General features: G+C 42.9%; 1 protein-coding gene and 2 pseudogenes across 1 annotated transcript; 2 read left to right on the top strand and 1 right to left on the bottom strand.

Annotated features, from left to right (window-relative positions):
* Positions 1 to 36,821: 36,821 nt before the first annotated feature.
* On the top strand, positions 36,822 to 380,435 carry LOC126475279 (LIM domain only protein 3-like). Its single transcript, XM_050103035.1, has 6 exons — positions 36,822 to 36,995; positions 278,460 to 278,553; positions 289,215 to 289,352; positions 298,398 to 298,523; positions 366,992 to 367,133; positions 376,417 to 380,435. The coding sequence occupies exons 2-6, from the start codon at positions 278,465 to 278,467 to the stop codon at positions 376,534 to 376,536; spliced, it is 615 nt and encodes a 204-aa protein (XP_049958992.1). The 5' UTR covers positions 36,822 to 36,995; positions 278,460 to 278,464; the 3' UTR covers positions 376,537 to 380,435.
* Positions 160,837 to 160,954, bottom strand: LOC126476248 (5S ribosomal RNA; annotated as a pseudogene).
* On the top strand, positions 295,399 to 295,516 carry LOC126475706 (5S ribosomal RNA; annotated as a pseudogene).
* Positions 380,436 to 576,716: the final 196,281 nt, after the last annotated feature.

A 576,716-nucleotide genomic window follows, 5' to 3' on the forward strand; every position in this document is an offset into this window, starting at 1 on the left:
CTACATGTGAAAAATCATCGAGGTGTAGTACCCAGGGGTTCCTACATTTGATATTAATTCGATTACAACATGGCACAAGTACCTCCTTCGATTTCATCATAGACAACTCAATCCTCCTACCTTTATTAACTATGCTTAGTTTCCCCAAGGAGAGGTCGATCACTGCGTCCCTCTCACGGAGAAAATCTACTCCCATAATGCAGGCCACCTTTAGTCCTTTAACAATGAGGAACGAGCTCACTATGGCTTCGCCCTCCTTACAAATCTCTACCTGCACCTGGTATTTAACTAATTGGCTCTGTGCACTTATGGCTCCAGACACCTTACAATTATTAACCGGGAAAGTCGGTATGCTACGTCCTTTTCCCAGTGCTTTAAATAACTCTATACTCATTACACTTACTGAGGCACCTGTGTCGATGATTATATTCACTGCAACATCATTGATTTTCGCTTCTATTATGGCTTGCACATTTTCGTTATTATCTTTCTTACATTCGTGAGGCTCGTTCAGTAGATCTTTATCCATACTGATACCGTCGTTGTATTGCAGCATACATATTCCAGGTATATTATTATCATTCGTGTTGCTCTCACTCCACCCCTCGGCCAGCGATGGAGAGCATATCGAGGCCGATCCTAGTTTGCTGGGTTGCTTACTTGTGAGGTACTTGGACGGCTATTGTCCGTGACCTCCACTATGTGTACATTCTGATTTGTCGGCCGCCACGGCTGCGCAATAGGCGCGTTTTGCGGTGGTGGTCTATTGTTGTCATACCGGTCATTACCCTGTCGCTCTGGGCTTGTTCTCTGATTCTGATGCCAATTTCGATTACTATCACTATAATTGCTATGCCACTGACCTCGCGCATTTTTCCAGCGGTTGGTCCCTGACATTCCGGATTCGTACCGGTCGTCAAATCGACGCTTTTTATTATAAGTTGGTTGCCCATACCCGTTCTGGCTTCTACCATTACTACCATTTTGCGAATGCTCTTGCCGCTTGTTACCACCCCCACCATTTCCATGGTTGTGGTTTTGTGCACTATTTATTATTTCTGTCATGGTTACACCCTGATCCATTATTCCGCGAGTGATCGCACGCTGATTTTGCGTCTTCCTGGATCAAGTCTATTGAATCTAGAACAGACAGGAAATGTTCCATGTCGCTTTCTGGTACGTGTATTAATTTCTCTTTGATATGAATGGGTAAATGTGATTTTAGTAGTCTTATTATGTCTCTTGGTGTATAGGCTCGTCCCAGTATCGCGTTTTGTTTATATACTTTTCAAAATACCGTCTCAAATTCCCAAGACGGGGTGAGTACGGTTCGGGATTATATACTTCTTTTCTTAGACGCTCTTGTATACAAGGCGACCAATATTTCGACAGAAACGCCCTTTCGAACTGTTCATATGTCATCCAGCTGTCTGCTACTTCCGTAGCCCACAACGCTGCATCACCCTGAATGTATGACATTACGTATTGAATTTTCTGTGCTTCATTCCACACTCTAGGCAAGATATTTTTAAAGCTTTTTATGAATACTACTGGGTGTACTGACTTCCGTTCAGTAGTAAACGTTTGAAACTGCCTATTTTTGATTAAACTTTCTTCAACTAATATTTTTGAACTATATGGATTTGCTCCTGGGACATATGCTGTCTGCTCCGAACCGAAGCTACAGCTCTTCGCATTATCGACTACAGATTCACCATTGCTGCGTCGCGTATAAGTTTGTGCGTTGCCAAAAACATTGGCTGTTGGCGACACAGTTTCATGTTCCAGATGTTTTCTGCTTTGTGTTAAACCCTTTTCCAAGTCGGATATCCGTTTGTTAATATTCACTTGCCACTGCGGAATATCCTCACTGAGTATTTGTTTGATGATTTGCACGTCGTTCTGTACCTGACTATTTACTGCGGTACTGAACGATTCGGAATTTCTATCTGCTATGGCTGCTTGTACTTTAGAATTAATATTTTTGTCAATCTCACTCTCCTTCACTTCTAGCCATGAGTTGAATTCGGTTTCAATTTTAGTCGCTTGTTCGTTCCACTTCTGCTCTACAAGCTGTGTGGAATCTACCTCTAGCTTTTCTAACCGGTTGGCTAAGACACCTATCTCATCTACCATGTTAGTGTTTGCTACTTGCAGGTTGTTGACCTGTACAGTCAACTCCTGCACGGCCTTAGGTATCGACTCATAATTCTGTTTCATACAGGCAATCTCCTTTTTCATATGTTCTAACGCTTGCACAAGTTGCTGGTCCCGCTCAGCTTGCTGGCGATCTCGCTCGGCTTGCTGTTGCGCAAATTTTGCCTGGTAATCCAGCACGCGCTCTAATATCGCCTGAAGTGAATATCCACCAGGCAGATTACCACTCTCTGGTTCCTGCTTTTCTGGAGGTGGTGTAATTTCTTTATCTACCTCTCCTTGAGCACTGGTGGGCGGTGGCATCACTTCCTGTGCCCCTGCCCCCACATTTTCGCATGGTATATCCTCAAAAAGAGTACTTGTACTGCTTAAGGTACCCGGTTCTACATTTCCTGCACTAACTAATTGCTGTTCCTCAGTATCCATATTGCTCGGACGTTGACTACGCAACTTAACCATATTCCTAAATTGCTTACTCAAACACAAAATCTGACAGTTTTGCCACTTGCACACAAAATACGTTAATTTATCTACACTACACTGCCCACTAAAAATTACTATCTACCATCATCTTTGTCCTGTCATAACACTAACATCAAACTACACACAATATGCACACCACTAGCGATATGAGATCACTTCACTGGAGCTCAGCTTCTACAAACAGGACAACTACACTGTAGTCTTACCTTTAGTTTATCTGATCTCGGGGTTCGGCTGCCCCCGGATTACGTAGTCGTTACAGTTTCTCAGTACTATCAGGATCGTCTTCTCTGACTCGCTTGCAGTAGTACGTTTTTTCATGAAAGAGTGGTTGCACATTCATTAATACATTGCATTAATCATGATACACATACATACATTTATCACTAAATACATATATATATATATACATATATAACAATAGACACTGAAAGGAAAATACATAAAAATTTTGTGGCCACTGTAAATTCGGGCCCCGCGTTTTTGGGCGACAGTTTCGCGTTTTTGATATCGCATATACGAAAAGAGGCGCGAAATATCTGTTAATAATGCCGTGCTTTGAATTTCTTTATCATCATTACCTTTTAACAAAGCAAAATATATATATTGAGATCTTATTGTTCTGTATCTGGCCTACAATTAAAGGAACGTTTTTTCATGACTGTAACTCATTCTAAAAATCAACATATCTTCCCTACTTTATAGTTATTGAAAATTGAAATTACTTGGTTATGAACACTGATGTTACAGTTCGTATGATCGTTCAACAACAAAATTTTGCAGTGGATTTTGTTTCTCGGTAAAACACTATTCAATACCACGACTAGCACAAGAACATGAGACTCTTATTAAAAAAAATACGTTTTCACTATAAAGTTTGCCAGACCAGAACGGAGCACAGCAAGATTCCTATTAGATTTTGACGGTACATTAACTTATTTGTACTGTGAGTTATATACTATCAGCAGCCCGCGTCAACCTGCAACACATAAAATCTGTTGATCTGCACTGCAAGTCTGGAAGCTAAAAGAAATATTATTTTACTGTTACTTTACCGCTTCCTTGCGGTATGATAGACTATATTGGAAGTCGTTTGAATACGCCGCGGCAGCGGCTCTTTCGTTCGCCACGCAGCTCAGCACCACAGATAATATTTATATAACTGAAAAATGTCTCAACAGGATGGGATAATAGGCAAGCAAGCTTTAACAATTAATAATGCAAGTTTTCATTTACATAACTCTATTAAAACATTTAAATATTTCAATTTTTACACACCTTTATGAATTCACACGTAATGGCGTACATCTCTTAATCTCGATAAAAGAATGCTACACTAGCGTTCGCTACTACGACACAGGATATCTTACTCGTTCGACTCCCAGATGAAGAAGACAAAGAAATTGCTATTCGTCACGTATTATATACTAGTTACTTATTTTAATCTTTGTTCGACATTTATCGTCTGTGGCGGTTTCATTACTCGCCGACGCAGATATAATCAAAAATAAATAATAAAAAAAAAAATACATAATTTTATACAATAACACAATATGATACATATAATTTTCTCGTTACTACATAATATGTTGTTTTTGTTTCTTTCTAGACGTTACACACTCCAAATCACTCGTTTAAAACTATCCACTGTCCGGTAGAATCACTCTTTACATTATCTCAAGCGTCACTACCGTAATGTATGGCCTATGAAGAGCTGCTCGACAATTGTACCCCGTTCTTTTAAGTAGCTGTGAGCAGTCATTGACCTAACTGGACTTCTGGCAGCACTTCGAAACTCGCGAGTGATTCCTTCCGCTGATTTCATGCGGTTTGTGGAAGCCAGCCCCCCCCTCACCTCCACAATGCTCCTCGACGGTCACTGTCCGTCAGAACACGAGGTTTGCCTGGTTTCGATTTAGCTGTAGTCTATTGACACACAGTCTACATGGATTTAGAAAACATCGTTCTTATGAAACACAGCTAGCTCTTTACTCGCATGAAGTGTTGAGTGTTATTAACAGGGGATTTCAGATTGATTCCGTATGTCTGGATTTCCGGACACACAAGCGGCTTATAGTGAAGTAGCGTGCTTGTGAAATATCGTCCCAGTTATGTAACTGGATTCGTGACTTCCTGTCAGAGAGGTAACAGTTCGTAGTAATTGACGGAAAGTCATCGAGTACAGCAGGAGTGATTTCTGGCGTTCCCCAAGGTAGTGTTGTAGTCCCTTTTGCTGTTCCTTATCTGTATAAACGATTTGGGAGACATTCTGAGCAGCCATCTTACGCTGTTTGCAGATGACGCCGTCGTTTATCGAATAAAGTCATCAGTAGATTAAAGCAAATTGCAAAACAATTTAGAAAAGATATCTGTATGGTGCGAAAATTGGCAATTGACCCTAAATAATGAAAATTATGATGTCATCCACATGAGTGCTAAAAGCAATCCGTTAAGTTTCGGCTACACAATAAATCAGTTAAATCTAAAGGCCATAAATTCAACTAAGTACCTAGCAATTACAATTACGAACAACTTAAACTGGAAGGAACACGTAGAAAATGTTGTGGGGAAGGTTAACCAAAGACTGCGTTTTACTGCCAGGACAATTAGACAATTAGAAAATGTAACAGATCTACTGCCTACACTACGCTTGTCCATCCCTTTTTACAATTCTGCTGCGCGGTATGGGATCCTTACCAGATAGTATTGACGGAGTTCAACGAAAAAGGTTCAAGGAAGGGCAGCACATTTTGTATTATCGCGAAGTAGGGGGGAGAGTGCATCATTAAAGCAAAGACTCTTCTCACGAAATTCCAATCACCAACTTTCTCCTCCAAATGCGAAAATATTTTGTTGACACTGACGTATATAGGGAAAAACGATCACCATGATAAAATAAGGGTAATCAGAAGTCGTACGAAATATATTGGTGTACGTTCTTTCCGCCTGCTTCACGAGATTGGAATAATAGAGAATTGTGAAGGTGGTTCGATGAGACCTATGCCAGGCACTTCAATGTGATTTGCAGAGTACCCATGTAGGTGTAAATGTAGATGTAGATATCGTCGTTACCTCCAGTTTCAATTTTACAGTCACTTAACCAGCAGTCGACTTGGGCAGCTTCACAAGGGCTGGAATACCCCTGCAGGTGACATCCAAAGAGCAGCCAACGTTCATAGTCACTGAGAACCCCTAACCAAGCCATTCAGCACAACACAATATTCCTCGTGTGCTTTTGTATGGTAGGTCCACTCCTCGTGACATCTAGTAGTCAATTCTGCATTACATAGTGGTGTTTGGATACTTTCGGTCCGATAGCGTGTTGGCAGGTGGATTTAGTAGGTGACTTAAGTGTTCAGCCTTATCAGATCAAACAAATGCACAAATAAATAAATATTTTTTTAAATGGAACCCTCTCACTGTTGCAGATTAACGATATGAGAATATGCTTAGCGATGACGATGCACAGCAAAATTATGGGCTCAATGGGCACCTTACACTAGTTGCAACAATGATTTGTGGACAGGTTGTTGCTAAACTTGTTATCTAAACCGTAAATGTACAACTAGTGCTTGATGAAGAGGCATATTTCGTGACGAACAAGAATTCACCATGGATTTACATACAACAAAATGTGATCTTCTCGTAGTATAGACTACCCTTAAGATAACTAGGTGACAGATTCACAATAAAAGGTAGGTAAGGTACGCTTAATGTAATAGTCACTGATGCCAAAGAGAATCACGTTGTATGATACAGCTGTATGACGGTTGAACATATCTTTAGGTAAAATAGGTTGTAGAGGAACTAAATTCGATTATTTTGTGTACGGAATATCAAACTGGTTCACAAGCGAACAAAGATATTTGGATTGCAGAAGTTGGTCAGAGCGCGATTACAGACAGGCAGTCTTAAATGAAATCTTAACTATGGTGACACTTATTTCTAATATTTTTCAGAAAAGTAGATTTCATATGTTCCATTTGAAAATTAGGGGGCTGAAAGATGTGGTTAAAAAATGTAGAATGTTCACTGAATTCTGAAAGGTGTTCTGTGCCTCTCTGAACGCCATGTATCTACAGGGATAGAAAACTCAATAGTAGTAGTATACATATTAGTATCATATTCACACGTAGTCAGCCTGTGAAGTAAGAACTGAAAGTTGAACGCAAAGCGAAAACATTGAAAGAAACAGTTCTATCGTTGTTCGGAACTTAGGTACATGTGCACGTTAGATCTTACTGCAGAATATTTCTCTTATAATTTTAACAGTCTACAAATATTTTTCTAATCCATACAACGTAACCTTCAGCGGACGGTACTTACATTCTTGGTGATTTTAGTTTAATGGGCGTGGGCCGTAACGTAAGGCGTGTATCTGAACGTCTCGTCTCCCAATGCCTGAGTTATTCTCTGATGTTATCAAGACTTCGTTAATTGCTTTTCGAAATCAAAAGGCTCAGCGAGCCGAACTGTTTACACGAGTACGTTACCAGAGAATGGATGGGTAGTGACGTCATCCAACTGCTGTCACAGAGCGCTCTCTCGCCGGCGTCTGCTACGGAGCTAGAGGCTGTTTGCTTTGTTTAGCACCAAGTCCCACAAACTGTCAAAATTCAAGGCTTCTTCTTTTTTAAAATCTGTATGGCCTCTCTGTACATCCCAGCATAGTAGGTAGGGTGGGGTGGGGCTTTCTGAATCGTCGGGCTGTGTGGATAGAAATAAGAAAATTTTTTACTGCTCGGCCCGCATGTAACGTTCGGACGCCATTATGTTACAGGATCGTTGTTAGAGAAGTCCTGCATAAGCGGTAAGAAGCTTTTTCCAGATATGTTTAATCCAGATGGTAGTCTTCCAGAAGGAAGGAGAAGAAATAAGACAGTAATGCACTATTAAGTCGGTTTAAAATGTGGTCTGTTGTTGAGACACATAAAGGCCAGTTATAAATCTTCCCGCTACCAATGATATGGCATCCATCAGGTGATCAACAGAACAGCTAGCGTCATCTGTTACAAATTTGAGAAAATTCTTACACTTGAATCATAATTAGGGAATGGGACTATGTGAATCAGACTTCGCGGGGCCTTCTGAATCGGAATATAATATGCGTAATTTCTTCTTTATTAAAATCTTCATGCAGCCTAATAAGACGTGGAGCTAATGTCACAAATGCTGTGAAGGAATTTGAACGAACGGGAATTTTCGCCTTCAGTCCCAACAAAATATCATCACTCAAATTCCTTTCTTCGTCCACACTGCTGATTGTGAGTCCCGCACTGTTACCACAGAATCAGAAGTAAACTCAGGCCCTGCAACTCCTGACCCTCCAAAAAATTCGGAAAGTCAGAGCTAAGGGCCAACATCACCATTTTCTTCCGTTTCGCCAATCCCAACGAAAACAACCGATACCGCAAACGCGAGGAGAGGCATAAATTCAGCTTGCCATCTGACTTCATCAATTCATATCAATCTTAAAAGAGGAAAGAGAAAATTGCTTCCACAACTTCCAAAGAAAGAAGGTCATGGGCTGCATAAACGGGCTGGATGTTGAAGAGAAACCTTCAAATATAGAGGAGGATTCATCTTCATCACCTGAAGTTGAATAGGAGGGATAAAACATACATAGTCGTTTCTACAACGTCAAATATTACGACACTACATCTGTGAAGAAAGGTGAATGGAACAGGTGTGCTAAGTGCGAGGTATCGTTTCGCGATATTTGGGTTGGGGCTGCTGGTTGTAGCCACTTCCACTGAGGAAAATGCATGTGACAATTACTGGAAGTTTGAGAATGTATTTTTCCATATTGTGTGTAACTGTTTAACAGTTTGCAGAGATTCGCATGGCCCCATCTATGATTCAAACAGTCCCGCAAATTTTTAATTTTTCTGTTGTTTCAACATTTCAAATTTTGTTATTTACAATGAAGAGGAACAGACCTTGAAGCAATGTACCTTCATTTTACAAAACTTATAACTTTGATCGAGTCTATAATTTACTGGCTCTCAGCGTGTGCCCATTTAGTCAACTAAATATTGGAAAGATGATAAGACATCGTAGAAGCAGAGGAAATAACCTCCGATCCCGTCGGGTGTCGAACCCATGACTCTTCGGTTAATCGTCTATTGCGCTGACCCCTCAGCTTCCGAGCCCAATGATAGAACTACTGTGATCGTTGTATCAGAGAATCGAATTTGAAGGTTCCCTGGTCTCAGTGCATGATCTGCTATTAAGATTTATCTACGTTGCCCAGACTAAAATTGCCTTTGTGTTTTTAAGCTGTGTGTTAATGCGTCTTTTAGTATTTCCTACGTACACTTGAAAGCATATGCATGGAATTTTGTATACTCGTTCTGTGGCACGCGACGAGCGTATTTAATTTTGTATCATTCAAACGTTCACGCACTGTGTCAATACCGAGTCTTCTTAGTACTCTACTAGTGTCAAATGCGGAGGTCTTTAGCGAATGGCAGGTTCTCTTTCGCCAAAGCTCCAGATCTTTTAGGATGAACGTTTTATTTATCTCTTTGCTGCAGTAACCACTTCTTTGGCAAGTAATTCTTAAATGGTTGAGCTCTTCCTCTAAGTGGCTCACAGATAATTTTAAGCTGTCCCATCAACTTCTTAACTACTCCTGTTTCCTGCTTTTCTGTTTTCTATATTTATACACTTGTCAAAACTCGAAGGAAAAGTAGTTTAGAGTTGAAAATATAGGTTTCTTAAAAGATTCTGGCAGCAAAAAAATGAACAGGAAATGTTATTTGCCTATTGCAGTCAGATTTCCGTAACGAATTTCCCATGTAGTGCATCGATTTTCCTCCTTGTTAGAACACTATCTCACCACCCTGTACAATACCCATTGTTGTTGCGAAGGTATATAAAATTAAACCCTGTACGCGTGCAGATATGATTTGAAGCATGTAGTTAGGTGGGAATAAGTGGCACACCAGATGTGTAAATACTATGTGTAAGGTAACCCAAAAGTCCTTTAACTTTTGAAAATGCACTAATTCACAGAATAATATAGGTAGAAAGATAAAATCTGACATTCATGCCCAGAATGATATAGCATTTTATTGAAACATAAAATGAGTGCAAAAAGCGGCCAACAGATGGATCTTGACAGCAACACGTCGGTGACGCCGCATGAGAATCATGTTTGAAATGAGCTGTAGTGAGTGAGGAAGCGAAATGTGCCAGCAACTGCGGCATGTTTACTTTACCAGAAAAGGTACTGTTAGAATGGGGAATGCGCTACTGGAGCTTTACTATCTATCGCTATACGAAGGGTATTCGAATGGGTAGAGGTCCTGTGACAAGATTCGCTGTGAAGAAAATGATCATGGAATTCGAAGCCACGGACTGTTCAGACTATCGATCCCGTAGTGGGCTAACAGACGCAGGTTCTACTGCTGCTCCGAAAGTACAGCAATAAATGGTTATTTTAACAGGTGACGTACCGCTCGTGTCATCGCACGTCGAACTGAGCTTCCAGGCACTACAGTTTGGATATCTGGAGAGCACTAAAGCGTTCCCTCCAATGCTATTCTTGTCAATACAGCATCCTTTTGAACTGTTATCCACCGAATTTGTGATGCGGAGATATTGACGGAGTGAACACTTCAGAAAGTGGGGAAAGATGACGATCGGTTATCTAACGTGTTGTGGACCATCCGAGCACATTTAAGTCTCCGAGGGTCTGTCAACCCCTGCAACTGCAAAATTTTGGCTACCGACAATCCTAGAACTGTCGCGGGAAACCATTTGCATGTCGAGGAAGTCGCGATGTGATACGGATGTATCACATTAATTGTGATCGGGCACTTTTTCTTCGAGAAAATGTGTGCTGCTGGTTTATAGACTGTCAGCGTGACGGATGCGAGGTACGCTGATATGTCACAGAACAGCATTATCCCTAGCTTGGGTGATACACACCTACTGGAATGTACGACTATTATATGGAACAGCGCTCCATCCCGATGTTGCTACACTTGTGAAAATTCTCTTGCACACATCGGTTGGTGGAGGTTGCGTACTGAGCAGTCACTTCATGCTTTGCCTCCCAGGCACCCAGACAGTAATCCGTCTCCTTATTGGTTGTGGGGTTACCTGAAATTGTCCGACCTCATTAGGGACTCTAAAACACAACATCCGTAACGTACCGTCTTAATTATATAGTTTGTTCGGCTGACGAAAAAATTATAACGTTACATAGCCTGCCACATTATTACACACATCCAAAAAAGTTTTGCATCACCCTAGTTCCCAGAACTCCTGAAGATAGACGTCCACTGTTGATATTGTATCACAGACACACTCCCTTTGATTGTTCAGAGATGTCAGTAAGCCCGTCTGAATATGTAAACACCCATGAAAGAGCAGCGCCTATTAGACGGAGGGGGTCCGACAGCCGATCAGTTCCAGTCATTCCACCAGGAAGAAAGTACACGGGTCGTGTTGTTAGTAGTTCAACCACGCCTAGACGGTCAATATCGCGGTTCGATCGTGTCCGCATTGTTACTTTGTGCCAGGAAGGGCCCTCAACAAGGGAAGTGTCCAGGCGTCTCAGAGTGAACCAAACCGATGTTGTTCGGACATGGAGGAGATACAGAGAGACAGAAACTGTCGATGACATGCCTCCCTCAGGCCGCCTAAGGGCTACTACTGCAGTGGATGACCACTACCTACGGATTATGGCTCAGAGGAACCCTGGCAGCAACGCCACCATGTTGAATAATGTTTTTTGTGCAGCCACAGAACATCGTGTTACGACTCAAACTGTACACGATAGGCTGCATGATGCACATCTTCATTCCCGACGTCCACGGCGAGTTCCGTCTTTGCAACCGCGACACCATACAGCACGGTACAGACGGGACCAACAACGTGCCGAATGGACCCCTTAGGTTTGGCATCACGTTCTCTTCACAGATGAGTGTCGCAGATGCCTTCAACCAGACAATCGTCGGAGACGTGTTTGGAGTCAACCCGGTCAGGCTGAACGCGTAAGACACACTGTCCAGCGAGTGAAGCAAGGTGGGAGGTTCACTGCTGTTATGGGGTGGCATTACGTGGGACTGACGTACGCCGCTGGTGGTCATGGAAGGCACCGTAACGGCTGTACGATACGTGAATATCATCCTCCGACCTATAGTGCAACCGTAGTGGCAGCAAATTGCCGAGGCATACATCTTCATGGATGACAATTCGCGCCTCCATCGTGCACCTCTCGTGAATGACTTTCTTCAGGATAACGACATCGCTCGACTAGAGAGGCCAGTCTGTTTTCCAGACACGAACACCATCGAACATGCCTGGGATAAATTGAAAAGGGCTGTTTACGGACGACGTGACCCACCAACCACTCTGAGGAATCTACGCCGAATCGCCGTTGAGGAGTGGGACAATCTGGAGCAACAGTGCCTTGATGAACTTGTGGATAGTATGCCACGACGAATACAGGCATGCATCAGTGCAAGAGGACGTACCACTGGGTATTAGAGGTACCTGTGTGTACAGCAATCTGGACCACCACCTCTGAAGGTCTCGCTGTATGGTGGTAACACACGCAATGTGTGGATTTCATGAGCAATAAAGAGGGCGGAAATATATGTTGATCTCTATTCCAATTTTCTGTACAGGTTCCGGAACTCTCGGAATTGAGGTGATACAATACATTTTTTGATGTGTGTAAATGAATTTAAATTGAGTATTTGTTACAGAAGATACCTCGGATCGCCACCTAAATTGACCTTCCACTTAATTACTCTGATCATCTGCTTTAAAAAATTAGTGACTAGGCCTCAATTTTAGAAGAATTAATGTAATATCGATATACTTTGATCAATTATGTGGGAGGATTAGCTTGGGACATGCTCTTTATTCTAATCACACACGTGTGAGCTACCTGGAACAGCTTGGATAGGAAATGAATTAGAAAACGGTTGAGTTATTAAAGGTCAGGAACGCCTTCTATCATACATTTATTTTAGTATTAATTCTTTAAAACAGATGGATATGAACAAACGCATATTTAACACAAAACTTTAACCTACAATGGAGTGTTAGTATTGAATATTACTGGTAAAACGAACTGTAATGCTTACGTGAATAACACGATCAACTGTAATCACAGTGCTGTGGGAAAGTTGGATTGCACACGCCCCCATTCAGACTAGCCATTTATCTACATCTACATCTACATTTATACTCCGCAAGCCACCCAACGGTGTGTGGCGGAGGGCACTTTACGTGCCACCTCCCTTTCCTGTTCCAGTCGCGTATGGTTCGCGGGAAGAACGACTGTCTGAAAGCCTCCGTGCGCGCTCTAATCTCTCTAATTTTACATTCGTGATCTCCTCGGGAGGTATAAGTAGGGGGAAGCAATATATTCGATACCTCATCCAGAAACGCACCCTCTCGAAACCTGGCGAGCAAGCTACACCGCGATGCAGAGCGACTCTCTTGTAGAGTCTGCCACTTGAGTTTGTTAAACATCTCCGTAACTCTATCACGGTTACCAAATAACCCTGTGACGAAACGCGCCGCTCTTCTTTGCATCTTCTCTATCTCCTCCGTCAACCCGATCTGGTACGGATCCCACACTGATGAGCAATACTCAAGTATAGGTTGAACGAGTGTTTTGTAAGCCACCTCCTTTGTTGATGGACTACATTTTCTAAGGACTCTCCCAATGAATCTCAACCCGGTACCCGCCTTACCAACAATTAATTTTATATGATCATTCCACTTCAAATCTTTCCGCACGCATACTCCCGGATATTTTACAGAAGTAACTGCTACCAGTGTTTGTTCCGCTGTCATATAATCATACAATAAAGGATCCTTCTTTCTATGTATTCGCAATACATCACAGTTGTCTATGTCAAGGGTCAGTTGCCACTCCCTGCACCAAGTGCCTATCCGCTGCAGATCTTCTTGCATTTCGCTACAATTTTCTAATGCTGCAACTTCTCTGTATACTACAGCATCATCCGCGAAAAGCCGCATGGGACTTCCGACACTATCTACTAGGTCATTTATATATATTGTGAAAAGCAATGGTCCCATAACACTCCCCTGTGGCACGCCAGAGGTTACTTTAACGTCTGTAGACGTCTCTCCATTGATAACAACATGCTGTGTTCTGTTTGCTAAAAACTCTTCAATCCAGCCACACAGCTGGTCTGATATTCCGTAGGCTCTTACTTTGTTTATCAGGCGACAAAGAAAGAAGTTGTCCAATAATTTAATGAAGGAAACAAGATCTAAATTGGGTTACAGAGAAACTGGCCTCGATTGTCGATTCCTGTAACAGAAAATTATTCCCAAATTTATAAAAAAAATACGCGAGACTGCAGTTAAGAATAATGAATAGTAACTATGTCCGGTGAACAATTCTTTCGAATTGTAGGAGTCACCAAAAATCACAAAAAACCAAGTAGCTACCCATAAAATGGAAAGATATAAGATATTGTTAACAATTCACGACAAGACAATGAATTGCGAGAATTTATTTAAGAAAGGAAACTGGTTCATTTGCAAGCATAACATACTACAGCACAATCTCACGAACAAAGTACGTGTTAACGGCTACCAGCCATGCACGAGGAAACTCACTAAAATCCGCACAAAACATAGTAGCCTTTTATTAAAGCGATTACTGAATATTAAAACCAAACGCACTGCTCATAAACAGTTACGAGATTCATTCACGGATCTAGTCACACCTACAGACATAGGCGGTCTCATGCCCCACAATCCCAGAGTTATAGAGCACGAAGGATACGCTGCAACAAATTCTAAACATCACGAAGTTATACTCGACTCCTGCCTGCTCAAGGTATCCCGAGTTATTCTATAATAGCTGAAACCTACTAATAAATAAGAACTAAACTTAAATGTTGCCTCTTCAACGAGTCCCAGAGCAGTGAGGCTGCTAGCTAATCATCCACAGTTCCAACCGCGGACTGCAAGCCGACAAACAGATAATGCGCATATTCTACCTGTGTCATCTTAACAAAACGGACGGCTCATCGCCAGCTATTGTCTCTCTGATACAAAAGAGTTCTTCTTTGCTAAACACAAAAGCTGGCTAAGCTGCCCCTACATTCAGAGAAACTTAACCTAAGCCCAAAGACATAGAGGCACTACAGCAGCCGGCACTCCCGCTTCCAGGCAGATAACCAGAAGGATGGAGCAAGAGAAACATAGGGTGTCAACGCAAATATATTATGATTGATTTTCTAGCCGAGCGGTCTAAGGCGCTGCAGTCATGGCCTGTGCGGCTGGTCCCGGTGGAGGCTCGAGTCCTCCCTCGGGTATGGGTGTGTGTGTTTGTACTTAGGATAATTTAGGTTAAGCAATGTGTAAGCTTGGGGACTGATGACCTTGGCAGTTAAGTCCCATAAGATTTCACACACACTTGAACATTTGATTGATTTTCTGTATCAAATTAAACTTTAGTACATATCTAGCTAAAGTGGAATATGATTTAAGTATGAAATACACTCCTGGAAATTGAAATAAGAACACCTTGAATTCATTGTCCCAGGAAGGGGAAACTTTATTGACACATTCCTGGGGTCAGATACATCACATGATCACACTGACAGAACCACAGGCACATAGACACAGGCAACAGAGCATGCACAATGTCGGCACTAGTACAGTGTATATCCACCTTTCGCAGCAATGCAGGCTGCTATTCTCCCATGGAGACGATCGTAGAGATGCTGGATGTAGTCCTGTGGAACGGCTTGCCATGCCATTTCCACCTGGCGCCTCAGTTGGACCAGCGTTCGTGCTGGACGTGCAGACCGCGTGAGACGACGCTTCGTCCAGTCCCAAACATGCTCAATGGAGGACAGATCCGGAGATCTTGCTGGCCAGGGTAGTTGACTTACACCTTCTAGAGCACGTTGGGTGGCACGGGATACATGCGGACGTGCATTGTCCTGTTGGAACAGCAAGTTCCCTTGCCGGTCTAGGAATGGTAGAACGATGGGTTCGATGACGGTTTGAATGTACCGTGCACTATTCAGTGTCCCCTCGACGATCACCAGTGGTGTACGGCCAGTGTAGGAGATCGCTCCCCACACCATGATGCCGGGTGTTGGCCCTGTGTGCCTCGGTCGTATGCAGTCCTGATTGTGGCGCTCACCTGCACGGCGCCAAACACGCATACGACCATCATTGGCACCAAGGCAGAAGCGACTCTCATCGCTGAAGACGACACGTCTCCATTCGTCCCTCCATTCACGCCTGTCGCGACACCACTGGAGGCGGGCTGCACGATGTTGGGGCGTGAGCGGAAGACGGCCTAACGGTGTGCGGGACCGTAGCCCAGCTTCATGGAGACGGTTGCGAATTGTCCTCGCCGATACCCCAGGAGCAACAGTGTCCCTAATTTGCTGGGAAGTGGCGGTGCGGTCCCCTACGGCACTGCGTAGGATCCTACGGTCTTGGCGTGCATCCGTGCGTCGCTGCGGTCCGGTCCCAGGTCGACGGGCACGTGCACCTTCCGCCGACCACTGGCGACAACATCGATGTACTGTGGAGACCTCACGCCCCACGTGTTGAGCAATTCGGCGGTACATCCACCCGGCCTCCTGCATGCCCACTACACGCCCTCGCTCAAAGTCCGTCAACTGCACATACAGTTCACGTCCACGCTGTCGCGGCATGCTACCAGTGTTAAAGACTGCGATGGAGCTCCGTATGCCACGGCAAACTGGCTGACACTGACGGCGGCGGTGCACAAATGCTGCGCAGCTGGCGCCATTCGACGGCCAACACCGCGGTTCCTGGTGTGTCCGCTGTGCCGTGCGTGTGATCATTGCTTGTACACCCCTCTCGCAGTGTCCGGAGCAAGTATGGTGGGTCTGACACACCGGTGTCAATGTGTTCTTTTTTCCATTTCCAGGAGTGTACAATTCAGATATAATAATATAGTATTTAAATATCACTATGGCTGGCAGATATATCACCAAGCTGATCACCTTCCTCTCAGTTTGAATTCGTAGGAGCACCGACACGTAAGCGATGCTGTTCTGAAACGTAAAAGTGGATATCGAACCTGAAAGTCAATGAAGCGACTGATGTAGAGACGCATGAAATGTATTCTCATTTGCGAATATGGACTGCCATCTGCTGTATAATGGAACGACGACAGTGAGAATTTGCGTGAGACAGGAACTGGAGCTCCGGCCGGTGTGGCCGAGCGGTTCTAGGCGCTTCAGTCAGGAACCGCGCGACCGCTACGGTCGCAGGTTCGAATCCTGCCTCGGGCATGGATGTGTGTGATGTCCTTAGGTTAGTTAGGTTTAAGTAGTTCCAAGTTCTAGGGGACTGATGACCTCAGATGTTGAGTCGCATAGTGCTCAGAACCATTTGAACCAGGAACTGGAAACTGGTTTAAGTAGTTCCAAGTTCTAGGGGACTGATGACCTCAGATGTTGAGTCGCATAGTGCTCAGAACCATTTGAACCAGGAACTGGAAACTGGATATCCCGCTTATAGCGAGCCGTCCCCTTATCACTTTGCCCCATCCTTGTTTGAGCTCTCAGACCAGCTGCAAGCATCCACAGCCCAACAGACCTCTGAACCAACGATGGAAAAGCTGATGGGTGAGAACATGTATCTTTTACACAAACTATTGTTGCCTGAACCACCACAGCAGCAGCAAACATCTGCAGCCTGAGCGTCGGAATGAGGTGCTGCTTACTCATCTTTGCATAGGCCGCAGCCCTAGGATGCATGGCTTTTTGCTCCAGCGTAAGGACCCTCCTGTGTGTGGTCCTTATTGTGTACAGGTTTCTCTATGCCGCATTTTACTATTTTGTTTTCAAACCAGAGGGAAAAGATAGGCATTCAAAAACATATGCCCTTTAATTTAATGATGCATGACTTCTTGTTCCAGCATTAGGACCCTCTGATGTGTGGTGCTTATTATGTGTAGGTCGCTGTATGCCGCATTCGACTATTTCATTTTCAGACCAGGGGGAGAGGCAGACATTCCGACAGATATGCCCTCTAAATTAAGTGACATTCAAACGAATGCACTTAGAGATTTAAGGTGGAGTAATAAAAGAAGATGATTGTAAATGTATACTCACAGCAGTATTTGACTCAGCACCTCAGACATATACTACATTACACATTCATTAAACTGGTTACATGTTGCTCTATCCCCCGTATATGGCAGGAAAATGGGCTTGACATTGATGGTTTACCAGTATGCTAGATGAGACTGTAAAATGAAGGTGTACATTCACCGTAGACAATTTCATTGTTCATCATACCAGACCTTATTGCTGCATTATGTTATTCGTTAGATCATATGCCTACCTATGCTGCGGAATTAGCAGGAGCACTGTCACCTATGGACACTCCATTTCTAATTCAAACGCTTAAGCAGATTATTATTAGATCACTATTTTGGACAGATCAGACAGTTGCTTGTACATCAAAATGCATGTTCAAAATAGAAACTGTGTCATTGTACCACATCTACATGTTGTTGTTGTTGTTGTTGTTGTTGTGGTCTTCAGTCCTGAGACTGGTTTGATGCAGCTCTCCATGCTACTCTATCCTGTGCAAGCTTCTTCATCTCCCAGTACGTACTGCAGCCTACATCCTTCTGAATCTGCTTAGTGTATTCATCTCTTGGTCTCCCTCTACGATTTTTACCCTCCACGCTTCCCTCCAGTACTAAATTGGTGATCCCTTGATTCCTCAGAACATGTCCTACCAACCGATCCCTTCTTCTGGTCAAGTTGTGCCACAAACTCCTCTTCTCCCCAATTCTATTCAATACCTCCTCATTAGTTATGTGATCTACCCACCTTATCTTCAGCATTCTTCTGTAGCACCACATTTCGAAAGCTTCTATTCTCTTCTTGTCCATACTAGTTATCGTCCATGTTTCACTTCCATACATGGCTACACTCCATACAAATACTTTCAGAAACGACTTCCTGACACTTAAATCTATATTTGATGCCAACTAATTTCTCTTCTTCAGAAACGCTTTCCTTGCCATTGCCAGTCTACATTTTATATCCTCTCTACTTCGACTATCATCAGTTATTTTGCTCCTCAAATAGCAAAACTCCTTTACTACTTTAAGTGTCTCATTTCCTAATCTAATTCCCTCAGCATCACCCGACTTAATTCGACTACATTCCATTATCCTTGTTTTGCTTTTGTTGATGTTCATCTCATACCCTCTTTTCAAGACGCTGTCCATTCCGTTCAACTGCTCTTCCAAGTCCTTTGCTGTCTCTGACAGAATTACAAAGTCGTCGGCGAACCTCAAAGTTTTTATTTCTTTTCCATGGATTTTAATACCTACTCCGAATTTTTCTTTTGTTTGCTTTACTGCTTGCTCAATATACAGATTGAATAACATCGGGAAGAGGCTACAACCCTGTCTCACTCCCTTCCTATCCACTGCTTCCCTTTCATGTCCCTCGACTCTTATAACTGCCATCTGGTTTCTGTACAAATTGTAAATAGCCTTTCGCTCCCTGTATTTTACCCCTGCCACCTTCAGAATTTGAAAGAGAGTGTTCCAGTGAACATTGTCAAAAGCTTTCTCTAAGTCTACAAATGCTAGAAACGTAGGTTTGCCTTTCCTTAATCTTTCTTCTAAGATAAGTCGTAGGGTCATTATTGCCTCACGTGTTCCAACATTTCTACGGAATCCAAACTGATCCTCCTCGAGGTCCGCTTCTATCAGTTTTTCCATTCGTCTGTAAAGAATTCGCGTTAGTATTTTGCAGCTGTGACTTATTAAACTGATTGTTCGGTAATTTTCACATCTGTCAACACCTGCTTTCTTTGGGATTGGAATTATTATATTCTTCTTGAAGTCTGAGGGAATTTCGCCTGTCCCATACATCTTGCTCACCAGATCGTAGAGTTTTGTCAGGACTGGCTCACCCGAGGCTCTCAGTTGTTCTAATGGAACGTTGTCTACTCCAGGAGCCTTGTTTCGACTCAGGTCTTTCAATGCTCTGTCAAACTCTTCACGTAGTATCATATCTCCCGTTTCATCTTCATATACATCCTCTTCCATTTCCATAATATTGTCCTCAAGTACATCGCCCTTGCATAGACCCTCTATATACTCCTTCCACCTTTCTGCTTTCCCTTCTTTGCTTAGAACTGGGTTTCCATCTGAGCTCTTGATATTCATGCAAGTGGTTCTCTTTTCTCCAAAGGTCTCTTTAATTTTCTTGTAGGCAGTATCTATCTTACCCCTCGTCAGATATGCCTCTACATCCTTACATTTGTCCTCTAGCCATGCCTGCTTAGCCATTTTGCACTTCCTGTCGATCTCATTTTTGAGACGTTTGTATTCCTTTTTGCCTGCTTCATTTACTGTATTTTTGTATTTTCTCCTTTCAGCAATTAAATTCAGTATCTTCTGTTACCCAAGGATTTCTATTAGCCCTCGTCTTTTTAACTACTTGATCCTCTGCTGCCTTCACTATTTCATCCCTCAAAGCTACCCTTCTTCTTCTACTGTATTTCTTTCCGCCATTCCTGTCAATTGTTCCCTTATGCTCTTCCTGAAACTCTGTACAACCTCTGGTTCTTTCACTTTATACAGGTTCCATCTCCTTAAATTCCCACCTTTTTGCAGTTTCTTCAGTTTTAATCAACAGTTCATAACCAACAGATTGTGGTCAGAGTCCAAATTTGCCCCTGTAAATGTCTTACAATTTAAAACCTGGTTCCTAAATCTCTGTCTTACCATTATATAATCTATCTGAAACCTTCTAGTATCCCCAGGATTCTTCCATGTATACAACCTTCTTTCATCTATATATTTCAGTTAAATTTGAGATATATTAAGGCTTGATTCTGCATGTGTCAGCCATTGATGGTGTTACCAGAAGGTGTACACATTCTTTGAGTAATAAAAGACTGGTCTAGAAGATACATTATAAGTGTATACACACAGCAGTATTTCACTCATATACTATGTTACCCATTCAGTAGACTGGTCATGTGGTGAGAAATAAAGACAAAAGTTTAAAAACAATAAATATATCTTTTTTTTAGGAATACAAAATCTTTATTACTGCTCTGCAATGAAGCCAACTGTATCCATACTGCACACTCTACCACAAAAAGCAGTCTCACTTGACCACTAGCCGGCCGTTGTGGCCGAGCGGTTCTAGGCGATTCATCTGGAACCGCGCGACCGCTATGGTCGCAGGTTCGAATCCTGCCTCTGGCATGGATGTGTGTGATGTCCTTAGGTTAGTTAGGTGTAAGTAGTTCTAAATTCTAGGGGACTGATAACTTCAGATCATAAGTCCCATAGTGCTCAGAGCCATTTCAACCATTTTTGATCACTGTTCAAGAAGTGCAGTTAGTCTTCACCAAAGTATGGAAATTATGGTGGTAGAAAGAGCAGCTCCAGCTCTACCATAAGTTGTTGCTACTTTTTTAGCTTATACTATAAGTAACTCGTCATTTATAGGTAGAGATAAAGCCTTGTGAAAGGCTTTATGTAGACATCTCGATTACCAATGCCTTTCAACTTTTGCAAAGAAGGATTCTTGTCTTCAAATATAAATTACATTCTATTCTGTCACTGTAATTTCAGTATAAATGTCCTTAAAAACCAATTGTGCAAACTCTCATTTTGTCTTCTTCTTCTTCATCTTCTTGTTTTTCTTCTTCTTAATAGTAGCCGGTGTGTATAGCAAAGACCTCCATGTTGTTAGTGGATGATGAATAGATGTGACTAATGGCTACACTGCCCAGTCATCATCCAGCATATATACCAAGAAAGAAAGAAATGGTGAAATGCAGCCACTGCAGGCATTCAACATTTTTCATTATGCTACTCTGTTCAAAGACCTATTACCGGATGTCATATGATGGTGCAGACACATTCAGAGTTCTTACACATAATTTTTGGAATCAGTGTTCTTCTTCTGTCAGCTGGCGAATACCATACATTCCATCATCTCAGTACATCCTGAAAGGAAAAAGTACGACTCTGCAGTGGTATAAATGCACTCAGTGCGCATATACATAATTTTGGAAACACAAATTGCAGCTAAGCATTTCTTTTTCAGACTATTGAGAATGTAGTGTATTCAGTATTGGTAGTTGCACAGAGTATGGAGAAAAAGTTCACTTCCAATATGAGGTGTGTACATTGATTCAGGTGTTGGACGACTGGTATTTTACCATACAGAGAGAGGCCTGAATTGGAATTTGGCAGCTGGCTGATATGGAGTGTCTCTGATGCCAATGTCAAATAGATGAAGTCTCTAAACTTCATGAGCAGCATAGGAGGCATATGTTAAATATTTACCTAACACCTGGAAATGAAGTGCTGGAAAAAGTATGAAGTGAATAAACAAATGCAAAGCCTTTTTTACAAAAAGTTATTGATAATACAGCTTGAATATATTTGTACATTTTCTGAAGCATATATATAACTGCTGCTGCTGTTGTTTTCACCGTACATTTGCTTCTGTCTTCGAACTGATGGGCAGTTTTGAACTCATTGAGATTGTGTATTGATGCATTCTTGAAGATACCATGCATCCACAATACTTTTTCATAAACTTTGATGTAATCTATGCAACAATTGTGGAATACGTCGTTAATACTTGTCCAGTGTTGGAGAATGTTGCAGATATAACATCTCTAAACACAAATTGTCCACACTCATCCTAAATCCCTTGGATACCGACAATGATACATAAATGTTAAATAATTAAAGGTATATTTAGATAATAATAGTATGTGTTTGATAGACTGATTCTTTTTCCATAAAATCTACAAAATAACACTGCTTGATAGTACTGCGGAGAAAATATTTCTGCTGTTTTAATACGACAGATGTGTGGTGGCATAGGTATTGGTGTATACATGACATCAAAATCAACCAGTAGACAGAATGTACATCGTGACAATCTGGGACTTGCAAAAGTACCTAGTCAATACTTTTAACATTATCAACTGTAGAATGAAACCAGCAGAACTCTGAAATAAGAGTTCCTTGAGAGCAAATCGATTGTTTGCGGTACAGAATCCTTGGCAGTCAAACAGCACGTCATACATGGTTCTGAATGAGAAGTGTGTTACCACCATACTCCTTAGCAATCTCACAAAACTCTCTTCCTAAGCATCTGATATTTGTTATTACTTTCTCTAAGATGTTTGGCGGACTATTGGTCTGCTTTGACTACTAGTGATTGTTACATGCTCTATAAGATACATGATGGTCACAGTTCCAATCTTGTGATCATGACATTATGTATTCTACATTTACTTCTCATTTTGGTCTGTGGTCAGTTGTTGCTGTGGTCGTATGTCATAACTGATGCCCACCCATAAGATCTGACCATGTTCATTATTATTAGTAACAGGCTTACCATGATGAGTGGATGTAACTTAGTACTGTATTTGATTGATATAAACACGATGGGGCAAATAAAAATGACCAGGATATGACATGATTTTACTTGAATATATGAATATTTCGACACCATGTGACTGCACACCATGCGTGTGTTTGCCATGTGATCCACCCTGGTTCAGAGCATAGTGTGGGCTGTGTCAGTGTGAGTGGAACAGTGTAAAGGACATGACGGTACTCACTGTGGAGCAGTGGGTGTTCATTGTAGAATTTACATGATGATAAAGTAGTGGGACAGTATGGTCAGTTGTTTGCTGAGACATTTAATTGTGTTAAAGTGCCAGCAAAGAGCGCCCTGCAACACTTAGTCCAAAAATGACGACGGAGAGGATCTGTTTCAAGCAAGTCAAAAAACATTCCAAAATGTGCCAAGAGGTGAATGGTGGTCACTTTCAACATCTGTTAGGTTGGTACTGTATTTCCTTCCCTCGGCTATGTTTCTTTGTACCCTGGAACTCTTTTCTCCACACCACCTTTATTTGCCCCAAACTGTATTAGCTGCAACTTGTTTATGCCAGATTGACCATTACACTTGTAAGCTATGGTGAAAACACAGCTTAAAATATCCATGGAATGCCAGATCAACGTCCACACAAATCGATTGTCTGTGGTGCAGTATCTATAGCAGTCAAATAGCTCGTTGCACATGATTCCGACCAAGAAGTGTGTGTTGTCATATATATATATATATATATATATATATATATATATATATATATATATATATATATATATATATAAAGTTCATTAAAATGATTGCTCTGTAATAAATAATACTGCACAGATAGCATCAAGTCATAATAACTTGTGGACCGAGAATGTTAAGCATATGTGCTGTCTACTGCTAGAGAAATGTAGGATCGTAGTGCTGTAGCACATTATGATTAAAATACATCTGATTGACAGAAGTATATTAATGTTGCATCTTGTAAATAGCTTGGAGGCAGAAGAAGAAATCTGGTATTGCTGTAGGAAATGTCGCTCGTCTGCTGGCCATTGTCTGAGATGAGTGCAAATGTGGTATCTATGTGTTTTTGTGAGAACAGCTTCATAACTGTCATCTGTAGTGCTGTGTATCACAGTGCTCAGTGCAGACCTGAGGTGTGACGTCTACTGCATTTTGCCAAGATGTACTATGGTGCACAAAGCAATCGTTTCAAATACTACAGGATCCTACAAGAAAGCCTTTTTTAATGATGAAATTGGTTCAAATGACTCTGAGCACTATGGGACTTAACATCTTAGGTCATCAGTCCCCTAGAACTTAGAACTACGTAAACCTAACTAACCTAAGGACATCACACACATCCATGCCCGAGGCAGGATTCGAACCTGCGACCATAGCAGTCCCGCGGTTCCGGACTGCAGCGCCTAGAACCGCACGGCCACCGCGGCCGGCCAATGATGAAATACCTGGAACATCCATAATATAGGGCATGTAGGTAATGCATTTCAAACATATTGAATATTACACAGATTACACAATTTTTATTCTCACAGGCACATAACACCTGGAGGGTTTGTTTTCTGCTGAATTCGTGAAAAGAGACATTGGGCACTACCACCGTCAGTCAGTGCTAGCACTTCTCTCCTAAGAGTTCTCACAACGGTGCACAGCTAGCGTGACATCTAAAATTATTATTGATACATTATCTCATGTTACAAACCCGTGCACTGTATTTAATGGTAAAGATGATGGTCAACATATATGTATCATGTACCCACATGTGTGTATGACATGTAGCAATGTGCTTCACAGTTTTGGCAGGAAAGTATGAGGTGATGTGCCTTGTGAGAAAAAAATCATAGCTATGTGCTGAATTCAAGCTTCTCAATGCAAGTGGTGCAGCTGTTTGTGTACGTAAGTAACTGTGTGTGTGTCGAGTACTGGGTTTCACTGAGTCGCATGTCTGAGAATAGCTGCTGACAATACTTAGTGCTGAATGTCAGCAAATCATTCTGCCATACAAATTTACTGTTACCTTCGTGAAGCCAAAGTTACTCATTAGTTGAGAACAATATACTCCGCCTGCAACATCCAAATTGACACTCCCACATTCCTTGAATTTCCACATCGTCCCATACTGTGTTGGTGGCGATTTTCATCAGAAAATCGTCCTTAGATAAGCCCATTCTGTGCTGGTGGTGATTTTCCATCAGCTATTTTGCCAAAGTTATATCCAACTCATAGTAGGGCGGTGTACAGTTTATTAGCTTGGTCCATAAGTTCATAGCATTTTTGTTTTGCATGTTGGTATTCCAGTTGCTATGGGGTTATTTATCGAATGTTTTCTTTTGATTTGTAGTTCACTGTTGTTATTTGGATTTATGTATTGTCATTTTGTCATATGGATATAATGAGTGGAGCTATGGATGCTAGAAAATGGAGTGCCAAGTGGGGCAATCGAAAGATTTCCGACATATTCTTCTGTTTGAGCTCAGTAGAGGGGTGACAGCAGCGGAGGCAGCCAGAAATATTTGCGCCATATGTGATGATTATGCCATTGGACGGGGCACAGCAAGAAAATGGTTTTCTTGTTTTAAGGCGGATCGTTTTGACATTAGTGACTCTCCACTTTGAGGAAGACCTTCACGGTTTGATGAAAATCAGTTAAACGTATTAACCCACAATGATCCACGTCAGTGTACAAGAGAACTGCAAAAAGCGATGAACTGTGATCATTCCACCGTCGTAAGCCGTCTTCATATAACGGGGAACGTTTAAAAATCGAGTGTATCGGCACTACATGCTCTAAGCCAAAATTACAAAAATCAGTGGGTGGCTGCAGATGCATCCTTGCTTGTTTGTCGTCAGTTGGCTTGTGAACTACATTGACCATTCCCATGCTGCATCTTTAATCGTGAGTGGAAGTGGTGTCTTTATGCTAATATAAGGAAAAGAAAGAAATGGTTGGGCCCAAACAAAGCAGCAACTCCCCATACAAAGACCTGTTTACATTCAAAACGAAGGATGTCATGCAACTGATGGAACACCGACTGTGTGGTGCACTACGAATTCCTTCCCCGAGGTGTAACCATCACTACTGACTTTAACTGTCAATAGCTGAGACGTCTTGTAGACGTAATCCAAGGTCAACGACCAGGAAGACTGGGTGAAATGATGCTATTCCACAATAACGACCGCCCGCATTATGCCAGACTGGCTTAAAACATTATACAGTAGTTGGGTTGGAAAGTCATTCTGCACCACCTTATTCACCTAATATTGCGCCCTGATATTTTCATCTTTTCTGCTCTCTATCGAAGAACGTTCAGAGAACTTCCTTTCCGGATGAGAATGTGCTCTGAATATGGCACAACGAGTTCTCTTCTTAAATACAACGTGATTTTTACAGTCCTGGAAAACGAAAAGTTACCCCGGCATCAACAGTAATAAATAGTAAAGAAGAATATGTTATTGATGGCCGAAGTCCCTGTTATGTGTTTGTGTTGTGTTTATTAAACTTACGGGAAAATGCTACGAACTTATGCATCAACCTAACAGAGGCCACCAGAAGAAACTACGCTACTTGGCACATCAGCAGTATCTAAAATGCAAGTTCCATTGGAACAAATCGATTGTCTGTGGTGCAGTATCTATAGCAGTCAAATAGCTCGTTGCACATGATTACGACCAAGAAGTGTGTGTTGTCATCATCATACCCATAAGCAATTTCACAAAACTCTCTTCCCAGGCTTCGAACATTTGTTATTAACTTCAGTAAGATGTCTGACAGACTACTCATCTGTTGTGTCGGTGATTGTTATATGCTCTAAAAGATACATGGTGCTTATGCCACCGGTCGTGTGATCCTGACGTCACATGTTCTACATTTACTTGTCAATTAGGGCTTTAGTTGGTAGCTGCTGTGGTGGTTTGCGATAATTCGTGTTCCCCCATGTGATCTGACTGTGTTCTAATAGTAAGAGGCTTGCTACGATAGTACAACATTGTATTTGAGTATGTGACACATAAATTGCAAATTGCTCACTTCGGATCGGCCAGTAGCCTTAATCCTGCATCGTGAACACAGCCTCCAGTTTCCATTTGAAACACTACGTCACCAGAGCGTTAGATACTGTACTTTTTCGAAATAGAGTTTTAAGGCGATTTTGTTAATATTGTGTTAATAGAATAAAAAAGTTACATTTCTAACCCAGGATGGGATGTATGTTCTGTATAAGGCCACCTTTCTTATGAGGGAGCATGTGTTAATGGCTGGTCTGGGTATCGGAATTTCCGTGGCGAACTTTAAGTTCGTCTACATGGAAATCGATTCGTGAATTACGCTGCTGAGGTCGGATACTTGCTACAGAGTCAGAACTGGGCAAGATGATGTACTTGCATAAATGTTTATTATTGGCGGTTACTACGGCTGTCCTAAGCGTCACCTTCCTAGCAGTTTTCTCTGCTAGTATTAATAATAAGAACAAGATCTGGTAAGATAAATGTGAAAAGTATCTGTACATCTCTAGAGACATTAATGTGTTGCTGGCAGAGTCTTAGAGATTTAAAGGACTCAACGTGCCGAGCAGACATAACACAATACCAATTAAGAGCTTGTAAGTTGGTCATATGCCCATGACGTTGCTTTTCGTTTCTTTATGGTAGTTGTCTACGCCATTAACTCCGTTTTTGTTGCTTAACTTCAGTGTATTATTTTTCCAGTTCTCTTTTTTTCGTTATACATAAGATATTAACCACGCCTTTAGGGTTTATTACCCCGGCAGACTTACTACAAAACATTCTTAAACACCATGCAAAGACTGGAATTTTACTGTTTACAGGGAGGCTCTCCACTGGAATATGACAGCAGGCTGCTGTGGAGAACTTCCGCTTCCAGTGTCGCATAGCCATGTAGAACTTGTGGTTAACAATCTTTTGCAAACAAATTACTGTTGAAAGCTATTACTTCATCGGTTTTAAACTCTGCAAACGGTTGTTATGTTGCTAGATATACAACATCCAAGCAAGTCTAAGTGTGCATGGACTTTAAAAACAGTTTTTTTTTTTTTTTTTTGCTTATACCCATTAATGCAGTAAATTGTCCCAGTTCCAGCATTTTTGACCAGTACTCCGACGTGTGGGTATTTGCGGTTACTATATCCAGCAAAATCAACACTTTCCCGGCGGTTTTCTTTCTTTGCTAGTGTTAAAAACATGGAAAAACTCCAGTAAGGTGAAGGCAAAGAATAGCTGTACACCTCTAGAGACGTGACTGTCTTGCTGGCAATGATATAGATCCCTAAAGGAGTCAGCGTGTGCTAGCTAATACTACACATATGTCGCAGATTCTTTGCATTGAAAACTTCTTAGAATCCTTAGTGTGTCAGCGAATAAAACGATCAAATATTCTAAAACAATTTTTTTTAATTTGTGCCATACACATTTACACACAGAAATGAATCCCGTAATAACATCCACTTGAGTTTTTGATTTGAAATATAAATTTACATATGATCATGTATTTCTTTTTACAGCCAGAAATTGGCCAAGATCAAAGAAAGTATGTTCTAGTATTTCCAATACATTTCTTTTTCCCTATAAACTGTCGCTTTTATGACTAACAATTAGTTCGATTCCTTCCTGCAAATCTTCTAGCCAAGAGCAGCCAGGGAGTTTAGCTTTATGTCTTATACCTTCCATAACAGTATTTTTATAACACTCCACATTATGTCTCGACATACGCTCTTCTGCTCGACATTTTTGTCGATTTTCCATGTAGTTTATAGTTTTTCCTGTAAAAAAATGTTGTCCATCATGTTAGAGATAATCTGTAATTATAAAGCATATACATTTACATACAGACTACTTGTTTTAGCAAGTGTAGCAACGGGCAGCGTGTGTGTGCTTATAGAAAAAATCTCATGTTGTCTCTATTTTACAGTAATTCAGTTTCCTGTTCCTCTCGCAAATCGAGCCTAGAGAAATACGAGTAACTATATGCCTCCCTACTCAGTGGCGCGGATGTGTCTGTTCTGAGGGTAGATGGGTGCAGAGTAGCATAAAATCCGAAAATCGACAGCATGCTGCATTTGCGGCGGGTGGCGCAGCTGGGACCTCCCGTAAATGCACTCAGTATAGAGCTGGCCGTATGTGTAGCATCCTGATGCTATACAGTCTCTCTCTTTCTCTCTCTCTCTGTGTGTGTGTTATTTTGTTGGTATGCTTTAAGATGTGGTGCTGACGTGTACGTGGATGCAGGATATGCATTATTCCAGAATGCCAAAGTTTCTTCTTCTCCATCTGGAAACGATCTACAGTACTTACCAGATTAGATTAATAGATGTGAGGTACAAATAACATTAAAAAATATGATGGAAGCCTTTTTTTGCTGTCCAGTGTTTACATAAATGCATGTCCAAACAACAATCAGACTGAAATGCTAGATAATTCTGCACACACGTCGCGGATTCTTTGCGGTTTAAGTTGATTATTGTGCTATTCTGCTCTCTGTGTACGTATCGAAGGGTTTCTGATTCGAGGAATATATGTAGCTCTCTTATATATATCCTGATACTTATAGTTTATGTGATTTGCTTGTCGCTAAATTTGAACGAGAACCCACTGGGTCAAGATATGTGCCAACCAAGCACGGTATCTCATACTCATTGTCATGGCTAGTGAGATCTCTGTGTCCATGCAGACACAGAGACGCAGTTGGGAGACAGACGGACGATGTAGCATATCAAGAAATGCATTACATCCTGGCACAGAACAGTCTCTCTCTAAGGTAATTGATAGTTATGCCTTAAGATGTACTGCTGATACGTACATGGGAGCAGGGCGCATATTATTCCAGTATTCCAACATTTTCTTTATTCTTTTCCATCTGGGTAGCTCAGCTAGAAGGTTTGGTGACAGAGGTGATCATGAAGTCGACAACACGTGTTCTGTACGAGGATGTAAAAGGCAGAAGGAGGTCGCGCTTACAGGCAGTGTTTTGACTCTTCAGTGGGCAATTAAGAGTTTGGCTTCCTTTATAGTGGAGGCACTGCCACTAATCGTGTTATCTTAACATCAGCAAGCTAATGCTACCACTTTTTTACGCTTACATTATAGTCTCTTCTATCACATTTTTATGACTGATTACACTTGATAAGTGTGACATAATTCGAACCTGGAAGGCTTATTGACTCAATCAGTTTTACACAGGCCTGTCTGTACATACATATCGCACCGTTTCACGACAACAATGTTATTGTGAATAGCGATAAGACAGTTGGAATTGATTCTTTATCGTGGATGACCTCCAGCTGTAGAGGAACAGGTGTGTAATAAATTTATACGTTCAAATTACAACCAGTGGCAACCTGTGACAATTATATCTACCCAAACTTGCATGGAGATTAAATGGAAAGTGGTGTCACTACCCTATCAGTTAAACTACTTCTTGGCCTATCAAGAATTTACTCCCTCCCAAAGTTGAACGATAACTGACAGCTAATTAATCTTGTAAATCTCAATCGGAGCAGCGACTGGAAGGTGGTGACTAAAACGCAGAAGTTGAGACAGGCGATCTTCCTGAATTTCATATGTGTGAAATCAAATTGAACTATTCTGGAAGTGCTACTAATTATGAGCATGAGTATAGCGCTGAATTGCGTGCTACAGATGTGATGGTCCCTTCGCGTGGACGAATTTGTCAGCATCTTTGTGGGACTCGGAGGACGTGGCAGCCTCTACGGCGCTGCAACCCCAAATTACGAACCACTTTGGTCCAATCACGAGGATTCACTCCCAAAGAGAGTCCCATATAAACAGCACTTCTTTTTCAGCCATCAATGGCAACATGAAACTCTCCACTACTACCCAAAAGCAGTTGTTTCGGGGCTCCGATCTGATATCACACATCTTTACGACAACTGGATGTTCTCCCACCATTGTCTATAGTCTTGCAAATGGACACGAGAAATTTAGAGAAGACTATTTTGAGGCTAGAACTTGTTTCCCGTGACCCTCGCTTTCTACAACTGGCAGATGCGTATCTTCAAAAGAAGTCACGTAACATGGGAAAACACCTCCAACTCCCCCACACAGCACCATGTTACCCTCAGGCTGGACGTAAGCCACTAGCAGTCATGTGGGAGGACAATTCTTGCCACTACCTGTGGGTTCTGAGTTGACCTCACTTCCAAGAATCTTACACAAACCAGGCCACAGGCCCATCCACTGGTCACTGACCTGCTTGGCCAAAGTGCTTCCTGTTGCTCTGTTTCAAGCCTAATGCACTGCAAATAAGCAAGCTCCCGGAAAACATGCATCATCCAGTAAAAACCGTCACCGAATTAATAAAGGGAGACATGAAAATTGCAAGAGGCACCCTACTGCCAGTCACAGAGGTTATAATATCAGTAAGTTATAATATCAGTAACATTTTCGTTCTGATTTTCTCTCATGTCAGACTCCTAAAGATAAATATATTCTAGTTTTAGATGAAACTGGCTTGCAAAATGCTTGCCGTGTTTCATAATTCCCAATATTCTACTTAAAATTATGCGTAGAGGGTGACCCTCTTAACTTAGGTGGTGAAGCATCCACAAGTAAAATTGTCCCCAATAATTGAAATAGATTATTCCACCTCTGGCCTGCCTGAAGGGCAGTCCAGATTATCACATTTCAAGAAACGTTGCTATCCTTAGTACATTTACTAGATCAAAATGAAGCTCAAAGATACCAGCCTAACCTTATTTTTTTTTTAGTACTGGAATGTGTGCAGAAGGCACATCCTTCAATATTTTACCATCTTAAAAATGAGGACTGATGATCCAGCTAACTAATTAGCAGGAAATCTCGATGCATTGATCAGGTCATTTACACTGGCATTTACACTGACTCCTTCAGCGTCCATACTGCAAGATCATCTGAGTATTCGTCATTCTTAATTGTGTCTAAGAAATGTGTAATGTATACAGTAAGCTTTTCCTCAGTCAGTCTAAGACCTTCAATAAGGAAATTTAGTATTAAAGTGACCACATGTAGCCAAGATTTGTTCAGCAAAATTCGCAAATGAAACTGACTTCCGCAAAAATGTCTTTCTAAATAAAATGAATTGGAAATATTAACCTGTTTTAAAACTTTACACATTTTTTGTGTCTCACTGTGTTTTAATATTATTGCACTCTGCTCACTGTGCTGCTGATGGCAGCTAAATTTATCATTAAGTCTCTTGTGCAGCCGCGCGGTGTAGCCGCGCGGTCTTGGCGTCTAGTCACGGTTCGCGCGACTCCCTCCGTCGGAGGTTCGAGTCATCCATCGGGCATGGGTGTGTGTGTGTGTATGTTGTCCTTAGTGTAAGTTAGTTTAAGTTAGATTAAGTAGTGCATAAGCTTACGGACCGATGACCTCAGCAGTTTGGTCCCATAAGATCTTACCATAATTCTAAAATGCAAATAATCATAGTTAATCCTAAGATGCAAATACACCTTCATATCTTAACATGCAAGTACTAATACGACATCATAAGAATTTTTACTCGAGATCTCAGTAGCAATGTACATTCGTCAACCCTGCTACTGAGCCTCTCTCCTTCATGGAGCTCTCATATTTCCTCTGAAAAAATCTCACATCTATCTCTCTTGTTTTATACGTACAACTAGATGTTAATTGAGTAGTTAGCAAAGCCATGAATAGACGCGATTATTAACTTTTGTTCATACCATCATATCCCTAATTTTATTTTCGTCTTCCTTTACTGTTTGGAACTCATGGCTAATTGTTATACACTGGATCGCTTCCTCTTTGGTCGGCTACAATGCATAGAAACTCCATTATCTTGACTGCTATTAACAAATAATATGAATCAAGAACAGCATACATTATGCATTATCAAATCCTGATTCTGGCTGTAGAATAGCTGCTGATAGGTTATCATTCTAGTAGTTAAGACTCCAAAAAGCGTCTTCGTAGTCAATTGTCTCTGTTACAATGCAATTGACAAATGACCTTGTTTGCCACTCCAATACCACGCCACATTCTCCTATAAGAGTAAAAAAAATATTGTTCATTTTGAACATAGATTACCTTGTGATGTTCCCTGGCGTCAAACAAGTATAGCGCTCGGCTGCAAATACGTCCACTCACATCACTGCCGAGGACAAGAATCAACAGATCATCATCTATGACATGGCTCTGCATCGTTGGAGTAACGAACAGAAGAAATCGCAAATCAAATCTCACAAAACTAATTGATAAATACATAACTTTAATGACCGCTGAAAAACGAGTACATCACGACAAGGAATAGTACCGTATTTCATCTCCCACAACAGCAAATTACAGCGTTAGCTTCAGATGTATCACATATTACTTGACTGGACACTCCTGCAACGCCTACTGTGTGTGTGTGAGAGAGAGAGTGTGTGTGTGCGTGCGTGCGTGCGTGCATGCGCGTGTGTGTGTGAGAGATATTTGCCGCTACTTCTCCCATGCACCGTATCGTCCACTTTTCTTTTTTCATGCACGTTATTGATATCTTGTAAACAATTCTTCTTCTTGCATAATGTGCACTGATCTTACAGGGTGACAATTATTGAATTATATGAAATAACATAGTCGTAACTTCTGAACGGTTTGCGTCAGGACGTTCAAACTGCACGATTGGCCGCGGGGCATGATGGGAATTATTATGCACATGCGCACGCATCTTGTTGTTGTCGGCCATTTGCACGTAAAATGTCATGGTACAGCATACCTGAGCGTATATGCGAGCAGTAACAGCCCAGCTGCGGCTCAAAGAAAGTTTGTTACCGAGTTCAAGCTGAAGATAACCGGTCCAAGTTTGCTAAAAATCAAGAATGTCATTTGTAAGTTAGAGAGAACGGGTACTGTTCGTGATGACAGTCCTGGCAATGTTGGTCGTCCAAAAAGAGTGAAAACACCTGAAAACATGGAAAAGAGACGCGCTGCTGCAAACCAGCCCCATAAAATCGATCAACGGATCTGCACAACAGGTGGGAATCAATCAGGAGACACTGTGACAAATTGTTGTTGAGGACCTGCATCTCTTTCCATACAAAATTCAAACCCATCAGGCATTAAACCCCAGGACCATGGAACAGCGATTATGTTTTACCAACACTATTGTCCACAGAATTGACGAACAGGACTTTGATATGAATATTGTTTCGTTTAGTGAGAAAGCCCACTTTTATTTGGACGGTTCCGTCAGTAAGTATAACTGGAGCTTTTGGGGGGGACTGAGAATCCGCATTTCGCGATCGAGAAGACTCTTCACCCTCAATGGGTGACTATATGGTGTGCAATCTCCAGTCACGGAATAATCAATGTGATATTCCTTGATGGCACGGTGACTACCAAACGGTAAGTGGAGGTTTTGAAGATGGCTTCATCCCATTATCCAAGTGACCCTGATTCGACAATATGTGGTTCATGCAAGACGAGCTGGACCCCATTGAAGCAGGAGGGTTTTTAATGTCCTGTAGGGGCATTTCTGGGACTGCATTCCGGCTCTGGGATAGCCAGAGTCCACTGGCATGGGCCTCGACTGGCCGCCGTATTCTCCGGATCTGAACACATGCGACTCCTTTTTGTGGGGCTATATTAAGTACAAGGTGAACAGCAATAACGCAAGAACCATGCTGAGATGAAAACAGGCATTCAGAAGGTCAGCGGCAGCATCGACACTTCAGCGGGTCATGCAGAATTTCGCTATTCGTCTGCGCCATATCATCGCCAAGGATGGCAGGCATGTTAAACATGTAATAACCTAAATCTGAATATGAGCAGTGATTACATGTTGAATAAAGTGTGTGAACGCCGTCGATTGTAACTAATTTACGTTTTTTTTCATATAGTTCAACAATTGTCACCCGGCACAATGTGGTGTGCTGTGCTATTACTATCTAACTTACTCATTCAGTACAGGGTTTGATGTCGCAGTTATGATGCCTGTCGACTGATATTTTGGACATCATGGTTTCTAATGCATATGTATTAGCGTGCACAATTCTGCATATATGTAATGGCCATTATACTGGAAAGAACTTGTGACAGATTATCTTCCGTTTATTGGGCAGAAAGGAAGACTTGACCAGTACTTCCTTTCCTACATAATACTCCCTCACTCGTGCCTTCTTGTCTGCTCTGTCATTCCTCTTTCTTCTAGCTTCACGGACCCTGTCCAGAACCTACTTGATGAGCTTCCAATTCTCTAACCACTTTTGTGGTGGTAATTCCACCAGTTCTCTAATCTTCTCAAGGAATTCTAATTGAAAGACTTGAACAGTGTGGCTGAATATCCCAGCTGAGAGTATTCCAGACAATCATGCCATATGACAATCGACTGAACTTCTCAGTTGATGGGAAGCCTCGTTTACACTTTAGTCCACTGGTACAGAAATGAAACTCTTGTATCAACGTGAGAATTAGACGGATTTTGTTAGTATCGAGTTCATGTGCACCACACATAAATTACTGGTGGTGGTGGTTAGTGTTTAACGTCCCGTCGACAACGAGGTCATTAGAGACGGAGCGCAAGCTCGGGTTAGGGAAGGATTGGGAAGGAAATCGGCTGTGCCCTTTCAAAGGAACCATCCCGGCATTTGCCTGAAACGATTTAGGGAAATCACGGAAAACCTAAATCAGGATGGCTGGAGACGGGATTGAACCGTCGTCCTCCCGAATGCGAGTCCAGTGTGCTAACCACTGCGCCACCTCGCTCAGTCCCATAAATTACTCTCTGTACTATGCAAATAACATGATTCTAAGCAAAATATGGCCCTTGGGGTACCGAATTCATCGGCTTTCTGAGTACAATAGATGTCTTGGCATAAAAATTGTGTTAGGTAGTAAAAATTGTCTTGCCACTTAACGATGTGTTATAATTGTGTGAACTGTGATTAACATTAAATGTAGATTTTCTACGTGCACGAAGTTTGTCCTTCAGATGGAGCAGAACTCCGTGACTGCTCTGGTAACTGAATAATGTATTTTATACATAGTATAGATTCTGGTAAGTATCTGTTTTTTGTAGGCAGGGAAACATTACAGTGTCTGAAACGAACTTCTTCTAAGAAATAAATAAATAGTGGTCACTGATATGTTAAATAAAATCGATGAAAGAAAATATTAGATGAAGCAAAAGCAGTATCTAATGAGTTACGCTGGCAGACGATTTAGACCATGGCTGTAGCGTGTAAACGAAGTGCAGAGCCCATAGCTGGATTTTGCAACATTATGTATGCATCGTAAGTGTAAGGAAAGATTTAAATCTATGCTTTTTCTTTATGACTGTGATATTTACGAGCTGTAGTATTCGAAACAGAAAGGTTATTTCAAATTCGATTACTGCCACCTTCCTTCTGAGATGAAATGAACGTCGGAGCGGCCTGTCATAAGAGTATCGGAGGGTGGCAGAGAGGGGGGGGAGGGGGGGGACGAGGCCACTGGTGCCTTTTTACTGTATAGTATATTCAAGTATAAAGCTGGGCAAATATTTTACCACTTTGAAAAGTGAGTCAAGCAAGACTCGGGCGGCCTACTCCGTGCGGGAGAGCGCCGAGTGTAATAATTGTGTTTGCCTGCGGGGGTTGCGCGCCCCAGCGCCCGTCGCCGAGGGTGCACGGCGGGAGTGGTGGTGGGGATGTGACGTCAGCGGGCGCATGCGCCCGCCGGGCGACGTCGCGTCGCGCAGAAGACGCGAGCGGCGTGCCGTCATTCAGTGAGCGGTAGCCGACGCGGCAAGTTGTCAGAGGAGCGGAAGCTGCGTGCGGCGCCAGGACGCGCGCTACTGCCGGGTACCTGCGCAACGCACGACGGGGCCTCTCGGCAATGAGGCGGGTGGGCGTCGCGCGCCACCTTGCCTGAGGAGGAGCGACGCCGAGCGAGCGGCGGTGGCGGCGGGCGCGGAGGCACCGCGGGACAACACCGCGTCCAAAGGTCAGTGACGAATGCGTCTCTCCGCGCATTTTCGTTTATTATTTAAATCCAGGCCTATGTCTCTGTATTATTGGCCTTTTCACCAACGAAAATGTAGAAAGTAATACGAAAATGTGTGGGAGTAAACCAGCCTTTGAAAGCCGCCTTAGTTGTCCTTTACGTTTTTGTAATGTTGATCGGCAACTGCCATCAGACGATCGTGTATAATAGCTTTAACCAAGCGCTTAATGAGCATCTCTCTGCTGTTCATAAATAAACGGTAAAATGGTTCCAAACAATGTTTTAATAAGCATGACAGAAAGCAAAAATAGACATTGTCAGTGGGCGTAAATCATGGCCTAATCAGCGTGGTCAGTTGCTGATTTTTTTTTCTATGTACGAAGTGATAAATATTGTCCCAATTTATATACATAAATTGTTCTTAAACATATGCTTTATTATTTTGAGAACAGGTCAAGTAGTGTATTCCCGTTAACGTAGTTTTTAGCACTTAAGCCATCATTACACGATAGGTGTAATAGGAAGGTGTAATTTAGTCTAAATCAGTAAGGAAATGCTCTAATATTACCACCCACTCTATGTTCCATAAGACATCTGTCGCACTTCCGTGTTAAAAAGTGGTGAAGGCAGCACAATAAATTAATAAATGTGTTGTGACACTTTGGGATCACTGGGGGTTTCCCCAAGACGGTGTACAACTGACGTAGCAGCTAGTTAGGTTGCTTAGAGAAACAGCAGATGTGCACGGCACGTAACAGCTGTTTTGCCTGGCGAACGAGGAAGGTGACTATTTTTGTGGATCTCACAGTAATTTTCACCGAACGACGTAGACACTCAAGTCAGTAGACAAGACGTTTGTCGCACGACTCGCCATTTCCAACAGTAAGCGTGGAAGCCAGCGGCCTGTCTCATACTATTATCGCAAGCAACATATTATTAAACCGTAACAGATCGCTACTGTAGGGGTTCGGAATTCCATCTGCTGTTTCATACTACAAGCGTTTCTTTACTTTGCCAAGGGCTTTGGGTGATTCGTGTAAGTTCGCAAATACGAGCTGCATGATTTTTGATGATGGTCTGCTTGCTTTACTCCTTTCGATAGCTTAACAAACTGCACTAGATAGCGTTGCTCTTGTTTCTCTGTTTACTAACAGACATTTTAGTGTCAATGTGCTGCAGCATTGAAGCTGAAATTCGAAGAAGATACGTGTTTCAGTAAGACATTCCGATCTCAAATGGAATGCATCTCGATTTTTTCCGTGTCGGAATCCTAACTTTCATTTCAGTTTCGAACGGTTTCGTGCTTTACTTTAAATTGTAGAGTTCCTAACAACACGGCAGGCTTCTCCCGCACAGAATTCCAATTCTAAATTTAGCTATCATATAGCGTTCTCGTCATTTGTTGCTTTGCCTTCCTGTGTTATCTGTCCGTAAATGAATTAATTTCGATCTAGATGTTTAATTTTTATTGGTACTGCTTTTCTGTTGTCTGTTTTATGTTGTTAGATTCCGTCTCCTTTCAAATCATTTTCTTCCCTGGACCTTCTGAATTTCTGTTTCTCCTAAGTGTATGAAAACTTGTAATACGCCTGTTACCGTCAAAGAACAAGAGATCCCAGCTATTTACTAGTTTTTGCTGTCATAACACTGAATGCTAAGGCTCTACGTAGAAGTAACGAAAACTTCTGTTCATGAAGTACAATGATTATTACTTAGCTGCAGGGATCATAAGCAAGTGTTAAGATTCGCGCCAGACACACGACAAAAGGTTACTTTCAGGGGCAGTGAACCACAAACGTTGCAGAAACGCCCGTTTCTGTCACACAATATTAAGATTGTTGTAAAATTGTACCGAAAGCGATAAGTGCTTTTTTTCATATGTTTATTAGGAGGTACAGTTTTCACTGTTTGTCAAACATAATGAACACAGTTTTTAATTGCAGAATCCGTAACCCAACATCCACATATTTTTGCAGTTACTTTTTTGCGAAATGATAAGACTGAAGGTAAACTTTTGTAAATAATAAAGTTTTACAATCGCTGCCCTAAAAATTAGAGCCTCGTAAATTTTCAGCTATATACTGACTTTGTAATCGTTTATCAACTTTTTGGTTATATTGCAATTTAGAACTTATGTTTCATTTAGCAGATTCATGAATTTCGTTATTTGTAACTATGCTGTTGTATTTCTATTCCTTTTCCATATGCATTACTTTCTCATTTCGAAGCGTCAGTTTATGATTAATACATTGTGGCAGTGTGCCTATAAGTTTATGACATCGCAGACACTTATGGCAAGTTCCACTGATAAAATCTTCTCTGATTGTTAGGTGAGTATCGTTACTGTCACCGTACTCTTTTTGTGACCCCGAGGAGGTTTCATCAATTTCTACACTGTTTATTAAGACTTTCCGGATGTTTCAACAATGTTTGCAGTTGGTATATTGCCGCAGACTGAAAGAGAAGGTAAGCTTTTGTAAACTATAAGTTGGTTTCAATCGTTTGTTGTCAAATATCTGTAGATTTACGCCAAACCCCGTTATATTATTAGGTATAACCGAGGATTTCCCCATGGCTGTTGTGTATAGCAATACGCTACATAGTTTCACAGAACTGGTTTTCGAAAGGTATTACTTCTAACGCAGGTATACACTCTTCACCGGAACCTGTGCTGCGGTTTTCGCTGATATGCTTTTCGCTAGTCTACTTTGTATGTACAGGGTGGTTTGGGGAAGATGCCCTCGTGTACTGTGTTATATGAATCAGCCTATATTTTTATTCTCATCACGTCTTGTTCCGACCCACCTCTTCCGAAGAGTCCCCTCTCGACGAGGATGTGACACTTGTCGATATGACGCCCTGTCCTGTGACTGTTCCCTCTTCTTCCAGGAAAATCACATTTTGGTGGGAAGGGACCAACTTTGTTCGTGTCATCTGTTTGCTTGATTTAGTATTTCACCTCTTATCTTACTGCGTATTTTGAAGGTTAATGGGAACCAGTCACCGATGATACAATGGGCTTGGAAAGGTGCTTAGCAAGTAGTCGGTACCGACCAGTCCATGTCTTCCTCGCTCTGACGCTTTACTCATTACCCGACAAGGGACATACTGTGATGTTCCCTCTCGTTTTAGTATCCCGAGGTCCCCAAAGAACGTCCGGTTTCCACCATATGTAAGACCATACGAGATACCCGCGACTGTTGCTTCGCGAAGTAAAATAGCATGGTCGGCGAAGGAAACATTAATGGGGGGTATCGTCTTCCTGCACTCCCTGACCTGAAATTATTTTGTTAAAAAATATCAACCTCTCTTCGGCACATGAGATAAGTTTAACAACTTACGACTTTTGGCCCCCCTGATGTGAGGCAGACTACTATCTCATTATATTCCGCTAGACTCTTATACGACCACTGGGCTGGAAGCAACACTGCGACTCAGTTTCACTTCAGCATTCCTGTTCGTTTCATCTACGTCTCCCTCTAGCTACTAAGTCCACAGTCTCATACAAGTTTTATAAATTAATGTAACATATTGCGCATAGATAGGAAAAACGTCCGATAATGACAAACCGCTGGAAACAGTATCTTACCGTAAAATATTTAGGACTGACTATACAAAGTGACTTTAAGTGGAATGACCACTTAAAATAAATAATAGGAAAGCAGATGCCAGATTGAGATACGTAGGAAAACTGTTAAGGAAATGTAACTCACTCAAGAATGGAATGGTGTACAGGGCAGTTGTTCGACTGATTATTGACTATTATTTATCAGTCTGGAACCGTAACCAGGTAGGAAGAGATAGAGAAGATCCACCGTATAGCTGCACGTTCCGTCGCGGGATCGTTTACTCGACGCGGGCGTGTTACAGAGATTCTCAACAATCTCCAGTGGCACACACTCTACAAGAGAGGCATAGCGCGTCAAGGAGACGTTTATTACTGACATTTCGAGACAGTACTTATCAGGAAGAGACGGACAACATATTACTTCCTCCCACACACATCTCGCAAAATGACCACGATGCGAAAATTCGAGAACTTACGGCTAATACTTAGGCTTACAGGCAAACATCCATCCCACGCGCCATCCGCGAGTGGTACAAGAAATGGGGATGACTCAGCGGTACGAGAAGTGCCTTTCACCACACACCTTCAGGTGGCTAGCGTAGTATGGTATACATGTAAATTACGAATAGTAACACTTGCCTGAACCACGTCACTACAAATATGCCTTCAATAATTACACGTATCATATGTATCCAAAAAGTAAGTGCAATTTCTCGATGACTTTCTGAATTTCAAACTTAACTTTGATAATGGCAGAAATCAAAAAATTTATACATTAATTAAAGACAGAATTGCATCTTCTGTCCCCAGGAGCGGTTCTATGAGTCTCAAGCTACTACTGAAAGTTGTTCTATGATGTCGGAATTCCATCTCACTTACGTAGCAGCTAGAGATTTATTAGTCTGTTCATTTCTCATTGATTTTACACCCCCCCCCCCCCCCCGCCCTCACTAATTGCAACACTCCTGTTAGCTGCCAAGTCGCTTTTAACAAACAATATTCATTGACATGTCCTCTGAATACTCAACCAACCCAGAAAAGTCTCTGAAAACTGGAAACCTCTTCCGGAAGCCAATTATTCTTGGGTTACGGAAATTTTCTTTCAGAAAATCCCTGTTGTTGCCCCATTATCTGCCCCCTCTTTATTTTCATAAAATCAGTGCCTGAACTAAAATCCAGTCCAGTGAGTTCCAGGCTCAGGCACGACGTTGCACAATGCGATATGTTCATCTACTCCCCATTTGAAAGATCGTGTTAATAGAGAATCATCCAACTAACATTTATACTAGCGTGGAGACTGTATTTTGCTTCTTAACTGCACCATACCAATGTGGCAGTACCCGTGTCAAGTTGCAAATGCACTTGGCGCAACACTCAACCAGTAGAGCTAGGCTAATTACAACCCGTCAACAATTTTCTTCGTCTGTTGGCTTTACCATGTGACTTTCTGTTTTTCTCAGTATCTAACTTTCTTTCGGTGTTTCATTTTGCATACAGTTTAATCATTAGTGAGGAGATAATTAAAGGGAGGGAAATAGCAAGGCATGTGCAGAACAGTAGTCTATTTAGTGACGAGACACCACAGAGGACGTACGTCGTGAGCCGAGAGAATTTTAATTCGACTCTTTCGAGGACGATTGACGCGTTCACCGTATTAAATAGTGGGCCAGCGCGCTGGGTGCTCGCTGTGGTGGATGGCGTCTCGCATGTCGCACCTGCGTGCGGGATCGCTAGCTGCTGGCTGGCGTGTGTGTCTGGTGTTCCGGCGCGCCTTAATAAAGCCCGGGGGCTGCTGCGCTAATAACCCTGTAATAACGCACGCCAGTGGGCGCGCCCTCCTCTTGTCGTTAGGTTTTCCGGCGCGAGCTCGCAGTCTTCTAACAAGCAGGGCTACAAGAAGAGCCCTGCGCTATATAACAATGTCGACTCCGCCGCATCGAAACACAGTGAGTGACCTTTGACAAGCCACTGGCTCTGAAGAAGATTCACCGTGGCATATAATCCTATATTTCCCGACACGGTAACAAGAAAACAGTGTGCTGATCGTCTAGCAGGCCTAGGATGTATGACGAATTTTTATTGTCATTTCTTAATTTTTTTCCACTTCAATTTTCATCTGCAGTGTTCTAGTGCAACTCATTGTGACGTGTGCGCCAGGCTGGATCATTGCATCATCAGAGGTTTGTTCCTCGTAGAATACGCTGACCAACAAGCCACTATCCGCCATTTCTTGAACGGCCAACAGGGAACGTGGCAGAGAAATCACGTCCTGGATGCAGTGCGCTACTGGGTATTCAGTCCAATATTGGAAGGTCATCCAGTCTCCAGTTAGACATGACGTGCACCATCTCCTCTGTCTCCTAACCAGTCCGGACTTTGTTCCGACATTAAAAAGCACAACCACCCGTGACCACCTTGACTGGATAGTGATCTGGTAATCCGACTTGAGCGCGCCCAGTTGCATTCCGTACACCAGAATATAAGGAACTCGAGTATGAACGACTGTTTCATTTATTCTGGAACTCACTTTAGAAGCCCACATCTTTGGTAGTCTCGACTAGATCTCACTGCACCTGTACAACAGAACCTGAACGACACGCGCTCTGGTTTTTTTTTTTTCTGTAGTAGGAAACCAATGGTTGCGAGGTTACACTCGAATTAGAGAGGAACAGGGTATAAATGCTCTCCAACCATACTTAGATTTTACATAGTTTCCTGTACATCACCTAGGGTCAGTGTCAAGACAATTTCTTTGAAAAGCACGTTGCTGATATCATTGTCCAATCTGAGCCTTTCCACATCCCTAATGACTTGATCGTTGCCGAGATGTTGAGCCTTAATATTCCATATGTCTGGTACGATTTTCTACGATCTAAATACATTGTCACACAGTAGGGCCTAACTTATTTGTCGGCGCGGACCACTGGTTTCAGAATGCCAATTGGCCCTCCTGAGAGGTAACACTGTTTTCTGGCACAGGACTGTTTCCATCAAACATGATCTACATAGTGGGCTCGTATGCTTGAAATCAAACATTCTGTGTAGAAAATCAGTCTCGTGAACATATTTGTCTCTCGGAAGTCAACTGGCTTAATGAAAAAGCACGTATCGAATTCTTATAATGTACGCTCCTCCTGTTGATACCGAGCTACAGCCTCATAATATGATAAGAGTACTTAATTATAGTTCATGATACTGATAGTGAAGTGTACTAATGGCTAATCCCTTCCAATAATCCTTCACGCTAATCCCTTACATTATTGAGAAAATTTAGAGAACTGGCATTTGAAGCTCACTGCCGACGATTCTGCTACCATCAACATTCATTACCCAGAAGATAAGATACCAGAAATTGGGGCTCATACCTTGCTCTATTTGCAAGTGCAACAGGGCAGGGAATGGCTAGTAGTGGTACATGGGCCCTCCGCCACGCACCGCACGGTTACTTCCAGAGTATCTATGTAGATGTAGATGAATCCTTAGCTTGTTAACCCCGTATACATGTGCATTCGTCCGATTCAAATTTGAGCACCGTATAGACCAGTTCATGCAGCCAGAAATGAGTCCCATCCTAGATGTTACCATTTATTGCAGCTTTCGTGTCACACTAATTTTGTTAGGGATCTGTGGGAATGAGATCTCACTTCCTGTATTACGTTGTGTATTAATTTGTTACGTAACGATCGCTTATTTATATTTAGGATGTTTCTCCTAAGAGTCGTCAGGAGCAGCGACAGCACCGCCCTGGTCTGTGCTGACTGCTACCACCAAGCATGCTGCGCTACTGAATTCCTGCTGGACTGTCGCATATTCTTCGTGTTTTACTGTTCCTGTTAATACACGTAGCTAAAACGAATGGTGCACTAACTAATCTGAGAGCGCTCTATCGAACGGGCATGTAAAATTCCGATTTACAAGTAATTCTGTGTCTTACGGGAAAGAAACTGACATTTTGTGTCGACCCTGGCCGTCACGTGAATGACGTGATCAGCAGAATTTGACTGGACTGACACAAGCTACACGTTGCAGAAAGACAATTGCTAGAGTGTGTCGAAACACCAGAGAGAAAAAAAATGCACCTGGCGACCGACAGGAGAGACACCAGGCATATACACTGATAAGCCAAGACATTATGACCACTCCCCACAGCGACGCTGGATCGTTGGATGCCGCCTGGTGGCGTTGCGAGCACGTGACGTGGTAACTAAAGTACGTAAGCGGAGCGGACACGCACGGGGAGTCACCCAAGCGATGATATGGGCTGCAAATGGGAAATCCATTGAGATAAGTGACTTGGCAAATGGCAGATTATCATTACTCAGAGCCCGTGATCGAGCATCTGGGAAACGGCGAAGCTGGTCGAATGTTCACGTGCTACTGTCGTGAGCATCTACGGAAAGAGGCAGGACAGTGATACTACCACGAGGCGCTAAATGGTTGGACGTCCACGACTCTTTGCAGGATTCGGAGTCTTATCCGCTCTATAAAGTAGGATAGAGGGTGATTTGTGGCATCTCTGCCGAAAGAGAACAATGCTGGTGCACGCACAACTTTGTCAGAGCACACCGTTCATCGTGCATTGTTGAACATTGAGATTCGCAGCAGATCACTCCATACGTGTTCACATGTCGACCCAACGACGTCGTCAATTACAACTGCAGTGGGCATGATCAATAGAAACGTGTCGGATCTTCGAATGAATCGCACGTTTGCTACACTAGGTCGATGGTCTTCTCCACAAACGTCGAGGTGAACGGCGGCTAGAGTCGTGCTGCGCTCCACGGACGCAGGCTGGTGGGAGCAGTATCGTGCTATCGGAGACGTTTTCCTGTACTTGAATGGGACATGTGATAGTAATCGAAGACACACTGACAGCGGCGAACCACTTGCTTTCCTCCATGCTCGATGGCTTCCCCTACGGCGATGTCATCTTTCAGTCGTATAATTGTCCGTGTCTCTGAGCCGAAACCGTGCTACAGTGGTTTGAGGAGCATTATGGTGAACTCACGCTGACGTCTCGGCGACCAAACGTATATTATAGCGCTACACGACAACGTTCTAATCTTTGAAACCTTTCGGTGTGCTACGTGCTGCTACTTATGTGCAGGAGGTTGCCCGAAAAGTCGTTAACACTGTTGTGCTACTGTAGTAAGCACATAAGTCGACCCCTCAAAGTGCACAATGGTCGCTTCTGAGCGCTGGCGCTCATGTGACACTGACTGCTGACGTATATTATGGCACTGAAGTGTTGTATGTACCAGACGATTACGTGGCATCAACGCAATTGCCGTGAAGAAGTGACGAAATGGTAGAAAGGAGCTTCGTGATTGGTTTTGTCCACGGCGACACTGTGGGTGAAGTGGCCCAATTTGTTGGTGTACCAACACGAACTGTGAAAAATGTATACTAGGAATGGTGTACCTCATGCAGCCATGTAGCGGCTTCAGGACAGTGGAAAGATCCCAACTACAGTGGGCGAAGACGAATGTTACGCCTAGTGAATGATATCGGTTTCTAACGTGACAGGGATTGCCACGGTGAGTGACTGCAGGTCACCTGTAATCAGTTGCCGAGTGAAACGTGCAAAGATAACTGCATACAACGAAAGGACTTTGGAGTCAGGTATCTCGCATAAAGCCATTTCTCACAGCAGCATATAAAGCTGTATGACTTCGAGAGGACAAATATAAAACTAGAAATTAGCTGATTGATTGCGTGAATCTTTAAGTGACAAGTCGCGATTTTGTTTCTTTTCAAATGTAATATTCGAGTGGACCGACGGCCGAATGAGGCGCTTAATTGACAGTGCGTGTGTGGAGGGCGCAGTTCATGTTGGAGGTTATCCTATGAGATTTCTGGAGATTTTTTTCGAAATACAGCTTGGGATCCCTAATTCGAGTTGTCGTGAACGTAAACTACGACGTTTATTCCAAATGAACACTGAATAAATCCTCGGCTGCTAAGATCACTGAAATCCCTTATTCATATAGATGACCTGTTTCGGCAGTTCTCTGTTGCCACCTTCGGATCTATGTTTACATCATTACACAATCTCCGTCATCAGTAAGTAAATGGTGCTATACAACGTATGTCCATTTTGGTATAGTGAGCTACTCTAGAAGTCGGCATGTCGGTTTTAAAATAACAGCTATGTACACAAATATTATTTCGTCGATTACAAGTGCTCACATTCATCATCACTTTACAACTGACAGATCTGTTAGTTGTAAAGTGGTGGTGAATGTGAGTCTTGAAGTCGGTGCAATAATATGTGTGTGCATACCTGTTATTCGAAAATCGGCATGCCGACTTTTAGAGTAGCTCACGATACTGACTTGGAGGTACATTGTATGGCACCTCTTACTGTACTGATGGAAGAAATTATGTAATGATGTAAACACAGATCCGAAGATGGCAACAGAAAACTGCCGAAACCGGTCATCTATATGAAGAAATGGTTTTAGCGATCGCCGGCCGAAGTGACCGTGCGGTTAAAGGCGCTGCAGTCTGGAACCGCAAGACCGCTACGGTCGCAGGTTCGAATCCTGCCTCGGGCATGGATGTTTGTGACGTTCTTAGGTTAGTTAGGTTTAACTAGTTCTAAGTTCTAGGGGACTAATGACCTCAGCAGTTGAGTCCCATAGTGCTCAGAGCCATTTTTTTAGCGACCTTGGCAGTTGAAAATTCATTCAGTGTTGATAATACTACAGATCACGCTCATGCTGACGATGTCAGAAGTGTATAAGTTTATTCCTCACATTCTCGGTGAATAGGCGTTCCCTTTCTTTAATATTTGTTGATGATGAGTGTGCTTCGGACACTACCATCTTCCTAGATGACGATAGCCTTGTGCACGGGGCTAGATGTATACATGCGTGGTCTGATGAACACTCAGTAATTCAACCGTACCTCGGCTGCTCGCTAAATCATCCCGTTCCACAGAAAATGTCTGAGGCTAATCGGAACAGCGGCTGAAACGTAGCAATTAAAATTCCCGTAATTTGGTAGGTCTACGAGATCTAACCGTTAATTCAACTATACGAGGTGTGGCTAGAAAAAAACCGGACTAGTACTGGTGAAACAATAAAACGAATGCAATAAGGCTGAAAGTCGCGTGGCCTGTCACGTGACTCTCGCTCCGCCTACTGCTCGAGTTTCATCTGCCTCCTGCACTCAGTCTGCCCGTGGCGTCTGTTTTAAGTAGTTGAAGTTTTGTCTGTGCGTCGGAAAATGTTGAGTGTACAGAAAGAACAGCGTGTTAACATCAAATTTTGTTTCAAACTAGGAAAATCTGCAAGTGAAACGTTTGTAATGTTACAACAAGTGTACGGCGATGATTGTTTATCGCGAACACAAGTGTTTGAGTGGTTTAAACGATTTAAAGATGGCCGCGAAGACACCAGTGATGACACTCGCACTGGCAGACCATTGTCAGCAAAAACTGATGCAAACATTGAAAAAATCGGTAAACTTGTTCGACAAGATCGCCGTTTAACAATCAGAGCAGTGTCTGAGTTAACAGGAGTTGACAAGGAAAGTGTTAGGCAGATTTTTCATGAAAGTTTCAACATGAACAAAGTGTGTTCAAAAATGGTTCCGAAGTGTCTCACAATTGAACAGAAGGAACGCCGAAGAATGATTTGTTCTGACATCCTGGAAAACATAGAAAGTGATCCCACCTTCTTACAAAATGTTATTACTTGTGATGAATCGTGGTTTTTTACTTACGATCCCGAAAATAAACGCCAATCGATGCATTGGAAAACTCCTGGTTCTCCACGACAAAAAAAGCACGAATGTCAAAATCGAAATTCAAGGCAATGATGATTGTTTTTTTTTTTTTTTTTTTTTTTTTTTTTTTACATCAAAGGGATTGTGCACATTGATTGGGTACCAGAGGGACGAACAGTGAATCAGCATTACTACATTAGCGTCCTGGCTACCCTACGTGAGCGAGTACGGAGAAAACGGAACGATTTGTGGAGAAAAAAGTCATGGATCCTTCACCAAGACAATGCCCCAGCTCACAGTGCGTTGTCAGTGAAGACGTTTTTGGCAAAACACAACATTCCCATCTTAGATCATCCACCCTACTCACCTGATTTGGCCCCCTGTGACTTTTTTCTTTTCCCTGAAGTCAAGTCAGCTTTGAAAGGAAGTAGATTTGAGACTGTTGAAGCAGTAAAAGAAAAAGCGGCGGAAGTAATGTATGGACTTACCGAAAATGATCTGCAGCATTGCTATGAACAGTGGAAAATTCGTATGGAGCGGTGTAGAGACCGAGGAGGAGAGTACATTGAAGGAGATAACATGAAATTGTAAATAAATGTTTTTTCCAGCATCAGTCCGGTTTTTTTCTAGCCGCACCTCGTATATGGCATACTTGAAGTTACATATGAAGTATCTTCAGAGCGGAAATGAGGCTATTATCAAGGCTAGAGATTGTGTTATACGGGTTTAGCGTCATGTTTCCTGACGGAGGGGGGTGATAATGCATTGTTCGGTGTGATTACTTTTGTCTGGGGAGCAATCCTAGTTTCATTTCAATATCGTAGACGGTCCTGTCACGTTGGAAACACCAGTTCCTGGTTGAGAACCGAAATTAAGCAACGTCGGGCGCGGTCAGCACTTGCATTGATGATCGTCTGGGTATGACGGGTGCCGTTGGCTATGGACATGCAAGTCGCCGAAGTGGTGTCCAATTAATGGTGTACACTTGGCCATTGGGTCATATAGCAACACTATTATTATTATTAATATTATTATTATTATTATTATTATCCTAAGACGACCTCCATAGTAACTGTAGGGGTTAGTAGTGATGTGGTATCTTCAGTCAGAGAGGGCATTCTGAAATTACAAGGGCTCGACAAAAATTTGGAAGCACCAAAAATATTACCATACCTAATACGACGTAGGAAAAGTGATAGCATTCGAAACAGCTTATATTCACCTCGGAACTGTTAAATACAGTTTCTGGTCGGTTTTCTAGGGTATCTTATAGTGGCCAATTTAAGTAACGGTAATGGAGGTGGATAGTAATCACGCACCCTTCTCTCCAAAGTAGACAGCAAAAGATCAATAATATTGAGATCTGCTGACTGGTGGCCAGAGGAGATGCGACAATTCATCCTTGTGCTCATAAACCAGCCCTAGACGATGCTGGCTTTGTGAAATGGGGCCCTCTCATCTTGAAACACAGAGTCATCATTGAGGAACAAACACTGTATGATGGAATGGACGTGATCAGCCAAAATGGTCACATAATCCTTGGTAGTAATGCGATCTTGGGGAGTAACCGTGGGGCGCTTAGAATACGACGATGAGGGTCGTAACATTGATGAGTCGTTTAGGGATTCCAGCTCGCCCTGAAATTCTTTGCTTACAGAGCTCCTTTCGTGTTGTTTTGTGCTGACAGGGTTCTCAGTGACGTTTCACCTTGTCGTCTTATTTTTCTATACCTTTGTCCAACCGATGTGTCTCACGCATGTTTTTAAGAATGTCTTACATTAGAGATGTATATCTTATTGAAACTGAAACAGTTTCATCTAGTCTGCAGATCATCTTCTGAGAATGACATTCGACCCTTTTTTAATTAACTGTTATGAAATTCATCGATTCCGTTTAAGGAATCCTGCACAAAACAACCCGCCTTCGTAGCTGTGGTCGCTAACGCACGACTGTGAGGGAGAGTTCGACTCGTAGGTAATCCTATGAGAATTCCAGTGATGGATGAGATTTTCACTGTCAGTTTTGGCCGGCAAGGGCCGGAGAGGCGGCGACGTAAAGTTCCTGACACCAGTCTTTGCGCTTAAATTCTGGATTCAACTCCAAATTTCTCCGCAGTGTCCCATGAAGGGAGGGAATGTGATACTGCTGACGATGATCGTACCGATGGTACGTTATGCTACGCGGCGCTCATGCTACTATTGAGAGGAGTAAGCTACTTGCTGGCACCATGTTTTCTCCCCCTACCCCCCCCCCCCCCCTTTTCTCTTATGATCAACATAAAACACAAACCCAACACGACACTAAACACACATCAAGTATACTCACCCACACTCTACAAATACAAATATTCGCGAGGAAAGGGACCAACGTACGCGTAGGAAGAACACCATTTCCGACAGGCTGCTGAAGCCACCTCGTGGGACATCTCAATCAACAATGCCATATAACATTTACATTTATGGGGAAAACAAATATCAAAACTGCATTTGGCACTGGCTCTTCCTAAATACGAACTCTACAGATTCACCATACTGACCACAAGGCTGGTGGACAGGAGAAAGATATCACATATTATATGTTGGGCACAGCAGTAATCGCTGACTGAACTCAGTCGATTAGCACAACACATGAGCGTTATCTCTTGTGGCTGTCAGACACATTCTTGGTCAAATTGCCTACAAATTGCGCTCATTTCGGATTAGACACACGCGTTATGTACATTTTCACCAAATCATGTTACATATGCCTCTACGTAATGCGAACTTGTTCACTTGACTGACTACAGATACGAGTATCATTATAGAAATTTACAAATAAATAAAATTTAATCCGTCGTTGTCAAAGACACCACGTTTAGTTCCAGATGAACGCAAATATGCAACAGCATTAATATTGAGCTCCCACAGGTAATTCATGCAGTAGTGACAATGATGTTCTGTATCTTGTTGCAAGATATTTTGGTACGTCTCTCCGAAGATTCTTCACTGGCTCTTCGTTACAGAAAGTAAATACCTTCATTTCCCTGTTTAAGCTTTAGTATCTAAACAGATTAAGAGCTACCTAGATCCTAAGAAAGCCGTATTTTAAAAATGTGCACAACAGTCGATCTAAGAGTGGATCAAATAATATCATATAAGTTCTAAGAAATTCAAGACACAAATGAACTGCACGCTGTCGTTCTCAGTGAAAGTTAGCAGTTTCAGATGTAAGACAGAACGATGAGGAATGGAATGATGAAGTATCATTTGCGTCTTCATACTGTGGGACTTACAATACAAAATTCTAGATAAAAAATCATAAGGGCTGAAGACGCTGTAATTTTCCTATTTCATCCTCAAATCGAAGGAAGTGAAGTCGTGTCATCTCTGAGGTGACTACACATTATATTGTAGTGCAAGACTTTCGTACGAATATGCTCAGTCCAAAAAATGCAATACATATATTCTGTGAGCACTGGACGGAAACGAAAATATGAGTTCTATCAAGACTTTGATCTAGTTAGTACAAGACTGCATATAGCTATAATGCAGCACATGCATAAAATTTGATTAGGATATGGAACAACGGATCAGATGTAGTAGTCGTCTCAGATTTTATGCAGATTTCCTGCGATACTGTGTACTCTTCGTGCGAGAATTCCGTTCGCTCGTTTATAAAATTTACATCTGGCCCGCGAACCACTCATAGGTGTCGTCATTCACATCACTTCGTAACTGTCGTTTCATATGCGCAGAGGGAACGGAGGAGCTAGGGAAAGCCCCATGCGCTGGCCTATTGTGGACTCACTACTGCGGTAAGCCCTCTGTCTCTTAATGCTGAAGCGGAGGTCTCCGCCATATGGAACTATGGCATCCCAGCAAGTCTTTCTTCACGAAAGGCTGCTCAGAAGATTAGTGGGGGAGCGGGCCACCTCTTTAGTAAGCCGATGCCACGGACTTCCCAGATCATTCTTTCTCTCGGGAGTGAGTTAAGCTGTAAGGAAACCGGGAGAGGCAAAGAAGGCGTGCTCCGAAACTCTCAGCACTTAATGATTTAAAACAGAAGCTATTTTACCTTTCTGTATGTGCAAATGTGCTGTGTGCAAATGCTGTAAATTTCTTGAGGGTATTGTGACGAGTTTTGTGCTTTCATCCAAATCTTCACTTACGGAGTCTATAGCGATGAACCAACATCAGCTGTTTAGGAAGGGTGCCCAAGAGCTTCCAAGTCTTCTTCAGCGACATCGTCAACTGATCTTTTTGACAAAATCGCTGGAGTAGTGTCACGATAAGAGAACTAACGATCAGGTCTCAGAACTGGGTGGACTTCGTGATTTATGGAAGGCATGGTTCAAAGTACCAGCTTCCATTAATTGCTTTGTTAAGATCACCCTATATTTCAATATTTACCTTATAGGGGAAATTCTCTGCGAGGACAGCACCACGGCAGCTGTATTTCCTTCAACCACAAGACATGACGAGGCACCTCCTCTGTCAAAGTATAAGGTATCCACGAAGAGTCTAGAATAATTACAGATGCAGACAAGTCATATCTGAGGGTATGACTTACATCAGCTTTCCTACGCTGGCTTCTGCTCTGTGGCCACACTCTCTTCAGTAATCAGCGAATCAGACTGACCTAAGCAAGGAGTGCGTTCTTGAATGAAGGAAGATTGACATTCTGTCAGTATCGATGTTACTAGAATTTGACAGACTTCTTAGCTATAGCGTTGCTTGATAATACAACTGCCATTTCATGAAAGCATCTCTTGATCCACTTAATGACAAACTGTTCCTTTGAGGTACAATGTTCGATATTTATAACAGTACATTTCATCAGAATCTTTAACTGTCACTGTCCTACATACTGCTGTTGACTGCTGTAACTGCCTCGAATTAGGCAGAGCACTTGAGAGTGAGGGTGCTGTTACGCTGAGAGGGAGGTGGGGTTGTCTGTTTTGCACCTCATTCGTCGTGGTGGATTGCACCGAGCTCTCTCTAACGTCTGTGGTACCAATATACGATGCCGACTTTTGTGTGGCACCGCAATATCCAGAGGATAAGACAAAGATAGTCTCGCAGATTCTCGAGAATCCGGGGAGTTGGTGGCCAGAGGAACACAATAAACGTATTACTGTGATCCTCTAATCACGTAGGTACACTGCGAGCTGTAACACGTTGCATTGTCTTAGTGATAGAAGTCATCGTGCCAAGAAAAAACAAACTGCTTGTAGGGGTGGACATGGTCCCCAAGTAAACTGCTGTAGTAGTGGACGTCGTCCCCAAGGGTAAATGAATACCTGTGTTGATCCACTGTGCCTTCCAAGATGTCACGAAGACATTTCCCATTCCATAACACTCCCTCCTCTGGTCTGGACTCGTACGACGATTGTTGTAAGGCTATACATGGCAGTGGACATCTGTCTTATACAGCATAAAACGTGATTAATCTTAAAAAGTCACCTATCGCTTCTCAGTGGACGCTCTGTTCCCGTATTGACGTGCAAAATCCAGCCTTCGTCACCGATGAAAGGAAGTCAGCACGGGTGCCTGAACATGGCGGTTGCTGCAGAGAGCTAAACGGTCGTTGAGGACACACTGTTGGTAGACCCTTGGTTCGCCTGAGCGATCCGCTGCTGTTCTAAGATTGCATACAGGATTTGTATCAATTGGATTGTGATGAGGAATAATTTTATTTATTACATCAGAAGTCTTATTCTTTGTATCATTCTTCTGGGCCTTCATCTGTTCACCTATACAAAGTTGTCGTCCACACGTGTCATCTACGGCCCATGGTGCACCACAGTTGCTTCGGCGTCGGTTTTGGATAGAGTCATTTTGCCATGCACTTTATACTTTAACCGTGGACCCATGTGAACAGTAAACGTTTATAAATTAGCCGTTTCTAAAATACTTCCAACCCGAAAATCAGTGATCAAGCCCTTTTGAACGTCAGATTAATGGTTCCGTTCGTGCATTAAGGCAACGACTGCACTGTGTTCCACATCACCCCGACACGCTACCACTTACTGCTAGTGTTGCAGGCTGACGTCGAACATAGGTGGTCGTCACAATAACGCGACTGGACAATGAATTATTAGAACAGATGCCCGTGTTCGGATCATGATTTCAACTGTATGTTTTGTGTATTGTTTAGAAGTAAACCTGAAGAAGTGATTTGATATCACTAATCTTATCGTGTTCCTATAAATAAATACTCATATATCACTGGAAGCGGTTTATTTGTCAAATATGGAAAACAAAATACTTTTAAATTAAGCACTATTTATTGTTAAATAACTGCTTTATTTCAGACCAGATATACCTTGTATCTTACTCGACTGCCGTTTTGTTTAAGCTTATATTGCCTTTTAACTTCCGAAAATGCCTCCTCAGTGGAACACAGAAAGCATTATTGTTTTGTGTGATACATGAAGGGAAGATCTGAACCTGTGCTGCGAAAAATCCGTATTACGATGATTACCAATAGCTGCTTGATGAATTCTGGAAAGGGGTTAGAGTGCGGAATATTGTGTGTATCGTGAGGCAGTGAATTAAAATTGTCAAATCCATGTCCTATTCTATCGAAACAACGTCATGTACTGCAGCCAATATTAATTTATCTAGAATATCAAATAACAGTTACATTAGGTACCCGCGAAAATGACGCTTACGACTGAAAAAATAAATTTCATTCAAACACCAACCTCAGATCACAATAACACATAGAGAGCACGCATCGACTTTATACATTATACATATTTCTAGGTTCATCAGCCTTCTTCTGCCCACCGCTAAGCAGCACAGTCTCTACTGACGTCAACTTTTTCCTAAGTTGCACAACTGAAACAGATATTTTGAGATCAGAGTTTGCTCGTGGTACGATTTACTGTTAGTTGTAAGTCAATAGGAACGCGCACCTTGACTGACTTCCAGTTGTGACAGGGTGTAACCGCACATAGGTAGAAACATGTTTCACATACTAGTAAATGCAATTCTTTGCTTTGCGAATATACTGCGTGTCTCAGACCACTGTTCATTACCTATGCTTTCTTTACATTTCGTTTCTATTTTCCGTATCTGTTAGGTCATTTCATAAATGATTAAGTAAATATTTTCACTACATTAATCTGTGTCCTCCCATGGAAAACCATTGCCACCAGTGACAATTAGCATTGATCCATCATGTGCTATCGAATTTGACGTTCTACGACGCCCCAGACTACGACTGTTTCATGCTGACTGCCGTTACGTTTTCATTGTGCCGAACACTCGACCATTTTCATATGGTTCAAAATGTTTCAAAGAAGTAATCTGTGCGTCAAAAGTTCTCCACACTCAGCGGCGTGCAGTGCCTGCAACACGGCCTTCAGGTGCTGGTTGTATTAAGTAGTAAAAAGTAGTGCTTTGGCACCCACTTCTTCCTTCTTTCTGGTGTTGCCTTTCAGTTTCATCGACAGACTTGGCCTTCCTGCTAGGTGTCAACATCTCATGACATCTTTTGCAATGTTGCCATGAATCACCTCATGCCAATTGAGTTACTCAGCACTCTAAACTCTTTCCAGAATTCATGATTATCGTAAGAGGAAGTTTAGCAGCAGAGTCTCAGATATTCCCTACATATATCACTCAAAGCAATATTGCTTTCTGTGTTCCATTGAGGAGTTCGTGAACCCTTCACATGACTCTGCGGTTAAATTATACAGTGCATGGCAAAATGGTGCTATCCAAAACCGGCGCCGAGGTAACTGTGGTGCATCACGGGCAATAGATGACAGGGCTGAGCGACAGCTGTGGAGATGTGTACAGGCGAATATATGCACAACTTTCGAGCAACTGATGGCCCAAGCGAACCAAGGGACTTCCAACAGTGTCTCCTCTGCGACCCTTTCAGCAAATGTTGCTGCGTTTGGGCCTCCGCAGCAGGCGCCTGTTTCATGCTGTTCATGGGTGACAAATGCTGGATTTTGCACGCCATTACGGTAGCTGGAAGTCCAACATTTTTAGATGAATCACGGTATATGCTCCATCGGACAGATGCTCATTGGCTTGTGTCCACATCCACGTAGGTACCTTCCAGAACCTCACTGACACTCTTCTTGCATCTCTCGTAGTCGTCCGCGCTGAGAAAGGTGGTTATTCAGGCATTTGACACATGGTCACATTAATGTGACTGGACGGTGTATAGGCCATAAGATAAGCCTTATAAAAAAAACACGTCGTTAAAACATTAATCCCATAAAATGGGCAGATGTGGGACTCAAACTTCACTAATAAAATATTATTAACCGCTACAAGCAGGGCTTCAAGAATCAAATCCAGCAGTTGGAAAAAGTGACATGCTAAAATAGCATTAACCTACAATGAAACGAAAAATAAACAAGCTAAAGTCTCAGATAGAAGTATTGATAGTCTGGCAGTTATAAGGTCACATAATACCGGTAAGCGGTAGACAGCAACCCACCGAGCACCTCTCCGTAGAGGGCATAACTGCTGGTCAGAGTACTAACGTATCTCACCGGGGAGGGCACAAGCGGCAGCGCACAGAGAAGCGGCGAGACTAACAAACATTTCCGCACGCCTCCAAAATCGTATGGCCTCATTACATAACAATACAGTATAAGCTATAAAATATTTTCGATAAAGAGCAGGCAAAACAAAATAGACCAGACGTTAGAGCAACAAGTCCAGGATCAGTTTCCAGGCGGTCAAAAAACCATGACAGTACGTCCTTGAAAGGCAGGAAGAGTTAATAGTACATTGTCTTATCCTCTGTGTGCAAGACTTCTAAATTATTAGGTGCACCTAATTCACCTGAAGATGACAAGTATGAAACTTGTCGAAGCATTTTCGTAGAACGTCGTCTTCACTCTGTTTAGAAACAGAGAAGACTTCATCATCGATAATGGCCGAGAAAGTTTAAATTCGCATATTAGCTGCACCTATTACACAGAGGCCATGATCATGTGAATGGTTATTTAAATCACACTTCGAATTCCTCAAAACCCGGTGTTCCCGAAACCTAATGTCAAACCCTCTGCCAGTCTGCCCCACAAACGTTGCAAGATATCCGTGGCGAGTGATGCAATACTCACCAATAGCGTAGTACTGTGCACGAGCGACCTCCTCTCTATGCACGTGTCTTACACCAAGTCTTTTTAACTGTCAGACTCTCGACGCTTCTAGCTGGAACTTCTTATTTTTTTCCTTTTATTTTAGGTTTTTATCTTTTTTTTTTGAGTCATCAGTTTTCTAACTCGTTTGATGCTGCCCGTCCCAAATCCCTCTCTTCATCCCAAGTAACACTTGCAACCTACGTCCTCAGTTATTTGCTGGATGTATTCCAATCTCTGTCTTCCTCTACAGTTTTCACCCTCTACAGCACCCCTCTAGTACCATGCCGGCCAGAGTGGCCGAGCGGTTCTAGGCGCTACAGTCTGGAACCGTGCGACCGCTACGGTCGCAGGTTCGAATCCTACCTCGGGCATGAATGTGTGTGATGTCCTTAGGTTAGTTAGGTTTAAGTAATTCTAAGTTATAGAGGACTGATGACCTCAGAAGTTAAGTCCCATAGTGCTCAAAGCCATTTGAACCTCTAGTACCATCGAAGTTATTCCCTGATGTCCTAACAGATGTCCACCAACCTGTCCCTTCTTCCCCTCAGTATTTTCCATATATCCTTTCTTCGTCTATTCTGCGGATAACCTCTTCATTCCTTACCTTATCAGTCCTCCTGTAGCACCATATTTTAAATGCTTCGAATCTGTTCAGTTCTGGTTTTCCCAAGTTCTAAGTTTCACTACTTTACAATTATGTGCTCCGAAACATACATTCTCAGAAATTTCTTCCTCAAATTAAGGCCTATGTTTGATACTAGCAGACTTCTCTTAGCCAGGAATGCCCTTTTTGCCAGTGCTAGCCTGCTTTTTATGTCTTCGTTGCACCGTCCATCATGGATTATTTTGCTGCCTAGATAACAGCAACTTCGTGTACTTAAGTCCTGATGATAAGTTACTCTCCGTTCTCAGTCTGCTTCATTTTTTCCAGGTCGACAGATCCTATGAACGTGTCTTGATTTTTCTTTAGTTTGTACCTTTACCTTTCCTAAAGGTGAACTAATTGCCATCTAATACATATTCCTTTCTCTTTCTCGTTCTTCTGTATATTAATCTTGTCAGAAATCAGGATTCATGAGCTTTTAAGCTGATTGTGCGACAATTCTTGCACTTTCCGACTCCTGCGATCTTGGGAACTGTATGAACGATTTTTTCCGGAAGTCAGATGGTTTATCGCCAGATTCGTACATGGTACTTCTGTCGTGTCATCAGACAAATGTTTTCCTCATGTAGGCTCTCGAAGTACTTTTCTTCACCTACACCCTCTCCTCTGCGTGTAACAGTGTAATTCGCGTTAGATTCTTAATGTTAGCACTCTTGCTTTTAATTTCACGAAGGCTGTTTTGGCCTTTGTACATGCTGACTCAGTCCTTCCCGCAATCATTTCTTTTTATATTTCTTCACATTTTTCATGCAGTCATTTCGCCTCAGTTTCCCTGCACTTCCTATTTACTTGAAACCTAAGTGACTGGTATTTCTATATTCCTGAATTTTCCTGAACATTTTTGATTTTCCTTCTTTCGTCGATCAACTGAAGCATTTCTTCTGTTACCCCAGTTTTTCTTTCCAACTTCCGCGATTGCCCTTTTTAGAGATGTCCAGTTCTCTTCAACTGAACTGCCTGCTGAAAAATTCCTTATCGCAGCGTCTATAGTCTCAGACCACTTCAAGCGAATCTCTTCATTCCTTAGTACTTCTTTGCGCATTGATTCCCTCTGATTATCCTCTTAAATTTTAGCCTGCCACTAAATTGTGATCTGAGTTTATATCTGCTTATGGGTACAGCTTACAATCCAGTGCTTGATTTCGGAATCTCTGCCTGAAATCTCCTGTATCTTCCGGCCTTTTCCAAGTATATCTGCTCCTTTTGTGAATCTTGAACAGAGTATTCCCTATTGTTATCTGAAAGTTATTGCAGAACTCATTTGTCTTTCTCCTCTCTCATTTCTAGTCCCAAGCCCATATTCCTCCGTAATCCTTTCTTCTTCCCTCCCGTGAAACCGCATTGCAATCCCCCATAACTATTAGATTTTCATCTCCTTTCACGTACTGAATTATCCACTCAGTATTCTTTCTCTACGTGTTAATCTTCGGTTTCCCACCTCGGCATGTATACCTGAACTATCGTAGGGTAAAGAGGTACTAACATATCTTTTTTTTTTCAACTAGTGAATCTGATTCGTGATTCAATGCTTGTAGCGGATCGTAGAATTTATTTGGAGAAGGTTGAGTACCCTTTCTGCTCATTTCATGGGCTAAGGTTTTAACGAAGGGTGAGTATTTTCAATATTGGTTACTATGTTGCTTCTGTTATTAGGATTCGTGACCATTTTTGAATCATAATGTTGATTATATGTTTGTATGCTGTTCAGATGAAAATTTGATCATATGTAGAGTATATGTTTAGTATCATGTTTAGATTTACACCTGAACATGTGATTTGACGTGACAAAAACGTTCCTGTTCCTATAAACAAAGGTTCCTATACAGATGGAAGTAGCGTATTTGTCAAATTGTGATTACTTCAGTTGCGGTCACCCAAAATATAAAACTCGAACCCATATTTCCTGCTTTACGTGAGTGGTCGCCTTATCCACCTAGGGCATTCAGACACGTTTCCCATCCGACACAAAATCTCAATTTGTCACACGTTAGTAGCATCCATTGTCCATAAACCCTTTTGCTCGAAGCTTTTGTCCGAGTCCCACAAGAGTTAGGACGTAGTGTGCAACCGCAGTGAAACTTACGTGAGCCGTCTAGGCTCACAGACATTACCATACAGGATAGTCAGAAACAGTCTGAAAAGCTTACATGGATGTAGTAAGTTAGGTTGTGCTGAGAAATACTTGATAAGGAAAAAATTCGTTACGTTGCTCCGCTTCCGAGTTTATTAGCATTGAAGTTAGCCAATCAGGCCGTTGGGTGCGTATACTCAAGAGGCCTACCAGAGACCGTGTTGCCAAACGTTTTCTTCGTTTGGTTACCTAAAACTGAAAGAGAGGCGATACAAATGTAGGCCATGTGACGGTGGTAAGGATCGAACCCGTGCCAAAAGGCTGAGCTGTCTCGTGCGCAATCATCTACGTTCTGGGAACAACTGGCACTACTGTATTTGAACGAACAGTACAGCACTAACCTTTTACATAATTAAATTACATCTTTGCAAGACTATTGTACATTAGCGATAAGCAGATGAGGCGGCACTGTCTTAAAACACACAGGCCGTGTGTTAAGGTGGGTGGAGGCTCAATTTTTCACGCAGCCATTCTGATTCAGGTTTGCCGTGGTTTACCTAAACGCCAGGCGGTTCCTGCCTCATCCTTGTCAACCTAGATCTGTGAGTATGCCTGTATACATAAATTATATGTTTTGGTCGTAAATTGCAATCACAAATGACCAATATGCTTGTGAAATAGATGTACGGATGAATGAAGCTGCTACTACTACACTCTAACCAAGCATCTTTGTAGCGTGGACCCACATGCATGTTGTTACGTCAGAAACCGCAAGAGCTTTTGATTGGCCAGAGCAGGTAGTGTTCAAAGCATTCCATGAGAAAAATAGCGCCGGAGCTTTCACCCGCAAACATGCGAAGCTGACTGCAGGTAAACAGCTTAGCTGCCAAAGAAGGCCATCGCGCAGGCCGTCCTATAAACGTACAACAAATGAGCCGGTCGGAGTGGCCGAGCGGTTCTAGGCACCACAGTCTGGAACTGCGCGACTGCTACGGTCACAGGTTCGAATCCTGCCTCGGGCTTGGATGTGAGTGATGTCCTTAGGTTAGTTAGGTTTAAGTAGTTCTAAGTTCTAGGGGACTGATGACCTCTGATGTTAAGTCGCGAACCATTTTTTTTTTTTTTTTACAACAAATGATTCTAAGTGTGCCACGAGCTTTGCCAAAGCTCTCATGGGACTAGGCGGAGTAGTCTTAAAACAGTGAAAATGAATTCTAATCCGCGTCTTGCTATCCTCGTTTGGGCGTTTCGTTCGCTAGGACATGATTTCCTTCTCCGCTCCACTCTTCATCTACGTACATACTCTGCAAACCACTGTGGGGTGCGTGGCAGAAAATACATAGCACTGTAGCATGTGTTACGGTTTACTCCACGGTCCGACCGCGTGTGGAATGCTAGAAAAATCACTACTCAGATGCCTCCGTGTGAGCTGTAATGAGTCTAATCTTCTCTCTGCAGAGTCTCCGGGTGCGATACTTAGGGAACCGAAGCATATATCTAAATTATTCACTTAATACTGCTTCCTGGAAGTATTACCACGACGCTGTCACACAAATGAAAAACCTTTGGCCATTCTGTCAGTCTTTCTTTGAATACGTTCAGTATTCCTTGTAACTCCGATTTGGTATGGGTCCGACACATCCGAACAATATTCTGAATCATTGCATTTTTCCACTATGCAGTGAGTGGACTGAAGTTTGCTCCCTAATTGTTAAAAGGCGGTATATGTATGGTTTGACTGAATACCATTGTGGCTCACTTATATTTTAATGATGGGTAATAACATTTCCGCCTTTTACATATGTGTACATTTCCAGCTAGTTGTCGCCGACAATATTATCAAGATCTATCTAGATAATTATGCAAAATTTTTCAGATAGTACATTATGATAAACACGTGCATCATTTGAGATCAATATTAATAATTGCTGTCAAGTCTTTCACATATATAATTTTAGACGTTAATATCCGCAGAACTGCAGAGGTTGCTGAATAATGATTAAAAAAAAAAAAAACAGTCTCAGTTGCTTTCGTCTATTATTGCGAGCGCTTTCAGTCAGTAAGCAATAGTCAGACAGGTTTGAAGCAGGAGAGGTGTTGCCTCGCACCTGACAGACACCATTTGCTGCTACAAGGGGAAGACAGCGGTAGGGAAACACAAAAACATAGCAAATTACCGTGTTTGGTACGGTGTCAAACAAGCGTTGCCGTTCAAAACCGCTTCCAGACACCTCTGAATGCATAAACACAGGTCCTGTATGGTTTTGAATATAATCTTGATATTTCTTCTTGCAAAATAGCTCCAAATTCAGGTAACAGTAATGGAGGTGAATAGTGCTCACATAACTTTCTGTGCAAAATAGACCACAGAGGCTCAATAATATTGAGGTCTGGTGACTGATGACCTGTGGAGATGCGACAGTTCATCCTCGTGGTCAAACAACCGGTCATGGACGATGCGAGCTGTGTGAACACGGTCCCTGTCGTCTTCGAATACAGCATCACCACTGGGGAACAAACAGCAGGATAGACCTGATCAGCCAAAATGGTCACCTAATCTTTGGTAGTAATGCAACTTTGCCGAGTAAGCGCGCCATATTGAACTCTTGGGGCGTAAACTCATCCAGGTGTTGGAAACATTCAGCCGACCAAATAACTTTTTTCCATTGCTCCATTGTTCAGGTTTTATGGCTTTGCCTCCATGTTTTCTTCCTCTTATGGGGATTTGCATTGTCTATGAGTGAGTTTGGAATTGCAGATAGTACTGCAATTCCCTGCTTATAGAGCTCCCTTCGTATCGTTTTCGTACCGACAAGGTTCTCGAGTGCCGAGTGCGACATTCAGTTATGCAGTGACTTCAGAAAAAAAAAAAAAAGTTTAAATGGGTCTGAGCAGCACTATGGGACTTAACATCTGAGGTCATCAGTCCCCTAGAACTTAGAACTACTCAAACCCAACTGACCCAAGGACATCACACACATCCATGGCCGAGTTAGGACTCGATCCTGCGACCGTAGCGGTCGCGCGGTTCCAGACTGAAGCGCCTAGAACCGCTCGGCCACCAACGGTCGGCTGACTTTTGCAGTTGTCATCCTTATTTTTCGTCGCAATCCTCTTCAGTGACTGTCTGTCACGATCACTCAACACACAGTCGTCCGCGTTGTGACTACGCAGGTGATATTTCTTCACTGTCCCTGTATTCGGTATAAGTCGTCGATACGGTGCCTCTTGAAACACCAAACGCTACCATTACCTTCGTACTAAAGCACCCACCATATGAACACTAACAGGTTGCTCACGTTCAAGATCACTCAGCTCAACGATAATGCACTCACAACTTCACAGAACACTGTTCTGACCACTTGCAACGCATTGAGGGTACAGCACAGGTGCCGTTCGTGTCAAGTACAACGACGCAACCAGCAGGTTTGGCTAGCAACTGCATTCATGTTTAAGCATGCCTTTCTCGCAGTGTTTCTGTATTTTAATTTAACCGCTGTACGATAACTGGATCTCAACTTCCTTTTCTCCGTGCCTGTTCTACATCTACTATCACCTACGCCGTGCAGAGATATGTAGAGCAACTACACCTGTGCTCAGCAAGCCACGTTATGTGGTGTGGTGAAAGATACTTTATGTACCTGTCTATCCACCCCCTCGCCCCCCTCCTCCCTTCTCTTGTCCAGTCACGATAGGTGCGTGCGTGGGAAAGACGATTATTGGTAATCCTCTCTGTGAACTCGAATCTCTCTAGTTTTCCCTCACGGCTTTTTCGTGAGTCGCATATGGGAGGAAACAAAATATTGATTGACGCATCTAGGAACATACGCTCATAGAATATCATCAGAAAAACGCATCACGATGTATAACGCTTCTCTTGTGGCCTCTACTACAAGAGTGGTGTGAGGATCCCTGTCGCACAAACATGGTGGATCGGTGACAGCAGACGGTAATGTTCGTGGAAAAACTCCTTCTGCAAAAAAACGCAGCATAATAAACACGGAATTGTTATTTATGTTGCTTTTTGAGGCTTATTTCTTTTTCGAGCTTGATCTGAGCTGTCACATTCGACAACAGGAGTTGTTTCTTCTGAAGCTTACTGTAACGACTAAAATTATTAGAAAGCTTCTAGTATATGATAGCCGTGACTCTGTATTCAGATCCATCTGTTGCGGATACCACATCGTGACACTCGTCAATGCAATATTGTACATCTCCAGACTTGTCGGTGAATACAGTACCATCTTTGCAGATAAAGTACCATTCTATAAATTCTAGCATTTTAGGTTAGGGCCGGCCGCGGTGGTCTAGCGGTTCTAGGCGCTCAGTCCAGAACCGCGCGACTGCTACGGTCGCAGGTTCGAATCCTGCCTCGGGCATGGATGTGTGTGATGTCCTTAGGTTAGTTAGGTTTAAGTAGTTCTAAGTTCTAGGGGACTGATGACCTTAGAAGTTAAGTCACATAGTGCTCAGAGCCATTTGAACCATTTTTTAGGTTAGGCTTTACGTGACTTTTATAGATTTAGAATGAAACAACAAGTTCACTGTAACCAATCACATTTTATATACATCCACAACGGTTTTCGAAGGTTTAAACATCCACTATCAGATGGATTTACGAGGACTGTTCGGAAAGTAAGGTGCGATCGGACTGTTCGGAAAGTAAGGTCCGATCGGTCGCGAAATGAAAACCACAGTGAAAATCAAAATTTTTTATTCGTAACAGTTAGCCACAACTTCCAGCTACCTCTCTAAATAGTTGCCGGTTCGACTTAGACATTTGTCGTGGCGTTGTACGAACTTTCCAGCACCCTTATAACAGAAAGCAGCCGCCTGTGCTTTCCGTCAATTCTCTATGCTGGTCTGCATTTCGTTGTTTGTGCCGAAATGTTCTCTTCATTGCCAGCGGTTCAAGTGGGTAAAGATGAAAACGGAGGGAACCAATTATGGGCTGTACTGTGGGTGTCTACAGAATGCAGCCGAAAATTGTCTTGAAGAAAGGGACGCTTGACATTTATGTTATGTGGGATGCATAGCTTCAGGCGAAATCTGTCACCAGACCCACATACTTGGCAGGAGAGACTGTTGTTTTAGGCATTTCTATGTTATCACTTTGCGCTTTGAACTGAAAAGAGCGATGTGGAGCGATAGACAGGCAAGGTAAAGATACTACCCAACACATCTGTGCAAAGTTCTATCGGATTTTCACAATGCTTTCTATTTCGCATCTATCTCGTACATGTGGTAGTATGACATATGTGAGTGTTGTGTTACGATTTTGGAGTAATTTGTGGCACTGTCTTCAGCGATCACAGCCCCCTTTCTATGTCGTAATACATGATATGTAAACTGTAACCCTTACAGGGAAAGGTAAGTAATCCATGGGTCTACATACATAACTCGAAGCCACTGAATACTGCATAGCGGAGATTACTACAAGCAGATAGAAAAATTAATGAATTTCGCTATATATTAGCACTCGTATCCGTGAAAGAGCACTCACTTGATGAGACTGGACCATATCGATTGAAAGCAGCGAAAGAACAGGCCAAAGAAAGTTTTACGTCTCAGCAGTGCTGTCAAACGTTTCTGGTACATCGTTGCGGATTTTTGTTATAATGGCGGTAGACCGGGGTCTGAAGCATGTTTCCGTGCCTGAAGTTTCATTTCCTAATGCTGGAGGCTATAAAGATTGAGATAGTAGTTTCAAATTCAAACAAACTCAGTAAGTCGACCTGTTTAGAGGCATCCACGCAACGGTCGCGTCTGACGTAATTCGATCACTTCTGAGACCCACGAGAAGGACAGGCCGTGGCGCGTACGACACACCACGTGACACTGCAGGTCTCCGGCAAGGAGCGAACAACTATTTCAAACGTGTGTAATAATTCGTGACTGCGTGTTTAAATGCAAGCAAGTTCTCGATGGTACACGACGAAGTTAAGATTTTAATAGGTACCTTTCCAATTAAAATTTGATGTCATATGGGACGAGCGTTCACGAAGTGTGTCGGACAAGCCGACTACTGTGACGCCACGCATTCGTCGCACGGCCCGTATATCTCGTTGGCCCTGGTCACTTTCTAGCATCACCTAGCTGCCCCGATATGTATTACAAAACTTCTAGTACGAAAGAATTGCTCTTTTTAGCACTAGGGGCCGCTAACCGTTTACGTTCAACCGTTCTTCTTTCTGTTAAAGTTGTTGTCGTACATTTTACGATTTCTTACTGTAGTCGGTAGAAAAGGAACCCCCCATAGGATCACTTTGTTGTCCGTCTGTCCCTTTTTTTCCCTCAGAAATGGATAGAACCATCAAGTTGAAATGTGTGTCAAATACTGCGGTCTACGATCCCTTGGCGGTGTAAAAAATTTAAGCTTCTAAATCGGTGCAGTCAAGACATACGGCCATTTGTGTCAAATATTTTGATACTCGCAAACTCACTCAGCAGAACTTGCGTGTGTTCTCTAAATAATATATAAGTAATTATGGCTGTACGGAACCGTGACAGTGCGAATCCTTCTCATATTTTTTCCGATTTTTTACTTTTTATGACGTCTTTGTAGATTCTAGCATTGTAGCGATAACGATTGGACCTTGATAAAACAGTAGTGTCGGAGAAACGAGTTTGATTACACTTTGATTTGCTGAGCTTGGCTGAATCAGAAACTACTATCTGTTTATTTTCAGGAGGTCGTGCTCCTCAGCTCTTAAACATGTGAAAAAGCTATATTGTTGCCTTGACCTATTGGTAAAATACTTTATTTGCACAACCAGTTTCAGTCGCCTGACCATCATCAGGTTCATTCGTAGCATCAAGTTAGGTGAAACTGTAAATCATTATCGTAAGGCGAGAAAGCCATGTCGTAACATAAATTGTATCGTCAATCTATAGAGACTGTGCTAGGCAGTATACTCATTCAAATCAGAACTAATCGGCGTTGAAGCGGTGAACAGATTCATACCATTACGCCGGTTTTATCACCTGACGATAACGAACTTGTACACTCCTGGAAATTGAAATAAGAACACCGTGAATTCATTGTCCCAGGAAGGGGAAACTTTATTGACACATTCCTGGGGTCAGATACATCACATGATCACACTGACAGAACCACAGGCACATAGACACAGGCAACAGAGCATGCACAATGTCGGCACTAGTACAGTGTATATCCACCTTTCGCAGCAATGCAGGCTGCTATTCTCCCATGGAGACGATCGTAGAGATGCTGGATGTAGTCCTGTGGAACGGCTTGCCATGCCATTTCCACCTGGCGCCTCAGTTGGACCAGCGTTCGTGCTGGACGTGCAGACCGCGTGAGACGACGCTTCATCCAGTCCCAAACATGCTCAATGGGGGACAGATCCGGAGATCTTGCTGGCCAGGGTAGTTGACTTACACCTTCTAGAGCACGTTGGGTGGCACGGGATACATGCGGACGTGCATTGTCCTGTTGGAACAGCAAGTTCCCTTGCCGGTCTAGGAATGGTAGAACGATGGGTTCGATGACGGTTTGGATGTACCGTGCACTATTCAGTGTCCCCTCGACGATCACCAGTGGTGTACGGCCAGTGTAGGAGATCGCTCCCCACACCATGATGCCGGGTGTTGGCCCTGTGTGCCTCGGTCGTATGCAGTCCTGATTGTGGCGCTCACCTGCACGGCGCCAAACACGCATACGACCATCATTGGCACCAAGGCAGAAGCGACTCTCATCGCTGAAGACGACACGTCTCCATTCGTCCCTCCATTCACGCCTGTCGCGACACCACTGGAGGCGGGCTGCACGAAGTTGGGGCGTGAGCGGAAGACGGCCTAACGGTGTGCGGGACCGTAGCCCAGCTTCATGGAGACGGTTGCGAATGGTCCTCGCTGATACCCCAGGAGCAACAGTGTCCCTAATTTGCTGGGAAGTGGCGGTGCGGTCCCCTACGGCACTGCGTAGGATCCTACGGTCTTGGCGTGCATCCGTGCGTCGCTGCGGTCCGGTCCCAGGTCGACGGGCACGTGCACCTTCCGCCGACCACTGGCGACAACATCGATGTACTGTGGAGACCTCACGCCCCACGTGTTGAGCAATTCGACGGTACGTCCACCCGGCCTCCCGCATGCCCACTATACGCCCTCGCTCAAAGTCCGTCAACTGCACATCCGGTTCACGTCCACGCTGTCGTGGCATGCTACCAGTGTTAAAGACTGCGATGGAGCTCCGTATGCCACGGCAAACTGGCTGACACTGACGGCGGCGGTGCACAAATGCTGCGCAGCTAGCGCCATTCGACGGCCAACACCGCGGTTCCTGGTGTGTCCGCTGTGCCGTGCGTGTGATCATTGCTTGTACAGCTCTCTCGCAGTGTCCGGAGCAAGTATGGTGGGTCTGACACACCGGTGTCAATGTGTTCTTTTTTCCATTTCCAGGAGTGTATTTCGTCTAACATGATGCTGTCAATACTTTTATGAACCTGATGGTGGTGAGACGACTGAAGCCGGTTGTGTAAGCGAAGTATTTTACCAGCAGCTCGAGGGGGTGTTATGACTTTTTCAAATACTACCTGCGTGTTTATAGCTTCTGACGATGCCTGCTGCATTAAAAAAAAATGTTAGGCACATACTGTACCACTGTCTTGTGCCTAAAAATCAGTAAGGATACAAATACCAGCCATGAGTCGTATGACCCTCTGGTGCAGATTTGACGGGTTCTAAAACGAGTGGGGAAACGAGTGTGTCCTCTCGACATGACCGGTTGGATCCTGACGACATTCCTGTCGATTACGCGCTCTCGGTATCCGCTGTCAGCTCTTTGCCGGAGTGACAGTAAGAAGTGACCGGCACCCAGGCCCCACCCCCGCCGTAATCTGATTTGTAGCGGCGAGCTGTGTCCGAAGGCGCGCGCGTCGCGGCCGTCGGCCCTGTCGCACTGCCGCAGGTAAACGGATTGCCGCCGTAATCACCTTACCTGCCGCGGAAGCCAGTCCACGCGGAAGTCTCCTGACGTGCTGAAGCAGTTACCCGTGATGCTGCCTCCCGCCAGGCGGCTTCCAGTGCGTGCAAAGGTCCTCGGTCTCGAGATGGCAGTACTTCGGTAGACACAACCAGTAACACTGATGCTAATAATCTCATCCGTCATCTAATGTCGTATTATATGCGAAGACTGGCTTAAACTTCCACAATTCCACAAAGTTCTAATTTTTTAATGTCCTACGAGGCTCCCACAAGATACTGCAGTAGCAGGATCTCCGAACGGACGGATGTGGCAAGCAGCGTTTGATGCATCTGCGAGTTCGATATTCGTAGTGAAAATTAACGCTTTTATTTTTTATATTTTTTGACACAATCACCTGAACACCTCGTAATGCCGTTATCGGTTTCGACCAGCCAGTGGTCATCTTCAGACAGTCAGCAGACAAAAACATGATACAAAGAGTCATTTAATAATCTATAAAACCTGTCACGTAATTATCACATAATTGTTATTTATTTTATATCGTTTATATATAAACAGTGCAGTCACAGTAATGTTACCATCGCCTACGTTCGACGATAATGTGTAATAACCATCACGGCAGGTGGAAGCACTAGCGATGGAAGGTATATAAAGCGTGTCTGGGGGAAACGGAAAACAGTGCGGTCGTCATCGTAAACCGGAAGCTGACCGATTTCACTGACATCCAAAAGGAATAGGGTATGCTCGTTGGTTTTCGCGCCAAGGGTGGAAGCGTTTCGCCAGTTTGTAAACCGTACGCCTGCCGCCATGATTAAAGTATATCGTGGATTGCAAAACGGCGCTATCCAGAACCGACGCCGAAGCAGCAGTGGGCCATAGATGACAAGCTTGAAGAGCGGCTGCGGAGAAGTGTACAGGCGAATAGATGTGCAGTTATTTAGCAACTGCCTTCCAGATAAACCAAGGCGCTACCAACAATTCTCCTCAACGATTGTTCATTGAACATTCTTGTGTGCGATCCCCAGCAGCAGGCGCCTTGTTCATTTACCCATGCCGACCACTGTTCAGCGGCAATGAAGGCTGGAATTCGCACGCCAGTACCGCAGTTTGACGTCCACTGGGTGATCCACGTTTCATGCCTTGTCAAGCAGAAGGACATTTGTGTGTACGGTGTAAAACGTCTGATAGCAAACACCCGGTAAAAAGGAGCGAGCATTATGGTTTAGGGAATGTTTTCGTGGCATTCCCTGGGTGATCTTGTCGTTTTGGAAGACACAGTGATTTAATACAAGTAAGCGTCTATCCTCAGGGACCATTTCCACCCCTACATGAAGTTTGCTTTTCCTCGGCACGATGGATTGTCTTCCAGGAGGACATCGCAAAGTGTCACACACAGTTCGCAGTGTACATGCGTGTTTCGGAGAGCACTGGGATGAATTTACCGTACTCCTCGGCCCACCACAATCACCGGATTAAAACCCAATCGAGAATCTCTGGGACCACTTCGACCGAGTTGTTCGTGCTGTGGATCCTCAATCGAGAAACATAACGCAGCTGGCCACGGCATTGGATTGGGCCTGGCTCCACGTCGCTGTTGGTAGATTCCAGATCCTCATTGCCTTTCTTCCTGCACCTGGTTATTCAGGCTTATGACCGATGGTCACGTTAAGGTAGCTGGACAGTGTGCAGAGATTACTAAACCACTATGTATCAACACTTCAACACAGCTACCCAGTATAATACAAAACAAATGACAATACCTACAAGTGAATCTCGAGGTAATTCATATAGTTTATTGAACCTCTCGTCACTGTCAATAAATCTTCTAAAGGAACTCTGTAGGTACATGCAGGACATGTTGTACCAAATGAGCACAACCGTCTGTCGTTCACCACCACAGTCACAGGAAGGCGATGAAGGTTCACCCACTAGTGGAAAGTGTCTGCACATCCTTCACAGCCCGATCGTAGGCGATTCAGAGTGGTCCAAAATGACCGAAGCTGGTGAAATATAGGGGGTTTATCACGGATTATGGGGCAGTTTCAGAGATTGTGGAGGATAATTTTGTTGCCATCAGCGTTTCCATTCATTGATTATGTTAAGTTCATTTTCAGTAAGAATCCTGGCTCTTTTATTAGAGTGGGACGGCTTGTTGTAGTTGCTTACTCTACTGTTTGATGTCTGGAGGTGGAATGAGACTAAAGATAGGTAAACAGTATGTGGGAGCAGACAAAAAAAGAATAAAGACATTATTGAAATGACAAGCTGCGAGCGATTTCTGTTACTAACAGTACATGGAGATCGAGGTTTTGTGGGCGAGGTAAAATCTTATCTCTGCCTACATTCGCCGAAGGTATGTGGTAGATAATTTACAAAAATTTTTAAATACCTAAAAGATTAAAGACACTTTACATTTAAGCAAAGCAATATAGGCAAAGAAGAACAATTATTTGAATTTATTTTGCTTATTATAACTGAATATGAGTTACTTGCTGACGTCTAGGTGGCGCTGCATTTGTCGTGATGCAGAACTGTTAGGGCTCCGCTTTCTCGTAACAGATGTGCAGACACTCTCCACGTGTGGGGTAAACGCTCAACGTAATCTTGTGACTGTGGTGCTGAACGACAGACGGTTGCGTTCATGTGGCATCAATATGTCCCACATGTGCCTAAAGAAGGCCTTCCGAAGATTTCCTGACGGTGATGAGTGGTGTCATAAACTACATGCAGTACAACGAAGTTTGTATTTACATTGTAGACAAATTTCACACGTATTCCTGTATTGTGTAACATAAGACTGCGATAAACAAGAAAGAGGTAACTTTCAGTAACCTGCTAGCATTAACTATTTGAAGTTCTTGAAGAAGATCGATGTTACAATCAGCAAATGTTAGTAAGTTTCTTATGGTTGGTCTAAAAAAGAGATTACAATTTGTTTTATGTCTAAAAGACTAATTTCATTGAATTTCGCGTATCGGGACCTGTTGTAATTGAACATAAAAAAGAAAAAGAAATAAAAGAAACAGTTCAGTCGCATTTCTAAAAATAACGTTAACAATATCCTTACTCCTATGTTTAGTAATATTACGAAAACGTTCTAGTCATTATTTCATGAGTCTGTTCTAACGAGTCGCCTCTATGAAAACCAGTTACCAATATCTTTGACTTGTGAAAGGACATTAGTGGTGGTTTCACCCTATACTCAAACTATCATTGAAAGTCAGGGTATCGTCACTGGTTGTAAAAGACGCTAGAAGATTTTTTAAGGACAAAAATGTTTCAGGGAACATGAAATTTCAGAAAAAAAAGAAATAGATTGTAGCGTAAAATAACTCATAATGACGAATGAATCTGGATTTTTTGATATGTGATATGCTAGAGTGACAGGCATCTACACGTATTACGATGTCTTCGCATCTTATTAATAAGTCATGCAAGATAGTTGCGGCCTAGTGTATTGGTGGATGAGAACCAATGAAGGAACTGACAAGGAACATATAAAAGTAATTGAAAAATACAGGACGAAGTTCCGAAGTGGCCCAGTGCTAGTTATTCAGTGATATACTTCTGCAGGAGAATTTCATCAAACACAAAATTCCTCGCAGTGGAATTCTACACTTCGATTCATGACACTCTGATGTCAGAAAAGAACGAACTTACTTACTTACTTATTGGTCATAGCGGACTCGAGAGTCCATTACCGCAGCAACGTACTTTCGCCATCTGTCCCAGTCTTGGGCTATTTCCTTCCATTCACCTTCAATACCTAGGTTCCTCAAATCAGCCTTCACATTGTCCTCCCATCTACGCCTCGGTCTCCCCACAGGACGTTTTCCTTCTAGGTGCCCTACCAGTACTCTGCGCGCTGCCCTGTCCTCATCCATTCGAGCTACGTGACCTGCCCATCGCAGCCTACGTGATATAATAATACTGATCATGTCAGGGCTTGAATAGAGTTCGCGAACCTCTTCGTTATGCAGTTTTCACGACTCTCCGCTAATGTCATCCCTTTTTGCTCCGAAAACTTTCCTCAAAATTTTGTTTTCAAATACTCGAAACGGCTTTTCATTTTGCACAGTGAGAGACCAAGTCTCACACCCACACAGCGTAACTGGTAGAATAATAGTTTTGTATATTCTAATCTTTAAATTCCTAGACAATATCCGTGATGAAAGTAATCTATTTAGTGATAAGTAGCACGCATTTCCCGCCCGCAATCTCTTCTTCTGTTCGGATTCAATCTCATTTCTCGAAGTTATGTCCACGCCTAGATACTTAAATGTGTTCACTTTTTCAAACTGCATGTCTCCAACTCTTAACATTTCCTGATCTACTGCTGTTGGCAATCTAGTAGTAACCAGGTATTTAGTTTTGTCTTCACTTATCCTTAGACCTACATCTTCACTAGCCTTGATTAACGCATTCGCATTTGCTGTTACAGATTCTTTCCTATCGCTAATGATGTTTAGATCATCTGCATACCCTAATATCTTAATATTTCCATTTAGCTCCACACCCTCTGAATTATCTGCTGCCATTCGTACAATATATTCTAGGACTAAATTAAAAAGTAGTGGAGACAGGGCATCTCCCTGCTTAAGTCCGTTCTTTATTACAAATTCTTCTGACCCCAATTTCCCCACGCGTATTCTACCTTTTGTGTGTTTCAAACTCGCTTCTATAAGTCTAACATACTTCTTTGGTATTCCAAGTTCCAAAAGAATTCTGTACAATTTTGACTGCAATACTGAATCATATGCTTTTGTAAAATCTATGAAAAGATTATGAACTGGTTTATTTTATTCCCATTTCTTTTCCACAATTTGACGCAGGGTGAATATTTGGTCTATAGTTGATCTCTTCCTCCGAAAGCCGGCTTGGTAATCCCCCACAATTTCATCTGCATATGGTGTAAGCCTGCTTAGCAGAATATTCAAGAAAATTTTGGAACATATTGGTAATAGCGATATCCCTCTATAATTACTACAATCCATTTTGTCACCTTTCTTAAAAATTGGGATCAGAATCGACTCCTGCCACTCTTCAGGTATCATCTCTGACTTCCATACTTTAGTTATCACTTTCTGAACTACTTCCACCAATTTCTGTCCCATATTTTTAACTAATTCTGCAGTTATGCAATCTGATCCTGGTGCTTTATGGTTTTTCAATTTGTTGATTGCATCTCTTACTTACTTTAACGTTGGCTCAGGTATCTGGGGTTCTGCTGTATGTATTTAGTACGCCTGCTCATTTCCTGCTTCCTGGTGTACATTTAATAGATGCTCAAAATACGCCCTCCATTTACTTAATATAGCACTGGGGTTTGTCAGTATTCCCCCAGCATCCCCTCGAAGTGCATTTGTCCTAGCCTTTGTAGTGTTGACAGATTGCCAACACTACGCACATTATTTAAGGGAGGCGGCCATTAAGCAAGCAGGCGGACTTGATGGTCTGAAACAGGATACTTCATAAATGCTATAAAGAAAAGTACGTAGCTGCTGGAATACTTAACTTTAATCCACCATTTGTATACAGCGTTCTTGATGAGACATTTCATACGATAACTATCAAACTATCAATTGCTATGTAAGACTAATGGCGCCTTGCTAGGTCGTAGACTTTGACTTAGCTGAAGGCTATTCTAACTATCTGCTCGGCTAATGAGCGATGCTTCGTCCGTGTAGTCGCTAGCAATGTCGTCCGTACAACTGGGGGCGAGTGCTAGTCCGTATCTCTAGACCTGCCTTGTGGTGGCGCTCGGTCTGCGATCACACAGTGGCGACACGCGGGTCCGACATGTACTAATGGACCGCGGCCGATTTAAAGCTACCACCTAGCAAGTGTGGTGTCTGGCGGTGACACCACAGCCTTGAAGCCCTTCCTATACCCATTTATGTCTAGGTAAAGTTCTCTAATGTTTTTTGTTTTTGTTTTACTGTTTGTTTCCATTTTTGTAATTTGATTGTCCAAATAATCCCTCTTCTTTGCCCGTAGCCTACGACCAACTTCCCTTCTCAAGTTCAAGAACTCCTCTCGTTTTCTGTCTCCCATTCTACCCCAATCTAATCGCGCTCTTCTCCTTTCCTCTACCAATTTCTTGCAATCCTCATCAAACCACTGTTTCCTCCTGTTCTTCTTAATCGTACCTATTGTGGCCTTCGCTGCCTCTTTGATATTATTCCTCACAGTGATCCACTGTTTATTTACATCCTCGTCTTGATCTTCGTGTGTCCTGAGAGCATCAAACCTATTTGAAATTTCTATCATGTACCTTTTTCTAAAGTTTTCATCATTTAGCTTGTCAGTGTCGAACCTAACAAGTTCTGCATTGTGACACCTTGATGTTGCTGTAGATAGCCGTTGGTGAACTTCGGCACCTACAAGAAAATGATCGAAATCGCAGTCTGCTCCCCTGAAAGTCCTAACATTTTCTATACTAGTGTGCCATCTCCGATCTACAAGAACATGATCACAGTCTGCTCCCCTGAAAGTCCTAACATTTTCTATACTAGTGTGCCATCTCCGATCTACAAGAACATGATCAATTTGGTTTCGGGTGTGTCCATCCGGAGAGACCCAAGTTGCTTTATGAATGTCCTTCCCTTTGAAATATGTGCTCTCAACAATCATGTCTTTTGAAACAGCAAAATTAACCACCCTTGTGCCATTATCATTTGAAATGTTATGCAAACTTTCCTTTCCAACTGTAGGCCGGAAAGCTTCCTCCTTCCCTATCATCGCATTAAAATCACCTATGATTAATTTTGTATCATACGAGGAGAACTCATCCCACAGTTGATCTAGTTCATAAAAGCCGTCATTAATAACCTCTTCAGTGTCCTCAGTTGGTGCGTGTACATTAATTGCTACTAGTCTATTCCACCTGGCGGACAACACTATAACTGGTAGTCGGTCACTAATGAACCTTATATCTCTGATTGCGTGAAGCACTTTTCTCTGTACTGCGAAACCTGTTCCGAAACTGTGAGCTTCCGCACCTCCATAGAAAAATGTACAGTTACCCCTCTCTGAAAAGAACGAAGCACAATCTATTCTCTACTACGGGGAGGATTAGATATCGAGGCGCTGGCGGCTTTGTTGAGTGTCAATTTATTTACAGGAACATACGACAGTTTTCGCTTTTTTATCAGACGCAGAAGGATTACATGTAAGGTTGTATTTAGCAATTCCAAGGAGACGAAATTAAATCGTAGAACAATGATCTGTGTGCCACGGTGCAGGTCTTGTAGTGTGGAACAGCCCGAGAACAGTAAATCTATGAAGATTTCTGTGTCCTAATATTTCTTTTGGTCGACTTTCATTTCGGCTGTCCTACCATCCTTGGACTCGTTTGATACAAATGGAAAATGGCATACACCAAAAATGTAGTTTTATCATTTCACACGCTGCTGTAAACTTCTGCAATAATCGAGCACTTCAACAGCATTCTTCGTTCCTATGTTGTTTTAAACTACAAATGGTTAATCACTAATCCTTCGTTGATGGATTTATGAGAGGGACGGCACTAGAAGATATTCACTTTGCTGTACACGATCTCGTACCTGTTGCTGTAGCTATACTGTAGTTTTACTTTGCAAAATAGTTGTGTTATTTGAGAAGCTGAGAGCGTTACACTACTGGCCATTAAAATTGCTACACCACGAAGACGACGTGCTACAGACGCAAAATTTAACTGACAGGGAAAAGATGCTATGATACGCAAATGATTAGCTTTTCAGAGCATTCACACAAGGTTGGCACCGGCGGCGACACTTACAACGTGCTCACATGAGGAAAGTTTCCAACCGATTTCTCATACACAAACAGGAGTTGACCGAAGTTGCCTGGTGAAACGTTGTTGTGATGCCTCATGTAAGGAGGAGAAAAGCGTACCATCACGTTTCCCACTTTGATAAAGGTCGGATTGTAGCCTATCGTGATTGCGGTTTATCGTATCACGACATTGCTGCTCGCGTTGGTCGAGATCCAATAACTGTTAGCAGAATATGGAATCGCTGGGTTCAGGAGGGTAATACGTAACGCCGTGCTGGATCCCAACGGCCTCGTATCACTAGCAGTCGAGATGAGAGGCACCTTCTCCGCATGGTTTTAACGGATCGTGCAGCCACGTCTCGATCCTTGAGTCAACAGATGGGGACGTTTGCAAGACAACAACCATCTGCACGAACAGTTCGACGACGTTTGCAGCAGCATCGACTATCAGGTCGGAGACCATGGCTGCGGTTACCCTTGACGCTGAATCACAGACAGGAGAGTCTGCGATGGTGTACTCTACGACGAACCTGGGTGCACGAATGGCAAAACGTCATTTTTTCGGATGCATCCAGGTTCTGTTTACAGCATCATGCTGGTCGCATCCGTGTTTGGCGACATCGCGGTGAACGTACATTGGAAGCGTGTATTCGTCATCGCCATACTGGCGTATCACCCGGCGTGATGGTATGGGGTGCCATTGGTTACATGTTTCGGTCACCTCTTGTTCGCATTGACGGCACTTTGAACAGTGGACGTCACATTTCAGATGTGTTACGACGCGTGGCTCTACCCTTCATTCGATCCCTGCGAAACCCTACATTTCAGCAGGATAATGCACGACCGCATGGTACAGGTCGTGTACGGGCCTTTCTGGATACAAAAGATGTTCGACTGCTGCCCTGGCCAGCACATCCTCCAGATCTCTCACGAACTGAAAACGTCTGGTCAGTGGTGGCCGAGCAACTGGCTCGTCACAATACGCCAGTCACTACTCTTGATGAACTGTGGTATCGTGTTGAAGCTGCATGGGCAGCTGTACTTGTACACACCATCTAAGCTCTGTTTGACTGAATTCCCTAGGCGTATCAAGGCCGTTATTACGGCCAGAGGTGGTTGTTCTGGGTACTGATTTCTCAGGATCTATGCACCCAAATTGCGTGAAAATGTAATCACATATCAGTTCTAGTATAATATATTTGTCCAATGAATACCCGTTTATCATCTGCATTTCTTCTTGGTGTAGCAATTTTAATGGCCAGTGGTGTATTCTTGTTCGATGCTACCCCAGATCAGGTTCATTATATGCTTTGTTACTATATAGCCGCGCAGGATTAGCGGAGCGGTCTAGGGCGCTGCAGTCATGGACTATGCTGCTGGTCCCGGCGGAGGTTCGAGTCCTCCCTCGGGCATGGGTGTGTGTGTTTGTCCTTAGGATAATTTAGGTTAAGTAGTGTGTAAGCTTAGGGACTGATGACCTTAGCATTTAAGTCCCATAAGATTTCACACACATTTGATTCATTTGCTACTTTATAGTTTTTTTCAGCCGCTGGAGATCTATGTTTCTTGTCAGTTGATGTTTTTCTGACATTGTTGCTATTTTTCAGATCGTCAATCTGAGGATAAGTACAGACTGACGAACAGGACGGTGTCGCGAAACTAAGTTTTGGAGTAATTAATTATATTTATTATTTTATCATAATCTTTGCTTCCATAGTATTTACATATGAAACACATGGTCGTGGAAACTACGTATTGTATGATCATAGTACTATGTGAGATTGGCAGTAAAATGTTTCACGAACCTGACATAGAATACTTTACCGAGAGTGTCATCTCGTTGTACTACTTGTCTTCATTTCCGAGATGATTTGGCTTCACAAACTGCTGGCTTTCACGTCCCGCCCAGCAAACTTGAGGTGACAATTACTACAGTAAGAATAGAAATTCAAAGTTTTTGAAAGACATAGACGTGTTTCTCTATAATGGCAGCACACTGTCGCTGTTGTGCTGCCCTACGTACGTGCTATCGTACCAAGTGGCAGATTTAAGAATAAATGCTACTGTATGGATAAATACAATAAGGTAAATTTTCAAAGTCTGAATTAAATTATAGATAATGAAAAATAAGTTGCAGCAAAGACAATTTTATAATCACATATTTTTATTATTATTAAGCTGCGATGGCGCTGTATATTTGTCGCTATCACGTGTGGCGCAGTAGCTATTGAGCACGCACAATCAAATTACACCGATGATCTGTCAAAATGAGAAACAGTCAAAGACAAAACTGAATTTATATTAATCCATTTCACAGGAGTAATACCAGAAATTCACGCACACGCACATACACACACACACACACACACACACACACACACACACACACACACACACATACATACATACATACACACATACGCTCAGTGTTTTCTTCAAAAGATGTAATTGTGAAATTACACTGACCTGTGCTTCAGATGAAGTCACAAAGATATGAGCTCTGGTTGTCGCTGTATATGAAACTGTGGCAGTGTGACAAATACGCATACGTTCTGCAGTTAATGAAAATAATTAAAATTGTAGCTTTAGTACGTGTACAATGTATCGCCATGAGTGTATGAAACGCTATTTTGAAATAAACTAAATGAAAGAAGAAAAGTTACTGGGACGCTCCTCGACTGCTATAGCAGAAGCAATAAAAATGGATGATTCATTGGGAACAATGGTCTGATGAACGACGCGAGGTTTATTAAGGTTTTTAGCTGTGGAATGCGCTTGATTATGGCTCAGCATCACGAACGTCACGCGTCACGATCCTAGTTAAACTACTGACCTTCTGAACAGAACTATAACAATACATATAGTAGGGTATCGCACGTGTTTTATGAGCGACGACTTCATCACCACATACGTTTCGTTTATTTGTGTCGGGCTTATAGAGTAAACGCGTTTCCTTCAGGTATAACCCCCTTCCCCCCCCCCCCCCCCCCCCCGCACACAAACACACAAACACACACACACACACACACACTGAGAGATAGCCTCGAGGGGCCGAAATAACGGTACTAAAACAACAATACTTTTCATAAGCTTAATTCCGTAAAAGTGCTGGCATTTCAATTGTGACTGAGGTTTGGTGCTGTAGAGGGGCGTGCTTGGATATCAGAAGTGGTTAAGGCGATCGTTTCGAGTCCCGGTTTCTCAAAAATTTTCATTTCTCACAAGTAGCTGATGCTAATATGTGTTCACAAAATGTGAATTCATATGGTAATTACGCTACACACCAACATGTTACACGCTGCATTTTGGAGCCATGTAGAGGCAGAGGGTTGCACCTTGTGTCACCGAAGTAATAAAGACAACTGGGCAAAATGCATGAGATGTAATACCTCAACCGATATTTCAAATAGAATAAAAAATTCAGATGCAGTACTTGTAATAATGCACTGCTTAAACGTTCTTTTCTTTTCATGCTGCATTTGAACTACTAAGGCCCACCATTTAACCAGATTTGTGCCGGCCGTAGTGCTCCTCCGCAGAACCAAAAACGTCGACCGCACAGCTCTCACTCTACATGTGTGTGGTCGCAGTTACCGTTACCCATGTATCACCACGTGGAGGTAGGGCTCCGTGGAGATATATTGTCCTATTTCGTCGTGTAAATGGTAGCTGTATCGTACTTACAAACTTGTTATTCATCAGACTAGAAATATGAAATCATAAAAGAAAAAAATATTTTAAGGAAAAACATAAAAGAAGACAGGAGTAGTAAATCTCCCTTCACCTGCTGTGGAGGATGTCTGGAATGTGACTTCGAACCCGACAACCCTATACAAGAACTCCCAGAGTTACTTACTGTTTTGTTGATGCTTAATTTTGCGTTAGTGTTGTAAGGTTTTCCGTAACGCCTGGTGCAATAATCGGCCACACTGGATCATATATTCTACATCGTATCTGTGTAATATGTGATAGTAGATTACTGTTTAAATGCTTTGTGTATACTGTATATTGGGTCTCTTCATGTGTTTTGTCATGTGTGTACTCTTCTTCTTCTTCTTCTTCTGCTTCTTTAGGACTCTTCAGGATCACGTGTGGCTTGTTTTGCACTTCTTTTTCTTCCCAATGCTTCTTCATTCTCTAGCTTCTTCTGTTTCTTTCTTCTTCTGTTGAGACAACTTTGATGTTGGTGTCTGGCCACCTATGACCATCCACCACCCCTTTATATTTCTCACTGTCCTGTACTACTGTCTGCAGAGTCCTTTCTTTTATTCCTGCAACCTTCCAGTCAACTCTGACTTCCTTCACCCAGTTGTTTCCTGTATGACATGTTGAATTCTATATCTGCTTAGTTAACCTCTCCTCTTCCGTATCTCGCTCGGTATGGGTTCAAAATTTTCATACAGTTCGTGTCGTGTTCTGTGTATCCAGATAACCCCATGTTTCTTAGTGCCCCATATGTCTCTCAAAATTTTACGCTCCTCCTTCTCCAACTGTATACAAGCTCTCTTACCGACTGTGATCGTTTCTGATGCATACAGAGCAACACTTCTTACGGTTGGTGTGTAATGTCGCAATTTGGCATTCCGTGACAGATTTTTCTTGCCATGTGTTGTTTTCACCGCATACCAAAGCTTCTGCAAAAGCTGTGCCCTGTCTACTGCACTACTGTTGCTCTGTATGCCACCAGTGATCTTCTCCCCCAAATATCGAAAACTATTGACTTTCTCAACCACTTGGCCATCTATCTTCCAGTCAGACTCAGTGTTCAATGCTTGATCTTCTGATAAGCAATCTTCAGTCCTACCTTTTCTGCTGTTTCGGCTAGATTTTGTAGTGCTGTTCTTGCCTTTTCTTCTGTCTCATTTAAGAGTGCCATGACATCTGCGAATGCTACGCAGTCCACTGGTGCACTATGCTTGACCTTGTACCCTATTTGCACACTTTTGATCTTCATGTTACTGTTTAGTTGTCTCCAATGTCTCACTACTTCGTCCAAAACCAGGTTAAATAAAACTGGTGACAGCTCATCCCCTTGCCGGGCTTTTATTTCGAAGCTGTCTGACAGTGCACTGTGGTGCCTGATTCGGGAAGTAGTGTCACTTAAAGTTTCCTTTATTATTGCATGTGTTGTAGCATCCAGTCCTCTATCTTCTAACACATCAAGCAGAGTACTTCTGTCAACTGAATCACAGGCCTTTTGGAAGTCCACAAATGTCACTATTATCTTTTTCTCCTTTCCTATCTCTGTGTTCTATTATTCTCTTTATTCCAAATATCTGTTCTGCACAGTTCCTCCCTTCTTTAAAGCCACACTGGTAAGCTCCTATTGTCGACCCTGGTTGTCCTTCAACTCTGTTTAGCAAGATTCTCGACAAAACCTTGTATTCTATGTTTACGAGAGAGATGCCCCTGTAGTTATCCAGTACCTTCTTGTCCTCTTTCTTGTGTAGTGGTATTATAATGGCTTAGTTCCAGTCTATGAGCATTTTCTTATTTCTCCAGATATCCATTGTTACATTGTACATAATTCTTTCTATTTCAGGCCCAAACACTTGATCTCTTCAGCACAGATACCGTCATTGCCTGCTGCCTTGTTGTTTTTGAGGTTTTTAATTGCCTCTGCTACTTCTGCCCTGGTGGGCTCATTGTCTAGACTATCCTGACTTTCGTCCCTAGAGCGTAAATGTGTCCACTTTGCCGGCCGGTGTCGCCGAGCGGTTCTAGGCGCTTCAATCTGGAACCGCGCGACCACTACGGTCGCAGGTTCGAATCCTGGATGTGTGTGATGTCCTTAGATTAGTTCTAGGGGACTGATGACAGATATTAGGTCCCATAGTGCTCAGAGCTATTTGAACCATTTTTTTCTTTTTTTTTTTTTTTTTTGAAATACCTAGCCATTTCCTCGCACGTCTCTTTCTCGCCAATTCCTATGGTGTCATCTTGTCCTATTACGAAAGGTTCTTTTGCCTCGAAGCCTTTAATTCTGCTCTTCATTTCTCTGAAAAAAATTCGTGATTTGTGTTTCTTGAGTGCTGTGTTTGCTTCTTCAAGTTTCTTATTCCATCTACATTTATAGGCATTTCTAATCGTTTTGTTTGCAATTTTTCTCACATTTTAGAAGTTCGACCTGTCTTCTTGCTTTTTACAGGACTGCCGTTTTATCCATGCTTTCCTCCTAGTCTCGACTGCATATTCACATTCATCCGTCCACCACTCAAGCTTCCTTTTCTTATTAATAGCCAGTCGCACTGCCTCTTCTTCCATCATATCTCCCACTTTGTTCCGCTCACTCTGAAGTACAATTCTCTCTGCGTACTCTGCTCTGTGTTCTTTCAGAAGATCTAGGTCGATTCTGTGAGTGTTTATGGACCTACGTTTCCTTGCTTTGCTGGGTATCCATCTGCATTTTATTACGACGAAGTAGTGATCTTATTCCGGCCTGCTATTTTTCCTCACTTTCGTATTCATAATCTCTCTGTTATTTTTGTCATGGATTGCTACATGGTCTAGCTGTTTTTCCCCAATGCCGTATAAGTTTTGTTTCCTGTTTTTATTGTCAGATATGACAGCCTCTCGTTTATGCCCTTCCACGAAGTGATACTATCCAGGTATCAACGATCTACTACGAAAGCTGTACCAAACGTAAAAGGTGGCCTTCCCTTTCAGAATTACATATCCCTCTGATTCCATCGTGCTTTCGTCCCTGAATCTTGTTTCCTGTAGTATCAGTACGGCTATCCCAAGTTCTCTCATACTGTCAAGAACTTGCTTTAGCTTGCCCACCTACATCATAGTCTGTATCTTTATGGTTCTGTTCCGGTCTGATTTTGTGTCCATGATTTAGATTGGATTCTGAGGTACTGGTAGGTTTGCAGTTTCGTTTCGCACTTGATGCAGGCTCCTCGGAATCCGATAGCCTGCTTGCGTTGACCTCGATCAACGAGGGATTAGCCGCCTGGGGTATATTTGTAATTATCACATACTTCATGACTGCTTCACAAGCCGAAGTCTCAACTTTGGCTACCACAGTTGTAGTAGCTTGGCTACAGCTGAGGTACAATGTAAATGTCGTGTGACTAGGGCCTCCCGTCGGGTAGACTGTTCGCCGGCTGCAAGTCTTTCGATTTGACGCCACTTCGGAGGATGAAATGGGGATGAAATGATGGTGATTAGGACAACACAAAACCCAGTCCCTGAGTGGAGAAAATCTCCGACCCAGCCATGAATCGAACCTGGGCCCTTAGGATTGACATTCTGTCGCGCTGACCACTCAGATACCGGGGGCGGACTACAACGGAGGTGATCAGCCCCAGAGGATGTAATCAGGGAGCCCCACTGGGATCAGACGCCTTTTGTGGCCGCTCCACTGGAGTACAGACGACACTCTCTTGTGAGAAGGTTTATCCACCTTGATGATCGTTGGGATTCGCCAAACCTTCTTTTGAAATGACTGTCTTCTTCTTCCCCCCCCCCCCCCCCCCCCCCGCCCTCCAAACCCTTGCCCTTTTGCTACAATTTTGGTTGAGAATGATAAGGAAAAAGGATAAGCTTAGGATAGGCTAGGATATCGATAGGTCTCATTCTAACTTACACTATGTGCTAAAAATCTGTGTTATTGTACTAACAAGTTCCATATGGCGTCTGGAAGGATTATATGACAACAGATTTCTCTCTGGTTTGATCTAGGTTTTATGTACCTATACATGGTGTCTACATATTCTTCTTTGTGTGTTACTTCCTCTGTGTCGAAGGCGTACGTTGTACTGGAGTCCTCTTCTGAACTAACCCAGCCGACTCTATGGCGTCAGCTACAATGCCTATAAGGCGTTATTTGTTTATACACTATCCAGTCTCATTAATGTGGCCATGGAGGAAGAGAGTCACTGAGGTAGTAGAAGGTACCGACGAGGATGCGGAGCAATTCCAAGTCCAGTGCTGTCAGCTGCGCTAAGTTTCTCGGTAGAGCATCCATGGCGTGAACAGACCGATCCAAATTCTCGAACGGGCTTAAATCATGGGAGTACGCCAGACTCATCCTGTTGCTCTTCGAACCGCGCACGTACAGCACGAGCAGTGTGACACGTTGCATTGTCCTGTTGGTAAATGCCATCGTGCCGAGAAGAAGCAAACTGCATGTAGGAGAGGACATGATCCCCAAGGATTGATACATACCTATGTTGATTCACTGTGCCTTCCAGAATGTCGAGGTCACGTAGGGAATGCCACAAAAACATTTAACAGATAGTAAAGTTCTCTCCTTCTGCCTGATCCCTTCCATCAATTGTTGCAGGGCATTTGCTTTTAGACGTTTCAGGCCTTCCACGCCAACAGCCATCTGTCCAATGAAGGATAAAAAGTGATTCATGTGAAAAGGCCAGCTATCGCCACTCAGTGGATGTCCAGTTACGGTATTTGTGTCCTAATTCCGGCCTTTGTCGCCGATGAACAGCAGTCACCTTGGGCACATTAACCAGGCACCCGCTGTGGAGGCCCGTACCCAGCAACGTTAGCTGAACGGTCATTGAGGAGACTCTGTTGATAGCCCATTGGTTCATCTAGGCGGCCAGTTGCTCAACAGTTGCACGTCTATTCGCCCGTATGCACCTCCGCAGTCGGCGTTCATCCCTGTCACCTATTGCCCATTGTGCACAACATTTGGCTCGGCTCCGGTTTTGATAGCGCCATTGTGTCATGCACGGTACCCTTTAACCGCAGCGGCCCATTGCAAAGTTTACAAGCATCTACTTTAAATGTATTCACAATTGCGAATAAAGATAATCATTCGCTATAGAATAGAATGAGGACACTGAAAACTTGTGCTGGACCGGGACACGAACCTTGATTTCCCGCTTGTCGCGAGCGGTCGCCTTACCATTTGGCTGTCCGTGCACGAGTGACGGGGCAGCCCCAAACTTCCATATGTCGTCATTCACGAGTCGACAACCTGCACTCCAACATCCATGGTGTATATTCTCGTACGGGCTAGACATTTTACTAGAAAGTCGCTTGCCAGGTATCGGCGGATAAAGACGATATTGCAGCGCCTGTGTTATTCCGAATACAACACAAAGTTCATTTGGATGGGTTTTGGTCATTCGGTAGAAACGGGAATATGGTGTCGTAGCTCCGCCAAACGTGTACAATACACGCATGTACAAATTAACTTTGCATCATATTCGGAATAACACAGGCACTGCAATATCGTGTCGTTCGCAAACTTATCCCGCCCTTGGCCCAAAAGCCGTTGATCTTGCCGCTTTGGACGTCAGCGAAATCAGTCCGTTTCCTCATTACGAAAACAACTGCACTCTTTTCGGCGTCTCTACGACACACTTTATATACCCCTTACTGCTGGTGCTGCCGCCGGCCGAGTGTGAGTTGTTATTGATTGTTGACGTCGAACATAGGCGATGGTCACATTAATGTGATAGACCGTGTAGATGTGTTCTGTCTTGGAGATGTGGTCTGTTAGTTCATTTAGTTGTCCCTATTTGTGTGATTTTCTGAGTGTGTGTCGTAGTGTTTCTGTTGTGATTGCTCTTTTGCTTCGCCGTGTGTGTGAGTTCCACTCACAGTACAGCGCCTTGTGTTCGAGGGGTTGATATTCACCGCATTGGCAGTTTCCGTCCGTGAGAGACGCTGCAGGTGCCTTGAATGTTGGGCATGGCCAGTCAGGAGTCGTGGGAGACGAAATGCGTCGACGTAGAACATTTAGTAAGATACAACAAGGCATCAGTAGATTGGCTATCTATACGTCAAGTGACCATTCCTGCTAAAACTAAAAGTGGAGCTAGAATGACTGCCGTTTCTGAGTGGAAGATACATTTAAAAATCTTCTTACAGAGAATAGGACAGAATATCGAGGAGAGCACAATGAAGCCGAGATTTATCCCGTCGAAGAGGTGGCTGAGAATGAAGTTTATCAGGTCCTTCAAAAATCAGAAAATGGAAACGCAGACGGACCTCCAGGTATATTAATGGAATTATTGAAGTACGGAGGATCTAAAGTAGTAGCAGCAGTTGCACCTATTTTTAATAAACTCGTTCAAAGAGATGAAGTACTCCAAGTATGGAAGATGTCACACATTACCGCCATATAAAATAAAGGAGAATAACTGAAATGTTTATGGTAGGTTGTTTAGTACTATAATAAAGAACGGACTAGAAAAGGTCGCGCGGAGTAGCCACGCGGTTTGAGGCGCCATGTCACGGATTGTGCGGCCCCTACCGCCGGATGTTTGAGTCCTCAGGTGGGCATGGATGTGTGTGTTGTTCTTAGCATAAGTCAGTTTAAGTAGTGTGTAAGTCTAGGGACCGATGACCTCAGCGGTTTGGTCCCTTAGGAATTCACATACATTTGAACATTTCAAAAGGTTGCGCAGTTTATCGTATCGCAGGAGCTCTGTTGATAACATCTTTTGTTTACGCCAGATGCGTCAGAAAACGACAGCAAAAAATGAATATCTCCATTTTGTGTTGGTTGATTCTGTGGCAAGGAAGTTACTATGGACACCACTGGATAATATTGGAGTGGGTAGTGCGTTAATTTAGTTGGTGGAAACGATGTACCACTACACGAAACAGTTGCGAAAGTTGTTTGTAAGGTATCCGGAAGTTTTGAAACAAGTAAAGAGTTAAGAGGAGAGTATTCAATGTCACCAAATTATTTAAGTTGTTTTTAGAACTTGTTCTTGATTACTGAAAGTGCAGAAGTGTGAGTGTGGCAGTACTTCATCAAAGTATACATTCATTGCTTTTTGCCGACGATAAAGTACTTATGGATCTGAATAATCGAGTTTATCAAATGAGATACTTGTAAACAATAGGGCCTGACAGTTAGTGAGGATAAAAGATAATATCTTGTTGATGGAACTGGGCAAGGTGAGGACATGAATTTTGAGTTAGCCGGGTAAGACATGTGGAAATGTTCAAGTGTCTGAGTTCACTAATCGATAAGACTGGACAGTGTGACTTGGACATATTGCGCAGGATATCTTAAGCGAGGGTGGGTATTGCATGAGTAAATTGGAGCTTTTGGAGACGGCACATATCCAAACGAACAAAGAAAGTATTATATCACGAAATAATAAGCAACCAGTTGTATAAAAGAAGTTTAATTTCTTTACCGTTTTCGGGCACTTAGTGCCCTTCTTCAGAAGGTTATACCTATCGCACTATTTGCGAGTGTCAAACTAAAACAGATAAAGCAATTCAATTTCTTTTATGCTACTGGTTGCTTATTATTTACTTACATACTGCACTACTGGCCATTAAAATTGCTACACCAAGAAGAAATGCAGATGATAAACGGCTATTCATTGGACAAATATATTGTACTAGAACTGACATGTGATTACATTTTCACGCAATTTGGGTGCATAGATCAGCACCCAGAACAACCACCTCGGGCCGTAATAACGGCCTAAATACGCCTGGGCATTGGATCAAACAGAGCTCAGATGATGTGTACAGGTACAGCTGCCCATGCAGCTTCAACACGATACCACAGTTCATCAAGAGTAGTGCTTGGCGTATTGTGACGAGCCAGTTGCTCGGCCACCATTGACCTGGCGTTTTCAGTTGGTGAGAGATCTGGAGAATGTGCTGGCCAAGGCAGCAGTCGAACATTTTCTGTATCCAGAAAGGCCCGAACAGGACCTGCAACATGCCATCATGCAATATCCTGCTGATTTGTATGGTTTCGCAGGGTTCGAATCAAGGGTAGAGCCACGGGTCGTAACACATCTGAAACGTAACGTCCACTGTTCAAAGTGCCGTCAATGCGAACAAGAGGTGACCGAGACGTGTAACCAATGGCACCCCATACCATCACGCCGGGTGATACGCCAGTAAGGCGATGACGAATACACGCTTCCAATGTGCGTTCACCGCGATGTCGCCAAACACGGATGCGACCAGCATAATGCTGTAAACAGAACCTGGATGCATCCGAAAAAATGACGTTTTGCCATTCGTCCACCCAGGTTCGTCGTAGAGTACACCATCGCAGACTCTCCTGTCTGTGATGCAGCGTCAACGGTAACCGCAGCCACGGTCTCCGAACTGATAGTCCATGCTCCTGCAAACGTCGTCGAACTGTTCGTGCAGATGGTTGTTGTCTTGCAAACGTCCCCATCTGTTGACTCAGGGATCGAGACATGGCTGCACGATCCGTTACAGCCATGCGGATAAGATGCCTGTCATCTCGACTGCTAGTGATACGAGGCCGTTGGGATCCAGCACGGCGTTCCGTATTGCCCTCCTGAACCCACCGATTCCATATTCTGCTAACAGTCATTGGATCTGGACCAACGCGAGCAGCAATTTCGCGATACGATAAACCGCCATCGCGATGGGCTACAATCCGACCTTTATCAAAGTCGTAAATGTGATGGTACGCATTTCTCCTCCTTACACGAGGCATCACAACAACGTTTCACCAGGCAACTTCGGTCAACTGCTGTTTGTGTATGAGAAATCGGTTGGAAACTTCCCTCATGTCAGCACGTTGTTGGTGTCGCCACCGGCGCCAACCTTGTGTGAATGCTCTGAAAAGCTAATCATTTGCATATCACAGCATCTTCTTCGTGTCGGTTAAATTTCGCGTTTGTAGCACGTCGTCTTCGTGGTGTAGCAATTTTAATGGCCAGTAGTGTATTACTATTTCTGAGGATGGATAAAATACCAAAAGAAAGTAGTGTTACGTGCTGCGTTGAAAGGATTCTGACATTTGGCTCAGAATGTTGGATAGTGCACGAGAGATAAAAGGGGGAAAATGAGGTTGTCGTAATGGACGGATTACAGAGAATCATTAGAACCGCAAGGATCGACTGAGGAATGAGTATGTATGAATGGAAATGAATGCTGTGGAACCAGTCACATATAGGATTGATGCTCGAGCGCTGAGATGGGTGGAAGAACGATGGTCGCACTGTTTGCTCAAATAGTATCTGCCAGACAGAAGGAGCCGAAATTGGCGGAGCTCAACGTTGAGGGGAACTAAGGCCAAAGCCGTGGGAAAGAGAGCTCTATCGGAAGAAGATTAGCAGGACAGAAGTTAGTGGCATCTGAGTACAGGCAACTGAAGTCAAGTTGAACCTTATGGTGAAGTAATAGTAAGTACCAGTTAGGAAATGAACCGTTCCGCGGCACGGATTAGGATGATTCCTCCGCAAGTAGTCTGCCTGACGGAGAATCTTGAGCACCCAGCGTCGTTTGAATATCCCCCGCTGACGTAAGATCATTAGCCGCGGCACATAGTTGGCCACCGCAGCAGCGGGAGCCAGCCAGGGCTGCCGCCGCCGCCGCCGTCGCCGCCATCTGCCTCCGCGGCCCACGGGGCTGTCTAATTACGGGGCCCGGCGGCGGTGATCCGGGGCGGTGGCGGCGGCGGTGCTGGCGCGTGTCGCGCGCTAATTGCGCGTGTTTTACGTGCCCTTTATTACCGCGTGTCCATGATAATAACGGCCGCCGCCGCTATCTCGAGTGCGCGCATGCGTGCGGTGCGGTGCCATATGTCAGCCCGGAGAGCAGCCATTATTATCGCCGAATAAAAGTTTTCCTCCCCTTCTCCCCTCCCCTACCGCCAATGTAATGCTCCTCCCCGATTCCCCTCCCACCCGTCCCCAACCCACCCACCCTCCCTCCCGGGTTCCCTTCATTTTCCCCGAAGCCGTATCGCCTCCCCGCTCTCAGGTAGCGACTAATTAGTTGTTTGCCAATTAAAATGAGTAGCTGTCAGGCGCAGGCCCGCTCAAATGCCGTAATATTTCGTAATGGGAGCGGCGGGCGGCGGTAATTCGCCCGCTTTTTGCCGCCGCTCGCGGTGGCCGGCGCTCCGCGGCTGCAGCCCTCGCACGGCCGCGCGCGCTGAACAAAATCCCGCCAGGGCGCGACTGCAGCTGCGCTCCCGGGAGAGAGAGAGCGAGCGGCTAATTAGGAGACGGGTCCGCGGCGCGCCAGCCTAACGGCCAACACGCAGCGTCGCGTCTCGAGTTTCACGGCTCCGGGTGGCATCACTCACGTCCGAGCCTTCACGCCTCCACATCTACATACACACTCCGCAAGCCACCATACGGTGATGTAGAGTACCTGCGGACACAACGAAATGACGTGTGTCCATGCAGCGTAACAACAGTCTCTAGAGGGTGACAGCGACACTGAAGAGGAACAAGAGAAGGAGTAGGAAGATGAGATGAACCAGTAAATGAGACACCTAGAGTAATCAAAAATGGCTCTGAACATAATGGGACTCAACTGCTGTGGTCATCAGTCCCCGAGAACTTAGAACTACTTAAACCTAACTAACCTAAGGACATCACACACATCCATGCCCGAGGCAGGATTCGAACCTGCGACCGTAGCGGTCACGTGGTTCCAGACTGTAGCGCCTAGAACCGCTCGGCCACCTCGGCCGGCCGCATTTTGATATTTTATGTCTAATTCATTACTCTAGGCCGGCCGGAGTGGCCGAGCGGTTCTTGGCGATGTGCAGTACGTTTGTAAACTTCGGGACGTAAAGCTCCGCAGATTTAATCAGAAATATCTGTTGGTGTATCTTGGATAATTTTCTGGGTTCTACACTACCAAATAAGTCTGCATAAAGTTCGCCAACCTCGCTTTAATTCGCGTGAGGAACTTAATGTTACTCTAATGCCGGTACTCAAAGATGCTTGTCTGTATCTCTAAGGAAAATTCACGTGTCTGACCGATGTACTGGAGGAGGACACCGCTAACAGTTCATGTACCACCTCCAAGTGGCTCCTAACAGCTTCTGTAGGAAAATCTCCTCAAAATCAGAATAGGAATACAGATCCGAGTCTGCAGAGCAACCACATTCATCGTGATCGTACCCCTTTGGAAAGCAGTGCGACCATAGTTTTAGTAGTAGTGTATAGCATGGAAGCACCAGCCACCGTTCAAAACCATTCGATAAAATTTGAAAGCGATCCGAAGCAGCAAAGGGTGCTAAGGCCGCTTCAGCCCTCCTGCTTTGTGCTTTTGTGTGACATGACCTCCGAGAGGTGCCACGTTAACACATGCGTGAATAAATCGGCAGAGTATCCCTTTGAGACTCCCAGTTCGGCAGTACCCGTAGTGTACATGCCGACGTTGGCTGAGCACTTTAAAAATGTACCTGTACAAACAAACCAGGAGTCGGAGTCCTAGGCCCTAACGTACAGGCAACCGCTTGACTTCCCTCGGGTTCCAAATGTCTGCTGGCAGGCGGAAGAGCCGGTCTACTGTCGCGTAGGAGTCTCGTCATGCGTTTTCTCTGTACATGTATATTTTTAATATGCTCAACAAACGTGGACGGCTGACACCGAGGTTGTCTGCGAGAGACCCTTTGCTGTTTTGTTCATTCATCTGTCAATGTCACGACCCTTCATGATGAAACTACAAAAAGCCACGAAACAGGAGGGCTGCAAAGGCATAAACACCCTCTGCAGCTTTGAATAGAGTTCAAATTTTGTAAAATGGTTTTCAACTACCCCTAGTAGTTTCACGCTGCACTGCAGACAGCTGCGATCGCTATCAATGAGGTTGCTCTCAAACGATGTCCTTCCAGAAGGTTTGAATCGTCCAGAGGGCGTCATCACTGTCAAAGATCACCAAGAACTTCGTACTGTCGTTCATCGCATTGCCAATTGCCAATTTCGACTGCGTAATACACTCCTGGAAATGGAAAAAAGAACACATTGACACCGGTGTGTCAGACCCACCATACTTGCTCCGGACACTGCGAGAGGGCTGTACAAGCAATGATCACACGCACGGCACAGCGGACACACCAGGAACCGCGGTGTTGGCCGTCGAATGGCGCTAGCTGCGCAGCATTTGTGCACCGCCGCCGTCAGTGTCAGCCAGTTTGCCGTGGCATACGGAGCTCCATCGCAGTCTTTAACACTGGTAGCATGCCGCGCAGCGTGGACGTGAACCGTATGTGCAGTTGACGGACTTTGAGCGAGGGCGTATAGTGGGCATGCGGGAGGCCGGGTGGACGTACCGCCGAATTGCTCAACACGTGGGGCGTGAGGTCTCCACAGTACATCGATGTTGTCGCCAGTGGTCGGCGGAAGGTTCACGTGCCCGTCGACCTGGGACCGGACCGCAGCGACGCACGGATGCACGCCAAGACCGTAGGATCCTACGCAGTGCCGTAGGGGACCGCACCGCCACTTCCCAGCAAATTAGGGACACTGTTGCTCCTGGGGTATCGGCGAGGACCATTCGCAACCGTCTCCATGAAGCTGGGCTACGGTCCCACACACCGTTAGGCCGTCTTCCGCTCACGCCCCAACATCGTGCAGCCCGCCTCCAGTGGTGTCGCGACAGGCGTGAATGGAGGGACGAATGGAGACGTGTCGTCTTCAGCGATGAGAGTCGCTTCTGCCTTGGCGCCAATGATGGTCGTATGCGTGTTTGGCGCCGTGCAGGTGAGCGCCACAATCAGGACTGCATACGACCGAGGCACACAGGGCCAACACCCGGCATCATGGTGTGGGGAGCGATCTCCTACACTGGCCGTACACCACTGGTGATCGTCGAGGGGACACTGAATAGTGCACGGTACATCCAAACCGTCATCGAACCCATCGTTCTACCATTCCTAGACCGGCAAGGGAACTTGCTGTTCCAACAGTACAATGCACGTCCGCATGTATCCCGTGCCACCCAACGTGCTCTAGAAGGTGTAAGTCAACTACCCTGGCCAGCAAGATCTCCGGATCTGTCCCCCATTGAGCATGTTTGGGACTGGATGAAGCGTCGTCTCACGCGGTCTGCACGTCCAGCACGAACGCTGGTCCAACTGAGGCGCCAGGTGGAAATGGCATGGCAAGCCGTTCCACAGGACTACATCCAGCATCTCTACGATCGTCTCCATGGGAGAATAGCAGCCTGCATTGCTGCGAAAGGTGGGTATACACTGTACTAGTGCCGACATTGTGCATGCTCTGTTGCCTGTGTCTATGTGCCTGTGGTTCTGTCAGTATGATCATGTGATGTATCTGACCCCAGGAATGTGTCAATAAAGTTTCCCCTTCCTGGGACAATGAATTCACGGTGTTCTTATTTCAATTTCCAGGAGTGTATATGCGAATTAACGCCCCAAGGGAAGGGATGGTTTCATTGACACCGTTCATGCCGTCTCTTGAGGCTTTTTCGTTTCGACTCTGAGAAGCGGAGTATCTGAAATGTTTTCCTCGGTTACTCTAAGGAATCTCGTGATTTCAACGCTGAGCGTCGTGATTCTGGCTTACATCACGTGGCGCCAAAATAAGGGATGAAATGCGAGTAAGATGGCGTGCGACGGCCTACCTAACATGTGACACGTCCACAGTGGTGTTGGGCAGAGTTTTGGTGCAATTTAGTGCCAGTGTCACATCATTAACCTTCTCGCACCCCATACGATCTTCTGAGATTTGGCCTTTTTTCTGCGCGTTCGACACCTCGCTGTCTCAAGACTCGCCGACGTTGAGGGTGGCTTCTGAGGGCGCCATCCATTTGCACCATTACAGAGGAAGTAGTAAGGCACCTGTGAGTCAACCTTCAAACTTCTACGTGGAACTGGGAACAATTACGAGATTTAGTAGAAGTGATCCTTTAATTGTGTTGCGCTGTGTATATTAAAGGCATAAATGTTATTTAACAGAGGTGTCCAAACCGAGAACTTTGGTATGCGAAATCGAAATTAAGAATTTTTTTCCCCTTTTGTGTTTTTGTTGAGATAATAAAATGTTTTTACAACTGAAACATTATCATTTGCGACCGGAATTGTTACTTTTCCACTACGCGAAATAATTCGCTGGTGAATTTATGCTGATTGTAGAGCGCAGTTTACATTCCTGACAAGACAACGAAGCATGTTTGAGTCATGAAGGTCCACACCGTTGGGAGTGACGATTTTGTTATTTAAATGCATTAATATATCACGAATGAGGAAAGATGAATCTCATTCATAAGGGAACAAACTGAAAGAACACATAAAAGCATTGCTTTGTCTTTCACGAAAATCACAGACAACTCACGCCCTACGGCAGAAAGTAAACAATAAAGGAAATAATGAAACGAACAAGTGAAGAATTCCACTGTAAAGACGAATAAACTTGTTGGGATCAACAGGCGAATGTCTGAGACAGTGCAGGGCATCTATAGGAGCTAAACGGAAGTAATGAAACAGGAAAAATAAACCTAAGAAAGACATTATTTTCTTATAAAAAGTGAATCAGTGGCTAAGGTGACAATAATGTCCAGAAAAATCCGGAAAGAGGCAATCAGACGTGCCTTTCACTTGCGAAATTACTGATTTGGAAATAAGCGAGGTGCAGAAAGGGTTTAATTGCGTGGTCGGATTTATAAAAAAATAATGAAGAAACTGAAAATGAGAAATTGTTAGAAACGAAAATATTATAAGAAGAGACCTGCTTAATGAATTTTGATCTGTGATGTGCGAAACAAGGTCAAGAGCGAAGTGGCACAGGCACGCAAATAAAGACGTACTTACTACTGCATATCACAGACAGAGAATTCAGAAAGACAAAAGTCATATTTGCGTATCATTAGGTTCTGCAAGAAACACAGGCCTTTAGTCGCTGCCACTTTCAATCGAAACGATCATAATCTAGCAACATAAAATTATTACAGCAGTCTACATGACATCACTCATACGATGGTACTAGTAAAAGTAAAATTACAGTTCAATTGTCAAAATCATGCGATAATGTCAAAGACAATATGAAACAGTCCGGAACTTCCAATTTTGTACTTTGGCCAAAACTATGGAATTGAGTGACGCACTGCGATATCTGTAACAGTACGACGACTTTCCTTCACTCTCATCGATCATCCTCCATACAGTCTCGACTGGCCCTATCCGACTTTCATCCGTTTCCAATACTTAAATAACACTTTCCAGGACTCCACTTTGATACAATTTAGGTTAATGACACATCCCAATAGCTGTGCGTGTAGTACAGCTTTTCCAAAACTTTTCGTCTGTCGGAACACTGAGAATCCTGATGCTCTGATGGGACGCCTTGTTAGTTTCGAAGGGTAGTAAAATTTTTTATAATTCAGAAAATCTTGTTTTATTCGGTGAATTCTTCAGTTTTCATTCGTAACTAATAACAGAGCAATCACAATAGCTTCCTCAAAATGACGAGTTAAAAAAAAAAAAAAAAGAGCAGAGCACTCATTCACTTGGCATGTAACACCAGTGTTGAGGAATTGGTATCTAGATGTCACCAGAGGCGGGCCCGGCAGAATAAAGGAGTCGGGGAGTATTGAACAGTAACAGAAGTATGGGTCGGTCAGAAGAGCTAAGTAACTTCGAACATCGCTAGTCACTGGATATCGTCTGAGTAATACGAAGGTGTACTGAGAAGTAATGTCTCAGAGTTTTTTTATTGTGTTCTCAATATCGGTTGAAGCATTACATATAATGCATATTACTCGCTGACGCAAGTTGCAACCCTCTGCCATTAGAGGGCTCTAAATTATGGCGTATAAAGTGGTGTTGTGTAGCGTAACTACGTCAATGTGTGAGCGAAATAAAAGCAGGAATTCCAGTTTGTCTACACACTGAGCACCCACTCCTTCACCATGACAGTGCCAGATCACACGAGCGCGGCGACATCTGTAACAGTACGAAGACTTGGCTTCATTGTCATCGATCATCCTCCATACAGTCTCGACTGGCCCCATACGACTTACATCCGTTTCCAAAACTTAAAGAACACCTTCCAGGACTTCACTTTGATATTGATGAGGCGGGCACAAGCAGAGATGATGTTGCAGCTCCGTCAAAACAAACATTTTACAGTGACGGTATCAATAAACTGGTCTTTCGTCGGGAGACATGTGTCCTTCGCTAGAAAAATAAATGTGTATACATGAAGAATGAAGAAGTAGATTGTTAATGAAGTTTCTTTTGTTTACAAAGCCTTAAAAGATTTCACGTAAAAAATGGGGAGGAATTTCTTTTCTGCACATCCTCATAAATCCATCATGGCCATTTCAGCCCTTCTGAAGCTGCCCAAGTCGGCTTCTGATGATGTGACTGTGAAGTGGAAACGTGAAGGAACAGCCAGAGCTAAACCAAGACCAGGCGGACCTTATGAAATGACGAACAGGGACCATCGAACACTACAGAGGATGGTTATAAAAAACAGCATGAAATCAGTGGAAATAACAACTCGTAGACCCAAAGTGCTACCAGCAGTCCAGCTAGGACAATGTACACAGGGAGCTAGAAAGAACGGGGTACAGCGGTCGTGCAACTCCTGGTGGTGCTAAGAGCGACGTCATTGGACAGTGGATGACTGGAAACGAGTGGTTTGCAAAGGAAAATTACGATAAATCCTGTGGCAAAACGATGGGAGGGTCTGGAATTGGCGAATGCCTGTTGAACGTTACATGCCATTGTGTGCGGTGCCTGCTGTAATGTACAGAGGAATTGGTGTTACGGTATGGGCGGAGTTTCTCGTAGTTAGGATGCGGTCCCCGTATTGTACTTAAGAAAACTCTAAATGCGGAATGATATGAACACATTTTACAGAATTATGTACTGCATGCAATAGAGGGAGAGTGCGAAGACCGTCAACAAAACAATGCATGTTGTCATATTGCAGCATTTGTGGAGCAAAGGCTTGTGGACAGTAATATTCCTGAAATGGACTGGCCTTTTCAGAGTCCCAACCGGAATCCAATACAACACCTTTGGGTTGAGTTACCACGTCGACTACGCTCCGGACCCTGGCGTCAAATGTCTCTGGTCTCAGCTCTTGCGGAAGAATGGACGTTGATCCACGTCACTGAATGTGTCCCAAGCAGAGTTCAAGCCATCATAAAGGCGGAGGTTGGGCAACGTCCACTATTGGGTGTACGGATACTTTTGATCAGGTGGTGTAATAGCAGCCTTTGCAGAGACCTTGTACAAGAGGTGTCCATGACATTGACAATTTGTATTCTTGAGATTTCCTCGGCATTTCCCGCAGTGGCTAGGCTGCGCCATGGTGCCGGGAACGTGGGGGAGGCGCTAGTTAGCCCCACGGCCTCCCTGCCGGCGCGGGAGGCGGGCGCCAATTTTCCGCCGTCAAACTTTTAGCCGGAGCGCCGCTCGGGGCGGTATTAACGAGCCATCTTGATAGGATAATATATCGTTCGTTCGGTTTACGTTTAATTAGGAGCCGATACTGAGTTTAATTACAAGGCGCAGGTTTCATTTTGGGCGCTGCCTGAATAAGGCCAGGGCAGCCGATGGGGCGGTGGAGGGAGTGGAGTGGGTGGGGGAGGGGCGTGAGCGTGGGCGGTATGACGGCGTCACGGCTTGGGAAGGAAGGCGAGCGAGCGAGGCCAGGCGAAGCGCAGCGATAGGGCCGTCTGGCCTGATTTATGAGCGCCCGGATGCTGCAAGTATTCTGACGCTGTACAAGTCGGCGCTTTGTCTCACTGTAGCTCTCAGGTGTTGCAGGTGACCTTTACAGATACTCAGTGGAGGATGTGGCAAGAGTTATGCCTAGTTTCCTAAACTAGTGTGCTCCCAGTTAGGCGTATAGACGCTCTTTAATACCTTGCTCATTATACTGAACTGCTCGTCACTCAAAAGTGATTTCGTTTGATTGTGAAGCTTTTCCTTGTACATTTCATCACTTACCAAAGTGGACCTATCAGTATTATTCTGCTAGGCATCAGTAAAAAGAGGAAACTGAAACAGTAGAGCAGTCTTAGCATCCTGGCAATCGTCAAAACGTGCTCTAAATAAATGGATATAAGTCTGTTTATTGCATCTGAAGTTTTATTCTTTCTATCATTCTCTTGAGGTTTCTTCATCAAAAGACTAACTACTGAATCACGAATTTTATAAACACCAATAGCAATTAAAGATTTTTGGAAAGTAAAGTAATAAAAGACAGAAACGACCCTCCTTGGTTACACATCAACATTTTGAGAATGTCGTGAAAAAAAGATAACTACAATATCGTTACAAGAGTAAGTGTAGAGAAATAAAGACAGCTTAATGATAGCTCGTGTTCACGTAAGAAGGGACACTCCCGAAGCCTGTGACATTTTATCTAATGAGACCTTAAAGAGTGAACTTTAACAATGTCGTCTGAAGGTAATAAACAATTAGATTCTGTCCGTCTAGGTTTCCGAAAGAGTGTTCGATGCTGTACCATATTGTCAGCTGCTGATGAACAAGGTATCATACGGTGTATCTCCCGAAGTAGGACACTCACTTTACAAGGAGAAACTTGTACAGGGCGCTGAATTTTCATTCAGTGCGTATGTAGCATCATCTCTGCCCCTGGGCAATTTAAAGTTGTAAATACACCAATAATTTTTTTTCAAAAATGATCAATAGCACTAGCTGAGACTTCGTCAACGGTTCAAGTGTTTATAATAAAGTATCGTAGCCATATGGCCCAGAGGAAAACAGCCGCTCGGGGTAGCCGCGCGGCCACAGGCACCTTGTCACGGTTCGCGCGGCTCCCCCGTTGAAGGTTCGTCTCGTCTTTCGGGCATGAGTAAGTTAGGTTAAGTTAGATTAAGTTATGTGTAAGCCTAGGGACCGATGACCTCAGCAGTTCGCTCCCACAAGAACTCACCACAGTTTTTTCAAGTTCTACAGGAAAGCGGAATAACTTAAACAGTATTTCCTACTGGTGTATTGCACAACAGCTGTCAACAAGAATGAATAAATGTAATGATAGCACTATTGGAGGAGCTTAGGGGTCTGTCGCATGGTTTAACGAAGGAATTATATGAGGTGGGACGAGCATGTAAGATGAGAAGTTCTGTTAATAAGGATGTCCGGTTCATATGTACAGGACACTGGATACAAAGCGCTAGCGGGGTATGATAGTAGACATTGACACAACTGAAAAACGCGCTGCTATGAATGTGTAACACAATTCGTGGAAGTTAAACGGTGTACTTGGGAAGAAAAGCGCTGCTGTTCCCGTGAAACTCTCCCAGTGACATCTGAGAAAGACTGCAATACTTCTCCAACATCAGTCGTATATTTTGCCTAGGAACTACGAGAATAAAATAAAAGAGGATAGTGCGCGTACCGAATCGTCTAGACAATCAATGTTGCCCCGCTTCATCTGCAAGTGGAATAACTCAGAATGTCACTAATATTGACATGAAATATCCTCCATCGCTCATAAATCATGTCGAAAAAAGTTGTTTGGCGTTTTAGGATGAGAGAGAGAGAGAGAAGACAGACAGACAGACAGTGGAAACAAGAGAAAGAAGAGAAAGTTGTGTTGGGAAGAAGGTTCGTCAGTACTTGTGTAACCAGATTGTACAGTATCACATCTTAGACGGCACATCTTAATGCACGTATAACGGTACTTGAATGTTAATTACAGCAATAATTCAAAGGCTGCTGCGTTTAAAAAATGTTCAAAGATTCGCTGAAACTATATTCAAAGGATCCCATTTAAAAATATAGAGCAGTGTCCAGAACGCAAAGCATCTGTATGAAACGGAATAGGTGTAGTAGGAGTAACAATCTATAATAGATATAAGCGAAACAATGTACTGTATCTTATTAAAAGTATCAGGGCAACCCTCCATAATCGGATGTCACGAGATGTGGACCCGCCAATGGAGGAATACTGTGTTGCCACTAACAGTAGAATGAGTCGATCAGGACAGCTCTGTGATTCCGAACGTGGGCTGGTGACTGGATATCAAATGAGTAACAAATCCATGCGGGACATCTCAGCTCTTATGAAGCTGTCAAAGTCGATTGATGGTGATGTGATTTTGAAGTGGAAACGCGAAGGAACAAATACTGTTAAACGGAGACCAGGCAGACCTCACGCATTGACGGACAGGGACCGTCGAGCATTTCGGAGGGTGACTAAAAAAAATCGCATGATATGAAGGGAGAAAACCATTCGTGAGTTAGAGAGTGCTACCGGATGTCGAGCTTGTGCAATGAATGTGCGTAGAGAGTTAAAAAGAGCGGATGCAATACCTCCTTTTCAGCTACATGTTCCTATACTCAGTGCTTGATATGGTGTAAAGGGCGACGCCATTGCACAGTGGATGCCTGGAAACGAGTGATTTGAAGTGATGAAACACGCAACAACCTGTGCCAACCCGATGGAAGGACTTGGGTTTAGCCAATGCCTGAAGAACATTACCAGCCATCATGTGTAGTGCCAACTGGGGTGAGTGCGGAGGAGGTGATGTTACTGTATGGGGTACTTTTCACGGCTATGGTGTAATCTCCTTATTAGGCTTAGGAACACGCTAAGTGCGGAAGGACACGGGCACAGAATTTACAGCATTTCGTACTGAGTACAGATGAGGAACAGTTGGGGGACGATGATTGTTTGAATCAGCATGCCAGTATATTATAAAGCAGCGTCTGTGAGGTAATGGCTTATGGACAATAAAGTTCCTGAAGTGGACTGGCCTGTCCAGAATCCCGAGTTGCACCCAATGGACGAGAAAGTCGACTTAGCTCCAGTCCTGAGGGTACTACATGACTACCCGGTCTAGTTTCGTCTGTAGAGGTAGAATCGGCTACCAATTCTCCACCGATATTCAGACACCTCGGTGAATGTGTCCCGAGTAGAGTAAAATTGGAAATATGTGGTAAGTTCTATGGGACCAAACTGCGGGGGTCATCGGTACCTAGGCTTACACACTACTTAACCTAACTTAAACTAACTTACGCTAGTGACAACACACCCATCCACGCCCAAGTGAGGACTCGAATCTCCGACGGAGGAGCCGTGCGAACCGTGGCAAGTCGACCATAAATGCGAAAGTGTTGCTGGTGCAGGAAGTTGTGCATGAACTAACCTCTCGATTATGTTCCAGAAATGTTCGATTGGATTCCTGTCGGGAGATATGTGTGGACAAATAATTCTCTCGAATTGTCCAGAGACAAACCAGTCGCAAACAGTTATGGCCCGATGGCATGGCGCATTGACATCCACAAAAATTCCAAGGCTGTTCCGAAATGGATCCAAATGATTTCCAAGTAGCTGAACATAACCATTTCCAGTCAATGTCGGTTCAGTTGGTCCAGAGGACCCAGTCCATTCCAAATAAAACACAGCCCACATCATTATGAAGCTACCACCAACTTGAAGAGGCCTTGTTGACAATTTCGGTCCACAGCTTCGTGGTGTCTGCGCAGCACTCGAACCCTGCTATCGGCCCTTACCAACACAAATCGTGACTCATCCGACCAGGACACTATTTTCCTGTGGTCTAGGATCCAACAAGTACGGTGACGAGCCCAGGAGAGGCGGTGCAGGAGATGTGCTGTTAACAATAGCACTCGCTTCGGTCATCTGCTGTAATAACCCGTTAACGCCACATTTCGCCGCACTGTCGTAACGGGTACGTTCGTCGTACGTCCCACATTGATTTTTGCGGTTATTTCATGCAGTTGTGCTTGTCTGTTAGCACGGACAACTCTACGCAAACGCCGCTGCTCTCGGCCGTTAAGTGAAGTTCTTTGGCCGCTGCGTTGTACGTGGTGAGAGACAAAGCCTGTAATTTGGTATTCTCGGGACACTCGAAATATGGAACTCCCTAACGATTTCTGAAGTGGAATGTCCCTTGCGTCTAGGTCCAACTACCATTCCGCGTTAAAAGTCTGTTGATACCTGTAGTGCACCCATAATCACGTCGGAAAGTTTTACACGTTAATCACCTGAGTACAAATGACAGCCCCGTCAGTGCACTGCCCTTGTATACCTTATGTACGCAATACTACTGCCATCTCACGACCTTTGTCACGTCGGTGTAGCTGGAATCATCGAATTATAAACCCTTTATCAGAAAGATGAAGAAACACGAGGGTAAATTTTTTGATCTCCAGAAATCAATGACGTGATCGTTATGGTAATTTACATTCTGTTGGCATTAAGTGCTTATAATTAGTTCCTTTTTAATGTGTGTTCCTCTGATTTTTCTCGTATCAAATGCTGGGAGCCGCTTTGTGCTCCTGCCCCTCCTTTCTGAGGCGGCCGCTAGCTCGTGCGTCCCTGGATCAATTTCGCATTCGGACCGTAACAGTGTAGCGGATATAGGCAGAGAGAGGAGAAGCTACACGGCGGCGGCGGCGGCGGCGGGCGAAAGAGATCCCGGCAAATGTACGACGCGTGTGGCGGCAGTGGCAGCAGTAGCAGCAAACCACTTAAATTTTAAAAACGAGACACGCCGCCGCCCCCGCTACGGACGCGGCAGCCGCCCTGGTGGGCGCGTCCGGATGCGGGAGGGGCGGCCCGCTACCCCCGCAGCCCCCTCGCCCCCCGGCTATATCATATAAAAAGAATCGTCCTCGCTGCGCCGTCTTGGTCCCTCCCGTTCCGCCTCCGCCCTCCAGCCGCGCTGCCGGACCCCCTTTTTTCCTCGTTCAAAGTCCGAGGGATTGAAAAGCAATTTCTAGCAAACCTACCCTTAGCGTTTCCTCTCGCATGCCGCGCCGCTACCCTTTTCTCTTACGTCCGGCGGTGGACCTCGTCTCCTCCTCCTCCAGAGCCCCTCCTTCCCCTACTACCTCCCCCTCCTCTCGCGCAGTGACAGCCCGCCTGTCCGGACTACAGGAGACGCGGAAAAACACCGCTTGCCTTAGCTCTGCTCTGCTCGGGGCGCCGGCAGGAGATTCAAATTTCCACAGGGCGGCCGGGGTTGCAGCGGGGATAAAGAAGCGGCGCGTGCACGTTGATTGAATTCTTGCCGAGGCCGGGCGCCGGTCTGGGGCTACACCTGTTGGCGGATGATTGATTCGAGTCCCCGCCGGTGCGGCCCCTTACTCGAATCACCTTCATATGCCGGGACAATAAGGCGCGGGCCAGACTCAGAACCGGCCTCGCCTCCGCTGCCCGGACCACGCGAATTCCGGACAACTTTATTATGTGTCCGCGCATATCCTCTGTCCGGGCGGCGTCCCCCTTCTTTCTTTGTTCTCCTGCACCGGCTGCCGCCAGAGGTACTCGCAGACGAGCGCCGCTATCGGCCGGCAGGCAAATACAGTTTGCCGGCCAGCGAGAATAAGAATTTACTTAGGTCTCAGTAAAGGGACTTAAAAACTCTCCAGTATCGATATGAAAGACTCACGTACACAGTCGAAGGATTGGTTTCTGTTGGTTCTGAAATATCCAGAAGTTGTTTTTCTGTGAACACAGAGGCTGCCCCAACGAATTCTCTACGAAATTGCCTTTTCCGAAACGCATTGAGTCTCAACTTTATCTTCGTTGAGGATGAAAGCTGAAGTAAGTAATTAAAATTCGTGTCAACGCTGGGACTTGAACTTAGGTCTCCTATTAAATAAAAATGTCGTGTGACTAGGGTCTCCTGTCGGGTTGACCGTCCGCCGGGTGCAAGTCTTTCGATTTGACTCCACTTCTGCGACTTGCGTGTCGATGGGGATGAAATGTCAATCGAACCCGGGTTCGATTCCCGGCTGGGTCGGAGATTTTCTCCCCTCAGGGACTGGGTGTTGTGTTGTCCTCATCATCTACCTGAGCGGAGAAAATCTCCGACCCAGCCGGGAATCGAACCCGGGCCCTTAGGATTGACATTCTGTCACGCTGACCACTCAGCTACCGGGGGCGGACAGGTCTCCTGTTGACTGAGCAGGTATGCGATACACTGCAGCACCCTGGCGTAACGGCTGACATAGCTCCACAGACTAGCATACTCCACTGTCAACTCCAAACACAAAATTCAATTCACACCTTGATTTTCCCTGTCTTAAACTGTCAGTAGTGCCAAGGCTTTCTGACATTGGAATAGCACCCCAGTTCTGTACGTAATGCACAGGAGATGTATTGATCTGACGAAATATCATTTTCCTAGGGGCACAATGAGTCTTAACTTTATCGTCGATAAGGATAGCACCTGAAGTACTGAATTAAAAATTGTTCCTGTCCTTATCGAAGATGAAGTTGAGACTCAGGTACAGCAAGATTTTACCATTACGTACAATTATGGGGTGCTATTCCAATATCAGAGAGAATCGGAAAGACTGACGATTTAAGGAGAGAAAAATCAAAGTGTGAACTGAAGTTTGTGCAGCTGGGCCAGCCACAATGCCACGGTGGTTTAGTCGATAGCACATCTACCTAGTAAACGGTAGCTCAGCGTGGTCAGTCAGAGGGTTGGCCGGAAGAAAAAAGAGTAAAGGAATCAACGATGAACTAGAACGGGTGTCAAGTGACGTACGCCCACACTAAATGAAACGAACAATCACGAACGAAATGGAAATAGGAAAAAAAAGTAGGTAGGAGACTTGCGTGGAAGTACCGGTTCTGATATAAATTTCAATTAACTTCTTCAGCTGCTATCCTTATCGAAGAATTTTCAGTTGGTATGCAAATGATCAAATCTTGCTACTGCACCATACCTGATACTGAGAGATGGTAAAATACCACCATGAAGCACGTGGATCACATGTAAGTACTGAATCAATGAAAAAGGTAAAAGAAAACAAGTTATACATAAACACAAAAATTTTATTACAGATTTCACACACAAAAATATTTCCTGAAAACAACTGTATTTCGTTTATCTTATGTTCTGTCCACAACCGACTTGTTTGAAACGTGCTTCACAAATTCTAATTTGGCAATTTCACCATGTCTGGGTAAATTTAATTTCTGTTGTATGAAAGCTTGCCTCTTCCCGGTTATAGAGTCCGCTTTGATGACGTGGCCATTTTTTTGCAGTCTTAATTTTTATGTAGGTATCAGTTGTTCACGCTCGTCAATGTTATTTTTAGTTACGTAATAAGCAAATTTGGTGAGTATTTGGTTGTATTCTTATCAGGTCAGAAAAACAATAGGTTTTATGTAACCAAGGCCAAAGATATAACGCACCAGCTGGCCTGTTTCAGTGTTCTGGTCTTTGAACGTCGAAGCCAAACATAGTGTTTGTATTTTTTGCCACGTGAATGTGTAGAAGGAAATGATTGTGGAAATTTAACAGGCAAAATTTTGGTAAGGTCCACGACTTAAGCAATGGACACAACCCTCGTAGCGCGAATGATGTATAGCTAACATTATGAATAAAGTAATTTAAGCAATAACTGTATCCACCGTTCCTTTAGGAAAGGCAAATAATATTCTATACTAATTATAGACATTTATCGTTCCAGAAGTATACGATTTACTTAAAATAACAATTAAAACCGCACTTACCAGCCTTCAGCCAGGTGAAAAAGACAACGAGCAATCTTGCCTGATGGGCAGGCAACCATGATACTCCAATGTTCGAACTCAGTTTCGTCGTTTTCGAATTAAGAGGCAGTTACTTCTTCCTACATTCATCTTAAACACATCGTATAATTTTCAGGTATTTTTCCTTCTTATCTTTTATAAGGCTGGGCGCTAATGGTACGTAAGATCCTTCAGAGTAACTGCAGATCGTTAATAACTGGAGAAACTTGACATAAAAGTTTTCTTAGTATCGTACCGCGTCATAATGCGAAAACTACACTCCAGATAAAGCCTTACATTATGATGCGGCACGATACTCAGGAAACTTTTATGTCAACTGACTCTGACATTTGAAGCCTACGCGGTTATAAACAGGAGAAAATGTTTAGCTGCATATTGAAAAGTACCAGCAGTCAATATAGTTTCCTCCTGTCATAGATACTGCAGATTGGAATCTGTTGGAAAGAGCAACGTGACAATTTTCCGTATCGTTATTAACGATAAAGACTGCGATTTTTGTATCTGTCACTTCCATTTGCGATAAGAAAGCCTAATTTCCATTACGGATTTTGTCAGTTTCGGTATAGCCTTCAAACGAGAGTGAGAAATATTGTTGCGAATATACCTTACAGCCGTCATTGCACCACTGTTGTCGGATTGCCATCTACTTCTTTGCGTAAAAGCTTTGATGTTTTTTCATCCGAAGCTTCGTGTTTTGTGTTAACAGAATTCGATAACATTCTTCTGTTTAGAAAATGTTTTGAAACTGGTGTGTGGCTATGAGGGCCTTCCGAACGCAAAAATAAGTTTTTCCTGCCTGCTGTAAATAATTTTAGTAGAACACCGCGAATTTTTACCATAACATCCACGTTCTTCAGTTCCTAGCACTCTTCTGTAACATTTGAATTTATAGCCTTTGCAAGTTAAATGTATATTACCACGATCAGTAAAAATAGGTTTCAAAACGGGACTTCGTCCCATATTTTCTCTTCGATGACTGACTTGAACTACATAACGAAACAGTGTGTGATTATGCACAGATGTTAAGGAGTTGCTCTGGTTCACAGGACTAACTATTCGGTTAGGACCAGGAACACCACTCTCTTTGACTCAGAGTCGGATTGTACTGCTACCTGTGTACAGAGGTACCGGATTCGAGTGTGGGAGTAACTGACCCCATCACAGCACCCTCCTTGTGGTCACTGAGAGTTGCCGAGTTCGAGTCTATCCGAAATTAAATATCTGAAACCTTTAGGCAGCCTCGTCCATTAGCTTACAGTTAGAGAATCAGTATGTTGGGTGATATAATAATTGCTAAATGAGACAGTTGGATCAGCTAACATGTTATTGTAATTCAAGGAGAAAGTAGGTAAGTCAGAAAACTTAATTAATAGACTGAAAACACAAGAGAGATATAAAAACAAGCTTTTCTTGAACCACATGTGTAATTAATTACAAAGTGTCGTCACCAGCATTACATTGGACAAATCATTTCCAGTGGTGGCCGCAAAACAATTTACGGACACACAAATAATAATTTCAACCGTGGTTGGAAAAGAATGAAATCAGAATGACCTCAACAGGGGACATAACTGAAATTAAATTTGGAATCGAAGAGCTACAAAATCTTTATAGTAGCCGCGGGACCTACACCTGGTAACAGATAAACTCACGAATGGTAGCGACTGAAAACCCCAAAAAAGTAGCCTTGTTAAAAAAAATAAATGCTTACCTTCAAGTAAATCGAGCGCTGTCTCAGAAACACGAACTGAGCTGTAAAGCGAGGTTAAACGTCTCTTCTCACTCTGCCGCATAATTTGAAATTGAAGGTGTGCATCGCATTACGCTGTCTTACTGTGGCCCCGGAAATGTAGCCAAATAGGTGGCTACATTTAAGGCATGAGAGCTGCTAATGGAGAATACCAGTGGTTGCAACGAGATGACTACATGAAAAACATCGTCTTATTCGTGTGGACCCTGTTGAAATATCTCAAAAGCGTGAAAAGTTAAAGTATAACTCCGGAATGACTCGGCCAAAGGTCGAAGCCCAATCATCTCCTTCACTCAAGTAGGAACTAACTTGTCTCCCATCTCTTGGCTTGTAAGATCTTCCTCGACACCTCGGAACAGCACTTGCAGAAAACCTTGTGCCACCAATCAGCAAAAAGGTGATGGTGAACCACCAGTTCCAAACCTGTAAATTGGTTCCCTGTCTCCTACCATATAATTTAACATGCACCAGCCAATGAAAACTGTAGTTTCACTGGCAGTCAGGGACCGGGAGAAGATTACCCCGGCCGTCTCTCCACGATGGGAAATTCTGCAAATTTTACGAAGGCTACCAGCCTAGTTCCCACTGAAGGACTGCTGGGGAGGTTTCCGAAAGGGACATGTGACAATAATTCTGGCTCAGCAAAACAGCTTCAAGAGGGCAAACATAGCAGGCGGTTTCGCTGTGCACGGCCACAACCATTCGTCGTTGGCTTCTAACGAGGACCGGGTCTCAGTCTGACCACTTGTGACATAGCAGATGCTATTGTTCGCAAATCTCTCTGAGCGCCTTCGGGTGCGTCTCCCATTGACCAGATGCGGCCATTGGATAATCTCCGGGCTGCCGTTCGCCAAACAGCTGTCCTCTCGGGAACCCAGGTACTAGGAAAAACGAGGCTTGACTGACATTTCACTCTGCGGGGTGTGGGAAGGTTACTATTCCACACTTACGAGGAGATCCCGAGTGCCGAGCCAACATGTGATCAAAGAAATCTGAATGTCACCAGAAGTGAGCTTTAAGCCAAAATCCAGTATGATCACCCATTTACATTACTAGAAATTACGTCCTAACCACTCTTGAGCTACATCCAGACAATCGCGAGTAATGCACGGTAACATAGAACAATTCGAAAAGGAAAATTAAGAAAGTCTGATATGGTAATCACATTTGCAAAGCACGGTAATATATGATGTAGGGCCTGGAACAGGCCACCGAGTCACAAAGTAATCGAGATAACTGCTGCTTACACAGATATAACGTCATTCTGTTGCCATAATCATCTGGTATAATGGGCGACACAGAAAGTTCCTGTTCGAAGGCCGTACAGCCGAGAAACGGTATGCCAACTAGGCAAAATCGCTGTGACCGCTGAGATAATCATCCCACGGCGTACCAGGTTGAAGAAACGGTTTAGTATAACATCGTGACCAGTTGCATGTAGAAGTACGTATCTGCCTGCTGCTCATCCTCCTCCGACAACAATCGTCGACGCTTCAAGGCCATTTTCAAGGGACCCAAGGCGTGATTACCTTCGAGTGCTTACCCTTTCTTCACACCACACATGACTTTGTATACCACACCTAATATTGTGCTTTTGATTCATCTGCTGAACAGTGTAAACACACAAAGAAGTCTTGAAATGTTTGTACAACTTCCTCCTGATGTTAATTACTGTGCTACCTGCCATCTTAAATAATGAAATACAGGGTGTCCAGGCTAGAGGTATACTTAAACAAGTCCTTATAATGAAAGAACACGACATTTTATGTTTATATTGAAAATGAAGAAATTCCTCCAGCTGTATTTGAGGTGTCGATTTTATTTTGACAACTACTTTCAACGTTGTAACAACGTCATTTTCATGCCCGTACACTTGTTGACGTTGTTACAACGTTGAAACTAGTTGCCAAAATAAAATCGACACCTCAGATACAGCTGGAGGAATTTCTTCATTTTTAATAAAAATTTGTACCAGCTGACGTCCCACTGTCCTCCATTTCAACTATGGATGTACGAACATTTTATGTTGTCGGGGAAACACGCTATCGATAGAGAAACTCTCTAAGATGTGATTCTCACTATTTCGTGATAGGCGTTGAGTCTCATGGCGCTTGGTTACCAGTGACAGGGCACAGCTATCTCGGAGTGTTGGCGAACGATGCAGTTCCATCGATGTCTCCCGATTAATTTCCTAGCAGGATGGTGCCCCACCCCACTATCATCGGGATGTCATCACACTTCTCCTCGAAACTTCAGTGTGTTGGATCGGAAAGAGGGTGCTGTCCCATTGCCTAGCGCCCTCGGTTTCCCTACCTGATTCCGCTAGATTTCAGTGCGTGGGGTTTACCAAAATGGTTCAAATGGCTCTGAGCACTATGGGGCTTAACATCGGAGGTCATCAGTCCCCTAGACTTAGAACTACTTAAACCTAACTAACCTAAGGACATCACATACGAGCGCAGTTCAATAAGTAATGCAACACATTTTTTTTCTCGGCCAATTTTGGTTGAAAAAACCGGAAATTTCTTGTGGAATATTTTCAAACATTCCCGCTTCGTCTCGTATAGTTTCATTGACTTCCGACAGGTGGCAGCGCTGTACGGAGCTGTTAAAATGGCGTCTGTAACGGATGTGCGTTGCAAACAACGGGTAGTGATCGAGTTTCTTTTGGCGGAAAACCAGGGCATCTCAGATATTCATAGGCGCTTGCAGAATGTCTACGGTGATCTGGCAGTGGACAAAAGCACGGTGAGTCGTTGGGCAAAGCGTGTGTCATCATCGCCGCAAGGTCAAGCAAGACTGTCTGATCTCCCGCGTGCGGGCCGGCCGCGCACAGCTGTGACTCCTGCAATGGCAGAGCGTGCGAACACACTCGTTCGAGATGATCGACGGATCACCATCAAACAACTCAGTGCTCAACTTGATATCTCTGTTGGTAGTGCTGTCACAATTGTTCACCAGTTGGGATATTCAAAGGTTTGTTCCCGCTGGGTCCCTCGTTGTCTAACCGAACACCATAAAGGGCAAAGGAGAACCATCTGTGCAGAATTGCTTGCTCGTCATGTGGCTGAGGGTGACAATTTCTTGTCAAAGATTGTTACAGGCGATGAAACATGGGTTCATCAATTCGAACCTGAAACAAAACGGCAATCAATGGAGTGGCACCACACCCACTCCCCTACCAAGAAAAAGTTTAAAGCCATACCCTCAGCCGGTAAAGTCATGGTTACAGTCTTCTGGGTCGCTGAAGGGGTTATTCTGTTCGATGTCCTTCCCCATGGTCAAACGATCAACTCTGAAGTGTATTGTGCTACTCTTCAGAAATTGAAGAAACGACTTCAGCGTGTTTGTAGGCACAAAAATCTGAACGAACTTCTCCTTCTTCATGACAACGCAAGACCTCACACAAGTCTTCGCACCCGAGAGGAGCTCACAAAACTTCAGTGGACTGTTCTTCCTCATGCACCCTACAGCCCCGATCTCGCACCGTCGGATTTCCATATGTTTGGCCCGATGAAGGACGCAATCCGTGGGAGGCACTACGCGGATGATGAAGAAGTTATTGATGCAGTACGACGTTGGCTCCGACATCGACCAGTGGAATGGTACCGTGCAGGCATACAGGCCCTCATTTCAAGGTGGCGTAAGGCCGTAGCATTGAATGTAGATTACGTTGAAAAATAGTGTTGTGTAGCTAAAAGATTGGGGAATAACCTGGTGTATATCAATGCTGAATAAAACAAGTCCTGTTTCAGAAAAAAAAATATGCTGCATTACTTATTGAACTGCCCTCGTACATCCAAGCCCGAGGCAGGATTCGAACCTGCGACCGCAGCAGCAGCGCGGTTCTGAACTGAAGCGCCTAGAACCGCTCGGCCACAACGGACGGCCGGTTTATCAAAAACGTTGTTTACAGGAAAAGGGGAAAAGGATTCGAGATCTGGTTAGTTTGAGACAACAGATCTCCGCCGCAGTAGAGGTCATAACCCATGTCATACCTATGAATGTTTGGCGAGAAGTGGGGTACCGTTTCGATATCTGTCGAGCTACAAACGGTGCCCACACTCGACTTTACCAACACGCACAAAAATGTTTGAAGTACTGTGTACAGTGTTGGACAAAAAGTTATAAATCTTATTATGCTCTGAAAAACAAATGTTTTTGTACACCTCTCGCCCGACACCCTACGTGGTACCGTCCGAGAATTTTATTATTATTTGTTAGCGAGAGGCTTAGATGAACTGATACTCATCTTCTAGCTTTACGAAGGTAAATCACATGACAGCTCTGTAAGTGGTTTCGATATGATGAAAACGAGCACTAGTGACTGCAGAAACGTCACTTATAAACGTAAAATAAGACAATAACATTGTGAGTGGTTGCGAAACATTTTACGTACGCTTAGGCTTCATCATAAGAGAGATACACCAGACAGTACTGATAATATTAGGAATTACTATCTGAATGTCCTATTGTTTGTAAATACAGAAAACTGCAACTAATCACTCTTTTGAAATAATTATTCATCCCAGGAACCAGTTTTTAAACTTTTTCAGGCTCATCTTCATATGGTGTACAGGAGGTTGCATAGCTATTTCAATGTTATGTAACCTTCTGAAATCATCCGAAGATGAGGCTGAAAAGTTTCGAAAACCGGTTCATGGAATAAATAACTATTTCGAAAAAGTGACTGGTTGCAATTTTCTGTATTTACATTGAATAAACAGTTGCGGTTTTCGTAAAGGGTAAGCTTAATCTGTCCTATTGTTGTCGTGGGATGCCGCAAGAGCAATTTGTAAATTGTATGGTCTACCATTCTTCGTTACTGTTCTTGATTGTCTTCGTGGTAAAAATGATTACGCACATCATTAACTTGTTTTTGGTTTTAAAGGTCTTGCGTAAAACTTGGGAAGCGGTGCCAAGGGTAGAAGTGCTTGCCGCGCTGGAACATAGCTCAGCATGCCCAGAGGGGTACCGATGCCGGGAGAGGCCCGGCGCCGTATTTCTCGCCTCTTTACGCGTGGCGAGTGTTTCACTTTGCGCCGTAATGAGCAGCGGGCCCGCAAACTGCTGCCCGCCTAATCCGCGCCGCGATCTTTTTATCCTCTCCCGGCCGGGCCGAGCTTTATACCCTCCGCTCCGCTCCGCCCTGCCTCCTGGATCTGTAAGACGGCGCCCCCTCCTGCCCCCTCTCCACCCTCGCCGCTCCGCCTCACCCCGCAACCTGCCCCCGGCGCCGCCACCATTCTTACTTCATTTAGCGGCGCCGGCATCTCAGCTCCGTTCAGCCGCCTCTGCCCCAAGACCTTCTCCCAGCCGGGCGTCTCGCACAACATTAAGCGGTTAAACAAATCGCGTTAGGCGCTGCTGCCAAGAGTGGTTGCCGTTGCAGTGCTGTACCTACGAGTTTAGTCACGGGGAGGGGACTCTCCACAAGACACAGACTGCGGTAGGCATTTAACACGTACAAGACCGCGAGACACGATGGTCTAAAATACTCTGCAATTTCGGAAAGGTTTTCATTCCAAGGACACCAAGCCTAAATCACTGTGTCAATGTGCACAACGTAATTTATGGAACCGCATCAGAAGCCATTATCAATAAAACTCACAGGAGCGAGTAAGACACGAGAGCTGAGAGTTCCGTACGATCATAATTGTGTATGTAGGCAGTTCATCCATTCCGGGAATCGAGAATCTCTACTATTTTTGACTGTTATCGACAATGATACTGGCAAGATATCAGACCTGGGAAATCCAAGATTCCTTGCTCTTACTCTTACTCTTGCTCTCCTGGCTCCACAAACCGCAGTCGGTTTTTGACCTCGTCAGGTAGCCTCTTCCTCAGTATTCTGTTTTCGGCATCTTCTTTCCCAGCTCCCAGTACCTGGAGATCCTTAGCAACTTGGTCTTTCCATCTCATTTTCGGCCTGCCTAAAGGTCTTCGTCGTTCCGGTTTATTCTGCGAGACTTCTTTCAGTAAAGATCCCTGCTGGTCCAAATATCTTTCCCAGGATTTTATTTTCAAAACTTTTATCTTTCTCTCCGTGTATTTAGCGATTCCCCATATTTCTGCCGCATATAGTAATACTGGTCTGATTATGTTTTTATATATATTACTTTGGTTCCTCTTGAAAAAATTGTACATGACAGTAGTTTGTTGAGTGAGTATGATGCTCTGGATACAGCTCTGATCCTCTCCTCTATTTCTTACTTCTCATCGTTTTTGCTGTTTACTACAACCCATAGATATTTAAACTCATCTACTTCTTCAAACATGTGGTTGTCAGTCTGCAGAATTTCCCGTTTTTTTCTTCTGTAAATTCTTTCTATTCTCGTGAATTCTATTTTCTCATCATTTACTTCTAATTCAACTTCCTTTGCATTTTGAAAGAGTCTTTCTGCCAGTATTTTAAGGTCATCCGGATTTTCAGCGATTAGTGCTATGTCGTCTGCAAAGGCCTGTACATTTATTTTTGTTCCTATTTTAATTCCCTCTTCTGCTTCACTTGCTACGTCCAGCGTTCCCTGTATTACAGTGTTAAACAAGAGGGATGATATCCCATAACCTCGCCTGACTCCTGTATTTATGTCAGACGTCTTGGAATATTCTCCATCCACTTTCACTACCCCTTCCGAGCCTTACAGTGTCACTTTAACAGAATTTATAATCTTCTTCGGTATTCCGAATCTTTTGCTTTTTCTCCCACAACCTATCTCTGGGTATACTGTCATTGGCTTTCTTATAATCAACAAATAGTATTGCCTCTGCTTTGTTATACTCCCAGTATTTGGATATGGCTTCTTTCAATGTGAAATCTGGTCAATAGTCGAACGGTTCTCCATAAAACCCGCTTGTTTCTCATTTATTATGTTCCAACTTCGATAATACAAATATGACATAAAGACATGCAAGGGGCAGGCGACCATTATTATATAATAATAATGATAATCAGCAGTTCTCCAGTCAGGCTGACTGGATCGCAATGGTGAAACTCAAACATCAGGCAAGAAATGACTTCATTGCTCATCATATGACACATTCTACACGATGCTGGTGACTACTTTGATTGACAGTAACAGGTGCAAACAGATAACTCTTTTGTATCGGTTGTGAATAAATACACTACTGGCCATTACAATTGCTACACCACGAAGATGACGTGCTACAGACGCGAAATTTAACCGACAGGAAGACGATGCTGTGATATGCAAATGATTAGCTTTTCAGAGCATTCACACAAGGTTGGCGCCGGTGGCGACACCTACAACGTGCTGACATGAGGAAAGTTTCCAACCGATTTCTCATAACACAAACAGCAGTTGACTGGCGTTGCCTGGTGAAACGTTCTTCTGATGCCTCGTACAAGGAGGAGAAATGCGTACCATCACGTTTCCGACTTTGATAAAGGTCGGATCGTAGCCTACCGCGATTGCGGTTTACACTATCACTACATTGCTGCTCGCGTTGGTCGAGATCCAAAGACTGTTAGCAGAATATGGAATCGGTGGGTTCAGGAGGGTAATACGGAACGCCGTGCTGGATCCCAACGGCCTCGTATCACTAGCAGTCGAGATGACAGGCATCTTATCCGCATGGCTGTAACGGATCGTGCAGCCACGTCTCGATCCCTGAGTCAACAGATGGGGACGTTTGCAAGACAACAACCATTTGTATGAACAGTTGGACGACATTTGCAGCAGCATGGACTATCAGCTCGGAGACCATGGCTGTGGTTACCCTTGACGCTGCATCACAGACTGGGGTTCCTACAATGGTGTACTCAACGACGAACCTGGGTGCACGAATGGCAAAACCTCATTTTTTCGGATGAATCCAGGTTCTGTTTACAGCATCATGATGGTCGCATCCGTGTTTGGCGACATCGCGGTGAACGCACATTGGAAGCGTGTATTCGTCATCGCCACACAGACGTATCACCAGGCGTGATGGTATGGGGTGCCACTGGTTACACGTCTCGGCCACCTCTTGTTTGTATTGACGGCATTTTGAACAGTGGACGTTACATTTCAGATGTCTTACGACCCGTGGCTCTACCCTTTATTCGATCCCTGCGAAACCCTACATTTCAGCAGGATAATGAACGACCGTATGTTGCAGGTCCTGTTCGGGGCTTTCTGGATACAAAAGATGTTCGACTGCTGCCCTGGCCAGCACATTCTCCAGATCTCTCACGAACTGAAAACGTCTGGTCAGTGGTGGCCGAGCAACTGGCTCGTCACAATACGCCAGTCACTACTCTTGATGAACTGTGGTATCGTGTTGAAGCTGCATGGGCAGCTGTACTTGTACACGCCATACAAGCTGTGTTTGACTGAATGCCCAGGCGTATCAAGGCCGTTATTACGGCCAGAGGTGGATGTTATGGGTACTGATTTCTCAGGATCTATTCACCCAAATTGCGTGAAAATGTAATCACATGTCAATTCTAGTATAATATATTTGCTTAATGAATACCAGTTTATCATCTACATTTGTTCTTGGTGTAGCAATTTTAATGGCCAGTGGTGTAGTAGCTACTATTGAAGTTCCAATCCTCGTATTTGCTGGATGTATTCAAATCTCTATCTTCCTCTACAGTTTTTATCTTCTACAGCTGCCTGTAGTACCATGGAAGTTATTCGTTGATGTCTTAAAAGATGTCCTATCATCCGTTCGCTTCTCCTTGTCAGTGGTTCCCACATATTCCTTTCCCATCGATTCTCCGCATAACCTCCTCATTCCTTACCTTATCAGTCCACCTGATTTTCTACATTCGCCTGTGGCAACACATCTCACATGCTTCGATTCTCTTCTATTTCGGTTTTCCCATAGTCCATGTTTCACTACCATGCAATGTTATGCTCCAGAAGTACATTCTCGGAAATTTCTTCCTCAAATTAAGATCTATGTTTGATACTAGCACACTTCTCTTGGCCAGAAATGCCCTTTTTGAAGGGCTAGTCGGCTTTTGATGTCCTTCTTGCTCCGTCCGTCATTGGTTATTTTGCTGCCTAGGTAGCAGAATTCCCTAACTTCGTGTACTTCTTGACCATCAGTCCTGATGCTAAGTTTCTCGCTGTTCTGATTCTGCTACTTCCCATTACTTTCGCCTTTCTTCGATTTACTCCAAGCGAATAATAATAATAAAAAAAAATGTTTCAAATGGCTCCAAGCACTATGGGACTTAACATCTGAGGTCATCAGCCCCTAGAACTTAGAGCTACTTAAACCTTACGAACCTAAGAACATCACACACATCCATGCCCGATGCAGGATTCGAACCTACGACCGTAGCGGTCGAGCGGGTCCAGACTGAAGCGCCTAGAACCGCTTGGCCACCACAGCCGGCTCCAAGTGAATATTCGTCCATATTCTGTACTCATTAGATTGTCAATTCCATTATGCATGTCATCAGCGAATCGCATCATTGATATCCTTTAACCTCGAATTTTAATTCAACTCCTGAACGTTTCTTTTATTTCCATCATTGCTTCTTCGATGTACAGATTGAACAGTAGGGGGGGGGGGAGGGGGGGGGGGTAGAAGGACTACATCCGCGTCTTAAACCTTTTTCAGTTCCGAGCGCTTCGTTCTTGGTCGTCCACTCTTATTATTCCCCTCTGGCTCTTGTACATTTTATATATTACCCGTCTCTCCCTATAGCTTACCTCTATCTTTCTCAGAATTTCAAACATCTTACACCATTTTACATTGGCGAAATTTTTTCCAAGTCGACAAATCCTATGAACTTGTCTGGTCTTTTCTTTAATCTTGCTTCCATTATCAACTATAACGTCAGAATTGCCTCTTTGGCGCCTTTACCTTTTCTAAAACCAATCTGATCGTCATCTAGCACTATTCGCTACATGTCTACAATTGTATCTCTCTTGTTTTTACACCTTATAGCGTTATCGCTATACTAATCGTCGCTAACCTGGTGCCTATGGCCAGTATTTTTCCCTGATGCGTTTAGGTGCCTTTGACATTTTAAGTAACCACGCTCCCAGGCGTAACTGTTGTCGCGTGCAGGCGATCAATGTCTCTTGTCTAGAAACTTTCACTTTGTTGTGCTTCGAACTAACAAGACTTCGCCGGTCCCCATGCGTCCTACAACGTATTCAGTTGTGTTATTGGTGAAATGATATTTGGTTAACAAACGTCACTAATCGTCACAGGATTACGAATAGGAAACAGGACTTTCATTATTTTATTGAATGACATGATAGTAAATGTAATCCACACACGGTGTCGTTGTAAATAAACTTGTGCTACTTAAGAGGGCACCCATGAAAGACGACTGATTGTAGGACATTTGTGGGAAAATTTGTGAGGTTATGTGGAAGAGAAATGACGAAAAGATCGCTGAAAGAAACAGATTTTAATTTCCACATGAGAAGGTTTCACTTGTTAATTGTGTAGCATGTTTACGGTCCAGGTTAGAAAAAGGAATGGTTCAAATGGCTCTGAGCACTATGGGACTTAACTTCAAAGGTCATCAGTCCCCTAGAACTTAGAACTACTTAAACCTAACTAACCTAAGGACATCACACACATCCATGCCCGAGGCAGGATTCGAACCTGCGACGGTAGCGGTCGCGCGGTTCCAGACTGAAGTGCCTAGAACCGCTCGGTCACTCCGACCGGCTGTCGCGAAGAGCAGCAGCGCTGTTGCTATTGTTTTGATGAAACAGTTTCACGAGTAAAGCCCTGTTCACTTTGTGCAGACCCTTGTGGTCTGTCTGCAGCTGTAATGCACACTGCTGCTTGTGTTTGAACCCTAAGCCGCCGCACCAGTACCGGCGCCTAACGGCAAGTCTTGATGCAAAAACCAGTAACAACGCAAATCCTGCACCACGCGACCTGAACGTCATTGCTATGAGGTTGGGTACTCACTGGCTCAAGTAGCAAAAGCTCATTTTAAACCACCATGTAAATGAGGAAGATATATTAAACAGAACGTCGTATTGTAATCGTTTTTAAACTTATACAGCTATATTTCTAGTACAGCGTATTAAGTATTGGAACCTAATTGCCACGAGCATTTCGTTATACTATCCTCTAAAAGGCTACCACTCCGGATAGCCGCTCGTGTTGGCACGCCGCTTACGTGATTCATGGTGGCGCGTCGGCCCCAGACCGAATCAGCATTGTGGATTAACGACATGGGCTAATATGACGGTCAGCCTGGCCGTGGCTTTCAGGCGATTTTCTGCGTCATGGTGAATATCGAAATGGTGCCCACGTCCCGCTTCGGTCACGCGATTTGCAAACACTTCAGAAACTTGCTTAAACCTTTGCATGATATAACACTAGACGCAGACATATATGGTACAAGAATTCCGTCCCGGCGGGAAGGGAGAGGGGGGAGTGGACAATAAAGGTATCCCATCCGGTCACCCTCTGCTACCAACACTACCGAATCCAGATTAACATGCTAATCGCGTGAAATTACTGGATAAGATCAGGACGTCATAACAAATACTCTAAAAGAATAACCAGGGAATGTGCGAGGGGTTCCGGAATAAACCAAAAAAGAGGAAGGAAACTAAATACTTAATACGCTACGATTCGCGGAAAATCATCCACAAAACTTTTATTTCGCCGTTCAGTCTTGAAGACCACTTCCGGATGTCCATGCAGATGATTATGTGTTTCAGTTCCTCCCCCTATATCCTTCTGCTTGCTCTTAGTAAGTACATGTAGGATGTTCAAAGCTGAGCTAGTTTTTCTAAATTGGTATCCGTTGTCACGTAAATATTTTACAAATATAGATTTGTTGCTCTGTCCATGCGATGTTCTTAAATTTGTCTTTGACTGTGCACCCCGTCTGCCCTGTGCACTCCAATGGATGTGACCCAAATGCGGGACTACTATAAATGATTCATTCGTTTTCTTTCTAAGTTCTGTTCTTTCCCAAGTATTATATGCAGAAATACAACTGATGCATGAATAGAATCGTAAACAAACTGAGTTTGAATTACGCACTCCAGTTGACGTTGTGGTGCAGTGCCTTGAAAATAATTTTTGGGTGCTGGCTTACGCGAGATTTTTATCTGTTACAACAGTGCGGCGTACATTTAGGAGTTACGGAAAAGAATCTTCATGTAAACAGACCATTGTGCGTTGGTGTCGACTGTTTATGGAGACTGACCGTCCCTGTAAACGGAAAATTACCGGCCAACCGAGTGTAGCAGATGCTGGAGAGGCTGAAGGAAAGTTTCATACGCCGAAAAAATCAACGGTCTACGCAAGGCACCAGCTTGAAATATTCTAGCGCCAGCAGGTGCATTTTAGACCGTACCGTCGCAATCGTGCAACAGTTGAAACATGCACGATAGAGAAGCACTTGAGACTGAAAACTTACGCCTCCAAGCTGATATTTACCGACGAAGCAACCTTCCTTTTATCTGGAAAGGTTGTATTGTATTGTACTGTATGTTAACCGGGGACCTAGAAACGATGGAGAGGCTCCGTCCCCGCCGCAGCCGGATTGGTCCGGAACCCCACGACGACTACCGCAGTCCACTTCACCCCTCCGCCGCCCAACACCGAACCCAGGGTTATTGTGCGGTTCGGCCCCCGGTGGACCCCCCAGGGAACGTCTCACACCAGACGAGTGTAACCCCTATGTTTGCGTGGTAGAGTGATGGTGGTGTACGCGTACGTGGAGAACTTGTTTGCGCAGCAATCGCCGACATAGTGTAACTGAGGCGGAATAAGAGGAACCAGCCCGCATTCGCCGAAGCAGATGGAAAACAGCCTAAAAACCATCCACAGACTGGCCGGTTCACCGGATCACAAACACAAATCCGCCGGGCGGGCTTGTGCCGGGGACCAGGCGCTCCTTCCCGCCCGGAAAGCCGTGCGTTAGACCGCACGGCCAACCGGGCGGGCTTATCTGGAACGGTTAATAAATTCAAAGTTTTCCTCTCTGAGAAGACGGTGTGGGGCACTTCTTACCTTGATGTGTTTCAGTTTTGTTGTTTCCACAACTAACTGCTCGAAACTTCCTGGCAGATTAAAACTGTGTGCCGGACCGCAACTCGAACTTGGGACCTATGCCTTTCGCGGGCAAGTGCTCTATCAACTGAGCTACCCAGGCACGACTCACGCCCCGTCCTCACAGCTTTACTTCTGCCAGTACCTCGTCTCCTACTAACTGCTCATTCCGAGAATTTCATTTTCTAACGAGACGGGTCACTCCCTCGTTGGAACGTCGATGTCCGTCACTACGTAAACGACGAACTTCCAAATCACTGGATTGGTCGTATTGGCTCTGTTGCCTGACCTAACGCCTTGTGAATTTTACCTTTGGAGTACATTAAATTAGTAGAGCGCAGAATGAAAACTTGTTGATTTTACGGTTCTGTTCACACATCAGTCATATTTGTGGATGTAGTACTTTGAACAACACAGAAATTTAAAAACAGATGAATCATTTAGAGTAGATATCCCCTCATTTAAGACGCGTGAGGCACCGCCTGGAGAAACTACACTATGCAACAGAATTAAAGGATAACTTTTTCGAAACCCCTTAATTTCTATCCATTGCGACGCTTAAGTTTTAAATTTGGTTCAAAATTGCCTACAACGTTCGTCTGTTACGGTGCAAAAGTGTGGCACTCTGCGACTGACAGAATACGTGACTAAGTCGTAGGTGCCTGCAGGCCGGCAATCTCTTCGACACACTCCGTTTCCGGAAGGCCTACTATCAGACGCAAGAGCAGTAGCCTGGCGACGAAAGGGCAACAGCGATGCCTGGGACTCTCGTCACGAGTTCTGTCTGCAAAGGCAAATTTTTAAAACAATCAAAAAATGTGGGTGGGTGCCACTGAGGGTGTAAGTAGTCTGCTCAGGTTCTTATATTGGTAACGCCACCGCCACGTAGCGCTCTGTATGAAAATCACTAGCTGTGCTGTGTGCAGTCTGTGGCTGCTTTGCATTGTTGTTCGCCATTGTAGCGTTGGGCAGTTGGCTGTTAACAGCGCGTAGCGTTGCGCAGTTGGAGGTGAGCTGCCAGCGTGGTGGATGTGGGGAAGTGAGATGGCGGATTTTTGAGAGCGGATGATCTGGACGTGTGTCCATCAGAAACAGTACATTTGTAAGACTGGATGTCATGAACTGCTATATATATTACGACTTTTTAACACTATTAAGGTAAATACATTGTTTGTTCTCTATCAAAATCTTTCATTTGCTAACTATGCCTATCAGTAGTTAGTGCCTTCAGTAATTTGAATCTTTTATTTAGCTGACAGTAGTGGCGCTCGCCATATTGCAGTAGTTTGAGTAACGAAGATTTTTGTGAGGTAAGTGATTTGTAAAAGGTATAGGTTAATGTTAGTCAGGGCCATCTTTTGCAGGGATTATTGAAAGTCAGATTGCGTTGCGCTAAAAATATTGTGTGTCAGTTTAGTGTTGATCAGAATAAGTAAAGAGACTAATGTCTGAGAACGTTTAATGTTGCTCAGTTGTTTGAAAAGCAAATAACGTAAGAGATTTATCAGCACAGTAATTCATTAATTTTTCTAAGGGGACGTTTCAAGGGTTTTACCGAATTAGGGAGTGTTAGAGGGACCATTTGCTGTTTTATTCACTCATGTGTCACTGTCGCACTCCCCTGTGTTCACGCCACAGGAGAGTACAAAGTATGAGCGATGGAAAAGCATATGCATCATTTGCTGCTTCAGATCATGTTCAAATTTCTTCGAATGATTTTTAATGTCGCAGGTAGTTCCAACTTGTACACAAAAGCAAATGTTATGGCCGCGCTGCGCTTCAAATGGATGCTATCATGTTCAACGGGGATGCAGCCCGACAGTGTCCTTAGAGAAGGGTTGAAGCAGTGTAAAAGGTTGTGAAGAACTTCTTCCTGTTACTCGTCACACTGTGAACTATCGTTTTGAACCCCGAAATATGAGGGACTCTACTTTACAGGAAAAGGGGTGATTTCCCTGACTCCATTTGTCCGATCTCCAGTGGCCTTTTCGTACTGATTCTGAGCGGTGGTGTGTCTGGAATATTTCCTGAGCCAGTCATAAGAAAACGGCGTGATTTCAAAGTCAGGCGTCGCGGTTCTGACTGCCATCCCAGAGACGTAAGGAGAGGTGAAGTGAGGGTAAAAGGTGATGTGACGTCCTTCCACTTGTGTAACAGGTCCACGGTGGCATTGGGCTGAATTGTGGTGGAATCTGGTGTCAATGTGACATAACCAACCCACCTTAGACGTCACATGAACTTCCCAACTGTGGCCTTTTTTTCACATGTGTCGACACATTGCTATCCGAAGCGTCGTCGTGCCTGAGGGTGATGTCGCAGGGCGGTACATTTTTGAACCATTACAGAGGAAGGCTATACGCGCCTTTGAGCCAAGTTTCAGACTTTACTTTTGCAACGGGCGGGAATTACGGGGTTTCAAAAGAGCTTTCCTTCAATTCTGTTGAGCAGTATTCATTAAACAATATGTTTGATAGACAGTAGGGAGTATAGTGCTGGCAGGTGCTCGGCCATCAACATCGGCGCCACTCAAGTGCGTCTGACAGCTCCTCCTTCGGGAACAGTGACCTGCCCCGGCGTCGCTGAGTTCTGTGCGACCTCCCTGTACCACCTTGCCTGCCGCGCCTCCGCCCTAGCGCCGGCCCTCCACCCTTCGCCGACCATATATAACGGCGGTTATTCCCCCTGCGGTGCAGTTCCCAATAATTGAATCGGTTTTCCAATAGCCATAATACACTAATGCCGTCGATATACATCATAATGTGATCTTATCACGGAAGGCAGCCGCGCCAACAGAGGAGGCAGCACCGACCGGCGGAGACTCGCTCATCGGCTGCGGCGGCGAGACGAAGGAGTGGTAAACACAGCGCGAAGCAGAAAGGGTTAGGTTTGGGGTAAGGGGGGAGTAGGGGGCGAAATAACGTCGCCGCCGCTGCGGTGCTCACCGGACAGGTGCCGCACTCCCTCCTCCCCCTCCCTCCCTCCCCCCCCCCCCCCCCCCCCCCCCACAATGGATTACGCCAGATTGGGCTGGTTATACCTCGCCGGCTGGCCAGCGGCTACTCGTCTGATTCACGGGCGATAGCGAATTATTTATAGTCGCGCGCCTCCACTCACTCCGTTCCCGGCGTATTCACAGCGGCGCAGGACCGACGACTGCCCCAGGACGGACGCGGCGCATTCAGACGGCGGCCAAACAAAAGCGGCTGCGATAGGCGTCGCCACTATGGCGACGCGACGCGCTGACGCCCTGACACCTGCCGTCACACGCTTGCCACGGCGTCGCCCTGTCGTCGCCACCCATCCCACAGCTTATCACTTCGGTAGATAGACCGGCGTCTCCCTCAGGATTAATCAGAGCGTTACGCGTGTTGCATTCACCAAATAAGTTTGGAGTTCAACGTAAAAACAACATATAGGCGTAACTACCACAGGAAAGTGATCGCTGTATGGAGATGACCTGCTTGCACGCTTGCAATTAGTCGTGTCACAGGGCGATGATAAACTAAAATACAATGCATTGAAACACCATAGCTAACAAATTACAATCATTTATTAAAATAATTCAGTAAATACTCATCTCTTGTTTGATGTAAGCCACGGTATTACAGTAATAGGAACACTAATCTGATCCAACTCAGTGAGAGGTTGCTAACTAATCTAATAATTAGTCCGTATATAATGGTGTGATATCCCCCTGACACTCGACGTCGACTCTCTGTTAATGACTCATTGAGAGCTGCTTGTTATCACTGCGGCAACTGGGACTGGATGCACACTTGCGGTCGGCAACAACTGCGAAAACTGGGCGAGTAAAGCTGGGGGGTCGGCATTTATCCACGAATGGCGGAAGGGTCTCCATTTGTGAACTACTGGCGTGAAAACTTAGGGCGAAAGTAATTTTCGTACGATGTGTCATAGTCAAGTAACATACCTCGTTGAGACTTGGACCAAACACAGTAAGAACTGTTCCAGTATAACACAGAAAATAACTGGAAGAATACGCAGTGAGACCAAAGGACATTACACTTTTATTCAAAACAATAATTATAAAGATGTGACAGCGATTCGCGGTGGTCCTTTCGACATGCTCTTATATTGGGCCCTAGGTTCAGAATTCGTGTGATAGGTTGTTCGGTTCCTACGCCAGCGCAGTTACAAATGCTAGATGGTCGATGGCGTATCTGAACGCTCTAGAATACATCACCCCAACGCATCCCACATGTGCTCGAAGAGACCGAAGTCGGGGGAACGGACATACCAATCCACTCACGGAATATCGTCTCATTGTTAGAGCTCCAGAGTTCTACGTAATGGCGCATTGTAATTCGTAAAAGTGAAGGCAGGGTCGAATACACCCATGAAACTACGCCCATGGAGAAGGAGTATCCAATTACAATAATGTCGAACGGTGAGTGTACCGGGTACAAACATCTGGAGGTTAGTACGCTCAAGCAACGTTATGCCTCTCCACAACATAATACGTGGACCACGAAATCGTCACGTTCGGCGATGTTCCTGAGGAAAATTACGTTCTCTCATATGGCGGGAGGTAATGCAGCCAGAAACACTGTCGAACGCGATAGTTTTTGAGGTCCAGGTGTTATAATGTGGAGAGGGATAACCTTGCATGGGTACGCTGAACTCTAAATCTTTACACTCACCGGTCAAGTCCTTTCTCGTGAGCATCGAACTGTCAAGGAAGAGAAGCTCTAAGAATGAGAGCCAGCCTACCCGTTCACTCCCGACATGAATCCCATCGAACATTTGGGGATGCGGTGGGGAGACTTACTGTAGTACGTACGTCTAGATTATACAATGGCCGTCTTAGCATGTGTCAGCGCTGGTGGAGGAATCATACGCTGCACCACAATAACTCCTACCAACCACGTGCCCAGCATGGGAGCACATCCAGGGGACCATCACAAAATGCATTTACCTCAATGTAATTATTGTCTTTGAATAAAATTATTATAATTTCTTGTCGTCTCACTGCGTATTTCTTTCAGTTACCTTCTATACCACACTGCAGCAGTGTTTGATAAGTACGGTTCCATGTTCAATCGACCTGTGTTGCTTTTTCGAGTCCGGAAACCAATCGTAGTCTTTCAGCACAGTATTGGGCTACTTCCAGGGCTTCCGTCTTGTCCATCTACAAATAGTCGAGGTTGCATCTGTAGGGATAGTCTGACCAGGCCAGGAGGTATTCCCACAATCGCACCTGTCGTCATCCAAATAATCGTAACCCCACCTGATAGTATTTGTTTTCTCTGGGACCAACCCTGTTCTTGTGGGGTTCATGGTCCTCCATGTTTTCCAGTTTGTTTTGGAGCCGCCGGGCACTATGTGTGTTGGTGGATAGTCAGGTGGTGGTTCTTAAACGGCCGTGTTTAAGAACCTCTTACGGGATCTCAGTCCTCCAGGCTTGCACTAAATGCCGAACAGAGGACCTCGATCATCAGTGGTTTGTCTGAGCCTCTCTGTGAATTGATGAGATGTTCTTCGGGATCTCGGACTCGCAAGACCAGCATCTATGAAAAGCATTGCTAATGGCGTGGGTTTCATACAGCCTGTTGTGATTCAACGTGCTTCATTGAGGATTTTGTTGATCTTCTTCATGTGGGTTGATCTGGTCTATACCGGGCAAGCGTATTCGAGAAGCATAGTGCTCGGGCTGTGGTTCTCGGGCTAGTATGTTCTACTCGTCTGCTGTTTACAAGTTTCCGCAAAATATTATTTCTGGAGGCCACCTTACGATGGATCTTTCCACAGTGGTGTCTATATATGTCAGGATCTATTCAACGTCACACCTGGATAAGTTGTTTTATCTTTGTGTTGCAATATGGCACTATTCCAAGAAACATTAAGTTTTCGCTTTGCCTGCCGAGATGGAAGGCGGATTGTTCTTACTTGACTCTTTGAGAGATTCGGTTCAGGGGAATTATTTTGGTAGACTTCTGAGAAGACTCTGAGTGCTTTCTCCAGCTTCCGCTCTACTTCCTCGAAAGCCCGCCCCTGAACTGTGATTGCCAAGTCGTCTGCATATAGAAAATACCTACAAGGGAAGTCTCTCTGTTCAGACAGGAATTTGGTGTTTCAACTGTATTCAGAAGCTTTACGTATCACCGTGAGTAGGATGGTGAAACCATTCGATTATGTTACTCTTAGTTTGCCCACTATCGGATTGTAATGTAAATGTAAATAAGATTTCTCAACAAAATGCATGAAACAATATGCAGAAGCAGAATTGGCAGATGTGGCGAAAGCAATAACCGAACAGTTCTTGAATTGCAAAATCAAATGCTATCTGAGTCACATTCTTGAATTCAGAAACATGTGTGGGAGAATTGCACCCAGTCGCTTGCCAAGAATATTCGAACATAGACTGATGCACTAGGGCAGGTAGCTGGTTACGAATAATAGAACGCATTTTCATTACGACAGTTCTGTTTCTTAATTTAGTGGCGATGTCACTGCAGAGATTCTTTATAGAGTTTGTTATCCTTCTTGCTTATATTTAATGATTTTTGGCAGAATGATTTACATTCAGTGTCTTTATCGACAAATAAATCATTTACTATTTTTGTGTCCTTGAGAGCACTTCTAATTAGTAGCTACATTATCATTAATAACATTCAGGAAAAACGATTTTAAATGGTCTTCGACATTTTCCCCCTTGAGCTAGCCTCCAAATGTATGTTTTGTGAGAACTGTCTTCAACAGCCATTGAACTGTCGGGTCAGAAGTCTTTTCCTGAAGACAAAGATACTCTTCTTTTGTTAGATGCCCGTTCATTGAAAGTCCAAAATTCATTGTATAGCTGTGAGTTGTATTGAGTGCAGACTGGACCAAGGCAACTGTTGATTTTTCCCCTTTTTTTTAAAGATACTGTTGCACCAGAAGTTAGTTCATAATTAAAAACACTTTGATTTGAGTTTTAAATATCTGGAAGCTTGTAGTTTTCTAGCTTACTTCTTAGAGAATACCAACCCCAACTGGCCAATAATTAGGTATTCCTGTACATCTTTGAGTGTCGTGAAAGAAGTGATGTGTCTACGGCACATTCATTATTCTTTCTTGAGACGTGCTATGAAAGCTGCAGAATATTTAAACTTTGTGTCCCCAGTTTCCCTTGCTTTTTGTATTGCCCAAAATTTTGAGTAGTAGTAATGGACTCATTTCCCTTCATTCCTTGCTACGTCAAACGGGGATAGAATGATGTTTTTTTATGTCCAGTTATTTGATTGCCTTGTTTCCTCGAAATGGATATTCAATAAGTATTTTTCTCTTTTTGTAAATGGATGCCTGTTCAATAATGAGTTGTAGGTCGCAACTTTACATGATGGGTGATAATCATCAAAAATACGTTCAAGATGTACTTCCGAGAGTTTCGTTAAAATACTGACAGTGTTTGAGATCTTTTCCGTTGAAGGTTCACAGTCACCAGAACTGTTATCTTCTATTTGAGAAACAGCGTTTCCGCCACTGCCTCTAGCACAACAATCTTGAACATTATTAATCACTTTATCGTCTATAAAGTCGTTTTCTTTATGCACTATCCTATCCATGGTAACTTCAGTTGAACTGTCAAATGAATATTCATGTTTGTGAACGGTCAGATCCACCGAAAACATCGCGAAAGTGTCATCATCCTGTCCTGTACCGCGTTCCGTTGGATAACGCCTTAACTTTGATGCTACAATATTTGAAACGTTCGAAACATTAATGGTTTCATTCATTTTTACTGTTTTGCCTATGACAGTATGGACACACGTATACTCAACACGTCAGCTACTTGCTGAAGTAACTGACTGACTAACGTGTTGACACCACGCCTTTTTTTCCATGACTGCAGGCGCTGTTGTGTAGAAACCAACAGCAGCACTATCACACACTGTCGTTACCTAGGTAAGGAATGTTAGGTGGGCCTTTGTACAAATTTTTAACTACAAATTCCAATTCCAGCCGAGAGACGTACCTTAGTATAATTAGGCTTTGGCTGGTCGTTAGCGTACAGGTTAAAGAGGGAGGGGACCAGAACGCTTCCCTGGGCCAGTCCATTTCTTTGGTTTCTCCATCGACTCCTATTTCCACCGAGCACGACGTAAAATTGTCTGTTTTGTAAGAGAAACCAACTGTAACCTATCTTTCGTCGTTAAGTTTTGCACACCAGCTTATATACGCGTGTGGACACCCTCGAATGAGAGAGTTAAAGCTTTTCGGACGTTTGTAGTGAATCAGAGGCGGGCGGCCGGGCCTCCTGAGGCGGCACTGGCTGCTGCGCCGAGTGGGGCACACTCTGGCTGATTGCTGGGCCGCCTCCTACCGAGACACCGCGCCGGCCCTGATAAATCTCGGCCGTGGGCCACCGGCTCTTACCGTTATTGGCGGCGCGGCACGGGCGCAGCCCGGGACCGGCGTCGGAAACTCAACTGACACCGTGCATCGGTCGCCATCCGTCAGCCGCGGCGGACATCACACACTGGGGCGGTCCAGCAGCCTCTCCACTGGCGTCTGACGCTGCGGGAGGCAGCCGCCTGGCTACTTCCGGTGTACTCACAACAATTGATCTGTTATCTGTTAAGAGCTTCGTCACAGAGACATCGATCATCTATAAGTGAAGCATTTCGGGGGTGCACTCTCGCTGAGTAAACCAATCACCAACTCGAAGAATGATCTGAGGGGTCCTGCGGTTTCAGGAACATCACGTTTTTGGAGATCGGACACTTGTCACCTTTTTTCATCCTCACCATCGACAGGCTCAGGAACATGGGATCTGTATGTTCACCTGCATCCATTGCGAAACAGGCTCTCCATTAAGACTATTAGGCCACTTGAGCTGGTTGGTTAAAAAACAGGGTTCCTTCGGTGAATGTTGCTGAAACTTCTCTTAAGATACTACATGTATTAGCTCAACCTTTATTACAATAATAAACCTTTGATTCCTTGGTATTTACGATACACGTTAGTAAAATATCAGCTCAATAACAACCTTCATTTAAAAGAAACGCTCTTGGCCAAATGCCAGTAATATCAACAATAATGTAAAAGGCAGTAAAATAATCAAAGAAAAGTATTAGCCTAGGGCTACCCTTTCCTCTTTTGTTAACAAAAAGGTAAATTTCGTGTAACTCCTCTTACGTCAAACCTCGTAAGACATCTTAACACATAACAACTTTAATGGGACCTCTGTCAGTATGAAACTAACGCCAGAAATTCAAGCTGTTGATACAAAATTTTTATCGTCAACAAACGTCCGCAGGTAACCTTGCGAGATAAGCATAAATCATCCTATAAGTAATATATTTGAGTTTAGAAAACACGTAAACACGTATTAATCAAAACTTTTAATCATTGACAAATGTTTCAAATAACATTAAAGAAATACAAATCGGAGAAAAATCTTTTTAGAAATTTTAATCTCTGGTAATTCGGGTACCACTGTTGCAGAGGTACAGCCAGAAAAGGAATCATTTCGTCGCCTGGACAAGAGCGCTCAAACCTGCCGTAGGCCGCTTGCAACTAGTAATTTTCCTCGAACGTTAATTTGCGCTGTTAGCCGTTGCGTTTCAGGACGTGTAACTCAGTTTCGACATTAGTGGGGTGTTGGTTTTCTTTTATTAATCCCATTTTGTTTTTCGCAGACACGAACCAACGGAAGAGTTTTCAAGTTACAATGATTGACTTTACACCAAGGCATTTTCCTAAATCCGCGTTACCAGTGGGGTGAGAAGCACTTTATGCCCACTCGAAAAAAAAAAAAAACATTTAAAAAGAAAACCAAATTCTTTAATTGCTGTTGAATTATGTTAACAACATACTTCTTAAAGAGGTACCGATCGGTAAGTAGGGTCCAGAATCCGAAAATAGCTTCAGCACAAGGTTGGCAATACCAGTGTGTTGTGTACGACTTTATACACAATGGTAAACAGAGAGGGCTACAGAGAGGTGAGGCAGCTGTCGTCGTAGGAAAGCTGGACGAGAACAGAAATGATTAGTGGAAAGGTAACACAGCAAGCAGAAGTTCTACTAAGTTATATTTCTCCAAATGACGAAGACTCATTACAAATGACGAAACAAGAAAGGGAGTCAAGGTATCAGTGCCGCAAAAAAGAAGAACGAACGACCGCGTCGCAGTGTAGCGGCTCCAAGAACGAGTGGGCTGAGCGACTGCCCCCTGCCGTCTATACTGCGGCGGCAGAGGGCGTTCGTGGTCCAGAGCTACTGGAGGCGTGGCTCAGTGGGTGCATACGAGCAGTACCGTTGCTATGACGCCCGTGGGTTGTTATCGACATGTGATACCACACAATGCACTTTCAATAACATGTACTACTGACTTTATAACCACCACAAAAAAAAAAAAAAAAAAAAAAAAACTGAGAAACGCAAAATGGCTCTGAGCACTACGGGACTTAACTTCTAAGGTCATGAGTCCCCTAGAACTTAGAACTACTTAAACCTAACTAACCTAAGGACATCACACACATCCATGTCCGAGGCAGGATTCGAACCTGCGACCGTTGCGGTCTCGCGGTTCCACACTGCAGCGCCTAGAACCGCTCTGCCACACCGGCCGGCTTAGAAACGCAGATTTCGTTCATTTTTGTTGACTCTTTACTCTCAACATACGTTTTAAAGCGATACTGATGTCTACGTAGGGCCCTGAACCTGTTAATATTGGATACGACATTCATTTGGGAAAGTGACATCTGCCACTGAGAGTTAAATTTTTGAGTTAAAATTTAAGTGAAAATTTTAAAAAATATGTGGAATCCGGTAGAAGAGTTCATTAAAAACAATAAATACTTTTTCACAATTTTAAAATATGAAGTAACTGGCTAGGTTAGTATTTTCAAAATGTTGGCATAGAGCACACCCTCCACCCTTGGTGTTTTGATGGATAATAATCGACAGTCGTCCGCCCCCGGTAGCTGAGTGGTCAGCGCGACAGAATGTCAATCCTAAGGGCCCGGGTTCGATTCCCGGCTGGGTCGGAGATTTTCTCCGCTCAGGGACTAGGTGTTGTGTTGCCCTAATGATCATCATTTCATCCCCATCAACGCGCAAGTCGCCGAAGTTGCGTCAAATCGAAAGACTTGCACCAGGCGAACAGACTACCCGACGGGAGGCCTTAGCCATACGACTTTGTTTTTTATCGACAGTTGACTAAGAAATTACACCAAAAGTGGGCAATTAGAAATTATTCGTTCGTTGATTCGGTAGCCTCCGACTTGAGGCGTCATCCTCCGCAGCGTCCGCCTCTGCGCCCCCCTCCCCCCAACCCTTTTCTCCGCCGCGACCAGCGCCTGACACCCGCGCCGCCGCCGCCAGCGCGGCAAGGCGAGCACGCGCCGCTCGCTTGTTTGTGGCACTCGGGCGCAGCGCAATCCACTAAATGGCCGGTGTCCGCCGCGACATGAGCGACGTGCTCACAGGGAGGGCGGGGGGGGGGGGGGGAGGGTAGCGGCGGAGGAGGCGGCGGAGGCGGCGATCCCGCGGCGGCCGGGCAGCAGGAGGCGGCTGTCGCGAGTGCCGCGCCGCGCCAGGGAAAGGAATCCTGTTAGCGGGATTACTACTTCCCTCTCTGTCCGCCGGGCCGCAGCCATTTGCTTGATTGCGTTCCGTTTCAATTTGGGTAATGGTCAAGGAGGCGGCGGACGTGCGGCGGTGCCGCCCCCGGCGCTGGCGACGCTGCGAGAGGCGAGGAGAAGCGAGGCGTCGCTCAGTCACCGCTGCGCCGCCTCCGCCGCCGCCACGTGGCCGCGCTGCGCGGAAACTCGGCCTCGCACCAGTGCCAGCCGCTCTCTCCGCCAGTGCGCTGCATTCCGGCTTTCTTTTCGGTCTCTGCCTGCCCACACGGGATGTGTCTCTGGTGTGCTTCCCTCACACAGGTAATGACGTACATTGGTTCCAACTGTGGAACCGTGCGTACAGGTCTTCTTACATTTCGTTCATATGTATATAATGAGCTGACGTAAGTCTTGGGGTACCTCCCAATATAGTGTCGGATTCCCTTTTGCCCGGCGTAGTGCAGCAACTGGACGTGACATCTACTCATCAAGTCGTTGGAAGTCCCCTGCAGATATATTGAGCCATGCTGCCTCCATAGCTGTCGGTAACTACGAAAGTGTTGCCGGTGCAAGAGTTTGTGCACGAACTGATCTCTTGATTATGTCTCGTAAATGTTCGATGGGATTCATCCAGGGCGATCTGGGATGCCAAATCATTCGGCCGAACTGTCCACAATGTTCTTCAAAGCAATAGCCAACAGTTGTGGCCTAGTGACATTGTCATCCATAAAAATTCCTTCGTTGTTTCAGAAGATGAAGTCCATGAACGGCTGCAGTTGGTGTCCAAATAGTTCAGTTGATCCAGAGAACTCAATTCATTCCAAACACAGCCCACACAATTACGGAGCCACCACCAGATTGCACAGTGCCTTGTCAACAACTTCCGTCCATGGCTTCGTGGAGCCTGCGCCACACTCCAACCTTAACACCAGCTCTTGCCAGCTTAAATTTTTGCTCATCTAACAAAGCCACGGTTTTCCAGTCGTCTAGGGTCCAACCGATATGGTCACGAGTCCAGGAGAGGCGCTGCATGCGATTTCGTGCTGTTAGCAAAGGCACTCGAGTCGGTAGTCTACTGCCACGGCCCAAAGCGCCAAATTTCGCCGCACTGTCCTAACAGATACGTTCTTCGTATGTCCCACGTTGATCTCTGCGGTTATTTCACGCAGCTCTGCTTGTCTATTAGCACTGACAACTATACGCCAACACCGCTGCTCTCAATCGTAATGTGAAAGCCGTCCGCAACTGCGTTGCTCGAAACTTCTGAAATAGACACACTCTTGACATTGTGGATCTCGGAGTACTGAATTCCCTAACGATTTCCGAAATGAGATGTCCCATGTGTCTAGCTCCACCAATTACCATTCTGCGTTCGAAGTTTGTTAATTACTGGCATGCGGCTGTAGGCACGTCGGAAACCTTTTCACATGAGTCTCCTGAGTACAAGTGACCGCTCCGACAATGCATTGCCCCTTTATACCTAGCGTACGCGATACTACCACCTTCTGTATACTGTATGTGCACTTCACTATCCCATGATTTTTGCCACCTTAGTGTACAGTTGGAGGCTCAGTGACCGAACATCATTTTCTTAGGACAATACGACGCAAATCTCAAAAAAAAAAAAAAAAAAAAAAAGCTTCTAAGAAATGCGTTGGCAGGTCAGAGGCTTTCCGAGTGCAGTTTTGTAAAAATCATTTCTGCAAGGGTCAGTCAAATGAAAACGAGACAGATGGAAAAAAATTTGTAGAGGTGCAAGTAGGACTCAAGCTCTGAGGGTCTGTTATTGACACTGGTACAGGCAAAATGTGGGTCTTCGGAATTCGAGGACTTTCGAGAATGTTTCCAGTTCGAAGACGGACAGCTAATGACGAAATGTCATACAATTATAAATTAATTCTTTTCGGATTTTTTCGTTTACTTTTAAAGTGAAACCTTGCTTCTTGCGTAATATTATGATTCTAGGTCACCGCGAAGTACCCTGTAAGTTTTTATGATTTGGTTTGCCGCAATCAAAATATGTGAGATAAATGGCCTTATCTTTTGATTGCATTGACTTAGAAGTTTACCATTGTTATACCGCCAAGGGACTATAGACTTTACTATGCAAACTAAGTATTACCTTGATACGTCTAACCGTACCTGAAAAAAAGAGTTTTTAAGAATCGAACACAAACTGTGTATTATTTCAAAAGTAGTCGCCATATCTTTTAGTATATTTATCATGCCGTGAGACAAGACGATCAATGCCTTAATTGAAAAATGTTTCCGGTTATGTATGGAATCCGTGACTGTAACTAGGCGTGCACTTCTTAGTCCGAAGCAAATTGTCCACAAACGTCTTTTTTCAGGGCTTCAAATATTTGGAAATGACGTGTGGTGAGAGTGGGACTGTGTGGAGGATGTGTAAGGGCTTCCCAGTGGAACTTCAGCAGCGTAGTCGGAACAGTCGGCACACCTGCTCCGGGGAAGTAATGGTGACCTTTTTATTTGACTGCAAGGGACTGCTGCTCGTTGACTTTCCGGAACACGGTGCCACAGTTAACTCATTTTGCAAACAGTGAAGCGCGCGATCGGTTCCAAACGCCCTGGATTATTGACAAATGGCACATTCTGTTGCTGGATAACGCCCTCCCACGTTTGTCTAAGGTCGTTTCGACTACGCTGCAGAAGTTTTGCTGGAAAGCTGTTACAAATCCTCCACACAGCCCTGATCTCTCCCCAGAATATGTCATATTTGTGGAAGCCTGAAGAAGGACATTTCTGGCCGTTGATATGTTTCGGAAGAAGATGCGCACGCCTGGATACATTTTTCTTGTCTCACTGTCGGATAACTGTGTTAACAGTAATGGCGATTAGTTTTAAAATAATAATTTACTTACTTTCTTCAATATTTCTCTTTTTCATTTGACTGCCTCTTATAGAACATCAACATAGTCGTTTCTAGCAGAAAGCAAGAGTACTCTTCGCCATGGTTAATGGCTTCCGGGATATATCTGAAAAGGTAGAGGCAAATGCGACTCGTTTCAGCCCATTTTCGACTGACAGGTATCCCTTATACAATAAATATGACTTATCTTGCATGTACATATACAATGTCTTTGTACAACCCCCATTACACCCTTCCAATACTAGCGATTATCTACCATGTTCTATTTGCGCGCTGAACTAAGGAGAAATGATTCTCTACAAGCCTCTGTGCGTACCGTAATCTCATATCACACTGTCATGATCCCTGTGCGACATATACGGGTACCGACTGAATGAAAATAGCAGATGACTGAAGTCAGTTCTACAGTTGTCGTGTAATACTGAATTGGTCGTGCATTGGAACCTGACACGTATTTTTAATGAGTGGTCTGTACGTGAACTCAAGATCTCGGCTGTGGACAGTGGTAAGGTACAGCCGATAAGAATCAGCCATTCCACGTAAAACATGGAAAATGATATGCTTTATACGTATTAGCTGATAATCCCACGGTAACCGACATATTGTAGCTCTGTCTCAAACTTCAGATCCTCGCTGATGGCAACTCTTTCAGGATGTATGCATGTAAACAGTGGTAAGTGCTAAAAACGTGGCCAGATGACAGTAAAGCATGCGGTGTTCGTGCCACGAAGATGCTTCTCAGAGAGGATTTGCATGAATCTGAGGATGAGATGGAGAACTACTACTCAGACAAATATCCGTAATAAATTCGTGAAAGCAAATGCGCTTCCGAAGTTCTTGCTGAAATTAACTTTATGTCGTCCTAGATTAATCTTTGAAGCTATTGTATTTTATTGTTGAAAAAATTACTAAAAACATTAATACAAAAAGCAGAAATAATACGAACCGTTTCAACTAGTATTTTTGAGACGTTTTGCAGTAAAGCATTATTAGCTCGCCCACCACAGAAATGGTGGTAAGTCAGTGCTGACACGTGTTGTTGAACTCAGTTTGCAACTAAACAATGATGAACTATTTAAGAACAAGATTTCGTTTGAATTTGCCATTTTGAAAAATATGTTGTTACTGTAGATGTAAAAACAGCTGTTTATCTGAATTAAAAAATCACGTTGTATGATACTTCAAATGTATTCATAATCAGAGCTTACTGGAACTTTTATTGCGCAGTTTCACAAAACAACCAATACGTCTCTTATCATTGTTAAAAGCCGAGATTTTCAGTAATGTTGTATCACAGAATGCTCAGATTAGTTGTTTCCTGTCTGAATTGCGGGTAGACCGATTGGAAGGGCGTTGGTTAGTGTGTGGATTTCAGATTCATTAGTTTCATATCTCAAATTCCGCCCAGCTTTTGCTTTCTAGACATTCTTTAAGAATATCGAACCAGAAAAGAGGAAATACAGTAAACACTAAAGACGTTACACTGAGAACGAAACTGAAATGGGTAATACAATACTCTTTTTGGCGTTTTTATTCCCATTCCGGACTAGCAAGATGATATGTTGAAATTAAGCAGGAGTCATTTCTGTATTTGCAGTTTGCCCGGCTGTGGTAAATCGACCATGTTGTTACCGCACAGGTTTCCTGTTGACTTTTATCATTTCCTGACTTATGTGACCTCTTACGGCACCGAACATAAGATTGACGAAATTAGTACTTTGCTTAAATGGAAGCTGATGTGCTTAAATTCCTGTCCAGGCATCCCAACTTAAGTGTTCTGTAGTTTGTCTAATTAATTTGTAAGAAATCCCGGAATGACTCGCGAACACAACATGACAAATCATTCAAAATTTACTTTATTTGCTTATGTCATCACGAAATAAAAATTATTTAGAAAATCAATTTAGGAGTAATATCAGCTTGTGGTTTACAAATTTAACTGTAACAAAATGTGGCTCCTGAAAATAAACACTCAGAGGACTGAAGTTTTATTAAGAGTGCATGATGAAATAATCGCAGTGAAACATTTTTAAATATTAGGAACGAACCTAGATAAAAGCCGCATAGGGTAAAATTCTTGAAGTTATGAAGTCGGTGTCTCGAATCTCGCTAGGGTTAAGATTTTATATTTTATTAATGGAAGTGCTAATATAGAATCATAATCTTTAATAAATATGGCGTGTTTTCTTTTATGAGTAGTAATATTATTCAACTTTGATTCTATAAGGAGTTGTTGTGCACAGTGGCAATAGACTGTCAGCAAGGAGAGGCACACAGCAATCAGTCGCAATCCCTTTAGTTTTTATTACTCTTGCTTATCTAGATTTCGGCTATAACTAGCCATCTTCAGTGTCTTTGAGTTACAATCCAATAAACTTGCGGCAGTACATGTCACCATGTGATCTTACTGGTGTATAAGCAGTAAGATCGTACAGTGACATTGAAACATCCCCTTTGAAAAATTAATGAATTACTGTGCTGATAAACCTGTACGTTATTTGATTTTCAAACAGCTGAGCAAAACTGAATGTACTCAGACATTACTCTCTTTACTTATTCTGATCAACACTAAACTGACACACAATATTTTTAGCCCAAAACAATCTGACTTTCAAAAATCCCTACAAAAGAATGGTCCTGACTAACAATAACCTATACCTTTCATGAATCACTTAACTCACAAAAATCTTCGTTACTCGAACTACTGCAATAAAGCTTGCGAGAACTATGGGATTTAGCATCTATGGTCATCAGTCCCCTAGAACTTAGAACTACTTAAACCTAACTAACCTAGGGACAGCACACAACACCCAGTCATCACGAGGCAGAGAAAATCCCTGACCCCGCCGGGAATCGAAGCCGGGAACCCGGGTGTGGGAAGCTGGATAAAAGATTCTAACTACTGAAGGCACTAACTACTGATAGGCACAGTTAGCAAATGAAAGATTTTGAAAGAGAACAAACAATGTATTTACCTTAATAATGCTCAAAAGTCATCATATATATATATATATATATATATATATATATATATATATCATTTCATGATATCCAATATTACAAATTTACTCTTTCTGATGGACACAGGTCCAGATCGTCCGCTCTCAAAATTCTGCCATCTCTCTCCCCACATCCACCACTTGTGGCGGTTCACCTCCAAATGCGCAGCGCTACGCGCTGTTCATGTCCAACTGCCCAACACTACAATAGCAAATATTCCAACAATGCAAACCAGCCACAGACTGCACACAGCACAGTCATTGATTTTCATACAGAGCGCTACATGGCGTTACCAACATAAAAACCTAAACATCCTACTTACAACATGTACTGCCGCGAGTTTGTAGGATTGTAACTTAAATGGATGAAAATGACTATTTATAGCCGAAATCCAGATTTTATAAGAATAACAAAAACTGAAGGGATTGCAACTGATTCCTGTGTGCCTCTCCTTCCTTAGTAATCGTATTAATATAACAGTATTCATTATAACTTAGTTTTCTACAGAAATGCTGAACATTAGGTAGAAAATAAAGCACTTCTATGTTTACAGACAATGAACAGTGTTATCGATACATACAGTTTTTTCTCATTAAGCAATAAGAAATTTCTCATGTTTGTTTCAAATTTTAATTATTTTTATATGACCAGTAATTAATAACAAGAAATATTAATTTTATAAAAAATTATGATTCAGTATTTGCTAATTAATATTTACATTCTATACAGCGATTTGTAGTCATGTATTTAACATATACTGTAGCAGAAATTATGGCCCAAAAAGGCCGAACCTATATATAGAGACAAGTTTCCCAACAGGTATCATTCAATTTTAAAAATGTTTGTCAGAGCGTGGTTTGCGTTGATTCGTGTAGGAGAAGATTCGTTGTTAAATACACTAGTTTATCATAACTGTCCGCACACAGCTTACTGGACATTAATAAGGAGTCTGCCCACCCTTCGCTTTAATGACTACTTGAACTCTGCTAGGAACACTTCCAGTGAGCTGTCCGAATGTGTGAGGAGGAATTGTAGTCCATTCTTCCTCCAGTGACGAAACCAGTGAGGTTAGTGATGTTGGACGCTATGGTCTGAAGTGCATTCGAAACTATAACTGCACTGGGTTCGTTGGGGTCGAATCGGGACTCTGGGCGGGTCAGTTGATTTCAGCAATGTTTTTGTCCACAAACCATGAAATGTTACACCTCTACTCTTGGCTCGGAGCTTCTGTAGCCCCTGGTGAAGTCCCCTCTCAGTCGCTGCCAGTGATCACGAGCTCTTGGAGTCATGCAGAACGCGAGACAAATAAGGCATCCTATTGCACCTTACTCCCTCTGAAACGTTTGTTGGAGGACCTTGATAATTTCTAGGCACTGCTACACATATGTTATACAGCTAAATAAGGGTCACAGGCCTCGTTTGGACCCGCGAGACACCGTTAAATTAGTCATTTCCTGTGTACCACTACTTCATGCCCTGTAGCCATCTGACTGCTCTCACAAGACTCCCAAACCTGACCACTGGATTTGACAGCGAACACTGCAGTCAGTCTTTGCACAATCACCAAACGATTTCTACCATCTCCTCTTTAGTATTGCATAGTATCACCCTCAGTCTCTGCACCGTCACCAACCCGTTACCTACTTCCTTTTTTGCAGCATCATGTATAGTATCACACTGCATCACAGTCTGAAGTTAAAAAAGATAGGGGCATACTTCTTCTACAGCCCTCGCCAAACCCGCTTCGTTCGTCACACAACTCTTCTAGCTAGCCAGTTGTTCCACACTCTACTAGACGGTCTCTTCCTAAACATTTTTCATTTTTTTTTTTTTGAGCCTAAGCATTTAATGTTTTCATCAGGTGCGAACCAACAGCCGTTAAATATTTTAGAAAATGAATTTTTAACGCCAGCTGTTTTACACTGAAGCGCCAAAAGAACTAGTATACGCATGCGTATTCAAATACAGGGATATGTAAACAGGCAGAATACGGCACCACGATCGGCAAAATTGTCTGGCGCAGTCGTTAGATCGGTTACTGCTGCTACAATCGCGTGTTGCCAATATCTAAGTGAGTTTGAACTTGGTGTTATAGTTGGCGCACGACTGATGAGACTCAGCATGTCCGAGGTAGCGATGAAGAGCTAATTTTCCCGTACGACCATTTCACGTGTGTACCACGAATACTAGGAATCCGATAAAACATCAAAACTCCGGCGACACTGCGGACGGAAAAAGATCCTGCAAGAACGGGACCAACGACGACTGAAGAAAATCGTTCAACGTGACGAAAGTCAACCCTTCCGATAATTGCTGCAGATTTCAAAGCTGGGTCATCAAGTGCCAGCGAGCGAACCATTCAACGAAACATCATCGATATGGGCTTTCGGGGCCGAAGACCCACTCGTGTAACCTTGATGACCATATGACACAAAGCTTTATGCCTCACCTGGGACCCGTCAACATCGACTTTCGACTGTTGATGACTGGAAACATGTTGCCTGGTCGGACGAGTCTCGTTTCAAATAGTATCGAGCGTATGGACGTGTACGGGTATGGAGACAACCTCATAAATCCATAGGCCCTGGATGTCAGCAGGGGACGTTCAAGCTGGTGGACACTCTGTAATGGTGTAGAGCGCGTACAGGAGGAGTGATATGGGACCCCTTATACGTCTAGATACGACTGTGCCGGGTAACACGTGCGTAAGCATCCTGTTTCTTCACCTGCTTCGATTCATGTCCATTGTGCGTTCTGACGGACTTCGACAATTCCAGGAAGGCTATGCGACACCTCACACGTCCGGAGTTGCTACAGAGTGGCTCCAGGAACACTCTTCTGAGTTTAAACACTTCCACTGGTCACCAAACTCCCCAGACATGAACATTATTGAGCGTATCTGGGATGCCTTGCAACGTGCTGTTCAGAAGAGGTCTCCACCCTCTCGTATTTATGGACAGCCCCGCAGGATTCATGGTTTCATTTCCCACCAGTACTACGTCAGACATAAGTCGAGTGTATGCCACATCGTGTTGCTGCATTTCTGAGTGCTCGCGGGGGCGCTATTCGATATTAGGCAGGTGTACGAGTTCCTTTGGCTCTTCCGTGTATTTAACCTGTATATCATCGTCACAGACCGTCAGCATTGGATAATTGTCAAAATCGAAACTGAAAAAAATTGACAAAAATACAGTGCACGCGGAAATAACATACCTCAACAATATGGGTGCAAAATACGTATGTATACTTACAAGGTAAACACCCGTAATTTGCATCCATATTTTTGCTGTGTCAATTTCGTGTATACTGTATTTCTTTTCGCTTTTTTCAGTTTCGATGTTGACAGATATCCAACGGTGACGGTCTATGGTTCAAATGGCTCTGAGCACTATGCGACTTAACTTATGAGGTCATCAGTCCCCTAGAACTTACAACTACTTAAACCTATCTAACCTAAGGACATCACACACATCCATGCCCGAGGCAGGATTCGAACCTGCGACCGTAGCAGACTGTAGCGCCTAGAACCGCTCGGCTACCCCGGCCGGCGATGGTCTATGACCGAATCCAGTAGATGATACATAGGTTATTAAAACAGCTGATGGTACAAGTGCTCTTTCTGAACAGTCCATGTACTCTCGCTAAACATCAAAAACCCGCTCGAAAACAGACAGTTGACTAACACGTATCACGTGCCTGCTCAAAGTAACGTACTGCACAACACGTTCAGAACTTTCCACACGGGGAAAATCTTTACTGATCCCTGACTACAAACTTCCGAAATACCCCTCCACAGCACCTTCGCCCAGAGGACTCAAGTTCACCCTCTGCACTCTACCAGTGCCACTGACAACGCGAGCTGCTCACGTTTCCATTACATTTTTTTCACGTGCACATATTTCGTCCAGTCAGCCTCCAGAGCAGAAAGTTGTCACTACTTTTGACCATTTCCTGCTAACACTCGTCATACTATCGCAAAGTGCTGCTGCCTGCTGACACTTTAAGGGGTTTGCTTCCTAAAGCCTACCTGGAAACGCCAGCTATTTTATGGTAACACTCGCCTTGGTAGACCACGCAGCCGGGCCAAGGCAGCACCCGTCAGTCGGATTAGGAGAACCGGCCCTTTTTCTCAAGACTGTCCCACCGACACCGAGAAACCGTCACTGTCATTCACAATAGCGATCAGCTCTCGTTGACAGTCGCGGCGCCTCACAGGTGCCGCATTGTGGCATGGTGCATTGTTGAGCTGATACAGTCATCGTCTCGAAACCATTCCTCTAGTGTACGCAGTACGCAACGGCGCAAAGTGTGCATTTAGCGTTTTCTTATGAACAATGAGGAGGCCACAACCTAATCACGAAAACCATCTCATACCATAGCAACACCTTTCCCTTACTTCACTGTTGGCACTACCCATGATAGCAGGTAACGTTCTCGAGGTATTCTCGAAACTCAAACCCTTCCTTCGGACTGTTACAACATATAGCGTGATTCATCACTCCAAATCATAGTTCAGCCACATAATGTTAGAAGAACAGGAAAAATTCAGTTTTATACACTATGATACGAAAAATACTTGGCATGTGCGACGCTGAAATGACGTCGATACGATATTGCAGTGCATGTATTATTCTGATTACGATGCAAAGTTCCTTTGGACAAGCACCCATGTCCAAAAGAACAGGCACTGTGGTGACTACAGCCGTTATGAAACACATCAAATGAATTAGCAACTGCGAATAGGTACTACCATCAGCTATAGAAAGGAATGACGACGATGAAACTTCCAAGTCGTCTATGACCTGAACTCGTACATCCATTATGTATATTCCCTTACAGGTTGGACGTTGTACTTGAAAATCGCTTGCCCGGTGTCGGGAGATAAATACGGTATTGCAGTGCCTATATTATTCTGACTATGATGCAAAGTTCCTTTGGACATGCATGCAATATCGCATTTATCGGGCAAGCAACTCTCTAGTACAACGTCTAACCTGTACGGGAATATACATAACGAATGTACGAGTTCAGGTCATAGACACATGGTTGAGGACGTATGGAAGTTTGGGTCTGACCGTGAGTCGTGTACGGATAGCCAAATGGTAAGGCGACTGTTCGCTATAAGCGGGAAATCCGGGGTCGATCCCCGGTCCGCCACAAATTTTCATTGTCATCATTCCGTTCTACAGCTGATAGTAGTCCTTATTTGCAATTGCGAACTCATTTAATCTGAAATGACGTGTTGGAGATGCTTCCGGTACACTACGTAGTCTCCATCACACACCGTAAAACGGCTTTTCCAACGGACCTCTTTGAGTAACAAGTGAGAGCTGAGCGATTATGAATCGCTCCGACGCCTTGCATACACTACTGGCCATTACAATTGCTACACCAAGAAGAAATGCAGATGATAAACGGGTATTCATTGGACAAATATATTATACTAGAACTGACATGTGATTATATTTTCACGCAATTTGGGTGTATAGATCCTGAGAAATCAGTACCCGGAACAACCACCTCTGGCCGTAATAACGGCCTTGATACGTCTGGGCATTGAGTCAAACAGAGCTTGGATGGCGTGTACAGGTACAGCTCCCCATGCATATTCAACACGTTACCACAGTTCATCAAGAGTAGTGACTGGCGTATTGTGACGAGCCAGTTGCTCGGCCACCATTGACTAGACGTTTTCAATTGGTAAGTGATCTGGAGAATGTGCTGGCCAGGGCAGCAGTCGAACATTTTCTGTACCCAGAAAACCCCGTACAGGACCTGCAACATGCGGTGTTGCATTATTCTGCTGAAATGTAGGGTTTCGCAGGGATCGAATGAAGGGTAGAGCCACGGGTCATAACACATGTGAAATATAACGTCCACTGTTCAAAGTGCCGTCAATGCGAACAAGAGGTGACCAAGACGTGTAACCAATAGCACCCCATACCATCATGCCGAGTGATACGCCAGTATGGCGATGACGAATACACGCTTCCAATGTGCGTTCACCACGATGTCACCAATTCGGATGCGACCATCATGATACTGTAAACAGAACGTGGATTCATCCGAAAAAATGACGTTTTGCCATTCGTGCACCTACGTTCGTCGTTTAGTACACCATCGCAGGCGTTCCTGCCTGTGATGCAGCGTCAAGGGTAACTGCAGCCATGGTCTCCGAGCTGATAGTCTGTGCTGCTGCAAACGTCGTCGAACTGTCCGTGCAGATGGTTGTTGTCTTGCAAACGTCCCCATCTGTTGACTCAAGGATCGAGACGTGGCTGCTCGATCAGTTACAGCCATGCGGATAAAATGTATTGTCATCTCGACTGCTAGTGAAACGAGGCCGTTGGGATCCAGCACGGCGTTCGGAATTACCCTCCTGAACCCACCGATTCTATATTCTGCTAAGTCATTGGATCTCGACCAAGGCGAGCAACAATGTCGCGATACGATAAACCGCAATCGCGGTAGGATAAAATCCGACCTTTATCAAAGTCGGAAACGTGATGGTACGCATTTCTCCTCCTTACACGAGGCATCACAACAACGTTTCACCAGGCAACGGCCGTCAGCTGCTCTTTGTGTATGAGAAATCGGTTGGAAACTTTCCTCATGTCAGCACGTTGTAGGTGTCACCACCGGCGCCAACCTTGTGTGAATGCCCTGAAAAGCTAATCATTTGCATATCACAGCATCTTCTTCCTGTCGGTTAAATTTCGCGTCTGTAGCACGTCATCTTCGTGGTGCAGCAATTTTAATGGCCAGTAGTGTAGTTTGCGCCAGGAAGGGACGCCACCGTAAAAGTGCTCGTTTCATGCTAGCACGGAGGTGTCTTCAGTTCCATTCCTCGTAAGTGTATTTTGGTGTCATATCACCTAATCTGCGCACCACAAACAGAGCAGGTGTTGCCGTGTTGGCACAGCAGAGCAGCAGTTGGCAGCCCTGCGGGCGCGGGCCGCCTCACGCGGCAGAGAGCGCGACTCCGTGGCGCGGCGCGTCGCGACGCCGCCTGTCAGGCCGGCGCTGCTAATGGAATTGCTTCCGAAACTTTTAAAGTCGCTGTCTGGCTGCCGGATGGCGTGGCGAGGCGCGCCGCAGCGCTCCGCAAAGTGGCTGCCGCCGCGAACCCCCCACCCCCACCCCTCCCACCTTGCAACACTTGCGACCGCTGTTTTCTCCTGTTTACCAAGCTGGTTATTGACTGCAATGAATGCGGCATAGCACTCGGAGACACTGTGTCCTCTTGTGGATGTCGCGATTCAGTCATATACAACATGTTTTTAAACTGGTATTCATAAGTGCAGGAATGTGTTGCTACATCTCGATGATTACTCTGTACTCTACAATTAAGGATGCAGGGTACTTTCAAGGCTCAATGTTATTTAAAAATCAACACCTATTTCTTTCAGGCACTACTTATAATATATATGTTTTACAGATTTTTTGTTGATAACAGGTAATGCAGCACAGTTTCTAAACAAATTAGAAGTATTTCGAATATTTTTGAACTTGCTTAGGGTTATTTAAAAAATTACAAGTTTTTTTCCAAAATGCTTCGTCAAATTGAGGTACCATTTAATCCAATGTTATAAATTCGAAGGAAACCAAATTTTTACCAGATATGCGTGACATGATAGCTGAGGTACTAAGCCTATTTAATTCCACCTATTATGTGTGTTACAAGGACAAAAAAAACCACATCCTACATTTTCAAAAAAATGGTTCAAATGGCTCTGAGCACTATGGGACTCAACATCTTAGGTCATAAGTCCCCTAGAACTTAGAACTACTTAAACCTAACTAACCTAAGGACATCACACACACCCATGCCCGAGGCAGGATTCGAACCTGCGACCGTAGCAGTCCCGCGGTTCCGGACTGCAGCGCCAGAACCGCTAGACCACCGCGGCCGGCCTACATTTTCATTTTTTTTTTCATTTTTATAATTTGTTTCCTAATAAAAATGATATTTTTTATATAATTTAGTTGATTCTGCAATACAGTTTATGTCTACTACATAAGTATGGACTATTGCGAGTAGAGCAATGCTGTATAAACATTAGGAAATATTTGTACCTGAATTCTTAGAAATACAACTTGCGGGAAATTGCGAATGAAGATATGAGTCCAATTCAACTATGCCTCAGAACATTCCTGAAGCATAGTCTTCATCCTGCAGCATTTCTTCATCTTCAGGCTTCCTCTTGGCATTACTTTTAGCACGTCTTGCTTCTTTGGTAACTAGAAGAGCGAATCTTTCAGCTTCATGCACCCGTTATATGTCACACGCAAGCATTTGATCTCCCATTTATACTTCAGTTTCTCAGCACTTCCAACCGTCCTATCACTCCATCACTGAAACATATCACTGCATCTAGTACACCCTTTCTATCACTCCATCATTGAAACATATCACTGCATCTAGTACACCAACTTTTTATGTATTTAGTCTACAAAAACATTCTTGGGTAATCTTTCCCATATGCAATGTATTCTGAGTTCCCCCATGAAGACATTTACTAAGCAAAACAGGGTCACTCAGATCTCTAAAAATTGGTTTTATTTAATTCATAACAGGCTCAGGAAAAGTATGCTTATGATGGTATATTTGATCACTTTCTTTTGCTTTTTGGTAACCACACCAAGAATCTGCTCCTTTAGGACAAAGTCCTCGAACAGGGTGGTAATCTGTGGATAACTTATAAAATTAGGTGGACCATATAGCTTTTCTCATTGCTGTAACATCATTTAGAGGTGCAGTGCGTCTAATGACCAGTCCATAATAATTCTGAAGAAGGTCTATTTCAGTTTCTGTCAATCTGCCTCGGCCAGACAAAGATTTTCCATCAGATTTCAATGTTCCTTTCGTTTCTCTTCGTAGCTTCCTCAATCTAGCACCCATTCTCTTTTTCATATGTCAACAACACTCCAGTTTTGTTACCAAGATATTACTATAAACATTGAACCCATTAATTTTGATGAAAGCTTTAGAGTTCCCATCGCCTAGGTACTTCATATATCTAACGTTATAAACGGGCACCGACCTCTGAAATAATTTTAGAGCTCCATTACACTCCTCCATACCTCCACTGTAACCATCATAATTATTAGAACACTGATGTTCAATATGTCCTCCAGTGTTACCATGGCAGGTGTGGCAGTACTTAGATAAGCACTCAACATCAACAACTTTTGCATTCTCCAGAGAAGTAGCACTTACAACACCATTCAAGGAACGATGTCCTCGACTTTTCCATGTCACATCAAGTGCAACAGCAATTTCCCTGGTTCCACAAATATTTATAGTTTCTTCTACTGATCGTTTCATAAATGCTTTAGACACAACCGTCAAGGCACCTAAAAGTATTTTTATGTACTTACTGAATCTGCGTGCCTCAGCGATACAGATAGCCGTACCGTACCGTACCGTAGGTGCAACCACAACGGAGGGGTATCTGTTGAGAGGCCAGACAAACGTGTGGTTTCTGAAGAGGGGCAGCAGCCTTTTCAGTAGTTGCAAGGGCAACAGTCTGGATGATTGACTGATCTGGCCTTGTAACAATAACCAAAACGGCCTTGCTGTGCTGGTACTGCGAACGGCTGAAAGCAAGGGGAAACTACAGCCGTAATTTTTCCCGAGGGCATGCAGCTTTACTGTATGATTACATGATGATGGCGTCCTCTTGGGTAAAATATTCCGGAGGTAAAATAGTCCCCCATTCGGATCTCCGGGCGGGGACTACTCAAGAGGATGTCGTTATCAGGAGAAAGAAAACTGGCGTTCTACGGATCGGAGCGTGGAATGTCAGATCCCTTAATCGGGCAGGTAGGTTAGAAAATTTAAAAAGGGAAATGGATAGGTTGAAGTTAGATATAGTGGGAATTAGTGAAGTTCGGTGGCAGGAGGAACAAGACTTCTGGTCAGGTGACTACAGGGTTATAAACACAAAATCAAATAGGGGTAATGCAGGAGTAGGTTTAATAATGAATAGGAAAATAGGAATGCGGGTAAGCTACTACAAACAGCATAGTGAACGCATTATTGTGGCCAAGATAGATACGAAGCCCACACCTACTACAGTAGTACAAGTTTATATGCCAACTAGCTCTGCAGATGACGAAGAAATTGAAGAAATGTATGATGAAATAAAAGAAATTATTCAGATTGTGAAGGGAGACGAAAATTTAATAGTCATGGGTGACTGGAATTCGAGTGTAGGAAAAGGGAGAGAAGGAAACATAGTAGGTGAATATGGATTGGGGGACAGAAATGAAAGAGGAAGCCGCCTGGTAGAATTTTGCACACAGCACAACATAATCATAACTAACACTTGGTTTAAGAATCATGAAAGAAGGTTGTATACATGGAAGAACCCTGGAGATACTAAAAGGTATCAGATAGATTATATAATGGTAAGACAGAGATTTAGGAACCAGGTTTTAAATTGTAAGACATTTCCAGGGGCAGATGTGGACTCTGACCACAATCTATTGGTTATGACCTGTAGATTAAAACTGAAGAAACTGCAAAAAGGTGAGAATGTAAGGAGATGGGACCTGGATAAACTAAAAGAACCAGAGGTTGTACAGAGATTCAGGGAGAGCATAAGGGAGCAATTGACAGGAATGGGGGAAATAAATACAGTAGAAGAAGAATGGGTAGCTTTGAGGGATGAAGTAGTGAAGGCAGCAGTGGATCAAGTAGGTAAAAAGACGAGGGCTAGTAGAAATCCTTGGGTAACAGAAGAAATATTGAATTTAATTGATGAAAGGAGAAAATATAAAAATGCAGTAAGTGAAACAGGCAAAAAGGAATACAAACGTCTCAAAAATGAGATCGACAGGAAGTGCAAAATGGCTAAGCAGGGATGGCTAGAGGACAAATGTAAGGATGTAGAGGCCTATCTCACTAGGGGTAAGATAGATACCGCCTACACGAAAATTAAAGAGACCTTTGGAGATAAGAGAACGACTTGTATGAATATCAAGAGCTCAGACGGAAACCCAGTTCTTAGCAAAGAAGGGAAAGCAGAAAGGTGGAAGGAGTATATAGAGGGTCTATACAAGGGCGAGGTACTTGAGGACAATATTATGGAAATGGAAGAGGATGTAGATGAAGATGAAATGGGAGATATGATACTGCGTGAAGAGTTTGACAGAGCACTGAAAGACCTGAGTCGAAACAAGGCCCCCGGAGTAGACAATATTCCATTGGAACTACTGACGACCGCGGGAGAGCCAGTCCTGACAAAACTCTACCATCTGGTGAGCAAGATGTATGAAACAGGCGAAATACCCACAGACTTCAAGAAGAATATAATAATTCCAGTCCCGAAGAAAGCAGGTGTTGACAGATGTGAAAATTACCGAACTATCAGCTTAATAAGCCACAGCTGCAAAATACTAACACGAATTCTTTACAGACGAATGGAAAAACTAGTAGAAGCCAACCTCGGGGAAGATCAGTTTGGATTCCGTAGAAACACTGGAACGCGTGAGGCAATACTGACCTTACGACTTACCTTAGAAGAAAGATTAAGGAAAGGCAAACCTACGTTTCTAGCATTTGTAGACTTAGAGAAAGCTTTTGACAATGTTGACTGGAATACTCTCTTTCAAATTCTAAAGGTGGCAGGGGTAAAATACAGGGAGCGAAAGGCTATCTACAATTTGTACAGAAACCAGATGGCAGTTATAAGAGTCGAGGGACATGAAAGGGAAGCAGTGGTTGGGAAGGGAGTAAGACAGGGTTGTAGCCTCTCCCCAATGTTGTTCAATCTGTATATTGAGCAAGCAGTAAAGGAAACAAAAGAAAAATTCGGAGTAGGTATTAAAATTCATGGAGTAGAAATAAAAACTTTGAGGTTCGCCGATGACATTGTAATTCTGTCAGAGACAGCAAAGGACTTGGAAGAGCAGTTGAATGGAATGGACAGTGTCTTGAAAGGAGGATATAAGATGAACATCAACAAAAGCAAAACAAGGATAATGGAATGTAGTCTAATTAAGTCGGGTGATGCTGAGGGAATTAGATTAGGAAATGAGGCACTTAAAGTAGTAAAGGAGTTTTGCTATTTGGGGAGCAAAATAACTGATGATGGTCGAAGTAGAGAGGATATAAAATGTAGACTGGCAATGGCAAGGAAAGCGTTTCTGAAGAAGAGAAATTTGTTAACATCCAGTATTGATTTAAGTGTCAGGAAGTCATTTCTGAAAGTATTCGTATGGAGTGTAGCCATGTATGGAAGTGAAACATGGACGATAAATAGTTTGGACAAGAAGAGAATAGAAGCTTTCGAAATGTGGTGCTACAGAAGAATGCTGAAGATTAGATGGGTAGATCACATAACTAATGAGGAAGTATTGAATAGGATTGGGGAGAAGAGAAGTTTGTGGCACAACTTGACCAGAAGAAGAGATCGGTTGGTAGGACATGTTCTGAGGCACCAAGGGATCACCAATTTAGTATTGGAGGGGAGCGTGGAGGGTAAAAATCGTAGAGGGAGACCAAGAGATGAATACACTAAGCAGATTCAGAAGGATGAAGGTTGCAGTAGGTACTGGGAGATGAAAAAGCTTGCACAGGATAGAGTAGCATGGAGAGCTGCATCAAACCAGTCTCAGGACTGAAGACCACAACAACAACAACAACAACAACAACTGAATCTGCTGGGAGGAGGAGGAAGGTCCATCAAACCACAAAACGTTTGAGCAGCCTTTTTTCCTTTTCCTATTGCACACACTGCATACACTAACTACAAATTCACAACATACGAATTACGCACAATGTTGGAAGTCGTTTTCGAGGTAGATTTATTGCAGGATCTACGCAGAACAACTGATTTTGACGCTAAACCCTTCCTGCTACTTTGTTGTTCAGTTGTTTCCAGACAGCCTACACCGTCACATTGTTTACATTTCGCCACTTCCTTTATCAAAGCAGACAGGATGCAACCCATCAACAACAACAACAAATCCACTACAAACAGCGTCATTCTTAACACCAAAATTTGAATCACCAGGAGGCGTGCCATGTTGGAGTTTCTTCCCTGAAGAACTGATACATAGGTTACTTTAAACAGTGTGGCTTGCGTTGTTTGTGAAGTGGTTACTACGGAATTCCCTTTTATTGAATTTCTTGATTGGTGGAATAGTTTGTATTTATTTCACACTAAAGGATATGTACTTCCACAAATATATGTAGCACTTGGGCAGTAAACATTCAGTAACACGTGAACAAACTGCTTCAGCGAAACAAATGTAAATACTAGCAAAATAATCATTAACAGACGTTAGAAACCTACTCTGTTACCAACATATACAATGTATCATACGTATAATCACTGGAAATAGAAAGTTCACAGTTATTTTCGAAATAACACTGGTTTCTGTAACAGAAATAAAGGGGGCGTGGCGGCATACATGACCATAACTTTAAAATTTGGTATATACAGGTAACTTTTCATTTGAAACCCTATAAGGTGTATGTCAATCTAATCAGGAAAAACTATAGAATTTAATAAAGTCATTGAAAAAATTCTATTTTTCCACCATTTATAAGTACCCTGTAACCTTAAGTGCCTGTCAGATGGTTCATCTAATCACCTTAAAGCTATTTCTCTAATGTTCCTCTTTGGGACAGAGAGTGGGAAAAGCGGATACATGATCTTTCCGGGCGAGCTGTGATTTATTTTATTATGACGATCTTTTCTCCCAATATAAGTGGGCGCCAACAAAATATTTGCGCAATGAGAGGAGACAATTGGTGCTTGAAATTCCACGAGGAGGTCCTGCCGCAACGAAAATGACTGCTACGCCAGTTCGATTATCATATTGCTGGTAGTCTCTCCCCTATTTCACGATGATTTTATTACGATGATCGTTTCTCTCTATGTAGGTCGGCATCATAGAAATATTTTCGCGTTCGAAGGAGAAAGTTGATGACTGAAATTTCGTAGGAGGTTCCCACCGCAACGAGAAACGACTTTGTTTTTAATTATGTCCAAACCAAAACCTGTATCATGTCCTTGGCCCTCTCTCCCCTATTTCTTGATAATACAAAACGTGCTACTCTTCTTTAAACTTTTTCGATGCCCTCCGTCAGTCCTATCTGTTGCGGATCCCACGCCGCGCAGCAATACTCCAGAAGAGGACGGACAAGAGTACTGTATGCGGTCTGTTTACTAGACTGTTGCATTTTCTGAGTGTATTGCTAACAAATCGCAGTCTTTGGTTTGCTTTCCTCACAGCTTTATCTGTGTGGTCGTTCCACTTTAAGTTATTCGTAATTGTAATTCCTAAGTATTTAGTCGATAGTGTAACCGAAGTTTCCCGTGTTCTTTTTAGGACTCATATTCATGACTTCACACGTTTCATTATTTAGAATCAGTTGCCACTTTTCGCATCATGCAGATATAATCTTACAAATCGTTTTGATCATTTGATGACTTTGCAAGACGGTTAATGACGGCATACTCTGCGAGCAATCTCAGATTGTCTCCTAAATCGTTGATGTAGATCAGGAACAGGGGGGAGGGGGGGGGCTGTAACACTGCTTTGGGGGAAGCCAGACATTAATTCCGTTAATTACTATGAATTTAGATCTTTATGACAGGATGTAACGAACCTAATCGCACTACTGAGACGATAATCCGTAGTCAGGCAATTTAATTAGAAGTCGCTTGTGAGGAATCTTGGAAATCTAAAAACATGGAATCAATTAGACATCCCTTGTCGATAGTATTCATTACTTCGTGAGAATAAAGAGTTATTTATGTTTCACAAAAACGATATCTTCTGAATAAGTGTTGGCTATTTGTTAATAAATCGTTTTCTTCGAGGTAATTCATAATGTCCTACTGCAAATCGACGTTAGTGATATGGGTCTGTAATTTAGTGGATTACTCCTATTTCCTTTCATGAGCACTGTTGTGACCTATGTCACTTCTAGTCTTTAGGTACGGGTCTTTCGACTAGCGAGCGGGTGTGTATGATTGCTAAGTATGGGGCTATAGTATTAGCATACTCTGAAAGGAAGCTGACTGATATTCAATCTGGACGGGAGACCTTGCCTTTATTTAAGTGGCTTCGCTACACCAAGGGTATCTACGTCTAAGTTACTCATGGTGGCAGTTTTTAGTAACTCTGCTTTAGTGGCACTGTCATTGCGTAACACTGCCATTGCTATCGCGCAGAGTATTGACAGCGTCTTACCAGTAGTGTACTTAACATATGACCAGAATCTCTTTGGGGTTTCTACCAGTTTTCTAGGCTGCGTTTCGTTGTGGAAACTCTTGAAAGTATCTCGCATTGAAGATCGCGCTGAATTTCTGGCTTCTTCTGTAGAACTTCCCAGTATTGGAGATTTAGAGTTTTTTTAAATGTGGCATACTTTTTTTCGTTGCTTCTGCTTCAGTGTTCTGGCCGGTTTTGTGTACTGTAGGAAATCTGCACAGTCTCTTCCTTATTACAAAAAGTCCATGTGTACCTGGCTTCTAAAATCCCTCTTCCGGTAGTTACGTGGGTTTATTGGTACTGCTACATGTGATACTTGTAACGATGAACATTTATAAAAGTTGCTCGAAGAGACCTCCTTCTGTTTCGATGAAGTCCTGAGCTTGCGTTCCACGCTTTTACGTACTCTGTTGCAAATTTCTGGAGTGCATAGTATTTGACGAAATCGGTTTGGGATACGCTTCCTTACAAAATTGACAATAGGAACAGGAATTGAATATATCAAGTATTTTAAGTATCCCAAGAAATAAAAATCCATTGGTTTAAAACGGGTGACCAGTCAGTTCGTGCAATGTATTCCCCTTCGACCAATCCATCGATATGGAAACTGGTTATCGAGATACTGCTGGACGTTTAATGCGTGGGGAGCACTGTCATGTAAAAAACTCATTCTTTAGATAATGTCCAGACGTCCCTTATCGTTTCTGAGAAACCGTATGTGCCTACTTTGGTCCAGTAAGAGATTGTGGGAAGAAATGGGGATCATAAGATCAAGACTATCACACAGTCTAAAAACAAATGCCAAGACCATTTGTAAATAAGAGTGTAGGTAAATGTATGTCCGAAGAGCGTTACACAATGAGGGGTCACTACAGGGAATTCCTATTGTAACTCGCTAACGAAGGATATTTGGATCATGTTCGTACTGACTTTTTGTAACGTTTTGGTCTCTGAGACACATCTGTTCATTTGTGGATACCAGTCTAAAGACATCCTGTACATCCTATAAATCCTGTCATATACTATAGTACACGAGGAATCGACATGTTGATAACATGCCCCTCCAGTGCCTAACAGGATCATGTGTACGAAGTCTCAAGAGACACTCCTAATAGGATGTGGTATCTAAAAAATTCCGAAATATGTCAACATTACTGAGTTTTACCTGGATCATATTCTGTAACAGCACATTCGAGGTAGTCACCTTGGGAGGATATAAACCCATCTAAGCGTTTCTGCCGTTTTTGAAATGTATTATGGAAGCATGTATCTGGCAGAGTGTTTAGCACCTCTTGCAACACTGCTCGAGTGTCCTCCTTAGTGTCAATACTTCCCTCTTCAACTAGATTTCTATCATGGGGAAGAGTAAGAGGTTTCAGGGATCCAAGTCTGTTGAGTATTGAGAATGACAGTGAGGAACAGCTCTCACCTTATTCTTAGTCTATAGTTGCTAAATGATGTAGGGCGTGCATTGGAAACGTCTTAGAACACCGCTATACAACTCTTTATTGACCATCTGACCAGGTGAGATATTATTTTTTTAAGAGCCATGTTCCTACAGGAGGTAATAATGGTCAAAACTAGAAGAAAAGCCCGTAATTAAGTCCGGAAACCAATATCTGTTCTGATATGGGCCGTTGAAAATCCGCGGTGCAGGTGGAGAATGACACTTCCACCGAATGACTGCTGCTTTGATTCAGAGTTGTAGCCATAAACTCAATATTCGTCACCAGTGACAGCCTTTGAAAGAAATTTAGGTCATCTTGAAGCAGTTATTCCAGTTCACTGCAGACTTCTATGTGAAGTCGCTTCCGATCATCTTGAAGACTCGAGAAACACTCTTCGCCGCAGTCTTTCTCACGTGGATTCTTCTAACAGAAAATTTATGTGTGACGTAACGTACTGTCAAAGTGTAATTTCCACGGCCTTACCAAAGCCGGCAGGCGCTGCTGAAACACAGGTAACACGAACTGTTGTTCATAAACCTGCTACTGTTGTAAACGGGAATTTACAATCAATTCAATAACAGAACCGATATTCTGTAATTGGAATGAAACGTGTTGATGATTAGAATGATAAGAATCTTATTCCCTTCTTCTTGATAGTTAAAAAAAGTTATGCAAAGTTTGTTACAATTTTTTTGCACTGCATGCATAGTATGATCTTTATTACATAGTTTCTCTACTCACAGGAGGCTTTGAAATGGCACACGATTGTTATAACGCACTGTTGATCTCTTCGCTGTTCGTTGGCGTGTAGCCGGTCGATATCTGCAAACCCCCTTTCATCCGAAGAAGATCCTGAATCTGTATTCGAGAGCCAACTAAACCCCCTAACGGGATTCGTTTTGAGTCATGAAATGCTGCTGACACAAATAAATAAATCAAATAATGCGCCGAATCCAGCGTTTTGATATACGTTATCTCTCGGAATTTTCAAGCAACTATATTAAGCCATTTTAAAATAAGTCAGGTGCCCTGTGACATTAGAGTGAAATGTGTCACTAAGTAGTGCAAAATTTTCTTGAATTTGCAAACTCAGCTTGGCGTTCCTTTCACATCTGTTTGCACGTGGGCACTGGGAAATAAGGTGGAGCTCATATGTGCGAAGGCGTGCTGAAAACGCAGTATCTCCGAATATCTTGTGTGAAAACTCTTAAAGCTTTTTTAAGCTAACCAAACGTTATAGACATTCTTCATCTCTATGCTATGTCTACAAAGTTACCTGCCAACGTAGTCACCCTAGAATGTTTTCTTGACGGAGCTACAACCTCACCTCTGCTTGCGCCGCTTCATCACTATCCAAGAGGGCTACAAATATGCAAACATGAAGAACAAAGATGTACAATGTTAAAAACGAGTGCTTTGTTTAAAAAGCTTTACGAGTTTTCACATAAAATTTCCGAGGCATTATTTTTCAGCATGCCTACGTATATAGAGACAGTGCTGTGTGTCGATATTCTGCTCAAAAAGGAGAAACTTCGGGGATTTGGACCGAGACAGGGTACACACTAACAAAACGTAAGAAAGTCCTAAAAACTTAATTCGTACACTGGAGTTACCGAAAATATGACAATCCTGCTTTTTGTTTTTCTTTGTGGTGCTAGCTAACTCCAACATCTACATCTGTATTTACATCGACATGATTACTCAGTAATTCACAATGAACTTCCTGACAGAGAGTTCATCGAGGCACCTTTAAGCTACTTATCGGCCTATGCACTCTCGAACAGCGCACGGGAAAAACGAACATTTACATGTTTCCGTGCGGGTTCTGCTTTCTCTTATTTTATTATGACAATCATTTCTCCCTAAGTAGTTGGGACCAACAAACTATTTTCACATTCTGAGGAGAATTTTGGTGATTGAAATTTCATGAGAAAGTCCTGCTGCAACAAAAAACGCCTTTGTTTTAATGACTGGCATTCCAGTTCGAGTATCATATCCGTTGCCCTGTCCCCTCTTTCGTGGTAAAACAAAGCGAGCTGCCCTTCTTTGAACTTTTTCGATGTCCTCCGTCATCCTGTCTAATGCGGATCCCACACTGCTCAGCAACTCTCCTGAAGAGGGTGAAAAAGCGTAGTGCCAACAGTCTCTTTAGCAGGCCTGTTACATTTCTTAAGTGTTCAGCCAATAAATGACAGTCTCTGGTTTACTTTCTCCACAACGTTATGTATTTGACAATTTCAGTTTAAGTTATTCGTAACTGTATTCCTAAGTATTTTGTTGAGTTTACAGTCTTTAAATTTGTGTGCAATTTAGCGAATTCGTTTTGGTGCCCATGTGGATGACTTAATACTTTTCATTATTTAGAGTCAGTTGCCTCTTTTAGCACCATACAGATATCTTGATTAGCCGAGATTTCCAAAGAAAATAATTGTCTTTATTTTGACATCAAAAATCTTGTTTAGAATACTGCCTGCCATGAATATTGAATCTAGATATTCAGAAAACTTGCAGAATTTCTGACTGATGAGACATTATTTTATTCCTTCGGAGTCAGTTAGGATTCCCAGTTCCTCGCTGTATTAGATGCACCAGCAATATATCGCTAACTGTAACCTGGATTTATTTCTTGAATTTTTTACTGTGTCACTTTCGAGCAATCTATCGCAGCGGGAAGTACGGGAGCAATCGATATAAGGCGGAGCACACGTAACTAGGTCACCCCGTGAGGTACATTCCCGCGAAGCATACGCAAGCAAATACTCGCAAAGTGGAAAGGAAGTAGGTCTGCTGGGAAAGTTACTTCATGCGAGTAAACACTTGTTGTTGGGACCGCCAGGGAGCGCCGCGCCACGTCTTCCGCTAATGGAATTGGTCGGTGGGCGGCCGGAACTTTTAAACTTGGCAGGCAGGCAGGTAGGCAGGCAGGCGGCTGGCCCGGCGTGGTGTGACAAAGCCGCTCAGGCGGCAGACAGGCGTGGCCTCCCGCGACGCGGCGGCGGGCACTGGCTGGCTTCCACATCGTCCCGCCTCAAGTCAAGGCGCCGCGGAGCAGAGCAGGGCGTCAGTCCCGTCACACGAGCGCAGTATGGAACTACGCGCAGAGCGTTGTTCTGACACTTTGCTTACCACATACCATACTATGTAGTCCGATTAAAATTACTTGACAGTTGACGTCTGTCACTTGCCGCTACATTTACATCAACATCTACATCTATATGGCTACTCTACGAATCACATTTAAAGGCCTGGCAGACTGTTCATCGAACCACCTTCACACCAATTCACTATCATTCCACCATCAAAAAGCGCGCGTAAAAAAACGAACACCTACATCTTTCTGTGAGAGCTCTGATTTCCCCTATTTTATTATGAAGATCGTTTCTCGCTATATGGGTCGGCGTCAACAAAATACTTTCGCATTCGGAGGTGAAAGCTGGTGATTGAAATTTCGTGAAGAACGAGAAACCCTTTTGTTTTCACGATTTCCACCACAAATCCTGTATCAGGTACGTGACACTTTCTTCTGTATTCCTCGAAAAAACATAAAAAAATCGTAATGCCCTTCTTTGAACTTTCTCGATATACTTCGTTAATCCCATATGGTATGAATCCCACACCGTGTAGTTGCAGTCCAAAAAGGAACGGGCTAGCGTAGTGTAGTCAGTCTAATAAGTGGTCTGCCAATAAAACGCAGTCTTCTGTTCGCCTTCCCTACAATTTTTCCTGTGTGTTCTTTCCAGTACATGTATTCCACGGCCAGAGGTCTCAGAACGATTTTCGCTGGTAATTGTTGCAGGTTAGAATCCTGCCTCGGGCGTGGATGTGTGTGATATCCTTCGGTTAGTTATGTTTAAGTAGTTCTAAGTTTAGGGGGTTGATAACCTCAGGTTTCAGGTCTTCAGTTCCATAGTGCTTATAGCCATTTGAACTTTTTTTCTCTTTTTTTTTTCTTTTTTAGTGGTTGACTCGTTCGTTTTCGAACCACGGATCCTCATCCATGAAAACATACTCATACATGTACAGGCGTCGCCGCCTAAAACTTTGACGCTCTGGATGACATTTCGGGACACGGGTTCCTACACAAAACTTCATCGATTCAGTCCCCTCTGGAAGTGTGTAACATGAATTGTAACTCCCCGTAATAGCGTTCCGCTCTTACTGATCGACGAACGGAACACTAAAAACGAATTCGAGAGTAAGCCTTCTATAGCGCAATAATAATAACACTACGGGAGTTTATAGACGGTGTTGCAAACAAATGTTATCTATGCCTTTGGTTGCATTGCCCTAGGACTTGGCGTTGCAAGAGCGCAGAAGTAGGCATTTTTTATGTATTAGGTATTTTGTGGCTAGTCTAGCGCGAATGAATCTCTGAAACAAATTAAATGATCGTAAGTTTTTTTGCTAATCGCTATGTTAAACTTTTAATCCATGTAGTTATTGCATATCTCACCAGACAGTCGGTTTCAGGATTCCTCCTTTTTACTAAATCTACGTACAAAATTTGCTGAATCTGCTTATAAAAAGCTGCAACAAGGTAAGTTCACAGGCGGTAATGGGGATGAGGGGGGGGGGGGAGCGGTTGCAGCTTTGGCAGTTCTACCCTTGTCCCTTGTTTGCCTCTGGACCCGCAGACCTAGCCATAGCGCGATGTACCTGTATCATATGACTGAAGGTACAGCCACGTTCTGGCCTGTTGAAATCTGCGTAACAAATGCATAAAACATTAAGAAAATTTCTGTTGATGTAAATACTTAATACAACAAAACTTGCTAAACTCTGAACCCGCAACACTATCCTGTACAATGACTCCTCTTTTGCAATATAAATTCATACCAAGGTATAACATACACACAAGTAACAATAAGGCAACTTCTAAAACTTGAACGCTCGGCAATGAAGACACCGGGCACACGAACTTCTGACTAAGGAATAATCCAGTTGATGCCAGTACAGGTATGTGTTAATTAAATAACAAACAATTAATAAAAAAACAGCGCCTCGGCATCCAAACATTCCCTGAGGACATACGCACATGAAACCCTCCTTTATAAAATTAAACTTCACGGTCAGTATACAAGGTACAAATATGATACAAATGGCTGATAAGGGAATACAGAATTAATAAGGCTCAGTCTCCAGCAGTCTGATCGTGCACTAATTACAGAGTGACCCAGTTTTACAGATTTAAATTCATATTTCGAACGAAAGGTGCATCCGCCAAGGCGGCGGAGGAACGAGCTACAAAGCTTAACGACCTGACAGAGAGAACAGCAATACTCAACTCAAGAACGAGATTGAGGCAGAAGGCCAGGAACACGGAGCCCGGTCTAACGGGACACAGTTCCACTGGCAACGGCCAAGTCCTCAAGCCCAAGTGCCACGTCCCACCGTACCGGAGGAAATACACTGCGCTCCGCCCAACTAGAACATAAATCAACTACAACAGCACATTTGCGATTGCACATTCAAATTACATAAAAGAATAGAATATAACATTGAGAAACGAAGGCTCGTCAGTTTTTTGTTTAAATTCAATCCTTAAAAATTCATTTAAGTATTGCAATACACGCGTAAATAAGATTGAAACGCAATAGCCACAACTGAGTATTAACTTAAACGGGCAAGAGCCCACCAGAACTACACTTTCATAGAATAGTATCTCGTTAATCGTTAATTAAGCACTCCGTCTTCAGACCACAAGTGGCCCATCAGGATCATCTGACGGCCGTGTCGTCCTCAGTTGAGGATGCGGGTAGGAGGGGCTTGTGGTCAGCACACCGCTCTCCCGGTCGTTATGATGGTTTTCGTTGACCGGAGCCGCTACCATTCGGTCGAGTAGCTCCTCAATTGGCATAACGAGGTTGAGTGCACCCCGAAAAATGGCAACAGCGCATGCCGACCTGGATGGTCACCCATCCAAGTGCCGGCAACGCCCGACAGCGCTTAACTTCGGTGATCTCACGGGAACCGGTGTATCCGCTGTGGCAAGGCCGTTGCCTTACTCGTTAATTAAGATGCCAATTTTGGCCCTTAATCACCAAGGTTACCACAATTTTAGAAGTACCGTCACTCAATAATGAGGAGCTCACAGGGTTTCCTTACGTCTAGCAGCAGATCCGTCATCAAGTGGTAAGAAACTAAGATGGGAAGCCCAAGCCCCGTTATCACGTCACGAGTGACACAACTTTGACAGTCAGAGTCGTTACTGAAGACAACATTCGTTAACCATTAACAAACATATAAGCACACAGTTGCACCTGTTTAAATAGAACACACACCATATGCCCAGGAGAACGGTTAATGCCAGGCGACGCTCCGGCAAGCTGTTCTTCTCAACATGCACTGCGTGGCGAGAAAGGCCAAAACACTTCTCGTGCCGGAACCCAAACCCTTTCCGCCATCTCCGGCCGCAGCACTCCAGTAATACCACGCGCAGTGAGCATGCGCCAATTTCCCGACAGTGTTGTAACCGCAACCGACAGACCACACAGAGAGCTGGTGCTGCCTCAACACTGCAGACTTAAATAGCCGAACCCGCGGTGAACAACCAACTCGCGGCCGGCCAAAGCAAAATCGAATGCAAAGATGACTCTGCGAGAAAGGGGTAGTGGTACCGGCCGCGCGACGTATCAGTAGTATAAAAAAATTATTGCTTCCCGTAGGGAGTTACTTAACGGTGTAGTCCCTAATGAAGGAATCCAAAGTTATGGCTGAGCTTAATATGCCTGTACATCTAGACAATACAGAGCTAACATAAAAAGTACACTTATGGCGGCGCGATTACTTGAAAACCTTCTACCATTCAGATGGACGAAAACGGATGGCTTCAGTGTAGGAAGAAGTGCACACTATTGATATCTAACTGAAACACGTGAAATCGTGCGATGAGTGCTCTTTTACACCGTTTTTTACCACGTGACGGTTTACAGCGATCCAGCACCGACACTACCCTGAGACCATGTGACCAGTTTGCATTTTATTTGGAAACATTTTTGAGAATCTCATACATATTACTGTGAACATCTTTTGTCAAAACGTCGCTAGCAGCAATTTGTGATGTAAGTATTCCTTGTAGTTTAACACTATACAAAGCCTTCAGTCCAGTAGCCGGTAACAACTGTGTAGTAACGAGCAGTTGTGATGCCACACACAGAGTAAAATTGTATACAAGACTCTTATCTAGTGTTCTCGGCTCGTAATTTCTCACTTTCTGGACTTCGTACCTTCACTGTTAGTTTCTATAGTGGCCATCTGTACAAACAAATAAATCACGCGCGTTACACTGCACTTGCGTGAGACACAATTTGGATTTGTTTCTTACTTGTTGTCGGATTCGGAAAGAAAACCGTGCTAGATGCGATGTTTTCTAATACGAATCTGCAGTCACATCACAATGTAAACGAGAAGCGATCCACTCCACGGATACGGCTATTGGGCAGCATGCGCACGGACCAATCGAATGTTTACAGAGCAGCCGTAAAAGGTTCCATTCTCCCAGAGCATATCTGCTCTTGCAAATAGGTTCCCTCGCTGTCGGTGGTCAGGCAGGAGTGCGCCTCGTCGTGAAATCTAAGGAGATTGCTCTGAGGGTTTCCGATTGCGCACATTGTCCACTGCTCGCAGGCCCCTCTCTCCCCAGAGCCGCTGGAGGAGGGAGGGGCGAGTGCCGGTAGCAGCCGTCTAGGGGTAGTTGGCGGAAGCGGCTCTGTTACGACGAGACAGGCCGCAGATAAGCGGAGACTGTCCGCCATAAACAATAAGGAGGCGGGCGCCGTGCCGTGGCCGGCGTCGCGACGCAGATAAAACGCGGCAGTGCAGCGCAGCGCGTCCCTAGCCGCGTCCGCTGTCGCCTCTCGGCGCGCCCTGTCCCGGTCGGGGAAGTCCCCGAGGGAAGTCCCTTCCCGTCAGGCAGCGCGGCGGCGGGCATCCATCGCGCCGCTAAGTTGATTTGCTGCGGACCCTGGCCGGCACGTCGTGGCGCTCTACCGGGAATCCCCGACGCTGCGGCGCGCGGGACGAAATAAACCGGCGGCCCGACTCCCCATTCGGAGGATTGGATCTCGCGTGAGGCAGACGGACAGGCTAAACTAGTCCACTTCACGCGTCGAAGTGAATGTCTTGGAGGGGCAGACAAATTTCGGCTACCATTTCGCGTGATATACACCGTCTGACGAAAGGCGAAGCACCCAGAAGACTTGTGATCGGATGTCAATGTAACTTCCTACTCGGACGCACTATCGGCAGGCAAATATGTAGAACTGCAGTCCTTTGTGATAGGTAGAACGGCCGGCAGAAACTACTTAAACCTAACTAACCTAAGGACATCACACACTTCCATGCTCGAGGCAGGAATCGAACCTGCGACCGTAGCGGTCGCGCAGCTCCAGTAGCGCCTAGAACCGCTCGGCCACTCCGGCCGGCTTAGTCTTCTTACCAGGCCTGATACATCATACAATGGGCGTAATCAGCGTCAGAGTTGAATCACTTTGAAGGTCACGGAGAAACTGCGTACTCGTGTAAGACAGCATTGAAGTGAAATGAAATGAAATGAAATGATCGTATGGCATTGATGGCCAGGAGACGCCATGTCGGGCGACTTGCGTCTCGTGTGTCAGTGATGATGAGATGATGACGAGGAGAAATTCTCCGATTCGGTCGAGAATGGAACGCGGGCCTGATGTATGGAAGTCAGAACGGTGACCACTCAGCTAAGGAGGCGGACGAGACAGTGTTATCAGCACCTAACACAGTTTGTGCGCGTCATTTTTGTAGGTGTCCATTTGGCCGGCTGGTCAAATCGGCCAATACGCAGATTTGTTGAGCATTCAGATGTGAGAGTGGCCCAATGGCCTGCATGAAAACTTGAGGGTTTGCATACTCGTTGTCAAATTTCTGTTCGGAAACGTCTAGCCACCATGAGAGAGGACAGCCGTATTGTGCACCAACCACATAGTAACCACTTCACATATTTGCCTGTCATCCGAGTTCTAGTAACTGACTCCCTGCAACATTCTGTGGCAAACATCACCACTGGTCGGAGACTATACTCTTGGGGTCATTGTGTCGGAAGCTACCGGGTATGGTTTCTGGTCACAGCTGATAGTGACTGGAGTACTCCGACGGCACAACATTACGTCATGGACATCCTGGGTCCTCACGTGTTACTCCTCATTCGACAGTATCATGTTGTCATTTTTCAAGAGGACAGTGCTCGTCCACTCATCACACACGTCTCTATGAATTGTCTGCGTGCTGTTGAGGTACTCCTGTGGCCAGCAGTATTTCCAGATCTATTCCCAATAGAACATGTGTGGGACCACCTCGTACCTCAACCCTACACCAGAGCCAGTATGCAACTGACAACTGACACTCTGCCACTGTAAAGTGCTTGGCGAGGGGTACATCATAACAGTATTATCGATTCTCTGTCCAACTACCTTCGCGTGTTGAGCGAGGACAAAGTGACTGTCCATATGTCTTCGTATAAAGTGCGCGCAAATGAAAAGCAGACTACAGATTTCAGTAAAGATATTTTAATAACGGCATGATAATTACTGTTAATGTGAAACAGTATTGCCATTGACATTGATACACATATCCCAGCGCGCAGAAAAGGGACGGGGTGGCTTCAGTGTAGAAACTCCAAGGTTTCTGACGAATCCATTATCATGGTGCCTTCCACTTCCTTGACTCAGGTGAATCTCTCACCTTTCACAGATTCTTTTTAGGGGCCGATGATATGCGAGCATCGTGGAAAGACTCAGGCCTGTAAGGATGATATTACGGGACCTCCATCGAAATATTCTATGGAACTCGAGGGTTGTCTTGGTCACATTTGGCCTAGCATTGTCCTGGAGAAGCAGTGTCTCATTCGAGAACTTATTTTGATGGACTGTTTGAGCCTTAGCACCGTATTGCAACATGTTCAGCGTTAACTGCTGTACCGCTTGGTGACCAGTCATTCAGTAGAGGTTCTCCTTTATCGAAAAAGAAACTGAGCAGCACTTTTCCGACATTAGGTGCAGAGTGCGCTCTTGATGGACGAGGGGAGCCGGGATGCCGCCACTCCATACTAATCCTTTTGGAGGCAGGGTCCAAGTGGTGAAACAAATTCCGTCACAGGCCGCAATCTGAACAATGAAATGCATTCCTTGCTTCTCGTTTCTTCAACAGATGTGTCGGGCAACCATCTATTCTCGCCGTCTACTGGTTCTGTAACTATCTTTGTCACAAAGAACCTTCTCGTGATCAAGTGATTCATGGTTTCTTTGCTTATCGAGAGTGCAACAGCGGTATCACGATGGGGAACAGACGATTCGTCCATATGTGCCGCTCCATACGGAAGGTAACAACGTGCGCCGGCCCAGAGCTTAGCATATCCTTGATGCTTACGCGTACCGCCTCATAATGCGGAATCCAACAGAATATTGTGCACTGTGCGACACATCGCTCTCCGTACATCGCTCTTCAACCTCCGATAACTTTGTGAAGCATATTCCTCTTCTGTGTGGAGAAACTGGATAATCGTTCTTTGTGTTGGTCGGGAGGAATCCAGAATGCAAGGAACTACAGAAACGACTCTCCGCAAATGAAAATTGCTTCGAAGCCATTAACTACCTTTGTACAGCCGTGAATACCATCATCTCTCGGCAAACACATTCATCCTTTAGGATTACGTGTAGCGCCGCTACAAAGAATGTCTCCTTTCCAATTGAGCATACCTTATTTGTGCCCTAATCTCTCTTTTATCCTATTCTCGTGACCCCTACGCGATATGAAGATGTCAGCATAATGGCCTCACAGAATTCTTCGAAAAGAGGTTCCCTAAATTTGTTTAATAGGATTTCATGATCTATTCCGCCTTTCTACTAAGGATCCCCACTCAGCTATTAGAGCATTTCCGTTATCCGTTTGTACGGGCTGTACAGACCATTTGTGATCCTAGCAGTGTATCTTTTGATGTAACTTCCTAATTGATTATCGAAGCACTGTCGATCGCTACACGTATCAACAAACTCTTTGACATAACGTAAATTTATATCAAGTGAATTCTATTTCTGCTCGTAAGTAAGACATATTTATGACAACAGAACGGTATTGTTGGTTGTTCGCTGATTCGATACCATGTATTTTAAGACTTCTGTATTAGTTCCATATTTAGAACGTTGACTCCAACATAATTCTCTACCCTACATTTTGCTACCATGAACTGAGATCTACAATAACTGGAGACTGTTATAGGTTCATAGATTTCATGGGGGACCATTTCATTCGGCGAGTTCGAAATACGTGTTGCATATTAACGAAGGAAGCTGTTGTTTAATATTAAAATTCATTTAAAAGACCGTTTTGAAAACTTTCAGCTAATGAGGCAGGACGGAAGGTCATGTTTCACGCAGTCAGATTTAGCCCAAACGCGTCAGGTGAATTAATATTACTAAAATATACATTGTACTATAAATTCTCATAAATTCGGAAATGTTACAGAATCGGCAAATCTAAGACTAGTTTTGGAATCAGCACGAAAACTCCTTAAGATGAGACAGTTTACGCATTATTTCTCTGTCGTTTCAAATTGCTAAGATAGCAGACAGTGCTGTGCAAACAATAGTAGACGCAAGTATTGTTGCTACGTTCAAACAAATTTAATACGCAAAGCCGACATTATTTTAAGTTAATACTAATGTGAATTAAAATAGTGATAGTCTTCAGGTAGCTTAATTCTATCATTAATGCGTGTTTGCACTTAGTTTTCGCGACCTTCCATCTCCTAAACCGATGACGGGAGGGATTTCTTAAAATAGATTTCAGGAAGACTCCAAATGGCATGTTATGCACATTCCACCTGAGTTATTTCGAGCAGCATTAGAACAATCTCTAATGTGGTTCCAGGCTGTTGCGGATGCAGATGATCCTCACAGTGAAAAACGTTTGTAGCCTGTACCATAAATATTGTAATGTTATGCAATTAACGTATGTAATGTTACCCTTTCAAGACGAAATTAAAGTGTGTTTCTGTCAGTGGTTTATTCGTTACTTCTCATCCACACGTTCTTGCAAATATCTCCACAAAGTTTCATTGCTCTACAAATAGCCGGGTTTTGACTGGGGTCGTCACAGGTTGCGAAATTTTATTTATAATCACCGCTTATATAAAGTTTAGTATACCAGTTAACGAAGACAGAGGAAGTAAAGAAGAGCCTCTCATTTTTATAGTTTGATTTTCTGTGTTCGTTTACGTGCACCTTAGTGCCATCAGATCATGCTACCGTTCCAGCTTTTAGCTGTATTCATCCCTCTGAGCACTTCAGACAGTCTGCGAAAGGCGTTGTGACTGTTCACGGCTAGCTATCTATATCTAAACTTCTCTAAAAAACATCAGCACCTCCATATATGTGACCTTGTGGTTTAGGAGAAATACTTCTTAGCCAAGATCGCAATACAACACTGTATTGTGAATAACCGGTTTCGGTAAACTATGTTACCATCATACGAAGATCTGATTATGGTAACAGTTTACCGAAACCGGTATCCGGTTATCCGTAATGGCTGAATGGGTGTTAGTTTCGCAATACTACATTTAAACAATTCAAAACATAAAGACACTTGTAAAGGCTGATGAGAAGTCCCCCTCCGTTTAGATGACGCATTGTTATACAAAAAATAATTCCAATTACTTTCACATGTCACGAATATAGATGGTTTCACGAAATAAAAGTCAGTAGTATCTGAACCACATAATTTTTTCACCATACGGTAGTATGGCTGTTTGGTTTATCTGTACTTTTGTGGATATGGTGATGGAATGTAATAAGTAAATAACATGCTAACGGTGAAATAACGATCCCTAACAGAGATGGAATGAAGGTAGAACGCCTTTCATGATTTTCACCAACTTTGGTGTGGATGGGTGGGTGGGCGGGTGGGTGGGTGTGGGTGTGTGTTTTGAGTTGAACATCTGTTTTAAACGTTATTCAGGAATGTTCCAGTAGAAGACAAAGGTTGATGATTTAAGAGTGCTTTCCTTTTCAGTGTTGATTTTATTCCCGTAAGTCTGCTGGTACATGTACTACTCACCATACTTTTTCTCTTCTGAATTTCCTCCACTTACCCACTGAATTCTCCCCAAAGATTCACAGTGTGAATTTCCTTTAGAATTTGTTCCTTCCAGTGTCAGTATGGGTTCACCCTTTTTACAAATTTGTTTCTTCCTCCATCAAGATATCTGTGTAGTGATGTCAGAAGCCCGTACGTCTTACGATGGTTAACTGCAAAGTTTTAACTATCACCTCGAAAATATAACACAATACAATTAATTTTGGTCTGTTTGCCTTTTCTTCGCCGAAGTTATATACCACACGTGCCGTAGCAATGCGGCATGAGGATTCTGTTGTGTACAAGCATTGTACACAAATACCTGCAAACAAACAAGAAATTAATTACTTTTGTTTTTCAGAGACAACAAATTAAATATAGTTCTCGTATTAGTTAATATGCTTTGCAAGCTTTGTTTAAAAGACTAATGCTTGTATTAATGAGAGTGTATCGTTTCCTGCTTATAAAGAGAGACATCTTATGTTACGGCCTATCTGTCATGCATTTAATACCCTCATGAGAACTTTCGAAGAATATGTAAAACTGTAAACTTCTTGAGTGTACCTCCATATTTAACTACTTCCAAATATTTTCCGTGCGGCTTACTGTTCTTACTGTATCTTAGAAGTACAAGTTACCTGAATACCCATGTAGCTATGATGCACTCCATATGAGTTTCTAGATCTAAATCTGTACACCACAATTTACCTAAGGGTGTGTGGACGAGGGTACTTTGTGTACCACCGTCTTCTTCCCCCTTTCATATTCCAGCTGCGAACTGCTCGTGGGAAGAACGATTGTTGGTAACCTCCGTGCGGTCTTTTCGCAAGATACACGTAGAAGAAAGCAATATACATCGTATCTGTAAATGAATATAACTGTTTTAAGGCTTTGTAGCATTTATAACATTCGACAAATATAAATAAAATGTCAAATGAAAGAGCAACTGGAACAGTTTTGTTTTCATACCGCTGCGCAAAGGTAACAGTGTGGAACGACCAAGAGTGACTAACGAACGTGTGGAACGACTGAGTCTTTCCCGCGCAGCCGCAAGAAATCAGTGCGGAAGACTAGTCGTTAGCTTTCCAATGACGTCTCTGTAAAGACTTTTCAGGAGACGCTTACAACTACGTTCTTATCTTATGCAGTTGCTACAAGCTTTAAACCCTGTAGAACACGGTTTATGTGGCAACTTTGCAATTGAAACGTTGATATTCTGAATAGTGTCATCATCAGTGATGAATCGACATTTCAACTACGTGGAATTTGAACACACATAATGCGCGCATCTGGGGGTCAGAAAAATCCCTAGGAGATGGTGCAGTTGCAACGAGTCCACGCTAAATTGAATATTTTTTGCGCCATAACCCGGCGAAAAGTTTGTGGGCCTTTCTTTTTCGGAGAAGCATCTATAACTGGTGTGTATTTTGATGCACTAGAACTATGGCTCTTTCCTGAATTGGAAGAAACTGAAGCACAGAGCTTTATTTGGCTGCAAGATGGTGCGCCGCCACACTGGCATAACTCAGTACGCCATTGGTTAAATAACGTTGTACCTGACGGCTGGCTTGACCACAAGAGGCCGGATGACAAGCTTGTTTTGCATGACCTCCACGTTAACATACGATCTGACGCCCTGCGATTTTTACCTTTGGGGGTTCGTAAAGTATCATGTGTATGTGCCTCCACTACCAGCTGATCTACCCACTTCATAAGCAGCATTGTTGCAACAGTTATTCCAGACAAACTACTCAAGGTATGTATGACGAATAGTGGTCACATTGAACTAGTAAGATAAACGGTTCGAGTTGCTCTTTCATTTGACGTGTTATTTATCATTGACAGCTGAATGTAATAAATGCTACAAAGCCTTAAACTGTACTGATTTTGCAGCACACTGCATTGGTTAACTCTAATAGGAACGTACGCTCTCGGAACTTTTAGCAGTAAATCGTGACATGATCCAGAACGCCTCTCTTTCAGCCTCTGCCACTTGGCTGAGCATATCCGCGACACCTTCGCGCTTCTTGAATGAACCTTAACGAAACTCAGTGCTCTTTCTAGGTACTCTTCTCTGGATTACGTGTAGGTACACATGCAGCTAAGGCCAATTTGCACAGCTTGGCATCTGATCCATGCAAGCCACTTGCCGTGTGGCACGGTGTATACCTGGCTTGGCCCCCGCGAAGCATCTCTTGCCACGTGGAGGGCAGTCCTCTGGGAAATGGCGGGTGTCCGGCCCGCCTGATCCGACCTGCTCACTTATTTAGGAGCGTTTTGAGCCGACGGGGTCGCGCGGGCGTCGTAGCGCCGCGGAAGACAGTAAACAGGGAAACTGCAGCGGCCGAGGTTACGTGGGGCCCAGTACATGCGCGAGGAACGATCGGCGATGTCTTCGAGTCCCTTTCCGCTAGCAGACCAAATAAGCACGGCAGACAAACAAATTCGTCACTCCCAGGCCACACAATACTGGGTAGCAGACAACTTATTGTCAGGTTACAAGAGTCATGAGATAGCGATGTGCACGTAAACAGGTGACGGTAACATCGCGTACACAAGGTATAGAAGGGCAGTGCATTGGTGGAGCTGTCATTTGTACTCAGGTAATTCACGCGAAAAGGTTTCCGACGTGTTTATAGCCGCCCGACAGGAATTCATAGACTCTGACTGCGGAATGGTAGTTGGAGCTAGATGCATGGGACATTCCATTTCGGAAATCGCTAGGGAATACAATATTCCGAGATTACAGTATCAGGACCGTGCCAAGAATACCAAATTTCAGGTATTACCTCTCATGGACAACGCGGTGGCAGACAGACTTCACATAACGACCGAGAGCTGCGGGGTTTGCGTAGAGTTGTCAGTGCTAACAGACAAGCAACACATACTACGAACATATCCGTTAGGACAGTACGACGAAATCTGGCGTTAATGGGCTATGGCAGCAGAATGCTGACGCGAGTGCCTTTTCTAACAGCACGACATCGCCTGTAGCGCCTGTCTTGGGTCCCTGGCAATAGCGGTCGGACCTTAGATGACTGGAGAACCGTCGCCTGGTCAGTTGAGTCTCGATTTCAGTCATTAAGAGCTGGTGGCGGGGTTCGAGTGTGGCGCAGACGCCACGAAGCAGTGGATCGAAGTGGTCAGCAAAGCACTGTCCAAATTAGTGGTAGCTCTATAATGGTATGAACTGTGTTTAATGGCTGGTTCAAATGGCTTTGAGCACTGTGCGACTTAACTTCTGAGGTCATTAGTCGCCTAGAACTTAGAACTAATTAAACCTAACTAACCTAAGGACACTACCCACATCCATGCCCGAGGCAGGATTCGAACCTGCGACCGGAGCGGTCGCTGGCTCCAGACTGTAGCGCCTAGAGCCGCACGGCCACTCCGGCCGGCAACTGTGTTTTCATGGAATGGACTAGGTCCTCTGGTCCTCCTGAACCAATCATTGACTGGAAACGGTTATATTCGGTGGCTCCTTGGAGACCATTTACAGCCATTCACGCTCCTCATGTTCCCAAACAGTGTCGGAATTTCTTGCGCCATGCTGCCGGGCCACAATTGTTCGCGATTAGTTTGGAGAACATACTGAACAATTCGAGCGAATGGTTTGGCCGCTCAGATCTCTCGATACGAGGCCCATCGACCATTTATGGGACATAATCGAGAGGCTACAAGGCTCAATAATTTTGCTCGGGGCTTCCAACGACTTGAGTCCATGGCACGTCGTGCTGCTGCACTACGCCGCGCAGGAGGAGGTACGACACATTATTAAGAGGTACCCCATTATTGTTTTCACCTCAGTGTAAACTGAGCGATCATTAATAATAGATAACGTAAGCAAGTCTTAAAGAGCCCGCATCTCGTGGTCGTGCGGTAGCGTTCTCGCTTCCCACGCCCGGGTTCCCGGGTTCGATTCCCGGCGGGGTCAGGGATTTTCTCTGCCTCGTGATGGCTGGGTGTTGTGTGATGTCCTTAGGTTAGTTAGGTTTAAGTAGTTCTACGTTCTAGGGGACTGATGACCTCAGATGTTAAGTCCCATAGTGCTCAGGGCCATCTTAAAGAGTTCACCACAAGAAAAATTATGAGAATAGATATGCTGGTAAATATTGTGACCGTTTGTTGAAATTAAACATTGGGTTGCTTACTGCCACAAAGACGTATCTAAAGATACCTATAGTGAACTGTTCGCACAGTGGAATTTGAGGAGCTGGTGTGGGATAAAGCCAAATTGCGAACTTTCCTGTGAAAAGCATACTTCACAGAATACGTGTGGAGAATATAAATGGAGCAACATTTACAACCCTGTTACAAACAAAGTGCGCAATGTAGGTAAATTACTTTGGACGTGCAGTTCAATACTCAGCCCCACTGCAACGTTTGAAACGAAGTTGCGGTTATCACTTAAAACAACTGCTGGGATCAGTGGTGTGTAAGTTCTTTACGTCAATAAGAAACTAAATGTCTATTTATGATTAAGAGTTTATTACTGCAAAATCCACCGTTCATAATCTTCCACCATCTATACACAGTAAACCCCAATTACACCGACAAAATTTGGTAGGTGGTTCACGAATATTAACTATTTCGGTATAAGGAACACGAGCTCCCGTTGGCTCGTTACATAGTAATAATGTGATTGTGATTTACTCGGTTAAGAAAAACACAGTCTGAAAAAATGGTGGTAGTTTTTGACGAGGTGACAAGAACATATATTCTAATAAATATAAACAAATAAACGCAAAAAAGGAAACAAAGAAAGGACAAACGACGCACCATGAAGGGACCATCCGAATAGAACGGAGGTCGGTAGATGTGACGTACTTCTACAGACACGCAAGACAAACAAATGATAACAATTTCAGAAAAATTGCATTCTTTATTCAGGAGAAAGAACTTCATAAATTTAGCATGTCAGTAATGGGTTGGTCACCCACTGGCCCTTATGCAAGCAGTTATTTGGCTTGGCATTGATTCATAGAGTTGTCGGCTGTTTTCCTAGGGGATATCGTGCCAAATTCTGCCCAATTAGCACATTAGATCGTCAAAATCGTGATCTGATACGAGGCCCTGCCCATAATGCTCCAAACGTTCCCAATTGAGAAGAGATCAGTCGAACTTGCTGGTCCAGCTAGGCAATCACTAAGACAAGCAGCAGAAACTCTCTCCGTGTGCGGGCGTGCATTATGTTGCTGAAATGTAAACTCGGGATGGCTTGCCATGAAGGACAACAAGACGAGGCGTAGAATATCATGGACGTTCGCTTGTATGTAAGAGTGCCACGGATGAGAAACAAGGCGCCATGCTACGAAATGAAATGGCATCCTAGACCACTATTGGCCTTTGTACACCAACAAACCCGTCTGCAGTGGTGTCAGGCACATTCGGCCTGGACTTTCATAGAATGGAGTAGAATCGTCTTCGGTGATATGACCTGCTTAGAGCGAAGCCTCTGTAACCAGAAAAGACGTGTGTGTGGACGGCCTGGACAACGATGGGATACGAACCTGACTCGCCCGCCATATGGCTCGAAATCCAGGAGTGATGATCTGGGGAGCCATTTCATTTCATAGCAGGACCCCTTTGGTTGTCATTCGCGGCAAGCTTACAGCACGGCGGTATGATCCACGTTTCGCTTAGAAGCCCTTCATGGCAAGCGAGATAACGTCCGCCCGGACACGGCGAGAATTTCTACTGCTTGACTTCGTGTTTGCCAAATCCTATCTTGTCCCCCAAGTTCACCGAATCTTCCAAAACTGAGCACGTTTGGAGCATTTTGAGCAGGTTCCTCCAACCAGCTCACGACTTTCACGATCTAACTCTCCAGTTACACAGAATTTGGCACGATATCCCTCAGAAGAACATCCAATAACCATATCAATTAATGTCAAGTCGAATAATTGTTTGCACAAGGGCTACATGCTGACCAACGCGTTACTGACTTGTTCAATTTGTGAAGCTCCCTCTTTTGAATAAATCATGCAATTTTTTTCGGAATTGTACTCATTTGTCTGTATGTACATGTACGTCATATCTGCCTATTTCCGTCCCACTCGGATAATTCCCTTATGTTGCGTCTTTTCTTGTCTTCAAGTGTCTATTCAAAGCTCTTCCGAAACTAAATAGTGTTAGATTCAAAAGATATCAGTAGAAATTTTGTTTCCGAGATCCCATGGTAATTACTGCACGGTGTTCTTCAGAATATGTATCCATACATTACTTGTGGGTACCCCTGCACGAATGACGCCCCGGAGCCAGAACTGCCCTTAATTACGTGCGCAGCCCACACGCCAGATGGTAGTTCGCCTAACACACTCAAGTTTGTTCGGGACGTGGTATTTGGGGGGTAGTGGGGGAGGGGATGAAAGCTGGAGGCTGCCCTCATTAGCGGGAAACACACCGAAGGCGCGAGCTGCTGCAGCAGTCACCAGACTCCCCACAGCGCTGCCCTCCGTCCCGGCCACCTTGGAAAAGTAAGCTTCCTGATGTTGCTGTCAGTAACATGGCTTTTTAGTTTTTTTTTAATAGAGATTACAGAAAATTTTGTTCTTTATAGCAATAACAGATCAGCCTTATTACAAAAAGATAATATAGCGTGAAAGACAATGTCTCTTTCCGAAACTGAATTCATCAACCTTTATGAAGCTCAGAATTTTTTAAAGGACTATGCCATATAAATCTAAACGTGGAGCTATGTAGTGCACTGTATCAGTTGTTTAGATTCGACAAAGAAAGCGCACATAAAGGTGGAGGAACGGCTTCTCTTGTATGTCCAGGAACTGCAGATGTGCTATGTCCACGAAAGCGTCCACCAGTAAGCTATTTTGTCGAAAACTGATACGATGAGGCTTGTGCTGTGGAAAGACACAGGTTAATTCTGACGGAAAAGAATTAGCAGACAGGCGCTACTCATAACGCTATTTATTAAAAACAAATGGCACAGCGATCCATATCCGACCGGCAGGTTTCTCATCGGACTACTGCTCTCGATTACTTTTTCCTTTAAATCATGCTGCGAACAAGACATCGTATGTGTTTCGTTGTCGAGAAAGCTTCTTCAGGTGGTAGTTTCCTACAGGAAGACCGAAATGTAAATTAATGATTGTTTCACTCTAATTAGACCTAATGATGAGCTGAAACATCATAAACAACTGAGAAAAAACTGATCTCCCTAGTGATCCTTCACCAAAAATCCATTACACCACTAAAACCAACGTGGCACTACATATTCTGCGAAATAATAAGCAAGGCTGAACACTTTATTTCGGCCAAAAATGCACAAAGATGATAAAGACAAAACAGTACCAAAGTACGTGCCTATCGGAAAATTTGCAACAAGTGCATGAATATAGCGACAGTAAGTTCAATAGGCATAAGTAATTAAATACAAGCAATTCGTTAATTATAGCTAAAGTACACAAATCATGAAGAGTTCACCATAAAAAAATACTCTGGAGTGGGTATTACGTAAATAATATGAATGTTTGTTGTTGTGGAACATTGGGTTGTTTATTGTATATTGAGAAAAACAAAATCAAACAAAGATAATAAATGTAAAGGGTGTTTCAAGACGAACCGTCAGTATTCAGCGACACCGCAGGAACTATTATTCGAAGCAGAGAGTGTAGTAAACATGGGCTGTAAAATGCATACCTTAACAGCTATGAGCAATTCTTCATTTTCGATGCTACGAAACGAATCTCTTCTTCTGTAGGCTTTTTGCTTTCCATAGTCTGAGGGATGCTAGTATGTAAAAACGTCCGGTATACAGTAAACACGGACTCTGAAGTGGATACCTTAACAGTTATGAGCAAAAATGGTTCAAATGGCTCTGAGCACTATGGGACTTAACAGCTGAGGTCATCAGTCCCCTAGAACTTAGAACTACTTAAACCTAACTAAGCTAAGGACATCACATACATTCATGACCGAGGCAGGATTCGAACCTGCGACCGTAGCGGTCGCGCAGTTCAAGACTTAGCGCCTAGAACCGCTCGGCCACTCCGGCCGGCTAGTTATGATCACCTGTTCATCTTCACATTTGTGAAATACGTCTATTCTACTAAAAAAGTGCTCGTAGATCTTAAGGTATGCATTTTAAAGCCCGTGTCTACTGTACTTTTTTGCGTTGAATGGTCGTTCCTCCTAGGACACCCTGTGTACAGTAGTACAGATAACGCCCAGCGTTATGACATTACGTATGTTTATTATGCCTATTTTACTTGAAATCATTGTCTCGACTATTTTCATACCAAGCTATCACAGTGAATTAAATGTCTGTGTAACTTCATTTTCCTCTGTTATATGATGCTGAGCAAATCCTTTTCTCATTAATTTACTGTATGTAGTAGCTGGTCGTCGCACACCAAAGACATCACAAATTAAGTGCCAAGAAAAATGGACATCAGTTAACATCGAGAAAATTGTGCGTTCGCTTATGAAATGTGCTTAACATTACGATGATAGACTTTTTGAACGCCTAGTTGATTCATTTACAAGGACAGTTCGATAATTACTCGTCGTAATAAAGAAAATGCTTGATTTAAACTATAATAGTACGTACTCATTTTATTTCCAACATGATCACCTAGTAATTCAATTCATTCAGTGTACTGCCATGCCAGCCGGCCGGTGTGACCGAGCGGTTCTAGGCGTTTCAGTCTGGAACCGCGCCACCGCTACGGTCGCCGGTTCGAATCCTTCCTCGGGCATGGATGTGTGTGATGTCCTTAGGTGAGTTAGGTTTAAGTAGTTCTAAGTTCTAGGGGACTGATGACCTAAGTTGTTAAGTCCCATAGTGCTCAGAGCCATTTGAAACATTTTACTGACACGTCAGGCTTTTTAAATATTTTATAAAGCGGGGATTGTCCGATTGAAAAAAAAAGAAAGAAAAAACGTAAGCTTGTATCTGAGATGGAACCTCATTATTTGTTACACATCGTGATGGCCGGCCGATGTGGCCGTGCGGTTAAAGGCGCTTCAGTCTGGAACCGCGTGACCGCTGCGGTCGCAGGTCCGAATCCTGCCTCGGGCAGGGATGTGTGTGATGTCCTTAGGTTAGTTAGGTTTAATTAGTTCTAAGTTCTAGGCGACTGATGACCTCAGAAGTTAAGTCGCATAGTGCTCAGAGCCATTTGCACCATTTGAACCACATCGTGATGAATCCAACCATTCTTTCAGGTTTGAAGTACAATAAAGGAGGCACTGGGAGTGACTTCCGACAAATTTGGCGGATAATGTAAGCGTACAAGTTCTTGAAATGGGAGATCATGCAATTTTGTATCAGGGAGTTAAGGCGTTCATGGAGACGTGTTGCAGTCAAAGTGGAGGGCTTACGTCTTTGCAGGAAGTGAAAATTTAGTATTTATGTGTCCTTCAATTTCATCATTAGTATGGAGCAATAATACAGGATGGTGGTGCTGTCATTGAGGACGTAGTCTTTGTGCACGGCACAGTGAGAAGCGAAGGGAATGGTAGCAGTATCTTTGGTGACCTTTGTCCTTTCGTCATCTGGAATATCGACTGCCCCTTTGACAGCGGGTGATATTTTGTATCTATGATTCAGCTGCTGTTATGAAATGCAGCAGAAACTTTCTGAAATTGCATTTAAAATGTATGGCAACTGTTGATAAGTTTATTCGAATGAGTTTCTGAATGACTGTCAGAGAGCAATTCCGATAAAGCGAAAACCTTTTTTCTACCAAGCTCTTCGAGTAAAACGTAGTCAATACGTATGTAGTTACAGCGTCAGAGATCTCGTGCACCATCAGTCTTCGACTATTACAATAACAAGGGCAGTGTGTGCCTTTGTCCTGATCGTACTTCTTTTGGATATCCTGAATACTCATCATCTCAGTAGCCACGACTGAATACAGGCGAAGAAGTTAACGTCGAATCTAACTCCTACTTCATTTTGCCTATATTAAACTAACTTCCTTTCACAGCTTCTCATTAAAATTTATAAATCTTTCGATGAACCCTCTGCCAGGCACTTAAGTGTGAATTGCAGAGTAACCATGTAGATGTAGACATGTAATTATTTAGACCTCACATAATCGTCACAAATAAGCAATGTTATTTTATCCATGTTAGATGAACTGAACTCCGCGGCTGTTGATGATTGTTGGTGAATGATGAAACCAGCCACAAATACTTTTTAAGTGTATTATTTTACTGCCACAACCGGTTTAGGGCTACCATGCCCATCTTACGTTGGTTAATATTTTTCGTTAGATAGATGTTTTGATCGACAGCGTGTTGTCTGCTCCACACTGCACAACAATATTTGAGTATATATATATATATATATATATATATATATATATATATATATATATATACGATGTAAAATATACTACTGGCCATTAAAATTGCTACACCAAGAAGAAATGCAGATGATAAACGGGTATTCATTGGACAAATATATTATACTAGAACTGACATGTGATTACATTTTCAAGCAATTTGGGTGCATAGATTCTGAGAAATTAGTACCCAGAACAACCACCTCCATCCGTAGTAACGGCCTTGATACGCCTGGGCATTGAGTCAAACAGAGCTTGGATGGCGTGTACAGGTACAGCTGCCCATGCATCTTCAGCACGATACCACAGTTCATCAAGAGTAGCCAGTGGCCAGTTGCTCGGCCACCATTGGCAAGACGTTTTGAATTGCTGAGAGATCTGGAGAATGTGCTGGGCAGGTCTGCAGTCGAACATTTTCTGTATCCAGAAAGGTCCGTACAGGACGTGCAACATGCGGTCGTGCATTATCCTGCTGAAATGTAGGGCTTCGCAGGGATCGAATGAAGGGTAGAGTGACGGGTCGTAACACATCTGAAATGTAACGTCCACTGTTCAATGTGCTGTCAATGCGAGGTGACCGAGACGTGTAACCAATGGCACCCCATACCATCATGCCGGGAGATTCGACAGTATGGCGATGACGAATACACACTTCCAATGTACGTTCACCGCGATGTCGCCAAACACGGATGCGACGATCATGATGCTGTAAACAGAACCTGGATTCATCCGAAAAAAATGTCAGCACGTTGTAGATGTCGCCACCGGCGCCAACCTTGTGTGAATGCTCTGAAAAGCTAATCATTTATATATCACAGCATCTTCTTCCTGTCGGTTAAATTTCGCGTCTGTAACACGTCATCTTCGTGGTGTAGCAATTTTAATATCCAGTAGTGTAGTTGTGTTAACAGAACAACAGCTCTGTTCACAGAGAAACAAATTCATACGGTGCTTGCGTCACAAGCAACACTTCTCAAAATCTAACCGCCAGATTTTCCACTGTGGCCCTCGCCAGCCATGGCTCTAGGTCGATCTGTGCAGGGAAGTGCCTTCCAACGATCCCCGCACGGAAGTGCCTCCCCACGCCATGAACTGCTCTCTCCTGGACACGTGGGTCTACGTTTACGCGCAGGCGACGAATTCCAGCGGCCCTTACAAAAAAACGTTACCTCCCATTGCACGGGTCACGAACCTGCCAGCCTATCACCTAAAGCTCATACTCCTTTCAGAAAATATCCTGGAAAGTTCCATTTCCCCTCCTACATCCTTAGTACTCTAACAGTCAAATACGCGCCTCTGCTTTTCGGTGGCAAGTGAGCCCCATCGCTTCCTGTCAAAGGATTCCTCGGAGGTCATCTCACGACCATTATTTGTGACTCTGCGCATTTGTTCCACCAGCACTGTAAACCATCGACTCCTCGCACAGCTCTCTTTCAGCGCAGTAATTGTCCACCCCTGCAAAATACAAGTCTCTTCCCAGCTCCTCGCACAGCCTATGTCACCCTTTTTGTCAGTGTCAGGTCTGACTCCCAGACATGCAGTATTACAGAAATTGTTAGCACGTGGTGCTAGCTGTATCAGCAATGAAATGATTAATAACCCAATTGTGCATCGTAAATAATGACCTGATACAAATATAAATCGAAAAGAATATGCTAAATGTATTGTCTCACAAAGGTAGCGACTAGTTTTGTTTGCTCGCCAGATCCGTACCTTAAAGAAGAGCGATGACGTTATATGGCTGAATACTGTTGGAGATTGGCTTGACGTGTCCTATCCAGGAAGGCGTTGAGTGTGCCGCAAACCAGCGCTCCATTTTTCCAGTCACCAGTAAGCGGGACGTTACGTAGGAGGTGAATGGCCCGCAGGAGCGGTGTCCTTTGAAGCTGGTCAGTGAGAGCCTGGCAGCCCCGTCGCACCTCGAAGCAGCCGGCCCTCGCCCTGCGCCGTCCCGTCCCGGCGGACTGCGGCGGTAGCGGCGGCGGCGGCGGCGTCGGCACTCGGCCGGCTCTCAAGACTGGCCGCGCTTCCTGTGGCTAACAGCTAATGGAAGCAGCGCGCTAATCCCGCCCACGCCACACCGCACCACACCCTGTCCTGCCGCGCCAGGCCGGGCGGGGAACAGGTGCCGCAGCGACGCCTCACGCCCCGAGTCCCCTACTCTGGCCCGTCCAGTGCAGCTCAGCCGCTCCAGGTGGCAACAAATCTCTGTAGGGGACTTGGTACTTGAACTAAAATCGACAGCCACGGGCTGCAGACCTTGGGATACCGTTTATTTTAAATGTCATTAAGCTTTTCGCTTCTTACAAACGAGTTCTCTGCATTCCCTGCTGAACGCGGCTTTTATTTTATTGCTGTACTGCTCTCCAAATGCTGTTCCTCTTGCTGAGGGACGGTATTCCGGCCGGTGCGAAATACTCGTCATCCGACCTATCGAAAACTATTAGGTGAAAAAAAGTAATTGTTGAGCATCTTACAGTCTGATATCTGCAGTAGATAAAGAACTCAGTTTCTCTGCGTTATCCGTTATACTATCTGCGCTGCTTCATACTAAGTAAAACACTGCACACAATTTTAAAAAGTTTGCAGGAATAGAAACGTATTCTATAACGTTTGCGCATGGTTGATTGTAGCCCATACATTGCAGTGAATGAAATGAAAATGAGATATCGAAACTTTATTGAAAATTGAGAGCAGAACGATTTCTCGTTTCGTTCTCAAATTACTGAGTTCCACACCGAAGAGACAAAGAAGCTGGTACACCTGCATAATATCGTGTAGGGCCCCCGCGAGCCTCAGAAGTGCCGCAAAACGTCGTTGCAAATGGCAATGAGCTCTATGGGACTTAACTTCTGAGGTCATCAGTCCCCTAGAACTTTAGAATTACTTAAACCTAACTAACCTAAGGACATCACACACATCTATGCCCGAGGCAGGATTCGAACCTCCGACCGTAGCTGTCGCACGGTTCCAGACTGTAGCGGCTAGAACCGCTCGGCCACCCCGGCCGGCGTCGTTGCATGGACTCTACTAACGTCTGAAGTGGTACTGGGGGGAACTGAAACCACGAATCCTGCAGGGCTGTCCATAAATACGTAGCAGTATGAGGGGGTTGGAGACCTCTTCTGAGCAGTACGTTGTAAGGCATTCCAGATTTGCTCAATAATGATCATGTCTGGACAGTTTTGTTGCCAACGGAAGTGTTTAAACTCAGAAGTGTGTTCCTGGAGCCACTCTGTAGCAATTCTGGACGTGCGAGGTATCGCATTGTCCTGTTGGAATTGCTCACGTCCATCGGAAAAGACAATGATATGAATGGATACAGGTGAACAGACAGGATGCTTACGTACGTGTCACGTGTCAGTGTCGTATCTAGACATCACTCCAACTGCACACGCCTCACACCATTACAGAGCCTCTACCAGCTCGAACAGTACCCTGCTGACATGCAGGGTCCTTGGATTCATGAGGTTGTCTCCATACCCATACACTTTCATCCGCTAGATACAATTTGAAACGAGACTCGTCCGACCATGCAACGTATTTCCAGCCATTTCCTGCCTTTGTAGCAGCAGTAATCGATCTAACAACTGCGCCAGACAACTTGACGTCGTTGCCGACCGCAGGGCTGTATTCTGCCAATTTACACATCTCTGTATTTGAATACGCATGTCTGTACCAGTGCGACTGCAGGGACTTGTCTCTGGCACGCTCCCTAACCAATGATAATCTGTAGTGCGGATGCACTCACATTCCTCAAACTCTTACATGATTCCGTAGATTGACTGCCGCGGGTAATGAGTATAGTGGACAGCGCCACTCCAGATGTAGTGTATGGACAGTAAGTTAGAAATATGAGTCTCACGGGGAGCGTGCCAGAGATAAGTCCCTGCAGTCGCACAATCCTCTATGTCCTCGACGGATCAGTCTGATAGAGCGTCTGCCATGTAAGCTGGAAATCCCGGGTTCGTGACCCGATCAAGGCACAGCTAAAGCAGCTAAAGGTCTGGAATTCACTGTAATTTCGTTCTTAGAGAGCTGCAAGATCATCATATATCTGTAATGGTTAGTTACTCCGTGTGTTCTCCTTTCAGTTGTTTGTACGTTAGTTTTGATGGTGTTTCACTCACAACGCGTGTAGCTTTCCTCTTCAGATCACAAACTGTTTCCTGCGCCTGAATTTGATCACCAGATATTTCTGCGTGTTTATGGTCGTCTTGACTCTCAAGCACAACTTTCACAACTCTTGACGTTACAATTCCATCGCACACATTTTGGGATCGGAAAACATAAACATAATGAAATAGCATTTCCGTTACCATTATACTAATTGTAACTGGAATTGCGGAGTAAGACAAGGTCACTATGAAGTGATTTACCATAGACTCAAACATGAGCCAACAAACTACCAGTCCGAGGAGACTGGCAGGGTAACTGGATTTGTAGGGGAAGCAGAATCACGAAACACCTAAGAAATATTAAAAAGAGGGAAAGTACCACACACTGCGTGAAAGACACGTACCTAAAATCCCGACAGAATTCAACATCTTGCTCAACTGGCCGTTTTTTCTAACGCATTTTTTGGTTTTCTATCTTTATTACGTTCCCAACTTTACAAAGTGGGACACGGAATTTTCGATTCCACATACTACATAGGATAAAAGGTAACCTTAGTTCTTTTACGTTCTATGTTAGTAAGGACCTATCATTAGCTACACTGTATGCCAGGAGGTGGAACTATATTATTCCGAAAATATAAAAATCATTGGTTGAACAACTGTTCCGGTTTTCTTTCATTTTGTAACTAAGAAGAAATAAATCGAAATTTTTTACCGTGTAGAAAACTATTCAGAGGTGCATAAGACTTCAGCAGTCATGATGAGATTAAAAACAAGACTCGTTTTGGAGTCTGCAAAAATCGGGTAGGTCCTATAATCTTGAAAAACGGTGTTCTTCATAAAGTGATGTGTGAAACTGAGGAACAAATTTGTTGATCTCTCTTGTTTCTCTGAACATTTCAGATGTACAAATATAGGCAAAGTTTCTGGAGTCTGAATTATTTATTTTAATTTAGTAACTGAACTGAGCAGTATTAATGTTCCATAATAATTCCATAAAAGTTACTGATATTGCTTGACCAGTTTTCCAGCACGATGGCTGCGAAGGAAATAAAGTATGGATTTATTACAATGCACTGACATCATACGCTGGGAAAAAGAGATGGTACCAGAAATTAAGCCTCTAGATTAATAGATCTTCCATAGCCTCTTTTATTTCTCTGGGGTCTGTGAAAAGAGAGAATGTGCCAACAGAAGCCAACAATTTGTGGAAACGTGGCTGAACGTACTGGAAACGTATACAGTCAAAATGAAGGGAATAATTTCTTAGGCTGCCGCGGCGAGAGTCAATCGACATAAAAATTTTCTCAGCATCGTACCGCGCCATTACTTAAAAAGCTGTCGTGGAGAAACCGACGTCTTAGTCACGGTTACAGTGACCTCCTTCTGGGTCTATTGGCGATCCAGAAGAGAATCCTGTAATTGTGGATGAAACGTTGGTTTCTCCAGTATAGTTTTTTACCTTATGACAAAGTACGGCATTCAGCAACTTTTTATATGAAAATTAATAGGAAATTATATCTGATTGTTGGGAATCCTGAATGAGAAGCATTAGTAAATGTATCAAGGCTGTTTGTCCTATGGAGCGATTCGTGTCACATATGTAGGAGAAGACTGTTCTCTGCACCACAGTTGCGCGTTTAAATACACAACAGCTGTGACAGGTTGGTAAACCCGCTGCATTGTCCGGCAGCGATAACAGTCTACACGTTCGCAGCTTGCTCGCCCACATCTGCTGACTATAGCTTATTACACAGAGAAAAGATCATTTACTTGTGCTCAGTGTTGAAGGAATCATATACGCAGCAGTATAGCAGAACAGCAATTGTTAAAAGAGGAATAACTGTTATGTATTCTGTTCCTGCAGCCAATGGATATACCAAGTATCTCTCCTATGGGTCCTCGGTTGAATTGTATCTGATGTTTGGCAAATATTTACGATTTCGTTTTTGCATCGTATAGCTGGAGTAAGCCCAAACAAATCCTGCTCTGCGGCGAATTTTACGTGCCAGTTTAAAAGAGTGGTATCAAATTAGTCTAGCGCGTTATTCGTTTTATCGATATGTGTTAATACGAGCAGTAGAACATGAAGAACGGCCAGTACTCTAGCAGCAACTGAGTGGCGCTTCTGCAGGGCGGAAGCAGTCAGCGCAGATCAGCGCGGTGCCGTCGCTGCTGGGGTACTGGTAATTCTCCGTGTTTCACTGTTCTTGTTAATACAGATCGGCGAAAAGAATATTGCGCTACACTAATTTGAGACAGCTGTGTCGATTGGGCAAGTAAAATTCTACTCTGAAAACCATTTCGTTTGTAACGAGAAAGAAACGAACGTTTTCCATCGGCGCTGTGTGTCGCATGGAAGGCGCGATGAGCAGTGCGTGTTTGGGCTGCCTCCAGCAATATATATATATATAGAGAGAGAGAGAGAGAGAGAGAGAGAGAGAGAAAATGCGCCTGGCACCCTGTGTATGGGAATATTCACGCACGAAATGGGAAAGATTCGCAGTATTGCATTAGCCATTAGATAACGTTCATAAATAATCAAATATCGGCTATATACGTCACTCTTTCAAGTGTACCTGTGGTGACAAAAATTCACGTAACAACTTTTGTGAAACGTAAAAGTTGGACGTCTGTCATACACAAACTCCGAGTGAGGATATTATCGCGAGTAGTAGCGAGCGAGCAGTTCTCGAGGGGTCGGAAGTCATCGTACACAGGGTGCGGCGGAGAGAAGCCGCGACGTGAGGTCGCAGCCTGTCGTGATCGCGTTAATATCGCCCGAGGAGACTTAGGGTATCAGTTGGGGATTTTTTGGTAATTTGCTTTTTCGCTGCACGTAGGTGTTGGTTCCTTGCGCACTGGAGGGATTTTGTCACATTATGTATGCATACAGTCGGAGTGATATTCTTATCTTTGTTGTGGCCAGTAACGTATTTGTTGAGTATAGGCATTGTGGAATAATTAAAAGTCTGTGTTAAGTCTGTCAGCATTTAAATCATCAATTTTCTGAATATAGTAAATTAAACGTTTTTATTGATTTCTTTCATTTTCCTTTACATCGCTTAAGCTTAATTTACCAAACCCCTCCTGATAATTCTGTTTATATGTATAAAAGTATGGTAGTAATTGTTGCAATTAGTCCATGCATTTCTCTCTGTATGGATAGCAGTATTGCTTTTTGAAATATTTTAGCATGTTGCTGATCGCCGGTCGGTGTGGCCGAGCGGTTCTAGAGACTTCAGTCTGGAACCGCGCGACCGCTACCGTCGCAGCTTCGAATCCTGCCTCGGGCATGGATGTTTGTGATGTCCTTAGGATAGTTAGGTTTAAGTAGTTCTAAGTTCTAGGGGACTGATGACCTCTGATGTTAAGTCCCATAGTGCTCAGAGCCATCACATTACTTGTTGCTGATCAAGCAGTTGCAGCGGCAAGACGAGTTAAGTTGTCTGTTGCTTGCAGGTGCATTGCAGAACACTTGTTAGGAGACGTTAGAGGCTGTATTAAAACTCGCAGTCAGATGGTTGAGAATTGTTTCCTTTACATTTTGTGGGAGAAATAATATGTTACATCAAATTCCCTTTGTTCTGAATCACAGATAAGTTATCGACAGCGATGGAAGATGCGCTTCCGTACGCCCTTTGTATTATTGCCGACATCGTTCAAGACAAACCTAAAGTTGCTACTCACCATATAGCGGAGATGCTGAGTCGCGATAGGCACAATAAAAAGATTCACATAATTAAAGCTTTTGACCACTAAGGCCTTTGTCAGCAGTAGACACACATACACACGCACACAAACTCACGCAAACGCAACTTGCACACACGTCTGCAGTCTCAGAGAGCTGAAACTACACTCTGGTATTGCTACATAGATATTTAATATTCTGCTTAGCTCATCTACTACTCCGTTGACATGCGGATACTAATACGCATTCTGTTAACAATTCCGTCTCTAAAGACTTATATGGCGTTTTACACAAAACTTCCACCCTCTATAAACAATTTGGTGAAATATGGGTGTGAGATACTTAGTACTAATCATCGTTTTAATTAAATTTCTTGGAGCCATTTATTACCAAAACTGCTGCTACTGCTCTGATGCTGCAGAAACTACCTTTCCTCCCCGGCTGTAGGCAACGGCAACGATGTACTTTCCATATGGCAGACACAGGTGTCTCATTGGCGGTCGGCGAGTCGCTGGGGTGCAGAAACAATTTCAGAGAGAGAGAGATAGGGAGGGAAGGCCACGTAAACGTAGTGGGGGAGAGGAGGCCGTGAAAGGATCTAGGGGTTGAGAGTTGGGCGGGGGCTGGGGTGGCGGTTGGAGGAAGTCGGAGACGAGCCGGCCGGTCGGAAAGGGTGGAGCGCAATTCTTAAATGAAGGCCCGCGTAATATGTTGCCTCTTTTCCATATTGTCATCCCGCGGAGATCATTAGCTCTCGCGGAAGAGGCGGCTGTGGGCTTTAGGAACGATTTGGGCGAAATTACTGGCACCGCGTTGGAGTGGGGAGGGGATGCGAGGTTCAGGCCCCGGTGGTACTAGGGCAGGAAAGGGGAACCGTGGGTGGGTGGAGGGGTGGAGGGGTGAGACACGGCGATCGATGCCGCAAAAAGAGGGGGCGGCGGCTTAAAATTGGGAATTGAGTGGGGAGCTTCCCGCGACGTTCAGTCGGCCGTGGTGTGGGCCGGGCAGCATGCGCATTCCGTGATTTAACAGGCGACTGTCACAATCCTTCTTAGTAATTGGAAAAGGGGAGGAGGCATTACGGAGTGCTTTAGGCCGTGACGTGGCTCATACCGCGAGTAATGGGAAAGGGGGGGAAGTGCGGTCACCGGCCGCTGCGAGAGGCTGCGCGACTAACGCGCTTCGCACCATCAGGCAATCGAGTACTGCGAAAATTACGCGATCACTTATAATGAAATCTCAGGCCACTTGGATGGTGTGATGGAATTGCTACACTGGTCGTTGTTGAAATGTGTGACACGTGTAACTCATTCTTGCTGACGCAGAAGCAATAAGCTACAGATTGACGCGTTCGGATTTGATGACAGAATCCGGAGTGGGGGGTGGGGGGGGGGGGGGAGAGCAGGTAGCGAGCCTCATGCCCTCCTCCCCCAGAAGAATACTTTTAGTAAACCGTCCATATTTTCATACTGAAAGGCTACATGCCGTGTGGCTTGCCTACTTCCGTCAACAAGCTAACACTACCTCCTCACTGTCCTGAGTGGAAACAAGCGGAATTCTCATCACTTCATTTAAATTTGATTATCGTACTTGATTCTGAATATTGTATTTGATAAAACTGCAGAGGCTGTCGGAACTTACGTCGCTTCGGCAAAAGGAATTCGTGGGTACCTTGCAATTCCTTTCCGTAGGTTTTTGGGAACGGTCAAGGCATGCAACACTGGAAGCAACGGAGTAGTTCCATCGCAACTGAGAGGATTAAGTCACTAACGCACTATGGTGTTAGAACCACTTTAGGAGGGTTGCGGGACTCCCGTGCTACGTCAAAGAAGGATGAGGTTTTCTGTGTTGTGATGTACGGTACTGTCCGGTGTCCGGTTAGCGGGTTTGAGTTTTAAGGGCTGGCCCGCCACTTGATACCGTCAGCACTGAACTCACTATTCTTGAGGAGAACAGGCCTCCTGCCGTGGGAGCGGGACCTGGTGCAGCTCGCGACGCGTTCGCTTGGCGTCTTGGAAATTCTAAGTAGTATAAAACGCTCTGCTTTCCCTATCGCCTCCTGACGTCAGACGGGACTTCTCGCAACAAACTTTGAGAGGAGACTGTGCCCTGATTGACCCTCTACTGAAATATCTCGTGATAGGAAATTATTTAACACTGCATTTTTACGCCATGGGACAGAAGTAAATACTTTGCCTGATTGGGTCGGGTGCAGGGACGTATCATTGTTAACACTCTTAGACCGGTCGTCTTAGAGGCGATTTCAGGTGTTCGATCACTGGGGAGCGATCATTCTGGTATTCTGCACTGGGACGTCATACCGACGACATAGCGCTATCCAGATATTGAGGGCCGGTGCAATTCTCTACTGCCCCACATCTTGACGTTTTGCAAGACGACAAGAGATTGGAGAGCACATTTATTCCCCTCATTGAGGGAATTTGCAGCTTGCATCCACTGTCCTTCCCTGAACATCAAATTTGTGCGTATGAACTATCTATTATGTTATATTAGTATTGTCAGTCTGTTGGTTTTCTTGTGTACGAAGACTAACTTCATAATAAATCGCCGTAATGTGGCATTGTGGAGCCGCCTTGATGCAAAACACTTTTGTGGTGTTATTCATTTATTCTCAAACTAATTTCAGCGACGATTTTGCCATCATCATTGGGTTCTTTAATTCTAAAACCTGCAAAAACAGCATACTTACAGTGTAAAACATTATAACATGTGTACTGTTTGGTTCCAGATATTGTGTTCTGTGAATAGTTTCATAATACATTATTTACTTTACGCCACATCATGATTCAAATGGCTCTGAGCACAATGGGACTTAACATCTGAGGTCATCAGTCCACTAGACTTAGAACTTCTTAAACATAACTAACCTAGGGACATCACACACATCCATGCCCGAGGCAGGATTCGAACCTGCGACAGTAGCAGCAGCGCGGTTCCGGACTGAAGCACCTAGAACCGCTCGGCCAAAACGGCCGGCGCTACATCATGGATTTTACATTTGATGCCACTGTTTCCGGCCTTTCTTTGTCGGTTCTTCGGCTTACAGCAAGTCATATGTAACTGTCTGAGTGGCCGATAGTAAACAAATTCGAAAAGTGAACTTATGTATGTCAGCGCTACACTATTGGTATTGCGGGAGTGTTGAGGATACAGTTATGGTGCGTGGAGCCGGTCGGTGTGGCCTTGCGGTTCTAGGCGCGTCAGTCCGGAGCCACGTGACCGCTACGGTCGCAGGTTCGAATCCTGCCTCGGGCATGGATGTGTGTGATGTCCTTAGGTTAGTTAGGTTTAAGTAGTTCTAAGTTCTAGGGGACTGATGACCACAGATGTTGAGTCCCATAGTGCTCAGAGCCATTTGAACCATTTTTTTGTGGTGCGTGCTAGGTTGTTACGTAGTTTGTCATGTACTCACGTTCATTGAGCGCCTTTCAGATATTTTTAAATACAGAAAAACATAGCTTTCACACCTTGTTCGTAATTCAAAACATTAAACATTGCGCCATGTTGCCGTCCGCGTGTGTCGTGAGACTATAGCATATTGCTAGAAGGTTTTGAAAATTGTAGTGGGGGTTCTGACGACTTCGGTGTGTCTCTGTGTGTAATGGGGGAGTCTTTGTGCGTGTGTGTGTTTTCCTGTTTTGTGTCCCGTGCTGCAAAGTGTTGTGTTTTCTTTTATTACGTTTGTCCCTTCCACAATAGCCTTTTGTATGTAATAATTTTGCTCTGTTGCTAGTTTTTGATATAAGCTGTTGCAATGTTTCGAGATGTGTAAATAAGTTTCGATATTAGTGGGGGTTATGGTTTTTATTCTTTAGATGTTCTCCGAAAATGGAATATGTTCTGTTACTCTTCAGAGCTCTCATTTATTCTGTGTACCTTGTTCGGAAGTTTCTGCTTGTTTGTCCTGTGTATTGGGCCTGAATTGAGGTAAATGTCAGCTGGTATGTTCCAGGATTGCTGAATTTGTCTGAGGTCCTCTTGTCTGATTTTAGCCTTGTTGACCTGTGTTGTTTGTTCTGAATGTTACTGGGATCCCTTGTTTTTTTTCCCTCAGTATTTTCCAATTATAAGAGCTATTTTGTTGTTGTATGTTAGTGTGGATTATCTTTTTCTTTTTCCTGGTGTGGTCTGCTATGTTGTCCATATGTTCTGCCTCTGTGTTTTCTAACCCTTTGATTAAGCTCTTGAGTGGGTGGACATTATTATTATCTTTCATTTTTACCTTTTTGTTGAGCTTGTTTATGGTGTCTGTTTTTTGCAGTCACTTTCAACAGCAATTTGTTATATTATGCATAGTTCTGTGTATAGTTTCTGGTTTAGAAGTGTTCTATTTATCTTGAGGACCGTATGTGTAAAACCGGCATATTTACGAGCTTCGGGGCGGTTGGATGAGCTATGGATAACAGTCCATATTGATACTGGTTTTCTGTACATGGAAAAGACATGTGGATGACATAATTTGTCTCATAGATGAAACAAAAAGTAGGAGCGAAGAGCTGCACAGTAACATCAGCACAATACACCTGCAAATCCACTTCACAATGGAAATCGAATAAACAAGAAATTAAATTTCCTGGATGGTACAGTTATGAGAAACAACAACCACATGAGTTTTAAATGTACAGAAAACCCACAGGAAAGGTAATGGGCCGCCTTCTACCACTGACATTGCCAAATGTAGTATTCATAGTGCTGACTCCATGAACACGAGACCAAAGTCATGAAGAAGATAAGCTGAAACTGATAGCAGTTTTAGAGAACACAATACGAGGCGTAGGAAATATTTGAGTCCACAGAATCATCAACATTCGGAGGCAGTTTAACTTTTTTTTTTTAAGTCCATAAATATTACATTTCCTGTTGTGAAATGAGTCCCACTTCAGGCGCTTTTCGATTGGAAGCTACATGGTAGCTATTACTATGAAATATACTATAGTCACTATTAAATTAAAATTAAATTTACAGAAATATATTTGCAGAATAATTCTGACGATGGATATACAAAGCCCTTTCACAAGCTCTGGTTGACGTTCTAGTTGCACTCTGCATATTGTTGCATTTTAACAGACGTTCTAAGAACACTAAGTTTTCACCTTCAGATATGTAATTTGCTATTCTTATGATAACTTGATTGTCACAGCATTCCAAAATAAATAGAAATGCGGAATCGATAAAGTTTCACATGCAGGGTAATAGTGCATATGCTACGTATAGGTATCCGGTAGGCTCAATCACGAAAGAATTTCGGTTTTTATGTTGTAACGCTATGTAACGAATATGACGGTTTCTATTACACGGAGCTATGTTTTCCGAAGACAAAACGTCCTGGCAACGCTGACAAAAGGAGTGGCTAAATTAAATTAATTTTAGATGTTGCTGGAAACATCCAGTTCCCCCTGTCGGATAAGAGATCTGGTAGGAAAAGAAAGAACAAGAAAGAGAGAAACCGTTATGTAATGGAGTAAGGGCAATTCTCATAGCGTAATATAATGGAACTAGAAAAAGCCTTCAGACGAGATAAGGATTTAATTATCCCAGGCCTGTTCCGGTATTTACTACGGCGTTACAGGCGGCAGAGGCTGCCTCCCCTCCGGGGAAGACGCGTCTAATCTCAGGTGCAGAGGCTGCAAGGCAAACGGGGCGCGGTGCATGCAGGAGGGCAGCGCCTCTTCTGAGCGACCACCTGCTCGTGCGTGTAACCTGAGCAGCGGCTCCCCCGTGCAGCGGTATAAAATATGCGGAGGGCAGGCTGAAAAGGGCGGCAATAGTAATTTAACACAATTGTAATGAAGTATGTTTTGTTACAAAAATACTTCTCAGAAACGATTTTTCTTTTTAAATACAAAGCTAATCCACAAAGAAAGCACAAGGAAGAGAGCGTTACCAGTTGTGTATATAACACAGAGTAAGTACAAGGAAAAGAGCGTTACCAGTTGTATATATAACATGATATGACAGACTACATGTTACGTACACAACTAATAACACTTGTATCCTTTTGCTACTCTGGCACTTAGATTTCTGAAGAGGAAAATAACTCCGAAACGTATCATGCGTACTTTGTAATCAGTAAAGTCATTCTTCACTTGCTGCATGACTTTTTATGCGACCTAACCAGCTTAACTGCAGGTCTACGCATATTCACTAGAATAGTCGATGACCTCCTAAGTGACTTTGTCACACCTTTATTATTCTTGATCTACTTATGGAAACATGTTGCCTTCGCAGAGAAAAGAAAGGGGGATGTCAAATGTTCAAATGTGTGTGAAATTTTATTGGACTTAACTGCTAAGGTCATCAGTCCCTAAGCTTACACATTACTTAAACTAAATTATCCTAAGGACAAACACACACACCCATGTCCGATGGAGGACTCGAACCTCCACCGGGACCTGCTGCACAGTCCATGACTGCAGTGCCTCAGACCGCTCTGCTAATCCCGTGCGGCAAGGGAATGTCCTTGATGTGTATTTGTTGAATGAAGTGACGAATGAAAATTTGTACACAGGCCAGGAATCGTATACAGGCCATCTGCTCACTAGGCAGATGCGCTAAGCACTATACCATCCGGCACAGTGGCTTATCCTGGAATGTCTCCCTCCTAAATCCGATACACTCCTGGGTGGTGTTGTGGTCAGTGCGTGTGCCTAGTGAGCAGGTAACCCGGCTTCGAACCCCGGCCTTGGTACGAATTTTCGTTTGTCTCTCAAGTGTGCACAAGTACATCATAAAAAAGACTTTAAAAGGTATCTGGAATTATGCAATTTTGTTTGAGAAAAGATGTGTGTGCGTATATGCTCTGTGTCATTCCTTACTTACTTTTTGAGCACAAAGCGTACTGTTCGGGTAATAGCCCGGTAGAGTCAGTGACTCTTCAGCTAAACACCAGGCGAGCCTTTGGAGGCGCAGAGGGAGTCCCTATTGGAAACCTTTGGCAGGGAATTTCCAGTTCTGTCATTTTCCTTACAACCAAGGAATCTTGCAGATATCGTTGGTCAGAACCGAAGAATGGGAACTAATTTTAATTTAATTTTTGGGTGCTATGTCCCAGACTGAAAATATGGAAGTCTGCTGTGGGTGAGGGTGTATTTGTTTTTATGTAAGCAGGGTTGTCTGTGCAGTGGGATATGCTGTCAGTGAGGGTGGAGTTAATACTGAGTCTGCGAGTCAGTTCAACAGAACGACTTGCTGTTTCAAAGATTCACAGTCTACTCATGAAGGAGGCTAAACAAGACAGCGTCCCATAACTACGAATGGTTCACTTACTGCTCGCACATATTGCTAATGTAGCGGTTGACGCTGTACTGACAAAAGACGGCTGATTTGACGGTCACACCAAGGCGCAGTGTGTGTTAGTATTCAACATACAACCAGTAATATGATTAAAATGTACGCTTTTGATGGTTCCACACGGGTGCAGTTGTAGTCCAGTGCATTGGCAGCCATCGTACAGGCTTCGACAACACACAGGACCCTCGTAAATTGTGTTGTCTGCTGCTACGATTATTAGTATGTTGGTGACAAGCACACACAACTCGATATTTTCGTGGATAACATTTATGAGATGTATTGTCCGTTGCTTGAAATAGGCAGATAGGAACTTGTTTTAATAGGTAATGTGATGACAGTTCGTGATTTTATCACAGATAGACATTCATTTATCAATTGAAGAGGGCTGAGAAATTTGTCTAGCCACGCCAAGTGTTACTATACTGCACTCTGTAATGACTTCCTATACCCTATGACTTAAAATTTGCGGAACTAGTTGCGTGGATCTCTGATAGACTTAAATACGAGTAAATACCACTACCGCGTACTATTGCACTTTTCATTCGGTTTTATATTTTAATAGTTTCAACAACTACTTTTAAACACAGTCTATGAATTGTCAGTCAATAACGTGTATTTATTTTAGCTGTGATTTCCTCAGTTTTAAAACTAACTGTATTCAGCAATTCTTTTAAACACAGTGTATGAACTGCCAGTCAATGACGTGTAATTATTTTTTCGTCGGCCCTCTCAAAACTGCAATTAACAATAACCTGAGATGTGTAATCTGTTACATTTGATGGCCTTCCACTTCTTGTGTTGTCCACAGTGCTCAACCGACCTCCACGAAAACGAGCAGGCCACCGTGATAGTTTGTTACGACTCGCTACTCTACTCCCACACACCTCCCTCAAAGCGTTGTAAATTTCGGTTGGATTCTTTCCACCGATGGATTCAATTTTCATGTAGTAACGCTGGTCACTGCGAGTAATCCGACGTGACCCGGTTTCAGTTTCCATTTAAAAACCGAATTACTCATGACACAGCTACTCGAACCAGCAAACACTTGTACGACCGTCACGCCTAAAGTCTCGCTCACAACTGGTATGAATTTCAATTTGATCACGCCAAAGTAACAGTGCGCATATGTAATGTGCAGGACGTATGAATTACTGTCGTGCATACGTGCTGTCTTTTCTGTCGGACTTGTAGAAAAGAACAGACGACACACATACAGGGCGACAGTTACTGAACTATTTGAAAAAAAAACAACACGTAAATTAGCAGTTACAAACTACGGCGTGCACACCCTTTGGTCAACATGTAAACGTCACTACGGATATTCGGATCTACGTTATGATATCTTTGATGTGCCTACCATCATTGGAAATGGTGTGGCGCAGACGAATAGCGAAATTCTGCATGACCCGTTGAAGTGTCGGAATATCGATGCTGCTGATGACCTCCAGAATAAATGTTTTCGGCTCAGAAATGGTTTTAGGGTTGTTGCTGCACACCTTGTCTTTAATATACACTCCTGGAAATGGAAAAAAGAACACATTGACACCGGTGTGTCAGACCCACCATACTTGCTCCGGACACTGCCAGAGGGCTGTACAAGCAATGATCACACGCACGGCACAGCGGACACACCAGGAACCGCGGTGTTGGCCGTCGAATGGCGCTAGCTGCGCAGCATTTGTGCACCGCCGCCGTCAGTGTCAGCCAGTTTGCCGTGGCATACGGAGCTCCATCGCAGTCTTTAACACTGGTAGCATGCCGCGACAGCGTGGACGTGAACCGTATGTGCAGTTGACGGACTTTGAGCGAGGGCGTATAGTGGGCATGCGGGAGGCCGGGTGGACGTACCGCCGAATTGCTCAACACGTGGGGCGTGAGGTCTCCACAGTACATCGATGTTGTCGCCAGTGGTCGGCGGAAGGTGCACGTGCCCGTCTACCTGGGACCGGACCGCAGCGACGCACGGATGCACGCCAAGACCGTAGGATCCTACGCAGTGCCGTAGGGGACCGCACCGCCACTTCCCAGCAAATTAGGGACACTGTTGCTCCTGGGGTATCGGCGAGGACCATTCGCAACCGTCTCCATGAAGCTGGGCTACGGTCCCGCACACCGTTAGGCCGTCTTCCGCTCACGCCCCAACATCGTGCAGCCCGCCTCCAGTGGTGTCGCGACAGGCGTGAATGGAGGGACGAATGGAGACGTGTCGTCTTCAGCGATGAGAGTCGCTTCTGCCTTGGTGCCAATGATGGTCGTATGCGTGTTTGGTGCCGTGCAGGTGAGCGCCACAATCAGGACTGCATACGACCGAGGCACACAGGGCCAACACCGGGCATCATGGTGTGGGGAGCGATCTCCTACACTGGCCGTACACCACTGGTGATCGTCGAGGGGACACTGAATAGTGCACGGTACATCCAAACCGTCATCGAACCCATCGTTCTACCATTCCTAGACCGGCAAGGGAACTTGCTGTTCCAACAGGACAATGCACGTCCGCATGTATCCCGTGCCACCCAACGTGCTCTAGAAGGTGTAAGTCAACTACCCTGGCCAGCAAGATCTCCGGATCTGTCCCCCATTGAGCATGTTTGGGACTGGATGAAGCGTCGTCTCACGCGGTCTGCACGTCCAGCACGAACGCTGGTCCAACTGAGGCGCCAGGTGGAAATGGCATGGCAAGCCGTTCCACAGGACTACATCCAGCATCTCTACGACCGTCTCCATGGGAGAATAGCAGCCTGCATTGCTGCGAAAGGTGGATATACACTGTACTAGTGCCGACATTGTGCATGCTCTGTTGCCTGTGTCTATGTGCCTGTGGTTCTGTCAGTGTGATCATGTGATGTATCTGACCCCAGGAATGTGTCAATAAAGTTTCCCCTTCCTGGGACAATGAATTCGCGGTGTTCTTATTTCAATTTCCAGGAGTGTAGTTCCATGAAAAGGAGTATGTTCATATCGGGAGAATATGGCGGCCAACTGAGGTCCATGCCAATGGTCTCTGGGTGCCCGAGAGCCAGAATGCGCTCCCCAAAGTGGTCCTCCAAAACGTGAAACTTTCTCCTGCTTCGATGAGGTCGAGCTCCTTCTTGCGTGAACCACATCTTGTCGAAATCAGTGTCACTTTGGATAATAGGGATGAAATCGTCTTCCAAAACCTTCACATTCTGTTCGGTAGTCACCGTTCCATCAAAGAATATCGCACCGGTTATTCCGTGACTGGACACTGCACTCCACACAGTCACCCTTTGAGGGTGAAGAGACTTTTCTATCGCGAAATGCGGGTTCTCAGTCCCACAAATGCGCCAATTTTGCTTACTGACTAACCCATCGAAATGTAAGTGGGTTTCGTTGCTAATTCAAACCACACAATTGCCATCGTGCCCCGCGGCCAATCGTGCAGTTTGAACGTCGGAACGCAAACCGTTCAGAATTTATGACGATTTTATCTTATATAGTTAATAATTGTCAGGCTGTATACTAGTAAGATATCGTAATGTGATGCGAGCTGGCATGGCATCTCGCATACGCGTGTTAGATTTTTGTGCAGAGTCAGCAATTAGCATACTGGATGTCTGCAAACGATTTCTTCGAAATTCCCATTACGGCACCCAATACTTGTGAGTCTCTTTTTGTTCCTCAGTGTCAGTATTAGCTATTGGGCTACAAGCTGCACAATCATGTCAACTCCCGTGCGAATAAGACAGAAGCGAGCTTCGCCGGAAGCTTACTGCTGATATTAGCTTCTCTTTACGAATAACTACACTTGTCGCCAACTTGAAAGTCCGTAAGCAGCGTGTAGAAACGCTAACTGGCATGTGGGGGGGGGGGGGGGGGGATGTACGTGTAAGTCATTCATGTGGAAACACGAGTCCAGGCGTGTGTTTAGGAGTGTAGATCTGCTCAGTAGAGAGAGAGAGAGATACTGTAGCGCTGCCGGTGCGGCCCTGGGGCTGCCAGCGAGACCCGCTCAGCGTTGCCTGTCCAGAGAACGCCGCGGCGAGACTTGGCTGCGCCGCCCTTATTGCACCCCCCCCCCCCCCATGCCACCCCAACTCCAACCCCTTGCCGGCGCCCAGCCCACCCCAGCGCCGCCCCCGAAAGGCCACCAATTCCCGCCCGACTCGGCCGCTCGGATCACGTAGAGCGGCGGCTGCGTCCCGTCATTAGGCCGGCCACCGCTGTGATTGAATTCGATTGTCCAGGTTAAATCAGGGGTGAAGCGCTGGAAATTGGAAAGCCCGCTAATTTCCCTGTTCTCCCCGCCGCCGGGCGCTCCTCCCTTAACCGTCGCGCGGTCGCAGGAAATCGCTCGCGGAGGCGGCAGACGCAGCCGCCCCATTTGCCAGCTGTTCCGGGGGCGGGCCCGGCGCTCTGTTGTCTTCAGGAAATTGCTATTATTTTCGCAAGAAGTCTCCGAACGAGTGCATGAATATTGATGCTCATGTGTCTGCTGTTTTCGGCTTTAGTTCGCTTCCCACATTTCACTCCTCGTATGTTCCTGCTACGTACGTTACAGCATCTCGCCTCCCCTGTTTAGAGAATAGTCTCATATCCCTTGTTCCTCATCCCATGTTTTCATTTTTATTCCTTTTGTGTTCATTAAGGTACTGTGGAACTCATATTACGAAGCGTGCTGCAAAGTAATACTTCCGAATTCCTTATTTGAAAACTCATAAAGCTTTTTAAATCAAACAAACGTTATTAACGTTCCACACCTCTGTTCTTTCCGTCTATATATTTACAGCTCTCAGCCACTAGAGGGCTCCGAATTTTAGCACGTAGCATGACGCAAATAAGCTCAATGGAGAAAAAATTAGTCACCCCAGTGGGCACCCACAGATAAATCGTTATCACAGATGGCGCAGCGATCGAGTCAGGTGGTCGACAGAGTGTGCACTGCCTCTACGTGAGAGCAAGGCAGTATCATTCGCTATGTGAAGTTGCTATTTCTTTGTTGGTATTTTGTGTCGGACTGTTCAACGTGTCTAAAAGAAATGGCGTAATAAACTTGCCCCCAAGGCACGACATCAGGATTGTAGTCGGAAAAAGATCCCGACTGAGAAGAACTGGAGAAGTGTTTTTCGGTTTTTGAAACACAGGTAGTCAATGATGGTCCGTCCCCACCTGTTAGAGAGAGACCATGAACTGTAATGCATTCAACATTTGGAGTCGGTTACCTCTCAAGAGGCCATTGATCACACAGGCACTTAAAGACAACAACAGCAAAGTTCATTGCGTGGGAAGAATATGTGACTTGTTTTCCGATCACTATCTCATCCTATCACATTTCGGTTTGACTGTAAAATGTGCTGACTTAAACCACATACAAAATAAGAGGGACATCTTGGAACAGCGGTTATAGGGCCGATATCAGCATCCCCGAAAATTGGTGAAATTGTGCCATCAAATCCTCAGCCTGTCCGCCTCAGTGGCTGCGTAGACACCGCGGAGACAGATTGTTAAGGGAAGGGGTCAGGGTTCGACTTCCTGCCGTGTCGGAGATTTTCTCCCATCAGGGACTGGGTGTTCTGTTGTCCTTGCGTTCGTACTGTCATAAATGACATTCCACTGTTGAAATGGTTGTACTGGCGCGTCCAGAAAGCCGATAAATTAAAACGAAAGAGATAAAATCCTCCGCGAATGGCTTAACCTGGATGCTACGTTCGTGCACAACCTTGTGGAATCACTTACTAACCGAACCCAGACGGTTGTCAAGTCAGGGTCGGAATGGTACGATATTAAATGGGTCAAAAGACGTGAAAACGACCGGGAGAGCGGTGTGCCCCCCATACGAAAGTCTGATGGTGGCTGTTGTAGTCTAATAACCCCTAAAAAAATTTCAGGTTGTTGTCTAATTCATACCTTAAGAAAATCTATGAGCATTAATCTGCAGATGTTTGGTTTATATTCCATGTGCTGCATAATTACAGTAAATAATGGTATAAACATAGTTTTCATGTGAATAGAACAACTGAAACTATGACAGCGGTTTATGTGCTCAAGTATTTCACTGAAACTCTTTTCAAGATTGTTATGGTACTGTCACAATTTTGAGGTTGTTTGATATTTCTGAAATAGCTCAAATTCCCACTTGAGGTATTTAGGTAACAGAACTGACTACAGCACTCTTAAACACTGGTTTCTTTTTCTCGAATTAATTTTGAGTTTTGCGAATGGGCTAAATTGTATTATTGATAAATTGTTTTGAACAGGCAATTGTTTCTAAATACCATTCCAAGTGAGTTATAGAGGACATTTCACGCATGGACAAGGCACACTATATGATTTATAGGATAATTATAACCAACCGGCTGACCTCATACTGCAAAGAAAATGTAATTTGGTCGTCGAAAAACAATTTGTCCTGTTGGTGCTAGCCCAATTACGTATTCTACAACTCAATAAATGCATAACGTGTGGACGGCAGTGATGTTCGAGAGCAATATGAGATTCCAACTGAAGTCTCATATTACCACCGGGTATCGAACATCGTTTCAAATCGTTGTGAAATAAAAGTATGCAGTCAGGGACTGATTTCTAATATCCTCGTCCGTATGCTGATATGAAACAGTGTTTCGTCGAGAAATTTGACAGCTTCCGCGAAAAATTCGCTGTGAAACTTTAGAATTGTAACGCCTCTGCGGCGGAAGAAATCAAGCCATCGTAAAGCACAGGATCGGTTAGAGGACATTTTTCCACACAAGCGACTTGTCATTTAACGTCTAACCCTCCCCCTCCCCTTGTTTTCCCCCCTACACTTTCACCTGTCAGTTCTCGCCTGGAATTGTGATCTGCACTGTATATAGAACACGCAGTTGAGCGCCCTCCTCCGCTTGGAGCACCAAGGGGCGGCTTGTTTCACTTGGGTCTTAAACTGGCTCTGGCAGAGGATGCTGCGATCAAACTTATAAAAAACCTATGTTTAGTGCCACGGGCCTTTCTCGGCGTGCTCAGAAACCCACTCTTTGAATATTATCTTTTACAGAGTTTCTTGCTACCTTGGTCTGACGTATTGAACTTCTTTTGCTAGTCCAAATTTGAGGAACACTGCGAGGAACGTGCTTTACTGAATGCTGTACTACACCTCAAAGTGACAATGATACATGACACTACCTTTCAATACAGTCACCATGTCTCCGTAAGCAACAGTCGGAACTTTCTAGCAATCTTTCCAGTTCATCGACAAAAGAAAACCGCACCTTGATCAAGAGTCATTCGAGAACCGCTGTGTGAACGTCCTCATCGTTGGAAAGTCTGCCACTGCTGGGAATCACTTTTTCGATTACCTCTACGTGATCGTCGGAGGTCGAAGTCGACGCCCTTCCTTCAGTATAAGCGTCACTCACGTGTCTGCGGTATGGGTTAAGTTGTTGGACGTTCCTCTTACAACCTGATCTATGTAAGTACTACCAAACGGAAGAAATACCTGAATCCATATATTTATGGCACCGCATTTACTGGAAGGAAAATCTAACTCTGGGAGAAATCAAAACTGTGAACATTTGAGATGTTAAAAAACTGAATGGATAAATATACAGGTATAAAGCAGTAGCTAGTTTCTGAAAGACATTCGGTAAAGATATCTTTGATGGAGAAAACTGTTGTTAATTTAAGTTTCATAGAGCCGTACACCACAACACTACTTATTTTCCACAAATACTTTATGAATTAATCGAAATGAAGAAGGATAAATAAGGATGAATAGAAGAAGGAACAATCGAGTGAAACATCTCAGACCATTCAGAGGTAGCTAGGTTAGTACTGGAGTAAGCTAGCAGTAGGAAAATATTATTGAATAGACCAACGATAAAAACAGAAAAGAGATTACCAGAAATATTTCATGTAGTAATTATAAGCATATGCAAACATAGAAATGTGACATTATATTAAACGAAAATATGTTACATTAACTTTTAATTAAGAATTTTTGTAAACATTATTGCAATAACAACGATCTCAGTGCAAAATTTTAAGGTTGAAAGTTAAAACAGTCTTATTCGTGTACAATCATTACGATGCTGACCGGTTTCAGTCTACCATTGGCGAATGGTCTGAAGACTGTCTACAGATAGACTGGAACTGGTCATTATTTTATCCATTTTGGTTAGCGAACACGGAAGTGTTTTCGTAAATTGTATTGTATGAAATACTGCCACTAGCCACAGGTTTTTTTAAATGCTTTTATTGTACCGTTAACAGGTTTTAGGCCTGAACCCATCGGCAGACGGTAGCGTTGACTTCTTTACAAGTTTTACATTTGTTCAAACGGTTCAAACGGCTCTGAACACTATGGGACTTAACTACTAGGGTCATCAGTCCCCTAGAACTTAGAACTAATTAAACCTAACTTAACTAAGGACATCACACACATCCATGCCCGAGGTAGGATTCGAACCTGCGAGCGTGGCGGTCGCGCGGGTCCAGACTGTAGCGCCCATAACCGCTCGGCCACCCCGTCCGGCTTTACATTTGTATCTTCCTGGAAAGCACTGCTTTACCCATTATAAGACAGAGGTTTGATTTTCTTTTATGATCCTTGCTGATCGGTGAACTGAACTAACCAGTGTAATAAAGTTTTAATACGATCAACCCTGTTTTAATTTTTAACTTAAAAATTTTGCGCTGAGATAGCTGTTATTTCAACAATGTTTACAACAATTATTATGTAAAACTTAACAGGTTTTCTACTGATTTAATATAACATTCCAATGTGTGCATATGTTCATAGTCACTACAATTACATCAGATATCTCTGGTAACCCCTTTCCTATTTTTTATCCTTGCTCTATACCAATAATATTTCCCTGCTGCTGCTGTTTCTTCTGCTACTAAGCTAAAGGAATTGAAATGCGTTTGGAAATATGGCACTAATTGTGGCACCAGGTACGTCGCTTCATGGTAAACGCACGCCTCCCACGGACACCACATGCCTGCGGCAGTAAGAGAGGTGTACGCGCCGGAAGATCCCCGTTTTAAAATAGTCCCATTCAATCTCGCGGATAAATGGAGCGCAACACCCACTGCCAGCCATCATCCGCGCCTGGGGTTTAATTTCGAGCCAATTGTCGCGCGTGGTATTACGTTCTAATCGAACGTGACCTAATTTTCTTCAGGAGGCAAGAATTATAATTAGGTTCTACTTCTGTATAAAATAAAAAGTGAGTGCTAAGTTGGTCTCCTCTTACTTTATCATCCTCTGCTAATCGAAGTGTTCATCCACATATTTGAAGATGAATGTTGCCAACAACGAAAACAGCTTTGGCGGTATAAAACTAGCCGTGTTCAGAAATAGCTATATGTGTGGTGATATATTAACAACTTGCAGTACAAAAACAGACCAAGTTATGAAGTTATTTAATATCAAGAATGCGTTTTACCCTTTTGGGGCATCATCAGATTGTGCAACAGTAGTTGGATATACAACCCATCCGTCATAAAGCCATATAGAAAGGAAAACGGATGCAACCGCAACTGGATATGTGACCAGTCCACCATAAAAACATATAAAATGGAGGAGGAGGAGATTAGTGTTTAACGTCCCGTCGACAACCAGGTCATTAGAGACGGAGCACAAGCTCGAATTAGGGAAGGACGGGGAAGGAAATCGGCGTGCCCATTCAAAGAAACTATCCCGGCATTTGCCTGAAACGATTTAGGGAAATCACGGAAAACCTAAATCAGGATGGCCGGAGACGGGTTTGAACCGTCGCCCTCCCGAATTATAAAATGGAATTTGGACCTGAAGCACACCAGCTGACTCCACCATAGCAGTACAAAATGCAGTATGTGCGCATCAAATGGCCATTATGCTGTGTGTGGCTCATACTACGTCTGTTTCGTTAATTGTGGCCCTATTTTGTACTGATATGGCGCATTGGTTCAAATGGCTCTGAGCACTATGGGACTCAACATCTGTGGTCATCAGTCACCTAGAACTTAGAACTACTTAAACCTAACTAACCTAAGGACATCACACACATCCATGCCCGAGGCAGGATTCGAACCTGCGACCGCAGCGGTCACGCGGTTCCAGACTGACGCGCCTAGAACCGGCCGGGATATGGCGGAGTCAGATGTTGTGATCCAGGTGCATTTTGCAATGTTTTTACGGCGGATGGATGACATATCGAGTTACTGTTGCGTCCATTTTCCATAATATATGGCTTTACTTTTACACAGTATGAAGCTACAAAATGGTAAAACGAGTCATTGATATAAAATAACTTCGCAACCAAGAATCTTTTTGTTCTGAAATAATTCGAAACTGGTTGCCGTAGCACTACCATACAATAACGGAATAATATATTTATACATATACAACATAAAACCACGTATTTCGGCTATAATGTGATTGCTCTAGATAAGAGTGAAGATTGTATGTCACTAAGACTTTTCTAAATTTTATGATCATACTGTACACATACGAGGTGTGGCTAGAAAAAAACCGGACTAGTACTGGTGAAACAATAAAACGAATGCAATAAGGCTGAAAGTCGCGTGGCCTGTCACGTGACTCTCGCTCCGCCTACTGCTCGAGTTTCATCTGCCTCCTGCACTCAGTCTGCCCGTGGCGTCTGTTTTAAGTAGTTGACGTTTTGTCTGTGCGTCGGAAAATGTTGAGTGTACAGAAAGAACAGCGTGTTAACATCAAATTTTGTTTCAAACTAGGAAAATCTGCAAGTGAAACGTTTGTAATGTTACAACAAGTGTACGGCGATGATTGTTTATCGCGAACACAAGTGTTTGAGCGGTTTAAACGATTTAAAGATGGCCGCGAAGACACCAGTGATGACACTCGCACTGGCAGACCATTGTCAGCAAAAACTGAAGCAAACATTGAAAAAATCGGTAAACTTGTTCGACAAGATCGCCGTTTAACAATCAGAGCAGTGTCTGAGCTAACAGGAGTTGACAAGGAAAGTGTTAGGCAGATTCTTCATGAAAGTTTCAACATGAACGAAGTGTGTTCAAAAATGGTTCCAAAGTGTCTCACAATTGAACAGAAGGAACGCCGAAGAATGATTTGTTCTGACATCCTGGAAAACATTGAAAGTGATCCCACCTTCTTACAAAATCGATGCATTGGAAAACTCCTGGCTCTCCGCGACAAAAAAAAGCACGAATGTCAAAATCGAAATTCAAGGCAATGGTGATTGTTTTTTTTTGACATCAAAGGGATTGTGCACATTGCTTGGGTACCAGAGGGACAAACAGTGAATCAGCATTACTACATTAGCGTCCTGGCTACCCTACGTGAGCGAGTACGGAGAAAACGGAACGATTTGTGGAGAAAAAAGTCATGGATCCTTCACCAAGACAATGCCCCAGCTCACAGTGCGTTGTCAGTGAAGACGTTTTTGGCAAAACACAACATTCCCATCTTAGATCATCCACCCTACTCGCCTGATTTGGCCCCTGTGACTTTTTTCTTTTCCCTAAAGTCAAATCAGCTTTGAAAGGAACTAGATTTGAGACTGTTGAAGCAGTAAAAGAAAAAGCGACGGAAGTAATGTATGGACTTACCGAAAATGATCTGCAGCATTGCTATGAACAGTGGAAAATTCGTATGGAGCGGTGTAGAGACCGAGGAGGAGAGTACATTGAAGGAGATAACATGAAATTGTAAATAAATGTTTTTTCCAGCATCAGTCCGGTTTTTTTCTAGCCGCACCTCGTATGTGACAGGCAGGCGATTAGAGAGTAAGAAATTTAAAAAATATGGAGGAAGAGAAATCATATCTGCAGTTTTTTTTGTGGGTATCAAGTATTTAACGGTGTCGAGAGTAACACTCCAGGCATAATGCTAAAAGACGTTTACATTCACTAGAAACATCGTCAAGGGGTAAAATGTGCTTCGTGTGACACAGCTGGAAAATAAAATTGCCTATAAAGTGATCCATCTCTACTAAAATTATAACAATTTATCTGGCCACCTACTATCGGTTTAAGATTATCTTTGCACAGTTATTTACACATAACGCCGTTTCTCGCGCCTCAACCAAATCACTCCCATTAACATTTCTGGTGTCCTTTATTTCCTTGGCATTTGTCATCTTCCTTGTAGGGGAACGACTCCACGCCTTATTTGGCCGTATGTTACTTTCCCTTCGCTCCAAATGGCCATATCATAGTAACTTCTTTCCTCAGTCGCTACCATTGTCTTCACTTCCACTTCAATAATATTTTCTGATTTCTCCGTTTCTGATGTGGTCTAATCTTGAGACTCACAGCACTTCGTCTCCAGTAATCCATTTCCATAGCTAACCGATCATCATCTCCTCTCGTTCTTATTTCCCGGTCTTCTCATCCATCCAGATGGATGATTTCCATTATTGTTTTATATTCAATCTTTATCGTTTTGTTTGTGATATTATTACTCCAAACGATTGAGAGCACGTGCAGATTAACACGTTTCCCTTGTTCTATCTTGTTTTAGATTTTTCTTCGCTCTTTCCATTCGCAGATATTTGATAGAAGAACAATACTTACTACTAAAATTTCCAACAGTAAAATCATGTTATTCATCACCACCTACTAAGCTGTAAGTGTCACTGACTGATGAAGTCCATCCGATTTGACCACACTTCGACAGATTTATTTCCACTTCTCGCCTCACAAGCTTGAGGGGGGTCTTTTACTGCACCGTGCCACACCAGAAAATTCTGAAGTGGTCACAATGAAGCAAGTGCTCGTAGGTTTCTCTGCGTCACTACCCAGTGAAGATGTACTGTACGATGGATACTGTCAGGGAATAATTTTTCCTCGCAGACGACCGGAATGTGTCCGTAGAAGGCAGCTCTCTTGTGCCACCTGAGAGTCTAGCAATTAACTGATGTTTACGCTGTCGCAACATGGCAGTGATTCGTTAGGGTGGCTGCGTTGTCGCCGTCGTCGAACGAATTAACGCGCCTGTGTCGCTGCGACCGAGAGAGAGAGAGAGAGAGAGAGAGAGAGAGAGAGAGAAAACTACCGGCGAATTCTCATTTTAAAATAGTCCCCGTTCAATCCCGCTAATAAATGGCGCACAACACGCCACGCCGCTCTCCAAGTTTAATTCCGACACAGTCGTCGCGCGCCATTTTACATTTAAACCAAACACGACCCAATTTTCCTGGCCTGCCGGCCTGGCCGCGTTCCCTCTGTTAGCCGAGGACGCGGCGCTGACTGGCCGCCAACGATATCCACCCCCATCTCCTCGCGACCAGCGGGTTTTTCCCGTTTTGCGCCTCCCTCCCCCCACACTGGTGGCAGGTTGAATCTGAATGAGACAATTCCCAATACAGGTACAGTTTCGGCCGTGTCTACCGCACAACCGCTCCTGCTACCTTTTAAACAAGTGCGCCAGCCATTTAATTAAAACGCTGGCGTATCGCATTTTACCGCGGGATTTGTATGGGGCGGTATAATAAGTTTTTAATAATGAGTGAGTGAGGGCTTTCGAACAGGACGGTACGTTTTCTATTATTTGAGGGGGCGGACAGCACCAGAGTGGCGTGCCGCTGACGTTTCAACCTTCGTTTTTTGTTGTTTTTCTTTTTTTTCCAGCCGTTCGACTCTGCCACACGAGCTATCGTCAGCAATCAACCCGGCGTGGGCACAAAGCCGTACTGGGTGGGGAATCCCCTCCCCCCCCCCTCCACCTCACCCCACCGCCATTGCGTGTGAGTGCGTACGGATGCGTGATGCTGGGATAGATGGAAGGGGGTGGGAGAGGGGGTTGGGAGCACTGTGTAGGCGCCATTTAATTAGCGGCCGTGTGCACCGCTGGCCGACCGCCGCGCCGGCTTTTACACAAATGAAGCGCTTGTCGCCGACGCGCAGGTGTCGCGCAGGGCTGCCAACCGTAGCACACTCTTCTGCCAGCGCGCTCACGGCAAGTTGTTTTCTTGCAAGGAAGCCTCTGCAACCCTGTGTAAAAAGGAAGTTTCATGGCCCTACGAAGTGAAGGGAGCTCGCGACGTAGTCACTAGAACAGCGATTATCTTCCTCCGCGCAGATTCCTGAACTCGGAACACCATTCACGAGTACAGACAAAAGATTGTGGGAAGCGTGTGGCATTTTCTTGCTCATGTACGATACTTCTTTTAGTTATTTTTATTTGTTTGTTTCACTAGAACTTATTCTGTGTGCGATGAACCAAATTATAGAAAGTTGCGTCATAAAGGGTCCGAGGACAGAGAAGAAAACGAGAAGTCGTCTGAATACTCGAAAGTAAAATTTAATATCATCACCTGAATTTTTTTTATATCAAGACAAACATCGCAAAAAAGCAAGACAGTGTTGACTGATACAGACGATCATTATATTTCTGTAACTATGGCGGAAAACGGTCACTTCATCTACATCTATGTGATTACTCTCCTATTCACAATAAAGTTTCTGGCAGAGGATTCAATGAAGCACCTTCAAGATGGCTCTCTACCGTTCCACTCTCGAACGCCGCGTGGGAAAAACGAGCACTTAAATTTTTCTGTGCGAGCCCTGATTTCTCTTATTTTATCGTGATGATCATTCTCCCTATGTAGGTGGGTGCTAACAGAATGTTTTCGCAGTCGGAGCAGTAAACTGGTAATTGCAATTTCGTGAGAACATCTCGTCGCAACGGAAAACGTCTTTGTTTTTGATTGCCACTCGAATTAACGTATCATGTCTGTGGTACTATGTCTCCTACTTCGCGATAACACAAAACGAACTGCCCTTCTTTGTAGTTTTTCGATGTCATCCGCCAGTCCCATCTGATGCCGATCCCACACCGCACAACAATACTCCAGAACAGGGCACGGCCGACTTCCTTCCCCGTCCTTCCCTAATCCGATGAGACCGATGACCTCGCTGTTTGGTCTCTTCCCCCAAACAATCCAATCGAATCCAATAGCCTACTGCATATCCTCATCCGACATGACTCAGTGACCATTCGATGCCTTTTTTAGAGAACAAAAGGCGTGTTAATCGCATGTGGAGCGATCTGGGCTTATAGTGTCTCCCACTTGAGCTGGCTTAACTTGTGCGTTACGACATTTACGATATGGAGACGTGCGTTGAAAGGAAGCAGCAACGTCCCTTGTCGCAGTTTTCTTTTCACAGTGGTGGTTGTCCACAGACATGCTGCCACAAACAAATTCTACATTCTCCGATGAATGTCTACCGGTGTTCGTCATTTTGCACCGAGAAAAGAACAGCAGCTCTTTGGTCCTGTTTGGACGCATTTAGTAACAACGCCGTCATAGTTCATATTTCTCCATTTATTGCACGCACTCTGGAAAGACTCGAATGCCACACTAATCTCTAGCCTTCATGTCGGCATTTATCCACATCGGAATCGCTCTACGTTGCGTTAGGCTGCAGCAACGGCCGCAAACTTTTGATCGACAGTTATTTTAAATAATGTACGTGCCATCGCTTGCTGGTGCTGGTGCACGTATTAGGTAAAATCGGCTATACGACTACATAATTAGTAGCTCGTGACAGCTATCCAAAAGTGAACGACTGTTGATATGCTTCGTAGGGTCCATAACATACGGTCAGGCGATAGGTTGCAGTTTCTCTCCTTTGGTTATTTGTACCGAATGTAATCAGAAATTTGTAACCACGGAAAAGAGTTCAAAGTGTACTGAAGGTGGTGGGTGACAAGTGAGACTGGACTGAGAATGTGGAGGTACCTTCCGTGGCCGCAGCTGAAGACTGTAACCTGGGCCCTGCGTCCTCTGACCTCCGCGGCCGCTGGCGCCCCCTTCTCGCCCTCTTCCTCTTCGCGCCCTCTTTCCCCGCCCTCCCGTTCCTCCGTGTCTTCACCCCTACGCGGCCTACCTCTGGTCGGCTGAGCGAGCCGGCGCCGCTGTAATCAACGCTTCAATTATTTGGTGCAGCGAGCACCGCCTGCCCGGAAATCAATCAGAAAGAGTAATTGAAAGCCACACCATGTGCGGAATCTCTAACGCTGCGAGGGGCAGACACGGTGGACGCCGCGTCGCCGCCGCTTCTCCGCCGCCTGCCTCCTGGTATGGCGTCGGCATCGACGGCTTTGGAGGTGGCGAAGGGGGAGGGGGGAGACCGGACGGCGAGATCGCCCTGCTCCGCCAACCCCTCCACCCTTCCCAACGAACCTCCCGCCAGCGCTCACTCTAGCTGCCAGCACCCCTAGAGTGTTTTTAATTCTTTTTTGTGCGGCGGTGGCGGCTCAATTCTCTCCCTTCTCGTCCGTAATATTTTCCTTTCAATAAAACGGAGGAGGATCCTATAATACGATAAAATGTGTGATGGGTTTTGTCATCCCGGCGACCACCCGCTGTCTCATCTGCGACGGAATCCCCAACGCCGCCGCAGCCTTCTGTTTATTTTCTGTCTTCGGAATCTAATCATTCCGCAAGCAGAGAAAATATGTAACTGTTTCTTTTATAAATTTGATTTTCCCCGCACGGCACTTTAGTCCGTCGCCGGTTTGAAGGTTTCTCCAGAATTAATTCCTGCAACGCTATCCTCGAATGCTCTGTCCAAGTAAAATATTTCTGTAGGGATTTTTCCCTGAAACCCTTTCATTGTTTCGTGTCAAAGAAGGAAATTCACTTGCTGCGGATACTAGCCCAACGCAATCGCCTGGAATTTCCATTTATATTAAAGTTATTTTTCAGCAGCACATTTTTATTCGGAATGGTAGTTCACAGTTTCATCTTGTCTGCCTGATAAATATGTTTTATATGATTATTCCAGTTGACTGTTCTATCTGGGTATACGGGAACAAAGAAAACAGTCCACGTCTTTCCTCCTTTCAGTTGAAAGAATACACATGGATTATAGTCTGTAATTAGCCAAGCGAGTGAACTGCCGCTGTTTTAAGACGCTGGATTCATATTCCGGCTTGCGGATTGCCAGGTACATTAATGCGTGTTGTGACTACTAGTGGACATGTCCGAGAGGACAGACATCAAGCGAAATCCTCAACTGTAATAATACATATGAAGTAAATTGGAGGTGGAAGCGGGGGGGGGGGGGGGGGTTTAGAAAAAGAAAAAGCAAAGGGAAGGAACTAATGATATTAGCTGAATTGTGGAATCAGCCGCGACGAGTGAAAATGTATGCTGGACCGCGACTCGAAACCGGGATCTTCTTAAGAGGCAGTTGCATTAACCACTGCACAGCGTTTATCTTAAGGATAACTGCCCCAATTTAATCCGCGTAGCACTGAAAGAAGGAATCAACAGAGACGCCGGGTTCAAGCTTAGCAAAGCCTGGGACTCAGCACTCAGCCAGCTAAAAGCACATCGCCGACCCAAAGCGACTTCCGCCCCCGACGGAGGCCACAGGACATCTGATGGTCCACAGTTCGCATCCAGCAGCCAGCATCCCGCCTGTCCCCACCACCCCTCCACGCAGCGCCGCGTGCTGCAGGACACGGGGGAAGGGGTGGGGAGCGATCAGAGTATAAAGGGGAGAAGATTCAGCGGAGACGCTCAGTCTGCAGGTATCACCTGAAGATGACGGCAAGGAATGCTGTCGAAATATCGTATTTTGAAAACGACTGCACCCGGACGGCGACCCGAGATCAAAAATGGCTCTGAGCACTATGGGACTCAACTGCTGTGGTCATAAGTCCCCTAGAACTTAGAACTACTTAAACCTAACTAACCTAAGGACGTCACACACATCCATGCCCGAGGCAGGATTCGAACCTGCGACCGTAGCGGTCGTGCGGTTCCAGACTGTAGCGCCTTTAACCGCTCGGCCATTCCGGCCGGCGACCCGAGATCAGTACAAACAGTTAATTCTCCGGGAAAGCCTAAGATCACACAGCTCCTTAAATATTCAGTCACATTTTGATAAGATTTCGAAGTGGTGCAGAAATTGATAATTTGCTTTAAATGTTCAGAAATGTAAAATTTTGCCCTTCGCAAAACGAAAAAATGTAGTATCGTATGTCTATAATATCAGTGACTCACTGTTGGAATCGGAAAAACTCATACAAATACCTGGGAGTAATACTTTTTAGGGATATGAAATGGAATGATCACATAGGTTCAGTCGTGGGTACAGCACGTCGTTGACTTCGGTTTATTGGTGGAATACTGGTGAAGTGCAGACGAACTACAAAGGAGATTTCTTACAAATCACTCCTGCGACCGGTTCTAGAATGTTGTTCAAGTGTGTGGGATCCGTGCCAGATAGGACTGACAGGAGTTATTGAACGTACGCAGAGAAGGGTTTGTTTAATCCGTGGGAGTGTGTTACAGCGGTAGTGAAGAAACTGAACTGGAAGACTTGAAGACGGAGAAATGCTATTAACAAAGTTTCAAGAACTGGCTCTAAATGATTGCTCTAAAAATATACTACAACCCCTTGCGTATCGCTCACATAGGGATCGTGAAGATAAGATTAGAATAATTACTGCATTCACTGAAGCATTCAAACAATCATTCTCCCCGCACTCCATACGAGAATGTAACATTAAGAAACCCAAATAGCTGGTACAATGGGACGTGCCATCTGCCATGCGCCTCACGGTGGTTTGGAGATAATAGACGTAGATGTAGGTGTGGAAATGTCTGCAAGTTTTGAAATGAGTTATCAATCTGTGGTCTACGTCTGGTACTCCGACTACACCTTCACCTCCTGTTTCCCAACAGATGTATTCAGGGTTATGGAGAAGCCTTACCTTGAAATCTGTCATACGCAGCTCTGGTAAAGTTGTTTGTTTACTGATACCAGAAATAACAGTTCATTGTTTGTAGTCGTTTGTAAGTTGGCTTTAATTCTTGTAGTGTTGTAAGACAAATTTGTACCCATTGTTCATCTCGACAGTTAGATACAATTTTGCAACAAATACGTACATGTCCAGATACGCACAGTTCATAATAGTTGTGTGACATTTAGTTCCTGTTCATGAGAGCGCGCGCGACCGCCACGGTATGGATGAATGTAGTCCCCATGACACGACACCAAACCGAATGTTCTGCCACTCGTGGAATTTTATCAGTTAGCGTAAACTTTCTCTTACACTGGCAATTCACACGAAATCATCAAGTCCGTGGGTCTTCATGTTGTATTTGAATATTTGAAATATTTTGTGTAAGGCAGTGTTGAACGAGCCTAGTACAGTTCTTTATCATGCAATACACAGTTTTACTCATTTTTGTTTTGACAGTCGACATCTGCTGCAATCACACCATACTTGGGCCATGAGTCTTTTATAGCCTGAGCGTGGTTATATTGTGACCCAAATCGATTGTCAATAAATACATATAAACTTTATATTTATTGATGCTGGTCTCAACCTGAATAATTCTGTTTACTCTTCACCCATTATACTGCCTGACAAAAAAAAAAAAAAAAAAAAAAAAGGCGAAACACCCACAAGACATGATCGGAAGTAAATGTAACTCCATACACTTACACACCATCGGCAGGAATTTGAATGATTACAGCAGCGCGTGCTCGAGTGAGACGTTATTAGAATCTGATAGATTTTGAAAGGGGCCTCATTCTGGTGCTCCATTTGGCCGGGTGGTGGAATTGCGCAACATTCAGGTTGGTGGGGCACACGGACGTGAATATGGTCGATGTGGGAAGGCATGAGGGCGGGCATAGTCGTCGTCAAAGTTCCAGTCAACCACATCTGACCACCAAACGGTGCTGTCCGAGAACAAGTAATGAGATCCCTGCAACAAACCTCCTCATCCCTCACCATTGGTGAGACACTGACAGCATCTCGATAATGGAGTTGTAGGTCCATGCTTACGTTACTGTTACACCAAAAAAGCGGACGGTTACATATTGACTGCTGGTGAATGGCGTCTCATTATGTTCAGAGATGAATCGCGATCCTGTACTATCCTGGATGACAGTCGTCGGCGAGTATAGAGGAGGCATGTGAAGAAGTCCGCTTCTTAGACTGTTTTGGAGATACTCAGCGTTGTTACTGCCGGCGTCATCGAGTGGGGAACCATCGCGTATGTCTTCAGGTCACGGTTGGTACTGATTGACGGAACTCTTGTTCAAATGGCTCTGAGCACTATGGGACTTAACATCTGAGGTCATCAGTCCCCTATACTTAGAACTACTTAAACCCAACTAACCTAAGGACACCACACACATCCATGCCCGAGGCAGGATTCGAACCTGCGACCATAGCAGCAGCGCGGTTCCGGACTGAAACGCCTAGAACCGCTCGGCCACAGTGGCCGACGACGGAACTCTGATGGTACAATAGTGCGTCATGGATATTCTCCGTCCAAGCACTCATGCGACAGCATCGTGATTCAGTTTTTCAATAGGACATCTGTACGAACTGTGACACTGTAGTACACCCATGGCCAGCAAGATCTGTAAATCTGTCCCCGATAGAAGAAAAACGATGTGCGATCAGATCGGAGGTAACTCCGTTACAATGCCAATGCGCAAATATCAAGAACCAGTTAGATCAGTCACGGGCCAGATTACATCGGGAGAGGATACGACGGCCTTATGACTCCCTTCCCAAACGAATCAGTGTCAAAAGGAGTGCAGAGTCTTACAGATAAGTGCACTCATAACGCCTTTTTAATTTGATCTGATACTATAACTATTGAAATAACATGATATACCCTCTCAAACCTTGAAGGTTTATTTTGTTTCTTCTCCTCCTCCTGGGTCATTTTCAGGCAGTGTATTTCTAATCAATGTACGTATAGCCTGTGTGGATGTATGTAAACAATCCAAAGCCTTGGTACAACGATGGAGTGTGACACAAGAGAGCCACATGGAAATGGGTCATTTTCAGGCAATGTATTTCAAATCAGTGTACATATAGCCTGTGTGGAAGTATGTAAACAATTCAAAGTCTTGGTACAACGACGGAGTGTGACACGAGAGAGCCACATGGAAGAGTTTAGGCTGCCATAAGCGATCCAGTCACCTTGACTTCCAATTTCAGTACATTTCTCGGATAATTCGGCGATTACTGTCAAAATTAACATCATCAAGTTTTGTAACACATCACTCATTTCTTCAAGATCCTTCGGATACCGTTACATGTGTACCGTTCTCTTTCCAATACCTCATTTGATCCAAGAATTCCGAAGGTCTCACATCTAACAAAATGACACGCTCCTTGCGTAATATTATTTATTAAGATGTAGGTTTTGATATCTTGAAGCATTCAGGAGATAAAAGAGGGTTACGAATTAACTACTGCCTCTGTATGATATGCATGGAAGCAATGACTAAAACAATGGAACTGTGAGATACACAATGAGCACATCTAAGAGAATTTGATATTTTCGTTTCTTCAGTAGAGTACAACTCTATACGCTGTGTAGAAGGGTTACACATGTACCCACTTTAACATGATTTCGCTGGCTACTGATAATTTTGAAAGATGCATGATGGATGTATCTAGCACAGCTTTCCCTTGCCGCAAATTCGGTAATGTTGGCGTTTTGTTGTGGTAGGCTGGAATGCATGTATGTCGTCTCTGCTTTTCTCCCACAGTTTCTATTGTATGTATGTCATGAAGTAACTGCCAGGAGAATACTTGATGAAGTTTGTAGGATTATGTTGGACTACATTCAACAAAATAATAATGAGGAAGTAGTGCAGCAGCTTGTTTAGCGATGCACGTCTTGGATAAAACAGAAATCATGCAGTAGTTGGCTTTCCGCTTAATATGGTTGATGGCGATATACTGAAAGCTATAGCCCACTATTTCTTTGTACAAGGACATTCGACTCTCCTCTGTGACAGGGACTTTAGAGCTATTAAATGGCTCTTCAGAAAGTGTGCTAGAGTATATAGGGCGAGTCACTAACTATTGGCACAAAGAATAACTCTGGGAGTATGATAGAAGCTGAAAAGTTTGTGGGTCAAAAGTTGCATGGGGAAATGGAGTCCATAATATGACTGGTTTTTTGTTGCTAGGTGGGGTCGCTTCAGAGATATGGTCAACTTTGTTTTTTTAAATGGGATGCTACAGTTTCTTACTTATTTCTGATAGCGGCTATCGAAACAAATCCAATGATGTGTAACAGTAAGGTCTTTGAAGGTCAATGAACATCCATGCAGTACTGCAATCCTCTTATCATGGATTTAGTGGTATTCCTTGTCACATCGGCACTTACCGAAACTCATGCTCTGACAGTTCTCTCTCGTATATCTTCAGGCATAGTTGGAATGTCTTTATAAACAATGTCTTTTACGAAACCCCACAAGAAAAAATCCAGAGGCGTCAAGGCTGGCGAACAAGCTGGCCACAACACATCTCCTCCGCATCCAATACAATGATTTGCGAACTGTTTCTGTAACTCATTTCTAACTATCACCGAAAAATGTGCAGGACACCTATCGTGTTGATACCACAATCTATTCCTTGTTCCTAAAGGTATTTCTTCCAATAAAAGACCTAACGTTTCTTGCAGGAATGTGGTATACTTCCTACCATTAAGATTTCCTTTGATGACATAGTGACCTATAATTCTGTCCACCGGAATCCCACACCATACATTCACCGACCACGGTTTTTGATGTGCAACTTTCCACAGCCAACATGGGTTTTCAGTTGCCCAATAATGCATGTTATAATTAACATTTACATGGTTTGTGAATGTAGCCTCGCCAGTAAATAAAATCAAATTAATAAATGTGTCATCCCTCTGAATCTGAAGTTGAGCCCATCGGCAGAATTCAGTGCGATGCATAAAATTCATACCAGTTAATTATTGGTGGAGACTGATATGGTAAGGATGACATTTATGACGATGCAGAACACTAACTACACTACTCTGGCTCATGCCAGTTCTTCTCAATTTATCATTCACATATTTAAATGTGTGATGTGTAGGATGAGTACGTTGAGGATATCTTTCAACGTGTAAGTTTCTAATTCTCACTGAATTTCGTTGGCATTCTCCGTAAATGAGAAGCGTATCGATTTGTTCCCCGAAGGAATACATCATTCACATTCGCTTGATTCGACGATACTAGTCTTACCGTTGCTATTAGTGTTGTACCGCGAAACCGTCGAATGGTGTTTACGTGGCAATGGCACGTTAGATGTATACGCCGTATTCGGCGAATATTTACTATCAGCACGATATACGAGAGAGAATTGTCAGAGCATGTGCTTCGATAAGTGTCGAAGTGATAAGGAATACCACTCAATCCATGACAAGAGGATTGCAGCACTGCATTGACGGCAATGGTCATCACTTTGAACACCTTCTGTAAATGGACGTTCATACTACCTTTGTCACCTTCGCTGACCTTCAAAGACCTTGCTGTTACACATCATTGTATTCGTCTTGATAGCCACTATTAGAAAATGAGTACCAAACTATAGCATCCCATTTAAAAAAAAAAAGAAACAACAACAAAGGCGACCATATCTTTGACGCGACCCCGCCTAGCAACAAATACCAACGTCATCTTATGGCCCCCGTTGTGCTATGCAACATTTGTCCCACAAACTTTTTAGCTAGTACCATACTTTCGGAATTATTCTAGGTGGTAATACTTTGCGACTCACCCTATATACAGCGGAAGAATTCTGTGAGATTATGAAAAAAACAAATGCGTCTGGATGTTTGCTCATCAAAATAGTGAATCCATATTATATTCTAGCTTTCAAGAAACAGTGACGCATGCACATTAAAAAGGTGTGTCTGTCAGCAGGAAGAATTATTGCTAAGGAAAATAAAATTACTTTTTAAATGTCTAATCTGAAGAATGTTGAATATGCATCCCAATAAAGCGAAGGGTCTGCAAAAACTTGCACAATCATTTCCTGCAGGATACAGTGAGTTTTATGAGACACTTTTCATAACGTCCACAAGGTACAGAAAAGATGAAGACACTAAGAAGGAAAACTGTATATAACTACTTTACTCAAGTATTTTTTCTGAAGATTTTTGCTAGAACATAATTGCATCATGTGAAAAAATATTACAGAATTTTTTCTGCCACTTTATTGTTTATTTCATTACAATTTTTAAACTACAGCCGATGTAGTCGTTTTGAGAGATATAGTGACTGTATTGATATTTAAGATAATTTTCATATATTGTTCCATCTCAGTTGCACATTTATAATTAGATTACGTACTTCAAATGGCTCTGAGCACTATGGGACTCAACTGCTGAGGTCATTAGTCCCCTAGAACTTAGAACTAGTTAAACCTAACTAACCTAAGGACATCACAAACATCCATGCCCGGGGCAGGATTCGAACCTGCGACCGTAGCGGTCCTGCGGTTCCAGTCTGCAGCGCCTTTAACCGCACGGCCACTTCGGCCGGCATTACGTACTTCGATCACTCTGACTCCTCTTCGGGTCTAAGTAGTAGCGACATAGTACTTCTGATATGTGGCTCTTAGTGGACAAGTCGGGTTCTGTCGCAACTACTTAGATCTGAAGATGATCCAGAGTGACTGAAATATGTAATTTACTTAAAAATGGTGAACTGAGATGGGACGATAAATAAGAATTATCCTAAAGAGATTTTAATATTCGTATGATTGTGAAAGACAGTTTTTTTCAAAAAGAGCATGTGTGCCATATACACAATGCACAATAGTTGTCTGATACGTCACATTTCGGGTTGGTATTGCTTGTAGTATTGTGACAAAACATGATTGCAAAGCTGCAGAAGGTTCATGTGCAAACTTCGTATTGTAAGCTATCTATGAAGTTTACTTTTTGTGTACTGAGCGTTGGTTATGTATGACATTTCCGCATCTTGTAGTTTTAATAAATCGTAAGAGCTTACGAGACTGCTAAATCGTACATATACTTTAATCGCACCGTGGGTCATTTGGACTGACTCAAGAAAAAGGTGGTTGGTAATCAGTCGTAAAATTCTACAACACCAGGTCAGAATGTTTGTGTGAACGGAAAATGATGCTGGGCGGGCTGGTCGCGCTAGCAGGCGCAGCGCACAGTAGTGCCACGCGGGCCGCGGCCGGCCATCGCGGCAGGGGCAGGCGCGGGTCGGCCCTCTGAATAATGCACGCGGGCGCCGCTGTTTGCCCCGAGAAATTGAAAACTGCCCCGCGACTCGGAACTGGCGTCCGTGGTCCCGGATTACTTCTCGCCGTGCGTGGCGCGGGAGAGGGGCGACTGCCAGCTGCCCGTCCTTCTATCCACGCTATGCCACGCCGCTGGTATACACACACACACACACACACACACACACACACACACACGATCCTCCTCCTCCTCGCTTCGCTTCCAGAGGATGCACCTCGGCTTCTGGGGAGAGCACTCATAAACAGTACATCGATCTACACGAGACTGGAACGTGAAACCAAAACTGGAAGCAACTTGTCGGTAAAAATTTAAGTAGTCTCGATAGCAATAAAACATACAATTACAATTTGCTGACCACCGAAATTCGGTTGCCTGATTACTATTCTCAGATCAAGCTTACTAAAGACGCAGTGTCTATGTACAATGGCGGCCACAACATCATCGTTTCGAAACATCGTCCTGGCACACTCACTAAGTATACCTAAATATCAGTTACGTGATGAAAGGAAAATGGCAGAGAAAAAGCATGTTGCCTATTAGTGACAGACGGCTCATGGTCTCATGTTGGCGATACGGACACTTTTTGCAATCAGAAGTGCAGGCGAGAACGGTAAGTTCAAACTCGGTGAAGAAGACAGAGATATTGTCAGTATCAGACCTCGTGCAAAATCGGCCTTACGAGAAAACAAAGACAAATACAGTCTTTTCACTAAAAAAATTTTATTTGCTCAGATCACAATGATTACATGTGTGGATTACTAGTAATGGCAAACTTTAATTGCCATCTTCCGATCTGAAAGAAATTTTTACAACAAAGTTTTCACAATTGCTTTTTACAAACTAATATTTGAAATTAGTTATAAAGAACATTTTTTCAAAATATTTGCATTACATACCATCGCCATATATTAAATGTTGTGCTACTCTATGATGTATGTAGATGATATGTAACGTACACATTAAAAAAAAAAAAAAAAATAAAAGTGTTCTTCATAATGAATTTAGAATACTATACTGTAAATTCGGATCTCCGGGAGGGGACTGCCAAGGGGGAGGTTACCATGAGAAAAAGATTGAATAATCAACGAAAGGATAACGTTCTACGAGTCGGGGCGTGGAATGTCAGAAGCTTGAACGTGGTAGGGAAACTAGAAAATCTGAAAAGGGAAATGCTCAATCTAGATATAGTAGGGGTCAGTGAAGTGAAGTGGAAGGAAGACAAGGATTTCTGGTCAAATGAGTATCGGGTAATATCAACAGCAGCGGAAAATGGTATAACAGGTGTAAGATTCGTTATGAATAGGAAGGTAGGGCAGAGGTGTGTTACTGTGAACAGTTCAGTGACCGGGTTGTTCTAATCAGAATCGACAGCAGACCAACACCGACAACGATAGTTCAGGTATACATGCCGACGTCGCAAGCTGAAGATGAACAGATAGAGAAAGTGTATGAGGATATTGAAAGGGTAATGCAGTATGTAAAGGGGGACGAAAATCTAGATATAGTAGGGGTCAGTGAAGTGAAGTGGAAGGAAGACAAGGATTTCTGGTCAAATGAGTATCGGGTAATATCAACAGCAGCGGAAAATGGTATAACAGGTGTAAGATTCGTTATGAATAGGAAGGTAGGGCAGAGGTGTGTTACTGTGAACAGTTCAGTGACCGGGTTGTTCTAATCAGAATCGACAGCAGACCAACACCGACAACGATAGTTCAGGTATACATGCCGACGTCGCAAGCTGAAGATGAACAGATAGAGAAAGTGTATGAGGATATTGAAAGGGTAATGCAGTATGTAAAGGGGGACGAAAATCTAATAGTCATGGGCGACTGGAATGCAGTTGTAGGGGAAGGAGTAGAAGAAAAGGTAACATGAGAATATGGGCTTGGGACAAGGAATGAAAGAGGAGAAAGACTAATTGAATTCTGTAACAAGTTTCAGCTAGTAATAGCGAATACCCTGATCAAGAATCACAAGAGGAGGAGGTATACTTGGAAAAGGCCGGGAGATACGGGAAGATTTCAATTAGATTACATCATGGTCAGACAGAGATTCCGAAATCAGATACTGGATTGTAAGGCGTACCCAGGAGCAGATATAGACTCAGATCACAATATAGTAGTGATGAAGAGTAGGCTGAAGTTCAAGACATTAGTCAGGAAGAATCAATACGCAAAGAAGTGGGACACGGAAGTACTAAGGAATGACGAGATACGTTTGAAGTTCTCTAACGCTATAGATACAGCAATAAGGAATAGCGCAGTAGGCAGTACAGTTGAAGAGGAATGGACATCTCTAAAAAGGGCCATCACACAAGTTGGGAAGGAAAGCATAGGTACAAAGAAGGTAGCTGCGAAGAAACCATGGGTAACAGAAGAAATACTTCAGTTGATTGATGAAAGGAGGGAGTACAAACATGTTCCGGGAAAATCAGGAATACGGAAATACACTCCTGGAAATTGAAATAAGAACATCGTGAATTCATTGTCCCAGGAAGGGGAAACTTTATTGACACATTCCTGGGGTCAGATACATCACATGATCACACTGACAGAACCACAGGCACATAGACACAGGCAACAGAGCATGCACAATGTCGGCACTAGTACAGTGTATATCCACCTTTCGCAGCAATGCAGGCTGCTATTCTCCCATGGAGACGATCGTAGAGATGCTGGATGTAGTCCTGTGGAACGGCTTGCCATGCCATTTCCACCTGGCGCCTCAGTTGGACCAGCGTTCGTGCTGGACGTGCAGACCGCGTGAGACGACGCTTCATCCAGTCCCAAACATGCTCAATGGGGGACAGATCCGGAGATCTTGCTGGCCAGGGTAGTTGACTTACACCTTCTAGAGCACGTTGAGTGGCACGGGATACATGCGGACGTGCATTGTCCTGTTCGAACAGCAAGTTCCCTTGCCGATCTAGGAATGGTAGAACGATGGGTTCGATGACGGTTTGGATGTACCGTGCACTATTCAGTGTCCCCTCGACGATCACCAGTGGTGTACGGCCAGTGTAGGAGATCGCTCCCCACACCATGATGCCGGGTGTTGGCCCTGTGTGCCTCGGTCGTATGCAGTCCTGATTGTGGCGCTCACCTGCACGGCGCCAAACACGCATACGACTATCATTGGCACCAAGGCAGAAGCGACTCTCATCGCTGAAGACGACACGTCTCCATTCGTCCCTCCATTCACGCCTGTCGCGACACCACTGGAGGCGGGCTGCACGATGTTGGGGCGTGAGCGGAAGACGGCCTAACGGTGTGCGGGACCGTAGCCCAGCTTGATGGAGACGGTTGCGAATGGTCCTCGCCGATACCCCAGGAGCAACAGTGTCCCTAATTTGCTGGGAAGTGGCGGTACGGTCCCCTACGGCACTGCGTAGGATCCTACGGTCTTGGCGTGCATCCGTGCGTCGCTGCGGTCCGGTCCCAGGTCGACGGGCACGTGCACCTTCCGCCGACCACTGGCGACAACATCGGTGTACTGTGGAGACCTCACGCCCCACGTGTTGAGCAATTCGGCGGTACGTCCACCCGGCCTCCCGCATGCCCACTATACGCCCTCGCCCAAAGTCCGTCAACTGCACATACGGTTCACGTCCACGCTGTCGCGGCATGCTACCAGTGTTAAAGACTGCGATGGAGCTCCGTATGCCACGGCAAACTGGCTGACACTGACGGCGGCGGTGCACAAATGCTGCGCAGCTAGCGCCATTCGACGGCCAACACCGCGGTTCCTGGTGTGTCCGCTGTGCCGTGCGTGTGATCATTGCTTGTACAGCCCTCTCGCAGTGTCCGGTGCAAGTATGGTGGGTCTGACACACCGGTGTCAATGTGTTCTTTTTTCCATTTCCAGGAGTGTACAATTCGCTGAGGAATGAAATAAATAGGAAGTGCAGGGAAGCTAAGACGAAATGGCTGCAGGAAAAATGTAAAGACATCGAAGAAGATATGATTGTCGGAAGGACAGACTCAGCGTACAGGAAAGTCAAAACAACCTTTGGTGACATTAAAAGCAACAGTGGTAACATTAAGAGTGCAACGGGAATTCCACTGTTAAAGGCAGAGGAGAGAGCAGATAGGTGGAAAGAATACATTGAAAGCCTCTATGAGGGTGAAGATTTGTCTGATGTGATAGAAGAAGAAACAGGAGTCGATTTAGAAGAGATAGGGGATCCAGTATTAGAATCGGAATTTAAAAGAGCTTTGGAGGACTTACAGTCAAATAAGGCAGAAGGGATAGATAACATTCCATCAGAATTTCTAAAATCATTGGGGGAAGTGACAGCAAAACGACTATTCCCGTTGGTGTGTAGAATATATGAGTCTGGCGATATACCATCTGACTTTCGGAAAAGCATCATCCACACAATTCCGAAGACGGCAAGAGCTGACAAGTGCGAGAATTACCGCACAATCAGCTTAACAGCTCATGCATCGAAGCTGCTTACAAGAATAATATACAGAAGAATGGAAAAGAAAATAGAGAATGCGCTAGGTGACGATCAGTTTGGCTTTAGGAAAAGTAAAGGGACGAGAGAGGCAATTCTGACGTTACGGCTAATAATGGAAGCAAGGCTAAAGAAAAATCAAGACACTTTCATAGGATTTGTCGACCTGGAAAAAGCGTTCGATAATATAAAATGGTGCAAGCTGTTCGAGATTCTGAAAAAAGTAGGGGTAAGCTATAGGGAGAGACGGGTCATATACAATATGTACAACAATCAAGAGGGAATAATAAGAGTGGATGATCAAGAACGAAGTGCTCGTATTAAGAAGGGTGTAAGACAAGGCTGTAGCCTTTCGCCCCTACTCTTCAATCTGTACATCGTGGAAGCAATGATGGAAATAAAAGAAAGGTTCAGGAGTGGAATTAAAATACAAGGTGAAAGGATATCAATGATACGATTCGCTGATGACATTGCTGTCTTGAGTGAAAGTGAAGAAGAATTAAATGATCTGCTGAATGGAATGAACAGTCTAATGAGTACACAGTATGGTTTGAGAGTAAATCGGAGAAAGACGAAGGTAATCAGAAGTAGCAGAAATGAGAACAGCGAGAAACTTAACATCAGGATTGATGGTCACGAAGTCAATGAAGTTAAGGAATTCTGCTAGCTAGGCAGTAAAATAACCAATGACGGACGGAGCAAGGAGGACATCAAAAGCAGACTCGCTATGGCAAAAAAGGCATTTCTGGCCAAGAGAAGTCTGCTAATATCAAATACCGGCCTTAATTTGAGGAAGAAATTTCTGAGGATGTACGTTTGGAGTACAGCATTGTATGGTAGTGAAACATGGACTGTGGGAAAACCGGAACAGAAGAGAATCGAAGCATTTGAGATGTGGTGCTATAGACGAATGTTGAAAATTAGGTGGACTGATAAGGTAAGGAATGAGGAAGTTCTACGCAGAATCGGAGAGGAAAGGAATATGTGGAAAACACTGATAAGGAGAAGGGACAGGATGATAGGACATCTGCTAAGACATGAGGGAATGACTTCCACGGTACTAGAGCGAGCTGTAGAGGGCAAAAACTGTAGAGGAAGACAGAGATTGGAATACGTCAAGCAAATAATTGAGGACGTAGGTTGCAAGTGCTACTCTGAGATGAAGAGGTTAGCACAGGAAAGGAATTCGTGGCGGGCTGCATCAAACCAGTCAGTAGACTGATGACAAAAAAAAAAAAAAAAAAAAAAAAAAATACTGTAAAAAATACAAAATTGTTAAGCAGTTCACCACCGGCAATGGAGGATGAAGCTTTGACAATGCCAGCCACTCGTGCTGGCGAAACGTCAGAAAAATCATTAGATGAAGGTCGGCGGAAGAACCCGAGACAGAAGCCAATAGGCAGTTTGTCACTGTAAAAAATGTTGTAAAAACTTTGTCTGGCTAAATAAGAGTTCTCTCATATAAAGATTATATCTTTCATTACAAAAGATCGCTCTCCTGTTGACAAGTCAGGGTATCTTTTTCAAAGACGAATTATTCCGTTATTACTGTGGTAGGAACTTGTTTATGACACCAACCTTACCAAAAAGTAAGGTTTGATCGGTGTTATTTACAAACGAAATTCTACAAAACTGGTATAGTGTTTCTTTATATTTCACAGCTGCTAATGAGGATGCAGATAATAAAAGATTTGCGGGAACTAAATCTGCAGATGTCCCACTACCAGAACACGATGATGTAGAGAGGGTTCCTGATGACCACATAATGTACAAAAATTAAAATTAAAAAAATAAGAAAACGTACTGACGATGACACCAAAGAGATAAAAAATTTTGCTTCTACTTAAAGAAAAAACATTTGCATAACAATCGACCTCATATCAATAATGTCTGTTGTAAGTTGTCAATCGTAAACAGTACCGCATTATCTCAGCACATAGAATACTCGGGAACACGTATTGTTGCAATTCACTGCACACTTTAGGTCCCGTACTGGAGCAGCTGTTCTTATCAGGTGTTTTGTCCTTCGTTTCCGTTTGTTGCTGACATGTTACTTGACGTCGAAAGCTCAGAACCATACGAAAATTAGACCAAAATATAAATCACTCATCCCAAAAACAGTGGTACGAGCCATTCGCATAAAAAACTGCGCTTCTTACCACGAAGGATATTTGAATGATCATCTAATCGAGACCTAAGTAAGTTTCGATCTAATAATGCCAAGAGCCTACAAATGTTCCATGTCATGACTTGTTCTATTTCCTTCTGCTTAAAATAATTACGCTGATTAAAGAACAAACTTTTTTTATTGACCTGGTAATGTTGATCAGCTATTCAGTCTTGGAAGTGCAGGTGGGGGATTTCAAGGAAGTCGTCAAAGCAAAGTGGCACCGAACAATGTGCACATCTGACTAGCCACATTTTCACAATCAACATTAGTTCTGCATTCAAGCTGTATAATATCAAACAACACACTAATTACGTTTTCAAACGTGGCGTTTCATACTGAAGTGCTTGAATGCTGAAGTGATCATGAATGTGAAAAAAATGGATTTGGTCTGATGTGTATATTGTTCTGTTCCTCTTTGCTTTGACCATTTCACTGAAATCCCCCCTTACACTTTTAATAGCTGTGTAACGCCGTCAGGTCTGTAGAAAATGATAGCTGTTCAGATTGCGTAATTATTTTAAATGGATGGAAATGTAGCAATAAGCACAATATAGAAATGTGTATAGTTTTGGTCCAATTATATCGACATTTTATTTCTTCATGCTAGCATAGTTAGTCTCATTCAAATTTCTCTCGTGGCAAGACGTGCGGTTAGCCTGTGATTGGCTCACACCAATTGTTTTTGAATGAGTGATTCGCCCGGTTCTGATCGTTCGAGTACGTACTTCCCTTGTGATTGGACAGTAGCAAATTATACCGAAATATGGCTCCCGAATCTGTCTTTACTACTCCAAACACCCCCCCTCCCCCTCCCCCTACCCCCTCCACTCGTGACACAGTATAGCTACGTTTCCTGAAACTTTCACATTCGTACCACAGACCTGATTTAAACTTGTTTGGTGGTTTAATACTTTGTTAGCGAGAGCTATTGTCCATTGTTTACTGGGCACCTTTCTCACTTGTATGGTCTTCACTGTTCTACTACATGAAGCGTGGATGACCGAGTGCGGTCGGCGGTTCTGTGCCGAAGATGGCAGATGGCTGCAGGTGCAGCGGAGGAAGGGGTAACAATTTATACAGTAGGCAATGCTTTCTAGAAGTACATATGAAACTAGATTTTTCTTGCATGTAGTTCAGTCAGAAACACAACAGATAACATGCTCAGACTAATCATTACTCAACTGACAATTAGCACTTTCTTTCTTCAAAAACTTCAACTACTAACTTCTTTGTACTTATTCTCATGACGCTTTACCAAGCTCAGTAATTTCTACATATACACTTAGGAGTGACATGTATGTGTCGTTCTGTCACAACAATGTCGACTAAACTTTTGTCATGTATCTTAACTCTGTCGGTTATTGGAACACCCTTACAATTTTTAACTTCAAAATTCTTTTCATTGTTGCAGAATTATTAACACGCAGTACAACTGTTTATCTGTGTAATCATTGTGACTCACTGCCACACATACGCTATGACTAGCTTGTGCTACTTATGAAGGGCGTAAGACTTCCCTTCGTTTCGAAGATTCCATTTTACTGTTATTTTGCTTCACCTGTGGTTTGCTGTCTTTTTTGTTTTAATACCGGTTTCTCTATAGACACTCTTACCGGACAACCGCATTTGTAAGGTACACATGTCACTATAACATTCCTGACAGCATGCTTATATAACATGTGTCCTCTCAAACTGAGACTTACTCTTTCCAATATATAAGGAGCGATCAAAAAGTTTCCAGTCGAAGGACCGACAGTCCATAATCGGTATGCCAACCAGGCAAAATCGCCGTGAGCATTGAGGAATTCACCCTACTGACGCCCCAGGTTGAAGATGCCAGTTTAATAGAACACCATAGTCTTACTGCATGAAGAAGTCCGTATTTGCACATCTTCGTACGACTGGAACTGTAGACTCTTCAACGCCTTTATCAAGGGATCGAAGGCTTGTAAATGACATGGGAAGGGATCAGAAGTAAATGGCGGATGCTCGAGTGTCGTCTGCTCGAATTGCCCTAACTTGTGTTATGACGTTTGCCGTATGGTGACGTGCTTTATCACGAATCAGCAACATTTCACAGCAGTAGCTTTCGACATACATGGTGCCTCAAAACATTTTTCAGTTTCAGATGGATATCTACCGGTGTTTGTCCTGGGACAGTGACGAAAAGAACAACAACGCGCTTTGGTCGTGTTTGGACGCTTTTCGTAATAACGTCGACATAATTTACGTCTCTCCGTTTCTCGCACGCACGTCGGAAAGACACTAAACCATACGAACCCCTTAATTACATTTCAATGCTTCTATAACGGCATCAGAGTCGCACTGTGTAGCATACATGCTGCAGCAACGCCCTCAAATTAAAACTTTTTGATCGCCCCTTACACCTTCCTTACTAAATTTACTGTGATGAACGAGGCTCTTGGAATTGAACAGTGTTTAAGTAATACCGAATTTATTATATCTTCAGAGAGTAAAAATGCTCCCTAAGTCGGAGCCAAAACTTACTTAGTTACAGCGACATGTGTTATCACGCGAGGTACCCATTACTCCTTCGAAGTTAGTTCTCTTTCAGTTATAACCAAAAATACGTAGGGTATTCAATAAGTAACGCAACACATGTTTTTCTGTCATTTGCAGTTGAAAAAAATGTGGAATAAGTTGCGAAACATTGTGGAATATTCCTGCTTTAGCCTCCGTAATTTAATGAAGTTCAGATAGAAAGGCAGCGGCGCTACACGCAGTCTTCAAAATGGCGTCTGTAACACAGGTGCGTTCCAAACAGAGTGCTGTCACTGAGTTTCTCTTGGTGGAAAAGCAGAGCATAGCAGATATGCATGGATGCTTCCAGTGAACAAAAGCGAGGTGACTCGTTGGGCGAGGCGTCTGTCATCATCGCAACAAGGTCGAGCTGTCCTGTCTGAAATTGCCTATGCCGGCCAACCGCACACTGCTGTAACTCCTGCAATGTTGGAATGTGCAGACACTCTCATTCGAGGTGATTGAAGGATCACAACCAAACGGCTCGCTGCTCAAGTGAACGTCTCTATTGGTAGTGCAGTAAGACTTTGGCTCTGACGTTCAACAGTAACGTAGGACCATACCTCCCAGTGGCATAAGGCCGTCACATTGAACTGAAATTACGTTTAAAAATAAGTTTCCTTAGCCAAAGAGTGGGGAATAATATAGTGCATTGAATAAAATAAAATAAAAGTTTCACGTGTCCCATTACTTATCGAACGCCCCACGTATACTGATTCGGATGGCACATTATCACTTAGAACAGATACTTTGCGATACTATTCGCGTCGACGGAGCCGTGGCCCGCCTCCTACATACTCACCCTACTGTCTTACTGCGCAGACTGCATTTTGAAGCAGGCGTCGAAAGCTCCTCGCCCTACTTCCTAACCGACGCGGCGTCCCCTCCCCCCTCTCCGTTCTGCGCCGCCTAAGGAATTCGGTTTAACAAGATTCGATATCTATACCCTTCCGAAGAGATCAGTGGAAAATACGGCCGACAGTCGACTTTTGTACCCAATCAACCTCTACTTGTGAGATCCTGCTGGTATTTTCAACTAGCAGTCAAAAACTAGGGCATAGTAGAAATGAAGTGGGCGTTTGAAACCAGCGGAAGATGTTTTGCAGGTAGCGAGTTGTCGCGTGCCGGGCTGACGAGCAATGCGTAGCGACAGTGCTGCCCCCTAGTGCAACCCGTGCCTGCTGTGCCGGAGCGCACAGCGCCGCACACCGCAGCGTAGCGCGTCGCCCGCATTTCTGGGCGTCCGCGGGTAATTGGTGGTCGGTCGCGTGTTTGATGGCCTGTGTCGAAGCGCCGCTATCTTTAATTAACAAACGGCTGGCGGCCGCTGTGAAACGGTAGCAGCCGTCTCCCGCGCCCCCTCTTCCCCGCCACCCGCGCGCCGTGATTGCGATTCAGCAACCCCCCTGACTCTCTGATGTACTGGGGGTGGGGGTGACAGCGGGTAGAGTGTGGGAGGGACGGCCGAGGGGCGGCACGTTTTGATTTGATTGCAATCTCGACGGCCGTGCTGTATAGAAGTAGATTAGACAAACGGCTTTTGTGGTCGGCCGCCGGCTAATGATGTGGCGGCGGTCAAGTGTGGCGCCGGCTGCGCGGGGGGGGAGGCGACGCGAGCCGAGGTGACGCAATCTCGGAGAAGCACGGGACAGGGAGGGGGGATACGGCGAATTTGCTGCGCCGCCAGAGATTGCCGAACTCGGCCGCGCAGGGACAATAGCGGCGCAGATTTTTGGACGTGATTTGTACTCCTCTGCCGCCGACACGGCGCAGCTGGGCCTGGCGGAATAGTGGACACTTTTCTGCACAGTTTTGACGTGGAAACGATACCCGCCACCTGACACTAAAATAGTGCAGAGCCTACGAACCTCCCTTAGTCACCACTACTTTGCGACTATTTTCATACGTTTATACTCTGCACACAGTGAATTCACAACGTAAAATGTTACGTGAATGCAATCAAAATGGATGTGACACATGAATAGTAGTAGTAGTAATGTTAGGGTTATGGGTACAGATATTTTGCTATTTGCTACCTTAATATGTACCCACTTCAGAGTTTTAGTTCTTTATTCTCTGCATCTAACAGTCTTCCTGCAAGTACCTGATGTGTTCTGTCGTAACTCCACTGTGAAGTGGACTACGCCTGCCAATATAGACTTTCCGTTTTGCGTCCATGCATCTACACTTCAGTATCTGACTTTCTGCCCAGGGGAAAATTTACGTTGATGGCTTGCTTATGCCCCAGGTACTTACTGTTACTATCCAACCTAGAAACATCATCATCATCATCATCATCATCATCATGAGTGTTCTGCTCTAGGGCAGGTCTTCATGTAGCTTTCCATACAGTCTTGTCATTGGCACCCTCTTCGTTTTCTCATGACTGTTTCCTGTCATCATACTGTTCACCATCTGGTATCTTATGCATCCTCTTCTTCTTTTGTCTTCTTTTTCTTACATTCACCGTTTCTTCCACAGCATCCATCAGTAAACAATTTCTTCTCATCCAATCACCAAGCCAGTTGTGTTTGCTATTCCCGATTACCTTTAAAATTTATCCCTCTTCCCACACTCTTTATCAGTATCACCTCATTTCTCACTTTGCCTACCCATTTTATCCCTTCCATCTTCCTCCACATTTGCACCTCAAATGCTTCTATTCTTCTTTCTTCCTCTTTCCTCAGTGTTCATGTCTCAGCTCCATATAATGTCATGCACCATATGAAGCACTTTTCCAGTCTCTTCGTCAGGTCCCTGTACATGCACCCACATAGAAGCCTTGTCTTCTTATTAAATGCCTCCTTGGCAATTGCTATACCTGTTTTCACATGGTTGTTAATCTCATGTCGTCAGTAAGAATGCTTCCCAGATATCTAAAAGCACTAAATTGTTCTCTGTCTTCCTGTACCAACTTGTCGTGCACTTATAACCACACATTTTGTCTTCTTCTTATTAATTCTCATTCCGAATTCCTTGCAGATCTTATTTAATTCTCTTAACATTCCACTCATAGTTCTTTCTCTCTCTGACAATAGCAACATACCATCCGCAAACTGAATGCATTCTATCCTCATACCACCAAACCATATTCTATTTTTTTTCAAACATTTGTGAATAACATGTTCCAAACATACGTTAAATAGTATGTGGGAGAGACAGCAGCCTTGCCTACTCCCCCTCCAACTCTGTTTTCCTCTGCCAATTCTGCATGCAATTCTTAGTCTGCAATTGAAGTAAGTGCAAATGTTATATTGTTCAGCAGACTATCATCAGTTATCAATAGAAACATCTGTACGTAGGCTACATTTCTAACACACTCTATAAACAAAATAGTGGATGCCTCCACCCCCAAAAAAGAAACCAAACACAAGCATTTTGCCTTAAATGGGCACCAGGACACAAGTATGAAGAATTGAAAACGTCCAACACACCACGTAACAGTAAAGCCTATCACAGCTTACTTCCTGGCTCTCGCGGCTGCTCCAAAACATGCCCGTCGACTGCTGCGCTACAGCCCTGGGCGGAGCTTCACATGTCGTATTTTCGCGCAAAAGCTCCGGTGTTATAGCCGTTGGAAGCTTCTCCGAATACTACTTGCACTGGCCAACCGGGAGTCCTGTCGCGGCTGACGTCAAAGCCTGGACGTCGGAGCCTCATCGCAGGTGAGGCCACGCTTGCAAGGCACTCAGGGGGAGCCTCAGACCGCTCTTTAGTTACCTCAAGTGCCTCCACAGCGAAGCAAAGAAAGTGTTATTATTTTAACTGGTGCATAAATGGAAAATTCTTTTCGATATGCCGAGAAAGCTTCCAGTTACTGGGTTAGTTCGAGTAACGATTGCAACCGTTGCAGTCACGCGACTACAGAGATATTTCTCCTTGTTCCAGTGATCTGTTATTGCCGCATGCTGTTAGAGTGGCGGCCAATGGATGGTTTCAACTGGTTTCGACTGACCATAAGAATTTCTTCTAGCGACTCGAAAGCGTTTAATAAACCTTGTTCCAAGGAGATAATCCCGCACATGCACAAAACTTTGTGTGTTCAGTTTCGTAACCTTCTCGTTGAAGAAAATAAGTACCACATCTACATCTACATATATATTCTGCAAATCACACTTAAGTGTCTGGCAGAGGGTTCATCGAACCACTGACGTCCCATGGGACACCATAACAGCTGAGTGACTTCCACCTGTAAACTGAAAAGACAAAGGGAAAATAAGACTTGTGCAAAGCCATACGCAAGCATCGATCTCATTCCGAGTAACATTTTATCCATTCTCCAATTTGCACGCATAATATAAATAATGTTTTGCGTGGTAACGTTGTGATAATATATGATTTCGGATTCTCGCGAATAGTACTGAAAACTTCGTAGAAAATCCCATTTACGCTGAAAAAAGTAAATGGTATACTATTCTTGAAAAAACATTTTCTGATCTTGTCAATGTGAAGTCTTTTTTGTGCCACTTTCTCAATAAGAGAATTGAAGCACCAGTCACAAATCAAGCGTTTCAAATTTTCGTTTTCACATTTGGAACAATGTTCACCAAATCTACCTTAAAAAAAATCTAAAACGTGCAATAATGACAACTGACAACTATACCAATGCCAAATTGTGCATGAATCGAGGCCAAACACAACTATACACTAACTACAAACAGCTGCGTTAGCGATCTACGGAACGGCGGCATTGTGCTGTTGGAGAGACACCAAAGTGACCGCTATAGTAGAACTGCCCTAATAAAATAGTGTAGCCCATAAATTAATTTTTTTAGATGGCCAGTTGCAGCCAGTAAAGGCCATCTTGAGGTCTAAGGACTCCCCGCAACAACTGTTGGTGGTCGCCAACGTTATCAATCGACCTGCTGGCTTCCCTTCCATGATTTCAGATTACCACGTCTGCCGAAAACACAAGCGCCATTCGATGTCTACTCTCGCCACCACAGGTCAGTGGTACCGAACCTCTCTGGGATCAGATGCCATCCAAACCCTAAACAGAACTTGGGGCCTATTTGGAAAGTTACCATTCCTCTGTTTAAAGTGAGAAATCGTTCATAGTAGTTAAGGTTAAAAGAAGTGAAACCTACGAAGCGCTTCTCCGTTTTTTTTAAAACCAAAATAATAATTAATCAATACGGTGTTTTATTTTGCTTATTTTTAACAATCATTCTTTGTATTTAGTCTGTCGTCTTGGTGACGGCCTTTGCGTCTCGTAAGTCACGTACCATGTTCATTCACCTCTTCACTTTTGTTTCCATTCCTGTCGTAGTAGAAATTCCAATTTCACACCTGTAAGATGTGTCAAATGGAATCGCATCCTTAAGAGCTCTTCCAGTAATAATAGCTACTGATATACCTCTAGCTAAAACGGTGCCATTTGTGTGGTAAAAAATATGTTGAATGTGTTGCCTTTGCAAGGTCCAAGAAATTGTGCTACGCTTCTAGTTTCACTAGCTTAAAATATTCCTTCATCCGCTGAGTACGGTTTCAGAACTTAGTTCAGTTATCCAAACCTAAGAAAAATAGTTACTATTAGAATTTATTTTGAATCATTAGTCTTCTGACTGGTTTGATGTGGCCTGCCACTTCCCCTCTTGTGCCAATCTTTTCATCCCAGAGTAGCACTTGCAGGCTACTTCCTCAATTATTTGCTGGACATATTTCAATCCCTGTCTTCCGCTACAGTTATTGCCCCCTACATCCCCCTGTAGGGCCATGGTGGTTATTCAATGATGTCTTAACACATGCTCAACTTCTTGTCCCTTTTTTGTCTGTGTTTTCCATATGTTCCTTCCTTCGGAACTTCATAATTCCTTATCTTATCAGTTCGCCAGTTTCGACATTCTTTACAGTTCCGATTTTCCCACTGTCCGTGATTCACTACCATATAATGCTGAGCTCCAAACGTACTTTCTCTGAAATTTCTTTCTCAGGTTAAGCCCTTTGTTTGATACCACTAGACTTCTCTTGACCAAGAATGCCCTCTTTGCCTGTGCCAGTGTGCTTTTTATGTCCCTCTTGCTTTGTCCATCACGGGTTATTTTGCTTACAAGGTAGCAGAATTCCTTAATTTCGTCTGCTTCGTGACCACCAATTCTGATGTCAAGTTTCTTGCTACTCCTATTTCTGATGCTCATCATTACTTTGGCCTTTTTCCGGTTTACTCTCAATCTACAATGAATACTCATTAGACCATTCCATTTAACAACTCCTATAATTCTTTTTCGCTTTGACTGAGGACAGCAATGTCATTCACAGATCTTACCATTAATGTCCTGTCACCTTGTACTTTTAATCTTACCCTTGAACCTTCGTTTTACTCCCGACATTTCAGCTTCGATATATAAATTGAAGAGGAGGTGTGAAGGCTGCATCCCCCTTACGACCTTTTTAATCCGAGGATATCGTTCTTGACCATCCAGTCTTATTCTTCCTTTTGGGTTTTGGTTCATACTGGATATCAGTCCGGAACCACGCGGCTGCTACGGCCGCAGGTTCGAATACTGCCTCGGGCATGGATGTGTGTGATGTCCTTAGGTTAGTTAGGTTTAAGTAGTTCTAAATCTAGGGGACTGATGACCTCAGATGTTAAGTCCCATAGTGCTTAGAGCCATTTGAACCATTTGAACTGAATATCACCCGTTTTTCCTATAGCTACCTCGTATGCTTCTCAGAAATTCGAACATCGTGTCCCATTTTAATTTGTCGAATGTATTTTCTAGGTCAACATACCCTCCGAGCGTATCTTCATTTTCGTTCGGTCTTGCTCCCATTGTCAAACGCAACGGCAGAACCGCCTCTCTGGTGGCTTTACCTTTCCTAAAGATAAACTGATCGTCCATTTTTTTCCCTATTCCCCTTCTGTATATTATACTTGTCATCAGCTTGAATACATGAGCTGTTAAGCTGATTCTGCGATGGTTACCGCAGTTGTCGATCCTTGCTGTCTTTGGAATTAAGTGAATGATATTTCTCCGAAAGTCTGATGGTACTTCGGTTTGTGGAGGTTTAAGGGACCAATGATGGTACGTCGTCAGTCCCATATGTGCTAACACCAACTTAAAAAGTAGAAACTGTTACTGATAGTAAGTGATCACTACGACTGGATGGTGAGCAAAAACAAAAAATGGAAGAGTAATATTGATCTTCAGTATATCTGAACTTTGTGAACTAAATAAATTTCCTAAACGAAGCTTTTAATGTGTATGAAACTGAACGTTAACACACAGTTTGTGTTAAAAGTTTTGACTCATGACAATGAGACGTGATCGTTGAATACGAAGACCGTTTAAAATTTGAAGGTGGCTCGTCGACTGTGACACGCATGTTGCAGATTACTAGGAAAGACAGGAAAGCTTATAAATGGATTTGGGAGCAGATTAGAATGGGAGACTAACGGCGATGACAGAAAAGTGGAAGTGGGATCGACGGTATCCAGGAAGGTGGATGGTAGATGACCAAAGGATGTTCTTTTCTGGATAGCAAGAAGTAAGAAGAGAGAGAGAAACGTAGGCAGATAACATTAGAATATGTGCAAGAAGAACAACAGTCTGGTACCTCTGAGGATAGTTATTTATTTATTTATTTACTTATTTATTTGCTACAAGTAGCCCACTATCTGTATAACAGTTTTTGGGTAGTATTACTACTAATACAAATCTAGTATTGCTGTTGCAGAGTTTTAACAATTATAATTTCATTTTAGTTATTTGTTAATATAAATACAGACTGTAAAATAAAATAAAAAGAATGAAAAATATAAGTAAATAATGGTTAAAGAGAATACAAATATAGCTGAAGATAACATAACAGTGTTGATTATACAACAATAACCCACTACCTAACTGATTAGAGGATCCTACGAATTTACAATCATTTTAACATCCAGCTAATACTGAAGATAGCAAGACAAAGAAATGTCTAGAGGACACGTTTTTATACATCTGCATACATACGAGGGCTGTTCGGAAAGTAAGGAATAATCGGTAGCGAAATGGAAACCACAGTAAAAATCAGAACTGTTTTATTTGCAACATTAGCTACACCTTTCAACTACTTCTCTACTAGTCAGCTCTCCGACAGCAATCTGTCGTAGCGTGGTACCAACAAGAAATTTCTATTCAGGACTGCTGCTCGTTGTCTGTGACAAAGTGTTGTCTTCTTAGCCAGCGGTTCATCTGAGCAGAGTCGAAAATCAGAAGGAGCCAAGTCCTTGCTGTATGGTGGGTGATCAAAAACTTTCCATTAAAAACGCAGCAGGGGCGTCCTCTTGCTCCTACAGTGTGCAGCCGAGAACTGTCAAACAGAAGGAAATACGTGACAAGTACGTTATGTGGGGTTGCATGGAATATGGAGAAATCCATACTTTTCGGGAGACACTATTTTCTAGAAATTTTTACGCGCTCACTGTGCACTTAGAACTGAGAAGAGCGACATGACGCTATCTACGGGTGTACTAGAGACACTGCCCCACGCATCTGTACAAAGCTACGACGGATTTTCAGAGTGGTTTCTATTTCACAGCCAGTCGTTCTTTACTTTCCGAATAGCTCTCGTAAAATAGTGATGGATTAGCCAAGCGGACTAAGGTGCTGCAGTCATGGACCGTGCGGCTGATCCCGGCGGAGGTTCGAGTCCTCCCTCGGGCATGGGTGTGTGTGTTTGTCCTTAGGATAATTTAGGTTAAGTAGTGTGCAAGCTTAGGGACTGATGACCTTAGCAGTTTAGTCTCATAAGAGAAAAGAAAAAAATAGTGATGATGGTAGAGATGTGTTATGTATTTTGCAATTCTGATAATAGATATTATTTCAACAAATTAATTCAGTGTGGCCGCAAAATCTTTATCAAACCCATTTTGTTTTTACGCCTCATAAAGTTTCATTTCATCCCTCAGATGGTAATTAACCCCCAAGTTGCGAACTGTTACCCAAGGCTACCAAGGCAACTGCGTTATCTCTATCGGGTAACAATTAGAGGGAACTGCAAAAGCCGTAACAGTCAGTGCAGCTGACTGATGGCTGGCTAAGCGCGAAACAAGCTAATTCTGTTTTCAAGGATACACGAAATTGGCTATGCGCTGAAAGCTTCCCATAGCCCACGCCCGCACCCCCACCCCCGACCCATCTCCGTTATCTTTTAACGCGCGAATTACCTCATCTGAATATCCGCGCATAATATTATTAATTTCTCCTGTGTGCGATGAGCACAGCCATCCCATTAGTAATACAATCTCTCCTTGTCCTTCCAGCGTTGCGCTCATCCATCTCAATCCGCGACCATTAAGCAAATTAAATTCCACGAAGCGTAGACAAGAAAGAAAGAGGAAGAGAGGTGGTAGGAAGTGGTGGGAGTGGAGAGAGGGGTAGGGGATGAAAGAGGATTGCTTTCAGGTCATCAGTCTCTCGTGAAAGAAATTAATACGTTCAGCAGGCGCCGGTGTTCCGGTCGCCCCACACGTAAAAATCCCAGCCGGCTGGAACACGAGGCTTGTAGTAAATCATCGCCGCGGGCCTCGGCGTTGAAAAGTAGCGGCGGCAGCGGCGAAAAAGCTAAGTACATCGGCTGGAAATTAAGCGCCGCCGGCTGAATGTGGATTATTCGAAATGCGAGCCTGAAAGAGGTGGGGGAGGGGGGGGGGACGTACGGGTAGCAGCGAGCGAGTTCTCCTTAATTAGTCGCCGCGGGCTCCGGGTGGTAATGGCCGCCCCGACTCGCCATCACTGTCACCTCGGCCCGGCTTATTTCTTGGCCTAATTAAATCAGCCGTTTGCTAATGAAAGAGTTTTGTTAACTGCGGGACCTTATTCGCTCTCCGCCCCTCCATCCCCCCCCCCCCCCCTTCCCTCGCTCGCTCTCGCCGCTCGTTGATTAGGATTCTGAAGTGGCCGCGCGCTGCGAAATGGGGGCACTGACCGGGCTCTGCGCTGCCCTGAGCTCCCTCTAATTTGGCGACTGCTGTACGGTGCCTTGCTGAGGCTCCGGACGTGGAATGGAAGTTTCGTGGCCAAGTTCGGATGAGGTATTGTCTGTAGCCGCACCGTGAGAGAAAGTGCCGAAAATTTGTTCGCGGTTTTTCTGTTTTGATCGACCTGTACGGGAGTTTGTGTGCATATGGAGAGTGAAGTTGCAAGGACTCTGTTCGCTTACAAACGTGCGTAGTTAGCGGTTTCCTATCCCTGCTGATTTGGCTCTGAACCGTTCTTGGTAGGTGGGCTGTGTGCTTCATCCAACGCGGTGCGTATCGCAAATAACGTGCATGGGCTACACAATTTTGAGAGAGAGAAAGAGAGAGAGAGAGAGAGAGAGAGAGAGAGAGAGAGAACATCGCTCACCTTTGCCTTTATTCATAGTTCAGCCACGATGCTTCATACTGTACCTGCAATGTCATTACTCTACGCAAGTGGAGGATGTGCTAAATATACGAGGGCAATTCGGAAAGTAAGGTCCGATCTGGCACGAAATGGAAACCACTGTGAGAATTCGACGAAGCTTTGCACAGGTATGTTGGGAAGTATCTCTAGTATGCCCGTCTGTCGCGGCGCATCACTCTTTTCAGTTTTGAGCGAAATGTGAGCACGTAAAGGTGCCTAGAGCAACAGTGTCTCCCGCCAAGTATGAGGGCCGACTGTGAGATTTCGCCTCAAGCTATGCAGCCCACATAACACTGCTGCCATGCATTTCCTTCTTTGTGATACTTCTCTGCTACACACTGCAGATGCAATGAAGACGCCCCTGGAGCTTTTTCAATAGCTAGCGTTTGATCACCTACAACTCCCCATGACTTTCATCTCTCCTCACATGAACCGCTGACTATGATACCATTTTGGCCCAGACAACGCGCTGTAAACGCGAAAGCACAGGCGGCTGCCATCTGTAACGAGGAATATTGGTACGACGGTGCGACAGATGCCTACGTCGGAACGGCGACTATGTAGAGCAGTAGCTGAAAGGCTAACTGTTGCAAATAAACTGTTTTATTTTTTTTTTATTTTTATAGTGGTTTCTATGTCGTGCCTGATCCGACCTTACTTTCTGAACAGCTCTCGCAGTTCCAGAAGATAAGAACACACTTGCATATATTCTGGAAGTCTTTCTCCAAAGTTCTCATTTACGCTTTACACACTTGTATTCACTTTTACTACTGGCAGAGCGTTGTTAGTGTTACATTGTCACAAAAATTGAAGTTTTATGGAGTTGGTGGCTGATTTTAAACGTAAATAACAAACAGAATGTAAAAAGTTATGCTGAATAATTCAAACAATGTTGGAAGGTAGAAACTTTTACTAAAAGGGAAGAAATTACGAAGGGACTCCAGCAGGGTTGAATTTTGGGTCTACTCCTTACATATGTAAATGTCCTTCCACTTAATATTCAATAAGCAGAACTTGTTCTTTTTGTAGACGATGAAAGTGTTATAGTAAGTCCCATTAGAGAGGAAAGAACACAAGGGATTGTTATTGATGTTATTCATAGACTCATTTAATGCTTCTTTGATAAGGAATTCTCCCTAAATTTTGACAAAACGCAGTGTATGATATTCTGTCCAACAGTCATACTATTAACTGATGCAGAACTTGAAGAGGAGTCAGTAAGTAGCGTCGACTTCTCCGACTTTGTAGATGCAGATACTCTTCAGAACCTGAACTGAAAGAAACATGTAACTGAGTTTTTCACGTACGAATAATTAAGTTCAGCCACGCTGCTCCTTGTATAATATAGTCGCTATTCTTGGAGAGCTGGGATAAATCACCACTTAGAAAGTAAGCATTGATTCCACAAAGGCGAGCAGAAAGAATACTGTATGGTGTTCATCTGCGGTCGTCAAGAGGCTAGGCATCTTAAATGGGATATCACCATATATTCGCTAGTGAAATTCGTCGTATCTAATCCGTCACAGTTTGACAAGAACAGTGATGTCCATACTTACAACACTACAATTCACAGTGTCCCAGAAGAAAGTCGGTATGCAGCAACAGTAATCTTTTATCATTTGCTCAATGACACAAAATACCCGACAGGTAGTAAAGCGAAAATTAAATCTAACCTAAAGTCATTTCTTCTCGGTAACTCCCATTCCATACGCGAATTTTCGTTTAAAGCTAATAGCAGCAAAAAAATTGTTTCTACCTTTAGTTGCTCGAATAGAACTAAAAGATAATGTGCTCGTAAATTTTAATACGACTCATGCATACACATTATGGAAACTGACTCGTTGCACATCATTTCGACAAAACAATCGTTCAAATGAACTGTGGGAAATGTAACTAACGAACCAATTAATCCGCAGTAGTTACGAGAGTTTTAGTTTTTGATTACCAAACTTGAGCAGCAACTAGTTCATTCCCAACGCAGATGGATATATATTTTGTTGGGTCATGTCGTCCAGAAACAGCTCTTTTCAATCTATCCCAGGCATGTTCGATAGGGTTCATGTCTGGAGAACATGCTGCCTACTCTAGTCAAGCGATGTCGTTATCCTGAAGGAAGTCATTCACAAGATGTGCACGAGGGGGGCGCGAATTGTCGTCCATGAAGACGAATGCCTCGACAATATGCTACCGATATGGTTGCACTATCAGTCGGAGGATGGCATTCACATATTGTACAGCCCTTACGGCGCCTTCCATGACTACCAGCAGCGGACGTCGGTCCCACATAATGTCACCCCAAAACAGCAGGGAACCTCCACCCTGTTGCACTCGCTGGATAGTGTGTCTAAGGCGTTCAGCCTGACCGGGTTGCCTCCAAACACGTCTCCGACGATTGTCTGGTTGAAGGCATATGCGACACTCATCGGTGAAGAGAACGTGATGCCCATCCTGAGCGGTCTATTCGGCATTTTGTTGGACCCATCTGTACCGCGCTGCATGGTTTCGCGGTTGCAGAGATGGATCTCGCCATGGACGTCGGGGGTGTAATTGTGTATCACGTAGCCTATTGCGCACAGTTTGAGTCGTAACACGATGTCATGTGGCTGCACGAAAGCATTATTCAACATGGTGGCGTTGCTGCCAGGGTTCCTCCGGGCCATAATCTGTAGGTAGCGGTCATCCTCTGCAGTAGTATCCCTTGGGCGACCTGAGCGAAGCATATCATCGGCAGTTCCTGTCTCTCTGTATTCACTCCACGTCCGAACAAAATTGCTTTGGTTCACTCCGAGACGCCTGGACACTTCCCTTGTCGAGAGCCCTTCCTGTCACAAAGTAAAAATGCGGACGCGATCGAACCGTGGTATTGACCGTTTAGGCATGGTTGAAACTACAGTCAACACGAGCCGTGTGCCTCCTTCCTGGTGGAAGGACTGGAACTGATCGGCTGTCGGACCCCGCTGCTCATGCATGGTTGTTTACAACTCTGGGCGGATTTAGTGACAACTCTGAACAAAGGGACTGTGTCTGTGATACAATGTCCACAGTCAACGTCTGTCTTCAGAAGTTCTGGGAACCGGGGTGATGAAAAACTTGTTTTGATGTGTGTATTTACACTTAATACTAATGCCACGGAGATATGCAGTGCGCAGCACAATTAAAGGGTCGCGTTTTTGAAAACCCGAAATTGTCTCCCGTTGCAATGCATGAGTTTAAAATTTGACTCCAAGGTGCCTAAAATCTCGTCTGTAATAGTGTAAATGCGTGGCGCCCTGCGGCGTCACCCATGGGCTCGGCGACGCTTGAAAGATCAAGGTGTCGACATACAGGAGGAAAAAAAGGGTCCAGAAGTTCAAGTGAGGTGTAATGTGGATTAATGATGTCATATTGGCGACAAATTTCACCACAGTTCTAACCAACAATACCGTGTACCTGTCACGCAATGAGAAGATCGTCACACGCTCTTTTACCGAATTTTCACTCCTTCTTAAGCGTCTGTACGATGGGGAACAGAAGCTCAATGTCCAGCGTTGATATCACATGGTTTTCTAATGGGCGAGGAAAAGTTTTCACACATAACGCGGCTCAGTGTCGACACGAAAATTAGTCAGGAGAAGGAAAGTGCGTCAGTGAAACCACCCCTTATATATAGGCGTTGATTCTCACACATTTCGTGGTTAATAACGACAGTTGACAGTGCGATAAGCAATAGAACAATGTTCGATGCTGCTGACATTCTCCGGACGATTCAGGCATTCTCGAAGGAGACTGTGGAGCTGCAAACCCATTCAACATGATCTGATGCCTTTGGAGTCTAGTGCGACCACAATTTTTGCTCTGGTATACAGGGTCGAAGCACTAGGGATCGTTCAATACTATTCAACGTAAAAGGTTGTGAAACGGCAGGGAGCTTGAGAGAGGAAGGGAGCGCCAGGTTGTTGGTGACTGACGGTCAGTTAGGGTGACACAAGCTTAGTTTTCCATTTATTATCCTTTTTCTTCTTTTTCTTCAAATTTTGCGGACAAGTCCCCAAATGCGACGCCAGTTCTGACTGCTCGACGTCCTTGGAGTGAGCCAGGTGCCAGGTGTGAGAACCTGACCTAGCTGGACCAGCGTGGTGTCGGTGGCAACATCGGCACGAACGCCTCAAGCAACTGCTGAGAGTATAAGATCAATGACAAAGGAAAGTACTCTTGCTCTGAAACACCACTGGCTGACCACATTTAAAACCACACCAAAGCTTCACTCAAGCAACAGATTCTGGGTGCCTGTTACAGGAAACAAATCCTGACCTGCTGGCTGCTGACAGAATATATCGGAAGTTAGCCACTACTTTCAGATTTCATAAGGTAGTTATCAGGCGATGTGACAGCGGAGAGAAACAATCCTAAAACTCTCCCACTTCGGGGAGCATACCGCATGGTATTGGTGCAGGTTTCGTTGTACATGACTAAACTCACTAAATGAATGGTGCAATCACAGTTACAGAAATCCGGTACAGGATTTCAATGAGACTGAACAACTCAGATCTCTATATACAGATGACGGTACCAAGCACGCAAGGCAAACATAAACATCTCATTAGAAATAGCGCCTCTGGAAAATTCACAATGCGATACAAAACCGATTTCCCTAGACATGGTGCCTAAGCCCGCAGTTAACACACAAACTCACTGGTGCAAAATTTGAAGCCGACAAAATATCTTATTTTTCTGGAAACAGGTTGGTTGGTTTTATTCAACATTTCAATACACCATCGTATCCTCCACTCTTTCGGCTACAAAACCATATTTTTCAACACAATTTGCGCTCAGTGCAACAGCGTTAAGCCACCTTACTGGCAGAGCCTGCATGCTCGGATGGTACCACTCTACTGGTCGACGCCGGAGCCAACGTCTTGCTGTATCGGTAACGTCCGTACCATCCACGTACTGCTTCTCGCGGACTGCATTCTTCATTGGGCCAAACAGATGGAAGAAGCAAGATCCGGGCTTTTGCGGTGGATGAAGAAAGATGGTCCAATGAAGTAGTGTCAACTCCATTAGGATGCGCAGACTTGTGTGAGGTCTTGGGTTGTCAGGGAAAAGGAGAAGTTCGTTTGCATTTTCGTGGCGAGAAACCTACAGATTTAATCACAACTGTGTGTGGCCGGCCGGCACGTGGGAGATTGGACAGGTTTGCGCGACGTTGTTGCGATGGTGACTGAAGCCATGCCCAGCGGCTCACCATACTTACACTCACTGCCAGGTCTGCGTAGACATTCTGCAAGCGCCTATGAATATCTGCGATGCCCTGATTTTCTGCCAAAAGAAACTCAATGACAGCTCTCTTCTTGGAAGCACCTCCCTTATAGGCGCCACTTTGAAAGCTACATATAGCGTGGCCAACTATCGGTACTATATGGCCTGAAGTAGCAATATTCCGCGACGTCCCACAAGTTATGTTCTTTTTAAATGGAAACTGGCAGAGAAAAAAGTGTGTTGAATGAATTACTGAACGCCTCTCGTTTTATTAACTAATCCTACAAACGGTTCGCACACAAAACAAACATAACACGTGTCCCTAAACACTAACCACGCGTCGGTTAACTACTCACAATGGAGTCAACACGTTCCGGTACCTGTACTAGGAACACAAATACACACTATACCCACCGCAGATCCACGAAGACGTCACAGCTTGGCGGTCCCTACAAGCAACTCTTACTACAGCTGACAGAAGATGAGAATAGTCTTCGATGCTTTCCCCATTGAACAAACGAGTAACAAAGACCGTACAACTGAGTAAAATACTTCAGTCACTTGCACTGCTTAGGAGAATACTGAACAGTATCCTACTCGACTTTACTGGCCATGACGGCGCGCTGGAACGCCTGTCACAACATCTGGATACTTAACTCACTCCTGGGCGATACGACGAGGAAAGCCTATCACCAGAACCTCCTAAAGGCGGACCATATAGGTAGTGCCGCATTACTGCACGTCACGAAAAAGAAGGCCTTTCCTCGGCCTCTGCAAGTGGCAAGTCATGCGAAGAAATACCAGAGAATGGGTTTCAAGCTGCGTTAAGTGGTTTACTGCTCACGAGCTTTCGGCAGAGATCTCCTCTGCCATTGTCAAGTGGATGACAGTCATCCACTTCACAATGGCAGAGGAGATCTCTGCCGAAAGCTCGTGGGCAGTAAAGTACTTGCCGCGGCCTGAAAGCCGAGAATGTTTTATTAACGGATATCGCCGCGAAAGCATGCATTCGTACAGAGAGTGTCCGCTTGACCAAGCGCGCCGCACTCGGTAGGTGGTGGCATTTTTAAATCTACGCAAAGCAGGGCCGCACAGCACAGGGTGTTTGTGCTTTTTGAGCCCACCTGTTTCGCCTATCGAATGCAGTCTTGTCGGTTGCAGGCAGTACAGTAACACTATCACGTGTTCATTCAATATTTTTCTCCCATACATATACTGATGTAACAAAAGTCACGGGATACCTCCTAATATCGTGTCGGAAATCCTTTTGCCCGGCGCAGTGTAGCAGTTCGAAGCGACATGGACTCAACAAGTCGTTGGAAGTCTCCTTCAGAAATATTTAGTCATGTTGCCTCTATTGTAATTGAGACACTGCTGCTAGTGCAGATTTTTGTGCAGGTACTGACCTCTCGTTTATGTCCCATAAGTGTTCGATAGGATTCATTTCGAGCGATATGGGTCGCCAAATCTTAACGCTTGAACCGTCCAGAATGTTTCTCAAACCAAACGTAATCAATTGTATTCTTGTGAGATGTTGGGGTTCATGAATTCCGTGAATGGCTACAAATAGTCTCCAAGTGAACGAGCACAACCATTTCAGTCAATGAGCGGTTCAGTTGGACCAGACTACCCAGTCCATTCCATGTAGACATAACCCACACCATTATGGAGCCACCACTAGCTTGCACAGTGCATTGTTGACAACCTGGGCCCATGGTTTCGTTGGTTCTGCGTCACACTCGAACCCTACCATCAACTCTTACCAACTGAAATCGGGAATGGTCTGACCAGGGCACGGTTTTCGAATCGTCTAGGGTGCAACCGATACAGTTACGAGCCCAGGAGAGGCGCTGCAAGCGATATCGTGCTGTTATCAGTGGCACTCGCATCAGACGTCCGTGCTGCCTTTGCAGATTAACGCCAAATTGCGCCTCACTATCCTAACGGAAACATTCCATGCACGGCGCACAGTGGTTCTGCGGTTATTTCATGGAGCGTTTTTGTCTGTCAGCACTGACAACTGTACACAAATGCCGCTGCTCTCGGTTGTTAAGTGAAGGTCGTCGGCCACTACGTTGTATGTGGTGACAGGTAATGCGTGAAATTTGATAATCTCAACACACTCTTGATACTGGTTTCGAAATATTGAATTCTCTAACGTAATGGGATGTCCCATTCTACTATTCCGCGTTCAAAGTCCGTTAACCCCCGGCATGAGGCTTTGAATGCTGTCGATATTTGAAAGCGTAACTGGTGATTTCTGTGGAGCTAAAACACAAGCGGGCATCTACCAGTGCAGAGCCGATGTACCTACGCCCGAAAAAGCGTGCAGTATCGGTTCTGCTGCGAGCAGATCGCGCGCAGCGACACGCCTGCCAGCGGCGGCTGCGCTCTGGCCGGGGTAAGCGTGGCGGCGCACTAATAAATTGGCACCCCTGGCGGCTAGAGTCGCGCGCCATTTGTAACGCCGCTGGCCTGCAGCGCCGCGGCTCAGGCTGATGGCCGAAGCGCGTCGCGCCGGGCCGGGGCGCCGTGACAGCGCAGTCGTTAGCGCGGCGCGGGGCGTCCATCGCTCATCAGCGGCGCGACGCAGCCGGCGCGCTGTCACCTCTGACAATAAATCCGTAATTAATAGCCGGCCGCGGGCTTGTTTATGGCGGCGTCGTGTTTTACTCCACCTGTCGGCCGGCTTCTCACCCGCGACGCGTCCAGCTTAGGGTCGCACGCTCGCTGCCCGTCATCGGCTGTCACCGCCACTGCGACGCTTCCGCGAGGGCTGCAGCCGTCAGCCAGTGACGGGTGCTACAGTGTCGTTCGCCGCACTTAAAATGTGTGCCATAATGACGGTGAAAGCTAAATAAACCGACACCCTCTCATACGCTACCATGGAGATAGCTTCCATAAAATATGAAAAAAGTAGAAATAACTTTAAAAGGAGAGAAGAAATCGGAGAAATACAAATACAGTCCTAGGGCGAAAGAAGAGCCCAGACAGTTGCTTTGAACTGCTGCTGTTTCTGGGGATACCGAAACGGTGTTGGGACTCCTGTGCGGAGCAACATTTCCGCGAGCCGGTGCTCTTGCTTGAACAAAATAATGTTTCAAATGGGGTCTAAGCACTATGAGACTTAACATCTGAGGTCATCAGTGCCCTACACTTAGAACTACTTAAACCTAACTGCCCTAAGGATAAGGACATCACACACATTCATACCCGAGGCAGGATTCGAACCTGCGACCGTAACAGCAGCGCGGTTCCGGACTGAAGCGTCTAGAACCACTCGGCCACAGCGGCCGGCTTGCTGGAACAAGCGCCTTTTCGTAGGTAGTGTAGAGGCACAGTAAGAATTTGCTATCTGTCTTCCAATGTCAATACAACGCGATTTAGACCACGAAAAGTGTTACAAGGAATTTGTTTTAATACACAGAAGCGCTTTGTAGCCGCACAGTCTAGGGCGCATTGCCACGGTTGGTGCGGCTCGCCCCTCCGTCGGAGGTTAGAGTTGGACAAAACGTGGAAATTTCAGTATATCCATTATGGATCACGACAGCCACTCTCATTTAAATTGGCTATTTATTTGGAAATTACACACACACACACATATATATATATACATCAGAGAGTTACATGTTTGCACCTGTTACTGTCCTTCACAGTAGCCACCAGCGTTGTGTAGAACCCTTTGCCAGCGATGTGGAAGGTGTAGTATACCGTTAACGGAGCCTGTTCTTTTGATGGCGCGAATGGAACGGTCTAAAGTTATGGTGACTGTCGTGTACGACTGTGATGGTGTTATGCTAACGCATTGCGTTCCTCCATGGCAGACCGTCAATGCACAGTTTGCTGTTCGTTTTTGGAGCATCACCTGCCACCAGCTTTGCGAAAGAAGCGGTGACACTTTTTGCGCAACCCACCCATCATTTTGGACGACAATGCGTGGGCATATACAGCGCAAGCTGTGGCTGCTCTGTTCGTTCAATGGGACTGGGAAGTACTGTACAATCCACCACACTCTACGGACTTAAGTCCTTGTGACTTTGATTGGATTCCGAAGATGAAGGAACCACTTCGTAGCATTCGCTTCAGAACTGTTCCAGAGATTCGACAGGCAATAGACCGCTCCATTCGCACCATCAACAGAACAGGCTCTGATAACGGTATACCAGGCCTTCCACATCGCTGGTAATGGGTTCTAAACAACGCTGGTGACTACTTTGAAGGACAGTAACAGGAGTAAACATGTAACTCTTTTGTACCGGTTGTGAATAAATAGTTACCATTATTTAAGTTCCAACCCTCGTATAAATGTACATTAGAAGAAAAAATTACGTCTGTTACGCATTACTGAAGCTCTCAGTGGCTCACTGAACTAAACTTCGTCCGAACAGGCCTTGGAAGGCCCAATGGTACAGACCGGCCGCCGTGTCATCCTCAGCCCACAGGCTTTTTCCTGGCTGTGGACAGCACACCGCTCTCCCGGCCGTATGTCAGTTGACGAGACAGGAGCCGCTACTTCTCGATCAAGTAGCTCCTCATTTTGCTTCACGAGGCCTGAGTGCACCCCACTTGCCAACAGCGCTCGGCAGACCGGACGGTCACCCATCCAAGTGCTAGCCCAGCTAGACAGTGCTTAACTTCGGTGATCTGACGCGAACCGGTGTTACCATTGCGACAAGGCCGTTGGCGTGTCAGGGACTCATAAAGCAGTTAAATATGCCTCCACAAAATTTTTTGATCAGTAACATAAGTTGTTCAGTAACAGAAGATGTTTGTCAGGGAGTTTTAAATGTACCCGAAAATCGTTTCTTCTGGACAGCTCCAGTTTTTCCATGGACGAATATTTTTTGACACGAGTATCCTGTAAAAAATAAACCTAGTTTATAAATGCAGGTGCATGAGTAGAACAGAAAAAAATTGTACCTTAATGGTATAATAAACCTTCTTTGTCTTTTTCCTGGACTTACCCCTGTCTTGACGGGGTCAGTATGCTAGTCTGAATTTGGCAATGTTACAAGGGCGTGCTGAAACGTAATGCCCCCGAACCTCTTATTCTGTACTCAATATGGTTCAAATGGCTCTGAGCACTATGGGACTTAACATCTGAGGTCATCAGTCCCCTAGAACGTAGAACTACTTAAACCTAACTAACCTAAGGACATCACACACATCCATGCCCGGGGCAGGATTCCAACCTGCGACCGTAGTGCTCGCGCGGTTCCAGACTGAAGCGCCTAGAACCGCTCGGCCACCACGACCGGCGTACTCAATATGGTTTGAGGTATTACATGTCATGCGTATTTAATCGTCTACTATTCCGCTTCGTTGACGATAGCTGCAACCCTCTGACGTTTGAGGGCTCCGAATTGTAGATTGTAAATGGTGGTGTGTAACGTAATAATGTCAATGCACGAGAAACAGCATCGTTTGATTGACATTTTAACCGCAGGAAACGTGCCTCCAACTGAAATCCATATAAGAATGAAATCTGTGTACGGTAATGACTGCATCTACATCAGTAATGTGTGACATTTTGTAGTTGGTGCTCGTGATGAAGGAAATGGTGGTGCTAACATCAACTTGGCCCCAATCCATTTTTATCTCTTTCCAAAACTTAGAAAACGCCTTAGACGACTTTGTTTTGTCAGTATTGTAGCGGCACATGCCGAGATGGGGTTGTGGCTCCGTTAACAAAGCCAGAAATTCTATAGCGACGACATCAACACACTGTCTCTTATTGGGAGAAATTCGCTCCGTCACCAGGGTGACTATGTTGAGAAATGGATATGTAGACATGAAGAATAAAGATGTAGTATGTTGGCAATATTACATTTTTTTTGTAAAAAAAAAAGCTTTAAAAGTTCTCCATGAAAAATTCGGAGGTATTATTTTTCGGCATTCGCTTATAGATGTAGACGATGTCCGCATGGCCTCCCAGTCGAAATGTAAAAACATTTTCGATGTGCTTGCAAATCGTGTAACTGAGACGGGACGTGGGTAACAGCCCGGTATTCACCTAGTGAGATATGGGAAACCGCCTAAACACCACATCCAGGCTGTCCGCCACACCGGCCCTCGTCGTCAATCCGCTGGGCGGTTTAGATGAGCCTCCCTGAACAGCAGAAGCGATGTACTAGCGCGCGAGGCTATCCGGGTGGGTTTAATATTTCAACTAATCTTATGTCCAGAGTGGAAGAAAAATGTATGTCAAAACTTTCAGGAAACATCCCTCTCACGTAGAGAAAGAGAATATATTATATGGAATAGGTCCGGAATCACTTTATTTCCATGCAGGAGTTCATTTTCTACTTCTCTTTATATTTCCATTAATCATGGGAAACATGCAGAACGTACCATCATTACGTAGAGCATTTTATTAGATGAAATATTACAGTAGAAGATGTTCAAAAAGCATCAGCCACCGTCGCTTTGAATCCCTAAAACTCTGGATGTATCCCTGGAATATCACCTCATCAAGGAAGATTTTCTGTCAGAGTTTAGGTCGGCGTTGTTGGTGACTGTTTATTACGGGCCGATGTCCTCCCAACCAGTCTCAACGGATGAACCTAACATCTTTCTTAGAGAATACTCTACCTTTTCTGTATGAACAAGTGCGTTTATGAAGGCGGCTATGTATTTCATGCACGACGGGCCCATTCCTCATTTCACTGTTAATGATCGTAGGTTTCTAGATAAGAGTTTCCACGACAAATGCCCCGACAAATAAAAGTTTCATGGCATTACGTCCGGAGAGCGTGAACTGCAACTTCTTTGCCTGCACGCTGTCCAGACCTAAAGCCACTAGACTTTTATTTGTGAGGTATTTGAAAGCTCTTGTGTACCGTACCCCGGTGCAAGATGTACAGTGTTCTTGTCCGTGATGTGGAAGGCTGTGGAAACGTGGAAGGCTGTGAAACATTACGCATCAGTCATTCAATATGATGGCGAGTTGATGCGTGTGTCTTCGCCAACGGAAGGTATTTTGAAAATTTCAATAAGGAAAGTGGTTGATACTGTAACCAAGAGATTACGTTCAACATCTGATGTGAGGAAACGTTTCAAGTAATGCTGGTGCGTACTGTTGCTGTCTTTCCCAAGATTAATGTTACTCTGAAGAGAAGTGGAAAATGTGGTCTAACATGGAAGTAAAGAGTCATGAAAAATAATAACAAGACTCAACATTCAGTAACTATTGAAAGTTAAAAAGTCAACAATTTTAAAAATTAAGAAGTCAAGAATGATAAAGTGTTTGCAAAAACCACATAGCCGCATGAAAGTGGTCTGTTCGTAACTACCGATTTTTCGTCCGTATAGATGCATCTTCAGTTTTATAATGGTTATATTTCCATGATACAGATGGTCAATTACGGAGTCCCAGTTTTCGGGCAGCTATCCACCTATATTATGGAAGTATAACCACTATAAACATGAAGATGCAACTACACTGATGTGAGACTGGTAGATGCAAATAACGCACCTCCATACAGATATACCGAGCGAGATGGCGCAACAGTTAGCACACAGGACTCGCAATCGTGAGGACGACGGTTCAATCCCACGTCCGGCCATTCTGATTTAGGTTCTTCCCAAAATCGCTCCTGGCAAATGCCGGGATGGTTCCTTTGAAAGGGCATGACCGACTTCCTTCCCCGTCCTTCCTTAATCCGATGAGATCGATGACCTCGCAGTTTGGTCTCTTCCCCCAAACAACCCAACCCATACAGCTATCCGGCTTTTGGAAACACATCATTCTTGGCTTTTTAAGTCTTATAATTTTGATGATAACTTAAATTGTTGCAGTGTGTTGAGTGTTGGTATCCTTATTCATAATGCCTGTGAGCTGTGGTCGCCCTCCCCAGAAAGTTGCTTGTAAATAAAGCGTTTCCTGCCCCATGCCCATACAACATATTCTCTTCCTCTACGTGTGACGAATATCTTCCGAAAGTGTGGCCGTAATTTCTTGTTACACGATATACGTATTCTTTAAATCCACTCGTTCCACATCATAGTATTTCGATACAAAGTCATTCAAATCATCTATGGAACATGTAAGTTTCAAAGTAGCCACTAAATATTCACTTTATTTGAACATACGACGTGGAACAATTCATTGTTACTGTATCCGGGTGATGGTGTTGTGCACTAGACATCCACATGTCAGTTCTCGTAGGTGCACACCAGCCTACCATGTCCCGTAGTCCACCTGGACGCTGGCGGCGCGGCCTTCTCGGAAGCGGCCCTTTCTTGGCGGCCGATATCGAACTGGGTGGCGGCTGCCCCGGTGCCGGTGGCGCCCCCAGGAGGCGCCGCCGTTTTAATTTTAAGCCCCTGCCGGACCTTCGCCTCCCCCGCCCCCGCCCCCGCCCCCGCACCCACCACCGCCGGGCGGGCGCTGTCCTGCGCCCAACTTGAGTTGACATTTTTATTAAATTTCGCCGAGGTGGAGGCAAGGCGGAGGCGGCCGTGGCCGTAGCGTGGCGGGAAGGGCCCTGTTTAAAGCGCGCCGGACGCCGCATTATTTATCCCGCGGGGGCGGCCGGAGAGAAAAGTGGCCCCCGATATTTCAGGGGCGGCGCGCGGCCGCTGCAATATAGCGCGCCGCTGTGTCGCTGTCCGGCGCTGTGGGCCGCGCGCGCCCTACAACACGGCGGCCGCCTCTGCTGGCCATGTGTGTGGGGAGAGAGTGAGAGGGTGCAATCGCCACTGCACTCCGAACTGCCTCCCGCTCCCCCCACAGCCAGGTAAAGCTCACTGTACATGGTAAGGTCGCACGGAGTGGTGTACTTGCAAACACAGGTGGACAAATTCTGCTTCCGGCCTGCCTGCCCCTATTCTGCCGCAGCCATTAAAGCAACTCAACCTGCCGCAAAGGAAAAACAAAGAGTTCACACATACTGAAGCACAGCGGTTAAAGCAGGCCACCTGGGTTTCCGCAATCCTGGAAAGCTTCACAAGACTCGTTCAGCCTCCTACACCTGACAACAAATTGCGCTAACTTCCAGTCCAATGTGACTAGCCAGGCGACAAAACACGTGAGATAGCGATATTCACATATACAAATTGGGGCGGGGGAGGGGGGGGGGAGTAGTATCGCGTTCACAGCATATAAAAGGGCAGTACACTGGCGGAGCTGTTGTTTAGGTTATTTATGTGAAAAGTTCCCGAAGTGATTATGGCCGCACGACGGGAATTAACAGCCTTGAACGTAGAATGGTAGGTTGAGCTAGATGCATGGGAAATTCCATTTCGGAAATCGTTAGAGAATTCAGTATTTCGAGATCCACAATGCCAAGAGTTTTCCCAGAATACAAAATTATGGGCATTACATATCACCACAGACAATGCAGTGGCCACGGGCCTTCACTTTCCTCCCGAGAGCAGCGGCGTTTGCGTAAAGTTTTCCGTGCTAACAGACAAGGAACAGTGCGTGAAATAACCTCACAAGTCAATGTCAGACATGCGATGAACGTATCCGATAACGCCGTGCGGCAAAATTTGGGCTGTGGCAGCAGACGACCGACGCGAGTATATTTGCTGACAGCACGACTTCGCCTGCAGCGTCTCTCCTGGACTCATGACCATGTCGGTTGGATCGTAGACGACTGGAAAACTGTGGCCCGGTCAGATGGGTATCGATTTCAGTTGCTAAGCTAATCACAGCGATCGAGTGTAGCGCAGTCCCCACGGAGTCATAGACCCATGTTGTCAACAACGCACTGTGCAGGCTGGTGAACGCTTCATAAAGGTGCTGGGTATCTTCACAGAGAATGTTCTTGGTCTTTTGGTTATGTTCGGCTACTTGGAGACCACTATCAGCCATTCGTGGACTTCATGTTCCCAAACAACGTTGCAATTTTTATGGCTGACAGCCGCGTGGGATTAGCCGAGCGGTCTAGGGCGCTGCAATCATGGATTGTGCGGCTGGTCCCGGCGGAGGTTCGGGTCCTCCCTCGGGCATGGGTGTGTGTTTTCCTCCTTAGGATACTTTGGGTTAAGCAGTGTGTAAGCTTAGGGACTGATGACCTTAGCAGTTAAGTCCCGTAAGATTTCACACACATTTGAACATTTTATTTTTATTTTTATGGATGACAATGTGCCGTGTTACCGGGCCACAAGTGCTCGCGATTGGTTTGAAGAACATTCCGGACAATTCGGGCGAATGACTTAGCTACCGAGATCGCTCGGAGTGAATTCCGTCGAACATTTCTGGGACCTAATCGAGATGTCAGTTCGTGCACAATAGCCTGCAGCGGCAACGCTTTCGCAGTTATGGACAGCTACAGAGTTAGCATGGCCGCATATTTCTGCAGGTGACTTCCACCAACTCGTTGAGTCCGTGCCACGTCGAGTAGCTGCACTACGCCGGGAAAAAGGAGTACCGAATCGACATTAGGAAGTATTCCGTGACTTCTGTCACCCCAGTTATACATTCGCGTAGCTAGTTTCACTGCGGCTCATTCTTTATAGCGGCGGGAGCGGCAAAATGAACATACCAGACTTAAAGGAGGTTGAAGAGGTATTAAGATTTGGGGAATATATACTAGTCACAAAAGAGAGCCCAAGTCCAGCAGGGGACAAGTTTTCATGGGTTTGTGAGACAGTTTCAATTAATTCGATGGGTGTCTCACACTAAAATTTTGTAGAGGGTTACTAAGCTCATTCAGGTACCTCTAGTGTATCACTTGCAGTTTCCTCCGTGCATAAATATTTTGAAAGAGGACAAAAACTCAATGGCTCACAAACGTGTTGCAATTTGTGCTAAGGACTTAAGTCCATTTAGTGGTATATAGGCTGTCTGAATTTAGGGCAATGTTTGTTCGAAATAGGAAAAAAATATGGCCTATTGGACATTAAAAAACACCTTCTGATGGTATGCAATGCAGTGCGAAGAAAGTTTAGTATGAGAGAAATAGGTAGCTTTCAGATTGATATAAAATGAAAATCGACCTTCGTGTTCGTTAAAATTCGTTTGAGGAATTTAGAATGAACTATTTTGGCCACTAAGAACCCGGAGCAGAAAAGAATCGAAGCATTTGAGATGTAGTGCTACAGACGAATGTTGGAGATTAGGTGGATTGATAAGGTAGGGAATGAGGAGGTTCTACACAGAATCGGAGAGGAAGGGAAGATGTGAAAAACACTGATAAGGAGAAGGGACAGCATGATACGACACCTATTAAGATATCAGGGAATGACTTCATGGTACTAGAGGGAGCTGTAGAGGGCACGAACTGCAGAGGAAGACAAAGATTGGAATACATCCAGCAGGTAATTGAGGACATAGAGTGCAAGTGCTACTCTGAGATGAAGTGGTTGGCACAGGAGAGCAACTAGTGGCGGTCTGCGTACCTTTTCATTATTTAACTAGCATTTCCGGAAAGTAGCGTAAAGTTTAAGTTGTTGTTTCAGAAACATTGCACTTTTGTTTTTGTTTACACACAGTTGCGCATACGCCAAATTTGTGTAACCGAATTTTCGTGTTTATCTGTAATTTAACTGACTTATTCTTAATAAACCATTACGTTTATCATGAGTGAAAAGTGCTTGACTTGCCGTAGAATTGTTAGGTCGGGGCTTTGGTGTGATGGGTGCTGTAGTTTTTTCCATGTGGGTGACTGTAGTGGCGTGGGAATAGGGGAAGTAAATGAGACTCATCAGTGATTTTGTAGGATTTGTAGTAGAGATAGGAAGATACTAGAACAGGAGGGGAAAATTGCCGCCCTTCAGGCTGAGTTAGACAAAGCCAGGGGAGATCTTGACAGGTTAAGGAGGGAGAAGGGTAAAGAGAGGTGGGAAGTGGCAACAGGCAACAGGAGGAACAGGTCTAGAACTTTGTCTGACAGCTTCATGGTGAATGTGAAAAATAGATTTGACTTGTTGCTTCAGTTAGAAGCTGGTGAGCCTCAAGCAGTTGCAGGTGTAGACAGGGTACAACAAACTTTCAGCAGCAAATTGAAAAGTAAGAATGTAAGCAAATCAGTAAAGAGAAAGAAAGTGTTGTTGTTAGGTAGTTCCCATGGAAGAGGTATTGGCCAACTTTTGCAGGATGAGCTAGGATCAGAATACCAGCTCACCAATTTTTTAAACCTAGTTCTGGTCTGGAGCAGGTGACAGAGGATTTAGGATCACTTTGCAAAGATTTCATTAAGGAAGACACCGTAGTTATAGTGGGTGGGGCAGGTAACAGTATTGACAGAGATCCTGGGTACAGTATAGAGTGTGACCTGGCGAAGATTGCATCAGCATCGAAGCATACTAGTGTTGAGTTTGTATCTGTTCTTGGGCGCCATGACCGACCTCATTTGAACTCTTCTGTGAAGAGAGAGAATTTGGAGCTGGAACGGCTGCTTATGTCGGGTGCAGGGAGGGAGGCACTGTCATGAGTGGTAAAATACCAGTGGTTATAGGGTTCAGAAAAGACCCTTTTTTAGGGTAGGGAGGACAGAAAGAAAGCAAATTTTAAGAGAGGTTAGAACTGAGACAAACCTTAAGTTTGAGAAAGAAATCAAATTACATAATTCCAGCTTATTACATCAGCATAAACAGCTATTGGTTAAGAATTTTCAACAGTCAGCAGATATTATAACTCTACCAAATTTTAACTCAGTCAATGTGAAATGTCAGCTATCTTTATTGCATCAAAATATTCGAGGACTGAGAAATAAAATTAATGAATTAACTATCTGCATAGATGAATTAGTCTTCAAACCCAGCTGACATAATCTGCCTCTCTGAACATCATGTGACCACTGGTATAGAACTTTTAAGTGTTACAGGGTTTAGGCTAGCATCTCACTTTCGTAGATCAGGGTTTAGGCTAGCATCTCACTTTCGTAGATCAGAAATGGAGAAAGGAGGAGTTGCCACATTCATTAGGAACTGTCATAAATTTAAGAACATAGACATTCATAAATTTTGCCTAGAACAGCATATGGAAGCATGTGCAACAGAATTAGAATTTCACAAAAAATCCTTCATAATATTAAGTGTATATCGAGCACCTGCAGGTAACTTTAATCTGTTTGTAAACCACCTTGAAGCTGTACTGGCCCATTTAACAACCAAAAACAAAGAAATAGTGGTTGCTGGTGATTTCAATGTAGATTTCCTTAAAGACTCTTCCAATAAGAACGTATTTGAGTTAGTAACACTATCATTCAACTTAATTCCCACTGTAAAGTTCCCCACTAGGGTAGCCACTTGCTCACAAACAGCCATTGATAATATCTTTATAGAAAAGTCCAATGAACAAAATTATATTACAAAACCAATAGTCAATGGCCTCTCAGACCATGACATGCAGTTCCTTCTGTTAAATGTTAATACTGAACAGGATATAAAATCTGTTAAATCTGAGCTCAAGAGGGTAATCAATAAGCCAAAAATTGATTATTTTAGGACACTCCTCAGAGACATTCACTGAACTGATGTTTACAGTGCTCATGGCATGACTGAAAAATATAACACTTTTGCTAATAAAGTGCTTACATTATTACCAAGGTTAGAGCAAAGTCTACAAAAAAACCATGGATTACTCGAGGAATAGGGGTATCTTGTAAAACAAAAAGAAAACTGTATCTGTCAATCCGAAACAGTTTCGATGTTGATGCTATAGCACATTACAAGATATACTGCTAAATATTAAAGACTGTAATACGGATGTCAAAGCAAATATATTACAAGAAAAAGATAGTCATATCAGATAACAAAATAAAGACAATATGGGATATAGTGAAGGAGGAGACTGGTAGAACCAGACATGAAGAGGAACAAATAGCATTAAGAGTAAATGGTACATTGGTGACAGATGTGTATAGTGTTGCACAGATTTTTAATAAACATTTTATAACTGTTACCGAAAAGATGGGGTTGTCAGGTTCGGTAGATGCTGCTATGGAATACCTCAGACCAGAAATTTCAAGCAACTTCCATAATATGAATTTGACCCTCACTACCCCAACAGAAATAAAGTCCATCATAAAATCTTTAAAATCAAAAATATCTAGTGGGTATGATGAAATATCAACAAAGTTAATTAAAGAACGTGATTCTGAGCTAAGTAACATATTAAGCTATCTGTGTAATCAGTCATTTATCAGTGGAATATTTCCTGAATGGCTGAAATATGCTGAAGTTAAGCCACTGTTTAAGAAGGGAGATAAAGAAATAGCATCAAATTTCCGTCCAATTTCACTGTTGCCAGCATTCTCAAAAATTTTCGAAAAAGTTATGTACAGTCGGCTTTATAACCGTCTTATCTCAAATAACATACTGTCAAAGTCACAGTTAGGACTTCTAAAAGGTTCTGATATTGAGAAAGGCTATCTACACTTACAGTGAAAATGTGCTTAATTCATTAGACAAAAAATTGCAGGCAACTGGTATATTTTGTGATCTGTAAAAGGCATTTCACTACGTAAATCACAATATCCTTTTAAGTAAATTAGAGTATTATAGTGTAACAGAAAATGCTGCGAAATGGTTCAAATCTTATATCTCTGGCAGGAAACAAAGGGTGTTATTAGGAAAGAGACATGTATCAAGCTATCAGGCACCATCCAACTGAGAACTAATTACATGTGGGGTCCCACAAGGTTCCATTTTGGGGCCCTTACTTTTTCTTGTGTATATCAATGACCTTTCATCAGTAACATTACCAGATGCCAAGTTCGTTTGGTTTGCCGATGATACAAACATTGCAATAAATAGCAAATCAAGCGTAGTCTTAGATAGATCAGTTAATAAAATATTTGTGGACATTAATCACTGGTTCCTAGCCAATTCTTTGTCACTAAACTTTGAAAAAACACACTACATGCAGTTCAGAACTTGTAAGGGGTGTCCCACGAGTATATATCTAACACACGATGACAAGAAGATAGAAGAAGTGGACAGTGTTAAACTCTTGGGATTACAGCTTGATAATAAATTCAACTGGGAGGAGCACACCCCAGTACTGCTGAAGCGTCTTAACAAATCTCTGTTTGCAATGCGAATTTTGTCAGACATTGGGGATATAAAAATGAAAAAAGCTGGCATACCATGCTTACTTTCATTCCATAATGTCATATGGGATTATTTTTTGGGGTAATTCATCAATCCAAGCTAAAGTTTTCCTGGCACAAAAACGTGAAGTAAGAGTTATATGTGGTGTGAACTCAAGAACATCCTGCAGAAGCCTGTTTAGGGAACTAGGGATACTAACTACTGCTTCCCAATATATTTATTCCTTAATGAAATTTGTCATTAAAAATATATCATTTTTTCAAACCAAGAGCTAAATTCATGGAATCAATACTAGAAATAAGAATAATCTTCACAAGGATTTAAAGTCACTTAGTCTTGTACAAAAAGGTGTGCATTATTCAGGAACACACATTTTCAATAACTTGCCAGCATCCATAAAAAGCTTAACAACCAATGAAATTCAGTTTAAGCCTAAAGGATTTATTGGTGGCCAACTCCTTCTACTCCATTGATGAATTTCTCAGTAAAACCAATATAACTTCTGCGCAATTTCAGTGCAGTAATGTGTTCATTGTAAATAAGTATTATCGTAGTTGTATTACATGTTTATTACCTTATAAATAAATAAAAAACTTTTTTATTTTAAATTCAGTGCATTAGTATTTGTAAAATGACTTTCATACAGCGTTCATTAAAAAATGACGATCATTCCACTTGGGACCTGTGGAATGGTACATTAGCTTATTTGTTTTAGTTGTTAATATTTGTCATGTATTGTTGTTTTTCTGACATGTTCCACATCCTGGAGGACCTCCTCACCACGGATCAATTGGAATGAAAGTAAATGTAATCTGCATCGAAATATTCAGAAGCCTGATGACTCAAAAAGTAATTAAATTGGTATTACTGGATCATATTTCGCTGAAACACGGTAGGGGTACATAAACTAGCCTTCCGAATCCTTACTTTTGTTGGCGTTGCGGTATAATAGATATCTTCACGTTCTTAGTGCAAAGAATTTCGGCTTTTAGAGATGGTTCTGCTTGCTACAGAAAACACGTGATATGATGATGGTTGGAACTGAGAGTAGCCAGTACTAGTCGAAAGAGGGTGAAGTGGCAGAGAAAACCTTTAACATCGAAATAAATAAATAAGCCCGAAGTAGCCAAAAAGAAGAAACGACAAATAAAATCCAGTATTTTATGACCTACAGTCACCCAAAATGAAGATGTATTTCAGTGAACTCGTTTTGTGCCACTCGAATAAAAAAAGACTTTTAATCAACTTCCGAAGCCAACTCATAACACTACAATGAAGTACGGAATAAACTGCTACGTAGCGTAGCACAGCGGAAACACGGGCAGGCAAGCGAGATTCTTTTAGCCTGCTTGGGTTGGTCACAGCTTGGCTTGCATGGGAGTAAAGTAGCCTGCCTGTTCTGCTGCTGACGTGCGCCTGGCTAGCAGGCGACCACGGGCAGTTTAAAACCGGAATGTTTACACTTCCGACTGCAAACCTGTGCGATGAACAAGGCTTGTGTGTAAATACACTCCGAAACCGATTTTTGTGTTTGACGGAGGGTTCAGTGAACTCCATTGTCGCTTCCTAACTGGATAGTGCATAAGACCCGAGCAATAAATCAGCACCAAATAAATACAATTTTATGTAAATTAACACGTAATGGATTATGAAAATTAACAATCCGTAAGACACCAAAGCATGGAAAACTAACGCATTACGAGGGCTTGCTGAAATGTAATGTCTCCGCATTTTATATGTGAAATCTCTTAAAACAAACCAAATGTAGTTAAAAATTCTACATCTTTATTCTTCATGTTTACTTACTTGCAGCCGTCTGTCGCTAGAGGGCTCCTAATTGTAGCGTGTAACATGGCGGTGTGTACCGTAAGACGTCGGTGCGTGAGAAACAGTTTCCTGTAACCGAGCTTCGAATTCTAAGAGTTCGCCCACACAAGGAGCACTATCGCTTTCAGTGTGACAATACCAGGGCACACACGAGCTCAGCGACATCTGAAACAGTTTGACTCCTTGAATTCACTGTCACCGATCATCTTCCATACAGTCTCTACTTGGCCCCATCCGATTTTCATCCATTTTCAGAACCTGGAGAACACCTTCGAGGACTTCTCTTTGATGGTTACGAAGCGTTGCCGGTAGAGGTTTGGTTGTGGCTCTGTCAACGAAGTCGAATATTTCTTTCAGAAACAATTCTTATAGGACGTACAGAAAAAGCACTTTACTGCTAATTTAGATACAGATTTATTATTACAGTTTACATTGGGAATATTCCAAATGTGTAGGAACGACGACTTATCATTTCTTATTGTATAAGCAGCAGAATTTTTATAGCATACTCCCTCTGCGTAACCTGTGTTAGATTTTCGCTTTCTTTTCTCGTTTCAGTATACTACGGCTGTAACTGTCCTTCGTTAAGCCTGTTTAATTTAAACAAATGTATAATCTGAATTGTCGAAGCAAACGGTAGTATAACATTTCCAGTGTTGAGATGAGTGTGTATGACCGGCCGCTGTGACCGAGCGGTTCTAGGCGCTTCAGCCCGGAACCGCGCTGCTACTACGTTCGCAGGTTCGAATCCTACCTCGGGCTTGGATGTGCGTGATGTCCTTAGGTTAGGTTTAAGTAGTTCTACGTTCTAGGGGACTGATGGCCTCATGTGTTAAGTCCCATAGTGCTCAGAGCCATTTGAACCATTTGATGTGTGTACGGTCACGTTTGACAACCAATAAACTAAAAAAAGGTGAACATTCTGCAGTGATGGTATCAAAAAACTGGTCCCTGGGAGAAATATGTTCACCGACAAGTTGAGAAGTAAATACGTAGACATGCTGAATAAGGATGTAGTATGTTAATGACGTTTGTTTTATTTATAAAGCTTTAAGAGTTTTCGCCGCGCGGGATTAGCCGAGCGGTCTCGGGCGCTGTAATGATGGACTGTGCGCCTGATCCTGGCCGAGGTTCGAGTCCTCCCTCGGGCATGGGTGTGTGTGTTTGTCCTTAGGTTAATTTAGGTTAAGTAGTGTGTAAGCTTAGGGACTGATGACCTTAGCAGTTCAGTCCCATAAGATTTCATATACATTTGAACATTAAGAGATTTCACATGAAAGATTCGGCAGCGTCATTTTTCAACGTGCTCTCATAGATTTCTTAGAGATTTAGTTTTAATATTTTTCTGTTTTGTTCCTTTTATATATATTTGTCGAAATTAAGCATTTTTAATTTCGTTAGCACTGTGTGACGACACTATTTTGTCACATATCGCTAAGCGACAATATATATAATCATTTTACGTTGTATTCTCGTAAAATTTCTGAATGGAGAAGCAGAACTTGTCAGTTCTAGCATATTAGCTCGTGTTTTCCTCAATTTGTGGTACGTAGCGAGACGTGGCACCTGCAATGGGTTAACAGTAGCAGAATTCCGAGAGGTTTCCCAAACAGAGGTTCTCACAGGCAGCAGTCATGCGAGTAAGCCTCTTTGAATGTCTCTTAGGCCAGAGGGCTACAAAAGCGCCTTTAAAGCCGTGCTAGCCGCAAGAGGTGTTGAGAAATTTGAACGAAGCCCATAGGTGGTCTGGAAGAGAGAAGCGGGAAGGCAGGACCACCACTACGTTCCCGTTAACAGTGTGAGAAGCGGGCTGCATTTATGCGTTCCGACATCTTTTCACCAATTATACGGCACGGGCTGGTATTCTGCCTTCTTAGGCTTGTTAACAGAGAATACAACAAAACGTTGAATGAGAAAACACTGCAATATTTTCCTATACGGCCGACCGCGGTGGCCAAGGGGTTCTAGACGCTTCAGTCCCGAACCGCGCGACTGCTACGGTCGCAGGTACAAATCCTGCCTCGGGCATGGATGTGTGTGATGTCTTTAGGTTAGTTAGGTTTAAGTAGTTCTAAGTTCTAGGGGACTGATGACCTCCGATGTTAAGTCCCATAGTGCTCAGAGCCATTTTCCTGTACGTTGGAAGGGAGAGGGAGCTTTTCAGTTGTCATTGTGGCAAATCTTGCAGTTTCCTCCCCTGCTAGGGTTTTTCTGAAAAATGTGAGGGATTCACTTGCAATGTGGAGGTGTCGATTTCTGGGCGAGCACATGGCGGCTGCTTGTGTCTCGTTCTTTGGAGAGTTGCTGATCAGTGCACGTTTGCAGCTTGGTGCACCTTCAGCAGGTTTCGAGGAAGTGTAGCGTTTATAGCATTTGTGTCAGTCTTTGCATTCTATAGCTCACAATCTGCAACTCTGTTTCGTTTTGTGAATTGCCGAGATTCTGGAAAGGGGTTTGCATATCAACCTACAGTCACCTACGCGGTATTCAGCTGCCTTCTGAACAGATATAGGTCTCGTTAATATGAATATTATCACGTTGGTGATCCATAGAAACCTACAAACTGTTAGCATATTGCTATTTACGTTTCTTTATGAACATAATTATGAATCTGTACAACATCAATTTAAATCATAGTAATTCAGACCAAGTAAATTAGTATACTGGGAAGTAACTTTTCTCGCTCCATCATCTCCTCCCACAGCATTTTGACGAGACGACCCTTATTAAGAAAATGTCGTCAGTGGATTCTTGTTCACTGTATTGCAGTCTCACTGTGACGGCGCTTCCAATATTATGAAGGTGCCATAACGAGAAACATATTATTTCAGTTTTACTTTGAAAGGTAGCTGGGCCATTTCTAATAATATCAATTACATAAAATTAAATGAAATTATCAACGAATACATAGCAGTGTGAACAAGTATCAAATTAACAGTTGTGCAACTGTGTAGGATTCTATCTGAGCATAGAATCAGGTGTTTGGTCTTTCGTGCGTTGAATTTGTGATAGGCAGCTTGCACTAACGATTGCTGAACACCCGTCGACTCGCAGAAGGACGTACAACAGCAGAGATAGCTACAAGTTACAACTGCACTGTGAAAGACGGTATTTACACTGTATTTGCACATCACTATCGGTGCGTAAAATCTTTTTCATTTGTACAGGTTGTAACACACCTGTTCAGTAACTTATAAACAATGACTTGCCCTCTCAATTGACTTTTGGCATTGTTCTAAAAGAAGTGTTAATGAAGAGCACTTAATTAAACTATATAAATTTTGCTTACAAGGAGACCACATCCCATTCGGATTTTCGCAATGTTTATATTTAGCGGAGCGTGAACATCAGAACCCAAATATCAGTTAGCCAAAGCTGGTGGATACAAATCTCCAGAAAATCGACTTCAAAAATTTTCGACCATCTACAGTACACAATACACTAAAGTAAGATCGATTGCTACCTTGTAAGTTAAATTCGTACTGTAAAACATCCACAGTATTGTGCTTTCCATTTATAAGTATTTCCATTCCCTCCTTTTCCTATTCACGTCGCGAATAGCGCGCAGGAAGAACGGCTGTTGGTTGTCCTCCATGGAGCTGCAGTCTCTCTAAAAATTTTTGTGAGATATATCCAGGAGGACGCTGTTTGCTCTCGGTATTTTAAAAGCATTCCACACCGTGCTACACGACTCCTCTCTCATAGCATCAGCCAATGACACTGTATTAGCATCTCCGTGATCCTTTTGCGATGCTCACTCAGTGAACTCGCGGCTAAATGCGCTAATTCTTTGGATCTCCTCATCTCCTTCTCATAGGGCCAAAACTTTAACAAAAAAATCCCTCTGAGCACTATGGGACTTAACATCTGAGGTCATCAGTCCCCTACAACTTAGAACTACATAAACTTGACTAACCTAAGCACATCACACACATCCGTGCCCGAGGCAGGATTCGAACCTGCCACCGTAGCGGTCGCGCGGTTCCAGACTGAAGCGCCTAGAACCGCTCGGCCACCAACAATTTAACATCGGTTGAACGAGAATTATTGAGCTACCGACATTCATACATACATACATATACACAAGTCGGAGCGCATACACATACACGAACCCAAGATTTTAATTTTTGCTTGGGACAATAGACCACCTTCTCCAAGAAATAAACTCTATCCTTCCAATCCCCCATTCCCAACAACATTTTCGGGATGTTAGTCTTGGTCATTCCCAACTAGCATTCCTTTGGTCCCACTGCATGAGCCTGATGGGACATTAGGATGGAAAGGAGGAAGCTCGCCTTGCTCTCGCGAGTTGCGAATGGAAGATGCAAAAGAGCCTCCGTAAGCGTACTAAAATTCTGAGGAATCTTCCAGCAAATCTGTATGGCATCTGTGTTCCTACTATTAGTTTTGTGTGTTCGTTCCACGGTAAATCAACCTTTACGACTAGTCTCAGATATTTGCGCGACAGCCGAAGAATCACGAGAAGCGAACAGTAATAAGCCTTGCCACTTCTTTGTGCGAGGAAAAAGGTTATTTCTCTGTGCTATGAGTCAAATGCCGTTCTACTGAGCAGGAGTCCTCGGCAGGTCTTATCGTATTTCACTTCACCTCTCCACCGTTTCCACATTTCGTTATATAGAACTGCGTCATCTACTACCAGTCAACTTGAACTTCTGACCTTAACAGCTTGGTCACTTATGTGTAGTGAGATAGAAAGTGCACACATAAAAATCCACTTCAGAAAACATTTTATGTGTTACGAGAAACAGACTTAGCACTGTTTTTTTTTGGGCTGATGTCCTTATATGTATACATTGGAGAGAAAAGAATTGGTAATATCTTCGCAAAGGCCAGTGTAAATACACCTGACGACACCCAGTATATATGCATCAAGGACAGATCATGTCCGACGGGACAACACATAATATAAATGGATGTTATTCTTCTTCTCTTACGCCTAAGACCTTGCTTAGTCTGTTGCAGCTGCAGTTGTTCCTACCATCGTTTCGCTGCTTTTCGAATAAATTTACCTTGAGGAATTTATTTCCAAAAATGTAGTGATAAAGTTGACTGTACCCTTCGGAACAGATGGAATATTCATTGGGTCTATTTTTTCAGCCTTTTCGTTTACGTTATTTTTGTTTAGATTCCTTCCTAATATCTAGACTTCTTTTATAATCTTTGTGTGTCCTGCTTGGTTCCTGACGAATTTTATTTCATTGGTTTGTGATCTTGCTTTACCTCGTACTTCATTACTCAAGATTAACTCCGATGCAGCATGGTTGGTACCAATATTACTTTATAAAATGTAAGATAAGTTTCTGTTCTTACTTTATTTTGGAGAGATCCTCTAATGGTAACATTTAAATAACTGAACTTCTCAATTTTGTGGTTTCGATTTAGGTCTCCTATGTAGGTTAGCATGGTCCCTAAAAATGTAAATTTATCTACTTGTTGTATGATCTTGTTTTCTGTTACTGTTTTCATCCTTATTGGGTTCTTCCCACAGAAAGCCATGACGTATGTTTTTTGTTTTGATACTGCCATGTTATATCAGACGTATTTGTGTAGTTGACAGGTAACTTCCATCTTCACTGTTAGAGACCTTTTAATTGCTGCTGCTCCGACATGAAATTCCTTAGTTGGCGTCACGAGGCTGAGTGCACACCGCTCCAATCTTCCCAATAAGGAAAAATCTTTGGCAGTACCAGGATTCGAACTCGGGTCCACTGCATGAGCATAAGTCCCACTGACAGCCCAGCGACGGAGGCGGACATTTGGAAATGCCATAGTCCTTATATAAACGTGTTGGCTACAATCGTATGTGCTTGTACGTAGGGTAAGGCATTCAAAACTGTCTTTGGAAATATCTGGAAAGTTACAAATCCAATGGCACCAAACTCGAGACCCCTCCCCACCCTCAGTGAGCTGGAGAGGTTCAACTTTGAAATATGAAACAGAAACCACAATTTTTTATTGTGGATTCGGTTTCTCCGGTAAAAAAATTACCTATCTTAATTTTCGCGGTGCGTAATATAGGATGCTGTAATCGACGAAAATCAAAATGGGTTCTTCACGCCTCTCTAGAGCGGCCTGCTGTACAGCATCATCTCCTCTCTTCAAGGAATAAATACGGACAGATGATGATCCTATAAGATAACGAAACCGGCCATCAAACTAAATAAATGACTTTCATGCGATCAAGACATTTTATACAAATAATTTTTTTAGGGTTAAAAACATTTGAAAATATAATATCTCAAGAAATACACGTCGGATTAGGATCCCAGGAGGTTTGTAGTTATTCCACAATTTTTTTAACGAGAAACCGTTCTTTTTTATAACAAAAGGACTTGATCCTCCAGAAAATGATAAAGGTCTTTGTCCACAATATTGACGTAATTCCTTTCGCGGATGTCGCTGAAATGGTAAGCAGTTGGAACAGTTCACTAGTTTGCTTATCAATAAATTAAAAACTGCTTTTAGCGTTACCCAACAAGAATGACGTGAACATTGTGGTATTTTGGTCTCATGAATATTTAAAGACCAGTGGCGAAATGCTCTTTTCTTTTCTCATTATGTCCAGTTATTTCTGTTCGTGTGCGATTATAGATCTTTCGATCTATCAGTATAAGATGTATTGGTGCGCCTTTTATTTAGTTGCAATGCTGTCGCACATAACAGGACGGCTTTCCCGCGACTGTTGAACTGACTTATTGCTGGACTTGAACCATCGGGCAACACACACACACACACACACACACACACACACAAATGAATCTGTAACTGGAGAGTTATGTTAAAATATGCATCTACAATGCTCATTTGTTTATGTCATACCTTGGTGAGTTATTTCACCCTGTTTCCGTACTACTATAGTCGCTTCCTACTCCTCATCTCTCAGAAATCTACCAACACGAAAGTGTATTTAGTCGAAACTGAATGATTCATCCGGTCTAAAGAGTCTATGTTCATCGCATTATAGCCTGAAAGTATAATGTGAATTAGCGCTACGGGTGTGGGGCAGATGAGCTCCCATATTGTAACAGCCGGACGAGGAGCATCTCGGCCTCCCGTGGACGGGATGAACTCTGCGTGAAAGGCCTGTGGGACAGAGAGGTTGGGGGAGGGTGGCGGTGCGCTAATGCGTCGCCGACTGGCCGCTCTCTTGGCCGCCCCGCCGGTGTAGTGGCAGGGCAGCACTTAGCGCGCATTAGGCCACCGACTTGCCGTCTTGCGGACGCTGGCAGCCCGTCAACGTCGCGCCGGCCGGCCCGCCTCCCTCGGTCCGCAGACTTGCTGGAGGAGGTGGACACCGTCGCCAGGAACGCCGCATTAGCGCGGTGGCGCCTGGACGCGTGGACCGGTTTCAGCCACCGGATCCCTCAGCAGACTGTGCCTGCTGAGTCGGCTGACTAATGATCATCACCCTTTGTGTCGAACAACCGCGACTATAGTGGCGAGCAGGTAGGAAGGCGAGTGTGTAAAGCGTTCTGCACAGAGAGATAGGGCACACTTGGTGGCATCGCTATTGTTCTCTCGGTCCTTGTCTTACAACACACTCATTAGCCTAATCGCAGCTCGTGGTTTCCATATTGGGGAAGGCTGCGATATTTACCGATTTGTAATAACCTAGACCGCGGGTCACACTACATTCCAGTCTGTCAACACAACCACTATTTGTGTGGTGGTAGGGGATGGGACACAATATCACATTCTAGACCAGACATGGGCAATATCTGGTGACACGGAAGCCTGGGTCTTAACATCTGAGGTCATCAGTCCCCTATAACTTGGAACTACTTAAACCTAACTAACCTAAGGACATCACACACATCCATGCCCGAGGCAGGATTCGAGCCTGCGACCGTAGCGGTCGCGCGGTTCCAGACTGAAGCGCCTAGAACCGCTCGGCCACTCTGGCCGCCACACAAATTCACTTAAGCTCAGAGGTGTCAGGAGCGCTCATAGTCAGAACTACAGCGTCCGTGACAACGTTAATGTTTATGAGGCAATGCACCGATGTAAGTGGCACCCGTTTGCCGACACGCTGCGATACCAAATTATGCCACAAAAGACGCGTTTTTGACAGTATATTTATTTCATGTTCACTCTGTATTCAGATGTTTACGCGTCGCGAACCCTGTTTCTTTGAAAATGGATTAAAAACAGTCTCGATCGCCGCAAAACATTTATTTACAATTGTTATCGGTTTCCGTCAAAATGTCACCGTCTTCATACCGTTTATACCATAATGGCAGGTGGTGCCGTTGAACTGAGCAGGTGTTAAGACCTCACAAACGTTTTGCAGTCGACGTTCGTGGAGTCGTAACAACCGGTTCGTTCACCGCCACCACTTACCATCATGTTATAAACGGTCTGAAGATGGTCACATTCAGGACAAAACAGGTAATCATTGTAAATAAACGTTTTAGTGCAGCCAGTACTGTTTTTAATCCATTTTAAAGTACATTCTTAATCTATAGAATGTGGATTACGAGAATTCAGCCGCAAGCCTACCGTCAGTGCACCAGCGTACCGAATGAGTTAAAGTGGTTGAGTCTGTATATTTATAAAATATCATTATACTAATGTGTAAGGGCCTGTCTAATGTAAACAAGACTGATGGAAAAAGCAAGCCCAGGCGTGAAACTCTTCGTCAGACGCAAATCGACGGCCATGAATATCTTTCTTCAGGGCTCCAAAATTGAGAAAATCGCATAGTGAGACATCGGGATACGTGAAGGGATGTTTAAGGGATTCCCAGTGAAACTTGTGAAGTGTATTCGAAACAGCCTTGACAACATTGGGCGGGCATTCTGTTTGCGGTTTGTTTCAACTACGGTACAGACGTGTCGCTGAGATGCTCTTAAGCATCCTCCATACAGTCCCAATCACTTCCTATGTCATTTCCATTTTTGGAGCCCTGTAGAAAGACATTCGTGGCCGTCAGTTTACTTCGGACTAAGACGTGCACGCCTGGTTACAATCATGAATCCGTAGGTAACTACAAACATTTTTTTTTTCTTTTCGTGAAGGCTCACAGTGGAATAAATATATTAATTGCTACGGCGATTACTTTTGAAATAAGAAACAATTTACTTTTTTTCCAACCTATCTCGTTTTCATTTGACTGCCCCTGTTACGTACGTACGTGTTATGTACCAAGTGTCACTATCTGCAAAGGGGGTGACAAAGAGGCATAGATCAGTGTCTGTGACAATTTTAACCAAATGTTACGTATAAGCTTGACTCATTATATAAAAGTACAAAAATTGCCACAGTGCCTACTAATAGTGGCGGTGGGGCTGATGACATGAAAAAGTAGTCGGTAATGACAAATTGTAGTGTCGAATATATAGTTGTTGGAGTCGACAGGATCACTTGTGACAGCCCCGATGACGTTTCACTCCTTTTGATGAGGAAGGGCAGGGGGTGCATATGGACATATCAGCATATCATTGTAAAACAGGAAGCAATTTCTATGAAACTTGGGACATTTATGATATGCTAACTGAAAGAAATTAGCCCAGGAGGACACCCGTAGCACCCCAGTGGTTGAGAGTGTGGGTGAAAAGTGAAGAAACAAGGGCATAACTTAACGACTGCCTTGAGTAAATTCAACGAAATTTGGTTTTTCGTATGCATTATTTTCAGTGAGCAATAAATTTGCAACTTAAAATTATTCAAACCGCTTACATATGCGACAAGATGATGATGAGTCGGTTTCAGTTTAAAACAAACTATTGCAGCATGAAAAGTAATAAATCTAGTTGGGTACAGAAAAACGGTTTTGGCTCATTCGTACGATAAAATAGGCTAACCATTTAAATGAATACCAGAAGCTAGGAAACAAGATAAAAGGTTTATTCTGCAGCAAAAATTGTCTGACAATATGAAGAAATCCTTCAGTCTACTACCGAGAGATACAATAAACGTTTTTTGAGTACCAGAATTGGTTTTTAACAAACTAATTAAAAATGCCAACTATTTCACTAATATAGGAAAGGTTCTCAATAACTAGCTCTAACGAAAAAACCTGAAACATACTTTTTTAGAACATAAATCACAGACGAAATAGTTGTTTTCCTCCTGAGCACTGGAGCATTGTTCATGAGCGCAGTCAGGACAAGATGGACAGTGGATTCACGTTCCCTTTGATAAAGAGAGTGAATATAGCCCATAACAAAATATGTATGTTCGGTCTGGGTCTTCTTCGCCGAAGAAGTCGAAAAACATTGTTTCTTCAATTCTTCTCTGAGCTGGACTAGTTTTCCTAACTGTCGATTTCTGCTACTTCCTCTTCGTAACAGCTTCACATTTTAATTTCTTCTCCATAAAAAGTTTCAGTTGTGAGTTTTTCTTTTTTTATCTTTCTTGGTTTTTTCTTCAGCTTCCAAAATACTTATGTATGGAGGCGAGATCAGTATTACGGCTTTGCCCTTTCTGCTCTTAGTGATTTTCTTTGGCACCTTCTACAAAGTCAGTCTTTCGAAGAGACATTAGAACCTTTCTCCAACACGGTTTTAGCCTCTCCCGGCCTCCGACCCCCAGCTCCCGCCCCCCGTTTGTCTGATCTCCCTCCCCCCCCCCCTCAAGGAATTATCTGACCGTTTCGGAAATCAGTAGATGTGACATATATGCACATACAAACAAGTGATTTCAATTTCAGAAAAACTGGATAATTTATTCAAGAGACTGAGCAAGTCAATAACGCCATGGTCCATCTGTGACCCTTAACAAGCAGTTATTCAGCTTGGCATTGATTGATTGAGCTGATGTCCTCTAGAGGGAAATCGTGCGAAATTCTGTGCAACTGACGCGTCCAGGCGTCAAAATCCCGAGCTCGATGGAGCTGGGAAGGTATCCACTGACCTTGCTCGTCAAGGTAATGTGGGGGGGGGGGGGGGGCATTATCTCTCTGAGATGAACGCCCAGGATAGTTGACCATGAAGGGCAACAAAACAGGGCGTAGAATATCGTCGACGTGTCGCTGTGTCGTAATGGTGCGGCGCATGTCAAACAGAGGGGTCTTGTTATGAAAAGAAACGGCAGCCCAGACCATCACTTCTGGTTGTCGCACGTCAGTCAGGCTGGTATCCCACCACCGTCCAGGCGTCTCGCACACAAGTTCGCGATAGTTACTGGGATTCCTTTAGAAGCGGGATTCATCACTGAAGACAATTCTATTGCATTGAGATTCCAGGACGAAGAGGCGTCTGGATACGCCGCAGCTGGGATACCAAACAGACTGTCGCATCATGCAAACAACAGTGAAGGTCTGAGTGCCATTTCTTTTCATAGCAGGACCCTTTCAGTTGTCATCCGTGACACAGTTGCAGCACAGAGATACGTTGACGATACTCTGTGCCCCATTTTGTTGACCTTCATAGCAAGCCATTCTGGGCTTACATTTCAGCAAGAAAATGCCCGCCTACTCACGGCGAGAGTTTCTAATGTTGTCTTCGTGCTTACCAAACCCTACCTCGGCCAGTAAGATCGCCGGATCTCTTCACAGCTGAGTATGTTTGGAGATCTGCGTCGCTTGTTGAGAGTGAAAAAGCGGCATGGTGGTGTTCTTCCTTAGATCAAGTATACGAAGCGGAATGAAAAGGTATGCTACACGCGAATGTTGCTCTGTGGAACCTCTGTAGTAACCACCGCTTTCAAAGTGCCGTTACGCGAGTGGGGAAGCGAATAACGGGGACCGCAAGCGCCTTTCAGAGGGAAGGAAGCGGCTGTGAGAGCGGCCTGCCGAATGCGTCTCTGCTGGGATGGGTTTGTGGACCACACACGCATTACCTTCAAAAGAACGGACCGGCAACTGAACGCCAGGACCCGTCGCGAGGCCCATAAACTGTAAACGCCCGATAGAGTGACCGCTAAGTGTGTCGACGGAGGCACTCTGTTCCCGAGCCGTCCGCAGAAGGTTCTCGCAGCGGGCAGACTTCCTGGAAGCGAGTGAGTGCGCTTGCAGACATTCCGCTCCCGGAGCACTCGCACAAAGGGTAGTCCGTGGACCGCGCCCCACTGGGAGACTCCCCAGGGTGGGTGGGGAGGGTGGGGCCTGGCTGCCCGCCTCCTCGCGTGGGCCGCGACAGCTCGCCCGCTGCGGCTTCCAAGCGTACCGCCCGCTGTTGGGAACACAAGCGGCCGCGCCGCCAACGGTACCGTTTACAATGGCTACCACAAACACTTTTGCTCAGCTGAAACCTTGACCTCACGCCGCAGAAACTTGCAGGTGCATCCCGCCACCACCATCCTCGGGGCCAGTGAGGCACGTACCCAGGGTGGATGGCGGAGTGACAGTCTGTTAGTGTGTCTGTCCCTGAGCGGCGGTCCACATCAGAGCAACACGTGTCTAGCCGTGCGTCTTTCATCTGCGGATCATGAGCAAGTATTTTTTGACTTCCAATTAATATTCTAGTGCTTGTGCACATGTTTTAATTCTCGTCTTATGATAATCCTGGCATAGATTTGAATTAAAAACGTCTGCGTTGCTGCGCATCTGTGTGATCTTATTCTGTCATCACGGCAGGATGTACTGCTTTCGATGCTAGATCTGCTAACACAATAGTCTCTACAGCAGTGGTTCCCAATCCTTCTGAGACCATTACCCCTGGCAGTAGTCGTATATTACATAGTACCCCTCACCCACCCACCCCCACCATCATCAACATTAACACCTAACTAAAATTTAGAGTGAAAAATAATTTTCTTTGAAGACGAACTAATGAGTTAGTGAGACACTTGATACTGCGTACTTTTAATAACCTGTCCTCAGCTCGTGGTCTCGCGGCTGCGTTCTCGCTTACCGAGCACGGGGTCCCAGGTTCGATTCCCGGCGGGGTTAGTGATTTTCACCTGCCTCGAGATGACTGGGTGCTTGTGTTGTCTTCATCATCATTCATGAAACTGAGCGAAGGTTGGGAATTTGAACGGACGCTGATAACCGCGTAGTTGAGCGCCCCACGAACCAAACATCCTCATCACTCTTACAATCTTTTATTTATAGAATGATGAAAAGATATTTAGTGTATTGTGTCACCTAAAATTCCTTCTCAGAAACGAAAGCTAACTATCCATATTGAGGGTAGAAATGTTACAAAACATGCTTTCTCTGTATCATTCCTTCTCAAAGCGTCATTTGTTTCACCCACATACCACGCCCACAGTCAGAGATATACTTTGGCCTACGTTTGCAAATAACTTCATTGTTGGACTCCTTACTTCTGAACTTCTTGTGTCTGACTATTGTCACTAACAATATTAATAATAATAACAATAGGACAACGTAGGTCATACAGCAGTGGAACTGCCATTGCATACTTACAGTTGTACTGTCAATTAGTTCATTTATTGTTGAGCAGTGAACAACGAAGAAATTTTTCGTCTGTTGCAGGATCTCTCTAGAACTTGAGATGGAATTTTAATGAGATATTTAGGCGTATGTGATGTATAAGTCTCAGTTTTATTATAGTACAAAGTATGTATGTAGTCATTATTTAAATAATGAAAACTGCAAAAGTGACTTATTTTTTCATGCTTAGTTACGTTTCGAGAATTTATCCTCATTTTCAAGTGCGCTTGTGCAGGTATTCAGTTGAGTATTTTTGGTGATGTTTGTATGTCTGATTTTCTGCCTCTCTCGCATCACACATACAAACATCACCAAAAATATTTATGTAAACAAATGCACAAATGCACTTGAAATAAATTCTCGAGACGCGTTGTGCTAAGCGTGAAAAAATAAGCAACTGGGGCAGTTTTCATTATTTAATTCTTGAATGACACAGTTGCAGACTTTCCTGAAACATCGAATATGATGGACGGAATTAATCTATGCAGTCAGTGGACTATAGGAGTAAGATGTTAATACATACGTTTCGCAACCTGTACCACGTGTAGCATTGCGCCATGCGTTAATGCTAGTGTTTGAAAAAAAAATTACTGGTAATAGTAATGATCTCTTAAAAATAGTTTGGTTTCGTTTAGCAAAAAATAACTGAACCCTTTCATTTTGACCTCCCGGAAAATTACATTTCACTTCTCACAGGGTAATTTCCCCCACATTGATAACCACTGCTCTATAGCGATGTGAGGTTCGTTGGAACAGCTGTCAGTGGGATCACGTGCATGTGCAGAGGTAAAGTCGGATTTAAGCAGTGCCTTTCCCGCTTCTGTCTACTTGTAATGTGGCTATTAACTGTTTAAGCACTGAGTAGCAAGCATACAGATCCACAAGGAAAATATTATCTGGCTCTCCTTAGTTGATCTAAAAATGGTTCAAATGGCTCTGAGCACTATGCGACTTAACTTCTGAGGTCATCAGTCGCCTAGAACTTAGAACTAATTAAACCTAACTAACCTAAGGTCATCACACACGTCCATGCCCGAGGCAGGATTCGAACCTGCGACCGTAGCGGTCGCTCGGTTCCAGACTGTAGCGCCCAGAACCCTTAGTTGATCTTACTATCGCTCTCTGAGTAGGATTATGGGGATAGTCTGCACATGACCTGTGTTTGCGTTTCGTTATTTTGGTGTTTTCTGTTCTCTCTCTCTCTCGTCGTGTACAGTTGTCACTTCAAACGAAAGCAATAGGGCTTCTGCGACTGGAAGCTATCAACTGAATTAAAGTACACTCACATAATCCCAGAACACTAGGATAACATTTTATTAGTTTCAACTTTTTGATCTCATTTTACTTGCACGTTATTGGCAGCATTAATCGTCTTGTACAACTCTGAAGTTATTATTGTTGGTTTCATAATGAAACTAAAATGAACTGCTCCTCTTTCCTGAGGCATTCAGTTTTTGAAACACAGGTTTCATTACACACTACTCGCTAGTTTCAACTGTTCGCTCTATTTCAAGTGGACATTATCATCTTCTCCTGCCTATAACATCAAAGCACTGCGTCTTCAGGCCGCAAGTAGCCCATCGGGACCATCCGACCTCCATGTCATCCTCAGATGAGGATGCGGATAGGAGGGGCGAGTAGTCAGTACACCGCTCTCCTGGTCGTTATGTTGGTTTTCTTTAACTGGAGCCGCTACTTTTCAGTAGAATAGCTCCTCAATAGGCATCATGAGGCTGAGTGCACCCATACAAGTGGCAACAGCGCAATGCGGCCCAGATGGTCACCCATCCTAGTGCCGGCCACGCCCGACAGCGTTTAACTTCGGTGATCTGACGGGATCCGATGTATCCGTTGCGGCAAGGCCGTTGCCGCGTATTCCATTAGCAAACCACATACTATGTCGTCCTAAAGAAAGAAAACCGAGAGAGTACTCCACGAATATCATCCCAAAAACAATACCAAAAAGCTTAATACCAGGTACTTCAGTCCGAATCTGTACATCCGAATGTGCACTTTAAGTCAGAGTATGCTTTTTAGTGTGGTTTACAAAATTCCAATGATTTTGGAGTATTCTCCGATGTTTTGTTCACTTGAAGGGGACTAAGCAGGCCCATTAGCTCACCGGTATGGAATAATATATTTTGTTTAAAATATACTGACAGTGTTAGTAAAATAAATGGTTTCTTTTACACATTTCCCTTCCACGAAACACAATGCTTTTTGGTCATAAGACACATTTCGACTCCTGTCTGCTACCTTCTCTACGCATCACGTTATTTCTTAATTTGTGTTATTTGCGCCATAAAAGTATATAATGTCATTCTTCGGTATATTGTAGCCCAGCAGCCTACCACGTTTTATCACTGTAATACATTTTCCTTAGCTAATATTAATGATATAATTTGTAAACATTTCCTGTACCGTTATACACCTCGGTTTTTAATTGGTTTTGTTAACACTCACTAATAAAAGAGTGAAAATGTTTTAGACCACACATTCTAAGAGTTATTTCGGTACCATTGTTTTTTTCCACAATTAACAGATATTATACAGGAATGATGATAAGATGCAGGAGATTAATTTCAACTTGAAGCACTTCCCTCAACTTTAACATGTAAGATCGGAGGAGGGAAGAGGAGGATGAGATTAGTGTGTAACGTCCCGTCGATATCGAGGTCATTAGAGACAGAGCACAAGCCGGCCGATGTGGTCGTGCGGTTCTAGGCGCTTCAGTCTGGAACCGCGTGACCACTACGGTCGCAGATTCGAATCCTGCCTCGGGCATTGATGTGTGTGATGTCCTTAGGTTAGTTAGGTTTAAGTAGTTCTAAGTTCTAGGGGACTGATGACCACAGAAGTTAAGTCCCATAGTGCTCAGAGCCATCTGAACAGAGCACAAGCTCGGATTAGGGAAGGATGGAGAAGTAAAGCGGCCATGTCCTTTCGAAGGAACCATCCCAGAATTTGCGTTAAGCGATTTAAGGAAATGACGGAAAACTTAAATCTGGACGGCTGGACGTCGGTCTGAACCGTCGTACTCCAGAATAATGTCTCAGAACAAGAATTAATAGTGGTTTAGTGCATAACACGACAGCAGAGCCTGACACAGTACTTCGTCTGATTTAGTAGCATAATATGTGCCGTGACTGCCCTCTCTACCTAGCTCAGGCATTATTCTTAGAAAATCAGAAAAGAGCAGTGAACAATGCAAAGCCAACAGATATATGTAGAAGCCCCGTTTCCCAGCATTCATCTATTTCACATCTGAGGAGTGTCTACATACTGAGATCATCTAAGTCAGTTGGTGACGACAGCAAATAATTAAATCCTAATGCACAAAGTACAAGTTATAAAATGTATCACTGTGTTTATACAAAAGAAAGTTTTTCGTTATAAAAGTAGCGATTTCATCTCGGAATTCAAATATAAAATTGGTCAACATAAATATTATACATGCAAAAGTTTCCCGCTCCACTGCAATACTGTACTTGTTGTAAGTGCTTTGCGGAGGTATTTTATGACAACGATATGCTTGCAAGAGGTAGGGTTTTACAGATGGATTGAAGTTGATACGTTTATGTAGCAGTGTCACATTCAATATACACAAAAATGCGTCGTCCTTTTAATAGATTTTTGAAGCATTGTGTATCTAAGAATGGCGTTTTTTAATTATCAAATTGTAACACGAAAACTGGCAAAATCGGTATTTAATTTTGGAACAGGGTTCATACGTAAACGTAGCTGAGCATGTGCTGTAACGCCTGTTTGCTGTCACTAGAAAATAACTCTCTGGTAGCCGCTTAGTCTTAGTAGTGAAAAATAAATGTATTAAAGCTTCCAAGCATGATGCGGCTTTTTTAAAGCATCTCATTGTTTATGACATGTCTCTTGAACTATGTGTCGTACACCGTTATATTTGTGTGGGTAGATTCAGCAGCAATCTGCATAATGGCTGCGAAATATGTTGCGAACAGAGTTAGTAGCAAAGAAGTAATGAATTTAAACGACATGCATGATATGACAGTTTTTCACGCATTTTAGTGTTTATGACTTAATATCTCCTCCAACAAGCAAAGTGGTTCTTATGCCCACAGCGATTGTTGGCTGATAGTAAGGAGTATGTGTACCAAGTTTGGCTGAAATCGGTCCATTGGTTTAGGAGGAGACGTGGAACATGTAACATCGATTTTTATAATATGTATTGATTGTGCATAAGCGGCAAGAACTCTTTTATGTACTTTTTGATGGCTACCAAATAAGCTGAAGACTTATTAAGGTACTGGAATGTCTTCTTCCTCGAGAGTAGCGGGATTCAAATTCGTGTCCAAGTATTCATAGACGAGCAGAGAAAATGTAGGGTTCCTTTGAATAGGACGCAGCTCTCTTTTCCTGGGTTAATGCTCCGTCTGCGAAATCTTTTCTATGACTTCATATTAATCTGTATTTATGTATGTGTGTATGTATTACGCCGGGGACCTAGAAACGACGGAGTTGCTTCATCCCGTAGTAGCCCTCAGTGGTTCACAACCCCACAACAGCAGTCCACCCACACCACCGCCGCCCCACACCGAATCCATGGTTACTGGGCGGTTCGGCCCCCAGTGGATACCACCGGGAACGTCTCATACCAGACGAGTGTAACCCCAAATGTTTGCATGCTAGAGGAATTATGGTGTACGTGTACGTGGAAATGGTGTTTGTGGAGCAATCGCTGACACAGTGTAACTGAGGCCGAATAAGGGGAAGCAGCCTGAATTTGCCAATGCAGGTGGAATAGCGCCTTAAAAACTATCCACGGGCTGTCTGGCACACCGGATCTCGACACTAATCCGCAGGACGGATTCGTGCTGGGGACCGGCACGCCTTCCCATTCAGGAAGCAGCGCGTTAGACCGCGCGGCCAGCCGGGCGGGCCATATTAATCTGTAATTTCCCTTTATTTTTTCTTAAATTTTATGCTGACAGGTGACAGGTAACTGACACTTGTTCCGTACATTATGACCGCCTCATCGTTTGTTGCAGGTTTCATGATGACGATGGACGTGAAGGCGGAGCCGCAGAAGAGCAGCAGCCCGCCTCAGGAGTGCGCTGGCTGTGGCAAGAAGATCACCGAGAGGTGAGTCTGCACCTGAGGTCGCAAGTGTCTTCACTTCCTAAGTAGCCCAGGAAAAATCTGTTTTATAGATATACAAATAGAAATGGAGAATCTTTATTACAGTGTCGTCACTCTTGGCCCCTAAACGGCTCAGAAGGTTGTTTGACTATTACTTGACATGTGAAATTACAAAGTTTATCGGTATGCATGTGACAGCATGCGCTATCAACATGTTCCAAAACGTCGCGCATAAAAACAGGGTTTTACCGGGCTCATATCTCTGGTTCTATTTGTGATACAAAGGTAGGGTAAAATGTTTTGGGTAGCCCCTCTTTTTTTGCATTACATGTGGTCTTATGGGCACCTTAAGGGGTTTATAAAGGCATCATTTAATTCATGGGCGTTTCCATGCAAAACCCGAAAAACGCATATTTCGCCATTTCTTCGTCGTCAGCAGCGGGTATCTAAATAACTAGCAGCAGCACATTGATCAAAATTTAACGGTACATTCTCTAGGGATTTATCTAGAAGTTCCATCTTTCTGTTTTCAAAAATCCGCATCAGTTATCGAGAGACATCCCAAAAATATGGTTTTTGGGTACCAAAACCGAGCCGCAGATTCCAAGACGGCTATGCACAGCAAATGGTTGAAATTTTGGCGATATGTTGGTAAGAGCCCGATCTCAAGCAACTTTTAAAATTTTTTTTGATATTGTTATCCCTTTCCCAGACACAGAATTTACAGTTACACTACTTGTACACGTAAAATACGCACGCAAAACCCGATGTAAGGCGCAAATGTAGTTTATAAAGTGACGTAGCACAGATAAATATTGTGTAAAGTCCCTTCGTTTTCCTCAGAAGGGTTCTGGGAAATCCATGTTGTTGTACTGAAGCACATGTAAAATTTTTGCGGTCACAAAATTCAGAATGAGGTGTAAAATTAGTTTTGAAGTATTTAAGTTTTACATAAGTAAAATATCAAACATAGTTTTATTAACCCATAAAGTTCTCTTCATATGAGTGACATGCCCTGCTGCAGCAGGGAAAAGAAGTGAACCGGCGGAAAAATGCTCTTACCGGAGTACAAAAAAGGCCATTATGCTCCAGTTTTACAGACTCTGACGAAAGTGGTTTTCAGAATCTTTAAAAATTTTCCCACACTGTTTGGCATACTAACATACATACATGCGCTTCTTTATGCAGAGAGAGAAGAAGACAGTGGCAGTGGGAAAGAGACAGAAAGGATATAAATATTGGAAAATGGCAGACAGTAGTTGTGTTGTGGAAAGAGCTAAAGACACAACGGCAGTGTGAGAGAAAGAGAGGAACGCTGTGGAAGTGGTACATAGTTATCAGTGGCAAAACAGTTTTCGCCCCAGTAGGAGAGAAATGACGACGAGGAAAAGAGAAAATGACAGTAATAAGAGGCAGCAGTAGTGGGGAAGAATGAAAGAGATATTAGCAGTAAGACAAAGAAAGACGGAGGCCTGACAGTGAGAGGAGACATTAGTAGCAGGACAGAACGGAGGAGACTGTACTGTGAGACAGAAGACAGTGACAGGGATGCACAAAGTAGTAATGATAATGCGATGGGCTGAATGAGTGTGTGAGAATCGACAGTGGATATGGGTGGGTATAATCCACTCACAGCAGTGGACTAGTGGATGTGAGCGAGTTACAGTTATGGGAGCTTGTAGGTGTTAAGAGGTCAGCTACATGTTAAAAAGAGAGCGAATATCTTCGTATGCCCAAACTTTTGGAAAAAAATTTTGAAAGTTCTGAGGAAGGGTTGAGTGAGGCAGCTGGTACTCCACTTTTCAGTCAGAATGGTTTGGACAGGAGCATTTTCGCATTTTCTATGCTCCTGTAGAAGCATTTTTCCATTGCTTACATAAATTTCTTGATGGCTTTTAACGACGTCTGCTGACTAACAGCCCGTAAATGTTATGTGGTCAACGGCTGCGTAATAACTTGCTACACGTGGTGTGGAAGTAACCAGCTTTCTGCGCAGAGAGAAATAAGGTATATTTACCCGAGCACTTATTGCCGCTTCTTTGAGACAGAAAAGCTACTGATTAGAAATCAGCACGGATTTGGGTTGAATCGCTCTTGCAAAACTCAGCTTACCCTTTTCTAACATGATATCCTGCGAACAATGAACGGTGAACGCCAGGGAGATATCGTGTTCCTAGATTTCCGGACACAGTGGTCTACTGCAGACTGTTAACGACGGAAAAGGTTCCCAGACATGTGAGTAGCTCCAAGACTAACTCCATATCGTGCCCTGAACGGCGAGTGTTGATCAGAGACAAGAGTATCGTTAGGAGTGCCCCAGAGATGTACGAGAGGATGACCACTCTCGTTCTCTGTATATATAAGTGATCTGACCGGCAAGGGGAGTAGCAACGTGCCACTGTTGGCTGATAATTCTGTCGTCTAAGGGAAAGTGTCGTCGTTGACTGATTGTAGGACAATGCAGGAAGACTTAGAGTTTCTATTTGCCGCGATGATTCAAAATTTGCTCTAACTGTTGGAAAATTGAAGTTAATGCAGAAGAATAAGAAAAACAGTCCTGTAGTGTTCCAATGCAATATTAGGGCGAGCTGCTCCACACATCTAGGCGTAACGTTACAGAGTGGTATGATACAGAACGAGAATGTAAGATCGTTAATAGGGAAGGTGAAAAGCCGATTTCGAGAGAATTTCTGGAAAGCGTAGCTTATCTATAAAAGAGACCGCGTATAGAACACTACTGTGGGCCATTCCTGAATACTGCTAGGCTGCATGCAATCGCCGCCAGGTGTGACTACGGGAGACATCGAAGCAATTCAGAGGCGGGCTGCTAGATTTGTTACTGCTAGGTTCGGTCAACACACTAGTACTACGGAGATGCTCTCTGAAGTCAGATAGTAATCGCTGGAGTAAAGACGATACTCTTTCCGTGAAATACTATTGAGAAAATTAAGAGAACGGGCGACTGAAGCTGACTGCAGAACGATTCTAATGCCGCTAACGTATTTTCCGCGTAAAGACTGCGAAAGAAAGAGAAATTAGGGCTCATACAGAGGTGTATAGACAGTCGTTCTAGTGGAACAGGAAAGGGAATGACTAGTAATGGTACAGGGTACTTCCGCAATGCACAGTATGGTAATTACATAATTCTTTTGTAAATTTGTATTAAGATCTTATGGAATCAAGCTGCTTAGGTAATCAGTCCCTAATCTATGTACAACACACACACACACACCCATGCCCGAGGGAGGACTCGAACTTCCGACGGGGGGAGGGTACTTAAGTAGTATGTGTGTAAGTGTAAATGTAGATGGTCGATTTCGTGATAAAGCAAATTTGAGCATTCCAAAAACTTGTGTTTGTGGTACCAGTATTAGAGAGATAAGAAAATATTTACAGAAATGGTTCGAAAGCATGCTAATTGTGTAAACAATAAGAGCAAATATTTGTAGGATACATAAAACGATGTGTACAGGATATTATTTCTTTGTTTTTGTAAAAACTTTGAAGGCTGTCTCGTACTATCAACTCAGTTTCTTTTGCAAAAAATAAATTTCAAAGTCGAGTTTTACTTTCTTATCCTCCACTGAAATATTAAGCGACTAAACAGCCAGGATTAACTATTATTCAGTATATGAAACCTAGCCTTCAGTTTCTCTACCTCGTGGTGGCTGGGTGTTGTGTACTGTCCTTAGGTTAGTTAGGTTTAAGTAGTTCTAAGTTCTAGGGGACTGATGACCATAGATGTTAAATCCCATAGTGCTCAGAGCCATTTGAACCATTTTTTGAACCTTGCCTTTAGTATATGAACTCTTCCCTCTATTACATGACATATGAAACGCTTGTGTTGCAAAACAGTTCCAAATATCAGATGATGACTGATGAGGTTTTATTTGCCGAACCACCTCTGAAGATTCTATTTGTGTCTGTTCGTCTATTTAGATTCTGGACTGTGTTGTACAGTCATTCAAATCTTATCGACTATGCAAGAAAAATATTTCTTTGAATTTGGTTTGTACTGGTGTGGAAAGGTTTTATTGCGTAGTAAGGATTATCCAGTTTACATAAGTCTTTCTTACTGAAAGAGTTTATGTCCAACGGCTTCATTAACAAGTAACTCGTGACATACAACAGATTTTCCGCTAGAACCTACGATTACTGTTCATACGCAAACCACAAAGTCTCCTCATTTTACCAGAAGTATTGTTTATTCGTATCTTCACCATTGAAATTGAAATTTTACTAAGATAAAAGTTAAGGTGATGGGGTTTCTGATACAAGTGTTCCATTTCCCTGGTCTCTCATATGATCGAAGTAGATCCGTGATTCATGTATGGTAAACTTACTTTTATTTACGACACAGTCTCATTTTATGACACAATCATGACCCGTTTGGGCATACACTGGCTGTGTTCATATACTACAAAAGCAAAACGAGAAAATCGTATGTTAATGTATCTTAATTTTTGTTATTAAATTCAGTTTGACGACGCATGTAATGACGGTTTTGTTTATCAAATGCCTACATGATTAGTAGCTGTGAACTGCATATATTTAGATTTAATATACTTAGCTCACTAGCAGAAGAGGCAAATTTTCATTTTTAAGGTATATTGGTATAGAATTTTCTCTTTTTCCCTGTTGTAGCATCCGAAGATGGCCATTGTAGGTCGAAATCTGTTATGAATATGGCGTAAACTGTAATTGTATAACAAATAAAAGGAAATTTGCTGGTTCGTTTAAGTTCCTCTTTTGCGTTGTTAGAATACGCTAATAGCGTGGCTCAAGTACTGTGGAACGTTAATTTAGAAAAGAAAGTGTACATTACGGTAGGTCATTTAGTCTATTGTTGCTTTACATCCATGAATGCTATATGATACAGCGAGCATTGGATTTACGACTTCAGATCATCATGTTGGATTCTCTGGAGTACTAATTACTTGTCCATCAACTTTAACTTAGAACAAATATGTAACCACACATTTCGAAAATGAAGAACGACAGCTATCTTCGTTAACAAAGACATGGATGATGATCCACTTAATAAACAGAAAACTGAAAAAGTATTCAAGTGTAGTATTCGGTACGAAAAAGTGTGTGTGAAAGGAAGAAACAAATTCTACTGAAATGTACCGTGTGTGACCTATTTACGTTCAACAGTATTCCCATTAACGCTTTCGTCACTGACTGTGAGATATTCGTTCAGATATTTTCCCAAAAACGTTTTGATCATGGATGTTAAACGACCTAGTTTCATAAATAAAGAAGTGCCGCGGGATGCGATTTAAATTCATGGCTAGAAGGGAAGGGCTAATTGATGTGTTAACCATTCAAAGCTCTGTTTGCATTTTGTTTTCCCTTGCTTGCTACCGCTTTTACTTGCCACAATTTTTTTGTGTTTTTCTCCAGTTTTAGCTTATACGAGGACTTATAGACACCAGAAGACCTGACACATTCGGTACTGGGTAAGGGATAATATAGATGTAACTCATTATTTGAGTTTGCTCCGTATAATAGCCAACCTTGTAATGAAACGCACTTTACTCTGAACTGTAGAGCGGAGAGACTTTATAATAACAGGAGCACATCATAGCTAAGAAATGAGTGACTGAATCTAAAAACTGGCATTACATTTTTCGAAGATGATCCACATGAAGGGCGTTTCCACACTGAATTCATTGGTGAAAACACGAAAAAAGTGCACAGTATTATGCTGGACGATCGGTGTTTAAAATGTATGAAATACATGACGAGATGAAAGAGTATAGTGAATTTACATGACAATTTAACGAAGGCAAATTTCTTATTCACTATTGATCAAAGGCTAAGTCGAGAAAATAACTCAGCAGTGTTTTTGCCATTTCAAAGATAATATATGAAATTTGTATGCTATTTCGTTTCTGCGTGATAGAAATAGCAAACACAATAGGACATCATACCCACTCGCCTGCTCCAAAATAAGGGAATTTAATTGTACCTTTGGTGCAGGATATAACTATTGTTTTCTGGGAACTCTATAAGGAGGGAAACAAAACCTGGAGAACACTAAACAAGTCTTGTGGACCAAATGGATGAATAATGAAAAAAGTGTCGTCTTACATTAGGAGGATTCATGTGCCGACATACATTTGTTGGTAGTGAGGTAGCCGAGTGATTTTATCTGCTGTTTGTTGTGGCGTTTAAACTATTACCTATATTTGACATCCTGTGAATTCTACCTGGTCCTGACGTGGAAAGAAAGAGATCTGTCATGCCTGAAGCCTTGTTACACCTGTTGCAGCCAGATTTTATCCTTCCATCTTTTTGCTGCTTTTTCATCTTGCCCAATATATTGCCAAAAACATAGCGGTAATCATGACTTCTCCATTCACAACCCGTGGGATATCCATTTTTGCCTGTTTTCTTCAACCTTTTCGCTTTTATTAAATATTTTCGTTTCCTTCAAAATATTTGTATTTCTTTTATAATCTAACTTTGTGTATGCTGATGTGTTCCTGAGGCATTCCATTTCTTTGCCTGTAATCGTATTTTATCTTTATTTTTCATTACTCAAGATTCACTCTCACGTAACACCGTGAGCGCCAACATAGGTATGAAATTTATGGAAGTTTCTGTTCATATCTTGTTTTGGAGATGTCTTATAATTATTATCGTTGAGGCAATTAAACTTCTCAATTTTGTATTTTTTGTCTAGGTTTCCTCTCTACTTTAGAATGGTCCCAAAAAATGTAACTGTATCTGCTTACTTTATGATCTTGTTTTCTATTATTATTTTTGTCCTTATTAGTTTTTCCCACAGACAGCCATACCTTACGCATTTTGTATTGATATGGACATGTTATAAGTCTGATGCATTTTGTGTAGGTCATAGGTAGCTCTCTGCAGTCCACCTCAACTGTTCGACATTAAAACTTGATAATTCTGTAAGTTCATTTCCAATTGCTTTACTGTTTCCTCAGTGTATATATTAGAGATGGGATAACAGCTGGACTCTTTAAAAGGGGAGGAGATAAAATTGTGGATCGAATACACAAACTCGTGACGAACTTCTGAAACGTCGAAAGGACGCTAGCCGAATGGAAAGAAGCGATCATAGTACCGCTCTATAAAAAGGGCGATAAGAATGTAGAAATCATAGGGCACTCATTAATCATCCCAGCCTACAAAGTGTTCGCCAAGATTCTCCAGGAAAGATTGGAACCATTTTTAAAAGAGTTAATATATGAGAAGAAAGCGGGATTTATGAAGAATCAATCCACCTCTGATTAGGTATTCAAACTGAAAGAATCTATATCATATTACTGAGAATACAACAAAACAATGGTATACTGTCTGCTGATTTTAAGAAAGCCCATGATAGCATAACCAGAGCAAAATTGTGGAAGAAATACAGATGTTTGGAATACCAAAACAGATTGCAAATCTTGTAAAAGTTGCACTGGAAGGCTCGAAAGGGATGACTTTTGAAACCAAAACAAGAGTGAGGTGATGAGCTGGAATATAAACGCTTTTGTTCATCTTAATAATACAGAAAACACAAGATGCAGCAAGCGAAGCAGAAAAGGAAATTAGCGTGGATATACTGGCATTTGTAGATGAAATAATAATAATTGCTGGAAATGTAGATGACAAAAAACGAAATTGATGAGGATAGAAAGAAATTACAAGTCAAAAAACAGGAACTCATGCTGACTGATAACCACATGTTTGAAGAAGCAGAAGAGTCTAAATGTCTGAGGGTTGTGGTAAACTACAGAAACGATGGGAGACAAGGAATAGAAGTCAGAATTAAAGCGACATACAGAGCGTCATATCCACTGAACAAATCACTGTCATCCAGAATGTTTTCAAGAGGAAACAAAAGAAGGATACATAAAAGTGTAATCAGACCTGTATTACTATATGGGGCAGAAATATGGTGAATAGATAAGTACACAGAGAGGAAAATAAAGGTTTCAGAAAGTAATATCCTGCGGAGGATATTTGATCCAATTTGTGAGAGAGGAGAAATGGCGGGGAAGAAGGAGCAGCGAGCTCATGGAGGTGTATAATGAACCAGATGTTTTTGCGGAAGCTAAGACAAGGGAACTGAAAAGCACTGTCCACGGCTATAGTGAGAGGAGGGATCAAGACTGAGGGATGGGTCAGAGAAGAGACGTTAAGGACGAAGATCATTAGGAAGACAGAAAATAAGACGAAAAGACAAAAAAAAAAATGGTTCAAATGGCTCTGAGCACTATGGGACTTAACATCTGTGGTCATCAGTCCCCTAGAACTTAGAACTACTTAAACCTAACTAACCTAAGGACATCACACACATCCATGCCCGAGGCAGGATTCGAACCTGCGACCGTAGCAGTCGCGCGGTTCCGGACTGAGCGCCTTAACCGCTAGACCACCGCGGCCGGCGAAAAAAAGACAAAGTGACCTAGTTCTTAAGATATTCGGAACAAGAGATGGCGATTCCAAGGGCAGAACTTCGTGGAGGAGGCTGCCTGACAAGGCCAAAACCGACTGCGGTCTGTGGAGCCAGGAGAGTAACAGGAAGTAAGAGTATGTAAATATTAGAGCAGCAGCGAAAGACTTTATCGATCGCTTTAGTTAAGGAAAAAGGGACGGTAAAAAGAACATTTTCAGTCTAATAATAACGTGATTAAGACAATAGATGAAAAATATTTTGTGCAGTCCTTCAGCGATGGAATATTAACACTGGACATTATGATTTGTCCTTAAAAGTGACCTACATCGAAAAATATGTGGATACTTGAACAAAAAGTAACACAATGTTTCACTATCTTGCCTTATATTGGTGTGCACTTAACTAGGCCGAAGGTTGGTCGATGCAGAGGATTAGTGTGTCAGCTGACGCTCCATTCTGTAACATCATCTGGCGTGTCTGCCTGAAGCGTGTGCGTAGAATATATAGGGTTGATTTTCATTTTAGTTTACACAGTGTTAAGGTTCTCAGCCACCGTAGTTCTGATTATGATTGGCATAAAGCTAACACGACAAAGTTTACGTTAATAAATGCGATGGTCCTCCGACAGTTTTTCCAGCATATAAATTTGTCTAGGATTGAGTCAGAAGCAGAAACAATTGCCCGATGTGGCGCTCACTACACTGCGGCCAGTTACCGGGAATCCTCTCTGAGCAGAAGGCATCCTCTCACCTTCTTACTTGCACATCATTACAGTATAGTTGGCTCATATTTCGTTAGGTCTTTCTGAATGCAGTGTGGGATTGAGCTTCTGGGGGTTCATAGCTGAAAATACACTGACGGAAAAAAATCGCAATAACAAAAAGGTGTTGTGCGACATAAACAAAAATTGGTAGACATGTTTCTACGTCTGCAGGATGATGTCTATTCAAGTTTTACGCCAATCGCATAAGAGCGGCGCTAGTAACGGCACTATGAGGATGTAAGTCAGGTTTGCTTTGAATACACGTTGAAAGGTCGTGAGCGTTAGTTACATTTGTGATTGGACGTTGTAAGTCAAGAATCCTTTAAGGCGACAAAGACGCCGCTATCGACACTTCACTGAGTTTTAACGAGGTCGTGTAAAAGGGCTACGAGAAGCTGGATGTTCCTTATGTGATATTGCAGAAAGACTTGGCAGGAATATAGCCACCTTATATGATAGCTGGCAGCGCTGACCACGGGAATGTATGGCAACAGGAAGACCGAGCTCCGGACGACCACGTGGCACTACCGAGAGCGAAGACCGTCGTGTTTGGTATATGGCTCTGGTGCGTCGTGCTACATCTGCAGCATCAATATGAGCAGCATTGGCTCCACAGTGACACATCGAGCAGTTACAAATCGGTTACTTCGAGGACAGCTTCGAGGCCGACGTCCTGTAGCGTGCATTCCACTGACCCCAAACCACCGCCATTTGCAACTTCATTGGTGTCAAGGAAGTGTCATTGGATTGGAGGGCAGTGTGGGGCTCTGTTGTGTTTTCTGATTGAAGCTGGTTGTCCCTCGGTGCCAGTGATGACAATTTGTTGGTTAGGAGGAGGCCAGTTGAGGGCATGCAACCAACCTGTCTGCGTGTTAGACACACTAAACCAAGAGCTGGAGTTATGGTCTGGGGTTTGATTTCGTATGTCAGCAGGTGCAGTGTCGTGGTTTTTACAAGCGCCCTCACTGCAAATTTGTACATCAGTCTAGTGATTCGACTTGTTTTGTTTCCATTCATGAACAGCTTTCCAGGGGGTGCTTTCCAACAGGATAATGCACGCTCACTCACCGCTGTTGTAATCCAACATGTTGTACAATGTGTCGACATGTTGCGTTGGTCTTCTCGATCACCAGATCTGTCTCCAATGGAGACGGACCAAGTGCAACAGGCAAGGAACTCGATCCCATAAACTTACGTCCAGCACCTGTACAACACAACGCATGCACGTTTCCATGAATTAATTCAACATTCTGGCGGTTATAGTGATTATTAATGTACCAGAATTTCTCATTTGCACGCTTACATTAACCTGTGGTTCTGCAATGTTACACATTCACAAATGTTACGTAGACAAATGTTTTCCCTAAATTTCATTACTCTGCATTAATTATTTTTTGTTGTTGTGATTTTTTCCGTTAGTGTAAATGTTGATGGTGGTATTTGCAAGGGTTTCCGCTGTTTTCAGCATCTCTGATATGGTTGCAGGTACCTGCTGAAGGCGCTGGACCTGTTCTGGCACGAGGACTGCCTCAAGTGCGGATGCTGCGACTGCCGCCTGGGGGAGGTGGGCTCCACGCTCTACACCAAGGCCGACCTCATCCTGTGCCGCCGCGACTACCTCAGGTGAGCTCTACCAGCCGACCAGCATCCCCACTCTGAGGGTGCTGTTGCAGGACATCGCAAGAGGGAAACGTTTCATTCCAGAGTGGTGAAAAGCCAATATTAACCGGTATACACATCTTTCAGACCACGCATGTACGAACATCAGAGTAGAAAAAAATGTCTCCAGAACTGCTTCGAAAACATGCAGCAATGTATCCATTCTAAAGGTTAATGCCTGGAGAAAAAGCGATTGGAACGATTTTTTTTCTACTCGTTGTTTCTTATGAATTACTAAAAAACGCATGGGTTACCAAGAAGATCATAAAAAAGCACATCAATGGACGAAGGTGAACATTAGAGCAATACGAAGTCTTGAAAAAACGTAGATTTACTACCACGAAAGTGATGTGGAAGGCACTTGAATATGATGTAAGATAACACGGAAATCTGTGCCTGAAAAATGCTGAAAGTCTTTCTGAAAAATGCAAGTTGAGATTCAGAAATTAGCTTCCAGATGGCTGGTTGGTTGATTTGGGGGAGGAGACTAAACACAGAGGTCATTGGTCCTATAGCTTCCAGATTAGGATAACAAATACAATATGAACTTCCACCGACGAAATTACAAGTTTTCTCTGGGATACTTTTGAGTATTTTGCCATCGCGTACACTTCATCTCCAGTGGCCCGTTGCAGACTAATTGCATTTCGTTGATTTCTTACCCCCCTTACTTTTGTATTATACTGAAAAATCTGCACCACAGGGCAAGTGTTGACGATATACGCTGTGTGTCTTGGTTTGAAACATGCCTGGTCCATCACTCTCGATACTTTCTGTTCACAGCAATGATGTACACTGTATTCTTCAACCTCAAGCTTGCACTCAGTACTGCTCATCTCTGTCTTGTGTTTGTTTTTAATGTGGCGTTAGCTGTACATCAACAGTGATATGCAGTAGGCCGAGTATGTTTACAGCTGGTCAGTGTGCACGTCGTGTACGAGTTCACTGAATGCTAAGGTGAGAGTGGCTGAGCGACTCTTATGTCGAGTCGTAACCACAACGATGGCCAGAACACTGTGCTATGACTGTTTGGGTTTCGTTTGAGGGTTGCTGCACAATTCTGTGTTTTGTGTTGATTACGTATTTGAGGCTTTTTCACTTTTGTGAAGGTATTTTCACAGCACAAAACTAGCTGAGCTACAAAAACCGAAGAAATTATATCTACTTTGCTACTCTTCTTATGACCCACTGGGGATCACGGATTCCTTATGCTAAATAATTAGAAATTATCCCTGAATAATCCACAAAGTCTAGTCGGTGGGATTCTGGTTCTCCCTGCATTTGTTATCCCTGTCTGGAAGCTAATCAGTGAGTATCGACAAGCATTCTCCACAGAGATGTTCAAATTTTTTCAGGCACACCTAGTCTTATCTTATGCCTTATTAATCAGACTTCCGCGTCATTTATGCTTCACTAAATAACTGTCTCATACGCATGCCAGCTGAAGAACTCGTACTGCCTGAAATATTCATCTGCAGTCAGTGATTTCTTACAGTGCAAAACGTAAGGACGAAACTAACTTTCACATGTTGTGTCACTGACAAGTAACGTAGCACCATGAACTGTGAAATCTCTGTTCATCTCGTTGCCTGTTACTATCAATTACCTTCTGTATTATATTGTAGCAGTTTTTTCTGTGTAAGATACAAGCTTCGAGCTATGTTACTTGGTATTAAAAATCACTCTTACTTTAAGTTTTGTACATCGCCGTGTTTGGGATCGTCAGCTTTCTATGTAATTTTGACTCAGAGATTTTGGAACACACTTTACGACAGCTGGCTTTTTAAGTTAAAAAATTCTTTTGGGTTGGAATCGTAATATTTTGTTTCAAAACATTACACCTTAAAAAGTTTACACTTCTCCACGTGTTCGAAACACTTCTGGAAACATTTTTTTTCCACTCTGATATTCGTAAGTCAAAAATATAGTTTTGGAAGGGTTCAGCAACATCTCAAAATAATTAAAATAGCTGCCCACGTAAGAAATCATTCGGCTGTAAAACAGGTGGATACTCTCATTGACGTATTAATTCGATCTTTTCTCCGTCAAATGATTGTGATGAATGCTGATGCAACGTTTTGGTTGTTTTCGTAAGACCAGAGATGACTTGGCGTAAATAATGTTTTGTTTTGTATTTAACATTAACTGTTCGTTGACACTCTAAAGCAAAGTTGGTGATGTCTCTAGTATAACCGAAGATATACTTTCTTTGAAGTGCTTCGCTGACGAACCATATTTTTTCGTTACGATTCGTCCAGGAATACCAAAACAGTTTCTTGCTGCTTAGTTTCCGGCTCGTACTAATATATCTGAAGTTCCATCTCCTGTGACTCACTTGAGCTTTATCATGCTACACGCAGGCGGTTCTTAATGGTCCATGATGACGCAGCTCCAACATCCGCCCGGATTTCATCCCTGGATGAAATTCCGTCGGCCAGCACCTCTCACACAATGAGTCGATTCTGACGTGCGTCTGTATTACGCCGACGTTCCCAGTCTGATCTATAGGGGTGGATATGTTCCACAGATCACAGTGGAAACCACGACGCACTACCGATACAACATGATCAACACATGCAGCAATCCGACGATAGGTCCATCCAGCTTTCTGGAACCAGTTCAAATAGTTGAAGCTGTTCAATTCAACAGATATACTTACTTATCGGTGAAGCATACTTGCAGTCTAGAACGAACGCTGCAAACATTGTTCATATTTGAACTCAGCAGAGTTATTGCCTGCGAAAGGGTGCACAGATAGGAGTCCTGAGCACCATGAGATCGACGATGACCGTGACGAGTGAATCACTAACACTACAACATCTCAGTAGCGTATAGTATAATCTGGTGCCAATGGAAGCAGTCCTTATGAGTGTCGCATTTTTTAAATATTTTCTTACAAAAATTAATACGAGCCTATTTTTGTGCTTCGATCAAAGTGCGCGCAGTCGCCGGGAACAGATTAATTTTGCCAGGATTTTTTCTAAACAAAGTCCAGATTTTTTGCGAACGTGACACTTCTGAACTGAAGAAAGAGGGGATTTCTGTGTGCTCCAATGCTTTTGTGTTGTTTCACGCCTGTTTCACCTCCATCAGACACTAAAATACACTGAAGAGACAAAGAAACTGGTACATCTGCTTAATATCATGTAGGGTTCCCGCGAGCACGCAGAAGCGCCACAACACGACGTGGCTTGGACTCGACTAATGTCAGAAGTAGTGCTAGAGGGAAATAACACCATGAATCCAGCAGGGCTGTCCATAAATCTGTAAGAGTACGAGGGGTTGGAGATCTCTTCTGAATAGCACGTTGCAATGCACCCCAGACATGCACAATAAAGTTCATGTCAGGGGAGTTCGGTGGCCAGCGGAAGTGTTTAAACTCAGAAGGGTGTTCCTGGGGCCACTCTGTAGCAATTCTGGACGTGTGGCATGTCGCTTTGTCCTCCAGGAATTGCCAAAGTCCGTCGGAATGCAGAATGGCCATTAACGGATTCAGGTGATCAGACAGGATGCTTACGCACGTGTCACATGTCAGAGACGTATCTAGACGTATCAGGGGTCCATAGCACCCTAACAGCACACGCCCCACACCGATTCAGAGCCTCCGTCAGCTTGAATAGCTGACATGCAGGGTCCATGGATTCATGAGGTCGTCTCCATATCCGTACACGTCCATCCGCTCAATACTATTTGAAACGAAACTCGTCCGACCACGCATCATGCTTCCGGTCATCAACAGTCCAATGTCTGTGTTGACGGGCCCAGGCGATGCATAAAGCTTTGTGTCGTGCAGTCATCAAGGACACACGAGTGGGCCTTCGTCTCCGGAAGCCCATATCGATGATATTTAGTTGAATGATTTGCACGCTGACTCTTGTTGATGACCCAGCACTCAAATCTGCAGCAATTTGCGGAAGGGTTTCACTTCCGTCACGTTGATCGATTCTCTTTAGTCGTCGTTGGTCCTATTCTTGCACGATATTTTTCCGGCCGCAGCGATGTCGGAGATTTGATGTTTTACCGGATTCCTGATATGCAGGGTACACTCGTGAAATGGTCGTACGGGAAACTCCCCACATTATCGCTACCTCGGGGACGCTGAGTCCCATCGCTCGTGCTCCGACTATAACGCCACGGTCAAACTCACTTGCCGACCGCAGTGCCGTGCTCGCCTGTTTACAAATCTCTGTTTGCGCTTCAGTGTATAAGCACGAGTACGGCGAGCGTGATTTTCATCTTTACCTTTGATAAGCCACGAATAATCCTTGCACCCTTCATCACAAAATTTTATTTTTAATTTCATCTTTTGTCTCGTCTACATCAATGGAAGTTTTCGTCACCTCTTAGAAACACGGTGTTACAGTGATCGTAGCGTTGTCGCGATAGTGGTGACTGAGATTAAGGAAATGATGAATGTCCTAACACGTTTACCCCATCAGATAGTGAAAGAGTGACACATCTGTTGATATTCTGTCGCTTGATGCGTAGGTGTCCGTCTTCCTCACCCATTTGCAGGGGCTTGGTGTTTAGTCGATAACTTAATTAATAAATACGGGATAGGGTAAGGCTACAGTAGGTGAAAGAGTCTGAGTGAATTTTAACATGAAAATATGTTTTAAATCAAAAGACAAATAAATTGAAGTAGGGTTGTCACAGCGACACTTGCCTATTCACGTGTCATTACAACCATGAAAAACGGGACATCTCGCGAAAATCGTTACATCTCGGCAGTGTTGGTTCACCTGATTGTGGATCCGCTTCGATGTAACGCAGTGTGGCTGTCGTTCGAGCAAGCCGCAGAGTTAAGACGTGAAGCGGAGCTCGCAGCTTTACGAGCATTCCGTAGGCGGCATCTGCGGAAGGCAGTTAAGCCGGGCCCGTATAGCCGCGGTAAGCGACACCACTTCCTAGTGCGCCGCTGTGCGCCCGGCCGGACGGACAGGGACGGCTCTGCGGCTGCGGCCAACGGCCACTGGCCGGCGTGGCGCTGCGCGGCTCGGCACGGCCCATAATTTGGCTGGCGTAATGGTTCGCGTAAGACCGCACGGCGGCCGCGCTGCGGCGTTATCTAATTGCTAATAGGTTTAATGGCGGCGCCCGGGATCTGCGGTCGTGCGGCCGCTCGCCATTATCCTGCATTACCGGCAGCCGGCGCGGCGCGTGCGGCAATTGTCGCAGCCGGTGCAGCTGCTGCCAGGCAACGCCGCGTGGGCAGCGGCGCCCAAACTGCGTTGACAACTTCTGTAGCTGCGCTGCCGCGTGTCCGCTGCGCCATTGCAAATAATCCAGCGAAAAGAAAGGGATGTACACGTACACCGCTGGACCTTTCAGTTGCAACACTGCAAAGGTCGCAAGGAATCAAAGTGGAAGTGTAACTAGTCCTACAAGGACTGATAATGAAGTTTTAATCATCATCTCGAAATAATTATTTACATAATAAATTTATTTTGGTTTGCAGAAACATGTCTGCATCACTGGTACACGTCGAATCCCCTGCGCCACTAGAGGAGGCAAAACAAAGTGGCGTAGCCCACTCACAACGTGAAGACGAGCTGTCCAAAAACATGTGTTTTAGTTTGACTAACGATAGGATACGAACATAGTTTTAAAGTGCGTTCTGGAGAGCATCCACCTAGGGGGCAAATAATTAGGTGCAACATCCGTTTGTGGAGTAAACACTTCTTTTTTTCTGACATACACTGCCGGCCGCGGTGGTCTAGCGGTTCTAGGCGCTCAGTCCGGAACCGCGGGACAGCTACGGTCGCAGGTTCGAATCCTGCCTCGGGCATGGATGTGTGTGATGTCCTTAGGTTAGTCAGGTTTAATTAGTTCTAAGTTCTAGGCGACTGATGACCTCAGAAGTTACGTCGCATAGTGCTCAGAGCCATTCTGACATACGCTGACGAGACAAAAGTCGTCGGATACCTTCTAATACCATTCCGGACCTCCTTTTGCCCAGCGTTGTGCAACAACATGACGTGGCAAGGATTCAATAAGTCGTCGTTTGCAAGGCAACGGCTTTTCCGCAGTGAATACACCAGTTCCAGTCAGATCACCGAAGTTAAGCGCTGTCGGGCGTGGCCGGCACTTGGATGGGTGACCATCCGGGCCACGATGTGCTGTTGCCACTTTTCGGGCTGCACTCAGCCTCGTGATTCCAATTGAGGAGTTACTCGACCAAATAGTAGCGGCTCCGGTCAAAGAAAACCATCATAACGACCGGGAGAGCGGTGTATTGCCCACACACCCCTCCTATCTACATCCTCAGCTAAGGATGACATGGCGGTCGGATGGTCCCAATAGGCCACTTGTGGCCTGAAGTCGGAGTGCTTAAGTCCTTTGCAGATATACTGAGACACCTGCCGCTATAGCCGTCCATAATTGCGAAAGTGTTACTGGTGCAGGATTTTGTGCAAGAACTGACCTCTCGACTATGATCGATAAAGGAGCGATGGCATTCACGTCGGCCCCTCTGGGTGGCCACATTATTCGCTCAAACAATCCAGAATGTTCTACAAACCAATCGCGAACAATTGTGGTCCGGTGACATGACGCACTGTAATCCATAAAAATTCGAACGTTGTTTTGGGAACATTGAGTCAATGAATAGCTGCAAATGGTCTCCAAGTAGCTGAACATAGCCATTTCCAGTCAATGATCGGTTCAGGTGGATCAGAAGACCGAATCCATTTCATATAAACATAGCTCACACCATTACCGTACGAACATCAATTGCATAGTGCCTCGTTGACAACTTGGGCCTTTGCCATCTTGGGGTCTGCGCCGTACTCGAATCCTACCATAAGCTCTTACGAATCTAATTCGCGACTCACCTGATCAGGCCGGCCAGAGTGGCCGAGCGGCTCTAGGTGCTACAGTCTGGAACCGCGCGACCGCTACGGTCGCAGGTTCGATTCCTGCCTCGGGCATGGATGTGTGTGATGTCCTTAGGTTAGTTAGGTTTAAGTAGTTCTGAGTTCTAGGGGACTGATGACCTCAGAAGTTAAGTCCCCTAGTGCTCAGAGCCATTTGAACCATATCACTTGATCAGGCTACGGTTTTCCAGTCGTCTACTGTTCACTGACATCGTCACGAACCCAGGAGAGGCGCTGCAGGCGATTTCCTGCTGTTAGCAAAGGCAATCTCATCGATCGTCTGCTGCCATATCCCACTAACTCCAAATTGCGCCGCACTGTCTTAACGGATACGTTCGGCCTACGTCCCACACTAATTTCTGTGGTTATATCATGCAATGGTGCTCGTCTGTTAGCACTGACAAATCTACACAAACGCTGGTGCTCTCGGTAGTTAAATGAAGGCCGTTGGCCACTGAATTGCCCGTGGTGAGAGGTAATGCCTGAAATTTGGTATTCTCGGCACAATCTTGACACTGTGGGGCTCGGAATATTGTATTCCTTAAAGATTTCAGAAATGGAATGTCCTCTCAGTCTGTCTCCAAATACCTTCCTTGACTTCCGGAAGGCGTTCGATACAGTTCCGCACTGTCGCCTGATAAACAAAGTAAGAGCCTACGGAATATCAGACCAGCTGTGTGGCTCGATTGAAGAGTTTTTAGCAAACAGAACACACCATGTTGTTCTCAATGGAGAGACGTCTACAGACGTTAAAGTAACCTCTGGCGTGCCACAGGAGAGTGTTATGGGACCATTGCTTTTCACAATATATAAAATGACCTAGTAGACAGTGTCGGAAGTTCCATGCGGCTTTTCGCGGATGATGCTGTAGCATACAGAGAAGTTGCAACATTAGAAAATTGCAGCGCATTGCAGGAAGATCTGCAGCGGATGTGGACTTGGTGCAGGGAGTGGCAACTGACACTTAACATAGACAAATATAATGTACTGCGAATACATAAAAGATGGATTCTTTGTTGTATGCTTATATAATAGTGGAACAAACACTGGTAGCAGTTACTTCTGTAAAATATCTGGGAGTATGCGTACGGAACGATTTGAAGAGGAATGATCATATAAAATTAATTGTTGGTACGTGCCGGCCGAAGTGGCCGTGCGGTTAAAGGCGCTGCAGTCTGGAACCGCAAGACCGCTACGGTCGCAGGTTCGAATCCTGCCTCGGGCATGGATGTTTGTGATGTCCTTAGGTTAGTTAGGTTTAACTAGTTCTAAGTTCTAGGGGACTAATGACCTCAGCAGTTGAGTCCCATAGTGCTCAGATCCATTTGAACCAATTGTTGGTAAGGCGGTTGCCAGGTTAAGATTCATTGGGAGAGTCCTTAGAAAATGTAGTCCATCAACAAAGGAGGTGGCTTACAAAACACTCGTTCGACCTATACTTGATTATTGCTCATCAGTGTGGGATCCGTACCAGTTTGGGTTGACAGAGGAGATAGAGAAGATCCAAAGAAGAGCGGCGTGTTTCGTCACAGTGTTATTTGGTAAGCGTGATAGCGTTACGGAGATGTTTAACAAACGCAAGTGGCAGATTCTGCAAAAGAGGCGCTCTGCATCGCGGTGTAGCTTGCTGTCCAGGTTTCGAGAGGGTGCGGTTCTGGATGAGGTATCGAATATATTGCTTCCCCCTACTTATACCTCCGGAGGAGATCACGAATGTATAATTAGAGAGATTCGAGTGCGCACGGAGGCTTTCCGGCAGTCGTTCTTCCCGCAAACAATACGCGACTGGAACAGGAAAGGGAGGTAACGACAGTGGCACGTAAAGTGCCCTCCGTCACACACCGTTGGGTGGCTTGCGGAGCATAAATGTAGATGTAGATGTAGAAATTCTGTTAATTCCCATGGTGCGACCATTAATCCCGTCGCAAACCTTTTCACATGAATCACCTGAGTACAAATGACAGCGCCGCCAATGCGCTGCCCTTTGTGTACCTTGTGTACACGATCCTGCTGCCATTTGTATACGTGCATATCTCTATCCCGTGACTTTTGTCATCTCAGTGTATATTGAGTCGCAATATGTTTACAGCTTAATTACTTCACTTTGAAAACTATAAATCGCTGGTGTCTGCAGGCTTTTCGGCAGCACTGGCTATTGCGCGGCGTGCTCCAAGGTGATCCCCGCCTTCGAGATGGTGATGCGTGCGCGAAACAACGTCTACCACCTCGAGTGCTTCGCCTGCCAGCAGTGCAACCATAGGTAAGTGTTACTACGCAGCATTTTCTACCTATCTGGTCAACAGCGCAAAGAGAGTATTACGGGCACACTGAAATAATTTTTTTAAGGAAGCATTTGTGTCGTGGAACAACGTAAGTTATGAAGCTGCAGCTATTTTCTGGAAAGACCTTTCGATATTATCTCTACTCGGAAAAAGATGTTCTCAGCATTGGAAAATTACATGAGTGCAAGGCATTAAGACGTCTAACGCCTGTGTTTTCACCATCGTAAAAACTGACACGAACGACGTAAGTCTTTGATATCATTTAGCAGACGTCCAGATTGTGGTCCTGTCTCATCAGGTAGGTTTTCAGTAACTATTGTATTCCACTTCTAGATTCTCGTAACGTAATGAAAGTGTTCGCGACGTAGTTCGACACTAGGAGCGCTCACGCCACGAGCTCTGGCAAGTGGGATTGCCTGTGCATGTGACACAACTCACAACCGATGCTCGACGTATCCATCTACCAGGAAAAATTTCTTCTCCAATGTGGCAGGGCGCCATCTTGTTTCAAATACATATCTTCTCCTCCTCTTTGCCGTGAAACATGTCAAATAATACTTCATTAATTCCTGCTAGACGTGCTACGTCATAGTGTTCTCGGTGATGAAATGTCGGTAGAGCACACTCCTTAAATTAGTCTGCAGGTTTTCGTGGTCATTTTCAATGAAAGAAAAACTTTTTTGATGATTCGGTCGCGCAATTTTCCTCGTCTATTTGTTCAGCTGAAACGTTTCCTCGGAAAAGACGGAACTGACTTTTCCTCACTTCTTTATCAGTTTGAGCTTGTACTCCGTCACTCCGACACTCCGTCCGAAATAACATCGTCGTCGATGACTCATTAAATCTAATTTTCCTTTCTACGTCTACTTTCTCAAGAAACTCGAAATTTCGAACTCTGCTTGGATCTCTACCAAGAGCATTTTAGTGTCCTCAGATTGCTGAACATCTGCATTTTCAGCATTCTTCTGTAGCATCATATCTGGCACAGATCTAGGGTTCAGTCCAGGGGCTGGAGTGGGGAGCACTGTCTCTGTCTCGTCACCCAAAATTCAACAAATTGCCGTCACTCCCGGTTTTAATCAGCCAACAATGACTGTATGAGTTTTAATTTCAATAACAATAAAACATATTATGTGCCTTAATATAATAATAACAAATTGTTTAATTTCTATAGAATTTCTATATAAATAAAAAATGTCTGTTTGTTCAAAATCTTAAATTTTCGGAAGTTTTTCATTGATTGACTTGAAATTTCGACAGAAAGTTGCATTCAGGAGAGAGAGAGAGGGGCTGTGTGGAGAGGGGAGGAGTGGAGAGGAGATGGACGAAGCGAGGATGGAGGAGGGGGTGGACAGAGACAGGGGAAGGAGGAGATGGACAGGGAGAAGGGGGAGTGGGATATTACGACATATACCGAATTTCTACACATATTTAGCAATTGTGAAACATGCCGTGTTTGCTAGACTCATCCACAGCAACACGGGGCCGTTTACAGCTAGCATAATAACAATAATTTGTTGGCGTCTGTGTACAGTACATTGGGAATATTTTGTGTAGGCGGTGTTGAACAGCTTTCAGAAAAATTACACCCTGCATTGTAAAATACACTGTTGTAATGACTATCGATTTCGGTCCAAGATCAGACCATCTTCGTGTCTTGAAAGTAATTCAGCTACGCATTCTCACAGTTGCAATACTAATTGTACGTTACAGACTGTTCCATTAGCTATTAGTAACTGTCCGTGCGTAACCTTCGTGTCCAGACACTAAGCACGACGATTGTGAACAAAAATCTGTAAACTAAGGCTGTACGAGTGTGTGAATGAGTGGGATGCTATTTCTTTCAGTCATGTCCGCCTTGTGTCAGGAAGATGGTTCAAGTGTTAACAACAGTGTCTTTCGCTTTATGTCTTCTCTTACTGAGCTTACTGTTGTTTTCCTGGTTCTACCTGTGAACTCAGGAATAGTGTCGGATTTGCTGTTGACAGCAAGTAGTCAGCTTGTGAATGTGCTTCTTTACCTGAGTGGACTGACACTGGTGAGCTCGTAGTCCCCTCCACGTGGGCAGGCCCTCACCCAAGCAACTGAAAAGTGTATTTTGTTAAGTTCACCTTGTCATTTATACTTGTAGAATTCCTTGCCATTCTCTAGACTCGTGGTTTTCATTTACTTTTTTCTCCGAAAGTAAGCTGTTAAATGTGGAATTTGTTATGTGTACTTGGGCAATAAGGAGAGGCTGGCACTACATTTTTTTTTCAGGAATCGTTTACTGAACAAGCGAATGCAGATTATTTACAGGTATTCGTCGCCAATGTCTGTGCACTTTTGGCTTCGTTCTGGCAGCTTCTGTATTTGCGTAGCAAACACAGGAATCGTTTACTGAACAAACGAATGCAGATTATTTACAGGTATTCGTCGCCAATGTCTGTGCACTTTTGGCTTCGTTCTGGCAGCTTCTGTATTTGCGTAGCAAACAATTCTTCGCGTGTATCTCGGCGTCACTGGTTGACAAATGCATAAGGTTCGTCACTGGTGGTGAACTACTTACCCCACATGATCTTTTTCACTGCGTCGAGTTGGGCATAGTCGCTAGGAGCCGCCGGCCGAAGTGGCCGTGCGGTTAAAGGCGCTGCAGCCTGGAACCTCAAGACCGCTACGGTCGCAGGTTCGAATCCTGCCTCGGGCATGGATGTTTGTGATGTCCTTAGGTTAGTTAGGTTTAGTTAGTTCTAAGTTCTAGGGGACTAATGACCTCAGCAGTTGAGTCCCATAGTGCTCAGAGCCATTTGAACCATTTGAACCATCGCTAGGAGCCCGACCCGGTGAATTTAGGGGATGTAACAGTACAGTAAACCCTAGTTCACACACCGTGGCAATGTTTTGGCGGCTGACATGTGGCCGTGCATTATCGTGTTCGCGTAGAAACGTGTTGGCCTATTTTCCGTAGCACCTTTGTTGAATGCATCGACGGAGTTGGAGTAGTGAACTGCAGTATCGATCACTGTTGAGTGTCACATTGGGAGGGAGCCAGTCCAGTAGCAGCATCCCTTCGTCCCCCCAGAACACAATCGCCATTTGTAAATATTCCCGGCCGCAATTTTCTGGGACGAGGGCTCCCAGTATGCTTCCGCTCCATTGACTGGCGTTTTAACTTTTTTTTCTGGAGTTTTGTGGAAAATCCAAGACTAGTCGGCGGTGTTCAGACACTCAAAGAATTCTGCTGGATCTCCACTGTACTGCTGCACAAACTGTTCGCATATTTCTCCACGCACTTCTGTTTCTGTGCAGTATGAGGGAATGGGGAAGGCATTGTATACACACCTTCTTCATCATCGATCCTCATGGATGATGGTGTGGTGTATTATCCTTTGTACCCCTGACGCCTTCTCTAGTTCATCAAAAGTGATTCTTCCGTGCCCCATTATCGAGTCATTGACACGGTGGGCATTGTTTGGTTTGCATGCAGCTGCCGGAGGTACAGTGCATTTGCTTTTTTCTGCACAGTCCTACCATCTCTGCTGTGTAATACCCAACGGAACACGGATCTGCATCTTGGCGCTGTTTCCCCACACGTGACTAGTAACCGCTTGTAGTTGCTTGAGGTAGTCACTCCTTCCCTTCAGAGAAACCCGAATGTTCACCGTTACGTAAGCTTGTCTGTTCCCACGTTTTCTCATCTATGTCCACCAGTGCACTCGCTAGCCGGAACAAGTTCTGCTGCAATGCGCCATATTTATGAAGCATAAACACCTTCTGGTGGCGGTAGACAGTACTGTAGTCCATCTTCACACGTACATCGGGACACTTTTCAAACTGATACTCTACAGAAGTTATAGGGGGAGTGCTAGTCAATACTGGACGGAGAAAATAAAAAATAAAATAGTTTCTACTGAAACACTTTTAGGAGGATGGTAATCAAGACGCCCATGCCGCAATCACCTCCCTCCCTCTTCCACCACGTTGTATCGCGGCCTCACAGCATTTCAGAAGCTACTGTTTTCTTCTTCTCTAAACTGTTTATCGACCACCTTTGACTTCCCTAGATCGTTACACTTCACGCGAGTACGGTCAGAAAAGTTTACGTAACATTTAAATTTATATAAACAAATACTTCCTTTTTTTAGGAAAGCTTCTCTAGCAATTGTCAATATACTTGTCATGTAGTTCTTTTTCACCTGTTGTCAAATACTCGTATTTTGCTGTCCAAGTAACAAAACTCGTCAACTACTTTCGTTTCTTTCCTTCCTAATCTCATTACCTCAACATCGTCTGATTTAATTGAACTGCATCCTGTTACTAATACATCATTTCAAAACATTACCCATTAAGTTCGAATGGCCTTCCAACTCCTTTGCTGTCTCTGACACAATTACAGCACCTTCGGTAAGCCTCAAAAGTTTTTATTTCTCTTCGACCATTTTTAATTTCCTTTCTTAACATTTGCTTGGCTTCCTTAACAGCTTTCTCAGCGTACAGATTGAATAACTTGCGGGATAGGCTACAAGGCTGCCTCACTAACTTTTCAACTATCGCGTTGCTTTGATATCCTTCGACGGCAGTTACCGTAGCAGAGCGAAAAATTGTTCTGGAACGAGTCAAAATTCGAGGGCGTGCTGAAAAGTAATGCCTCCGAATTTTCTGTGTGAATACTCTTAAAACTCTTTAAATAAAACAAACTATATAGACATTTTACATCTTTATTCTTCACGTCTATCTATTTATTTCGCAACAGCTATCCCGCCGACGAATACATTTCTCCCAACGAGAGACAAATTTGTAAACACCGTCACCGTGGAATGTTTGAAATTGTTGATGAAGCCACAACATAATCTCTGCTTGCACCGTTTCATCTGTTTCAAAGTGAAGTACTGGAAGTTTTCTTTAAAGTTTTGCAACTAGATAAAAATCAGATCGGGCAAGTCAGGAATATATGGAGGATGATAGATGACAGTGAACCCAACGCGTCGAACTTTTCCAGATGTCGCAGCACTCGTGTGTGGTTTGGCACTGACATGCTGAAGGAGAAAGTGCTTCACGTGTCGACGAACTCTTCGAATTCGTGCTTTCAACTTTCTGAAGTTCTGTCACGCACCGGCGTAGTTACGTTAGACACCGCCACGTTACACTCTACAATTTCGAAGGCTTAGTGGCAGCGGGCTGCGGCTTGCATCAGCGAAGCGGGAATGACGACCTAGTAACATGCGTGACATTTAATACTGCCACCAATATTGCAAACAATAACAAATTCAGAGCCATTGCTTTCAAGCACGACCTAATATTAAAGAGTAAATGCATCTATTTATAAGATTCATCGTGGAAAATTAACTAGACAGCAGAGACTGAACAGACCCTCCGCTAAACAATAAAAAGTTAACACTCCCTTGATGTACCTCCATCAATTTAACATTAGACTTCAAACAACTAAAACGCAGAATAAGTGTAATCATAAACACAAGAGGAAGAACAAGTTATGCTCAATCTTGAGAGTGCTAGAAATATAGCCCAGTAGCAATAAAATTTTAAATTCACAATATTATAATATGAAGGCATTACATTACCTAAATAGCTGTTACTATAAACAGCATTAATTACAAGATTTTTCAACCGTGTATTACCAGAGATGGCCACTAAACGGCCGTAGACGCCATATTTTACCGCCAGCGGCCGCCTGTAATAACATGAACAATGTGATTACAGTCTGATGGAGGTGACTTCTGGCCGGCCGGAGTGGCTGAGCGGTTCTAGGCGCTACAGTTTGGAGCCGCGCGACCGCTACGGTCGCAGGTTCGAATCCTGCCTCGGGCATGGATGTGTGTGATGTCCTTAGGTTAGTTAGGTTTAAGTAGTTCTAAGTTCTAGGGGACTGATGACCTCAGCAGTTAAGTCCCATAGTGCTCAGAGCCATTTGAACCATTTGGAGGTGACTTCTAAAACACGAAACGAACATACATGTATATCAACTAAAACATAATTATTTTAAAGCTCCCATACAATCAAGGATTAAAGCCTGCCCGAGCTCGGGAACTCGAATGAACAAATAAATCAACTAATTTTGGCAGTCGCTGATTAAAGAATATCTTGTGCACAACAAGAAACTTTCATTTCTATCCTCGTGATGGCTGGGTGTTGTGTGCTGTCCTTAGGTTAGTTAGGTTTAAGTAGTTCTAAGTTCTAGGGGACTTATGACCACCGCAGTTGAGTCCCATAGTGCTCAGAGCCATTTTTTTCATTTCTATAACACAAAGTTTTAAATTATATCACATGGCATCTACTAAGTGGTGCCACAAAAACCACTCAACTATTAATTTACTTTTAAGAAATCAAAAATTAGCCGTAACAGTACAACTAAATCTCCTTAGCATCTACAGTGCACCACATTTAGCGAGCCAGGCGATGACACCGCCTTCGCGGTTACAATGGCTGGTTGAGCTGGATGCAACACGGGGCTTACTTCATACGGGACGTCGTATCCCAATACAAGCGAGACGGATAAATAACACTTCACGCTGAGAAGAGTACACTGCCGCTATTTTGCTTCCAGACGACACATGCCAACACAGCTGTCGTTACATATGAATCCACACAGATTGATCGATCTCGATTGCTACACTTCCTCGCCAAACCACCTACTACTCGATAATAAGCCAACGATCGATCGGAGAACAGGACACTCGTTTCCCCGTCCAAAACTGCACTCATTCCAGGCTGTCTGTACCTCGTCCACCATACTATGGGCGCTTATTGGCCACCACCTAGCGGCACGCGATACATTGCGCGAGGGAAGCAAAGCAACGTCTGGATTCGATTACAGAGCGTCTCAGGATAACCTGGAGAAAGGCCCTCACCTGCATGGCATTCGGGAAGCCTGGTGACAAGCTTTGCAAGCCCACTATCCTTGTAACTTTAAAGAGCAAGATTTATGACACATACATCCTGCAGGTTACAACATAGGGACCCGAAACAGTGACACTGACAACGAACAGCGTAAAACATCTCCTGGTCTATCACAGGGCGATGGAGAAAACCTTTCTTGCAGTGAATCTGAGAGACAGGACCAAGGACGAAGAGATAAGGAGAAGGGTCTATGACACTGTCGAGCGGATAGCAATACTGAAGTGGCTTTGGCCAGGAGTTCACCAGAGACCAAGCTATGTCAGGAGAGTCCCAGGGAAGTGCACTGAGACCGTTGTTATTTACTATATACATAAACCATCTGACGGACAGGGTAGGCAGCAGTCTGCGTCTGTTCGCTAATGAAGCTGTGGTGTATGGAAAAGTGTCGTCGTTGAGCGGCTGTAGGACGATACAGAATGACTTAGACAAAATTTCTAGTTGGTGCAATGAATGGCACCTAGCTCTAAATGTAGAAAACTATAAGTTAATGCAGATGAGTAGCAAAAATAGACCAATAATGTTCAAGTACAGTATTAGTAGTGCAGTGCTTGACACGGTCACGACGATTAAATACCTAGGCACAATGTTGGAAAGTAATATGAAATGTAGTGAGCATTTAAGGTTGTAGTAAGGAAAGCGAATGGTCGACTTCAGTTTATTGGGAGAATTTTAGAGAAGTGTGGTTCATCTGTAAAGAAGACCGCATATAGTACATCAGTGCGACCTATTGTTGAGTACTGTTAGAGTGTTTGGGATCCGCGCCATATCGGATTAAAGGAAGACGCCGAAGGAATTCAGAGGCGGTCTGCTAGTTTCGTTACCGGTAGGTTCCAACAAAGAGCAAGTATTACGGAGATACTTCGGGCACTCAAATGGGAATCACTGGAGGGACAATGACATTCTTTTCGAGGAGCAATGTTGAGAAAATTTAGAGAACCTGCATTTGGGGCTAACTGCAGAACTATTCTACTGCTGCCAACGTCCATTTCGCGTAAGGACCATGCGGATAAGATTGGAGAGATTAAGGCTCGTACGGCGTCATATAGACAGTCGTTTCTTCCTCTCTCTGTTTGCGGATGGACTAGCAGTGGTACAAGACACCCTCTACCACGCACTATACTGTGGCTTGCGGAGTATATATGTAGATGTAGATAAGTGACAAAGAACAACTCGATTGCAGTGGCGTCTCAGGGAGTCAAAGGGAAGTGTCAGACGTGCTCGTGCTAGATGGAAAGACGAAGTGCGACATGCATGAAAAAGCTGCATCCTGACCTTTCAACAAAGATCGATGTGGAAGTCTTTGGAAGAGGCCTATGTCTATGAGTGGGGCCTAGAGGCTGGAAGAAATAAACTGCCTGATTCCAGATATCAGTTAGTTGGTAGGTTTTCGACTCATCCGGTATGTCTCAGACAGACGACTTTTCTCTAATGCTATTGACGCCCCCGTCTCCCAAACTACTCTGCATAAAGCCAGAGAAGTTTTAGGACTACTTTCTTTAACAGCGGAGAGAGGGAGAGAGCTAGACAGTAGAGAAGGGCAGTCGGCGTGCGACGTCTGCCACGGCGGCGAGGCGAGTTCCGGCCAGAGCCGGCAGGTGGATTGGCTGGCTCGTAAAGCGGCGCCGCCCGGATTGGAACCGCGCCCCTCGCCCCCGCCCTTCGCTCCCCGCGGCCCTTTTTATGCCGCTGACTCGGCCCCCGGCGGGCGTCTCGAGGAGGCAGCCGTCCGTCGCCCCGGACGGTAATTTCTCCAAGGTAAACCCATTAATCGGGTTTATTGCCGCGCGCCGCCACTGCAAACCTTGTTTCCGGCGTCCGAGCGGCGTCGGCGGGCGTCAGCGCCGGTTCCTTCCCCCTACCGCCGTTGCCTCCACCTCCCCCTCCGCCGCCCACCCTGCGTACCCCTGGCCCGCTACCCTCTCCGCCCGGCGCGCGCTTTTTTGTCTCGAGGCTGGCTGCTGGTCGTCCTGTGATTTCCCAGAAGGCCACTAAATGTTTTAAAAGCCCCTCGATACGGGGCTGCGAGTGAGCGGCCGCCGGCCAGCGGATTCAGTCCGAAGCGGGGCGAGGCGGCCGCCGACACGGCCTCTTACAACTCGCCCCCTTTCTCTTTCTATCCGCTTTCATGCCCTCTCCATCCCAGGCTACAGTAACCTCTTTTCAATTCAGCAGTCGGCCGAACCTGCGGTTTCCACCGGCCGTCCAAATGCCTCCACCTCGCAGCTAACGTGATGCATCTCGAGGCAAGGAAGCATCTCACGTCGATGTTACGGCTCCAGTGTTTCCCTGGAGCGCACGTGTTGGCCATGTATCTTTGCGTTTGGAAGTCCCGCGTTCGATTCCTGTTATTATTATTATTATCATCGTATGCATCAATTACCGTAATACACATTTAGCAAAACAAAGAAATACACAGGGTGTTACAAAAAGGTACGCCCAAACTTTCAGGAAACATTCATCACACACAAAGAAAGAAAATATGTTATGTGGACATGTGTCCGGAAACGCTTACTTTCCATGTTAGAGCTCATTTTATTACTTCTCTTCAAATCACATTAATCATGGAAAGGAAACACACAGCAACAGAACGTATCAGCGTGACGTCAAACACTTTGTTACAGGAAATGTTCAAAATGTCCTCCGTTAGCGAGGATACATGCATCCACCCTCCGTCGCATGGAATCCCTGATGCGCTGATGCAGCCCTGGAGAATGGCGTTTTGTATCACAGCCGTCCACAATGCGAGCACGAAGAGTCTCTACATTTGGTAACGGGGTTGCGTAGACAAGAGCTTTCAAATGCCCCATAAATGAAAGTCAAGAGGGTTGAGGTCAGGAGAGCGTCGAGGCCATGGTATTGGTCCGCCTCTACCAAGCCATCCGTCACCGAATCTGCTGTAGAGAAGCGTACGAACACTTCGACTGAAATGTGCAGGAGCTCCATCGTGCATCAAACCACATGTTGTGTCGTACTTGTAAAGGCACATGTTCTAGCAGCACAGGTAGAGTATCCCGTATGAAATCATGATATAGTCTGTCTGTAAACTCAAGAGCGAGCAGCTCTTTTGGTGGGGGAAGTGGCCTTTCCCGGAAGAAACCTGCCACTGGCCTACAGTGCAACCCAAAATCAGTTGCCCGTTACCTATCTAGCAGTCTACTTCGGCGTGCAGTCATATACGTCGTTTCTGTTCGTGGGATCTTAGTTGCCAATTTCAGTCAGCTGACTCTGTGTACTCACTGATATACTTTAGTATCCGGAAGTGACGGATAATCGCCCTGCCTTTGCAAGAAAATGTGCAGAATACGAAGAAGATACTTGCGCAGAACGAGAGTTCGATCGTCTCTAACGTTATTACAGCTTGTGTTTAAAGGTGGCTACACAAAAAGAACGGTTGGCTAATATTACCAGTCCCAATCAAAGGGCTGCAGTTTATGCAAACGTCAGCCTCGCCAAAATAGGACGCATAAGGAAGGTACGCGAAAACAAGGCGCTTGGTTTACTGGAATCGCCGCGAAGGAAAGCTGATAATTTATGGAGGAAACCCATTGTTATAGACAGTTTCACAAAATCGGTCATTCGACAAACGATGGAGGACTTTTACATCAACCGAAAAATAATGCCCACATTACGGAAATTACTCACTGGCGTGAAACAAAAAATACATTTTCGTTGCAGAAAGATGTTTTACACAAGACATTCCGTGAAATCGGATTTACCTGGAAATACTTTTCAGACATGTTTACGAAGACAATGACAAAAAAAGCAGTGCGAATCGAACTAATACAACACACGTAATTATAAATTTCTGGTTACTTTTTAAGCACTCTTCGTGTTGCAAGAATTGTTAAGTTTTAAGGCAGCCCTTCAAAGAAAACTTCTACCTTTTAGTAGAAACACAAAGTAAGAACAAGCCTTAAATTCTACAGACTGATGCACTATATCTGGTTCGTCTTACGAATAGAGGAACATACATTCATATGAATAGGCATTCGGTTCTATGTTTGTAGTAGAATCCTGACTTCCGTTCTTACGTTAATATTATTTACTCTATAATGTTTTGTTTTCCTTATAATCTTAACGCATTTGTCTAAAAATAAACGCAGACGGGACGTATCTGTACACGGCATCATCACAGATTTAAAGCGTGCATCGCGGCAAAGACTGTACTACGTTGTGGAACAGCCTGTAGAAGCGCCGTGTGACGTAGCAGGGTAGGCAGAGTGGGGACTCGCGCGCTCACTCTTCAGTTTACCGACAGACTATACCGTGCTCCATTGAGAATAGGTGAAAGAACATGGGGCCCAATCAAGACATCACCAACAATGCCTGCCCAAACGTTCACAGAAAATCTGTGTTGATGACGTGATTGCACAATTGCGTGCGGATTCTCGTCAGCCCACACATGCTGATTGTGAAAATTTACAATTTGATCACGTTGGAATGAAGCCTCATCCGTAAAGAGAACATTTGCACTGAAATGAGGATTGACACATTGTTGGATGAACCATTCGCAGAAATGTACCCGTGAAGGCCAATCAGCTGCTGATAGTGCCTACACACGCTGTACATGGTACGGAAACAACTGGTTCTCCCGTAGCACTCTCCATACAGTTACGTGGTCAACGTTACCTTGTACAGCAGTAACTTCTCTGACGCTGACATTAGGGTTATCGTCAACTGCACGAAGAATTGCCTCGTCCATTGCAGGTGTCCTCGTCGTTCTAGGTCTTCCGCAGTCGCGAGTCATAGGCTGGAATGTTCCGTGCTCCCTAAGACGCCGATCAATTGCTTCGAACGTCTTCCTGTCGGAACACCTTCGTTCTGGAAATCTGTCTCGATACAAACGTACCGCGCCACGGCTATTGCCCCGTGCTAATCCATACATCAAATGGGCATCTGTCAACCCCGCATTTGTAAACATTGCACTGACTGCAAAACCACGTTCGTGATGAACACTAACCTGTTGATGCTACGCACTGATGTGCTTGATGCTAGCACTTGTAGAGCAATGAGTCGCATGTCAACACAAGCACCGAAGTCAACATTACCTTCCTTCAATTGGGCCAACTGGCGGTGAATCGAGGAAGTGCAGTACATACTGACGAAACTAAAATGAGCTCTAACATGGAAATTAAGCGTTTCCGGACACATGTCCACATAACATCTTTTCTTTATTTGTGTGTGAGGAATGTTTCCTGAAAGTTTGGGCGTACCTTTTTGTAACACCCTGTGTATTTCTTTGTTTTGCTAAATGTGTATTACGGTAATTGATGCATACGATGATAACAATAATAATTACATACAGTTCACAAGTTTTAAAACGGCTCAGAGTACACTCGGATGTTGATGAACTCGATCCAGCGGAGTGCCTCGTGGGATGCTTGATGAAGCTTGTCAATGCCACCAGGGAAGCGTCTGATTGGACATTCATTCACAATGTGGCTCATTCTTTGGGTGTCACCACAGTAACACACACTGTCACTTGACAAGCCCCACTTGTGCATGCTGTATTTGCACCTACCCTCTTCAGTCCGATATCTGTTTAACTGCACCCACACCTCCCTTGTTTGGTGGAAGCCTGGAACTGGAACTGTTGGATTGTCTACAAGTTCGTGGTTTCGGGTTCTTGTAGCTTGCCACTCGCGTTTCCACTCTGTGTCCTGGTCGAATCCTGTGGATAGCATTTGGACTCCCATTTCATATGCTATTCTTCTAGATTTGAGGCGTTTCCTGGGCAGTGATAGCAAATCGTCATGAAGAGGGATCGAGTTATTTTCAGAAACTTGCTGACAGAGGCTGTAAAGAGCAGCCTTTCGATGGAGGTCTGGTGGACAGATGTTTGAAAGCACTGGTAGCCAGCAAGTAGGTGTAGACCGGACTGTACCACTAAGTACTCTCATAACTGAGTTCAGTTGGACGTCTACTTTCACTACGTGGGCGCTTCGGAGCCAAACTGGTGCACAGTATTCTGCTGCAGAGTATACCAGTGCAGGGGATACTCCTCGGAGGACTGATGTGGCTGTTCCCCATGTACTGCCTGCCAGCTTTCTCACAAGGTTCACTCGTGTCTGTTTCATCTTGGTCAAGATGGAAAGGTGTTTTTTGTATGTTAAAGTTCAGTCCATAGTGACTCCCAGGTATTTTGGGCTTTCGTTGTATCTGTCTGTGCCAAGAGGGCCGAACTGTGGACTGATCTTTGCTGATGAAAGGCGATTAGAGAGGTGGAACAGACTTATCTCGGTTTTAGAAACATTTGGTCTCAGTCGCCATGAGTAAGCGAGAGACCTCCACGTGAGCAGTTACTTTTTTCGCCTTCGAATGCATCTTCATGTGCCTTGATCACTGCCGGCGCTCCCTGGGCAACTAATTGGTCCTTTCCAATTGGGCTAGCTCCCGCAAAAGGCGATTTAAAGATAATTCCAACAGCGATTATGAAATTAACGACAATATGAAACCCTATACAAACGGCACTGTTCGTTTCCGGTAACGACCATTTTAACTTACAAACTGAAAGTGACATGCGCCTCTTTCTGCTACAATAAAATCTGAGTGTCATGTGCTTCTTAGAAGACTTCAGCAAAGGCATTCACATCTTCGACTGTGACATTTTACTTCCCAAATTTGGTAGCCTTACTTTCTTGCCAAGTGCAGACCAGACGTCTCAGCAGCAATGCGTCATCCTTGGCACCATAAAGTCATGATGAAGGCAGGTAGAATAAGGCGATACCTAGGCTTCGGTATTAAGCAGATGGTGTGTCGTCCATCTTGTCCTATCGCAAATACCACATATACGCTGACGACGTCCAGTTGTATCTAAGTGCAAAACCTATAAACCTGAAGACAGCTATCGAGGATCTCAGTACTGACCTGCGTTTGCCGTATCAAAATGGACGCAGGATATGGGGTTAAAGCTCAACTCATCCAAAACGAAAGTGGTACTAGTTGGGTATTCTAAGCTTATTAGCCAGAAATATCGATAATCTGTACCTTCTTTAACCCTAAATGGGACAAATGTGAACTGCTCCCCTTCAATAAAGAGTCTAGGAGTAAAATCTAAATTTGACTGAACACGTAACCGCGATGCGCAAGAAGGCATCAGCATCTCTCCATCCCATAACAAAATATAAAAAGCTCTTCCCTCTTGTCCTCGAAAAGGAACTTGTACAAACACTTACGCGTCCAATTATTGGATACAGCAAGGCTATCATACAAGGCCTTTTTCAGGAAAGCTCGGAGCATGAAAAGGGCTATGATCGCCTTGGTTTGTTATATCTGTGTTGTTCGAGATTTTTGTCACATGTTATCATCATATACACAGGTATCCTACCTGCGTACAGACAAGCGCAGAGATTTCCATACCTCTGTCGTCTCTATGGTCTTATCAATGAACACTGCTCTGATATCTCTCCCCGATCTTAACGGTCTTGTCTCAATAAAACGGCAGAAACACACATTCCCACCAGGACAAAACACTTTTTGTCCCACTCCGTCATTCAGCCGCCTTCACAAAGTCCTTCTCAGTAACAGGGAGTTGATTCTGGAACAACCTCCCAAACTATATAAGAGAACTAAATACTATCTACAGCTTCAGAAGACTGTTACTGACATATCTACTAAAGCAAGAATAAGATTAACATGTCCCTTAACGCATTCGTTAGCCCTGTTCATTCCTGTTTCCAATCCAGTCTTCCTCAATTCCCAGAGTTCCTGCCGATGTACACTGGACTCGCATTCGGGAGGACGACGGTTCAATCCCGCGTCCGGCCATCCTGATTTAGGTTTTCCGTGATTTCCCTAAATCACTCCAGGCAAATGCCGGGATGGTTCCTCTGAAAGGGCACGGCCGACTTCCTTCCCCATCCTTCCCTAATCCGATGAGACCGATGACCACGCTGTCTGGTCTCCTTCCCCAAAAACAACCAACAACCAACCTGCCGATGTAGTCTCCTTAAATTCCCTTTTCAAAGAATTCACTATGTCAGAAAACATCCATTTTGTAGACCTACAAATTAGTCTTTTATCTGCCACTATCGTTACTGTTATTAAAATCACAAACTATTATTATTATTATTTTTATCATCACTATCAGCGACTCAAGCCGCAGTAGTACAAGTAATTCCAGTAGTAACGTTATTAGTTCATAGTCAGTATAGATCACTCACACCACCTCTTCACCCATTCAAATCATTTTAACACTAACTGTCATTTCAAAATTGTAATTTTCTTGGGTAACTATGATGTAATACGAGGATGTTTCGAGAAGTTCTCGGAACGGAATAGAAAAAAAGTACTTACATCACTGAAAATCTTTTATTTTTCAATGTAGTCTTCTTGTGGATTAACGTACTTGGTCCAACGATGTTCCAGAGCCTTGATCCCATCTCGAAAGGAATTTCCTCCAGACTTGCAAAATGGTTGTCAATTCCGGCTTTCAGTTCTTCGTTTGAAGTGAATCTACGTCCACCAAGAAAAATTTTCTGTTTTGGGAAGAGATGGAAGTCTGAAGTAGCCGTATCAGGCGACTAAGGCGGGTGTGGCAACAATTCATACCGTAGTTCGTGTAATTTTGCCATGGCGACGGCACATGTGCTGCGGCACCCATCTTACAGATAATTTTTTATTTCTAATTCCTAAGTTGAAGTGTGATCTATCCTTTCTGATGACATCTGGCAAGTGTGAGCAATTTCACGCTCTTTCAATCGGCGATCCTCCATGACCATTTTGTGCACTTTTGCAATGATTTCTGGAGTAGTGACACATCTTTGCCGACCACTGCGCAGATCATCATCTAAGCTCTCCCGATCAAATTTAAATTAATTTCTCCACTTGGAAACAGTTTACTATGAAGGAGCCGAGTCCCCCAGTGTGTTCTGGAAATCAGCATGAATATCCCATGCTTTCATATCCTTTCTTAGGAAGTACTTAATCATCGCTCGAATCTCGATTTTTTCCATCTTCGCAAATCACCACTCGGGAAAAAAAGCAGAGCCACGTCACCGCCACAGCTCGCGTCCAAGAGCTCCGACGTGGCACGTGTTTAGAGGCAGCAATCCAGTGAATGTCACGTGAACAAACTCGTTGCGCTAGCGCTGATCCCTCCAAAGGATTCCGAGAACTTTTCAAACCACTATCGTAGATTCCGTATGTGTGAAATCCGGTTCCAATATAATACAGGGTCCGATGGCCCTAATCAGATCAGGTTAAGTAAATAAATAAAGAATAATAAAACTACAACTTGCATATTAACGTTACGCTCCGCAAGCCACCTTACAGGGAGGGTACTTTTTGTACTATTGTCACTTCCCGCTTTCCTTGTTCCAGTCGCGTACGGTTCGCGGGATGAATAATTGCTGGTAAGCCATCTTGTGGGATTGAATCTCTTGAATTTTGTCTTCGTGACCTTTTCGCTAGATATACGTAGGAGCAAACAAAACACTGGTTGAATCTTCTAGGAACGTATACTCTTGTGATTTTAAGGGTTGACTGCCGCGATGCGGAACGCCTCTGTGGCAGCGTCTGCGACTGGAGTTCACTAAGCATCTCGCTGACGCTTTCGCGCTTACTGAAAGAATCTTTAGCGAAACGTGCTGATCTTGTTCGGATTAAGACTGACAAACAATATTTAAGAGTTGGTCTAACGAGTGTTTTATCGGCTACTTCTTTTGCTGATCGACTACATTTCCTGAAGATTCTTCCATTTAACCTAAGTTTAGCATCTACCTTAATCGAGATAAATTTTAAGGTGTCGTTCCGCTTCAGATCGCTCCGTACGTATACTCCTATATATACGTCGGTTGTTCTGAAAGTAAGGAACGATAGGTCGCGAAATGGAAACCACAGTGAAAATCTGCTGAAGTTTTGCGCAGGTGTGTTGGGCAGTGTCTCTAGTATGCCCGTCGATCACGTTATGTGGTGTTTTTTTAGTTCTGAGCACACAGGTAGCACACAAAGATACCTAGGACAATAGTGTCTCCCGCCAAGTACGAGGGCCCGGTGAGAAATTTCGCCTGAAGCTATGCAGACAACATTAAATAACTGTCGTGCGTTTTCTTCTTCAAGGCAATTCTCAGCCGCATTCTGCAGGGGGCAATGAAGATGCTCCTGCATCGTTTTCAATTGGAAATGTTTCATTATCCACAATACAGCCCGGTCTAAGGCGCTGCAGTCATGGACTGTGCGGCTGGTCCCAGCGAAGGTTCTAGTCCTCACTCGGCCATGGGTGTGTGTGTTTGTCCTTAGGATAATTTAGGTTAAGTAGTGTGTAAGCTTAGGGACTGATGACCTTAGCAGATGAGTCCCATAAGATTTCACACACATTTGAACATTTGAACAATAACACCCGTAATTTTCTCCCTTTGAGTTTCATCTTTGCTCACATGAACCGCTGGCTATGAAGACAACATTCTGGCACAGACAACGAACTGTAGGACAGCCTAGAAAATTGGCGGAAAGCACTGGCGGCTGCCTTGTATAACGAGGGCATTGGAAAGTTGGTACAACGCTGCGACGAACGTCTAAGACGGATCGGCGACTATGGAGATAAGTAGCTGGAAGCTGTAGCTAACTGTTGCGAATAATACAGTATTGATTGTAACTGTGGTTTCCGTTTCGTGACCTATCGTTCCTTACTTTCCAAATAGCCCTCGTATTAAGGAAGTAACTGCTTCCAGTGATTGCTCTGCAGTCGTATAATCACACGGTAATCTATGTATTCGCAGTATGTTACATCTGTTTATATTGAGGGTGAGTTGCTACTATATGCTGGTCTTTCTGCATTTTGCTTGTTTGTGAATGCTCAAATTTTATTTAGCTCTTCCGATGTTGTTATTCGTCACAGGGTTTCTCGGTGGTGAGAGGTCTTTCTCAAAAACATTACTGCCTTCGTCACCTTTCTGCAATACTACGTGAAAGAATCTACATACGTAACTGTATGCTCGACAATCCTGCGTGATCAAGCCTTTACACAAGCATGCAAAAACCTCACACGCCTCAAGCATGGATGCACCCGAAATATATCGACGATGCGCTCACATCACTAGTGTAAGATGCCAAATTATTCTGGAAAGCAGTTCGACCATTTCGACTGTACTGGCTGAATTGATGGAAAAGATCCAGGGATATTTACATCAGGTGGTAGTGGCTCCCTTTATTTTAACTACACCCATACTCACAATACTTTTTTCTACAGGAGATGGACAGAAAAATCTAAACACCGAAACACAACACAATACCATGCCTAATGCGGTGCAGGAAAAACATGGACATTCAAAACAGCTTCCATTTGTCTCGGAATTGATAAATACAGGTCCTGTATGGGTTTAAAGGGAATCTTATGTCATTTTTCCCGCTTAGTAGTGGCAAGTTCAGGTAACGATGATAGAGTAGATGATACACACCCTTCTCTCCAAAGTAGACCACAAAGGCTCAGTAACAATGAGATCTTGTGACTGCGGTGGCCTGTGAGATGCGACAATTCATCCTCGCACTCACGTAACGTCTTGGACGATGTGAGCCGTGTGAACAAGGGCCCTGTCGTCTTGGAACACATCACAGCTGCAGAACAAACCTTTTACTATGAGGTGGACCTGATCCGTCAGAATGGTCACATGATTGTCGGTGATGCGAACTTGAAAAGTAACCAAGAGACCCGAGGAATACTATGATATGGCTGCCCAAATCATCATCGGACCCCCGCTATCTTTCACTCTTTGGACGTCAACTCGGCCAGATGTTCGAAACAATGTGCAACAAGACAGATCCGAAACTTTCTTCCTTTTCTTCATAGTGCAGAATTCTTCCAGAAGTGGAAGTGCAAAAGATGATATTAGCTTAAACTGCTTGGGATTCGCTGATGATCTTGCTCTCCTAGCCAACACCGTTCAAGAAGCCAGGCAACAAGTGAAATCACTGCATGAAATAGCAGAGAAAGTAGGCCTTAGAATTTCATTTGAAAAAACGGAGATTATGCTAACTGATCCACCACTTGCAAACAAAATTACAATAGGAGAGCGGGTAATCAAAATTGTTGATAAATTTAAATATTTAGGCGAAATAATAACATACAATCTAAATGAGAAGCCATCATGGCAGAATGGAATAAAAAAATTGAACTACGCAAATTACATTCCCAAAACTATATAAAACAAAAAAAGCCTCTCTATACGAGGTGCGGCTAGAAAAAAACCGGACTGATGCTGGAAAAAACATTTATTTACAATTATTTACAATTTCATGTTATCTCCTTCAATGTACTCTCCTCCTCGGTCTCTACACCGCTCCATACGAATCTTCCACTGTTCATAGCAATGTTGCAGATCATTTTCGGTAAGTCCATACATTACTTCCGTCGCTTTTTCTTTTACTGCTTCAACTGTCTCAAATCTAGTTCCTTTCAAAGCTGACTTGACTTTAGGGAAAAGAAAAAAGTCACAGGGGGCCAAATCAGGTGAGTAGGGTAGATGATCTAAGATGGGAATGTTGTGTTTTGCCAAAAACGTCTTCACTGACATCGCATTGTGAGCTGGGGCATTGTCTTGGTGAAGGATCCATGACTTTTTTCTCCACAAATCGTTCCGTTTTCTCCGTACTCGCTCACGTAGGGTAGCCAGGACGCTAATGTAGTAATGCTGATTCACTGTTTGTCCCTCTGGTACCCAATCAATGTGCACAATCCCTTTGATGTCAAAAAAACAATCATCATTGCCTTGAATTTCGATTTTGACATTCGTGCTTTTTTTTTGTCGTGGAGAACCAGGAGTTTTCCAGTGCATCGATTGGCGTTTAGTTTCGGGGTCGTAAGTAAAAAACCACGATTCATCGCAAGTAATAACATTTTGTAAGAAGGTGGGATCACTTTCAATGTTTTCCAGGACGTCAAAACAAATCATTCTTCGGCGTTCCTTCTGTTCAATTGTGAGACACTTTGGAACCATTTTTGAACACACTTTGTTCATGTTGAAACTTTCATGAAGAATCTGCCTAACACTTTCCTTGTCAACTCCTGTTAACTCAGACACTGCTCTGATTGTTAAACGGCGATCTTGTCGAACAAGTTTACCGATTTTTTCAATGTTTGCATCAGTTTTTGCTGACAATGGTCTGCCAGTGCGAGTGTCATCACTGGTGTCTTCGCGGCCATCTTTAAATTGTTTAAACCACTCAAACACTTGTGTTCGCGATAAACAATCATCGCCGTACACTTGTTGTAACATTACAAACGTTTCACTTGCAGATTTTCCTAGTTTGAAACAAAATTTGATGTTAACACGCTGTTCTTTCTGTACACTCAACATTTTCCGACGCACAGACAAAACGTCATCTACTTAAAACAGACACCACGGGCAGACTGAGTGCAGGAGGCAGATGAAACTCGAGCAGTAGGCGGAGCGAGAGTCACGTGACAGGCCACGCGACTTTCAGCCTTATTGCATTCGTTTTATTGTTTCACCAGTACTAGTCCGGTTTTTTTCTAGACACACCTCGTAGATGCAAAATTAAAACACTACAAAACAGTTACACAACGAGAAATAACGTATGCAGCTGAAACTATCTTCAAAACAACTAATACAGCAGAAATTGACAGAATACTAAAAATAGAAAGAAGAATAATTAGGACATGTATAAATAAACAGTATAAAATAAATAGGCATTGGAGAATAGCATCAAATGAACCAGTAATTAAGAAAATAGAACCAGTCATGAGCACGATTAGGAAGAAACCCATCTCATTCTTTGGACATCTGATGAGAACTCCAGAAAACAGAATTAGTAAAAAAATAATACAAAAATTGTGGAATAGCAAGAGCGACATTAAATGGATCACAGAAATTAAGGAAGATATAAAAGAACTCCAAATTACAGCAGATGACCTAAAAAACAAGACAGGGAAAACCAGAATACTGCAAGACCCGCAAACCAAACTACAAATGAAAATCAATAAAAGGAGTACAGAAAAAGTGGTCTCAGATGAAGAAAGAAAGAAAATATCTGAAAGAATGAAGAAATATTGCGCAGACAGAAGAGCAAAACACCTTTCATATAAGAATAGACTCTAATAATTATATTACCTAAATATATTAAGTTATTGCTGAGCGAAATTGTATCCCTGTGTAACAACTTGTTTACAACTTTGTGTTTTTGACTAGAGTGGTCCAATGAAGGCCATAAAATAAATAATTTAATTTAATTTTAATTTAGTCCAGGTTTTATGGCTTCAGTACTAATTTTTCCTTTTATGAGCATTTGGAATTCATATTCGCCCTGAAACTACCTGCTGATAGTCCTACCTTCGTGTTCTTCGGGAGCGGACAGCTTTCTCGAGTGCAACATTCAATTCTGCAGTGACTTTTGCAGTTGCCCTCCTATTTGCCACACACTCCTCTTCTATGACCGTCTGTCACTATCACTCATCACATACTTTCGTACGCGTTTTGTCTTAGCGGATGATGATTTTCCACTTCAAAAAAATTATCGTATAAATCTTCGATACGCTGTCTCTTGAAACACCGATCATTTGCACTATCTTGTTGGCTGAAGCACCCACCATACTGGCACCAACTATCTGCTTACATTCGAATTCACTTGCCTACGACATAACGCACTCACAACTACACAGAACACCGTTCTGACCACAACTCACCCTTGAAACGTATTGAGCACATTGTACAGGTGCCATTCGTGGTCAAATACAATTAGCGCAATTCGCATGCTTAGATAGTATACGCATTTACACTGAAGCGCCAAAGAAACTGCTTCAGGCATGCGTATTCTAATACAGATATTTGTAAACAGGCAGAAAACGGCGCTCTGCCCGGCGACGCCTATAAAACACAAGTGTCTGGCGCAGTTGTTGGATCGGTTACTGCTCTACAATGGCAGGTTATCAAGATTTAAGTGAGTTTGAACGTGGTGTTACAGTCGTCGCACGAGCGATAGGACTCAGCATCTCCGAGGTAGGAATGGCATGGGGATTTTCTCGTGCGACCATTTCACGAGTGTACCGTGAATATCAGGAATCCGGTAAAACATCAAATCTCCGTCACCGGTGCGGTGGAAAAAAGATCCTGAAAGAACGGGACCAAAAAAGATTGAAGAGAATTGTACCATGTGACAGAAGTGCAACTATTCCGTAAAATGCTGCAGATTTCAATGCTGGACAATCAAAAAGTGTTTGCGAGTGCACCATTCAACGAAACATCGTCGATACGGGCTTTCTGAGCCGAAGGCCGACTCGTATACCCTTGACGACTGCACAACGCACAGCTTTACGCCCCGCCTGGACCCGTCAACATCGACATTGGACTGTTGATGACTGGAAACATGTTGCCTGATCGGACGAGTCTCGTTTCAAATGGTATCGAGAGGATGGACGTGTACGAATATGGAGACAACCTAACGAATCCATGGACCCTGCAAGTCAGCAGGGGATTGTTGAAGCTGGTGGAGGCTCTATAACGGTGTGGGGCGTTTGCAGTTGGAGTGATATGGGACGTCGATGCGTCTAGATACGACTCTGACAGGTGACACGTACGTAAGCACCCTGTCTGAGCACCTGCACCCATTTAGGTCCATTGTGCTTTCCAACGGACATGGGCAATTCCAGCAGGACAATGCGCCACACCACATGTCCAAAATTGCTACAGATTGGCTCCAGGACCACTCTTCTGAGTTTAAACACTGCCGCTAGCCACCGAACTCCCCAGACATGAACATATATGCCTTGCAACGTGCTGTTCAGAAGAGATCTTCACCCTCTCGTACTCCTACGGATTTATGGACAGCCCTGCTAGATTCATGGTGTCAATTCCCTCCAGCACTACTTCTTCAGATATTAGTCGAGTCCATGCCACGTCGCGTTGCGGCACTTCTGCGTGCTCGCGGGGGCCTTACACGATATTAGGCAGATGTTCCAGGTTCTTTGGCTCTTCAGTGTCTGAGTCTGTTTACGGCGTTACAAGTGTACGTTCAATCATGCATTTCCTGCGGTGTTTCTATATTTTTGTCGAAACCCTAAACGTTAATAGAATATGCAAAGTGTAGATTTATTGCGTTCGATTTGGATTTCGGAATGTAGGTTGGAAGTATTCTTTAGAATGAAGAATTTGCAAGGAAGCTTTTGCAAGTCATTTGACATTTGAAACGGGCCAAAGTTGCCAACAGTTCGCGAAAACTTCCATATGTAATCAAAGGAGACGCTAAAACTATTTTGTTCGTTCCCCTAAGGTAATTTTTATCTCGGTGAATTTAATTTTTTTCTACTATATCTTTCTCTGTTGCAGGGTAAATTGCTTTATAGTTACCAAGAAGGAGATTATCATACGCGGCGGAACGTTTGACTTTCATAAGTGCGAATAAAATCTTCGAACAACTGGCAGTTTATACGTTTCAGATCGCTCGACTTGACCGTACGAAATCTCCACCTGCCGGATTTCAGAACTGACGTATGCTTGTACAAACCTACGTAATGCTATTACACACGCTCAAGCATACAGACTTGATACGCTTGCGCAACCTTGCATAACTGAAATTCGGTCAAGCTTAAAGCAGCTTGTGTGGTCCTGATACCTGCGTAAGCATGTTTGCGCAAAAAGGTTGGTAATGCATGCTTATCAAGCAAGCAGTTACGTTTGTAGCTTCGTTAAGACGACTGAATTTCGGAGAGCAGGAGGTAACAAGAACGGACTGTTCAACGATCCGTAGCCATCGAAACCCATGGGTAAGGGGCACTACCTCAACTTGACAAATACGCGACAGATTTTCAGCAGCCTGTTCAAGGGTGAAGTCCCAGCAGGAGCCAAAGCACTCCGCAGAAATAAGGAAAACACTCGGGCTGGATTAATAAGCAGATATTGCAACCCTCGTCGTTCGAAAGGTGACTGATGTCTCGTAACTACTGCTCCACTTCGCAAGGTAGAAAGAAAACACTTGTGGCCTTTACTGAAAACCCACGCCAATGACAAAAGGAGCATGTTTCTGTGTCAAATTTTGTGAAAAACTCACCCTTCTTGATTACATAGGTCTTGATGCATGACATACAGTTTTTAAAGACGTAGGTAGACTGGTGTATGAACACTACAAAGTTTAAGAAAGCACTTCAAAATGGAAACACATACTTTCCACGTGGATAATGATCGTCCGTCAATATTTGCAAGGGTGTCAGCACCACCAGTAATTTTTTTTATCGTCGAACTCTTCCATGTGTACGTGTTTGCATACAAAAAAATTAAAGAAGACACTGATGATGGCGTTTTTTGTCGCTGAAATAGTTTGGGGAATAAATAACAAAAACGTTTTGCACCAAGACGGATCTACAATTCCCATACCACCAGTAAAAATAATTATGTACGCCAATAAGTACTACATATAAGTGCCGAAAAGAAATGTCTCTGAGTTTTTAACGTGATAACTCGAAATAAAACAGACGTTATTAAGAATCTATATCTTTGTTCTTCATGCCTACATACTTATTTTTCAACATAGTCACCCTGGCGGAGAGCACATTTCTCCCAACGAGAGACCAATTTGCTGATGCTGTCACTGTTGAAAGATGGCAATGGTTTTCGGTTTATTACTGTACATCTGTCTTTAATATAGCTCCAAAGAAAGGAGTCGCATGTGTTCAGATCCGGACAATATGGCAGTCAATCGAGGGACATGCCATGGCCTCTGGGTACCCCAGAGCCAGACTGCAGTCCCCAAAGTGCTCCGCCAGGACATCAAACACTCTCCTGCTGCGATGGGGTCGAGCTCCGCCTTGCATGAACCACATCTTGTCGACATCAAAGTCACCTTGGATAATTATAAAATGACTTTTATCTTAATAATATGAATATTTATATATATGTGTTTAGAGAGAGAGAGAGAGAGAGAGAGAGAGAGAGAGAGAGAGAGAGAGAGAGAATAACTGATTTTTGATTGAGATTTTTACTTTAAGTCGTAACTGGTACCTGAATTTTGGTTGCTGCCTCCTTGAATGATCAGCTTCTCCACCAGTTGGTGACGTATTATATTTTGAACGACGTTACTGTTCTTTAAGATTTAAAATACGACTCTGTTAGTTACTTGGCCGTATTGCGGATAGCATTGAGCCCAAGTTTTTGTAGCTTTTCATACCTAAGGGACTACTGCTGTAAGTAAATAAGATCAAACAGCATTCTGCTTTTCGTGAGAACATAATCCAATTACTGTAATTAAGAAATTATGACAGGTTGTTACTTATAGAATGAAAACTATAGAGAATGCATTTATTTTCTTGTATTTTAGTGAACTTTGTACATTTACAATTCTGTCGATTGATGGACGGCGACGACAATGAGGTTCACCTCCTTTTCCAAAAACAAGATATTTCTATTCTTCACTTCCAGAAAATTTGTATACATAAAAGTTTCGCAACTGTTACATACTTTACTCGGTTTTATCACTAAAATATCAAATTTCATTAAATGTAACAATACGTTCTGAGTGACGGCCTATCAACACGTCCTGTTTCCACAAGATACAGATTAACAGTCCTCTTTTTTTTAATTAATCAATTGTCATTTTTTTTTACAGTCCGTACTCAAAGATTCACAACTGCTATCGTTGCAGAGATTGCGCGCTAGAGAGTTTCTTACTGTCCAGCTGCGCTTCACTTCTCTTCAAGTACTTTTTGAATCACTTTTACATTTACGGTATTTACATACATTACTGAGCTTCTCAGAATAAAATCAGGCACAAATTTGTTTAAAAAAAACAGTGAGGCACACATAACGTTACGTAATGGTGATGGAATCATCTTACAAAACCTTCACGTACGATTCGGTAGTCACCGTGCCATCAAGGAATATCGCACCGCCGGCCGAAGTGGCCGAGCGGTTCTAGGCGCTACAGTCTGAAACTGCGCGACCGCTACGGTCGCAGGTTCTAATCCTGCCTCGGGCACGGATGTGTGTGATGTCCTTAGGTTAATTAGGTTTAAGTAGTTCTAAGTTCTAGGGGACTTGAGACCTCAGCAGTTGGGTCCCATAGTGCTCAGAGCCATTTGAACCATCTGAATGTCGCACCGATTATTCCGTGACTGGACACTGCACACCACACAGTCACCTGTTGAGGATGAGGCGACTTCTCGATCGCTAAATGCGGATTCTGAGTCCCCCAAATGCGCCAATTTTGCTTACTGGCGAACCCATCCAAATGAAAATGGGCTTCATGGTTAAACCCTACCATATTCATCTCAAAGTCCTGTCTGTCAATTCTGTAGACAATGGTGTTGGCGAAACACAACCTCTGTTCAATGGCCCTGGGGCCTAATGGCTGATGGCTTTGAATGTTGTATGGGAAGAGATGCAGGTCTTCAGCAACAATTTGTCGCAGTGTCCCCCGATCGATTCCCACCTGTTGTGCAGCTCGTCTGATCGATTTCCTGGGGCTGGTTTGAAACACATCGCGTGTCTTCTCGATGTGTCCTTTTTGGACGACCGACATTGCTAACACTGTCATCACAAACACTGCCCATTCTCTCACACTCGCGAATCAAATTCTTGTTTGTTAGCACACTTGGACCGGTTGTCTTCAGCTTGAACTCGGTCGCAAATCTCCTTTGAGCCGCAGTTGGGCTGTTATTCCTCGCATAGTAGGCCTTCACAAGTGCCATACGCTCAAGCACGCTGTACCGTGACATTCTCACGTGCAAATTGCCGACAACAACAAGTCGCGTCCGCATGCGCTTACTAATTCCTATCATGCCCCGCGGTCAACTGTGCAGTTTGAACATCGTAACACAAACTTTTCAGAAGTTATGACAATTTTATTTCATATAGTTCAATAATTGTCACCCCGTATCTTTGTTTGGGAAATCCAGCCAAGCTCGATAGATTTGTTCCACCATTGCTGAGACATACAGGGGGACTCACGAAAAACCGAGCTCTGTCTCAATATTTATTGGAACATACGTCCAAGGATTTCGTAAAATCATTTTAATGACAACCACAGAGCAATGGGTGTCTTATCTCCACAATTCATAACTGGCGGGTCAAAAATGACGCGTTACCGAATAAAAAACGTTCAACGGTATGCTGCATATAACCACTCAGAGTTTGTTGGCAAATTAGGTGTGGTAGCACAAGCGTTTGCTGTCATCCAAGGGATACGTTCAGTGTAGCAAATAAAGAAAAAATCATGCAATCCGATTTTCTCAGATTCGTGAGAAATACTCGGCAAAGCAAGGTGTGATCGAACCATACTCGTCAGTTTCTTGTGTTGACGAGTTACCTAGTGGAAACCTGCTGGTAAGTTAGGACGCAAACAGAGGTGGAGTTCGAATCCTTACCTATGTCCCGCACTGCCAGTTCTCTTCCATTCTCGCTATCTTTCAACCATTGCCATTGCCATTCAGGCAGTCATCGACAGCATTGATGTTCTGACACTTCAGCGGGTCATGCAGAATTTCGCTATTCGTCTACGCCACATTATCGCCATTGATATCTGTAGTAAAGTTTAATGTTGAATAAAGTGTGTTCACGTCGTAGTTTGTAACTAATTTACTTTTTTTTCGTATAGTTCAATAATTGTCATCTTGTACCACTGGACCTTGTATCAGCCAAACGTACTGTTCACCCAAAGTGTCCATTGCGATAGCTAGAGTTCTGTTAGTAGCACAGATGCTAAACGTGTTTGACACATATTTCAACCCAAATGTCCACTACAGAACCATTTAGATGACATGTAATAGCAATTGCATGTTGTTACTCGATTTTTCTAACGCGTCTGATTCAGCTGGTAAAATAACGGGCATGCATAAAGTTGTTCTCATGTGTAAATACTATGTGTGTTCCTAGATGGCAGCATCTCTAACATTGTCCTAAATAGGGCACAGCACAAGTTTCATACGAGATGCGAAAAAGTGTGGTCTTAATGAGTACACCTTCAGATGGGGACACAAGTGGACTTTACGTGTCTGCGATTCACTACAAATAGATGGATGGCCAGTTATCACACTTACGACACAGCACTTGAGTATTGGTCGTCAGTCTGGTAACCTTACCGGCTAGGACTGATGAAGGAAATGATGGACGCGGAGAAGATCGGTGAGTTTCGTCTCAGGGTTGTTCAGTACGTACGAAACCTTCACAGATGCTCATACGAATCCAGTGGCAGAAGCTACTAGAGAGCAGTTGTGCGTAAGATGCGTGCAAACGAAGCCACCGAATGCCAGCGAACGACAACCTACAGTTTCGTTGGCAGAGATTTGCTTAGTGTTTACGAGCCAACGAAACGGTTGGTCTTGGTTGCGGCTCGGAATGACGGCGGTAACATCCAAGCGTTGGCTGTGGGCTGGCCTTGGGACCATTCTCGTTGTGTGGACAGCAGGCCGAATTTCCGTTGGTTCAGTAGCGAATAGCTGTGTCTATTGAAGAGATGTGTATTTATTGTGTTTAAAAATATTGGAATATGGGATGGAATATGAAGTCAGCATTAAAATTTTATAACGAATATGAATGTTTATAGGACACTTCAACCAGCGGTTATAAAAACAAATCTAAATGTTTGGACGCTAAGAATGAAATAAGTGATCTGTTAGAACGTAGTGTCCAAATTTGAAAAAGTAAAGGTGTCTTTACTGAAAAGGAAAAAAAAGAACTTGGAGGGGTGCTGATGATGTCTACATATCGACACAGTTTGCTTTTAGGTACAGTGTTGCAAATGAGCGGATTTGATGTTTAAAATGTGTACATTATGCTGGAATATGAATCCCTATCAGCTAATCGTCTCAGCGTGACCATTAATCTTTACGCTGCAGATGTTGTTATTGTCGTCTTGAGTCCAGAGACTGTTTTAAAGTAGCACTCCTTGCTACTCACCCTGTGCAGGCCTCTTCATCTCCGATGAGCTACTACAACCTTCATCCTTCTGAATCTGCTTAGTGTATTCATCTCTTGGTCCCCCACCACGCTTCCCTCCAGTACTAAATTAGTGATCCCTTGATGCCTCAGAACGTGTCCTACCAACCGATCCCTTTTTCTAGACAAGTTGTGCCACAAATTCCTCTTATGGCTCTCCTAAAAGAAGTGTCATTCTCCATAGATTGTAGAGCCCAAAAAAATTCCATAACGGTTAGAAATTTCTGCCTTTCATTCGGAAAAGATAACGGAACAGCCCACATTCCAATTCAGCTTTAACGTCAGCCTTAATTTTGTCCCACCACGCCTTACTTTTTTTCTTAAAAAAAAGGGTCGTCCACCAGCGTCGTTCCTTTCTCTTCTTTTTCTAGTGATCAGCTTCTTGCAGTAAAATAAATATTGCACATGCAATGACTGTTAATTAGTCTTCTTCCCTGGCCGGTGAAATTGTAATTAAAATGCTACTTTATAACAGTAACTAAATGAGAGCAACCTCGACATTTTCTCAGTCGCCTGTGATTACATGTCGCTGAGACCCTTGGTCCTGATATTTAGGTTTCGTGAGGATGAGAGACCGAACGCCAAAGCGTTGGGACCAACGTTCGGCCGAATACATACTGTCTTTTGTTGGCCTTCGTTGGTCTTAACGAAATGATTCCTGCAAAAGTTTTAACGCTGTACCTTCCTATAAATGACAGTTCATATATTGCTTCCTCCTACGCAGATATCGGGAGAGGACTATAAAGCTAATATTAGAGAGAATCGAGCTCACGCCGAGGTCTACCAACAGTCGTCCTTCATACGTACCATTCGCAATGGAACAGGAAAGATCGAAAGTGAAAAAGGTACATAAACAACCCTCTCTCACAAACCATAACGTGGCTTGAGGAGCATGGATGTAGATGCACTTGTGGATGCAGAAAACGTATTCATTCCAAATACATTCCTGAACCCCTTTATTTCAGACTTCATGACGTGGGAAAAATTTGGTCAGAGAAGAAAAGGGGAAACATTCTCGTAAAGTAGTTCACGTAAGGAAGTGGTAGAGGATTTTTTTCCTACCTCTGGCGCGGATGTAGTTTACACATGTCCCACTACAGTACGTGTCTTCCAAAGTGGCACAAAAGAATGAAATAGATGTATGCGTTTTGAGAAACGAGTTAAGTTGGGTATGACTGCAATGAACTGATGAGATTAAGGTCATTTTTGACACATAAGAGCCAACAAAATCTGTTTCTATTAAAGTCGTTTCATTTAATCAGACATTTTGCCGGGTAAATACCTGGCACACCGTCCACTCTCTGCGGTTAGAGCACGTGTAGTCAGTAGAAATTATACCGATTCATGTCTTTAGTCTCTTATTGTAGCCTTTAATGAGCAACTACTTGTTTATTGTTATAGGAACACAGGTTGTTTCCTATTCCAACACATACGAAATGGCTCATTAGATGTTATAATAAGAGACGACACAATCATTGTTCAGGTTTCAAGCTTTGGCAGCAGCTATGTTTGCAGACTTTTATAGATAAAGCGATTTGTTAACTCGATAACCGACTTTACAATAACATCAGTAGCGGATGTCAAGTTACTGGCACACAACAGTGATGGCGGTTGTCGCTCAAACAATCGGTTTTCGGTTAGATCGTTCTTTTTTTTTGTTTTTTTTTTTTTCACGCCAGTTTAACTAATTTGTTAAAACCGCTCCAAACAACCGGTTTTTGAAATAACCGACGATTTTCGGTTTTTTGTTCTTATTATTTCCTGTAATAAACGTAGAAATGAAAGAAAGATTGAAAAATTTTGACTCAGTTTCAAGTACACAGATTACAAATATTGAATTAAACAGGGAACTAAAAGAAAACCTCTTCTGTCCACCGTTCGCTGCTATTCTCGGAAAATGGTATGTAGTTGAACATTAGAACAAATCACCAGTATTCTCGTATTGATTCTAACTTTTTGAAACTCTGCTAAAAATCACGTTGTAATCAGTGATCACTTCAGTATTGGGGCATTACGAATAGTCAACGCTGAAAGGTGGCAGCTGAGGTTGCAGAAGTCTGTTTTTCATGTTAATTTGTCCGTTTTTAAGGACTACAAGAAGATAAAGGCATATTATGCAGACGCTGTCTGCGGATTTTTATCTTTATTATGCACTATGAATGAATAGTTGTTACGTTTTTGATTTATAATTGTTACCAAAACCTCCTCCGTCATTTATTATTTAATAGAAATAGCACAGAAATACTCAGTGTATTAAAGCAAGGGCTCTAGGCTCTACAGTCTGGAACCACGCGACCACTACGGTCGCAGGTTCGAATCCTGCCTCGGACGTGGATGTGTGTGATGTCCTTAGGTTAGTTAGGTTTAAGAAGTTCTAAGTTCTAGGGGACTGATGACCACAGCAGTTAAGTCCCATAGCGCTCAGAGCCATTTGGACCTTTTTTTTTTCGACACACGGCAACATGGACATTGTCTCAGCGGTGCTGTACGAATAAATATGACGTGTTTGTTGCTCGTTTCTGCCAAGATTTTTATTAACATAGCATTGATCGCGTTTCTCATTTTCTGTAATAATACACTGTTTCAAAATAACCCATATTTTACTTTTAAAAATTGCCTCTTTTTAAATAAAGGTTTACTTAAAAACGAAAAATTTTAGAACTATTGTTACGGCTAATTGATATATCGTTTTTCTTACGATGTTATTGGTAAAAAATAAAAGAAACACCTCTTATTCGGAACTAATCCCGTATCGGTTTTAACCGGTCTATTTTTCCCATCCCTAGAGCACAATAATATGACGAGAGCAATACAAGGCCCTACAATTTAGAAAATAACGTAATTACCACAATAGACGTAAACTGTAACTGTAATTTCATTAAAATAATTAGTACTTCTAACACGTTTGCTTCCGCTATCTAATGAGTACAGAATATGGGATGAGAGTAAATCGAAGAAGGACGAAAGTAATGAGAAGTAGTAGAACTGAGAACAGCGAGAAACGTAGCATCAGGATTGATGGTGACGAAGTAGATGGAGTTAATTCTGCTACCTGGGCAGCAAAATAACCAATGACGGACGGAGCTAGGATGACATCAAAAACAAACTAGCTCTGCCAAAAGGGCATTTCTGGCCAAGAGAAGTCTGCTGGTATCAAGCATAGGCCTTAAATTGAGGAAGAAATTTCTGCGAATGTACGTCTGGATCACAGCATTGTATGGTAGTGAAACATGGATTGTGGGAAAACTGGAACAGGAGAGACTCGAAGGATTTGAGATGTGGTGCTACAGGCGAATGTCGAAAATTAGGTGGACTGCTAAGGTAAGAAATGGGGTTCTGAGCAGGATCGGAGAGGAAAAGAATATGTGGAAAACACTGGCAATGAGAAGGGACAGGGTGATAGGACATCCTGTTAGACATCAGGGAATGTCTTCGTGGTACTGGAGGGAGCTGTAGAGGGTAAAAACTGTAGAGGGAGATAGAGATTAGGATACGTAGAGCAAATAATTGAGGACGTAGGTTGCAAGTGCTACTCTACGATGAAGAGGTTGGTACAGGAGAGGAAGTCTGGCGGGCCGCATGAAACAAGTCAGAAAACTGATGATAAAAAACGGAGCACAGAATTCTTCACGCCCAGCCCAAATTCTCAACTTGTCCGCACACAGCTTTTGTAGGATACCCCTGTCCACGTTCTCATTCTAAATGCTGAAAACAATGAGGATGGTGATCAGGACGGGTGGGAGGGCGCTATGGAAGTGGTGTGCGACAAGTTGAGGATTTTGGCTGGACATGAAGCGTGCCCAGATATTCCAGTTGATTGAAGTGGGAAATACGGGTTAGAGTCCTGGTCCGGCACAAATTTTCGCTTGTCGCCACTGAATTATAGGTACTTCATTGTCCTCGTGCGGCTGACTTCGGTATTTCTCTTCCATAAAAATTATATTCAATGCACAAAAAAACGAGGAAGTTACAGTAAGGTGCTCTAAAAATAAACCCAGTTTGTATCAAGATTATAATAATATCTACTTCGACCAAATACAGGACTATGCCACTTACATGCTTGTACCTTGACATCAGATAGAGAAAAGGCGTAAGTATTTGGAAGGAAAAAAACGAAGCTAGTTTAGCATGTCAAAAAACTGATAGCATGACTTCTAAATATTTCTAATGGTGTCACTCGTTAGTTACTGTCTCTGGCCGCCATGTAATACAGTTAATACTCTGATAAATTATTTAATAATATAAAAAAGAGAAAAAGTACAATGTATCAAAATAATTGTACAGTCACATATACGGATTAGCGTGCTTGACACATATACACATATCAAAAAAAAATTTGCATCACCTCGGTTCCGAGACTTCCGGAACCTGTGCAGAAAATTGGAATAGAGATTAACATAAACATCATTTACGCCCTTTTTATTGCTCATGAAAACCACACATTGCATGTTGTACCGCCATACAGCGAGACGTTCAGAGGTGGTGGTCCATATTGCTGTACACAGTGGTGCCCCTAATACCCAGTAGCAAGTATTCTTGCATTGATTGATGTCTGTATTTGTCGTGGCATACTATCCACAAGTTCATCAAGGCACTGTTGGTCCAGATTGTCCCAATCCTCAACGGCGATTCGGCGTAGATCCCTCAAAGTGGTCGGTGGATCACGTCGTCCAAAAACTGCCCTTTTCAATCTGTCCCAGGCTTGTCCGATAGGGTTCATGTCTGGAGAAATGCTGGCCACTCCAGTCGATCGATGTCATTATCCGGAAGGAAGTCGCCCACAAGATATGCGCGATGGGGGCGCGAATTGTCGGCCATGAAGACGAATGCCTCGATAATATGCTACCGACATGGTTGCACTATCGGTCAGAGGATGGCATTCACGTATCGCACAGCCATTACGGCGCCTTCCATGATCACCTGTGGCGTACCTCAGCCCCACATAATGCCGCCCCAAAACGGCAGAGAACTTCCACCTCGCTGAACTCGCTGGACAGTGTGTCTAAAGCGTTCAGCCTGACCGGGTTGTCACCAAAGACATCTCTGACAATTGTCTGGTTGAAGACATATGCGACACCCATCGATGAAGAGAACGTGATGCCCATCCAGAGCTGTCCATTCGGTGTGTTGTTGAGCCAATCTGTACCGCGCTGCATGGTGTCGTGGTTGCAGAGATATACTTCGCCGTGGACGTCGGGAGTGAAGTTGGGCATCATGCAGCGTATTGCGCACAGTTTGGGTCGTAAAACGACGGCCTGTAGCTGCACGAAAAGCATTATTCAACATGGCGGCGTTGCTGTCAGTGTTCCTCCGAGCCATATTCTGTAGGTAGCGGTCATCCACTGCCGTAGTAGTCCTTGGGCGGTCTGAGCGAAGCATGTCATCGACAATTCCTGTCTGTCTGTATATCCTCCATGTTCGAATAACATCGCTTTGATTCACTCCGAGGCGCCTGGACACTTCGCTTGTTGAGAGCCCTTCCTGGGACAAAGTAACAATGCGGACGCGATCGAACCGCGGTATTGACAGTTTAGACATTGTTGGCAACACTAGCTATGTACCTCCTTCCTGGTGGAATGATTGGAACTGATCGGCTGCCGGAACCCTCCTTCCAATAGGCGCTGCTCATCCATGGTTGATTTTTGGGCGGGTTTAGTGAGATCTCGAACAGTCAAAAGGATTGTGTCTGTGATACAATATCCACAGTCAATGTCTATCTTCAGGAGTTCTGGGAAACGGGGTGATGCAAAACTTTTTTTGATGTGTATATTTACCATATCAATGAAGTATGTAATCTTCGGTAATGATAGAAGCTGAAGAGAGTAATCAAAATTTGTGCCACAGCCAGGAGTTCAATCTGTGTCTGCTGCTCCCTACATGACCATAGCAGTATGCGTAAAACAACTGCGTGGGATACCCTAGCCGGTGAAGCGCTGGACGGGGGTAGTTTGAGGAGCTCTGTTAGTCCTATTGCCACAGTGGTGTAAGAGTACATACTCTAAGCCACACAAGATGTGGGTTCAAGTCCTGGCTATACGTCCCTGTAGCTTCTATCATTATCGAAAATAAAGTTGACACTGGTATGTCTCAAGAAAATTGTAATTCCATAAAATCAAAAGTTTGTAATATTTTAACGTGCATAAGGCCTGCGTCATGTTGGGACGTCGGGTTGTACGTGTGACCTAGTTCATGGATTAAAGCCACCAGGAATGGGCAGTTTTGTACTTTGGTGCCTGTCGGACGCAACTACTTTGATACCGTGTCCGAGACGCACAGTAGCCTGGCTGTTATTATAGGGAGCCGTAGCAGCCACTGGGCAGCGGAGAGTGGGCAGTGAGCACCGGCGGCGTGCGGCGGGCGCCGCTCGCGAGGGACGGGAAGGGAAGGGGCCGCTGCGTCCCTTTGGCCGAGCCCGCTGTTAATTAGCGCCGCATTTACACCAATTAATTTCTGCAATTGGATGTGAATCGAGAGCCAACATTGCTGTTTACGCCGAAATAGACTTGCGTCGGCTAATACTCGAATTTAATTCGACGTAATTGAATTTGTAACTTTTGCGGTCGCAGCCAGATGCCAGCTGCCGGCTGCGGCCATGTTCTGTGCTGCCATACTTTGAGTCGGAAACACGAAGCTGTCACAGGCGAACCTTTCCACGTCCTCTCTCTCTCTCTCTCTCTCTCTCTCTCTCTCTCTCTCTCTCTCCCTCCCTCCCTCCCTCCCTCCCTCCCTCTCTCTCTCTCTCTCTCTCTCTCTCTCTCTCTCTCTCTCTCTCCCTCCCTCCCCCCCCCCCTCTATCTCCGTTTTATGTACTTATTTCTTTTCCGATTTGATTCGTTTTAGTAGTGGTTTGTGGTAGTAGTGATTCCTTTCGCCGTTTTCCTCGTGCTCTTACTTGTCAACACAGTTGGTAGTTGGTCACCTTTGTTCCTACGTTTTCAATCAAGTCACTGAAAAGTTTCCCTAGTTATATTTGGTTCTTCCGAAGAGGAAAAACCATCTGACGTATTCGGCAAAGAAATGAGTGACTTTCCGAGAAATATAGCATGTAAGATATCATTTCTTGTCCACTCATCCGAGCTAGTCCTGTTATTGCAGTCGCACTGACCAGTTCCGCTTGCAGAGAGAAGGGGTTTTTTTGTTTTGCGTGAACTCGATGGGCCGGTTACATGGATAGTGGTTGCAGCAATAATCAGTGGCATGAAGATGCAGAAGGCAATGGAACCCACTGCGTTAACTACACATAACGTGTATCCACAGAGCATGTCCCCTGCTATTGGAAAGGTGTCATGATGATCTCTTCATTGCCGAAAGAGTCCGGACTCGTCCCCCATTCGGATGTCTGGGAGGGGACTGCCAAGGGGGAGGTCACCAGGAGAAAGGAATATGATAAGCAATGAAAGAGAACGCTCTACGTGTTAGGGGAATTCAATGTCAGAAGATTGTAAGGGGAGGGGGGGGGCTGTAAAACCTGTAAAGGGAAATGTTGAGGCGCAATCTAGATATCGTGGGCGTCAGTGAAGTGAAATTGAGAGAAGACAAGGATTTCTGGTCAGACGAGTATGGGGCAGTTACTGTGAGTAGTTCAGTTACAGGACTCTTCTCATTAGAGTCGACAGCAAACCAACACCGAGAACAATATTTCGGGTATACGTGCCGACTTTGCAAGCAGTAAATGAAGAAATAGAGAAAGTGTGTGAGGATACCGAACCGGTAATTCAGTACGTGAAGGAAGGTCAAAATCTAATAGTCATGCGGGATTGGAATGAGGTTGTCGGATGAGTAGAAGAAAGGGTTACGGGAGGATTTGGCTTTGGTAATTTGAATAAGAAAGCAGTAAGACATTTGAGTTCTGCTAAAAATTTAAGACGGCAATAACGAATACTCTGTTTAAGAATCACAAGACTGGGAGGTATAATTGTGAAGGGCCGGGAGGTGCAGGAAGTTCTCAATTATATTACATCTGAACTTTAAAAGACTATTCAGGAACAATCAATGCGCAAAGAAGTGGGATACGGCAGTATTGAGGAATGGAGAGATATGTTTGAAGTTCTCTGAGGCTATAGATATTGCGATAATTAGGTTGGTAGACATTTCAGTTGAAGGGGAATGATTATATTTAAAAAGGACAATCACAGAAGCTGGAGAGAAAACAATGCGTACAAAGAAAACAGCTGCGAAGAAACCATGTGCAACAGAAGAAGTACTTCAGTTGATCGACGAAAGAAGGAAGTACAAAAACGTTCAGGGAAATTCAAGAACACAGAAATACAAGTCATTTAGGAATGAAATGAACAGGAAGTACAGGGAAACTTAAGGCGAAATGTTTACATGATAAATGTGGAGGAATCAAAACAGAAATCATCATTTTTTTCTGTTTACCGTCATTCCGTAGTTGGTTCAAAATTCATGCAGGTATGTTCCATTCATGGAATTAATTGAAGGCAGTTTGTTTATTCGCATATGCGTTTCGTTTCTTTTATTTATGAACCGTCTTTAGTGGCCTGTAATATATGTTTCTTTTTAAACATATAATAAATGTATTCTATGGTAATTACAATATGTTAGTATGTTACGTTTCGTGATCTTTTTCACTTGTTTTTCAGTTTAGAATCAACATTCGTTGCCCAAATTTCGTGACTTGAAATTATCATTCGGTGTTACTTACAAAAGCTTTTGCTCATAGATTTAACTGCCCTCTCGTTTTGTCCTGTGCAAGGGTAGCCACTTGCATCAACGTGTTCTTTCTTCATTTTCCAGTAGTGTATTCCAGTTCTTTGGTCGAATCTCGGAATCTTTCCTGAAAGTGGGATATCTACAGGGCTTTCAATTATTAATCTTGCAGTTATAAACTTCTACCGTGTCTTTCGGGTCAAATCTTCGCTGGCGACCCTTAGTTTTGAATAATTTTGTAAGGTAACAGAGCAGAGAATTAATCGGTGTCCGCCAGTAAACGTCTTCTATTAAATCTATGGAGCAGGAGTAGCGTAATGTTTGTCTCGCATTCGCCCCGCATCGCCTAGAGTACGGGAATTCAGTCCGCGGCCGTGAGGTGACAGCACAGAATGACACAGGCTCCGAGGCACTGTCGAACGGAACGTTTCAGGCATATATCTGCAAGTGGGCCATCTCATTAGCTCTCTTATACAGTCTCTAACTCTACTTCTGGTGATATAATAAATTTTTCAGGATCGGTAATGGGCGCAGCCTAAAGGTATAGAGAAGGTGAAGGCCCCATCACAGGACTCTCCAGCGATGTCTTTCAGCTCGAACGTAAAGCTCACTATAGTCTGTCGTAGAATGGAGTCATACTTGTTTGACTCTGGTGATGATTGATGGTAATCCGTCCATCAGATGTTGACGTCAAAAACCTCGGCCACCTTGGGCACCATTTGCTAGAAGCAGCCACTTGCCGGAATTGTACACTGTCCTCACCTTTCTGTAACCACTCTTAAAATTGATACAAATCATTACACCGCAAAAACACTATTAGTCATAGTCCAGATGAGACAAGATCCGCCACAAATGAAAAGAGAGGGGCAGTGCGAATTTGTGAACTCAAATACATTCATGTGATGGTAGTCGCCTTCAAGATAGGTCCATTTGAAGCTACTTACGCCTGTATTCGTTTCTGCAAATCCTGGAGAAATTACTGCTTGGCGTTTTACCTGAGACTGGTGTGGTACTTGGTCGTTTTGGCCGTTACGTCTTCAAATATCGTGAAGGACTCCTTTAAACACAGGGTTAATTTTCAAAAACGGTAAAAATTGAAAGGTTGCACGATGAGGCACATACGAGGAACGTGGTAAATTTACTATTCAGAACTGGCCTGACTTAAGAAGGCTTGTAGTCAAATATCCTGATGAATTTCCGTTCATTCCAGCACAATATGTGGCGCTTGTTGTGTAATGATATCCTGCATATCGAAGAATAGTATAAACAGTGCCTTCCGATTTCGATCATAACCTAACACAGTCTAATCCAACCCAACCTAACCTAACCTATCCTAAGCTATCCTAAGCTATCCTAACATGATGGAGATTTCTAAAGCATATATTCACGCTTAATTTCAGGAATGTACGAAGTATTCACGTGGGAATGTTCGATAATATAATTTGTGCCAGATCGAGATTCGAACGCGGGTTTCCTGTTTATCACGAGCTGCGCCATAGCCATAAGGCAAAACGAGCACTCCTCCAGACGTAGCTCACACTTTAACTGTCATTGGTGTTTCGACGAGGTGCACGGGAATAGCATGACCGGGGGTGTGAAGTCGAGGATGACTGGCCTAATATGCCACAAATTAAATGCGCTGAAATGAAATGAATTGTTTGATGAGGATGAAATCTATTAAGATGATATGACATGGAATGATATCAGCGCAGATCGTACACATACAGTGAACTTGTAGTGTAATTAATATCTGAGAAATCAAAAATAGTCTACAAATTCCATCAAAATTATGGACATGCTCGTCGTGTGAGATTTTAATATCCTCTCGTTCTCTTACGCCACAGGCGTAGTCGTGCACTTCCCCACCGTCCCCGAGCCACGATGCCGTTTGGGATCCGCGTGCAACGTGTCCTGGAGTCCCTCCGTGTGGACCTCGTACAGCCCCAAATCCAGCGTTTTAACCGCCTGCCGCCCTGGTTACTGGATAGGCCCAGAGTGATTTTATACTTGGTGCGGTACAAGAGAGATTGCACTCCTGGCACCGTTTTTAATGCAACGTTTTCTGCCATTTTATCTGAGCACCACGACTATGTCGCTGTTTTTACGGATGGATCGAAACAGGGGGATTCCGTTGGTTGCTCTGTTGTTTTCTGGATCCTCTACTCAAGGTCAGACTTCCTCAAGCGTTTACTGTCTTTGATGCAGAATTGTTTGCGATCTTGCGGGCAATGGAGCAGATGAGACGTTCTTCCCGTCCTAAATTTCTTGTCTGTTCCGACTCACTAAGTGTCCTTCACTCATTGCAACGTTTGTATCTCGCAGATGAAATAGTCCAGACCATCCAGGATGCCCTCCTCCAACTAAAACGATTGGGCAAGGAGGTGGCTTTCTGCTGGGTTCCGGGGCATGTCGGCATTGCTGGGAACGAAAGGGCAGATCTCGCAGCCAAGGAGGCGTGTCTCGATCCACAAGTTTTTCGGTGTGCCATCCCCCTGCACCCACTCACTTCGCTGTTGAGCTCACGAGTCATGTGTCAGTGGGAGGATGAGTGACAATAAGCTCCGTTTAGTCCGGCCCACAACGTGTGTGTGGTGTAGACGGGACGAGGTTCCCCTCACTGGGCTTCGGATAGACCACAGTCCTATGAAGCATGGTTTCCTGCTCCGGCGAGATGACCCTCCATTGTGTGGTGCTTGTGGCTTCCAGGTCACTGCAAGACACGTTTTATTGGATTGCGTTTGATTTTCTGACCAGCTGGCCGCGGCGGACTTGCCGGCGGATCTGCCATCTCTTTGAGGAAATACTCAAAGGAATGTGGTTAAAGTTTTAAAGTTCTGTGACTTGTCCAATGTTTTTACCAAGATTTTAGGGAGAGGGTCTTTATATGTTCAAAGGGTGACTGGCTCGCCTATATTTTATGTAAGTGGCCAGCTAGTGACAATTTCCTATGGCTTCCTTGACGCTCTCGTTTTCCTTACGTTTTGTTTTCTTATACAGCATTTTACTTCTTTTCTAGCTTTCTTTGCGTGTATGCTTCCATTTTCCTAAGTTTGTCCACATTAGTTTCTTTTAATGTATGTCAGGGCGTCGATGACCTCGACGTCGAGCGCCCATAAGCCCCAACACAAACACACACACACGCAAATTATAAAACTGACGTGTACCTAGTTGTACCTCAGAAGTGAAGTTTCATTGGCCAATCTGAGGTTATTTCCCGGCTCCATGGAGCATCAGTGTCTAATGCCAAATTGTTCGTCACCACTTTCCGTACACCACTGCCGAAAGCTGTAAACAGTTTCCGTTTATCTGTATACGAATATGAATTACGTCAAACAGCTTGTGAAATGATAAGTTCCTGATTATTGAGATACATGCTGCAAATAGTTGAGAAAACGTGAAACTAAGCAAACTAAACTTTCTAATAAGTTCAGTCTAATTAGAGAGAAAGATTCTTTGTTGTCCTAAGGAACTGAAAATCAGTGGTGCACGGAGTAGAGTATATTGAACGTAATTTCCTAGGATAATTTCAGGAGACCTCCATATATAATTTAAAATTACTTGGTGGTTCCACAGATAGGATAATTTCCGTAAGTAATGTGAAAATTACATGTATGAACGTGTATAGAGGCTTCTGATTGAAACAACAATAAATTATGTAAGAGGCATTCCAATAATGCGATGTACCACATATCATTATCAAACATGGTCATTAATGATCACCGAGCGAGGTGGCGCAGTGGTTCGACACTGGACTCGCATTCGGAAGGACGACGGTTCAATCCCGCGTCCGGCCATCCTGATTTAGGTTTTCCGTGATTTCCCTAAATCGGTCCAGGCAAATGCCGGGATGGTTCCTCTGAAAGGGCACGGCCGACTTCCTTCCCCATCCCTCCCTAATCCGATGAGACCGATGACCACGCTGTCTGGTCTCCTTCCCCAAACCAACCAACCAACCATTAATGATCAGTATATATAACAGTAGCTATACCCACAGCTGCACTTGCATATCAGTAATTTCGTTACGATGAGTGATGGTGAGTAAGTAATCTACCGTACATGCAATAACATCAGCTGCCATAACGTATCTACCTGTCTGGGTAAGCATAGCTCATGACTTGTACCCCGCTCTCCGCCCTTCCAAGCTGTTCCAGTGAACGATGCATTGGCCAGTGATGCGTCACTGCGGAGCAAATGTATACACAGGGCATACATCCATGCATCATGCTACTGAAGGAGCTATACTTTACACAATGTGTACCCTATGCAAGTGTGGACGTGTGTATTAAACACACTGAACATTTAAAGTAATTCTCATTTATTGTTCAGATTCAGCTGCACATTTTTTGAAATTTTCTATTTTTTTCTTTAAAAAAATTTGCAACTGGGATTGAACAAGAAATGAATTATTTTAAATATCAATACAATTGCTGATTTTCCATAGACGAATACATTATCTTTGGTGGGACTGAAGACTGTATTATCATTGTATTCATTAATTTGGATCCTATGGGGTAGCACATAGCAACCAATAATCACATTTTCAGAAATATGATGAAGACAAAAAGTCAAATAATAACGAAGTGTTTGAAAGAGTAAATAATTTTCGCTAATCCTTCCAATATTCGTGAAATGAGTATCTTGTACTACCTACTAATGTAGCCTATATTCCTCGTCAAGGTTCAAGCAATCTCCATACCAGTTGCACCGAAATCGGCCAAACGGGTTGGTTAAACGAAACAGACAAGAGTTAGTTGCGCATTTATAACTGTGATACGGAAAAATGTTTCAAGTAAGGTATCTTTTAATCAATCCTATGTGGTGCCCCAAGCTATAGTCAAGTTACCAGCAAAAACCCCATGAAAATTGGTGTAGAGGTTTAGGAGATTAGAGAGTTCTAATAGACAAACAGAGAGACGCGACTGTTTTACAGATTTATTATTAGTATAGATTTTATTATCATACACCCATTATTTATTGGTGAACGTACTCAATAGCAGCTATGTGAACAGGCATTTTCGTGGTACAGTCTCTATTGATCTTGCGTATATGAAAGAGAGGAAACCTCTTGGGTTGTTTCTGGTACAATAAGCCCGTTCTTTCTACCATAATTAATACATTACGATATGCAGTACAAATGTTCAATATGTGGCAGAACGCACAAGTACCCCGGTGGCATCTGCAGTTTACGCGAAACCAGGTTCGTCCACTTCTTCAGGGATTTCACTCAATAAATTTGCATGCGTGATTAAGCAATTCGATATGCTTTTTTAATCCTTTTTGGTAACTATTCAGCTCTGGGGCAGGTGATATATTTCGTAATAAAAATCGCAGAGATGACAAACTCAAATATTCAGGAGCTGGCGGCCAGACTGCAACTTGATTTGATGCGCGCTCGCTGGGGAAATTAGCCGGCGCCGCGCTATTTATATTTGGGCATTGAATTACGGGCGCGGGGTGGAGGGGGGAGGGTGAGGCGGGAAAACCGGGTGACGCGTCCTGGAGGGCGTGGCTGCCAGAGCCGGCTGCCGGCAGTGGCTGAGGGTGGAAGACAAGGCCCGAGTACTGCCCGCAGTGGCTAGGCGTCGCATCCTAGGCGCTCTAGTTGCAGTCGCCGATGTCTTGATTCGTCAGTAGACTAGTTAGTAGGTCCATAAGGTAAAACACAAAGCAAGGGCAGATAAGTGCGAGAACTATCGCACACTCAGCTTAACAGCGCATGCGTCCAAGCTGTTGGCAAGCCAATATACAGAAGAAAAGGGAAGAAAATAGGAGATCTGTCATATGACGATCAGTTTGCCTTTAGGAAAGGTAAAGGCACCAGAAACCCATTTCTGACGTTGCATTTGATGATGGGAGCAAGACTGAAGAATAATCAAGATAAGCTCATAAAACTTTTGTCGACGTAGAAAAAACATTCCATAACATAATTTTGGGTAAGATGGTCGAAATTCTTAGAAAGTTGGGAGTAAGCTATGAGGAAAGACAGGTCATATACAACATACAAGGCGAATCACCTAAAAACCTGCACCGCAAAACTGAGAAAATGGAAAATGCTATTGATGTGCGGTTCTCACATAATGGTTGGTAGTCAGGGGCTCGTGTTGTTAGCCAATTATCAGGATGTAATAATACGTAGAAAGTGCAATTTTTGTGCTAACTTACACTTTGTTAAACGGAAAAATGGCTCTTGACATTAACAGATTAAAAGTAGGGTAAATTATGTCAGTGATGCTTCGTGCAGGATTCAAGTGTTCATCTTTTCCCAGATACCGCATTTTGAGAACTTACCGCAACGACAATTGTTTGTGACATTCAGCCTGCGTTGTTGCTAGATACGATGTTGTTTTGCTATGTGCTTGTGTGTTACTTGAGTGCACTGCGACAATACTGTGGTGGCACACAGTAAAAAACAACACAAGTACATAAACTAATTATGTTAATTTTCACCAGTAACGAAACAACTGACTGTCACAGATTGTGTTCAAAATGACCACCAGCAACGGGTATACACGCTTCAAGTCTGGTACGGAACCTGACTCAGAAGAAGCGGCGAACAGAATAACAGCCACCATAGCTCCTGTAAAAACAGTACATTATGAAAGTTTATGACGAATGTAGCTATCATCCAGGTGTTGCTTGTACTGCTGCTGGTGGACACACAGAGCATTTGTAATAGCATAGCTGAGAGTTTAAGATTTTGTGAGTATTTTGCCCTTCATCCAATGTTTGCATTATGATTTTATCAACAAATAATTTCTGAAGTCATGTCATTCTTTTTGAAACGCCTTGTATAAATCTGACACTGTGCCAGCTGTTCTTGGGGGCGATATGAATTGTCATATTATTGCTAAAAATCGGGTTCGTCGAGAGGTGATCACCTTAACATGATTTATATTTGTGGTATTTTATGTTTGACATGCTGATGTTCCTTGCTACTTTTCATTGTAAACTGACTCAACATCAGTATGTGGCTTGCGGGTTTGTAAAGAGCATGTACTTCTGTCAGTATATTACAAGATCCGTTGATGACAACACAGAGCTATTCAAACTGATAATAGTTACAAGCGTTCTTGGCGAACCTGATTTTTTAATAATAATATATTAATTTCATTTACTTTCAATTTTTACGTTACTTACAATGGAAATAAACGAAAATGATTAATATCTAGTATTTCTTAATGTTTTCATAACAGGCATGAAAAGGAAAGACAAAAGAAAATTTGGGATAGCACATACATTTCTAAGAAGGGACTGTACTTATAGCGTCCACAAGTACTCTGCAAATATCTTTTCAAGACGGGACTGTAATTAACTGTACAAGACTCGGTACTACATTAGTTTCATTTTCACCTTTGAGCAGCGTTACGCGTGATTTGCTGCAAAACGTGATGAGAGAGAATCTCTGATGAATGTAAACCAAGTTTGTTCTTCTACAGAAATTTTAAAAGAAACACGTAGTCTAATTGTAAAAAGGCGCCGTTTATAACGCATGAAAGATGCCGAGAAAATGACTGCTGGGTATAGCCAGGGGGACTTATAAATCGTCAGCTTCAGAATAATAAAACGATCTGATTTTGTATACGAAGTTGTGTGTGTGTTAAAATCGTTTCCTCGAAGTTTATTTGCAGCGTCCTCATGGATGCTGTAACTACAATTCCTTCTTGGGAATGTGTTTGCTTTCCTATTTTTCCTTTGCCTTTCCTTTTCATGCCTTTTATGAAAATGTTGATAAATACGGTATAATGAGTTCTGTTTCGATTTATTTGCGGTATAAATAACGTTAAAATTCAAAACAAAAACAGTTTCTGCATAGGGACTCGATCCAACGACCGTCCGATAACCGTTTTGTACTACGTCAGCCGCTAGCTGGAAACCACACTAACATGAATGGCTCATGCATCGCCTGACCGACGCCAAAAATGCCTTTCTTTTTTTTTTTTTTTTTTTTTTTTTTTTTTTTTTTTGTAAACACTTGGACATCTGGAGCTCCCACTTATCTCACTTTCACTTTCGTTTCTGGCCAAGCCCTGGATGTAAGATAAACCTGGACGAAACTGGTGATGATGAGTAGGTGCGATCCCCTTGTAAGAGCTCCCTTTCAACAAAATAACTAAAGACTGAATGCTGTTCGTGCTGTCCTAACTGACGTAATCTGGCACAGAGTTTAAGCAGCGTGTAATATTCCCGCATCTGTCATAATCCAAATCCACTTCGAATAGATGCCCAGCTGGACTACAGTCATTTTTTCTGCCACAGGTAGCAGCTCTGTGTCCTATATCCCGCACTATGCATTCGCTTAAATCACTTAGAAATTTACTAATGTTTCTTCCTTCGCTACTGTGTACGCCCAATAAGTAAAATTTCGTTATTTGTCATCCTTCCTGGCGTTGCGGTTTTCGTGATCAACAATATAGGAAGGGACATTTTTGCAATGTCGCTTGTGACATTTATTAAGCCTTCCAGAACATCATAGCTTTGTGCGGCGAATGGAAAATAATTCAAGATAAGCTACTATAATGTAGTGTGGGTAGATATCCGAAGATTCCATCTTTCCTTGCAATTTGTCAATTGTGTACACTCATTCTTCATTGCCCGTACATGTTCTTTGTGTCTAATACGAGGGCGTTTTGAAAAGTAATGCCTCCGAATTTTTTATTCTATTCTCAATATCTGATGATGTATTAAAAGTCATGCATATTTCTCGTTCGATTTCCGCTTCGCTGACGCAAGATGCCACCCTTTGCCGCTAGAGGGCCCAAAATTGTAGCGTGTGACGTGGCAGTCTGTGACGGAAGTATGTCTGTGCGTGACAGAGCCTGAGAAAACAGAAAGCACGAATTCGAAGAGTTCATCCACACATGGATACTCTGTTCTTCAGCATGGCAATGCCAGACCACACAAGAGAACTGCGACATTTGCAACAGTCCGACGCCGTGGTTTCATTGACAACGACCGTCCTCCATACAGCCCCGACTTGCCCCATCCTACTTTCATCTGTTTTCAAAACTTAAAGAACACCTGCAGGGACCTGACTTTGATAGTGATGAGGCGGTGCAAGCAGAGGTGAGGTTTTGGCTCCGTAAACGAAGTCAAAAATTCCGCAGTGACGGTATCGAGAAACGGTCCATCGTTAGGCGAAATGTGTTCGTTGCTGGGGTGACTAATCTGGTTCTTACATAAGAAATTCCATGGCTTTACTTTTCAATACGACCTCGTATTAAAATTTATTGCAGTCATCCCAATAAATCTGAAGTTGCAACTGCTATATTTTAAATCGTAGATTTCTGAACTGTCGCATTTATTATTTGGTGTAAGGTCCGCCTATTATGCAAAACTTTCGTCTTTGCATATAGACTAAAACACGTTACAGCACCTTCGTTTCCTCGTCATTGAGGTTTCTTTATTCAGTTCATTTTTTGCGTTGGGTAATGTACGAAAATTAAGAGTAAAAACAAATTTTGTTGGTTGCTGTCATTACCTTAATTTTTCATTAATGGGTTATGCGGAACCTTTTGTACATTTCCTGTAGCATAATTGTTATGATAGTGGTATTTTGTCATCTGCAACTAAAAGATAATGTGAATTTAGTAGGCGGGTTAACAAATCGTAATTTTTTTGTGGCGATATATGGCGCCCTCTATTTGCTATCACTTATTTTTAGGTATGTGAAATTCTTTTTCATCTGCGTTGTCGTGATTATTGAGAACCGCACCAGACTAATACACATATTTCGCAGAAATCTGTGTGTGAATGACAGTTTTTACTTTGCCAAAACACACTTGCCTTTCACTACCACCTTTTTTCTAGTTTGTTTTGAGTTTATTAAGGCAGTTCGTTATTAAGACTATTTTAATTCTATGCTTTTTAAAGGTGTTGCTAATTTTGAGGATGAACTGGCTTTGGTTTGTTGCGATGTGTCGTTTTCTGGCCACATTGTCAGATGAGCTTACCTGCGTAAGAGAGTATTGGGTATTATGTGTCAGTATATCCGAATTGTTCTTATTTATACTGTCTTCCGTTTTTACCTTCCTTCCATGTTGCTGTGTATTTTGTGAGCCATCTCGTTATAATATCCATTCTTTTCAGCTATTGTGATGATGATATTTTTTCTTGATACTTATTTCCGATGAAAAGTTTCCTGTAGACTTAGTATACTTTCTGTGTGATGTCTGTCAGCTTTTGAGAATGTGGTTTGATTGTTTGTGTACTAACGTATCTGTAACTGTTTCTTACGTAGGAATGTTGAAGTTTAGCTGTTTTTTTTTTCATTTTCAGGATCCTACAAATATTTTCTCGCCAGTACTTTGTCTCAGCTAATGATCTTAGAATACTACATAATCGCTTTTTACATTGATTCGCTGTCGCATAAAACTGAATTGCAAGCCCCTCGAGTATATCCTACAATTTGTGTTTTCAAGTTGATCAGTGAAAGACCGTGAAGAGCTTTACGTGAATATTACACATCGAGAAAGCGAATTTATCCAGATGGATGAACGATTTTCGGGTCACAGAATCTTATTTATGCTGAAAATAAAGTCGCAAATCGTATTGTAGAACACCAATCTCGGCAAAGGATTTTCTAGAGATTTTGTAACGAATTTCAAGAGCGATAAATCTTCCTGGAGTAATGTCTTCTAGCCCGATATCTTGCGTCTTTGTTCCTGTAATTTGGGTCAGAATATCTCATTCGATATTGTATTCCTTTCATGATCCTTCATAATTATACTGAGCTAACAGTTAAAACTTTCATGTTTTGATTAAAACGTTGATAACAGTATTCTACAGAATTATGTCTGGTTTTCGTATTCAGTGGCAGCAATACATTTTGAATTCTGAATGTGTCCACAGCGCCGTTGTTAATAAAACAGAACTAATTACATCGCGCAGTTCAGCGACTACCGGATACCATGCAATTTGGGCTCAGTGGATCAGACGTAATGTAGTGAAATGGCAGTCCTTGATTGCGAACTGAACATTACATGGAAAAGTGTCATTAAATGCCTGCAGCAATTTTACGAATTGCCTACACTCATCTGTGGGATGGCAATATGGCGCCGTGTCCACTGCACCGAGATCTCGTAATAAATCAACACTCAGGCACAGCGCAAAAAGCCGTGGTGTTCGTCGATACCGTTACTTAGAACAGCGATGGAATTTGTGGACTCTGATGAAACCATGTTGCTTGCTCTGGCGTTTACCACATTAAACTAAGGTTTTCGGCAGTGTCCAAGTTAAGAAAGTATGTACCTTGGAAGACAATTTTGTGTGAGATCGGAGCTCATATCAAAGTTTACGTGTGTACTTGCACAAATAACAGTTGGAATGGTGGTGAACACAAAATGACACACACCGACCAGTTGAGGTGCAGCAGTGGGTAAGACACTTGACTCGCCTTCGGAAGGAGCGAACTTCAACATTAGCTGTCTTGAATTACATGGTTTCTCAACTCGTGTGAGGTCAATGCTGGGATGGGTCCTTTGAGAATATAATGGAAGTTTCCATCCAAGTTCAGCTGAGCAGGAGTTTTCTTGTAAATATTGTGCCATCATAGTGGTCAACCGACGAAATGAATCCTATCGTTACTGGAACCATGTAAGGCATTCATTATTCCAAACGCTTGGTCAGTCGTTACACAGATTCGCTACATTTCTTCACATTGGAACTTCACAACTTATTCTTTCAAATGGATGAATCGACGACCTACCGCTAAGAAGATGTGGAGTAAAAATAGAATTTTTCTTGTCATTACTTGGATTGTCGTTTGACCTCCAATACTTAATTATCTGCAGAACGCTCGCTCGTTGTGTTGTGTACTTTCGAGGGTACAAAGGATGAAGTGTTCTTCAAAACTGTGAGCGTTCATTGTCTGATTTAGCCGATATGATGGACTTTCTGATTCAGAATTTGTTTGTCAACTGTTGTTCAAATCCGGCCGCAGTGGCCGTGCGGTTCTAGGCGCTACAGTCTGGAGCCGAGCGACCGCTACGGTCGCAGGATCGAATCCTGCCTCGGGCATGGATGTGTGTGATGTCCTTAGGTTAGTTAGGTTTAATTAGTTCTAAGTTCTAGGCGACTGATGACCTCAAAAGTTAAGTCGCATAGTGCTCAGAGCCATTTGAACCATTTGTTGTTCAAAAATGGTTCTGAGCACTATGGGACTTAACATCTGAGGTCATCAGTCCCCTAGAACTTAGAACTACTTAAACGTAACTAACCTAAGGATATCACACACATCCATGCTCGAGGCAGGATTCGAACCTGTGACCGCTCGGCCACACCGGCCGGCCTCAACTGTTGTGGCTTACATCTGTGGAATCGGTGTCGCATGTGAAAAAAAAAAAATAAAGTTAGAATTTCCACTTAAGTTGCATAACGGTCTGAATGATCCTGTGTTCAGGTGGAAGGATAGCCACTATTCGAAGGTTTGAAATATTTTCGGGTATTCAGGTATGCGGCGTCGTCCAGATGGTGAAGTTTTTCGGTAGTATTTCGATCATCTTCTGGCGATCCTGATGACTGATTTCTCTTATTTTTTTACATTTTTATTCCCATTCTTGAGGATACTGGCCAGCCACTGAGAGATTTTTTACTCTATTGGGAAACTGTATTTCATTTTCTTATTTTGACAATGTATCTTATATCCGAATCTGACTTATTTCCAGCTGCTACTAATCAAAATCTTGTTAGTTTTTACCATATTGGTTTACAGTATTCATTTTCATTTACATCTAATTTCGGGTTGTATTGTTATCACCAATCTTTGAATTTTCTCATTGTGAGAATACTGAAGAGCGATATGTTTTAATTGTTCAAAACAATTCAAAAGCAAATATTGCAGAAAATATTTTTTATTCAGTACAATCATTTTCAACAGTCTGTCATCTTCAGGTCTCAAACATTTTGTTGTAGTAAAACATGTTCATTTTACGCTGACCTCATGCACAAGATGTCAGGTGGATAAAACTCAGCGCTTTTTAAACGTTTGTAATCGCTAGGATATTTAAAAACGCACAGCATCTTATCCAAAAGCCCACTTCCCTACACATATTGGTCACAGATGATTGTCACATGATGCAAATACGTACGCACCGCTCTTCATTGGAACATTCTCTAGCTCTTCTATCAGTCCTACCTCTCAGAGATCCCAGATACAATAAAATGCAAATACTGTAAACCTATATGGAAAAAAAACAAGATTAGTAGTAACTAGAAATAAATTAGATGCGGAAATAAGATATATGGTTGTGCTATTGTCTAAGTATTTGTGTCATGTAACAAGCATCTGCAGCTAATATGTACACAGAAAGCGCCAAAGAAACTGGCATAGGCATGCATATTCAAATACAGAGATACGTAAACAGGCAGAATACGAGGCTGCGGTAGGCAACGCCTATATAAGACAACAAGTGTCCGGTGCAGTTCGGTTACTGCTGCTACGATGACGGGTTATCAAGATTTAAGTGAGTTAGAATGTGATGTTATAGTCAACGCACGAGCAATGGGACACAGCATCTTCGAGGTAACGATGAAGTGGGGATTTCCCCGTTCGTCCATTTCATGAGTGTACCGTGAATATCAGGAAACCGGTAAAACATCAGATCTCTGAATCGCTGCGGCCGGAAAAAGATCCTGCAAGAACGGGACCAACGACGACTGAAAAGGATTGTTCAGCGTGGCAGAAGTGCAACCATTCCGCAAATTTTAGCAGATTTCAATGCTGGGCCATCAACAAGTGTCAGCGTGGAAATCATTCAACAAAACGTCATCGATATGAGCTTTCGGAGCTGAAGGCTCATTCGTGTACCCTTGATGAGTGTACTACACAAAGCCTTACGCCTCACCTGGGCCCGTCAGCATCGACATTGATCTGTTGATGACTGTAAAATGTTGCCTGGTCGGACGAGTCTCGTTTCAAATGGTATCGAGCGGATGGAAGTGTACGGGTATGGAGACGGCCTCATGAATCCATGGACCCTGCATGTCAGCAGGGGACTGTTCAAGCTGGTGGATGCTCTGTCATGGTCTGGAGGGTGTGCAGTTGGAGTGATATGGGACTCCTGATACGTCTACATACGTCTCTGACAGGTGACACCTACATAAGCATACGTCTGATTATCTGCATCCATTCATGTCCATTGTGCATTCTGATGGACTGGGCAATTACAGCAGGACAATGCAACACTCCACACGTCCACAATTGCTACATAGTGGCTCCAGGAACACTCTTCTTGGTTTAAACACTTCCGCTGGCTACCAGATTCCCCAGACATGAATATTATTGAGTAGATCTGGGATGGCGCAACGTGCTGTTCGGATCTCCAACCCCTCGTACTCCTACGGGTTTATGGACAGCCCTGCAAGAGTCATGGTGTCAGTTCCCTCAAGCACTACTTCAGACAGTCAAGTGCATGCCACGTCGTGCTGCGGCACTTTTGTGTGCTCACAATATTAGACCGGTATACACAATATTAGACCGGTGCTCTTCAGTGCATGTGGATTTGGTCGTTTGGACAAGGTGCCGTGCGTTTTTAAATATTTTGGCGATGACAAATGTTTATAATATGCTGAGTTTTATCCACTTGACATCTTGTGCATGAGGTCAGCATAAAATTAATATGTTTTACTACTGTTTATTACGTTTTTAAATGTTTAGGCGATGACAAATGTTTATAATATGCTGACTTTTACCCACTTGACATCTTGTGCATGAGGTCAGCATAAAATGAACATGTGTTACTACAAAAAGACCTGAAGATGACAGCTAGGACTGTTGAAACCGGTTGTCTTGAATAAAAAATATTTTGTGATCTTCGCTTTTGAATGGTATTTATCTACCACAAATGTTCTTGACATTTCATTTTTGGACAGCTTTTTGTTTGATGACCAAGATTTGTCTTCCGCTGGACATAGTCTTATATATCCCATCTGTGTTCCACTAGTGAGTAGCACGTGGGAAGAATGATTGTTCATAAGCCTCTGCATTAGCTCTAATTTCTCGAATTTTCTCGTCGTGATCATTTCACGAGATGTACGTTGTAAGAAGAACTGTGTTTTCCGACTCTTCCCGGAAACTGCTCTTTCGACATCCCAGTAACAAACTTCTCCACTATGTAAAACAGCTCTCTTGTAACGTCTGTCACTGCAGTTCGTTTAGCTTCTCTCTAACGTTCTCGCACCAACTAAATGATCCCGTGACGAAACGCACCGCTCTTTGTCGGATCTTCTCTCTCTCTTCTGTCAGTCCTACTTCTTAGAGATTCCAGATACAATACAATATAAATCGGTCATGCAAGAGTCTTGAAGGCCATCTCGTTCGTGGATGGGTTTCATTCCCTTAAGATTCTTTCTGTGACTCTGTCTGCCATCTGCTTTTCCTACCGTTTGTTTTGTGGCCACGCGGGCAGTCGCCATAACAGTTCGGCTATGCGAACACGCTTCACGGAGAGACCAAAACTTCCGTATGTCCCTTGCCCGCTTCCCGTAGTGCTCTCACAATATGTGATCCCCCACCCACAGAGAGAAATTTAGTTTTCTCGTCAGATTCCATTAGTGCAGTGTAGGTATTTGATAGTGTCTCTAAAGTTCGATGTCATGTTCCTCCGGACGTACAATCATGACCGAAGGAAATTTCGATACCATGTTCCTGCTAACATACATGCAGGACAGAAGGAATAGACTATAAATTGTCAACAGTGTCTCCGTTGGACAGGCATGCATGTCCGAACGAACATTGGATCGAACTTTAGAGACACTGTCAAATACCAACACTGCATTAATGTAATTCATGCCAAGCTCCAGATTCGAGTCCTGGGCCGGCACAAATTTTCATTTGTTTCCAATAACTGTGTTGTTATGGTGGTACCGTATTCGCAGTTTGGGCCTTAAATCGTCATCAGTGTATCTTCCTTAGGACCTGCATGAATGTCCGGAGGAACATTGGATCAAACATTGCAGGCACTGTCAAATACCAACACTGCACTAACGTCACTCTGGATAGTTACTCCTAGTTATTTTACTGTAGATACTGAGTCCAGAAATTAGCCATCCATAGAGTAGTTGTGCAGTAGTGGATTTCTTTTGCTATGTATGCGCAGTGGGTTGCACTCATTTACGTGAAGCGTCAACTACCAGAGCCTGAAACATTCATTAATCCTCTGAAGGTTACTCTGCACGCCGGTCTTCTGACGTTGCTAATTTCTTAATACAACCACATCATCTGCGAACAATCTTGTAGAGCTTCCGACTCTTTCTGCCAGACCACTTATATACACTGTCAACAGTAAAGGTACTGTCACAATTCCCTGGAGTACTATGGAAATTTACATCTTTAGATTTTTTTCCTTCAAGAGCGAGGTGTTGTTGAGATCTGTCTGCTAGGAAGTGCTGAATTCAGCCGCATATGTGGTCCGATACTCGGTAAGTTAGTTTATTTTTTTCACTAAGCGGCAGTGCGTGGCGGTGTCAAATGCCTCCCTGAAGCCAAAGTGCCATTTTAATCACTGGACGCCGCTGGAAGTCCAATAACCTTTTGCTCAACGTCACCGCCTCGAGACTCTATGTTCACACATTATCAGGACTGTCTGAAATACTGCCGAAATGTCTAGCTTTTTTAAAGACGACATCCGGCTGAATAACTGAGAACACCATACACAGTTATTTGAGGCGACAGTTACCACGGTGCCTATTAAAACACCGATGTGTAGGCATCATTGTCCGGATCTGTGACAACTTTAATGTTAAAGGCGTCGGCACACGGACGTGGCTCTGTACGAGCTTTGTGACGTCACTTCTTGCTATTTCACGCTGAGGATCCATTTCGACACTTGAATACAAAATAAACTCTGTGATATTTCGGCAATGTACCACGCAAAGTAGAAGTAAATACGAAACACGAACGGTCCCTACGTCACAGGCAAAAAGCAAGACTCCTTACTGTATTTGTCGTGTTCACTAGAGGTTCATGTTTGCTGGTTTGTATGTTATACGTTATACTCTATGAATATTTGCTGTTTGAAAGTACCAGCAGATTGAAAGTCTAGAGAACGAATCTCTATTGTTACAATTTTTTGTAATAAAATGACGGAAACGTCATATTGGTGGTTAAAGAAGCTCCGTTTCTAGTTGTTTTCGCGTTATAACTTAAATGTTACGTGGGTAAGCCGTTTTGAGGCAACGACGCGTTGAAGATTCCTGAAAACATGTCGTTCTTGTCTGGATTTGTTATACTTAAATGTCAGTTAATAATATTTCGGCGGTCATTAGAAGACTGTAACCTACATCAAAATTAGAAGATGGCGAAGATGATTGAAGCGCCACTATGCGAATCTGAGGGTTCGTCGCTATAGGGAAGAGGGTTCGCGCTCTGCTGTATACATATCCTTTTTTCCCCCTTCGTGTTTTCTAAAAGGTTGTTGCACTTTCTACGATGTTGATAGAAATAATATCTGTATTATTTCATGTTACGTAAATATAAGAGTGCTGTCTATCAGAAGTAAAATTTGTTCGATTTGGTGAACTTACAGTGTGAAAGTTATTGAATTACATGGAAAAAAAGTAAATTAGTTACCAATTACAGCGTGCATACACTTTAAATAGCATCTAAACGTCACTGTAGATATTTGGATTTAGGTTATGACGTGTTCGATATGCCTCCCATCATTGACGATGATGTGGTCCAGACGAATAGCAAAATTCTGCACGACTCGCTTTGGCGTGAGAACATCAATACTGTCGATGACCTCCTGAATCGCTATTCTCGCTCAGCAATGGTTTTGGTGTTATTACTGTACATCTTGTCTTCAATATAGCCCCACAAAAAGGAGTCGCATGCTTTCAGATCTGGGCAATATGGTGGCTAATCGAGGGCCATGCCGGTGCACTTGGGTAACACAGAGCCAGAATGCGGTCCCCAGAGTGCTCCCCCAGGACATCTGACACTCTCCTGCTCCGATAAGTTCTTGCATGAACAACATCTTGTCGAAATCAGGGTCACCTTGGATAATGGAAATGTAGTCATTTTCCAAAGCCTTCATGTACCGTTCGTTAGTCACCGTGCCATCAAGGACTATTGCCATTAAGGAATATCGCACTGATTATTCCGTGACTGGACATTGGACACCACACACGTCACCCGTTGAGGGTAAGAGACTTCTCTTCTAATAATTTCCGGGTATGCAGCCGGATCCCGTCGACATTCTGCCACGATATTTCGGCCCAGAGACGTCCGGCCATCATCAGGTGAGTACACAACTACTGAAGAGCCCAGGTGCAGTCGCGGTATTTATGCCGAATCTCGCGCATGTCAAATGTACTGGCATCCTACAGCGCATGCGTCAGGTGTTGACATGCGCAGCATAGCCGAGTTGTACGTGCTGCCCTCTGGGCCGAAATATCGTGGCAGAATGTCGACGGGATCCGGCTGCATACCCGGAAATTATTAGAAGAAGAAATACGCCGGGAAAATTTCAGAAGTCACAAGAGACTTCTCGATCGCGAAATGAGGATCTCATTCCCCCAAATGCGCCAATTTTACTTATCCACGAATCGATCCAAATGAAAGTGGGCTCCCTCGCTAAACCAAATCACACAATTCGCATTATTCCCCGCGTCCAGCCGTGCAGTTTGAACGTACTAACTCAAACGTTTGAGAAGTTATGAGGATTTCATTTCAGATAGTCCAGTAATTGTCCTGTATATAAGCTGATGTTCTTTCTGACTGGACGTATAACTTTCCTTTTTGTCTTGTTAGCCGGCCGCCGTGCTCGAGCGGTTCTAGGAGCTTCAGTCCGGAACCACGCGGCTGCTACCGTCGCAGGTTCGAATCCTACCTCGGACTTGGATGTGTGTGGTGTCCTTAGGTTAGTTAGGTTTAAGTAGTTCTAAGTTCAAATGGTTCAAATTGCTCTGAGCGCTATGGGACTTAACATCAGAGGTCATCAGTCCCCTAGAACTTAGAACTACTTAAACCTAACTAACGTAAGGACATCACACACATCCATGCCCGAGGCAGGATTCGAACCTGCGATCGTAGCGGTCGCGCGGTTCCAGACTGACGCGCTTAGAACCGCTTGGCCACACCGGCCGGCAATTCTAAGTCTAGGGGACTGATGACCTCAGATGTTAAGTCCCATAGTGCTCATAAGAATTTGAGCCATTTTTGTCTTGTTACAAGTCCACGCATATTGATGTTTTATTTTTGCATACTACAGACATAACAACATGACCAACGTATAGTAAAGAAAGGAAATCTGCTTTTTAAAAGAGCTACGCGCGTTCATTTTAGCGAACAAACTGAATGGTTTACGAGCCAAATAAAGCCGATCATTGCCGCTGGAGAGCGCTGAGTGCACAAAATCACGTTAACCAGATCGGTGCCGTGTGCCGACGGCGCTGCGTCTCGTGACGTTGGATATGCCGTCTGCGTGCGCGTCAGCGTTAAGGCCGGTTCCCACTAGAGCGCGGCAGCGCGGCGTGCGGCAACGGCAGCGGCAAGCGTTTTCCGCGTTGACGCGGCGGCTCTCGGAATTGGCGTTCCCATCTGGAAGCGGCAGACGTTAGCGGTAGCCAATGACGGACAGCCACTGAGGTACGAGGTGGGACCCACCGAAACGCGCGGTGCGTTTGATTAACTATATCTTACACCTACATGAAGGAAAGACGAAGTTGGGTGAAGACATACCAATTTTTCATATTCTGTACAATGTACTCTTTCACATATTTCATTTTTCATGTTTTCTCATTTCACCATGAACAGATTTCATGACTACCGTTCACGATTGTTCACTATCTCCTAACACATTGAAACAATGTACGACAAAAGAAATTATTCAGATAGTTAAGCGAGACAAAAATTTAAAATGTGATACGGTAGCAGGTACACGAAACAGTAAGAACACAAAGGCTAGGGGGAAGGGATGAAAGTGGAAGCCACCTGATAGAATTTCCCACAGAGCATAATGTAATCATCGCCAGCACCTTGCTTAAGAATCACGAAAGAATAATATATATTTCGAACAGTTTTCGAAACCAGATTTTAAATTGTAAGGCATTTCCTGATGCAGACGCAAACCTGACTGAAGACTGTCAATAGCAAGAAAAGCGTTCTGAAAAAGAAAATTTGTTCATGCCGAATATAAATTCTAATGGTTGGATACTATTTTACAAAGGTATTTGTGTGGAGTGCAGCCTTGTACGTAAGTGAAACGTGGATGATGAACAGTTCTGTCAAAAAGACAATAGACGCTTTCAAAACGTGGTGATTCATAAGAATGCTGAACATTAGATACGAGGATCGTGTGACTAAAGAAGAGGTACGGAATTAAATAGAGGAGGAAGAGGAAATTATGGCACAACTTTGACAACAATAGGGGTTAGTTGACAGGACGTATTATGGGGCGTCAAAGAGTGAGGACAAAGGGGTTGGTTGATACTATTCTGATAATAATCATCTGTTGAAATACTATTCTACTATTTTATCTGTTAATGTAAGCAGTGAATTTACTCTTCCATGCACTCCTCCACAAAACATTTAAACCAAAACTGAAATCAGCTGAACACCAAATCTTTCAACCACTGTCTGACAACTACTGGATTCACTTTCAACTTTCTATAACTATCACCGGCTAGCCACACACACATACAGATATAAGGAGAACGAAAATAAACAAACATTAGTTTTCAGCATATAATTCTGCAGTTTGGCAACATGTACATAAACAAACCAGACAGGAAGGGACATGAGGTGAACACACTGTAGTTACGACGTCAAATCAGAGTTTTCAGTAAAACGTCTACTGCTAGTGACAGAAGAAAAAAGAGCGAACATGAAAATGTGCTTATGTTCCATAATCTAAGTTTTAGTTCAACCTCCAGCATGTGACCAGGTGAGGGGAAACGTATATGTCCGCCAAAAATTCGATTCACTGAAAGTAATCAGTCATTCACGTAAAAAAAGATGTGAACTGTTTTATAATCTCCAAGTATCACATATCAAAACAAAACTGAATCATTCTAGATTCCACCGAAGATGCCTTAAAGTAAAAGGCGAAACGCGTCTTGAATCAGTAAAGTACACTGGATAAAGAAAAAAAGAAAGGAAATAATCAATAGCTCTACATATTTAGTAAATTACATCTTATGAGATACCAGCAAATTAGTTTCGGTTTAACTTCTCATTCGACATGCTATTAATGCCGTTTAAAAAAATTCATCTATCCCTTCTGAAAAACTGTAGTTACTTTCATATCTTGGTAGATAAACAGATTTAGGATATTTATCATGCGACGAAATACATGACTTTTCACAAGTTATCGTTTGCAAAAAAAAAACAAAAAAAAAAAAACATTTCGATTTCTTGAACCGTTTACGAAATTTGCGGTTGATACAACCACATGGTTTACGACGAGCAGGACGAAGTACCGGTCGCGTCGCCGAGCAACCCGCGCGCGGTCACGGCATAGCCCGTCCGCCGACATATCAGACAATATCTCGAGAACGGTGATAGCTATCGATCTGCTCTCAGCTTTAAAAACAATTTCGATATGTTGACTAAATTTCATACGCAATAATGTATTGCCTAAAATGGACTGTACGCAAAGTCCACGCAATGTGTTTTTACCTCTGCACACTCATTAAAATTTCGTGTAAAGGTTTACGTAAATGCGATACAGCAAGTAACCACGACGAATAACGAAAAGAAATTCGGTCCTTTATCGAGAGAAGATATCAGGCTGTAACATGCCCAAGAATCAAATTTTTCTACCGAATAGTTTCCTTGGAATCGGATGATAAGTATTTCATAGCTGCCGCCGCGTCCGCGCCAGCGGTTCGGCGAAAGTTCGTGTGGCCCGGGAGTCCGTACCTGACGTCACGCTCAGCGCGTTCTGTGATTGGCGGCGCGCACCTGGAGCGCGGCACGCGGCAGCGGAAGCGGTTCGACATGGTCAAACCGCGACGCAGAGCCCGCCGCGCCTTGCCGCTGACGCCATTTCCATGGCAACCACGCCGCTGACGCGCCGTTTTGACGCGCGGCAGCCCTAGTGGGAACCGGCCTTTAGTTGCGTCGTGCCATGTGCCGCCGGCTTTACCTTGCCTTTCTGAGCAGTTGCTGATCATTTTGAAAAGAAGCAGAAAAATTTTCCTTTGACAAGGGTTGGGGTAGGGAGTCTGGACGCGTGAGCTGCGCGGTCCCGGCGCGGTGGCCGCTAATTCGGCATGAAAAGCTCTGGCCCGACTGGCCGCGGGATAATGGGCCAGCTCGTGTCACACTGATGGATGCGAAGGGCGCGTGGCCGCCGGCGGCGCCGACGCCGTGCGCTATGTAGGCCACGGCGCGCCACGCGCTCGCTTCTTATCGGAGCGCCACAATGCCGCTGCCCCGCTGTTTATGGTTTAATATTGGATTACGCGTCTCCGTGGCAGCCGAGGGGTGGGCGGTTCCCGCGCCGATAATGGCCGCCCCGTCTGAAGAATGGAACTGCAGGATGGACGGGCGGGTAGTTGTACCGACGTGCGGCCGGCGCCGATCTTTTGTTCTGGTAGCCAGTGTTTGCGCAGCTGCGTGGTTGGTACGGCAGTGGGAGGGACCGAAGGGAGGGGGAGTAGTGCTGCGGTGGAGTGCTTGGGATGGGAAGGCGGCAGGAGGGAGGGACACGCGCCGTGGCTCTGTGATTACTGTCTACTCTCGCGGCTGGTGGTAATGACAGATGAGGGATGCTCCCGGTAATGCACATTTGGATAGGCGCGCTCCACAATCTTGCTTTACTGAAGCTGGCAGCGCGCGTGCAGATCGTTAACTGCGGTCCATTCGGAATGGGGAAATTAATCGCTGAGTCAGCTCCGTCCAGCACAGTAGTTCGATCGACATCGGCGAGCCACTCATTACTTTGAAAAAAGTTTTGTGAGGCAGGACCGGTGAACGTGTATTTCAGTACTCTTTACCTCCCGTTGTTTGGAATTTCGTCATGAAATTATGCCTCAGAAACTGACAAGTGCTTATTTGTAGCGAAAGCTCGTTTTAGATAATTTTCCTTATTTCAGTTTTTTCTTGAAGAAAACAGCGGAGTGGAGGGCCTCTGTCTTTCACGCCATCAATCTGTTGCTGTGGTGGCTACACAGAAATAATACCATTGGCCACTGTGATTTTTCTGACTTGTACTGTCTTCCTACTTCTTTTTCCCGTGATGAGTAATTACCAGCGAAGGAAGTAGCTTGTTGTACTGTGAAGTGCCTATAAACTGGGGTAGTTTTTAGGCTAAAACTGCTTCTAAGGGTAGCTGTACCATTTAATTACTGTATAAATGAGACTCCCACCTAATCCCACCATCAAACAACCACCCTGGTTCCTTATTAGCTACGATAAATATAGTGGATGTTTGTTTTGAAGTAAATCACTTTTCTGTCTGCCTGCCATCAAGTCAATGCCTGCCGCGAGGGGTAGCTGCGCTGTCTAGGGGGTCTTGTCACGGTCCGGACGGCTCCCCCCCGTCGGAGGTTCGAGTCCTCCCTCGGGCATGGTTTTGCGTGTGTGTGTGTGTGTGATGTCCATAGTGTACGTTAGTTTAAGTTAGATTAAGTAGTGGGTAAGCTTAGGGACCGATGACCTTAGCAGTTTTGTTCCAAAAGACCTTACCACAAATATCCTAATTTTCCAAAGTCATTGCTGTGCTACCTATAATATATATGTCACAGATGTTTTCCACAGTTAATTTATGCAGCTATGTTACCATATGGATTTATTATTCACATGCTACGGAAGTATTTCAGTAAATCTGTGTTTTGGTTCAGGAGAAGGGGAAGCAGTTCAGAGTTAAGCGTCTTTAAAAGAAAATCGATTTCAGACGGAGAAGAGACGCAGGACTGGCGAAAGAAATCAGAAATCATCATCTTGGCAGTCTGGAAAACTGCGGATAACATAAATCTGATTTTCCGGACGAGAATTTGCGCTGTATATCCCCGGAAATGTGTCCAGTTTGTTAACTACAGTGCTACCTTTGTCGGTGAAGAGAAGAAAAAATCTTAAAACAATTAGGAACAAGAACTGGACTCGCAAGCTGCTTTGTAATACCAACAGATCTACCTGTCCAACACAAGTATGAAGATAGCCAAAACTTGCCGCATTCGGGAAGACGACGGTTCAATCCCGCGTCCGGCCATCCTGACTTAGGTTTTCCATGATTTCCCTAAATCACTTCAGGCAAATGCCGGGGTGGTGCCTTTGAAAGGGCACGGCCGACTTCCTTCCCCGTCCTTTCCTAATCCGATGACACCGATGACCTCGCTGTCTGGCCTCCTTCCCCAAACAATCCAATCCAAAATATGCAATGCACTTCGTGTTGTGTCTAGACAAGACAGCCTAGACACAATGAGAGGAAGCCGAAAGGCACGCGCTAAGTTAAAGCAGGATGGCGTGAGGTCTGAAACAGGATACGTAATGAATGCTATAAAGAAAAGTACGTAGCTTCTGGAATACTTAACTTTAATCCATCCTTTTGGTACATCTGGAGATTGTGGCGATACAAGTGAGACTCTTTAGATACATGCAATGTTACTAATGGCGCCTTGCTAGGTCGTAGCCATTGACTTAGCTGAAGGCTATTCTAACTATCTGCTCTGCAAATGAGCGAGGCTTCGTCAGTGTGCATCGCTAGCTACGTCGTCCGTACAACTGGGCGAGTGCCATTCCGTATCTCGAGACCTGTCTTGTGGTGGCGCTCGGTCTGCGATCACACAGTGGCGACACGCGGGTCCGACATGTACTAATGGACCGCGGCCGATTTAAAACTACCACCTAGCAAGTGTGGTGTCTGGCGGTGACACCACACTTCGAATAGTAGCAAGTACGGCTAGATCGTTAGTCGCGAAATCGCAAAACTATTTCGTTATTCACCGTGACACTAACATGAGCTGCCAATCATTGGCTCAGACACTGACTACACTCTTGATTAGGAAACTACCTCTCTGTCCGTTCCCGTATGTAGATTTCTGCTTTATGAAGGTTTATACACTCTTCATTTATATAGGATGCAGATTTTAATGACATGTCTGCCTCATTTTTTGATTTCAAGTTTCCGCAGTGTAGTCGTTGCCTGACGCGGTAAAAATAATATTTACACTAAACTAACGAACCCGGCAATACTTCGCAGTTATTAAATAGGTGTGGGAATTGGACATACGTCCTGACCATCTTTTTCCTCCCACTCTCTACCTCCTCCTCTCTCCTCTCTGTTTATCACGTTCTCCACCCACTCTCCCTGTGTATCTCCCCGTCACCCCACCTTTCTCCACCACTTTCTCCCTTCTCTCTGTGTCAATCTCCACTACGACGTTGTGGTGCCTTGATCCCACCTCGAAAATGAGTTTCCTCCAGGCCTGCAAAATAGTTGTTAACTCCGGCTGTCAATTCTTCGTTTGAAATTAATCTTCGTCCACCAAGAAAAATTTTCAGTTTTGAGAAGAGATGGAAGACTGACGGAGCCGTACCATGTGAATAAGGTGGATGTGACAACGATTCATACCATAGTTCATGTAATTTTGCCAAGGCGACGACACATGTGTGCGGGCGCGCATTGTCTTGATGGAAGATGACTTTCTTCCTTATTAAACCTGGCCTTTTTTCACGTAGCTTTTGTTGTCATTTGTTCAGGAGGTTAGCATAGTATTCTCCAATAATTGTTTGCCCAGTCGGGAGCTAATCTACAAAGAGAATCCCCTTCGCATCCCATAACACTGATGCCATGACCTTTCCCGCCGAAGGAATTGTCTTTATTTTCTTTGGTGACGGAGAATCAGCATGTTCCCACTGCTTTGACTGTTGTTTTGTCTTTGAAGTATACTAATGCACCAAGTTTCATCCGTGGTCAAAAGCCGGCGCAAAAAATCTTATTCGTTTCTCCTAAAACATTGTAGCGATATGTCGATTCTCAAGCGTTTTTGATCCAGTGTCAAGAGTCGCGGCACCCATCTTCCAGATAATTTTTTTCATTTCTAATTCTTCTGTTAAAATGTGATAAACTCTTTCAGATGACATCTGGCAGTCGCGAGCAATTTCATGCACTTTTAGTCGGCGATCCTCCATGACCATTTTGTGCACTTTTGCAATTATTTCTGAAGTAGTGACACATCTTGGCCGATCACTGCGGGGATCATCATCTAAGCTTTTCTGACCACATTTAAATTCATTTGTCCACTTGGCAACAGCTAAATATGAAGGAGCAGTGTCCCCCAGTGTATTCTGGAAATCGGCGTGAATGTCCTTTGCTTTCATACCTTGCTTCACGAAGTACATGATCACTGCTCGAATCTCGTTTGTTTTTCCATCTTCGCAAATCACTACGTGGGAACAACAACAGAGCCACGTCACCGCCACAGCTCCATTCCTAGAGCGCTGACGTGGCACGTGTCTACAGGCAACAGTCAAATGAATATTCACTTTAACAATTCGTTGCGCTAGCACTGGCCTCTCGTGGTGATTCCGAGAACTTTTCAAACCACCCTCGTATGTGGGAACAAAACTTTGTCTAACGGTTTAAATGCCCTGCTATCGTAGTTAATAATGACTACGAGAAGGAAAACGAAATCGGATGCTTGCACAGCACATCATAGGGCAGCATTTTCTTTCTCGCAGTTGGTCTTAACAGAAAACTTGTACATTGATGTTTGAAAAATAGACTGCAGAGCACACCAGATCACCCCCGGTACGGGACTACAGGTCCCACTGCCACACCTTCACCTGCCCATGTTAGGCAAAATTTTTCTGCCTGACACATGTAGTACTAGACTGCAGAGTCTGTGTCCATCCGAAGATTTACTAGACTATCGAATAAAAATTTGAAGCACATCGTTTAAGAACATTTCGAGATTTTGGCTTCAATGTTACTCCTTCAGTTAAGTACTCTTCGCGATTTTTGGTGAAAACGTTAAACAACGGCTTGTTTTTATATAGTAGCATAGATTACAGTTACCACCACTTGACATATCCTAAAGGTTTTTCCACAGCAGAAAATACTGAAGCAGTTGACTAGTTAATAAGGTTACTAACTAGCGAGAAGGAGTGCAAAAACGTATTACAAGTTATAAAGCAAATAAAGATTTAAGCGATGTGTTTAAAAGAAGTCGGTGTTGCAAGCCCGGGACTAGGCTATTTGCGTGACTATAGGTAGAGTACGAATTCCTTCGTACCGGCACTAGGAGGGGGAGACTGACGAGCACGGCGCACTGGCAGTCTTGTACTTAGGCGAAGAACCAGCGGCACTTATATGATAGGAGACTGATTGGACCTCGGACCTCCTTGACGGCCTTGAACGAGGAAAACTCCTCGACACTGTCTCTGATCAAACCTGGGAATTTCAGCAGCCACGAACAGCAATGTACGACAACGTAATGTTATCAGACCAATTAACTTCAAACATTTGTCTGTTGCCGTAGTGTGTAAGGCCTGATACCATGTTTTCTTCTGCTACAAGTGACAGCATTTCTTCATTACTTAATTTAATTAATGCCACGCGGTTCGAGCGTTTTCAATTCATTATCAGGCGATTTTATTGTGCACTTAAAAAGTATTTGCTGAAGTAGTTTGAATTTAATTATTCGAAAATTTAAAAGCTCTGTCCTGACCCAATCGCTTCTTGTGAGAAATTAGGGCATGGGGGAGGTGGGAGGCATAGCGTGAGAAAGTGACGCCAACATTTGTTTTGTGTTTGTGGTCCTAATGTTCAGATACGTTTCGTTTGTTGTGAAAATGTGAGTTATGCATTACAAGCATATATTATGTTGCAAAAATACATCATGATAACAGCAAGAACAGTGGAGTCAAGCTCATTCCGCCTCCCCCCCCCCCCCCCTTGACATGTCTCATTTTCTCGCAAGAAATGACTGCATCATTATTTCATTATATTACACATAGTTTTTTAAATTATCAAATAATTAATGTTACATTACCTCAGTAACTTCTGTTTCCCTATACATGCAATAAAAGCACCTGGTGGTGAGCAAAACAAACCGAGGAAACGTTGAAATGTATTAAATGAGTAAAGAATATTGATGTTAGGAGAACAAAACAAATAATTTAACTTAAAAGAATCGCATTAGGGCCAGCCGAAGTGGCCGTGCGGTTAAAGGCGCTGCAGTCTGGAACCGCAAGACCGCTACGTTCGCAGGTTCGAATCCTGCCTCGGGCATGGATGTTTGTGATGTCCTTAGGTTAGTTAGGTTTAACTAGTTCTAAGTTCTAGGGGACTAATGACCTCAGCAGCTGAGTCCCATAGCGCTCAGAGCCATTTGAACCATTTGAATCGCATTAGGTAAGTGGGACTTGTTGGTAAACAATAGGATTAAATTACATATGTTTGTAGATCCACACAAACTCGAATCACACAAGGAATATGATACAGCTGATAGGAACAAAGATATGACTCAGAGAACACCAAAGAAGCAAACTGCCTGTCACCATGTAACATCGCTGACTCAACTATCAATATAGCTGTCACGAAACATCATTATCAAAAACTTTCGTGACGGTTACTTAAATGATTATTAAAAAGATAATAATGTCTACTATAGCTCCAAAAGCATCAAAGAAGAAAACTTACAAAGTATTGGGATAGCAACTGAGATATCGATATCTTATGGATATTGAGACCACACTGGTGTACGTAGCAAACGAAAATTCTGTAATAGGTAATTATGTACTTAAAAATTTGAAATATTATATAAAACTACGTACTTTCCACAGCTACTGCAATCAAACCGAAATAGCCTACTGTAATAAACAATGTATAATCAAACACAGCAGTGTCCTTGTTCTCACAACATAATGTAAAAACGTTCTTATATTATATATGCGGCGCAGTGGGCCAGATGAATACAAATATTACAGAAATTTAAGACAGAGTTATATCGTTAATCGATATAACTTCAATGAGCTTCAGTAGATGACAAAGACTGAAGCCGATATCGATGTCGTGTTCTTTCGCTTGTATGTGGTGGGACTAGCTTAGCACCCGCTGCTTCACACTTTTTGTTTTTATTGAGTCCAATTTTTATGTTGTTCACAAATTGCAACACCTTCTAAGCTTTCCACATCAATTAAGGCCATAAAGGCATGGTCTTTTCCGAATTTACTCCTGACCAAAAAGCGATTCTGGTAGCTGGAGTCCAAAGCGTTTGTGAATCATGCCTTTTGCTTTCTAGTGGAGATATTTCCAAAGCAACTTTCATTCCCTAATAAATATTTCTGTCTAACCGAGAAGTAAAATAACAATTTTCATAAATTGAGTGTTAAAATTTTTTAACGCGACGAAATAGTTTCTTAAAAATTTTCATCCTCTGTTGAACTCCCTTAGGGGTTGAATTTCCAGAAACTCTGAAACACTTATTTTTTTTATTTCTAAGCGAGAAGTCAAATACCATTTGTCACAGATGTAGCCTTAAAGATCCTTTAGTGGTTGTTTACTGGTTATTATTTGCAAAATACTTTCACCCCTTACTTTACCCCCTTACCGGTTGAATTTCCAAAAATGCTGGCACACGTAGCTGTTTATTTTCTGACTGAGAAACTAAATACCAGTTTTCGTACATCTAGGTTCAATATTTGCTTAACAACAATGTACTTTCAAAAGACCTTTCATTCCCTATTTCACCCCGTAAGGAGCAGAATTTCGGACAATCCCTTCTTAAATGATGCCTGTAGTATAAGATCCACACCCTCTCCCAACTTCAAGTTTCTAACAACAGCGGTTTGGACTGGGCGATGATGAGTCATTGACTCAGCCTGACCCTGTTTCACCCCCTTAGGGGCTGAATTTCCAAAAACAGTGAAATGTGTATGTTTTATTTCTAATAGAGAAGCCAAATATAAAGTTTCGTAGATTTAGCCTCAAAAATGGTTGAACAATGAAATATTTCCATAAAACTTTCATCCCCCTTTTCATCCCCATAGGGGTACAATTTCCAAAAATGACGAAGAAAATACTCATTTTATTTCTGAATACCCAAATTTAAATTTGCGTAGATTTAGGTTTAAAAATGCTTTCATAATAACATATTTTTTAAAAAAACCTCATCTCCTCTTTCACCCCCTTAGGAGTTCGATTCCCAAAAACACTAAAACGCGTATCTTTTTATTTGTAACCGAGAAGTCAGATACCAATGTTCACAGATACAACTTTAAAAATACTTTAGTAATTCTTTGAAAGTCTTACGCTCTATTTTACCCCATCAGGGATTGAATTTCCAAAAAAAGTGACATGCGTCTGTTTTATTTCTCACAGAGAAGCCAAATACAAATTTTCTTTGATTTAGCTTTAAAAATGTTTGCACAGTGAAATATGTCCATAAAATCTTTCATTCCCTGTTTCACCTCCATAGGAATGGAATTTCCAATAACAGTGAAACACGTAACTTTTTTATTTCTGACAAGTCAAACTTCAATTTTCATAAAAATAGTTTTGAAAATGCTCCAGTAAAAGTCTTATCCCATATTTCACACCCTAGGGGGCTCAGTTTCCAAAACCATGGAAACATTTATTGTTTTATTTGTAAATGAGAAGTCAAATACCAGTGTCCGTATATGTAGCTTTAAAAATATTTCAGCAGTTCTTTACTAATTACATATTCTCAAAAAAATGCTTTCTTCCACTGTTTCACCCTCATAAGGTTCAATTTCCAAAGCTGATGAAACACGTATTTCTTTTTATATCTGATCGAGAAACCAAATACCATTTTTCACAGGACTAGCTTCAAAATTGCCCTAATAACAACATTTTCTATTCCTGTTTCACCCCCTGAGAGTTGCAATTTCTAAAACTCCCTTCTTAAACGACTCTTACAGTATAAGATTCACATCTTCTCCAAATTTCAAGTTTCTATTTTTAGCAGTATCCGCTGGGCGATGCTGAGTCAGTCAGTAAATCAGGGCATTGGGTTTTGTATGTAGAGATGGCAGTTTTAGCAGCATTTTATTTACAACTAATGAATAATTTACAACGGAGTGCTTCGTTCCTTGGTCGCAGGTTCTGCGTGGGAGACCGCTTCTACCTGTGCGAGAACAAGATCCTGTGCGAGTACGACTACGAGGAGCGACTCGTCTTCGCCAACATGGCGTACAACCCGTCCAGCCTGGCGCACATCAAGCGACAGACCAGCCACTTGCCGGTGAGTTACCGAAGTACCGAGCCTCTACAATCTTACTGACGAAGGAATTATTATTTTTGGCTGGGACACTGGACAGCATATTCGCAGAACAAAATTAAGATAAACCCAGTCCCCCAGTCCAACCGATGTTTTCAGGTGAACGCCGGATTGTAAATGTGCTCCTAGATGTTCTCGATTGGGATTCCCCTCTGCTGTGCTACTAGCCTGCTGAGATGCCTGTGTGAAATGAACGAATTTCTATAACAGCCCACCTTGCTCTCACAAATGGGAAAAATTGCTTACAGGGTCAGTCAATGACAGATCTCGACGATACTTTTAATACAAAAGCTTCTTATGAAGCACCTCTTGCAACAAGGAATACCGTGTTAATTATGAGCATTATTTGCGTACATTTTTCTCTTTTGCACATAATAAACTTGATGTGATATTTTACCCATTAGAAGATGATTCATACGGGCTGACAGTCTGTCATCATTTACTTGTGCTATTGTGTCTACACCTTCCTGAGACTCGTGGATAACATATCATACATACAACTACATTTTGTTGATAAGTAACGTACGCTTGTGCAACACAATATTCAACTTGTCATATCAGCAAGGAACGAGAGGTATTTGGAAAGTAGAACCCAGCATCGAGGGAAACTTTGCTGAAAGGATCGCATCCAATAGTTTCACATACTTTCAGTGCGTGAGACACTGTGGACTCTTCTGTTATTTAAACCAAAAGATTGATGCACTCTGTGGAGAACTATGTACCCCACTTCAAAATCTGTGAAAAAGAAAAAAGAAGAGGGATTAACGCCCGTTGACAACGAAGTCATTAGAGCCAGTCCCGTCTCTCCTTGTTTAGATGTTTGACACTTTGATTGCTTCTAGTCATCTGTAATGATTGATGGCACTTCTTGACATCTCTTTCGGTACCATTTAAGTGATTCCTTTCTGTTTTGTTCCGGAAGTAATCAGTTCATTATCACTAGGGACGAAATAAAATTAAATTACGCTTTTTGTCCCCTTTGTTGGTGTCTGACAAAGATATTATATTTGTTTCAGACGCCAGTAATACAGAGAATGAAAAATACAATAAATATTACATGATAAAAAACACTGTATGAGTAATCTGGAAAGATTAATTTTCGCAGTCCTTTCTTACTTCCACCTGTTGTTTCCGAAAGCAGACGGGGTGGTAAATGAACAATTAGATATTCCATTAGTGGAGATTTTTATATACCTTTCCTGTGAAGACGAAATGTGGCTGTCGTTGACGTTAAAGGAAATCCAAGGACAGTTTCATAAGCTGAATCGTGAGTCACAATCTTTGGTTACACCTATGTGATCCCCTGATGCGAATTCTTTCAGCAGGTTCTAATCTGTTGTAACTCTTGACCTGGAATTATTAACACTAGTCAACAAATTTAATTTTTTCTGGAGCTGGTTTGTAAATGGGTGGATTTACCTTAATTGAGTGTGCTGAATTCAGTGGTAAAAATCAGCTTTTCTCCGTAACATCACATTTCCTAGATACACAGCAGAATTAAAACCAACACTGGCGGGTACTGAGCTACACTAGAAGTGTGCATGTCAATTTTAAAATAAGTGCTAAGTACACACATGTTACTGTACCGATTATATGTGCTCATGTTCATCACCAGTTTACAACTTCTTTGAAGCTCAACAGTTATACCTTGTTTCAGCTTTGCTTCGCTCACTTTAGTGAACTTTTCTTTCAAGCGATTGAAGGTCTGACCACCTTTATTCACAGCTTTTACAAAGATTTCCACGAAGCTCTTCTTGAGATGAAGATGAGGCAAAGTGTTTTTTGCGCTCAACCAATGGACTGTTTCTCACATTTTCCTTTCCAGATATATATGGTTGCCTCATAGGCCACTCCTTGACTGTACATTGGTTCTTGATGTTCCGGCTGTCGCATAACCACAGAAAAACAGCTTGTTTTTTTAATCCACCCTGTGGCTTGTAAGTTATATACAGGAATAGGCGACTCTTCATTTCGAGATACCGGAAAATGCACTGAAGATACATTTGGATTCTTTATTTTATGTCTACTTTTGCTTCAAATACCCCGTAATATTTCTTAGGCAGAACTAACAGTCTCAGAAGTGGTGTTCAGTCTCATATCACACCCCTGGAACAACTAATGTCAGCGTTGGGTGTTTTCCTTTCAACGATTTGGCTGATGTATTAATACAAGTTACGCAGGCCTTATCAGGTGCAAAAATTTTATCTTGATCACCAACAAGATGACCAAAATATAGTTCATATGCCTTCTTACTAAATCGGTGAACAGACATTCAAACCAAAGAATGGTATACACCGAAATACGGAAAATAAACAATAAAAATCAAAGCCCTTAAATACTTAAAACTCTTATATGCTAGAACATTTCGAAAGTCAGAGTGGGAGTATACAAATCAAAATACATACCAGTTGATATATCACATTCCAGATGCAAAATGGTTTTGCAACGAGGCGTTCTCTGGAACTTGACTGTATTATGCTACATTGAGATACTGAGCATCAAGCGTTTCAAAGAGTATTTTTGATATTTCAAACTATCATACAGAACTAAATTCAGTCACCATAAAAATAATTCTGATTTCTGAACATACGGCATAATAGTGTAATATTTAAGAATTACTGACTGATTTGGATTTCAGATAAGTCGTTGTTTCAGAGAACGCCTCAGTTAGTTATTGGAATACAACCATTCTTCCCGAAAATATATACAATGTGTTCTGTGTAATACCGTGAGGTATTTAGCTACATGCTCTTTTTTCCTTGGAGTTATTTCAGCGTCCAGCATTCTCAAACGCGTTATCTTTTTCTGAACAGTAGGTGACTGACAGTGCCTCCAAACAGTGTTTCAAGAGCTGGTACCATACTTACCTCCTTGAGACGACCCATCTTTTTTTGTCTGAATTTATCTGAACGATATCTCTCCACGCAATTCCTGCACTGCGAACGAGATCCATCAAAGGCGTTGATAGATGATTGATGTATGTGAGCGCAATGTTGGCAATGTATGTTTACCCTTGTCTGTTCATATTTACGTTTATAAAACGTATACACTGTGAAATATGTTGTTTGCTCACCACAGTTGCTAGATATCAAATCCCAAAGACCAATAAACGGCCGGGCGAGTGACAACAGCAGTGCGTTTTCCCGAAAGTCCGAATCACCATCCATTTTCACCAGCTGCCTGTGTACGCCGTGTTGTTGCTTTTCTATGGTCATCTGTTAGCTACGATTCCTCCAGCTCGTTTCCTTTATCCCACTCTAGGACATTACCAGGAATTTGAGATTACTATTTATAGCTTAAGCTTTTTAATTCATGTGAGAACACTGACTATAACCTTTTGTTTACTTCAGTTTTTATATGTTTTCCTTGTATTAGCGATGTCGTTGATGACCTTCATACATTATATACAGGGGTTGAAGAAAAGTGTGGAACACCAAAACCACAACACATTACCATGTATCATACGGTGTAGGAAAATGGTTGCCTTTCAAAATAGCTTCGTCTCGGAATGGATACAAACAGGTCCCGTATGGTTCCCAAGGAAATCTTTTACCACTCTTTCTGCAAAATAGTGGCAAGTTCCGTTAACGATGATGGGAGATGCAAGCCGATCACGCGCCCTTCTCTCCAAGATAGACCAAAAGCCACAATGATATTGAGATCTGGTGACTATGGTGGCCAGTGAAGGTACGACATTTCATCCCCGTGCTGACAAATCCACTCCTGGCGATGCGAGCTTTGTGAAGAGGGCCTTGGATCACTATTGGGGAACCAACATTGTAGCAAGGGATGGGCCTGATCAACCAAATAATCCTTGGCAGTAATGTAACTTTTAAGAGTAGCCATGGGCCGCATAGAATACGTAGAATAACACTCCATGGCTGCACAAAGCGTCACCTATCCCCCAACCCCCCACCCACCCACCCATACACGTTTCACTTTAGGAGTGCAAACTCTGCCAGAAGTTGGGAACACTGTGTAAAACAAGACTCAACCGACCAAATGACTTTCTTCCATTGTTCCGTGGTCCAGGTTTCATGGCTTCGGCACCAAGTTTTATCGTTACGCGAATTTGATAAGTGGTTTCGGAATTCCAACTCGCCCTCCAGTTCCCTGCTTATGGCCCTCCCATCGTGTTGTTTTGTTGCTGGCGGAGTTCGCGAGTGCGACATTATGGTAGTTACTTCAGCGGCTTTTTTGGTCATCATCGTTTTCAGTGACCGTTCGTCATGCTCAACACCCACTTTCGTTCGGGTTGTGACTTAGCGGATGATGTTTAGCTTTTCCTGTAAGCGGTGTAAATCTTCGGTACGGTGCCTCTTGCTGCAGCAAACGCTTCGGCTATCACGATTACGGAAGCACCAACATCTTGCCCACGCAGTAGCTCACTTAGCTTCGACATAATGCACATACAGCTTTACCGAACACTGTGCTGACCAAGCCTGACATTTTCAAACTATTGAGAACACTGCTCAGTCTCGTTTTGAAATACAACAGTGCAACCTGCAGGCTCTGCTAGCATCTGCATTTATGTTCCGGCACGTATTTCTCGGGGTGTCTCCTTGTTTTGTCCAATTCCTCTACGTTATGAAATTATTGCGTAGTTAACTTCAACGAAGTAGTCCTTAACAAATACATACAATTCATGTCTTCGTGAATGAAATGCTTTAGGCAGCGAGGAGCTGGGAGTGGTTCGGCGCCTGGTTCCAAAAAATTAACATTTGCACCAGAATATACAATTTTTATATAAAAAAGAACTGTTAATATTTTAGTATTTCCTTAGCACATCTGTACTAAGTCTGATAGACTTAAATAGAAACTAGCAAAAGAACAACACATGACACTTTTACGTTTGTACTTCTTAAACTTAAGAATGCAACTGAACCTTCTTAAACTGTTGAGTGCAACTGGACCTAGTCTCTTTTTGCTTATTTTGTCATTACAACACCTACCTACAGAATTTTCCCTGACAAATATAACTCAAACTTATCCTATTCATTTATGACCCACAATATACAAACGCAACGCAATGTGACTGCAAATAAATAACACAAAGGAATGGCCCTGAATTAGAAAAAATCCTAACAATAACCTATACTCTTTCATAACTAACTTAACTCACAGAAAATCTTCATAACACGAACTACAGAAATAACAGCAAGTACCAACTACAGCCAGCTAAATAAAAAGATTCTAACTACTATAGGCTCTAATTACTAATAGGCATGTGATTAGTAAGGGAAAGATTTTGTTGCAGTGCAAAAAATGTATTTATCAGATTTTACCTTAATCATGTGACAACCAGTTCCAAAAATTGTATAATCATCAATGATTCCACTTCCCAATCATTAGGAAATATATCCATCATCATTTTGCAATTCAGTTCCAGCTAGCACTTAATCTCGCTGACGGACACACATCCAAACCGCCCGCTAGCGCTAACGCTGCTAACCTCCTTCACTGTTAACTTCTAACTGCGGGTTCGACCAGCCGCAGAGTCTTTTACAGAGGGCGCACAGCATTGTCAGTGATATTAATGCAGTCTATAGCGCTGCCAACATGCAAACACATAAACAGGCTACTTACACACAACTTTAGAATTAGGAAAAGAACGGTTTCACTTGGTATAGCCAGCCTCTGCGGTATTTCTGTTAAAACAGATTTAACAAGCACATGTCAACTAAAACGGAGAGAAAAACACTGCCATTAGCGAATATTACATACCAATAAAAATAACACAAGTGGACATTCAGTTATCAGCTCGTAACAGATGATGATCCACTATCAAAGAACACTGTAAAGCAAATATCCAATGATAAAAGATGTTCAAATAAATTTTAAAACACAACCCCGAGCTGGCTTGAACGACAAGCAAAACATTTTACATCTCGTATCTAAGCCAGTGTAAATAGTACTCCAAAATCACAAACTAAGCTCGAACCAAATAAACGAGGATATTTGTAACGTGCTCTGACAGAGACTATTAGCAAGGTACATGGCTTAAATTCAAGTTCCACCAAAAGGTATATATATTATATTTGAAAAAAAAATAAAAATAAAAACGTCCACACGACTTCAAGTGAGACTGGAAACTGAATTTTTGTTATCCTGAGTACATGTTACTTATTCATAAATTATTAAGAGAGAACAACGAAAGGAAATAAACTGGACATAAAGGCAAGTTTACCACTATAGCTATCGATACGCACTACTTAACAACACTTGGTGTTAACTGAAGCTTGAAAATACCGCATAAGAACTCCAAGGTACAATAGAGAACACCAAACAGTTTCAGGTACTGTTTTCACATTAATATGCTCTCCAAACAAGTCCATATAGCTCAGCTAGTCTACGCTGCCTAAAATTTCTGTAGATACAACGCAGCAGACACAGTATGAAGGCCGATTCGAGATTCGTATTTCGCAGCCCTGTAACTGACAGACTGGCAAAGAAGACTCTCGCAGAATGCTGATCAATTCCTGCAGTTGGTTGTAGCTTCCCTGTCCCACATAACCGACAGAATCTGCCAATGGATAGCTAGCAAAAACTGAAACCGAGGTGATACGGAGGCATTTGCTTAATAACAAAGAAACAGGGTAAAATCGCGCACTCGATACCTTCAGATACATATCGGAATCACGCACGGCTCACTGAACAGTTCTGCGCTCGTTGTTAAGACCTTCTTCTTTAGCTCAGATAGTCGATTTCGCTAAATGAATGAAAACATTTTTTTCGGTGAGACGTAATGCTCAAACATTATAACGCATGGGTCACTCCAAAAGAAATTCAGAATTCTTTTTCTTCATCTTTGCTATTCACAGAGGTCAGAGAAACTTCCTTCCCACTAGTATTTAAATTTAGTTCAACCTGTTTCCGCAAGTGGAGCTGTCGTAGCACTCCGTTCAGATGGTTGCTGCAAATGATAATCGTCTGGGGCAGAGTGCTGTTCTGAAGTTCTTATGTTGTGAGAAGGAGACAGTGAATAATATTCCCAAAAGAGTGAAGAAGGTGTATACAGATGAGGCTGTTGATCGCAGTGCAGTTAATAGTAGAGCCAGCAGAGTATTTGGCGAAAGAGGGGACGCCAATACTCGTGACCTCCCGAGCAGTATGGAGTGCTCACGTTGTACGACGTATTCACAGTCTTGCCCTGGCTGACAAACGCATAACAAGAAACGAACCGTCAAACCAAGCTGGAATAGGAGAAGAGTGTATGTGTGGAGTATTGAGACGATTGAAGTTGATAAAGGTGGGTCCCGAGATGTTGACAGAGGTCCACAAAAGAAAAAAAAAGCGGAAGACTGTGTGTACCGAACTTTTGAAATTTTACGAGAATTCTGAAGATGACTTCCTTGCAAGAATTACGACGAAAGATAGAACACTGTTGGATTACTTTGAATCGGAGACGGGAAGGCTATCGATGGGATGGCATCATGCACACTCGGCGAAAAAGAAGAAGCAAAAAGCGCCATCAACAGGGAAAGCGATTTTTTTTTTTTTTTTTAATTTCAGGAGGACTGTTATTTGTGGACATCATGCCACACTGAACCACCATCTGTTCTGACGCATATATGGCAACCCTTAAAAAAACTTAATGTCGAATGCGTCGCGTTCGACAACATCGGCAAAAATGCTACATTTTGATGTTGCCAGACAAAGCCCAGCCACATGCCAGCGAGAAAACTACCTCGGAGATCAAGAAGCTTAGGTGGACAACACTGAAACACCCTCCTACAGCCCTGACCTGACTCGGTAAACTGAAGGAATCCTTTTGCGGAACGGGATTAGAAAATGATGATTCCCTTGTGAAGGCTGCTAAACAGTCTTTCAAATGTGGTGGTCCTGATTGATGCACGCAGGTATATAGGCATTTGCTCTAAGGCTACGTAAAGCAGTGTAAAGGGACGGAGATTATGTGGAAAAATTTAATTTTGCCTCTCAAGAAAGTAACAGCATACTACGAGGTTTGGAACTTAAATAGTGGCAACTATTTATTCACAACCGATACAAAAGAGTTTCATGTTTGCGCCTGTTACCGTCCTTCTAAGTAGTCGCAAGTGTTGTGTAGAACCCGTTGCCAGCGGCGTGGTAAGCATAATATACCGTTAGCAGAGCCTGTTCTATTGGTGGTGCGAATGGAGCGGTCTACTGGCTGTCGAATCTCTTTAACAGTCCTGAAGCGAATCCCACAAAGTAGTTCCTTCATCTTCGGAATCAAATCAAAGTCACAAGGACTTAAGTCCGGGGAGTATGGTGGATGGTATAGTACTTACTAGTCCCATCGACCGATCAGAGCAGCCACAGCTTGAGCTGTATGCGCCCGCGCATTGTCGAGGAAAATGATGGTGGGTTGCACAGAAAGTGTCGCCCCTTCTTTCCCAAAGCTGGTCGCAGGTGATGCTCCAAAAACGAACAGTAATACTGTGCATTGACGGTCTGCCGTGGAGGAACGTAACGCGTTAGGATAACACCGTCACAGTCCCACACGTGAATCACCATAACTTTCACCATACTGGGGCTCTGACGCACTTTCGACTTTCGCGGCGACCAATAATGACGCAATTGGTTGGACTGGCGTTTCAGTTTTGGCTTCGTGGCATTCACTTCAGAACTGTTCCAGAGATTCGACAGGCAGTAGATCGCTCCATTCGCACCACCAACAGAACGGGCTCTGCTAACGGTATACAACGCCTTCTACATCGTTGGCAACGGATTCTGCACAACGCTGGTGACTACTTTGAAGGACAGTAACAGGTGCAAACATGTAACTCTTTTGCATCGGTTGTGAATAAATAGTCGGCACTATTTAAGTTCCAACCCTCATACAAAGATATCATAACGATGGAAAATAAATTGGATCCAGAATCAGATTTTCACTCTGCAGCGAAGTGTGCGCTGATATGAAACTTCCTGGCAGATTAAAACTGTGTGCCGGACCGAGACTCGAACTCGGGACCTTTGCATTTTACGGGCAAGTGCTCTACCAAATGAGCTACCCAAGCACGACTCACGCCCCATCCTCACACCTTCACATCTGCTGGAGTATCCTCACAACAATGATGTGCCTTTGCCTAACACCGTCCCATTCGGATACGCTTCACTCTTGAACTGTCTTTGTAGCAATCAGTTCGCATTAGTTTACAGTACATTGTTTGCATCTAGTCGTGTGTAGTGTATACTTGCCCAGATATTCTACTAAGGTATTAAGAACGACAAAGAAGTGACATTTTCATTGCATTGTTCGCAGCCTGGGTCGACGCAGGCTGGTTTGCGAGGGGCTGCGCCTGGAGACCTGAATAACAACATGGCCGCCGGCCTGGTGTCGCTCTCTCCGGGCCCTCACGCCAAGTCGCCGGCAGCACGGTGAGCCTGTCACGTCGCAACGTCACCAGTGGCCGAGCGATGATCCTGCGGACCAGTCAACGTCGTAACTTCACCAGTGACATGTGCAGTGCTCGTGTGGACCTATCATCCTTGAATCTTTTCCTGAATGTGAGCAGTAACTTCGGGTCTACAGACGTCGTAACATCAAGACGGCGGGCAGTGATCACGCAGGCCGGTAGATATCACATACTCATCGTGAGCTAACCTTCATTCTGTAATCCTGCAATCGTTGCAATTTCACGAGTGGTCGACCGGCAGCTCTTCAGATTCAGTGTCACAACCGGACGTTAATCAGTGTCATTAGGTAACCTGATGGCGTGCAGTATCACTGAGGTGTGTTAGTGCTCCACCACGCGACTGTCATTTCGTGACACTCTTATATCTTTTCCAGATACTAATTTGCACAGTGATCCAGGCAGCTAGTCAACACTGCGACGCTATTGGTTACACTGATATTTTATCTGAACATCTGAACAGGAGTTCAGGTTTTCGTGATTTGGTAGCAATGTTTTTGGACTAAATATTGTGTATGGTGATGAAGAAACAAATCCACAGGGTGCTCAAGTGTGGTACTATGCAGTCCCATAATTTAACTGGCGTGAAAGAGTTTTACATTATAATTTTATAAGCCGTACCAAAGATAGTCATAACAAGTATTTTACCATCAGTTTCCGGTAAGGTAACTGAACGTAGCTCTTGACATTACAGTACACAGTGAAGTCTTAATATTTTAATAGGGAATAATCAGTTAATCTCACTCTTCTTCCACGAGAAATGCTCTCCAGTAAATAATGCCACATTCGGCCGCCCTGAATAATGTCACTGTACATGTGAGTTGATATGAAGGGTTATTCGCCACTAAAATAGCTCAGTTATCCTCTCTGATTATGCACGTAAATGAAAATATACTGGTCATATTTCCTGTGAAATAACTGCTCTGATACGTTTGTGGTATTTCCCTACTTTTTTTAACTACACTTATTAGTGCCATGGAAATCAGTCACCTTATTCAGCTTCATACCAACCTCAATATAACACGCAAATTTTCACTAGTCAAATAAAAAATCATTTGCAGCAGGCTCACGTGCCTGTCGAGACGATTTAAGTAAATCGTCTCCACAGGCATGTGAGCTTACTGAAAAGGCTTGAAACACACGTGAACCTAAGGAAAATTTATGGCTCAGGACACATTCTACACTTGTACAGCAGTTTTACTTTGCAGTAATACACCTAATTTTCATGTTTAAAAGAAAATTCATCTCGGATTGCATTAACTAAATCTCTAGGCATATTTCCTTTTTTTATATCGTATTATTACCAACTGACGCCTTTAAAACCAGCAAAATTGCATAGTTCTAATACATATAAGTGCCATATAAATATTGATGTTCTCAGCCTCTCACTTATAATGTTACCATTGGTATGGGCTATGCTGACGCTCATCTGAAGAAAGGGGAAGATCAACTTTGTTCACGGTATTTCTCTTTAACGTGCTGCGTATGAAGCTTTGATTATTTGCCTATATCCATCTTTTAAGTATTACATTATTGAAATTCTGGAGACTTAATTATCATTTTCTTAGTAATATTATATTAGCATTTCCCTCGAGGTAGATTATTTTTGACAGAAAATATTATTAGACAACGGTATTTATAACATCGTTGATGCACAATGTTCACGGCGCCTCGGATGAAGTTCTTATGATTTACTCATTTTAAACTGCTTAAATGTAAAATTTCCACTCTGTAGAAATCTAAGGAAAAAGATCGTTTAGCAGAAAGCACAGTACGTGATTGCATATGTGACATTTGATATATGTTTCACATAAGCTATGTACGACTGTGTTCCGTGAAACATTCCACATCTGGTATCAGATCTATGTACGTGTAAGCCAAGTTAATTGCTCAGACACACAGGCAAAAGATGTTCGATAACTATACAGACAATACAACTATGACGAAGAGAACAATTTGTTCTCCATAACATATTTCGAATATTTATATTTTAGTTTAAAATGTGTTTCAGGAAAAATACAAAACTAAAAATCAATTCATTTACCGAATAAAACAATAAACTTCTGCATCTGACAAAAACCTAATATTTATTAATCTTCGTATTAATATAGTTCTCTTTGTAGGTGCTTTCTTATGAGTTATCCATGTTACGTAGTACTTCTCGTAAAGTTCCCAAAAATCAGTTACAGCTTCTGGCTTAACCTCATCGTTAAAAAGTCACGTACACATCAAGTAGGAGATCACAGAATCCTAAATCCCATTGTGCTGTAACTTTGTGTACCAAATGATTACACAGGGAAAGATGACATTCAATGATTAAAACTCTGTGAATGATTGAACAAAAAGGAACTACACTTTGTATAATATTTGTCAGTGTATAGAAAACATTCGTACTGTTGTATCGTAAGTTCTATGAATACAGAGAAGTTTTAGTGGTTAGTTGTGACAGTACTTCAGACCGAGAAATTGTATCTCTATCCATGCATTGGTGCAAATGCTGTCACTGTATCTGGAAAATTGTCTTGAACTGCAGACTGTATTGTGTGCAATGTCAGATTCATAAACTAGAAAAAAATGGACCATTATATTTCCCTATTGTCAGTAACCTGCACAACGCGAAATTGTTGGATGCCCCGTACTTCGGAACCTTAGCAAGCAGAGGTGCTCTACTCGCCGCTATCTCCTCCTATTATCTCATTCCCCTTGCATTTAAATGACTACTTATTGCCATACTGGAGCATGCAAGGAAGACTCGCTACCAGCTTGCGTGTGACTTTCTTGCTGTTCTATTTTGGGCAATGAAAGCGGGAGTAGAACGTGCCGATGTAACAAACTGTGTTGGAAATAATGACGACTTCTCCTTCTCACAGCTGTCACAGATACACACTGAATATGATACCCACCTATAAATCCATTCTTAATGACAGTAATATTACTTGCTAACAACATGATCAAGCATTGTTTAAAAGTTTCTAAATGTGGAGAGAAATGTTTAACCAAATTGGTGTTCTTGTTGTATCCTTTTGTACACGTGAGCTATTTTTATACACAGCAGAATGTAGAAGTGGACATCAAGTATACGACTTTTTTTCTTTCTCTTGTCGACGCCATATATAAACTTATTCACATGCTGTACACAAACAAGAATCAGCTCAATCCAGCTGTGACACAAAATATTCTTAGTGATTTAAAGCAAGCGAAATTTGTGTAAAAGAAGATAACGTTGCAGTTGTTTTGCTGGATCGCGTAATGGAGACACTTGAACTAATCTAGTCGTGCTCCCAAAGACATGAAACCAAAGTGCGCAGTTGTTCAAGGAACTGTTGTAGTGACCAAAGATAATAAACGAAACATTTTACGCTTGAAGTTATTTGAAGTTTCCAGTTTTGCCTTCGGAGGCGAGTGGTCAGTGGGCTCTTGAAACAAACGTGTGTGTTATTCGCTCAGAGTGTGTTCTTCAGGACGGCGGTGTATTCAGCGATCTGTGTGCTTCCATTAAGTTTCTATTTGCAAGAAGGATTAATGTGAAAATAAGCAATAAAGACAGTTGTAATGGTGATGAACTCAGTGAAATATCGAAGGCGAAAATGATTGTTTCGTGCATTAATTGCTATTTGTCTGTAACCACAGCTGTGTGTACGGAGTATAAAGTTGCAGTAGTGTATAATTATTGCAATGTATGTCTGTTATTTGGTATCCACGATCTTTACTGGTAATTCTTGTTGTAAATGAGCTCCACTGCCCTGGATACTTCCGCTGCGAGGTTTAATTACAGCGTGTGCCACCCACTCCCTATTTTCGGAACTACCACTGCCCTGACCCCATTCCCTTCCCACCCGCCATAACAATAAAGGTTGAGTTAAATGACCACCAGTGTTTCACTGCATACCGCAGAACGCCGAATCCACGACATTGTGAGGCTGAAAAAGCTCTCTGCAGGCAGCATAAGGTAAGGTGAGCCTGATGTGCTGACTAACATCTAAGGATTCTGGAAGTCATACACTCATTTGTATGTAGAATTACTACCTTGCAGTTTTCTTCTTCCCAGTAAATTCAGTTTCAGCGTATCTCTGAAATGAACAACCACAATACGAGGAAAAATAATTTTCTTGCTTCCTTGCTTTCTTGTCTGCCGGGGCTGGACGAAAATATGGAAACAGCAAATGCACAACACATTACCAAGCTTAATGCTGTGTAGGAAAACAGTTGGCTTACAAAACATCTTCCAACCGTCTCGAAGTGGATAAATATAGGTCCTGTGGTTTTCGAGGGACTCTTATACCATGCTTCCTGCTACATAGTGACAGCTTCAGGGTAACGATACGGGAGGTGGACAGCGATCACGCACCCATCTGTCCAAAGTAAACATCAAAGACTCAATAAGGTGTGTGTTATTTACTGTCCTGATATGTAAAACCAGATGTAATACTTGCGTGTATTTTGTATTCTCTGAATTGGTTTACAAAACATACTGTCATACAAAACCAACTGTAATATTCTTATACTATACTGTTAATAATAAGCAATGTAACAAACAGAAATACAGCTACCCATCCGGACAGCAAAACCACAAAAATAAGTGTAATAACCGCGTGTGTTAACCTATGGAATAAGCATCAGACTTTAACTCGTTTCTTCAAATAAGTCATTAGTTCAGGGGTATGGCAAATGGCAGTAGTTAGACTACTACTCTGCATCGATAACGATATATGTGGTTGGTGGTACACTATTCTTCGTCAGTCTAATGAGGCACACATAATGAAGCTGAGTAGGCCAGCAGAAAAGATTGCAACTACCTACTTACCTAGCAGACTTCACTTTAGATTTAGATAAAAGATGGTTCAGAAATACAAGAAAAGTTTATCCGCTCGAAACAAAACTACAGCACCCAATTGCTTAAACAAACAGACTGATTTCATGAAAACAAAAGTAAATTTGGACAGGGGGGGGGGGGGGTTCTACATCAACATATTTGGTACTCAACATTTCACTGATTCACTATAACCGTTTACCGTTACTATTTATCACCCTCAATCATCAACTTAGTATTTCCTTTCATTAATACGTAATGTGAAAGCAGCAAACAATATATCTAATGTGGTCTCTGAATGTGGCATAACCTTAAGTAATCATTTTAACACAGAAATAATAGCAATGTTAATTATGAAATTCTCAGTTATTCTTTCCATCAATTATTTCACTGATTAATCACTGATTTGCCAACAATATATTAAAGATTTCACAGTCTTGGCTGAATACAGGTCACTCGAAATCTTCATTTACCAGGTTAGGATCCTGCTTGGATTATGAGCGGGATAAGTTACCAGATGGACACAATTGTTAATTTGGATTATGGTTATTATTCTTAAAGCACATTTCAACTTCCTGGCACACACTATAATACATAGATAAAATTTCGTGTCCTATAAGCTGTGATCAGCGACGATGGCTTTGGTGGCAAAAACTGCATTAGTATCAGAACGGCCAAGAGCTGTTATCCATGTCGGACTTATTTCCTCTTCATAGCGATGATCCATCTTATAATCAATAGCCCGTTTTTCTCCCCATACCAGGCCGTGATAAACTGCAGTTTCCAACCGAGGCAAGATGCAACAATATGGCGCTGTACGTGCTGCCTTTTAGATTACTGGCCACCAACTGACTTTGTTCGTGCCCGCCAAAGCGCGCCAAACGTTTCCGCTCCCACCTTTTCCTACGCTTTCACAGCTTTCCGTTCCTGACGGAACTACTCCATCTTTTATACTACACATATCTCATACAGCCCTAAGTGAGTGCCAGTAACTGTTACATATATAATTATATTAAAGCACCTTTTTACATTTAATAATTATAACAAATAGATATCTTTTTAATATTTAAAAGTAAATATTACACCCTTTTTCTTAATATGTACATTCACTTTAATCTTATCAAAGAGTTTCAGTATCGATTTTGCTTCAAACAAGATGTCTCTACTTCTGCTTTGACAGTTTCAATAAAATATTTACAAATTTTTTTAAAAAATTATGAACAATAATGTCACCAGGGGAGATGCAAGAATCCACCTTAATGCTTAAAAACCTAGTCCTGGACAATTGCAGCTTTGTGCACAGGGGCTCTGGTGTCTTGGAACACGGCATCACAGTTGGAGAATTAACACTGTACCATGAGTTGAACCTGATCAGCCAAATAATCCTTGGCAGTAAGGTGACCTTGCAGGGTACCGATGGCGCTGTGGAATACCACGATACGGCTGCCCAAATCATTACCAAACTCCGGCCATGTTCCAGTCCTGGGAAATCATGGTGCCTCTTAAAACACCAGACACTTTGCTTCTTTGCTTATGGACGCATCCACCATAAAAACACCAACAATTTTCCCACAGTCGAATTGACTTGCTACCGCACCACGGTACTCTATTACACTTGGCAGCCCGTGACTACGATCAGAAACACACAGTGACGTTACATTAAGCGAGCACGGTGATGACTGAGGGAAGCACATTGCACTGTCAATGACGTCTAGACAGTTGTGCGCATGCTACTGAGCGGTTCAGTGTGTCCTCGTGAAATGTCACGATAAAAACTCGCCATAAGCTAACAGAACTAACAGAAGCGCCCTCCCCTCCCCCCCCTCCCCCTCCTAGGTGCTATAATCTTGTGGTTGACTAGTAGCTCCGGCGTGATATACACTGTTCTGCCAACGACTGATACTTCCAACATACTGAGGACTTGGCACACTTGCCGTTCGTGGTCAATACAACGGCGCAACCAACAGGCTTGACTAGTAACTACATTTACGTTTTAGCATTCATTTTTCTCAGTGTTTCCGTATTCTTGTCCGGCACCTGTAGGTGGAATTGTTTACTCTGGTGCAAAAGTATTGGACAAACTATTGTGTTTCATAAGGCACGGAATTCGGAATTACATTTGAAATGTAAATTTAGAAAAAAATGAACAAAAATTAAAAAGGGATTTTACCGCAATATCCAGTGTTTCTACAAATTGTCTGAAAGTGTAGATTCGACGATTTCAGTGTTCAATTACCTACATAGCAAGTGGCGATGTTCACTCAAAACTTCATCACAGACAGTAGCGTATTGTAAATAATTTTGGTAATTGTAGATGTAAGTAATTATTGTGTTTGTTGAATATCACTGTAATCAAGTAAATATTAACCTTACAGCATGAGATAAACTGAGGACATAACAATTTGTTTTCAAAGTATCAGCTCTCTTTCTTCAAAAGTTAAAAATTTAGCATTTCAGTAAATGAAGGTGAGCTTAAAAACATCGACAAACTCTCCGAGAGTAAGCGGGACTGCTTTCTGTGTATTTTGATGTCAGGAACTCATTGGCTCTATTTATCCCTACACAGTAATAAGTTTCGCTTGTTGCTCCAATCGTATTAGCAGCCGTTGTGAGAGTAACTACACACGAGAGCCAATGCGTCTAAAGCGGAATGTGTGTCACGTGAAGACTCGTGTTACATTATGTTGCGAAACGTAAACGCCTTTGTGCTTTCCGCCCCAAAGCTGCTACCCTAAGAAATAGTAAGCACCGCATAGTAGACTACATCCGGCTTTCATCTCTGTCGTCTTCTTCCTTGCCTGGTCTTTCGGTGGCTTGACTCGTCGCCTTGCATCAGGTACTACATGAAACAGATAGCTGGATGGATCGGAAGGAAGTATACCAGACGATCAGTTCCAAGGTAGCGAGTCACGGCACCGAAATATTTTACAAGGAAGACGACGATGTCCGATAGTACAGCTTACAAATCGAGGATGTCAGCAAATTGCTGAGAAGCCTGATGAATTTTTTAGAATGATTTTGAATCGAATCACGAAATGAATTCTCAGCCTCAATATTTCGCCGCAGTTCAAGGATGCACGTGTCTCAGAGACGTGACAACTACATCCTGATTCCCGAAAGCCTCAACAGTGTTTGTTGTGGGTACTGTCAATTAAAAAAAAATGAAGATTTACAGATCCGTCGCTTCTTAGGTGGAATATAAAACCCAGTTCAAAAAAGAGTGCTCTGCACTCTACTAAGGATTATGTCCGTTCGCTAGATCGAACTTTAAGACACAACACACGAACCTCCAGGAAGAATTCCAACCGGCGAGGAAGCGGAGTGTGATCGTTAATTAGAGAGAATCAAATACTGACAGTCTGGAATTCGAGATCATGTGTGTATGCAATGGTATCACTAGGGACTGTTTGTACTAAACGCCGTACAACAATGCAGTCCGCCAGGTTGCTTTCAACATATGTGTGTAGGTATCAATATCTCTATATCTTTCCACATTAATTTTCAAATACCTAGGAAGAATGACTTAAAACTGTTTTTAGTTGCAGTACTTGTGCAAAAATGCACCAGCAATAAATGATTAAATTTTCACATAGGCTACGTACACTGAGATATAGCGGCGCCTTCCGATGTGACTTCAGAGGTCATTGTCACACCAAGATCAGGGACGAGCCATGGAACGAAATGAAAAGTGAAATCAAGTATTTGCATGACTTTTTCTCTGTCCGGAATTCACACAGCGGTGATTCACTTTATTGCTGTCGAAGGACGTTCCGTGTTTGAAGCGGAGTTGGAACACTGTCACTAGAAACTTCCAAGTGATACACACCAGAATGATACCGTATTCTTAATGGAATTTTTGAGGTTATTTTCACATAATGTGATCTCTTATATTCGTATGAAAAACGCAATGTGCCATTTCATCAGGTTCTAATTTGCAGATAAACTAACGTTGAAGTAAGGCAAAGCGAGGAATTTGATCTTATTTCTGTGTCTCATGCGCACTGCCTCCTTCCTCCGCGTGCCGCAAGATCATTTCTTCTGACGCCATGGTCCTCCTTCAATGGTCCTGTCACCAAGTAGATATTAATCTCTTGTTCTTCTGTTTCAAAATACGGCACCATCGCTAGTGCTGTGGACTGCATAGTCCATTAAAAATGTCAAAAAAAATGGCTCTGAGCACTATGCGACTTAACTTCTGAGGTCATCAGTCGCCTAGAACTTAGAACTAATTAAACCTAACTAACCTAAGTACATCACACACATCCATGCACGAGGCAGGATTCGAACCTGCGACCGTAGCGGTCGCTCGGTTCCAGCCTGTAGCGCCTAGAACCGCACGGCCACTTCGGCCGGCAACAATGTCAAAGCAGATGGTGAGTACGACAGATGATGATGATGACGATGATGGGTTTGTGGGGCGCTCAACTACGCGGTCATCAGCGCCTGTAAAAAGTCCCAATTTTTACACAGTCCATTTTTTTCACAATTCAATCCAGTCACTGTCACAAAAGATGATGATGATGATGATGAAATGATGAGGACAACAAAAACAACCAGTCCCCGGGGCTGAGAAAATCCCCACCCGACCGGGAATCGAACTCGTGACCTCGTGATCCAGAGGCAGCAACGCTAGCCGCTAGATCACGAGCTGCGGAGGAGACAGAATTATAGCTGTTTCTTCATATAAGTTTGTTCGTAATCAAATCATTTAATTAAGTCCTAAGTACTGCCGTTTGTGCACACTCACACCAGAAAACGCAGTCCTCAACAAAAAAAGGCACACCATGACATACCACAACTACACTACCTGATCTAAAGTATCCGGACACCAGCAAAAAACATACGTTTTTCATATTAGGTGCATTGTGCAGCCACCTAGTGCCATATCAGCATCCTCAATAGTCATTAGCCGTCGTGAGAGAGCAGAATGGGGGCTTCGCGGAACTCACAGACTTCGAACGTGGTCAGGTGATTGGGTATCACATGTGTCATACGTCTGTACGCGAGATTTACACACACCTAAACATCCCTACGTCCATTGTTTCATATGTGATAGTGAAGTGGAAACGTGAAGGGACACGTACAGCACAAAAGCGTACAGGTCGACCTCGTCTGTTAACTAACAGAGACCGTCGACAGTTGAAGAGGGTCGTAATGTGTAATAGGCAGACATCAATTCACACCATCACACAGGAGTTCCAAACTGCATCAGATCCACTGCATGTACTATGAAAGTTAAGCGGGAGGTAAGAAAACTTGGATATCATGGTCGAGCGGCTGCTCACAAGCCACAAATCATGCCGGTAAATGCCAAAGGAGCATAAACATTGTACGATTGAACAGTGGAAAATCGTTGTGTGGAGTGACGAATCATGGTACACAATGTGGCGATCGGATGGTAGGGTGTGGTAATGGCGAATGCCAGTTGAACGTCATCTGCCAGCGTGTGTAGTGCCCACAACAAAATTCGGATGCGGTGGTGTTATGGTGTGGTCGTGTTTTTCATGGAGGGGGCTAGCACCCTTTGTTGTTTTGCGTGACACTATCACAGCATAGGCCTACATTGATGTTTTAAGCACCTTCTTGCTTCCCATTGTTGAAGAGCAATTCGGGGATGGCGATTGCATCCTTTAACACGATCGAGCACTTGTTCATAAGGCACAGCCTGTGGCGGAGTGGTTACACGACAGTAACATCCCTATAACGGACCGGCCTCCTGAATCCTATAGAGCACTTTTGGGACGTTTTGGAACGCCGACTTCGTGCCAGGCCTCACCGACCGACGTCGATACGCCTCCTCAGTGTAGCACTCAGTGAAGAATGGGCTGCCATTCCCCAAGAAACCTTCCAGCACCTAATTGAACGTATGCCTGCGAGAGTGGAAGCTGTCATCAAGGCTACGAATGGGCCAAACACCATACTGAATTCCAGCAGTACCGATGGAGGGCGCCACGAACTTTAAGTAATTTTCAGCCAGGTGTCCGGATACTTTTGATCACATAGTGTAGCTCACATGCAAAATTAATTACATCTTCGAAAAAAATCTTTGAAGACAAATGACTCATTACAAAACAAACTAAACTCTATGACACAAGAGAAATATAAATACTACAGTTCAAGTATATTTGAATTAACAAGGAATAGCTGCAATTCTAAATATATTGGGATGACTGCAAGTCATTTAACATTACAAAGAACATATAAGGGCAGTAGAGAATTAATGTATCCACTCCATTTGTGCTGAACGTTTAATGAAAGAAAATCACCATCACTCTAGGATAAAAACAGAAATGGCAGTCTCGTTCCATAACAACAAAAGAAAGAGAATGCTCACTCACAGGAAGAATATTTCATACAGGTGAAGGCCATAAATAAAAATGGAAATATTCTCAGTGACCAAACGGGCAACCAAAATTCAAACTAATTCACAGTCTACCATGAAAATACATGTAAAAATTGAAAAAAGAAAGTAAATGAAATAACAACATAAACAGGTTAATAAAAATTCACTTGTACCATGGAGACAGTGCTTTCTCCATCACCACCACAACACCCCACTCCTCTCTCCCAGGATTCCTCAGTCAGTTCTACGGCATGGGACCAACAGTAGTGCAAGCATGTGCAATTGTCTACAGTGTAGGTTACGTGCAAAGAAGGATTTACTGGAAAAAACTTATACAATGTGCGTTACGCACATATCCCACGTAGGACGACAAATGGCTGGATTAACAAGACACAAAATGAATGTAAGAAAAAAAACATTTAATTGTAAATATAAATAGTTAGATCGAAGTAAACTTCGAAAGAATCACTGCAAATCCTTCATCAAAATACTTATAAGTACATAATTTTATGTGAATTGTAGACCACGGAAAGTACCTAGCACGAATAGGCGAAACATGTTTGATACTCCACAATTAATTTCAGTAGAAAATATGTACATTTATGATGAAACATAATTGAAGTTATTATTAGTAAATGAGGAAAATGGCTACAAATATTAACAACAGAATTACATAGGCATACGTTATGTCTCAATTTCAGCATTTAGTAAAACATGACTTCTCTACAAACTAAATCAAAGCCCTTAAACTTCGTGCTGTGATCTCCAAGGGGGAATACATTTCTAGTTTTTATGCGACTCCACAATGTGACGACAGTGATTTGGTCTCGGATTATTTCGCAGTGGCTTTCTTAGCATTCTCTCGATGGAAAGAGAAATATAACACCTAAAAGTGCTGAAATCTTAGATAATGAAAGGGGACTGGTTGTACTTCGGATGATTACCCCTGTCCATCCCATCATAAGACCGATCGGAAGGAGCAGGTGTGCTCTAGTAATATCGCAACCAATCTTATGCTTCGAAAAGTAGCTACAGGTGCCCTGTATGGGAAATCCAATAAAGGAATAAATTCATCTCCTGTTATAATCCCGTGGTTTGAGGCGCCTTTCCACGGTTCGCGCGGCTGTCCCCGTCGGAGGTTCGATTCCTCCCTAGGGCATGTGTGTGTTGTCCCTAGCGTAAGTTAGTTTAAGTAAGTAGTATGTAAGCCTAGGGACCGGTGGCCTCAGCAGTTTGGTCTCATAGGAACTTATCACTACCACAACCATATCCTGTTCTCGCTTTCTCACTCTAATAAAGTTGTGAGATACGAGCTGTAACGGCTCAGATGAACCATTAACCAGCATTGTGATTCTTACACAGTTACTTTTTACTATTACACAAAGGGAAAGCAGCAACGTAAAGAAGCTACATCGTTATACAGTGACATACAAAACCAAGAAAATCTTGAAGTAGCACAGGAGAACTGAGAAATGAACACTGGGTACTTTTCAGAGGCCGAGAGCGACGTAAGTCTCGATTGCTTATGCAACGTATACGTATTCGATGTATGACGTTAAATATCGAATCCGCATTAAAACTCTAGCCTGTAATATGGTATATGCTTGCCATTATCATGATTTATGACGATGATGATGAATTATGATGAGAATTTGTTGTTTTGGGCCCTCGATGGCAAGTCCTTCAGAGCCCATTTAAAAATTTTTGAGATGAGTGTGGATGGAAGTGGCAGAATAACAAAACTTCAACAAAAATTAATGCATAAAAGTAATAATATGTACACACACACACAAACACACACACACACACACACACACACACACACACACAGCAAGAGAGAGAGAGTGGGAAGGGTGGCGGGAGAGGGAGGGAGAGAGAGAGAGAGAGAGAGAGAGAGAGAAAGAGAGAGAGAGAGAAATACGAAAATCACGTATTTGTTCAGTTTTGAAACGTACAGGAAGAAGAAAAGTTCAGTGGAAAGAATTAACATAGTACAAGACATAGGTGTGGTTGGCTGAGCGCTCGAATAAAAGGGATGAACCAACAACTTTACACCCTCAGTATAATCTTCAGGCTCCAGGCCGAAAGCTTAGGCAGGTGTCTCAACACTAGACAAAAGCTTTAAGGCCTTACTATACTCGTTTCGTCATCGGTTTAAACAGACGGCAGACCACCACTAAAATTTGCTTCTGCCCTCCCTTATCATAATACATTTCCCTGTAAAAGTTCAGGGTACTACAAAACAGAGAATAAATTGTAGTTAGCTTCAGTACGAAATGTAAACATATATTTCGAATGTAGTGTCAGTAATGATTGTTACTAGAGGTGTGAGGAGAAGGAGAGGAGGAAAATTAGGTTTCGATTGCCTTTCGAAGACGCAGTTATCAAAAATGAAGCTCAGTTGTGGATTGAACAGAGTAGTAGGGGTATCGTTGGTAACCTTTACAGCTCGACATTTATCTTAAATTGTTTAGAGAGTTAATGAGGATAGTAAACATGAATTGCTGAACAGGTATGTACTTTCCGACCACGTCTGTAGCTTGGAGTGCTATGGGTGCAGAGTCGTGCTGGATTCCTGGACGCATACGCATTATACTGGCAACAACGCTTTCTCCAGATCGGCCTGATGGAGACGGATAGTCGTCCGAAGCATCACCAATCTCATATGATTATTTACGTTTCACTGCACTGTAGGCGCTTTATTTCTCCTTTCCCGAAGTTGCTGTTGCCAGTTGACATTAATCATACCACAGATGAACGAGAAGCACACATCAATCCGGTGGTCTCAGTCTTCTTACGTAAAGGTAAAGCGAAGTTCCTGAAACTACAATTCTTACTCAAATGTGTCTCGGCTTGTACATAGACGGAATTTTATACAAGAACTTGCTGACAAGCCCAGCAGCACCCGACAATTCATTTTGCAAATTTTCTATTAGAAACTAAAACAAAAAAAATTTGTAATGTAATATCGAAAAAATTACACTCCCGTGTATTTTGATATAATGAAACAGTGTCTGTGCGCTGGGTGCAGCTGCTTCGGGTGGCTCCGGCGTGATTTTGTAAACGTCTCTATGGCAACGCCTCTTCATATTTCCATAGAGGGCTGTTATTTTCGACTCTAGTCGTTCGCGTTTCGCAGTTGAATGCTGTCAAAAGCGGTGCCAGATGTCAGGGATTTTGTAGACTCGACTGTGTAAGTGTCTTAGTAGTAATGAATAAATGTATCAAAACTTCATGCACCATGTGGCATTTTTTCACGCGTCTCAGCTTTTATGACATCATATTTCTTCGTCTTAGTGTCACACAAAGATTCATTTGTGTAGGTACTTTCAGTGGCGTATGTGAATACTGCCAGCGAAACACTTTGCTAATAGATTTAGTAGCATACAAGTAATTTTAAAGATCGTGCATGATGCTGCAATTTTTCATTCATCTAACTGTTTATGACGTCGTACCTCCTACCATGACAGGTAGGTTGTTCTTACCCTCACAGCAATCGTTGCCTGTCTGTATGGATATGTATACCAAGGTTCCTTGAAATCGGTCCAGTTGTTTATGAGGGATGTGGAATATACGATCATACACATACGCACATCTAATTTCATAATATGTATAGATGCCACAGTGAAAAATTCTAGGTGGAATCGATGGTGACACTTGGTGGACACGCACATAAACTAAAAACGTGTTTGGACCCTCTTGGACTTCACGCTGCGACGTTTAGAGACTGATTTATCATGAGAACATGCCAAATTATACTTGACGCCGAAATTGATAGACGATGTACAGCTATGTAATCCAATAATATCTTGCTTAGGCGATGGTCAACAGCATGTATAAATTTAAAAAAAATGTATGACACTGTGGTGTCTGTAATAGTGTTATTTTATTTTGCATCGCTTTCGGTTTTGAACCATCATCAACGACAGGACAATTATCACAGGTGTATCACACTTCATACATGCTTTGACGTGTGTGACCACGGGAAACCATAATTGCCGGGATAATATAAAATCCAAAGTTGTAACAAGATTAAAATATGATAGTCAAGATAATATTAAAAAATTCAGATAAGATCAAAATACTGTATAATGGCATAAAATAACATTATTACAGAAATAAAAGTTTATGCATTTTGCAATTCAATAACTTTTTTGATGCTACGTTCCTAATTAGTGACAGAGGGAAGGTTTGTAACAGTAAACGTAACCGGTACAGTAAAATTTCCGATATTTGATGCACATAGAAAATGCCCTTGCCCATCATAGACGAGTACTATATAATATATCCCGCGACATAATGTAAGAGTACTTCGTGAGAATATGTATATGCGCAACACAATTAAAGTGTCACTTTTTTGAAACTGCCATTGCGACGCAGAAGTTTGAAATTGTGATCAAACGTGCCTACAATCTTCCTCTGCAATGACGCAAAAGCGTGGCGCCTTGGGACGTCATTCTCGTGCTAGACGACGCTTCAGGGAACAAGACGTTGACGCATGTTGACAAAAAGGGCACCAAATTTCACCACAATTCCGTCCAGCCTCACCGTGGACATCTTACAAGATGAAAATGTCATCACACCTCCTTTGTCCCAAATTTCATCGCTTCTTCTGACGCCCTTACGATGGACGTCAGTATGTGACGGTATCACCGACCACTTTACACGGCAATCGATGCTAATGTTATACCTCAGCGAGGAATTTTTGAAAGTTGTAATCCTGAGCTAACGTAAAGGAAATAGAGAAATCAAGCTGAGATTCGTTTCCGAAATACTCCAGCAGAAGGTCGCCAGCCTAATTAGGTGTTCTTGTGTGAAGCAAAATGATAAAGCAGAAGGCAGTGCTAAAGCTAACTTAACCTTCTTTGACACACACACACACACACACACACACACACACACACACTAAACTCTGCCCTTATATCTGTTCACACTACAGCACAGTAACCTAACCTAGTAAGTCTGATAAGCAAATGACCAATGCAGTAGTTGTTGGCTTATTTTTGGGGGAGGAGACCAGACAACAAGGTCATCGGTCTCATCGGATTAGGGAAGGACGGGGAAGGAAGTCGGCCGTGCCCTTTCCAGGAACCATCAATGGAAAAGTAAACAGGAGCATGTGCCCCACAACAACACGTACGTTAAATGAACAAGGTGCAACAGTTTATAAAACCAAATACCGACACACATGAAACTAGTAGTCATACTGAACAGGGAGAAACTTGAAATGATTCTGAATTTAAATCAATGCGCCTACTAATGATCATAATCTATAACTTCATTGCCTAATACAGGGTCTCTATGCCTTTGCATCAACCAACTTGCATTATAATAGATAACACAGTAAACAGTTCTTATTTAAACTCGGTTTGAAGCAACTAAACAGAATACATATCTAATTACGCTGTCTCCGAAGGAGCATTTGCATTGCTTCAATAAATAACTAGGCGGGTACTTGAGGACCCTCAAACTTTCATGGTTAGAAGGATCATGCTCATTAACAAAACTACACCAGTATGTATGAGAAAAGGTAAGTATTTTTATCATTATATATACTGAGATGGTATCTGTCCTTCCGGACATGTCCGAAAGAACAGATACCATCGGTGACCATGCAGCTCCTTAGAATGAAATTACAATGAAATGAACACCCTTAGCTGCTTACAGGCGTTGACATACGTCAAGCAGGAGATCCCGGGTTCGAGTCCCGGTCGGGCACACATTTTCATCTGTCCCCGTTGACGTATGTCAACGGCTGTAAGCAGCTAAGGGTGTTCATTCCATTGTACTTTTTATCATTAATTATTAGTTAAGTGAAGCACAACAAGCTCTAACTCTTTAAATAACAAATGTGCTTTCATAAGCAGTCTTTTGACTGATTCAAAATTATAATTTGCTGTGCAAATGACAACACAACGTTAAATTCAAGTTCAGCCACTTACTTATAATAAATTACGACACTCGGAATTAAATTCACTAGGATAGGAACTCTGTTCAGGTTTGTGATTTGGGTTGATCACGGGTGTAAGAGAACAGTTTTTAGTAACACCACGATTACTATTAAAATCAAGCAATTTTCACAAATACCTGGCCCATTTCCAGAGCGCCAAATACAAAATAATTTAGTGGAAGGCTGGTTGCACTGGTGGCGCAACTTGCAGTGGCTTTTAACCTGGCGGCGATGCAGTATGGCAGGCAGTACTGTTGACCTCGCTCTATTACTGATCTTCTTGGCGTCGAAGTAATGTTTTTATATGGTCAGAAACCATGCCATGGTAATGGTATCACCAAATTCGGCATCCGAGGTCCATAAATACTTCTCTTAAGCTCTTCTGACCTCAAAAATGAACCCCTATGATCCGCTGCTGCTAGCGAGGTGTTAACCATAGCACTGCTCTGCCAGACTCTTTACTCGTCACAACGAGTTGCCACTTGGGCGCCAACCACACCTATTCCACTCCGCCAGGCTACTTCCGTAGCTGCGGGTCTTCCCTACATCTTTCACATTAAAACCTACGTTCCCTAATAATGGACCAAGTCATTTTTAGTACGTTACATAGCAATCATTTCATTAATTACTTAAATCCACAAGCATAATTTTAAAAAAACATCGCTTACAATTTCACATAACTAAAACATGTATGCCGGCCGCTGTGGCCGAGAGGATCTAGGCGCTTCAGTTCGGAACCGCGCTGCTGCTACGGTCGCAGGTTCGAATCCTGCCTCGGGCATGGATGTGTGAGATGTCCTTAGTTTAGTTAGGTTGAAGTAGTTCTCAGTTCTAGGGGACTGATGACCTCAGAAGTTAAGTCCCATAGTATTCAGAGTCATTTGAACCATTTTTTGTTATGTTCCATAGTGCTTAGAGCCATTTGAAACATTCTGAAACACGTATACATAGACAAAGAAGTTCCATGACAGATACAACATTATACATAATCAATACCTCAAATTGATACAGAAATATCGATACAGATACAAAACAGGTCAAAAATAGGTATTACAAGTACTGCGATGAAATCATGCGGCCTACTAATGAGTAGCCGAGAAAAACATTTCAGACCGCCGCTCAGAATCGATATGAAAAGGCCTCATTGGTCGGAATTAAGTTCGCCAAGGAAACCACCTCTTCCCTTGGGGCGTTGATTCCCACGTATTTCGCGATCGAAAACGCTGAGCAACAGGGCGACGTTCCTGACAACCTTTGACACTGCCGAATTCCCCAGGTGTTTCAAACCCTCTCTAAGGATACTGTGGGCTGCACCCTGTTGAACGTGATCATATACCTTTGGATTCCAGTGCGACGGAAGTTTTTGCTCTTGTCACAGGTTGGTACCGCTAAGGTCTGTTCAAAACCAGTCGAAGAAATTTAGACGTAATCCGAAGCAGCAGAGGGTGTTTACGCATTTGCAGCCGTCCTGTCTCGCACCCTCCTATGGTGCGATCACAGACGGGGCGCGACACATGTGTGAATAAATCGCAAAGGTTTCTTCTAAGATAATCCCCCCTCTCCCTCTATACCAGTTCGACAACAGTATCTTTGACACCCGTCCACCTTTACTGAGATTTAAAAAAATGTGCCTCTGCACAGACAACCTGAGAAATAGACCTGGGCACGTCTAGGTAGGCGTCTCGAGTCGGAGGAATGTTACGGGGTTGCCTGTCCGGGAATTAACGCCCCAAGGCGTCCAAGCTGGCGCTTTGAACAACTATGGCGAAATGTGGAGTCAATGTGCATCATTAACCCATCTAACAAGTCACATGAACTTCTGAGCTGCGGCCTTTATCTCGCATATGTCGCCAACTTGCTGTCTAAACCGTCGTCGAGCCCGAGGGTGACGCCGCAGTGCGCGACATGTTTGCACTGTTGTTGAAGAAGGTTTTACGCATCCTTGAGCCAAATTTCAAACTTCTACATCCCGTAACGGGGGACAATTACCTGGTTCCGGAAAGTGGTCTTCTAATTGTATTGCACAGAATATATTTGATATATTTGTAATAACATGGTGTGCCCACCCCCCCCCCCCCCCCCCAAAAAAAAGAAAAAGAACACCAACAGTCGATAAGGACAGGTTCCTTATACAGAAATAAGTAAAAATAGTCTAGGAAACAAAGGCTCTAAAATTCATACCTTGAGAGATATGAGCATTTGTTCATCTTCGACACTATGAAACAGATCTCTTCCTCTGAAAGGTCTTCTCTTGATATTTTGAGTGGAGGATTTACTGACCAAAACAAGACAAAAATATATGTAAACAAGGGTTCTAAAGTGGATACCATAAGAGCGTTGTTCATCGTCGTTAATGTGAGAGACAACTCGCCCGCTGAACAAGTACTGACGACTCTTAAGGTACGCATTTTAGAGTCCATGTATACTAGAGATTTTTCTTGTTTTGGTCCTCCTAAAATATAAAAATCAAAGAGCTTGCACTACAAGAGATGTGTTTCATTGCATCGAAGATGAACAAGCGTCAGTATCTCTTAAGGTATGCACTTTAGAACCCTTGTTCACTGGACATTTCTATCTAGTTTTGATGTATGGAACTTGTGGCTAAAGTTTGTCAATCCTTTTTCTTTTCTTTTACTTCTTGTAAACAAGCAAGGTTGTTAATTTCATTGTGAAAAGCGTTGAGTAATTTTACAATTGATGAAATATTTGTCTTTATATGTCACTTTGACGTGGGACTGGGATTAATTGGAAGTCCCAAATTGAGGGGGTACACAAACTCTGAGCCGGGTGGGAGGGCAGTGGGTGGTAACAGGAAGGGCATCCGGCAACACTCTGTCACTAATATTGACTAATAAAAACTAAATAAACAAGAATAAATAAAAAGGCTGTTCTCGTGGCTACATGGGATGAAGGCCAGGGATATAAAGAAGAAGTCTTTTTGTGAAAGAACACTCTGTGCAAAAGAGTCAGGCATAGGCGTTCTTTGAACGCACCTGTTTAAGAAAGTAGCCGCCCACTGCAGTAGAGGTGTAGATAGTATTCAGCAGCCTGCCTAATTGTGTGGACAGCCAATGGGAACAAACTTAACTTTGCCATACAATTTGTTGTCGACAACGTAATTTTCACGATTCACTAATTCAATCCTTGTATTCAATACTTCTTGAAAGAAGCATAATTGTACTTAATTAGAGTTACTGAGTGTGAATCATAAGCATTGTAACTGCCAGCAGTGTGTTACCTTTTTGGCTTATATCTTATATATATATTATGGTGTTGCACAATCGATGAAGACTTACTGGTCTCGAACTGGAATAGTTACAGTTCATTGCACTGTGTGGATATGTGCTAAATATGGTTCACCTTACACGACATACGGAAAGAAGAAGCGAGATGGCTTATGGAGGTAGCCTACTCGTTAACAGTCAGCCCATCTTCAGAATTCGTGAACGTAAACAGGTTCAGGTTTGTTCTCTGACCACACGTAAAATTTTCACACTCCACTAATTTTCTTGGGCATAATAAAAAACGTCTGAGGTAAATTTACGGCTGTTGAACTATTCTCTGTGTTAGATGACGTTCTGTTTCCCTCACAATTGGCAATATTAGTAGTTTTATGTAATTTGTAACATGTCGGCAAAATAAGTCCTACGTTTTCTGACATATCTGATTAAAGGAAAAAGTCTAAAAAAGGATAACGTAACTTTACGAGTTGTTTATTAGTATTTTTTTATTTAAAGAGTACATTAGAAAGATGTGAGACATTGAAACCTTTCTTTGGATTAACAATCGAGCTCCACTCCTGCTGTTTGCGAATACGTCTTTTTAATTTCACCACTCTACTTCATCTACCTCATTCTCAATTTGAGAAGCTCGAGAATCATAGTTCGCATCCCTACCCAGCACACATTTCCAGTTAGTCAACACTCCGCAAAACATGGAGCGCTTAACATACAGCCATGTATTTTGTTCCTACAGCTAACGCCTTATCTTGCGAAATATCAACACATCAGTTCACCCCGTAATGTTACAGGAAATGGCAAATTGTTCAAAATGGTTCAAATGGCTCTGAGCACTATGGGACTTAACATCTTAGGTCATCAGTCCCCTAGAACTTAGAACTACTTAAACGTAACTAACTGAAGGACATCACACACATCCATGCCCGAGGCAGGATTCGAACCTGCGACCGTAGCAGTCCCGCGGTTCTGGAATGAAGCGCCTTGAACCGCATGGCCACCGCGGGCGGCGCAAATTGTTCACCAACTCCCCTTATTTGTGAGATGGTTAGCAGACGAGGCGTACTTTCACTTCCGCTTTGCGTTGACCTGCACGCCTCCATCACTTTGTCATCAGGGATGTGTTTGTCCCCCAGTAGTCCTGCTGTTTGGGAAAGAAGGCCAAGCTGCTCTCGAGGCACTCAACGCTCACAGATACGGCCGTCCGCTGAGTCTGTTCGCTAAAAGGCTTTCTTGGTGGCTTTTTTCTGTTTGGACTCGCCACAGTCTATAAGTACCTATTCAGTAGTTTGACTTATCTGACGACAGTGATCTGTACGTTAATTTAGGTCTCTTGGAACTTCTACTTTTTTGAAGATGTTTTTCAGACAAGTTTGAATAACTAAAAGACTCGGAAAATTTCACTACAGTAGATCGATTCATTGTTCTGTAAGATCATTTCCAAATATGTAATCATTTAATACATAAATTGGTGTGCAAAGGAAGAAAGTAACTCTCGCATAGTGTGTCACTATTAAGAAACACAGCTCGATGAAGCCTGGACCTACGTAGAAAGAACTGCAACACCATAGTACAGAAGGCAACTGAAAGAAATATGCAATGAGAAGAAAAGAAATTGCACTTTTATTCAAAGATAGTAATTACACTGAAGTCATTGCGAGATATGGTGCTCCTGCGGACATTACAAAAGGCGTGACGTGTTTCTTAACAGAGTGACTGATCAGCTGAGACTATGTCTGCAGTAGGATCCCATGCTGGCCACAAGACTGGCAAGGAGACCTTGTGGCAGGGCGTTCCGTTTATTCAGCAGCGCGGCTGACCACTGATGGATGGTCGTTGGCGCATGTGCAGGTGTTGCAGTACGTCCTCTCAACGTATTTTAATCGCACGCATTCTCCACCGAATTTAAGTTAGCGTAATGTGCAGGCCAATCTGTGCACCGTACATCCTTTCGTTGCAAGTCCTCATACACCTACGATGTCCGGTGTTGTCGCTCATTGTCATCTATAAAAATGAAGCCAGAGCCGGATGCATCCCTGAAAGGACGCACTTGTTGAGGGAATACAGTGTTAGTATAACGTTGACCGAAGAGTGTACAGTGTTCAAAGATTGGATCAGTAAGCCAATGCGACATTATACCTTGCCACCCCGTAACATCTGAATCACCAAAACGATCATATACGACAGTGCTTGACGCACCCTCGAATGTCAAGAGGTTGGATCACGTAAAGAACCCAGGTACGTCCCTTACAACAGCGGACTAAGAGAGGTAACGTATTTCCAACTAAATTACACTTGAATCGCTTTGAGTTGTTTCTCTAAAACAAGAAGTTCCTAATTTAAGGGCGTAGATGATTCCTTATTCCTAATGTTTTCCTGCAGATCTGTATCACGTCCGTTATAGACCTGGAGGCAACGCAACTTTGAAATGTAATCTTGCTTCCTCTGTAACCACCCGTCCTCTTTCTTTCTTTCCCGTGCTCGCTCCATAATCATACGAGACATCCTTTGTTCGGGTCTCTCTCTATCTCTCCCTCCCTCTCTCTCTCTGTCATCTCTCTTTTTCCCTCCCGCCATCTCTCTCTTTCTCTCTCGGTGTCTGAAATCTTCGTAGAGAAGTTACTTTAGTAAAGTAGTGGAGGAGATTGAAGAGTATGCCTCTATCCCACACTGGACAAATGTGCGACAAAATTTAGCTTTTGTGGCCGGTTGCCACAACAAACGCGAAAATGATGTGGTGATGAACTGCAATTGCGATACTTCCAGCTGCGTAGTTAACCGGTAAACAGTGAATTGAGAACTGAAAGACCTGGGAGAGTGAAGTATAGAAATCGACGAACCGTATTGTACGAGGATATTTCACTTTGCTGTGGCAGGCCAAGTAACTTTCAACGTATGGAGCACTCCACGTCAAAGTGACACAGATACACGAAAAATTTTTTCAACATCGTCACAGTGTTTGTAAACAACGGTCGGAACTTTCCATCAGTCATTCATTTCCTCGACTATATAATTCCAGTCCTCGGTCATTCTAGAACAGCTATATGGACGTCCTCATCGTCGGAAAAATCTGCAATTACTGCGAATTAGTTTCTCGATTGTCTCGACGTTGTCGTCTGTGGTCGATGTCGATGTCGATGGCGTTTCTTCGCGATAAGCGTCACCCACGTCTATGCAACCTTGACCAAATTCTTGGCACCATTTCACTACTGTTGGATGTGACATAGCATTTGGTAATTGTACCGTCAGAATATTGCGGTGATTCTGTGCGAAAATTACATATTTTGCCAACAGTAATCGCACTGTTCCGCTTACTTCAGCTTTGAAGTACGTTCACAGTTGCCCTCCCAATTCATTCTCGCACTCTGCTGCGCCTGTTAAACGTACCGCAGCAAAACTGTATCTCCAGGAAAGGCAGAACATGTAATTTCCTCTGACGATGCAACACTCTAGTTGCACAGTAGACTGAAAACGGAACCACAGGAGTAACTTAGCTGGCATAATTGTTGAAGTATCAATACGATCTGTAAAGCTATCAGTTACAGTGTGAGTAAATAATACAAAAATCTTCCTCTTATGCCTTTCACAGATTACACATAATTCAAAAATGATTCATTAAATTTTTGTAGAAGGCTGCAATCTGAAAATGCATTTATTCAACGTATTAAAGATGTATTCATATGTGTTTGTCGCCATTATCACTGGGTGACTGTTAGTGTTTCAAAAAGACTGATTTGTACTAAACCTAACTATAATATGCCTGCATTTATGAACTGAAAAGTCCTAGCACATATAATAAAATTCCAGAAATACACTGCATGTCCAATAAAGTGGAACGAAATGAAACTTCACGGGTTGAGAGGGCATTTGATGTCATTCCAGTGATTAGACACAAGAATTTTCTAATAACTTTGCAATATTAGCCCACTTATCAGTATGACGTTGCACACCATTTGGCGCGGATGGATGCCGTGATTCGGTTCGGAAGGGTTTGGTGAAGCATCTGTATTCTTTCTTGCCGTAAGGTTGCCGGTAATTGTTGCAACTGGTCCTTGAGTTGATCTCCCATATATTCTATCGGGGACACATCTGGAAATCTTGCTGGCCACAGGAGTACCTCAATATTACTCTGACAGTTCATAGAGACACGTGTCACATGAGGAAGAGGGTAGTCCTGTTGAGGGATGTGCAGCTGTGTCAACAAGCGAAGTCAGTTTTTCTAATAATTCAGATCTCAGACAAGTAACTTAACTACGCGCATGCCAATAAAAAAAATAAAATTTACCTTACAGTACATGGCTATGAACTGCTCTGTACCAGCGGCAGACAACAACTGCACTGTAGCTGCGAGCGGCTGATGAATCACAAAAATATTGAAACAAATTCATAATCTCAGACAAGTGACTTAACTACGAGCACGCCAGTAAAAATAATAAAATTTACCTTACAATACATGGCTATGAACTGCGCTGAACCAGCGACCGGCAAAAACTACACTGCGGCAGCGAGCGACTGCAACTGCTGCCGAGACTGCTCTGACCTGCGACTCTGCTGCAGCAAAGATATTTTCTGTCGCAGGCAGCGCGTGAGCAATACATCGAAATTACATTTGCTAAAGCAGAGTAGTGAACCCCTTACATACATCCGGCGACACCATAATGAGTTAAGGATTTTTCAGATTGGTTTTACAGGGCCATGGCGTAGCAATGCCTACGTCAAAATTTATCAGTGTTCATGAGTTAATCTATTAACCAAAAAGATTATCATTTTTTATTATTTTATACGGGAAGGTTACACTTGGCGATATCCGGCCAGGATCGTAATTTTGAGAATTTTTTAAGAAGTAGTCAGCTAAATATCTTCTCTTACTGATCCAGCGTTAAGTGTAGTTTAAATTTGGCACAACACATTTGCTAATTTGTCAAATTTTTTCGCCGATCATCGACAATTTATTGCTTTTTTTTGTCATTGTACTTGCTCCACTTTGTGTCCGCTTTGTCTATGTTTGATTTTGTGTCCACCTTTGTCTGATGAAAATGCCGCGAAAAACTGCAAACAGTATATCGTAAAGTGCAATGAATGAAAACGACGATTTGAGTAGTTTAACTGATAATACTAGAGATATTCAGCCTCACAGTTCTAATTCTTCAACCTTAGACAATCAGTGCGTGTCAACAACCAGTAACATTTCAAATTTAAACGATGAGCAAACAGATTTAATTATGTCCACGGTAAATGTAACAATAATTGATGACACGGCGCGTTCCACTACAACGAACGCTGCCCAGTTTCACACACCGGATGTGCAGAATTTACACTTTGAACAGCTAAATGTTACTAATGAAAACGAGCAATTTACTCCAAATACGTCAGATTTATTTGATTCCGATGTAGTGACCAATAGTGCACAACCAATCAGCAGACATTTTCATGAATCAGACAATGACCAAATGGTTACAGCACAAGTATCAAATGCAGATACACTGTCACACAGCAGAAAAAACAGAGTCACTGATTTTGACGTTGATCAAGTTATGGCAATATTGCTACAACTTAATGAAAATTTCCAACAGTCGGATGAAAAACACGACAGGTCGATCAAACAAACCAATGAAAATTTCAAACAGAGAAATGAAAAACTTGACACCTCTGTTGAACAGCTTACTGAACAGATTACAGCTGTTGCCGTGTAATGCAATCAAACTAAAAAACAATTACGTGAGGAAATTAAGGCCTGTGCCAGGAATAGTAGTGAAGAAATCAGATCCGTTGCACAAGAGGTACGCAACACACACGAACCCACAACAAAATTTCTTAGAGATAAAATCAACGCTATCGATAAACAATGTTCAGAAAACACAACACAGTTACACGACGAGATTAAAGCATTATCAGCAGAAATTTCGCGCGCTTTGCATGCAAAAATTGACGAGAAATTTGAACAACAGAACTCCCAAATTGACGAACGTTATAATTACCACCTACAAAACAGCGAAACGCGTTACCGCAAATTCATACAAGAACAGAGTAAAGTGAAGAAACAATTCATGCAAACAATTACTACACAGAGAAAGGTAGATAAGCGTAAGTTGTTCGCGAAAGCAAAAACATACGTTGACACCAAAATTGCTACAGTATCGGATGAAATTAACATAGTCAAACAATCGAACACAGAACTACAGGATGATCTTACCGATCTGAAAACAAAAACAGACACTAGTATTCAGACCTTAGAAAACAAATACACAAAAAACTTTCAGGTAGTTACTAGTAGACTTGAACAACTGGAATTAGTACAGGATCTCGATGCCATTAAAGCAAACGTTAAGAAATTAAACAAAACCACGCGTAAAATGCAAAAACAGATTGATGCTTGTGGCGCCAGAAATGACAATCAGGTAAAAGCACTAACTGAAAAATTTGATGAATTAGCTAGTAGAGTTGACGTTATCGAGAACAATAATGACATTAAATCAGACGATACGTTACCAGTTGCCTTCAATCAGACACCCGAATTTCAAAATATGCAGCAAACAATCAGTGAATTAGGTACGTCCAATAATATGTTACTTCGAAAAGTGTCATCTGTAGAGCATCACGTGACAGAAATGAAAAATATTTCAGCCTGTAACATCTCACAGCATATGCCATATTCTGAACATTTGTCACACTCCCACAGCCAACACAACTTAGGTAGATTGCAGAGCTTACGTGACTTAGATTCCGAAGAGACGCAGACAAATGCATTCTTATACAACCCTGATCGTGGTCAAACATATAGAGACGATAATTTTGACTACAAACACTTTCTATCCGTTGGGAAACTTAAGACATTTAAGAATGACAGAACACAAATTCGCCCCTTGGACTGGATACAACAATTTACTTTTGCATTTCCACCAACTTGGACTGTAATGCACAAGCTAGAATTTATTTGCATTTTTTTAGAAGGCGAACCAGCGGCAACTCGAATGAGACCGATCGCAAGACAATGCTACTCAGTAGAAAAATTCAAAATGATTTTCTGTCAGCGTGTTGGTCGAAAACGGCACAGTGCTGTATCAAAGATCAGTTAATCAGCCTACTGAATTATTAAAACTCAAATTTCTACATTATCACGTAATTCTTTAAACATATGGTACAGCAAAACCAATATTTATGCGAACCATACAGCGAGTCAGCACTAATCCAACTATATATTTCGAAATTACCACGATCGTTAAGAGTATCGCTCTTAACTGGACAACAGAAAGAAAACATTTCGGCATTTAGAGATTTATTACAGCTTTTGGAAGCCCAACAGTCAGATTATTCATTCATAATGAAAAATTTTCCACAACATTACCAAGGCCAACAGGTATATGGCAGCTATGACCAGCCACGTTATTTTAATATCAAGTGAGACAGACGTTCTGGAAATGACAAGAACTACCAGCACGACTTTAATAACAGACAGAATTTTAATCAACAGTATGCACAAAACTGTCAGCAACCGCAGACACATTTTGGCAACAGTGAAGGCTTTTCCCCACAACAGCAACAGAACCAGCCGGTTGGCACACGTAAGCAACAACGTAATTTACAAGGTCTGCCGAACTTCGATGTTACGCAGCCTGCACGTATAGCAACGGCTCCGTCGAGCAGTTACGCTTAGCAACAAGGAAACCAATACACACAGAAAAACCATTATTTCAACCCTCATCGCAACCTGCCGTATGACAGTAACTACCATGACAAACGTAAATGCAATGAGCACAGTTTTCAACGCACATTTAATAACAATATGTTTTGTCAGCAGCAGAATCATCCAAAACCACAGATTATCATGAATGAACCACCATAAAATTTCTTGGACATGTAATCTCAGCAGAAGGAATTGCGCATGACCCTGAAAAACTTCAAACTTTATGTGATATTACTGTTCCAACGACTAAAAAACAACTCCGTAGTTTTCTAGGATTAATTAATTTTTTTCGTAAATTTAATCATTACTCTGCTTTGGACACCCCTATATTATGCCAGTTGACAGGCAAGAACACTATTTGGTCGTGGGATAACCAAGAACAATCTGAATTTATTAATCTGAAACATGCCTTGTTGAAAGCACCAATTTTATCACACCCATACCCCACCAAACATTTTTCCGTTGCTACAGACAGTTCTAACACAGCTCTAGGCGTACACATTTTTCATGAAATCGAAGGAGATGGTACTACAATAATAAAAAACATCGCATTTGCAAGTCGCATTCTATCACCTGCTGAACGGAATTATTCAGTTACAGAGCTTGAAACATTATGTGTTGTATGGTCATTTACTAGATATAGGCATTTTCTTTATGGAAGACATACTGCCGTTTACACGGACCATAGAGCTATACAGTTTTTACTTTCCGCCAAATTCACACATGACAGATTAAGTAGATGGAAACTTTATTTACAGGAGTTTGATTTTACAATTTTTCATATTTCCGGTGCGAAAAATATTCTAGCACACACACTATCCCGTTCTCTAAGCAACAATCATCAAGATGTCGCCAAAGAAATTTCAGCCTCATGTATATTCAACAAGTTCCATTTGAAAATTTCATTTCGTCCTCATTACGGGACGTTGCGAAAGAACAGAACAAAGATAATGTATGAAAAGAAATTAGACAGCTTTGGCAAGATAGGAATAATGTCACCATTAGAAACCATTATACTGTATGCAACAACATTCTGTTTCGCCGCTCTCGCCTTGACAGCAACAACTGGTTACTCCGCATTCCTGAAGGGCCTGTTAACAAATTAATTAGGGACACTCATTTACGCTAAGCCCACTATGGAGCCTAAACTTCGCCCACTATGGAGCCAGAAAATGTTTTCTCGTCCTAAGACAGAATTGTTATTTTGCCAATATGGAAAAACGTATTCGACGAGTTTTAGCGTCATGTAAAATCTGCCAGAAAGCTAAATCGTTCACTACTTCGCATATTCCACCGTTATATTCTATTGTACCCATTAAATTAAGGCATATGGCCGCTGTAGACATCTTTGGACTGATTCATAGATCTAATAGAGGTTTTAGTTACATCTTTGTTGCTGTTGAACTTACTTCGAAATGCTTAACCTTTACTCCACTGCGCAAAGCTACTGCTAAATCTGTTTCAAATGTATTCGTAAAACATTTTCTACGTCATGTAGGTCATGTACTGAAAGTAAATTCCGACAATAGATCATAATTTCGATCTGCAACATGGACACGTATGTTACAACCCAGAAACATTTCTCCGATTTATATACCCAAATATCATGCTTCTTCCAGCTCTTCAGAACGTTGGATGAAGGAAACTGGTCAATTTTGCAGAATATACTAACGTAAGAAACATACTGATTGGGGAACACACAATAATTAATTCTATACCAAATTAATCCACTATGTTATCTCCTACTGTTATTTTGAAGAACGTTGAACCATCCAATAAAATTAATGAACTGGTATCTCTTCCTACATCACGTCGACTACGTCACCATGAAATAATTGACGTAGTGCTATGCCATGCCCCTGTGAAATCAATCTGAATAAAGTGAAAAATTCTAACCTCATGATGGTGTCGCCGGATAACGCTGTCTATATATCTGCTCGTAAATGGCACAGCTTAGTGCAATGCTGGCCTATCTACTAATACTGAACAACATCTGTCTGAGATCTGAATTATTAGAAAAACTGACTTTGCTTATTGACATAGCTGCACAGCTGGTCGTCTGATTACTAAAGAACACATGACTACGATCTGAGAAAATTTCTGAAATGTTGTTGTTGTTGTTGTGGTCTTCAGTCCTGAGACTGGTTTGATGCAGCTCTCCATGCTACTCTATCCTGTGCAAGCTTTTTCATCTCCCAGTACCTACTGCAACCTACATCCTTCTGAATCTGCTTAGTGTATTCATCTCTTGGTCTCCCTCTCCGATTTTTACCCTCCACGCTGCCCTCCAATACTAAATTGGTGATCCCTTGATGCCTCAGAACATGTCCTACCAACCGATCCCTTCTTCTGGTCAAGTTGTGCCACAAACTTCTCTTCTCCCCAATCCTATTCAATACTTCCTCATTAGTTATGTGATCTACCCATATAATCTTCAGCATTCTTCTGTAGCACCACATTTCGAAAGCTTCTATTCTGTTCTTGTCCAAACTATTTATCGTCCATGTTTCACTTCCATACATGGCTACACTCCATACGAATACTTTCAGAAATGACTTCCTGACACTTAAATCAATACTGGATGTTAACAAATTTCTCTTCTTCAGAAACGCTTTCCTTGCCATTGCCAGCCTACATTTTATATCCTCTCTACTTCGACCATCATCAGTTATTTTGCTCCCCAAATAGCAAAACTCCTTTACTACTTTAAGTGCCTCATTTCCTAATCTAATTCCCTCAGCATCACCCGACTTAATTAGACTACATTCCATTATCCTTGTTTTGCTTTTGTTGATGTTCATCTTATATCCTCCTTTCAAGACACTGTCCATTCCATTCAACTGCTCTTCCAAGTCCTTTGCTGTCTCTGACAGAATTACAATGTCATCGGCGAACCTCAAAGTTTTTATTTCTTCTCCATGAATTTTAATACCTACTCCGAATTTTTCTTTTGTTTCCTTTACTGCTTGCTCAATATACAGATTGAACAACATCGGGGAGAGGCTACAACCCTGTCTTACTCCCTTCCCAACCACTGCTTCCCTTTCATGTCCCTCGACTCTTATAACTGCCATCTGGTTTCTGTACAAATTGTAAATAGCCTTTCGCTCCCTGTAATTTACCCCTGCCACCTTTAGAATTTGAAAGAGAGTATTCCAGTCAACATTGTCAAAAGCTTTCTCTAAGTCTACAAATGCTAGAAACGTAGGTTTGCCTTTCCTTAATCTTTCTTCTAAGATAAGTAAAAATCTACCCATATAATCTTCAGCATTCTTCTGTAGCACCACATTTCGAAAGCTTCTATTCTCTTCTTGTCCAAACTATTTATCGTCCATGTTTCACTTCCATACATGGCTACACTCCATACGAATACTTTCAGAAATGACTTCCTGACACTTAAAAAAAGTGAAAAATTCTAACCTCATGATGGTGTCGCCGGATAACGCTGTCTATATATCTGCTCGTAAATGGCACAGCTTAGTGCAATGCTGGCCTATCTACTAATACTGAACAACATCTGTCTGAGATCTGAATTATTAGAAAAACTGACTTTGCTTATTGACATAGCTGCACAGCTGGTCGTCTGATTACTAAAGAACACATGACTACGATCTGAGAAAATTTCTGAAATATTTAAATTTAAATAAATGACTGGAGCGAGACTGGAAATGACTTAAGGCAAAATTATTCCTTCCTTATTTTGTTGACTGGTAAAAATTATATTCTGAAAATCCAGGCATTGCGTGAGCAATACATAGAAATTACGATTGCTCCAGAAGGCTAGTGAACCCCTTACATAATCCTCCACTGGAGGAGGGGGGGGGGGGGGGGGGGTTAAAATTTGGCAGCGATGGTGAGTCTATTGTATAAAATATTTAGTTTACTAAGTCTACAAAATAAGTTTTTGGTAATTAATATTCATATGTTTTACATAGATACATAGTATATATGAAATCATTGACAAATTATATAAGTACTGAACATACAAAGGTAGTTATCAATATTAAGAATCATTGTATAAGTTTTTAGTATCTATTATAAGAAGAAGGTGAGGAATGGAATGGATAGCGTGATGGTTGCAGCACAGTGAGTTGCACATAGCTGAATTGAAAATTCCGTATCTTTTCACAGAAGCACAACACCAGGTGTGACAATCTGAAGGTCTCTTTCCTAAAGTATTTATCAGTATAGCCAAGACACTGAAATGCAGTATTAATATTGTATGTTGCCCTTTTGGTAGTATATTAGGTACACCAAGCAGTGTTCCCGTAATAACATCTTCGTTCGTCAGTGTGGTGGACAGCTTGATATGTGGCCGGCCGGAGTGGCCGTGCGGTTCTAGGCGCTACGGTCGCAGGTTCGAATCCTGCCTCGGGCATGGATGTGTGTGAAGTCCTTAGGTCAGTTAGGTTTAATTAGTTGTAAGTTCTAGGCGACTGATGACCTCAGAATTTGAACCATTTTGAACCAAGCTTGATATGTCAACACCACACTCTTGTAGAATCCACAATCTGTACATCAACGCAGAATTAGTGCAAAAAATCCAAATAGAATGCTCCATGACCATGAGGATGGGCAGCATATATGAAAGTCTCATTAATTGGTGATAATTGGGTTAGAGGTTGAAAGATAAATTTAGTCTCAAAAAATTTGTGAAATTTACGTTAATGACAGCAATTCAAAGTTAAAAAGTATAAGCCAAGTTTCTGTCCGTTCACATATGTAAGGTAATCCCACATGAGTGTTCCATTGGCAGTTTTACGTAGAAATATACTTGATTTGACATAATAAGTAGATCATGATTTATTTTTTTATGTAACTCATTTATGTGGCTTTTAGGAAGCTTTACATGATAATTTTACACATTAAATAAGTGTAACCTTCCCATATAAAAATAAAAATGATAGTTTTTTGTTAATATATTAACTCACGAAAACTGATAAATTTTTACGTAGGTAGCGCTACGCCATTGGACCTGTAAAATCAATCGGAAAAATTCTTACCTCATGATGGTGTCGCCGGATAGCGCTGTATATTTATCTGCTCGTAAATGGCACAGCTTAGTGCAGTACTGGCCTATCTACCAATACTGGACAACATTTGATTGAGATCTGAATTATTAGAAAAACTAACTTTGCTTATTGACACAGCTGCACAGCTGCTCGACTACTTACTAGAAAACATATAACTGTGATCTGCGAAAAGTTCTGAAATACTTAAATTTGAAGAAATGACTGGATCGGGACTGGTAATGATTTAAGGCAAAATTATTCCTTGCTTTTTTGTAGAATGGTAAAAATTATATTCTGAAAATCCTTCACATTATTGATAGATATCTGCAGTTCATTATACGAAAAACTGAATGTTACTAATATGGGTCAACTGGTGCTGATGAATCACAAAACGATTGAAAGAAATTCATATTAACATCTCAGACAAGTGACTTAACTACGAGCATGCCAATAAAAATAATAAAATTTACCTTACAATACATGGTTATGAACTGCGCTGAACCAGCGACAGGCAAAAACTACACTGCGGCAGCGAGCGACTGCAACTGCTGCCGAGATTGCTCTGTCCTGCAACTCTACTGCAGCAGAGATATTTTCTGTCGCAGGCAGTGCGTGAGCAATACATCGAAATTACATTTGCTCCAGCAGGGTGATGAACCCCTTACAACGTTTACAAATATAATATCATACGCAACTACACTCTATATACAGCGGTCCTGTCAAGAATGGACGTAAATACTTACACAAATTTTATTTAGAGAACAGGTAGACTACGTAGTGAACTGATTGTTGTCATAACATACGCCATTTTCTCCCTTTTTTTACGATGAGCTGTCTCAGATGTTCTTACTCTGTCTTTTAATGAAAGCCAAGCCAGCCGCTGTGGCCGATCGGTTCTAGGCGCTTCAGTCCGGAACCATGAGGCTGCTACGGTCGCAGGCTCGAATCCTGCCTCGGGCATGGATGCGTGTGATGTCCTTAGATTAGTTAGGTTTAAGTAGTTCTAAGTCTAGGGGACTGATGACCTCAGATGTTAAGTCCCATAGTGCTTAGAGCCATTTGAACCATTTTTTAATGAAAGCCAGCGCAAACAAATAAATGAAAGAGCTCTAGCGCAGATTATAATTATCTCTTCGTGTGTAGTGGGGAACCGCTCATCAAGATGTGCATGCTACTTACTACCGAAGCCCATTTCTCTATACAAATTGTCACTGTCATGAATCTGAGCAAAATTCATCTCGAACTCGCTCATTGTCTGAAGCCATGTTTCTGAATGCATTAGTATAGTAAACTTCCGCTAGAAATAATGCACAACCAGCTGACAGGTTTTTCTCCAGGGACTGACATTAGCTCTTCAGTATGTGTTGCTAATGTTTCGTTGCACTGCTCGCACAGATGAGCTATAAATCAGGCAAGGTACCGAAATTCCTCCACGCTACGCTCCGAACCCACGTATACTGAGATACTCTCACAATTTTCTACAGTCAGTTGTATCCCTCAATTTCTTTCTGCCGTTCAACCATTGACAGTATCTGGAAGAATACTGCTGAAGACTGCTGCAATCACAAATATTCCTTCTTCATCAGGTTCAGAAAAAGAATCATTAGATAGAGGAGTATCGAAATCATTGGCACTTAACAATAATAGCCTTATTCTATTTTTTACCTCTACTGGAGTAGTTCATGGAAATGTCCCAGGCCCGTTACAAGAGAAAAGAAGTTTTCCAGACAGTCCCGATTCAACCTGGTATTAAGTATATATTTGACATCGTATTCTCCTAAGTCACTAAACAGACCTAAAAGTGACCAAATACATTTCACGAATTCTTTCTGAACAGGTAACAAATATCTTGATGATCCAATGCGCATTCTATCGCAGCATTTGTAGAACTTGCGCAGACATTGTTCTTGTGCTTAGAGATGAATTCCGAATTCACATGCCAGAGGTTTTTACCACCGAAGGTCCTTGAATCGAGGACATGTAAAGTATCATCGATCACCTGTATGAAATCACTAGCGTGTCCTTCTTCTGGTATTAATTACTTGGTGACGGAAACAACTGTTTCTGAGCATCACGCGAACCTCGTTCCAAACGGAGATGTTTTTCGTTGCCATGTCTGCTACACAAGTTACAGCGTATTCTAACTACTGGCTAAGACGACAATAATTTCATTCAAGAGGACAGCTGTCACGCGAATATCAAAATCGAAGTAAACAGGTTGTTTCCAACTTTCAAACAGGCCACGCACCATAACATCTAAAATATTTCTGTGGGGTTCTAACTCCCTGTCTCCTTGTTGGTCATAGCAAATCCTGCTGTCAACTTTCATTTCATCAAAGGACAAAACGCAAACACGTTCTCTGTCGGTGGCTGTTTTAGCCCACATTTTCGTCAAAATACCAGGACTGCAACTGAAAGTGTGGTTTATCCAGGCCGTCAAAGTCAACACTACCGATAGAGGACACTCGTTTTTTTTTTCCTCAGAAAATTATAACATTTCCACGATATTGCACGGAGAGTAATCGCTTTGCAAATGTCCTCATTACTCCGTTGAACCATTTTTGAGTCATTTACTGAAGTTTTTATTCGATGAGGTGAAAATATTTTTCCCAACACACGAGTAATTTCATTAGAGGCAAGAACCTCCTTATTAATTTCTTCCCCATGCAGAAGTCGTTGTGTTCTTGATAAATGACTCCGAAGAATGTTATTATTCTTTCTAATTGCACACACTTGTATGGAAGAGCAGCATTGCTTCTTTCTAACGCTGCTACAGCGTTCATCAAACTAACTTTATCTGTTCCAGAAGAAAAAGTGTCATCCGTAAATGTGCTCTTATTAGGAGGTTTCTTGTTTGGTGACAGCTTTTCCAGAGACTCAGAAGTTCTTTTATGAGGTTCACATTTCTTATACGGTTTGATTCCGTCTTCTGCTGCAGGTGACACACTGGGGTCGTTTTAGAGCTTGTTGCGACTTCCGAGATATTCTTTCATTGAACGACCAACTAAACGTTGACAGTGCAACGTAGTATCAGTAAACAGTAACTTCATTCTTCCTGTTTAGTAGAACGATTTGACAATTTGCTCCATTCTGTCGTGGATGCTGTGTCGTATTGTGCCATGGCTTGGCTTCAAGAAGTATTCCTCCAGTTTAGTATTTAGATCACTGGTTTGAATCTATAGAGTAAGAATGTTAATGGAATATTCAGATGCAGAGTTCATTTTTTTTTTCGCCAACATACATTGGCCAATAGCAACATAATTAAGATAAGTTTCAATGTCATTACATCGCTTCTTCAGAGGTATACTGTTCTACAGTAACATGAATTTTCTGCACCTATTTCATAGGCGTCTTAATATTTATTTATTCGCTATTTGAAATGAAGTTTGCTTTAACCTGTGAAGAGAGAACCACAAGGATATTTAGCTTGTTTCCTGCAAGTGACACAGATAAGACTTCGATATTTTTTGCAATAGGAAAATATGAGTTGGACACTGCACTTTATCGTTCTGCCGAGTCTATGTTTTAATAAGGCATGTTACGGTTGAATTGCGGAACGACTTTCTAGAACGTGAAAATATAACGACAGCAATGGAATCTGGAGCTACGACATCCAGCACATTAGCGAATTATTAGACTCTGAAATACTTTTAGGGAGGAAATTCTTCATTTTTTATTAACGAATCCCTAATATGAATTGCTCGTAATTCTTCTTCATGTCACGGGTGTTATTAGTACAGATTCCTATTGTGACCACTTTAAAATAAACTCACCAGTTTCGAGATCTGTATAACATTGTGTTTCAGACTCAGTCTGTTATACAAATATTATCTACAGGTTAAAGCTGTTCTACATGATTAAAGTTGTTAGTCACAATCTCAACTTTCAATTCTAAATTTATTTCGAGAGTTCTGAAGCCGCAGACACTCTGCAAAGATACATTGTGTACCAAAATATCGATCATTGAAAGATTGACTGCCTTTGACACTTTTATCATTCTAACACATTAGAAGTCATTTGTGATCACTTGCCATTATATTCAAATTCTGATATCTTTAAGGCCGAAATGCACTTTACTATTGGTATGAGTCTTTTCCACATAATGTGCACTTTGCCTTCAGCAAAGATATCAGTTTTCCAGAATTGTTGCTGTAATCAGTATTAACTATTTCAGTAATTGCAGAAAACAGTACGTATTTCAGTTTCTCTGCATGCTTTTACTGAACTGATCGTAAGTCAGCGCTGTACTTATTACATAATGAGTGACTGCTTTACTCACTGCGTGTTCAGATTTCAACTTAGGAAGATTATGCTAACAGACGGGGCCACGCATACTCAGTGCACTCAGCTTGACTATGAACTCGCATGGTTACACATTATTCCTGTGAATTCATTTTTATCACGGATAAGTAGATTCATGCAATTCAACTATCTATTTGATAATTTCCATTATTATTACATTGTACAAAGCACGTTACTTGTGTTCTTTCGTTATATTTCCTTGAAGATGCAGCCAAATAGCGTTGCTATATGAGTTCACATGTCTAAACTTAGTATAAGATTGGTTGGTTGGTTGATTTGGGGGATGGGACCAAACAGCGAGGTGGTCAGTCCCATCAGATTAGGGAAGGATGGGGAAGAAGGTAGGCGGTGCCCTTTCAAAGCATCCATCCCGGCATTTGCCTGAAGTGATTTAGGGAAATAATCTAAATCAGGATGGCCGGACGCGGGTTTGAACTTCCCGAGTGCGAGTCTAGGTGCTAACTATTGTGCTACCTCTCTCGGTTTTATATAAGAGAGAGCATTTCAATTCAGCACATGTCCAAGAAATACCTTTCCATGTATTCCGAATTTAATAAAAGAACAGGAGGCTTATAGTGAGTATAAATTAAACCGAATGAGTGGCAGCAAACTACCTGAAAAAGAAAAATGTGAAGAGGAGAAGGAAACTATATGAAACTTCACAGGTTGATGAGTTGAGAGATTATGTGATGTTACTTCATTGTTTATTAAATCGATTGAAATTTACTAAGAACTTGGCAATATGAGTCCACTTACCTGCATGAAGCTTGGAACCATCTGTCCTGGATGCATGCTCTCCTGAGGGAAGCTGGCCCACCACATTTCTAACAGGTACGTGATATCCTGGATACTGGGACTGGGACGGAATTGATGCCCGAGGCTGTTGGGGAGAGATGTGAGATTCTTGCTGGACAGCGTCACGCTGACAGTTCATAGACACGCGTGCCATATGTGGATGAGCGTTGTATTGAAAGACTGTACCACGGTACTACCGCATGAAATTTAACGCACGAAGATGCAGAATGTCCGTGACGCACCGTTGCACCATTAGAGTCCTCTCAGTCACTAACAGCCACGACCTGAAGTCATACCTGATGGCTCTCCGTACCATGACGCCAGGAATAAGTCCACTGCCCCTCTCCAAAACATTGGAAAAACGGTACCTCTCCTCACGTCGCCTCCATACTCACCGACGACGGTCTTCTGGGGCAGTGTAGAACCGCAGTTCATCGCTGAAATCAATGTGACCCCAGTCAGCAATTCATACTTCCTGTTCTCGGCACTACGCCAGACCCAGTCGTTTGTGTTGTGCTGTTAACAACAGCCTACGCATGGTACAATAATTCCCTAGCACCGCTCCTGCTCGTCTCCCACGGTTGGGCGGGATAAACAGATTGTTGGATGGAGCTATTTTCAAATGGTTTTCTGATGGCAGGCACAGATATAAAGGAGTTACGGTGCGCTTGGTGCACAGTATCGTGATCTTCCGTTGTGGTGGAGGCCTTTACGAGGAACGTGCCTGTCCTAACCTTGTCAAGCAGTCTAACATCGGGCCATTGTCAAGTGCTCCATAAAACTGGATATTGCGCGAATCGACCTGCCGGCCAAATGGAGACGCACAATGCGGCCACTTTCATACTCAGTCAGGTGCTGATAACGCTGTCCCATACGAGTCCGCTGCATTTCCGTGTCCTTATCAGCGATCACAGAATCTGAAACTGCTCACACCCCTTATATACCTTATAGGCCTGGTAACAACATTAAACACGAAAAAACACTAAAACGCTCTGGGAGGCGTTCTACCCCTCTCGGAGGACGACTCTAAACATTCCCATATCCACCGATGTGTACGAAGTTACACAGACAGCCGATCCAATCTTGTCGGTGCTTCATTTTTTATGTCACGCAGTGTATTTTTGTGGATAGAATTGTTATGTGTCTCGTCTTAAAACCCGCATCATATTAACCTTTATTTACTGTAATTGTAAAAAATATAAAATCGCTGTTCCAAACTTTTACTTTAATATTTAATGAACTCTTATTGAAACAATAGCAAAATATTTTATTTTGAAAATGATTCAAAACGATTAAAAGGCATAAAATGTTCAGAGAATTGTAAGTCCCGACAGGATTGTACAGGCGAAGTACATTAAGGGCTGAGAATTCCCAAAAGATTCATACAATTAGAATTTTTGCTTCTGGTGATACTCATAAAAACAGACTTTTTTTTTCATTAGTACACTTAAAGATTTTATGCTCTGCACAATATGGATAGGGTCTAGATTCCAACTTTGTAGTTCACGTATTCTGCAAACGTTCGTTATTTGGCGTCGAAGATGCTCCCTTTCTTCTCCGTAGATTTGAAAAAGGAGAATTTTGATCCTTTTTGAGCGTTTCCCTTGTTTTGTAAATTTTACATTCCAATCGTGAGTAGGCTGCATATAGTTCTATGTTTGAAATCACTCAATGGAAGTGTCCCTTTTCGTCACAGTATGAAATATAGGAATTCAAAAAGTCCATTTGCAGCACTGCATAAAAAAGCCTATCAGTACCTCTTTGACATTCTGTTTACTTCATAAAGAGACTTCACTATGTCAGTTGTATCTGCGCCATTCAGGTGTTCATTATAACCGGGAACAACTGTCAGTGACCTCGCTTCAATCCTTCTTTCATTTTTCTGGGTTCTGGGTCCTAAATACTGCATTTTCATGAGAATTTGAAAGAGGTTCTGTGAAGAACTAGCACATGCCTGAAGAGATACAGCTTCAACGTTCTTTTCATTATCTGCCTCTTCGTCATTAGCACACGCCTGAATAGTTCCTGCATTGTCTTGTTTGTTTATTTACAACATGCTCCATTACAATTTTTGTAATACTATAATAACGTATGTTGTGTGTGTGTGTGTGTGTGTGTGTGTGTGTGTGTGTGTGTGTGTTTGTGTGTGTGTGTGTGTGGAGAGTATGATAATAACACAAGGGAGAGGATGAAAGCCGCTGCGGCACATAGCCCACTCCTCGCGAGTAACACCAAGGGATGCGCCAAGCTTAACGTCCCCAAACGACGGACGGATAACCTTCAACAATGTCGAATGTCCTCACTTCATGAGACACTGTGGAAAGCTTTGGCATATAAACCAGGAAACTGGCGCAAACCCTGGGGATCAGGAAATTTTTGACACCACCTCTTCTCCCCTTTCCAGTGGATTTTGCATTATTATTCCGCAGAGTTCAAAAATGGTTTAAACGGCTCTGAGCGCTGTGGAGCTTAACATCTGAGTCATCAGTCCCCTAGAACTTAGAACAAACCTAACTGACCTAAGGACATCACACACATCCATTCCATACCCGAGGCAGGATTCGAACCTACGACTGTAGCAGTCGCGCGGTTTCGGACTGAAGCGCCTAGAACCGCTCGGCCACCACGGCCGGCATTCCGCAGATTACTGTGCATCATTTCATCTTTCATGTCTTCATTACATGAAATGGTCTGCAAGATTCGTCTCAAAAATGTTCTTTCAGTACGCATTTCTTCGTCTGTGAGACCTCTGCTGTAAGAGGTAGCCATAGCCCGAAAAAAAATCAATCTTTTATAACTAATGCACTATTTGCATTATTTTTATACAAATCTTATCTTCAATAGGCAAGATATGCTTTTGTTTACAGAAGGTCCTGAAAGCAAAAAAAGCTGTATCCTTCAAAGCAAAACAACCAAAAGTCAGCGTAACTTCTATTTGCAAAGTCACTGTCCTAATCGTCTTTCATTTTATAGCTGAATATTACAAGAGTACTGTGTTGACATTTTATCAAAATTAACATTAGTGCGCTTAAAGTTAACTGCAGAGATATATCACTCACCTCAGTTCACATATGACTCTTACTTTTATTTACGTTACCTTGCAGTGCTATTTTGCACACCAAGCAGCCATTTGAAATACAGCAGTTCACATTTCAGACTGATTTATGGACTTCGGAATGGCGTGCAGACTGTACTGACATCCAGCGTAGGAAGCACAAACTGTGTGGAAAAGGACCTTTCGGTTACTACAGGTCTAAAGAGCTTCGAGTTATTTAATCCCCCACAGAATCTGCAGGAACTCGTAAATACCGTCAGTAAATAAAAGGCTGAACGTGATAATTTTTGCTAATGCTTTTCTAAAGGCTTTAGTAATGTGTATGTAATGAATCCGACGGCGGTGTGGAGATACACAACGTTATATTGACAACCGATAGTGTCTTCTCGGCGCTTTACTTTTTTGTCGGGCAGTGTAATATTTTGCAGAACGTCAGCAAAGCGTTTCATATTTAATATTAATACCATTTACAAGGTACAGAGTGATAACGTCGGTGTCTGTGACGGTATCGTGTTACACGAATGAAGAGCGTGTTTACGGGGGGACGCCAGTAAACAGAGCGTGTTGCCTCTGAGGTGCAGCATCTGGCGGCCTGCGGGCGAGACAGATCCCAGCTGCCAAGTTTGCTGAAGGGCGGTCGGGGCCTGCAAAACAGGCGAAGGCGGCCCAGCCCTTCCTCCTCCTCAGGGCTTACGTGCCGCTTTTTAAGGCCGCGCATAATCCCTTCAGCAGGCGGCCGGCAGTTTGCAACAAGAACAAGTGGCTGCGGGCATCTTCGGCCGGGGATTACGCTCGCAGAGTGGATTAAGGGATCGCCGTCGCCGTCGCCGTCGCGTCGCTATGGAGATGGCGCAGATTAGCGGCAGCGACACGCACGCGGTGCCGTGCCACGCAGCAGGCGAGGCGGCGCCGAGAGCTCGTAACGAAATTATGTTTAGCAGAAAGCGACAAGGAAAGGCAGCCCTCTGGTTGTAACTAGCAGTAGAACGTACAACTGAGGCCTGGAAGATAAACCCTATTTTATCTGGAAGTCGCAATACGTCAGCGACTAACTAAAAATTTTGGTTGGGGGAGCTATCGTAGACAAGTAGTGATTAGTGAAATTTTACTTGGACTTTTCCAGTTTAGGCTTTTGTGAGTCAACATCAGACCCAGTACCTTGTTGCGAAGGCAACACGTCAAAAAGTCATATAGCGGCCATCTCAGGAAATAAGTAACTGACGATTGGTTTCGTAACAGAATACTGATTTCGAAGATGGCTCACAAAACTCGAAATGGTGAACTACCAAATGCAATCAAAGACAGTTGTGAATATAACTGCTAATAAATGGCTTTGAGCACTGTGGGACTTAACATCTATGGTCATCAGTCCCCTAGAACTTAGAACTACTTAAACCTAACTAACCTAAGGACATCACACAACACCCAGTCATCACGAGGCAGAGAAAATCCCTGACCCCGCCGGGAATCGAACCCGGGAACCCGTAACAGAGCCAATACGTTAGACGTTTATGAAATAACCAAAAGGCGTTCAGTGTTATTTTGATGGTGTCAAGCAGAAATTTTGACTACCGTTTTGGTCTTAATAGAAAGATTATTTTTACGACTATTCTATGTTTTCTAAAATGGGCTGCACATTAGCGATGATACTGCGGAATCAAATAACGGTAAATAAAGTTACAAATTCGACTTTACGATTTAATGACGTAAATAACTCCAGTCAACTCATCACATTCAACGCTTACGTCTTTCAATCATGGGGGAGGGGACCAAACAGCGGCCTCATCGGTTCCATCGGATTAGGGAAGGAAGTCGGCCGGGCCCTTTCAAAGAAACCATCCCGGGAAACGTAAATCACAACAGCCGGCGCGGGTTTGAACCGTCGTCCTTCGGAATAAGAGTCCAGTGTGCTAACCACTGAGCAACGTCGCTCGCTTCCTTTCCTGATTTCCCGAAGCTACACAATAAGCCACACAGTGCCCTGATCTCTTACGAAGAATTGTACCATCTGACTGAGAGCTGCAAGGCAAGGAAAAATAAAAATGCTGCCATCACGAAATGTCACTGGTGGCAGTTATTTCTGAAGACCTATCCGTTGTCTTCAATTATGTAATCTCGGTCAACGTCTACATTATTTCGTTGCTCTCTTCACATCAACGTCGCTTTCCAGCTCTTTTTGTGTGTCCTATTTACTTTCATATGACTCGTAAGACATGCGTGTTATTACACTGCTCAAGTCGTAGCTTCCTTTCAGAAATCTTTAACTTCAAATTTGTAGTCGCAGTAGAATTTAAACGAGTAATATCTACTGACTTACATGAATAATATAAAAAAGAATGAATCATTAAGAAGAACACATGAACGAGCATTTCATAAAATTTACGCGCACTTCAAATATTTGCTGTGTTGGAAGCTCCGTTTCATACCTAGTGTTCTCTGAAGAAGTTCACAAACAGTTACGGTCATCAAAGCTTGAGTATCGCACTTCATTTCTTATGTAACCTCACACAGTGTGACCTATGTCTTTAAGATCGAAGTTATACTGACTATCGGGATTTTAAACTGAGTCATGTGTTTCGAAACCTGTCGTCGAAAATTACTCTTTAAATAGTATGTGATCACCTGCAGCAATACCTTGCTCCAAGTTTTCATAAACAGCTTACGTCTCGTAGTAACAACTGCCTGCCACATCGACATTGGTGGCAGCACTTCGGGAAACAATAGTATCGAATGTAATGGGTACAGTACACTGTTTGCAGTTCATGACTGGTTGTCGAATATGAAACTTTGCTCATCACGGAAACTTGAAAACTTCCATTTAATGTGTCGTGCCTACGGAAAACCATTTGCAAGCATATACTTGTGGTTTTCTTACTGTGGGGTTGCATGAAGCCGATGCTGTTTGGAACCCTAACAGAAACTGAATTAGAACTGCTTGGAAGAGTCCCAACCGCCTGGCTCCTTGTACAACTGCCGACAGGGTTAATTGACAGACTGCTGCAATTTATTATGCACCGCTGTCGTGTACAATTTGGTCGTTATGATTTCAAGTTGTTCCTAAGCTTAAGGGAAAAAAGTTTAGTCGTCCACATAAAATAACAGACTTGTCGCTTTGGAGTATTGTAGATAGAGCTAGTATGTCCAGCCACAATTGGTGAAAGTAATGGCAGCGAGGTGGTGTGAATGTACCACTCAGCGCAGCATAATAGGTAGACGTACAGGCTTGACATCACACCAGAGATTAGGTTTTCTGTTTGACGTGCTCATGAGCACACCATGAATGAAGTTGTCCGGTTCGTTGGTGCATCACCGAGGACTGTGCATTGTGTCTAAAGGTGGCGGAATGTTTCACCACTTGCAACCATGTAAGACGGCGGTCTCAAAAGATGATAGCAGAAAGAAATCGAAAATGAGTCTGCCGCTTTGTCAGTGGCAGTGGGTTTCAACCAGGCAAGGATTGCTGCAGTCAGCGTAAGCAGATCTATCAGTTTTCGAGCAAACATTATGAGGAACACTGCTTACTGTGGGCATTGCGAGACGGTAACCTCGAAACAGACCACTGCCGACAACGGCACGTAAAGGTACACGTCTTCTATGGGCCAAACAACACAAATATTGAAAATAACTTACTGTAGGCGTATAGTGTGGGGCGATGAGTAGCGATTTTGCCCCTTGTCAGCTGATAGGAATGCGTGGGTTGTACCGACAACTCAGTGAAGGGTTGAAACTACAGCGTCTGGAGAGGTAGCTTAGGACGGAGCCTCTCTATGTGATGCTTTTGGGGTACTTTTCGTGCCGTGACTTGAAGCTAATCATTTAGGCAACCGCGAGCATGAACGGAGATACGATGATTTTTATTCTAATATTCGTGGTGACCATTCGGTGCTGTTTCGTCTGTATCGTCATGATTTGATTGCTGCAGTCACTCCCGCCTTTCGAGAAGACAACTGCGGAGCTCACTGGGCTGTACGCATACATTCCTGCTTTGATGAAAACTCAGGCACTACGCCGTATTTCGCCCCATAAATCACCCCATCTTAATGCCAAAGGAAATGTTAGGGGCTACTCGGAATAGCGGGTGAAGAGTCACAGTAAACATCCCCGCAATTTGTTAGCTCCGTGGATTCTAATGATGATTAAACGATTTCAACCGGATGTAGAATACGTGTTGAAACTTGTAGACCTCTTCTTCAGCTTCTGCGAGAATGTGTTCACGGCATTACCGTGATGTCTCGTGGGGGTGACTAATTTTTGTCTTGTGTGATTATGAAGTGGATGTCTTCTTTGCCACTAGAAATATTAAATATGTGAGTCCTTCAGTCGACACTTTATCTCCATGTATTCAGTTTTGGGTCTTCTACATTTTGTATAATTATGGCTCTGATGGTTTAGGGCATTCTGAAGACGGAATATTTGTAATTTATTGTTTATAGTAATAATGAATGTGTAATATACATATTATTATCTGTTCCATATTTTATTGGCGTTTGAAGAGGTGAACGATCCCCCGATCTACTTTCTCTTCTGACTTCATAGCAGCCAACTCATAAACGTAAAGAAGACATCAGATGGTGGGGAATTCAAGTTGCGCAACTAATAGGGCTAAATAATGGCGGGAAATTCAAAATTGCCATAGTTTAAAGTGGCTACCACAACCGTCACATTTAAAAGAGGGCATAGGTACGAGGGAATTTCAAAATTGGGTAGGTTAGGCATCCTGGATTTTGGAATTTCCCACCATCTGCAGCCATCTGGAATTTTTTAGGAAGGCCCCTCTTACATCACAAGAGAAAGTAAGTCAGGTGCAGCAGAGTCGGTGGGTAGATACTACTGAAATCTCCTGGGAATGATGAGGGCTACCGGCTGGTCAGCTTTAGAGGATCCGGTATCTGATGAGAAAATCAGGAAACAGTTACTGCAGCTCTAGAGGGCAAAGGAGCTTGACCCAAACTTATACATGTTATGAATTAATGTCCCCTACTGCGCTTTTCTGTCTGTTTATGATGTCAGACTGAGGTACTACTGCAATGATTTTCTTATGGTTTCCAGAATTAGGCAGACTGACTCACGAGGAAGTTCATATATATATTGCCCGACATTTAGAAGCGTTGCCGCTATGAAAATGGAAAAGGGTTTGAGTTACAGCAGCTCTAGATTTATACTGAACGTAACGAGATGAATGCTGAGACGTATATTATGGCGGTGAATTACTGAAGAGGTCGAAATCAGGGAGAATGTCTGTGCACAGCCCCAAAAGACATTAACTTCTCGTACACATTTAAACTCGCTACCCTACCGAAGGCTATGAGTCTTCCCCAGTGATCTCGAATGGAAGAGGCGACAGCAGTCTTCTGCACACGAGTCGGCACACGCCGCGATAGCCGGGTTTTCCATTTCCAGGCAGGCAGGGGAGGTGGCAGACAGTCGCGCCGCCGGGGCTTTGGGAAGACGACGACTTGCGCGGAAATCCAAGTTCCTGACCGTGTCCCTGTTTTTCACTTTTCGCGCCTACGGAATCGGAGAGCAGCGGAGCGGCAGCGAGACGCGAGCCGAGTTCTTGTATCGACGGATTTGCGCGCCATTTAACTGGCGCCGGGCCGCCCCAGAGTGGCGAGTGGATCCAACCGTGCGTTGGCCCGCTCGCGGGCTGCGGGCTGGTAAGCGCAAACTGCGGACACACCTGCCCCAAGGGGGCCGAGCGGCAAGTGTGGTACGCAGGCGTAGTGTATGAAAAAAAAACCGGCAGTACGTTCTAGACAGTTTAGTATATTTACTTCTAACTCAACATTACGTCTAAGAGTGCTAAATAATTTTATATAGGGTCCCATCGAGTGGGTAAACGTGCTTCGTGTGTGGGCCTGCTTAACGCACCTATGGGGCACTGTGGCACATAACATAGAACACAATGAACAGTAAACAGAAGACGCTAATAAACTTTTCAAAATACGTTTTATTGGCAGTAAAGAAAATTGCAGTCCTCCTTACGCCAATTAAAGTGGTCATCATCACTCCTTCCAAGGATTAGCTGTTATAATTACCTCTTCCGGGCTCTATCATGAATCCTTTTATTTCTTACAAGGTCTACCCAGTTCTCTCATCCCAGTCTGCCGATAATTCATATCTTTTTTCGAAATCTGTTTTATGTAAATCTACCAACAGGATCCTTTCATTTCATTCTATTCACTTCTATCTTGTGACTAACTGTAAAGTTGTTCAAATACGTTCTGATTCTTTCATTCCTTACTTTATCCATTTTATAACAGCCTTTCACATATCTCATGAACTTCATCTCTGCTGCTTGCGTACGTCATTTTTCTTTTTCTGTTTCTGTCCATGGCTCGGAAAGCTTTACAAGAGTAGGTATAGCCATAACTTTATAGAATTTCATTATAGTTTCTTTTTTCTTGTTTTTATTCCCAAAGTTCCTCTAATTCTTCCTCAGATAGCTTGATATTTATTAACCTTCTTCTCCATGTCTTCGTCATAGTTAAAATTAATATCACTTCCTAGATATCCGATGAGGGATACTTCTCCTAAAATTTTCTCATCTATTATTGTTTTCCATTTGACCGAATTCTTCCCTTTAAAAGCTGTTATCTTTGTCTTATTTGCAAATACAGTTAAGTTGTAATACACTGCGTTTTGGCTCAATCTATATACTACTCTTTGTAAATTATCTTTCGTTTCCAGCATAATTATTTTGTCATTAGCGTATAGAAGAGTATTTGATGATACACTACATATTTTAATTCCCAAATGTATTTCATTATTTCACTTATATCTAGGTGGTAAATATACAAATTAAATAAAGTGGGTGATACAGTGCTCCCTTCTCGAGCATCTTGATTTATTACCATTTCATCTGACATTTTTTAACCTGAGCTTATAATTACTTTTGTATTTACAGGTAGACTCTTTATTGTATGAATAGATGTTTAGGAAGATATCTTATTTCCAATATTTTCCGCAAAATGGGTCTTTTTGCGTTACCAAAGGCTGTCTCAAAATCAATAAATGCTAAATACGTTTGTAAACCAAATTCCCGTAATTTCTTAATGATTTGTCTTGTTATACATATATTATCATTTCACGAACGTTCATTTTAGAAGCCTGATTGTTCTTCTGAGATTATTGCATCAGCAATAGTTTGTAGACTTTGACTAAGAATTTTCCAATAAATTTTATATCCTGTACTTAGTAAACTTATTCCTCTATAATTTCCTGTGTCTATTCTATTAAATGTTTTTAAATATGGAAATTATTTTAGCTCCATTCCACTCTTTAGGTAAAGAACATTTCCTGCAACACATATTAAAAAAATTAGTGAAGCAAAATTCTAAAATAGTTTCTCCATATTTGAATAATTGAGCGTTAACATGGTAAAACAAAAAAAAATATTAGTGGCAGTAAATTAATTTTTTGGTAACGTCAACCTGTTAGCACAATATAGCTTACTCAGAAGTTTGGGTGTTAATTATAGGCCTATTCATCTTCATTGTCGGAGTTGCAATTTACGCACATGAAAAATAATATGTTTCCTGTGGCACAATCACCGTGAATCTACTTTTTAAATCTATGACATTGGACCAGTTCTTCATTATTATTGATTGATTGGGTCGTTTCGAGCACTAAATACAAAGGCAATTTCCATCCTCTTGATCAGAAAAAAGTCTACCCACAATTATTCTTGTCCTTGCCTTTCTCTTATCAACCCTTTCTATTATATAATTAACTACACCTGCTTCAAACTCATTAGTTTCAGATAGGTTATTGAGAAGTTTCTTCAGTTTATTCTCCTGTGTTTTTGTTTTTCTTTAGATTTCGCTTCCAAATGCTGTTACAGCAAAATTTCCGTTACTGGTGTATCAGTCAGGATGGTTGATTTCCTCTTTTACGCACTGTACAGTAGCGTTTAAACGTGCTACAACCGAACTGCGTAAGCGGGACCCATCCTCACATTCGGTTCAGTTTCGAAGCTACAGATATACCTATGTTATGAAACAACATTATACAATTGTATCTTATGAGGTAGGATAATCTTCTGTACAAGACCATATACACTGAAGCTCCAGAGAAACTGGTGTATGCATGCGTATTCAAATACAGAGGTATATAACAAGGCAGAATACGGCGCTGCGGTAACCATAGCGCCATCTGTTTTCCCCCTTCAAGCTAGACAAGTTTCGTTCTTGGTAGTTTTTTTGTTTGACCCTTATTTCGTGAGATATTTGGCCTGGTCACGATCAATGGACCACTCTGTGTAAGATAACAAGTGTCTGGTGCAGTTGTTAGATCGGCTACTGCTGCTACATTGGCAGGTTTTCGCACGAGCTATGGGACACAGGATTGCCGAGGTAGCGATGAGGTGAAGACTTTCCCATACGACCAGATCACGAGTGTACCATGAATATCAGAAATCCGGTAAAACATCAGATCTCTGACATCGCTGCTGTCGAAAAAAGATCCCGCAAGAACGGGACCAAAGATAACTGAAGAGAGTCGTTCAACGTGACAGAAGTGTTAAAACCTTCCGCAACTTGCTGCAGATTTGTGTTGGACCGTCAGCAAGTGTCAGCGTGCCAACCATTCAACGAAACTTCATCGATATAAGCTTTCGGAAGTGAAGTCCCATTCGTGTACCCGTGGTGACAGCGCAACACAAAGCTTTACGCCACGCCTGGGCCCGTCAACATCAACATTCTACTGTTGATGGGTGGAAACTTGTTGCCTGGTCGGACGAATCTCCTTTCAAATTGTATCGAGCGGATGGACGTGTACGGGTATGGAGACAACCTCTGAATCCATGGAACCTGCATATCAGCAGGCGACTGTTCAAGTTGGTGGAGGCTCTGTGATGGTGTGGGGCGTGTGCAGTTAAAGTGATGTGGGACCCCTGATACGTCTAGATACGACTCTGACAGTTGACTCGTACGTAAGCATCCTGTATGATCACCTGCATCCATTCATGTCCACTGTGCATTCCGACGAATTTGGGGAATTCCAGCAGGACAACGCGACACCGCACACGACCAGAATTGCTGCAGAGTGGCTCCAGGCACACTTTACTGAGTTTAAACACTTCACTGAGTTTAAACACTTCCGATGGCCACCAAACTCTCCAGACATGAACATTACTGAGCATATCTGGAATGCATTGCAACGTGCTGTTGAGAAGAGATCTTCAGCCCCTCGTACACTTACTGATTTGTGGACAGCCCTGTAGGACTCATGGTGGCAGTTCCCTCCAATACTTTTTTTTTGTCCTGAGACTTAATAAGATGCAAATTATTGTTTAATTTCAGTAAATTTAATGTAGTTCTGCCCAACAGTACAAAATGTGTCTAACAGAATTCAGATACTTAACGGGACGTTGCAAAAACGTGTAACCACAGGTCGACACTGCGTTTTAACTTTATAAAACGTTTACATTTTCATTAATAACTCAAGATCTGTCTGGCTTTTGTTACTGTGCTAACCTAGTGATTACACTTTGACACGCACTTGACACTAATTTGCAGGACACATATGTAGATTAGCTGTAAGGACCTCGTTCCCTTTAACTTCTTCTTTGGAACGTCACTTCTCGCAAGAGGTAGCAAACAAAGAGTAGCTGACATGCGAGATTCGTAGGCCTGAACTGCAAATTCCTATGATGTTACGCTGTGTCACTCTAAAACACAAAAACATCTGCTCTACCAACGAATCGACCGTTTTTGCGGCGGTCCTCTTCCGGGCAGTTTAGTCACCCTCAAGACAATCGCTGAAAAGAAGGTCGAAACATCGACGGTATAGTTCTTTCAATGTTTTGTAATGACCCAGATTAACACATGAAATGATTTTATTCAAATGAATATCTGACTATGAATGAATTGAGCGTATGGCATCATTGGCCAAGAGGCCCCATCCGAAAAGTTCGGCCGCCAAGGGCAAGTCTTATTTCAGTCGACGCCACATTGGGCAGCTTGAGCGCCTTTGACGAAGATGAAATGGTGATGAGGGCAACACAACATCCAGTCCCCGAGCGGAGAAAATCTCCAACCCGGCCGGGAATCGATCCCAGGCTCGCTTGCATGGGAGTCGAGCTAAACAGGCAAACAACATCAGCCTAAACAGACCAGCACGTCTCAACAGAACATGAAGTTCTCCACTTGTGAAGACATTGTAACGGCCATTGTATTAAACAGAATAGGGTATTTCAAGATAGTACAGAAAGTTCTAACATGCTGCAGTGACGTTGAAAAATAAAAATTAGAGCTCAGTTATTATATGTGGTACGGAAGTGTACTATGTATAGAAACCAGACATTGGTAAATAACTTATCGACTGAAAGAAATAGTGACATACAAAATGACGAAGGAAGTCATACAGTTTCAATTACCTCCTTGAGAAAATGAAGATGCTCCCATTAAACTTGGTGAGGGTATTAGCTACATATTCCTCTTTCTTCGTTGTAGAAGTCTGCATGTTACACATTCCATTTCAAAAGTACCGTCGTCGTCTTTTGAAACGCCTACCTGTCATAAGAACACGGGAGTTGCGACATAGAGGGGGGAATCAGATTTCGACATCCCAAAGATGCAGCATTTGTGACTGTGCCCTGTGCAAAATGATCTGGGTCGTTGTTTCGGAATGTAAGCAATTCCTTGGACAGCTTTCTGCTTGTCTCCGTCTTAACCGCCTCACATAACCTCGACAGAAATCTTCGGTGGCATATTTCCGTGGTGGTTTGTTCCTTGCGACCTTAATGTGTTAGCGTAACACCACGGGAGTACTAAAAGACACGTCACTGCACTCAGCCCGATGATGACTTTTCGATGGCAGCGAATTCAGTACATGCGCACCGAGACCACTGTGGCATTGTTGGCGTGAACTTCCACTAGCTTATCAGGGCTTCTTTCAGCGTTATTCCCTTTCTAATTTAGAAAACGAAGTAACGCACGATACTCATCTTTTTCCAGCTTTGCATATAATGTGCATTTTCGACGGTTGATTCAGACTGCACGCAGATTTACGAATCGTTTGATGCATGTCATGGGTCGATCAGAATAATAAGCTTGCAACCATGTAGCGAATTATTGTGAAACGGAGGCTCGAAAAATTCCCCCGCCCGCAAGAGACATCAGTCATCTGATTAGGCAGGCCTACGGTGATATCTAAATGCAGGGCAAATTTAGTTTGATACCATTTAATTAATGATTAATGTCATCGACTTTTGGAATTTGCATATAATTTGAGTCTACTATCTTAAACGAAAATTATATTTAACTGGGGCATACTCTCTTTGTCAGGAAGGCCGCACAAGACGGCAGTTGTTCATACTGCACACCTTGTGGTAGGCCAGAGAATAGTCTCTGCTCTACAAAACGCAGAATCCACCAGGATAGACGTGCAACGCCTTCGGACAGAACTACATCACGTTAATGAGAGAGTATTTAACACATGATCCACATCCTCAGAGTTGTCAGTGGTTGGCGCCTAGTGGACAGAGAGTTAAGCAACGGGGTTGATTTCAGAGCAGTACAGCGACGTCAGAGGTTGCGAAGACCGGCAATCAAATATTTCGGGGCAGTCGCGAATCTGGCGGTTCCTCTCGCAAGGCGCTCGCGAGGCTGCAGTGTTTTCCTAGGCCTGCTGGCGGCGAGGGGTGGAGTCTGAAGTTTGTGCCCAAACATGGCGGCCCTCGCATTCCTTCCTGTTTAAATACGCAAAACGGACGCAGGCGGCAGGCGGCCGCTTCCTCCCGCGCCGGACGGCAGATGCGCGCCTCTTGCCTCCTTCCTCCTCCCAGACGTGAATATTTGATGATGCGAGCGCCAACTTAGCAGAAACGCACGTGGCCATGGGAAACCGTCAGGCTCTTCCGCCTGTGGGGCTGCGTTTCGCCTTGGAATAGCCGTTTCGCGACCTGAAACAGACGACATTCATGTTGTAATCTGTATTTAATTTCCAGTGAAATGTCATAACACACATCACTGCATCCCACGTTACAAGTCTCATATTTATCAACATTTAACCATGTAAAGTATGTAAACAACCGAATACAAAAAAAAAATATAGAGAAACTATAGTAGTTATCAGACTATCATAATGTTCAGGAGGCTTATAATTTAAATAAAAATATTAGACTTCCGTAATTGTGAAAATTTTTCAAACAAGTTTTGTCGACAAATGATAGTGTACAGGAAGGCAAGCATTTTTCTGTGTTGATAAAACATTTTTTCTCTACGGTGGTGACGAAGAAACTTTGAAAGCATCTAAACGTGTGTCTGCGCCTTTTAATGTACATTGCAGATCTATTAAAATTAGGAATGGTGATGAAATAGGATGGCTTACGGCCTGGTGCCAACCTTTGCAATTGAAGCCACTTACCAATGTCGGAGTCTACAGATAGCATCTTTGATTAATTTCCTGATTCCGGGTACACTTGCAGTCGCTGCTTAAATATTGAGTAAAATTCGTCAACGATGGCGACCGAAGACTTCCGGTATTAGATGTCACTCTCCTTCTACCAAAGGCATTGTCAAAGCGAGCAGAGAAGCGGACTAGATTTCGGGGAAAATTCTAAGGCAGACGAATCAGCAGTGATCAGCGGGGGAGGACGCTGAAGGAGATGGGAACTTCTGCGTTAAAGACACATAAAGCGTATCCACAATACAGGTAGCTTGTAATCGGAACACCACGGTGATGAACTTTCCATTGGCAAAAGATTCCAGATTATTACCCCCTTCGGAGTACTCGCTATGGATTGAAAGTAAACTGAAGAAAGTAATGACTACCAAAAATGAGATCAGTGATAAGTTTAACATCAAAATTGGGTTCTACAATACGGACGATGTGAAGGAATTTTGCTACCTAGGAGTAAAAACTCATGGTCCATGGAGCAACGAGAATATAACAAAGGCTCAATATGGGGAAAGAAGTCTTACTAGTATCAAATACTGTGTTTAATTAGTTATAGTCCTGAGAAAAGAGATAAAATTCTTCGCAGAATCGGTTGTAAGAGGAGCATGTAGAAAAAACTGACATGAAAAAGTGACAGGATAACACATTGAATAACATCCGTGGTACTTGAAGAAGCTGTAGAGGGCAAAAGCTACAAGGGATGGCATATATTGAAGAAAAAAAAAAGAAAAAACAAGAGGGCGTTGGTTGCAAGTGCTGTTCTGGAATGAAGAGGTTGGCGTAGGAGAGGAATTTGTGGTGGGCAGCATCAAACCAGGCAGAGGAAGGAAAACCGAAAAAGAGAGAAAAAAAATGCACCTCAACTAAATCGGGGAAGGAGCCATATCTCACTTACCAGACGTACAAATTAGGTGCGCCGGTAAGAGATTCCTATCATATGACACACGTTCTGTCGTTAATGCCGTATTTGATGCACCAGACGTGTTTCCCGGTGGAGAATTCCATTATCTTTTCGCCTTGTCGTCAAAAGTTTGCAGTTCCCATTAGAAAGCCACTCCCTTTCGGCTGTTATACTGTACCGGTAGTTTTGCAGAATCAGCTATCATTACAGATCCCTACTTTACACTTCGCTGTTGCAAACGGACTTTACTCCACGACACGGACACAAATCTGAATATAGCGAACAGCGAAAGAAAAAGAAAAAATTGGAGCGATTCAAATTTGAACAAGGCTCGAGCGCTTCGCAGTCCATCACCACAAACACGACGCCGTTGCTCTTTCATGCTGCTCTAAATCGTACTTATTGCCCTTGGACTGTTTACTGTTTCTATTTTTTTTCACTGTTCAGTACACCTTCTTCCTGTTTTCATGCTTAATCTGTATTCAGTTTTTGACGAGCTATCCACTTTACGCTCTTACCACTGAATCTGAGGGCGGTGCGATGGGAAGTCTCCCTTCTAACTGCACCATAACATGTGGAATTCCGTAGCAGAAAACGAGGAGCGTGCTGAGAGCTGATGGACACCTGCAGCCATTAGGACGGAACGCTAAGAATGTATGCGCGAAAGCATCTGAGTTCTTCTGGCATGGCAGCAGTCATTTTACCTGCCTTAGAAAACAGGGATGTGCCGACAATTCCAGCACCCCTACGGGCACATGGAGGAGCGTGCAAAAAGCACGGGGAATCCGCGCAGGGAGGCGTGTGAAGGAAGCCAATATTTTTAAGAAGATGTTTTTTCTCGGCAGTGAAGACATTCCTTCTAAATGACGGACCCCAGCAGATTTTGAGATGGAGCTCAAACGTGAGTCTATCCTGGTGTCACGCAGAGAGACGTGGCAATGAAACGGCGATCTGTCATTGGGCTACATTGAGAATTTCGACGGCCAGTGACAACGCTAAAGGGAGTAATGTTTCGAAGAGGAGTTGAGGTGAGGGATGAGAAGCGAAAAGGGGAGTCGTGGAAACACCGCCGAAGCGAGAGGACATGGGCCCTCTTTCACCGAGCACGAACATCGGCCTTCCGACGCCGTGATAGCACAGCTTCAGCGACGCGACCGACAACGGGCAGACAACGCGGAGGTCGTACCTGGGACCGCTGCAACGCCGCGATTGCTGATGAGAGCAGCCGACACAGCTCCGAGGCGACGCGCCACACTCACGCAGCGCCTCACTCCGCCAGCACTACACGACGAACGATAATGAATAATGGTGACATCATTCGTCCCTTTCTCCTTCCCCTTAATAACTGAGTTGCGTCCACGGCTAGTCAAATCGACCCTGAGATTTATAATTTTGTAATGGTTTGTATAAACACCGCAAAAATAAATATATTTCTTTCATGCTTTTATCATATATTCAGTCTTTTACATTCATACATGAACCCCTTACTTACGAACCATTTGTGGTTTATTTCATTTAATTTCTTGAGTTGACTACAATTTTGGCGCCCAATGTGAGGCCACCTGATTGATAATTTTCATGGTATGTGATGTCACAAAATAATTTCTCGAGTTCACTACAGTACGTATTGCTTCAAAGTTCCTGCACGATTGCCACACGTTGCTGTCACGCATGACCATTACGATATGTGGGCTGCATGTAATCAGGCAGAATACCTTAGCACGAAGAAATCGAATGACAGCACGCACTTCACACTTGGCAGGAGACACTTTTGTTCCAGGTGCCTTTATGTGCTCACTGTGCACTGAGAACTAAAATTTGCGACGTGACGCTATCGTCGTGCATACTAGAGACACCACACAACACATCTGTCCAAATCTTCATTTGACTTTCACTGTGACTTTAATTTCGCGACCAATCGAAACGTGGAAGAAAACCCTGATGCTAGAGCATAATTTCACAAGACGGTGACACCAACGACAGCTCGAATTTCGAGAATCAGTATACGGAATAACAAATGTGTCGCGTACAGCACGCTAGGACGACGTCATATGACAAAACTCGCGACAGCTGAAGACATGTTGAAATATGGTTAAAGAGTGATATTATATCCACCAAATAACCCAACTTTATTAGCTTAAAACTCACATCTCTTCGGACTTGTGAAATATGGATCCTATGAGGAACGTTTTTCACACAGTGATTCGGGACGTTTTCGGGACGTCAAGTTTTAAGGAACACTGTAACAGATCAGATCCCAACGCACTGCGCTCATTTTTTGTTTTGCTTCCATTGGCAACGATGAGTACCGCAAGTAGGTTTCAGTGTGGAGATGATTCATGTTGCTTCTCGTATTTGTGTTATAACATGTTCTGTTATAGTTTCCGTGAAAAGTAACAGAAGAAGAAGCAGCAGGCTTTCCTTCGCACTCACATCTGCTCGTTTATAATAATATGAATAATCTTTATTTGTATTTAATATATAAGAAAGATAAGAAGCCTTAGAGTGAAAGTGATACAGTAAAATGCTGTGATATCTAAAAATTTTGGTGGTTCTACAAGCAAATTAGGACAGTAGACAACGACACCAAAATGTAGTTAAACAAAAGAGATGGCCACTAGCAATCCCTAATAACCGTAACAAAAGGAATTCAGTCAATCAATTCAGGTCTTTCGTTAATTGGATGATGAGATATTTTGTTAAATACAAAATAATTATAGATTTTATGGTTAACCCTTAACTACTCTAGTGAAATGATCATACGATATTATTCTAGTGGGTCTCGGAGTACCCCAGTAAGTTAAACGAAACTGAAATTTAAAGAAATTTAATTTTGAATTGCACTTGTATCAGTGAATATTGAAAACATTTTTATGCTTTTGAGATATGATTATAAAAAATTTTTACACACTGAAAATCTGTGATCGGGACACACATGTTTTGAGCATTTTTCACATACTATTTTCCTTTTTTGTCCGCATTTCTTGCACACATGTAGCATCTTGCTTTCCTCATGGGTTCTGGCTCTGAAGATGTTGAGGCAAGAGGAGTGCCACCAAGTTTAACAACAGCGACTCTCAGTTCAAGAGAAAGAGGTGGAACATCTCGAAGTTGTATATGTGATTTTTCTAAATCCATTCCAAGCCTCTGCAGCAATTCTCATCTTCTTAAATCATCAATTTGATCAAATTTTTTGGCGCACTTAAGTGAAACGGCAGCATTGACACCTTCTATGTTTAAAATGACGTAAAAGACAGACACTGGCCACATGCTTATTCGCCGTGGTACCGAATAGCTGGCGCATATTTGGTCCAGTGCGCCCACTCCTCTTTTTGTGGCATTGTAATCAACGATCATTTCAGGTTTTCTCTTTTGATTACTAATTTTCTAATCGTGGTTCATAAATAAAAGCAACACAATAGCTCGACCTTTCCGAGGAACGTAAGAGCAAATTTTCTTTCCTTCGTTATGCCCCAATAATGGAGATTCTACTGGGCGCTTTCTGTTTGGTTTGCATTCTTCTGGGAACTGCGGTTTACTTAGAGTGCCTAAGACAGTCAACTTTCTGGCTTCCAACTGATCACAGAGCTCAAGTGACATGAACCAATTGTCTACTGTCACATTTCTCTCGCTTCCTTCAGTTGGTGTTATTAACTGCAAAACATCCTGTGTTGGAAGTGATAATATACTGTTATTTGTCCCTTTACCTGTGTAGACAAATGCATTGCATAAATAGAATGTTCGTGAAGACTCATAACTTTGAGGCCGTACTTGGCTGGCTTCTTAGGCATATAAATGCAAAATCTGCACCTACTACAAAAGGCTACTAACATTTCATCGATTGTCACGCTCGCTCGTGGAGTATAATAGTTTTGACATTTTTATATAAAGAGTTCCCAGACATCTCTAATAGCTGCTAGTCTGTCGTCATCCTTCCTAGCATCTCTTGTAGTACTACAATCGAAACGCAAACAAGACAAAATGAATAAAAATCTATGAACGCTCACAGAGGCTCGAAACAAATCACGACCAGTTCCAACATTAGCAAAAAGTCCAACATTTTCGTGATTAATTTTCATTACTCCAGATAAATAAAGTAGACCTAGTAATGCTCTCAGTTCTATTACATCTAGCGGCTTTATGAATGCTGGTTGGGGAGCACAGTATTTGTTTGACATGTCAGTTATCTTGACGTTTGTATTGGTGAGTATTGGTTGTAATAAATCTTCAGTAGTGAACAATTCCCAAGCAGATAATATGTCAGCTGAATCAAGCGTTTTTGCTTCACGTCTAACGCGAGGAAGGCAACTAACTATATTGTGAGCACGGGTACGAGTTGTGGGAGTAGCTTCTTTTGGCCACTTGTAGCACTGCTTTTTTCCTAAAAAATATTTGTCAGCGGAAGGTCTAATACACGCCTCTTCATCTGATTCTTCACGACTATTTTCTCATGTAACTTCAGAGTTGGAATCATGATCACATTGTATAATTTCATCCTCATTCACTGTGCTCTCCTCATCAGATTTCAAAAACTCAGGATGATTCACTATTCTTTCCAACTCCTCATATGTTAATGAGTTCGATGATGTCATTCTGAAAAATAATGCATACATGTTCACATAACCTTAAGAATTGACTTTATCATTGAAATTGTGTTGTTTTCGAAGTACTCGGAGAGTTCAGTCGCGTAAAATACTAATTGAGATAATGAAAAACCACTTACGTTAATGCACTGGTGGCGTATTCTGAGATCTCTTTCTCTTTATCTCAGAAAATATTACCGGAAACATTGCATCCAACACTCTGCGTTAAACAGCATCACTTCACTGAGGACTACCAAGAACACAGGCTCCATCTGTTGTTCCGTTTACATACTATGTATTGCATTCGTATCGCCTGGGGTTTTCCAGGACCCCAGTAGAGCAGTTAACGGTTAACATGTCGGACAACTAGTGATGGCCTAGAGCGTGTAATATTGCCTGCTACTGGTAGTTAGTGTGGGGTGAAAGGGGTGTACTGGGGCGCACTTGTATGTGGCATCAGAATAAGATAAGAGAATCAATAAATTAAAATGAAGCTACTGTACTATAAACGATGAACGTCTCTGATAGGCTTGATAATGCGGATCGATGACTGTGCGTGACAGCAGAGCCAAAGATCTCTTGTTTGAGATTGTTATAGTGCTGGAGTAAGAGAGCGCTTGGCGCTCAGTTGTAGGTAGCTACCTGTGAGGGAAAGACGATGGAGTAGGCAGTTTTTGTGGTGTGCTGTGTGAAGTCACCAAGTGTTAGATTAATGTAGATACGTCAATATTGTTGAACAGGGAAGCAGAAGCCTTCATACAACCAAGGTAAATATGTTAAATAATTATAATTTCTGTTTTTGCCAGCGCGTTAGTATAGATGAATTGGCTGATAATTTGTAATTCTTGAGTAGCCCCAGAATGTACGTAAACCGTTTTGGTAAAAAGGCTAGTTAGATATTTCACTTTCGTAATGCTTTTAAGATTTGTTAACAGAATTACATGTAATTTGATTATTTGCATTTATGTTGAATTAATGAGGTTAGGTAATACTTGCTGTTTAAATCTCATTGTTTGTGAATCAGTTGTGAGTAATTTAACTTCAATTGTCAGATGTTTTTGAAAAGCCAAATTTAACTTACAATATAATTTTGCTAAAAAGGAAAACTCAGTGTTAGTAATTCACCATAATCAGTACCATCTCCCTGTCCAGGTCATATATTTTTTAAAGAAGTTGGATTTCTCATAAATGTCTTCATTTATCAGCCAAAAGAATATCATGTGCATTTCAAAGTATAACCGCCAGCATTGCACGTCGCTGAGCCTGTAGTTAGTATATTTATAGTTTTTTTTTTTTTATGAGAGACCAGGATATATCGCGTCCCATCATTGCTGCTTTAGAGATAAGACATTTTAGTTTATTTGTTATGTGCAAATGGACCAAGGCCATCATTTTTGAACAGGGCCAGTTGATTCAGTGCCTAAAGGGCTTGAATGTATTTCGCAGTAACTGTATTTCTTTATTGGTATAGGGAGTTGCACTGCCCAATCCATTCGTATAAATTTTTGCTAACAATAACACAGAGTAAGCACGCCATTTGCCGTTACTAAACACAACACGATAATTCGAGTTTTGTACCCATTCTACAGATCAGACATTCATTCAACGTAATAGTAAAGAAACAATCTTTTTAAAAGAATGTTACAGGGGGAGGCGGAGGTAACTTTATGCCACTCAAAACTATTAGAAAGAATATATAGTTGATCAAATATCATAAACAGATGTAAACTGCTTTCTGTTGCTCTAATGTTATGCTAATGTAAACGCCTCATTATTGTGACCATCCGTTTTTATTTAAATTAACTGTTTCTTGTGACCGCAAAACAAACTCGAACCGACGTCGTAGGGTGTTGAGAAATATCCATGGGTACATGGAGTCACATTTTCAACAGAGCTTCCCATAATATGAGCGATGATTGAACTTCACGTACTACGAACATGGTACGTCTCAGGTCTGTAACACGTTTGAAAGGTAGGGGAGTGAGCTAGAGAAGCACTCTCAAGCCTAGACCCTTCTCAATCAGCAAGGTGCAGTCAGTTCTATACAGACGTCAAAGAGACATTTTCTGCTGAAAGATAAAATCCCCTTCACGGAATCTGGTCAACATCCACAGGTGAACATCATCTTTGAGAATAGAAACGTAAAAAAGAATCAGAGTTACCTTTCATATGTATCACTTGTGCTAAAGGGTACCCAGCTTACGGTTACGAGAAGAGTATACAAGATAATAAGAAACAGGTAGCAAGGCAGAACTGTAGGTTGCTTAATATGTTAGCATGTAGTGGAAACAGGTTAAATCGTAGTGGATAACAGACACATGTACGACGAGAAAAATCGATAGAATGTTTAGGAAGATTAAAAGTAACATCTAATAATTACAGACTGAAGATAGTGTCTTCAGAATTACTGACGGACAATTTCAATTAAATGCAGAAGAATGGGCGGAGTGGTGTCAGGCATATGTCGAATGTATGTATGACATAGAGGAACTTTTCCTAAGTGGTAGGATGACGAAGCCGGTGGGCAAGAAATAAATGATCCAGTTTAACAGAGGACTGAATGATACTTCAACCATCATCAGGTGTGCATAATATACATTCGGAGCTCATGAGATTTGTGGGAAGTCGAGGAACGAAATTGTACACTCCTGGAAATGGAAAAAAGAACACATTGACACCGGTGTGTCAGACCCACCATACTTGCTCCGGACACTGCGAGAGGGCTGTACAAGCAATGATCACACGCACGGCACAGCGGACACACCAGGAACCGCGGTGTTGGCCGTCGAATGGCGCTAGCTGCGCAGCATTTGTGCACCGCCGCCGTCAGTGTCAGCCAGTTTGCCGAGGCATACGGAGCTCCATCGCAGTCTTTAACACTGGTAGCATGCCGCGACAGCGTGGACGTGAACCGTATGTGCAGTTGACGGACTTTGAGCGAGGGCGTATAGTGGGCATGCGGGAGGCCGGGTGGACGTACCGCCGAATTGCTCAACACGTGGGGCGTGAGGTCTCCACACTACATCGATGTTGTCGCCAGTGGTCGGCGGAAGGTGCACGTGCCCGTCGACCTGGGACCGGACCGCAGCGACGCACGGATGCACGCCAAGACCGTAGGATCCTACGCAGTGCCGTAGGGGACCGCACCGCCACTTCCCAGCAAATTAGGGACACTGTTGCTCCTGGGGTATCGGCGAGGACCATTCGCAACCGTCTCCATGAAGCTGGGCTATGGTCCCGCACACCGTTAGGCCGTCTTCCGCTCACGCCCCAACATCGTGCAGCCTGCCTCCAGTGGTGTCGCGACAGGCGTGAATGGAGGGACGAATGGAGACGTGTCGTCTTCAGCGATGAGAGTCGCTTCTGCCTTGGTGCCAATGATGGTCGTATGCGTGTTTGGCGCCGTGCAGGTGAGCGCCACAATCAGGACTGCATACGACCGAGGCACACAGGGCCAACACCCGGCATCATGGTGTGGGGAGTGATCTCCTACACTGGCCGTACACCACTGGTGATCGTCGAGGGGACACTGAATAGTGCACGGTACATCCAAACCGTCATCGAACCCATCGTTCTACCATTCCTAGACCGGCAAGGGAACTTGCTGTTCCAACAGGACAATGCACGTCCGCATGCATCCCGTGCCACCCAACGTGCTCTAGAAGGTGTAAGTCAACTACCCTGACCAGCAAGATCTCCGGATCTGTCCCCCATTGAGCATGTTTGGGACTGGATGAAGCGTCGTCTCACGCGGTCTGCACGTCCAGCACGAACGCTGGTCCAACTGAGGCGCCAGGTGGAAATGGCATGGCAAGCCGTTCCACAGGACTACATCCAGCATCTCTACGATCGTCTCCATGGGAGAATAGCAGCCTGCATTGCTGCGAAAGGTGGATACACACTCTACTAGTGCCGACATTGTGCATGCTCTGTTGCCTGTGTCTATGTGCCTGTGGTTCTGTCAGTGTGATCATGTGATGTATCTGACCCCAGGAATGTGTCAATAAAGTTTCCCCTTCCTGGGACAATGAATTCACGGTGTTCTTATTTCAATTTCCAGGAGTGTATTTGAATTGTGTCAAAATCTACGAAACGTAGAACTTTTCTACATATACCTAGAAAGCACTATCATCGATTACAAAACAATACACACAACTATACATGTGAAAAACTTGACACGATTTATTTGAAAACTTATAGACTTCTGATCAAAATGATATGGAGAAGAACAGAAGGTAAAATTTAATACACAATGTCAGAAGATTACTTTAGTTTCACGAAAGAAAAAACGTAACACAGGATCAGGTCCGAGATTGCGCCTAGTAATGAAAGGTAGATGAAAGAAATCGACAAAAGCCAAATCTAAATAACACAAGTAACAAGCCATGAAAGAGAAGATTGTATAAAGAAGGGTGTAAGGCAGGGTCACACATTACGATGTCTGTATTTCAATTTTCTAAGAAGAAAAAGCAATGAACTACGTGGTTGATGGAAAATTACAGCAGCGGATTAAAATCACAGTATCAGTGCTGAGGTTAGCAGACAACAAAGCTCTTTAAGTTGCATGTAAGGAAGACTTATATCAGCTGACGTGGGTGTGTAGCATATTTGGCACAGCATAAAAAGAAGTTTAAGGGTAATAAAACAAAAATTAAGGTATGAAGTGTAGCAGAAGGGTGAACCACCAGAGTAGAAGAGGAGGTGAAAAAACTTCTACAATCTAGGTAGTAAGATAACACAAGATGGACATAGCAAGGCTGGTATGAGAACTGTAAGGGTGCAGGCTAACAAAGCGATTTTCTGTGAAAGGGATATTCATAATGAAACGAGTGTGAAGCTGCTGAACGTGTGCATCTGGGAGCACAGCACTGCATGGTAATGAAACGAGGACCAAAACATACCTGAAGAAGAAGAAACTGTAAGCAGTTAAGCTACGGTGCATTCGAAAAATATTAAAAACTAAATGGACCGATAAAGAACGAAATGAGAAAAATAAGAAAAAACGGCAGAGAAAGCAGTAAGGAAGACCTTGTTAGAAGAGGCAGGTTAACTGAACGTTTGAAACTGCGGTGAAGAATAATTACTCATATTGAAAAGAACTATGGACGGGAATGTTGTTGGTGCTGACGTGTGTCAGAATACGCAAAATATATTATAGAGGGTGTAGCGAATACAGATCACATTAACCTCCGTTCCAAAAATAGAAAACACTCTCTGTTGCAAGTGTTTCATTAACAATGACGTGTTTTGCGCGTTAGCGCATCTTGAGATTATCTTTAATCAGTAACAACATTCCGGTTACATAAATGTTTATTAGCGTACCTTTCTAGCACCGATCAATAGAATAGCTAGCCTAATCACTTTACTTCTCACCTTTAGCTAAGCTGTGCTAGCTAATGTTGCTAAATAGGCTCGTGAATAAATTGTTGTGTAACCAGATAGTTGTTACTTACCACAGATAATCTGAACATGTGCTAATCGCACGAAACGCGTCGTTTTAGTACAGCATTTACAATAGAGACTGTTCTCTATTTTTAGAATTTTAAACTACTGTTGCAGCATCAGATCAAAAAATGGTTCAAATGGCTCTGAGCACTATGCGACTTAACTTCTGAGGTCATCAGTCGCCTAGAACTTAGAACTAATTAAACCCAACTAACCTAAGAACATCACACACATCCATGCCCGAGGCAGGATTCGAACTTGCGACCGTAGCGGTCACGCGGTTCCAGACTGAAGCGCCTAGAGCCGCACGCCCACACCGGTCGGCAGCATCAGATCAGAATGGAGTGGATTAATGTATAATAGGCCTCTGGTTTATTTGAGGTCTATGCTTATAAGCCGAATATCACATTCTCTGTAAAGTCGAGTCTGTGTTAATGATAACCACTTGTTAAACGGATCATAGGATACAGATTCTTGTATACACCCTCACCTGTATCTACAAGTGGGGGGTACATGGAAAGGGTTTCCCCGAAGATCGCAACATGAGGAAGATACGACACATAATGTCATCACCAGTGATCGGGCGTACCCTGGTCAACCTTTGGAGCAATTCCAACAACAGATTCTTGCACCACCAGTACACTACATCAGATTATAAATCAAAAAGGCTTTTTACAATAATCACCATAAATATAGAGAGAATATCAGTGCAGAAAGAAGTATTACTGTCCAATATGCATAAGACAAAGAACTGTGATCTCTTACTCATCCAGTAAACCCAGCAAACATAGAGGTCCGAATGACAGAAGGCCGAAGATAAGCGGAATGAACTTAATCACTGACAGACCTAGCGCACAGTATGGCTGTGCAATATTTGATAAACCAGGGCTGAATGTCTCGTCCGCAAATTTAACTGTAGATAACGACACAGAAATACTGACTGTAGCAACATCCGTGTACAAACCTCCAAATATTGTATTTAGTTTCAAAGAACCAGATAATTTCTATTCACAACCAGTGAAGTTGGTCATGGGAGATTTCAATTGCCACAGTATATCTTGGGGTTACAGCGAAGCAGACCAAACTGGAAAATAGCTTGAAAACTGGGGAGAACGCACAGTCCTGAAACTAATACAAGATGCAAAGCTACCATACTCCTTCAGGAGTGGAAAGTGGGGCCATAGGTATAACCCAGATAATATCTTTCCAAGTGAATATGTTGCCCACAAAGTGAAGAAAGAAAAGGGAGACGCCCAGTTCCAAGGACGCAACATCGAGCAATTATTTGTACTATAGAAGCAGTTATCAAACCCAACTACACCACCTTCAAAAGAAGGTTTAACTTTAAACGAGCACAATGGCATAAGCTTACAGAGGAACTTGGCCCCAAAATCCTTGAACTAGATTTATCTCCAGAGAAATATGATAGCTTTATAAAGCTGGTCAAAGCTGTCTCACCTAGGTACATACTACGAGGATGTAGAACAACTTATATACTGGGACTAGACAAAGGTACAAAAACACTTATAAATAAATATGAACACCTCTTTGAAGGTGACCCATTTTCTGAAGAAACAATACAGGCTGGTGAAGACCTGATACTAGCCATATCAGCTACAAGGAAGGAGAAATGGTGTGACCTTATGATGCAGCTTGACATGAAACGAAACAGAAGAAAGACATGGCAATTGCTGAATAAGCTTGGAAACGAGCCAACAGCTACTCCCTCGACCTTTCCTGGTATAACATCCAACCAGATAGCGAAGCAGTTACTGTTGAATGGCAAAGTTAATAAAAAATCTGTAACTCCAAATATCCAGCGAACTACTGAGGAGGATAACTATATTGGCGCACCTTTCCCACTAGAAGAATTAGAAATCGCAATATGCTTAATGAAGAACAATAAATTCGCTGGATTAGATGACTTGAGAAACGAACAAATAAAAATGTGTGGACCAGCAACCAAGAAGTGGATTCTGGCTATGATGAACACCTATGTCTCAAGATTGGAAATACGAAAGATCTGGAGGAAAACCAAAGTTGTGGCCCTACTGAAACCTGGGAAACAGTCAACAGATGGAAAAAATTTCCGACCGATATCACTCTTATGCCATCTATATAAAGTTCTAGAGAGAATGATCCTCAGTCGAATGTCAGACCAAGTTCACCAAACACTGATCGGAGAACAATCGGTTTACCGCCCCGGGAGGTCGTGTTGTGGACGGATCTTGAACCTGACATGACACATAAAAGATGGATATGAACGTCGACAGACTACCGGTTTCGCTTTTATCGATCTTACTGCCGCATGTGACACCATCAATCACAGGAAACTATTAACAAATATCTGTGCCACCACGAAAGACTTCCACCTAATACGGTTTATGAGATGCCTGCTACAAAGCAGAAGTTTCTTTGTTACTCTACAAAACAAGAGGAGCCGATGGAGGACACAGAGAAATAGTATCCCCCAAGGACAGTTAGTCCTGTCACAAGATCATTCATTTACGCAAATAACACAGCACTTGCTATGCGAGGTAGAACTTTTGAGGAGGTGGAAGGAAAACACACAACAGGTCTTAAGGCACTATCTGACTATTATGATAGCAACTACCTGAAGCCACACCCTTTAAAAACACAAGTGTATGCATACAACTTACGGAACAGAGAGGCTCGGAGGAAACTGAGAATAACCTCGAGAGGTCAACAGCTAACCCACTGTGACGCCCCAAAATACTTCGGGGTAATGTTTGACCATTTCCTCACCTTCAAAGACCACTGCATAGATACAAAAATGAAAGTCTGTGCTAACAAGTGAACCTTCCCATCGCACCCCCCTCAGATTTAGTTATAAGCTGGCACAGTGGATAGGCCTTGAAAAACTGAACACAGGTCAATCGAGAAAACAGGAAGAAGTTGTGTGGAACTATGAAAAATTAAGCAAAATATACAAACTGAGTAGTGCATGTGCAAGATAGGCAACATCAAGGATATGGCGGGCGCACGAGCGCCGTGGTCCCGTGGTTAGCGCGAGCAGCTGCGGAGTGAGAGGTTCTTGGTTCAAGTCTTCCTTCGGGTGAAACAATTTTATTCTTTATTTTCGCAAAGTTGTGATCTGTCCGTTCGTTCATTGACGTCTCTGTTCACTGTAATATGTTTAGTGTCTGTGTTTTGCGACCGCACCGAAAAACCGTGCGATGAGTAGACGAAAGGACGTGGCTCTCCAATGGGAACCGAAAACATTTGATCGCAAGGTCATAGGTCAACCGATTCCTCGACAGGAAAACACGTCTGATATATTCTATACGAGACTGGTGACGGCATGTGCGTCACATGATAGGAAAATGTTGTCGACCCACCTAACTTGTACACTTGGCGAATGGGTAAAAAGATTCTTCTACCTTGCCCGATTTAGGTTTTCTTGTGGATGTGATAATCACTCCCAAAAAAGTGATGAAAACTTAAGAGTTTGTCACATAAACTGCAACAAATGAATGCAACAGTTTCGCAGTCGCACAGTTTTCCTTGTGCTCTGTCAAAACATATGTTTTTAACATTTTCAATTTTTTCAGCGTGTAGACCGTCAAATCCTGCATGTGTCCAAGCACATCTGAACATGTCCTGGAATTTTGGAGAGCGAAGTTGATTTTGTGTAAGTGCTTGAACTTTGATAATTGTCTGAAAATAAAAAATTAAAATTTTCGCTGCCGGGAAGACTTGAACCAAGGACCTCTTTTTTATTTATTTTTTAAAATCTCATTTCGTTCGTTTTTTCGTTCGTTGTATCTGCTCTGTGCGGACGTCGAAAGACACCCGTTTCAGTTCGTTGTTGATCCATTAACTCAGTTTTCTTTTATTACAGAGGGCAGCTAGCCCTCTGACCGAACACGCTGAGCTACCGTGCCAGCTCCACATGGACTACTCAGATTGTATATTTTGCTTATTTTTTTCATAGTTCCACACAATTTCTTTCTGTTTTCTCGATTAATCTGTGTACAGTTTTTCAAGGCCCATCCACTGTGCCACCTTATAACTAAATCTGAGGGGGGTGCGATGGGGAGGTTCCCTTGTAAGAATAACATTATTAGGAAACTGACCAGCAAAAACTGGGGAGCACATCCACATGTTCTCCGCACATCTGCTCTTTCTTTGTGCTTCTACGCTGCTGAATATGCAGCACCTGTATGGCTGAACTCCAGCCATGCGAAACATGTAAATGTTGCCCTAAATGAAACAGGACGAATTGTAACCGGCTGCTTGCGGGCAACCCCTGTTAACAAATTCTGCTACCTCATGGGCGTAACACCTCCAGACATTCGAAGGAGAACGGCAACCGAAATAGGAAGAAAGGAGCAGGAGACGGACCAAAGACATCCCATGTTTGTAAGAGCACATCAACCACTAAGACTGAAATCGAGAAAAAGTTTCCTCCAGTCAACGCAACCAATTCAGACAACACCTGCAAACCGTACGATTGGCATAGCTCATCATCAAAGAAATATTGGGACAACCTCAAAGAAGAACTTGCTGCAGGTCATCCCGTCCCATACGAGACATGGAATATCCTCAACGGATTGAGAACTGGAGTATCTCGGTGTAAGGTGAACATGAAGAAACGGGGACGCATCTAAGGAGACGAACTGTGTGCGTGAGGTGAACCTCAAGACCACCAGCACCTACTCAACGGAAGGAAACTTTCAGAACCTGTTTCTATGGACGATATGGTTGGCGCCAATGATAAGGCAGTCCATGCTTCGGAATTATGGGCAGTACATGGAATATAAATGTGCACTTATACTTCGTAATCATGGTGTATATGCTATATATAATATGATCTGGTCTGTACACGAATAAATAAATAAATAAAAATCTATAAGGGGCAGTCGAATGAAAACTAGACACACACCACAAAAGGACCATGGAATGGTTCCATTCAAAAGTAATCACCACACGTGTTAAGACATTTATCCCACTGGGGTACGAGACAATCAGTTCCTGTTTTCTGGAACGCGGTCGGCCACTGACGGATCGGGAACCGCACGCGCTCTTTCCCCTCCCTGTCCGACTGAAATCGACGTCCATACATGTCTTTCTTCAGGTCGTCAAGGATGCGAAACTCTCGTGATCGAAGATCCGGGCTGTATGGTGGGATGCTGCAATGTTTTTCAACCAAATCTCTGAAGTGTAGCCATCGTCGGATTTGCAGTGTGGGGATGGGCGTTATGGTGCAACTGGATAATTCCGTCCACCAGCAATCCTGAACGTTTTGACCGTATGGCGTGTCGTAGTTTCTGCAATTTTTCTTTATGTAGCTGTGCACTGTATGCAGTTCCACGCTCGAGGAATTCGACGAGCAGTCGAAGAACATCATAACAACCGCACAGGAAATTGTGTGAACAGCTTTGGATTTATTTGGCGTGGGAGATGTCCGATGTTCCCACTGTTGGCTTTGGCGTTTGCCCTCGGGCTGTGAGACCGAAACTTCCTGATGCACGAAAACGCCCGCCTCCACACTGTCAATCGGACAAACTTGTGAGTTGGCTGAGAAACACTGCAACATCCTCCGCACTGCCTCGATCTTTCACCTTGTGATTTTCACCTCTTTGAAGCACTGAAGAAATACATTATTGGACGTTGGTTTCAATCGAAGGAGGAAGTGCTACAGTGGACGCGTTTGTGGATAACCATCTAAACGCGATTGCTGATTACTTTTGAATGAAAGGATTCCAGTGTCTTATGTTGACAGGTGCTTCATTTGACTGTCTCTCATACATCTACGCTCTACTTATCATTCTGAAGTGTTTGGTATAATGTATTTCCCAGTAGACCACGTATTAAGGTCAATTCATGTTCAATTACTGTATGGAGCGCATGTAGAATGGTGGCTTGAATGACTGTGGGCTTTTTAATTGGTTAAATATTGTATTTGTGACCTTTATGGGGTGATATGATGTGGGTTATAGTATGTTCCTAGACTCCTCGCGTAACTAATAGCGTTATCAGCTCGCGCGGTCTAACGCGCAGCTTCCCGAGCGGGAAGACGTGCCGGTCCACGGCACGAATCCACCGGGCGGATTAGTATTTAGGTCTGGTGTTCCAGCCAACCTGTGGATAGTTTCTAAAGCGGTTTTTAATTTGCCTCGGCGAATGCGAGCTGGTTCCGCACATTCCGCCTCATTTACACTATGTCGGTGACTGCTGCGCAGATACTGTCTCCACGTACACTTACCCCATAATTACTCTACCACGTAAACATTTGGGGTTACACTCGTCTGGTATGAGACGTTCCCGGAGGGTCCAGTAGGGGCCAAACCGCACAATAGTTCAGTACACAATACACTAGTGTTATCTGCATCAAAAACGGGCAGATTTACATACACTAGAAATCAAGACCTCACTTTTACGTCGCTGCGCTACAGGTTTATTTCTCCCCCCCCCCCCCCCCCCCCGCCCGCCCATCCCCCCCCTCCTTTTTGTGTCATTAGTCCTTCGACTGGTTTGATGCGGCTGCGGCCCGCCACGAATTCCTCTCCTGTGGCAACCTCTTCCTCTCAGAGTAGCACTTGCAATCTACCTCCTCATTTATTTGCTGGATGTATTCGAATCTCTGTCTTCCTCTACAGTTTTCTTCCTTTCTACAGCTCCCTGTAGTACCCTTGTAGTTCCGCATGACGAGTCTGAGAACAGCAGGGTGCGGTTGCTTCCTGCTCATCAACTCATGCAGGAGTGTAAGGTTAGTCGTAATTAGTACGAAAGTTGAGTGCACTGTCTTGCTGTTGCAAAGTAACACTGACGGGATGAAAACGATCCGTCGTCGAAATCAGATAGGCTCTAACGGAGCTGTGTTTTGTGAGACTGTTGAGCGTGTGAGATGAAAATTAAGTAATGCAGAGTAGGCAATCGCAAAGGTGTTCCGTAACAGAAAATATTTCGAAGCTATAGCCCAAGCTTCAGACGAAAGATACAAAATTTTTGTATTCCTGTTTATTCTACCTCCACCATGGGATACCATATGTGCTCCGTGAAACGAAACCAGGCAGCAGAACAACGTCACTGTTATGTTTCTGCGACCAAAAAGCGAACTATTTGTGTTTTATGTTGGTCGTGGTAACTTGCATTTATGAGCTAATAGCGACTTGGGTACTTATCATTCATTTCTGTAACATTTTCGAAGACTGCTGCAAATTTATTTTAATAATCAATCACAATTTAGAGAACACATTTCATCTTCGTGATCTGCTTCCGTGTGCTTTCGTCACAGACTCGGTAATTTGTCTAAAGGGTGCTTGTGTCAACGTAATTGTCAGCCATTGTCTGAATAGAGGTTAAATATGAAAATAAATTTTCATTGTCTTAAAAAAAAATTTTACACACGCAGTCATACAGAAAGTGTAAGTCTGTAACCATGTTTCACATCTCCTTGTAAACCACTGGATCGATTTAAACTAAAGTTGTTACACTTATGACTCACTGTCTGGAAAGAACCTATGTGTAGATATAATGCAAATGCCGTGTGGCTACGGACTCCCGCTGGGTAGACCGTTCGCCTGGTGCAAGTCTTTCGATTTGACGCCACTTCGGTGACTTGCTTGTCGATAGGGATGAAATGATGATGATGAGGACAACACAACACCCAATCCCTGAGCGGAGAAAATCTCCGACCAGCAGGGAATCGAACCCGGGCCGTTACGTATGAGATTCTGTCGCGCTGACTACTCAGCTACCAGGGGTGAGCCATGTGTAGATAAGAACCACCTACTTCTAAGAGGTGGCAGTTGGGGTGAAAAGGGAGCATACCAGATTATTTTCATGCAGTATTTAAGACTGAGAGCACTTACTGACTTGCGACCGACTTGACACATAAATTCAAATCTACCCGATACTTTTTCTCGCTAACATCCATCACATTCTCGCTGTCCATGCAGGAAAACTGCCGCATCTTTCATGACATATTAATTTATCGTCTCTTTATTGTTTTGCAGTATTCGTATATACCACTTAATGCACTTGCAGAAAGTATATCATTGTACTTCACATTGCTCAGAAGAATGACGTCAGAAACATTGAGCTGCGTGAAAGCGAAACTGCAGGGTGACATTCGCTGCAGGCACAGGTAAAATATGTGTACAAATATATGTGAAATATATTACATATTTGTGAAATATAAGTAACATGTGCAATCGTGGGCCACGCTAGAGGTGAAAAGCTCTTCCTAAACCCCTGGATCGATTTGAACCAAAGCTGATCAAGATATTATTTACTATCTGGAAAGAAGTACTGTAAAAACCTAAACCTATTTTGCGAAAGTGATAATGTGAATAGAGAATTGGGGTGTAGGAGATCTATAGGCAGAGAGGGGGGGGGGGGGGGGTTGAAGGAGGAAATGGACACAGGTAGAGGAGAGGAGGAGATGAACAGGGGATTGAGGAGCAGATGGACAAAAGCGGGAGGAGGAGATGTAAAGAGAAAGGAAAGAGGAGGAGAAGGACAGAGAGGGGGAGAAGGAGATAGACAAACAGAGGGGGAAGGAGTACATAAAATAATAGAAGATTGGAATAAATACATAATGAGGCATTATATACTACAAAGCAAACAGTGTTAACTGCTAATCGATCAGACGTTGCATTGGTATATGATAATCGTCACCATCACCAGTTGCGTATGTAGCAGCAGTGCAGCGAGTCAACAGTTATCCCGACGAACACCTATACCTCTCCCTTCTTTCTACACCGGTATAGTTCACCTGCGCCCGGCAACAGTTTAAAGTGAGGAGATTTCAGTTTAATGGGCGGCGGCAGAAACCGTTGAGTCGTGTCTCTGACCGTTCGGAGATAACAACTTAGAATATAACGTCATGGGCCTCACTATCGAATTTAAAGCTAGTATACACAGACCATCACTGATCTCCAGTCTGTAGGCTTTCGGGAGATGCGTCTGTCATCAAGTGTCTGCAAGAACAGTTTTCTCAACATCTCAGTGACGCTCTTCTGTGAGTCACTAAAACCCAAGACCATTCGTCCTGTCCTTCTATGTGCACGTTCAATACCTCCTGTCAGTCCCACTTGGAACGCATTCCGTACAGTTTAACAATACTAAGATTGGTAGCAAGATGATTTTGAAATCAATCTCGCTGATTGCACTTTCTCAGTAAGATCCAAATGAACGGAAACTTGACAGCTATTTTGTCGTGTACGGCTGAGCTTCTATGATCATTCCATTTCACATCCTTGCAAATTGCTATACTCTTGCATAACTGTGAGTTGACCGATTCCAGCTGTGATGATTCATTAAGACTGAAGACGCAGGATACTACGTTTTATTCGTTTTCTAGCGCACGTAATTTCACGTCTCTGACACACAGTGTGTCTAACATTGCGTTGCATTAAAATTGTGTCAAGATCTCTATAAGTACTTGTGAAACATATTTACAATCAGTATTTCATTATAGATAGCTGCAACAAACAAGAAACGTCTGAAGTTACTATTAATATTCTCTGCCATGTAATTAACATACCGCATGAACAGCAAAGGTCACAACACACTTCCCAGGAGCACACTAGAAATTAATTCTAAATCTCTCGATGACATGCAAGAAACGTGCTTCGTCCTCCCTAAAAAGAAATCTTCAGTCCACTCATATATTTTGTTTGATACTGCATTTGACAGTACCTTACTTAGCTGCGGTTCTGGGTCAAGTACCATGTCTACCTGACTGAACTGATCCAACAATCCCAGGGTTTCATGTGAGAAATGTTGAACGTCGTGAGCAGACCTTCATTATATGAAACAGCTATACGTAACCGGACGTTGAAAGTGCATTGCATTATCTGATGTTATGCCGTCCATATGCCTCCAGGCATCATGCTGTGGTACTCATTTCATAGACACCAGGAGTGCCATTTCGTTATACGCAGCCTTATAGTGTAGTTGACCTACTTCGTTGAGAGCTGTGCGCTGCTCGCGTTTACGGGAGGCCACGAGGAGGGTGCAGTGTTGACCGGCGTGATTGCGCTGGACCCCCGTCACCCTGGTAACCGGATGCGGGTGGCGCGGCGACCCCCATTAGCGCTGTCACTGGCTCCTCGCGCCTTATTGTCTGACGACTCGACCTGTAGTCAGCGCCCCACCGACATCGTCGGCGTCGTGGTGCTGTGTCAAACACGCTGGCGATATACAGGGCCGCACAAAAATATGGAAACATCACAAACATATTACCGTGCTTAGTACGGCGTAGGAAAATCATTGACATTCAAAACAGGTTCTAGTCGTCTCGAAATGGATAAACACAGATCCTTACGGTTTTCAAAGAAAGCTTATACCATTTTTTGTGTAAAACAGTGGAAAGTTCAGGTAACGATGAAGGGAGGTGGGTAGCGATTATAAAGGCACATTTGAATGCCATGCGTGAGTTTCCTCGGAAACGCAAAATCTTAATTAAATAATTAATCTCTGACAAATAAATAAAGCCTATGACACAGAACTGCAGCGCTATGTCGCTGATAAAACAAAATACAATTACGACACTCTTATGTTTCATTCAGAAGAAGTAGGTCTTGTACAATAGCTGGTGCGGGAAACACGTATATTTATTAACTGGCACACCGCCATATTTGATGTTATATGAGAACACTGCGAGTTGCAATCTCACTAGGCACTCGACTCTGTAGGCTTATTCGTTGAATATATCTGATTTAACTAACTGTGTAATCTTTTTTATGTTTACTAGACAGTCACCTCTGTACGACGTATTGACATGGCTGGAAAATTATTCTAATATTGAGATTTTGAGTCCGCACCTACCGCAGCAGTCTTTGGAAACGATTTAAATACTAAGTCCGATTATTTGAGCTACATTTCACGGTCAACTACGAATAACATTGCATTCACGAAAAAACCATTGTCAAGCGTCTGATACCAAATAATTAAACGTCCACGTTCTAGATAAGCAAATATTAATTACAACCAATGACTATCATACATATACATAATTAATGTTATATTATTTTTTATTTATTTATTTTATAGATCACTTCTTTCCAAAGTACATCACAAAGGATCAATAATAATGAGATCTGGTCACAGTGGTTGCCAGGGGAGATGCAACAATTCACCTTCGTGCTTACTAAACCAGTCCTGGACGATGGGAGCTTTGAGAATGGGGGCTCTGTCGTCTCGGAAAAAATACTGTACCACATGATTGACCTTGCCAGCTACACTGCTCACATAATCCTGGACAATGACTCCACCTTGCAAGCTACCCGAGAGGCCCACAAAATATCGCTGTCGGAATCATCACCGAATCCCCGTCATGTTTCACTATTGGTGCGTAAACTCGGCCAGAAGTTGGAAACAGTGTCAAACAACACTCATCCAACAAAATGACTTTCTTCCATTACTCCTTACTCTAGGTATTATGACTTCGGTACCACTTTCTCCATTTGCGGTAGTTTTCGTCACTAGTGTGTGCCTTCGGAAGTTCAGTTCGTCCTGCAATTCCGAGATTATGGAGATGCCTTTGTGTTTGTTTGGTGCTAAAAGGATTTGCAAGTGTGACATTCAGTTCTACAGTGACTTTTGCAGTTGTCGATGTCTTATTTTTCGCGATAATTATCCACAGTTACTGTTATGGTCACTCGCAACATACTTTCGTCCACGTTGTGACTTGGCGTATGACGACATTAAAGTGTTCTGAGCGTCATACCTCGTCATAATATAAAAGTCTATACTGGGGAAACCAAAGTTTCGGCCACGGTTACAATGGCCTTCTTCCGAGTCTATTGGTGCGATCAGCTTTGTGGAGTTCTTATATTTTGTTATTACTGCTCACTGAGCATGACTTTACTCCACTATTTTAAAAGGCCTTTGTTTTGATAGATGTCTTGAGGTGGGAGGTACGGGAGATTTATTAGAATAGGTTGCTACGGTGGAGAGATTAGGAAAGCCAACACCTCCTTCGCCGTTGACCACCAATCATAGAAAAAAGTGCAAGAAACAACAGATGGCAGGAGATTCCCATTCCCTCCACCGTAGCAACCTATTATAATAAAGACCGGCACCTTCATTAAGCAATAATTACAAAACATAAGCGACTCCACACGGGTAAAGCACACAAATAGACACAGAAAAAGCCACTGTAACCGTGGCTGAAATATTGGTTTCTCCAATATAGTTTTGTTACATTATGGCGCGGTACGATATTCCGAAAAATTACGTCAATTGATTCCGGCAGCGCAATCGTACTCAGTTATATTAGCGGATGGAGTTTTACCCCTTTCCCTGTATGCGGCATAAATTTTCGACGCCGTGCATCTTGAAACACCAAACATTTTCAGTACCTTCGTCACAGATGCTTGTATGTTCCTGAAGTTGGCTGTTTATAACTAATACGACTGCGCAAGAGAGTCTTTACACCATAATGTAGGTTTTAAAACTAGACCGTTGATATTTCCCACCCAAGACCTCTCCACAGGCCGTACACTTCATAAAGAAAACGTATTGCCTGATATTTTAAGTCCGTAACTGGAGAGAATAACAGCGTATGTGACTCGAGCAAGCGAGTGAGATTTTGGAGCATTTAAGACACTTCGCACGCATTCCGTAGAAGCAAAGTCTATATTCGGATTTATACATTCCATGATTTTCCTGAATAAGTTAAGGGAAACGCAGAGATGGTTTCCGTGAAAAGGACGATTTCCTTCTCCATCCCTTCCCAAAGCAACCTTGACCTCCGTAGTACATTGAATGTTATATCCTGGTCTTCCTGAATAGCTTAATAGTAAAATTCGTGTACTGATTTTTCATATAATTTCTTACAGTTCCAATGTACAAGTTCTTTTCAAAGTCATAACCTCATTACCAGAGCTTAAGTTGTTATGCAAGGCTATATCAACACACCAGGAAAGCATATTTGCCAATATTGTTCTCTTCACGACTATGTATCACAATTATAAATCGTGCAATTAACTCTGCACTGAATTCGTGATGGAGCTAGTTGTTGACATCCCATGTTATTATTTTTCAAGAAAGTAAAATTCAAATGCCCGCTTGTCCCTCCTGATAAAGGTATTTGTAGTTTTCGTAAATCTGTTGAGATGGATGTCGGGACCGTTACCGAGTGTGCTCCAATTAGATTTACTTGTTTCTTCTTTGGTAACAGAAGTAGCTCTAAAGCAAAGAATGGGAAGTATGTCATAAATGCTTATAGTTTCCATTTATATACAATTGGTGTTATTTGCTCAATGAGTCGGTAGCATATTGCCTGAGGCTGAAAGCAGATTTCTGCCTTAGAGGAAAGCAGCTAATTGTGGCCTGATGTATCCTACCAAAGTACAGTGTCTGCTTGTAGTGCCTCCTCCCCAAACTCACTGGTGGATTGCCCGATAGCTAAGAATAACGATCAGATTAAGTGACTAGATGTTCCATGTTCTTTTCCCGGCGTGCAAGTACCTGTCGGGGACTGTGAAAATATTTGCTCTGAACTATAACGTGTACCATATTCACTAATTTGTATTCTGGTGATTCATGTAGAAGGGTTACAGAAGTGGTTATGGCACGCACGACGGGAATTAACAGATTTTGAACAAAGAATGGTTGTTGAATATAGATGCATGAGACATTCTATTTCGGGAATCGTTAGATCATTCAATATTTCGAGAGCCACAGTGTAAAGAGTGAGCCGACAACACCTAATTTCAGTTATTACCGCTCACCATGAACAGCGCAGTAGCCGACGGCCTTCACTCAGCGACCGAGAACAGTGGTGATCGCGTAGAGCTGTCAGTGCTAACAGACAAGCGATAATGCGTGGAATAACCGCAAAAATCAATGTGGGGCATACGAAGAACATGTGCGTTAGGACAGTGTGGCGACATTTAGCTTTAATGGACTATGACAGCAGAAAACCGACGCGAGTGCCTTTGCTAATATCACGACGTTGCCTGCAGCAACTGTCCTCGACTCGTGACCATATTTGTTGGACCCTAGACGACAGGAAAAGTGTGGTCTGGTCAAATAAGTCCCCATTTCAGCTGTAAGAACTGATGGTAGAGTTCGAGTATGGCGCACTCCCCGCGAACCCATGGACCCACGTTATCAACAAGGCACTGTGCAACCTTGCAGTGGTCCCATAATGGCGTGGGCTGTGTCATTGGGTTCTTGGTTCCAACTGAACAGATTATTGACTGTAAATGGTTACTTTCGGTTACTAGAAGATCATTTGCAGCCAAACAAAAATGGGATTTCAGTATATGACGATACATCATGTCACCGGACCAAAACTGTTACTGAAGAACATTATAGAAAATTAGATCGAATAACTTGGCCACCCACATCGCCCAACATGAACCGCATCGAACATTTATGGGACATAATCGAGAGGTCAAAAATGGTTCAAATGGCTCTGAGCACTATGGGACTTAACTTCTGAGGTCATCAGTCCCCTAGAACTTAGAACTACTTAAACCTAACTATCCTAAGGACACTACACACATCCATGCCCGAGGCAGGATTCGAAGCTGCGACCGTAGCGGTCGCGCGGTTCCAGACTGTAGCGCCTAGAACCGCTCGGCCACCCCGGCCGGCAAGGCAATCGAGAGGTCAGTCCGAGCACAAAATCCAGCACCGGCAGCACTTCCGTAATTCGGCCAGCTATAGAGGCAGCATGACTCAACATTTCTGTAGCTGACTTCCAACGACTTGTGGAGTCCATGCCACGTCGATTTGCTGCACTATTCCGGGAAAAAGGAGGTCCCACACGATATTAGGAGGTACTCCATGACTTTTTTCTCCTCAGAGTAGACTATAAACTCTAGTCCAACAGAGAGAAGAAGTGCAAATTGGTTATGTCATTGGAATCACTTTGTGGATAAATGGGACTGAAATTGTCAGTTGGCCACCCAGAATTACGTTTTTCACTACGATCCATGATGGTTTTTAATGATGACTAAGGCGAATGCTGGTATAGTTTCTTTGAAAAGGACACGGCGGATTTCTCTCAGCATCATTTTGCTATACATTCCTGTGTTTCGTCTTTAGAGGTCTCGTCGTTGACGGGATGCCTAAATCAAGCTCTGTTTCGTAAATTATGAGGACATTTCCCGTGGAGAGTGGTGTTCTGTCAAGAATTACTTTAAAGTTGGACACAGTGTCGACCGCAAAAACATTTATGTTGATGGTAAACGGTTTCGGTCAGTTTTTGACCACGCTCAGACCCTCATACCATGATGCTCATTAGCAGTTAACGTTCGGGAAGTTACAGCACCTGCTCCTTAATCAATCTCCCTTTATTTCATAAATGTGTTATTACTTATTCCATGTAACTGAGAGTACTGGATGATATCAGCTGCCTTTTGGACAGCCATAAACGGAACAAGTGGAGCATTATAACTGAGACCAGTAGCATTCCACACAGTAATATCGTCTACTATGGTATGGTTCATTTTCCCACCATCAGCTGGGCAGCTAGAGACCAAAATTGGCACAGACACGGATATTTCGCCGCAGTCATCGACGGAACAATTTCTCCTCATTTTGTCGCTACTGAAGCCTAACTGAAGGACGTGTGTTTATTGACAAAATGGCACCGCGTGTGGATTTGAATAATATTTGCCAGCCGGCATTTCGGATGCCGTTATTAATTGCATAATGTAGCGGAATGCAGCCGCCGCCTGCGTCCCAACAATTATCGCTCGTTTTAATTCAGGGCACGGCCTGTGAGGGCACACCGTCAGGCGCCATTGTTTGTTGTGGCCTGTGATGGAGCACTCCTGCATATTACTAACACCGACAGAGTACTGCACCGAACATTTTTGGCACCATTATCTTTTGTCCTTTTAATAATAATGACAGCTGACATTACATATGTGACTGCGAGAGTGGATGTTTCATACCGGAGAGTGGCAATATTGCTGATTGATACCCGAAACATGAAATACAACAGAAACTGTTTGGTCGAGGACTTTATTTACTATTTCTAGTAAATCGATGTTGTGGTACAATCGATCCTATGATAGGCCAGTATTTTTCTTTTCCTCCTTTTCTAACTTCGCATCGAATAGGTCCTATTAAACGTGAAATAACCAGCCATCAGAGCTGCAACATCGCTAGACCAGTATCTTCCGCTGTTCTACCTACAAGATGTCCAGCGAAGGAGCCGCTGATTTCAAAATGAAATGTCTAGAAAACTAAGATCGATGGACGAGTGCTACAAACGGTGTGTTTATTGTGGAAGCTACAAGAACGTTATAAGAAAGTTATACAGAAATGTCAAAATATTTCGAAAAACCGCTAACAGATGGTGCTATAATGGCAATACATGATGCCGATAAATGATGCGCCGCAGCTCACAGCGATCATTTCTACCGTCGAAAAGTGAAAGGAGGTTATCGTTTCGAAGGGAGAGGTTGGAATCATGTATTCCACTGAACAAAGTGTTTTCTGGCTCTGGAATACGCAGTCCTAAGGCAACAAGGCGCAGCTTTCAGACACGGTTTAATATTCCGAAAAGACATTACGCGAAAAGCATTCGCAAGCTCTTCGCTAAGTTCCGACGGACAGGCAGCGTGCCTGATGATCTAATAGAGAATGTTGGTCCCCAGGCAAACTCCTGAAGATGGAGCCACGGTTTATGGAATTATTCAGCAAAATCCAAGGAATTCCGTCGGAAGAATTGCGGCAGAGATTGGTTTGAAGCGATCCAGCACGCATAAAATACTGAGACAGAGCCTCCACATCTTTCCATTCAAAATCCAATGCCACCAGGCCACACTCGTACGAGCTGTGCAACAGAATTCTAATTTTGCCAAGAATATTCTCACAGTGATTGATTTCACAGATGAAGCACACTTCCATCTGAATGGAGTCTTGAATTGACGATTTTCGAGCCGTGAAAATCCCTTTTCTGTGAAGATAACCCACTGTATCCCCCCAAATTTACTCTTTGGGCCCCGGTATGTATCTGAGGCATTACTGGCCCTTTCTCATTCGAGAAACTATCACTAGTGATTGCTACGTTGCGATTTTGGAACAGTTGGTAACGTCGGAGGCAGGATCAGGCACAGAGCCACACCACATCACATCGAACAGGTGTTTCGATTTCTTGATGAGTACATTGGTAATAGAATCATTGCGTTGGAGTACTGTAAATTTACTGGCGCAGTCTATGGATTGGCATCGCTATTCGCCCGATCTGATTCGTTGTGAGTACTTGCTGTGGAGCACGCTGAAAGACACTGTCTACGGAACTGCACCACCGCCCTTGACTTGCTTCACTTGGCTAACTGAGTTGCAACTGAGTCTACAAGATATGATGGCAAATTTCATTGTTGGTTTGTGCCACCTCCGTACTGCTGTGAGTGGAGAACATTGTGGAAGGATTGTGGTGTGACTGCAAAGACTGATTGTGGAGAACGAGCTTAATTGTGCACGCTGATACATTACGAGCTGCACAGTGTACATGCCATCTGTCACCAGCTTTTCGAACTATTTCCCAACTTCTATATTAATTATGTACAAAATCTTACAACTTTCACAACAAACACACCTTTTGTTGCATCCGTCCAACGACCTTAATTTTCGAGATATTTAGATTTGAATTCACGGATATCTTAGTTGAACATCCTATAAGTGCCGCTCTGAAAATAGGCGGAGAGACGATTTGGTTGCATGTCTGTTGTGTTAATATGTTCTAAACATTTTTTCTCGGTTAAATTACGAATACTGACTGCATGATCTCACAAGAATCGGCGCTTTTCAGTATCACATTAGGCATTGGAAATGAAGTGCGGCGCGTAAAATAAAGTGTTATCTTCTTGTCCAATAACATCGACTCCCACAATCATACACAATTCTATGGACGATGCTGTTCGGGGCCAAAAATGTTTTCTTGATGTGACGACTGTGGACAACACACTGCGTGAAGGATTAACTACAGCTCTGATTTTGATAGCGATTAGTAGATGTGACCATAACATCTCCAATATGGGCAAAACATGAAGCAAAGTGAATGAGTGGCTGCTCAGCAGATTGCTATTCTACAGAAGCGGTATGGTTAGTACATCATTATCATCAACAAGAGCAAGAACAACAAACGTGCAGGTGCAGAACGTGCCTGGTCAGGGTTTTGTCAAACTGTAGGCACTTTTGCACTTACGTTAATTTCATAAACAAAATGGAAGTTTACTTCTTCTTTGGGGTACAGGTTGGTTTGCAAGGTGCCAGGCCGTTATTGTGGGGCCAGGTTTTAGCACTATCAGTTAGTCACTGTAGATGTAGACTTCACAAAAGAGCTAGGCAGGAATCACGTTCTAGCTAGCTGGCAGGGAGCTTGTGGCTTGTACCCAACAGTCAATTGCGCCAACCAGCATTCAATGCGTGATTCCTCTCTCACGATCACAGCGAATGCATCAAGTTTCACGGGAACAAACAACTGCTACTGAAGTTTCGAACTTACTTGACATGTAGAGCACAACTGAAATTGAAAAGTACAAGAAAATATTTCAATGAAAAATTCGAAATAAGTATCAGACTGGTTGAGAAGCCTGTACAAATCATTTGACATCACCTGTGGGACAAGTGCCGCCTCTAGATTTTTCCGTATATTATGATCTTTTGTAGTGCACATACATATTGTTCGTTCATGTTTCCTAATTACGTCAGCTCCTCAACTTCCACTAGCAAGGAGTTTTAGCCTCTTTTTAAATTATGGAATCCGACAAGGAACTTGCAGGGTCCTATTACTATCCTTTCATCTTCTAAGATTCCTCCTGTTTGTTGACTGTACAAAAGTCTAAATATTGGTATTATTTTCTTTGGTAGGGTGATCTTTTTCACTCTAACACAGATTTCTTATAGCTGTGAGATTTCTGTTGCACAAAATAGTGCTTAACATTCTGTACCTACCGCTGAATGTCAAATCGTCTAAAGCCTCTAAAAAAGTAATTGATTGTAGTCCTTGTTTCAGTCACAAAGAAAACTTGCAAATGATATCAAACTACATGACTTTAGTTTGGACGATCAGGGATGGAACTTTACTAAATGTTTTAGTCATCATAGGAAGAAGGACACCATGGGGTTGGTATGTAGACTGCGAAGAGTTCCATGAACTAAATTGAAACAGTGAGATATTATGAGTTTGCAAGTTAACAACGAATGTTAATCTAATCCTGAGTGAAATACTGTAAAAGGTTTGAATCATCAGACTCCTCAGATTGAAGATTTTAGTTAATCGGTAGGGGGAGATTTTTTAAAATTATAGCACATGTGGAGAAACTTATGGCGTTCTTTCTTTTAATTATGTTCCTCGAAAATGCTTCAGGAATTATATCTAAAGCTGTCTGCTTTTACAGCTGAGCTTTGCTGAAACAATCTCATAGAGTTCTTGGTGATGTTTCAACAGCCTCATTCAGGAACAGGAAGCTTTTTCAAAATGTTTAAATGGACCTTTGTACACCACTCAGATTCCATTCCTGTGCTAGTATGACATATTTGACTGAAAGTAGATGATAGTTGTCTTATTGTAACAGGTAGAGAAAAGCCTGTGAAAGATAAAAATACTTTCCAAAACAAACAGTTCACTGCTTGCCAGCTCTAACTTCCATTCTTCACCTATCTGCACAATCTGTGTTGTCAAGGTATCTGAGAATCATACGGATGTCACTTGCTCAACGAAATCAGCAACAAATTGTATTATTGAATTAGCACCATCTTTTACCCTATGCCTTCAACACAGTTCCTCTGGTAATTCACTCACAGGAATTACATGAAGATAATGTGTTATGAAAAGTCCATAATGTTAGCTTCCAACAGTGCCTAGCCTAAACAATTCAACATAGTTATCATAAAACTGCTCAACTTTTTTCAATTCTAAGAGAGAAGTAAGTCTATCACAGATACAGATTTGTAAATCGTCCCTTGAAGGAGTAAACACTGCAATGCAAAGACCACTGAGCACTCCTAGAGACGAATATAAGTAGATTCAATCTGCAGGCTGTAGTGCATTGAATCAAAAGCGTGTTTCTTAAATTTTCCCATATAAAACCATAATTTTTAAAACTCAATCTTAATGCTGTAAAATCAATGTGTTTAAAACTAAGAGAAACCATACAGTTAAATTAAGAATTAAAATAATTATAAGTTAATGAATTAAAACAATTAAAAGTTAATGAATAAAGAATTAAAAGTTAATGAATAAAGAATTAAAAATTAACAGATTCAAACAATTAAAAATTAACAAATAAAAAATTTAAAACACTGAAATAAAAAGTTCTTCAAATTCAGTAACATGAAAAGATTGATCTTCAATGTATTTCTATCCTGATATTAAAATTTTAAAATTACAAGACTCTTTAGTTTATCTCCAGAAAAGATTTTAGTATAACTATCTGCAAGAACAGTTTTAAATTTGAAACTTCCTGGAAGATTAAAACTATATGCTGAACCGAGACTCAAACTCAAGACCTTTGCATTTCTTGGGCAAGTGCTTTACCATCTGAGCTACCCAAGCATGACTCACGCCTCTTACTCACAGCTTCACATCTGCCAGTACCTCGTCTCCTACCTTCCAAACTTTGCAGAGGCTCTCCTGCACAATTAATATTTTTTTCTAAATTTATTAAACTATATTCCCCTACAGGAATTTCTATTATATCAACATCAGGTTATAATTTATTATATTCTGAAGTAATATTAGGAGTTAAGAAAGTTGTATAAAAAGCAAACAGTGAATTGTTACTATAGCTACCTTGTATAGACACTATTAATTTTATTTGAGAACAGATGACTTAATACTCAATTGAAAAAGACATTTCATTTAGTACTAATAAAAATATGTATTGAAATTAATCAAAAATGAATCAGGGATAAGAAATAATTTAAGAGAAAAATTAAAAATAAACATTGCAAACCTTTACCAAATTCTACTCAATGTGCGCTAATCGGTCCACATGGATGTGGAAAAACGTCATTAATGATTGACAATTACACTTTAGCTCCAGGATGGTTAAACTGGACAAAATTAATCTTTTATATATTTATTCTATAAATTTAAATCAAATAAAAACTGAGAATTTGTATAAAGATGTAAACAATGAAAATATAAATAATTAAAAATGTTACTTATGTGGAAAATAATGATGAACATACCATTAGGCGAATCTGAAAAAAATTTTGGTTCTTACATTTAATGACTTTATTCTTGAAAATCAAAATATAGTTTGAGAAGTTTTTACTAGAGGTAGACATAAAGGTATACCTTGTTTTTTAACTTAAATATAGTAATAAATACCAAAACAATTAATAAGAGATAATTTACCTTCTTATACATTTTTAGACTAGATGATTCAAATTTAAATCATAAATACGTAATGAATTTGTTGGCAGAAGTTTAAAATTTTATGATTTCTAATAAATGTATGGTAAATGTTGGAATGGTAACAAATTTGAGTCTATTACAATAGTTAAAACAATTAATAATGGAAAATATACATATAAGATTTAAATTATTGTAAAAAGGTATATATAAACATAAATGTAAATATTAAGATTCACATAAACAATAACGTTAAACATTTTAAACCTGGAAAAATGTAGAAATAAGATTAAAAATCTTTTAAAAACATAAACGTAAATATAATGTAAAATAAATAAAAATATAAATTTTAAACAGATTACACATAAATATAATTTTAAAAATTAACATTAAACAAGTCAAACATAAAATTAAATCCAGAATGCGATTTTCACTCTGCAGCAGAGTGTGCGCTGAAATGAAACTTCCTGGCAGATTAAAACTGTGTGCCGGACTGAGACTCGAACTCGGGACCTCTGCCTTTCGTGGGCAAGTGCTCTACCAACTGAGCTACCCAAGAACGACTCACGCCCCATCCTCACAGCTTTACTTCCGCCAGTACCTCGTCTCCTACGTTCCAAACTTTACAGAAGCTCTCCTGCGAACCATGCAGGACTAGCACTCCTGAAAGAGGACAGGGCGTGAGTCATGCTTGGGTAGCTCAGTTGATAGAGCACTTGCCTGCGAAAGGCAAAGGTCCCGAGTTCGATTCTCGGTCCGGCACACAGTTTTAATCTGCCAGGAAGTTTCATAAAATTAGATGTTAAAGATAATTATTACACGATAAAAAATAAACAATAAGAAATAAGTAATCAAAGTTTATGTCCATTATAAATTCCCAGGCTGTTATGTCATGGTCAGTTGATGAACTTTGTGTCAATTCCCAACGTTCTGCCCCAGTCTGCAGAGGACATTTTCAATGGGATCGGTAGCTCGATGGAAGGTCCAACACAGTCACTGGCTCGCTACTGTCAGTTCAACAATACCGTATGACATGAGTGAATTAAACTAAGCAAATTAATCTAATTTTCCGGCCAAACGATTACTTACTTCAGATGCCATTTGAATAATAAAAATGGCTGCATTAATTCTTTGAACAAGATCCTGAATGTAGGCTTTCCATGACAGTTTATTATCTATCTGAACACCTAGAAATCTGAACTTATTTCACTAATCATATGAGCATTCTGTGAAATTAAACATCAGATTTTGTTGAATTGTGTGTTAGAAACTGTGAAAACTTAGTCTTACCGTAATTTTCTACAAGCCATGAACTTATGTTAGGAACTGCAGTATTCGAAACCTAGCCAATGTTGCACACAACATCTCTCAGCAACAAGCTACTCTATGTGATCAAAAGTATCCAGACACCACCCAAAAACATTTTTTCCATATTAGGTGCTCTATGATGCCACCTACTGCAGGTACTCCATACCAGCGACAGTAGTCATTAGACCTCGTGAGAGAGCAGAATGGAGCACTCCACAGAACTCATGGACTTCGAACGTGGTCAGATTGTTGGGTGTCACTTGTCTTATACGTCTGTACGCGAGATTTCCACACTCCTAAACGTTCCTAGGTCCACTGTTCCCAATGTGATAGTGAAGTGGAAACATGAAGGGACGTGTACAGCACAGAAGCATAGAGGCCGACCTCGTATGTTGACAGACAGAGAATGCAGATTGTCGGAGAGGGTCATAATGTGTAAATGTCAGACATCTATCCAGAACATCACACAGAAATTCCAAACTGCATCAGGATCCACTGCAAGTACTATGATAGTGGGCGGGAGGTGAGAAAACTTGGATATCATTATCGAGCAGTTGCTCATAGGCCACACATCACGCCAGTCAATGCCAAACGACGCCTCGCATGTTATAAGGAGCGTAAATATTGGACGACTGAACAGTGGAAAAACGTTGTGTGGAGTGACGAATCTCGTTACACAGTGCGACGATCCGATGGCAGCGTGTGGGTATGGCGAACGCCCATTGAACGTCATTAGCCAGCGTGTGTAGTGCCAACAGTAAAATACGAATGTGTTGGTGTTAGGGTGTTGTCGTGTGTTTCATCGAGGGGCTTGCACCCCTTTTTGTTTTGCGTGGTATCATCACAGCACAGGCCTACATTGATGTTTCAGCATCTCCTTGCTTCTCACTTTTGAAGATCAATTCAGGAATGGTGATTGCATCCCTCAACACGATCGAGCACCTGTTCATAATGTATGGCCGGTGGCGGAGTGGCTACACAACAATAACATCCCTGTAATAGACTGCACAGAGTCCTGCCCTGAATCCTATAGAACACCTTTGGGATGTTTTGGCACGCTGACGTCGTGTCAGGCTTCACCAACCAACATCGATACTTCTCCTTAGTGCAAAACTCTGTGAAGAATTGGCTGCCATTCCCCAAGAAACTTTGCAGCACCTTATTGAACGTATACTTACTAGAGTGGAATCTGTCAATTTGAATTCCTGCATTACTGATGGAGGGCGCTATGAACTTGTAAGTCATTTTCAGCCAGGTGTCTGGACACTTTTCATCACATGGTGTTGTGTTTAGGAAACACAAATATTTTAGATTTACCTCTAATACTAGAGGGCATATCATTTATATAAATAAGGAACAGGAGTGGTCCCAACACTGATCCCTGGGGCACCCCTCCCCCCCCCCCCAATTTGACTGTACCCCATTCAGACCCCACATCACCCACATCACAGCTATTCTCATCACTGTGTGGTTCTGATAATTGTATTGAAGATTTTTTTGTTTCCATTCTAATCTGTTCATCCCATAAACACCAGTTACTGCTCCAATAGCAAATTTTCCACCATTTATACTTGAATTAAATTCCTTGTCCTGTTTTCCACCTTGTGTGATATTAACTAGATATTTGTTCTCCTCAGTGTGATTAATAGTTCCCATCCCTTCTCCCACTGTCAAACCTTGACTTGTGTCTCATGTTATCTTACATTTTGTTTTGTTCCTATTGACCTGAAGTCTCCATTTTCTATGCTCTTTTATTAATCTCCTTGAAATGCTTTCTACGTCTTCTTTATCTTGTGCAAAAATCAGTAGGTCATCAGCAAACTGTAATGAATGTATTTTAATATCATTTACTGGGATCCCCATGTTTTTACATTTTCTTTTCCAGTTTTCCAATGCTCTTTCTGCATATATTTTGTGAAGTGTTGGTGACAGATCTAGTGCTTTCTTGTAATGGTTCAAGTATAGCCCTTTTCCTATGTCTGCTGCCTCCATCATGTGGCTAGCTATGTCTTCGTGCCTCCTGCAGTTGCTCTTGAGAGCTTTTGTACATTCTCGACTGTCCTGGCAATAGCCGTAGCACCCCCAGCCAGTGAACCCACCGCTGAGAGACCGGCTAAAGCAGGAATGAGGAAGGAAATAATTGGGTATTGGTAGAACCGTGGGTGGTTAAATCGATCTTTTTCTCCTCACTACTTTCTGCTTCGGGGCGCTCTTAGCTGCATACAACGCTGTCAGCATACAGTTTTTCACCTTCTTCCTTAGCGCCCTATGCCAGCTCTCATAACTTAGCTGAACTTCTTCACATCCAAGCCAAACTTAACTTCAACTGCAAATGCTGCAATGCGTTGACCTATACAAATATCCCTTCTCGCATCTATTGCCTTAGCTTTATCAGCTAAAATCCGATCTTTATCTGCCGCGTAAGTGATGTCGTGTTCCATACACGCTTTGTCGAGTAGATTTATCCCCTTATCACCGTGTGCCAATGGTTCTTGAAGTTTTGTTCAAGGTCCACTTGATAATAAATGGGATTACAACTTGATAATAAATTCAGTTGGGAAGAGCACACCACAGAACTGCAGAAACGCCTTAACAAATCTGTATTTGCAATTCGAGTTTTAGCAGACATAGGCGACATAAAAATGAAAAAGTTTGCATACTTTGCCTACTTTCATTCCATAATGTCATATGGTATAATATTTTGGGGTAACCTTTCAAGTCAAACAAAAGTTTTCAGAGTCCAAAAGCGTGTAATACGTATTATTTGTGGTGTAAATTCACGGACGTCCTGTAGAAACCTCTTCAAAGAACTGGGTATACTAACTACTGCCTCTCAGTATATTTACTCATTAATGAAATTTGTCCTAAATAATATATCTCTTTTTCCAACAAACAGCTCAGTTCATACATACAATACCAGGAACAAAAATGATCTGCACAAGGACTTAAAAGCACTTACTTTAGTTCAAAAAGGGGTCCACTACTCAGGAACATACATCTTCAATAATTTGCCAGTAAACATAAAAAATTTAGTTACAAATAAAGATCAGTTTAAAAGGAGCCTGAAAGACTTACTAGTGGCCAACTCCTTCTACTCCATTGACGAATTTTTTAATAGAAACAAATGATGTATTGTATATATTCATACTATTAGTATTGTTATTTCAGCTTAAAAAAAATAAATAAATTGACATGTTCCACATCCACGAGGATCTCCTCAGCTCGGATCTATGGAACGAAAAACTAATCTAATCTAATCTAATCCACAGTAATTACATCCAGGAATGTGTAATTCGACTGGTAGTTTGCCGAAAATACTGCCTCCTCCTCTAATGTGTCTCCAATCACGCATGTTGCTACTGAGGTGATTGTGGTCTGTGCTCTCTGTTATATAACAAATTGTCAGCGTCAATCCAGCTGTTTTGTGATGCAGGAAAACCAAACCATTTAACTAATGCCCTATTCCCTCGATGCCGTATGACCCTCCCTACGAGATACACGTCTGGTTCCGAGCTCTTCTGTAACTCTTGTGTGTAAAAGCATCCTGCAATTTCAGTACCACTGCTGTGCTTACGGTAGGTTCTAGGATTCATTCTCTGCACTCTGGAAATTGTGAATGTCTCGTCTGACCAGTTTGGCATGTATGACTTCTCAAATACTACCTCGTGTTTTGAAATATGTTCTACATCATCTATATTAAATTACTGTTTGCGCGGATCCAACGTTTTACTACGATTCTATACTTTATTTAGAGGCCTATTACCACAAGAATCGATTGGTCTAATTTTTTTGTGCGATATTTAGTTCAGTTACACTGTGCAATTATTTTCAGCAGGATATCGATCCATTTGTGTGAGCCAAGAAGACAAAATTGCAGCCACATTTGGGTTTTCACTGTTCTGTTCAAATGCTCCACGATACTCGCCTTCAGGTGGGTGAACGTCGAGTAGTGATGTATTCCATACCTCTCCATCGCAGCCTTAAAATATCTGTTGTACAACTCACCACCGTGATCTGTTTGAGGGTTGTCTGGGCCTTGATTCGTCCCCGTCTGCAGCAATCCAACAAACACATGCGCGACTTCCTACCCTGTTTTCGCTTTCACGGGTAATTCCCAGGCTTATTTAGAATGAGTATCAATGACCATTAGAATATATTTGAATCCATTATTCACATGTGACTACTCCCTCATATCGACAAGATCCGCCTGCCACAGGTCGTCAAACCTTCAATCATAACATATCTTCAGTGGTATATTTTGCGTGCCGGTTTGCGCAGTTCTTGAACTATAGTCTCCATACTCATTCGATGATGCCTCTATTTCTAAGCTCAGAAATTATTGAAACAACATCATTCGAATAAGCTGTATTACCAGTGCCAGCTGATGCCATCAGCGGTCGTAGCGTGTCTATTAGCTCATTGGGTTCGTCGTAGTATATATATACTGCGGGAGTCGATTGCTCACTCTTTTATGCTAAATGCCAATACCATCACCACTGCTATTTTCTCACCATCAAAAATAGGTTTTAAATGGATTCGCATTTCACATTGCTTCTGTTTTTTCATTACTATGCAGGTCAAATGAAAGCAATATTTCACGATAGATGTCCAGATGTTTATGCCAAAAATTTACAGTTTCTATGGGTCTTAGGAAAATAAGGTTCAGTAGACTGGGTGTTCTTTGAAATTGTTTATCGCCGACCTGTATTGTTTTATCATTTAAAGTTATAGGCTGTGTGCCCAACATGTATGCTTTCTCACCAATGACACCGAATGCTTTGTCTATCCTAGCGACGCCGTGATCGTTAATGAAATCGGCAAAAGCGTCATTGTCGTCGTCGCGGAATTTAGCTGAGAGTTGATCGAGGGATTCAGTAACTGATTTAAAGGTTTATGGCAGTGTCTGCTCCCGCTTCAAATACCCTGATATCAACAGCCATAACTTCTCGCGAACGGGCTTCCGTGCCTCGGTGACTTTATGCTTAGTCGACATCTCGGTGTATACTAATCAGACTTCTGTCCAGCGTGAGGTTTTATATATCCACTCTTCTTCTTACGCTGCTCCCCCTTCTCGGTAACAACTATTTTCCCTTCAGTCAAATTGCCTGTTTTCTTTTCAATTGCGTTAACCCGTTCGTACAATGTCCCGATCTCAATGACAGCTATTCGCCCTTCAGTTAAGCCGTTTACTTTCTTCTCGATTGCATTAACCCGATCATTTAGTGTATGGTTCAGTATCAGGGTTTGACAATACGTCTCTAATGCCATGCGTATTCCTCCAACTTTGTGTTCGAGAGGTTGAATTTTCGCGTCCATGTACAAGGGAATGTTTTTTCTATGCACACCCATTCTATCAAACTGACCTCCCGGCATGCGTGCAAATTTATCCATGGTGATCAGTATACTGATTTACTCACCTCCTTGCATGGTTATATATACAAAAATTCCTGGAAGTTCAGTCTGTACCTGCCATCATTCAGTTTTCTCGTTGTATCAGTAACGAGAAACCCATACTGTGATTGATTGCAGTAATCTGCACGTATCTTTACGAAATCATTGAAGGACATGTCGGTTCCTATCTGAGCGTGGTAAATGTGTTTTAAATACAGGTTGTCCTGTTTGAATGCTATAATTCGGCTTGCATTAACCCTCACCAGCTGTTTTGGAATTCTATTTTCTGGCTATAGGTAACTAACATGGTCGAAACTAAAGTTTGTCTGACGGCGGTCTTGTAGGTAGGAAACCGGTTCACAACATAAACAATAAATACGATCAACCACAGTTTGTTTCTTCATCGATTAAATGTGACATTATTCTTGTATCAGTGACGAAATAACACATTGGAAGTTATTTTGGGAAAAGTCTTTTTTATTATGAATTTCTATCACTTGCATGGCTCAAAGATTATCTATTCAGTACCTTTGTCTGCTAGGTAAGTCACATACGTGGTTGCGTGGTAAAAACATCAGAAATTAGTACTTTGAACGCCGAGCTCTGCCGACAAAATGGTATCTAGGCGGTTAGATTGATCACTTGCTCTGTTTCTTCCCGCAGTCGCCACCTGTAACGGATAGCATCGTTATACTTAGGACTTTTATGTTCAGTCTATACAGGGTTGTCAGAAAGAGTCTGAAATGCCTGAAAAGGTGTTGTACGGGAGATAATGATTAGAAATAATTGTTAAGAAAAACTTCGATACGTAATACGATTTCCGAGTTATTTAGCATTGAGGTTATCCAACCACGTCGCTTCGTACGTAAATCGAAGTAGCCCTCCGGATACAATTAGTGTCTGTTGTTCTCATAGCGTCAATGATAGCACACGAGACTTCACAGCCTTGGGCTCGGGTCCAGTCCCTACTACAGTCCCATGGCCAATTTTAGTATCACTCTCTTATTCTGTTTTAAGTAATCTAACGAACCACACGTTTAGGGACACCTTCTCTGACGGCCCGTTTGAATTTTCGCGCGTAGCGAACTGACTAACTTCAATGTAAATTATTTCGGAAACTGCGCAAAGTATCGAACTGCTTTCTGAACAGTTATTTCTCAGCACAAATTACCTTGCAGTACACTTACAAGTTTTCCAGAGTGTTTCTGACCTCCATGTTTGAGCTGGTTTATGGTTCACTCTCGTCAGCAGGCGATGGGAGCACGGGTTATTGAAAATCAGCTGCCTACAACAGAATTAATGGTACTGAAAACTGCTTTCAGCAGAAAGTATTTTTTCTTTGTATGCATTTTCCAACCAATATAAGGTAGGTGTACACTGCACATAACTTCGAGACAAGTGTTGCAGTCCTGAATACATCAAAAGTAGGCTATTTTGTGATACATGTTTTTTGCTGTTGGGTGTTAGGCAATACGTGGTGCAGTTTGCCTCCGCACTGAAGCGTATTTTCTACCATAGAAGACGTAACTATACTTGTAGGTTGTCTCAGAGTGGTTGAACGACTTCGTTCAAAGTCTGCATTACGTCAACACAAGTTAAAGATGTCGTCATGTATTTCGTTTCACTAAGAAGGTGTGCTTACTACCTACTGTTTCATTTCCGACCGTGTTGTTCATCCATAGATAACAAGTTGGGGAATATTTTCAGGGCATAAGTATCGAAGTTATAACTGCTTTGCACTCAGTTAAAAATCGAACAGCTAGCTTTCAACATCAAACAAATGAATTTTCTCTTTTCTATACCTTTTGAGGCAGATTCTACATGAAGGTTCGATTTTCTTAAAATATAAGTGAACGATCACGTTTCCGAATAAGCAGAAATGTATACTTCTTTCATGATTTGTTGTGAGAAGGGAGGAAATTACTTTTCTAATGGTAGTTATACTGACCCTACGTCTTATCTGATCTTAGAAAGTAGATTAAGAAAAGGCAAACCTACGTTTCTAGCATTTGTAGACTTAGAGAAATCTTTTGACAATGTTGACTGGAATACTCTCTTTCTAATTCTGAAGGTGGCAGAGGTAAAATACAGGGAGCGAAAGGCTATTTACACATTGTACAGAAGCCAGATGGCAGTTATAAGAGTGCAGGGCCATGTAAGGGAAGCAGTGGTTGGGAAGGGAGTGAGACAGGGTTGTAGCCTATCCCAGATGTTATTCAATCAGTATATTGAGCAAGCAGTAAAGGAAACAAAAGAAAAATTCAGAGTTGGAATTAAAATCCATGGAGAAGAAATAAAAACTTTGAGGTTCACCGATGACATTGTAATTCTGCCAGAGACAGCAAAGGACCTGGAAGAGCAGCTGAACGGAATGGACAGTGTCTTGAAAGGAGGATATAAGATGAACATAAAAAAATGGCTCTGAGTACTATGTGACTTAACTTCTGAGGTCATCAGTCGCCTAGAACTTAGAACTAATTAAACCTAACTAACCTAAGGACATCACACACATCCATGCCCGAGGCAGAATTCGAACCTGCGGCCGTAGCGGTCGCTCGGCTCCAGACTGTAGGGCCTAGAACCGCACGGCCACTCCGGCCGGCAAGATGAACATCAACAAAAGCAAAACGAGGATAATGGAATGTAGTCGAATTAAATCTGGTGATGCTGTGGGAATTAGATTAGGAGATGAGACGCTTAAAGTAGTAAACGAGATTTACTATTTGGGGAGCAAAATAACTGATGATGGTCGAAGTTGAGAGGATATAAAATGTAGACTGCCAATGGTAAGGAAAGCGTTTCTGAGGAAGTGAAATTTGTTAACATCGTGTATAGATTTAAGTGTCAGGAAGTCGTTTCTGAAAATATTTGTATGGTGTGTACCCATGTATGGAAGTGAAATGTGGACGATAAATAGTTTAGACAAGAAGAGAATAGAAGCTTTCGAAATGTGGTGCTACATAAGAATGCTGAAGATTTGATGGGTAGATCACGTAACTAATGAGGAGGTATTGAATAGAATTGGAGAGAAGAGAAATTTGTGGCACAACTTGACTGGAAGAAGGCATATTCTGAGGCATCAAGGGATCACCAATTTAGTATTGGAGGGTAGGGTGGAGGGCAAAAATAGTAGAGGGAGACTAAGAGATGAATACACTAAACAGATTCAAAAGGATGTAGGTTGCAGTAGGTACTGGGAGATGAAGAAGCTTGCACAGCATAGAGTAGCATGGAGAGCTGCATCAATCCAGTCTCTGGACTGAAGATCACAACAACAACATGGTAGTTATAATAGCTTTCCTCGGTCTGCGCAATGCAGATGCAGTACAAGGTCCGTAGCTTTCCGGCCACAGCAGTGCGCTGCAGCAGCGAGTTTCCCCCACGGAACACCGTCTGCGAAGCTCTGTCACGAGCAGCGGCAATAAAAGCTGTGCTGTGCGGGCAGTTTGCCCATTAGGCGCTGCACACCGCCGCCGGACCCGGGGCTGCCCCGTAATTGCGAGTGTGTTTGCCCACCTGGCAGCTGTCCGGGCGCAGGCACTCAGCGGCGCCGGCGTCCACACCTCGCAGCGACGCCTCCCGGCGTGACGCCGCTCTACCACACTCGAGTCGGTATTTACATTCTAGTGTGAGCGTTTGCACCGGCAGTTCTCATACTTCGACAAATGTTCTCTCACTGTGGGCGTACAAGTTACCTGACGGTTCACGAAATGTTAGACAAACGGAAACGAAATACAGCAGTGTCATTATGTACAAGAAACAGTAATATACGTTTAATTATCAGCTCCTAAAAATCAACTGAGATATGAAACTTGGAGATGGTGGTAATCCTTATCTACACATTCATCCTTCAAAGGGATGCATTCTCGCCATCAATGAACGACTACCTCGAGCATACGGAAACTGAAAGGGTGTGCTCATTATGTGAATTATTCCTAACAACTTTTATTAATACGAAAATTCAAGCAATAATCTTCAGGCACATCGCCTTAGATGAAACAGTTGATTTTAAGGTTAACTGATTAGGCCCAACGGCCACCAATAAATTTTAATAATTACATGAACGACTAGGCACAACAGCCACCTTAAGAAAAACAACAATTTAAGGGTTTTCCCCGGATTTAGAAAGAAAATTAAAAATTGAATATAACGAACAGGGACACAAGGGTTTATCCCCATATTATTAAAGTTTTAGCAGTTTAGAGTCAAATGATTGGGTGTTAAGGCCACCATAAGAAACAAGAAGTACAATAGGGAATTCCAAGAGCCACAACCCTAACCATTTTAACTTATGCTTTTACAAACTCTGAGGTTGCCTTGAGTACCTGTTCGTTAAGAAAGTATTCTTATCCCGATTTTTTCTGGAGTGTCGACAGCTGCCTCAGGAACCCCGTTTACACGTTGTGCAGAAGGACCTCGGCACGCCGGGTAAGACTTTCAAGTGCCAACGGAGGTGACGCAGTTGCTCTCTCTCAGCAGCGGTCACGACCGGACGCCTATGCAATTGTGACCATATCAGATCGGCACCCAGAGTCGTTATTAAATGAAAATTAAAACACTTGCAGGAGGCTCTTTTGCATTTAATTAATTTGGAAAACAGTTCCGGCAATCCACTACTCCATCTTTAGGCCCCTTGATCAAAGTAAGTTGGGAGATGTCGAATCTCGTGTGCAATCATAAAAGGAAGCAGTATTAAATAATAGGTGTCCGTAGATCACTCGTTTATGTGGCTTTGCTCATAGACCGTCGGCTCACAGTAAAAGTACGCTTGCAGTACGACAACGCCCGTCCCAATAAGAGACAGGAAACCACTGAAGTGGGCTTCCATGTACTGCCACACTGGCCATATTATCTTGACTTGGTCCGTTTGACTTTTGTAGGCCCTTCTCATACCACTTCTTTAGGACTATGTCTTACCCACCACAGGACAGCTGCTCGCAGTTCCTGGAAGTCTTTAAAGCAATGCCCACGAGAACGTTTCTTCACAGTCTCGAATAGATGGGGCCATGTCGGAAGAATACATGTGGTGTGGCAGTACGTGGAACCCCATTTCAGCGATGTCAACCGTGGTTTTCCGACTCATACGTGAACGAGAGTTGTCGTGTCGCAAGACCTCTTTTCCTGAAAGTGCCGTCTCTACGCACAATGCGCTTAATCGCTCTTGAATATCCGCAGTGTTAACAACACCCTACTTCCACAGAACCATCACCGTCGACGACTGTCCTTAACCGATAACACTCCAGGCTGTCCGCTCGCTTAATGAGAACAGTTTGGAAATTGAGCTGTACTGTGCAGGGATTACGCTTCCAGTGATTGTCCTGCCACCTATGGTTAGACAGAAGTGCGAGTACTACATACTTGCTACAGTAATGATGAGTCAAACAGCGCACCATGAATTATGGGAAAAATGAAGTGTAAATCAATATGAAACTCCCTTGTAAAATACGTAATCCAGTTGAAAGGAAAGGACGCAGCGTTCCCGCGAACGGAAAAACACAATGGGAAATGAGACTGCCAATTTCACTGCTACGGGTCGCATCTTCAGTATATTACACACTTAGTTTTGCGAAATATAAGATGAAGATTCCTCATTTTTGGGCCAATGAATGGAAAGCCTCGTAAGTAACTTGAGGAAAGCGCTGCAACAAATAAAACCAATAATTCGAAGCAGCAATTGGCATCTCAAAAATTTATAGTTAATATAGCACAGTTAAAGTTCAACCATTGTCGCTCTGCACAGCATTATATCGTACGAAAGCTGTGAAGTAGAATATTCATATCATTCACGTTTTTGATACGCGAAGCCAGTAAAGTCTGACGTGGATGTCGGTAGTGGATGCTTTGAGCAAGACGTACCACCTGCGTAACACAGCTGTTAATAAACGCAGACTTTTACTAGATGTCAGAGTATATCCTACTATTGAGAAAATCCGTTACAATAACAATGACCTACCTGTGTATCGTACCCGCCGAGGTTTCTTCGAATGACACTTTCAGGGAGCTGTTAATGCTTCTGAAAACGCAATCTGGCTTGCTTCAAGGCGTTGGCAAAAGGATCAACTAAGATGGGGCCAGGAATAGCGCCTTTGAGGGATTACGCTGCGAACTGCACGGAGAGGCTACACTCCGTTCGCAACGAACTAAATCAGCTTCTCATTATGTTTGAATCACACCCTTTACCTGGAATTATTTCGCCTACTCTACTGATCTTAACAGTGATTTACGTTTCGTGCGCACCATTTCTGTTGTTGTTTTTGCCGTTTCCCATTACGACTAAGTATTACACACTAGTGTAAATGAACATTTTGGTGCTCGTTGGAACCCATGTTTACAGTCGATACTTAAAGACGGAGACGAACCTTAAAAAATAATAAAAACACCACAAGGTGTTACATATTGTGTAGAGTAGAAAAATATAATTTACAAGTAATCTCCAAAACGACGTTCTCATATCGATAACCTCCATTCTCCTTTACTTACTTAATGCTCTACTTCAACCACGTTTCTGTTTTTCAGTCGGTCTGTTTTAAAATTCTTCGTTTTCCCAACAATTAATCTTGTAAACAGGGTGTCCCAGGAGGAATGGTCAATATTCAGGGATATGACAACAACGCTCATTTGTAGCAATAGAACCTACCTAACCTACCTTGCCGCATTCAGCCTCTTTCCTCAAGATGTCTTTTGGCCATTAAACTATCACTTTGAACGGTTATCCATGCTCTGTTTTGAGTGAAGTAGTGCGGGAGATTGAGAGTGTTTCAGAGAGAAGTATCGGTTAACTGTGTTCGTACATGCCCTGGCTAAAATACCACACATCTATACTAATGAAAGTTTGCTCAGTTGGTTGCTCCTTTGAACGAACTACATAAGAAGGGGGCAAAATTTATTTGGAATGAGAGTCATAGGGATCAGTCCTTAGAAAATGTAGTACATCAACAAAGGAGGTGGCTTACAAAACACTCGTTCGACCTATACTTGAGTATTGCTCATCAGTGTGGGATCCGTACCAGATCGGGTTGACGGAGGAGATAGAGAAGATCCAAAGACGAGCGGCGCGTTTCGTCAGAGGGTTATTTGGTAACCGTGATAGCGTTACGGAGATGTTTAGCAAACTCAAGTGGCAGACTCTGCAAGACAGGCGCTGTGCATCGCGGTGTAGCTTGCTCGCCAGATTTCGAGAGGGTGCGTTTCTGGATGCGGTATCGAATATATTGCTTCCCCTACTTATACCTCCCGAAGAGATCACGAATGTAAAATTAGAGAGATTCGAGCGCGCTCGGAGGCTTTCCGACAGTCGTTCTTCCCGCGAACCATACGCGATTGGAACAGAAAAGGGAGGTAATGACAGTGGCACGTAAAGTGCCCTCCGCCACACACCGTTGGGTGGCTTGCGGAGTATAAATGTAGATGTATATGTAGAAAGTTGGAGCCCCGTTCTTTGGCGATTGGAGTCTCTGGTCGCCACATTTCTTCGGAGAGTTGGCTTTCCGCGCGCCACGAGGCGGAGAGAAGGAGGAAGAAGAGGCTTGTTGTGAGTTAGGAGCTACGTCGGTGTCGGAGAACGAGGCCGCTTGTTCGGTGGGCCCGGCAGAAGCAGTCGGTTGGGGACGGAACCCCGTGGACTCGAAGAACCTAGTATGGAGGGCCGGTGTTGTCCCGATGGCGATCAGCCTGTGGTCATTCAAGGGCTGAAAAGTGATTTCTTGGTTCAGCCCTTGGATTCCGACGAAGAATTACGGCAAGTCTGATGTATGAGGTGAACCTAACAGTTCTAAGAAAGTGCATGTTGGTGGCGCGTACATCAGACTTGTAAGCGGTGTAAGCTTTGCTTCGGTACTGCAGAATCCAGTTAGAGCGCTGCTTGGGAGGAGAGCTTTGATATCGGCACGCTCATCTATTTAGCTGCTTTAAAGTAAATGACTGTTTTGGATCGAAGGTGGAACCAAGTGAACGACCGAATCATTGCTTGTCTTATTAAGAAATCTTAGTCGTCCTCAGCGTTTTAAACTCTGTTATCTATAGTTATAACGAGTAATCGACGCTCTGGTAGTGCCACGAGTGAACTTTGGAAGTACTGTTAAGAGTTTGCGGTAAGGGAAAGATTGACTGTGGAGCTTTTCAGTCGGACACTTTTGAATCGTGTTAATTGCAGTTCACTTCTTATGTTATTTTATGATCTACTTGTGACAAAATCGTCATTCTGTGGATTGGAGTTGCCCTCCCCAGAGTTTAAGGTCCCAGATATTTTTTTACTGACTTGCTAAGGTTGCCTTGCAACAAATGTTGATTTGTCTCTTGTCTACCCCAGCGTACTGCTGTTTGGTGCGGGGCGGTATAGTCGAAGTGTTCAGTAGTACCGCATCTACTTCCTCGCCCGTTTAAATATTTGCGCGCCGCATTCACATCGACGAATAATCCCAGTATGCAATTTGTGTAATTTGGATGCTCCCTGTTAACGTTTTGTACATTGTACAAAATCTTTCCCATGCCGCATGTGGTCCTGAAGTAGAGCACGGTGTACAACAGCGCATGACCACGACGAAATCGAAATATATTGTATATTTCTCTTAACGGATGTAATCACTGAGATTAAAAGTTGATTTTCGTGTTTTTTATTTGTTTTGAGAAGAAAAGACCACATACCTGGTTAATTATAACATCTGTCCTTAATTGTCATTATTCATTGAGTGTAGTATGCATCACATGTAGGGAGGTTTATGGTGTAAATTGTTTGAAAGGAAGTAAAATGTTTTGTGATACGTTGGGCATCATAGAGGCTACGGAGTTCGAGGGTACGTTGATAGTAATCAGATTTTATTGCATTTAAGTTGTGTTCATTAAAAATTTTGTGATAAATATTTTATTGCCTTTCGAGATCACTGGTGATATCTACGAAAATTCCATGTGGCATTAGAATCTTTTATTTAACCTTGCATTACGAAATTCGTATGTTCTCCCTTTTGCTTGAAAATGGAATTTGAGTTTTAAGCGTTGTAAATTGATTCTGAGAGCTGTTTTTTGTTCTGTTAAAATAATACTTCACGAACTTTCATTAACAAACTATATTGAAGAGCTTGTTGTTCATGATAACAAATGTTCACTTACTATTTTAAAATTAAGTTAATTAGGTTGTAAAACTGTAAAGGTAAAAACTGGCTTTTATTAGAGAAACAGTGCCTGCCCGTACGCCCCAAAACTTCCACATATTCAAAGCACTGGCCTTCGGGCGTTGTCTGTTTTCCCCAGTATCTATCTCAGCTAACTCCTGCTGGGTCACGTCACATAGAAATACAAAGATTGCCGTAATAACAGGAACAAAGAAGCAATTTAGAGGAACGAAAAATTTTAGTAATTACACATTAGTATAAAGTGGAGTCGCATAAATGCAACGAGCTAGGAGTGGAGCAGACAATGTGATAGATAAAAATGGAAAATAAAGATACATTTTTATGACTATGTAAATGAAATGGTAGTACTTTGCAGAATTAGAATTGATGGAGGACACTTATGCAACACAAGAATATGTGCAAATGAAGAAGGGAAATGTGATGATACTGTAATATTTTACGAAGCACTACAAAAACTAGTAAATAAATATTATAAAGCTGATCGTTTTCTTTTTGTAAGGAGACTTAAATACAACAAAGTAACTTTAAATGAAAATGGCAGGACATTAAGGGATATTACTACATTTAATCAGCTGAAAATGACAAATAACTTCTTCAGAAACAAAGACATAAGTAAATACGCCTAGACTCAAGAGATTCAACTTCGATAACTGATTATGTAATAGCTAATACAAAGAAGCTCCAAAACTCTACATACTCGTGTTTTTAAAGGTGATGATATAAGCTCTGATCCCTTTCTAGTTGCTTCATAGATTGATATGTGGGCAAGATAGAGGAAACAAACAAATATAAAGAAAACCAAAGCCTAAACTTGCAATTCAAGGTTCATCATCCAGAGGCCGATAGTATAAGGAGTTTATGTTAACAAAGACTCACACACAAACTGGAGATGGTGAACTTAATGACAATATTGAAGAAGGATAGGGGAGATGAAAATCAGTAATGCTGAAAATACCTAACGAGTACAACATCGGAAAGGGTCTGAAAAATGAATTACAGAAATAGCCAATAATATTTAAAAAATACTTCTAATGCCTACTTACAAACAAAGACGAATTAAGCCCAGAAAAGATATATAGAGAAAAAACAAAAAAACTGAAAAATGAAATCTTAGTGAATTCTGGGAAATATCATTACTAATGTTGAACACGACATACATGTAAGACAGAATATAGTGTCTAATCTTATGAAACATGTGAAGGAAATGGAGACTAATACTGCAAACGTGAGTATAATAACACAGAATCAATGGATGCACTGTTACAGAAATATAAGGTGTGATGAAGATAATTATAAAAGTGATAATGATTCTGTAGATCAAACAGACATAAAAGAATTAAAATGTATCAGAAAATAGCCTCACTGGAATTAATGTTGAATTATCGAAATCCAGAGGAATCATTTCTGAATTTAACATTCCCCATATTTTAAATGCGTTTTGGAAGAACTGTTCATAGCTGGGGAATGGAAGGTAACTGAAGTTATTTCGACATTAAAAAATGTTAAGAAAGGCACAGGAAATTATATAGGAATAAGTTTAATAAATACAGGGTGTAAGATTACGAGAAAATTCTTAAGCAACGTTTACAAACTATGGCTGATGCAAAATATCACAGAAGAACAATAAGGCTTTAGAAAGGATCGTTCGTCTAACAATAATACAGGGTGATTAAAAAAGAGTACCACAACTCTAGAAATGTAAAACTCTGCAACGACAAAAGGCAGAGCTAAGCACTATCTGTCGGAGAATTAAGGGAGCTATAAAGTTTCATTTAGTTGTACATTTGTTCGCTTGAGGCGCTGTTGACTAGGCGTCAGCGTCAGTTGATGCTAAGATGGCGACCGCTCAACAGAAAGCTTTTTGTGTTATTGAGTATGGCAGAAGTGAATCGACGACAGTTGTTCAGCGTGCATTTCGAACGAAGTATGGTGTTAAACCTCCTGATAGGTGGTGCATTAAACGTTGGTACAAACAGTTTACAGAGGATGGGTGTTTGTGCAAAGGGAAAAGTTCTGGACGGCCGAGAAGCCCTGATCTTACCCCCTGCGCTTTTTTCTTATGGGGGCATGTTAAGGATATGGTGTTTCAGCCACCTCTCCCAGCCACCATTGATGATTTGAAACGAGAAATAACAGCAGCTATCCAAACTGTTACGCCTGATATGCTACAGAGAGTGTGGAACGAGTTGGAGTATCGGGTTGATATTGCTCGAGTGTCTGGAGGGGGCCATATTGAACATCTCTGAACTTGTTTTTGAGTGAAAAAAAAACCTTTTTAAATACTCTTTGTAATAATGTATAACAGAAGGTTATATTATGTTTCTTTCATTAAATTCACATTTATAAAGTTGTGGTATTCTTTTTCAATCACCCTGTATACTCATAATAAGACAAATTATTATTAAACGTCACACATTGGGCTTAGAAATAATTTAACATTTATTGAACACGAGAAAGCCTAAGGCAAGAAGATTTATTTTGTGGAAATAAAAGGGTGCTCCTTGCCAAACAAATTTTGAATTTGAAATCAATAATCCGCCACAGAATGCTGAATGGCAAAAATATAATAGTTTCTTTCACTGACTTCAAAAAAGCCTTTGGCTCGGTGGATAGAGAAACCCTAGATAGGATCACCAGAGAATTTGCATTTAAAAACTAGCAGCAAACTTTATCAGATAAACCTTAAGAGGCACAACTTCGAAAATGAAGTTTATGAGACCATTGTTCCAACCATTTGAAAACAAGATAGGTGTGCGACAGGGCGGTGGGTTGTCATCAACACTAATTAACTGTGTCCTGGAGAAGACTGTGAGAATTTGGGATTCCGAACATGAAAATCAAGAGATTGCCCATTTCGTCTAGGAAGAAAATAGGAAGGAATCAAAGTCAACTGACTGACTTTCGCTGATGATTTTGCAATACTTTCAGAGAACTCAGAAGAAGCGGCCATACAGATCAACCTACCAGAAAGGATTACTGGCAAGACATGACTTAGGATCTCGAAATAGAAGACCAAATTCATGACAAGTGACAAACATAGACCACGATTCCTTGAAACAGAGCTGAGACGAATTAAGAGGGTAAGAAACTTCGGGTACCTTGGTGAAGCCATACAAGACAACAGACTGGAGAAAGTGGCTGTGGGGGACCGGATCTCTAAAATGGAGAGAGCTTACAGCTTAACTGAAAAAATTTACATCAAAAAATGCATCTCTTGAAATTCCAAAATAAAGCACTACAGTGATGTGGTAAAAACAGTGTGCCCGCATGACTGTGAATGCCTCTCTATGTATTACACGTTGGAAAAGTTGGAGATACTAGAAAGAAGAATATTACGGAAAATCATGGGTCAAGCATAGTCTGAAAACGGCTGAAAACTTCGGAGCGACAATGAAATCTGCAAAAATGTGGAGAAAACCTCGCGAGCCATGAAAAAGAGGAAGTTACCATTTTTAGGACACCTGTACTGAATGGACAAAACCAAACTAGCCAAAAGGCTATTCGACTACATGTAGAAATAGAAGACAACAACGACATGGATTAAGGAAGCTCGTAAGGATCTGTAAAGGTTCAGCATTCAGGAAGTACAGATGTTAAACATTTCGGACCATGATTCAAAACGTGGAAAGATTTCAAGTCGAAAGCACTGGATGGATGAACAGAAGCAACAGCACAGCGTCCATATGAAGGAGTATTGGAGGAAGAGGAAACTTCAGACGAAGAAGAAATGAAATTTTAGCGTGAGCCTGTGGTCAATTCGCAAATAAAAAAGAAAGATAAAGGTTTTCTGAAACATCTTTGTAATACCATCAAGAGCCTACACCCAAATACGAAAATAGTTATAAATTCAAGTTTGGAAATGTTGGATGGTATTGTAATAAATCAAGGGTGACCGTACTTCATTTAACTGCTATACAGACGACCTAGTTACAAAGTGGAAAAGTGAAATACAGTTAGGAATTTAAATAGGACTGAGCATAAGATTAAATACACTGTTATATTCTGATGACCAAATAGTCATATGGGAAACAGAACATAATACACAAAGAGCAGTATAAATAGTCAGGTAATGCACTATACTACAGCTTAACTGTATTTGCAGATAAGACAAAGATAATGGCTTTCAAAGGGAAAAGCCCAGTCAGGACGAAAATAATAATAAATGAGATAATCTTTGAGTAAGTATCCCACTTCAGTTATCTAGGATGTTGTGTTTTTTACTATGACATAGACATTGAGAAGAGAATTAATAATGATCAAGTTATGTGTGGAAAAACTGGAAGAACTTTAAAAAGAAAAACAAGAAAGGATACATAAAGAAAAATCTAAAAAGTTATGGTTGTATTTTCCCTTGTACATTGTTCCGAATCATGGACAGTAATAAAAGAGAAAAGTTACATATACAGACAGCAGAGATGATGGTGAAGTGAAAATAAGGGACTGTAATAAAACGTAAGGGCCTATAATAAAGTCGATAAAGTGAGGAATGAAAGAACAATATCAGACTTAAAAATCTTTCCGCTTAGTGACTGGGTAGAGGTGAACACAGTGAAACAGAAGGATCATGTTCATAGAATGATAGAAGACAGATTGTCAAAAAGATAACAAAACATTGGCTACTTGAAACATCTTGTTAATACAATGAAGAGCCTATATCTAAGTATGAAAATAGTTATAAATTCAAGTTCGAAAATGCTGGATGATATTGCAATAAATCAAAGTGTTTGACTAGACTATAGTCTGTCACCAACTTCATTTAACTGCTATATAGATGACCCAGTTACAAAATGGAAAAATGAAATACAGTTAGGAACTGAAATAGTACCTAGCATACCATAAACTATGAAGACATAGTGAGAGACTGATGGATGATATAAACCAGGAAAAGTGGCTATAACATCTAATTCTTGGAATGAGATGATGAAAATGAATTATAGCCCAACAACACATACAGGAACAACAGTACGTTGTTGAAGTGTTGCAGTGTAATGTTATGCAAATATTTTTCCCAAATTCTCCTGTAATTATTGAAAAACCCAGAATAAAAAGACAAATTAATTAATCCCCACCAATAAGCGAGAAAACCATCAAAACAATTGTTTGCCAGTGCTTAAATAACCTAGTTGACGATATCTTATACTGAACTGCATGTGCATTTAAATAAGAAGCCTCTATGAAAGCAAATTGTCCTTAGCTGTGAGCGATTGGAAGCATAATGGGAGAACTGCCCTGGCAGAATTCGTGGAAAGTATCCAGACAATCGTGAGGGTCTGGCTGGGTTCTGATCTGAGAGAAACCACTCTGGACGCCAGAAACGCTAAAGTCACAATCGGTATTCTATGTCCAGGTTTGTCGGAACGACAGGTTCTTTTTTTAATGAACTATGTGTGGTAAAGGGTGCCTGTCAGTAGAGCGACAAGGCACGTGTCAGTGTTCAGTGTATTTTGGTAGTGGGGGTTGCCTACATCAGGGGCAGGTATGCACTCAGGAGGAAACCTATTGTTCTCCCTTGATTAACAGGTACATAACCTATTGTTCTCCTTTGATTGACAGATCCTTAAACTGTTGTTCTGCTAAAAAGAACCGTGCCTCTCACCCTCCCCCTCCCACCACCCACTCTCCCACCTCGCTGTTGCAGGTACACTTTCAGGTTTGAGTAATTGGAATAGCCCCTCTCACTCTCATCAATTTGATTTACTACTTAATTAAATTGATCAATTAACTATCCACCCCCCCCCCTCTGATAAACTCCCCTCCCCTCCCACCCTCATTTCTATAAATTGTTGTGAAGTTCAAATTCCATCAGGACAATGCAGCACACCACTGCTACTTCTACTAACCTAAGAAAATGTAGGGAAAATATCTCACTTGTGCTATCTCCACTTGCCTAGGACATCCAACTGCCACCACTTCCTAGGAATTGGCAGGAAAATGACTCGGCCTGTGCTCGACATAAGTCCTTATTTTCAGTCTTTATTTAAACAATTAGAGGTAGTAAAAGCATGAAGTGTGTTTGTCATAGGCTGACCTAGTACACAGCACTGCCACCAGAGGGCACTGTCAACTGTTCTGTGATGTAATCCAAGATGGTGGTTCGGGATGGAGGGGAAAATGGCGGAAAAGGACTCAACCTCTGATGGACATATGTCTTTATTTAAGCAATTTGAGGCAGTACCTCCATCCAGTGTGTCCACTATGAGGTCCGGATTCCAACTGACCAAGTACACAGTACTGCCACCAGAGGGCGCTATTGTCCCTTCTGTGACATAATCCTAGATGGCGCTCTGGGTAAAAAATGGCAGGAACATGACTCAGCCTGTGCTGGAACGCTGGAGAGAGGAAGGAGTGTACTTTATATCTTTTAGAACAATTTATTTAGGGACGGATTTAACATAGTTTATTTATTAGACTGATATAAAACACATGCTTTGACATGCTTAGGGTCATGCCACAAAGCCTACAGACCTGCAAACTGCTTATAAATTACCGAAATAACGCGTGTTAAACGCTCTGCAGACATGCAAACAACTCCTAAATTACCGAAATAATGCACTACACAGCAAACAGACATGGAAACTACTCGTAAATATTGCAGGACACTGATGTGCAGACACAAAATCATCATGTAAATTATCAAAATAATGCACTGCACGGCATACAGACCTGAAAACTACTCGTATATAACCGAAATAATGCATATATAATGCTCTGCCAACACGCTCACAAAACCTAAACAGCTGGAAATAATGTAGTGCACAAACCCTCATTGCACGTGTAAATACTTTACAACTATTGTCAACGTATCAGCGGCTCCAAGGGCACACGAAGGTCAACGCCACCTAGAGCCACCGCCAGATGCAGGCCAGCACGAGCTATCACTCTCACGCTGTTGCCGCCTACAACAAGCATGTGAAAGTTGCATCTATTTTCGGGTATACAGGTACACTTCTTTTAGTGTTATACAGACATCACAGAATTCCAAGGCGAGCTCACACTGCTCCCATATGCGAAACGCCTCAGGGCTTGTTTGTTTACCGTCGCTGGCGCGAAACCTGTGGATACTGATGTCACAGATTGCGCTATAGAAATCTGTTCCAGAATAGCACAGGCTGCTTTCTCCATAGCGATCCTAATGGGACATATGAGCTGTGTCTAGCCCCAAATGCTTGCTTACCTTCCCGGCGTGGCTGACACATTGCCACGAAATGTCGTTGTGGCGACTCACCATCTAAAAGGTTATCAATATTATACTGACATCACATGGCTATGTAAAATAATAGCCAAGTCGACCTCACGGAAATTGTATAGAGTCCCATAAATGGTTAATAGTCGCTTTTGTAGGAGCTTTCATGATGTCTCAGCTTGTCTGCATTGGAAATTCCTGTCTTGACAGAATCTGCATACACAAATAGTGCAGAATTAGGCCGAAACATTCCTCTTGATGGTACTAATGTGGAACACTGTCCATCACGTATTACCCTTTTTGGAAATAGTTAAGTCCTGGTTTCAACAAATATCTCCAAAACCTAAGCGTTCTCACTGCTATGTACAGGCTCCTATGTCCTGGCACAAAGGATGTCCCTCCTTTTCTTCTTTCCGCAGACTATAGTTTCAGCAGCAAAAAAACTAATTTATCCCAGATGACCATATTGTTCTGACAATTAAACCTTGCAAAGTGTGCTACAGATCGTCAAATATGGAAAAACCTTAACTGCATTACACTGCTCTGCCACTGAGGACAGGAGATTGAATATTAGAGCGTGAAACCGATATCCAACCCAGCAATATATCATCACATACTATGTCGATGTAGTAAACATTCAACTTGTATAAAGACAGACAGCACCTTATATAATTCTAGAAGCACTAGATATTTTACCGCAGCTGATGGTCACAAGTGAACCATTGCTGATGCATTACCAGAGTGATATCAGTGGACCAAAGTTCATCTCAGAACTTTTCTACAAATTCGGGCTAGTTGCCTTTGGCACAAACGCGTTACACTTTCCGATCTGGACCTGCTTGCTTGTTTACTTTTCTAAACCCATCTCCAGACTCTGGGACTACAAGAACAGATGTATTTTTGCATTGCTTGCCATAATATTATACCATTTTCGTGGTACTTCTCGATATGAAGCACATAGCATTATCCTACCCATAGCTTGTACAACATAATTCCGAACCAGAAACTTAAGCGAGGTGGAGCGTACTGTAAACTACTGAGTAACTTGGAACTAATCCTGTCTGTGAAGGCCTTTACATGAGAACCTGAAAAAAAATAGAGGAAACTGATATTTCCACTCGCAAATATTGATGTCGGTGATGTAACAGCTTCCAGATCATGCCTATAATATACAAAGTCAACTAAGGTGTTTCTCATGTCTAGAGAACCAGCAAACATGTCTTCCACCCGTCCTTCATCTGCTAGATTCACACACCATAATCGAGGTTTTGTCAACTAAATAAAGGCGTGAAATATGCAGAAGCAGTCAACCAAATAATTTATATCATCATCATTATCATCATTTAAGACTGATTATGCCCTTAAGCGTTCAGTCTGGAGCACAGTCCCCCCTATATAATTCCCCCATGATCCCCTATTCAGTGCTAACATTCGTGCCTCTTCTGATGTTAAGCCTATTACTTCAAAATCATTCTTAAGCGAATCCAGGTACCTTCTCCTTGGTCTGTCCCGACTCCTCCTACCCTCTACTGCTGAACCCATGAGTCTCTTGGGTAACCTTGCTTCTCCCATGCGTGTAACATGACCCCCCATCAAGCCTGTTCCCCTGACTGTTTCATCTATAGAGTTCATTCCCAGTTTTTCTTTGATTTCCTCATTGTGGACACCCTCCTGCCATTGTTCCCATCTACTAGTACCTGCAATCATCCTAGCTACTTTTATATCTGTAACCTCAACCTTGTTGATAAGGTAACTTTCGCTCCCATACAACAAAGTTGGTTAAAAGATTGAATGGTGCACAGATAACTTAGTCTTGGTACTGACTTCCTTCTTGCAGAAGAGAGTAGATCGTAGCTGAGCGCTCACTGCATTAGCTTTGCTACACCTCGTTCTTTCACTACGTTGCCATCCTGTGAGAATATGCATCCTAAGTACTTGAAACCGTCCACCTGTTCTAACTTTGTTCCTCCTATTTGGCACTCAATCCGTCTATATCTCTTTCCCACTGACATTATTTTCGTTTTGGAGATGCTAATCTTCATACCACAGTCCTTACATTTCTGATCTAGCTCTGAAATATTACTTTGCAAACTTTCAATCGAATCTGCCATTACAACTAAGTCATCCGCATATGCAAGACTGCTTATTATGTGTTCACGTATCTTAATCTCGCCCAGCCAGTCTATTGTTTTCAACATACGATCCATAAATAATATTAACAACAGTGGAGACAGGTTGCAGCCTTGTCTTACCCCTGAAACTACTCTGAACCATGAGCTCAATTTACCGTCAACTCTAACTGCTGCCTGACTATCCATGTAAAGACCTTCAATTGCTTGCAAAAGTTTGCCTCCTATTCCATAATCTCGAAGAACAGACAATAACTTCCTCCTAGGAACCCGGTCATATGCCTTTTCTAGATCTATAAAGCATAGATACAGTTCCCTGTTCCACTCATAACACTTCTCCATTATTTGCCGTAAGCTAAAGATCTCGTCCTGACAACCTCTAAGAGGCCTAAACCCACACTGATTTTCATCCAATTTTTATGGGAGGGAATAATCGTCCAGCGCTAACAAACGTCCATATTGAATCTTCTCAAATTTCCATGCGTTCACGGAAGCTATCCAACACATACTAAGTATTAGTTCACTACTTGGCGGCTAGAAGACAAAACAGTTAAGTCAGCTACATTCCTACACTGCAACCGACCTTTCCATTCAGATGGCTCCTACCATCAATGGGAAATGTGAATCATTCCCTCCACACGTCACTGGCGCTGCATGAAAAGCATGCATAGACAGAATGATACTAGTTAAAAAACTGGCCTCATATGTATTTTAATCCTGTACTTGCAACTAAATGTTACATCTGAGGTCTCAGTTGAATGTCATTCGACAATGAGTGAAGTATTAGAAATATACCCTGCCGATGGCTGTGGCTCTGGAAACAGAAATATCAGTACCATTCTTATAACTTGACATACTCTTCCCGTTGCTGTCGCAGTACTCCATGTCAAATTCATACCTTCCTCACCACCGGATATAGTCATTTCCTTTGCACATATCAGAACAGAAACACATAAGTTATAAGCCTGATGCTCAAGGGAAACCTATCACACACCCCCTACCACCAAGTACAATACTTCGTAATAACTGATTGCTAGCGATACGAAATAACACTGACCGAAAATGAATTGTGGGTGGACGTGTCTCATAAGTTTTTCTTTCAAGTGCTGCCACCATGTCTTAGAAAGAGGGGCATGATCGTCTTACAAACACCTATATGTTAAAAAAAACACAACCATATTACCATCACAAATCACAAGCGGTCTTGGTTCTACAGGTGCACACAAGTAACCACATTAAAAACTATACTGGCTTGATAGATCCACGTAAGGCATTACCTACGAATGATGTGGTTTATAGATGGTGATCGCCAGAGCGTATATTATCAGAACAGCAGTGCAGTTACACATCACTAACGGTGCACCCTAGTAATAAAACTGCCGAATTTTTAATGTTTTGGCTAAGGAGTGTGGTATGAAACCGGTACTTGCAACTCCCCCAAGCTGCCGCCACTAGATATGTCTCCAGTATTTGTAACGCATTCTGTCTCAATGCCATCTCAGAGGTTCTGCAATATCTCCACTGAGTTATAGGCGATGATTGATTGAGTAGGATCACAAACAGTAGTAAATGGTGTGACGATTGAGGTCGTGCGAAATGTACACTAGCTTTTCAGATCTCCGGTGCTACGTTTTCGGTAGAAATTATGTTTATGATTTGGAGTCAAGTCTTTCCATTCAACCACGTACCTGCGTTGGATCCTATGGAGAAGTCCTTTAGCGATTGCAGCCACTAGTGAATCATTTTTCTGGCACTCTCCTGTCTCGAAGTGATCCACCTTTCTCGATCCTATGTGTTACAATAAAATTCCAACATGGTTTTAGGTAGCCCCTATGCATCTTGCAACTACCCCTCAGATTCTGCCCAACCATCCCTGCGGCTTTGCGCATGTGATCGTTCCAGTGTAAGTCAGATATGAGTAGAAGTCGCAGAAAGCAGTATCTAACATCTGCAACCCAAGTAGAAGTAGGCACAGCTGTGTTATTGTGACAGAACTCTGTTTTGACCGCTCGACAGAAGCGAAGCCTGCTCCTGTAACATGAAGTAGTATAAAAGACAGTAAGGGATTTTGGGAAGGACGTGGATTTTGCTACTGCATTGTGGTGCTTCTACAAACTACAAGCAGGTACTACAAATCGACGACACTCAGGGCCCATTCACGTCTATCACCCCAACAATTTATCTTTGTTATTCTGTACTATCCACCAGAGAAAATTATGAACTATAAAAGCTTCATTAACTTCATCCGATAGAGAACTTGATAAGATCTTTACTGCACCTCTCTCCTTCCATATATCGCAAAAGAATACCGCATGTGTGCCGACATCGAGCACATGTGACAATCCTGTTAAATATACAGGTACTGATCCACTGCACAGACCAGTTTAAAGTTTCATCACTGTAGTGTAGGAGGACGACGGTATACTGTAAATCACAAGATACGCTCCCTGTGACCCCGTGTCGTTGTTTGAAACATTGTTTTTTTTCCTGCTGTAACACACTTTGTACACTGCCATACGTTTTGTTTATCCACCATGACTCTCAGGTCTGTGCCAGATTCTTAAATGATATTAACACATTCTGATCCATTGCCTCACACGGTGTAACTCATATTGTTACTATGGCTACCATAACTTGCCACACACACACACTGAATGATTTTAAATAAAAGACAGTTAGAACACAAGGAAATGGGAAGAGTTTGGCGGCGTTGTGGAAAGTTTCCGAACTGCTGACCTATGCCTTACGTGGATCTATCATGCCAGTATAGCTTTTAACATGGATACTTGTTGCAGCTGTGGAACCAAGAGCACTTGTGATGGTAATATGGTTGGTTTTTTTTTAACATATAGGTGTTTGTAAGACGATTATGCCCCTCTTTCTAAGACATGGTGGTAGCACTTGAAAGAAAACTTATGAAACATGTCCACCCATAACTGATTTTCGTTCAGTATTATTTCATATCGCCAGGAATCAGTTATTACGAAGTATTATACTTGGCAGTATGGTGTGTGTGATAGGTTTGCAGGCTTATAACTTATGTGTTTCTTTTATGACATGTTCAAAGGAAATGACTATGTCCAGTGGTAAGGAAAGTATGAATTTGACGTGGAGTACTGTTATAGCAACCTCTACATTTAAACTCATCTGTCACAGTGACAGAATAGCTGATGGCTCTGCGTTTCATTTGGACTGATTCCTCATATTGCAATCATGTACATGATCACTGTTTTGGTGCTATCCATCCCTAGATCCATTGCAGGTATGCAGTTGAATGAAGAGACTTGATTCCGAATCATCGACATCCTTTCTACTGAAACCTTAGCACTAGTGACCTGAAAAGCTAATGTGATTATCTCACGACCTCAATCATCACAGCATCTACTACTGTTTGTGATGCTTCTCAATCAATCATCGCCTATAACTCAATGGATATATTGCAGGACCTCTGACAAGGCACTGACACAAAATGCGTTACAAATACCAGAGAAATATCTAGTGGCGGCAGTTTGGGGAAGTTGTGAATACTGAATTCATACTACGCTCCTTAGCCAAATCATTTTAAAAATTCTGTAATTTTATTACTAGGGTGCACTATCAGTGATGTGTAACTGCATCGGTCTGATAATATACACTCCGGCGATCACCATCTACATTCAGTGTCTTGGTATTTGTCTGGAACAATCACGTCATTCGTAGGTAATGCCTTACGTGGATTTAAAAAGTCAGTATTGCTTTTAACATGGATACTTGTGTGCACCTGTAGAACCAAGACTGCTTGTAGTGTTAATATGGTTCTGTTTTGTTTAACATATAGGGGTTTTCAAGACGATTATGCCCCTCTTTCTAAGACATGGTGGTAGCACTTGAAAGAAAAACTTATGAGACGTGGCCACCCACCGTTGATGTTCGGCCAGTATTATTTCATATCGCCAGCAATCACTTATTACGAAGTATTATACTTGGTAGTAGGGGTTGCGTAATAGGTTTGCCTTGAGCATCTGGCTTATAACTTATGTGCTTGTGTTCCGACATGTGCAAAGGAAATAACTATGTCCAGTGGTAAGGAAGGTATGGATTTGATGTGGAGTACTGTGATAGCAATGGGAAGAGTATGTGAAGAATGGTACCGATATTTCTATTTCCAGAGCCACAGCCATCACCAAGGTGTATTTCCGATACTTCACTCATTGTCGAATGACATTCAACTGAGACCGCAATCATAGCATATAGTTGTAAGTACTGGGATAAGACACATTTGAGGTCAGTTTTAAAACTAGTATCATTCTGTCTATGCATGCGTGGCGTGCAGTACCAGTGACGTGTTTCGGGAATGATTCACATTTTCCATTAACGGTAGGAGCCGTCCAAATGGAGAGGCCAGTTGTAGTCTAGGTATGTAGCTGACATAACCGTTTTGTCTTCTAGCCGGCCAAGTAGCAAACTAATCTTAATATGTGTTGGATAGTTTAAATGATCGCATGGAAATTTGAGATGATTCAATATGGACATGTGTTTGCGATGAACGATTATTCCGTCCCATATAAATTGTTTGGTTGAATGCTTCTGCATATTTCGCGCCTTTATTTAGTTGACGAAACATCGATTGTGGTGTGTACATCTAGCAGGTGAAAAATGGGTGGAAGGCATGTTTGCTGGTTCTCTAAACATGAAAAACTTTGTAAATTATAGGGATGATTTGGAATCTAATACATCACCAACATCAGTATTCGCGAGTGGAAAAATCAGTTGCATCTGTTTTTTCGAGGTCTCACTAAAAGGCCCTCGCAGACATGATAAGTTTCTAGTTACTCAGCGGTTTACAGCAAACTCCACCAAGCTCAATTTTCGGGTTTGTAGAGAAATGATTCCCATTCTATAGCTTTGGAATTATGTTGCACGTGTGATCAGTAGGATACTGCTGTATGCTTGATATTGAGAAGTACCACGAAAATGGTATAATATTATGGGAAACCATGAGAAAATACATGTGTTCTTGTAGTCCCAGAATTTGGAGGTGGGTGTAGAAAAGCAAGCAATCAAGCAGGTCCGGACCAGAAGCAGTAACGCGTTTGTGCCGAGGGAGAACGAGCCAGGATTTGTAGAACAGTTCTGAGATTGACATCGGTCCACTGAGGGCACTCTGGTAATGCATCAGGAGTGGATGACTTGTGACCGTCGGCTGCGGGAAAATATCTAGTGGTGTGAGGAGTATATATAGTACTGTAGGTCATCGCGGTATATGTAAGAGTGTTTGTTGGTTGATAGCTATACGAATGAAGTAAAAGGGGTGATTTTTATATGGTGCATGATACCAATTGTATCTTTACTTCATCGACATGGTATGAGGTGATATATTGCTGGGTTGGGGATCGGTTTCACACTCTAATATTCAATCTCCTGTCCTCAGTGGCTGAGCAGTGTAATTGAGTTACGGTTTTTCCTTATTTGACTATCTGTAGCTCACATTGCAAGGTTTAATTGTCAGTGGAATATGGTGATCTGTGCAAAATAGATTATTGTTGCTTTAAAGTCTCGTCTACAGAAAGAAGAAAAGGAAGGCATAAAGTGCTTCCACACTGGTGGCATCAGCAATTCGGCGAGTAAATTCAATAAGAACTACTCACAATGCTCCATTCATTTCACAGGACATCATTTTGTGCCAGGACATAGGAGCTTGTACATAGCAGTGAGAATGCTTAGGTTTTGGAGATATTTGTTGAAAGCAGGACTTAACTATTTCCGGAAAGGGTAATACGTGATGGACAGGGTTCCATGTTAGTACCATCAGAAGGAATGTTTCGGCCTTATTCTGCACTATTTTCGTATTCAGGTACTGTCAGGACAAGAATTTCCAATGCAGACAAGCTGAGACATCATGAAAGCTCCTACAAAAGCGACCATTAACCATTTATGGGACTCTATATAATTTCCGTGAGGTCGACTTGGCTCTTACTTTACATAGCCATGTGATGTCAGTATAACATTGAGAACCTTTCAGATGGTAAGTCGCCACATGGACATTTTGTGGCGTTGTGTCAGCGACACCGGGGAGGTAAGCAAGAATTTGGGGCTAGACACAGCTCATATGTCCGATTAGGATCGCTATGGAGAAAGCAGCCTGTGCTATTCTGGAACAGATTTCTATAGCGCGTTCTGTGACATCAGTATCCACAGGTATGGCACCAGCAATGGTAAACAAACATGCGCTGAGGCGTATCGCGTATGGGACCAGTGTGAGCGCGCCTTTCAGTTCTGTGATGTCTGTATAACACTAAAAGGAGTGTACCTGTATACCCGAAAATAGATGCAACTTTCACATGCTTGTTGTAGGCAGCAGCGGCGTGAGAGTGATAGCTCGTGCTGGTCGTGCTGGCCTGCGTCTGACGGTGGCTCTAGGTGGCGTCGACCTTCGTGCGCCCTTGGAGCCACTGATACGTTGACAATAGTTCGAAAGTGTTTTAGGTCCAATGAGGGTTTGTGCACTACATTATTTCCAGCTGTTTAAGCTTTGTGAGCGTGTCGGCAGAGCATTGTATATGTATTATTTCGGTGATTTACGAGTAGTTTGCAGGTCTGTATGCTGTGCACTGCAATATTTTGTTGATTTACGAGTTGATTTCGTGTATGCACACAATATTTACGAGTAGCTTCCATGTCTGTGTGCTGTGTATAGTGCATTATTTCGGTAATTTAGGAGTTGTTTGCATGTCTGCAGAGCGTTTAACATGCGTTATTTCGGTAATTTATGAGTAGTTTGCAGGTCTGTAGGCTTTTTGGCATGACCCTAAGCGTGTCAAAGCATGTGTTTTATATCAGTGTAATAAATAAACTATGTGAAATCGGTCCCTAAATAAATTGTTCGAAAATTTATAAGTACACTTCTTGCTCTCTCCAGCAGCCCAGCAAACGCTGAGTGGTTTTCCCACAGTTTTTCCACCCAGCCTGCCATCATGGATTATGTCACGGCAGGGTTAACAGTTCCCTTCGGTGGCAATCCTGTGTAATTGGTCAGTTGGACTCCTGACATTATAGTCGATACACTGCATGGAGGTACTGCCTCTAATTGTTTAAATAAAGACTGAAAGTAAAGACTTATGTCCTGCACAGGACGAGTCCTTTTCTCACCAATTCCTAGGAAGAGGTGGCGGTCGGATGATTTAGGTTAGTGGAGGTAGCCCAATTGGGCTATTTTTCTGCCATTTTCTTAGGTTAGTGGAGGTAGCCATGGTGTGTTGCATTGTACTGATGAAATTATAATTTCCCACCAGTTTCTGCGTGGGAGGGTGGGAGGGGATGGTGGTTTGCCAGAGGGGGAGAGGTTAATTGATTGATCAATGTAATTAAGTAGTCAATCAAATTGATAAGAGCGAGAGGGGCTATTCCAATAACTCAGACCCAAAAGTGTAGCGAGGGGAGATGGGGGTGTGTGTGGAGGGGGAGGATGAGTGGGAACAATAGGTTAAGTGCCTGTCGATCAAAAGGAAAGATCCTTTTAGCAGAACAATAGGTTAAGGACCTGTCAATCAAAGGAGAACAATTGGTTAAGCACCTGTAAATCAAAGGAGAACGATAGGTTTGCCCCTGAGTTCATACCTCACCCTGATGTAGGCAACCAACAGTAACAAAATGCACTGATGCCCACCTGGTCCCTATACTCCTACCTATTTTAGCTGCACCCCAGAAGGTCACTATTGTAGACGGAATGGTAGAAAGCAGAACTTGTCAAAATAAATAGGCCGCTAAAGTTAATATCTGAGAGTGGAAGATGGTCAAATAAAGTTTAGGATGCCTTTGAAGATTGTGAGACCCTGTGTGTGCATGTGGTAGGTGTGTGTGTGTGTGTGTGTGTGTGTGTGTGTGTGTGTGTGTGTGTGTGTTTGTTAATTCCTAAGGGATCAAACTGCTGAGGTCATCGTCCCTATACTTACACACTATTCAAAGTAACATAAACTAACTTATGCTAAGAACAACACACACACACACACACACCCATGTCCAAGGGAGGAGGCGAACCTCCAACAGGATGGGCCGCGCAATCCGTTTCATGGTGCCTCAAACCGTGCTGCCACTCCATGTGGCTGTGAGACACTGCACCGACATCAGGCACTGCAAGGCAAAATGTTTAACGAAACTTGAAATCGGCTTCTACTTGTAAACCTAAATAATTTAGAAGTGGGCGCAACACACATGGCTGCACTTACAGAGGCCAACCCTCATTGGCAGACACACAGAAATAGACAAAAAGCAGATAGTTCAGGAAACAGTTCTGCATTGTCAAGTGATAAGAATTTTGTTACTTGCGAATCACCTGAAATGAAAGCGAAGGAGACAAGCATTTTTAAGACAGCTTCTTAGTGTTTATGGTTCAGGCAGTCAAAGTTATATGTAATTAGAAAAACACACAAGCACGAGTCTTCCGTTCCAGAAGTAGAGGGGAGATATTTACTCTTCCACTAGGTGCCCCGTCGTGAGAGTTCTGATTTCAGCATTTTGATGAATGGGCGCCTTCTCTGGCAGACTCACTTCAGCTCTGATCTGGCTGACTTAAACCTAGATGCAGATGCAAGCTGTTGGTATTGAACTAAAATGACTTTGCAGCCATGCCGCCACCTGCACATTAATATGGTGAGATACAGCTGCAACAGTGAAGCGAACTGTAGGGTAAGGTGTCTTTTTTTTTTTTTTTTTTTTTTTTTTTTTTTTTTTTTTTTTTTTACTAAGATACATTAATTCATTCTAAAGACGAATATGCATTTAAACATTCAATATGCTTCAGCTCCGGCCTTAGATGCGAACACATATCTTTTAGTAGCGCTTTCTATATTGAAACTAACTCTTCCACAATCATAGTACCAATTACTCGAATATAATTGCTTAACAGAGATACAGTTTCACTTGAATCATATTCCAGATACCTTGTCCACAATTGAATTGCCAAGGCATTATTTTTCTCTATCAATGACTTTTAATCCATTTCTCTGCGTTTCAAGCAATAAACTGAGCTTGTTGTGATCCTTGTTTAATTTTATAGGTAACGATTTCCTCGACCATTATTTGGAAGACAGCGATTTTAATTATGTTAGATGCACAAAACCATTTTTACACATCTAATTGACATGTTAATATCTATGAAGTATCTTTTTCCATGACCCCCTACAGTAATCCCACCACCAGCACACAGTGACTCGCACTTATCACTGTACCCCAAGCACGTGTATGACAAAAATTTCATGCAGCAAACTTGTACCGATGTCACATTCAGTGCGTCCACAATTTTCACATGGGCTACAATGCAACACAACTTGAATTTGGTCACCAACTAACGCTCATTTCCTTCCAGTAATACTTTTCACAGAAGAAACCATGTTTACACGGGATGGTATCGACAACACAAGTAACGATCATCGATTATCAGAGGAAATTCAGATCTCCCTGGAAACCAATTTAGAAGTTCGTTTTTCAATCAGTAGTTGGTGCAGCATGATCAGTACCATTTTCATAAGTCAGTCTGACTAGAGGAATGATGGGACAGGGTTACTTGGATTTTTTGGAAAATACGTTTGTTGGATACCTTAAGGACGTTTCTTTGGCCACGCAGACTGAAGTTTACCTCCATAGTGATGGGGCCACTCCACATTTTAGCAGATGTGCGAGGAAACATCTCAACAACACTTATCCTAATCGCTGGATTTATCGTGGTAGTACAATGAACTGGCCCTGAAATTCGCTAGTCCTTAGGACGTTAGATTTTTGTTTATGGGGTTAGATTGGATGAAGTCTTATACGTATAAACGAAAAGTAATTGTTATTTAGTCACATCGTGTATACTACTGCCCTCATTAGGGAATGTGCAGAGCCACTCATACAAGCAACACAACATGCTCTCCCATGAGTGCGAAAATGTAGTGAAGTTGATAATACACATCCGAACACAGATTGCGAGTTGTGCAACAGCTTTAATATGTGATATACACGACAGTGCTTAGAGGTGAATGTGTTAAAGTGCCTATTTTTCAATTTGTACACCTTAAACACACGTTGTAATATTTAGTAACTGTCGTACATGTGTGCGTTTGTAATCCCGACAATCTATTGAATAATGTAGAAAATAAATTACAATTTTCAGTAAATGTGTACTACCTCAGAAACAGGAAGGAGGTAATATGTCGATAGCAGTTTTTTGCTTCAAATTTTCGTTCCTATCATATTCCTGAATATTTACCACTAGCTTATAAACTTGTCATTCCCTCAAAATTTGTTTATGGTTGTGCCTGAGACTTTATATGCATGGAATTTATTTTTGACTTATAAAACTTGTTTGCTTACGCTTGAAGCAGTATGGTTGTGGAGATGAATGAAAAGCTTGTTTGCTTCACTAACATAAGAGAATGCCACGTAGCGTTCGAAAGAGACTGACACTAAGGCCCACTCCAGCAAAGCGCGTTGTCTAGCCTTGTGCTCTGCTAACGGTCACGGGATAACATACGTTCACTGGGAATTATACACGTTGAAAGCCAAATGGTAAATCGTTGCAGACAAGTGGGATTTGGGGAATAAAACCTCGCTTATCTGTGCCACTTTTCATCAAAGTTACCATTTCTACAACATCATGTTGGAAAGCCTGAGGAGCGAGATAATGCATGACACTTTCGATCAGAGTTGTTTCACGCCTCGCCTTTGGGTGGAGTTTCCAAAGAGCAAGTTGAAGCCTGATATTTTCGAGTCACAACAGGACAACAAGTCTTGTCTGACGATCTTCACTGAATTCTTGAAACAGTAAAGTCCTCAGTCTCTTAGCCGTTTTGGTGTCCAGAAAGACACGACCATTTTCTAGGAGTTTTTATTCGTAAACAAAACGAAATAAACATGTAATGAGTTAGCATCCATGTCCCAAAGCAAACTTAATAATCCGTTTTTCGTAGCAAAAAATGTAAATAAAATCTATCGATAGAAGCACAGCAGTGTCCATAACTTTTTAATACGCAAAGCGAAGTCTGTAAATCCTGGTCAAGTAAATTTGCTATCAGCTTGTATCTGTAAAGATAAGTTTGCAACGCTTAAGTCTGCCACTGACATAAACTTTCGGAAAACATCTATCACTGAGTTAAAAGAAACTAACAACGTCATTTATTCGTTCTTTGGTGTACTACAGAACTAATAGCGCCCGTTGATTCTTTGATGTACTACGCTATGAGATTAAACATTCAAACTACTAAGCTGAGGGGACGATTTTAACAAAATTTTAAATTACCTTAGCTTTCTTTGTGTTCCGATTTTACTTGCACAAATCCCATAATTTGCCCCAAGCTATGAACAAGCTACTTGTGAAAACCGTGTGAAAATTTGTCTAATGTTTTTGGAGATGGGCGTGTTGGAACAGACCAATACAGACAATACAGTTTCAGTGTTTTACATTGATATAGATATAACTATAAGGTGTAAGGAGTATAGGCTTACATATTTTTAAATGTGGAACCTTACTATACACACATCAGTGTGTTTGTTGTTTTTTCTCTACGTCGAGCAGTCTTCCCGGAAACACGTCACAAAGCGTCCTGACTTTTCTGCACGGTCGTAACTGCACCACTAACTGGACTACGTGTGTCAGTAAAGATTAAATGTTTTGCGTCCATGTGTTCACACTTCAACACCGGACCTGCTACCGAGGGGAAAATAAGTATTAATGGTTTGCTCTTGCCACATGTACTTCAAGGTACTAACCAACCTAGAACCATACGATTTGTAAAGGCTATAATTATTAGTCTGCAGATGCCCTGATTACTCATGTACAGTACAGACCTCATTCGGCAAAAGAAATATCAGCATTTGTACCCATTGCACCACGCGTAGATGGAAGGTGTAGATTCCTCAAGGGACACCCCACCTATCACGTACGCATTATATACAGGGTACGCGTGTGATGAAAAATCGGATCCGACAGCTGGGCGTTTCTCAGCACGCGCTGCAGGAGTGTGCGCCGGGGCGCCTCCTTCACGAGGCCGCTCATTACAATGGAGGGAGGGGGAGGCGCGCCGGCTTATAACGCCATAAATTCGGCATCAAGGCGGCAGTTAACTAATCGGCCGTTTACAGGCTCCGGAGCGCCTAATCCGGGGATCACGCCCGGCGCAGCGCCGCGCCTCGCCGCGCGGCGCGGTGCGTCGCGACGCCCAAAACTGGCACCCCGGCCGCCACGCGCTCTGCCAGCCACTAAGGCTCCCTCACCGCGCACTGTGGTCTCAGCTGTGTCAAGTCCCCCGGCTGTTCCTTCCTTCATCGAAGGGTTACAAAAGGGAAGTTACACATTAGTACGGCACGCCAAGTAACTTTTACACTGGCAGAATTACATAATACTATTTTTCAACACAGTCTCCAAGTCTCCATAAACAACAGACAGAACGTTGCAGCAATAGTGCATTCCTCGACGATACAACTCCGTTCCTAGCTGTTCGACAAAAGCTGTGTGAATATCCTCGTCATACCCGATACTTTGTACAAATGAAATTTATTTTTGGCTCATAAAGCTTCTTTGTACATATTTGAAGTAGTATCATTTGGTACACGAACGGGGAACTCGTTTGGTTTACTAACATTGGAGAGAGCCACGTAGAGTTGGCCGTAGGGAACGCAAATGACACTAAGACGCACGGCCGCAAAACGAAGTATAGAGTCTTGTGCTTTGATTATAGTCGTGGCGTAACAAATGCTCACTGGGTGTTAGACATGTTTCGAGCGAAGTGGTAAGTTGTCAGGAGTGGACGCGATTCGGGGTATAAGACCTTGCTCGTCTGTGCTACTTCCTATCATAATTTCTGCTTCTATGGCGTTACAGTGGATAGAAGGCACTTTAGTCCTATGTGAGTGATCATGGCGCTATCGAGCAGAGTTATATCGTGCGTCGTTTTCGGAAGTATTTTCCAAGGAGCGAGTTAGGACCTAATATTCTCGAGACTCACCTAACTTCGCCCCACTACCCTACTCCTCCTGGGAATTGTACAACTTTCAAAGAGAGCCCCCATCTCGTGGTCGTGCGGTAGCGTTCTCGCTTCCCACGCCCGGGTTCCCGGGTTCGATTCCCGGAGGGGTCAGGGATTTTCTCTGCCTCGTGATGGCTGGGTGTTGTGTGCTGTCCTTAGGTTAGTTAGGTTTAAGTAGTTCTAAGTTCTAGGGGACTGATGACCATAGATGTTAAGTCCCATAGTGCTCAGAGCCATTTTTTTTTTCAAAGAGATGGAACCAGAATGGTGCAAGATCTGGGCTGTTTGGCAGTTCAGCATGACCCTCATCTGAGAGGCGTTGATAAAATTGTGACTTCATTTCAAGACGTCTGTGAGCGATACTGCCTTTGATTCAAAAACCGCCAGAATTTCACGTTGAACCTGTGTGTAATTTAGACGTTTTGCCCACAGAAATCTTAATGCTCCGCGTACTTCAACTTTGGAGTATGTTTCCACTTGCCAGCCATTAGGCGCACACTCTGTGATGTACCTATTGAGCCATCTCCATAGCTGCGAACGTTAACATGGCACTTATAGGTCGCGGGGGACGCGCCAGCACCGGATGGAATACGCCGGGTGGATTAACAACGACGACCGATGTGCCGACCGATATGGAAGTGGCTTTTAGTTGGTTTTTCACCACCGACTAGGCGAATATGGGCTCATACTCACGCTCTGCTTCAGATGGGGACCATCAGATCTGTTAATCATGGTTTTAGGTAAATATGAGGTTTGTTATGGAAGAATCTGTCTTACGTGCGTGGCTAACAATTGTCCTTGCGACGGCTCCTACTTTCCGAGAAAATCGACGTTGAAGTTTTATTCGTACTTCCTATATCCCTAACGTTAATCATGCTTTGACCGAGCGAGCAAAGTGCAGGGGCTTAAGAGTACAGCTACCAAACTAGCGGCAAAGGTTCCAACTCTGCCCGTGTACTTTGTTTCTTGTTTCTTTCAAATTCATTGTATCGAATATCATTGAATAAAACATGTCATGTAAGTCTATTCGGAAGCAATCATATTCGCGATAGTAAATTCATCAATAAATCACTGATTACAGTACAGTTTCTCAAATATGTATTTCGTTTGTGGTTTTTACTTAAAACTCCAAATTTCTGAACAGTTCCAAAAAGTTCTCGACGGTGGATGAAGTATTAAGAGCTTTAAGAGCTGTGGAAGGATTCCAGTGATAGACGGAAGTACTCATCCAAGATTTTGAGCTCGATTATGTAATTAATACCAATGAAACCTGCTGCCAGTTGCAATCTACGATTTCAACGTGATTAGTTAATCCTTCGCAGTACATCATACTGTAGCTGCGTCAGGAAAGATACTCCCATACGTTTTCTTATGTATACAAGACTCATCCGGGAAATCTGGACGGATTGTTCAAAAACGACTTGACAAGTTGAATCATAAATTAAAAAATATGATTGTGACCTGCATGAAATCAGGTACGCTCACTAAAGTTCTGCAAGAAGAGTGTTTAAAATCTTCGTTTGGGGGGGGGGGGGGGGTCGGGGATAGACTGAACAGTCACTTTACGATCAAATCTTTGTAGATGAAAGATAAGCATGCGCCGTAAAAACTATCCCTGTGAAACGAACTCCACTTTGCCAATCCTTTGATGTTTAATTTTACAGGTACGTTAAAAGTTTGATAAAAACAGAAAAAGAACCAAACGCTTCCCATTTGCTAAAGACTAGGTAATAAAGAAATCTCTACCCACACTTTGCTGAAACTACATAAAGTTTCAGGTATAGACGGTACGCATTAACCTTCAACATCGATTTTCTTGCGATCGCCGCAAGAAAAGCCACTAGTCAAGTAATCAGGACAGGTTCCAATACAGCATATCTAAGGTTTACCAAATCCGTGATTAACAGGCTTGATGGTCCCCTCGTCAGTTACACAATTCAGAAAAATTTCGGAAAACATTCTTACCCTTTAAGAAGGCATAAAACAAGAGGCAGTCAGATGGGGTTTACAAACTCCATCCCGTGGGTGAAGGGGTTGTGACAGGGAGGTCATCCCGCCAGCCTGTACTACTGACGTTGTCAAATCCACAACATACTGACACCGCGAAGATACGGCGCCACATAAAAGAAGGCTTTGATGCACAAACTAAGCTTACGGGAAACACGGAACAAGTACTCAGTTCTGACAATGCGCCACTCTTGTTACGCAGTGGTCTTAGCATGGGACGACATGTGTGGCTTACTTTTTACGGTCCACACGTACATTTATCGGCAACCATTTAGAGGTACAGTGTATAATATCAAACAACAGAAGAAGCTCGTCACCACACAATACCGGCGGTTATTGCTGTTTTTCCGACGTTTTCAAGCAAATCTTCCACTTAGTTCATCAGAGCTTCAAACTTGTCAGTGGCTCTCCTCCTAGCATCCTAATACCGACATAAGTTATGCCGTAACTTTGTCAAGTCGAACCTTCTGTCCGAAACGCACACCTAAGACTAAGCTGCTATTCACGATGCTCTGCTCCCAGTGCGTTACTCCGCCCATCGAATTCAGTTTGGTATTTGATGGTTTCTATCATGTGTACTGCTACTGTCTCTTAAGAAGCTACATAGGACAACATATATTTCAGCGCCAGCAGTTTTGAATATATAAAAGAATCACGCAGGAACCCACTCCACTCCCAGTAATTGGCAGACAACTCACTCTGATGTAGTTCCATATGTGGGAGAATGAACATAGCGAGTCATTGCCCATAGTAACCTGCTCCAATTTATGTGTGGTGGTCAGAGACACATTTACAACTGGAGAGAAATTTTTCGGACATCACGTACCAGGATTCCCACATTGCGACACATATCTTACGGTGGCATTCTTATCCCAACATAAGGCCACTTTCATAACTAGGTCAGTGCCACTGTTGATACCATTCTTCTGAAAATTAACGTTGAAGTTATTACTTTTGCGAAGCTCCCGAATAAAATACTTTCTTTAACTGGGACCTATGTCTTTGATTTTGCTTTTCTCTCTCGCGTCAATGTCCTTGGTTCTTGCTTTAGTAATTAGGGTGCAAAAACTAAATCAGGACCCAGTGAAACGGTAATTTAATTCCACGCAACTTTTATACGATAACATTTTCCTCTGTGTATGTATCCGGTACAACTTTATGCTTCTTGGTGGCTATGTGTAACATTAGTTGCAACTATCTGACAAACACGAATTTGGAGTTCTTACGTGTCTAACTGCGTACACTACGTGGAATATCTGTGAAGCCCACAGATTTGACCTAGATGTGATTGCAACATAAATGTGTGCGTTTTCTGTATCTTTGTACTTGCAATGCAAAATATTTATATAACCTTTTAACTGCACAACATCGGTATGTATGTTAACCAAACTAACATTAAATGCGCAACTATGTAAGATTCTTACATCAAGTCTGAACAGGTCACTAAACATAAAATGTAACTATCCACTCCTATGAGTACAGAGCAATACAATATTTATTCACATACAACTCTGAATAGGCTTACAGCAGTGCATTTGTCCTAAAAACAGTAATTAGTTTACCTACAAAATAAACGTCTATTGTAGTAGAGGAATCTAAATCTGTGCAAAAAGATTACCACTGTTCTCTAAACGCTATAGACAAAGTCTGAATCCAACCAACTTTGATTCCAGCAGGAACCATTGCTCACAGTGACCGTAAATTACAAGGGTTGGAACTTAAATAGCGGCAACTATTTATTCACAACCGATACAAAAGAGTTACATGTTTGCACCTGTTACTGTCCTTCAAAGTAGTCACTAGCGTTGTGTAGAACCCGTCGCCAGCGATGTGGAAGGCGTACTATACCGTTAGCAGAGCCTGTTCTGTTGATGGCGCGAACGGAGCGGTCTACTGCCTGTCGAACCTTAGGAACAGTTCTGAAACGAATGCCACGAAGTGGCTCTTTCATCTTCGGAATCAAATCAAAGTCACAAGGACTTAAGTCCGGGGAGTATGGTGGATGCTACAGTACTTCCCAGTCCGATCGACGGAACAGGGCAGCCACAGCTTGCGCTGTATGCGTCCGCGCATTGTCGTGCAAAATGATGGGTGGGTTGCACCGGAAGTGTCGCCGCTTCTTTCGCAAAGGTGGTCGCAGGCGATGCTCCAAAAACGAACAGTAATACTGTGCACTGACGGTCTGCCGTGGAGGATCGTAATACGTTAAGATAACACTATCACAGTGGTATACGAGAGTTACCATAACTTTAGACCGCTCCAATCGCACCATCAACAGAACAGGCTCTGCTAACGGTATACTACGCCATCCACATCGCTGGCAACGGGTTCTACACAATGCTGGTGACTACTTTGAAGGACAGTAACAGGTGCAATCATGTAACTCTTTTGTATCGGTTGTGAATATACAGTTGCCACTATTTAAGTTCCAACCCTCGTGTAAGTGTCACAATCCCATTAGCTTTTATTATTCTTACAAACCTAGATTTTGGCTGTAAACAGCCACATTCAGTGGATTTTAGTTAGCGGCAGTTCATGTCACCGTATGTTCTTACAGGTGTATAGGCAGAAGCGACCATATCACATATTACGAGGGGCGTTCAATGAGCAACGCAAAACTTTTTTTTCTCTGAAAACGGATTGGTTTTATTCTAAATCTAAATGTAGAATATTATTCCCCACTATTTTGGCTACAAAACGCTTTTTTTCAACGCAATCTCTGTTCAATGCGACGATCTTACGCTACCTTAATGGGAGGGCCACATGGTACCACTCTACTAGTTGACGTCGGAGCCTACTTCTTGCTCCATCAACAACCCCCACATCACCTTTAGTGGTGCAGCAAGGTGTTTGACTGTAATCCGTCTATCATACCGAATGAGAGTGTCCGTACGTTTTGCATTGCAGGAATCACGCTGTGTGCGTCGGCCGGCGTGCGGGAGATCGGACAGGTTAGCGTGACCTTATTGCGATGATGACAGCCCCCTCGTCCTGCGACTCATCATACTTTCGTTCACTCCCAGGTCTCCGTAAACACTCTGTAAGCGCCTATAATATTGGCGATTCTTTGGTTTTCTGCCAAAAGAAACTCAGTGACAGCTCTCTGCTTGGAAAGCACCTCCGTTACACACGATATTTTCAGTGCTACGTATGGTGAACCTATAGGGGTTGAAGCAGGAATACTCCAAGCTGTTTCACAACAAGTTTCGCATTTTTTCCGACCGAAATTTGCCGAGAAAAAGAAATGCTTTGCATTATTTATTGAACACCCTTCGTAATAATCTGATCACGCGAGTTGTCATTCGTGTCCAGATAATCGTAGTTTAGTAACCTTTTCAATAGGCAAGTGGGATATGAAGGCTCAGTAATGAATGACTCGATATATTTGTGAATTAATTACTGGAAATTGAAAATGTTAGCTTTTATACATAGCTGATCATTATTATTTACAATTACTGCAATTTCGTATATAAAATAGAAAGCTTATGAAATGAACACTTTAAATAAAACTTCTTCTTACATTCAGTACTTTATGGTAAAGACTGGAATAGTCCTTTCCCGAGTTCATGGATATTATGAAGTACTTAAACAGCCAACTGCCAAGAAACATGCTACAATATTAAAAGAGGTATAACAGTAAATGCTTCCTGAAGGTGGCATTCCATTTTCCACAATGCCAGTGCACGCGACTGCATTGCCACATACTACCTTATTCGATATGTTCCAAGCCGCAGCAACTACATTCTGAAGTCAAACCTCCAAGCCAGAATGGCCGAAGTCAACACATCCGATTCCTCCAACACTCGACATAGAAGAAGTGCTTGCCAGCTCTGACTGACTACCGCAAACAGTATAAACTTTGGAGTCCAAAAACGCTTGTCTATACATCTATTCAGGAATTCGCTTTCTGTGACAAATGTTACAATCGAAACTGCCTCCCTCATACTATATAAACCATACACAGAGCAACGACTTATAAGCAAATAACTGTTGCAAAGTGACTTGGTAGAGCACATAAAAGCATCAGGACATGTTCCATATGAGTCCGTTCCGAAGTGATTAAGTACTGGATAGAGTCTCTCCCACTATTTCTCGTTATACATGTGATGTGGGTAAAAGTGTCGGAAATTCTCACATAATTTACGGTGACAAACCTCCATTTCTTAAAACAACGTTAAATGGTGCGTCACACATCACTTTCAGAACATTTACAAGTGGTTTCCTACCACACAATAATTTAAGATTCAGGTAAAATGTCAAAAATGCATTCATTTGGGAGGATACTGGGGTAGTAATTTGTGATAAAGGAAAGCCGGCCGAAGTGGCCGTGCGGTTAAAGGCGCTGCAGTCTGGAACCGCAAGACCGTTACGGTCGCAGGTTCGAATCCTGCCTCGGGCATGGATGTTTGTGATGTCCTTAGGTTAGTTAGGTTTAACTAGTTCTAAGTTCTAGGGGACTAATGACCTCAGCAGTTGAGTCCCATAGTGCTCAGAGCCATTTTTTTGTGATAAAGGAAAAATATTGTCCTTTCTTGTTCATCGAAGATACTCAATGAAAATATGTCTTTCTGTTTACTACTGTTCATGATGGTAAAAGAATGGTGGCACGATGTCGAAGTAGCACTGTCTAATGTGGAACGGATATCCTATGAAACTCTTACTAAATCCAAAATCACTGTAAAACAGAATAGCAACACAAAAAGTTTCTCTAACATAACTGAACTAAGATAAACATAATCGAAAATGATAAATCAAACTAATACGTTCAGACATGCTTGTTGTCTTGTGATTCGGTTTATTTGACGACTCTACTGACGTTTCGTCAGCACGAATGGCTGGCGTTGTAAAAGCTTTACCCTCCACTGTTGATGGTGATCTGAAATCGAGCTCGCGGTGGTAGATTACATGTACCTGGCGCGCCAACGTCCAAGGGATTTTCTGTGGCCATTTCCGCTGTGGTTCTCCCCTTGTTACCTGCAACGGTCGTTCGCTGCAGTAAGGGAATCCAGGATGAGTTCACCTTCAGGTTTTACTCTTTCTTCTTGAAACTATTGTCATGCTTGTGTATTTCTGCAGCTTCTCTCAACAAGAGGGTGTGATAGCTCCGTGTCGATGAAATTTACTATGTAGTCGGTCTCTGGCACGGCACATTTGTCTACCTGCTCCGACACGCAATGCCGCATATTTTTGGTAATCCTTGAGTTGATTGATAGTCCAGTCTTCCCATCATAGACTTTTCCGCATTTACATGACATGCCGTATATTCCCGACTTAGCAAGTGAGTCCCTTTCCTGCTTTGATGATCTCAGACATTCTGTGATGTGCTTTGTCGGTTTATAAACGGTCTTCGTGCCGTGTTTGCACAACATACGCCCGATTCCGTCCGTCAATTCGGGAATGTAAAGCATAGGCTCCACCCGATATTTCTTTTCCTGAGTATTTGATTCTGTGACGTTTTCTAAGAACCTGGTAGAGTACATATTGCTCCTCAGAGCCCTTTCTAGTTGTTGCGGCTCACAAAACTGTCTTGCTCGCGTTACGAAAGGAGAAACTCTCAAGGATTTCCGTGCTGCAGCGAATGACCGTTACAGGAAGCAAGGGGAGAACCGCTGCAGTAATGACCACGGAGAAGGCCACGGGCGTTGGTGCACCAGATATATGTAAATCGCGGCCGCGAACTCGATTCCATTCCGCCACTAGCAATGGAAGGTAAAGCTTTTACAATGCCAGCCACTCGTGCTGGTGAAACGTTAGAAAAATCATCAAAAACATACGTCGGCCGAAGAAACCGAGACAGAAGCCCACAGGCAATTTTATACATTCAAATACCTTTCTCCAAAGACCAAATTGAAGTGCTCTGACGTCTGCTCACTTATCCAGTTTAGTCAGAAGTGTTTCGAAAAACAGCCTTGGTGCACAGCATAAAAAATATTTTTATTCATTCCTCATCACGACATGGGCATTCTGTTAGTATGAGGGTGAATGGCCCATCAGACGGTGATGCACAAGTCTTAACACTAAAAGGTTTTTGTTCAAATGGTTCAAGTGGCTCTGAGCACTATGGGACTTAACATCTATGGTCATCAGTCCCCTAGAACTTAGAACTACTTAAACCTAGCTAACCTAAGGACATCACACAACACCCAGTCATCACGAGGCAGAGAAAATCCCTGACCCCGCCGGGAATCGAACCCGGGAACCCGGGCGTGAAGGTTTTTGTGCTCAAACAAATGTCACATATAGTTACAAACTATGTAGGAAAGTTAATCCAACAGCAATAGAGAGTTTTTTAAATCTCGTCAAGGAACAAGAGTGGGAGGATGTTTATAGTGCCGGTAACATAGATAACAAATACAATGCTTTCCTTAACACATTTCTCATGCTCTATGAGATTTGCTTTCTATTAGAACGTTCTAAAAGGGGTTACTCGCAGCAACAGGCAGCCCGGGTGGCTGACGGAATTATATCAAAATGTTATTAGGAAGGCAAAGAATATGTGGTATGGAAATAGAAGAGCTATTTCACAAGATAAAATTAAAACCATACGGTCAGCTGCGAAGGAAGTGTCTGGTCAGCAGCACAAGAAAGACAATATAAAGACAGTTCGTAGTAAAAATATTTCTGTTACTGATAAATTAGATATATGTACAGTATTTAACAATCGTTTTCTGAGCATTGCTGGTGAATTAAATAAAAATTTAGTTTCTACAGGGAATCATATAACTCTCTTGGCAAATGCCTTTCCGAGATTGATATCTGAAATTCTCCTCTGTGATAAAACCAAGGAGGAGATTGAGTCAATAATTAAATCACTGAAGACTAAAGACTCTCATGGATATGATGGAATGCCTAGCAGAATGTTAAAGTATTGTGCTGCACATGTTAGCCCTGTATTTAGCCTCATTTGTAATTTTTCCTTTAGGAGTGGTCAGTTTCTTGAACGATTAAGTTCTCAGCAACAAAGCCGCTTTATAGAAAGGGAGAAAGGGATAATGTGGACAATTTGACCTATTTCTATACCATCAGTGTTTGCTAAAATTGTTGAAAAGAGTGTTTATGTAAGGATAATTGATCATTTTATATCACACGATTTGCTATCAAAGGTACAGTTCGGCTTAAGAAGTCGTTTAACAACTGAAAATGCTATATTCTCTTTCCTCTGTGATGTACTGGATGAGTGAAACAAAAGGTTTCGAATGCTGAGCATATTTTTTGATTTAACTAAGGCGTTTGATTGTGTGGATCACAAAATATTGTTCCAGGAGTTGGACTATTACAGAATATGGGGAGTAGATCACAACTGGTTCACCTCTTACTTTAGCAACAGACAGCAAAATGTCTGTGGTATCACCGCCAGACACCACACTTGCTAGGTGGTAGCTTAAATCGGCCGCGGTCCATTTAGTACATGTCGGACCCGCGTGTCGCCACTGTGTGATCGCAGGCCGAGCGCCACCACAAGGCAGGTCTCGAGATACGGACTAGCACTCGCCCCAGTTGTACGACGACTTTGCTAGCGACTACATTGACGAAGCCTTTCTCTCATTTGCCGAGAGACCGTTAGAATAGCCTTCAGCTAAGTCCATGGCTACGACCTAGCAAGGCGCCATTAACCGTATCTGAAGATTGTCTTATTTGTATTATCAAGAGCGATGTACCACAAGGATGGAATAAAGATAAGTATTCGAGGACCTGCATACTTTTCTTATTAGCATTAGATAGCGTGCATTTTAGGCTTCCTCTATCTACAAGGTGTTGGCACATTTAGCAACACATCAATGTCATTATTCATAGTGTTGAGAATGGCTGTGATGTGGGCTCTGAGTGGGGTACAGTTAAGTGAGGGGTGCCCCAGGGATCAGTGTTGGGGCCACTCCTGTTCCTGATTTATATAAGTGACTTGCCCTCTAGTATTATGGGTAAGTCTAAAATATTTCTGTTTGCTGATAACACTAGCTTGGTAGTAAAGGACGTTGCTTGCAAAATTGGCTCTGTTTCAAACAGTGCAGTTCGTGACATAATTTCATGGGTTGTATAAAAAAAACTAATGCTAAATCACAGTAACACTCAGTTTTTAGAGTTTCTGACACACAATTCAACAAAACCCGAAATTTTAATTTTGTACAATGGGCATGTCATTAGTGAAACTGAACCGTTTAAATTTCTAGTTGTTGAGATAGATAGTAAACTGTCGTGGAAAGCCCATGTTCAGGATCTAGTTCAAAGACTTAATGCTGCCATTTTTACTATTCGAACGGTATCAGAAGTGAGTGATCGTTAGACACGAAAATTAGTCTACTTTGCTTATTTTCATTCGCTTATGTCGTATGGTATTATATTTTGGGTTAACTCTTACAATTCTAAAAGGATATTTTTGGCTCTGAAATGGGCGGTTCAGACAGTAATTGATGTAAGTTTGCTAATCTCTTGTCGACCCCTGCTCACGAGTGTAGGTATTTTGACATTGGCCTCTCAGTATATACATTCCTCACTGTAGTTTCTCGTTAACAATATTAGCTTGCTCCCAAGAAATTGCAGCTTTCACTCAGTTAACAAACGGCAGAAATCAAACCTGCATTTGGACCGGACTTACTTAACTCTTGTGCAGAAAGCTGTGCAGTATACTACTGCATCCATTTTACGTGAGCTATCACTAGAATTCCAAAATCTTACCAGTAATCCACGCACTTTCATGTCGAAACTGAAGAGTTTCTTACTGAGTCACTCCTTCTATTCTGTCAAAGAGTTCCTTGAAAAAGTAAGCTGATTCTTGTTGTATTGTTGATTGCGTTTATTTACCTTATGGGTTGATTTTTTCGGGTTCATAAACTTTTTATTTTTATCTTTTATTACTTTTATGTTGTAATTTCATGTACTGACAAGTTCCATGGCCTTGGCTATTTGCTCCTCAATTTGGTCCTAGGGAACTTGACGTGTAAATAAAATAAAATAAAATAAAATGAAAGACTCTTCTGCTTTTCAGAATAGGGTGAGTGGTTCATTGACTTTGAAGCGACCATCCAAAATCTCTCAGTTCCTTCATAAGTTTCTCAGTCTTATCCTACCCTAACTCCCTCTCTTTCGTGTCTACCACCATACTTTCTAGAGACGATTCGTCTGTTCAAAAAGTAGACGACACAAATTCGTTGTGTTTGGAAGTTCCATCCACTCTCTTGTTCCAGGCTTCTCCTGCTATCCTTCTTATGAGCTGTTCCCTTCTCTGTTATATCTAAAACGGTGTTGAGTGGAAAATGGTTCCTCTGTTTAAAAAAGTGGTGGTGGTGGGCTGGAGGTCGGGACACCGATTCGTTGAGCTTCAAACCCTCTCCCAATTCTCTCGCCCTGTGCCTGTTGTGGCTCATTCCCTCCTCTGTCTTCATGCTACGTTCCTTTTCAAAGATTTAGCTTGCTACATCTTCTCTCCAGAAATTTTGTGCAGTCTTGCCAGAGTAAAATTCGGCGTGGCCAATTCAAAAACGGAGCAACAAACACGATGAGCAAGTGATAAATTAAGTTATGTGAAACAAACTAATGGTAGTTTCTATCTAGAACCCACGTATAGTGCTTACAAAGTATGATTGGGTACTTAATTTAATACTCGTAGTCAAGCCAGAGGTAAAGATCACAGCTGCTACCTAAATGACTGAAACTGGAAGCTGTCGACTCTACTTGCAAATAAATGTGAGAAAACATTTCGGAACTTTCTAACACTTACATTGGACAAATACAAGAAGATAATATTCAGGGCTGAGTTCAAAAGATACCTTAGAACGAAAGATTGTCCGCAGCTCGTGGTCGTGCGGTAGCGTTCTCGCTTCCCGCGCCCGTGTTCCCGGATTCGTTTCCTGGCGGGGTCAGGGATTTTCTCTGCCTCGTGATGACTGGGTGTTGTGTGATGTCCTTAGGTTAGTTAGGTTTAAGTAGTTCTAAGTTCTAGGGGACTGATGTCCATAGATGTTAAGTCCCATAGTGCTAAGAGCCATTTGAACCATTTGAAGAACGAAAGATTACCTAGAATCAATTTCCTGCTACTGTTATTTTAATTTTATCTGTGATGAGGCGTTGACGTCCAGTACTTTGTCGCCTACTGTTGGTTTCACCGTCGTTCATCGACGATGCTCATGGCAGTAGCATGCTAAAAGCCAAAAAAGCGCCTCCATTTGCGAGATGCTCTTTCAGTCACAGGGCCATAACAATCTGCCCTTTTCCAGAGTCGGTTATGTCGGTGAATTTCCTCATTTGCGGCCAGTGTCGTTGGAATGATGCCACATTCCCCTCTGCTCTCCTTTTATACATCAGGGCCAAAGCGTTACGACCGCCGCCCACCGCGAACCTGATGGCGTTGTGAGCACGTGACGCGATAAGAAGTGGACGCAAGCCATCCACGGTAGTATAGCACATTGAAAGACATTCACCCGGCCTTACATGGCACATGGCATCAGTGTCGTTGCCGGTATTTACTACCTCCCATGTCTGGGGGATAAACATGGAGAGGTCACAGATTAGATTTTGGGTATTCAGGAAGCATCAATCTGTTGTACATCTACATCTACATCTACATCTACATGGATACTCTGCAAATCACATTTAAGTGCCTGGCTGATGGTTCATCGAACTACCTTCACAACTCTCTATTATTCCAATCTTGTACAGCGCGCGGAAAGAACGAACACCTATATCTTTCCGTGCGTTCTCTGATTTCCCTTATTTTATCATGGTGATCGTTTCTCCCTATGTAGTTCGGTGTCATCAAAATATTTTCACATTCGGAGGAGAAAGTTGGTGAGTGGAATTAGGTGAGAAAATTCAGCCACAATGAAAAACGCCTTTGTTTTAATGATGTCCATCCAAAATTCTGTATCATTTAAGTGAGACTCTCTCCCCTGTATCACGATAATACAAAACGTGCTGCTTTTCTTTGAACTTTTTCGATGTACTCCGCCAATCCTATCTGATAAGTATCCCACACTGCGTAGCAATATTCTAAAAGAGAACGGAAAAGTCGTAGTGTAGACAGTTTCCTTAACAGATTTGTTACCTTTTCTAAGTGTCCTGCCAATACAACGCAGTCTTTGGTTAGCCACCCCCATAACATTTTCTGTGTGTTCCTTCCCATTCAGTTTGTTCCTAATTGTAATTCCTAGGCATTTAGTTGACTTTATGGCCTTTAGATTTGACTGATTTGTCGTGTAACCAAAGTTTAACGAATACCTTTTACCTCTCTTGTGGATGACCTCACACGTTTCGTTATTTAGGGTCAATTGCCAGTTCTCACACCAAACAGATATCGTTTCTAAATCGTTTTTCAATGTGTTTTGACCTTCTGATGACCTCATTAGTAGATAAACGACAGTGTCTCTGTAAACCGTCTGATGGCTGCTCGGATTGTCTCCCAGATCGTTTATATAGTAGATAATGAACAGCAAAAGGCCTGTAACACTACCTTCGGGAAAGCCAGAAATCACTTGTATTTTACATTATGATTTTCCGTCAGTTACTACGAACTGTGACCTCTATGACAGGAAATCACGAATCCAGTCACATAACTGAGGCGATATTCCATAAGCAAGCAATTTCACTACAAGCCGCTTGTTTGGTACAGTGCCAAAAGTCTTCTGGAAATCCAGAAATAAGGAATCAATCTGAAATCCCTTGTCAATAGCACTCAGCACTTCATGCGAGTAAAGAGCTAGTTGTGTTTCACAAGAACAATGTTTTCTAAATCCATGTTGACTGTGTGTCAGTTGACCGTTTCGTAATGTTCGAACACAATATATGTTCCAAAATCCTCCTGCATGTCGACATTAATGATATAGGCCTATAATTTAGTGGATTACTCTAACTACCTTTCTTGAATATTGGTGTGGTCTGTGCAACGTTCCAGCCGTTGGGTACGGATCTTTCGTCGAGCGAACGGTTGCATAAGCATAATCTCAAAAGGAACCTAATTGGTACACAGTCTGGGCCAGAAGACTTGCTTGTATTAATTGATTTAATTTGCTTCACTACTCCGAGGAGGTAGGATTCTACAGCAGATGACCAACGATTCTTCTTGCAAGCGGAGATAACCTGCGTACTTTTACAATCATTTGGAACTTGCCGTTTCTCCAGCGTCCTAAAACAGACTTATGCCAGAAGAAGAAGAACAAATGTAGTGTCTTTCCTTGTTGTACATATGTATCTTCGAATGCTAATAATTATGTACAGTACAGCACATGATGAAACTTTCCTTTACATATGCTGGAGCCACTGTACTGAATCATTCCATACCGGCTTCAGCTCAGTGAACACATTATGTATCTTAAATTTATGCGCTACACAGCGCTTAATCCTGGCGCCATCTAAGCGATAAATTTCCCAGCAGAGTAATCAGTACAAATGACATGTAAATAAAATGGGAGAAGACGTACGTGAGGTAAGCCACTCCAAGATTCCGTGGATAAATTGATGATTTAGGCGATTTTACAAAGGAAACCGTTTACAAATATCAGTATGGCAGTACAGAAGTTGACAAATAGCTAGATACAAATTGCGAAGTAACCTTGGGTCACATTAGGAATAATTCGATTAATTGACTAAAGAAGGTAGTACGAAGATGTCCAGCTAAAGATAGGAATATAAATCACTTAGGTATGTAATAAATAGGAATTGCAGGGAAGCCAAGGTGAAATGGCTGCAAGAAATGTTGAAGAAGTCATTAAAGGAAATGGTCATCCGAAGAACAGATTCAGCCTACATAAAAGTTGAAACAACCTTCGGTGAAATTAAAGCTAAGAGTGTCAACATTAAGACCGAAAAAATAGGAATTCTACTCTTAAATGGAGAGTAGAGAGAGCGAGAGAGAGAGAGAGAGAGAGGGAGAAGATAAGTGGAAACAATACACTAAAGACTTGCCTGATGACGTGGGAGAAGAAGAGATGAGAGTCGATATGAAAAACATAGGGGATCCAATACTGTAGTCAGAGTTTAATGGAGCTCTGGAAGACTTGTGATCAGATAAGGCACAAGCGACTGATAAAACTGCTCCGAAATTTCTTAACATGATTAGGAGAAGTTGCAACCCAAACGACCAATCAAACGACTAGTGATGCTAGTGTATAGAATCTGAGACTGGAGATACTTTATACCTTGAAACTATCGGAAAAGTGTTATCCTCATAGTCCCGAAAACAGAAAGGTCATATACAGGGTGACAATTATTGAATTATATGAAAAAAACGTAAATTAGTTGGAAGCTACACACTTTATTGAACATGCAAATCTCACTACAGATAGGTTATGACATGTTCGATATGCTTGCCACCATTGGCAATAATGTGGCGCAGACGAATAGCGAAATTCTTCATGAACTGATGAAGTGTCGGAACATTGTTCTCTTGAATGGCTGTTTTCAGCTCAGCAATGGTTTTTTCGGGTTATTGCTGCACGCCTTGTCCTTGATGTAGTCCCACAAAAAGGAGTCGCGTGTGTTCAGATCCGATGAACGTGGCGGCCAATCGAGGCCCATGCCAGTGGCCTCTGGGTACCCCAGAGCCAGAATGCGGTTCCCAAAGTGCTACTCCAGGACATCACTCTCCTACTTCGATTGGGTCGAGCTCCGTCTGCATGAACTACGTCTTGTCGAAATCATGGTCATGTATCTTCATGTACCGTGTGGTAATCATCGTACCATCAATGAATTTCTCACCGATTATTCCGTGCCTGAACATTGCACACCACACAGTCACTCGTTGAGAGTGAAAAAACTCCTCGATCGCGAAATGCGGATTCTCAGTCCCCCATTGCGTCAATTTTGCTTACTGACGAACTCATCCAAATGTAAGCGCACTTCGTCGTTAAACCAAACCATACGTGCGCATACTAATTCCCATCACGCCCGGCCGCCAACCGCACAGTTTGAACGTCCTAACGCAAACCGTTCAGAAGTTATGGCGATTTTATTCCATATAGTTAAAAAATTGTCACCTTATAAATGCGAGAAGTATCGTACAATCATCTTAGCAGGCCATATACATAAGATGCTGAAGAATAATATACAGAAGAATAGAGAAGAAAACTGAGGACTTATAAGGCGAAGTTCCGTTTGGCGTTAGGAAAGCTGTTCTGACGTAGCGCTTAATGACGGAAGCAGGAGGTAAAACAAATCAAGGCACCTTCACAGGCTTTGTTGAACTACAAAAAGCGTTCACCTATGTAAAACCCTGCAAGAAACTCGAAATTCTGAGTAAAATAGGAGTAAGCAATAGGAGAAGAGGAGTAATACTTAATATGTACAAGAGCTAGAATGGAATAGTAAGTGTGCATGATCAAGAATTAAAAAGGGTATAAGATAGGGATGCAATATTTCGTCCTTAGTATTAAGTCCGTATATCAAAGAAGCAGTGACGGATCTAAAAGATAGGTTCAGGAGTGGGTTTAAAATTCATGATTAAAGAATGTCAATGATTTTCTGGTGACATAACTATCCTCAATGACAATGGGGAAAATTTAAGGATTTACAATAGAATGAACAGTCTACGGAGCAGAGACTATGTAGTGAGAGCGAACCGAAGGGAAGTGAAAATCATGACGATAGCAGAAAACTTAACATCCAAATTGGGACAATGAAGCAGACGATGTTAAGGAATTTTACTGTCATGGAAATAAAATGAGGTATGATGGATGAAATAAGAAGGATATAAAAAAGCAGACTAGCGCTGGCAAAGAAGGCATTCCTGACCAAAAGAAGTTTACTAGTGTTAAACATAGGCCATAATTTGGGGAAAAATTGTCTGAGAATATACGTTTGGAACACAGAATTGTTTGATAGTGAAACAGGGATTCAGCAGGTTAACTTCCATTCAGAAAGCTGTTGCACGTAGTGTGACTGTTATATTTACTTGTAAATAACAGATTTCAGCTATCAGTCGTCCTTTTTAAATTTTGTTGGCAGACCTAGATTTCAGCTAGAAACTAGCCATTCTCAATGCACTACCATTTTTGATCAATGCATGTAATGCCTGTTGGTCGGGCTTCATCGACAGTTCATGGAGTTGAGTAGTATTCAATGAACTGTAGATGAAGCCCGACCAACATGCATTGATCAAAAATGATAGTGCATTGAGAATGGCTAGTTTCTAGCTGAAATCTAGATCTGCCAACATAATTTAAAAAGGACGACTGATAGTCGACGGGAACAATAACTGAAATGACAAAAGTCATAGGATGTCTTCGTGGGGTCTCCACCACATCCGAAACCTGTCAGCTCTAACCTACTGAAATCGGGACGCATCTGACCAGGCTACTGGTTTCCTTCGGCTATGCTCCAAGCAATACGATCACGAAGCCAACAGATGTGCTGCAGGCGATGTCGTGCTGTTAGCAAAGGCATTCGTAACGGTCGTCTGCTGCTACAGTCCATTAATGCGAAGTATTGCCGTAATGCCATACGGATACATTCATCGTACGTCCCACAGTAATTTTTGCAGTTATTTCACACAGTTTTAGCGCTGACAGCTCTAGGCAAACTCCTGTGGGTCGTTAAGTGAAAGCCGTCGGCCTCTGTGTTGCCCGTGGTGATGCCTGAAATGTGCCGTTCTCGGCGTATTCTTGTCATTGTGGATCTCGGTATTCAGAAATGATTTCCGACAAGGAATGTCCCATATGTAAAGCTCCAACTATCATACCGTGTTCCAAGTCCAGTAACTCCCAATTCCCTTCGTGCGGCCATAATCACGTCGGAAAACTTTTCACCTGAATCACCTGTGAACAAATGACAGCCCCGCCAATGCATTGCCTTCTTATACCTTGTGTACATGATACTACCGTCGTCTGTCTGTGTACACATCGCTATTGTATGACTTTTATCCCTCCTGTGTAGACACATTGCGATTAAAGTCGTTGCGCAAAACATCTTCGCAAAGCTTCATCAGATTCTGACTGTGCTTTTAATTTCGCCACCGATAAGACCTTGAAAGATAAAATCTTACGGTGTAAGCCAACCTGTACTGAAACATTACCTTCCATGGCTCTGCGATGCACTTCCTTGAAAAGATTTGGAGCTATCCGGTAAGGAAGCAGAAGACATCAGAACAGCATTCAGAATGCGGTAGTAGCTGTCGGTGGGCTGCAGTGTCGCGTCGGGCACGCAGAGGAGGCCGCGGGGACAAGGCGGCGCAGGCTGGTGTCCACACGTGGCGCACGCGTGTCGAGTTCGCGCCGCTGCCCTCCGCTCACGCACGACGCGACACGGCCTGCCCTGCCCTGCAGCCCCGGCACCATGCACACTCCCCCTCCCCCTCCCCCCTGCCACGCCATCCCGTGCATGACACGTGCCATCTGCACCAGTGCGAACGCCGTGTCACGGCTGCCTCGTGGCAGATTCAGCTGTCGTTTACGTCCGCACCAGTACTCCATAATTGGCACGGAGCGCATACTGGACAGCACTGAATACCGTATACGTACACTTCTTTATGTCCCTGCAGTGTTACGTCAATCGTCTCTGTATGCTTCTCTCGTCTCTGTCTATGAGAAGACTTCTTATTAGCAAATGCATCAACTCATTCTCAGAGGACGAAAAGTTTACTGCTGAAGAATTCTTACAGTCCACTGAACAATAAATACCCACGAGATGTTATATCAAGTTAACGAGGCTGATACTGCTGTTTTGGTACCTACAAGATATATTAAATCTGAGGTAGTCGCTTTCAAAGTAAAACCCACTTCAGTCTACACACATCTGCATTAGATATATCTGTCGCTCAAATCTATTCGGAATGTAGTTTTTCGTGAGAATTTGTTAGAGCTCCATCGTTCCACACTTACTGCGGGGAATAAGCACACATCTTCAGTAAACTGCTTACTCAAGCCACTGAATTTTCGAGTGTTATGAATTTTGACACTGTAGGACACAGTACAAGCTCGAATATTCGTCACCCATTAATAGGTCTCAACAAACCTTTTCTCAGTAATGCGAACAGAACACTCTGAAGAAGAGAAATTGTCTTAATGCGGTACGTAGCAGTGGCAATGAATGCGGACAAAGATAAAGGTCAGTTACTACCTACTACCTAGAGGTTCTTATCATAACTGGAGAATATAACAGAGAAAAAGAGTAGTTACTCAGTAAAAACTGCAAGAAACGGCTGATGTCTAATTTTTCAGTTGCAGAACTCTTCAGTCAACTGACAGTGGAACTTCACACATTTCTTCTAATAGTCATGACTTAGAATTCATGTGTAGAAATAATTCACGAACTCCGTTAGTTATCGCATCCGTTCCGTTGAAAGATAACTGTATACATTATCAATGAAAATACACACGACATTGATATCATTCTGTCTGATATACAATTTGTAGAATATCACATCAGTGTCGTGAGTGTTTTCATTCATAATGTATAAAATACTCTACGAAGAACCGACGGAATTATCAATGTGATAACAGTATAACTATGAAATATTTTATTTTTAGTCTGTTGGGCAACATATTTACACAAAACTTAGAAATTAAGCACTGAAAGTATTTGATTGGTACCTTTATTACATAGAAGAATGGAAATTTAGAAATGGGATGGGTGCGACAGGCATTAAATAAATGTTACTCTCTCAGGAAATACGAAGTGAATATTAATTGAAAAAGAAAGCCTGTCTATTCATGAATAAGAGATTGATCCAGGGTTTTGTTCTGTAGTTTTTATATCGTCAGACAAACATAGTTATTAATGTGTGTACAGCATTCGGAATCTTCCGAGAATAAGTCAGTGTTTTATTTCATTATTAAGTTAACATCGTAACATGATGTACTATAGAAATTTAATATTTTAACGGTATGTTTTGTTTTGTAACCACATAAATATTTAGAAGAGGATATGGATAAAATATCACAACTTCCCACAAAAAGAAATATGCAAGGAATGTTCAACAAATCATGCTTCCATAGGAAGTAATATTGCAGTTTATAACATATCACAAGCACCTAAGAATTCTTCATTCTTTCATGGCTGCACAAATACGACGGTTGCACAGAAAGTAAGTTCCGATCGGTCGTGAAATGGAAACCACAATGATAGCCAGAAACGTTTTATTTGTAACAGTTAGGTACACCTTCCAATTACTTCTCTATATAATCGCAGCTCCAGCTTCGAGTTTTGTCGTAGTGTTGTATCAACTTTTCAATATCCTCGTCATACAAAGCAGCTGCCTGTGCTTTTGGCCAGTTATCTGCACTGGTTTGCAGCTCGTTGACTGTGGAAAGATTTTGTCTTCATAGCCAGCGGTTCTTGTGAGCAGAGATGAGACTCAGGGGGAACCAATTATAGACTTTACTGTGGGCGATCAAACACTTCTCATCGGAAACGCTGCAGGAGCGTCTTCATTGCCCCTACAGTGTGCGACCGAGAAGTGGCATGAAGAAGAAACTGCTCAACATTTGTGTTATGTGGGCTGCATGACACAGGCGAAATCTGTAAACAGGCTCTCATACTTGTCGGGAGACGCTATTCCATACGCATCTTTACGTGCTCGCTGTTCATTCAGAACTTAAAAGAGCGACATGACACGCTCGACGGGCATACTGGAGACACTGCCCAACACATCTGTGCAAAGCTTTACCGGATTTTCCCTGTGGTTTCCATTTCGTGACCGATCGGAAGTAAGTGTGGGGAAGGCAAATCGTCGTTAATTTCGGAAGGAACCGTAATTGCATTCGCTTAATTTAAATTACAAAATACAGAAATCTGGACGGCCGGACGGGGACATGTTTTCCAGCATATTTCGTACATACGATTCTGCACTCGAAAATAAAGATGTACAGATTGATGCAATATATAAAATCGATGTTTCCGTTCCTCACTTCAAATGGTTCAAATGGCTCTGAGCACTATGGGACTTAACATCTGAGGTCATCAGTCCCCAAGAACTTAGAACTACTTCAACCTAAATAACCAAAGGACATCACACACATCCATGCCAGAGGCAGGATTCGAACCTGCGACCGTATCAGTCGCGCGGATCAGGACTGAAGTGCCTAGAACCGCTCGGCCACCCCACTCCAAATGATAAATAGAAATTATGGCTTCATGGCTTTAATTGTTACTTCTGTACATTGTTGGCAGTATCTAACTTTTGGTTAGTTTCAACAAAATGTACACTGATAAGCTAAAACATTATGACCACTTCAAACCGCGACGTTAGGTGCCGTCTGGTAGCGTTGTGGGCACGTGCCGCTGTAACGGCAAACACGGACGGGGGTCGCCCTAGCGAAGATATGGGCTGCAAATGGAGAAATCCGTTGAGATAAGCGACTTTGACAAAGGGCAGATTATTATTACGCAGAGCCTGTGAACAAGTACTTCGAAAACAACGAACCTGGTCAACTGTTCACGCGCTACTGTCGTAAACATCTACGGAAAGACCAGGAGGGCAGCGAACCTACCACTAGGCGCGAAATGTTTGGTCGTCTACGAAGTGGCGTTCAGAGACTTGCCTGCTTTGTAAAGCAGGATAGATGGTGACTTCTCTGTCGAAAGAGCACAATGCTGGTGAAAGCAGAAGTGTTCATCGTACATTGCTGATCATGGAGCTCCGCAGCAGACCGCTCCTACATGTTCACCCAACGACATCCTCAATTACGATTGCAGTGGGCACGCGGCCATCGGGATTTGATTGTCGATCAATGGAAACGTGTCGGCTGTTAGACTAAATCACATTTTTGTATACAATAAGTCGATGATCGTCTCCACAAGCGCCGTCATCGAGGTGAACAGCGGATCGAAACTTGCAGCGCGCCACGGACACAGGGTGGTGGGAGCAATATTATGGTAATGCAGACATTCTCCTGGCCTTTCATGAGACCTGTGGTAGAATATATGCTGACAGATGTGTACCACGTACACCCCTTCATGTTTGAGGTGTCCTCCGACGGTGATATCTTTCAGCAGTGCAACTGTCCGTGTCTCGGATACAGAGCAGTGTTACAGTGATTTCAGGAGCGTTACGGTAAACTTACGTTGACGTCTCGACAACCAAAATCACTTGATGTAAATCCTACGGAACCCATATGGGTATCCATCGGGCGCCATCACCGCGTACGCATAGCAGAGACCTGTTATTTACACGATTTACGTAACTTGTGCATAGACACCTTATGCCACATACCTTCAAATACCTACCAACAAATTTCCGTATACGCCGAATGAAATACGTATTTTGTTCCATAGAGCGACAAACAAGCTATTAAACAAATGGTCATAATGTTTTGTCTCATCTGTGTACATCCACAGTCATTACAAAACAGGCTCTGTTTCAGTCTATGGTAGTACAGTAAACTACAGACACGTCAGTGTTGCAATATCCACTTGCCTTTTGTTAAGGCAGCGAAAAATCTACTACCCAAAGAGGAGTCAGGCAAGGAGACATAATACCACCAGAACTCTTCTCAGCATTCGTAGAGAAAGTTTCCAGAACTGGAAACTGTGAAAATGAAGATGGAATACGTTTCAATGGAATATATCTGAACTAGCAGAGTTGTGTTGATGGTATACTGTAAGTTCTCTTGGGTCTAGATATTCTTCGACAACTAATCCATTAGTTCAATAGTGCATGTTTGAAAAAGATTTGAATCTCTGTTACAATAAGGCTAAGAACATAAATACCATTGTGAAAAGAAAATGTTACGGATTAGTACAAAGTCGTAGAAATAGTGGTTTAGTTCTGTATTTGGGGTAGTTTAAGAAACCGAAATCTGGAAACCTCGAACCTTCGATTTAATTGAAAATCGATGGACGAGATTAGAAAAATAGGAGAGTCGCCAGTCTCCTGACTGGTTTGATGCGGCCCACCACGAATTCCTCCCCACTGACAAACTCTTGTAATATTCAAGCATATATTTAATCAGAAAATTGTTTACGACATCATTTTGTGTGGAATATGAGTGAACATTCTCGTGATATTAATAAATAAGGTCTTCATCGTTACTAAAATAATAAATAATTATTTTCAGTGACATAATTAAATATCCTGTAAAAACCTGTATCTCAGACAATACCTATGCGAAAAGATAAGGGAAAAGATAATGAAAATCTATCTTTTGATTTCTATGATTCTTCTAGAATAATCCTCCTTCTTGTTCGAACTGTTGTACTGATCGGATGTGATTGATGTCTTGTAGCACTGAGGTCTGTAAAAATTGTATCATGTTGTTAAGTAATATTTGAAAAATAGAGATTCTGTGTCATTGAAATCAACACGTCTGTTTGAATATTTATTTTAATTTGATTCTAGTCTTGTATAAATGATAAGTTTTCTGTTCAGCTACAATGGAGCGCAGCCATTAGCGCTATTGATCTGAAGCGCGGTTTATTGGTAAAATGCTGAATAATAAGTGATTTGGTAAAATGCTGAATAATGTGATTTGGTAAAATGCTGAATAATAAGTGATTAACACTGAGAAATACGTTTAAATATTAATGCATATAGTAGAGGTACAGAAAAGATTTAATATACCGGGTGATCAAAAAGTCAGTATAAATTTGAAAACTTAACAAAACCACGGAATAATGCAGAGAGAGAGGTAAAAACTGACACACATGTTTGGAATGACATGGGGTTTTATTTGAACCAAAAAAAAAAAAGAAAAGAAAATTCACAAAATGTCCGACAGATGGCGCTGGACAGTAAAACGTCAGTGACTGCGCATGACAATCGTGCGAGAGAGAGAATCAGATGCGCCAGCAGTCGCAGCATGTTGATGTTACCTGAAAAGGCGCTTTTAGTGAAGCTGTATTATCAGAATTATCAGAATCAGTCGCACGTCGCACCAGCATTCCATACACTACTGTTTAGTTAGCACTTAGGCGTACCCACTGATCCTATCCGTACAAAATCCATCGGCATCATGAACTGTTACCTGGCGATTCAGTGAAGCGGAGGGCATTTGCGGTATGGGCGTTTGAAAGGATGGCGGACGATGACCATTGGTTGAGTAACGTGTGTGGACCGACGAAGCTCATTTCACGCTCCGAGGGTCTGTCAACGCCCACAACTGCAGAATTTGGGCTACCGAAAATCCTAGGTGTCGTGGAAACTCCATTGCACGACGAGAAAGTCACGGTATGGGTTGGATTTACCACATCTACCGTTATCGGGCCTTTTTTCTTCGAGGAAATGCGTGATTCTGGTTTTGTAACTGCTACCGTGACGGGTGAGAGGTACGTCGATATGTTACAGAATCGCATCATCCCCATCCTGGCTGATAAACACCTGCTGGAACGTACGATGTTTATGCAGGCTGGCGCTCCACCCCATATTGTTAGACGCGTGAAAGATCTCTTGCGCGCGTCGTTTGGTGATGATTGTGTGCTCAGCCGCCACTTAGCTGAAGTCGCAAGTATATCGTGATTGACCGACATCTCAAGGGATGCTGAAAGACAACATCCGACGCCAATGCCTCACCATAACCCCGGACATGCTTTACAGTGCTGTTCACAACATTATTCCTCGACTACAGCTGTTGTTGAGGAATGTTGGTGGACATATTGAGCATTTCCTGTAAAGAACATCATCTTTGCCTTGTCTTACTTTGTTATGGTGATTATTGCTATTTCGATCAGATGAAGCGCCATCTGTCGGACATTTTTTGAACTTTTGCAGTGTTTTGGTTCTAATAAAACGCCATGTCATTCCAAGCATGTGTGTCAATTTGTACCTCTCTGTTTACATTATTCTGTGATTTATTCAGTTTTCAAATTTATACCGACTTTTTGATCACCCGGTACATTATTAGTTAATAGTAAAACAAAGCCTGAACCAGATTCAATAAGTGATTGTCTTATGTTAGCTGCCATCTTAGTGAAATATTGCAGCGGCAGTTTTAAATTGAATTTTTAAACAGACATAAATCTTGATGGACAATTATTGCGACAATAATTGTGTACTAATGACCCACAGCCCACTCAGAGGTAATAATTTTCACTTAGATTGTGAACAATCTTTAAATAAAGTACAACAGCATCTTACGCGATAGAATTTTTTCTCTACTAAAGTATGAAGCCTGATTATTTCGTAAGAACTTTTATGAAATATTTTTGACAGGAAAGAATACATTAGTGTTGTGCACGTGTGGTATTGTGTGTAAAAACAGTTCATTTTGCTTAAAGAAAAGTGTTGTCACGTCTAATGACAGTAGCGGTAAATTGTATAACATCACTTTTGTGCATGAACATAGTGCCATTTACACTTCTTGACAGACAACATTGTTACACGATCCCAGGTGGAGATTTCTTTAACAAAATAAGGACCATTAGCCGGGAGAGGCAGTGATTAAATAAAACCTCATGTTACGCTAATAATAAGTAATTGGTTTTGTTGTAGTCCTGCCGAAAATTGAAAAACACTGCGATACCAAGACACGCCACACTGTTTATATTAGGATAGCACGTGCATACTACGCTCTCTATCAGTTGTTTGAGGCACGTGTATCCCTCTACAGCTTTTACCCTATGGCGCTCCCAACACTACTATGAAAGTTATTTCGTGATGTCTTAACAGGTGTCCTACCATCCTGTCCCTTCTTCTTATCAGCGTTTTCCGTACATTCCTTTCCTCGCAGATTCTCCGGAGAAGCTCCTCATTCCTTACCTTATTAGTCCATTTAATTGTCAACATTTTTCTGTAACAATACCTCTCAAACGTTTCGATCCTCTTCTCTTCCATGATTCACTACTCCAAACATATATTCTCAGAAATGTTTTGTGGACTGTAACGCAAGGAAAAGTCTAGAGATGGCATTTTTCGCTGTATGTACTCGTGTGTGAAATGCCCGCTGCTAAAGCTGCTGCTGCCGATAGTACCGACGATCCGAGTTTTTAAGCGATTTACCTTTTCTTTTTGTAATTCCAAATCTTCTCACAGTTCATGCGAAATGTTCAGACAGCACTGATCTACCATAACCGCACTAGAAACTGACGTTATGCTTATGTTGTCAACATTAATTTTACTTAACTTATACTGGTAATCAAATTTGACTGAGATTTACTACAAACAAATGAAAGAACACGTTTTGTGTTACAACTCACTGTTAGATTTATTTCATAAATCAAGCAGTAACTAGTAAGAGTAAACTTGTTGATTTATTTTGTATCAATAACATCACAGTAAAGCCTAACCTAAAGTGTTAGCATTTACTGATAAGCCAAACAAATATCTTTGTAACAAGCTGTAACAGAAGAGCCTACCATGGGAACTTGGAAGATTTCTTTGAAATGACAGAGGCACCCCTTGAATGGATTGACAATTAGATATGAATTTATAGACTTATTTTTAAATTATAAATTCTGAAATTAATATACTTTTGTAAAATTTTGTAAAAACATTCCTGGTTGCTGTTCATATGTAATACCACACGCACCGAGCGAGGTGGCGCAGTGGTTAGCACACTGGACTCGCATTCGGGATGACGGCGGTTCAATCCCGGGTCCGGCCATCCTGATTTAGGTTTTCCGTGATTTCCCTAAATCGCTTCAGGCAAATGCCGGGATGGTTCTTTGAAAGGGCACTGCCGATTTCCTTCCCCATCTTTCCCTAACACGAGCTTGCGCTCCGTCTCTAATGACCTCGTTGTCGACGGGACGTTAAACACTAATCTCCTCCTCCTAATACCACACGCTAAATAAATAAATAAATATTTCTTTTAAAAAAACCATATCTGTGATTATACTTGATATGCATTAATTTTGTATTTACATCTTAAAATCAATTTCCCCACTTTTTATTTGCACGCAGTCGATAGGCTACATTGCCTGTACACGTTCGACACTTGTAGGAACGCATTCCTGTCATTTCATCGTACAGGTGTGAAGAAGAAACACAGTATCAGTTCATATCAAACTTTCTTATTACCATGTTGATAGCACTGGCATTATCTTAATATTTGTATCAATTACGATGACAATTTTCTTACAACATTATTAGTATTGTGGTTCCTACTGATCTGACATTTTATGGAAAGTGGTATGTTAAGCATAAAGAAACTCTTTAAAGACTGCAGATCAAACGCTGGAGGCCGTCTCAATGTCTTCATTCTGCCAGGTAAATTAAGGTAAAACAAATCGCTGACACTTTTAAGAAGAAGCTCCGCCTCGCCATGGAATACACCATTACAAACGAAGAGCGATCGACTCAGAGGTAGAGCTCGGCACCCAAGAACTCAAAAATATTGCGAGTATCCATTTATTAATACTTCTTTGTGGTGTATCTCATCAAGATAACTGACGGGTGACACAGGAAGGCTTTTGTTCTGTTTTTCGCAAATCACATTATGTTATAAAAATTAGGAAATTGACGATTTTACGTAAGGTTCATGATGGGCTATTCTGGTGATAAATGATGATTGGTATTCATAGTGAAATAACATATGTAGCGTGTTTCGGAATGACGTTTGGGGTCAAGTTCCTTACACCAAAAGAAGAAAAAAACTCTAGTTAACATGGGCTCCAAAATGCGTAGCTTAATGAGCTCTTCTTCATCCAGGATACTGTGAACCACAGCTGTTCTGCTGCAAGCTCTTTGGTTTCCATATGTTAGGTAGAGGTAGTATGGACCGAAACAAAGACAGAATGTCCAGTAAACACGGACTGTAAAATGCATGCCTTACGACTTACGAGCACTTGTTCATTTTCACTACAGTGAAACACATCTCATCTACTGGGCAAGTGCTAACTGCTCTACACTATGGATTTTGGAGTCCATGTACAAAGGAATTTTTCTTATTGTTTTGGTCCATACTACCTCCTCCCAATACCTGGAAATCGAAGAGCTTGCTGTAAAACCAATGATTTTACAGTATCGAGGATGAACAAGTACTCAGAGTTCTTGCATTTTACAGCCCATGTTTACAGAATTTTTATTCTTGTTTCAGTCCATACTACTTCCTCTCACTATATGTAAAGCAAAGAGCTTGCTGTGGAAGACAAATGCTCCTTAGTATTGGGATTACATAAATGCTCATAGTTCTCAAGGTATGCATTTTAAAGTCCATGTTCACTGGATATTTTTCTCCTTGTACTGGTGGAAGGAACGGGACCGCAAACTTTTAAAACATCACCTTGAACCAGCGAGTATACACCTGTTTTAGCTCCTCGAACTTAGCGGGGTCCCAGTGAGTGCGGAAGCGACTGTCCTCAAGCCGCGTCGGCGGCTGGCAAACTTATTAGTTTTTGAGGCGCGACTAAGTCCCGACTAACTACACTTGCCAGTTTCCCTCGGGAAGTCTGTTTTGCAGACGATTAAAATATGCGCGGTAAGTTTCCGAGAAGAAGGATCCCGGTAAATAATCCTATGTAAATCTTTCGTCGCCGGAGCGGCGCGGCGGCGCGCGCGGGGCGCGTCCCTAATTCCCCGCTCCCCTCTGCTCCTGCGCCTCCGCCGCCCCCGCCACCCCCGCCGCCCAGGGCTGGGCTCCTCGGCGGCCGCCTGGAGGCGCGCGCTAACTACTGTGTGCTCTCGCCGCTCATCAGCGCGGGCTCGCCCCGAATAACGAGCAAGCCGGCGGCTGCTTATTGTTCCGCCGCTCACTCAGGGATCGCTCCGCCCACACGAAATAATTGCAACAAACTCGTTACACCGTCCGCCGCCGCTACCGCCGTCTGCTGCCGCTGGCGCGTGTCTCCAGGCCGGCGACCTCTGTTCTGCTGTTTCCCGGACAGATTTTGAGACGTGTATGGAGGCCGTCTCTGGTGGAAGTTATCCGCCTGCTAAGTGATTGTCTGGTAATGACGGGAATGTATCTGACGATCCCCGAGATGTGAACTGCGGAAGCTGTGTGTCTACGGCAAAATGTAAACGTGGATCAGAAGCTGTAACTGGAGGAAGACTGCAGAAGACTGACCCTTTAAACCCACTGCCAAGTGACAATTACAAAGTAGCTATGCACATGTTGAAGGGAATGGGGGAATAGTAAGTTAGCAGACCAAGATGACAGATTATATAGGCTGTTTTAAAGACCTTGCTACAAAACGTCTAGGGGTGAGAGATCATGTTTTGGGGAACAACTTTTGTTAGATACAAACTGTTCGCTGACTCTTCGTGGTGACGCCAGGTCTCTTTTAAGACTTTTTATACCTTAGAGAGGCGGCGTGCCGTACACTATCTGCGGCGTTCGCATCCGATGTGTGTTGCCTATCATTCAGTCATACGCTCTGCTTTAGGGGAGGACGTTGATGAAATTGACCAAAAATGTCAATTTTCGACTTATTTTTTATTTGTTAGTACAACTCATGCACAGTAAGTTCCCAAAGTTTCAATGTTGAAATCGCATCTGAAGTGCCTGAAAATTAATTAAAAATGTGACGCGGTCACCTTGCCACGGCCCACGTTTTGAGGCACCACTTTAATACCAGCTCAGTGAACAATGATTCTGTGTATTACTTTCGACCAAACGTGTGTAGGATACCCCTAGAAGGCTGTGATACATACTCTTTGGTTTTATAGATCATCTTTGGTCGATTATGCACTTCTCAAAAAGTGTGTTCATGGCAAAACCCAAAACCCAAATGAGCCCCTACATTCACTCATATGGAAACGATGCTCTAAAAACACATTTGCATCTAATACAGTTTCCAGAATTGCAACTTATGATGCAGTTATTGTATTTAATGATGGGAACGTGGGGAGGATGAAGGTATTAGAAAGAATGGGCTTCAAGATAGGAAATTTTACTCAAGACATCATGGAAAAATAGATTTACAGAACGTCTGTGGAGCTAACAGTCAGTTGAAGACCTGGTAAAGGAAAGAAGACAGACAACAAGAAACCAGAAGTGATGCCTTGGGGGGAAAGTCGACCAAGAGTACAAATGTTATGCCTTCTGAAGAAGTGACACAAGGAAAAAAGTTAGGTTGAACTTTAAATTGCGTTTCCTGAGAACTTTATTTTTTAAAGTTTATGTACACTTGACAGCAAAAAAAGTGAGTCACTGTCGAATACAACCAACATAACGTAGCTGTGTTGCAGGTTCTCTAAACACCAAAACCCTGTGGGGTACAGTCGTTTGACTACACACACTGGGTACCGCAAGAGACTACTAAGAGACCAAAGGTCTTTATGGCAGTCAGTCTAAGCGTCAACTAATATCGTCATACAAAACATATTAGAAAACACGTTCTTAGCGATGAGACACCCCATAACACTCATAAGCTAACCTTAATTACAACAAGTGACATTCCAAAAGTTCTGAGAAAACGGATTATTTTACATATATCATACAGTAATCTTTACTCAAAATTAAATACTTGAGACAATATATGGAGTTACAAAGCTGTACGGCAATTGGAAAAAAGTATTTCGCTCTCTAAAAGGTTTTCCATCCACGTGCTGAAGGTCGCTCAACGATGAGTGGCTCTGGAAACTGGATATTGGACGAACCAGTAGGAAAACGCGATTAACAGCAACAAGCAATCTAAGGAAATCTCAACATTAACAGCGAATCACCAGTAACATCATTGTTCTCGTAACACATCAACAGCTACGTGTGCACAAATTTGAACTTTAAATGACATGACCAACGTCGTCGTTCTGGACCAGGATTCAAACCCAGCACCTATAGCCATTGCTAACTAAGCTAAGCTTTGTTTGTGCCTTATTGAGACCGGATCACTAGACATAAAGAGACGAGAAGTATAGACGTTTGCACCAGTATCAGTTATCAATTCAAATCTTGAAAATAAATGACGAAAATGTTTGTACTGAACTGGGAATCCTGTCATAACAGTTACCGTCCTGGGAACTACACCCAACGACGTTTAATATGGTGTCATTCACAAGGATCAAGGTATGCTCATGTTTAAAATTGAAATGCCACCATATAAAGCGTGTGACAGGGATGCGAACCCAGCACCTAATCGGATTGTTAACGAAGTACAGTCATGCTCAAAAGTATCCGAACGACCTGGATTGCATATTGCCTGATTCTCATGCAACCCACATAACGCAGCTGTCTAGCAGGTCCTCTAATCGCTCCTTGATACGGTTGTTTGACTATTGAAAATGGTTCCAACAAGTCACCACTAGTCGCAATAACTCAGGATTTAAAGTAATACCACGATGCTAAAAAGATCAGGGAACACCTCATCACAGATAAGACTGTCCTTAAGGCTTGTAAGCTCACATTTATTGCAATAAATGACATACCTGAAACGTTAGCACTCTCATTATTACGTCGGATAGGTAATGAACGTAGTAAGTTCGTCTTATTCATGATTTCCTCTTCAAAGTAACATACCATACTTGTTATTTACTACAAAATGTCATTAAAAATTTACGTTATTCACGAGCAGCTAGTTGAGAATATGTTTGAACTTCAAATGACACGACGAACCGACTCGGCTTGCATATGGGTTCAAACCCAGGTCATGCAAACTAAGATTTCGTGACTGCTTCTTCACAAGTAACTTACTTGAAATGCAGTAAGTTAAAGCTTTGTGTTGGACAGGGATTCGAACCCAGAACCTAATTGGATTGTTATCGAAGCACAATCAGCTGTGACATATCGTAGTTTCTCTGCAGTAGCTAGATGTATTACATGAAATGACGAGACGAAACATTAATTTTCCTTCCCAGGATTCCAACCCGCCACGTATCGCTGTTATATTCTAGAGCAAAGGAACGTTAAGTATGGGTTTGTTACACCAGCAGCGACATGTGAGCATGTTTGAACTAGAAATAACATGACGAAGTGTTCAGTGCTGACTGAGAATCGAACCCCAAACATATCGTTGTTGACTACACACAAAGAGACGACACTTACCGAATTTTTCTCCACCAACAGCTCGGAATAACATCCTTGAACTTACAGTGATCTCGCAAATAGTTCTGTGTCTCACTGGGTGTCAAAAACGTCAGATATCGTTAGTGTTGACAACGAATGAAAATTCATTAAAAATAAAAAATATTATCCACCAGCAGATAGGTGTTCTCATGCTAGAGCTTGATAATACATAGTGAAAAGTTTAGTGCTGGGCCAAGATTCCACCCCATTCATGCGGAATATGTGGAGATGTTGAGGAATCTGCAGTTTTGAATAAACAACAAGTTGTAGTCGAGCTGTATTGTCAGAAAGGGATCAAATTCCGCGTTAAGGGCGGTCTGAGTTGCATTCCCAGTTCAGAACCAATTTTATCGACATACAGAAGCTCAAATAAAAGACGGAATAAGTGTCCTGCGACCATACACAGGGTTTGTTTCGTCACTGGAAATAAATAACTAGTGTAAGAAAGGTTACTGGTGATAGAGTTTCTACATGTCGCCACTACTTGCTTTATTGTGGTTCTACCTACGTCTACTTGGTAGAGAAGGAATCTCATGTTTCATGTGATTTTCAGATCACAATGCCATTATACCTTCTTCACTTGGCGTAGCCAGAAGAGAATAGAATATGCCTCTCCCCATCAAAAAACATTGGCAGAATTTGGAATCGAACCGAGGCCAACATCATATGAAACTATCATCAGTCCAACAGACCACCAAACCCTCTTCTCTACGACTCACTTCTCTATCATAACACCGTTGCGGCACACAAGATGAGAATTATGACACACAGGCTCCCTGTAGCGGTTTGCAGGATGTTCAGTACATTCATTTACTTGGTTGACCGAATCGCCATGACCCAGCTGCCTTGGCTACCCAATGCATACATTCGAGTCTGTTTTGTAATTACCGAAATAAAATAACGTAACTGCCATCTACACAGGACTGCCAACAGTGTAGGATGCAGAACTTGAAATAGGAAGTGTTCCTTTCCATTTGAGTTTCTCTACTGCGCTATTTGTTGAAACCATCGTGCAGTGCAAAAGAAATGCTGTAAGTGTCTGTCTCTCAGAAGTCTAGATCCGGCCATATGCATTATCTCACAGCACTGTGGAATGCCGAAGTTCTGGAGGAACTGTTGTTCACTTCCAGAGGTGCTGTACCTACGTCACAGCTAGTAGTGCAACGGTAAGCGTCGCGCATTGTTGCTAAGACATCACGTGTTCTATTACATTCGCTACTACATTTTTTTTAAAACGCAATTCTGCTGTCTGCTGAAGTTAACAATTTAATGGAACTTCGAACATAATTCTCTTCACTTCTCAACCCAAAATAGTAGCATTTGGAAAAAAAGGCTAACTTCTGCATCATTTCGCTCTTTTCAGTTTTAATAGACGGCCAGGCAGCAGATGCGCTCGTAGCTTTTGCATTATGTATGAGAGAGTGCATCGTGCCAAAATAGTCAGAAAAGTATATTCTACATTAGCTGTCATCTGGTAGTGGCATTTTATTCTTCTTCTAACCTTGTTTGACAGCTTTCACTCAGAACAAGTGTTCTACATGTATGCAATCAGTAAACTGCATGTGCATTGTCAGACTTTTATAAATAACATCAGAGAATTCGCATATATCGTTGATGTTTAGTTTCTCTCTCAAGTTTAGTATTGTTTTAACAACACTAAAAGAAACCTAACGAAATCTGTGCACTGTATTGTAAGAAATGAAATAAAACTACCCACGATAACCTTACGACGAAAGTAAGTCTATTTTAACAAAACTGAGTATCTGTACACAAGCGTGCCTCTATCTGCACGAATTAGCAAAATACTACTCACTTAAATTTCGATTGGGTCTGTGTTTAAATTGTATGCTGTGTCATACTCAACAGGTATGCAAACGTGGAATTTCATAAATAAAGTTACGTATTCCTAGAAACCCAAAATTTGCGTGTTAGTAGCGGAAAGAGGCGTTACCTGTTGTGCAGCATTGTAAGTTTTTCACCATTGCACTATGAGCTGAAAGTATTTCCTTACGATTTGTTTATCGATGTTTGAACTGACAGCTTGCAGCTCTTACAGAGAAGGGATAAAAACGTTACATTCAATGAGGGTGGAACCGCGAACCATAACAGTCGCGTTTCTACCGGTCAGCACGTCAACACAGAGCTAGCGGACAGACATGGTTTGGGCCTTCCTCTTACGAGGCCAATAGAGGCTAGAACTCGTGAACCGTTATTTACAGGACGAGATTAGTTGCGATTGCCACGTTCAATGACTTTGCTGGGCTGAAAACCGTAAATTAACAATCTTCTGTTTCACCTCAAGCGATAATAAACCAGATTATTCAATGGAAATGACAGGAAAAGTCATGTGAAGTTTGAGGCTTAATTCCGTGCACACCAGGAAGTAAGTCGTCGATCACAGAGTTGCCAAACATACCTTGCGTTGTTGCCAAATCTCAGTTACATTACCAACAGGATGATGACGAACCGATGTGATCCTACAGCGGGCTGGTAGGTGACCATAGCTGGCGCCTCAAAGACGCGGCTGCTACGGCCTGGAATACGTAATGCGTCTGATTCGCATTTCTGTAACTAGGTTTAGGGACTGGAGCGTAGTTGCTAATAATACTCAGAACTGACTGCTACTATGCATCATAAATCAGTAACTCTCATAGTTGTTTTTATATTCTTTCGTAACTGTACTCAAAACTAAGAAACTCATTTACGGACGTTATCGTGCCTCGCCAATAGTCGAGCACAACAAACAAATAAAAATATAAAGAGAATGTATGTGTTTGTGTGTGTGTGTGTGTGTGTGTGTGTGTGTGTGTGTGTGTGTGTGTGTGTGTTCGAGAGAGAGAGAGAGAGAGAGAGAGAGAGAGAGAGAGAGAGAGAGATGGAGGGAGGGAGGGAGGGAGAGAGAGAGAATCACAGTCCAGCACCAAATTTTTCACCGTCTCTAGTTCAATCAAGTACAAGTAAAATAAGAGCCCTGTTCCTTTAGACGGCTATCAGTTCATCAAATAAAATAAAATTTTCTAATGTAAGTAGGTTTACTGGTGACAGTATTTCTGTTGACCCTGACCTCCACCTATGTCATTTTCCAACGTAAACCGGCTCTGCCCAGTTTGGAATGAAGGAACGTGATGTTTAATGCCGATTCTGGATTATAACAGCTTTCTCTTCAGGTTACCATAGTTAAAGTAAATCTGTTTGTGCCTCTTAAAAGTAAATGCCTGAACCCACGCATTGCACTTGTGATAGTTCGTTCCACCAGACCATTGTGGCCACATTTCCCAGCCCCAGGAGTGTGCTGTAATGGATGATGTGCTTAGCTTACTAAACTTGTCACGGTGAAAAAAAAAGCGAGTCTATTAAATGGTTAAGTAGAAGCAAGCTTCTGACGTGGAGATTATGCTATTCTCATGTTAGTAGGATGTAAAGACTCTTCTAGGCGTCATAGCCTCGATTTGAAGCCATTTTGAAATTTTCACTAATTCAGGAAATTTCTTAGTTCCAGAAAGTCCACTGTGAAGTGTGAAGTTACCGGATAATTCGATTATCACCGTCATTATTACTATCATTTTCTTCATACCGCTGCTGAAACACATGTGCTTGAAGACCATTTACGTCCTTTTGGTCATTATAGAAGTAGTTGCCCAAGTTCTTTCCCTGTCTACGGAATCCTTTTCATGTTAATATCGAACATCAGCAATTACTCGTAGATCACATTAAAACTAAAGTAACTGATGAAGACGTTACTTGATAGCGAAAACGCGCTGCCTTTCTTTATTTACTTGCGCTTAGAAATGGCTGTCGAATACTGCCAAACCAAAAGCCAAGGGATCTTACTGCCTTCCAATATACGTCGCTGTCCGTTCTTACATATGATTTGGTCGACGTGACCTATTCAAGTTGTGTATGACACAGAATGTTTTAGAAAATCAATTGTTTTCCTTTGCAATAAACAGAAAGATTTTCATTCTAACCTATCCAAGTCCATAATTTTCGCAATATTAGTTCAAATTTAATATTCGCTTGCATAATGTAAGGAAAGTATTTCACAGTTGCAAAACCCGCATCCGACTCACTGTCCTTACACTTAGTCGCTGGCCATATATTCTAGCTCAAAGTGACGCCAGTTTAAGTAACCTAACGTAGCGAAGACTGTTTGCCAGTGCTCTTTCTCACCGGAAATATGCAATTCACACATTGGGCTCCATAAGTACACTGTAACAGTAATATCTGTGTGTATGCAATGCATACGGATTGTAGAATTTAGTGGCGCTCTCTCTTCCACTTCTGTGTACAATATGCCTGTCCTAAACGGGCCCTTTATCATTACAGGCCCTAGGCGGTGCAACATCATATTGACAACAATAATGTGCTTATACTAACAACCTCATTGTTCGTTTTACCCGATTTTGTAATCATTTAAGTTAAACAATATGACCTTCGAGTGGGAGACATTTCGTCCCCCTCTTCCTTCTGTGAAATTTGTCAGTAAGCTTTTTGCCTTCGAACCAGCGAAATGCGGCAGAGTACGGCTGGTAAACGATTTACCAACCACGATTTAGTGCCGTTAACACGATTTCTTTAAACATTGGCGTAGCTGAAGGAATTTAGTCTCTTCTTAAATCGTCTTATGCAGCAACGTTCACAGGTATCTCAAATAGGAAAAGCTCTTTATCCAGGTACGAAGGTTGTAAAACAAACATCCCACAGTTTGTGTCAGGTTGATCTTTTCGTCTGATAGCACTGCGTAAGTATTTTGTGTAAAAGGTATTAAAGTAGTGTTCTTGTAGCTGTGGGAATCATTGGTAGAAAACGACTTTCACACCAATGGGTACAGCAATGATAAATATTTAAAATTATTATCAACCTAAGTCTATGTTCATCCACAAACAGAGGCGTATTTGTAATATTGAAGTTAGACTAGGTATCCTTGTCTTGTTTGAGTGGGTATTGGAAGACGTTTACACACACGTGTACGAGGGTAATCCCAAAGGTAAGGTCTCCTAAGGGACACACAAGAGCCAACGCAGGCACAAACGAGAGATCCTTACTTTTAATGGCAAGCAGAAACCACAGTGTTGGCTGCATAGTGGCAAGGTGATAAAGATGAAGACTATGGATACGAAGGTCTCAGGTTCGATCCCTCACCCGTCCCACGATTTTTATGTGCCGTTTTACACATATTTCCCCTGGGGCAGTGTTTGTTGATGTGAAAAATGCAGAGTTGCACTGTGGTCCGAAAGCTACGTAAAACTGTAGGTTCCCCTATTAACTGTCTAGGTAAGTCAACTCAAAGGACGGATGAAAGCAACAGCATACCACCTCCAACAAGTCCGTGCCTATTAAAGCATTGTGGTGTTCAAACCACTCTTGCGACTGATGACTGCTTTACTTTCCATGGGTTCCAAAACTAATGATCTTCGGGTTATTAACATTTTTGTGTTTTCATGCTGTAGCTTTGATACCAGTAAACGTAAGTAACCGGCCGAGCACTGTCACCGTTCGCATTGTCAAGGTGGTAGACGACGATGCTGTCGACCCCAGATACAATTTTGGTCATGGCTATGTTTCAGTCGAATACCTCTATGGGCCTTTCTGCGTATTTCAAGATATACTTTTATACACTTGGTACGCTTCCAAATTGATATCTGATAGAGCTGTATTTAGCAACACGAATCAGATATGTTTTCCGTGCAATATATCGGACAACACGTCAGTGCAGCGAGATTTCGTTTATGTGTTGCGCATGGTGCAAGAAATATTTGTGTTTTGCTTGCTTCTGTGATAGGTTTCACCCCACTGAATGCGAGCAAGCTCACGAATAGACTGTCAATAACTGGAATTACGCAATAACACACTTAAAAGTTGTATTTTTGCATTATGTATCCCGATGAAAATAACTGTAAACAGGTTATATGCCTACTTGCTTATTATCGCGCTTCTCGATGCTTTCCTCAAAAAATTAAAATAAAAATAGAAGAGAGAGAGAGAGAGAGACAGAGATAAAAACAGAAATGTATTTCAAATATCAACTCAGTGATGCCATGTTCGTCTCGTGATGTAATGCAAGGATAGTTGATAGGTAATATCTCGTTGTACTAGCGATATGTATGTCTACAGGGTTCTTTGCTTTCTCTCTGCAAACAACTAGAACAGAATTCAGTAACAAAGTGGTAAGAACACCTACTCAGTGCGCCAATTAAACACTCAGCCATTCTTGGTTATTTTGTTAATCGTCTGTAATGCAGTAAACATCCTTGATTATTGATTTGTAATTACTACCATTGTTATTGTTATTCGTCACCCCACAACAGCTTTCCTATCACTCATTGCCGCCGATGCAGGTAACGAATGGATCAGGATGAATGGAATGTGGGATGTTTCGTCACACATTTATCTCGGCGTCTTGTGTCTGGGTAATATGAAAATGTCAATAAGAAAAGACGACAATAACACCCAACTATTTCTGTCCACTTAACACCATGACGGCAGGCAAATTGGCGTCTCGCTGTATTTTGATTATAATTCGATAGCATTTTTCCGACCTCATTTTAATACCTCGTGGGAGCAGGCATAATATTTTGCTTTTTGAACACCGAACAATAACACACAAAGATAACAGATGGAAGGATACAAAGAAAAAATCAGACTCATGGGTGTGGATCCAGTTCATCATAAGAAGACTAAAGAAGAGGTAAACATTACGAAAGCAATGAATACGCTGGTTAGTATACATTATTTGTATAGATATGGAGATGAAAAAGCGCAGATGCGCACAGTGCCCGCATCTGCACTTTAGTTTCTGTCTTAATGGGCATAATTTTTAGTTTCTTCTCTTCTGAATTATCAAATGAATTGATTATTACGTGGTACAGAATAATTAGGTAACTGTGTTTCTTACAGCTTCCATTCGCACCAACATTTTTCTACATTCTCGTGCAATTCATGAAATCCTACTTGTATGATCACAAGACTGCACATAGATGCAATCGACTTCGAGGTGCAAAGTGTTTGTTATCTTACTTTTCGTGACAGGTTGGCTAAGTTGATTTCCAAAGACTTTTTATTGTACTGAAATAATCTTTTGTCACAAAGTAACAAGGTAAGTGTTTTATTCGTATTTATTTTGTGGGAAACTGTCATCGTGATGGAAGATTACACACCTGAATGTTTTACACAGCTGGTAGGAGAAAACGCTGCATATTAACCAAATCCCGCGTCTCCTCTCCGTATCCTCCTATGACACGAGCACAGGATTCTCCTCCTATAACGCTACAGAGCTGTTCCTAGCACAGCTGAGAATTGGCAACATCATCACAAACATTTGGCAACACTGTGACACTGCAATCACTTCCGCTTATGGTACTGAACTGACTCGCTAAATTCACTTGATATTTCCTTTCCATTTGAATGACTCATGGTATATAATCCTCACGTAAACTAAGACACTGAGACAGAAATTTTAATTTTTTGGCTAAACAAATGCTATTCTTCACATAAGTGACAACTTTTAATACCTTTCACGATGCGTTATGAGGCTGAGCGACCAATACCATGACGCGAGTGGCGAACTGGCAGCGGTGTGCCCGTAGCCCTGTGGTACCGCGCGAGTCTCGTGTTCCAACGGTTAAGAAAATCGTCAGTTTTAACCGTGGTAGGGGCAGCGCGTGCGAGCATTCTTTGTGTATTATTTCATGGAGCTGCGAATTCCGAGAAAAAATTCTGTAACAAAATCAGAAGAAAAACATTACACATCAAATCCTTTTGGCAGCTCGACTCAGTAAGTTGTGTTAATGGTCGTAGATCTCGGCTTTCTGATTGCCAAGCTGCTATACAATACGAGCGTCTCTGAAGAAATTCGAATCGACCGTCAACGATACGAAATTCAATAATGTTCTTCACTTAAGACTCCCATGCCAGGCTGATAAGTATGAAGGAAATAAATTGATTAGCAAATCGCAAGAAAATACTTTCAGCTCAAAGTGCAATGGTGAAAAACTTACAATGCTGCACAACAGGTAACGCCTCTTTCCGCTGCTAACAAGCAAATTTTGGGTTTCTAGGAATACGTAACTTTATTTATGAAATGCCACATTTGCATACCCGTTGAGTATGACACAGCATACAATTTAAACACAGACCCAATCGAAATTTAAGTGAGTAGTATTTTGTTAATTCGTGCAGATAGAGGCACGCTTGTGTACAGATACTCAGTTTTGTTAAAACAGACTTACTTTCTCATAAGGTTATCGTGGGTAGTTTTATTTCATTTCTTACAATACAGTGCACAGTTTTCGTTAGGTTTCTTTTTAGTGTTGTTAAAACAATACTAAACTTGAGAGAGAAACTAAACATCAACGATATATGCGAATTATCTGATGTTATCTATAACAGTCTGACAATGCAAATGCAGTTTATTGATTACATACATGTAGAACACTTGTTCTGAGTTAAAGCTGTCAAACAAGGTTTGAAGAAGAATAAAACGCCACTACCAGATGACAGCTAATGTAGAATATACTTCTCTGACTATTTTGGCACGATGCACTCTCTCCATACATAATACAAAAGCTTCGAAACGCATCTGCTGCCTGGCCGTCTATTAAACCTGAAAAGAACAAAATAACGCAGAAGTTAGCCTTTTTTCCACATGCGACTATTTTGGGTTGAGAAGTGAAGAGAATTATGTTCAAAGTTCCATTAAATTGTTAACTTCAGCAGACAGTAGAATTGCGTTTAAAAAAAAATGTAGTAGCGAATGTAATAGAACACGCGACGTCTTATCAACAGTGCGCGACGCTTACCGTTACACTACTAGCTGTGACGTAGCTACAGCACCTCTGGAAGTGAACAACAGTTCCTCCAGAACTTCGGCATTCCACAGTGCTGTGAGATAATGTACATGGCCGGATCTAGACTTCTGAGAGACAGACACTTACAGCATTTCTTTTGCACTGCACGATGGTTTCAACAAATAGATAGCGCAGAAGAGTAACACTTCCTATTTAAATTTCTGCATCCTACACTGTTGGCAGTTCTGTGTAGACGGCAGTTACGTTATTTTATTTCGGTGATTACAAAACAGACTCGAATGTATGCATTGGGTAGCCAACGCAGCTAGTTCATGGCGATTCGGTCAACCAAGTAAATGAATGTACTGAACATCCTGTACACCACCACAGGGAGCCTGTGTGTCATAATTCTCATCTTGTGTGCCGCAACGGTGTTATGATAGAGAAGTGAGTCGTAGAGAAGAGGGTTTGGTGGTCTGTTGGACTGATGATAATTTGATATGATGTTGGCCTCAGTTCGATTCCAACTTCTGCCAATGTTTTTTGATAGGTAGAGGCATATTCTCTCTTCTGGCTACGCCAAGTGAAGAAGGTATAATGGCATTGTGGTCTGAAAATCATATGAAACATGAGATTCCTTCTCTACCAAGTAGATGTGAGGTGGAACCACAATAACATAAGGAGTGGCGACGAGTAGAAACTCTATCGCCAGTAACCTTTCTTATACTAGTTATTTATTTCTAGTGACGAAACAAACCCTGTGTATGGCCACAGGACACTCATTCCGTCTTTTATTTGAGCTTCTGTATGTCGATAAAATTGGTTCTGAACTGGGAATGCAATTCAGACCGCCCTTAACGCGGAATTTGATCCCTTTGTGACAATACAGCTCGACTACAATTTGTTTGTTCAAAACTGCAGATTCCCCAACATCTTCACATATTCCGCATGAATGGGTTTGAATCCTGGCCCAGCACTAAACTTTTCACTATGTATTATCAAGCTCTAGCATGAGAACACCTATCTGCTGGTGGATAATAATTTTTATTTTTAATGCATTTTCATTCGTTGTGGACACTAACGATATCTGACGTTTCTGACTCCCAGTGAGACACAGAACTATTTGCGAGATCACTGTAAGTTCAAGGATGTTATTCCGAGCTGTTGGTGGAGAAAAATTCGGTAAGTGTCGTCTCTTTGTGTGTAGTCAACAACGATATGTTTGGGGTTCGATTCTCAGTCAGCACTGAACACTTCGTCATATTATTTTTAGTTCAAACATGCTCACATGTCGCTGCTGGTGTAACAAACCCATACTTAACGTTCCTTTGCTCTAGAATATAACAGCGATACGTGGCGGGTTGGAATCCTGGGAAGGAAAATTAATGTTTCGTCTCGTCATTTCATGTAATACATCTAGCTACTGCGGAGAAAATACGATATGTCAATGTTGATTGTGCTTCGATAACAATCCGATTAGGTTCTGGGTTCGAATCCCTGTCCAACACAAAGCTTTACCTCACTGCATTTCAGGTGAGTTACTTGTGAAGTAGCAATATTTAACATCTCTCGTAGTTCGTTAACAGAAACAATAGATGCTGGGTAGGGATTCGCGTCCGTTAAAAAAGTTACGTTATGTAATTTAAATTTGATATTTGCTAACTGATACTGTCCAAAAATGAAGTATATCACTCTCTTTATGCCTTGTCAGGAATGACTGTTAATTTCCGTCAGCCACGAAATCTTAGCCTGCATGATTGGTTCAAATGGCTCTGAGCGCTCTGGGACTCAACATCTGAGGTCATCAGTCCCCTAGAACCTAGAACTACTTAAACCTAACTAACCTAAGGACATCACACACATCCATGCCCGAGGCAGGATTCGAACCTGCGACCGTAGCAGTCACGCGGTTCCGGACTGAAGTGCCTAGAACCGCACGGCCATCACGGCCTAGCCTGCATGACCTGGGTTTCAATCCATATGCAGAACGAGGCGGTTCGTCGTGTCATTTGAAGTTCATACATATTCTCAACTAGCTGCTCGTGAATAACATAAATTTTTAATGACATTTTGTGTTAAATAACAAGTATGGTATGTTACTTTGAAGAGGAAATCATGAATACGACGAACTTACTACGTTCATTACCTATCTGACGTAATAATGAGAGTGCTAACGTTTCAGGTATGTCATTTATTGCAATAAATGTGAGCTTACAAGCCTTAAGGACAGTCTTATCTGTGATGATGTGTTCCCTGGTATTTGTAGTATCGTGGTATTACTTTACATCTTGAGTTATTGCGATACAGAGCAGTGTTTTCTAGTGGTGATTTGTTGGAACCATTTTCAATAGTCAAACGACTGTACCACGGAGCGATTAGAGGGCCTGCTAGACAGCTGTGTTATGTAGGTCGCATGGGAATCAGGCGAATTGCAATTCAGGTCGTTCGGATACTTTTGAGCACGACTGTACATAAAATCAGAAGTTAAATATCAAATGTTTTCACCAACAGGGAAATGCTGGAACCTTAATTGACGATAGAATTGTATTTATCTGACTAGGATTCGAACCCACATCTAGCACCGTCGTTTTCTAGCCGGGAACAGACGATAAATAGCTATTGTTGGTTCACCAGTAGCGAGATGGGCGCATGTTTAGCTAGACATCGGGCGACGAAAAGTTCTGTGCTGAATGGAATTCAAACCCTGCACACGTAGTCATGAAGAAACTTTAACTATCAAATTCTTTTCCAATAATAGCTAGGAATGGCATGTTTGTACTTTCAATGATGTGGCTAGAAGTTGAATCCACAACATGGCATCGTTGGTGATCAACGAACACAACGTCAAACCCAAATCCGTTTTCACCAGTAGGATGGAAAGGAATGTTTGAACTTGAAAAGATGTAAGGAAACGTTTGATCTTGTAATGTTGTGATAAAAAGCTCATCATGTGGCTGTGAGTTGAAATGAACACGTTACAGCTGACAACGCACGAAGAGACGTTGAAAATGCAACTACTTTTCACCAGTAGTTCGGAGTGCACATGCTTGGGCTTGAAATGAAATAATGAATATTTTGTGCTGTTCAGGATTCGAAACCAGGTAGGTGCCTTTCGAGGACGCCTAGAAGAGTTCGCAATCTTCGGGAAAACAGTGAAATCGAATTCTAATCCCAGTCCAGCACCACAATTTTCAACGTCTCAAATAAAGTAAGAGCCTTGTGTTCTTACATGGCCATTGGTTCATTAAATGAAATACGTTTTCTAGTTTACGACGGCTTACTGGTGACAGAGTCTCTGCCTTACGGGATTTGTCCATCTGTCACAGCTCAAACGAATGCCCAGTCGGCAGCGAAAGGATGTTATCTTTACTGCGGATATTGAACTACGGAGCTTAATGGCGTTCTGCACTTGGCGTTACTAGGGGTCAAGGAGAGCCACTTGTGTGTGTTAAAAATCTACGCCTGACGTGAGATGTGAACCTACACGTTTTACACATCAATACAAGATTAACCCACCAGACCGCAGAACCTCCTGCCAAACACATATTTATGAATTGCAGAGTATTCATTTAGATGCAGGTACAGATGTCAAGGGACGCGTAACAGGAAGGAGGGCGGGATCTGGGAATGGATAGAAGTGCAGAAGTGCAAAATATAAGCGTGAAATGCTTGCAAAGTATTGCTTACTTAGATGTGTGCCACAGTTCGTTTTATCTTAGGACCGAGAGATAAGGAAGGACTGTTCTCAGAACGAAGAATGGGTTATAGGGAAGGGGAGATCAAAGAATACGGTTTCATAGGTGGTGAGAGGAATGATAGAGAGTAAAGACAGCAGCAATTAAAAGAGAAAATGTTGAGTCATTGGAAACCGCTAGATTTGTTTACAAAGTTTTGGGGGAGTGTAATAGAAGGGCACTTGCGGCAATAGTGTGTGAGAGGGAGAGTGTGAGAGAGAATAGAAGAGATATTAACAACGAGTAAACATAAATGTTCAAATGTGTGTGAAATTTTATGGGAATTAACTGCTAAGGTCATCAGTCCCTAATGTTACACACTACTTAACATAAATTATCCTAAGGACGAACATACACACCCATGCCCCAGGGAGGTCTCGAACCTCTACCGGGACCAGTCTCACAGTCCATGACTGCAGCGCCTCAGACCGCTCGGCTAATCCCACGCGGCGAGTAAACATAATATGAAATCGTTGGCGTATTGTGTGGAGGACGGAGGGTGTGTTCATGGATGGAGGGGAAGAGAGAGACGTACTTGAAATAACAAAAACTACTGTGACAGAGTCAATCTACGCTGATTAGTTTGTAAGTACGTAGACAGGGTAAAATGAAATCAAAATAGAATACTTAACAAACTGTATATTCAAAAGAAACCCACTTGAATTAAAAGGGCAACTCAAACGAAAGCTAACCCATATTGTATCTTTTCTGTTGCCACGCGATCATCTTCCACTAGCTCCTAATGAGGAAAAATGACGAAAGAGAAGACATAACAAAACATTTTAAGACTAATATTTTATCCAGAATCCTTCATTATTTTGTACTTCTATCACGCGTCTTGGCATAAATGTATAAGCCTGAAGAAGCAACTTCCTCCCAGGCTTCCAGGACGCAGTCCCGAAGAGCGTCCGCAGTAGTTGGTTGGTTTCGTGGCCAGTTCTCTGTTAATGTTCTGGCGACCTCAGCCCACATGTTTTCCATGGAGTTCATATCAGCCGCCCGTGGCGGCCAGTCCATGGCGTTGACGCCAATCGTGGAGAGCTGCTGCTGAACAAATGCTGACTTGTGAATGGGAGAATGGTCCTCTTCCAGTGTGACGTCCCCTTCTGCGTACAGCATTCGCACTGACGGAAGCATCACATGTTCCAATATGTGGGCATACTGCGCGCTGTCCATACTTCCTTCTATTCTGTGAAGAATTCCCGTCCCTCTCGCAGAATTACAACTCCAGCAGGTAACAGATAGCCGGCCACTTCTTCTCGTCGTGGTTACATATTCGCGTCGATGGTGAGTCCTTTGCGGCCTGTAAACGATTCGTGGACCGTCGTTATTGGTGGAAAACACCTTATCATCAGTGAAAATGACGTTGTCCCACGACACCCTCAGATGGAGCTCCGCAAATGCTAGCCGGCATAAAACGTTGTCTTCGCTGAGCTCTTGTTTCACGGCAGATCGTCGTGCATGCAGTTCAGCGTCCCTCAGCCTTCGGCGAATCGTGTCACTGGAGCGGGGGAAGTTGGTCTCCCGCCGCAACTGCTTCGCGTTCAGAAAGGGATCTTCCTGCTGTGAGAGCACTCTCTTCCTGCCTGAGCCAGGAGCCCTGTTGGTGGTGCCTCTTTCAAGGCAGATCCTCCACCATCTCGTCGCAGTGGTATGTGGACGCCATACCGTCTGCCAGCTTCTCTGATGGAACATCCTTCTTCCTCAATGAGAGCGACGACTCTACCTCGGCCGGCTGGAGTGGCCGAATGGTTCTAGGCGCCTCAGTCTGGAACGGCGCGACCGCTACGGTCGCAGGTTCGAATCCTGCCTCGGGCATGGATGTGTGTGATGTCCTTAGGTTAGTTGGGTTTTAGTAGTTCTAAGTTCTAGGGGGCTGATGACCTCAGGTGTTAAGTCCCATAGTGCTCAGAGCCATTTGAACCATTTTTTTGACTCTACCTCGAATAGACCTCTCCCAGTGAGCCGTTACGGAAGACAGCCTGATGTGTATTTCTGCTTGCCGCTCTTATACTGATTCCAGGAGAGGAGGTAAACATATTTACGTCAAACGGAGCGGCAGAGGCAGAGGCAGAGGCATGCGGCGCAGCCGTGCTAGCTCGTCCCGGGCTGTTGGCCCACCAACGCCACCGCCAGGTCGCTCACTTGCGTCTCGCCTCGGCCAGCCTGGCTGGCCCGTAGCTCGCGAGCCGCGGCTAGAACAGACCCGGGCCGCAAGGATCAAAAGTTACACCTAACCTACCCAAGTCTGTAGTACAAACTAACGCAGCTACAGCTATTATGCTATAGCATGTGCAGGCACACCTACAGTTGACGATTTATTCAAATATTTGACGAACAATACTTTCAAAAATACATTCATTTTATAGCTACCACAAAATATTTCATCTAGCTAGCAATAGCATGACGCAGGAAACTACACTTTCTTGAAAGCGCTGTGCATTGGATGTAGCCTTAAGAAAACCTGCATTCAACCACGACAACTAAGCGGAATGTAAAAGTAAACAGGTTTGGCGACAGCTTCTCCAAATAAAATGTACTCAGTGTCTCTGAAACAATACGTGCTGCACGACGGAAATTACCTTCTGCTGAGGCACTTCATTTACATCTCAATGATACACGACTACTAGAGAATATTCCTCTTTACGGCAGTCAATCCACTTGTAAATTAACATCATGATATCGCAGATATTAGGCAACACGTTACTAGGGATGAGTAAGGCCTTAAGGTTTGCAACTAAACATGCTACTCCTAGCTACTACTGAATATGAAGTTGATTATTAACGTGTCTTCATAACCATGTGTGCGGCGTTCGACTCTCAGTCAGCATAGACGTTTTCGTCACCTAATTTCTAGTTAAACGTGTGCACATCTCTCTGATGATGGACCAATATTGGACATTTATCGCCTGTTCCTGGTTAGACAACGACAGCGGTAGGCGCCGGGTTCGAATCCCAGTCAGGCAATACAACTTCATTTAAGGTTCCAACCCCACCACTGGTGACAAACTGTGATATCTACATTCTGATTTTACGTACTTATTCAACAATCCGATTAGGTGCTGGGTTCGCATCCTTGTCCCCAGCATTACATGATGGCATTTCAATTTTAAACATGTGCATCCTTTATTCTTTGACAATGCAACACTATACAACGTCTTTCGAGGTTAATTACCAAGAAGGTAATTGTAAGGTTAGGGTTTCTGCTTTCGTACAAACATCATCGTCATTTACGTTCAAGTTGAGAATTGATAACTGATACTGGTGCAAACGTCAATATTTGACGTCTCTATCTGCCTAGTGATCGAGTCTCGATAAGGCACAAAGCTTTGCTTGGTTAACAATGGCTTTACGTTCTGGGTTTGCATCTGGATCCAGAATGAAGACGTTGGTCATGTCATTTAAAGTACAACTTCGTGTACAAGTAACTGTTGATGAGTAATGTGAACAATGATATTACTTGTGATTCGCTGTTAACGTTGGGATTTCCGTAGAGTGGTTGCTGCCGTTCATCACGTTTTCTTTTAACTGCTTAGTATTACATAAAGTTGAGGCGAAACCACTCCCCGTTGAACGGTGAACGACGTTCAGCATGTGTTGGGTAAACCTTTTAGACAGCAAAGAACTTGTTTCCAATTGCCATACAACTTTATAAATCCATATACTCTCTCAAATATTTAATTGTGCCTAAGGATTACTGAACGATTTATGTGACAAAACTAGTTCTCCCATAACATTTGAAATGTCACTTCTTGCAATTAAGTTTAGTTTACAAACGTTAAGGACTGTCTGATCTCTTCTGCACTATCGTGGTGTTACTTTACATCTGGACGGACTGTCATAAAGACTGGTGTTCTCTAGTGGTACCCATTGTGTATCTTACAACGACTGTACTGTGGAGGGTTGCGACTATGTGCAACACAGATATGCTATGTTGGTTGCATACATTTAGGTGCAGCCTACACGTTGGAATTCAGGGGTGACCCACTTTTTTCGCTGTCGAGTGTACCTTTTCCTAATATTCTATGAATCCTAGAATTATGAAATTTTGTACACATATATCTCTAAACGTAATAAATGTTGTCTCAAGAGCAAATTTTGGTATTCTGATTCCAAGCTGAAATATAGGGCAAAGTGCTTGGAATTTTGAATGAAATTAAAATTATACTTGTGGAATTGTAATTAAAAAATTATCAAAATTCTCCTATTTGAACTATTCCAAAAACCTCAAGAGAGAAGCTTACAACACATAAAGAGATGGAACAGAGAAATTTTTGTAGAAATCTCTTGAATAATATCTGAGAAAAAGGAACATACATTATTTTTTTGAAAATAAAACTTCAAATTTCATAAAAAAAGTTGAACATATATAATCACAGGATTTTATATGTAAATATGTTACTTTCATGTAAAGTGTGGGATAAAATTTCATTGCCATATCTCCAAAACTGTGGATTTGTTGCATTTTTGAAATAGTGTGTTTTCTTCATTTTCAAAATTAAATTTTCTGATTCACTTCTAAAATATTTTTCTCGTATTAGGAAAACTCTTTCCCATGGTTTTCTCACTGAAAATTATTGTCAGTTTATTGGGTTACATAAAATGCTGCACAACTTGCTAGTCAACTCTGCTATAAGGGACAGTCAAATGAAAACCGAATAGTTGGACCATGGAATGGTTCTATTCAAAAGTAATCACCACAAGCTTTAAGGCATTTGTACCATTGGGAGACGGGACGATCATTTCCTGCTTCGTAGAAAGCGGTTGGCGCTGGTGGATCCACCCACTCTTGTAATTTTTCGTTTGACTGAAGCGGACGTCCAAGCATATCTTTCTTCAGATTGCCAAATATGTGAACATCACATGGTGGAAGATCATCTAGATCTACATCTACGTGATTATTCTGCTGTTCACAATAAAGAGCCTGGCAGAGGGATCAAAGAAACACCTTCAAGCTGTCTCTACCGTTCCACTCTCGAACGGCACGCAGGGAAGACGATCACTTAAATTTTTCTGTGCGAGCCCAAATTTCTCTTATCATGATGATCATTTTTTTTCTTTGTAGATGGGTGCCAACAGAATGTTTTCGCAATCGGAGGAGATAACTGGTGATTGAAATTTCATTAGAAGATCCCGTCTCAATGAAAAACGCCTTTGTTTTAATGATTGCCACTCCAATTTATCTATCATGTCTGTGGCACTATCTCCCCTATTTCGCGATAATACAAAACGAGCTGCCCTTCTATGTCATCCATTAGTCCTACCTCATGCGGATCCCACACCGCAGAGCAATATTCCAATACTCCACAACAGAACGGGCAAGCGTGGTGTATGCAGTCCTTTAGTAGGCCTGTTGCACCCTAAGTATGTAAGTAGGCTGGGGAGAGAAATGGCGGAGTTGAGAGCGGATGATCTGCACGTGTGTCCATCAGAAACAGTACATTTGTAAGAATGGATGTCATGAACTGATATATATACTATGACTTTTGGACACTATTAAGAGCCAGTAAATAATAATTTTATGATCTACTTCCAAAAAAAAAACGAGGGAGCACAAAAAGACATTTCCCTTCACAGGAATTGCATATATAATTTTTGTCAAAGACTGGGTAACTTGTTTCGTAGATAAATCAAGGTGATGCATCACTCTAGTGTTAAGATGTGACATAGGTATTAGACATGGCCATATTTACTGTAATATTTTTTCTGCTTGAGCTCTGTCATGTTTAGATATTAGTTATTGCATTTGCTGCTGCTGTTTGCCAGGCATAGTGCTACTAAATTTCACTTTGTGTTACTCTGTTAATCCAGTTTACTAATGATTATATGTTTTTTGTTGCTGCACATTGGCTCATATTAGTTGTAATGTTGCATTTGCTTTGCTAATTTAGATTTACTGCTGCTAGCTTTGCCAATTTGCATTTTTTTCATTGCTGTTTGAGTTAATTGTTTTGTACTGTTTCATTGCCTCGTCCCTTAGTTTAGCATGTGAGCTCAGTAGATTTAAGTTAGCTTAAGAGGGGGTAGACTATATAAGAAACTAACTATGAATAGAATACAGAAAGCATGCTTGGATAGGATTTTTTTTGTGGGAACAAATGTTGAGATAAGAGGAAAGATCAATGGAATGAAATTTTGGGTCGGACTGCAGTACCAGACGTCTCACTGAAAACAAACCTTGTCCCTTCCTTTTGTGTTATTCCGCTATGTGTTTGTGTACCCTTGTGTATTTGTGTTTTTCCTGTCTTTATGTGTTTAGCTGATAAGAGTTATGTTGTAGAATATTTCTAATAATATGTTATTTGCTTTGTAAAAATGTTTAGACATTATTTATTCTGTTTTGTTTTAATGCTCAGGTGTGAAGTTGCTGTTTCGAAAGTTATTCTAACTTTTTATATATTTACTTATGTCATAATTCCTGTAACACTGATATATGTGCTTATTTCTGTTCTTTTGTAAAGCCCGTATTGGCTCTGAGCACTATGGGACTTAACATCTACGGTTATCAGTCCCCTAGAACTTAGAACTACTTAAACCTAACTAACCTAAGGACATCACACAACACCCAGTCATCACGAGGCAGAGAAAATCCCTGACCCCGCCGAACCTGGGAACCCAGGCGCGGGAAGCGAGAACGCTACCGCACGACCGCGAGCTGCGGACAAAGCCCGTATTACTACAAATGTTGTCTGTACTATTATGTTCTTTAATGATGTATTTTGTACCTTTGTAATTGTATTCTCATGTCGTACATTTATAATTGTATAGACACCAGTTCTTCAAATTATGTTACGTTTCACTGCACGCGTTTCTGTTGGTCATAGTATATGCACAATAGATGAGAAGTTGGGACTGTTTGTGTATGCAAGCGTGTTGATAATTCACCAAAGGACTGGTTAACAGCATTGCTGGTTCTAAGGGCAATTCCAAAAACTTTGTGAGTGCACAAGTGGTGGTTTATGGAATTGCTATATTATCCGCAAGACTCTTCGATGGTGATTGTGCACCTGCACAGTCGCAACAGATGGCTGCTGGCCGTCTCTACAAGGACTGCAGTGGGTCTGCACCTCTGGTGGCCCACCAATACCATACTCTCTACCAGAACTACAGTGGGTCTGCTCTGTGATGACCTACCTACCAATATTCTTCAAAACTTCGACTGACTCTGCTGTGGGTTTGCTCTGTTGTGGATCATTACCTGTCTGCATGTCAAGAGTCTTTCCGTTGGAAGGACAACACTGCTTCTTCAAGGCAGCATGGATATCCACTACTTCCATGTGCATTTTCTTTTACTGCTCAGACTTTGAGAGAAACACTGCAATTTTACTGTGATGAATGATCAGGACTGTCTTTATGGACTGTGAGAAAATTTTAGCTTTTGACCAACATTGTATCGATAAAAGTCTGCATTTGGTATATTTGTTAGCGTTAATATAAAACTTTTTTAGAAAATATGTATTGGCCGGTGCACAAAACAATTTGTAAAATTTTTTGTGGGGAGCGTGGGGGCTATGTAAGTAGGCTGTTTAGGTTTTTTTTATTGGTAACGCCACGTAGCGCTCTGTATGAAAATCACTGGCTGTGCTGTGTGCAGTCTGTGGCTGGTTTGCATTGTTGTTTGCTATTGTAGCGTTGGGCAGTTGGCTGTTAACAGCGCGTAGCGTTGCGTAGTTGGAGGTGAGCCGCTGAAACGTCCCTTAGAACAATTATACAGGACTGTGCTTAAACTGACTCACAATATTTTGTTAGCGCAACGCAATCTGACTTTCAATAATCCCTACAAAAGAATGGGCCCTGACTAACAGTAAACTATACCTTTCACAAATCACTTACCTCACAAAAATCTTCGCTACTCAAGCTACTGCAATACAGCGAGCGCCACTACTGCCAGCTAAATAAAAGATTCAAACTACTGAAGGCACTAACTACTGATAGGGATAGTTAGCAAATGAAAGATATTAATAGAGAACAAACAATGTATTTACCTTGATATCATCATATATAAATATAGCAGTTCATGACAAATTTCAAAACTCCGCCATCTCTCTCCCCACATCCACCACTGCTGGCGGCTCACCTCCAACTGCGCAACGCTACGCGCTGTTCACAGCCAGCTGCCTAACACTACAATGGCGAGTATTACAACAATGCAAAGCAGCCACAGACTGCACACAGCACAGCCAGTGATTTTCATACAGAGGTGGCGTTACCAATAAAAAACCTAAACAGCCTACTTACATAGCCCCCATGCTCCCCACAAAAAAATTTTACAAATTGGTTTGGGCAGTGGCCAAAACAGATTTGAAAAAATTTTTCATAATTACAATAACAAAGAAATCAAATGCACACACTTATTGATACAATGTTGGTCAAAAGCTAAAATTTTCTCACAGTCCATAAAGATAGTCCTGATCATTCATCATAATAGTAATTACAGGTTTTTATTTCACAACGTCTCATTAGTAAAAGAAATTGCACACAGAAGTAGTGGATTTCCATGCAGTCTTGAAGAAGTAGTGTTGTCCTTCCAACGGAAAGACAGTGCTGACTCTTGACATGCTGACAGGTAATGGGCCACAATGGAGCAAACCCACAGCAGAGTCATTCGAAGTTTTGAAGAATATTGGTAGGTAGGTCATCATAGAGCAGACCCACTGGAGTCCTGGTAGAGATTGTGGTATTGGTGGGCCACCAGAGGTGCAGACCGACTGCAGTCCTTGGAGAAATAATGGTATTGGTGGGTCATCAAAGATGCAGACCCACTGTAGTCCTTGTAGAAATAATGGCGTTGGTGGGTCATCATAGATGCAGACCCACTGTAGTCCTTGTAGAGATAATGGTATTGGTGGGCCACCAGAGGTGCAGACCCACTGTAGTCCTTGTAGAGATGGCCAGCAGCCATCTGTTGCGATTGTGCAGGTGCACAATCACCATCGAAGAGTCTTGCGGAGAATATAGCAAGTCCATAAACCACCACTTGTGCACTTACAAAGTTTTTGAAATTGTCCTTAGAACCAGCAATGCTGTCATCCAGTCCCTTGCTGAATTATTAACACACGTGCAAACACTAACAGTCCCTACTTCTCACATATTGTCCATATACTATGACCAACAGAAACGTGTGCAGTGAAATGTAACTTACAAGGTACTTAATCTGATGAACTGGTGTCAATTACAATATTATAACATAAGAATACAATTACAAGGTACAAAAACATAATTAAAGAACATAGCAATATAGATAACAATTGTAGTAACACAGGCTTTACAAAAGAATAATAAACATATACATCAGTGGAATTATGACATGAGTACATACATAAAAGATCACAATAACTTTTGAAACATCAACTTCACATATGAGCATTAAACAGAACAGAATTAATAATGTCTAAGCATATTTACAAGGTAAATAACATATTATTAATGCAAATTATATTTGAGGATAGTATTCCTCATCATAGTGAATGTAGCTTAATATTAAAAGAAGAAAAAATTCTATGAAGCTACGCAGAGACAGGAAGAAAACAAATACACAAGGGTACACAAACACATAGTGAAACGTCCCCTTTGAACAATTATACATGACTGTGCTTAAACTGACTCACAATATTTTGTTAGCGCAACGCAATCTGACTTTCAAAATTCCCTACAAAAGAATGGCCCTGACTAACATTAAACTATACCTTTCACAAATCACTTACCTCTCAAAAATCTTCGCTGCTCAAGCTACTGCAATACAGCGAGCGCCACTACTGCCAGCTAAATAAAAGATTCAAACTATGGAAGGCACTAACTACTGATTGGGATAGTTAGCAAATGAAAGATATTAATAGAGAACAAACAATGTATTTACCTTGATATCATCATATATAAATATAGCAGTTCATGACAAATTTCAAAACTCCGCCATCTCTCTCCCCACATCCACCACTGCTGGCGGCTCACCTCCAACTGCGCAACGCTATGCGTTGTTCACATCCAGCTGCCGCTGCCCAACACTACAATGGCAGACAACAATGAAAACTAGACACAGACTGCACACAGCACAGCCAGTGATTTTTATACAGAGGTGGCGTTACCAATAAAAAAACCTAAACAGCCTACTTACACCGCCAGCAGTGGTGGATGTGGGGAGAGAAATGCCGGAGTTTTGAGAGTGGATGATCTGGACGTGTGTCCATCAGAAACAGTACATTTGTAAGAATGGATGTCATGAACTGCTATATATATTATGACTTTCGAACACTATTAAGGTAAATACATTGTTTGTTCTCTATCAAAATCTTTCATTTGCTAACTATGCCTATCAGAAGTTAGTGCCTTCAATAGTTTGAATCCTTTATTTAGCTGGTAGTAGTGGTGCTCGTTGTATTGCAGTAGTTCGAGTAACGAAGATTTTTATGAGGTAAGTGATTTGTGAAAGGTATAGGTTAATGTTAGTTAGGGCCATTCTTTTGTAGGGATTATTGAAAGTCAGATTGCGTTGCGCTAAAAATATTGTGTGTCAGTTTAAGCACAGTCTTTTATAATTTTTTTAAGGTGACGTTTCAAGTGTTTAGTTGAATGTACAGCCTTAAGATTTGCGTGACTTATCGCGAATCAAAATTTAGCAGACTTCTTTGAGTTCTCATGTGAATAACTTCACACTTTTCTTCATTCGGAGTCACCTGACACTTTTTGCACCATACAGATATCTTATCTAAATAATTTTTCAAATTCGTTTTGATCATGTGATGACTTTACAAGACGGTAAATGACAGCATCATCCTAACGTGGTACCGCGTCCATCACATCTTACCCTTCCTACTTTCAACATACACAGACGTTCCCACCAACATGAAGAGACTCCTGTGTCCCAGCACAAAGGATGTCTTGTGAATGAATGGCGGATTATGACTGGCTCTTATCGAATTTACCTGACGAATTACTGATGTCGCCGGTGTGGAAGCACTGTCCACCTTTTTTTTCTTTCTGCAGACGAGACTTTCAGCCGAAAAAAACTATTTTATAAAGATAGCCACATTGCACCCACAATTAAACTTTGCAAAGTGCCCTGCATATTGTCAAATATGTAAAGACTCTTACTCAACTACACTGCTATCCAACTGAGGACAGGAGCTTCAATATTAGATCATGTAACCAATCTCCAACCCAGCAATATATCACCATGTACCGTGTCAAAGTAGTTAACATACAATTCGTATCGTGCACCATATGAAGTCACCTCTTTTACATCATTAGTACATACTCCATGAAGACAGACAGCATAAGTACATGCACTGTAGGTATACACTTGGCACTAGATATTTTCCGCAAGGTCGGGTGGTCATCTTATCCCAATGCATGACCAGAGTGACCCTTAATGGATCGAAGTCACTCTGAGAACTGTTGTTCAAAGTCTGACTCGTTTCCCCCTCGGCACAAACGCGTTACTGTTTCTGGTCAGGACCTGCTTGCTTGCTCGCTTTTCTACACACATCTCCAGAATCTGTGATTACAAGAACATATCTAATTTCGCATGGTTTGCTAGAATATCATACCGTTTTCACGGTACTACTCGGTATGAAACACATATCAATATCGCTTGCATAGCAGTATCGCTCTCGCAATATAATTTCGAAGATATAGACTGGAAATTATTTATCTACAAACCCAAAACTTTAGCTAGGTGGAGCCTGCTGTAACCCACAGATTAACTAGAAACCTATCCTGTCTGGGAAGACCTTTACGTGAAAAAACTTGAAAAAAGAAAAAGAGAGTAAAATGATATCTCCACTCGCTATTACCAACGCCCGTGCTGTAACAGATTCCAAATCATCCCTATAATTTACAAAGTCAAATAACGTGTTTCTCATGTCTAGACACCCACCTGCTAGATGCGTACACCACAATCGATGTTCTCTCAACTAAATAAAGACCCGAAATGCGAAGAAGAAGTCAACCAAACTATTAACATGGGTGGGAATAGTGGCCCAGTGCAAACACACGTCCATATTCAATCTTCTTAAATTTTCACGCAATCACGAAAGCTGTATAACACATATTAAGTATCAATTCGCCATTCAGCCATCTAGAGAACTACAGGGGTAAGTCAGCTACATTCCTACACTCCAACAGGCCTTTCCATTCGGACAGCCCCTACCGTTAACGGGAAACGTGAATCATTCCCGCCACCGGCGCTGCATGCCAAGCACGCATAGCCAGAATCGTCCTAGAAAACAGGTCACCTATATAATTTATCATTGTACTTACAATTAAATGGTATGATTGCGGTTTAAATTGAACGACATTCGAGCATGAGCGAAGTATCGCAAATAGACTCACCTGACGACTGTGGCTCTGGAAATAGAAATATCTGTACCATTCTTATGACCTGACATACTCTTCCCTTTGCTGTCACAGTATTCCACATCAAATACGCACTTTCTTGTGCACATGTCTGAACACAAACACATATTTTATAAGCCTGATGCCCAAGGCAAACGTATCATACATCCCCTACCACTAAGTATAATACCTCGTCAATAACTGATTGCCAGCGATACGAAATAATACTGACCGAAAATCAACCATTGGTGGGCATGTTTCACAAGTTTTTCTTGCGAGTGGTATCAATGTGTCTTAGAAAGAGAGGCGTAATCGTCTTACAGACTGTCAGATCTTAAAAAACACAAAGCGGTCTTGGTACTACAGGTGCACACAAGTATCCATGTTAAAAGCTTTACTGGCTTTATAAGTCGAGGTATGGCATTACCATCGAATGAATTGGTTTTTCCAGACAAATATCGAGACAGTGATCGTAGGAGTGTATAGTATCAGACCAGTATTCCGGTTACCCATAGCTCACGATGCAACCTCGTGATAAAATCGCTGAATTTTGAAAGTGATTTGGCTAAGGAACGTGGTATGAAACAGGTATTCGCCACTCCCTCACGTCGGTAGATATTTTACCAGTATTTGTAATGCATTCTGTTCGATACCATGTCAGAGGTTTGGTGATTTATCCACTCAGTTATTGGTGATGACTGATTGAGGAGGTTCACAAACAATGGTAGATGTTGTGCTAAATTTAATTCGTAAGAAATATACAGTAGCTTTTCAGATCTCTTGTATCTCGCTATCCACTAGAAATGATGTCTATGATTTGGCATCAAGTCCCTCCATTCAAGCACATAACGGCGTTGGATCCTATGGAGAAGTGCTTTAATGATTACCAGTGAATAATATTTCTGAGACTCTTATACCTCGAAACGAGTCACCTCTCTCTAACCTATCTGCTGCAGTAAAATTCCAGCCTCGTTTTAGGTAGTCCCTATGCATCATGCAACAGTCGTCTCAGACTTTGTGCTACAATCCCTACAGCTTTGCGCATGTGATCGTTCCAGTGCAAGTCGGAACTGAGTAGAAGTCCGAGGAAACTATATCTACCACCTTCTGTACACCGTGCAGAAACAGGCTGCGTTACTGTGACAGGACTGTGTATTGACCATTCAATGGAAACAGGAACTGAGAGAAGGATGAAGATTTTTGATACTGTACTGTGGTGGACCCCCAAACTACATACAAGTACTACAGATCCACGTCCATTCACATCTATATCCCTAACATGCTTTCTTCATTATTCTGTACCATCCATCAGAGAATAATTACGAACTATAAAAGCTCAACTAACTTCATCCGACAGAGAACTAGATAGGATTTTTACCCCATGCGTGCATAGATACTATTAAATACACAGATATTGATCAATTGCACAAACCAGTTTAAAGTTTCATCACATGTAATGTAGGAGGATGATCGTATCAAGTGTACTATACTGTAATTCGCAAGAGACGCTCCCTGTGACCCTGTGTCGTTGTTTGAAACATTGTTTCTTTTCTGCTCTAACACGCTTTGTACACTGCCAAACATTTTGTTTTTCTGCCATGACTTCGAGGTCTGTGTCAGGTTCTAAACTGACATTAAGACTTTCTGATCCACAACCTCTCGCAGACAACAAAGACATCACCCGAAAGTACTGTTATCCAAGACATTGCATTGTGACACAACTGACGTCATTCAAGATAGTTGCTGTGACATCAGCTGATATTATTCTTTAAGACGTTCTGGTCCATGGCTCTTGCAGACAACAAGGACATCATCCCAAAGTACCGTTATCCAAGAAGTCACACTGTGACGCAATTGACGATATTCAAGATGGCTGCTGTGACGTCAGCTGATGACGCCAGTACCGTTACCAAAGATCGCTGCAAAGTGCCACACACCCCTGCCACGCCCCCCTGGTGGGAAGTTTGAAACTTCGAGAGAAGATAGGTCAACTGGATTACCTCTAGATCTCGCATGATGTGAATCATATTGTTACTGTTGTTACCATATCACACCACACCACACACACACTGGATGATATTAAATGAAAGTCATTTACAACATAAGGAAATTGGAAGAGTTTTGTGCCGTTGGCGTGGGTTTCCAAACCACAGTAAAACTCATCTGTCACAGTGATGGAATAGGATTGCTCTGCATTCCATTTAGACTGATTCCTCATATTGCAGTCATGTACTCAATCACTCTTTCGGTGGTAGCCATCCCCAGAAGGTGTCACCCCTCCACAAAACTCTTTCCCCAACTAAGACAAGCATTGTCAGTCAGTCATTATATGGTTACCAACAGCGTAGCAGCGGACAAATGGGATGGAAAACACACCCCCAATGTACTGAAATAATAAGCATTACAATTGACTGTGTGAACAATTTTACCAATTTTACAGTAATATCCACACCGACCAACGGTGTGACAGCATGTTTCCCAATTTCAGTTTCATAGCTAAACCACCCCCTCCCCACTTTGCTAGTATCATTGTGAATGTGGATAGAGGAATGTGCAATACGTTCATGCATTGTTAATTCTGGAACATATCCATCGTCAAAGTATATCAGACAGCGCTCTACGTATTTATAACACTTCGAGGATAGTGCTTCATTCGCGATCTATGCATATTCTGATGGGAGTCACAGAGAATTCTCACAGTCTTAGGGTAAAATTAGAGACTGAAGGATCCCCCTCACACTGTCATTGATCAACCTGCCCTGCAGCACCATTACTGATTTAATCTGCAGTCGACCAGAAGTAGACCGCTACATTTCATGCCTCGTGAATGAATGGAGCTTGCCGAGTCCTTGCTCACTCGAGTGCACAAGATATCTTGAGATGCGCCCATGTCGCCATGCTTAGCATTCCTTACCGATGTATAGTAACAGATCTGAAAGAGTTGTGATGTAATAGCAGAAGCAGAAGAACAAGAATCTGATGACTGGGCATCATCTTAAATACTCGCCTCGTGGATCCACACCTGTTCTGTGGTTAGTGGTTTTTATGCACAATGGAGCTCCAGACGAATGGAGTTCGAAGCATTATTACATAAATCAACCATGCTATCAATTTTAAAGTATTATTCCAGACTCTAGGATCAGTACAAGGGAAGTATTGGTAAGAGAGAACACAAACACATGCAATCCTAAGGCTACAACATTCCGCATATAAAATGGGCTATAATGTTAGATCACATGCGTTTCCGACGGATCAGTCGTACGGAGTGTAGCTCTGTTAATATTCCAATGTAAGAAATATATATCAAGCGCAAGAAATACATCCTTTTTCCCGGTTTCTCTACGATAAAATATGTTATCGAACTGTAAAACAAAAAACCTACTTCCTTAAAATATTGGCTCTGTGTGATACGAGCACAATATAGTTTTCCAGAGATGTATAGCATTCACTGTTCACATCCGATCATGCTTCAGAAATTATACCATGCGTGCATCAGCCCTATATAAAATTCTCATTTGTAATGGGGAATACCTCTTACAAGGAAACAGATAAGCGCATAGCAGCAGCGTCTGACATGTGAAAATTGCAAGTCATTTCGCCACTAACTCTGTAAACAGCACATCTGTCAGACAAATGTATGCATGGGGATTGCAGTGCCTCGTAAGCACCTTTCGCTAACTTAGTTATGAAGACTCGATTTTACATCCAATACGTGACAGGCGGATGGAGTACATTGCATAAAACATAGTGCGTTTAGAGGAATGTGTCACGTTTCATCACACATGAGACGAAGTCCTCTGATGATAGACAGGTTTACCATTAACAATCGCAAGTAGACAGTGCTTTAAATCACATACACAACACATGGCTGTATACGAGTCGAATGCAGGTTATATCACTAGACTGATGAACTCTGACCGAATAGTGTAAAACTGACCTACATCAACTTCTCCCTCTCTAGAGTGCATCATCAGCCTACCATTAAATTATACCAATGTCTGTAATCCTTTAATGCAGATGTATGTAAGTTAAGAGCGTCAAATACAGTAGTCAACTCGTGTGTATCACTGGTACCTCAATAGACATACAGTATAATGCTGCCTCAGTGGAAAAAAATTTACTGCTTCCCTGATTCCCTTCGCTTCCATGTCGACGTTTTCTCAGATTCTGTCGGGATGCATCCATCATGTGACATAGCCTGCGTTCGACTTAAAGCACTGTCTATGTGCGATCGTTAATGGTAAACCTGTCGGTCATCAGAGGACTTCCATTTCTACTGATGGTTCTAACATGGCTCCCCACCTATCACATCTTACCCTCTCTTCATTCAACATACGCAAACGTTTTCACCGCTATGTAAAGACTCCTATATCCCAGCACAAAGTATGTCTTGTGAATGAATGGGGGATTATGATTGGCTTTTATCGAATTTACCCGCCGATACTAATGCCGCTGGTGTGGAAGCACTGCCCACCTTTCTTTTTCTTTCTGCAGACGAGACTTTCAGATGAAAAAAACATCCAATAGGATGCTGTGAATTAAAAAAGAACTATTACCACATAGATGTGAAAAATATCGATTTAATTAATTTGCATACATTTTTATATCAATGTGGTGTTAGCGGTACAACAGTTAAAGTGAGGGTGTGCATGAGTGGGTGGCATGGAGCAGAGCAGCATGTTAAGTGCAGAACACTGGGTTAAATTGCATAATTTTTATGTAAAATGCAGTACAGTAGTTGAAGAGGGTGGGTGACAAAGAAGAATGGGGCAGAAATGGCGTTCAAAAGCATGTGAAAATCGAAAATTGTACCAGCAAATAATGGGAGGTCATAACTAATTACTTAATTTGGTATCAAAGGCGGTGCTATAGTTTAAGGAAATGGGTGTGACATGGAAAACCACTTGTAACAGAACAATAGGTTAAGTGCCGACAAAGGGGCAAACATTAGGTTAAGATGCCCAGAGTACAGTGCCTAATACTAGTTTATGCAACATGTTTGCTCCATGTAGTTACTTCTTACAAGACCTACATGTTTCCAAACACCAGAGAATGATAAGCAAGAGAAATCCAACCCCCCACAGACTGATTTGTTTATAAGTATGCAATATACCCTTCAATTTCCTGTTATGAGACCCTTCCTCTCCACCACCAGACCATCATCTTGGATTTCGTCATGGAAGGGACGACAGCACTCTCTGGTGGTGGCACTTTGTACTAGTATCAGATCTCATGGCAAACACACTGCTTCCCACCATTTTCCCCCACCCCAGACCGCCATCTTGGATTATATCACAGAACGGATGACAGTGCCAATTGGTCGCAGTACTGTGTACATGGTCAGTTGGACTCTGGACCTTGCGGTTAACACACTGCATGGAGTTACCGCCTCTAACTGTTTAAATAAAGACTGAAAATAAAGTCTTATGTCCAGCACAGAACCTCTTCCCATCAATTCCTAGGAAGAGGTGACGGTCGGGTGAGTATGGATAGGGGAGGTAGCACAAGTGGCCCTTCCTTCCTGCCATTTTCTTAGGTTAGTATAAATAGCCCAAGTGACCTTTCTTTAGTGTCAAAATTCAAATTTCCCTTCAATCCCTAGGAAGAGGTGGTGGTCAGATGACTTATATTAGTGGACGTAGCCAAAGTGACCTATTTTCCCGCCATTTTCTTAGGATAGTAGAGGTTAGACTGTTCTGCTAGAATTTGAACTTCCCACTAGGGAGCATGGCAGGAGGAGTGCCACTTTCCCGCAAAAGCCGCCATCTTGGATAATGGTACTCGCATCATCAGCGAAGTCATGGCAGCCATCTTGGATCACGTCATGCGCTGTTGCGAAGTCTACAGGCCGCCATCTTGGATCACGTCATCGCCACCATATTGGATACATCTGACAACAATGGAGAGTGGGGTGACACCCCTGTAGTGCCCCTACTCGCAGGACTGCCACAACACTGGACCGATCAGGGGACATGTGGAACAGGTTCGACAGCCCTCACGTCCCCGCTTCCAACCCCCCACAGTAATCCGGGTTGTATGGAGGATGTTGCAGTGTTTCTCAACCAAATCGCTGTAGAGTAGCTCTCGTCCGATTGGCAGTGTTAAGGTGGTCTTTATGGTGCAACTTACCTGATACTCTGTAGTGGTATATAACGAAATAATAATTAATAGATTCAGTTTTTTTTTACTTATTGCTCCTGTATACTGTTTAGAATCATGACATTTTGCTGTATGTATCTTATTGTTGACACTCGGAAATAATGCGGTAACTATAAGAAGAGCACTAAGTGCCCGTAACAGGTAAAGAAATTAAATTTATTTAATGCAATTGGTTGCTTATTATTACATTGTATTTACCTGACTTCTTGTGAACAGCTTTAGATTTATTGTGGGGGGAGGGGGGAGATGTGGTACCACGTGGGTTCATGATGACCACATTTTTCGACTGCAGGGGCCCTCTGTTCGTCAAGATATTCGAGCGTGGAGGGCAGCGCTATGAAGACACTTTGTAGAAACTGCGATGTGCCATAAAGTCGAAACGCCCGCGATCGCTGTCGGTCGGACTCATCCTGTTGCACGAAAAAGTCCTCCGGCACACTGCCAATCGGACGATGGCTACGCTTCAGCGATTTGCTTGTAAAGCAGTGCAACATCCTCCATACAGCCCGGATCTTCCACCATATGCTCTTCACGTTTTTGACAATTTGAGGAAAGACGTCTTGGAGATTGGTTTCAGTCGGACGAGGAAGTACAAGAGTGGGTGCGGTTGTGGATACGTCAGCAGCCGAAGGTGTTGAACGAAAGAGGATCGTTTTGTCTCCCAGCCTTAACGCGTCTGGTGATTTCTCTGGGATGGAACCATCCCACGGCAGGTGTTCGGTTTTATTTGACTGCCAGTTGTATTTCAGTTAAATCTCGTCTCTGGGAAGAGTCTTCGAATGTAGTATTATGTGCAATGCTTAAAATGGTGAATACATGCCCGAGGAAAAAGTCATTTACTGGATGTAAGCTGACTAAATTATTCCTGTATTACTCGTTACGGATATTTTCAAGGGTTAGAAACCCTCCATCTTCAGGCACAGACTATCACAAGAATCAGAACACGTCATCGGATAAAAACAACGACTAGCTTCGTCATATGAAAATGCTAATATCGTGACTTGGAGAACCACAATACTTGCCTGTAGTCGGCTAGTATCTGCTCTCGGTATTTTTTGGCACACTGAATACAAGCATTGTATCTGTTGTTGTGAGCCTTCTGCAAGGTACTCAACTCCAAATTTCCATTAAGAAGTTCGCTCGGAAAACTAAGTGAGATGGGTCTGCATTCACAGACAACATTCCTGCCGATTTTAGATCAGATTGTAATTGACAGGACGTGTTACTCATCTACTTTCCATGTCACTTAGCATGTTTTTATGACCATTCTAGGTAGGTCGTGTTACACGATTATGAGTTCTACTACATTCTATGTAGACACTACGGCAGTCGGCATTGATACGGTAACAAATCGGGCAAATTATTCACTGTGTGGTGACGAGTGCCTCCTAACACGATAGCTCATTTCTGTCATCTTGTTGTGTCTCCACGTCCACTCACCTTATCATGCAGATTCCATACACCCCACTGGCGCATGCTCATCATTTCTTTCCCATGAATTACGCTGGAGGTGAAGGGTAGCATGACAGCCTTGTACAAGTTCTACACCATCTCCGCGTTCTACAGTGTGAACACTGCATTCACCCTAGTGAAACGGATGTGTCCTTAACACAACTACTTGTACATACACGTAAAACTGATTACTCTGCAATTCGCATTTAAGGTTTTGGCAGATGGTCCGTAGAACCACTTTCTCGACCGTTCCATTTTCGAATAGCACGTGGGAAAAACGGACATCTAAATCGTCCGTTGCGAGATCTGATGTTTCCTACAAACTTTATTCAATAAACAACCGAAAAAGTTGTAAAACAATAAAAAGTTTCGACTAAGTTTGTGCTTATTTGTTATATTATTTTTGTGGTGTTGTAGGACTATTATCCGTTGGGGCTTGCACGCCCGCCTCACGAACAGAATGTTGGGAACCAGTAATGCAAGATGGCGACAACCTTACAGGTTTGCACCAACGTGGATAGCCGAGTGACATTACATTTTTGTGAGGGTTGAAACCAATCGAAATTCAGAGTCGGATAGCAGTGGAATATGATGAAACTGGTCTAAGTTGGTGGTGAAAGTGTACAAGTGGACACAGAAGTTGAAACGAGGTGTAAGAAATGTTGAAGATTCGCCAAGTGCAGGATTCTCTGTCTGTCCTGTCACGGAGAACAACATTTCGAGAGTTAACTGGGGAAAAATAAGTGAACTACAGTGAGTGGCGTGGCAGCAGCGATAAACGTTATTGTCGGATCAGCTTAGCACGTTGTTCATGATATACGGTTAGGTTTCCAAAACATTCTTCATCAGAAATGAAGGAAACGTGAGCGGATGTGTGCAGGGAGACCTGAGGTTCGACTGCTTGCCCCAACACCCGTATTCCCCGGATCTAGCACCTTCAGTTCATCACATTTTTGATCCACTGAAAGAGGCTCTTAGTGGTTCAAGGTCTGCTGATGATGAGGAAATACAATCAGTAATGCATAAGTGGTTAAGCATACGCCCCCCTTAAATTCTTTGCACGCTGCACTGAGAAGCCTGTCCAGCTCTGGCATTTGGAGGATTACGTTAAATATAAATCTTGTTATAAATTATTTAAAAAATATTGAATGAACCTTCTGTTTATGACTATGATCGTTCCGTCTCAAGTAGGTGCCGAATTCAGAGGAGGAAGTTTGTAGCTGAAATTCCGTAAAAAGATATAGCCAAAACGCAGAACACCGTTTTCTTTTTTTAAAAAAATAGATAGCTATCCCCGCTTCATTATCGCTTCCACTAAAATTACTTCCCTATTTTCTAAGAAAGCAACAACAGTTGTTTTCCTTTTAACTTTCTCGATGCCCTCCGTGAACCCTATCTGTTAAGGATCCCAAACCACACTCCAGTAATCCAGAATAGGAAAACAAGCGTGGTATAGACAGCCTCTTTAGCATATTTGTGGCATCTTTTAAGTACTCCGCCTATAATACGAGTACGCAACCTTTGGTTCACCTTCGCAACAACATTTTCAATGTGATGGTTCCAAATTACGCTGTTCGTAATCCATAGGTAGTTGGTTGAATAGACAGTCTCCAAATTTCTGTTATTTATCATGTAACCAAACTTTAACGGAATTTTTTCTGCGCTTATGTGGAGAGCCTTACTTTTTATTGTTTAGGGTCGATTGCCATTTTTCACACCGCACCGATACCTTCTCTGAGTAAAAGAAAAATCGTAATCGTGTAACATGACCGGCTGGGGGATCCCAAAAGGCAGATTCAGCCACTTAATTAGAAAGGTTTCTCCTATCATCCGCGCCCACAGGAACTTTTCCTTCGCGATATAGGAGTAGTGTGTGGAAGTGTAACTCTTAAATGTAAATGACTGTAATGAGTGTGTGTGTGGTCTAGTACCATGTTCGATGAGAGAAGAGAGAGGGTGAAACCGGATGTGGGAACATAGCCTACTCCTCTCGAAGAACCCTACTGGGCCTGCTGGGCTTAGTCCCCATCCGACAGACGGTCACCGTCGAAAGTGTTGCGTACGTACAGTTATGGGACACTAAGGAGAGATTGGAATTTTATCAACGACAGTGGCGCAAAGACTACTGATCAGGACATTACGCCACCGCCCCTCCTACCCACCTGCCACAAAGATGAAGAGATAATCGTCAACAGCACACGGTGTACCCGGAAGGTCACCCATCCGAACAATGGTCACGTCCGACGGTGTTTAACATCGGTGATCCGACGGGAACCGGCCTATCCACCTTTCTTCTTTTTTTTTTTATAACAGTAATTTACCGACTATTCGTCATATACAGTTGGTTTACATTAAAATAAAGATAATAAACATGAGCATTACATACATTAAAGTATCCGGACACATGGCTGAAAATAGCTTACGAGTTCGTGGCACCCTCCATCGGTAGTGCTGGGTTTCTGTGTGGTGTTAGCCAACCCTTAGCTTTGATGACAGCTTCCACTCTCGCAAGCATACGTTCAATCAGGTTCTGGAAGGGTTCTTGGAGAATGGCAGCCCATTCTTGACGGAGTGCTGCACTGAGAAGAGGTATCGACGTCGGTAGGTGGGGTCTGGCATGAAGTCGGCGTTCCAAAACATCCCAGAGGTGTTCTATAGGATTCAGGTCAGGACTTTGTGCAGGCCAGTCCATTAGGGGGATGCTATTGTCGTGTAACCACTCCTCCACAGGCCGTGCGTTATGAACAGGTGCTCGATCGCATCGAAAGAGGCAATCGCCATCCCCGAATTACTGTTCAACAGTGGAAAGCAAGAAGGTGCTTAAAACATCAATGTACGCCTGTGCTGTGATAATGCCACGCAAAACAACAAGGGTTGCAACCCCCTCCATGAAAAACACGACCACACCATAACACCACCGCCTCCGAATTTTGCTGATGGCACCACATTCGCTGGCAGATGACTTTCATAGGGAATTAGGCATACCCACACCCTGCCACTGGATCGCCACATTGTGTACCATGATTCATCACTCCACATAAAGTTTTTCCACAGTTCAATCGTCCAATGTTTACGCTCCTTACTCCAGGCGAGGCGTCGTTTGGCATTTACCGGCGTGATGTGTGGCTTATGAGCAGCCACTCGACCATGAAATCGAATTTTTCACACCTCCCGCCTAACTGTCATAATACTTGCAGTGGATCCTGATGCAGTCCGGAATTCCTATGTGATTGTCTGGATAGATGTCTGCATATTACTCATTACGACCCTCTTCAACGGTCAGTCAACAGACGAGGTCGGCTGTATGCGTTCGTGCTACAAGTGTCCCTTCACGTTTCCACTCCACTATCACATCTGAAACAGTGGACCTAGGGATGTTTAGGAATGTGGAAACCTCGCATACATACTTATGGCACAAGTGACACCCAATCACCTGACCACGTTCGTTGTCCGTGAGTTCCGCGGAGCATCCCATTCTGCTCTCTCACTATGTTCAATGACTACTGAGGTCGCTGATGTGGACTACCTGGCAGCAGATGACAGCATAATGCACCTAATATGAAAAACGTATGTTTTAGGGGTGTCCGTATACTTTTGATCATACACTGTAGTTTACGTATATGAAAATATAATGAATTAGAAAAAGCAAAGAGGAAATGCATTTTACAAAAAGCAAACAATAATGGTTACAGTCAACTGCTGGCAGATGGAGGTAAGGTGGGCAGGGTCCGAATCCCGAGGCCCGAGCACGGCGCCTACCCTCCCCCCTCCACCTCACCACCCACCCCCCTCACTGAGCTGTTCCTTCACAAGATTTCTTTTAATTTTGTTTTATTTTATTTTTCTAAAAACAGCACCAATAGCGGCCCGGTCTTTGAAATGGAAGATTCAGCATGTTCGCAAAAAGCTCTCGGAATCGAGGCAGTTGCAAGCAAAACCAACAAACTTCCGACATAAACTGACGAAAAGCCAAATGGTCATCATCACCCTCATCAGCAATAGCAAAATGTACCAACCATGTATTCATACTGGTCTCTGAAAGAAGCAGCCGACCGCAGAATTATATCAGCGGAATATGCAGCTTCAGCAGACCGAGTGAGGATAGTCAACTGCTTCCTGAGCCAGGGCCTGTTTTGCTTTCGGGGCCACGATCAGTCTAACAGATGAGCACTACAGGCAAACCGATGCTGCAGCATATGTAGGGACGCACACCTACTGCATTTTGCACTTATTTGTGTCGTCAATCCTGATACGATACAGGCTCTATGGTGCCTTGCACAACACATACGTATCCAAAATAGGTACCTTCTGAAGAGAGCGTCGTTCACTTCCCATTATTGCCCCCTGGATCTTATCAGTAATCGATCTCCCACTGAGAGTCGCTATCTGGAGCAGACAACGATCTATAACCACTCCAAGTGACGTACTCGTATCTCTATCGATAACAGTCGCCCACGTGGTTACTGCTTCAACGAAACCCTGTACATCAAGAAATTTACTTTTGCCCTCGTTAAGTTGCGCTTCTGAGACACGGCAATAATCATCGGTGGAGTAAAACCATTATACAGCCAGCCTAAGCGTAAACAGTGAGGTTCTTTCCAGAAAGTGTCGAATCCTGAAGCTTGGGAGTAATCTTTGGGACTTCAGAGATGAGGCAAACAAATACATCGAGAGCGAACCTCCTGTGGCAATCCCCAATGTGTGGTAATCTGGGGTCTAAGTTACCTATTTACAGCTACCGAAACTGTAATGTCTGTCAATAAGTTCGATAACAATCTACGAGCCTCAACAGTAAACCTCATTATTTCCAAAATCCGAAGCAGGAATTCATGATTCATGGAAACGGAAGACTTATTAAAATCAAATAAGGCAAATGCGCAGTAGACAGAAGTAACGGCAGCAACCGGAACCACATCACGGTTTTCCGCCACAGGTGTAAGAAAACAGTGACTCGGAAGACAACTCTGACATTCGCCGACGACAGCCCCCAGCAAGACAGATATCCTGTGAGTTACCACCCGCACCATGTTCTTGTAACTGCTGAAACTAAGTAAAGTGAGAGGATGAAAATTATCAACAGTATTACGACCATTATGTTTGGGTATCAACACAATTTTCGCGACCTTGAATGGAGCGGGCAAACCCCCTATCATTTCGTTCAGTGTTGACATAAATGAGACACCAAAGATGGGTCAAAAATGGACATAAAATTCTTTTGGGAGCACATCAATAATTGGCGATTCATGAGAAGGTGAGGTAACAATAAGACCACATTCGTTATCTGAGTGAAAGGCGACCAAGAATTCGGCGTTCCGCTCGGGCTCGGTCTAAGGAAGAGTCGCTAGGTGTACCCTCGTCGTAAAGGTCATCATAGTACTGGTGTAAGACGTGAACGACATCAACTTGTGTTGTCAGCTGACGGCTCTCTGCTGCCGTAAGAGAAGTAGTGCAAGAGCGGCGATACCGAACTCGATGTCGAAGCAGATGGTATAACGAGGTCAATTCCTCCACCAACAGTGATCTTGATTTACATCGCACCCGCAGCTCTTCCACCTGTGGCCGCTTCAACTGCAACAACTTTTCTTTAACACTTCGTATATCTGTTATTCACAAGGGGGGAGAGGCGGGTGGTTTTCTGCACCGTCATACAAGGGAGAATAGTAAATTTCATGAGTTCTCCTCCGAAAATCCCTCACCCTAGCAGCGCAACAAATGATCAAAGTTTGACGGACCTCTGGTCCACCACTCCAGAGTGGTAGTACCTACCAGCGGATCGAAACTACGCTCCCCCACATCGTGTATCACACCACCAAGAGAGGGACCTGCCAAGAGAGGAACATGCAACATCGAAATAGTTTCAGTGGTTGGCGAACAAGTTGGGGAGTGGTGTCCAAAGCACAGTGACCAGCAAAGCTACCAGAGATAATGTCCACTGCAAGAATGCGACCATCTATCCAGTCCGATAAGTAGAAATGGTCAATTCTGCCACCAAAAGTCTCAATAAAATGCGTAAATTTGACCATCGCCGGATGTTTACATTGCCAAACATCGTCCATGTGCGTCAAGCATATCAATTTGTTTAAATCCCGATAGTAATTACAATGGCGAGACAGATCAACAGGATGCAGAACACAGTTAAAATGACCACACAATAAAAGACCCCGAGGACTCCTTTGTGAAAGATAAATAATATCATTTTTATAAGAAAAGCGTACGTTCCACTGTGTCACCAGTACATAACGGAGCATATAAGGAAACCTCTATGAGACTCAAGTACCTCTATTTCACCAATGGGCATGTTTTCCCGAAAGAATAAGGCGATTCCCATAGAAAATTAGGGAGCCACATTAAAAACAGTTCGAAATCAAGGGAGAGGGAAACTGGCAAGTAGAATTTATCGGGATAAAATTACATTTGCACAGGAGTCATATACGAGTACAAAGTGACACAACGAAGCTACGCGCAGCTCTGTTAACATTTGTTTAAAATTTATGGTGACAAGTACATACACAATGAAAATCAGAACATTATGACCACTGCACACCGCTACGTTGGATGCCTGCTGGTGGCATCGCGAGCACGTGACGCGGTAACAAAAGTATGTAAGCGGACGGGGAATCGCCTTAGCGAACACATGGGCTACAAATGGGGAAATCCGTTGAGATAAGCGAATTTGGCAAAATGCAGATTATTACTACGCAGAGTATCTCGAAAACGGCAAAGTTGTTTGAATGTTCACGTACTAATGTCGTGAACATCTACAGAAGGAGGTAGAAGGACAGTGAAACTTCCATTGGACGCTAAATCGTTGGACGTTTACGACTCTTCACAGAACGGGCGGTTCGGAGGCTTATCTGCTCTGTAAAGTGGAACAGATGGTGATCTGTGACATCTGCACCGAAAGAGCACAATGCCAGTGCACGCACAACCGTGTCGAAGAACACCGTTCATCATATATTGTTGAACATGGAGCTCCGTAGCAGACCACCCTTACATGTTCACATTTTGACATCGTCTATTACGATTGCAGTGGGCACGGGACCATCGGTATTCGACCGTCGATCAATGGGAAGTGTCGGCTTTTAGAGTGAATCACATTTTTGTTACATTAGGTCGATGGTCATTTTCACAAACGCCGTCATCGAGGTGAATGGTGGGTCGAAACGTGCAGCATGCCACTAAAGCGGGATGTTAAGAGCTGAATTAGCTATGGGGGACATTCTCCTGAGGGTGCGTGCGACATGTGGTAGTAATCGAAGACACGCTGACAACTGCGAACCATGTGCACGCTTTCATGCTTGATGTCTTCCTCGATGGCGATGTCATCTTTCAGCAGTTTGATCGTCCGTGTCTCGAAGACAGCAATGCTACAGTGGTTCCAGAAGCATTATAGCGAAAAGGTTGATGTCTCAGAGTACAAATTCTCCTGAGGTAAATGCTGTGGGATGCATCTGGTCGCTATCGGAGCCATCACCGTGTATGCAAATCAACGGCCCGTTATTTAGGCGAATTACATGATCTATGCTTTGACATCTAATGCCACATACCTCCACAAACCTACCAACAAACTGTCGGATCCCTGGTAAGCATATTCAATTATATATTTCGATCCAAAGACGAACAATCAAGTTATTAAGCAGAAGGTCATAATTTTTTGACTCATCAGTGTATGCTGGAGCAATCAATCATAATAAGAAACACCAGTCGCTCATCACAGTCCACCGCGGAGGCCAATGACGAATCCGAGAGCAGGAGTTAGTTCCGGCACCAACTGAACTTCTGAACTATACCCTTGGTTGTTTTGCGCACTCGTATACGTTCCGGCTATTTAACTCAATTCTAAGGCATAATAGTCTCTGCAGGCGGGGACGTAGATGGATATTCTACCATTTGCACATCATTCTGTGACTTTCCAGGGTCCGAGGCCTGCTCCACAGAAGGGTGACTCTGCAAAGTATGTCGACTCCCTAAAAAGCAGGGCAATCAAAGTGAATCTCAGAGGCAGCGGGAGACAACTATGGGATAACAATTTCCGCAACGAGAGCTGCAATAGGCGGCAAACCACGATCCCCATCGTGCAAAGTATGTCGACTCCCTAAAAAGCAGGGCAATCAAAGTGAATCTCAGAGGCAGCGGGAGACAACTATGGGATAACAATTTCCGCAACGAGAGCTGCAATAGGCGGCAAACCACTATCCCCATCGTCAAGAGCAGACAGAGGAATAGGATGGCATTGTTGCACAGTATTACCAACTGTACTTGTGGTGAAATCTGCGAAGAATACGACTCCGACAAACAATCACTCTGGGATGGCTCCACCTTGCCAGGGCCATGTGGATATGTGATACCACAGTACTTGTAGGAGTAACGGACAAACACGTCTCATGGGAAGATGGGAAGACGGGGCGGGGTAAGGCACAACCAAATCTTCACCACCTTGATTGCGGCGCCGCTTATTACAAGTCACGCGCACCGCCGTCCATGCAATAGCAGTAACGTCGTGAGGCTTTACTTGTAACGGCGGAAAATCACCAGCAGGGATAGTGGAAACTGTCGGATGACCACCAGAAACGAGGAAAGATGTTGCCCCAAGTCGTTCCCGGGGCAGACAAGATCAGCAAGCGTTAACTTGCGGCGCTGTTCTAAGAAAGACAGTAAAACAAGAACTGTTCACGGACAATAGCTTCGAATATGGGTCCTTTTATTGCAAAGGAAACACATCCCCACCTGCACACTGTACGTAATATGAATCCAAGAGCCACAAACTTGGAACTGAGACGGAATATTCTTTTGGATTTGCATTTCTCCAAAAGTATGCCCTTATAACATTACAATTTCTGCTGACTGACTTGACCAGAGTTGACGGCGAATGAACCTCGCGTCACCACACAGCACAAAAACTTTGTTACGATAAATATCCTCTACCTCCAGAGGAAGACTGAATATTCCAGCATTGGTATATTCGTTGTTCGCATTCGCAAGTGGCACCGCACTGAATGAACCATTTCCATGTCGTAAGTAAACCGGATCATCAAGCTTCACTAGGAACTGGTTACGTGAAGGGAATCTAAAAATTTCACAAAGAACACATGAATTTCAGTGGTAAAATAGGCAGATGCACTTGGTCCAAGGTAACATGAACACCATCAACTAATCCGTCATGGACTTCTAAAGATCGGCGCTGCACCGTCAGGCGGCTTGCGGAGTATGGTTGTAGATGTAGATATCAAACGAAAAACTTACGTTAGCTTTACGTTAAACACTCCTAGACCCATGAGAAACGTCAGTAGTGGACTAGGCCGCTTTCAGACACACACCCAACGGTGTCACACACAAGAACATAAACACCACTAAAGTGATAAGTTCCCAGCCGCGCGGGATTAGCCGAGCGGTCTAAAGCGTTGCAGTCATGGACTGTGCGGCTGGTCCCGGCGGAGGTTCGAGTCCTCCCTTGGACATGGGTGTGTGTGTGTGTTTGTCCTTAGGATAATTTAGGTTAAGTAGTGTGTAAACTTGTGGGACTGATGTCCTTAGCAGTTAAGTCCCATATGATTTCCCACACTTTTTTTTTTATAAGTTCTCAAGCACTTTCGACGCTGCAGAGGAAAAAGTAAGTAAACAACTACCAGCTCGCTCGGTGAACAAGATGTAACTGTGGCCGCTAGACCACCTGGACCGGCAGTGTACCTCGAGACGGCCGGGGTGGCTGTGCGGTTCTAGGCGCTACAGGCTGGAACCGTGTGACCGCTACGGTCGCAGGCTCGAATCCTGCCTCGGGCATGGATGTCTGTGATGCCCTTAGGTTAGTTAGATTTAAGTAGTTCTAAGTTCTAGGGGACTGATGACCTTAGAAATTAAGTCCCATAGTGCTCAGAGCCATTTGAACCAAGTGTACCTCGGCACGACCGTCGACATCTACTCCTGGTGATGAATTTACCAGAATGTACACGAAAGCAATGGCAAACTGTCCGAGAGGGCTGCTCAGATTATCTCCAAAATTTATATAGATTAAGAACTACAGAGGGCTTATAACTAGACTGAGGAAAGAGAAGCGACGGGGGACCATTGGCTACAAACAAATGACTAAGTAAGTAGTCACTATCGATAGCATACTAAGTAATGCCTAACGAGATACCCCTTTCGTTGCACGCTGGTGTAGTCCGTCTCTCATCTCGATTGGGAGTCCTCGTGACAGGCAGCGAGCGCCGGGCGCGGACGGGCCGGTGGCGAAGCCACTTTGCGCAGCAGCTAATCAGCGGCGCCGTTGTTTCTGCGCCGCACACAATAATAAGCTATCGAACTGCGGCGGTTCCCCCCTTGCTGTGCGGGTGTGGGGGCGGAGGGGGCGGGGGCGGGGGCGGGCTGGGATCCGGAAGGCCGCGCCTCGCCCTGCCTCGCCACGTCTCGCCTCGTCTTGCCAGCAGCGGCGCCGCCAGCGGCGCAATTTCCGTTTTCTGCTGGCCATGTTTATTAACGAGCGCGCCACTATCGGAGGTTGCGGCGCCGGCCCGGGAGACACGGCTCAGACCGGGGGGGGGGGGGGGGGGGGGGGCCGGCGCCGGTTTCCTGTGCGGTCTGCCTTGTTACCGTTGTTTTCGTTAGCAGTGCTCCGTATTTCATAGGTAAGTGGCGAGTAAGGTCATCATTACGCTGTAAAGGATCTGTCACAAAGATCTTTTATCAAAGTCGTTTGTTCAAATCTCTTACAGTGTACTGGGGAAGCTTCATCAAAGATATCTTTTATCAAAGATTTTTTATGAAAGCGAGGGCCTAACTTTACTCAAAATTCGCCGTTTGTACACATCATGTCACGTCAGTCAGTGTAAAATCTACACGTCCACTATGGAAAACTGATCGTCCTCGTTTTGGCCGGATCAACATTCATATTATAGTCTCCACGTCAAGAACTGTTTTGTAGATCGTAGGACATCAGCGATAAACACGATGGCATGCGACAACGAGTCATCTTGCCGACCGTCCACGGTGTTACCAGGGTACGCATTTGTACAGCAGTGCGGAAACAGGATGAAGTCAGGGGCTGATAACGAAATTAGAGTATTCTCGCGACAGAAAAGAGACCTTACCCCGGACGCGTGCTATAGACTATATAGCAGCACGCGTATCAGCGGCCGAGGAGGCGCGGTGATAACAGCAGCCATGGTAATCGGCCGCACAGCACATTGCCATTGATTACGTAACATGCGCTTACACACAGAGAGGTCAAGACTGGAATTAGTGGGTGAATAAGACAAGTAATTAAAATACTTGTCTAACAGATCAATATAATTTATTGAACAAACTGCTGCATCCTTTAGACGTGGAGACTGATTATAATATGAATGTTAATCATGCCAGAACAATCGATGTTCTACAAGGACCATCAGTTTTCCGTGGTGGACGTCGCTGTCGAAGTGCCTTTAAACTACAAAATGACGACTGTGTGTATTTGGTGCGTGGGTACCATCAAAGTGATCACTGAAAACTATGAAGAATACGGGAAAAAATAGCTGCAGAAATCAGCTGTATTCGAAGAGACTGCGTTCTGGACGAAGTAAGCTTACATAGAAAGAGAGGATATGGAAAGGAGACTGAGACACAAGAAGGGAACTCTTGTGACTGTGTACGTAAGTGGAATAAATGCATTTATTTCTACTGTGTATAACCTAACCTAACCTTAATAAATTCCTCCTTAAGTGATTCGTAGAGGCCATAACGGGCATAAGGGCAGATATTTTTATATGTGGTACCTTAATATAAACACACATCTGTGTGATGGTTGTTTTCTCTGTGCATCTAATAGCCTTTGTGCAAACATTTACTGCCTGATGTTGGTCTGCATGGCCGTAACTGCACCACTAAGTCGACTACACCTATCGGTATAGACGAACCGTTGTGGATCTACGTGTCAACACTTCAACACCTGGCCTGCTGCTCAGGGGAAA

The sequence above is a fragment of the Schistocerca serialis genome, chromosome 4 (genome assembly GCF_023864345.2).
Source record: "Schistocerca serialis cubense isolate TAMUIC-IGC-003099 chromosome 4, iqSchSeri2.2, whole genome shotgun sequence".
In the NCBI taxonomy this organism is placed as follows: Eukaryota; Metazoa; Arthropoda; class Insecta; order Orthoptera; family Acrididae; genus Schistocerca; species Schistocerca serialis.

Coding starts and splice junctions, on each gene's coding strand:
- LOC126475279 (XM_050103035.1), top strand. CDS start 278,465: ATGATGACGATGGACGTGAAGGCGGAGCCGCAGAAGAGCAGCAGCCCG. Junction 298,524..366,991: donor TGCCAGCAGTGCAACCATAG/GTAAGTGTTACT, acceptor CCTTGGTCGCAG/GTTCTGCGTGGGAGACCGCT. Junction 367,134..376,416: donor GACAGACCAGCCACTTGCCG/GTGAGTTACCGA, acceptor CATTGTTCGCAG/CCTGGGTCGACGCAGGCTGG.